At 38.7% G+C, this 503,102-nt stretch overlaps 7 protein-coding genes across 28 annotated transcripts; 4 read left to right on the forward strand and 3 right to left on the reverse strand.

The window, feature by feature from the left end:
• Nucleotides 1-50,031: 50,031 nt before the first annotated feature.
• On the reverse strand, nucleotides 50,032-97,293 carry SKIC3 (SKI3 subunit of superkiller complex). Of its 11 annotated transcripts, none has more exons than XM_059873887.1 (42): nucleotides 97,156-97,293; nucleotides 96,354-96,505; nucleotides 95,861-95,958; nucleotides 95,201-95,344; nucleotides 94,033-94,124; nucleotides 93,297-93,372; nucleotides 91,525-91,665; nucleotides 89,423-89,521; nucleotides 89,216-89,324; nucleotides 87,328-87,468; nucleotides 85,800-85,901; nucleotides 82,778-82,911; nucleotides 82,052-82,138; nucleotides 81,860-81,963; nucleotides 81,618-81,744; nucleotides 80,279-80,458; nucleotides 79,738-79,862; nucleotides 79,019-79,272; nucleotides 75,959-76,061; nucleotides 75,030-75,206; nucleotides 74,038-74,182; nucleotides 73,798-73,876; nucleotides 73,619-73,680; nucleotides 73,446-73,502; nucleotides 72,302-72,370; nucleotides 71,260-71,334; nucleotides 70,489-70,630; nucleotides 69,156-69,249; nucleotides 68,490-68,567; nucleotides 67,077-67,201; nucleotides 65,264-65,387; nucleotides 63,634-63,852; nucleotides 62,783-62,855; nucleotides 62,002-62,055; nucleotides 61,784-61,895; nucleotides 60,504-60,632; nucleotides 59,769-59,890; nucleotides 57,783-57,941; nucleotides 55,281-55,433; nucleotides 53,396-53,526; nucleotides 51,708-51,831; nucleotides 50,032-50,330 (listed from the first exon to the last, which is right to left on the reverse strand). In XM_059873887.1, exons 3-42 carry the CDS (start codon nucleotides 95,948-95,950, stop codon nucleotides 50,253-50,255), a joined length of 4,689 nt encoding a protein of 1,562 aa, XP_059729870.1. In that variant the 5' UTR covers nucleotides 95,951-95,958; nucleotides 96,354-96,505; nucleotides 97,156-97,293; the 3' UTR covers nucleotides 50,032-50,252. The 11 variants fall into 11 exon arrangements, with proteins under 11 accessions (XP_059729870.1, XP_059729869.1, XP_059729872.1 ...); XM_059873886.1 differs by having other exon boundaries at nucleotides 97,066-97,192; XM_059873889.1 differs by lacking the exon at nucleotides 97,156-97,293 and adding an exon at nucleotides 96,942-97,080.
• A 20-nt stretch (nucleotides 97,294-97,313) lies between these two features.
• Nucleotides 97,314-120,930, forward strand: ARSK (arylsulfatase family member K). 4 transcript variants are annotated; one of them, XM_059873900.1, is made up of 10 exons: nucleotides 97,314-97,598; nucleotides 101,504-101,633; nucleotides 104,216-104,375; nucleotides 106,902-107,184; nucleotides 110,655-110,826; nucleotides 112,682-112,906; nucleotides 115,787-115,903; nucleotides 116,094-116,354; nucleotides 119,507-119,557; nucleotides 120,797-120,930. In XM_059873900.1, the coding sequence occupies exons 1-9, from the start codon at nucleotides 97,461-97,463 to the stop codon at nucleotides 119,539-119,541; spliced, it is 1,521 nt and encodes a 506-aa protein (XP_059729883.1). In that variant the 5' UTR covers nucleotides 97,314-97,460; the 3' UTR covers nucleotides 119,542-119,557; nucleotides 120,797-120,930. The 4 variants fall into 4 exon arrangements, with proteins under 4 accessions (XP_059729883.1, XP_059729880.1, XP_059729882.1 ...); XM_059873897.1 differs by having other exon boundaries at nucleotides 97,318-97,598; nucleotides 115,787-116,011; XM_059873899.1 differs by lacking the exon at nucleotides 97,314-97,598 and adding an exon at nucleotides 97,912-98,050 and having other exon boundaries at nucleotides 115,787-116,011.
• On the reverse strand, nucleotides 119,617-342,822 carry PCSK5 (proprotein convertase subtilisin/kexin type 5). Of its 3 annotated transcripts, XM_059873882.1 has the most exons (38): nucleotides 342,102-342,822; nucleotides 318,347-318,451; nucleotides 299,812-299,925; nucleotides 278,180-278,323; nucleotides 275,870-275,946; nucleotides 257,156-257,244; nucleotides 251,466-251,638; nucleotides 236,138-236,350; nucleotides 226,682-226,782; nucleotides 219,379-219,482; nucleotides 203,630-203,747; nucleotides 202,441-202,629; nucleotides 193,102-193,238; nucleotides 188,034-188,177; nucleotides 186,163-186,265; nucleotides 185,418-185,611; nucleotides 183,840-183,924; nucleotides 181,747-181,844; nucleotides 181,226-181,355; nucleotides 180,044-180,159; nucleotides 165,290-165,392; nucleotides 157,871-158,007; nucleotides 155,792-155,989; nucleotides 155,408-155,476; nucleotides 146,533-146,575; nucleotides 145,575-145,717; nucleotides 144,254-144,454; nucleotides 135,239-135,298; nucleotides 133,821-133,904; nucleotides 133,143-133,338; nucleotides 130,658-130,875; nucleotides 128,728-128,964; nucleotides 128,029-128,259; nucleotides 126,266-126,443; nucleotides 125,097-125,314; nucleotides 123,007-123,122; nucleotides 121,495-121,681; nucleotides 119,617-120,934 (listed from the first exon to the last, which is right to left on the reverse strand). In XM_059873882.1, the coding sequence occupies exons 1-38, from the start codon at nucleotides 342,297-342,299 to the stop codon at nucleotides 120,531-120,533; spliced, it is 5,655 nt and encodes a 1,884-aa protein (XP_059729865.1). In that variant the 5' UTR covers nucleotides 342,300-342,822; the 3' UTR covers nucleotides 119,617-120,530. The 3 variants fall into 3 exon arrangements, with proteins under 3 accessions (XP_059729865.1, XP_059729866.1, XP_059729867.1); XM_059873883.1 differs by lacking the exon at nucleotides 135,239-135,298; XM_059873884.1 differs by lacking the exons at nucleotides 119,617-120,934; nucleotides 121,495-121,681; nucleotides 123,007-123,122; ... (13 more) ...; nucleotides 157,871-158,007; nucleotides 165,290-165,392 and adding an exon at nucleotides 176,164-178,304 and having other exon boundaries at nucleotides 342,102-342,817.
• An 86,651-nt stretch (nucleotides 342,823-429,473) lies between these two features.
• Nucleotides 429,474-454,437, reverse strand: OSTF1 (osteoclast stimulating factor 1). Of its 3 annotated transcripts, XR_009490286.1 has the most exons (11): nucleotides 454,268-454,437; nucleotides 438,092-438,138; nucleotides 437,413-437,463; nucleotides 437,266-437,329; nucleotides 436,003-436,056; nucleotides 435,390-435,497; nucleotides 434,882-434,931; nucleotides 434,688-434,766; nucleotides 434,123-434,221; nucleotides 430,765-431,920; nucleotides 429,474-429,924 (listed from the first exon to the last, which is right to left on the reverse strand). XR_009490286.1 is itself a non-coding variant. In XM_059873580.1 (10 exons), exons 1-10 carry the CDS (start codon nucleotides 454,299-454,301, stop codon nucleotides 429,848-429,850), a joined length of 663 nt encoding a protein of 220 aa, XP_059729563.1. In that variant the 5' UTR covers nucleotides 454,302-454,437; the 3' UTR covers nucleotides 429,474-429,847. The 3 variants fall into 3 exon arrangements, 2 of the variants coding, with proteins under 2 accessions (XP_059729563.1, XP_059729564.1); XM_059873580.1 differs by lacking the exon at nucleotides 430,765-431,920; XM_059873581.1 differs by having other exon boundaries at nucleotides 429,474-431,920.
• A 189-nt stretch (nucleotides 454,438-454,626) lies between these two features.
• NMRK1 (nicotinamide riboside kinase 1) lies at nucleotides 454,627-463,551 on the forward strand. The gene is made up of 9 exons (XM_059873582.1): nucleotides 454,627-454,963; nucleotides 456,871-456,930; nucleotides 457,354-457,444; nucleotides 458,053-458,101; nucleotides 459,508-459,670; nucleotides 459,746-459,817; nucleotides 460,788-460,897; nucleotides 461,830-461,919; nucleotides 462,276-463,551. The coding sequence occupies exons 2-9, from the start codon at nucleotides 456,902-456,904 to the stop codon at nucleotides 462,293-462,295; spliced, it is 624 nt and encodes a 207-aa protein (XP_059729565.1). The 5' UTR covers nucleotides 454,627-454,963; nucleotides 456,871-456,901; the 3' UTR covers nucleotides 462,296-463,551.
• Nucleotides 463,552-467,355: 3,804 nt separating this feature from the next.
• CARNMT1 (carnosine N-methyltransferase 1) lies at nucleotides 467,356-488,091 on the forward strand. Of its 3 annotated transcripts, none has more exons than XM_059873578.1 (8): nucleotides 467,356-467,732; nucleotides 470,240-470,435; nucleotides 471,386-471,549; nucleotides 478,703-478,843; nucleotides 482,728-482,906; nucleotides 483,909-484,018; nucleotides 484,889-485,020; nucleotides 485,279-488,091. In XM_059873578.1, the coding sequence occupies exons 1-8, from the start codon at nucleotides 467,401-467,403 to the stop codon at nucleotides 485,378-485,380; spliced, it is 1,356 nt and encodes a 451-aa protein (XP_059729561.1). In that variant the 5' UTR covers nucleotides 467,356-467,400; the 3' UTR covers nucleotides 485,381-488,091. The 3 variants fall into 3 exon arrangements, 2 of the variants coding, with proteins under 2 accessions (XP_059729561.1, XP_059729562.1); XR_009490285.1 differs by having other exon boundaries at nucleotides 467,357-467,732; nucleotides 484,917-485,020; XM_059873579.1 differs by having other exon boundaries at nucleotides 467,357-467,732; nucleotides 483,909-484,022; nucleotides 484,917-485,020.
• Nucleotides 488,092-488,264: 173 nt separating this feature from the next.
• Nucleotides 488,265-493,858, forward strand: CZH9orf40 (chromosome Z C9orf40 homolog). 3 transcript variants are annotated; one of them, XR_009490313.1, is made up of 4 exons: nucleotides 488,265-488,670; nucleotides 488,888-489,045; nucleotides 489,671-489,757; nucleotides 492,542-492,679. XR_009490313.1 is itself a non-coding variant. In XM_059873847.1 (3 exons), the coding sequence occupies exons 1-2, from the start codon at nucleotides 488,275-488,277 to the stop codon at nucleotides 489,041-489,043; spliced, it is 552 nt and encodes a 183-aa protein (XP_059729830.1). In that variant the 5' UTR covers nucleotides 488,265-488,274; the 3' UTR covers nucleotides 489,044-489,045; nucleotides 492,542-492,681. The 3 variants fall into 3 exon arrangements, 2 of the variants coding, with proteins under 2 accessions (XP_059729830.1, XP_059729829.1); XM_059873847.1 differs by lacking the exon at nucleotides 489,671-489,757 and having other exon boundaries at nucleotides 492,542-492,681; XM_059873846.1 differs by lacking the exons at nucleotides 488,888-489,045; nucleotides 489,671-489,757 and having other exon boundaries at nucleotides 492,542-493,858.
• The last annotated feature ends 9,244 nt before the right edge of the window (nucleotides 493,859-503,102 follow it).

Genomic DNA, 503,102 nt, shown 5'->3' on the forward strand with positions numbered 1-503,102 from the left:
GCTGCTGCGGTCTCCACGGGGCCGGGAAACACCCAGATCCTCGGGTGAAGGTGGGAATGTGAGGCGGCTCCCTGTGCAGCAGGCATAAGCCCGACTCGCAGTAACTTTGTGGAGGGAAGGTTCAGTGGGATTTCCTCATGCATGTACAGAAAGCGCTGCGGGAAATGCGGGCCTCGTCACTGGCTCTGTCCTTCGGCGGCGATGGATACTGAGTGCAGAGCCCGGCCCGGCAGGACCCGCCAGGCATGGGGGGAGCAAACCCGCAGATCGTCTGCCGTTCTTGTGTTTCCTAAATTAAAGGTTTTCTTACCATAGCATGCTGTACTAGTAGCCCCATCACTGCATTTTTGGATATTTCTTTTGTAATTAAAATCATACCAGCAGCGTGATTTCAGAACAAATCTTTGCGTACCATGAAACAAACAAGCAAAAGGAATCTTTTTGTGCAGAGTGAGCCGTAGCTTTGTGCAGTGTACTTTCGGCTTTCATTTAAAAAGACACTTCTCTCGATGGAGGATTTGGCCTCCTATATTTAACTTTCCTAATAAAGTTTGCAACCAGGCATTTAACAGTACAACTTTTGCTGAACAGAATATGAGGAAAATGAAGAATACTGAGATAAAGTGGGTGCTTCCAAATCATCAGGGCCTTGGGAATTCAATCTACAATATTTGAGAAAATAGCCAAACCACTGAACCACTAGCGGTTATTTCTGAGTAATCCTGCCAATTAAGTGACATTTTAGGATCAGAAAAAAGGAGGCAAAGATAGTAATAGAAAAAAGAATAAACCAAAAATTTTTAAGATAGAAAATTATAGTTAAGTAACTAACTTTAATGAATCCAAATAATCAGCTTCTAACTACCTGAAAGCAAAAGCATGAGGTAGCAAAGCTCAAATGGATCAAGGTCTGGAGGAAGCTTATGTGTCCAAATGTTTCAGCTGACATCTTTAAATCAGATAAGGAATTTGCTAAACTCTTCAAAATATTTGTTTCCTGTAAGTAATGAATTTTCTCAGGGAACAGGAATCAAAAGAATAAAAAAATCATTTTGTTCGCCAGCTACACTGGGGACAGTGAAAAAGGCTGAAATAGATTTCAATATATGTTTCTGCCTTGTGTTTGACTCTTTTTATTTCCACCTTATACTTAAAACATAAAATAAGCAGCTTTTCAGATAAGTTTTCTGTTAAAGTGACAATGTTTCACAAAACCAGCAGATAGAGGAAGACTACAAAAGTGTATTCAGAAGATCTTACTTTACTAAATATACTGAACTACTCTCACACATTTAAATGACAGTTATTTTAACCAGTGATCATATTTTTCTATTAAAAAGAAAAAAAAAAAAAGGACCAGAAATTTGTAGTTTATATAGACATACTCCCTTCAGCAACTAATCTTGGAAGTACATGGAAGCTTGTTGTCTGCGAGGGGTGTACGCAAGCCTCCATGTGGCTTGTGCTGTGTTTTTATGATCCGTGCATTGAGTGGTTTCAAGTATCATACTGACAGGCCTCCTGATTCTTTTTCCACAAAAGCCAGCATAAGCTTTCCTTACATTAAAATTGTATCATTACCAAATCTGTCTAACCTGCCTCCTTTTTATCCAACCAGCAAGCAGATTTGCTTACAAAGAAAAGGGTCAAAGTAGGGGACCTGTTTAGTTGCAGAAACACTAATTGTCCTTGGGGCAAAATCTGTCTGGGCTGGCAAGACAGTAAATGACTATGCTGAGGCAGAATGGGATTATTCTAAAATTAATTCAGATCAGGTCACCATAAGTAGTTTTACAACACTGTGAGTCATTCTGCACATTGAATTACTTGAGCTATATTCATTTGTTAAAGTTGAAACAGAATTTTTCAGAAATATCACAGCAAAACCTCAAGCTACGTTCAAACAGAAATCTCAACATGGATTTAACACCTGTACAGATGAGAACAATACTTATAAAGATATACATTTATTAGCCTTATAAACAAGGATATCTGAAAATATTTCTTTGTGCCATATTGCTTCAGTATTTTGAAAGCTAAAATAAAACTGGACAACAGTGACAACTAAAAGAATTATTTGGTATTTCAAATAGAAACCCCAGGAGATCAAGAATGTCTTCTTTTTTTCCAGCAAGGAGCAAGGCAATTATCAGTCTCCTTAGTCTCCTTATAACTATATTTCATATATGTATGTATGTATGTGTGTGTGTGTGTGTGTGTGTGATTACTCTAAGTAGTTTAAACTAATGAAACAAATGTGCCACTCAAAGCTTAGCACTGTGCATTTTTTTTAATAGTTTCTAATACTTTTGCAGCCTATGACCCAAAGCCCCAAATTTCTGAAGAGCTTTAGATCAAATAAAAGTTTTTGTTTTGGTTTTGCTTATTTCTTGAAAAATAAAGAAGTTACTTTGTTGCTTCTGATATTTAGGTCATTATATATACATATCTATATTTAGAAATATACTTCATTTTTTTAGTTAACTCCTCTGTTTGAAACACCCTTCCTTTTCCCATCATTCAGAATACATCAAAGATGGTAATATTTTGAAATACATACCAGACATTTATGGAGATGATATTTGTTTAAAGATGGCCTTAGGCTCAAAGACTGAGCATGATTATGATCTTCTCAGGCTGGAACCACATTTTTAACTCCGTTTGCACATTATTTTGCCTTGTTCTTTCTCAATGTTTCTTCAGCCTGAATCATTATGGATTTGTGTTTCCTTTTTTTCATCTGAGTTATGTTTCAGATCTATAACACAATTTTTAAGTATAGCCTCAAATGTTGTGTTTTGCTTTTTCTTCTTCACAATAACAATGGAACATTGGCATCCCACTAATGAAATTCAGGTCTTAGCATGATGAACAGTATCTCAGATGACTTCTCCCAACCTGTTGTAAGCGAGTTTCACATTATCAAGACAAACATATACTCTTTAAGTCTTCCTGTCAGGTTATTTTTACCTGAAATCTTCTAACTGAGTTTCAGCATGAGACAAGAAATACGTTAGAACATTGAAGCCAGAATAACTGAGAGCTTTGAAAATTTGAAAGTATTTAAACTGTGTCATATGACCTTCAGGCAAACTTAGCTATAAACAGTATTATAAATCCTATCTTCACCCACAAGTACACAGTGATGAGTACATTTCTTCTTGAATTTTATACAGAAAATTATGCTCCTGCCACATAGGGCTCATCTAATGTGATTAGACATAGCATCTCACAAAGCCAATTGCAGCTTAGCTCTGCAAAATTCTTCATTGCCTTAATGTAGTTTTGAGTATTTTTAACCAGCTATCAAATTTTTTGGGGTGTAACAATTGCAATATGGATTCAGCCATTAATCTAGGATAGTTCAGGCTTCAAAATGTTTTTGTGAAGCAGGAAGACCTTAATGGGAAAGTACCATGAAGATTGTAAGTTGCACTGTTACAAACAGTTGATTCAATTTCCTGGAGATTGATTTCCCTTCCTTTCGTGTGCATCTTTGTCTCAAATATTTTAGCCATATTGCTAGCTTTCTGCGCATGTTCTTTAGCTGTTTGTTTGACTGTTGTTTTTGATCCCTGACGCTGTTCTTCTAATGATATTTACAGGAAGGTCTAGTGCAGCTTCTGGGAATAAAGGAAAGAAAAAGCCAAGTCGCAGAGCTCAGCACTTGTCTGTATAAGCCATGTGCAGCACTTCAAATCATGTAATCAGCCCACATGCCAGTCTACCAAACAGTGGGAAATCCAGCAAGACATTCTCACAGCTGAGAAGAAGGAGGCTGCCCCTAAGCATCAAGATCTGGCACTACTTCTGGTGTTAGCAGATGTTTCACCTTCAGAAAGGGAAAGAACAGGAAGTAATGGCTTTAAACTGAAAGACAGTAAGTTTAGATTGGGTATTAGTAAGAAATTCTTCGCAGGAGCAGGCTACCCAGAGAAGCTATGGATTACCCAGCCCTGAAAACATTCAAGTCAGACTGGAAGAGGCTCTGAGTAAACTGGTCTAGTGGGAAGTATGTCTGCTCATAGCAGGGTGTTGGAACAAGATGATTCTTGAGGTCCTTTCCAGCCCAATCATTCTATGAATCTATGATTCAGATTGCACCACTGATCATACAGCTCTTTTTTTAAAAAATGAGTTCTGGCCCAGTTTTTCATCATCAATATTAGTACTAAATGCCAGTAATGTTTCATAATATTGATGATGAAAAACTGGGCCAGAACTCATTTTTTAAAATTATAATATTAATTTAAAAGTTTTCAGAGTGAATCTTTTTGGCAGTAGTCCCTGACAGCTTTCACATCTCTGTTGGAGCATCACCAATGGTGAACCTTTTTCCATTCCTGCTATTTCTTTCAAGTGTCTCCTGTGGAATCTGCAAAGATGTATGAGGAACTGAATATTTACACTAACTACTGCAATATCCAGAACATTTATTGATCTTTACGCTTACCCTATATTTATTTCCTATGTTTATGCTGAATGAATTTAGAGAGAATGGGGTTTTTTTCCTTTCATAAACTTTTACCTAATCACAGATTATCTCTGCTTAAAATCATTTCCCCTTCCAACAGCATTCTATGCTGTCAATATCCCAAGGAGATATAAGCATTATAGCATTTTTTCCCATTAATATTGCTGACATTTAAAATTGCCTCCTGATTCTACAAGTGGCACTACATTGCAATGAGCAATTTCAATTCCACTTGAAATGAAGGACTGTAGAAGACTCATGTGATCTCCCTCATTTCCTCCTCATCCCGGCACTGTCATAAGAAGGAGCAGGAAAGGAAAAGGTTGATTGGAGAATCATTTGGAGCTTGCATGTAAATATATATATATAATCTGAATCACACTGTCTTTTCTGTTCTTTCGTCACACTGTTGAGCTCCTTTGGTTATTTTCTATTCACGAATTAGTAATAAAGTAAAAATATAAAGCAAAAAATTCTTTATTAGTGTAAACAAAACCACCTATATAAACCTGCATTATGACTCTTTCTTGTTTTGAACATATTACATATATCTATGTATTAGACAGATTGTCTTTTCTTAAATAAATTCTTCTGTAGACCACAGTAATTTCAGTCACAGGATGTAAATATTTCATTTCTAAGTCTTTGGAGTTCATCACATGGTCTTATGTTACACATTATAGAAGACCAGTGAAATTTAGTGTATTGTAAGGAATAAGCAATATTTCTTGACTGCTAGATTTCTGGAGTCCTGGCTTGAGATACAATTGTGTCAATTCTAAGCTCAGTTATTTTAATGAGTTCAGTACTATGTTGGTTTTCCCCTGTTGTTTGACCTCAAGGTTCTCTCTTTACTGCATTTCAATCTGAACATTCCATAATCTGACATTATACTAGGCCTGGACCTGTCTTGTTTATGTACCCCTCTGCTCTGCATCTCCCAAAGAAGTTAATTGCTGCCTTTTTCCTTAAAAAACCCTTTACTGCTTCCTTATGGATACCCAGAATTTTTGAAGACAGCATTATTATTTTAAATACGTATTTTTCCTCTCCTTTGCAAAACTTCTGTTCTTGGAAAACCATTGTTTGCATTTCTACTGCTTACTGTTGGCATATATTGAGTTTCTTCAACCAGGAGTGAATTTAGCAGATACATGGCTTCTACAAACTATAAATCTAGTTGTATATAGCTGGCTGATTTTTTCCACTGAGTCATATTCTTTAAGCTGTTTTCCTGTCTGAGGACATTAAACGCTATCTGGTATGGAATTCAAAAATACCTTGGTTCTTAATTTTAACTGAAAGATTTAGTGCCTATTTTATTTCTGTCCTTTTTTTTTTTTTCTTTTTTTTTTCCAATTTGGGTGTTTCCATACTTATTCCTTTTTTTTTTTTTTTTTTTTTTCCCCAAATTTCTGGCAGGACTGAGAATCAGAAGAGGTTTCTGTGACTGTGTAACTGTGCTCTAATTGAATATCCTCTAATAAGGTTTTTGCTTTGATGTATCCATTCAACTGCAATCTTATTTGACTGCCACGTTTCAGGCTTTGAGAAGCTTTGTTTCAAGCCACAGTGGCCTCTTATTGGCGACTGAGGGAAACAGGCACAGGTGACTGGTGATCAGAATCCAAATTTTCTGTGGGCTACATATGCTTCTATACCATTCTAGGAAGGCTAGTAATTTTTTACTGCAATGATTGGGTTAATCATCACACAAACTAATTTATACATTTTTGCAACATCTCTTCTACTTGCAGAAATTGATTCAAGCTTCTTCCCAGTTGCCAGTCCGATCCGATCCTTGTGTAATCTTCAAAACTCTGCTTGTTCTTGCCAAGGCATTCTGATTATCAAATCTTTTATGCTAATCAGGTCCAAAGTACTCTCTCTCTTTGCAACAACAACAGCCCTTGTAGCAGTCCTAGAGTAACAAGATTTTAACCATAGCCCCAATATTCTGATATTTGACATGACAAAGCTACCATTATCTCTTTATCTGTCATCTCCAAAGTCTTCTTCAGTACTCGGACCCATCTTTGTAACTGTCATTATTAGTTTATTCACTGCTATGAGCTTCTCTTTTTTTTTTTTCTTTGCTTCTTCTTTAAAAATATTTCGGTATTTTATTTTATTTTACTTTACTTTTACTTTGTTCTGGCTCCTAGAACTATGACTAGCCCTTGGCAAAAGTTACTGATGCTGCTGTTGTATTGCCATTCACATAGCCACAGAGACTATGCTTGGGCAGTTTCCTGAGTTTACTTTGTTGCTTTTCTGTTCTCCCCATCCTTTACATCTTTCAGAGCTGCTGATCACCTGCATGCTGGATAAATGACAAGACCATCTGCTGCTCTTCTTTGGTCTGCATCCATTATCCATCTCCCTTGTGGCTGCATTAATCCAAATATAAAGCACATTTGGGAAGGGAGGAAGGAATAAAAGAACTGTTCCTACCAACTAAGTCCTTATGAGCACCACATCCAGTGATCCACTCTGACCACAATGGTCCCTGCTGCTATCACATAACCTGAGAATTGGGAATGATAAAAGGACAAATAGCTCTGAGCATATATTCTGCCCCCAGAGACCAGTGAAGTCAAATGATAACTTTATTCCTTTCCCTTAATGCTCAAACAGTAACAAGAATGCATGCTGTCTCCCTCTGCTAATACTGAGGTGGACGTGTCAGCAGTTACAGAAGGCCGGGCCCTTAGACATGAGACATGCCTCTGACTGCCCTCAGATAAGACAGTGTCCCTTATCAGTGGGAAGTGCTATGTGGTGCTGCTTCTGGTCCACAGGTTCCATGCCAGCAGGTGCCAGCAGTGCACACTGTGTAGTACAAACAGCACAGGTTCAAGGAGGCTTTCATCCAAAGGTGCTCCACCTTGCCCTCCTACCTGCTAATAAAAGTACAGAATGGCCCCCAGACTTCTTAGTCATGCTTTGCTCTGTGATCTGCTCAATGAGGAGACTGTCTTCCACAGCCACGTTATCTATCAGCTTGTTCTTCCCACACTGGTGAGGGGGAAGCCGTGGGAAAGGGGAGGCTCTCTCTTATCTTCCTGAGCTCTGGTAACTGAGGGAGTTCAGCCTCTCTCTCTGCTTCACAGTGAGCATGTATTGTAGGTTGAGGTGGAGATTTTCAGAGCAGGTCCACTCCCCACTCCTGCCATAATCCCTTATCCTTGGGTGTCCCATACCTAAACAGCTTCACTGGGAGTATGCTGAGACTACAACAGATTTAAAGATAACTAAACTGCTTCCTCAAAAAAACTACAGGACATTCACAGATGATGTAACCCCAGCACACATGATACTGGAGCAAGAACCACTTGTCAGCAGTTCAGGCAGCACCAAAAGTCAGATGAACAAACCTCCAGCAGCCTGTAGTGATAAGAAAAGACAGTGCTTCTCCTCCTATCTCGTCACAGAGAAGACAACTCCTCTCATGTTGTCTGCCCCTACTCCCACACATGGTTGCCTTCTGGAAATTCTGTAGTTATTCACAAAACTGTGAAGTCTTTCTTGCTCCTTGTGTTGTGGTTTAGAGCTGGAAAATTGGAAATACCAGTGTAAATTAATATCCCTAGGATGCCTGCTTTTATTTTAGTAATGGAACTTCAATTAAATATGAATACATGTTCCAGCGTAATCCCCAGAGAATGAAATACTTGGTTTAAGATCATAACTAGTAACTCTAAGAATTCTTTTTTTTTCTTCCCATGAGAAAGAATTGCTACACAACTGCTTTGTGATTTGAGTTGTTTTAAACTGTTTATGAAAGTGATTTTTTTAACCATTATTTTGCTATGGGCCTTGATTATCTTGTTAGTATTTTGGATATTTACTCTTTGCCTTCTGGCATTTGAGTCAGCTTTTTAATATTCTATAGTTTCACTATAATTTATGTCTCCTTTTAGATGGCATTTAATCTGAGAAAAGAAAACATTTACTGGCTCATTAAATGACTGAGGCTGGAAATTAAAAATATTTTCATCTTGTCTCCTTAATGTGTTTTTCTTTAAGCCACAACCATATTTTTTTGTAATACACTAGTAAAAAAAAGAGTCTTATTTACTTATCTAAAACACTGCAGCATTTTGCTGGTCTTAATAAAGTAGAAGAAAACAACTTTATTTTTACATAAGTTGACATGGAAGATGAACACAGATATTTTACTTATAAACTACTTCTCCATCTGGCTTCTTACAAAAATCTGATCTTGCCCAACATTCAGGGCAATATACACAGTCAACTCCAGGCCAATAATGTATGGTATTAGGTGGGTATTAGAGCTTTGTGAGGGAAAGAACATGATGTACTAAATTATTTGATAATTTTGTGTGTAATACAGAATTTCATGATTTTCAACATCTCAAAGTTAGCCAACACAAATTGATAATAAAAGAACCGTTATTATCTAAATGTTGTTTTACCACTAGTTCAAAAAAGGCTGGAGACAGCCTAGTCTTTATCACAAAAACAACCTATCAACCATTCCTGCGAAAGTGTCTTTGGATATTGTTCCATTGGGAGCATTTTATAGATTAAAGAAAAAGAAAAAGGCAAAATGTATTCTGCATTATTATGAGGTTGACAAATAATCATTTCAGGCAGCAATTTTGGGGTTTAGTTGAGTTTTTTGAGAGAAAGATCTCCAGAACAAGTCCTACAAGTTGCAGGCAAATTGAGCAAAGATATTTTGCCTAAAGTTGGTGTTCAGGCAGGTGGGATTCAAAAACCTCCGTTCCAAATGTCATTCATCTTCCATGATTCTGCATGCAGAAACTCAGTAGTAATTTGTTTTCCATGATTCCAAATGAAGACAAAATGAAACAAGGACTAGAAAATTCAGTGCTTATGAGGCAGAATCCAGTGAAAATGAAAGTGGAGAGCAGTAAGACTACAAAGCAACAGAAAGAATCTGTGGTATGTAAAAGATCTGGGAAAGAAGGGAGACAGTGGAATATTTGTGAGCTGAATTTCTAGGAAAGGTAATATAAAATTAAGATGTGTAGATATGTCTAAAACACTACAGCCTCTTTGGGAAGAATAACTTTAGTCACAGATCACTAATACTGGCATTGCTTTTATCTGTCGTGCCAGGATGTCTCTGGGAATAGCAGGGTACCTGAGGTGGATGGAGCAGCTTCCCACTGCTAACTCCCCCTTATGTGTGGGTGGAGAAAAGACAGGAGTATACTTTGTACACCAAGGCTGTGTTACACATTGGAAATATACACATTTCCAATGTGTTACACATTGGAAATATACATAGTTTGCATCCATAGCTGTGCAAACTAGACAGGTTGTTATTAACAGTAAAATGCAATGAGCATGCTTTAAGCTTCAGGTAATTTACCTTTAAGAAACTGTTGCTTGTTGCTGAGAAAAGGATACAAAAAACCTGATTTCTCTTACCTTTTTGAAAAATGTTTCCAATCTATTTAATGCCATGTTCCACAGACTTGTCCATTCCTGAGTAATAGATGCTTAATCTGATAAAATTACCTTGTTTTTTTGGACCAAGCCTATATTCCCAATATTCATTGTGGACATAAGACATAGAGCAGCAGTGAAAAGTAAAAGTGATCTAGATATAACATTGCAGTGGGCAGAGTCTTAAAAATACAATCCTAAATGCATCCTGATGGAATGCGGAAAACATATGGAAATAGACAATTAAATACATGACTACTAGTGCCCGCATCCATAGCCAATGTAAATTAGGCAATGTGAAATGTAGGTGCCTATTCTGATAAAGACAAATTGCAACAGATGACAAAAATGTGGAAATTGTTCTCAGTGGTTACCCAGACTCCTGGAGAGCAAAGACTTTGTGGTCTTGGTGGACCAATTTTATTTTCCAACTACATTGCTAGATTTTTCCCTCAGTGGTGTCTGTATTTCCTATCTCTTATTTATACCAAATACTTTAAAAATACTCATTATAGTTTCAGTATACTTTGAATGGCCAGAGACACTCACAAATAATAGGTAATTTTCTTGTACATAGTATTGTCTAATACAATTTTGTAATATTGTCTAACACAATTTTGTATTTCATATTTCTCATTAACAGCCTCAATAGGAAGCTCATAGCAAATATACATTTGCTTATACATCTGATTTGTTCAGTTGCTTTTACCATATATTTTCTGATGCCAAATTTTTCTAAGTCCATAAGCGCATTTATTAAATTGAATGACAGAGGAAACCTCTGATTATCAAAAAGGAGTAAAAAACATCAAAGGTAAGCTAGAATTTTAAATGATACTCATTTTACAGCATCGGTAAAATGCATATTAATTTGTGGCCAGCTACTTGAGAGCCAAGTTCAATAAAAAAAGCCATCTGGTGCACAAGATTCTGCACAAGCCCAAACAAAACTGATTTTTGAGGTCTTGCAAAGGCACCTACAGAGCAGAAGCCAGATTGCAGATTTAGTGTTCATCAACAGACAGATTTTCAGAGCTGTGAGTGCAAAGTCTTATTTTCTCTGTACTCTTTTGCATTTCATTATTAAATGACAGATACAAGCAGCAAGTTTGTTATGAAATTAACTGCATGCGCATGCAAACTTCAAAAGATATTTCATTAATTTATTTTCTATTTGATCATTAAAAGTGCCAGGCTGGTTGTTGATTAGCTCCTATTTGTGCACACTTTATTTGCATGTGAACTCTCAAAATGCCAGCCACATTGAGAGCTCAACACAAAAAAAAAAAAAAGTCTCAGAGATCTGAAAAATTAAGTCTCTGTTGAGCACCAGAATGCAAACTCATAATTTGAGTAAGACTTCTGATGAGAAATAGGAGAATTTGTAGCCCATTATGAATCCCATTAGCTGGATATTAGCTGGAGATTGATTATGCATAAAGTTCACCTAAAATAAGTTTTGTAAGTATTCCATATTTCCAAATGTTAAAATGGTTTTGTATTTAGTATCTACATTGTATACTTTGGAAAGTATGAGTGTCCTTATCAGAACAGGAATAATTTTTTTGAGCATCATGAAGCCAACACTAGTCCTTTAAATCTCATACGACAAACAAATTTATTTCCCCTGCTCATTTTGAGAAATACTGATCTGAATATCTGAATCTCTTATTACCCAGTTAGGCATGACTCCTGGTATTTTCCCACCAAACAAAAATATCAGTAAACTGATCAGTACTGTGGAAATGGCCTACAGGTGACTGAGATCACTTGTGAAATCTGTGTAATCCAAGGTGCAAAATGTGCGCTTCATTTTACATGTTGAGTGCTGGGTACGTGCGTTCTCCTGTGAGCTTCTTTCATAACTCCAATCTAAATACCTTCCAGCATGTTATCCTAGAACTTTGTTGAACACAATCAAGAAGAATAGGTACCTACTAATGTTCAGCATCTGTTTTCCTTGATGTGGAATTAGAACGGCAGCTTATCCTTCTTTGTACTCATTACTGATCTGAAACGACTTGTCAGGCAGAGCTAACTTCTTTTCTTATTCTAAAAGGCACCAATAAAAGACAAAACCAAAGCAATTGTGGTTAGACAACTGTTGTAGTTACCCTAGGTTTGTCTTATATAGAATTAACAGAGCAGAATTTTTAGATCTGTGAAGATATCTGAGACAAACTCTGAAAATGAAGCTGATAAAACATTTTAGCTTCTGGTCAAACAATTTTATGCACTAGGGAATGCTTTAAAGCCTCAAGAAGAAGCACTTGAGCATTGCTGAAAGTTTTTGGCCTGTTCACATCTGTTAAATTGTGAAGCATCATGGAGCTTGGTTGGCGCACTGTAGGTCAATCACTGGGGCATGTTGCAGTTGCAGTAACTCACAGTTACTTTGCAGAAGGTAATTTGATGCTTTTATAAGGTGATGGAATTGATAGATTTAGCTCTGTCTGACATTTTCGTGATTGATTTTAAGTATTTCAGCCCAACACACAAATATAAAATTATTTTCTACTTCAAAACTTCAGCATTTCAGAATTTCCGTTGTCCTTGGGAGCCAACATCATATCTCTGTCTATCTATTTATATCTCTGTATCTGCATAGCTGATGCATTGCAAACGAAAAACCACAATAAATCTGATTTTTCTCTTGTTCAGCTTGCAGGGGGGTGGAGCTTAGTGCCATGTGAGTGTGGCTAGGTTGCTATTCTATACCATTCTCATCATTAGTGGGGGAGTTGTCCCAGGGGAAGGAAAGTCAGCACCCCTCTCAGTGGGGAGAAGTGAGCTATTCTGTTCCACTCTCCTCTGTGGGAAGATTGTTGCAGATCCCCTCCTCTGGTGCTGCTGCCCATCCTCTGCCTGTCCCTTCAAGACACGGCTCTAAGATGCGCTGTTAAAAAGTGGCAATGCAGCTCCAAGATCTGCTGAAAATCAGCTCAGTGTGGGAAGCAACGCATGAGGCCAAGCAGTGGAGGCAACCCAAGCCCAGCTGAGCCTGACCAGAGCCAAAAGGAGTCAAGCTGAGCCGAGCTCAAGCTGCTGAGCCAAAGGGAGCTGTGCAGAGCCAGGCAGAGCAGCCAGAAGCAGCAGTGCCAGAAGCAACCACACGGGATGGTGCCCAGCGTCTGAAGCCATGGTGCCTCACAATGTGTGCTATCTAGCTCTCAGGGGCTTGTCCCGCCGCTCTTCCCATTCTCATGGGCACAACCAACTGCAGGAAGCAGCTGTCTTCTTGTCCTTATCCCATGGGTCATACATAGGCCGCGGCAGAGCCTCTGCCATCTTGTCTTTGTCCCATGGGTCATACGGACACAAGTCATGGTGGAGCCTCTGCCGTCTTGTTCTTATCCCATGGGTTTTACGGATACAAGCCACAGCGGAGCCTCTGCCATCCTGTCTTTGTCCCATGGGTCATATGGACACAAGCCACAGCGGAGCCTCTGCCATCCTGTCTTTATCCCACGCATCATACGGACACAGGCCATGGCGGAGCCTCTGCCATCTTGTCTTTGTCCCAGCAACCACACGAAACCAAGATGAGGCGGTGAACAACTTTCCTATATGTAAAACACCTTCCCTCTTTGTATTAAAATTAGTATTTTCAATGAATTTTGCTTGTGTTACTTGTTCCTTTTTGTATTGCATTTCAGTAAATTGTTAGCCTATTGTCTCTGCCAACAAGAGGACCTAATGTGGCAGCAGCCACATAATTCAATTCAGGTAAGCCAATTTTCTGCAGAACATAAAAATCATTTTACTTGCAAAGCTGTTAAAAGCAAATTTATCAGTTACACAGCAGCAGAGTAAGTACTACCAATCTCTCTCTGTTACTTTGTGGAGCAGCGTTCTTACTTTGATCAAATAATTTAAGAAGTTCCCTTTGTCAGGAAAGTTATGATCAGAGAACTTGAATTGGAAAAGCAGAAATTTTGAAAAAGTAGAGTAGCTGAAAAAAAAGTAGACTATATCAAACAAGGAGAAAAAGTCTGTGTAAGATGATTTACTTGGCGTGGTGGTCTTAATTGATGTAGTCTGTAATGGGAATATTCCCAAGTGAAAAAAAAGGTAATGTTTCATAATTTTGAAAAAATCACAATATCACAGAGTAATAAACATAATAAATAATGTTTATTTTGAAACAAAGACCTATAAAGACACTTTATTTTTCAGTAAGTGTGTCAAATTATATCATACATATATGTATATTTATGTATATAAAGATGAAACCTGTTTAAGAGGGTTCACTTTTGTTTCCCCACTTTGTACTGTGTTTTCTGCTGGACAAGAACTGGTTGTGTAGAAAACTGAAAAGCATAATGGTTGTCTGATAGTTGTGCTGAGAGTATAAGGTATCAGTCCCACACATTTACCTGCAAAGAGCCACCCTAATTGTCCCGATTCTTTATGGCAGGTGTTTGGAATTATATAAAAAGCCAAAGTATCTAGCACTGAGGAAACAAATGTGGATCTTCTATTCTAGGAGAAACCCAATTTGGTTGTGTGAAATGCAAGACGCTTCCTTAGCAGCTGCTCTTTTATGGAATTTTTAAGGAAACCAGAAATTACTGCTTTACTTGAAAGATTTTCCACACCTTATGGTTGCATAGGAAGGGTTTGGTCTTTCAAGATTAATAAACTGCTGCCCTTGCTGTTCTATGCATCTAGTAGCTGCAGGGTGATAAACTTCCCCAGTGAGATTTGTTCCTTCTCTGGAACACAAAGAACAGCATAGTGAATATTTGTTTTTCTTCTTTTGGGCCATTGTGTGCAGAATGTGTGATGTAGTAGGCATTCAAGTCTACATATTTGTGCTGAGTTATAGCTCTCTCCTAGAGCATGATAGGATCTTCCAACAGGATCCTAAAATAAGGAAGCTGGGCAAGCTGCTTTTATCCTCTGTATACCCAAGTTCTTCTCATGATACTGCCTAACCACATTGCAAATGCTCTCACTGCCCAAATGACCTTTCCATCATTTCACTTCCACTGATTCTTCCCAGCACTGGAATTATGCACTGCCTTTTCCTGTTTATTCTTATCTGTGTTATGTAATCTCATCCATTCTTCTTTTGACTAGTTTGCTTTTTCAGAGTTGTCTTTGCCTTTTCATTTCAAGTGAAATCAAGAAGTGAATTCAAGACTTTCTTTGAAAAACTGTTTCCTTTGTTTCTTACTTAGGACACATGTGCTTTTTCTCCTGGTGATATTTTCTCCATCCTTGAAAGTGTCCATGAGAAATACATTAATTAGCAGGAAGTTAGGAGCTAGGTTTAATGATTTTTCTTTCACAATGAGCTCTTTTTGTCTTTTTCTCAAAGAACCTGAGACAACAGCTGGTCAAAGAGTTAATTATGCATAGAAGAAAAACAATTTTGGTCTAATGAAATTTATGGGAAGATTTTCAAATACATCAAAAGGACTAATGAGTGATGTTGTTGAAAATCTTTTGATGTATTATGCATCCCAGAAATGGAGACTACAGTCCATGAAACAAATTAATTAAAAAGTATTCATTTGTACTTAAAAACACAAATAGCTACAAGTGAGGATCAGTGAAAACTATCTTAATGTCACGTTGACAGAGCTATGCCATGAATCCCCGATCATTTGATCTTCAGATATTCAACTGTACACTGGCACATACAGGAAACTCATGCAGGCAAAATTTAGAAAAACCTGAAAATTAATTAATGCCAGGGAAGCTAAGCTGCAAAGCTCTTTGACAAGCTGCAGGGTTTGTAAGCCCTTGCTTCTGCTGCCAGAATCTTGGAAGCCCTGCACACCTGTGGGGGTCCTGGTTCCAAGGCAGCAGTGCAGATAGTGCTGAGCTGGGCAGAGCTGGTGTCCCAAGGCCCCTGCTGAGGTCCTGTGGTAAGACAGGGTCACCTGCAGCACCAGGAGTGCCATCAAGGGAACCACAGAGGAATCTTACCTACATTTCTACGCATCTTTGCCAAACCAACATACTCCTGTTTGCAAAGGTCCTGTGCCGACTCACCTTAAATACCTTTCTGAGACACAGCTGTACAGCCCAGCTCCTGCGTCAACTTTTGTGGAAGAGCAGCTGCTTCTGAATTCAGTGTTTGTGAAGAAAACCTTGTACACATGGCAAAAAAGTATCTGTTGATCAGTCACATTGTCTTCAGTAGGACAAAAAATAACTACACGCAATAGGAGCAGTCCTTTTTTTGTTCCTTTTTTTCCTTGTGCTGCAGTATGGCTTGGATGTATTTATTCTTGAACACTGTACTTTTAAGAGGTTTAAGGATGTGGCATCTTTGATCTCTGATGTTTGGATTAGTGCTAATACTACATCAGGTGTAATACTAGTGATCCAGAACACCTCAGATGAAAGATGCTATGGACTAGTAGCATTCCTGTCTGAAAAAGTCCCCATGGCCTAAAAACTGTGCAGGAAAAAACACCATAGAAATAAATAATGTTCTTTATCACTGGTCATGAGGGCTGGGATGCTAAAGTACACCTAGTCTGTCATGACCCTCACCTGCTAGGCTTCAAATCCTGTTTCTGAGACAGTCATGTTTCTAAACACTAAAGAATATGTAATATTCATACTCCCTGGGATATGTATGATTTTTGTTCTGGATCAAGAATGACCCACCAATTAATTTACCAAAAAGAAGCCAACATGGATATAAAGTCCATAATCTTAACTTTTCATGTAAGGCATACAGTAGATCTTTCTAATTTGCTCTTTCTAGTGTTTTATTACTAGATTTCCAATGACAAATGATGGTGTGGAATAGAGTCCATAAAAAGCATTTCTCTGCCTTTAACTTTCAGTGCTGTAGTGATCTGGTGTACAGATCCATTTCTTATTTTGTTTCACACAGAAAGTTGGCCTGTATTTTGTTCACAAGTAGAAAGCAATGAGTAATGACAAAATACTGCCAGCAATTATTTTGTCCAAAATAAATGGCCATGCCTAATGGGAGGAGGGCAACACTTTATGAGAAATAGAAGGGTAGTGCCATGATACTGTATGAGGAGATTTTCTGTATACTAGTAAATTCACTTCTATGTAAGTAATTCTGCACCAGGACCCTAAATTCACATTTTTACCACCTGAAACAGCCCTGCGGCACTAGACTGAGACTAGCAATAAAATGTGTGGAAAGGGCTGCAGGTTTTGCTTATTTTTAATAAAAGCAGACTGTCACATGCTGAGAAAGCCTGCTGTCCACATCCATCATTACCACTGCTTTGTAGCTCATGTAATTAGAATTTACGGGGGATTATCGACTGTGCTGCTTCCTTGCAGAGACCTAAATAACCTGTCATCCACCAAGATCTCCAGACTGTGCACCTGCATGAATGTGGGCAGTGAGCAGGATAATCCCCTTTTGAACTAAGTGAAAATGACATTTCTCTTACCTGAATTCAGGCCAACATGCATTTTAGGGTTAAGCCAAGGCGAGGTACCATAAAGACAGTAATATTCTGAAGGAATCTGTAGTCAGGCTTTCCGCTCCTTCTCTCTTGTTGCAGTCAATGAAACCTTCTTGGACATCTTCAAGCAATCATCTGAATTAATAAACGATAAATGACATTTTAATTCAGGACACAGTCTCCTTAGTGAATATGCACAACAGTGCTCACTGTCTTGTTATGCATAGGAAGATAAAACCACCACCTGACATCAAGTGATTTGGGACAGCAAGAATACACCCTAGAAATGACATATCCAGTCCTTTACAAATTTCCTGTGTAGAATTTTAAAGATGTGCTAAAAAATTATAAAGATGTGCTAAAACAATAATGGAAGTTAATGAGTCATTTTCTGCCTGGAATACACAAATATTCTCCACCATCATAGCTTTAGGAATTCACTGTCGGGTAGGAAAAAATAACATGGCCCTCCCTGCTGTACTTTGCACCTGGAGTTAGTTACCCCAGATATCCTAGCACAGCTTGCATATGGGAATGGGAATATGTCACCTCTTCCTGAACAGCAGAGGAGGCTGTTCACTGCCTCTGGTTATGCCTTGTGTGATCTTCTGTGGGAACGACATGAAAGGGTCACCGTGTCAGCAGTCTGCACAAGCTTAGAGGAATCAACATCAACATATTTTGGAGTGATAGCTACAATGAAATGTTGCTTGACATGTACTAAGTAGAATAAATATCCTAGATTTTGGGGAAAAGTGTTGGTGAGATGCTCGTTTAGTAATTCATCTGCATTGACTACATGGTCTTTCTGATCTTCACAAACTGATGATCTGTCATTGACAGGGACTTAAGCATTCTATGTCATAGGAATGCCAGCTCCTTTGAGATAACATTATCTTCATTACACTGTGCATTTTATACATGTGTTCATTCCTTTTTTTTACAATAAAAGTATACATTTATATTTACACATTCCATCAGTTTAAACAAAAGTTAATTAAAAACACAGGAAGTTGTGAAACAGTATTTATGAGTACAATAAACTTTCTTATGATTTTCATAGGAGCTTTTTTTTCTGTAAATAAAATTGCATAATTCTTATTGGGCATCACAATGTTCAGCCAAAACTCTCAGAACTATAAATGGAAGAATGTTACAAAATCAGTATACTCAGAGTTGTTTCCTAAGAGACTCATTTTTGAGTCATGAGGAAGACTGATATTTTTGATAAATCTAACTCTGGTATTTTAGTATTCTGGAACAGGGATGGGATTTGAAAATCTTTTTGCTTCTATATTCATCCAGCATGAAGGCAATGGACAAATTCCCTTTTTCTTTGGCAACTTATTTTTCATAGGCAGAACTCCTAGATTCCCTTTTGATTATTTTTCTTTGTGCTTTTTTCCATCCTGGACACTGTGCCAGTTTCTATTTAATTTGTTTTGTTGTATTGGCAACAAAATATTCTATATTTTTTGATTGAAACATATTTGAATCAAATGTATTTAATTTCTACCAACAACTGCGAGCCAAATTTCTTCCTTCAATTACATCTCACAAAACATTTTTCTGAGTCAGCTTTTGCTTCTTCCACTAACAAAAATAAACTTGCTCATGTTGACTTTTTTTGTGTCTTAAGATATTTTTGAAGAACATTGACCACATCAGCTCTCTCTGTGGACATGACTACATGCATGTATTTCAGACTTTAACCTACATTACTTGTTCTTCTCCATGGCTACCAGGAGAGTAATTCTTCATGATTGAGAGAGTCTCAGAGTGACTCACTGGGTCTCTCAAAGACATTATACATGTCTCTTAAAGTCATAGTTTGAGTATCTTGCAAAGATGTGATGCAGGTAAAGTTTTGACCAACAGAGATCATGCTAAAACTGGCTCTGCCTCAACTGCTGCAAGTACTGCAATCTCTAAAATAGTTGTGATACAATTCTTGCAGGAAATAGGAGGAATGTAAGCAGTAAGCAACCTTGCAGCTGAACTGAACTATATAGACAGTGTCTCAATGAAGAGTTGTCCTCATGGAACACCAGGAAATCTTGAAGCCAGAGCCATTCATTTCCATGATGACCTGACTGTGTGATGCTGTTCACTCCCAAAGCTGTCTGCCATGAGGACTAGCAAGGGTTGGAAGGGCTAAATAAATTGGTGTTTTTGAAAAGTACTTCAACTCACTGCATTGAGCTTCATTATTTTAACTGTTTTCCACTCCTAAGCATTGACTGAAACAACAAATTATTTTGAACAAGACATGTTCTGCTCATCATTGAAAAATGTGATGACAATATGACAACTGAGATAACTGAGGCATTTCCTACTCATGTGGAGCTAATACCCTTCAGATAGGAAGCCATAAAGTCTAATTAATAACTATCTAGTCATTCAGCAAATAAAAACCCAGTAAAACAACATATCTCACTAGACCTACTAGTCTGATGTGTAGGAATAGCTATATTATCTTGCCATTTTTGTTTTCTGTATGTTTTACCAAAAAATATCCTGAGCTTGAAGCTCCAAAATGTTGTATTTTACACTGTTTGGCTGTATATGGCACATATATACAAACTACAGCACTAGCTGCACTGCTTCCCCTGACACCCACCCTCATCTTTTCTATTCTTGCTGCATACACCTTTTTATCTCAATGTATTCAATTATATAGTGATTCTTGCTAATAGAATCAAGAATTGCCAGATTTTGCACTGAAACACACACAGCAGTAATTTTAATTGCTGAGTATGACCAAAAATATCTCCAACCACCTCCAAGTCAGAGTTCATAGGGCAGGATTGCTCCCAACAGAAATTAATACACTGCCTTCCTCTGGAGCAGATAAAAGCATGGTGATATCCATCTGATCGAAAAGAGTTGAGAATGCTAATGAAAAAAAAAGAGAGAAAAATAGAAAAGTAAATGTCATATGAAAAGGGGAAGCTTCCTTGACCCTTGGTGTGGGAAGATTTACTGGACCCTTAGTGTTTGATTTGTCTGCCAGCATCCCAGGAAAGCCGAGACCCTTGTGCACTCTGCCAGTATCCCACTGGGGGACCTTCACTGAGCAGTCCTGCTGGGTGGGAGGCTGGTTCCACCAACTCACTCTGGGAAAGCAGCAGTGTAAGGGAGACCCCTCAGCAGATCTTCCTCTTTTGGAGTGTGTTACCCACTGCCAGTCACTGCTAGTGCCCGTGGAGGACACACACCGACAGTTTATGGAGTAACACTCTTTATCCATGTAAAATACTGACAGCTTAAGGTTCAAAGGCTGTCAGTGATAGTGCCTGACTGAAAAAAATGTATTCAAAGCAATTCACAGTCAAGCTCTAATCCCCAGTAAAATGTTCTGCCAGCAGAGAACATGATTCTTGCCCAACAGGCATCGCTGTGAGGGAGAAGACAGGTTAGCCCATTGGCTGATCCCAGCAGTTATGATGGACTCTTCCCTACCTTTTCCCCCATTCTCGACTTACTTTTGTACTATTTCTCTGTGCTAAGGTGCAGCTTGAGTGACTCTAGTCAGGCATACCTTTGTTACTGTTTGGTGTCAAGTTCTCCCACTTTGCTTTTAAAGATACAATCAAAAAGAATATGGAGCATGTGCCCAGTGAGGAGGGGTGGTTGCCCCTTGGAGGTGAGTAATTTTGGGACGTGCATTAAGATTATTTTTAGGCTTTAGTGAACCAAGTTCATCTGAGAAGATTGATTTAGCCATAGCTGTTGTCTCAGCAGCAGGACATGTTCCCCTCTCTCCTCTGTCTGACAGGTGCCATGCAGTTTATCAGCTGCAAAGTACCATCCAGTTCCCTTCCCTGCAAGGATTGCAGCAGACCCTGGCCACTTTAACTCCACACAGCTCGACCCTCCATTCCCTTCCCCTTAGTAAATGTGTGAATGGGGAATCACTGAAGGATAGGTTTCAAGTCATGCCAACTGCTTTCCATCCAGGGAGCAGCAACTGTGGTTTATCCTATAATTTCCATACTATTATAACCCCTGTTAAGATGCCAGTACAACTCCTCAGTTTCTTCTAATTGTATCCCTAGCTTCCTGTCCACAGGGTCCCCAGACATTTTCCCACAGTAAGTGTGTGTGAATTTTTAGATTCTGTGTGAGAGACTCTCTCTGGTGTTTCCTACTGAGGTTTTCTCCAGAATCTCTGTCCTGACCCCAGCGGTAGACTCCTGCTGACTTTGGGAATCTTGGGGATCAAATAACACAGGGGCCACACACAGGGGCCTTGCCATCATGCTGCCCCCGCCAGTGGCCGGTCCCCCTGCTTTTCAACAGCATCTCATCTGTCCCTGTGCTCCTCCCTCTGATTACCTCCTCCATGCCCAGCTGTATTAAAAAGTCATGAGATGATTTCATTATGTTTTCTTTACGTTTTGTGGGATTTTCCTTGCACAGTGTTTTCTGTCCCAGCTTGCACAAAAGTGGGGTCCACCTCTGAAAAAGCCATACTCTATTTATGTTTGTGCTTCTCTGAACTTTGTATTTCTTTTCCACAAATGGGTGGATTGCTTATTTTCCTTTTCAAATCTTCCCACTTTATAAGCTGTCTTAAAAAAACATTGGAATCATTTAGCTGACAATTTATATGGGTTACTACTGAAAACCATAGTAAAAATGTGTATTTTTATTTTAATTCTTACTGACTTCGTGGCTTATGGAAATATATCCAATCTGCATAGCTGAGCAAGAACTTCTTTACTGTGCTGTGTGGGTGACTGTGCAGTGGAAGAGATTGCCCAGTGTGGTTATGGAGTCTCCCTCACTGGAAACCATCTGCAATTCCATGCCTGCTTGAACAGGAAGGTAGGACCAGATGACCCACCCTTTTCTCTTTCAACTTTCCCCATTCTGTGATTCTGTTATAAAATTACTAAAGACTAAAATACCAAAGTAAGTCTGAATAACTAGAAGAAATTGAAACAAAGGTACAAGTACAGGATGCCACATGCCAGAGTAGACAGAGCTATCTATGCAGAACACAATGATATTGTTGAGAGAAGTTTCAGTAAATGGAAAGCTTCCAAGAAACTTCATTTTTGAGCAGCCTGCATTCCCCTTAGAAGTGCACCATCATGAAAACACAGCATGGGAAATTCAGGCATGTCTTCCCTGAGAATTGTGCCTGTCTCCATTTAATCCCTGTCTAGACAAGGCTTGCGTTATTTTCACATATGCCATGTAAGCAGCCCATCTGTTCCTCCCCACACCAAACGGTGTGCTGGATCCTGCCATGCAGGGATTTGTTTCAGAAACACGTGGTTATCCAACAGCTCTAACAGCTCCCCAGATAATTTTCCAAGGTACAAGATATGTAGGAGCCATTCTGTCTAAAAATACATCTTGCCACAGACACCATGAGCAGGATTCTTTGTCTGACTCATGGGGAAAATGGAGCAGGAGGGCTCGTTGGGCAGTGTTGGGTGCCAGAAGCCTATCACTTGTGCACTCACTGGGGCAACAGAAAACCCAAACGCACACACATCCTTAGAGGGCCTGGGACTTGCCCCCCCAGCCAGGAGCTTGAGTGCCACTCTGCCAGACAGATACCTAAAACCAAGCTGGTTTAGTCACTAATGTAAGAAGCCAGTTCCTCTACCCTATTGTCTTCTAAGCCTATCTGGTCTGGGATAGACTGTTCTGTCTCATTTCATTAATATTTACTCTAATATACAGATTGTAACAGATAACTACAACTTTTAATGTTTTCCTGTACAAATTAATTTAAAGCAAGTCCCTACTACTCATTCAGAGTACCTTCCTTCTCCTCTTAGGAGGGGATGTAAAAAAATTACCCCTTATCCTCTGTTGTACAAGAATGAATTTTACCTCATTTTTACAAGATGGTATATCAATAACGATGTATTTTAATAGGTAAGAAGAATGATAACCTTAAATTCTTACTACTTATTTCTACCATCTTACTATTATTTCTACTGCTCAGAAATAATTAAAAAGAGGTACACCTCTATATTGGAAAGTACAGAATTTTCTAATGCAACAAAAGGCTTTTCATTTTATTGTCTAAGTATGGTGAATTTTTTCTTAATTCTTCTGTTTGGGAAAAGAATTTCCACCTCTTGAGCACTTTCTGGCACGAAAGAAATATCAGCTGAGTAGATGAGATTATTATTATATTTACTTCAATTTTTCTTATTCTCAGAAGTTGAGATTTCCTGATCATCACTACTTTCTGCTTTTTTGTAAATGTTGTCCTGTTATAGATTGAAATTGAGATGATTGGCCCTTGCAATTAAGGGATGACTATTTTGTGAATATTAAGAAAAGCTTTAAGTGATGTCTAGTTATGTTGTAGTTCAGATGTCCTCTGTTCTCCCTATAGTTCCCTCTCCCCCCCGCTCTGTATTGTTGCCATCAGACAGCCAGGGTGGTCTAGGACAGGTAAAAAGAAGGTGTGCACGTGTCCCTTGCATGGGGCAGTGAGGAATGGAAAAGCTCAGGGGGTGCGGCATGGCAACACCTCCAATCCAGGTACAGGAAAACAGTCTCCACAGATAAATGGCAAAGAAGAGCTGACTGACAGACTTCGGGAGGGGCCAGAGCTGGCTGCTGCAACCCCCAGGTGTATAAAAGGCTGAACATCCATCTTGAAGATGAACTGGCCACGTGGTATCTGCAAGGGCAGTTCCCAGTGCTGCGAATTTTTCCTTATGTAGTCCTTCTGTTGTATTTTTGTCAAGGTTTAATAAACCTTTTTAAATTTTCAAAGTGAGCAGTTGTTTCTCACATATTCAAAACCACTGGGATCCATTAAGAGAGCAATAAGATGAGGACATATTCCAGAAGGGTCAAATGTATGTCTTTCTATAGTGATTCTTAAGTTCATTCCTGATATTCAGAGTGCAATATCTGTTGCTACATTTTAGAACAGTTTTCAGTTTCTGTTTTCTCTGTGGATTGTGCTGACAAAGGAAAATACAAGCTTTTGGCTAGATTTCATGTTCTTTGTTCCAGGTTTTTATCGGGTTCTGTTTGTCATCAAATACAGTTCTTTGGGGTTAGATTTACTCCAGGAACAACCAAAACCAAAAAAAAAAAAAACCACAAACAATTCAAGAGGCAAAGAAAGAAACCGCTTGTGACAGTCTGATTCCATGTGGAAACTTCTGGTCTTACTCTTCGTTTTTAAGCAGGATGCTCTGCCAGGAATGGGGTGAAAACTCGAACAATATCCTATTAGCAGAGCCATCAGTGCTGAATGAATAAAAGAGGAAGGGGATGTGTATGGCTTTTGGTGTTGAAGAATGCTGGGATCAACTCATCAGCCCCAAAGTTAAACATCCTGATAGTGAAATTAAGGTATGGCACAATTGAGAAAGTACTGACAAAGGAATAAAAAAGTTACACTATTGACAACTTGTCTGACGGAGTCAGCTGGGCCAGGGATGCATGACTGACTCTGAAACACCATGAATGCCCAGTGCCACCTTTTAATGGCAGGGTCTTCTAACATACTCCTCCTTGGAGTGTGTGGAGATTCCTCCCTTGAGAGGGGACCGCCAGGTTACCCTGAAGGTTACTCCTTGAGGCTGTGATGATATGGGTGGGAAACAGCAATCTCAATATAATTGATTTCATATAACAGCTTCTATATTGCTTCATAAATGTCACACTCTACTATCCTAGTAGTTGCAGCCACGTATTACATGTAGGAAATTGTTTTGATTAAGATATTTTTTGTCTAATCATTATAGTGAAAAAAAATTTCAGCGTACATCTGATTTATCATCCTTAATCCCGCAGGACAAAGTTGCATAAAGATTCACTTCTGTATATAATCCTTTAGATTATAAACTGTTGACAAAAACTGGGGCTAAGACTGTGACATCTCAAGAGTCAGAAATAGTTAACAGTTTGCCCAGAGAGTAACAAAGAGTGAGTAGGGCGTTTAGAAACAGGGTCTTGCTTTGTCAGTGAAACAGACCTTAAAGCTCCAAAGGAGGGACCATGAACAAAGGACCAGCTGAGCATTTATACCCTTCACACATATTCTGGGGTATTCCTATTTAGTTCACTCCTGCTGTGGCTCTTGTCACCTGGCTGGCACCACAGGTTCCTGTGCCCTTTGTAATGCAAGAAGTTGGCACCAGTTCACAGTGTATTGCTTCAGGCTCCTGCCACAGCGAGGGAGCTCAGCGTGGGGTGTGCACACCCGCCAGCTGGTTGGAAGGCAATTCTAGCAGATGAGACTGCAACCATCTACTCACAGACCACTAACTAAAACCCACCACTCCAAAAAATAAGAGGACAACTGAGCAGGAAGACTAATTAACATCAGAAGTGAGAGATTCATTCAACCAAAAGAACGTAGGATACTAATTAATAAGGAAACTAGGCAACTGGTAGCCAATGAATTATGATTTCTTTGTTTGCCAAAATAGATATGAAATATAAAATTTTGAGAAGTTTTGCAGTGCTAGCTTTGTGGATTTACCGTGTAGCACCCTCTTTGCAGAATTGTTCCATAAACAAATATGTCAGCTCTGTGTATAAGATTGGCTTACTGCATACTGGGTGATGAATATGGCTTTTAGGGACAACAGTGGGATCCAGCTACACCTAGACTCATCACTGAGAAGGAGTTTAGAAATCAAAGGTGTCCTTTCTGTCCCTCATAACTGAAAGGGAGGACTTCTTTAATAAACTTTGGCTGAAGCTCCTAGTCTGGCCCTGACAGATGATTGCCCTCAAGGTCTTCCCTATCTCACTTTTATCATCCCACTACTCTGCAGGGCTTTGTTACCATGAAAGATAAACATATGTAAGCAGCATAAAGGAATTTTTTTAATGTGTAAGAGTCATTTCACTCACAATTGCTCATGATGTGTGTGAAAAACGCCAATCACTTGCTTTAAATTTTTTTAAGTTTAATAGTAATAAAATGGTTATAAAAATAGTAATAAAAATTAGAGCAAAAAGACGTTGGACAATCAGAGTTGGGACAACAGAGGACAATAAAAAGCAAAGAAATACAGACATCTGGATGCTTTCCTTGGGCAATTAAGCTCAAAAGCACACCCACTAACAGAGGATTAACCCTTAAAAGAAATAGCCTGTTGCATATTCATATATCTCATACATGATGCATAAATTCTTTTCAAACAAAGGGTGTTCTCTGGTTATTGTCAATTTTTCCCCTTAAATCCTGTTGGCTCCTCACAGGCAGGAAGGAGGCAGTAAATCATCTCTTGGGGATTTAGGTGTCTTGTTACTGTTATCTCTGTGCGAAGAATTTCTTATTATCTCATCCCTTTCTAGAGCTAGTTAAAAAAAGTATCTTACATTGCATAGTTTCTTCCATTCATTTCATTCATTTTAACATTATGTTATAACATATAACTACTTAAAAAGATTAATACAGTATAACTTTCTAACATTACACATATAATATTCATTTTAATATCTGCGAAGAGCCAACCATGTAATAGGTACTTTTCACAATGTGGAACTTAGCAACCCCTTGAAAGGAATAAGAGACTTGTCTTTACAAACAAACTATGGGTCTGCTGTAAATAAAGTTAGATGCTGATAGATAAAAAAAAAAAAATAATGGGAAGGATTTCACTGATTGATAAATGGAATGAGAGATTTGTCTTTACAATCAAACTCTAGGTCTGCTGATGAATAAAATTTATACTGAGAGATGAAAGAAGCAATGGGAAGAACCACAAATTCCATAAGGAATTCCACTGAGTGGCACGAGGAAAAGGCAAAGTGGGGGGGATATACATTAGAAGGGGGTCTTGGGCATTTCGGGAAGTCTGTGCCTCTCAAGTACCTCAGCCAATGGGAAAAGAGAGAGGGACATGTGGCCAGGAAATTAGGATAAAAAGGAGGCTGCGTCCTCCAAAAATTGGAGAGACCCCCGGGGAAATCCCCCATGGCCTCCCCTTCATTCTAATAAAGTTACAGGACTCTGTCTCCTTTTTAAACATAAATGTCTGGTGTTTGTGGAATAATTTTCCTGACACCCTGACCACACACCCCAACAAAACTGGAAAAACAGTGCCCTACTCCATTCCCCCAGGACATGGTGTGAGGTGGTATCAAATAACCTCAGGGTCTGGGCTGTGCAAAAGTTAACCCTGTCCTGGATGGAACCAGGACACTATGCCTGGGCAAGGATTGGCTTCCTGTGCAGTTTATAGGGACATACAAAGCTCCTGGCTTCTCATCATGCCACTGAACCATCTCCTACCACTAGTCCAAACATATTTCATAGGCAGTCAATGAATATGAAGAGTTTTTGGAATTCTGATGTCCCAGACAGGTTTATAGTGATAGTGGAGCCCTGGAAAAAATGCTAAGATAAAACTCTGAAATGTTAAGCTTTGTGTTTTACCTGCGTAAGTGGTATAATTGCTAGATGTGATGATTGTTTAGTAATTAAAATAATTATTGTATAATCATAAGAAGAACAATGAGAAACCGTATGTTCCTAGTCTAGGTGGCCATGATTGGCTGAAATCTATGTATACTATAGAACAAGGTAAGTTTAATAATTAGCATGAAAGTTATATAACGATAGAATATAAAAACATGTTCATCCTGAACTTATGTTGGAGTCAGATTTCGGTTTGTACCCCTGACACCCAGAGCTCTTCAATAAAAGCACCTGCATATAATCATTTCTCGTGATTATATGTTCCTGAACGCTAACAGTATCTCTGCACACTCCTGTGCACAATCGTTTCAGATCTTCAGGAGCCCTCTTGCATGGCCACTGGTGCCTTTCCCTTCCCCCATCCTAAGGGTCACTTATGTCTCCCTTGACGTGCCTGCAGCCGAGATGCTGTACTTGCACTTCTGTTAGAAACATCACAATGACCAAGGGAGGTAAAGTCAGGGCACTCATTTCATGCTGGAGTTAACACAAAGATGAGTCTAACCCATGTCCTGCCTAGGTGCAGCAGGTTTCCTTGGTGGATGCTGCTGGAGCTCTTGCCCTGTGGTGATGCTGAGCCCTGTTTCTGACACATGGTCCCTTGTCTGCCTCTCATGTCATGCTTTGGTTGACATCATGTGGCTGCTGCTTGAGGAAAAATCTCAGTCACATATCTGAAATATCTGACCTGCTAATTTCACTAGCCAGAAGAGTAAGCTAACAAGAACCCCTTAAAGATGCTGGCACCTTAATTTATTTATTTTACTGGCCAAATTTTAAGCCATTAGTTTCAATGACTCTTCAAGGTCATCTCTCTCAAAGGAGTTGAGTCTCACAGCTAATTAGGCTCCCTCTCTGGATTTTGTCCAGAGCTTCTGCAAGCATGGAAGGTGCTGTAGATAATTTCTATGAGTAAGGAAAAACAGCTCAGGACCAACTTTTAGCTAATTTTTTGTACAGGCATTTTTTCCCCATGCTGAAGAATGGTAAATGTTTATAGTAACTGATCTAGGAGCTGAATGTCAGTCACTATAGTGCAACAGCAGCTGCACATAATTTATGCTGTTATGTAGTAAATTCCTGCAAGGTTTGGAAGGCTCTTCCAAGATCAGTGTTAAAACAGCTCCAGTGAAACCATTCTGTGGGGACAGATTTACTACGTGTTTCAGACAGTTCCTGAATACTAATCTTGGCGTCTTTTAACAGAGCTCTGCACAGCAGGTATGGCCCCTGGTTCTCAGAGAAGACAGGAAAAAATTGCAGCTGGGTTATAATGAGAAAGAAGAAGTGACTGAGACACTGCAGGAAGGTCACTGCGACCTACATCAACAGTGCAAACTGTTCTACTCCCTGCAGGCAAAAATTTCAGTATGCAAGTTACCGTGAACTGATCTTCATTGGCTATAAAAGTTCTTCCTTGGGTATGGATTTCCAAAAGCCGAACAAAAAGAAGTGATTTATGAAATATATTGATCAAGTCGGTCAACAACTAAACAACTCAGGTTGTACAGGAGCCATTCTTCAGTTCTGAAAAGCATACCTACTTTCTCAGTCCTGTCCTTTGATCAGTGAGCAGGACTCATTTTTGTAATTGACACCATGCAGGGATGGTGGAAGTGGCTGTTCAGGAAGGCACATTCTGTTGAGAAAGTCTCTGTGTCAGGAGTGACAACAGTGTCTTGGAACAATGTTTATGTCTTGGATATGTTTTCACCTATGCCTCTGTCGGCAGCTTGACCAGAAAAAAAGGTCCAGATTCTCCTTTAGGCATATCCCTGCCTGCCCTCTGCTGAATAAGCAGAGAAGTTTGTTGTGAGTTGAGGGCGCATGTTCATTTCTCACAGCCTTTTGGTGTCACCACAGTAGATTGCCTTTCCTGTCATAAAATGGAGGGAACAACTTCAAGTAAGGACAAATTGATCAGCTCCACTTGATGTCACATTTATAAATGTTTCTCCTCTGAATTTCATGCTGTCACTTTAATCCTGAGGGCTCCTGACTTAAACTTGGTTTCCCAAAGTTGGAAATTGTGTCAAAGTTGTGACACCAGAAAAGTCTGTTAGGAAATGTTTCCAAGTCGTTGGTTTTTTTTCCCCAAAACACTCAGAAGTAACAATAATAAAAAGATGCCAAATTTGGATTTGGATTTGGTTTTGGAGTTTTCCCCCTGTGGGAAAGAAGATACTTTCTTTGCGGGTATCCCTATATTGCTGTTAGTGTGCTCATCAAGGAAAGTCAGGACTAACTACCATCAGATCTGTTTAACATGCCCAAGAAATTAGAAAGTTGTTAAAAAGCTGTGAACAGCAGAGAAACTTCAAAGTCTTGAATTTTCTGCAAGTTCAGAGAGAATTATTAGTCATGCAGGACTGGAGAGATGTGTCACTACTGACCTTCAGCATGGAGGTAATTTATTTAGTTTTATATCATTTTGCCTAACTTTATTTGGTCTTCTGAGCAGATAGAAGTAGAAAAACAGCTTGAAGCTACCCCAGCTGTGCTGGAGAAGATTTGCAGACTATGTTACTGGGAGTGAAGGAGGGAAGAAAGAAAAGAGGAAGGGAAGCAGTGAGGGAAGTCCCTGGGCCACCATGGGAAAATGAGGGCATCCCAGCAGGAGGGATGGGAAGGGTCCTGGGAAATGGGGAAAAGAAAAGGGATGATTTTGGCGAGAGGCTGTAAAGCTGCAGATTTTGGGACTGGCGTTCTGTTCACCAAACAGTGTTTTGAGTGGGGTTCTGCTTGCTGTATGCATGGTGGATACCCCAGCAGCCTGTGGCAAACCCTGGTTTTCATTGTCCTGAAGAGACTTCCAAAAGAGGGATATGAATATGTCAGGCAGTTGCACTAGGACCTGTAGGTGCCTCTGTGTTTGTCCAGTGCCTCTTGCCAAGGGTAAGAGAGGTGCTGGGGATGCCCTAAAGAAGCACTTTCATGTTTATCCTACCAGAAAGCAGTAGGATAAACATATTTGAGCCCCTGGCTCAACAGTGGTTTTAGGCAGCAGATTCAGAGGAGGCAGTAGTTGTAAGAAAGCTTGTAGGATTTCAGACTTCTTTCCAGTGGGTAGCTGCATGTAATGCAAGACAAGCACAGGAGTTGCTGGTCTTGGCATGTGCTCCCCTTTTGCCCACTCTCAGTCAGGAACCTGGGGATGTTCTGTACAAACATCACCATCAGGGTGTTTTTGAACATGGTCACTGACCACGTAATTTTTGTCTTTATTTAAATTAACACAGGAAGAGCTTAAAATGAGAATTTCAATAATGGCATTACTGAAGTACCTCAAAACCTCTGCCTCTGAGCATTAGCCTAGATCCTGATGCTATCTGGGTTTTGCGTAATTGCTGCCAAAATATCATTTACATCTCCAAGGCCATTAAGGGGGCCAATGCCCAAATTAACCCTCTGTGCTGCTGTTTCTAGAGCTATTGCAGAGAGGCACAAGCAGTGTAGGGGAGGATCAAAGGCCCAGTACAACAGCCATCCTTGACAGCTGAGGTGAGACTAGCCTGCCTGGCCACTTACCACTGCGGACAGGAGACCGTGCTGACCACGTCTAGCATGACTCAGGGGTTCTTTGTTTTCATAGGATGCACCCTTCCCCTCCTCCTTGCCTTGGATACAGGGCTCGCCTAATGGAAGAACAATTATCCAGTCAGGAGAGGACCATGGTTTTCCACATCTCCTACCTCAAGGGAAACAAAGGTTCTCAGCACAAGGAGACTGATGCCCAGCTGCTGAGGAGCCACATCACAAGCATTGTCAGAAAGCTCAGCCAGGATATTTGCTAACACATAGCAAAGAGCATTTCCCTTCCTCTAGTAATGCAGCTCTACCCCATGGTCCCTCCAGCACTAAGATTGGCTTCAGTGGCAGCAAAGTTCTCACCATGGCCACCACATTGCAGTTAAATTCTGATTTTTTCCTTGGATAAGGGCACTTTCAGTTACTTATGAAAACAGAGGGGAGGGGACTAGGGAAAGTAAAGGGAAAAAAGTAATATGAAATAAAAAGCAGATTAAGGAGTCTTGGTGGTGTTTTATTTCAAAGGCTTAGATGCTATTTGCCTTGAGTATTATTGGAGTGTGGAGACTGAGCTCACGGGAAATACAGATAGAGTATTTTGTTCAAGGGAAATAAAGTGTGAGTGTATTTCTATCTAAAGTATAACAAGACTCAAGTTTTGGTTTACCTCTTACTTTTCCTTACTCAAACATTCTAATCTATACAAACTTCTTCATAATCAAAACTCTTCACAAAGTTCAGAACAGATGGCAATGAATGTTCAGGCTCACTTTCTGTTTACACTGATAGATGGTTTTGTACTGGAGATGCCTAATGTGTTTCCCTTCTTCTGCCTAATGACCTCTGATTATTTACCATTATTTGTCAAATTTATATGTGACATTTACCAACCCCTGTTTCAGGCAAAGATGTAAAATACAAAAATATTCAGAAATAGAATTTCAGACTTTTTGTTGTTGTTTTTGAAGCCTCAAAAGTCTTATAAATGCCGCTAAACTCAATTGGTTTTCTGTGTACTTCAATGAATAATTGATCTTCTATACACTTATCTCAAGAACTATGCAGTCATGGCTCATCTGAATTTGAGTTAAAATTAGAGTCTGTGCTAATTTCATACTGATTTTTTTTCCAAGACTTTGGTACTGTGGTAGTAAGCAATGCTGCAAAACCACTTCCTTATTTTAGCCTATCCAGTTCCTCTAACACCATCTGCAGATCAAGTATCTGTATCTGCAGTACAGCAACGAAAGTATCTGCAGCACAGCTTTGCTAGAAATATGCTCTAAGCATCTAAATATGCTCTAAGCATCCAAAGGTAATCTTTTGTTGTTGTCAATGACTCTCCTCTAGGTCCTAACCTCAGGTGCATGTTTGCTTAGTGTGTTATGGTTGTGAGGATTTGGTAAGGGTAGAGCACTGAGCACAGAGAACACTGAAGTGCAAACATGTCTCTAAAGAATTAGCAGAGATTTGGAGAATTGCTTTTGGCATGTAGCAAGTTAGAGTGGCTGATCCACGTTGATTTCTCAAGCATTAACATAAAAAAAAAAGTTTTTTTATGAGGAAATCTGATTCCCTCATACTCTAAATTTTCCCCAAAGCAGGAGGAATATCCTTCAAAAAAGCCTGTGTTGGAGAAAATGCTGGTTTGCTGTTCCCACTAAGAATAAGACTGAGCCTGACTAAAGACAGTCCTCTGACAAAGGCAGAGAAATGTCCCAGTTGATCAGGGACATGAAATGAACTGGTGCCAAGTGGGAAATCATGGAATGGTTGTTGATGGAAAGGGTATTAAAGATCAGACCTTTGATAAGACATCCTTCATCAGGCCAGGACAGGATTGCAAGCTCCAAGAGAAAAACATTTCTACTAAAAGTGTTGGGGTAGAGGAGAGATGTGCCTGTCATCAGTTCTGACAACACCCATAAAATAATCGTGTATCAGCTGAGAAACTGCACACAGACTCAGGGTGACCATCAGCCAGGAGCAGGATGGCTCCATTTTATCCAGGGATGGTGAGCTCCAAGACAGTAATGCTGGTAGGAGTCCAGGGAACAAGATGGAGAAGGAGACTTTTGATTTCCCTCAATAAACAAAAGGCAGCTGCTTTTCATCCTAAAGAATGGCTTTATCTCTTACTGCTTTGGCAGCAAGGGTTTGGTGGTCCCATTCTGTGTCTCTGTCTTCACGGACTTGTGGCACCAGGCTTTCATCAGTGTCAAATACACTGCCAAAAATACACTTGTGTTATGCAGTACATTCCACTCTTTGAGAACATTGCTTGCTGATGCAGAACAAAAAGGAGAATGCCCAGGATACTCGGTATTTTCGTTGTCCATACTCTGTGTGCAAGGGGGGGCAAGGAACAGGCGCATAAATGACAGATTTTAAATTATTTTTATTTCAGAGTTATTACATCTTTCTCCAGCACCTGTGCCCCAGTTTTGGTGGATGTTGAATTGTCTCTCCTTGCTGGAAAAGTGCGACTGGCACAACTATGACATAACCCAGCAGGACTGTCCCTGTGCCCTCACACAGCTCCAAGCCTGTGGGACCAACAAACCCATCAGCAACAATTCTTGAAAACTTAAGGCATTTACAATTGAAATTTTCCTCATATTTGTCCTTTTCTACATTATTAAAAAATGAAATCCACTCAGGGGGATTTCCAGTTTTTTTCAACTAAAAAGCCAATAAAAGAAACTGTATTTTACACAATAGGGTATTTATTTTTAAAGGGGTTAGAGCTGTGCTTTGACTAGATGAGTGTTGTGTAGTGCTGAATTACACTGAAATATCAGCCTCAGGCCTCTCTTTTCAGCATGACAAGTAAAATCAGATTTTAAAAACCATTCCCTCGCTCCTCTCTGTGTCTGTTAAAGGTCACAGAAACTGCACAAGGGTTTCCTTAAATTAATATTTGTGACCTATTCAGAAACCATCAGGATGAGTCACTTCAGAAGACCCTACTCCTTCCATCTTTAGATCAGACTTTTAAAACTGCAATGAATCACATTTCAGGACACCTACTGAGTTATAAGGGTAGGACAAGATGTTAAAGACCTACTTCTGCTGGCCTGTGTCCTCCTTCAGGGCTGGTGGAGTGTATCCATAAGGCACTTTGACAGCAGGTCCATGCTTTCACTGGGACCAAACCCCGCCCTGCACACAATAAGGACATCCCTTCATGCAAATGCCTTCTCCACTTGGCCATTGACCCCGCCTAGGAACTCGGTGTTCCCTGCTAAAAGGAAGCCAAAGTAGTGTGTTATTCTTTAAGGGCTGCACTGTACTGCAGGTGTTTGAGGGGGAGACTAAAATTTTTTTCCCAATTTTTGCATTTCCTAGTTTCTTCTACATTTTTCAACCTCAAGTGTGTTTCTAAAGGGAAGATGGATGTATTATTTGTGCAGATTTTTTGAGAAAAAATGTAGTTACTTTCCGCAAGAAAGAAAACAAGTTGAGGCACTGAAAAAGGTTGTCCACAGAAGTTGTAGATGCCCCATCTGTTCAAAGCCAGACTGGATGGCCTTTGAGCAGCCTGGTCTAATGGAATGTCTCCCAGGGAGGCTGGAATAAGACAACCTTTAGGGTCCTTTCCAACCCATTGTGTGATTCTGTGATTCTATGCCCTGCTCCCTGAAACAGTGCTTTGAGCTGTATTTTGAAATGCTCATTTTGAGATGCAAAAAAGAATATGGGATTTTGCCACTATAGAAACTAATTTGGCAGTTCAAAGTCTGACCATAAATACATCAGGTATTGGAGACCTCTGTGGAATAATGACAGTGTGTCATGATTTAAGACCGTTTAAAAGCTGGACATAAAAAAATAAACAAAGTGGAGAGAGCTTGCCTTCCCTCCTGGTGCTTTGACCTTCTAAAGGGACCATGGCAAACCTCCGAGTCTTGCAATTCCATTTCCAGGTGCACCCCTGGGCATTAAAGTAACAATATTTTGGCACAGATGATGGATATGGAATGTGACAGCATTTTGGGTTATCAAAGGAGACTCATTTTAATTTCTGCTAAACCATTGGTGCATATCCATTTTAGCACCAGATATGAGCTTTCACTCTGTCATGTTAGAAAAAAATTTCAAGCCAGGAAAAAAAAACTATTTTTTCCAGTCTTATTCTTCATCACACACTTAAAATTTTGGTGATTTTTTTTTCTTTTCTAGCTTGTCTGCATTTCATCTGAAGTGGTTATTTCTTCCTACTTATAAAAATCTCTAGTTTTTTCAGTAAAATCTGTATTTTTTCTTTTGGAAAGTAGGTCTTGTTGAGTAAACTTGAGTTATTCCTTTGGTGTGATTATAAATTTCCATTCATGGAAGTAATTGCATATATTTTACATGTGTGGACTTCCATGGGGCACTTTGTAACAAAAATGCTGTGATTCAAAAAAGAAAGAGTGGAACTGTGCTATGCAAGAGAGCACATAGATCAACAATTGTCTGAATGGATATATCAGAAAAAGGAATTATTAAGGAAGAAATCTTACTTTTTCTTTTTTTTTTTTAACTCCGGAGGCCACTTAAACACTTTTCATATAAAACTCTGCAGTTCGCATTTATGGATAACACAAAAATAGATCAAGCAAGAACGAGGCAATAATAAAGAATAACCAGAAATATTGTTTATATGGCCTGACTGAGAAATTCATAAAGAGATATTTCATGACTGAGTGTCCCCTGAAAAGTTTGGGGAATACAGTAGGTAAATAATTAAATAATTTCTAAAATGATGCAGCATCAGAAAAGCCAGGAGTATGGCCTTGGGCAAGAGAGGCACAGAGGAATAGGGAGCCAAAACCACTCTTCGTATGGCACAGAGATTCACACCAGAATAGAGTACCAAGCCCAGCATCCCCTTTCTGAAATTAAGAAAATTATATGGTGTAAAGAAGAGCCAGGATTGTGATGGTGGGATAAGGAAAAGGGTGAGTGTCTACGCACAATTTATAGAAAAGAAATGTACCCAAGGATGTCTTCCTTTCTGTGTACAATTACCAGAAGAGCAAGGGAAAAAATCATAGGGTACCAAAGGATTCCAGACTACTGGGGGGAGAGACAGGGACTCCAAGATGAGAAATTGATGCCAACACATCCAAAATTAGCAGAGAAAGATGTAGGTGCATTTTAACTCCGCAGTTGATTTACATTAGAACAAAGAAGGTGATCCTGCATGAGTCTCCTGATGTTTTTAAATTCAGGTTGACAGACTCCCTAGGCTTATGCTTTTAGGAGAGCCATGACCTCATTCTCCAGTGTTTTCCTAGGTGTGATGCTTCCCTTCATCATCTGCACTGGAGCTTGGTCCCATCTTCTGTGCAGGGATATCTGCCTGCAGCAGAGGAAAGAAAAGCAATTTGGGAAAGCAGGACAACAGGATCATTGTGGGAAAAAAGGCCAGTCCACTTCTACTTGCATGAAGAAGAAAAAAACCAACGCACACTCAGAAGAAACAAGAGGGGGAGCACTCATGAAACGCCACAACAAAGTTAGGAGGCCCCCTCTTCCTTCCTTGTCCATGTAGTAGGTGCACTGGTTAGTGTTTCCCACATCTGAAAAGGGGGATCTCAGAACAATACTGAAGAGAGAAAATGTACAATGAAGGCACCAAAGTAACCATCATGTGATGCTGGAAACAAAGTCCTTTTTTTTTAAAGTGAGAAAAAGGAAAATGACATTAAAAGCGACTGGAATTGCACTTCCAGGCCTGCCATTTCAATGGCATTTCAACAGCAATATTATAATACAGTTTTAAATGAATAATTGTCATAAAGCTAAGGCATAGTGTAGTTTGATGTGATTCAGGATTCATCAGCGTTTTCTTAGTTTTTTTGCTGCTGAATTTCCCCTTGGGAAATGCCAAGCTCTGACTGCATACCTGCCACACTCATTGAGATGCGAGCCAGAACTGACAGAGGACTGCCACTACATCATTAATTTTTCACATTTTCCTGTTCTCAAGTTTCAGGATTTGAAATTATTATGTACCTTCAGAACAGCACAGGGATAGGAGACAAATGCTCATGTTTATGTAATTTACACTTACTGAGTTAGATGAAACCTTCCAAATGCAAACTTGTGATGGCAGCTTTCCTCTTTATTTGTAGCCCAACCTTAATCCAATACCATCTGGGAATAAATAAACTTCAAAGGGAGTAACTGCTCTTTCTCACAGCAGATGATATATTTTCCTGTATTCTGTCATGTATAAAATATTAATGTGGATTGGTTCTTAATTCCAATTGTGTCTATTCTTTTGCTGTCTCTTCCTTTGAAAAATAGATGGATACTTGCTGACTGTGGTGCATTTTGCTAATGTTCGGACCTTCTGAGTACATTTCTACACTATGTAAATATTTATGTGTCGAGTAGAGGTGATCTCTTAGAAAACAGCCTTCAACACCTTAACTATACTGGCATTCCCATTGAATGAAATATGTATTTAATTTGCATTCTGCCTCTTAATAAGAATTTCTCTTGGCATGGGAATATGTGTTACAGTACAAGAATTAGGTAATAAAGTATAAAAAAAGCCGCTCTTCTGATAAATACAGATTCATTTTATTCAGTCACACTGAGAAAAGAATAAATGAATTTAAAAATGAATAAGCAATCCACAGATGGTTACAAGTGTATTACTTTATCTCATGGACATTTTTGTTGCTCAGGGAAAAGGTCCAACACAATACTATGCAAACAAAAGTTCTGGCATGCACCTGTGAGTTTGTTCAACTCCTCATAAAATGCAATACTTTGGGAAGTACATGAGCCCAATATACACTGTTCCTACCATGACTTTCAAAGATAAAGGTCCTCGAAATATATAGAGGATAACTATACTTTCATCTCTAATTAAATGCTTTGATATAACCATCAGCAGTTTTAATTTCCTTATAGTTTTTAATCTATATTCAAAACTCACACTTTCTGTACTATTCCCAGTCCATCTGCAGTGGTGCTGGCATGCTCCTCAGACTCTGTTTTCTGTAACTGGAAAATCATGATCTCACTGTAAGCTGTGGAATGTCTCCTCTGGGAAACAACAAATTAGAGTAACATTTATGCAAATCCCAAGCATCCCCATTCTCTTCCTGATTCAATCTGCCAAACAGCAATAATGCATTTAACCACTTGCACACAATAATGATGTTGTGTGAAGGGAAAATGAGATGTGAGAAGGCACAAAGGTGCATCAAGTCTTGAGGCACTTCGAAGACACTTGAGGGTCTTTGCAAATCTTTCCACATCTGTGGGTCTTCAGGCAGGGCTCTCAACCCTCCAGCTACACAGTAATGTGGATGTAGTTGCATTAATTCCATGTGAAAACCTTGTTCTCTCCTCTCTTCAAACCATCTATTTGTAAGTATTCCCTGTATAGAATAATCAGGATTCTTTCTCTTGTACCTGAATGTCTGCTCCATTAATCCTCTTCTCTCTCACCTTGTGTGCTGCTTGTGAAGTCTTGCAGCTCTTGCCTTGGGTTTCCTAGGGGAGGGGTGAGCCCTGGTCCTCTTGTTCTTCAAATTAATGGCTCCTTTTGATTGAAGTTCTGGCCTTTGCCGCTCTTCTCTGCAGTTAACTTGTATTTGTTTGATCTATGCACTCCAGAGGTGTACCTCAGTGTCCATGCATCACCAGGTGATGACAAAAAGCTGGGCTGTTTAGGCTGTCAGCAAAGTGATTGAGGGCTTTTCATTATGGTAATTCACTCTGGCTGCTTTAATGTGATGAGCAGGGTGCCATGAAGCAGCAGAACAAACCTGTTAATCAACACCCATCTGAAACCCTAAGAGAAAGTTAATGAAGATCTATGCCATAAAATAATGAAAACACAAAATGCGAGTGTGTTGTCCCACTAGCTAATTAACAAAGTGAGGAACTAAATGCCTCCTGTAAGGAAGGTATAGACCAATTAACTTTCCATACATTAAAGAAAGGTACAAAATACAAAGGTTCTATTTACCATTATAATTGTGGCTAATTTGTGACTTGCCTAATATACAAAAGAAAAAAATCTTTATGCATTTGCACATCCACCCACTTCTCAGACAGCTGCCTGGGACAGTGATGCTGTTGATGAAGAAATGTGGGCACAAATTAGAGTGGCTGCACAACCTCGTGAGCCCAAAGTTTTCTGATTTATTTGTTTATCATTTCCTTAGTGTATTTTTGTTATTGTAGATTCAGAAACACATTTGAGGTGAGAGGTTTTCTCTAAACCTCTTGTGAAGGTTTAGAGAAAAGGGAGCTCCAGGGAAGGATGTAATGAACAAAAGTATCTTGCATCCATACTCAGAACAATGATAAACAGCTAAGCACTGAATAGCAGACCTAGTGCAAAAAAATTTAAAACCTGATTATAACAATCCTTCACTAACAGTATTTCAAAGGCAAGAGTTCTACCCTTTAAAATTGTAAGTAATTGAATAGACACTTCTTTTAAGTAAGACTTAATCTGAGTTCTACTCAGCAGTAAAAATAGACTGGGACTTAAAAAGAAAAAATTCTCATCAAGAGAAAGGAAAATGAATACAGATGAATGAGGAAATAACAGGCTAAAGTGGTCAGCATATAAAAGTTGAGGAAAGAGAAGGAGAAACAGGGAGACAGAGAGCAGTAAATGACAGAGATCAAGATGATGTGAAAGGACCAAGAAATGTCACCAATCTAAGAGGGAAGAAAAACCAGAAAAATGTCAGAAAAGAAACTGGAAACTGAATAGAGGTAAAAGCTGAGCTTATCAAAAGCTGATGAGACCCTACTAAAGTTGTGATCAGAAATAAGAATCTTGAAGAGAGGAGGCTTTGTAGACACTAAGATGTGTTGGCATTGAATATTTAAAATAAAATAGAGAGTATTTATTTACTAAATATAGAGATATTTTCCCAGTTAATATAAAATTTAAATAAATTCAATATCCTTTAGGGAATATGTGTCTCCTTTCACACTTCTGCTTTAGAAGTTTACCAGATTTATGTGCTCTTTTTATAGAACTGAAATAAAATTTAACTTCTGGAACAGACTGGATCTTCTTCCTAAAACTTGTCAAATCAAAATTGGTTTTAAAGCCCTGTTACCTCTTCAATTAATGTGCAGCTGTCAGGGACCCAGTCATCTTTGACAGCAGTCTGCAGTTGTGCTGTAAATGTACAAACTGATATTTTTACTGAAATCCAGGTGAATTTTAAACATATTGCAGGATTTCATTGTGATTGAGCCTTGCTCAGAAATCTGACCCTTCACAGAAGAGTGGATGTTTATCTCTTCTTTCTCGGAGTCACTTAGGTTAGAATAGCTGCTTTCTACTGCCTAAAGTAATTTCAATAGAACAATTAGATAGACCTATTTTCACATATGAAAATTAACTGTAGTACTACTGGAGTATGCTCTTATTAAATATCCACGAGTATCTGTTTATTAATATTTCAAGTCTTTGCTGGGCTAAAGAGTGCAGTAAACTATCTGTATCTGTGGCCTTACTCCTGCTATATATTTCTTTTTGTAAACTCCATGGAAGACGGATACTAATAGGAGAAAATTTAAAAAATAATATAATTTCATTAATAATAATAATAATTTTGTCATTGTCAAGTGTGTCCCTCAAGACTGAGCCCAGCCACCTTCATACTCCTCAGCACCTTGGCTGAGGCTGGCAGGATCTGCCTCCCAAAGGGACCATTGTGCTCATTTGATCTGAACCACAGAGGCCATGTAACCCATGTAACTGCTAGTGTTGCTCATAACAGTAATTTTCAGTATTTGTAAAATAACTTTATAAAAAGTCAGTTATTTCTACAGTTCCCCCTTTCTCCTCAAGGCAGAGTTGGCCAAATCTTTCCTAAGTCACCTAAACACAGTCCCAAATTACTAATTTTTAGGTATAAATATCTTCTTTCTCCTTTTGCATTTGAGAAATTGATGTAGAATCAAATGCCAGCTTCCAGGGTTTGGTTTTGATCCTTTGAACAAAACTGACCATTGATTCTAGTTTATGCATAATTTATCCACCTTCTTTCAGTGTCCGGGCTCTGGCCAGGACAGGGTTAATTTTTGCAGGCACCGGGAGGGGCCGCACTGGAACGCAGAGGTTATTTGATACCACTCATGCCGCCAACAGCACCTGGAGACCTCTCCTTCCCCTGCTGAGGTTGGATCCTACTCTGCACCACAAACACATGATCGCAGCACGATTTTATTTTCTTTTGAACAAAGATTAGTGCTTCAGGAAACAAACTTGCTGACCACAGGTGCTTGGTTTAAACTAAAAATAAACCCAGTGCAAAAATCTTTTATTCTTGAAAAATTAAATCTTAGAACTACTTATATGACTAATAGTGATAATCTGACTTAACAACTGCTTCTGTAAGGGAACAGTTTGAATGTAAAAGAGAGGTTTAGATGATGTCTTAGGAATAAATTTTTTATTCTGTGGGTGGTGAAGTGCTAGCAGAGGTTGCTTAGAGAAGCTGTGGATAACACTTCACTGGAGCTGTTGGTTTGGCCGGGCTTGGAGCAAGCTGAACTAGGGGACGTGTCCCAGTACGCAGTGGAGGAGTTGGAACAGGATGATCTCAAAAGCCCCTTCCAACCCAAACCATTCCATGATTCTATGATTTTGAAAAGATACTGCCTATATCAAACTGAAATAACATATGAATTGGATAGATTTTGCTATTTTTAAGGTTTTTTTTCATTCTTACAGTTATTATCACTTCATTTGACTGATGCAGAGCTGTTATTACTCACTCTCTTGTATAAAACACTTCAGTTCAAACATCGTTTTGAAAAGTGGTATTAAATATTAGGACTGGAAGCAAGCAGGCTTTTCATCCTATCTGAGGCCCAAAAGAATGGCAAGTGATTATTGCTTGCTAGCAAGCATGTGTTTGAAATTAACACAATGACATAAACATTTTTGTGATACTTGCCTGTCTTTGGGTTCTGCCTGCTTTAAAGCCTTTGTGTGGGCTTTCACATGTCTGTCCAACTGCTGCCTTAAAGGCAACTCTGCATTCTCTTTTTGTTTTACTTCCAAGCATTTTTTATCCTTCCAGCCTAATTTTCAAACTGCATTCACTGATGCCCAGCAACACAGTCCATATTAAATGGGATGGTGTAGTTTCTTCAAACAGAGTTAATTCGAATGTGAAATTAATACTTTTCACCCCTCAGGTATTTTCCTAAAGTAGACACACTGCAGAAATCATATGTTGGCATGTAGGTACAAGCTTCAAGATAAGGACCAATGAAAAAATTAAATTTAGGAGTTGTTAGGAGCTATTGAGGACATTTGGTGTAATTAAAACAATTAAGTCAAGTGACTCAAGACTTCTCCATAGTCTGACAGAGACATAGTCATAATTTTAGGTTGACAAGTGTTCTAAATAACCTCAGGGATCAGCTACTCTTTCACCAGATGTGTACAGAAGTGCTGGTGACATGGTCTCAGGTAAATCTAGCCTAGCACAGGCATTGGCTTGGTAAAGGAGAGACTGGTAAGACTCTCCAGGATGACATCCCACTACACTGGGGTGACCTCCAGGCATGCCAGGAGCAGGAATGAGCAGCAACACTCCTTCACCCTGATCCCAGGAGGTACCAAATCATGCACAGAAAACCTGAGATCCAACACAAAAACAGGTGCCTTAGGACACAGCCAGCAAAATGGCTGTGAGTTATAATCAGAGTATACAGAGATTAATTTTGGAAGGGAAATCTGCAAGATAAGGTTCAAACCCTTTCTCAAGCAGGGCCAACAGCAAAGTCAGGGCCTGATCCTCATCCAAGGGGTTTTTGTCCCCCAAGACAGAGATTACACAGAGCGCTGGACATCCTGGGAAGGGACGTAATCCTGGATTATGGCACCACCTTACATCTGTATAACCCAAATGTACTCAGCCATGGTGTTTCCCTGTACCAAGGTGAGCATTGGTGCCATCACAGAGCACCATCCAGTATCATTCATTGACAAGGAATGCTGATCTCTTCTTCCTTAGAAAAGGAAGAGATTGTCTATTTCAGGTTTTAAATTTAAACAAACCCTCACCATCATGTGGTCAGTAATAATGTGGCATGTTTCTGTTCCACAGTAGCAGTTAGTCCTTGGCATAGAACCAAGCCTTTCAATTAATTCCTTCACAGCTTTTAAAGTTTCTCTTCCTTTGCTACGTGCAATTAATTCTACTTCAGAATTCAAAAGCAATTAGAACATGATCACAATATTTTAGCATCAGGGTGAAGGCTGCAGATCAAAATCAGATTTAGAAATTGCTTAGAACTATTACACTCCTGGACTTTAATCTCCATTTATTCTGCCTGATGACAATCTTTTGTACTCAAGGCAACCAACACTGAGTGCAGCCAGGAAGCCATATTAAAAATGTTTCTGACTTCTCAGTTGGTGTCTCAAAGTCATCATTTGAATTTCCTACCTCCACTAACAGAGTTTGTGATTATTTTGCAGAAAACACACCAAAAAATGTGGTTACCCTCCCCTAAGACAGACTGCTGTGACAAAAAAATACAGCATTACCAGGAGTTGAATCTTTCAAAGCCCCTCTCAAATAAGTTGAATAAGGAATGCATTATTGTGCGTACACATACACGTACACAGAGGCATGTATGGTGCTCCTTTGCATGTCAGTGGTAGTACAGCTCAGGCCCTGGGAGCTGAAGGAAACCTCAGCAGGGGTGCTTGAGAAATGCAGGTGCACCAGAAGGGCAGTTCTGCTCAGCAGATTCTGCTCCGGCAGCTGTCTTCAGCAATGCTCCTTTGCACATCAGTCTGAGAAGGAATGCCATCCTGAGGGATGATGGATCTGGCAGGCTGTGTGCGGGTGAGGGAGCCATCCTGGGAGCACAGGGCAGCAGCTCAGTTATTCACGGAAATGACTCATTCCATCAGCCACCTGTGCCCTGCAGCAGTGCTTGTAAACTCAGAGCCGCGTTCCAACACAACAGATCTGCCCGGTTTGCAAACACCTTCCTTGGGAGGCAGGGCCACAGGACTCCCTTGTGTTGCAAGGGCTAAAGAAGGTCAGAAGATTTTGACCATATTTACAAGACGTGGAGTTGACCAGAGGACGCAGTGCAACTTGAAGACCAAGGGATGGGCAACTGGGCAGCTCAGGTTTGAGCCATCAAAGGGAAATTGCCTCCAGGAGCTGTACTGGCTCAGAAGTGGGAGGGGACCGCTTGTCATCCCTCAGATAAACACCTCTTTCAGGGCTCAGCCTCATTATTCATGCCAGCAGCTGACTGAGCTGGGTTTACACCACTGCAATGCACTTCTTTGGTTGGAAAGCTTGGGCTGGAGAAAGCAACATGAAAAGGGTTATTTATATTCAGAGTCTCACACTGCACAGCATGAGATGAAATCACGAGATTTAAATGATTGAATAAAAATAAATAAATAAATAAATAAATAAATATTTAAAAACACATTTGTCCAGGCCCAGCAAGGAAAAGAAATTTCCTGGTTTTCTTGGTTCATTGTGGAAGAGACAATTGACATGATCTCTGGGGCACCAGGCCTCCTTGCAACTTATGGAGTGCTGTCCCCCATGGGATTAGAAAGCTAGACCAACTCAACATATGGGTAGCAGAAGACAGGTTAATGTGCGCATGAACCTGTATTATGTATTTAAAGGAAAGAGTAGAAAAAAGAGCAGAAGAAAAGCTGGTATTTCCATCACTAAAACCAGAAAAAATTGATAAACCACAGAAGTCTGAAAAGTAGTATCAGATGAAATATGATTTAAAAACCTGCATGCAAGAATTGCCAAATTTAAAAGACAGATCTGGAAAGAGCTTGAGGAAGTGCAGAATGAATAGAGATCATGTGAGAATGGGATTTCATTCAATTTATTTTAAAAAGATATTTTTACAGTAACCTGCTGCTGCAGAAACCACTTTCCAACAAAGACTAAAAGATATTAAAGTGCCTCTGTCACTCTCGAAAACCCCTCACACAGACGTCTCTCAGTTTAGCCCACCTGTCTTTGCAAACAGCCAGCATGACTTCTGCACAGGAGTTTCAAGGCAGTGGTCTTTCATTTAAAGGCAATGTCACAATCTGTTTTCCAGCTTTTTTTAGAGCACCCATTTCTTTTTAGGAAAATTCCTAATCTTCATATGGAGGCAGCAGTGATTCTCTCTTATAGATCCTGTTGCTCTGATCATATTTAATGGTTTTGTATTATTTCAATACTTTATTCCCTATTCTCCACCAACAGTAGCTGGAAAAAGAGGCAACTGGTTGAGTTGCAGCTACTCAACATAGAGCATGCATTGTGTAAATGAAGAGGGAAGCAGACAGATGGTATTGCTGGTACATGGCAGCTGCTTCTCATGGGGACAGTCACAGTGGTGTATCTCACAAAGCACAAGGTGCTTCACCAGACGATTCTGGCTGTTCACAGCAATTACAAAGACTTTCTCCTGAGTCACTGAGTACCTGGTCTGCACGAGGAAGACTTCACCCACTGTAATCTGTTCTGTGTGACTCAAATTTAATCCATTGTAATACCGTCACGTTTGCAGCTGATGGTGGAAACACAGTGGAGGTTATAAAAAAAAAAAAAAATCCCTCAGCCCTCTCTCCAAAGGAACAGAAGTCTGAAAATCACTGCATGAGTATTTCACATCTTACATGTTCTCAATTGAAACCTGAGCATCTGGTTTCTCATCTTTCAGGATGTCTGTGATCAAGTACTCCAGCTCTTTACTTCCCCTCCAATTCCTTCATCATCTGCAACACGCCCTGCCCCAGGGCTGTAGTAAATTAAGCTTTCTGTTATTTAAGGTCTTTGTGCAGCTTGACAGGACAAGGCTTAGCTGTCCGCAAGACCTCCTGAGTGAGCACAAGATAGCTCTCAAAGAAAGTCGTGGCTGAGAAATGTCAGAATAAAAGATCTTGGTGCCAAGAAAGTTCTTTACTTCAAGGAAGTTGAAAATAAAACCTGTGGAAAACAATGACAGAAGGGCTCTGTTTATACCAAACTTTGGCCATGCTTGAGTTCAAACTCGAGTCCAAGGACTGCTTCCCCTTGACAGTCCTCTGGCAGGGCTGACCCAGCAACAGGGGGAAAGGAGGCTGCTGAAGAGGTGCAGAGCAGCTTGAAGGGGACAGAGGCAGCCTCTTGACTGTCTCAGCAGCTGTTGGTGCTTCAGCACAGATTGGCATTCTGGAAATCAGAGATGTGTCTGGAATTTGTAAAATTTTAAGCACTATGAAGCAATTTGTTTTGACTGTAGCAGTGACAAAATGAATCCATATTAAAGAACTGTTCCAGAAAGAAAAACATGTAATTGGCAGCCACGTTACAATAAGCACTTCAAGAAAAAAATAGAAGGCTGCTCAGTTCTTAGTTCGTAAGAAGTTAACACCTATGTGAGATGCTGAACAAACACAAAGAGCTACTGCACTGTAACTTGAGAGTTATTGCAATCAGCGAGGTAACAGCAGCTTACAACTCTACAATTCTTCAGTCTTTATTGACAGTATTTGACTGTACAGTGGTGCAAAAAATGTGTATCAGGTGCTCTGTATCTCTGTTTTGGAAAAAACCAAGTCTGCACACTCCTATTTCTCCCTTTTAATACAATTATACATAGCACAAACAGCTGGGGAAGCTGAGCTCCCATTCTCCTAGAAGTGCACAACAGAACAGTGTCCATATCAGATGAGGAATAAGTCTATTTACAGTTCCTACAGCTTTGGGAAATCCACAGTACCAACTTTGCTATCTGGTAGGCAAAATTCAGAGTCACAGTATCAGCATCTGATGGAAAACCCAGAGCTTTTGATTATGGTCTTGAAAAAAACAAACCAACGAGAAACTCCCAATGCTAAATGAAAAAAATAGCGTTGAAAGCAAACAATTCCCCCTTTATAAAAGACAAGACAGTGTCTTTTTTCTGCCACATCACATGCCTGAGGTCAATCACAGCTGTAATTATGCCTGGTATTGTCCAATACCAGCTGTGGAAGACAGCTCCCAGTAACAAGGAGCTTGCAACTCAAGATGCTATTGTGTTTTTATACTATTCAATAAAATAATGGGATAGATTGGATTTAATGTCATTTGCCTTAAACATGGGTTAGAAATCTTTGCAGAGACAAAGAATCAACTTTTAATGTGTTGAAAACAACCACTATTTAATTAATTGTTCCTATTCTTTTACAGGACTTCAGTAAATGAAGTCCTGTTCATGAATCTCTGGAGCTGCTCAAACAAATACAGAACACAAAATGAAACTTAAAAAAAAAGAAAATTCAGAAAGACATGAAAAAACACTATCAAAGTGACTGCCCAGAAGAGTGACCACCAAGAGCAAGCCTCGTCAAGCCTTAGAAGTGCCTTCTCTAGTGAGAATGAGCATGGGATTAAAAAAATCAACCTCTAGTATTTGAAGCCATGAAAAGTTCTACCTTCAATTCATTAGATCTCACTCCATTCTGCTTTCAGCATAAACCAACATAGTTGGACAATGTTTATTTCGCCCCCCCCTCCCCCTCCACTTTAGAGCAAGAGCAGCTGAATAACACTGACTTCCCAGGCAGTGAAATCCATAAGCAATTCCCCAAATCAGAGATGCTTAAGTGTCTTTGTTTTTTGCTGAGCTCTGCTTTACATAAAATACATGGTTGCCTCAAGCTGCAGGAATTTACAAGCTTTGCCATTGTTACAGCAGACTTGCTACAATGTGCCAATTTTGTAGAGGCTATACATTGCTTAAAAATCAGGGGAGCAAGACTTTCACCTCATGTTGTTGAATTTTACAAAAGCTTAAATTTAAACTCATCTTCCCTGAGCACTTTTCAATGAGTACTTCACAACTCACAGAGATTTGTGGTTTTTTTCCTACAGTGTACATAATACAACTTCAGGCTGTATAATTATCTTATTCAAGGAGCTCATCACTGTTGCAGTAAAATCAATTTCATGGTCTTTTTAGCAGAAAAACCACTGTACTACTACATTTTTTCCTAATACAGAATGTTCACAGTTGATGGGTACTCAGCTGGCCACCTGTCGGCTCTCCTAGATGCTAGAAGGCTTTCAGGGCTTAGTACTAGCAAAGTCAAGGCTGATGCTCACACAGAAGGATTAAGAGGGGCAGGCAGTTGCTTACTGTGCTGCCAGGAGGCTGGTGATGACAGCTTTTTACCCACTAGAGTGGGTAGCATACATACCAAGACCATATGCCAAGGATACAAACCATAGACTGCAAGAATTTCTCCAGGTTTTTAATTAGCAGCAAGCTAAAAAAAGTTACAGCTACTCTTGAGAGTCATGTCTGGCTTTTGCAGCATTTCCATTTAAGATTTGCACTTACTGATAGTTCAAGGCTATCTGACAGCAGCTCTGTAAAGGAAAGTATAATCTATCTAAATTTAAAGAAAATAATTTTAAGGAAAGTAAGAGAATAAAGTGTGGAAGATAAAGAGAGATTCTTTTTATTTAGAGGTTTCATCTTACCTCCACAGACTAGAAGCCCCAGCCCACTGAGCTGAGCTTTCCTGTTAAAATGAGAGGGGTACACCCTCCAGAGATCAGCGTGTGTGACTTGCACTCCAACTCAGCATCCTGTTTCCTGTAAGCCCAGAACAACTGGTTCCAAAAACAAGTGCATGTTCAATGCTGTCCCATTGCACGCTTTTGAAGTGCTCTTTCCTGCCTATAACATGGGATTGTATAAACCATTGAAAGACTCTGCTGGACAGAAATTTTAGGATGATTTAAGCAATAAAATGGACTGCTATCATCCTGTTAACAGAGTGAACATGCTCATGGTAACTTTCCCAGGTCAGAGTCATTGCTTTATTTATTTTTTATTTTCATGCACATAAAAGTAAAATAACATCATATCTGAAGAATGGCTGTCATAATTCATCCAATTAAGCAATCAGCAGCTGAGTTACAAGAGATGACAGAAGTTGTCTGCTACCCAGCTTTTAAGATTCTGTGCCAAGAAAACCTGGCAGTGGAGTTAATAACTGTTCTTCTGTGTGCATCCAAATGATGCCTTAGGTTTTAGCTTTTATATTTTTCAGATTCTGTGCTGCTTTAGTGTGTAGTTCTGAGCTTCATATTAAGAGATGGTAAGCTCTCTTCACAGAGTAGGTAGACAAAACAATTCCTTTCCTAGCCTGGGACCAGGGACAACCACCCAAATCTCAGGCCCAAGAGCATAAACATGGACTAAAGAGAGAAAAACAAGAAGGATGGAACTTCATAATCTAAAGCTATAATTGGACAATTAACTCCAATATGCTAATGGACCAGAACTTAAAAAAGTGAGAGACCTTGTGACTGGTCATCCATTTTGTGACCATTTTGGGTTCATCTGGGGTGTAGCCCTGGGTGGGGTCTTGTACTGCCCAAGGGGAATCCACTGAGGCCTTCTAATAAATACAGACTTTACTCTTTAACTCCACCTAACCTCTGTTCTAGACCAGCCTTCACAAGGCATCGGTACCCGAGACCAGATGGGACACAAGGCATCTGGAAGACCCGTGGACTAAGGGAACACCCAGCTCCTGCCCTCCACTCCTGCCAGCATTCTCGGGAGGGGGCCCCAGCTGTGGTCCAGGAGGTATCAGAGCCCAAAGATGCATGAGTAGATAAAGGGGAATTCTGTTTGCTGCATAAGTTAGGGGGGAATACTCTACTGTGAATAGCAAAGAAGTTTAAGTGGGGGAGCAAATAAAAGCAAATTTCAGGTTTTTCTTTTCAAAATAAATGTGGTTTAATGTGTGCAACTCAACATGAAAATAACCTACTTTTGTTCAAGAAAAAGCAAAACTAAAGACATGGCTGCAGCTGATGAAATAGGAAAAATATATCAGACACAATAAACAAAACAGCCCAAACTCTATACGCTTCTGGAAGGTGAACTAATTCACTGGATGAACATAAGAGTACTTTGCTTGAGAAAGTCCATTCTAGGCACTTGATGACAATTTCTCATTTAGTTCCAGAGCTCTAACATCTCCATTAGCTTTGGCATTTGCTATAAGCACCTGCAGAGAAAAATAAAGAATGACCTGAGAATTTAAGATTTTTCTATTATTGTCTTAATGGCAATCTGAAATGTACTTTATTTCCTAGTAGAATAAAGTTTTCTATTTTCGTTAAAAGATCCTCTAACCCATAATCCCCAAATAGGAAATACTCAACATTACACATCAACTTCCTTAAAAGATCCAAACTCTGCACTATAGTGATGTAATCACTTCCAACGCTCGGTAAAAGCATCACTGATTACTGTGACAAGTAGTTACTGGCTGGCAATTAAACAAGCAGACCTATTTTCCTGCTGACACACACTTGTCCCCTGCTTTGTATAAATCTTACCTTTGTATTAATCTCCATTTGCCAAACTGAAGTGTTCTCTGCAGCTGGTTTAAAAAACCTGCCACATCATTTTCCCTCCCAAAATTAAATTCACACTTCCCTGATTTATTTTCCACACATCATATTTGGAGCTTTTCTGTCAGGGACCTTAAAAAAAGGTCCCACAGCAACCTAATGTTCATAAGCTTCTGGGACATCTCTCATAACCCAATGACATTATACATACTGAAAAGGAAAACCATAAAGCGGAACCAAGCAGATCTCCAGCCATTATTATCATACTCATCAGCAGTGACTATAAACACTTTGCAGAAGCAAGTGCAATGAGATCATACCAGGATCTTCTGAACTCATTAAATCTAGCTTTTTTTTATCTGTGTCTGCGCATGTCTGTGTATGGATTTTTGTCCACAGCTTTTTATATGTACCTCCAAATGTATTTTGTATTGGATTCAACATTTCACCAGGGAACAGCTGATAAAATGGGCAAAAGACCTCATCACCAGCGGCAGCATTGAGGATAGAAGATTGTATTCAGATTTTGAGGAGAAAAGTAGCTCTCATTACCAGCCAAAAAGAATGACATCCCACTTCTACATGAAAGAGCTGCATGGATTTGTGATTTTGATCATATACATTAGTGAAGTACTGTCAACAGAAACAAATGCAGCGTCTACTAAGTACTGAAAATAATGTAGCATTACACACAAGTCTTTTGGGCCAGGCACATTACATGTTCCAGCCAGTCTAGAAGGAATTAACATTATTATTGCTAAAATTTTAATTAAATGGTCCCCATGTCTACTAAAGAATCACCAGTAGAACTGTTCCAAGTTTGGACTGGAGACTTTACTGTTTATTTTTCCTTATTGCATGGAGGAATGGAAGACATTCAAACAAACTGGTGTTGATTTCAAAAACTGAACTACATTTGCACCTCAAGAGCAACACCTTCCCTAGCCTTCTTCTCGCCCACTTCCCAGGTGCAAGTATAATGTCAAACGTAAATAGACAGAAGTTCTGTATAAGGTGGACTGTCTTACATCTATTAATTCACAATCATCTTTGGCATGCAGATGTTGCAGGAGGTACCAGCGTGCCACTGACACTATGGTTTCTGGATTCGCTGGTTGGTACACGACTCTCTCCAACATTCGCCGAGTCTCCCTGGAAACATAATCAAAACATAATCCAAATCAACTTCAACTGAACAGGCCCCATGTAACATAAGAAAGACAGCAACAATGGCCAGAAGTAATATATGGGAAAGCCCTTATTGCAGTTCCTGCAAACAGAGACAAGATGTGAAAGTGCAAAAGAGAAGGTAATTGGAATAGAGTATTACACAAAATCAAAAATTCTGTTTGGCTGAATTTTCCAACAACCTACCTTCCAACAACAACAACACCACCACCTAACAAAGGGATTTTCAAATTGACAGTGCCATTAGAAATCTGGTAAAAACTGGCAACTACATGTAGGGATGTCATATTCATTCTCTGGTGCTCCATCAGCTTTGGCTCTTCTAAGAATTCTGTCCTTTATAGCCAATGTGATATTCCAGTACATTGCGATTTAACAGGCTGTTGAGAAGTTACAAGTTTTTGTTTATTTGTATTCAAGATTAATTTATTGTTTCAGGATTTTGAAACACCGAGGCAGATCAATTAGATCTTGTGATACACTGTTCATGTAAGTTAGTATCTGGAATTGTAGTAAGAATTATTTTAATTACATTTTTGTCTTAATTTTATTGTAAGTGACAACCATCACAATCACATTAGGCTGTCATCTGAACAGCCAACAAAAAACGTAAGCCATTTTCCTAGAATTATCTATAAAACAGATGAATTATTGAACAAAATGTGGATGCCATGGGACAGAGATAGAAATGGCAAGCGTTTCTCACAGTGACTTGTGAGAATTTTTAGGGAGTTATAAGAATGTGATGACTTGTTTAGTATAAACAATCTGCAGGTGGTGTTTTTCTACTTCTTTCTGTTCTTCTTAAGGACACCGTGAGAGGAAAATGTTTTTTGTTAATTAGCCAGTCAAACAGAATCTATCGTATCACTCTATAAAAAAACGTGTGGTTCTCTTGAATAACGCCTTCTTTGCTCTTTGCTACAATACTGCCTCTCACCTGTTCCTGTGTTATTCTTGGTGCAAGAGTGACACAAAACCACTCAAAACCCTCCAATTTTCCATAGCTTAAGCAAAAATACTATATAAGACAAAATGGACATAGCAATCAAATACATCACCCAGGAAGATTGCAAGAACCCCTTCCCTAAATCCTTCCTCAAAAAGCCACAATGTCCACCTGGCTGTTCAGGAATGGGCATGAACTTTCACTGTGAGCCAAATTTGAAATCAAAATTAATCCCAGCAGTAGTCAGGTCAGTGATATCTATTTCCACTGTGCTATTTTAGAAGATTTTTCAGAACATGTCATCTCCCTGATGAATTTATTTAGATAACATGCTTTTACAATAAAAGTTGTCTTACTGCTGTTTTTTTCTGGGTAGTTTGCTTTTCACAAATAAGGGAAGATTTGGCTGCTCCCCACATCACTAACCCTTTCTCCCCTCTCCCTTTTATTTACCACACTATTTAAAGAATTAATTTCCGCTTTCAAGTTTTTAAAATTCTTGAAGTTAGATCTGCAGATAATGATCACTTCTATTTTTAGACACTGTATTCCACTGACAACTTAAGAGACCATGCATACCTTGCTCCCATTTTGCGATTATACTGTAGCAGGGCTTGAAGCAGAGCCGCCAATGGGCAAGGAGAAAGTTTCAAAGCTTCAGTTGTTGCCTCCTGAACCAAGGATGGCCAGTGTTCATTTGAGACATTAGCCTATTATAAAAGTTAAGAATAAAAGAAAGAAAGAGAATAATAAAAAAATAGATTTTAAAAAATAAAGAGAAGAAAAAGCAAGAGGAAAATGCTTTATTGCAGTATATTTGCATATCTCTAGAAAGCAGGTTTAATTCAAGCTGATCTGAAAAGAATTTGCAGGTTAGAAAGACACTTATTTAAAAAAACCCCAGACTAACAGTGGTTAGAAGTGCCTAGAAAAGCCGTGTTAACTTATTTAGGATCAGCCTTGCCAGCATTCCCCCTTGCTAATTTATGCACATAGTCTTTTTGTTTTTTCATATAAATTTTAGCAGTGCTTCAGAAATCCCTGTACATTTTCATACCACATATAAAAATATCCAAGAATGCAAAAATTATCCCCAGAAGTGACGTAATTTTTTACCAAAAGTCAAAATCAACTCCTAGACTGCAATCACCTAACAGAGCAACTATTGAGCAAAGCCACATATCTTAATATAAGCAAAGCAAAGAAAGAAAAACCAGCTTTAGAAAAACCTTATTACCCCCACTGTGTCTGGTTAGCATTCAAATTAGTGTACTTGAAAGGGTGCCCAAATCTTGGATGATAATTGGGAGACAAGCAATTTTCAAATGCAGAGCTTCCTCGGTTTTGAGCAAGTTTTTCACCAGGCTTTTATACATTTCATTAAACCAGTGAGAAATGCCAAAAAAAAATCCACTTATCAGCTTCTCTGCTCACTTAAAAAGTTGAGATGAGATAATCAAATTCATACTAATCACATTTTTAAACAAAGTCTTGTTTATTCTTAGGAAATTCAGGCCAGCCTTTCAGGAAATAGTATTAATCAATTTAGATGGTATCTTGAGACCTCTGATAGCATTTAGGAGCAATAAGAAACAAAGCAGACCACTAAAAACTGACAGAATTACAGCAGGAAAAATACTGCCACTTGACAAATTCTGCCTTTGGAAGCAATGGGCTTGTGAAAAAAGCTGAGGACAACTCTCTTCTCCAAAAAGGAGAACAGTTTTGCAGCTTTATCCTCAGTAAATCCAACTGTCTTACACAAGATCTCAGGATGTATGGGGGTTGCATTGGCTGATTTTGATTACAGCTGGGTCATTCATTAATTTGTGAAAAAGCATTCACCAAGATCACAGCACTATCTACATTTTAATAGACTATAAATTCCGGTAGTGCACTTCAAGCTTCTAGAGTGACACTGCTTGAAGATAATAAACACTTGCCAAGATCCTGAGATATGTTCACCTTGCCCCCCAGTGCAAGGAATGGAGTACTGTTCTTTATTCCACAAGATACAATTCACTTAGGTTGTTCTTAGACTTCAGTGCAAGGCATCATATCTGGAAATGACCATACAGCATAAAAATACTTGAAATATGACTGACTGACTTCTCCAGGCACCAGTGAAGAAAAAACATTTGTTGAGGGAGTCGTCTGAACAAGACAGACATTTGAGGGGTATGCCAATTCGGATGATCAAACTAAAGCTGTTATAGACAAGCCTTACTGAGCAAGTGAGCCTCCTAGGCACAAAGTGGTTCTATGTGATTATTACATTGCAACCTGTCTTACATAGACATGTTCTAAGAATACTCCACCACCCCTGATGTCTCATTTTATTCTCTAGCTGTCATTCATAAAACGTAAAGTCATTTCAACAGGGGCAGCATTTAATGACTGCAGAGGCCTTCTATCCCCCCAACTTCTGTGAAATCATGCAGTAATGTTATTCTGGGTATCCTACCATGCAGATTTCCAGTGCGAGCATAGCTAGCCTGAGCAGACTGGATAACTTCCCGTTCCAGCTGCCCTGCTGTGATGCCAACTGCAGACTCTTTCTGTAACACATCTCTGCTCCAGTCATCATTCTCTGAGACTGATATATTTTCGCCAGCCACTGAAAATAAAGATCCAACAAATCAGTTATGGAGCCACCAAAACACACACCCATTAGGTAATACCATTTAGTCCAATTTATGAGAGTATCACAGCATAGTATTAGCTGACACCATGCACCCAGTCCTCATTCCAACAACACACTATTGCCCTGCAGAAAAATTAGTCTGCTGCAGAGCTGGCAGTACACCTCACTACAGTAAATTATTTTGAGAGCTCCCTAGCCCACTCATTGACTTTTTTTGATAGGTTGTCTCAGCTGCTGCCTGCTCTGCCAGCACAAGATGTCCTGGGTTTCCTCATGAAGAAAAGGAAAAGGATTCTAGCTTCTCTATCTTTAATTCTGTAGTCATCACACGTTTTTTGAAGCAGATGTAGCCATATTTGCAAATACTTGACATGTACAGGATATGCATGAAGATGTGCCAGCCATATTTAGAAATATTCTTTGCTGGATCACCAAATAAACAGAGTAATTCACTCGCTTTTGAGCAAAGGCCTCTGGACTTTTCCTAGTTAAAGACTGCAGGGTATTAGAAGAGGCAAAAATTATTAATGTTTTCTGGTGCATAGAAGTTACTCCCAATTACAAAGAGCAACACACTGGAAAGTACTAATTAGCACTAGTGAGACTGTGCATTCTTGACATCAAGCTGCAGATCTGCTTTTGAGAGTAAAACATTCATCCATGTGAAGGAAAAAAAGCTTCCCTCAGCCTCAGCTCTTTACAGCTGAAGATTTCTAGCACTCAAGAAGTAAAGAAGAGAACCCCCATGCAAAGGCACAAAGGCAGCTTTGCCAGATCTACTTTTCTCTATTTTCCTGACAAGTCACAGCACAAAAAGTAGAACAGCCATCAGAGCAGCAGTTCAGCAGCACCCTTAAATCTCACATAACAATTTAGACAAAAGCCAAAAACTTAATCAGAAAGAAAAGTTAATGGACCATCTAATGTAGTAAAACTGTAAGGCACCACAATGGATAAATCAAACTCACAGGAAGTCTAGAGACAGAAAACATAAAAACATACATTTATCCACTAGAAGCAAATGCAGCAGCCAAGTTTTTCAGAATGCTATCTAAGCCCTCAGAAATACTTCCTTTCATTGAAGACTAAAAAGATTTTCCTCACAGATATCTTATCTGTGGCCTGGATTAAGAAGACTAAAACAAATCATCCCCTCTCACTCCCCACATTATATGCACTCATTTCACTTATTTGCCCTGCTTGTAAGGAAGATGACTTGGCTATGCAAGGGATGCTTGAAGAATGTACACAAACCCTAATTTAATTTTAAAATGTTATTAAAAAAGAGGATACAATAATTTCTTGTGTGCTGCCTATTTTGCAAATTCAACCTGAACGAGTTCTATATGCAGAAAGATGCATAATCACAAATCACATAAAAATTCATCAAAAAAGCATTTTTCCCAGAAAGAATGCTCCTGGTGTTTCTGTAGAGAAGAGGATCTGCAGCCTTCTAAGAAGCAAGATCATGATCTGTAAAGCAGCCTTACAGTGATCTTCTAAGAGCAAAAACAACTTCACTGCATCTTACCACAAGCAGGGTTTTATTTTATCAAAACCCAGAGGAGCATCATAAATCCTTCAGCTACATAAAGGACTTTAAAAGTTCATGTAGTTTTTTTAAACAATGTGCTACTTACATTGGTAAAGACAGATAATAACTGTAAACTTAAAAGCAGCTGCTAGAAAAGGAACATATTTGGTGTTGCATCATGAAAAGGATCTCTTGGTATGTGTGAGACTTCTCAGATTGACTCACAGAAGCAGCATATGAAGTGAGATTTAGCACTTTTGTGTCAACTGAAAATGATTACTTATCATACCATGGAAGGGAATTAGTGAACAATATTACTGGGAGTGATTCTCTGCAGTCAACTTACTCAAAAGAACAGTGACACCTGAAGTCAGGACATTATGGAGAAAGAGACTTATTCAGGTTTTCAGACCCTTAAATAATAAATTCTGTATTACCACAACAGGAAACCCTTTACTTCCATTTATTCTTTTGAAGTTATTAAGTATTTAATTGGTTTCTGCTCACATGTCAAATCACAGATCCCTAAAGACAGGGACTCCAAACATTTATCTCAAGCTTTTCATTCTCCTGCCTCTATGTCTGCTTCGTCTTACTAGCAGTCCTTAATATTTCAACTTTCATAGAAGTTTACATGATGTTTCAACTTTGGAACAAATAGAATTTAAGCTTTTTTTTCTGTCACTGACTGTCAGCAGATAAATAAAATCAAGCAGTGAAACAAATGCTCACCCTTTTACAGGAGGTGTGAGAGTGACACAACACTTAGGGAAAAGATTCACACTTACTAGCCAGGCTGCAGCTGAGGATGAACTGGACATGACTGTTTTGCGAAGTTCCTCGAGGATGTTATCTGGAAGTTCTTTGTGAGACTGCAACAGCTGCTTACACTGAACTTGTCTCAAAAGCAAAAATAGAGCTGGGTGCTCAGGGCAGCTTTTTAAACCCTAAAACCAAAACAGTCAGAATTATCATTCTCCAATATGAAGGACACTTAGATTTTCCATTTTGTTCCTTACAGAAAGAAAACAACACTGAAAACCTCCTCAGGGTGCTTGAAACACAGTATTTTTCTCCTCCACTGCACAAAGGAATATTCCAGGACTGACCCATAAAAATAGGTAGTATTTTTTCTGTCCTCAAAATGCATTTGAAGTCTAAGCTCAGTTTTACATTTACATTTCACATTTCCTATTCTTATTGGTTTCTGAAAGACAGCTCTCACGTGGTTTGACAATTATTAAAAATTTTGGGCCTATTAATATAGGCAAAAACCTGTCTTGGGGCTAAAAGGGACCTTGATTATGCTTCAAGCAATTTCAATTCTCCCAGATAAGACACTTTATTTTCACTGGAACAGAAGCACTTTACTAAACATTTCTTATTCAGTAACAGCAGGTATCCAAAGAGTATTTCTTTGAACCAACGGAAAAAAGCAAAGACAGAAAACTAGCTATCTATTGCTTTACTCTGCTCAGGTGAAGCATGTGAAGTTTCTGCAAACCTCACTGCATGTTATTTTCTGTGCTGTAATCACAATACTTCCAAGAACTATAACTCAAACCAGATTTGTTTTAACAAACAATACTTGTATTTTTCACACATTTTTTAACAACGTATGTTGCCTGTGAATCCTTCACAACTGATTGACAGCAGTGTCTGACTCTCCACTCCCAGTTATACTGCTTTTTGAGGATTCTGGGTCCAAAACTAAGAGTTTGTGGTACTATGGAATGCTATCCTTTTTTCTACATTAATTGCAGACACTGACTGTCCTCTCCTCAGGCTATTTAATCAAACAAAAATCGACACCATAACAAGCAAAATCTACCATAACCTTCCCCCCTACCAAACTTGGGGAAGGACAGACCTTGTATGTCTCAAAATCTCTCATCATTGTTAATATAAGGCAGGTCGGTAGACAAGTAGGCCAGAAAAAGAAAAACACTTCACCAAGCAAACAAAGAAGTAAGAACGTACTTCCTCCTGAAAACCAGCATGTTTAATCAATCGGCTTGTGTGATTTAGGTTTTTTGCTGTTTGTTTTGGTTTTTTCTTTTAACTCTCATCCACTTTAATGAAATATACCAAAAATAAGGATCACATTTGCATGTGATAAGTAATTTTCCCTAATGAAAATCAGGGATGTGTGCTTTTTTGCTTGTCTTTTGCCAAGTCTTCTGCTTATGAACATCCTCCTGAATGCTGTTAATGGCCCAGCTCCCTTCCACAGCTGCGCTGCAGCAAGACCTCTCTTTTTAATGATTAAACTTGTAGCATCCACTTGGAGCTCTGAAACAAAGTACCAAAACAACACAGAAGAAATCGAAGTCCCATGTATGTCTCCTATCCTGACTTCATGTCCAGAACTTTGGTAATGTTTTGCTTAATTCTAGGCAGGAAGAACAGACTTCAACTTTATTGTGACACACACACTACTTGTTTCAACTATTAACATAGTTTTGGTGTTGCAAACAGTATACTGGGGAGAGGAGAATATGCCAACAATCAGATCGGTTGGCCAGAGCATGCTGCTAATACTGCCAGAGCTGAAGGTTTGATTCCCATAGAGGCCATTCACTTCAGAGCTGGACTTAATGATCTGATCTTTGTGGGTCCCTTTCAACTCAGAATACTCAGTGATTCTGTGAACTATTGTATTTTGTATCTCTGATGGAACAGACAGTTGCTAATTCAAACACTACCTTACTGTGTAACAAAAACAATGGCTTCTGTCAATTCTACCTCAATATGTCAGTGTAACACCATCATACCTTGTTACAAAGAGCTTCAGCTTCTGACAGTTTACCAGTCTCCCCTAGACTGGTAATAGCTTGACACAGACACCAATCTTCCAGAGTACGGACATAATTATGTGGAAGATTACTTTCTCCAGCTGTAAAGACAAACAACACACTTAAACAGATTAGTATTTATGCTGCAGTACAATACCATAGTCACAGGCTCTAGATCTGGTAAGGGAGAACTTTTACGACTTTTAATGTGACATGGCTCCCTTCATTAGCAGTTACATTGAAATATGTCAAAATCAAAAGCGTGAGGGGAAATAAGCATACACCATTTGAGTTAATGGTTTGAGATCAATCAAACATGAAATTTTAATTCCAGTTTTCAAAACACTATTGAGCAAGAATGAGCATCTATTGGAAGAGTTACAGAACTCAGAATTACTTTAGCTTTTTCCTATAAGCACTGCTGCTACAATGTAATACATCCACAACCTTCATGGGTGTAGGCATTAGAGTTCAGAAATACTATTTTAGAAAACCATTCGAAGCTTTGGAAGAGAAAGCAATCTGCCATTAAGCATCTAAACCTATCTGTATATTAGAATGTAACTTTTTAAAATGTAAAATACAATTACAGCTATTGAGTAATTACCACTACTGAGTAATCCTCAGCCTATTTGCAAGTTCAGAACAGTATTGCAAGCTTAGATAATTTAAATTTTATTTTGCTTTTTTAAATAGGAAACTCAAAGAGCTTACTTTTGGCTGAAACTGCAGACACAAGTGTCATCTCTAGACCTGTTCGTTTTGGTTCAGAGTTGTTTAGACAGACAACAGTGTTTTCAGCATGACAGGCTGCCATTAGCACTGCCCAAGCAACAGGATTATCTAGAAAAGAATGGTCAAAGGGAACTTATGCCCATTCTAAATATGCTGGTAGTTCACTTAGAATGGGATTTACCAGATAAAGCATAAAAGCATACCTATCAATGGAACCATACACTGCAAATAAGATACCAACAATAAGGGAAGTAATTGAGTTCAAACCAAGGAAGGTGATAATTACTTGCTTCCAAGATTCATCAGATTATAAAAGGAAGATGCTGTTCCTAAAGCCAGCTAATGTATTTTTCACAGACAGCTTCAGTGTGCTAACCTGAAGCTGCCAATTTATTTTTGACTACACAGATTAATCTTGGCTTTCACTGAATAGTTGTAACAAAACACAAAGTGGCAGACTCAGTCTGTTCTGCCCACCAGCATGAAAGCTAAACCAATAGGCACCTACTTCCACTGCCAGCTAATTCCTGTGTTAACTTTGCCTTTAAATAGCCCTGTGAAGAATACCTACTACTGTAAGAACAATCTCTGTCCTGAATTGGACAGAGTTCAGTTAAAGATTTTATTTATTTAAATTTTCATCCCTAAAATAATTAATTTTGCCGGCAAAATGAAACAAAGCTTGAAGATCTAATGAAGTAAAATGTTTAAGTATTTCACTATTATATATAAGTTAGCAATTGAAAACCCAACCAGACTTGCACATCATATGCTATAGGAAGAAGTCTATTTAGTAATACAACCACGGACTTCTCTATAGTTCATAATCCACACATTTTAACAGAACTTTTCTAATAAAAAATCTCAAGGGAGATGAATAATTCCCTTCTGTCTGGTGCTGCATACCGAGGGAACATATGTTTTCCAATTTTGTCTAGTATACTAAATAATACTTTTGTCTTTTTCTGTTGAAAGATTAAGAAATTGCTCATAGTTTAGAACAGGCCTTAAAACCCAGTGATATTTTTCTTACTGTCTGGCTTAATTCCCATTCCACTAAATTTGAAACAAAACTGACAATTTCCACTCCAAGTATTTTCCCCAAAAGATACATGGATAACCCTAAATCCCCAGAAGATACATGGATAAACCTAAACAAGTCAACACAACAAAAGCAGATTTTACTTTAAGCCAGTAATTTTTGCTTCAGATGGATAAAAAGACAAACAATCACTACTGTGTTTGAGAACAAGAGTAACCTGGACAGACGTGGATGGCCTTCTGAATATTTTTCAGAGGATTGTTTTTCTTATCTTCTAACATGTGACATCCTGCTACCAACTGATTAACTGCAATATTCAGCAGGACTTCCTATAAAACAGAACACAAGAGTTACTTAACAGCGTAAGTGATCAGACAGAATTAATTTTAGGACTGTTTATGGAATTACAAAATCTGCATTTTAAGAAAGGCAAACCTTTCCACAGTTTACATCAAGTGTATGTGCAACACTTCCTGCGACAGCTCCTCCCTGCAAGATTAAAAAACCAAACAATTAATTTAATTACACGGCAAATTAGTTTTATGCAAAATATAACACCAAAATATTTTAATCTTTCTTATTCACAAGTAAAAAATTTGCACAATGAGGCAATGTCCTTGCTTACGGCATGATCTTTTTAATAAAAATTAGCAAGAGACATTGTTGACTAGAGTTTATCCATATGATTAGTTTCTAATTTCAGCCCCATATTGAAAAGTGTTTCTTTTCAGGTGCAATTTCTCTTTATACAATTAATAAGCATAAATTAAGGCAAGGAGTATTTATTTGGAGGAAAGCTATTAATAAGCAGAAAAGTGGCAAGGAAGCACTGTCTAATGTGAAAAGTGACGATGACTACATTAACCAAATTAAATATAGGTAAATATTTATATTTACTTACATAAACCCATCTCTATAAAACCAAAAGAAATTATACAAAATTATACATAGTATAGCCTTTTATTGTTAGCATAATTCTAGCAGATCTTTCTTCAAAGTTTACTTCAAGAACCGTTATCTCATGGAAGATCCAAATAGTGGTATATAAATTCAGTATGTAGCTGTGCACTGCTTTGAATGTAGCCATACATTTTCATATTAACTGGGGAAAGTCCACACACTGAAGGGTGGGGTTTTTTTTTTCAGTTAAGAAACAACACAGACTACTTGGAATGTAAACAGCACATGTGTGTTACACTTTAGGCAATACACTTACTTTTGCCTTTTTTGATGCATACAGTGGAACTAGTCGACACAGAAGAGACCAAAGGGCAGGATTATTAGGGTAACTAGGGAAAGAAAAGGGTATTAGACTGTCTGGCTTAGATATGCATCTGTCTTCCAGGACTCAGTAGGCACTTGCTATAAATACCAAATAGAGCTTTTTCTATTAAGAATACAATGCAATGTATTAAAAGATAAATATGGGTAAAAACAAACAATACAACCTTGAAATGATACTGCTAGCTAAAGAAGTAAAATGTACAGCATGCATATCCGTATTCATGGGAAGAAAACAAACTTTAGGCCTACAGGTCTTGTCTTCATAGTATGAAGAAAAAGAAATTTTAGTTGTAGTTGGAAAAAGATAATTGCATGAAAATAGTTTCTGAAAACCCTTGGAGAGACTATGGAGATGTCTGCCTTCCTGAAAGGCTCAGAATGCTAAGGCTAATCAAATCAAATTTAAACACAGATACTTAGTAATGGAAGAAACAGCTTCAAAGGCTGCTAAATATTAAATAAAAACCCAAGGGACTTTTCTAGGCTGAAGGTTATACTACACAGGATGAAAAATGCTTTCACAGAAGAATAAACTAACCTACCTATCAAAAAAGCCCCCCAAACAAAATCAGAAAACACTGAATAAGCTCTGAAACTTCTGCTATTTGATTCCATAAATAAGAAAGCAAACTTGTCAGCTAAAGGTACAACCTTAGGTGAGGACTTCATCTTTGAAAATTAATTTTTTTAGAATAAGGATTCAAAGAAACAGGTTTGCTTAGTCTTCAATGTAATCAAAGCAATACATTTACAAGGCAATTTAAAGCAAGACAAACTATATACCTGTGTATTGCTTTGGAGACTTCCCTCTGGATAGCCGTATTTCTACCTTGTAATGCATAAACAGCAGATGCAATAAGACACCTCTCATAAATCCCATCATCCCCTTTTTCATGCTTCAGTAATTCTTTTAGGGCTGCTGTTGCAAGTGTTGCATCCTGCTTTACCAATCCCAGTGTGCACAAAGTCTTCAGACTTTCCGTACTAGGTTCCTTTAATGAGCTGTTGAATCAGAGAGAGGGAAAGAGTTAACTATTTTGGAGCACAAGCTAAGCTTACTAATAACATGACAGCTCATGTTACTTTTGAGTCCTCTTGCTCCTATGTATCATGAAAGGTATACAGAATTAACACTCTCTGTGGGATCTTGGATCAGGCTAGATCTATATCCTTGAAGACCAGGTGACTACAGGTACCTAATCAAGCTCTTAATGATTACTTTTGCCTTCAAAAAAAGACAATAATGTAAGCTTCTGATTCTATGTTTTGTTTTCCGTCCCTAGCAAGAAAAAAAAAAAAAAAAGCTGTTAATCGAACTTGAACAGCCAGCAAAAGGACCCTTTGACAAGCAGGAAATGGTATTCTATCATACTAGTTATCCAGACATACTCACTGTTAAAAATCTCTGTGCTAGGCTAGTAACGAGAAACGAAAAAAGGAGCTTCGTGTTCAAGGTCCTACTTGGGAACTTCAAGTCATCTAGCACAAATTCCAGTCAAGACAAACATCTATTGCATCAGAATGCATAATTTTTGTTCCTATTAATAAAATCCACCCAAATCTGTTTGTAGCACTGTTTCCAATTCAGGTCTAGACATTATCATTGTGATGTTTCTTTCCTAAGAAATTCACTATCTTTTTTTTTACACACAAACATATAATGTCATTAGAAACTCTCACTGTTCACGTTTATGACAAAAATAGAAGGCTGCAGTGATTTATAAGATGTAGGAAATACCAGTTTCCTAGCCAACTAACCATTAGTGTATTAAGAATGGACCTTTGCTGTCTTAGCAGACTTCAGGAGTCTGCTGGTAAGATGGGTGCTGCACTGCCATTACGAGAGCTCCCTACTGAAATAGAGTTGCCCCTGGGAGGTCAGATGGTAACTCTTAATTTCTAGCTACTAGGAGGCTAACAATGAAGCACAGGCTATTTAGCTTCCACAGATTTGAAAAATAACAGGCATTCACCACTTAATTGCACAACTAGTAGAGATCTGTTTCTTTGCATGGGAAAGCTACAGGATAGTCCTGGTCTATGTTGCTGGGAATACAATAACTTCTGAGATTTTTGACTACTTAAACTGAAATTATTTTCACTGGTCATTCAGAGTTCTAACAGCTAATGAGCAAAAACATTGTCTACTGCATATGACAACTACAAAGTAGTATTATCTTAAAAGATAAAGTTTTTAAAACTTCAAGGATATTGGACATCCAAACTGCTCAGCCCTTCCACTTAATACTGCTTTAAGTGAAAGAGACAGATCACAAAACAAAACCAGGCATATCACATGAATAAGTACATTGCATCCATTTCCACTTCTATGCTGCAATACACAAAGAAAATATGCACCTGAGTTCCCACAAAAACAATAAAATATCACATTCTGATTATTCCCTCCACTCACCATTTAAACAGCAGTGTCTTTGCAGCATCCACTTTGTTCAGTTTATATGCTATTATTGCCAAGGCAGTCAGAATATGTGCTTTATCTTTTTCAGACTCAGCAACAGACAAGGCTTTTTCATAGGCTGGTAAAAATTCAATTGAGGGAGAAGAAAAAACACAACCTTTGTACAGCCTTTAGAACAGCATGATATTACAACAGAGACACTTTAGTTTCAGGTTCACTGTATTTTCCCAACTCAAATAATCATAAGTAGAAGATAAAAATAAGTTGACTAAGACTTTGGAAGTAACTATGTTTGGAAACACCAGATTTACTGTTTAGAGCCTGGGAGTTATTTAACACATAGCAAGTGGAAACAGAAATGAAAAGCAGCATTGGGATATTCAGAAAGCGCCTGCAAGAAGATGGTAAAAATACTTCCCTGTGATAGTTCATTTATGAAACAGTAGTTCAGATGGGCACACTCATTCCAAACACAAAATAAAATTATTTAAAACATTGAGCTGACTGTTCCTTTGTGAGCACTTAACACTTCTACACTGATTGTTGCATATACCTTTTCATGAATTTGCACATCTCAGAAGCACATAACACGACAGTACAATTATATTTACCACTAAAGCTAAAGTTCTTTAAACACCACATTAATCTCCTATGAGAGAATCATAGAATAATTAGGGCTGGAAAGGACCTCTGGAGATCAACCCCTCCACCACAGTAAGGCCACCTACAGAAGGTGACACAGGACCTTTGCAGGTGGGTTTTGAATGTATCCAGAGGGGAGACTCCACAACCTAACTGTGTTGCCCTGTTCCAGAGCCATCCTCAGTGTAAAGAAGTTCTTCCTCATGTTGAGGTGGAACCTGTGTTTTAGATGATGTCCATTATGCCATGCCCTGTTGATGGGCACCCCTGCAAACTGGCTAGCACCACCCTCTGACACCTACTTTTGAGACATTTATATTGATGACATCACCTCTCAGTCTACTCTTCTCTAGACTACAACTGGTTCTTCCAGAAAAATAATTTGAGAACAAGGGAGGCTCAGAGAAAAACAGCTTAATGGACAAGAATCCCACATTTGAAGAAATTTACTTTTCCTTTCTACATTTGAGCGATACTAGGTTTCCAAAGGACCTAGGTTTCCAAAGAATTATAGGATAGGACCCTACCAATAGGTTTCCAAAGAATTATAGAATAGGCTGAGTTGGAAGGGACCCACCAACATCATGAAGTACAACTGTGCAGGACACTTGAAGAATCACACCATGTGCCTAGACCAAAAGCTTGATCTGAAGGCAACATTGGTGCTGTGATGACTTCCCTAGGGAGCCTGTTCCACTACTCAACCACTCTCTGGGTGAAAAATTTTCTCCTGATACTCAACCTAAACCTCCCCTGACTCAGCTTCAGGCCATTTCCCAGAGTCCTGTCAAGGGTCGTGAGAGTGAAGAGAACAGTACTTGCCCCTTCACTTCCTCATGAAGATGAAGACTATAATGAGGTCTCCTCTTCTCCAGGCCAAACAAATCAAGGGACTTCAGCTGCTCTTTGTAAGGCTTCTCCCACCAGACCCTTCACCATATTCATAGCCCTCTTCTGGATGCCCTGTAACAGCTTAATCTCTTTCTTTTATTGTGGTGCCCAAAACTGCACATGATACTCAAGGTTATAAAATAGTTGTGGCATTTATACTTACACAATAGGACCGAAAGAGCAAAATACTCCATATCAGCTAGGTTGGTTAGACAAAGCAAATTTTGTTAAGATTAACCTCAAAAGAAGTGTTCCATAATGCTCTGAATTTTACCTTTGATACTTTCTTCTAAGAGTCCTTTCTTGAAGTAAGCTAACGCTAGCCCCACAATGCCATCAAACTCTCTTAGGGGTATTGATGTGTAAACTTCAATGGCCTCATCACACCGCCCAAGAGCACTGTGAAAAAAAAAACCTAGTCACTGGTAGGAAGGGTGCAACAACAGCTCTTATATTTCAGACAAACTGTCCTTGAAGACCAGTGTCCTCTATTCCACAGCAGTTTTAAACAGACACCTAGAAAAGAGCAAATATTAGGACAGGAATGTGCAGTAATCCCCACCCTTTCCCTGGTACAGCAGTTACTCTCTCCAACTATCTGTTACATGAAGAACAACTGATAGGAAGAAGTCCTCCATACCTGCATGACAGCTGTGTATAAGGCAAATGACTTATGATCATCACAGTGCAGGAGGAGAAAACAGCAAAAGAGAAACATGCAAAAAGCAAATCAAGCATTTTTTTTGGAAAAAAGCAAACCATGCACATAGACAGGAAAATGCACACACAGAAAGATTACAGCAAGATTCTTGTTCTAAGACCATTATGGTAAGAATAATAGAGGATTGTGTTTATTAGAACTACCTATCAGTTACTAGAGACTTGATCTTGTATAAATTGCACACATGAAATAACACACATACAGCTTGGATGTGAGACTTCAGGAGTCTAAAGAGTTGCTTCTAAAACCTTCCCCGAAGTTAATGAATTATCACTTTGTCACAGGTTACAAGTTTCAGTGTCATGTACAAGTTTATATGAGGTTTCCCCAGAGAGCTATCTCAGATCAAAGAGGAGATTTCAAAGAGAAATTTGAAAGTCTACGTACTTAAGTCCTGCATTCCCTCAGAACCACAAGGCATCATGAAGGGAACTTAGAATTTTGAGTAGGACTACAGTATAGGGATTCATCAGCAGAAAGACCACACACAGGTACACAACACCCCAACCTTACATGCTTCAGGTTGTGAAAGTCAATATAAATTCAAAGGCTAGGTAGAAGGGCTTTTGAACAAACCTTGAAGCATCAATTTTATTCAGACTAAGCCTATTACACAGCTCAAGTATAAAAAAAAAAAAATTCAAATAACCCCCAAAACTCATTGTGGAGATAATATAACAGACTACACTAAGACACATTAGTACCAAGCAAAGGATAAGGGACTCACTGGTATGCTACAGTCTGTAAAGATATACAGCAATTCCTTACAATATTATTTTTTTTATTACACTATTTATTTCTGGACCAAATACAAAGTTCAGTCAAACCTGTCTCCAGTTAGGAAAAATGTTTACTAGATGATTTTTAGCAAGCATCTTTTACATTAAGCCTCACCATATTTTGTACTGCTGTATTCACTACGTCCAAAGCTGTAGTTAGGGGCTCAGAAAGTCAACAGACACTTACCATAGTGACCTGCCATAGTTCTGCATTGCTGTATGGTATTTCTCAGTATCCTCTGAGTTTTTCAACAGTGAAGCTGCCCTAAAATGAACCACAATGAATGTTACTTATCATCTGACTACAAAATGTGTATTTTGAGAACAATTTTCAGAGCAAAATGGACAACTGTTTTATGCAAAAGCTTTTCTACACTACTTAAACATAAACAGAGCCTATTTTATGTTTTAATGTATCAACAAACATGTTTACCAAATACTGTTTCATTTGCCACCTTGGCCTCTTTGAAAAGAAGAGAGAAGAAAAAAAAAAAAAACCAAACAAACCAAAACAAACTCAAAGGCCAAACACCTCTATTAATTAGAGTGGGATAGAGAATAAAGCTGAAACTAAACTTGCCTACTCCTTCAATTCCATTTAAATCCCACACAGTGAATTAGTTAATGTAATGGCAAGACATACAAGTCTTAGGACATCTTTGCTTTTCTGTGTTCTGCATTTCCAAATTTGGTATAGGAGCATCCACACACCCACCCCTACAATACACTTAGTTGAAATGTACTGTTGAACTGAGAAAGTAAAGTTTGTCTAAGGAAAAGAAGAATCCTTAGGTTTTCCAGCTGGTGCATGAAAAAGGAACTTCTCTAGGCTTTCCAAGGGTGTACAGTTTACCTCTCATAGGCATAGGCTGCCTGATGTTTTAGATGCAGATAGTCATTCAAAAACCCAAACATTGTGAAAGCAGAAGCATCATCTGGATTTCTTTCTAGAAAATCAGAATTGACAATGTAGGAAAACAAGATCAGTAAGCTGTGAAAAAGCCTTACAAAAACATCACTACACTGAAGCTACAGTACATGCACTGAGCACTTTGGCAAATGCTTCTGTCAGCTGCTCACGAGAGTAATTCTGACCAGCTTGCAAGCAAATACAGAAGAGACAGATGACCCAAAACATGACATCAGGTTGGCTCAAAAATGTTTAAAATATTATGAGGTAACATTAATGCATTATGCATTAAATATATTTTAAGTTTTTCAGCAGGCAGATTTTTCCTTTTTAAGGAAATTGGAAAGTATTCATCTTGCATTGACTCTAGTAAAATACCAGTATGATCTTTTACTCTTAATACATTCTGAAACAATTCTGTACAATGTGCTGTTGTACAGCTCCCCCCTGCTCAAGCAGGGAGGGAAGACCAGATGACCATTATAGTCCCTTCCAAGATTAGTCATTTTGTCATTTTTAATTAATTGCTAAAGGCACAAATTTGTCAGCTGTCAACTCATCTCAGACTAGTAAATTTTCTCCCCAGAATAGGAAGGAAGGCTCTCCAGAGTCCCCTTAAGAACAAGGCACAAAGAAATAACAGTCTCACATTCACATCTCATTTACTGTGAGAGATATTTTCTGGCTCTCAAAAGTCAGCAACAGATTACTTAAATGATTTCTTTACTGAAAGAAATACTTGCAGACTAATGAAAATCTGCATTTCCTCTATCTGCTTTCCAGGTTAGACATATCCAATGGGGAGGCTGCCTAGGAATCATGCACAAAACTGGAGTCCTTCACCTGCTGAAGGTTAACAAAAGCATATGCTTGAGAATATTGAGTTACACAGCACACAGGAACAATCCTCTGCCAAGCTTCACATCACAGAAGCAGAGGACCTGGCACTTATCTTCACCTGCACATACAGACACATGCAAAGGGAGTCTGAGAGCAAACACCCTATGAAAAGCATGACAAGGCTCTGGTCCCTATTTTCGTTGATCTTTGAAACAGCTAGAAAGAGTAAGCAGACAAAACCCACATCCATTTCATTGCTGCGTGATAATGAAAATTGGTCAGTGGTTTGCTTACCCTGTTTCAGTTAGTTTACAGCTTAAAAACCTCTCCCCACCTCAGCCAGACCTCTTTTGTCTAGAACTAGTATGGGTTTATCTCTTCATTCTGAATGCATCTGTTAGGCATGACAGGATAGAGAGGTATTTAAATTACCTACCTGTATATTTGCTTAAGACCACTTGGGCTGCTGGTATAGCATTCATTTGAACAATGTTGTACAGATACAGTTCAGTGTTTCTGTTGGCTTTATCCCGCAGTGTTGAACATACCCAGTGGGCATAGCCTTTTGCTCCCTCAGTCTCAAGAAACAAACAGACACCCCACAAAATAGAAATCATTAAACCTGCTCAAGATACAGCAAAATAATTGCAGATTATTATAATACTAATTCTTTGTTTTAGGGCAGAGTTTTGGCTAAAAATCTGCATCAGTGTTAAGCAGAAGAATATACCAAATTGAATTACTTCACACATACTTGCCATCTGAGCAAAGCAAATTCTTACATTTTCATATAATATGCTGCATCATTATACAGAAAATAGGCAAAAAAAAAAAAAAAGCTATGAAAGAGTAAGTCCTCCACTTTTTTAGAACACAGGGTCCTGGCAGTATCCTTGCTCGCTTCAGAAATATTTTACGCCTTTCATCTATGTCCAATTCTGTGGAACATGGAGAATGTTTATTCATGACTTAAAGAGCTGGTTTCTTGAACCTTTGGGACTAAAGAATTTTATAAAGTAACTGCCTGCTATACAATATCAGCATAAATCAGCATAAATCAGCAACAACATGGAAGCCAGACAATCTCATCTGAAACAAGACTGTAGCAGCTTCACTACTCAAGACATGCCTATTTAAAAAAAATTATCTCCTAAGTAGAGAGACTGGATATACAAAAACTTCAGAACAATACAACTGTTACACTTACATGCATACTGAGTTCAGTTGTGTGCCTGAAGAGATCCATGGTATCATAGCTGCCTACAGTCTCTGCAATAAGAGCCTAGAGAGAAACAAGAGCTGCTATGGTCATGTACTTTAAAAATTATGACATTGACAAAAACCTTAGCTTATATTATGTCAGGCATATCTTAAGCATTCAATATGAACACACTTTCCTCCCACAGCTTACAAGCAAGATTGGTTTTAAAAACAAAATGAATACAAGAGGAACACAAGCAGTAACGTATGTGTATGTAATGAATGTATCAGTAATTTATGTAATGTATGTAATGTATGTATCAGTAATGTATGTATCAGTAATTTAAACTCTTCACCTGTTACTCTACACTCTTCAGAACAAAGACTTGCATGTATTAGAACAATTTATAACAACATCTGACAAGAGCTGAATTTCAACATGTGATGGTGCTAGTTCTTTTCTAGAATCCAGTTTTCAATTAGATATCATTAGCAAGTGAGCAGCATGGCATTGTGAAATTCACCTATAATGATCATAAAAGTCACAAGTATCTCAGCTATTCCCAGATGGCCTAGATATCAGAAGGAACATATCAGCTCTCAGTGGCAGGTGAGGAAGGGACTTCCCAGAAAATGACAAGTGCTTTGTCCCAATTACATTAGAAGCTTACTTATTTAGACAGCAGCATTAGACAGGAGGACTGAGATGAGAGTTGGGTGGTGCCATATAGTGAACTAGTGGTACAGCTGATGCTGAAATAACTATCACCTTAAAAAGACAGTGCTTTGTTGTCTATAAAAAGCCTCAGAGCCTAGTGATTGTTCGCTTAATAATTTGTTAGAGAACTCACAATATCAGCCAGAAAAACATCATATGAGTGTGTCTGATGAACACAGTAGCTTCCATTGTATTACCACTATGGAAACAAAGGAAGTAGAAGCTCCTTTAAAACACAATTTTTAGGAGCATGAATAAGTGCCAGTTACTAGGCTGAAGTTTAAGTTCAACAACTGGTTTTTGTGTGCAGTTTCATGATTTTTCATCATACCTGTCCAATCCAACACAACAGGTAAGAAGGTTCCAGAGACTGGGCTATCTTGAAGGCTTCATGAGCTTGCTGTAGAACCAAAGATAACACTGCTGTTGAACTGCCTGGCATGGTAACAGAGCACTTCTGAGTACACACAGGTATTAACATGCAGTAGTATTAGAAGAGACTTAATGGACCGAATTAGGTCACTACTAAAAACATCTTCTGTACCACAGAGAAAAATGCTTTGCCCAGAGAAATAAACCAGTTTAGTCTTGAAGAAAACAGAAAAAAAATTAGAAAACATTAAAATATCAAAGTCTCCCTCCCTTCTAAATATGCTTCCTTCCCAGCTAGAGAATTCAGAAGCTAAATGAACCCTTGGAACAATTTAAAAATCTGGCTCTTGAAGGATCCAGTTTTGAAATTCACTTTTTTATAACACAAATGTATTTTCAAAAGGATAAAACTGATTATCACCCACAAGTCATCTCCCTATGGCCTACACATGCTTATGAGTTCCTCCCTCAATTTGGCACAAGGAAAACCAAGTCTTGGCATTAGCAGTCTTAGCAGTAAGCAGTCTGTACTCTCAAGTTATTTTTCTTAAAAATAATTCTGACCATCACATTTCCAATCAAACAAAATTTCCATAATTTCAACCAGCAAATAAGAAAGGATGTACTTTAACTGCATGAGAGCTCCAGACTTCACTTAATATGTACTCTATTTTTTTGCCAAAGAAACTGAAGATTAGAGTGTTACAGTAAATCATACATCTGCTGATGAGCAGAAAGTAGGTATCTATGGGAACTCAAACACTGGTAGTTCAGTCCATGACCTACAACTAGAAGTTCTTGGCAAAACCTAGCGTGCCCTGGTTTGACTAACTGCTTCTCTGTCCTTCCATTAAGTTTTCATTCCAGCTGTTGAAAAGCAACTTTGCCAATTCAGCAGAAGTTTGCAATTCACTTAACCATAGCCCCCCAGAACAAATTTTTAATTTATCTGCATTCCTCCATTGCCAATCTAATTTCTTTAGAAGGATGTATATTTTTTGAATTTGAAAGGGACATTTGAAACTGACACTTCCATCCCCATAAATACACCCTTAAAAAAAAACAGAAAGGAAAATTATACTTGAAGATAGGAAATAGATTACCTCAATGTTTCCAGTTGCCAGATACAAAACCCCCAAGTTGGTCCAGGCAACAACATTCTAAACAAACAAAGTTAAAACCAATATATTATTACACTCCTCAGAAATAGCAGTGCATCAGGGGAAATGTCTTGAATGCCCACTTGAAACAGATGGCAGCTGCCTACTGCACTTACAATTTGCTCAGCTTGAACAGATTTGATGAACGAATGTTGTGCAAGAGCATAATTCCCAATAGCTGGGGGGAGAAAAAAAAAAAAGGAGACCTAGATGTAACTGAATTTCAAAACCCCATTAGTCAAGCTTCCTTCTAATTTAGGATGTTAGAGATCTAGGGCTGTCATTGAAGACTTACCATTACAAGAAGCAACTACACCAAGTGCATTCCAATAAAGGTGATTTTTGCTGTCAAGTCTCACAGCTTTTTTGAGACACTGGAAGAAAATGAAATGTGGATAACAATGATTAGGAGAGCAAAAATTATGACTTTAGGCACTTACTTATTCAAACATGTAGGTTTTATTGTGTACAGAGAGAGTATGCAGAGAAGTATGAACAGCAGTTTAAAGAATGCACTAGGAAATACAGGCAATACCTGCAAAGATTTCTCTAACAGTTCACTGATCTCATTCATGTCAGTGCCCGCTGCTGTGAGGTGCTCTGCTTGGCGATAATAATTTATTCCAAGATCACACCATATGCTTGGCAAAGACATCAGTTTTAAAGCTCTGCCATAACACCTACAGAAACATGAATCACAGAATCATTATTCTGAGTCTCTACATGAAGAGCAGAAAGCTGAAAAAGCATTCAAAAGAGTGCTTAAAAACCTAAACGAAGTAAACATGCATAAAACCAAACATAACCAGAAAAGAACTGAAAGCAAAAAAACCAACTAAAACATTTTCATTCAGACACTTATTGTGTGTCTGAATCTGGTCTAAAGGCAATCTGTAGTGCTCACCACAAATGAAGCCACAGGTACAGTTATGCAGGTGTGCATTAAATCAAAGCTCTGTCAGCTACACTAATGCATGCTTTTACTTAAAACAAACACCAGTCATTTTTACAGTTCATCAGGCTTCCCCTAGGAAGTACTGGATTTTACAGATCATGGTCGAGATTCACCAAGCAGATGCATTTCCTGCCTTATAGATCCAGCTGAAAAAATTTTAGAGGGAGTCACAGAAAAGCAAATTTCTCACAAGAAATTTTTTACAAGAAAGAGGCACAGACAGAAAGCTGAAAGTATTATCTTGGACTTCCATTGTCCTGGGAGAATTAGTCAGCAAATACTGCAACCACTGCACTTAAACAGGTGTGATTTGTGGAACAGCAGGGAGAATGTAGTCATGCACCTGAAGACAAAGGAGAAGAGCAGGTGCTGACAGCACTGTGGCAACACAGGAAATATACCCTGAAATAAGTAGTGTAATCTGGAAGAAGCATGAGAATCCATTTACCCAATATACAGGTAACAACAGATTAGCATGTCTTTAATTTTCTACAAATTAAATAGTCTGGAATACTTGAGACTCTATGGAGTCTAAAACAGCAGAGAAGCTCTTAACAATAAAAGAATATTACCTTCCTCCCAGTATGAGAAGCTCATTTTTCATCAGCACCTGTTTGGTTGCATTTTTACTCAGAAGGGATCCTAGCACTTGAACATTCACTTTTGTTGGTGAAATAACATGTACACTAGTACAGGTATCTCCTAACAGTTTCCAGAGGCAAGATACATCAGGACGGTGCTTCACTGCCCTACAATTATAAAGAAAATGCATGTAACATCCACTCAGATACTTCAACATCCTTTTTTTGAAAAAAGTGCCACTTGGAAGAGTGGCACAACCTCAAACGCAATTAATTAGTGAGGTACTTGATTTAATCCAGTTTCTTCCTATTCAAGTGACAAGCTTAAAAGATCAAAATTTAAAAAGAAAGAACAATAAAAACCAACCGAACGAGAACACCCTAACATGTCAGCTGAATACATGCACTCTTGCATTTGTCATATTACAAGATATTACTCATTTGCAGAAACTTGATGGACTTTATCCTCTAACAGCAATTATTCCAAGGTTTGATTTAGCACATCTTGTATGAAATGCAAAACAAAAAGACTGAGAGAAGGAAGGAATTATTTTCCTCTTATCCATTATTTTTTGTAGGAATACACTCCTCCCAGATCCATATATCAGCAGGACTACACAAGAGAACTATGTGTCATTTCAAACTTTTTTTAGAATCAAATGACTCTCTATCTTTGAAAAGAAAAAACATAAAATTCTGTTATTGCCATTCATTTAAGCAGCCTATGTTTAGAATCTGTTACTCAAACCATTTTTAATAAATACATTCTTACTTCTAGAATAGAAGTTCAAGAAGTTTGATTCAGTCTAACTAAAAATTTTCAAATACTTATTTTAAAATAAATTTAAAAATTTAACTCTTATTTTTCTGCCTGTCAACCCACAATCCCAGCAGAAATTAAGTGAATATTTAGTACCAACCTTGTAAAATATGCAAGGGCCTGCTCTATGTAATCCACAGCCTTCCTATCCAAACAGTTATCAAGGGCTGATCTTGCCAGCATGAGATAACACTCACCAAGTCCTGAAAGTATAAGAAAATATTCTCTGTGAAAATAAATGCTTTTATGATATGCTTAAAAGTACAGCAGGGAAGAAGCCTGGAAGCCAGGTCAGCATTTCTGCCTTGTGCAAAAGTCTATACCCTGCATACACTGTAACAAAATCAAAACACCCACAATGCTCCCAACAGAGACTTTGCTTTTTATCTGTCTTGTTAAGTGTGAACTGTAGAATCATTTGGCTATTAAAATTAACCTAATTCATTATTAAAAAAACAGTATTAAAACTTAGGGTTTATCTTCAAATATTAAGAAAGTATTTCTCCCATCCTGAGAAATCTTTGACAAGTACACCAATTTGCAGTTTACATGTGTGAAAAATCAATCCTGAGAAACAAAAGGAATAAAGAATGTCAGGGTAAGCAAAAGGGAAAGTCTTCAGTGAAGAAAACCCATATCCTATTCATATAAGAATTTACTTCAAGGATTGAGTCTGGCTGAGATGGAGTTAACTTGCCCTGTAGTGCCCTCATAGTGCTGTGCTATGTATTGGTAGCTGGAAAGGTGCTGATAGACACCAGTGTTTTGGCTGCTGATGAACAGTGTTTGGAACAGCATCAAGGCAGTCTTTACAAAATTCCCTCCTTCAGCATTAGGCTGGGGGTAGTCAAAATCCTGAGAGGAGACACAGTCAGGACAGCTGACCTAAACTGACCAAAGGGATATTCCATACCACATCATATCTGTTCAGCCATAAAAGTTGAGATAAACGTGGAAGAGATTGCGAGGGGGGAGTGGGTGGGGGTGGGGCGCTTGTAATCACATTTATTTTCTGAAGCAATGACTAGGCAGACTGAAGTCCTACTTCATGAGAAGTAGCTGGACATCGCCTGTTCAGAGGAAGTAGAGAATAAATTTTGTTTTCATTTGCTTCTTCATGTGGCCTTTGCATTTGCTTTATTAAACCACATTTATCTTGACCCATGAGTTTCTTCAATCTTATTTTGTCTTCTGTTCACATCCTGCTGAGAAGGGAAGTGACGGAACAGCTTGGTGGGCAGCTGATGCCCAGACAAGGTCAATTCACCACAACTGGAAATAATTCCCACTATGAAAAAGGAACTGCATCATAGGCAAAAATTTCTAACATTTTGGAAATAGTACCTGCTTAGTTTACACATTTGCTAGCACTAGCAGTGATTCTGTCTGGCAGTAAGTCACTGGATATGAGTGTACTACTTATATTTCAGATTATTTTGACAGTTCTGAAGCTACCCTCATGCTATTGTAATCCTGCACCCATACCAAAATAGAGTTTTGCAAGAGTCTTTATCTTATCCCCCTCAGAAGTCCCAAGATCATGAGCTTATCAGATGTCAAGATACTCTACAATCAAAAAACAAAATTGATTTTATTCCCCAAAATTACATGAAAGATACGCTAGAACAGAGGCAGAATAACTGTTTAGTAGCACAAAATAAAAACACATTGCAAAGATGCAGTGAAGTAACATCAGTACAGTTATTCACTCAACTACCAGAGACCATGCTTCCAACAGCTCAATTCAGCAACGGTTCAAATGGATCAGAACAGTTGAAAATGAACGCTGATGGGACAGTCAAAGAACTTCAGAGAGTTTTAAGAAGGTCCACAAAATTTACAATATTGGACCAAACATCATAAGAAGTCTCTAAGAAAGGGAAGGCTGTTTGGAGACTTAAAATGATTTACAGCTAACAAACCAGAGATTACAATGTGTTATAAAAGAACACTCGGGAGATGTAAGAAACAGTAAGTATAAAGGCAACTATGGGGAGGAACCTTGATACTGTGTACTTAAGTACTCAAAGTGTTCTAATACTAGTAACACTGTCAACTGTTACCTACAGACACTGAAAAAACCATATGTATGTGCACAGGTCTGTACAGCACCTTTGCAAACTGCTGCTGCAGTCAGCTCTTCCCTTCTGGCCCAACTAGTAAAACTGCCTAAATACAATACGCTCCAACTTCATTATGGAGCTTTTGCCATGTCACTTTAGTCCTGTAAAACATTAGTGGAGTTATGCAGGAGGAGGTAGATAAATCAACCACACTGTAACTTTTTCAGATTAAAACACACTGTTGCAATAATAATGCAACATTTCTGAATTAACTCCTCCAAGAATCAGTTTAGATTCATCCAGAAACCAGAAGGCCTTACATACAATGAAAAAATAATTACAAATTCAAACTAGCATCAAGCAGCAAACAGCACCTGCTTCAGATCAGTATACAGGGTGAGAAGATTGAAGACTAAGTGGCAGGGACAACGCAAACAGAGCAATTATTCATTTTTTATCAAAATTTTACTCTCTCCCTGCATTATATAACTTCAGAATCACAGTTCCATTATGAAGAGGAAGTTCCAATTGCCCCACTTCTCTCTACTCCTACCTATATCCTGAAGGTCTCTACCCCCACCACCCATAACACTTGTGAGATCTCTTGGGATTCAGTGGTATTTCTGACTACTTGAAAAAGCTCAGAGGGGTCTGAATCACTAGACTTACACAAGAAGTGAGGAATGCATAGTCAGGAGCAGAAGAAAATCAGCACACCTATTTGAAATGGCTGTCTGATTTCATTGCCTGTTGAGCCAGTCTTTTACTGCTTAGGTAAAACTGCAGCACTGTTAGCTGGCTTCCTCTATGTATCTTCAATTCTCCTACTTCTTTGGCCTGGTAGCCATATAGGATTAAATACCTTTCATATTTACTTGAAAGAGAAATAATCACTCACATTCATCATGATTTAAGAGTTTTTCAGGTATTTGTAATACTACAAATTAACTTTCCTGTGAGGGACCTCGTGGCCCAAAATACAACTCTATCCTTCCATACAAGAAAGCTTCAACACACCAAAAATTCCTCCAAAAGACTGAAACACTACCGTGTGTAAAGGGAGGAAAAGCGAACACTTTCAAATTCAGACATATTACCTTTCAGTGCAGGCACATAGTTTTCTGTCTTCTTTAATATTTGTTGATAGGAAGTTATAGCATTTTCATATTTGCCTAGAATCTGCTCAAGTGCTGCAGCTCTGTAAACGCTGTACACGAGCCCTGGGTTTAGCTCACTTGCTTTCCTGAAGGATTTCAGAGCTGTTGAGTAGCTACCTCTGTTGAAATAAGCCTCCCCTAGAGACTCCCAGCAGTTGGAATCCTTTGGATCAGCCCTGAGAGCTGCCTGCAAACTGAAGATATCAAGACATACATTTATTTAAATGAAATATGATACAATTTAACATAAATAATTTCCTTTCATTGTACATGCTCAGGACACTAATTTTGCATTATATACTCTTCAGGACACAAATTCACAATTACATAGCACTTTTAAACAAAGCATAGTAGGTTGTTCATCTTCAGAGGGCATTACACAATTTTAGGAATTGTATCTCACCCTGGCTATTCAGTGCTGGAGCACCCTGTCTTTGCCTGTCACCAGGCTTGTTAGTACAAAACACCGCTATGTTAACATGACTACATTCGGCGGATTCTAGAACTGAAGAGAATTGAAGAGAGACTCGCTCAGACTCACTTCCCTTTGCTAAGTACAAGCTATAATCACCTAACTTATTTTGAAAACTTGCTATGAGCAGAGACTATTTTATTGGGATTTGTAGAAAAGGATTTAAACCAACCACCAGTTGTCTTACTCAGCCACTGCTTGTGACGGCTGACCAGTTCTCAAGTAGTAAAGTCCACGATGAAGCCAGGCCCATTTTGCTGTACCAGGTCTCGCTTTTTCAGTTACCTCATTCAGGATTGACAGAGCAGCGTCCTAATAAAGCAATAAATGCCAAGTTAGCAAACAAAAAACATTTTAAAATATTATAACTTTCTATGCTTTTCTCAAAGCAGCAAGGTGAAGGATGGAAAAAAGAAGTTACACAAGCTAAATAAAGAAAAACCCCAACTTTCTCCTTATGTCTCCTACTGAAAAAAAATCCTTCATCTATATCATATGTGATGACTCTAATGTAATGCTTGGTTCTCCCACCCTTCTCCCAAGATAACTTTAATTTGGAATGGAACATAAAATTGAAGCAAGCCCAACTATAAAAGCTGCTAAGCAATGACAGAACATTTTTTTTTCTAATCTTAAATACAGAGGAAACCTGAAGTGATTCCTCAAACAGTAGGATTAATAGAAGAACAACAAATCAGCAGTAATCTGACATTCTGAATGTACAATACCATGTCTCCAAGTTCCACACTTAAATTGACAGCTGCTGTTCCAGATTCTTCATCTGTCTCATCCAGTTCAAAAGCCTTTTTATAGCAACCACGAGCTCTACTTTTGTCTCCAGCAATGTCTCTGTAGTAGTTACCTAGATAAGAAAAGGCACTTCCCAAGTAGCTGTCCAATTTTGCAGCCTATAAGGAAATACCAACACACCATCAGACAGCATTCTAAAGGATTATACTCATAGACAGGTACAGTGATAACTACTTGTTCAGCCTCTGCTTATCATATTTTTAAGCCCCTTCTGTGATATATTTCAGCTGTCAAACTTAATTTTAAAATTGTACACATTACCTGAGCTTTATTAAATATCTGGAAAATCTGCTACAAATCTCATGACACAAAACATTTTGTACTCAAAGTACTAAAATAGTTGTGGTAGGAGAAAGTAAATCTTTATTTCATGTTCTACTCTGTTTCAATCATTACATTCATACTATTACCATTTAACACCAGAATTAACTCCAGCTATGTAAAGTTTCAGTTCCTTCTTAGATGCATTTGGCAGATTTGCTTATAGTAAAGAAACCGACAGCCTCCAAGCAGCAGGAAACAGCTTTGTCAATAATAATAAAAATGAAATAAAATGGTTTTGAACCAAAACAACTGTTCAACTAATTTGCCACTATACTCAGCTGTTATTAAAGTGGAAAAAGCAGGTAATGATTTGAGTTCTCGATACCCGTCATGAAGTTACATGATGAGTTTACAGTGCCAAGAGTTTTATTTTGTATACTTCCAAGTTACTAATACAGATGTAAAACTAAAGCTTTTGGATTCATGTTATGATCTGTGTTCAGAAAAAAAGCCACAATTACTAAAACCCCAAAGATCAGGAAAAGCATATAAATGATGGGGCTTTACCAACTTACATCCTTGGCAGACAATGAAAACCTAACACCATTCTCAACTTTTTTCCTTCATGTTTTTTCAATTTGAATTCTGCCCTCCCCCTTTCAAAAAGTCTTCAAAGACATATACTGCATATCTAGAGGCCTCCAACCCCCAAGGAGAGAAGGTAGAGGGAATCACCACTAAGTTTTGCCAATTCAAAGGCCAAAAGAATTAGTTGAAAAGAGGAAAACAAAAGCAGGGAGATTCAAGGTAAGTGCCCAGCTCCCTGCAATGCCTTTTTGCACAGCAAAACTAGGTAGTTTGCAGGCTCTGGAGGATCATACATTGTACAAAGAAGAATATTTAAATCTCTCATTCCAGTCAGTGTATTTTCCATATTTGGTTTCTGATGCAGGAAAACACTAATTCTACATCAACAGTTAAAGCAATCTTTACCTTCAAGAACTGAGTGAGTGCTTTTCCTTTGTCTTTTTTTGTTTCATCACACATGAACCAGTATGTGAGCCCCAGGTACTGATGATACTCTGCAGTTCCAGCCTTTCTTTCAATAGCATTTAGAAAACTAAAAAAAAAAATGAACACAGGTCAGACAAATTCCCAAAAGCTGCAAAACACTGTATTTTACTATTTTACTACAGTAACACTTCCCTGTTAGAGGAAAGAAAACAGAAGTCTACCTTTTTTCTGCCTGCTCATAGTTCTTTTGGGAATAATGGATGAAACCCTGTAGAGCATGGGCCTCAGCCAGTTCAGGGTGGGACAAGAGAAGCTCTTGTGAAACCTGCAAAAGGATGTAATTTTTCCCTAGTTACTTCCTCTATGAAACCAAGAATTGTACTTAGCTCAGAAGAATGACAAAAAGCACTAACCTTTGAAGCCTGATCCACTAAACCTTTGTTTAGATTAGCCTGACCCCTGAGAGCTGAAATCACTGGATCACTGCTTCCATCTACAATCTAGAACTCCAAGTAATAAACACAATTAATTTATTATCTCCCCACATTAAGAAGTCATAGTTGCCAAAAGCAAACAGACTGCATGAAGATAAAGACCAGAAAGCATTTAGAGGTTTTTGCTATTACCCCTGAGAAGATTTAGAAAAATTCTGAAGAAGAGCAAGTAGAAGATTGTAAGGACAAAGGTGCAGAAACATGAAGAACAACAAAGAATGAAACTGTGTGATAAAAACAAGGGGAAGCAACTTCTGCCAAAGCTTAACCATTCAGTCTTAAAGTAACATGTTTTTCTTCATGACTAATGACAAGTGAGTGATGGACATGGGAGATTATAACATGAATTCAAATTAAGATGGCTAATAGTATAGAACTAGCAGGAAACCAGCAACAGTGAGCAAGACCAGACAAAGTCAAAAGTGACAGCTTCCAAAATTAGAATTTTAAATGAAAAAGAGCTGCAGCAAAGCCTGAAAAAGCAGGGATGGAAGACATGTTTGAATTACACGACAGCTGGTAGGAACGGTCTAAACCACAAAGTTGAAAGGAGGCCAGGGTAGAAATACTTAGCTCAAGTACAGAAAGATAAGAGCACTTTTTAATATTAAAAAAACCCCAAAACATTTTAGTCAATAAAAATACCTGCTCAAGTGCTTTAATGGCTTCTTCTGCAGCATCAGCATCAGCTACTTTAATCAAAGTCTCTGCTTTCAACTGAAAGGTAAGGTTCTTCCACCGAAGATTAGGACCCTCAGGAGTTCCAAGAGCCTCAAGAGCTGTTGACAAGAACATTTAATCAAGTTAAATGAGAAAAGAAAAAGTGCACAGAGCAGCATTCTTCCAAATATTTTTAAAACCTTGTTAACTACATTTTTTCTGTCTTATAGAACACCATTCAGACTGCTCTCCCCCATAAATAAGAAATTGTCCCGTAAAATTTCTATTCATTCAAGTTTAACAATTAAGTCAATTCTAAGAGGTCATCTCAGATGCATGGATACTGATTGCTTTCTAGCTGCTGGCCTTAAAAATTAGGTGCTCTAATTTTTCTCATTAGAGTTCTAAAGAAAAAATGACCTTCAACAAACTAGTTGTTCTGCATTTCAGTGTTCAAATAAAAGAATACTACTGAAAACAGGGATTTACCTTGATGCCTGAAAAAGAATTACTTTGTACCCCTTAATGCAGTTCTGATTACTTTTTGAATACACAGTACCATGTCACCTCAGAGATGAAAGGCATCTCTGTTGAACATCACCATTCTCCAAAGGCAAGAACTTCCTGCACAACTCAATTAATTGTATTTATTTATTTTCATGTACGATGAGCTATTGTCTCATTTGATACAGCTACTAAGACAGGACAAGTAAAAACCAATGTTTCCCCAAAACTGTCTCCAACTTTCTACATGTTTTGGACTCAAGACATTTCTGCATCAACAGCATCTTTTAGCAAGGAAATTAACTTCTTGCATTGAAAAACAAAACTTGTTTTGTTTATTCTGAGCTTGATGTTTTAGTTGCATTTGGCGCTAGCCAGACCTTACATACGAGAACAGAACACTTAATTTTTATTTATATTCCACATCATTTGCATCTCCACAGAGTTCAATATTATCTCTTCTCCAGGCTGGAAAAGGACCTTGCAGGTTATTTACTTGTTCTCATATGCTGCGTTTTTTAATCCATGTGATCAACCTCAATCTTGTCTATTAACTTCTACTCTTATTTTCTTTTTGATATGGTTACCAAAACTACACACAAATTTTATTATGCTGCTGAAGTTATTAAACCCACTGTGTGTTGATGGCATGTTTCACTAACCATTCCCTTCTCTGAAATTGCTAATATTTGACTTGCCTGTAAAGCTTAGCAGGGGAAAGAAACAGTCCTATTTTGTCATACTAATGAGGACCTTCTGCACATTTCTTCAATGAGAGTGCAGGATAGCTTTGTGAGAACACTTCTTCCCACAACTCTATCATTCTGCATTTAAAATAATGAATAAAATTCTATAGTCTTAACTCAGTTATGCACTATGGTAATCACTTCAAAAATTTGCAGTCTACTTAGCATAGCAGCAAGCTACAACTCTATTACTCAGTATTCATAAACAGAACAGGTAAATGTCAGGGAAAATGTCAGGGACACCTCCTTCCAGCCTGGAAACAGACATAATTACTACATTGTGCCCTACCTTTTAACTTAAAAGAAACCACTCCCCCCCCCCCCCCCCCCCCCCCCTCCCGCCAAACCCCTGAACACTCAAAGTTACAACTTTACTTGTTAACCCAAGGCTACTCAGTTTCCTTAACAGTCACATAAAGGATCTTACGAATTTCCACCTGGAAACTTCCTTTATTTATGAGCTCATAAGCTCCTGGAAGGAGTTCTAAATTGCCAGCTTTAAAAAGCCATGCTGTCTACCCCAAAACATTTTTCTATATAAATTCTTTAACACTATTGTTTCAGTTTACACTATTTCAACCACTAAATATACCAGACCTGTCAGCGTTTTCCCTGAACTTTCCTTTTTAAAATTCAGAGCCATGCCACCTACTTCCAAGTATTTGGATGCCAAGACAGTTTCACCAAACAATTACGGAAACCCCTTAAAACTTCAGCATTTTCATCTCAGTCAACTCCTAAGCTGGTATCTCATAGTTCCTTAATGCCGTGTTTCCTTCTTGTTTTACACATGCTGCTATTAACACTGTAATCATAGACAAGTTGTTAAATCAATCTGGTGAAAAGAAGGGTCACAGTTCCCTGAGATCTTCCATGCTGAACACAGATGGGAAAAGAATTTCCTCATTTTCATTCTTTCTCCAATAAATTTCTTTTTTACCTATTTTGTTCAGTTTTCATTTTTCTTCCACCCAAGTTTATAGATCTTTTGAATTCACCTCACCAGCAAGTACTTTTGCTTGATTTCCCATGTTTGTTTGGCCAGCTCTGTTTGGCTACTTTTGCTTCTTCCAGTCTTTCTTTCACTGCATTTCTCCCTGCCACAAAAGAAGTCCACTTCAGCTGCCCCTTCACTTATAACCATCAGAGAGTGGCCCTGCTCAGTTGATATATGCATCACTAGACAGCAATAATTGCTCTCACTGCCAGCTAGCTCAAATGAAGTATTACACTCGGTTTCTTCAGATGCAGCTGTACTATGCATCCTTTCTGCATTTTATGTTAACTTGATTAAAAATTTGTTTTCCATGTTGAAACATGATTATCTAACATGCATCCTTTCTGCATTTTATCTTAACTTGATTAAAAATTTGTTTTCCATGTTGAAACATGATTATCTACCAGGCTAAATATTTGTGACACCTACCCTGTGGTTTCAGGCAATATGTCACTTGCCAACATTGTCAACCACCAGGCAGAAGCAGCACAGCAGAACACATTAACCTTCTAAATATTAACCATCAGATAGCTTTCTGGATCCACTTAGCCAAGTATGTTCTCTGTTCCTGAGACTAAGCACCATAAGGTCCTTTTCAGTTCTCATAAACAATAAAAGAGAGGCAGCACAAGCTTGAGACTGCAAAAAGCAAGGGACTGTGACTACTGCTAACTCAGACCCACCATACAAAGGTCACATTGGCTGGACTACGTAAAGCAGTGCAACACTGCAACTGCTCTTTAAACTAGCAAGCAGCTACCTTGATTACAGGACAGGACAGCGTTCCTGTGTTCATGGATTTTCATCTGGGCCTCTGCTAGATAATACCATGCTGCTGGACACTGGTTAGTCTTCTGCAAACCTAGTAAGAGTTTAAAAAACACACTTTAAAAAAATTGCTTAGAGTTGCAAATACACTGTAGCTAGTAGACACATTATTTCCATATCATGCCATAAAAAACATATTATCAGTTGGATAGTTAGACCTGCCATTATTTTTTCTGAGTCTTATTTTAGACTGTTTTGGACACAGAAGCCTCCATGCAACAAGGCAAAAACCAGAAAGCATGTAAGTTAGGCTTAATTTTGCATAACACATTACATATACTGAAACTTTCTGATGAATCTGCCTTAATTAAAGACTCACAAGAAACACTGAATTTCTGCCTTCTGATGTATAACTACTAAATAATGCTTGGAGGCCTCGATGCCTAAGATGCAAACACAAGGCTTGTTGGAAGAGATATTATTTTCAAACTCTCTACATTTACGCATTATACCAAGAGCCTTCTCTTTGGATTCTCTCTGATGTAAGCAAAGTCTATGTGTAAAAGTAAAAACAGAAAAACAATTTAATATTAATTAAAATAAAATACTATCTTTTGTCAAAACATACAATGGCCATTTTAGCTAGAATAATTTGTTTGCCAAGGAATATCATTTCCTCTTCATGCTCTCTTAGGCACATGAAATTTTTATTTCATATTTTAGGCAGGATGTTGTTTCGCTGTAGACTATTCCAAAATTCCATTTCAGAAACAATCTTATTCTAAATCGAGAAGAATGGATGCAGGATATCACAGCACAGTCTGACTGACTCATGAATGCTTACATCCCAATTATTTGGGATGTGGCAGTTAACAGTTTCCACTGCTAGCTGCCACAGCAGCAAAGTGAGGGTGGGCAGTCTCATTTTCCCACTAGTATACTTATGAGTATTTTGTAAAGAGCTTTTCCATTTCAATACAAGCCGAGTTAATTTACAGATGAGTAAGCCAAGTCTTCAGTGAAAATAGTTACTGTAGAACAACAACAAAAAAGAAAAAAGCTCTTACAATATTTCTCTCTAAATACTCAGTATGAATCTTTACCCACCCTAAAATGAAGTAACTTCAGAGAAAAGCCATCTTTGTTCTGGCAGAGAAATGCAGTGACTCTACTAGAGAGGCTGCATTACATTTTACTTCACAAATTTCACATTCCTCCATTTACTATTGCTCCACTTAGTGTTTCATATAGTTATTTCCCCAATAACAGCAGGATTAAAAATAGTTTACATTAAAACACTACAAAGCTTACTATAATACAAATGAAAGGCTTCAGAGATGTTATACTTAAAGGTATGTTTAAAACATTTCAACACAATCAGACAAAGCATTCAGCATTCTTTTAAAATCTAGCTGGTCTTAGAATTTGCCAACTACTATGCAAGTATAAGATTCCCAAAATTTTTAACATAAGCTGGTGTTCAAGTTACAGACTAATCACATTTCATATTACACATTTACCTTCAGTAAGACTCTTAACAGCCTCCTTGTATTTATTTTCTTTGAGGCATTTTATACCAAAACCAATGATGCCTGTACCACTGCTTGCATCCATCTCCAAAAGTCTAGAGAAACAGTGCAGGGCCTTTTCCGACAGCGTACCTGGTTTCAGAAAAAGACAAGCTTTGTAGGGTTTTAAATTAAAAAGTAACTGCAACAGCTTACCTTATCTATGTAAATGATCATTATCCTTTTGAGTTCAAAGTGATTTTCCAAAGGCTCTACAGACTTACCATCCTCTATCCCATAAAAAAACCAAGAAGTAATCTAAATACTCAAAATACAAAATAAACTGACAGTCTGAAACCTGAATAAACACTTTTCTAAATTACTCCAAGTATCCTTCCTTTATTAATAAATATTAATTAATATAATAATATTAAATATTGTTAAATAATAATAGGCTTTTCACATAAGTTCATCTGAAAGCCCACATGACAAAATCTGTCACAAATAAATCAAAATAATTTCCTTCTAGGAGAGATATTGTGTACCTACCAATTTGCTGTGATAAGCTTGTTGAAACTACCTTACTGTGAAACCATATAATTTAATGTTTTAGCTTAATTTTAAGTGATGCCACTAACTTTTGATGCTTGTGTTTAGCTGTGATTGTAGACTTGTCAATATTTACAGGAACTTGTGACTTGTTGCAACAACCTTCAAACGATTATTTTCCTTAAGAAATTATTGATTCGTGAGGCATAACAGTTGCTTTCATCTGCAATTGCTAAAGGTGACTTTACAATGCATCTAAATTAACAAGCCTATGAGAAGTTCAGGACATGAAGGATTAAACACATGACTCAGACTTAAACAGCCTTTCTAAAACATAAGCAGCATCCTTCCCCCTCCAAGAAATTTGTAGGAAGGTGAGATATTGCCAGAGTGTTAGTATACAGGAACAGTACTTTTCCTTTTAAAATTAGTTTCTGCCCATTTCTCCAAAATGCAAAGCATTTTAAAACATTTTACAAATTGAGAGTCTGGGCATCATTTGTCTTCATACTTCCAAAACACAGTGAAAATTTTTCAATTGCTGTATTTTGCTATCATATTCCATTTCTTCAAAACAGAAAAGTCCTTTTTCTACCTAAGTTCAAAGTTATTTCTAGAGGGTTTCTTTTTTCTGACTTGGTTTCCTTGCTTTAAAAAGAAACAAAATCAACTTCTGATGGCTTAAACAGCAAAATGAAAAGCTAAAAATCTAATAATTACCTTAAAAAATTATGAGAAAGTGTCCAACACTACTGCAATGTTGTTCAGTAAATGACTCAAAATATTAATGCACAGTTTCAGATCCCTGCACTTCTGAACACATCAGGTTTTGTCTTTTTCCCCTCAAAGAGTCTCCTTTTCTACTCAGACTACATATCTAAACAGATGTTATTCCCTATTCACAAGGCACACTTTCTAACAGAGTTTCATAAATGTTTATCTGTTGGGTTTTTTTTTTTGTGAGGGAAGAGAATCTGTGTCAAGAATAACCTCAGCGTAGTTCATCGTGAACCTCAGAGCACTGGTTAACACCCTTTCACTTTTTCTTAAAAGGTCAAGAAGCTAATCTACATTTATCCAGAGAGGCTGCATTCAAGTAAGGCATTTTTCTTTGAGACTTCAAAGAGTTGGACTTTTAGCAGGCTTTTGTCATTTACAGTCACTACTCAGTTACAGGGCAAGGAAATGACAAGTCATAGGACCAAACACTTTATTCCCAGAAACCTAACACAGAAGTAAAGAATGTACTTGCACACTCTTTGTGAAAGGTAAAAACTTGTAAACAGATAGTCACAAAATCAACTGTTTAAAAAATGTAAGCCCCAGAAATGCCTAAATCCATCCTACTCACCTGACTGAACAAAGTGCAAGCAAAGTACTTCCAAAGGGTAAGTCATAGTAGGGTACAAAGCCATCATATCATCACAGGCCTTTTCCAACCTAACAACTTCATGAGGAAACTTGATAGGAAAAAGAGTAAACAGTTATTTATGTGAGTTATAGATGTGAAATAATACATCTATTTTCTTACTAAAAAGATTCTTTAACATAACCTTACTTTTGACAAGCACTGTATGAAGTCTTTGTAAAGATTTTGGTGGTCTTCACCAGGAACAGTGTCAGCAGAGCGCAGGGCATGTTCAAATGCAGTCAAAAGCTGAAATAACAAAAAATCAGGAGTGGAAAAAAAATGACTCTAGGGAAATGTTCTCTTCATAGAACAGAATATTTCAGTTGGAAGGAACATACACCAATCATCTAGTCTACATGCCTCAGCACTTCAGATCTGACCAAAAGCTAAAACACGTTATTAAGGGCATTGACCAAATGCCTCTTGAATGCTGACAGGGACATCAACTGACTTTCTAGGAAGGCTGCTTCAATGTTTGACCACCCTTTTGGTAAAGAAATGATGCCACGTGTCAAGTGCTGTGAACCTATCCCAGACATTCCATCACTAGATGCCAGAAAGAATAGCTCAGCACCTCCCTCTCCACTTCCTCTGCTTAGGAAGCTGCAGACAGCAGAGGGTACCCCTCAGTCTCCTCCAAACGAGGAAAACCCAAAGTTATCTGCTCCTTAGAGGACATGCTTTCCAGCCCTTCCATATTAAAGTGGACGGTTCCACGTTGTTACCTAGATCCTACTTATAAAGTGCTATGAAGAGAGAAAGACATCAAGCAATTTTCTTATCATGAAGCAGCACCCAGCATCTAAATTGTCTAGTACAAGATGAAGCAATAATATGATGCCACAAAACATAAGGCGGTACAAAGAAGGTAAAATTTTTAAGAACACAGATTGTTCTTCAAACCTAATCCCAATTCAAAGAAGGAAATTAGGTTACTAACCTGTAAGGTTAGCTGTCAGCCTCTATCTCCACTCTGGTCTAGAAATCTAGAAGTCTAGTCTAGTCTTTTTTTCTTGACTCTTTGGGGAACACAGGCACCAGAGTTAAGGCTTACAAACAAGCATGTTAAACATAAAGTTGTACACAGCTTGTCACTAGGGAAATACTAAAGTGTGATGCCTTCAGGTCCACAGCCTTCCAGAATCAGGTGCTTTGCTCAAAACTGCAGTAAGCTGTAGATTTGCATGTGAAAACTATTCCTGAGATTTATGCTATTTTAAAAATATTTTGAAGTAATTTTGTCTTTCCAAAAAAGAAAGCAGTGCTGCCTGCAGCACTCCTCTTTTCTACACTAGCTTGAAGTCAAAGCCTTTTTGCCTTCTCAAAACAGAGATCCAGATTCAATTTTCTGCCATCTGAAATGACTTCAATTTGTATTTTCTCCTTTCTGAAACACCGCTATCAAGTGGACTGGAGATGATAAATTTCCACCTTTCATGTTGAAGGAGGTTCATCTTCCAAGAACAGATAAATCAGATAAAACAAAATTAACTTTGTCCACAGAGAACACAGGACGAGTATAACTCATGATCATTCTGTTTGGTTTCAACCAGCTTTGACACTTTCCTAAGAAGTTAAAGCTTAATATCTAGAGGAGAAAAGAAAATTTGAACCAAAACACTTCTATCTAGGAAAACGAATAGGTACAAAGAAATGGAAAAACCTCACAAATCCATCTCTTCCTACTTGGATGAAAGCAGGGGGAGGCTTGTTGTTTTGAAGAACATCTGTATTGGTTTTGTGTGGCAAAGCTTTGCTAGTGGGACGCTAAGCGGGGTTGGTTCTATGAGAAGCTGCTAGAAACCTTCCCATGCCCAACAGAGTTGATGCAGCCGGCTTCAAGACAGAGGTCAAGAGCATCAGCAATGCTGGGAGTGCTTCTGGGATAACAGATTCAAGAAGGGGACGAAACCAGTGCAACAGCAATTACAGGCAGAGAGAGGAGTGAGAATACGTGAGAGTAAGAAAAGGACCCGTGCTGGAGCAGTCTGCTAGTGAAGGACTACACCCTGTAGAACAAGCCATGCTAGAACAATTTGTGAAGAACTTAGGCAACTCATTACACCTAAGGCTCATCTCAGGCTGCTGCACAGTTGCTGTTTCTGTCAGGAGGTAAAACTGCCCAACTTTTCCTCAGAAGTTTAGTACCTCTGAACATTGAGACAGTCAACTCAGACAAACAGGCTGCAATTACTAGTTGTGCTGGACATATATATGTACCTAGCTGAACAAGGAGTGAGAAACATTACCAACTGCCCAGTCTTATTGTCCTGGTTCCTTGCACTGTCTTTCAGTAACTGGATCATCTTCTTCCAAAGCTGATGAAGCTCTGCCTTTTCTGCACCTTCCTCCTGTTTCATCCTTATTAGCTTCTGCCAAGTTTCAGCCACCTGTCAACAGGAACAAATGACCCATGCTGATTACTTTTAAAGAGCTGAAAGTCCGATATAAGTAGCAAATTTGTCACCAAAATTCACTGAAAACTGGGTAAATAACCTCTTGAATACCAATGTAGCTTTAAGAAATCGGCATTATTTAATTTACTGCGTAAGGGGTGCACGGGGGACTGCTCCATCTGGCGTGCATTCCGATCCTCTGCAAGTGTGTTGCTTATACACAGACACTACATACATATTATAATAGCTTATTACCATAAACCCCTCCCCTGGTTCAGTCTTTTGTTTAGGCATCGGCTGCATTCCTAAGCCAGATGACCTCCCGTTATCTTCCTTTTGTCCTTGCTCAGAAAGTAGATCCTGCACATCCTGTTTCTTTGCCAAAAGCGCACAGACACACCAGAACTCCTCATTCTTGGGTTACCCCTTTGGTATCAAACTCTATCACTCTAGGGTAGACAACACAGTAGCATTTACAGTAACCCAGATTTACCTGCTTTCTGATTAAATAAACAGCAAGTCCCAAAGCATTCTGTGGAACCTCTCTACCTTCCAAGGTCCAGTAGGTAAGCTAGAGATCATCAAGTATATATGAATTCTGACTCTGGCTCCTGGAGGAAACCAAGAGTAACAGTAGACCTAAATATCTAGGGCACTACAAACAGAAAGACAACAAAAGCAGCAGTCCACACTGCAATTATAGTATGGAAGAGTCAACAGAAATGGAAAGAAAAAATAGGACCCTGAAGGCTAACTTCAGGCTCTTGTTCCATATAGAGTAAGTACGCCTTCATATGCTAAACTACCAGCATTAAATAGAGTTTAAGAAGCTGGCATTACAATGAGGCTTTGGAGCTAATTGACAGCTTTCAGTCCCACACTCTGCTTTGTAAAATTTTTCATGTTCCATTGCCGGAGGAGAGATAGGAAGATGACATGGAATACAATCATGCACCACCACGTAAGAAAACAGTCTTTTCAAAGAGCAAAGTGAACAGCACACCTCCAAAATATACACTCTGTAACAGTATTATAGAGATTGCAGGAAACGTTACAACTGAACCATGCAAGCATTTAACAACTCCACCTTGTGGTACTGACTAGAGTGACAGTTTCTGCAAAGCTTGTGTTGCTCTGAAGAGGTTTTTCACGTCCTTATCATTGTGTTGGGAATGCAGTACAGAAGACATATACAATCAGTTTCAGGTTGTGTACATATCCCACCTTACCCTCCAGAATGAAGCATCAGTAAGAGCCTAGGAAGGGATCATCCCACCAGTGAAAGGCTCATCGGATACACAGAGCTGGCCAAGCCTGACAAAGGACACCTGACTCACACATACTGCAATTGATACCACTTTTGACTTCTAGAAATACAACAGAAGGATGATATTCTGCCCTTTCAGTCTCAATACTAATAGTCTTTGCCTGTTTTGCCAGTTTAATGGACATCTAAGTCTCACCTAGTAGAAAAGACAAAATACAGTTAAAATCAGTTCCTCCTGGTTGTGGTCCACAAGGAGATCTTAAGTGGTCTGTGGCCCATAAGAACGGGGATTGCTTGATGAAAAGTAGTTAGATCAAACGGAAAATAATTGTTAGAAGTAAGAAAATGCATGGCCTACCTCTAAATATTTCTTTTCTTGATGGTATAGTTCCACAAGCTTGTTACATACATCATACCATTTCTGCTTGTTACCACTAGAAAGGAAGAAAATCCCCCCGAAACAAGCTAAGTTTTTAATGTAACAGTGCAACGCTTTTCAAATTCTGACAAATAATTTTCAGTAAGTTCAGTTCTCAAACTAATATTTAGACTATATACTAAAAATTGCCCTGTAAGTTTTACTCATTGCTGCTCTGAGCAAAAAAAAAAAAAAAAAAAAAAAAAAAAAAAAAAAAAAATTTACTTTTAGGGACTTTTTGATCAGTTTTCAAAATAAGGGAACAACCAAACACTCCAGTCAGCTACAGTGACAGCTGAGCTAGATTTGTTTAGAACTGTGCCTCTACAAATTGCATGACACATATTCTGTGATCCTGAAGCGGTGAAAAATAAGCCTTCTTATTAATGCAGGCAATCACCTATCAGAGATAAATGCTTCAAGTTTAGACAGGAATAGGATAACAAGGAATTCCCTAAACTACTAGCCTCAAGTACAAGTAAGCTAAGAGAGTTTTTACTCTACCAAAAGGAAAAGGAAAAAGAAAAGTTACCTAAACAGAGAAAACCTTAGCCAAAGGGCTGAACTACTGATGTGAGAAGGCTTTAAAAACCCAAAGTCTATGCAGTATACCACCAACGGCATTCACTGAATTAGAGATCTTAAGACTGAACTTATGGCATTCAATATGCTTTACCTTTCATAAAGTTCCAAGAGTTTTTGGTAAACATCTGCTAAGTCTCCTCTGACATCTGTTTGGTTGGGTTTCTCATACAAATTTGCTAATCCCTTAAGGAAAAACAACCAAGAATAAAAAAGTAAAGGAAGCAAGATTTGACAACAATGCTTACGTTTTATGAGAATGCTACCTGTTCTGTATACAAAAAATATTCCATTGCCTTCAATGGGGTCAAGCGTTAAGGCAGTAATCACTGTGCAGAACTCTGCACAGCCCACTCAATCTACTTATATTAAGTGAAAAGCTTTCTTCACTTTCTTTACTAATACCAATTTTTTGAACTTGTATCTATTACTTGATCCAATCTGCACAAAAGACAATATAAAACTTCACTAGGCCTTATGCCCACATATATACGTATATGTAATATGCAAAATATATAATACTATATATATATACCCAAGTATTGTATCAAGAAAGCCAGAACCTAATTACAAAAGTGAGAAAACTTCAACATACACTGAATTCAGGCCCCAACACTTAAACTTTACAACAGTATTTAAACTGAAAATACTAAGAACCTTATTATCCTAGAAAAACATTGACTCTTGATATCAGCAACAGACTTAATATGAAACCTTATGTTTCAGACTTAATATGAAACCTTATGTTTCATGAATCAATACATAACAAAATTGTAGGTTGTAAATCTATACTGCAATAGGCTCTAATGCACACACCACACAGCTATTTTTAATGTCCACTATTGATTTCAAGTAACAGCAACATTCATTAACAAAACATTGATGTTGAAAGCTGGAAAAATACATTGCTAGATAAAACATTTTCTCTCTGTAAGAGAAGAACTGTCAGGTTCTTCTTGAGCTACAAGCACAGACATTTTTATGTGGACAAATTCACTGTATTTGTTTCAATTCATGTTCTCCCTTGCATGTCTCACAGCTGTGTAGTCGACACAAGAAATAGAAACTCAAATATACTGAAAATAAAGTCCACCATGATTTTACATTGGACACACAACTAATAGGAACCCCACCTACACCAAAGCTTCTGTGGAACTTAAGGGCCTCAAGAAAACAAGACACAAGTCTTAACTCTACTTTATTCCTATATTTAACTCCATAATGATACTTTTGAGGGAAACAAAAAGTGGATATTCACATACCTGCCATGCCAGTAACTGGTTTGGTTCAAGTTCAATAGCCTTCTTGTATGCTCCTTTGGCCTGATCAGGCTGCTCTAACTCAGCAGCTGCCAGGCCAATGAATACCCAAGCATTGTAGTTATTTTTTTCTTGCTTCAAGACTGCCTAAAAAGACACAATTTAAAGTAAAACTGATAAAGAAATGTAACTTACAGATCCATGTACTGACTTTTAACACTACAGTTTGGTGGATTATTTTATATGGCAACATTAGGAGTTAAGTAATTTTAAGGAAGATGCTGAGATTAGTAACTTCAGTTTTTTATCCCAGAGGATACTTCATACCTGAAGTGTTGAGCTAGTAATCTGTATCTGCAGCTCAGCAATTAAAGCACTCCTAGGAGGTTTGGATTGGAAATGTTTTTTTATCTCTTATCATTCTAGAGTTAATACTCTTATCAGCACATGTAAGCAAATTCAAAAGGAAAGGGAATAAAAGTTTACATGTGGGAAACTAACAAAAATAATCAATTAAGTTAAATCTGAAAATCCATCTCAACTATCACATCAATACAGTACTCTACACTCTGCACTATTAATTATACAGCTGTAGATGTATGGGAAAAAGAACAAAATGTGCAAAAAGCCCCAAACTTACCTTCCAAGTATAAAATTAATTACCTTGCAATGTTTTAAGGCCTCCTTGTACTGTTTATTTCTTATTGCATCTCTAGCACTCTTTAATGCTGCTTTCACCTCCTTATTTGACATTGCGGCTGCTAAATACAAAGGACGTATCATCAGTTCTTGTAAAAACAGATATTCTGACACATACAAAATGTTTATACCTTTATTGCACAGAGGTTATTTTAAACAAAGAAATAAGAAATATAGTGCAGTATGCCAAAATACATACAGCACCAGAAACTGATGAAAAAGATGGCATGTCTGAAACTACTCACATTTAGCTCCAATGCAGGATTCAGTCATTATTCCAAAGAGTAAAATGATACAAGGTAGCTATCCAAGAATGAAACTTTTTTTACAGGTTTAAGATAAATTTAAGGAGGAAGGGTTTTAAGAGCCTGTAGTTAGGCTTAGGAGAAAACACACTACACATAGCAGCTCCTCTTTAAAAAGAAACTAAGCAGTGAACTTCGCTTAAGAACCCTACCGCCCGAGAAATGTGTTCCAGTGGCGGCTAAGAATCAGGGTTTTTCTTGAGTGCTTTCTACAGCAGCACCATGGCTATCTGTCAGTCCCCGGTGCGGCACGCCGTGCTCCCCGCCCTTCATGCACGCTTACAGCAGATTCCGCTTCTGACTACTGCCATGAATCAAACAAGAAAAAGCATTTAAGAACACAGCAGAGAGGCATTCGCGCTTTTTAACACATTATTGCAACGTTCTGGTGTATGTTGTACACCAAGATGAACTTTAGAAACACCACAGTCAAAGCTGCAGAGATAGGATGAGACTGAGAAACAACACTGCTGCTGCCAGCACCCAAAAAGATGAAAAAAGCAGTCAGTTGAAGAACAAAAAAACTTTTTAGGAGCTGTAAAGCAAAAATAAAGGAATGGTTGGACATAGGATGAGATCGAATTTCAAAGATTCCCTCAGAACCTATAAAGAAACCTGTCGGATTTGCATTGCTCAGCAGCTCCTGGAGATAAATTAGCTTTCTACATGGGAACAGATGCTTCGGCCACCACAAACGCACCCCACCGCGAGCACTGTCCAGGAGCTGCACAGTCACCTACAGACAAAACACCACTTCGGCGCAAACATGGGCACCGTGGAGGCGGCCGGCCCCCAGAGCGAGGCGATCCAGCACGGCCTGCGAGTGCGGTCCGGGGCCGCGAACCGCCTGGAGGGGCAATCTACCTCCGCAGACCCGCCAGGGAAAGCCGCGGCGGACCGAGTCGGGCCACCAGGGCGCGCCGCCGCCGCCACCGCCACCCGCCGCTGCCGCACCTTCCGCCACCGCCGCGTCCGCCACCTCAGCCGCCACCTCAGCCGCATGCGCACTGCGACGCGGGCCAGTGACGCTCCGGGGCAGCCACCATTTTTTCTTGGGGCACCGTGGGAGATGTAGTTCCCGTTTCCCGAGGCACGCTGGGACTGGCAAGCCGCTGCCCTGAGCACCGTGGCAGTTGTAGGCCGCAGTGAAAGGGTAGCGCGCGGCGGGGTGAAATCGTACGCTGTGGCCAGAGTCCCGGAATCTGCTTTCGGAACTGCTGCTCCTCGGTTAGAGAGCTGGGGGCTACGGTGGCGGGGCGATGCGAGACGGCGGGCCGCTGGAGCTAGCCGGTCTGGCACTGCTCCTTATGGCCGCCGGGGCGGGAGCAAGGCCGTGGCCCGCCGCCGCCGGGGACCAGCCCCGATCTAACGTGGTGTTGGTGGTCTGCGACTCCTTGGTGAGTGATCGGGCCGTGGAAGGACACCACTACGGGGCGAGGGGTGGAATCCTCGGCGGTGGCCTGGATGGAAGTACGGAGCATGAGACACCGCGGCTGTACGGATGCATTACCTAGGCCAGAGGCACGGGCATGCGCAAGCGGGGATTTCCTGCTGCAGCGGCAGCAGCAGCGGCGGGTCCGCCGTGCGGCGAGACATCCGCACCCCGAGTGCTCACCCCAGTGTTCCGAACCAAATGCGGCCCGCTTCCCTGAACGTGCGCCTTGCTCGCATCAGAGGCTTCACAGCAGCCGAAAACCTCTGCGCAGGTGGCTCCCACGGTCTGGTGTGATACAGCTTGTCGCCCGGGAGGGGGGCGTGCCAGCAGGTCTCCGTGGCTGAGCAGCCGCCCCTGGAGCCGGGCTGGTATATACAGTGAATGGTTCGCTTGAAAAGCTGGATGGCAAGCAAGGTCACTAAACCCTATTACCCTTCCCATTGTAAATCCTGTCAGTGTTAAGTCTCCACATCAAACGGGATAGCGAATTTCTAGAATCACAGATGAAATTACTGACTTACTGAGCACCAAATACTGGTTTACTGAGGCTCTTATAAGGTATAACAACACTGTAAACTTGTCAGACATGTATCTATAGCAGTAGGCATTTAGTGGCTTCATTACAGTGATTTATAATATATTTGGGTTACCCTTCAGACACAGAAATTTTCTCACTCACTGATACTAATCCTTACATGTATCTTCGCAGTTTTCTCACTGTGCCCACCAGCACACTAGAAATGCTTTGATGTGTTTTACTCCGGGGAGCCTTGGTTTCTCTAACTCTCCGGAACACTCCTTGTTGTGGAATCAAACATAAGCTCCATGGTGTTAAGCTCCAGGTGCTTTCAGGTTTCATCACTTCTCTTTGACTGTTGAGGAAGTTCGATCGCTAGCCTTCTTGGGCTTCCCTCCTTGACTGCACACATAAAAGCAGTTGGCTTCTTGCCTGCTGCCTGTTTTTCTTGGGATGACTTTTTCCTAAATATTTGGCAAACATATATTATCTTTTTTTCAAACCCTATCTTTAAACACATTCATTGTAATTTCAAAGATAAAGAAATAGCTCCTTCTTTATTTATGTAATAGCTCTGTATTCACTTTCCTTCCTTTGACTCTATTGTCTGTTAATTTTATTTTCAGTAAATAGTCTCTCTTAATATTCCAAAATAATATGTGTTTTTTTCTCCAAATTTTCAGCTTTTACTAGAAGTCTATTTGCCAATAGTTAAAGTTACAGTATTTAAGATCCTGAGAGTTACTCAATGTCCATTTTATATCCAGATGCTAGAAGAGGCTGCAGACAAACCTTAGCTGAACTTTTATATGTCTCCTTTAAGCAGGAAGATTCTCATAAACTGTATTATGGTGATTAATGAGGGAACCCTTAAAAAAGAAAAATATAAAACCCGCTATTTTTGTGGAATTCTTATGGAAACAATTAAGGACAAGGTACTGTTTTTGAACAGTGTTATCTTTGCGTAGTGCATACAAAGAAGAGTATCGTAAAAGAAATGTGTAAGTTTTTTTCTGAGATGGATTTGAAGGTAGAAATATATGAACCATTTTGATTACATCACTAGTAGAGAATAGGAAGGATGGGGGTACTGTTGAAATGAATAGTTTTTCTGGACAAAAGCTTAAGTCCTGCAGGCTGTTAAAAGGTCTGGGCTTTTATTAGAAACTATGCCTGCCTTTGTTGTGGGTCACACTGCCTATGAAGGAATCACAGCTGTTTTGCCAAGTGGGACAAAAATTTTCTTCACAGTGATGCTGGATTGTGTTTGGCCTGCAGAACAGTGACCTCTTGCTTGAACAGCTAGCTTTCTGCTGCTGTGTCACATCAGGTATTGTGCTATTCCAAGGGTTTCCTGCTGAAATGTGCTAGTAGGCAATTAAGCTCCTGAATTGCTACTTGAAATTTACTGTGTGATGGATGACAGCCTTTACCTCCAATGCAGCTCAAGTTTCTGGATGAAAGGTGTTTGTTTGTGTTAAAGTAATTTTATTTCCTTAGGTACTTCAAAACCTAGAAATCCTACACAGTTATTAGGGGGTGGATTTCCTGAAATAGGTGTTGAGCTTCCACCTTCTCAGCCAATTCAAGATGCTTTCTATTTTACCCTGTCATCTGTAGAAACAATAGTCATGTCACAGTACCCCAAGTGTACTGTGACACCAAGAACATGAAGTTATTTTGCTGCTGTGTCATTGAATATGGTATCACAGTATCAATGTAAGGAGCTCTTGTCTCTAGCTGTTCAAACAAGACTTTGTTGGAGAAACTTGAGAGTGTGTTGTTGACAGGTCTGCACAGCATTGAGTACTTTTGTCATGGTTTAGGAATAGTATTCTCCAATTTAGTGTTCCCACTAAATCACTCCAAACCATGTGCCACTTGCTCACTTCTCTGTCCCCCTCCCATTCCTCCATGGCAGGCTGGAGCAGGGAATTGGAGACACAAAAGATAAAGGTCATGGACTGGGGTAAGAACGATTTATTAGAAACAGCAGAACTAGAACAATTTACTAGAACAGTAACAGCAATAATGTTAATAACAAAACTGTACAAGAGAGGTGAGCAATTCACCATACTCTGCTATGCAGAGCCCAACAGTATCTGTTGGCTGCCACACTACTCTGACCTGGAAGGGACCCCCCTGCCGTGTTCCTGGAAGCTGACATGAGATGTTACACAATAATCTCCATGTCTTAGCCTTGTCTCCTCCTGGCTACTGCAAAAATGAACCCTATCCTATCTGGAACCTGGTCAACTTTCTAAAGAGCACTTTCAGCCCAAAGTTTTGTTCAAGTTCTTATTGTATATTACAGCTTTATTTCCAGTTTGTCCTACCGAGTGCTTGTTCAAGATACCATTTGTAGTAGTATACAAGATTAGGTGATTGCTCATTTAACATGTTCTGATATGAGCTGAGTTCAGAGGCTGGGATGCTCTGGCAGTTATATCTACTGGTGCCAGATGAAATGACTCTCTACAGTGCTGGATTATCCAAGAATATTTCTGCTAGAAACCAAATGCTGGGAATTACATTTTCCTGCAGTTAAAACTGCAGATGCACTATAGCCTGTCTGTTCACTGAAGAGTCAGTCAGGCTGGGGCTGTGTTGGCACATCTAATTCAACCAAGGAAAGGAATAAAAGTGACAGATAAAGCACAATGACGTGAAATATGGCACTCTGCATGAAACCTGATTTCATGTGATTATAATCTTTTACTGTAAAATTACCTACTCAAAATGTTTAATCTTTTTTAAGTTACTGATTGAAAAATTTGTCTAAACAAATAGGTTATTAAAATATAAAAGCATCAAAACTAGCATTATGGAAGTATCAAAAGGGAACCATTGTGGGTGGAATTTCTGTGGGAGAATAGAAAAGGGATCTTTCTGATCCCTTTTCCAGTCCTTAGTTTCAAATAAGTTCACAGAGAAGTGGTACGGATAAACCTTTAGAAAGGGTGAGGAATCAATGATGGTTTCACAGAAATATGTGCTAGTGCACACATCTACATTGGGATTCAGCCTTACTCCTTTTTACCTTTCACTGTACCTATTCCCATTGAATATGTCATGATACGACCCCACCCCTGAAGAACTGGAGCTTGGAATATGTATAGTGATACGGGGGAATTAATTTTACTGTAAAGAAGCCCAGTTATCTTTTCCATTGCACTTTTTCAAAAGTGATCCATTTTTTATTCTGCTTAGAGCTTCTCAACACTGTTTTCCAAACCTGCGTAGAATTGGTAGCATTTGAGCAACTCCAGTCCATGGTAACAAATATATGAATTAATGCAGCTGATAATTTGCATTAATGCTGTTTATGTGTTGCTTTTGTCTCATTGCAGGATGGACGCTTGACATTTTTGCCAGGAAATCAGACTGTGGATTTACCTTCCATAAATTTTATGAAAAGACATGGCACTGTCTTTCTCAATGCCTATACCAATTCTCCAATTTGTTGTCCTTCCCGTGCAGGTAGAACCAAGCAAAACACCAGATAAATGCTTGCACATGTCAATTTAAATATATGGTAATGATGGGAAATTTGAAATGATTTAATGGGGAGGGAATTGTTTTGTTTTTCAAGAAGATCCTTTGTTTTTTAGTTCATGTTTGAATTCTTGTGGTATTCTTTTCTTGCATCTGTTTATCTCTTCTGTTTCTTATGTTTCCTCCTTTATTTTTTTGTTCCCCCTTTTTTCAGTTAAGTGTAAGCCTCCAAATCTTTTTACAAACTCCACTGAAGCTTCAGATTTTTAAAAAATCTTCAGGATTTATAGAGAAATCATCAATTTGTTCTGCTGCGGTGCTGAAACTACACTCAGAACTACTGTCTTTTCCCAATATAAAGTTAATAAATATCTTTCCTATATTCAGCAAAGAGTAATAAATAATAATAGCTGAATAAAGTGGTAGCAGTTGCCACTGTCTTCTAGACACATGATGCATCTTTCAGTAGCTTTAATTGAATACTTCCATGTTTTTCTTTACTTAATGCGATTCTTGTTCTGTGTTCAATTTCACACTTGCAGAATTTGCTAGGAAGATAAAAGGAAACTATATTCCTCAATCAAAGATTACATCTTAAAACATTTCTGCCTATTTCAGTTGTTGCAAAGATCCTCCTTAATCTGTATAACATCTAAATCCTCCTTAAACTAGCTATAAAAAGGTCCATCTTCCTCTCAAAACATACACTGAAAGAAGCAGCAGACAAAGGCAGTCATATATAGTGTTACATTTTTAATATTCTCTTTATTGATTACCTAGTCCCCATTCTTTTTTCTCATGGTCACATTTTAAGTGGGTGACGTTACATGAACTAGCAGGTGGGCTTCTGTCGGAACTCAAGACATTCCTTTGAGAGTCTGGAGTTTCCTGGGACCCTTGCCAGGGAGCTCAAAAACCCACGCTGGTGTTCTGGCACACAGCCCAGAACACCAGCGTGTTCGATTCAGACCACGGAACAACTTGTCACCTTTATAGAAAGAGATAAAAGCCACAATAGTGTAAATAGTGTAAGAATAAAATAATTACAGAGTCTAAATGTAGGTTTTAGGATTTTTGGTATAGGGGTTTCTGGTGACAAGATGGAGAGATTTAGGCGTGTCTAGCCTTTCTTCTTCTTCTCTATCTCCATCTTGTCTGGTGATGTCAACACTTTTAGATTGGTCTAAAGTAGAAACTCACTGTCTAATATAGATGATAGGTATTGGAAAATAACTGTAAATATTGTACACGTAGTTTGTAGTATATAAAGATAACACCGCCCTGGGGGTGGGGGAGTGCCTCTAGCTGTCCTGCCAAGCAGATCTCAGCTGGACAGGGAGAAAGAACTTTATAAATAAGATGCAATAAACAATCTTGAGACCGAAAAAATGAAGAGCCCTGACTTCTTCTTCAAGCACCGGGCTGGGAAAAGAAACTTTCGAACTTTTCTCGGGGTCACTCTCACCAGCTAGAAAGAGAGACCCTAGCAGGCTTCCTTTCCTTTTCTTGATGCTTGAGTCTTTCAGCCAATTTTTATTGCTAAGAACAGTACTTTATGTTATTTAATTTTAAGAAGTTTGTGAAAATGGCAGATTAGTACTCCTGTGGGAAAGAAAATGCATAATGAATTAAACAATTAATCAGTTGTGTATAGCGTTGTAGGTAGCTGTGACTACTGAGCTCATTATGTGGGGCTCTGAACCAGCAGGACATCTTTTGCTTAGCCAGGAGCTTAGGTACCTGCAAGGAACTGAGGGTACAGCCACTGTGGAGGTGTAAGGGGTGATACCAGAAGAGATAGTGGGAAAGAGGGCTTTGGGGTAGGGAAAGGACCAGCATTGCCATGTGGGATTGATGCTCTTTGCTTACAGCATATTTCTATTGCTTGTGAAATGACTTAGTTCTGTTTTGGGACTATCTTTAATTCTAAATTAGCACTGGAAAGAGCAAATGATTTCTTGATAAGCTGCAAAGAAATAGGAATTCACTTTAAAAAATCTTCCCTCATAGTTCCTTTGCAGATCTTGCCTTGATTTCCTTTCTTCTTGGTATCTTCTTTAATATTCTCACTTTGTTTCTGCAACTGGTAGTGAAGTAGATTACCCAAAAAGAATAAAATTGAGGGCATATTATATTTATGAGAATACTATATTGTAAATTCTCTCCACAAATATACTTAACTTTAAACTCACATTAAATCTAACTGTAATGAGGGTAACTAATATTCTGAAACACATGTAAATACAGGATTGTTTCATCAAGATCTGTACTACCATGCCATTTTCTTTCAGAAATCACGAAGAATATTTTCTGATCTAATTAGAACTTGATTTAATGATTGCATAGCACCTGGAAAGATAGGACCTTCTTCTGCTCTTATGGGGATTATTTGAGTAAATTTTGATACTTGTATTGATTATGAAATAAGATTTGGAAGATGAATACTTTGTATTCCTTGCTATATTGCATCACTTTTGGACTTTTTACCTCTGTAATAAAGAGAAGATTAATCCCTTCCCAGCCTTATGGGTGGGGAGTACTAATCACTCATCTTTTTTTTTTCCCAGCTATGTGGAGTGGTCTTTTCACTCATATAACAGAATCTTGGAATAACTTCAAAGGTCTAGATCCAGATTATGTAACATGGATGGATCTCATGGAGAAGCATGGCTACCATACGCAGAAGTTTGGGAAACTGGACTTTACTTCTGGACATCATTCAGTAAGGTAATCAGGTAGATTCTCCTGCCGTGAAATGGGCAGCAGCGAACAAATCATGTAGTGTGCTGTAGGATACTGTGGTTTCGGTCTCCGGTTGAAATGATAGTAGCTTTAACTTAAAAGAAATTGTGTTAGGTACTAGCAGAGATCTGTCCTGCAGCTTTATGGAGAAGGAAGCATATCTCTTGCAGCTGTACTTTGGCTTTTACCTGTAGTTGAAAGGTAATACAGAAACTGGTTTTGCCCAGTATGAATGGTTATTTTCTACCACTGGTATTATTGCTCCGTAAGTGAAATTCATAAACTGTTTTTGCCTTGCCTTAAGACTCCCTGACTTCCTGGTAATACTAACAATGTAGGAAGAACAGAACAAAACCCCATATCTATAATAATTAAATATTAAGCCTACTGTCACAAAATGTCAGAGGTTTTGAGGGTTTTTTTTGAAGGCCGTAATTGTTCAAAGACTTGTGCTGTTGTGGTGGGTTGACCCTGGATGGACACACCAGGGCCACCATGATAGAACAAACTGTTTTGTGACTCCACCTCTTCCAGTGGGCAAGAAGGAGAAAATGACTCAATGGTGAAGGTAAGGACTGAGAGAGATCACTCAGGTACCCAGCAAAACAGACTTAACTTAGGAAAATTAATTTTATTAGAAGCCAGAGTAAGGCAATGAGAAGTAAACCCAAATCTTAAAACTCTTTTCCACCACCCTTCTACCCAGGCTTAACTTCCAAATTCTCAACCCCATCTACTCACAGGGGTTTGGGAATGGGGACTGTGGTCAGTTCATCACACATTGTCTTTGCCACAGTTCTCCCTTCCTCATGAGGGAAGAACTCCTTACCTTCTTCTGTTTCAGTGTGGGGTCCCTCCCCCACTGATTTCTCCAAAGTTAGTCCTTCCCATGGGCTCAGTATGGGTTCCTTCCATAGGATGCACTCCTTCAGGAACAAACTGCTCCAGTGTGGGTCTCCCCAGAGGGTCACATGTCCTGCCAGTAAACCTGCTCCAGCATGGATTCTTTTCTCTGCAGGTCCGTAGGTCCTGCTGGAAGTCCAGTGCAGGCTTTCCACCGGATCACAGCCTTCTTTGGATATCCGTATGCTTTGGTGTGGGGTACTCCATAGGCTACAAGTGGGTATCTGTTCCATGGACTGCAGGGGCCAGCCTTCCTCACCATCTTCTCCATGGGCTGCTGGGGAATCTTCATTCTGTGTTGTTTTTCTGAACATGCTCTATCTCACTGATTAATAATGATGTCTGTTGTTGAAATAATAATGAGACGCTTTTTCTTTAATAATAAACAGGTTAGAGTTACTTAATGCCTCCTTTTTAGTGATGAGGGGATTTTGTTCTTTAAACTTGATCCTAATCTCAGTCTGACTGGATAATCAGACTGGCCTATGGCCTACATAGTATTTTTTGTCTGTATAAATCAGTATTATGACATTAGGTGCAATTAGACACACCCACACACTCCTTTATCATAATTTAATTTTAATGTTTATGAAACATGCTTTCTCTGTAAACCAGATACCTTAATTTGTTCTAAGTAATTTATTTAAGCCTGTTTAGGTTGAAAGTGTGAGCCTAAACAAGAAGTTAAAACAATTAAAAAATTGTTACAGATAGCCTTTCTGGAAGTTAAAGTGCACTGGTAAAATTCCTTCAGGGATAAAACTGGTTGGATGCTCTATAAACAATAATAATGTTGTTTTTTGATAAAAACATGTGATCAAACTTTGAGCAGTTTTATACTTTTCTGTGTAATTTGGTTGGTTGTATTAAAATTGCCATGAACAAGATGAAGATTAGTCAAGGTCTTAGATAGTCTGCCTCTTACCAATGTCCACCATCATTCACTCTAGCAAAGAAACAAGGACATTGGCAACTAAGATTTTTTTTTTAGTGTTTTAGAGAGACATTAGAAAATCTGTTCAAAAAATATTTTATCATTAAAATGTTGCTGGTTTTTCCTCCTCCTTGCTTTCATCGTACTCTTCTGTTACTTGTTTGATAGGATTTATACAAGAAAAGTAATCCTTACAGATTTTTGTCTAAAGTGTGTTTAATTGATAGTACAAGCCACATCCATAATGTTGTTTCTAAAGGCAGCCTCACCAGTAAAGTTATTTCCCATTAGACTCTTTCCCATAAAAATCTCAGGCCCTGTTTACAAATAAATAGTGTGCAAATATCTCCAAAACATGGAGGAGGGTCTACAAGATGGAGTGGTATATCTAAGTATTAATTTGTAGATGTGAGAAGAGCCGTTCTGACATAAATGGATAATAAATAAGAAAGAAGATTCAGAAGCAGACATAAGAAGGCTGAATGTCTGAATATAAAATAGATGCACAATCATTATTGCTGAATTGAATAATAATTCTCCTTTTTGCAGGAATTGGAAATAGATTGCAACTGAAAGTATAGGAGAAATTCTTCAGGAATTCATAATGTTTTTTTGCTTGGAGAAAAACTGAAAGCATTTTCTGTTGAGTATGTGACTTGTGTATGTATTTTCAGTAACCGTGTGGAAGCTTGGACTAGGGATGTTAACTTCCTGCTCCGACAAGAAGGAAGACCCATGGTGAAACTTACAGGCCACAGGAAGCAGTTTAGAGTAATGGAAACAGATTGGCAGAATACTGATAAAGCAGTAAATTGGATAAAGGAAGAAGCTGTTAACTTTACTCAACCATTTATTCTTTACTTGGGACTAAATTTACCACACCCGTATCCATCACCCTATGCGGGAGAAAATTTTGGATCCTCTACGTTTTTAACATCTCCCTATTGGCTTGAAAAGGTATGTGAATAAAAAATTTAAATATTAATTTATTAATAACTGTACTTATTACAAACAGTATTTTATCCCTGGCTTTTCAGGATAGACCCAGTTTTGATATTTCACTACACAGTAAGAAAGTACTTGAAGGAGATGTTAGATTTCTGATTAAAGGCTAAGAAAATAGAAGTGCCAAATTTGTCTCTGTTGTGAGAAAAGGTTTGTTAGCAGTAGTCATTGAATCAATAAGTAAGTATAGCGTTCAATGGCTAGAAACATATTAAGGAAAATGAAATTGTTGCTCTTCTTAGCTGTAAATTAATTTTGGTCTGAAGCTCATTGTTATGAACATTCTGTATTTTGCTTGTTAGAAATGATGCTATGTGTAATAATTTTGTTTGAGTTTGACAGTTGAGAGATTGTTTTTTTCTGTAGTATGGACCTAGAACATAAAGCAACAGAAGACACAACAGACGCCTTCCTTTTCTGTTAACTTTTTCTGTGCTACTGTAGGTTTTCAAGCACAAGAAAATGTCCTTTTGTCTGTATGTGTAAAACTAAGATTTAGAACTCCATTCCAAAGAAGAAATACTTTTTTTCAGTCTTGTATAGTTTCCCATTGCCATTAACTGCCATAAAATTAACTGCCATAAAATATAAATGTACTGCAATAGATTTAATTGCAGAAGGGCATTAATATTCTACGCAGCTGTAGAATTAGAATTAGGTTGATAAGACTTTATACTTCAAAAAACCCCTCCATATGCAATTTATGTAACTTGTGGCCTTTTCCACGACAGAACTGCTAAACCTCTTTATCTAGGTGTACCAAAAATACAAATACTTAGAAAAAAAGGATTTACAAATGAAGGTTGAGAGATGTGAATTTTTTTCATAATAGTGAGGGTTGTGTGTTCTTCTGGGAATGGTGAGAAGTTTGTGGGGAGAGGAAGAGCTTGGGGAAAAAACCCTTTCAATTACAAAAAGCAAGATCTAGCTTAGTTGTTAAGGAGAACTTGCTGGGTGCTGATTACTAGGTTAGAAGTATCTTGGGGAGCACAGGTACTTTTTTTGGAGTCACAGACGTTTTAACATCTTTGACAAATTTTTGTCATCTTTTATCCAGTCAGAGTACCTTAACTGCACAGTTTGCTGGGCTCCTTCCCACCACTGTGTGTACGTACTGCATTGTGTGGGCCACATGTTAGCATTTACTGACCATTGGCCAGTTCTTCTGCAGTGTAGCTCTTTTTTGGTCATGGAAGAAGCAGTCTTTTAAAATCACAGAGGTAGTCTCATTAAGAAGTTGTATCGCATAGATGAAGAACTGAATTAAATGTCCTGTTTATTTGGGCTGTAATACAGAACAGAGTATCAACACGGTATATTTGTGAAACTGTATTGTGAACCAGATGGTCCCCTGTATTTCACACAAGATGTCATTTTTTCAGGGCGTGTGGCTTCTTTCCTAGTTATGAATTGTGTGTCTTAGTTTGAGACTATTCAAAGAGGTAGATATTCTAAAATGAGTTCCTCCTCTTAGTTTCAACCTATCCCTTTCCAGCAATAAGGAACCGATATCAATAGATATAAGTGAAAAAATAAGTTTAATAACAAGTGAAACAGCAACATGCGAAAAATAGCGGTGAATAATCACTAGATACAAACTTGCTGAATCCCAGGAGCTCCAGAGGAACAAAGAGACCCCAAACTGGTGGAGTGCTGCCCCCTTCTAATCTGACAGCCTCCCACTGCTGACTGCCTGAAGGGGGCAAAGAGAAAGTGGTGTCAGGCTCTTTCCAAGGTGCCACCTGCCATGGATGACCATGCACTCCAAGAAACAAAGGGAATGGATGGCAGCAAACCCTCCTGGGAAAGTTGGAGCATATGAAAGTCTAGTGGCAGATGGGAAGTTCTGGCACATGTGGGGTCAGCACCACTGTTCACTGCTTCCTCTCGCACTGGCCGGATTCCACCAATGTTGGTGCTGGTGCCTTCTGATCTGCTGGTGTGCTGGACAAGGGAGCAGGGGAAACTGGTCTCTGGACACTGATGTGGGGTGGCCCAACCCCCTGATCAAGCTTAGCTGCCTATAGAGTTTGCAAAGAATACAGTTTGCTAAATGTAGTTTTTCCAAGTTGCTACAGGTGGAAGCCCAGAAATTCACCCATATCACTCCCCCCTCTGAAGCAGAGTTTCCTCCTTCAGCAGAAGAGGAAGTCAGCTTAAGTTTCTTGACCTTTTAAAGGGATTGGCATCTCCCAACTGCCTTGCAGTTCTGGTTCCAGCCATGCTTTGGGTCTTAAAGGCACAGTAACAATCTTATGGCACAGATGGATATGGACTACAGTAACATTTTGGGTTACCCAGGACATTATCATAGACAGACAAAGGGATTGTGGCTTTGTGAATACTTAAAACTAGGCTGAAGTCCTGTAGAAAAGAATCATGGATGGAGAGGGACACTTTTTTCTCTCTTGTATTAAGCAGCTAATAAATACCATTTGCAAAGTCCAAAATGTAACTCCAAAATGTAGCCAAGGACCTTGAGCAGTAAGAAAATGGCTAAAGCATTATTATTTTATCTTAATGATTTTTTTCTAGCAGTGTGTTTTCTATTGATCCTAAGGAAACTTACACTTTGTTCTGTCTATTTGACTGTTACAAAGCCAGGTTTTACTTCTGTGGGTGCTTGAACTCTTGCAGATTTCTCAATTTGTTTAGCTATCCAGCTTTTCCTCCAAGTAACAAGTGAAAGTACAAAAGGAAATTGCCTCAAATTCCCTTTTATTTAAGGGAATATTAACAAGTACGACAGCCAAGGCTAAATGTGTATGTCAAATTTCAAGACTCTAAAGCTAGTACTGAAGCAGACAATATCTGTGACTATGCATAGTTTGAATGTAAAATTAGATTGGCTTTTTGGTTTCATACTGATGTTATATTTTTTTGTAACTAAATGGATTGACATATTTAGAAACATGTAGAAAGTATTAGAAAATTGGATTAATGTAGTCAGTTCTTTTTATCAAGATGCCAAGACTTGTCGTCACTGTCCTGGAAGCTTTCCCAGACAACATGGTATTCCATGTTGGTCTCTAGTCCCGCATAACACCTTATCTTTTAGATCCATAGGTTTATAGTTATTCTACAGTTACAAAGACTCTATGCCAATATTCTGTTCCTACTCTAGAAGACTGTTCTGTGATATATCTCTTTAAAATATACAGCACTTGGTGAAGCACATGTTTGTGGCTCCTAGCCTTAGCTTCTAGTTGTATTTCACAGGTTTTTAAAAAACAATTTACCTGTGGAACTCTGGGGAAGTATGGAGGAGATACCTGTATGGTGTGACAAAAAAGCACTTAATGTTTCCTGGGCCACAAATTGAGAACTGTGAATTTATGCTATAATTTTTAAAATTAAATCTGTGTTAAAAAACTTGTTTAATTCAGTTGCTAAAGTAATGTTAATTTCCTCTTATTTTTTAGGTAAATTATGAAGCTATTAAAATACCCAAGTGGTCTTCTCTTTCAGAGATGCATCCAGTAGACTATTACTCGTCGTACACCAAGAATTGCACAGGAGAGTTTACAAAGGAAGAAGTGAGAAATATTAGAGCATTTTATTATGCTATGTGTGCAGAGACAGATGCCATGCTAGGTAGGTAATGTCTTATTACACAGTGGGTTTTCTAGTTCTGATTTTTTTAAGAAAATGCTGATAGGGCTAATTTTTGGATGAAAAAATAGAAAGCAAAACACCCTAATTTATATCTGGAAGTAAGTTGTGGAAGTTGCTTATTCAGTCTATATGACAAATGACAGGATAGCCTTTTAGGTGAGTTGAGAGCACTCTGAAAAGTAATCAAAGCCAGCAGTCAAAAGCTCTGTAGAAAACCAATGACTGCAGCAAAATATGGCATGACCCATTGCACTGGTTTAAAACTCTGTGGGAAAATTACCCCATGCAAGCTGCCCCTCCTCCCCCATCCCCTTTTGATAGCACAGGAAATACTAGGAGGGACCAGAAGTGGAAAAAACTTTGCCGAAAAACTTGCAATAAAGACAACAATATAGACAAAAGAGGACACAAAAGGAGAGTGCTCACCCAGAGGAAGGGTGTTCACCATCAAGAAAGCAAAAACACCCCCCAAAGAGAGTACCTAATGTGGTTTTCCCAGACAGGCAAGATGGCACCTGTCATCTTCATCCCCTCCACACTGGACCATACAGCTCAGAAAAACAAAAGCAATGAGGCAAAAAATTTTCTGCAATTTATTATTCTTCCTCCAGCCTGGAGGAAACAATGGAAAACAGGGACAAAACAAAGCCTGTAGAGCTAATTAATCCAAAACAAGGGTCCTGCTGCTGTAAGTGATGGCCCTGACAGTGCCAGCAGTGGCAGAAGCACTAGCAGCAGTGGTGGCAGCAGCATCTTGTCTCATCTTCCCGCTGCTCCAGGAATAGTTACAGCTTGTCAGGGTTTCAGAAACAGTTTCAGCCTCCCTGGATTTCAGCAGCAGTTCAGGGAACAGTTCACAAGACTAAATCAACTTCAACACACCTTAGAGTCTCCTGCTGAAAACCATGCCCCCTCCATGACATAGGTGGTGTGTTATTAAATAGTGCTGGAAACTCCACCCATCTTTTCCTCTGTACGCAGGACGCCCATGTACAAGAGGAACTAAATCTCTTTGATTAAGTGCTAACTGAAATAATGGAAACGTTTTTCTGAAGGGGACAGACCATAAAAGCTGAGCTGGAAGAAAAGATAAATTTTAGGGCTTAAGTCGTTTTCCTTAGAAGCTGATTTCAAATGTGTAGACTGGATAACAGCTGTTACACATCAACTGAAGAATAAAGTTACATTTGGAATGTTCCTTAGAAGCACATTATTGAAAGTTATGAAGAAATAATTAATTGTACATTCAGAGTTCTTCAGAGTTGGCAGGAAGATCTACAGATAAAAAATTTACAATGCAAGTTGGTCTTCATTTACAGCATTTTATTTTTTGATTTGAAAAGTGACCATGAATGAGCAAGAAGTTGTTTGCATACTAATATGAAATTCATGATCACATAAGCTAATATTTTAGGCCTATGACCAGGACAGCATATTAGATTGGTAATATTAATTCATTTTATGAATGAAACAATGGAAGCCTTACAGGTTTAAGAAATAAGGGATTGCAAAGTAACAGCACTGCAATTGTAATTTTATAACATATTTTAACTAGTATGTTTATACATGAATCATCCTAAAATTTTAATATTTAAAATGCCTTAGTGCTTAACTACCAACTTAATTCTTGGCCCTGTCTTTGTTGCACAAATGTACATACAAAAATAGAGGAGTATATGTTGTGTTTTCATTGCACAAATGTATGTGCAACTAAAGAGGAGTTTCCTCCACTGGACTAGGAGGGTCCCTTGAAATTTGCATGCTCCTTTGCAGGTACAGACCTTGGAAGAAATATTTTGAATGTATCCTTTTCAGTATCTTTTTGTTGTTGCAGGTGAGATTATTTCAGCTCTGCGAGATACTGGGCTTCTTGGGAAAACAATTGTTATATTCACTGCAGATCATGGAGAACTTGCTATGGAACACCGTCAGTTCTATAAGATGAGCATGTATGAGGGAAGTTCCCACGTTCCTCTTTTAGTTATGGGGCCAGGTTTAAGAGAACAACACCAAATACCAAATATAGTATCTCTTGTGGATATCTATCCTACTATGCTTGGTAAGTTAAGTAATTTCAGGTGACAATTTTTTTTCCCCTGTTACCATTACTATTCTGCATTTGTATTATAATAGTCAGAATGATGTCTCGACTTTGAGGCAATATAGTAACACAAGAGGAGATAAATTATCTGTGGACCATATATATATGGACTTAACAGAAAAAGTAAAAAATGGATGAAAGAAAAAGTAAAAAATGGATGAAAAAATAAAATAAAGAAGCTGATTGTCTTCCTTATTACTGTAACTGTCATCCACATAATTACACTGACTGATTATATATAGGATTATTTGTTAGTAAAAAAAGGGAATAAAACGCATTTCAGATATGGATAATCCTTGCTAGCCTTCACACCCCACAGTTTACTACAGAAATTACAGTGTAAGTGCATCCAGAGAAGAGATTAAACTTGAAAGGAGGAGGACTGGTTCATTAACTTAGCAAAGGAATGTCTTTTATGAAGAGTCATGTGGAAGAAGTGTGATGAAAGCTTTGTATACGAAAAGTAAAAATTATCTGAGCACACATAAAAAGATGTGATAATGAATATCCATTCTTACCTTATGAGATAGGAAAATACTCAGTATTGGACAGAGAATAAAATAAAAAGAAATAAATTTAAATTATTTAGATGGAAATCACTTTTAAGAGGGAATTTTTGAACAGCTATCTGTGATAAATCATGCAAGAGAGAATTCTAATTGGAATTAAACATCAGGTAAAGTTACCTTTTGAGGCTTTATCTATGACCTTTTAGGCTTCCAATCACAAGAAATGTTCTTTTCAAACCAGTCTGGAAGGCTTGCTCTCTAAGAGGTGTCACATGTAAACTGCAATTGCCTGGAGAACATGAGTGAATAAAACTGTACTTCTGGTAGTATATGTCACTTTGATATTGTTTTAAGTTGATTTTCTAAAAATTAAACAGGAGTTATTTATCTGTTTGTGTCTTCTCAAAACTTTTGAACCAGTTATCCAGGGAAAAATAGGATATCAAATCTGAGTGGCTTTCTCTTCCAAATTTTGACATCAAATTGTTACGTATATGTATCTGTACTACATATGGATCTTATACAAGTTATGGAAGCCTATGTAAAAAGTTAAAAATCTCGTATTTCTTTGTCTCTTTTTCCCAAGTGACATAATTGGTCAGATGGTTTAACATCCTTCTGTCTTTTCCTCCTGGGGTTTTTCATTTGGGCTTTTTTTCTCCAGAACTTTATGTGCATAATTCATTCCTTCTGTTCTGGCAGTTCCCCTTCTCTATACTCTGAATGACAAAAAGGCACGTATGACAAAAATGAGAACTTGAAGAGCCATCTCTATCATGTATTATGTCTACATGCTGCTGCTGACTAGTGAGGAAACAGATTTCAAGTCTATTTTTGTGACAAATTTATTTGCTTTGCTTTGTGTTGTCACAGGGAAATAATCTCTCTTTAAGATGCCATCCAAATGCTTTGGTCAAGAGTGCCTCCTGCATTGGCCTTGAGAATAAGTGTAAATGTTTTGATTCCAGCAGAATCTGAGTGATACGAATGTACAGTAGGAACTGCAACAGCTCTTGCCTTTTGTAACAGGATGTAGCATAATCTCCAGGCAGCACTATCTTTGTTGGTCTGTATGGAAATACCTTTGGCTCTCTATTGGAAATGCAGGAGCTGCTGAATGGCTGGAACATTCTTTGCACATAGAAAATCCAGTTATTGCAAGTAATAGCGTTACTGGTTTAGAATGACAGAAGTGCCCATATCCTTTTTTCATTTGTTGGAGTGTTGTGTGTATTTGTTCAAATTTTTTGGCCTATGCATGATCAGTGGCTGCTTGCTGGGTTTATATGTTATGGGTCTTCCTAGTACTTGTCAGATGCTGTCTAGGCAGAGGACAAAAAGGAAGATGTAAGATGTGTGCTGATGAAGGAAAGAGTCACCTATGAGCAATTTATATGCACAGAGTATCACCAGTCAACACAGAACAGATTAAATGCTACCATAGTGCTCTGTGAAATGGAAAGTTTTGAATTTTGAATTACTATAAACAATGTTGAGTGGGGTGATTAAAAACAACAGTACTGTCATACATAGTTTTTAGAACATGCTTGGGATTCTCAGCTATGTTTTTCAGAATGTTTCTGAAAAACCTTTGCAGTCTTTTAACCTGATCTTTGGGAGCTAGGGAAACTTGCGGTATAAGTTGATGCTGCAGAGCTTATGGATATTACAGCATCTGGATATTACCAGTGGCCGTCTGGTAGGCTATGGAGTCATCCAGTGTTTTCTGTACTTGCACCATGTTGATACCACCTCAAATATCATATCATATCATCTCTACCTCCAGTCCTGCCAGAGAAGCAAGTGGCCCTGCTCCTCAAGTGTCCCCACCAGTTATAGGTGATAATAATGGACAACTTTTACGAAGCATTTCATTATACACTAATGAGGAATGCTACAGATGAGCTTGGCACCTTTGTTGTTCAAAAAATAAATGGCTAAAACATGTTGGATAGGGAGCTTTTATGGTCCTTTCATGCTATGTTATTCTTTTTCTTCTGCCTGATATAGTCAGAGCAAAAGAGAAATGTTTGCAACTGTGATTAAAGAATAAAACGGTACCATCCATCAAAGGAGACTATTGTGATCCCTTTTCACAAACTTCTGTTAAAGGTTAAGTTATACATGGATGATATATTTGGTGATATATTTCAAGGTGCAGGGCAGCTTGCCTTGGGAAGTTTCTTAATGTATTTTTTATTGTGTGTTTTGTGATAATAATTAGGAGAGCACATTTTATTGTCAACATTCAGACATTGGTAGCATTGTGTTAGACTTTTTTAAAACTGAAAACTGCAGTAGCATTTTGGTTTTGTGTATCTTTCCTTAGATATAGCAAGAATTCCTGTCCCACAGAACCTCAGTGGATATTCTCTTATGCCACTGCTACGTGAAAAGGCTGAGAGCAAAGTGTCGCCCAGAGGACCTCGGCCCTCCTGGGTGCTAAGTGAGTTCCATGGATGCAATGTGAATTCCTCTGTGTATATGCTGAGAACTGGCAAGTGGAAATACATCACATATTCAGATGGCTCTTCAGTACTGCCCCAACTCTTTGGTATTCTGCTTTTATGTCTTGACTGACTCGTTAATTTACTTCAGTGTAAATTGAATCCTAACTGACTTTTTGTTTGTTACAGACCTTACTGCTGATCCAGAAGAGCTTACAAATCTTGCCATAAAATTCCCAGCAACTGTGCATTCTTTGGACAAAATACTTCGCTCTATAATAAACTATCCAAAGGTTTCTTCTTCTGTTCATGAGTATAACAAACAACAGTTTATCAGTTGGAAACAAAGTTTGGGTCAAAATTACTCAAGTGTTATTGCAAACCTTAGGTGGCATCAAGACTGGTTAAAGGACCAAAAAAAATATGAGAATGCAATTGACAAGTGGCTTGGTAAGTAGATACAGACAATCTGGATTTCATATGAATGAGGATGTAAAAACATTATACATTTGTAATATTATGCTGTATTTCAAATGGTACAATTATTTTCTTATATAACCTATTGAAAGTAAAGATAACTGAACTGTTACCGCTTTGTGTCAGAAAGCCAAGAGCATTTTATATAACTAGCCAGCACAACAAAACTAGAGTTTTAGATGTTATTATTCTGAAGGTAAGTGTATATAGAAAGGGTAGTGTGCAAGTACTAATTGTGTATGTGTAATATTTAGCTGATTGCAAAAGTACAGTGTTTTAAGCATTCAAACTCAATAGGAACTTCCATTTATAAGGAAAAGCAAGGATTATAAAACTTAGTGAAATAAAGTGCCAGTTATAGTGGAATTTCCTGTGTGTATTATAAATCTAGATTGAATAGACGTTCGTCAAAAAGTTGGTAACCAGTACAGGTCTAAGCATAGGTGTGGTTCATGCCAGTACTTAACTATATCAGCATTCCTATGTTACAAGTGATTTGACTCCCCATGTTTTCAAGGTCTGTATGTTAATCTCTTGCTCCTCTCTGCTCATCGTCATAAATGAAAAAGAAAAACCCTTCTTGCCAAACCTATGAGTAGAGCAGTTCTCTGAAAAATGATAGTGTGATTTGCATAACACAAAATAAACACTGCTTGAATGCAGTTAGATTAGGCTAGTAAATGCTTTAATGCACATCAGTGAGTGGAGAATTTTAACCCAAAATGTACACAGAAGAGACTCAATTGAAGCTTGCAGGAGGAGTTAACAGAAAAATACTGTTTCCCATTATTCCAGTGACCTGACAAAAAGAAAGTCGTTTTAGAAGAAGGTAAGACTTAGGTAACAACTCTTCCACTTATGGGAATGTGTAGTTACAGCAGTGCTGAGGTTTGCTAATTCTTGGTCACCATTGTTGCTGCTATAGTATCAGTTCAGAATGACATTATACTTCATACATAAAATGTTTTCTGGAATCTGTTATTAAGTGCTCAGTAGTAGCAGTAAGCCAGTAAAAATAAACATAAAAATGAGACATATTTTCTGATGTCTCCAAACTCATTTCATAAGCAAATTCCTACACAGAGTTAAAAAATCTTGAAACCTTGTAGCACATGCCATTATAATTCTTACCAAAATGAGTTCAGGTGTGGTTGAAATTACTTAAACAAAATAAATGGGCTGCATAATTAGAGGAATTATTTATATCCGTATGAAAATTTGTTCAAGAGAGAAAAGAATAAAGAAATTTTTTTCACTTTCTAGAGATCTGGACAGCATGCAGTACATTGTCCAAAATGGAGTAAAATAAAATTATGGTGAACTGGATGTGTTTTGTGTGTGTGCTTTTTAATGATTGAATGTTTAAGATGTAGGGAAAATTGTATTTTGTCAGTTCTGTGAACAGTGCTCTCCTTGAAGAGATGAGCTTTTAAGACTCACTGATATTAGGTTTACAAAAGTACCAGTTGTGACACTCTCTGAAATGGAGGAACAAATAGGGAAAAACCCTTGCATTGACATCTTGTGCTACAGACTGTCCAGAGAAGCTCAGTGCATGGGGACAGGCTTCTTGAAAATTCAGGAATCCCCAGGAATGGGCCAGCTCACAGAGCAGAGTTTGTTGTTGTTCAAAAACCAGGTAAAATCATTATTCTGCGGGGTCACATGTCTTGCAGTCTGATTGTAATATGGAATAGGTATCCTCCAAAAACACAAAGTAGAAAGATGAAAGAGAAATTATTGAAACAGAAGGCTGCACTTGCTAGGGTACTTTTAAAAAAGTTTTTGAATCTGTTAGTCTTGATGAATAATTAGAAAGATTTATGTTTTCCAGGAGACCAGAACTTTATAAATGTTTGTGACAATGGGAGTCAGAGCTGGGAAATGGTGATGATAGGTAAAAAGGACTAGACAATATTAAAAAAATAATTGGATGCCTTTATTTCAGGAAAAAGTGTAAGTAACTTAGATTAATAGAAGGGATAAAATAATTCAGAAAAACAGAATTTCCAGTGTTCTCTGTAATTTTTTTTTACTGCCTTCCTTGGTTCTTCCAGTTTTCCATGAAGTTTCTTTAGAACAAGACTAGAATTATTTCCTTGTGCTTTTATTTTCTTGGTCTTCTTTTAGACTCATAGTAGGGATTTCTAGTTGTAGAAAAGAAATACAGGTTCCTAAATTTGTGTCTCCTTGAGTACTATTTTCAAACTTAACACTTTGAAAGATATTGAATGTGATTTTCTTTTACAGATGTTGATGCTCTTCTGGGCATCCATTAAAGGTGTTAATATTTGACTGGCCTGATTGGGATGGGCAGACACCCTCCTCAACAAATCTAATTTAAAGCCCTCTTCAGGAGTCTGGCGAGTCTCTGACCAAAGATGCTTTTTCCCTGCCTTGTCAGATGGGCCCCATTGCCCCCAGGAAACCAGGGCATGGCAAAAGGACTGAGTAACCAAAGTCCTGACTATGGCACCATGGTTTCAATGATTTGTTGCCCCTCCAAGGTCATCTGGCCCTTTGATAATAATATAATTTCATAACCTATGAGCCCATAAAGAAAATGCATATTATCATTCTGGTTTCAGATTGCTCAGGCATAGCTAAGAATAAGCCTTTTAAATGTGAGGAAGTGTGTCAGAGCTCATCCTCACAGTTGTTATGAGCCACTAACAACAAGAATAAAGCATATTGTTAATTTAAACAAGTTTAGAAAACCAGGTTAGCAGTATCATCTTTCAAACTGATTTTTCACTCTTCTTTTCCTCTTCTGTTTTTTTAGATTTTAAAATGAAAGATAACTTGTCTTTCTGAAGTACCTTGCTGTCAAATGCTGTTTTATAGCTTTTCCTAAACATAGGTGCTTGTTTCAGCTTTTGTGAAGTCACATTACCTTTAATTTCTCTTTCTTACTGAAGGTGCAATGACTAGAAGGTTAAAATTAAAATTGGAAGCAATAAACCTCTCCATAAAACATTTTTAATCTTACAGATGTAACTATCCTGAGGTCTTTAGGCTTATATAATACTGAAAATTCCACTGAGTCATTGAGCCGTGAAAAGCTGGTATTTTTACACAATTCCTTGTAAACAGTAAATCTACATATACACCCTTATTGTTTTTAGGGCAGATCCTTACTGGAAGCCTAGAGAAACTCTGAGATTTAATGAGATGTGGTGAGTAACAGCAAATATAAGATGGCTAAAGAATTTATTCACAACAAATGGCCATACTTTTCTTCAGAATGATACATTTTTATTTCTGTAATAGTAATAAAAATTAACAGAAAAGTGCAAATATCCCCTTTGCCATTGTCTGAGCATCCTGAGCCATTTAAAATATAAACACCACCTGCTCATGGTGCAGAATTGGTGTGTGTGTGCCATGCTTATAGACAATATTGCCCTTTGTTGTAAACCAAGAAATTCATCTGTAAAATGTAAGATTTTTTGACAAACACTGCAGTAAAGATTAATCAGAGGGTGATATATAAAATATTTTTGTTCTATTTCATACAAACTGTGAATAAGATATAGTTATAAGAAGTAGTTAGAGTCCTAAGTCTTAAAATATCATGTCATAGATACATGAATTCACAGGAAAGTACACTGTAAATATTATGAAGTGGAACGTGTTTGCTTCAGGGAACACCAGGTAATTATGAAGAAAATCTAAGTAAATTCCTCCAAGTTGCCTCTTCTATTATGAATTGCTGTGTAACTAATCACAAATTAGTGAACTACTGGCATCCCCTCCCAGTGGCATTCATCAGGTAGATGCACCCATCTTGCTTATCACATTTGTAGTAGTGATTGGCATGGTTCTTCAAAATGTCTGAAGAAAAGTTTGTGTTAGTTACACAAATACATATTGAGAAAGGATTATTCTCCACACAAATGCATAGAAACTTGGTCTGTTAACCAGATTATATCCGGGGTGCTACTTAAAATCCTAGAAAAGATTTATTTAGAAAAAGTGAATTTCTAGAAATATTTCTAGAAATAATTCTTGTTTCACAATAATTAATAGCAAAAAAATTGGAGGTCAGGATGCTATCAAGTAACTAAACAAATATTAACTAAATACCTATAATTTCATAGGAAAAACAGTAAAGTAGGACTAATTTACTGTTAGTACACTAGTAAAAAGTTATCTAAATGAGTAACTCTCATCATCATATTCTAGCTCGTCTTCCTCATCATCCTCCAAGAGTCCATATCTAAATTTGTGATAAATTGTGCCATCCTTGCCCATGTATACAATGTCATCTTCGTCATCATCATCTTCATAATCTCTATCTCTGTATTCAATCACTTGATCCTCATGGTAACTGGGATTCTTGTGATAGTTGCTCACAGAGGAAGGAAAGGTTTTGGAGTGATTTGTCAGCTTCTCATATCGTCCTTTATTGACAGGCTGGGTTTTGGTTCGTGCCTTTCTCCAGATGAATACAATGGCCCCAGTTACAAACAGAAGCAAAATGCAAGTGATAACAAAGAAAATAGTTTTTCTTTTTTGCCCGGGGGGTAGAGTTGTCTGTAATACGCAGTCATCTACAACAGCAATTAAAAACAAAAGAACAAAAAAAAAAAAAAAAAAAAAAAGGTGAAATGAGCTTGCATTTGTGTGTGTGTTTTAAAAGTCTGGTACAGTGTGTCTGGTGCAGTAATAGCAGTCAACAAAACACCTAGCTTTTCTGGTATCACAATGACATTTTTGTTCTTATGCAGCAAGGATGTTCATAAGGGTGTTGGGATATCTGCTCTTCATTATTTGATTTGGAATAATGAGAAAGAAGCCGAAAAGCTAGCAGGCGCATGAATGCAATGAGATTAAGATGTCTGTTCATTGAAGTAAGCCAATTCATAAACCAGTCAGTTTATGAAATGCCAGGCCATTTAACATAATAGTTGAGAGTGTGAGAAGTTGCCATCTCCAGCATCAGACATACTGGTTGTTATTTGAGTAAAACCTTCCCTATTTTTGATGAAGCACTAGAAACACACTGTTTATCAATAGCACATTTTTGCTCTAATTGAGTTTTTAGGCAGCATGTCAGCATAATCAACCATAGGACACTTAGCACTGTTCCTGCTTTTCAGCATGGTCCTACCTTGTGTTTCACTGCAGTCACAGCACTCTGGGGTTTCTGCTGGGTCAGTGTTGCTGCAGCAGGGCAGGCAGCGGCTTTCCTCCAGGAAGAGCTGCATGCTGGCTGGACAGACTGTGCAGTTGAGAGGACCAGGTCCCTTGCACTCAACGCATGAGCTGTCACATCTCTCACACTTGGGTTTGTTCTCCTTCAAACATAGAACACAAGCAATGCACCTCTGATTTTGTGTGATTTGGACCTGACCTTGCAGTTCTGTCCTGTCATTGACCATCGTGGTTGTCATCTCTAGGCACCATGAGTGTCAATGTGAAGATACAATACAAATTCAAAATTTCCTATTTTCTGATTTCTCACTGATCTCCTTGTGGGATGTAAAGTGTTCTAAAAGCTTAGAGATCTCACCTAGCTAGGCAGGATGTTGAAATTTACTCATTCTTTTAAGCTTTTTGGGCTAGAAGAGTAACTGACATGGAAGAAGCAATATGAAATATTCTGGGGAAAAAGCTGAGAGTATGAATTTTCTCTCTACGCAGGGAAGAAGCAGAAGTAAGAAATAAAGGTGGTTGAAAATTTTTTAGCAAAACTGATTTCTCTTCAATTGTGTGGCTTATTTTTCTATGGAAACAGCTTAGATTCAAATAGTCTTCCTAAGTCCAGGCTTCTGGGAACCTCTGTTTACGGAGGCTACCAGAGGTCACTGTGATCACACCTGCCTTGCAGAATGCTCTGAAGTCAGTGGTTTCAGTATTTGCAATGCTCACAGTTTCTGGCCATGGTACCTGTTCACTGTGAACTTCTGGAAACTCCAATAAACTCTCACCAAACTTGCAGTTAGGATTGCAAGGCTGTTTATCCTGCATGGAAGAACCTGTGCAAGATTGCAGGATCATAGCTGTTCATAATTTCTTAGAGTCAAAACTCTTGCAAAGACCTGCACACCTGTGTGGTTCCCCAGCCTCAAATAAGGCTGTTTTCTCAGATTCAATGCTATGAAGTAGGACTGTCAATAAGATACTCCAGGACAGAGACTCCAGGGTTTGTAGCATCCCAGGCATGCCTTGCTGCTATATTCTTGAATAAATGTCTTTAGAAGACAATTGGTGTGGAAATCTGGATGGTGGGGTACCCAGGCTTATGGTGCAGACCCAAACCTAATCCTGTTCAATTAAAGATACAGCTGTGTTAATTTCAGCTTGTCCTTCTAATAGAGCTTTCTGCCAGAAAAGCTGTCAATCAAAAATGCAGAAGGATTTCTTACAGAAAAGGCATCAGAAATCCAAGAGGAAATCTCAGTTATATTGGAAGAAAAAAACACTGTATCATTAATAGAACTGATTTGTTCATGTAGTTTTGATATCTTTGTTGACTATAACGTAACCCCAGAAAAAGAAACAAGGCTTCCCCTGCCAAAAGAGGAAAAAAGTAAGCATACTTAAAGATAGGCACCATTAAAAACTCAGAGAAGAGCCATGAGTTGTTTGTACTGTGTAGAAGAATCCTTCAAGTAGGTACCTTTTGTCCTGGTGTCTCCTGGACTTTGTATTCACCTACTAAACAGTCTGAGCTGCACATTCCATTTAATAAACTGTAGCTCCATACACAAGACGTGCAACTGAATGCTCCCTTCCCTAGACAGGCAAACAAAACAATATTACAACAGGAAATGTCGGGTAACCTCCTTTAAAAATTATACTGACCCCTGCTATGAAGAATGTGGCAACAATCATTATTGAGGAGTTCCACATGGAGTGATTGGTATTAGAAAAAGCTTGTGCCTAGTCCTGGGGCTTTATGTGCAAACAAAATTTATTTCTTATGTGTTTTGATAGTCATGAAAAGATTATTTCAGAATCAGCTGTCCAGGAAACCTCTGACATATTCAGGAAGACAAATTAGATCAGAGCGCTGAAGTAAAATGTGGAGAACCTTCTCCAGATTCTGTCCTTCACAAAATCCATACTTATTTGCCCTGTTAACTATTTTCAAACAACTGTGAATTAAGCGATGTTTTATCTGAATAGAAAAATAACTAATTTAGTTGCATTAAAAAAAAAACCCATTATTCACTAGGCACAGCCAGAGGACCATATACTCCTTGTGTGTCAAAGACTTTTTAAAGACAGATGCTGCATGCAGAATTTCTGTGAAACGCTGAGGGGATGGATTTGTCTTAAGTGTCAAGATACACCCATCCATTTCCCTGTACCTAGACATTTTCTGCCATTGTCTGAAAAGAAGAAAATGAAAATGCAAGGAACTGGCATTAGCAGATGTTAAACTGCTGAAGTAAGTGACCTTCTATAACACAGAGAACTTCCTAAATTACTGTGCAATGCATGGTTTTCCTTACTGCTCTTGACAAAGAGACACCATGCTCTTTGCTGATATATCAGTAATGCAGGTGCATTTCAGACTGTCTTGCGTTTTATAATTCTGTCTTTGTAATGATGATAAAAATCCTGTCCTATAGTATTTAGACCAAATAATGTGAAAAACACAGGAGGTGGTATGTAAATTAAAATGCCTATCTTTTTTTGTTGCAAATCCAAACAAAAATATTTCTGCTACTTTTCATAATATTGTTATTCAATAATATGCACATTCTTGAATGTGTCTTCTTTCTAAGTATAGTTTCCACATATATCATTATGTTGCAGTTAGCTATCTGTACTGTCCATTATATCCACTATCCAAAACAATTTGTGTGTTACAATGCATGGTCTTCTAAGCTGCAGCATGGAACCCATTAGCTATAATCTTGTGTTGTTCAGGTAAAAAAGGACACCAAATGGGTCCAAGAAGATTAATGCTTTTTGTTTCAGAAGTGGTTTAATTAGGAAAATTGAGAAACCAAAAGCAGTGTCTCACAGACCAAAACTGTCAATCTCTGAAAGTTAACATTGTGAAATACATAATTATATTAAAAGCAACAAACATCATTGTGCTTTTGATTTCTGTTTTCCTTTCAACCTAGAGATGTGCCTTATGGGTCTTTAGTATTCCCATTGTAGGCTGTAAAGATGTGTAGTTGGAATTAAGTTCCTTGGCTTTCACAGAGTAGCAGACAGTAGGACAGCTCAAAGAGTGAGGTATTTTTCAGTCATTCTTAATATTCATGGGAAAAATGGGGTCCATCTCTGTAAGCCCATTTTTTTGTGATGAGCATTTTTGTGAGAGGCCTGGCTGATGGTAAATTCATTGCTGTTGTCCATTTTTTCCATTCACTGACTTGACAACATGTGACTTGGTCCTAGCCTTCCCTATTAAGTGGCTGGCTCTCTGTTTGTGCTCTCTGTTGGAAGCAGTTCTGGAGAAAGCTTGACAGGAATTCATATACTTGGTTTCACCTCAATTATCAACGCAGTAGAAATAAATCAATAGAACATGAGTGCAACAAGTCACCAAGAGCCAGAAAAAGCTCAGCAGCCCCTGGGAGAGGTCTACATCACCCACTGTGGGTGATGGACATCCAAAGTTGTGGACAGATTGGTAGCTCTGTGTGTGATTAGTATCTTTGTGAAGTGTTACTAGATCATGCAGCTGAGATTCCAGGTGTTTTGATGACCCCTTTTTTTTGCTCAAAGCAGAACAAATACTGTTACCTTCACAAGTTAAACAGGAAGAGTGGCATCTCTCACAGACATTGTTGTCCTTGTTTTCGTAGTAGTACTGAGGACAAGAGCTAACACATTCGTTCGTGGAGTGCAACAGGTAGAAATATGTATTACAGGAAAGACAGTCTGTGGCTCGAGGTCCCATACACTCCTTACAACTCTTGTGGCATCTCTCACATGATCCAGTGGAATTCTGTGCAAAATACCTGAGATAGATCAGATAGGCATAGCTTTGCATAAAGGCCAGCAGTGATAGGAAAACGAACATTTATTTAATCCTTAGCTTTTTATTGTGATTACATTCATTTATAAACATCATGCTTAAATAAACACAGGTATTTGTTATCTCAGTGGAAATAGAGTTAATTTCATTCCCTTTGGCCATTGGAATTCAGCTACAAAGCATGACTCTGTGTAGTTTTTACAGCAAAAATTTCTGAAATCTGAGTTGAATTGAGATATAAAGTATTGAAGTAGGGAAGGTTTGTGTGATTTTGCTGAGATATGGTCACTAAAGTTTTCTAGTTTAATGGGAGGGACAGCCAGTGTGATCCATTGAACTCTCGTTTTAATTTAAATGGACATGAAAGAGAAATCATAGGTTAACGTTCTAAATTTGAATTTCCCAAAATTGAATTTCCCAGAACACTGAATTCACATTTTGAACTCAAATGGATTAATTATAAAGCTTCTCTTTAGAATTATGAGTGCTCAGTTCCAATTTGTTTTAATGGTTGATTTTCTTATCACCCACTGTAAGCATTAACTCAACACAAAAAAAATATAACCTTATCCAAACTTCTTGTCCTTAAGTGGAGGCCACAGTGGTGCTTGGAGGCTCTTCCACCTGTGCTCAGGCTGACTGACCTATAACTTAGTATACTTGTTCTGGTTCACACTGTTCTGTATAGAAAGAGCCAGGATCATACTCTAATCATGTCCACACCACATCTAAGCAGTTCCCATCTGGACACAATTTTGGCGTTTTCTACAGGGAAGGGAGGTTTTCCACCATTAGAGTACTTTGATAATACAAGAAATTTTCTTCTGAAAACAAAACTCAGTTCTACTTCAGACTGATGTAGGATGCTGAAGTGATCTAATTTCTCAAAGCTCTCTCTGTGATGCGGCTCTTAGCAAAAGATCTTGGTCCTTACCCTGCTGGACACTGGGTTACACATCTTTTTCCTTGTCTGTACCAACCCATTATGCAGGAAAGGCACTGTGAGCTGTGTTTTCCAGTGCAAGTGTCACAGGTGCTGTGGCATGCAGAACATTGCCTCTCTGTGCTGTCAGCATAATATCCATCTGGGCATGTTTCAACACAGGTTCTGTCTGCAGAGACAACAATGCAAAGTAGCACATCATACTCAGTATTTGCTATAAAACATCTCATGCAGCTGTACTAGAGCAAACTCTCTATCAGCCCGAGCTGCTGATAGGTGATGTATCAGAACAAGAAAACCCAGAGTTGGGGTACAGTAATTACTTTTTGATTCTTGTAAATTCATTAATCCTCATTTCTGTATTTTATGCATATTAGCAAGCTCTTCAGGACAGGCAGGTTTTTATCTTTGTCAGAAATAAAGTAGCATAATAATGAACAGCAGATGTTATTTCCTTTGAATAATCAAAAGTAGTAAGGCAGGTTTTTATCTGCATTGCTTTTTTTCCCTAGATCTCACTCTAAGCATCAATCTAATTTCATTCTGTGTAGATGATGAATCTGATGGTAAATTTGAGGTTTAATGAAATTTGTTTACTGGTCTTTACCCTTGTCTGTGGCTTCTACATTATGTTATAGAATTAAATGTCTTTAATGCTGCAAAGCCAGATAAGTCCCACTTTTCTCAGTGAAATTTCAGTCATTGTAGTAGGAAGCCTGAATGAGAAGATAGTAGTGTTGTAATTAGCTGCAAGTGCATAAAGCTAATAAAGTAGTAGATTACAAGTTGCTTGTGCTTATTACATATTTGTCTTGATAATTTTGCTGCTTGGGTTGCAGTTGGGCAAAGGAAGATACTTTCAGGTTCAGGTTTTTTGGCATTTTTATCTCAGTGGCAATATGTTTATCTGCATTTGTCCATCAACTTTACCATTTGTAATGGTACAAAACAGCTCAGTGTGTTGATAAAAAAGGTAAATCCGATGCAAGGTCTCAGAAATATAGGAATGTAAAATCTGTGTTAGAATTAGACTCAAAAAGCTTTGGTTCATTTTTAATTTACACTGGTTTTTAGCTCTTTCCTGCACAAAGGATTATTTAATATTTTTTCTCCCAATGATTTTCTAAAATTTTTGTTTGCTTTTAGAAGAATATGTAGAGAAGAAATGTTTTATTGTGGGGATTTTATAATTTTTTTCCTGTTTGTTTCTGAGACTGTATAGTCTTAAACTTACTCTCTGCTCCAAAGTCAGGAAACTGATTTTGCACCATAGCCACCCATTAGACGCTGACTTAGTAATCCCTTTAACAGATGTTTAAGTATTCCTTTGCTCATCAGGTTGCTGCAGAGATTAAAGAAGCCAACATGGAAATGTGCACCTTTTATAGATACATTAACAGCAGCAAGAACAACAATAAACCTCGGGGTAGCATATTTTTAAAGTCCTTGTAGGAAACAATAGGAAGAGTGCATACCAAGTAAGTGAAACATACAAGTTTCATTCAGTCATGGTGTTTGTTGCTATTTAGAAATCTGGCATTAGTCCTGTGAGCCCCGGCAAGCCCTGACTCACAGAGTTTCCACATAGCCCTGCTGAAGAAATTATCTCTGCAAAATTTAATGACTTGTCATGTCCTCCTTGCAGTATTTGGATTGGTTGATGCAGCCCAAATGCTTTGCAAATATGACAAAAACTTGTCTATTCCATGCTTTCAGTGTAGAACTAAATTTAGAGGCAGGAGAAAGGCACTTACTGAGAAGATACCAGTTATTTACACAGCTAAGACAGTGGTGTTCAGTAGGTCCTGAGCAGTGGATGCATTTCTTGTGGCAAGATTTGCAGGTCTGACTTTCCTCAAGGTAGTACTCAGTGGGAGAGCAGTATCCAGATAACATACAGTGCCCATCATGGTTCAGTATCCATCCATTTCTGCAAGTTAGGCAGGCGGTGGAAGAAGAGCAAGTCTGGCATGTCCTGTTGCATGCTGAAAAAGACAAACAATAGGAATTTCACCTTTTCTGAATTTGTCTCAGAGTGTTAATACAGCTTTAATTTTTGAAGAAACAGCTGTAATCTCAGGATGAAAACCTGTGGGAAGTAATTTTCAATCTTATGCAAGGAGTTCCTTAGGTTTGCTTTTGCATCAACACTGCTTTTGCAACAGTGAATAGGATCTCCAGCAATTCTCAGCAATTCTGTAGCAAATGTCAGTATTTTACCACAGTGGTTGACTTGAATAATAAACATAAGTATCCTAGCTACCTCCGTCTCCGCTTTCTTCAATTTTTGCTGTTCTACAATGAGTCAGATTATTTTTCTGCCTTGGCTGTCCTCTTCAACTCCAAGACACTGGTAACAACATTAGCTGTCACACGCAGGCCCTCAGGGGGTGACACTTAAACAGACCCACTTGTAGCTCAGTACTTTTCTGGGGAAAACAGCAGTTGCCAACCTTGGCAGTCTTTGGTGGCTTCTTCATAGTAACTCCCCTCAGGGCATTCTTGAAAACACATGCCATTGTAGAGGAAAAACAAGCTGAAAGTGCATGCTGTGCAGTCATCAGAATCCGGCCCATTGCAGTCCTTGCAGTCAGCATGGCAGGGAAAGCAGTGCTTGTCTTCAGGGTAGAAGTGTGAAGGGCATTCCCGTACACACTTCCCGTCGTGCAGGAAAAACTCGTCCATACACTCTGAAGGGGACAGCAGAACATCTGTAAGCAAATGGGCAGCAAATTCCAACCCAAGTGCGAGAGAAGGTAAGTCCTAGGAAACATTACATTCTGGATTGTATGTCATCACAGAAGTCATCAGAACACCTTGAGAAGGTAGGACTTCCTTTTTCAAATCTTTGTCCTCCAGAAGACCTACACTGGCCAACCCTCAAATGATATCTTCTGTGTTACAGCAAGTAACTCTGAAAAAAAGTCACCTGCTCATCTTTGGTGATACTAACCAAACCATTTGACACTAATATATAGATGACCTTTTTCTGACATTTTTCTGCATGATGAACTTCCTGCAAAATCAGGAATGTATATATCTGAAGTTTTGTTTAGTTTATTATTGAAATATGAGTTTCCTCAAGTGTATTGACCTAAATGGTTGTCTTTGCCTAGAGCTGTGAATAAGTTGCTATTTTATTCTGAGTATTGGGTTTAATATGTTTGTTTATGGTTTGGTTTGTTGGTTGTTGGTTTTTCATTTCATCCATGTTTATGTTTCTAGAATGGCTTGCTCAATATTAACCAGCTTTAATATTTGGGTGGGGGGGGGGATTTTGGAGGGGGTGTGCATTTAGCCTCACCTGGGTACCAAAGACTTTCCTAATATCTTTTTTCACAGGGATTTCTTTCTCTAACAGACATGGTCATTGCAAAAATGGTAAAGAGATGTGAAGTTTAAGTAAGCTAGGAAAGAAACATTCTGTATTTCACATTGGTACACATATCCAAGTTTTTAAGGTTGGCTACACTAGATCAAAAATAAAATCAAACTAGCAGGAATCTCTGAGGAACCACAGGACCAGGCAAAGCAATGTGAAAGATTTACAAATCATTAATATGCATTTAGTTTCATCATAATCTATTTTAGATATTAACAATGATATGCACTTTTAAAAATTTTTTTTTCACTTTACTGAATTTGGATTTGGTTTTCTGCCAATCTCTCTTCAGACAGATCCAGGTGGATTTTATTCTACACAACTGTGCTAGGTTGACTATATGATGCTTTTATCCCCAATCGTCTCGTTCCGTTTATGCTGAATAGTAAGTTTTGCACCTTTAAGACTTGTTCCAAGGATTGAGGGGGGAGAGGAGGCGCGCAGTTTGTTTTCAGACACTGAACTCACTCCTACACATTCCTGATCCTGGACTGCGTTGTCTGTGGATGAACAGACAGCAGGACAGAGCTCTCTTTTTTTTTTTTTTTTTTGCTTTTTAGTTAGTTTAGCTAGCTGAGGCAAAGAAGTTCCCTGGACTGTGCTTTTTTTTCCCTTTTTCCCCTTTCTCTGGACCTGTTCACACCTGCTCTGGACTGAACAACCATAAGAGCACCAGCAGCTCTCATCGGTGGGCCGGGCCGGGCCTGGGCCACGGCATTTCCAGCGGCGGAGGGACTGATAAGGGACTGAGTGAGCTGAACTGGAATCTGGGGAGGGGACTTGCTGGGTTTGTCATCTCCTTTGGAGCAGCAAGGGGTTTTATTGTTTAATATTAAGTTTTCTTGTTTAATAAACAGTTTTTTTCCACTTTTCTCCAAGGAAGTATTTTCTCCTAGACTGGTTGGGGGAGGGGTAGAATCCGATTTCCTAGGGGGGCCCTTTGGGGGTTCTCTCCCAAATTTGCCCTGAACCAGGACAACAACAGATGTTCTTTGTAATACCTGTGCATATTTCATCATGAATACATTCCTGACACATTTCAGGGCAATGTTTGCAGATTCCTTCAGAGGCAAAATGCTTCTCTGAACAAGTAGATTTACATTCCCGGTGCTCCAGAAGCAAAGGACTTTTACAGGACAAGCATTGGGTGGCACTTCCCATGCATGTCTTACAGGATCCACTGCATTCCTTGCAAGTTTCAGAATCATTAAAATATCCCCTATGGAATGAAAAAACCACAAAGCAAACTGTTGGTCACTCCAGACTATGAGAATTACAACTCTAAATGAGACTCTCCCAGCATGTGCACTTCACTAGATCAAACATGTTTCTCACACAATTTTTTGCACATCTTCCACTTAACTTCCCCTGTGTCTCACAGCAGAAAATATACATGGTTAGTGCTATGTGAAGGCTTTCCTTTCTTCTTGTGTCTGCTGTCCAGGTTATGTTGAACTTTTATGTCTTTATTTCCCCCTTACATAAGATAGAAAGATATATATCATTTGGGAAAACATGCAATCTCTAGTCTTGTGCAGCTGATCCGCAATACTGATATCAAGGGAAGAAAGAGAAGGGTAACCTCAGTGGCTTTAGAGAGAAGAAAAAGAAGAGACAACTCTGGAAATGTGAAGGGTAGGAAGAATGAGGTCAGGGATTGAAAAAAAAAAAAAAAAAAAAAGCAGGATATTTACATAACACCTTGACTTAGTGACAGCAGGCTAGAGATGGCAAGGAGGGAGTACATTTTGCTGGTATCTGTGGTGTGAGAGCAAATGTGGGGAGCCACAGCTGGGAGTACTAGTCATAAATACAGAAAAAAATCTGCATCTCTGCTTCAGGTGAAGATGTATAACAGAAATGTTGAATTCAATTTCACTCAGAATCAAATTGTTGCAAGGTTAAAAGATGGATAAGTCAACATTTTGAGGTGATTGCTAATCCACAGAGCCATTGATGAAAGCTAAATAAGAAGTTGAGGCAGGAAGTATTCCCACAATATGTACTTTACAATAACAAATTTGTTACTCCTTATAGAAGGGTGCTGCTTCTTCTGTTCTTTGACATGATTTTTCCAAAGAAACTCCGGGGAGATGCATTAGAAGCAAGGTTAGAGAAAAGGAAGGAGGAGCTATGCCTGTGACCTATTATCTTTTCTTTTTTTCCTCTGACTTTTATCAAGGTCCTGCGACTACTTCTCACAGTCCTGTCATCTTTTCTTTCACCAATGTTGAGCACATGGTTAGCCCAGTTTTCAAAATTCCTCTGTCAGAAATAGTTTGTGCAATAAGCCAAACCTTTTGTTCACTTTTTTAACCCTTAAAAACATGTCCCCAAACCCAAGCCTACCCCCTTAATAAATAGTCTAATTTTTTGCTCCAGTGGAGACTAGTTTTGTCTCAAGAACTTTACCTCAGAGTCTGAAACTGGAGTCTAAACCCTGTGAATTTTGCTCAGTGATGGGAAGCTATTATTTACAGACTTGAATTAGAGAAAAAAAGGGGGATAATAACAGCTGAAATAACTAGTGGTATATAAAATTTTAAATTTTGTTATACTGACTCTGGGTGGGATAACTGGGAAACTAGTACTGACAAGAAACATATTAATGTCAAAACACAATTCATCGTTGTATGCCTCAGTTTCTAATATTAAAAATTGTTTCTGGACTAGAGTTGGCTTTATTGCAATTATCTTGCAATAAAGCCAACTCGCTGTGACATTTAATGAAGAAAACCTGTTCTACTGGCCCTCGCTGACTTATTCAACAAAATTACCAGGAAGGCAGTGGCAGAGAGATTGCAAGAAAAGCAGGAGCTTCACAATTTTCTGAAGAAAAAGGGTTAACCAAGCAAAGCTTTTTTTCTGCATATCATTGATTTTATGTATATATACATAAGATGAACGTTGATAAAAAAAACATAGAAAAGAGAGAACCTGATCTACTCATGTGCCTGATCTAATATCCATTGCAATCAAATGGGAATATTTTTAAATTCCACATATAAAAATATATAAAAATACATATGAGCCAAAGAGACAAACACACATAATTAAGCGCTGTATTTACATATCAATGCACTGTATTTACATATCAATGCACTGTATTTACATATCGGGACTCTAATATGTTCACTGTCTGAGTTTATATCTCTGCTCTGTACTACTTGGAGAAAGGAACAAACTGGAGGATGTCTAGAACCTGTATTATCATTTGCCATGAAGTACCATGTTCCTGTTAAAGGCATTGAGAGCTGTTCCATCTTTCATAGGATTTAATGTCTTTCCTTCACTTCTGATTTTTTTACTTTTTCTCTAACCAAAACAAATACTGTTTATTCAGGCAATCTGAAAACTACATTTACCCTAATTTCTGGTAGCATGTGTTACATGAACTTCTTCCTTTAAAGTTTAATAATGGATCTGAACTTTAAAGAGAAAGCACACAGAGAAAAAATCAGGGATGATATAAAAGGGGTTACTTACTCAGGGCACTCCTGTAAACATCTGCCTTTGTGCAGGAAGAGCAGCTGGTTCTCTTCAGCCTGACACTTCTGACAGTGCCACTGGTCAGAGCACACCTCACAGTCATGCCCACACTTCTCACACTTTCCACTGGCAACGTTGCCAAAATATTTTGGAGGGCACAGAGAAACACAGGTATCAGGGATAAGAAATTTTCCTGGCAGAAGAGCAACCCAGGGGGGTAAAGACATCAATTAGACATATATTTTAAAGATTTCTGCCTTGGATAGCTACAAAAAAAGCTTTCAACTTCTCAAAATTCAACTTTGGTTCTTAAAAGCATGAATAAAACATGCTTTCTTAAGACATTTCCCAAAATTTTTGCTCACACTTCACTGACATTGACAGTTAGAAGGAATCATCAGGATTATCTAGGATGTCTCACTGAAGAAATCCCTATTTAGTAATTCCTGCATGATATGTACAAATTTTAATTATAAGGAAAGCCATCAACAATATTTTGACCCATATTGCCAAGGGCATGCCTTGTTGCCTGAATTCAATTGTTCATTGTCTGATTGCCTCTTAAGCTGTTAAGGGACTTTGTAGTGACCACTGACAAAAACATTCCCTGGAAGCATGTAGGATATGAAATACTGTAGTCACTTGCAAACTTATCCAAGGAAGCTGAAGTGTTACCTTCTGGACATGAAGTACACACATCAGCAGATTTCTCACAGGTCATACATGAAGAGTCACAGGACAGCAGTTTTCTATTTCCATCTACAATGAAAGGGAAAAAAATTCCTTTTTTTACCATCTGGTTTTCTTAATTTCTCCTCCCTTTAGAAGGGACACTTTGTATGGCTTTTCCTAAAGTGTTTTTGAAAATGCACCTCTGCAAATTTTTGGAGTTCACAAAGTTGAAGAACTTAATAATTGTGCTTGAATCCTCTCTCCTAAATGATAAGTTACAGGTTGTATTAAAGGAAAATATGAATATTTTACTCATGTTCACTAAGGCATTGTTCTGGACTGCTCATCACAAATGAGAACAGTAATAATGTTGTTAATTTTATAATTATTCCAAAAATCTTAACTTCAATGTAGTGCTCCAACCCCAAATATGGATATGTTATACTAATAGGTTGCAAACAGAAAGATCTAGAAAGTATGTACATTTGGGGACTTTTTTTAATGGGGTACTTGGACATTTTGAACAAAATTGTTGTAGAACACCATTACCCTGTAATCTAAAAGTTCTGAGTCAGAAGGAGACAGAAATCATTTAATCATAGAATATGTTGCTTTGGAAGGGACTGTCAGTATCATCAATGTCCAACTCCTGGCCCTGTGTAGGACACCCCAGCAGCTGAGACCATTTCTTCAAATGTTTCTTGAACTTTGTCAGACTTGGTGCTGTGTCCATTTCCACAGAGAGCATGTTCCAGTACTCAATCACCCTCTGGGTGAAAAATATTTCCTGGTGTTCAGTGTAAACCTGCCCTTACCAAGCTTCATGCCTTTTTCTTGTGTCCTGTCACTGGTCACAAGACTGAAGAGATCCATACCTGCTGCTCCACTTCTCCTTGTGAGAATATGAAAACCACAATGAAGTCTCCTCTACTTTAAGCTGAGCAAACCCAGATGACCTCAGTCTCTCCCTGTAAAGCTTTCCTTCCAGACCCTTCACCATCCTCATGGCCCACCTTTGGATGTTCTCTAATAGCTTATTGTCTTTTTCATATTGTGGTACCCAAATCTGCACAAAGTCCTCAAACTGAGACTGCATCAGTGTGGAGAAGAGCAGGACAATCCCCTTTTTGACCAGTTGTCAGTGCTTTGCTAGAAGCACACAGTTGGCCTTCCTGGCTGCCAGGGCACACTGCTCACTCACACTGAACTTGCCATCAGGCAGAGCACCCAGGTCCCTTTCCCCAGCACTTCTCTTCTGCCTCTTGTTCTGAAGTCTGTATAAGAAACTAGGGTTGCATTTTCCCATGGTGCTGAATCCAGCACTTGCCCAAATTAAAATTCATACAGTTATTGATTGCCTATCTCTCTTACTTATCAAGGTTTGAGAATAATGCCTATTAAATAGTTCTCCCCAAACTTACTTCTGCCTGCTGTTTCCCTCCAAAAGGGGGCCCAATGAGTGTCAAGTGGAGTTCTTATGACTGTGGAAAAGCAAACTTTGATTACTCTTTGCAGAACCATCAGCTAAAAAATGACAAGGACATTGGAGCATCATAACAGAAAAAAAAAGTCTGCTGTGCAATGTGACCACATACCCAGCATGTAGCTCTGTATTTTGATACCAGCAAATTACAACAATGGCTAAATGTAGGTTTAATGAAAAAATTAATTATGGACAAACAGAAATCACACAGAAGTTTTTTGATTTTGCTGAAATTACAAAATAAAGACAAAACCAAAAGTTACTTGCAGATTGAGCTGTGCACCTCATTTAGCATACCCAGCTCATCCTGCCAGTTAAATTTGTATGATTTTTGTAGGTTGATTGATGACAGTAATGATTAGCCAAATGCAGCATATCACAAAATTCTTTTGTTCTTCCTGTTATGGTAAAATAGTTTAGAATACTGAAATTTTGAATGAAAACCATGGAAGCAAATGCTTCAAGTATAAAGACAAGGGAGGAGAGCAGGAAACTTATATAAAGACCTTTCCCATAAGAAGAAATTATGGGCGTTATACTAAGCAGATGAAAAGTGTGTATGTGTGTACCATACCACAGGGGAAGAAGAGAGAATAATAATAAAGATAAAATTGAGAGAAGTTAGGTCCACATTCAACGTGACTGGGCAGAGTCCATAACAGTATGAATATGACATACTGATATAACCACATACTAATAACCACATTTGACACTGCCATTAGCTGAGAAGCCTCAAAAACTCAGTAAGTAAAAAAAGTCTCAGTGTAATGATCACAGCAGATCACAACCTGGGTGTTTAACAGTAGCTCATTCAGCAAGGACATGGTTAGTCACTCTTTACTAGGACTACTTGTGAGTACTGCTTCTACAGGATAATGAAAGCCTGTTGTGCTGCTACTCTTTCTGGCAACTGGTGCGGCACAAAATTTCTCCAGATACAGTTGTATCTTTAAAAGCAAAGTGAGAGAACTTGACACCAATCAGTAACAAAGGTATGCCTGACTAGAGTCACTCAAGCTGCACCTTAACACAGAGAAATAGTACAAAAGTAAGTCGAGAATGGGGGAAAAGGTAGGGAAGAGTCCATCATAACTGCTGGGATCAGCCAATGGGCTGAATCTGTCCTCTCCCCCACAGCGATGCCTGTTGGGCAAGAATCATGTTCTCTGCTGGCAGAACATTTTGCCTGTGGGTTGCTTTGAATACATTTTTTTCAGTCAGGCACTATCACTGACAGCCTTTGAACCTTAAGCTGTCAGTATTTTACATGGATAAAGAGTGTTACTCCATAAACTGTCGGTGTGTGTCCTCCATGGGCACTAGCAGTGACTGGCAGTGGGTAACACACTCCAAAAGAGGAAGATCTGCTGAGGGGTCTCCCTTACACTGCTGCTTTCCCAGAGTGAGTTGGTGGAACCAGCCTCCCACCCAGCAGGACTGCTCAGTGAAGGTCCCCCAGTGGGACACTGGCAGAGTGCACAAGAGTCTCGGCTTTCCTGGGATGCTGGCAGACAAATCAAACACTAAGGATCCAGTAATCTTCCCACACTAACACTGACTCTAGCTGACTTAATTTCTACAGCTCTTTTTCCCCTGCAGAATACCTTTTTTTTAAGCATTTTGACTTCTCTTATGCAAATAATCCTCAAATAGATAATTGCTAACTTTTTTGAGATTTGCTGTCAAATAGTTTTTTGGAGACACTACAACTTAGCTTCATGTTTTTCATTACTCACCAGTATTTAACCAAATATTAAGAAGTGTCATTAATGCTGACTGTAAGAATGTAAGAAATACTCCAGAAAAGTTGGCTGTTATAAGTTTTTCTATTGTCCTAACTTTATTTTTGCAGAGCTTCTCTCTTTTGTTGTGTTTGAGTGAAGATCAGGTGAAGTTAAGCAGAGAAGTTAACTACTGATGAAGAATATTTAAAGGAGCTCATTCTTTCTAAATGTTTGAAGCCTTACAATGCAAAATAAAGATTTTTTTTTTTTTTTTGTGAACTAGTTTTATTTCTCTTTCCCTTTCGCAGTATGTCCTCTTTTTTTGTAATAGTTACTAGTTGCCAGCAGAGGGGAATGTACACAAGCAATTAGGCTTTTGTGGACAACAGAAACAACATTTAGCTTCCAGTCAAATATAAGAATTTGAATTTCCCAATTTAAATATTGACAGAAGAAATTTGTAACAATTTTTAAAAAAAATTCTAAAAATTAAAAAAAAATCTGGATAGGCAAAATGAGTCTTTCTTGTGACTGTGGCTTTCATTTACCAAAAAAACTGAAATAAAGCACATATTTAGAATAATATGAACTTTTTAAATGTAAATTTCCTTTACTTTAAATGTAAGATCCTTCCAAAGAATAGCCTCATACAGCTGAAGAAATGGTCATGGAACATGTACTTCCTCAGTTTTTGCTCTGATTGCAAATGGAAAGGTTGAAAACTACTGGGTTTAGGCTGTTGGGTTATATTTTCCTTTCTTTTAAAGGACCTGATTGTTCAACAAAATGAATGATCTTTGGAGACCTACTGAGGTTTTTTTATCCTTAAACTTATAGTATTTTTTTTAAAAAATTCAACATCCATTTTTTATTTTCAAAAGCAAAAGCCCTTTATTTAAACTTGGGTCAGAATCTGAGCCAAGACCATCTTTATTCTTGTGTCTTTGACAGAATGAGTAATATCTTTGGCCCAGCTAAGTCTCTCTTGTTCTTTTATAGAATCTGAAAAACTGAATCTCATTATTTCTTGAGCTAAATTTTACTGCAGCTTTGAAGCTGCCACAGTGCTCTTGTCCATTCAGTCTGTTCAAGGGATTATAAAACTTTTGCAGAAAGACTGCAAAACATTTTATATTTTTTCCTTATTCTCTTTTCTCATTTGGGGTTCTGCATCATGAGTGAGACAATGGTAGATTTTCTTGAAACATCACTGTAAAATGTTAACTGTGGCCCCAAAATTAATTAAGGAATAAAAGAGTGCAATTTTATTTACAATTAATACAATGTCCCCATATTCCCTTTTTTTTTTTTTTTTTCCTTCAGTCCTGTTCCTTTGAACTTCCAACATTTTTTCAATCTGCTTTTAGCAAAAAATTAAATGAGTCCTCAAAAATATTTAGGGTGAAAATCATGGGTTCATATGGAAACAAGCATGGTCCTCTTCACATGTTCACCCCTTGTTCTGGAAAATGTGAAGTTTATTAAAAAAAAAAAAAAGCTGAAACTCTCTACAAAACCCAAGGCATATGAGCAGAGATATGGCCATATATAAAGAAGAGTGCCTTGAAGTACAAAAGCATTTGAATAATCCCTCCCTAATTTCATTCAGAACCACAATGGTGTTACAAGAGCTCTTTCTAGTTTCTCATTTCCTTAGTGCTGTCCACCTTACTCTCTCTACCTGTTCTTTTGGAAAGCGGATCATCAGGCCAGGAAGCGCAATCAGGAAGTGTTCAAACTAGCAAAAGATGTTTTATTTCCTTCAATTTAAATCTCATGTATTCCTGCTTTTCAATGAGTAAAGAGGGGATTTAAAACCTTGTATTTTTAGTTATAATCAAAGTAGGTCTCTGCGTACATTTGTAGTATTCGTAACTCCTAGATACTGTTTTCTGAAAGGATTGTATATTTACAATGTATTTTGTTATTGGACAGTAGTGCAATTACTCTAGTAAGGAATGCAGAAGAGAATGAAGTACTGTTTCTTACTGGGATGGTATTCCTTTTACAAGGTACCTGCCTAGCTTTTATGGTGTGTAGTAATATGTGGTTTGAATGCAATCCAGTTGAAGTGTGGCTTAGTCTGTTAGATTTTATTCTGTGCATGGCACTGTTCTTGCAAATATAATCATGAATAAAAAACTCGAAACAGTTTACATGTCTCCATGAGGTGATAGCAATTTATAAATATAGTAAAATATATTGAAAATTATAAACATATGTAATAAAATGCTAGACTTTTCCCGTTGTGAAGACTTGTGTGAACTGTAAATTTAAAGAAATTATAGGAGTGCTGGGAAGTAAATGACATTCCCCAATAACCATTAGTTGTCAATTTAGTTATCTTATAACAGCTACATTATTTTACAAATAAATACCGGAATTTATTGGTATAAATAAACATACAAACAAGTAACCAGAATATGAAATTGTCATGCGTAAAAACATATTTGATAATGAATCATTTTTGCTTGCTTCTAGAAACCTGAAATTTCACATTTGGGTGGTGGTTAAAATGGCCTGCCACCTCTTCCCATGACCTTGTAATTCTGTACTATAAATGGCGAAACATTTTCATTCTTAAAAGACTGTGACCCTTCCCTCCTACTTCTGATTTCTCTCTTGTCTTCTGCATAGATCATTGCTTTTTTTTCTTCTTCCCATATTCTGAAACCTTTACATGTATATATGTAGAGCATTAAGGTCCTTTTACAGCTTTAATTATTGTTTTCTCACAACCAGTACATTTTTCCTGATTTTGTTTTGCTTTTTATTTAGGAAAATGAAAATGCAGTTGGTTAGTGGTGCTTGTGGGAGGTTGCACTTATTATTGGGGATGGTACATAACAGTAAACTGTTGCTATTAGTCTGTATGTAAAGAAACACACATTACATCATTAGAAATTGATCTCATTCCGTACCTATTTTTTCCCATTTTTAATTTTCATTACAATGTAGCATATTAAACCAAGGAGTGACTGTTTTTAAGGGCGCAGCCTTCTAGAGATATGGCAAAACAAAGACCTCATCATGATTTGCAAAATATCTAATCCAGTTAAAAAGGGCTATGTACTCACTTGGTAAATTAAGTTTATACTACTGTGTTTCCTGGCTTCCAAATTAATTATCTGGTACATGAGATAAAATACAGATATTTCAGGCTAGAAACCTAGAGTTCAATTGTTGGGTTTTTTACCTTTCTCCTTTTCTTTTCCTGTCCTTTTAAAAGCCTGAGTAACAGACATAATTATGTTGCATTATTTCTGTCCTGAATATGATCTTTTAGGGCTTCAGCAGAATATACCAGTTTGCTCAGCAGAATACACCAGCAAAGTAAATAGAAATTGAAATAGATTTTTTAATGGGTGTTTTGGATGCTGAAGTGCTTGCTCATAAAAATTTGTGGTATATATATATATATATATATATATATATATATATACATATATATACACACATATATACATATATATCCTGTAATTTATCCTTGCATAAAAAAATGGAAGTGAAATCTTGAACATGATAGAAAATAGAAGTGTATTCCACATTCACAGTGGTTTTAATTCTAAGCTAAATGGACTAGTCTCTCAACTTGCAAAGAAAGTCAGACCCTGAGTTGTTTTCTCCATGGAAGGTTCTGATGTACTGCCCTTTAAATTATTTTAGCCTTGTAACCAGCAAAACATTTCCCAAAAGTCACATTGTTCCCCACAGGATGTCAACATACTCACTACACCCGCAGAGGAACCCACTGAATTCATGCGGGTGGCAGGGCCAAAGAGAAATTGTTTCATTGTTTGTAATACAATTCAAGGTCTAATACCTCAACTCTGAATTAGTACATTTCTAAACAAAAAGAGTAAATGGAAGAGTAACATCATAAAAGCTGATGTAAACTATTAGATATGGAAATTTGTCTGTCTTCCTAGCTGAGTTGTCTTCCTGCAACAGTCTGGGACAGGCCATGTACTGAGGATGCATTTGGTGCTCTCCTACCTTCACTCCCATGGCAAGGACAAGGTTATTTATTTAATACTAAGCTCACCAGACCCAGCTCAATTCCTCAGAATGGTAGGACTAGAAATCATCTGGTCTATATGTTCAAATCAGATTCTTTACTTCAGCTCTATCATGGTGCGGCACTGAGGCTGAGGATATTGAGGACGCACTGTAAGAAGCTTATATTGAACAGCCAGAGAAGATGCAAGTCAAAACTCAAATCTCAGCCACAACCTTGCTCATGTAGGGCTGGTGAAAATCATGAAACTATTCTAATAACCCCTACAGCTTGGGCAAGCTACTTGAATCATGCCTGTCATGCTGCATGACAGGCTACCCTTAGAAAGTGAGTTTGGAAACAGATGAGGTGGAGGTCCTTGTATTTTGGTAAGAAAAAATAACCCTAGATAAAATCAAAGAGTACATAAAAAACCTAAAAAACCACCATAACAAAAAAAGGTAAAGTGGGATAAAAGATTCCCAGATACATTTGTTCAGAGTAGCTGGTGAAAGACTTGGAAAGATGCTTTGTTTTTGACCTCAAGTATGAAAGAAAAATTATTTTCTCCCTATATCTGTATATATTAGGTATAACTTTGAAATACACAATGGAAGAGTGGGAGGACCTACAGACGTGCTTAAAATGACCTGGAGAGGGACCATTTGTTCCTCACCCAGGGATGTTTTCTGTACAGGTATGAGAGCCAGAATACTCACTGATAGTAAATTTCAAGGAGCAGAGACAGGTTTTTATTTTATCCATTCTTGTACTAATCCTCCAGAATTGTGTAAGACAATGACAGTGACTGCATTCCCTAAATTTTATAGGCTTTCAGAAAGATTTAGATAATGAAGAAAAGAATTGTGACAGATTGTGAAACACAGAATGGTTTTGGTTGTTTGGTTTGCTTTCTTTTCTCTTTTTTAAAATGATCCATTTATATTAAAATGTTATCAGGGTGTGAAATGCACTGCAGTCTCTAACCAGGAACAACCTTAGCAGTGTGATGCACTGCTAGAGCTAAATGTGTTTTTGCCCTGCCTTCCTGGATTCTATGTTTTTTGTTAAGGACCTTTAGCATGCAACAAGAATTTCCAGTATAGACAGTATGGTTGGAAATCTGGACTCAACTGACATCTGCCCCTTGAATGAAATCATCAAAAGAAATGAGTGAGTGATATTCAAAACAAAAATCAGCAATTCAGGTTGTGTTGTTTTTAAACAATGACAATTATTTTTATGTGAACTGTGTGAAACTACAGTATCTGAATTGGAAACTTCAGAAAATGTCAATAAATGTAATTACTTAAGGATGTAATTTCAATTAACGCAGTGGCAACTTCATTACGTTTTGACTTGAAGATTACTTCTATGTGGAAGCCTGGGGGAAAAAGGCTCAGGACATCCCCAGCTTCGCATCACTTTCCCAGAAGTTACATGGTGCAGCAGCTGCCACACTGAAGGAATCACTGCAGGTCTGTCCAAGAGGAGCTGTGCAACCACCAGCCGCATTCCCTGGAGTCCCATCACCAGCTGCAGCAGGAATCCTGTGTCTTAGGAGCAGCCATTAATGTCCAAGCCAGTATAGCTCTGAGTGAGACATATCTTTCAGTTTGAAATGTCCCTACGACAGATGTATCTTTACTGCTGGAAGGAAAGACGAATAATATGCAAGACTGAGAGAAAGAAGTTTCACAGGACAGAAATGCTCATTTATGCAGAACTGCATCAGATGTCTGCTCAAAAGAAAAAAGTTGACAAGAAGTCACCATGTTCAACAGTGTGAGAAATAGATAATAGATAGACCAGACTACAGATGTGGTCTTTTCATGGTACCAATGTAGATGTAGTCTTCAGCTGAAAAAAATGCCAAACTTGCTTCTGTGGATTAAACACAAGGAAATGCAAGTAGGAGATCAACTTTTTATAAATATTCTTATTTTTTGTGTCTCTCTGATATGTTTTTGAAGTGAAGAAAGATTATTCCTATAATCTATAATGCATAATTTCTCCAACAGATAGGCAATTAATTGAAATGGTCAATATTTTTTCTGAAAGTATTAATTACTCTATTTTAGTTTGTAATACGAGATCAAATTGGTCTAAGGATTGTCATTCTTGGATGTGTTTGATTCAAATTAAAATATAGGACCCAGAAAAATATGTTTACTTGACTCAAAAATGCAGCTAGTAATCTGGTCTTTTGCTCCATTCAGCAAACATCCCTGTCAGATACATTCCATGTCTTCTTAAAGACTCTTAGTGTTGTAAATCCCTAAACTTTATAATAAATTCTTCTACTGTTCCATTATAAAATTTGAAATTCTCCTTTTTTCCAGCGGCACAGTTTTATTTTGTAACATAAACATTCAATTCTTCTTTATATATTGACATAATGGGAATGACAAATAATCTATATATGCCCTCTTCACTTAAGACTTTTTTAATAAGAAATTCGTGACACTACTCGGTTGCATTTGAAGATAGATAAGAAGAAAAATAATGTTTAAAATTATTAAAGTGGTTGTCTCAACACCTCTAAATAAAGGCATTTTAGTTCCAAATAGTTTTTGGGTTTTTGGGAGCTATTTTGTAATAGAGAATTGCTTCCCTCATGCTATGGATGAGACCACCAAGAAAAAAATAATTACTTTGTCAAGGTTGTGGAAATGGCCAGTGTAGGACCAGAATGTCAGAATGTAGCCCTACAGCCCATACTTGGTCTCTCAGAAAGCACTTCAGATCCATACAGAGAAAGAAAAGAAGAGAGAGGATAGGTTGTTTTCACATCATACACACAAATAGTTGCACACTATATTATTTTCTATTTCCTCCAACTTATATTGACTTCTCTGGAGGAAACAAATAGCCACAAAGCTGGCCTACAACCTAATCTACAAAGTACCTAGGAGTTTAGATAAAGAACTCCCAGTACCTTAATCTCTTACACATATTTAATATTTTAATTTTTTTTCCTCAATTATATTTTTAATCTTTATTCAGATAAAATAACAAAGAAACACTGGCATTACATATTGATATATTGACATAGTCTACTATTTGCAGGAAAATGAATTTCAGTTTGTGGAACCAATGGGTTTGGTCAGTATACTTTTAAAATGACAAAAGTGCAGTTTCAAGCAATCTGCAAGATCTTGCTGTACTCTTTCTAAATTTTGTAGTAGGCTGCAGAGGAACAGAGAAGATTACAAGACCTGTTTCAACTTACCCCTCCACAACTTCCCAGCTGGCAGAGAATTTCTTGGGTTCAGGCACTGCCCGTGAGACAGCTGGAAGCTGTTTTTGCAGCCAGTACAGTCCTGGTAACTGTACCCAACACAGGTTGCACAGCTCCTGTGGCAAGGCTCGCATTCTCTGGAGATGCCATCAGCAAAGAAGCCATCTCCACACTCACTCACACAGGTGCCATCTGCAACAGAAACAGAGCCTGGAGCTACAACGAGCCCTGTCCATCCCTCTGTCTCCAGCAGAAATGGTTTAAGAAAAAAACAGTATGTAAGAACATATGAAAAATGTTGCAGCTATAAAAGCTCTTTTTTTTTTTTTTTTACCATAAAATCTAAGTTTGGTTCAGTTGCATATGAGAAACTTCACAAACTTCAATCTGCATTTAAATTTACCTCTAACTTGGCTTTAATCAATATACTAAACATTAGTACATACAAATCTAATGGAAGTCCATGCCTGGGTAAAAGTTTTATGGATGGCTCACAACAATTACACTGTCTCAATAAAAACTTAAGGACAAGATGCCCCTAAGACTTTTAGATATATGCAAATTTTAGACATATGCAAATTTATAGGATTTTCAGTTTCTGCTGGATATGAAGTTAAGCTCAGGTTTAAAGCCGATTCAGATTAAGGTTTTGCACACCTCATCAAAACCTCTGGAAGTTGTAGCACTTAGGCTTTCTGAGTTTTGTCCAATTTCAATTTAAAAAATCATAGACCCACAGCTCACCCTGGTTTTGACCACAGAGTTTTCCATGGAGCAAGGTGCCACTACTGGGCACTTTCAACAGCCAGGGCAAGAAAATACTATAACGTCAGGAATTCCTGTGATTCATTTTTGGCACCATGTCTGAACCAGACCTGTCTGATTTATGGCTCCTTTAAAAAGCTAGGAGATTCCTACTCTTGTGTGAATCCAGTGTGGAATTTAGTGGTTTAAACTGAGCTTTTTTCAGAGTGTTTAAAGTCAAAATAAAACTGAGCTTGCAAATAGTAGGGAAATATTTAAATGTCTTTCTGTAGTTAAAAACCCCTCCTTTCACAAAGTCTAAATCAAATACAAATTTTTTTATGTGTCTGAAAGAGCTGAAATTTAAGTCTATAGACCCTTTGAACCAAATTACGCTACTGGGTAACACACCCACCTTACCTTAAGGCAAATGCCTGATTTCGCATAGAGCCTCCACTGTCTCCCATAGAACAGATTTATGTATTTGAGAGCTTGGACTGAGAGTATTTTTCTAAATAAATAGTCTAAATATTCTTGTGTATTATGCCATTTTTTGACCTTTTCTTACCTGAGAGATAGAAGCCTTCCTTGCAGGAGTCACACCCATCCTTGTCACAGCTATCACAGTTGCTAGGACAATCTCTACACTGCCAAGAACTTTCATCTCTGTAGGTATTTTCCGGACAGTATTTATAGCAATGTTGCTTATACCTGTAAGAAAAAGTTGAACATCATGAGAAAGTTTCTTTTGAAGGTCATTGAGTTTGTTTTCTGCGTGTTTCTAGGAATGATAAAGCATGATTAGCATAATGAAAAGAAATTATTCCTACAATGAGGATTTAAAGTGTAGTTGTGGCTATGTTGCTTATTCAGCTAGCAAAGTCATGTTTCCTAATCTCAGGAGTCTTAAGTATGATAATTTTATTTTATTTTTCAAAGGTAGGCTGAAACATGAAAACATGCTTCATTAAAAATTATTAAATTATAATTGTAAAGAGGTGATTGCTTGTAAAAACATATAATACAGTGCCTTTTTTATAGAGTGAACATAATCAATATTTTTTCTTTTGCAACTTTTCAGAGATCTATAAGTGCTGTCTTTGAAAAGCAGAAATGTTCTTTTCTCTCCATTTAAGTTTTAAATTAATTTTTTATTCATTTGCATAAACTCCATACATCTATAAATCTTATGAACTTCACATGCCAGAAACTAGACACAACATACTAAAAGAAAGTTTGTTCCAAGTCCATATGCACTGTTTAACTTTTTGACACTTTTTGTTCCGTATTCCTCTCTTCCAATATGCGAAGGTCCCACCAGTCCATATGGTTTAACAGGTCTCAGTACTGAATAACTAGCTAGTCTTCTGACATTTCCCAAGTCTTTTTCCCATTTACTGGTTCTCACACAAGCAATTTAGAGCGTGGGACAACATACACAGCACAGATCTATGTAGTAAAGTGCATATTTTTGCCTCAGAAAAATGTGTAATCATGAAGAACTATATATACACATCTATACTTACATGTAATAGTTTTGAATGCATGTTATACAGATTCTTGGATCATCTGAAATTAAAGATATAAAATTATGTGAATAATTTTCCGACAAACTATTTTTCATCAATTTTATGGTAATATTTCTTACACTAAAAGAATTACAGTCATAAAAAGAACATCATTGTCTCTGAATCTCTGTTCACATTTATTTTGAGATGGAATATTCCCCAGATCCTGGACTGTATTTTCATAGTAATCTGTGGCTTTTTAGACCTCAGCATAATCCAGGTACCAGGTACCTGGAAGGAGGTAAGTCCCTAGGAAGTGATGATCTGAAAACAGAACCTTCACAGGGGCTCAGGTTGGGTCAAACGAACTGTTAAAAAGGGACTGCAACTTACCTGAAACAGTAATTCCATCCTATTTCTTTATTTGTTGCAAAGGTAAGTTAAAAATTTTGATACCTCTAAAAACATATCATTCAGTTTAAATTTCAAAATCCTGAGCCAGACCATTTCTATATTTGGAGAGGGGGTAATGGTGGAAGAGTTGGTGGTAGTGCAAGCCTTTTGGGTAAACGTTCCCACCAGAAAACTAATTTTTGTGTTAAAAAATTTGTTGAATGAACAGGAAAGGGTTACACAACCTTAAAAACTCCTAAAATTATGGATTTGACTCCAAAAATGAAGAACATTTTTAATAAAATTTCTTCTCTTATCTTGTACTCACTATTTTTTTCACCTTTAACAAAATATCCCAGGAGCAGCAGAATGGAAGGAAATTGAGCAGCCTGGGTGAATGGATTCTGTATTATAAAGAGAATTACAGAATCACAAAATATTCTGAGTTGGAAGGGAGCCAGAATGATCATTGACTCCAACTGCTGGCCCTGCAAATCACCATCCCCAAGAGTCACATCATGTGCCCAGGAGTGTTGTGCAAGCACTTCCTGAACTCTCTCAGGCTTGGTGCTTTGATTTCTTCCCTGGGAAGCTTGTTCCAGTGTACAGCAACCTCCAAGAGAGGAACCTTTTCCTGATATCAAATCTTAATCTTCCCTGACACAATTTCAGCCCATTATCTTGGGCTGTCACTGGCTGCTGATTGCCACAGAGAAGAGGCCAATGTCTGACCACCTTCTTCTCCTCAAGAAGAAGCTGTAGAATGTAGCCAGGTCTCCCTTCTGTCTCCTCTTCTTTAGCCTGAATAAAACAAGTAGCTTCAGATGCTCCCCATAAAGCCTCCCCTCCAGAACCTTCATCATCCTTGTGGTCCTCCTTTAGATGTTCTGTAATAGCTGAATGTCTTTTTTATATCATGGTGCCCAAACTGCAGACAGTCCTTCAGAGGGGCTGCACCAGTGCAGAACTTTCCCTTGTTAAACTTCACATGGCTGGTCATTGCCCAGGCGTCTCATTTGTTGAGATCTCTCTGCAGGACCTCCCTTTGATGAATTCAACAGCACCTCCCAGTTTTGTGTCATCTGCAAACTTGCTTAGGATTGCTACTGGTCCTGCATCCAGGTCCTTTATGGCAATGTTGAAGAGCACAGGGTCAAGAACGGAGCCCTGTGGAGCCCCACTGGTGTCAGGTCACCTGTCTCACCCTTTGTGCCTGACCTATGAGCCATTTTCTCACCCACCCCATGATGTGTTTATCCAGCTGTGTGCTGGAAGTTTTGTCCAGAAGAATATTGTGAGAGACTATGCTCTTCATCCCTTGGATAACTGAAGAGAGCACCGCCTCCCCTCCTGAATCAAGGAATCATGGAATCAATTAGTTTGGAAAAGACCTCTGAGATCAGCAAGTCCAACTTTTGACCAAGCACCCTGTCAACCCTAGATGCCTTGTCCAGTCTTTCCACAAACACTTCTAGGCATAGCGACTCTACCACCTCCCTGGGCTGTCCATTAGGTGTAACCACAATTTCTGCCATGAAATCCTTCCTAATATCCAATTTAAACCTCCCCATGTGCAGACAAAAACTGCTTCTTCTCATCCTGTTGCTAGCTGTCTGAGAGATGAGGTTGACCTACACCAGGCTACAATCCCCTTTCATGCAGTTGTAGAGAGCTCAGAAGTTCCCCCCGAGTATCCTTTTCTGCAGGCTAAACAATTCCAGCTCTCTCAGCTGCAAGGGGTTGTTGTGGCCAAAGCATAGGATCTGGCACTTGATCTTTCCAGTGTCCTGAAATCTCTTTTCATTAACCTTGAGCTTCTTGTTGAAATGTCACTGGAGTCCCTGTGAAAGCAACAGTAAGCAGTAGTTCAAAGGCTCTATTAACTCCTTCATTTTTTTGGTGAGGTCCTTCATTTCGCCCCAAGGAGGCGGCAAACTCCTCTGAAAAGAAGATCTGGTCTGCAGATGGTTTAGATTATATTTGTTTTAATGTATATCTTCTTCAGTAATTCCAGCAGAAAGATTCAGCAGTTAACATTTCTTGACTGTTTTGATTCATGAATTAATTTGATTCTGAACTGCAAATTGTTGAAGGAGTAGAAATACATGTTTTGTTTGTAAATGTAATTTTAGAAGTATGTTTGGTCAGTAGCTTCTGAGCTGGGTGAATTTCTGGTCTGATCTGAGTAGTTTTCTCCCATGCTCTTATTTCTATGGAGAACTTTAAGCTAAAATCTGGAGTATTCTGTACTTGCAGAACTCAAGGCTTGGTCTTCTTTCTTGAGCTTTTCCAGTGATTTTCCCCAAGCCTGGATTTTACACAAGAAGTGGTTTTTTTCTTTCTCAGAAAAAGAAAAAAAATCAAAGAAAGAAAGTTCTTTCAATACATGCACCTTGTATCTTCAGTGTGGAGGGAAATTCTCTTTTACCTACACTCTAGGAAAGACAGCATGCTCCAGTGTAATGTTTTGCTTACACTGAAATGTCAGGACTGAAAATCACAGAACAGTTCCAAAACTTGCTGGGTGTATGTTTCTGCACAGATTGCATATTATCACCACAGAAACTTGTAGGAAAATGTCTTACTATCTGAAAATCTTAAACCCCTCTGCAAGGCTAAACTTTTGTGGATGATTTACTCTGAGATCCTTATGATAATTTTGTCTTGAAAGCCAAGGTCTATTCATCATCAGGAATGGATTGAAGAAATGAAGCTTTCCTTTCTCTTTCTTAGGTTGCTATGGGAACCAGAGCAGTTTTCTCTCTTTTATCAGGTAATGATAAATCTCTATCTGCAAGCCTGAGTCTGTGGACCGTGCTGCTCTTTCAGCTGCCTCACACTTCTTTAAATCTTCTCCAAATACTTTTCTTCTCACTCCTACAGCCTTATAAACTCTATGTTCCTCCATTCCACTGTGTATAATGGATCTGGTCGATCATTTGTGTATTATTTATTCCACTTTCAGCCTTTACAGCTTTATGTTTTTCACACAGATCTTGTAACCTCAACCAAGTTAAATAGTTAGGCTCTGGATGACCTTGCTAGATCAAAGAGGCTAAATGCCACACTTGTGCCTAAATGCCTCTTTGGCAGGTCTTTTTTCTCAGGGATGTGGCTCCTTGGGCTTTCTCATTAGTTTCTTTTGTAAGATATCTTTGAAAGGGAAAAGTGTTCTAACTTTGCTGAACATTTTTCACTCTGCACCCAGCTGAGGAGTACTTTACTCTCAGGCTTAGCCTTTGAAAACAGTCCTAGTGCAAAGACTGCAAAGCCATGTCATGCTGCTCACTGTAGCAATTTGGATGGGTCAAAAGTTGGTAAATATTGTCATTTGCTGTATGACGATGAACCCATAAGAACTATTCCTAACAAGACGTTTTGCTTCCACAGGTTGGGTGAGGTGAGTGGAAGAGCACCCAGAATTTATTAAGAACTGGCTCAGGAATGCGTGGCTCCTTGGGAGCATACTGTCAGCAGGATTGGCACTGCAAATTGAGAGGATGCCTGACTCACACATTCCCTTCTGAGAGGAAGACCTTCCTCCACAGATTCCTGTGAGCTGTCTGTGCGAGCTCCATGTGCTGCAAATATTTACCTCCTCAGCGAGCCAGGTGTGCCTATTTACTTGGCATTGTTAGTTACTGGTGTGACAACTTCTGCTTGTGAAATGCACGTATGCAGGCCAGTAGATAAGGCATATCAGAGAAGTCTGTCACTTATCACCTTCAAAGGTGATACCAAATTTGGTGTCTGTTCATTATGTAAGTGCAAAAGGGCATATGTAAATTGTATGATTAGAGAGAGAGCTGAAGTTATTTGAGAAAACACTTCAGTCCACATGTTGTATTTTAAACATAAGAAATAGGAGCCAAGATTTTTATGTTCTTGCATTTTATTGACTCTGAAATTCTCTTTGAATAATTATTATAAGTGGCTCAGAATCTACGGTTTCACCTTATTTTTTTCTCTTGTTCTGAGTGTTGGCTTATAGCCACAGGCTTTCTAAAAAGGAAAGTTTGGCTTTGAAGAAGGTGTCTGAAATTAATTATGGTTTTAAAAGTCTTGAGAAAATATGAATGCTATCCTGCAGTTATCTAGATATGCAAGTGAACTTACATAGAGAGGTGGAAGGTAAATGCTGCAATGGCATGGAGAAAATCTTCTTCCTTCATATTTTTTTTGCAGCAGAATTTTGTGTTTCAAAAACTGCTTTTGTTGAGGAAACTAGACTTAATTTTGTAGACTTCATGATGCTCACTGGCACCCACAGGAAAAAAGACACTAAAATTTAATCAAAACCTGATGGTCAACGGTAATGAAGAGCTGCAGTTCCCATCTTTTTGCATCAGAGGGAGCAATATCTCATTGCTGCTCTGAAAAGTAAACTCAGCATGTCCAAAATTGGGTTATAAGAGCTGAGGTACCAAAGGCATGAGGTATCACAAAGATAATCCTGGCTGTGTGGACTTGTGATGTATCAAGCACACTTTCTTAGACACTTTGTCTGTCCAATATTGTGCCTGTGTTTGCTTGCACCGAGATAGGGATATATTTGAAGTTTTTAAGAATTTAAACATTGGTGCTGAGGTACCTCAAGCCTTGGCTTGTGCCTGTGTGAGAGTCTGCCTTTCAGGTCTCCTGGGAAGTTGTGCCCAAGGATGACTATTGGGCTGCTGTGGCAGTGAGCAGAGCCAAGTGCACCCAGAGCGTGTGGGCTGGAAAAGAGAAGAGGTGAACCCTAATGTGCACAGCCATGGTCTGGACACTGTGTACACAAAGCCGTAGATTTTCTTGGGATTAGTACTGTCTAAGGCAAAGCTCCTATCAGCACATCCCAGGACTTGTCAGCGTCTGCAGGCAGAATGATACCTATAAGCATTAAAGATTCTTTTCGTCCTTAAAATATGAGTGGCCTCTGAATTGGTGAAGTGAAACAGAAAGATAATTAATTGAATTTAAAAGAAGGCATAATTTGTATTTTAACTACACAGACCTACCTGTCATTGATTAAGTCTCTCTCTCAGAGTTCCAATCTCTGCTCTTAGACTTTCAGCGTTGATACAGTGGAGATATATTGCCACACTGGTGCCTTTAAACAAAACCCACTCCAACTTGGAGGAAACCAAACAGATTTGACTACATTCCTTGAGGATTCCAGGAGGTCTTACAAACAAACACTATCTACTTTGGTATCCTCACACCTGGTGAAGAATAAACTGCAGTGTTACCTACTGTATGGGTTTTACTTTCTTCTCTGAAATGCCTGATATGGGATGCAAAGTATGAAACCACCCCAAAAGTATGAAACTTCTGTCTTAATCTGGCTGTTGTGTCACTGCTGATCAGGAAGAGAGACTGCCCATGCAGACTTGCTCTATTCTGCTGGCATGTGACATCATGCCAGAAGGAAGCAAATCTTGTTAATTTTCCTGTCTATGCAAAGCAGGACAACATTGCCAGAGACTGCAGGTGGTGGTTTGATCTATTATTTGTGCCTTGTGAAAATGATTTTTTGAGCAAAAACTCTTTCAAGCTAGTAGGAAAACAGGCAGTTCAGTTATCTTAATATGATCATTTTAGTCTGAAAACTAGACTTCTGCCCACAAGAAAAGAGAAAATTATAATAATCTTTGTAATTTGTAGACAGTAAGAGAATAATTTGCATTTTGCTGATCTAGAATGTTTAGAATTTGATTTGAATAAAACATCTGTAAATGAAATGCTCAGTATAAACTGAAGTGAATTATTTTTACTTCTTAGAGTTTATATTGAAGGATCTTAAAGCATTTAGAAGGAGCAGGTGCTGAATGATTTTCTATGAGATAATGGTCTTCAGTCTGCTGAGGACCCATAAATATGCACAAAATATATCTACAGTGGTGTATATGTACAACTACTTTTCAGTATGTGAATTATGTAAATTTTTATTCCAATTACTATGATTACTACATTTTTTTCCCCCACTGCAGTTTTATCTGAAATTTTCATAGCATGGAACTTTTCCCACACCTTCTCTACAGTTCCTAGAATAAATTATTCAATCATGTTAAAGGGAAGATAGGACAAAAAGACTGCAAGACCATCCAGCATCCACTTAATTTCAAAAGGGAGTCTGTAGAAAGACTATGAAGATGTGAAACTAAATGTAGCACATTCCTTATTTTCTCACCTTGAAATTTTAGTGTTTTAAGTTGTTTTTATGGCAGTGTAATTTCTCTAGAGCTTGCACAATAAACTTCTTGTAGGAGACAGGCATGAAAGTTTTTGCTTTTCAGGGTTTTTTATGAAAGTTTCTAAATACATCAGCATTCTGATTAGACATGAGAAAGCCATTACTGAACTTATCTATGAATGAAGTTGTTGATATGCCTGAAAACTCACTGAATGTTAAGAGTAAAAATACAATCAAATGTTTACCATACAATGTAGGTAGATATAGGTATCGACCATAGCTACCTGACCTAATTTTAAGTTGAAGCTTACAGGTTCTTATTTATTTCAAGAACACATTATAGTTTGGAAAATCTGCTTGGGACTGTGATTTTAGGCCACTACTGTTCTCCTTTTCCAAGCAGAACAGTAAACCAGTCTCTGACTCTCAGTAATATATGCGTCATGAGCACCAAAGACTTTCCTTAATAGAATGCCTGTAAATAAACTCTGGCGTCTTAATACTTCTGACTTTACACAGCACTGAAAATTAATTCAGTCTTTGTTTTACCTGCAGCCATTCTATTGATAATTGAAGCTCTTAAAAGCCCTCTTTTAATTCAGAACTTGGAGTGCAAGAAGTTGGAAGTATGTAATGAATGTTATGGATGATTAATATTTAGGAGATGAGTGATCCTCCCAGGAAAAAGGAAAGTGAGTACAGCCCCTTTTTCTTTATGCCAGCTGACCATGAACAGCCTTTCAGCCTCCTTGTGCACACCTATTAAGTTCATCACAAAGAAAATCTTCCTCTGAGTAACTTGAAATTATTATATTTTTTAAAAGCTGCTATTCATACATATTAAATATCTACCTAACTCAAAACACCAATTGCCACTACACAGCTTCAGAAGAAAAATAATTTGAAGTCACAATCACTGTAAAAATCATAGGAAATATTAGCATGGGGAAGTAACCTCTGATAGCACCAATAAAGATAGATATTGAAACATAAACTCTCCCTTGACTTCTCCTCCCTCTGCCAAGCAGGCAGCTGCCATGAGCCTGGATAACACACCATACAAAAGGAGAACACAGTGCAGTTGTATTTGTGTTAAAACCATCTCTCCATTTAACAATTTTGACAGGGGCAGTTGTAGTCGCAGAGAAAATCCTTAGGGTTGGCCAAATTCACATGGAATGGCTGGTCACCAGCATGACAGGAAGTGTTTTATGGTATCACATACTAGATCAGACAGCTGGCAGAAAGAAGGAATTATGTGATGAAAATCCTTACTCTTAAATTAAGTATGGCAGTTAGTGCAGCCAGAAAAAGAGCTGGACAGACAGACAGTTGTGGTTTGGAGTTTGTTACAGACAATGACATGCCAATACTGTGCTGTTCTAAGTTTTGCAGAACTGGTAACTCAAATTCAGAAAATGTCCCAGCCACGGATGGCAACTCTGAATGTGGGGGATACAGTTTTTATGGAAAGGGCATATTTTTGCATCCAAGGTTTTCACTTCTGGAACATGACAAAGCAGAATCTGTGCTTGCCTAGAGGAGAGTTCCACATCCTTTTAACAGACTCCCAGGGGACTCTAGGCCTTCACCCACGATTGCACCCACTGCACTTGCTGATTTCTTACGCACACTCTCACTTTCTCTGGATTTTTGGGTAGGAGGAGAAACCCCTGAAACTGCAGGGCAGCTGTCACAGCCACATGGCAAGCACTTTGTGATGTGGAAGCTGAGATTCCACCTGAATCCCAAACCCCTCTTTTTATTTAATGCTGCTGGTTGCACTTTCAACTCAGCATATTTCCGTTCTTTGCTGTTTCACAGGAATGCCAAATGAGCTGCACATGGATGAATTAGCCTGCGCCAACCTTGAAATGCATACAAGGAATTTTTTAGGGCAGCAGTATTGTTACTGCACTAAGTTGCTCTTGAATGAAATTTAAAAATTGTCTATATCCTTGAAGAAAAAGGAGAGGGTGGCAATCTGTTCTGAGGTGTAGAAAATTCTGGGTCTGATAATAGTTTCATAGCTTTAGAAAGTCAGTAGATCTTTCAGACTGAGTGTGGCATTTAAACAGGAAAAAGTAGAAGTTCTGCAAATTTTAATAGTAAATTATTAGAAAAATTATTCTTCTTTATGCTGAATATAAATTTTAGAAATTTATATCAAAAATAAATGTAGCATGGAATATAATTTTCTTGGTGAAAAACCACCTGCACCAAAGACCTGTTGCTCAGCAGCATGCACTTAAGCTAATGACAAGAGTGAGGGGAGCTAAATTTTCCCTACTTAAGAATAACAACAAGGTTGATTAAGGGATTATTTACCCTGTCTGCAGTTCTGGCATCCATCTAAACATGGTATGCAGTCTTCAGAGTCCGGATCTCCCACTTCACCTGTGTTGAGCAAATCACCAGTTTAACTCTAGATAACGCAACATTTGGAAGCGCTCAGCAAGCTTCCTGGAAATAAACTTGATTCCAATCAACAAAAGAGAAAGACTCATGGAAACTTGTTTTCTCACTAGTTTTTACGTAACTCACTCAATTTGAGGAAAACAATCTTACTTTACAATACTAGAAGAGGATCAGAGCTGGTACCTGAGCACCTCAGGGTCAGATGCATATTTCAAAACATTTTTAATATGCTTAAGCAGATTTCTGTAACAATTTCAGTAGAGTTTTTGTTATCTCCTACTGAGGGACACTTACCTTCTCTACAACTATGCTTCTGACACCCATTTTGAGCAAGGTAGTAGCCTCTGAAACATCTTTTGCAGTCGCTGGAGTTCAGACACACCTCACAGTTGCCAGGGCAAGGCACACAGGTATGCTTCAAGTGGTAGTGACCTGGAGGACAGCTGTCTCTGCACTCCCCATGATACAGGAAACGTTCCACTCCTCTTCTGTCTGTGTGGCAAACAAATGGGAGAAAGTTGTCAGCCATGGAGAGCATTTGGGGGTATAAGGAGGAGCTTTATGAAATTGTAGTGCTGCTGTAGAGACGCTGACTGCTAAATTTTACAGTTTTACACCAAATGAGATGTATAAAAATTTCAGGACCTCAAACTTTTTACATTCCTGGGGATTTATGGCATATAAAATGTCATGCTAGAGAGCAGTTACTCTTTACATCCATCAATCTAATAAAAAAAAAAATCAATATTTTTCCATCACTGAGTTCTCTTGCAGAGGACAAACAAGTATTTGCAATGCACTGTACATGCAAATGTACAATTATTATTTGTAAAGCAAAATGACCCACTTCACCTTTGGAAAGAGTCAGTCTGTGTCCCTAGAAGATTAAATTGTAGTCCTCAGTTAAGTGGAATAATCTAGATTTGAATTTAAATGGCAGAGGTGCAGCTGCTATCTATTGAAGTGCAGGCATTCTCTCGTGCATGGGAGCTGGGAGGGCCCCTGCTCCAAATCCTGCTGAGTCAGGCCTGAGAAAACAAGTATAACTTCATGTGCCATGTGCTGCAGCAATTCCAATTCCAATTCCAGTAGAAAGTACACATGGAACTGTGCTAAGCGTATTTCACTGTCTGAACTGCAGAGCAAGAATTTGCTTACCAGAGTTTATTTTTGAAAATGCAGAGAAAGCATCTAAACTAGGCAGTAATGCTTCACCATAGCACAAGTTGAATTTTATTTATTTCTCTTTTCATGCAAAAATCTTTAACTTTCCTGCCTCCTTAGGGTATGAGTCTCATCAGCATCTGTATTTATTGATTCACAGAAATACAGAAAAATATCTTGCTGTCTTCCATAAGGGAGAGACCTGCAGAACAATTATGCAAACTTGGTCTCACATTAGATCTGAAGTACCATTAGAAAACTTCATCTACTGAGTCACGTTTCCCAAAGTGAGAAACTCAGTCTCATCATCAGTACGACTAATTAATGCAGCCATACCAGTGTTTGCTTGTAGTTTAGACACTTATTACTAAAGAAAGTCCATGCCATTGTTGATTAGGATTGAAATGGAAGTAGCAGCTGAAATGAAAAAGCTGTGAATCCTTTGTGAACCCTCATAACACAGCTCATAAAAAATTATCCTCTATTATAAATTATATCTTAAATACTCATTTCCAAGGGCAGCTCAGACTACTTGCACATACTTGCAGGTAATGGCCTCAGGTTTTTGCTGATCAGATATTAGAGAGACAATAGGAAATAATTTTTAAAACAGAATTTCAAAAGGAGAATAGTGGCTATTTGGAATTTCCACAAAATTAGCTGTATTAGCCTTCCTCTCAATCTAAGATCTATAAAAGTGTGTGTTGGTGATAAGCTTCTCTTTGCAAACCCTGTTTGTTCAGCTCTAGGGACACAGGAACCTCCAGTGGAACCTACCACACTAATATTTTAGTCTTTCCCAGAGAGATGCTTAGGAAAGCAGCCTGACTCCCTGACTGCTTGAGCAAACTGGCTCCATTTCAGTGTAGCACATCCTGTGCAGTGGGTGGGGGAAGCATGTATGAAGCTCTTTTTTTTTTTTCTTTTTTCTTTTTCTTGTTTCAGTTTCTGTTAATACAGCTCCTATTGAAAAAACACCAAGGGAAATGCATTAAGTTGAAAGGACAATACAGAGTTGTGTTTTCTTGTACTTAAAAAAAAAATTGAGTTCCAATTCCCTTCAGAGCCACAAGGAGATTATGATACTGATTGGTAGTAAAAGCACTGCTCATTTTATTTGGTCTAACAACTGGCCCTTGAGAGCTGAGGGAAAAGGGAATTTGGAGGCCAAGGGAGGGGGAAGAGCTGGCAAAAGGAAATCTTACTTACCTGTTCCACAAGTGGTGCATTTGTTAGGTTCACTTCCACTGCAGTCCAGGCAGGTGTGATGGCACAAGTGACAGTTCTGCTTGAATTCAAACTTTCCTCTGGGGCATTGCATAACACAGCGGCCATCATTGAAGACTCTTTTAAAGAGGACAGAGGCATAATTACAAATTTAGCTACTGTTTGTTCTTTAAATCTAAAGGAAACTAAATAGAAACTCAATAAATTCTTCTCTCACTCTATTTACAAATCCTTGAACTTCAAGACTTTGTTTTCCTGATCTTCTTCCTAGTATTTACTATATGAAAAGTATTTTAAACATGAATCTTAGACTTTCTTGGTCCTTTACCTAGATGTCCTTATATCACAATCTCTGACAGTGGTCCCATGTGTATTCTAAAAGGAAAGCAATACTTGGTTTTTCCGAAGGAATAACCCATCTGTTTTACTTTTAAGACTTTTAAGCCCTTAAAAAGTACTATGGCCTCAGTAATATGACCTTGTACATGAAGTCAAATATCTATCTGAATATCGGCCTTCAGGAGCTGTGTTTTTAGACCTACATGTCGTTGTGACTTAGGAATGGTATTTAGTTTTCCCACTGAAACACTCCAAACAGTGCTCAGCTGCCTGTCCTCCCTCCCCCTCCTCTGCTGGGGTGGAGAGGAGAATTGGATGGACAAAAGGTAAAGATCGCCGGTTGAGATAAGAACAATTTACTGGAAACAGCAAAGAAAAGAGAAAATGAACAGTAACAGGAACAGTATCAATTGCAAAGTGCATAACAGCTGAGCAATTCTCGTGCCACTGCTCACAACCATACCTCAGGGACCCCCTGACAGTGTCTGACTGGCCATGCCATACCTGCAAAGGGACCCCTTCCCCCACCACTGGAACTAACAGTGCAGCAGTTTAGAAAAACTCTCAAGTCCTAGCTCTGCCTCCCCTGCTACTGCAGAAATTAACTCTGTCCTGGCTGGAACCAGGACATGATTCATCTCTGTATCACCTGTGTCTTGCCCATCTGACACCTTCCTGTTACACACACACACAGATATATATATATATATATATATATGCTTACACACATGAGCACCGGTATTATTTCCATAGTCAACAGCTGTCCCTCCAACATGTCTGTTCAATCCATCTCGTCCAAGACTGGGTTCTCCCCATCCTAGACCTTCCAGCCAATTATATTGTGGAACATCTTCAGCCTCTCACTTTCTCCTCCTCTTCATCCTCTGATGATGAAATTTTCACTTTTGTGCCAGTTCACGGTGGCTTCCAAGATCCCTGGGCAATTGTGGTTTCCTGTTTGAGATCTTGGTATGATTGGTGCAATCCACTTATTCCATGTAGCATGATGGATGAGGTGTGGAAGGGGCTTCCCTTTGAAATCCAGCCATTTGCTGACAGTCAGAGTGCTGAGGGGAGCTGTGCTTCTTCTAAAACAGCTCAAACCCCTCCATAAGCTGTCAGCATGTCCCATTCAGTTGGGGTGCAGCAGGCTTCAGATCTGCTGTGTCCCCAACTCCAGAACCCTGGTGATTGTCCTCTACTCTCCCCTGAAGCTGTTTGCCAGAGGCTCCAGGAAGGACCATTCTCCCTGGCTGCAGCATGGAGCACATTTTTTACAACTTGTCCTGTCCTGACTGGCCCAGGGTCTACTGCATAAACAATCTCCTGTTTAATTTGCTAAAAAGCTCGTAGCTGTTCAAGACCCCTCTAAAAATCATTCTTCTTTCCTGCCACATGATAGAGGGGATGTGCAATCTGACTGTAATCTGCATACTCCAAAACCCCACAGCACTTAGGGAAAGCTCATGGGGTTTTGTAGCTGTTTGGTGTGGACATAGCTGCTATTTTGTTGACTATATCCATTTTAAACTGACAATGTGCCCCTTGTCATTTTGCTCCTAAAAATTTATTTTCTTGGGACTTCCCTTTCCCTCAGTTTGTTTTATGATAAAACCTTTGGGATGATCTATCTTCTCTTGGTTCTCTGATTTTCTCTGCTGTGTTTCCCCAAACAATGATGTTATCAGTGTCTTGCAGGTGTTGTGGAGTCTATGCCTTTTCTAGTGCAGTTTGGGTCAGTCCATGGCAAATAGAGGGGCTATGTCTCCACCCTTGGGGTGAGCAGCTCCAGCAGTACCAAATGCCCCTCCGGCAAAGTGTGGTCTGCACTCTTCTGCTGAAGGAAAGCAGAAAAATACATTTGCAATGTCGGTGGTGGCACCACTTTGCTGCCTTGGACTCCAGCTCGTACTGAAGTTGCAGCACACCTGGCACAGCAGTGCTCAGTGGTGGTGTGACTTTTTTCAGGCCATGATAGTCCACTTGTCAGTCTCCACTGGATTTTACACACTAGTAGTCCCCATAGCCATATGGGACTACTAAAGGGTGAGTGAGTCTTGCTGGCCACTCCCTGGTCTCCAGAACCCATCTCATGGCTGAGGTTCAGAGAGTCCTGGTTGGTGTGGTGTTATCAATGGCGCACTGCTTTGGTAGTGAAGTTTTTATTCTACATTCAGCAGACTCACAGCAGAAGGGTCCTCTGAGAGACCAGGCAAAGTGTTAGGCTCTTTAATTTCCTCTGCCTCCACATCAGCTCTCCCAAAAGCCCAACAGTGAGTTATGGGTCCTTGAAATATCCTCTCTTGAGGCAGTCTCTGCTAAGGATTCATGGGACCTCTGGGCCAGTCACCCTGGGGTGTGTTTGCCATTCCTTCCCAGTCAGAGTCACTTCAGCTTCCAGTAGAGCCACGTGTTGGGATCCCCCTGTCACCCCAGAAACAGAAATGGATTCTGCCCCTCAATATCTTGATGGCATCAGGGTACACTGTGCTCTGGGGTCAACTAAAACCTTACAGTCCTGTGGGTCTCATATGCCAGTCCAATAGATCTGATTTTCCTTTTCCTTCCCCTGGCTGGAGGCAGAGCCCTCCAGGCCTGGTCATACTCATTGCTTGCTTCTTGTAAATACCAACAGGAGAACTTCAAGAGGATTGGAAGTAACATCAGCTCTCCTGTTCTTGTCTGAGTGCTTGTCCAGTGGAAACTGAAGCAGCAGTTATCCTTGAAGAATTTGCTGTGATGGTTGTTCTTCCTCTCAGCTCAGGTACCCATGTTGCCAGGGCAGAGGAGGGTTTTCCATCCCACTTCCTCATGTCTTCTCTGTAGTCACACAGGAAAAAACACAGGTTACCTCGTTGTGTGTGCTGTCTCTTCCACACAGTGAGGCATTTGCTCCTAGTAGCAGAGGCTCTGGTCTGTATTAGCAGAGCATGGGACTCTCTAGCTTTCTTGAGACTTTCAAATCTGTCCAAAGACTTGGACAATCTTTCCACAAGGTCCTGATTCCTCTTCATTCATCACAAAACAAACTGAACTGGTCTGGGATTTCTGCTTCTGTGTAGTATAGGGGCAGCTGCTCCCTGCATGTGTTGTTGCCCTGTTTCAGATGCAATTTGAGTGGCAGGGGTGCTGGTTGGTCTGATTTCCTCCTCCCTTCCCTGAGGGCACTGTCTAGTGTTGACCTGTGTACAGTAAAGAGTAGCCAGGGTTCAGCACACTGCACTAAGTTGCTTGTCTATGGAATTGCCCCTGCATTTTCCTTGCAAGTATTCTGTGAGCTTATCAGGGTCCTGTAGTTGTTCAAGGGTGAACTTCCAAACCATGGTGAAAGAGATTTTTCCTCCAAGCAGTGCATTTTCTCCCATATTCTATGCCACTCAAATCTGCCCACACTCAGGGCAAATCTTTGTGTGGGAGCTCAGCACATCACTCCTGATGTCCAGAGCTAACGAGAGAATCCTTGGGGGGCTCAGGAGTCTTGGAATGTTGCCAAAAGCACTTGGTGGCTTGATTTTGATCCATCTAGAGATGTGCATACATCTATGAGGAGATGGAACCTGTGAGAATCACTCGGGTTTGAATGGTGAAGGGAGGAATCAGGGTGTGCCACCAGGCTTTTCCTTCTTCTTCCTGTCTTCCATCTTCTGCAGTGGTGTTGGCACTTGTGGATTGGTCTGGGGTGAGGGTGTACTTGGTGACGAGGGTGATAGGTATTGGGGACAAAAGGTAAATATGATATACGTAGTTTTTGTTATAAAAGATGCGACCGCCTTGGGGGTGGGCAGAGTGCCTTTGGCTGCCGTGCTGGTCAGATCCTTCAGGCAGGGAAAGGACTTTGTAGATAAGGAACAATAAACAATTCTGAAGACTGAAAAAACCTAGCGTCCAGTCTCATCCTTTGAAGCCCAGCGTGCAAGAGCCATCCTGAGCATGTGTGGGAGCAGAGACAGACAGCCAAACCCCATATCTTTGAATGACCTTCCTAGAAATAGCTTTCTTGACCCTAAACATGGTGTAGACTACGCCAAGGAGACATACCAGACACAGCAATAAGAACATGCTTTCCTTAACATCCAAAGGAAATAAAAAATTCTCACAAGCTGTCTGAAGAAGAAAAGGGAGGTGAAAACACAGGGAAAATAATCCACTCCTGTTTTCCCACAGGCTGGGTGTGATTATTCATGTATTCCCAAAAGCAGACAAGGGTAGAAGATTCCCCAAGATAAGGGCAGAAGAGCAGCTTTGGACACACATCTCCGACAACCCTCACTTCCCTTATGTTTTTATGTCATAAGCTGCTATCACACAGTCCAGCAAGAGAGCAATCCTGATCTCCTCCCTGCCCTGAAACAGAACATTGTGAGGAGCACATGGAGCGTTCGTGGAGGCACACACAGGGTCAGGTACCACATCCACAAATTACACAAATGCTCAGGTCTGTTGTTATCTCAACCCTTCATGCCCCACCCTGGATGCCAAACAAGGCTGCTGTGCTTTAGCAATGAGATTTCCCAATGAGATTTCCCAATCAGATTCAATGCTCCCACCAAAACACTCCAGACCACATGGTTCTTGCTCACTCTCCCATCCCCAACCCCCGCGGCAGGATGGAGAGGAGAGTTGGAGGCATGAAAGGTAAAGGATGTGGGTAAGAAAAGGTAAAGAATATAAAGAATAAGAACAATTTACTGGAAACAGCAATGGAAAAGGAGAATGAAGAGCAGCAGCAAGCAGATCAACAGCGGGGTGCACTGCAGTAGAATGACTCACGTGCCAGCAATCGCCTCTGTGCCCTGGAACCCCAGACAGCACCTGACCGTGCCAGCTCCCTGACTGTAAAGGGACCCCTTCCCCCACCCCTGGAAGTAAGATCAGGTAGCACAGAATAACCTCCAGCCCTAGCCATGCCCTTCCTGTCTACTGCAAAAATTAACTCCATTCTGGCTGGAACCAGGATTTACGTCTATCTATAAGTACATAGGAGTCTGGCTGCTAAATGATTTCCTTTTGCTGGATAATTAAACCAAAAGAATCCTTTCATGTGATGAAAATGTATAGTCCATTTTTCACTGCTTCTTAATGTCTACTGTTTCAATCTGCTTGGGAGGAAAACAGAAATGCATCATTTCGTGCATCACTCATAGACTACAGAAAGAACATAAAAAAAGTCAGCTAGATTTTGACTGTGTTTTCCCTCCTAAGAAAATAAGAAAGGAAATGCTGTAATCCTCTATGCTTAACTGCTTTTACCACTTTGCTCTCTGAGGACTTGGGGTTCAGTTTCTAGAGAAGTTGAGGGCCATTAAAGCCATCAGTACAGACTTTGATTGCACATAGACAGCAAAAAGCTTTCCATTATATTAAGATAGGGCATGTTTTCTTGGAGTCAGTCAATGGCATTAGAGAACATCTGCAATATGTCTTCATAAATTTCATTTGCTATGATAATTTTCAGACTTATTCTGAAAGAAAAGGAGAAATGTGACGGAGGTACTGGAGGTAGCAGGACTATGGTTATGTGGCATGCAAATATTAGTTCCACTAATATTTGTGCTCGCTCTAATGATAGCCATCCTTACAAGCAGCAGCTCTCACAGTGGTAAAGTACATTTTCTTCCTCTTTGTTATGTTGCCCCTAATTGAAAACACCTGGACAGATCTTGTCACTAACCTGGCTCAAACTGTAAACAGATGGACAAGGAATTTTGTGATAATCAGTTTGAGTAAAAAAAGCTGCAGTTTCTTTTTTTTTTTCTTTTAGAAAAGCCAAAAATAACAAAACAAAACAAACCCAGGTAGCAGCATTTTCATTTATCAAACGATCTGCCTGAAATTTTATTATTTAAATAAATTGATATCTATCCTGAATCTTCATAAGGAGCTCTTGCCTCTGCAAAGTTTCTCTGTATTATTATTTCTTTTACCATAGACTGCTCCATTTCACATGACTTTTTCTAGCAGCTTTCACAATGAACAGAATGGTCTCAGAAAGCTTTTTGAAACCTTGGATGCCAAAATCCAGAATTTTTAGAGAATCTATCACGGTGGTTAGAGCAACATCCTCTCAAAAGATCTCTGAGACCTCATTACTGCAAGCCCCTTCGTGGTTCAGCATAATGGTGCTTGGTTCTTTCTTTGCTTTGTAAATATCTGCATGTGAGGCTCACAATATAGGTTGCAAGGAAGGAACAGGCAATCTAATTTAAATGCCATTGTAAATGGGAGAAATCCACTCCACAGTCCAAAATTCTGTCCACATTTTCTCTGGTCTCATTTCTGGTGTATTCATTTAATAATGCTTGCTCCTGGTATGTCTTTCATTGGCATAGTCACATAACAGATATTTTCAGGGCAAACTGAAGAATTGATGAGGAATTTTCTTTCCTTGCCTTAGATGATCTGATCCTGTTTTCACACCAGTGGAAAAGTCAGCTGGCTACAAAACAACCCTGTGCAACAGAACCAGAGCTATTTGTGTGAGAACACATCTATGGGTAGGACATGTATAAACCCAGTAGTCTTCTGGAATAATGTGACATGACCTAGACATAAACGTCTGATTTGCAAAGCCCTGTGGAAAAGCTTCTTTCTTGTTCTCTTCAATCCTCATGGCAGGTCAGAAGTATTGGCCTAACCCCTAACACCTCAGTTAGGGAATGATGTTTAGGTGCTATGAATGCCTCCCAGCACTAGCCTCAGCATCCCTGCTCCTGCCTCGAGCCAGTCCTCAGAGCTGTGTAGAGCTACAGATGCCCTAAGTTTTGTCATTAGAATTGCCAGCTGTGATTCCAGCAATTATGATTTAGAAAGGATGACGATGAAAGAAAGTCTATTTTACATAGAAAAAGGAATTTTTCTTTGTCTGTGGGAATCAGGCTGCTAAACATCAATTGTTTGTGTAGCCAGCTATTTTGTTAACATAAAAATTGTTTTCTCAAGTCCCGTGGATTTTTTTGCCCTAGACACTTCTTGCCTTCATTTTTTTTGCTAAGAAGAATACAGCCCCTTCTCCAAATGATGGTGTGAGATCTTCATGCTGCACTGGTGATGGGAGACAATTACCTTGTGAGTGGGCAGCCGAGGCAGTTGTCTGACTCAGGTCCAATGCATTTCTGACAGGATATGTCACACAACTGGCATTCTTGGAAATCATCAAGATATTCACCTGGTAGAAAAAAATGGTTTATTTCAGATCAACATTCTCACAATTTAAAAAAAAAAACCAAAAGAAAGAGAAAAAAGAACTGATCTTTCCAGACTGGAAAACATAGTTAGGAAGGGGAATTGGATCTATTTTTAGTTACTGAAACGAGCACATTTCCCTGTGGCATCAGGAAAACAAGTACTGGCTCCGTTGGGGAACCAGAATAATCACACCTGTTTGTTTGTTTGTTGGTTTGTTTGTTTGTTCTTTTCCACATGAATTTGACAAATAGTGATTTTGTTGCTTTAGTCAAGTTATTTTGTGTCAGTGGAAGTAATGAGACACTTCAAATTCACGAGTTACATCAAAATTAACTCTACTGAGGAGTTTTTATTATGTAATGTCTTTTGAGCTCACCTTCAAGCTGCAGGTTAAAGAGTTTTCTGTCATGGGTGTGGATATGTTACATGAGGAGATGGAATTCAGCAAGCTTCCATCAGCCAGAGGCCTGTTGGTGCTTCCCAAAACTCTAGCTATAGCAAATTTTGTCTCAGTCCTGGCCTGCTGATGGTAGATTCCTGACCTAAAGGACCTAGGCTTTAATTTTGGCTGGATTGAAACGTGGTGCAAAAATGCACAATTTGGACTTGTATAAAATAAAAAAAATTTATTTTATGTGGATTTCTACCTCAAAACTAAGATAAAGATAGAAACATTTCCAGATCATGAATACACTGTTACTACCATGCTGCTGAAGGGCAAAGTTTCCCTCTTTATTTACTGAATATTAATTAAAACTCTGGTACAAACTGGTATGCTGCATGCCTAATGAGAGTCTGCCTAGTGACTCTTAGGGCAGAGATTTGGTAAGTGGTATGAATGCTTTATCTCTGTGCAGCATCATGTGGGGACAGCAAATTAATTTATCATACAGTTTTATAAAGCTCAAGGTTGGGTCTTTTGTGTCCATTTGTTTTGGGGAAATTTATTATAACCAAGTCTATATATTTAAGGAATTGGCTGTTCCTTCATTCTTGAGTAATGGAAGAGGCTGGGCAAAAAGTCCTATATAATACATAAAACCTGCAGTTTCTATGGATACTTCAATATCAAACAACTCTTTCCACTTGCATCGCTGCTGGAAAATCCAGATCTGGCAAATATAGTGAGCTTTAGGAATCAAAACACAAATATGGAATGACTCGGGTTTGGCTCTCACTTGCAGTAAGTTCCTTACATTTGAAGAGCAAATGCACAGTACAAGCAAACACTTATACCAACTTACAACAATGTAGGGAGGAAAAATTTTCTAAAATACTGCAAATTATGTTCTCTGTCTGTTGTGTTTTTAACAGTTGTGTTTTTACATATTAAACAGCAATAAAAAATTTTATAATAGTTGAAATTTCTGGTATGAGATGTGAGGATAGTACTTACACACCTGAGGGGGTGGGAACAGTGTAGTTATAAAGGCAAACTGACTGGAACATCCAGCCAGCCCCGGTGAAACCTGGGGTACTCAAAATGTAGGCAGAGATGTAATTGTTTTGTAATGGTTTTTGTGTCTCTTCTAAAGAGAGGAAAAAAGTAAAAGACAAGCCAAAAACCAGTGATAGAACCACACAGACCAGGGAGACAATGCTCCCCAGAGGCTGGTCTGGGATCAGTGCTAGCTGGGAAGAAGTTCAGACTGGGAGAAAGTGAAGAGTCTCCTGATGAGATCAGGGAAACAAGAGTCTTTGAATGAGAACATGTTCAGACATTTTTATAGCTCTCCTCACCCAAAGAGCAATTTGTATACTTCTAAATCTGTATCTCTGTATATTTCCATGCATTTATGTAATGACTTGCATGCTCAAAAAGGCCAAAACTTGAATTGTGTAAACTGACTAGCTCCCGGAAGTGCTGCAGCATTTCTGAACTCAACACTGCATCTTTTATGAGTAATTACTTTATAGTGGACTAAAACTGAAAACATTAGAAAAGCTGCTAGACATATAATTCAGTAGGATTCTAAATTTTTCTAGATGTTGCCCAGATAATGTTGTATTAATGCATATCTATCACAATACCAAATCTTTATAATTCTCACCTTCTAGAAAAAAAATAATGTGGCCTTCAGGCCATTGACAGATTTGGTTAATGTAAGCCTCTTGAGCCTTTTTGACATGTAGCCAGAGGATGTGACATGGAATCCCACATTCTCAAATGTTTTATGAGATTTTGATATATAATTGTGTCATGGTCTAGGAATAGTACTCCCCAATTCTCTGACCTCACTGAGATTTACCTAAGCCAGATATCACTTGCTTGCTTTCCTTCTCCGACTCCTTCCCCTCCCCCTTTCCCCTCCAGGGATGCAGCTGAAAATTAGAGGCACAAAAATGTGAAAATCACAGGCTGAGATATGAAAAATTTACTGGAAACAGCAATGAAACAATAAAACAGTAACAGCTACGATGCTATTAACAAAAGGCTGAAATTATTTACATAAAATAAAACAATTATTTACATAAAATAAAACAATACTGGACTTTTTTTGCCCTCCACCCTTTCTCTCACCACTGGAAGGAGAGAGCAAGTCCCTTTGCTTGCCCCTCAAAAATGATGTGAGATGGTATGCAATAGCATAAGGGTCTGGACATGCCCCCTTCCAGATAGTATAGAAAATTAGCTTTGTCCTGCCTGAAACTAAGACAAATCTTATATATATGTATCTATAAGATAGATACATATATATAAGATTTGTCTTAGTTTGTGTCTATCTATATATAGACACACCCACACCCCTCCCTCCTGCCACAAATATATATATATATATATATATATATGTGTGTATATATATATATATATATTTGGACAATAATACAACCAAGGGAAAAAATGCAGTATCTGAAAAGATTTTCCATTGCAGGTCTGATGCTTGAGTTTTTTATTCTATTGGATTTACACCACTAGGAAATCTGTCAGCGTGGCTTTATTACATAATTGTTTCTCTGATTATGTTTTGTGATATGTATTATAAAACTTTTCTATTTCAACTTTATTTTCCCACACTACCTGTATGCTTATCCTGTGTGCTTATCCACTGGATCTAAGCTACTAATTCATACACCTCAGCTATGTATTCACAAAGAGCAGAAATGCTTTAGTTTTTAAGGGGTTTAGTTGTTTCTATGTTATGCCTTTCATTGGAAGTGGTGTAATTCATTTCAGCTGTGCTTGGAATAGTGCCAGGAGGACCAGTTCTGTGGCTCTGAACTGAAGCATTTTAATGAATACTATTACAAGAATGTGCACCAGAAAATACTTACATATTTGGGCATCTGAATTGCAAATCACATCTAGAACTGTAGATCTGACAGGCTAACAAAATAGGTTTTGGTGGATATTCAGAGTTAACACTAGAATTCAAAAAAGAAGACTTTAAAACTATTCCACAGGGCAGTTCAACCATCTGCCAGAATTCCTTGTGAGCAATTCACCTAGCTAAATACAGGCTGCCAAAGCCTCAATAATTTTCTTCTTTTCTGTATTAGAAATATGTTTCTAACATACTTTAACAGAGAAATGCTCTCAACAATATGTCTTCACATAGCTTTCAATCAGGCAATGATCATCAGTTACTTTGGATCATCTCATATTTATCATTCATTATTGTTTAATTCTGCTACCTTGTTACCATGTTTAAAAACACTTGTCACATTGTTCAGAAAAAAAAAAAAGGAATTGGAGATATTGTATGAATAATGATATGTTAACAGACTTGATTCCTCATAAGAAGAAGATTTTAATGTGTAATTTTTGTGTCCGTAGTTAGAAATGTTTATCTCTGTATTTGGGCTACATCAGGTTTTAGGTTGTGCCTTTAACTGCACACAAAATCCCTATACTTAATGCTCAGTTCTTATCACTTCATATGATGCATTTTTAAGTGAGGTAAGAACTATTCCACCCATTAAGGAGGTAGAAACCTGAGTTGCAATAATATAATCAAATTAGTTTGCAATAGCAAACTGGAACCTGTCTTTCCTGAGTCCCAGTCTGGAGCAAATGTCATAGCTGCCAAGTCATTCTATGTTTTTGCATAAGCAGCATCACCTTTTTCTTGTCACTATTTCTCTCTTGCTTTCCAAAACCCGTGCCATTCATTGACAGCACATGATATTTCAGGAGATCAATTAGATGAGGGTCCAGTCATGCATGGAGGTTTTATGGGCTGGCTGCCATAAACCCTTTTCTCCTGCAGTCCCTCCGTGAGACTTAGTCACTGCAAGTCATGTGTTATTTCTCCACTTTGTTTGATCAAAACATCGCTCTAGTTAATTTTAAAATGTTCTTTATTATCTATAACATTGCTGCAAGGGCTTTTCCTTAAAATCAATGGAAAACACGACCTTATTTCCTCCATTGTGCTTGTTTACTTTCATGAGAATCTGAATATGGATTTCATACTGGGGTTCTTTGTATACAATCTTATAAAGGTTATAAACGTTTGACAAAGCAGAGAAAATCTGCTCAGAATTGCTTTTCATCTATCAGCTGTGAGAACTGAAATAAGTTGGTCTTACAGAGCTTCTGCTTTTTCTCATGTTTGGCTGTGATACATTCTATTTTGTCTGGCTTGCCTCCTTGAATTTTTTGAAGAAACATTTATTCATAAAGCTTAAGTAGATAACTAAAACTAACTTGCATATAAAAATACATGTAAATTCACTCTGAAGAGTCTTTTTAAAGTTACTCCTTTGCTTAGCCCAAGATCTCAGTGTTTGAAAGATTACAGCTCCCAGAAAGAAATCCTGCCATAATGTCCATGATGTAACATTTTTAAAATGAAGACATTTCCTTTGCCCTCAGATTTGGCAGTTGTACAGAATTTGCATCTGGTTTCCAATTATTTGTCTAGCTTCAGTTTTCAATCTCCTGCTAATTACACAATGTCCAAATTTCTGTCTCTCTATTCAGACGTGCAGAAGGGACAGAACTTTTGGGTATTATGATTTGAGGTGATGAGAAGGATTCAGGATTGGAAGTCTTCTTTTCAGAAGTGCTCTAGGCAGTGACAAATGAGAAGGCTGAAAATAGGATATTGATTCCTAAGTCACTAAATCTCCCTCTTGTGCCAAGGGGCAAAGCAGAGCCTTGAAAAGGATTGAACATCCCTTCCCTGAATAGCTGTGTGCTGAGTGTGATATAGTGATTTTAGGATGAAAGGCCCCTTTGTTGCAGGATTAGGTGAGATCACACAGAGAGACTCAGGTTAGCTGTAATCATGACAGTCAGGAGTGAGGAAATTGCCTTTATCAGACTCTGCTGTCTTACACAGCTCTCTGTGCTTTTCCCTGCAGAATAAAAACATTCACATTAGCCAAAGCTGCCCTATTTATTTCAAACACAAAGGGATTTTCCCTTCCCTTTACAGTGTGTACTTCTCACCCCCATTTATATGTAGTATTAATACAATTGTTGTTAGAAACCCATTGAAGAGCCAGAGCCCTCAGCAGTGGGCATAAACAGACCCCAGAAAGACTTTTTTTTAAAAAAATCACCTTTAACCTTTAAATCTCCATTTCCACTAAATTTTTAGGTATTTTAAGAATTTGCTTGTACTAATTATGTGGATGCCTGGAAGCATAAGCTGGCTAGGTTCATGGTTTCTCCCCTTGCCTGTGTAAACACCTATGTCAGAGCCTGGCAAGGTGTACTGCTGCTCACCTATAGCCTGAAATTTGACAGTCCCAAAAGAAAGGGGGAAAGGAAATGAAACAATGTCTGTGGATCTATGTCAGTAAAGCTTTGGTTTGTACCCTTCTCACTTGTTGAAGGAGGGAGAAATGCTACTCTCAAAATTTTAGAAAAAATATGCTCAGCCTCTCCATTCCTTGAGCTTTCCAACTGGAAATTTTCCTGTTTTATGTTTTCAAGCTTCCCATTCTTCATAATAATCAGTAGCTGACAATCTTCTAAAGGGCAGGGGAACAGAAACACCTGAACCTGACTGAAAATTATTGCACAGTGATGATAGTACTGCTTTGGAAAGTTAGGAAGTTGCACGTGAAATACAAAGCCCAAATGTACTATGCTTTAAAGCTGACATTATTAGCACACAGAGTACAGAAAAGATAGAATCTTTCAGTGCTGGAGGAAAACACATATCAGAGGCAACCAAGGTAACAACAGCGTGTTTCTCTCCTCTGCTATAAAGCAAGGAGAATGTACTTTGTATGCACGGAGCCTTCCCTGACCACTGCAGGATTTCAGTAGTCTGATTTGAAAAGACACCAATGTTTTGGGGCAGTATTTCAGTGGTGTCATCCATCTTAAGCTAAGAAACTCCTGCACAAGCTGTTAATACTAGACATCTTCAACTTAATGAGGATATGAGCAGAGATCTGCGGATAATTGGGCAGATTTTCGCAGGACAACTATTGTCCCAAGATGTAACAACTAGTACAATAGATGATACTATTAATCAAATGCAATTTCTGTTTAATTTGCAGAGATGAAGACATATTATAGCCTGAAAGAAACCTTCCATAAAGATATGAGTAAGTCCTTGGAAGTAAGGAACAGATCAAATTAAATCTTTTAATTAGTGGTATAAAAGTCTAAATTTTATTCCCGTCTGTAACTGTTCAGCCTCCTCAGTACACTTAACACTGGTGATCCTCCCCTGCTTGAAATCTTCCCTGGTTCCTGGTCTCTGCAATAAGCACCTTGGGGTAATTTTTTTATGATTACAGATTCTCTTTAACAATCACATATTCCACGTTGATGACACAGCTCTTCTAATCCACCTGCAAAGAGGCCTTGTCACACTGTTCAGCAGTGGGAAATAATTTTGAATCCTCCTTTCAGCCTTGAAAGTGTTCAGAGAGGCTGTGCTAAAGGCAGACACAACAAGACCAACATTTACACAACTTCATTTTGGTATGGCCTTGCTCTTGTAGTACGAAAAGGGGCTACTTTACTTGGGAGTGAATATTAGAGTTATTTTTGTATTTTTATCCACTGGCACTGCACAGAATGGTCCATTAGCAAAGTCACGAGCGCAACAGCTGACAGCATCCTGATCCGTGGGGACTGGCAATCAGAAGCTAGATTTTCCTTCCAACTCACATCTCAGAGAATATCTGCAGGCATCAGAAGGAGGGCAGTGGGCAATTGTAAATGCCAAGGACAATTGTAAATGCCAAAGTTATGCGGTATTATCTGAATTATAATTAAATCACATTACTCATGCTCCGGTAAACACTCAGTGTTACTGTTGAATTTGCATGATAGAGCCAATAATTCTCCTTGGGTAAACAAGTACTGCTGCTCCTCAGTGTTCTGGCTTCTCACCGCCAGGCTGATTAGAAAAATGGGTACTTAATCACCTCACTGCTCTCTACTGTGTTTTCTGATGGCTGAGTGGTTTTTGCTTTGACAAGTTTTGCTAGTTTCCCAGAAGACCAACAAATCCACCCCCCAAACACTCAGAAAAAAAAATAGATGATTGTATGAGGGTCATTCTTCTAAGCTTCCCTGGGCATCTTTGGCAGCAAATATATGACCTGCTCATGTATTTGCGGCCAAAACCCAACAAAGACCAGCCTTTGGTGCAGCACAAAGAGTCTGCATTTGTTGCTTACTGCAATTATTTTTTAAAAATGCTCAGAGGTTCCTTCCCATAATGTTTTCCTTTGACTACAACTCCCATTCTCGAAGTGAAAATTGTCTCTGTTTTTATGCGCAAACACTGCTTATTAATCCAGAAAGGAAGATCTTCAGGATAATTTCAAGCATAGCTCAGATATTAAATATTAACTCTATGGTGTTATCTGGTACACTTGCACAGCATGTGAACATTACTGCAGCCTCTCTGGCTTTATGCTGATGACTTCAGAACAATTTTCCTAGTAAGACTTCATGCTACTGTGCTCTGAGAAATTACAGAATGTCCAGGCCTTTGATAGGTCCAAATCCTCTTTGCCCGTTGGTGTGAAGCAGTGATGGCAATGTGGGTGTTGGCTGCACTTCCATGTGTAGATGGTGTACTAAGGTTCAGAGCCTTAGTTTGTTCTTAAGGACACTACACTCACAACTCTTTAATTCTTGCTAATGGGGAGGATTTAAGCCCCAACATCATGATAGATAGTAGTAAATAATAGGATAATAATCTATTTCAATAAAAACCAGAAATCTCACAAATTAGTTTAAGTAAGATGTGTAATTAAGATTACATTAAACAGAAATGGGTTTTTTCCTAATAAAGAAAATGCTCATCAAAAATATATTTTCAACCTTTTTTTTCACTTATTAAATTCCCTATTCTGGAAAAGGTGATCCGAGTTGTTGTGCCTCAGTTTCCTTTTGATGAAAACTTGACTAGGGTTTTTATTGGTATGCCGGAAAACTTTTTTAATGCTTGCTTAAAATATCTTGCACAAACAACTAATGGCAAAACTTTTCTTGGTTCATTCTGTACCATTGACAGCACAATGGCATGTCTAATATAAATATAAGGCATGGTAATGAATCATAGACAAGTTATTGTTCAGCAAATTGCACTGCAAATTAAAAGCTTTGATTCATATAAGCAAGCTCTTACATGTCTTTACAGAAATCTTGAATTTATAATGGGCCTTCTTACAACCATTCAGTTCATTAAATATATGCATTAAAAAGTAACAGATGGCTATTAAGAGAATTAACTTGGTCATCAACAGTTGTAACTTGCATTTAGTGATGGGTGAAATTGCTGTAGATAGATTTAGTGCTTCTGCATACGGGTTTACTCATACCTCTGTCAAACCTCTTGTGATCGACACTGTGACACACGCAGCAGCCTGCTATTACACAACAGATTCAGCTGCAAGGAATTTGACACGACATTGGAAAGCTGCAATCACGGCAGAGATTGGGGTAGTCTGTAAGGTTTCACAGGGAAATCTTTACTAGGAAATAGTGTGCCTCACAGAGGGAAGTTTACAAAGCCTCCCTGGGAAGAGGCAGGGAGTGCCAATGGATACAGGTGTGTGTGGGCAGACGGGGGCAAGCCAAATGTCCCAGGAGCTGCTGGTCAGAAGCACAGGATTTCCACTGACCTCTTCTGGCATCAGATCCTACAGTACTGGTGTGTGGCTGAGGTGAAGAGCTGCAGCTAAAAAGGGACTAAGGCTGGAACTCCACTGCAGAAAAGGAAACGTAACATGACACTCCCACACAACAGGTTTCTGCAGGATGTTCTTCAGGTGTGGGGCGTGGTAAGATTTTTTTAGCATGTATGACTACTTTTTTTGTTGCTTTTTGACCATAGTTGTCTTTATTTAAAAACTTTGGGACTTTTAGTGAAGAAAAGGTCTAGAAGTGTGTCCAATTTGTATTTAAATCAAGGGTTCTCCTAGACTAGCACTTCCCTGAACTGGGAAACACCATGTTCTAACTATAGAACTTCAATTTGCATTGCTTTCTGACTTGTGGTATAAATAAAACGAAATTGATGAACAGATTTAAACTGATGCCATACACAGTCTTTCCTGACATAGGGACAATTATTATTTTGTTCATACTTAGTATCTTCTGATCTTTCTGATATGGTCTGTATCTTTTCTGTATGTCATCAATAGTGTCAAATACTGATCACATCAAACTACTCATCATTGAATCTGAGAAGAAGGAGCAAACATCTAAGAAAACTCTGCAGCTGGGAACAAACTAACTTCTTCCAATTGCAATCCTGTCACTGCAGTGATCCTCTAGTACAAGTACTAGCTATAGACTGCTCACAAATTTTGCATGTCTCTGACAACAGCCATTAAGGCCAAACAAACAAGGATGATCAAAGAGTCTGAGCTGACACTAGAAAATTCCAGTTTTCAGCCTAAAACACAGATTTATCCTTACTTGTCTGCTCATTTGGAAGATGAAGGCAAGGTGGGAGCTGAAACAAGCAATTCTTCATACAACACTGCAAGCAACCTTTTTTCCAAGTGTGGTCTCACCAAACTACTGCTAAGAATGTGCCATCTCACATATGCATGCTTCTGGGGACTGACAGGGAAACTAACTCCATTTGAAACCACGTCAAAATTGGTCAGTGACAACGAGATGTCTAAGGCCAAAAAGCGGCAGGGTTTTTTTCAGGAAATTCTTTACATGGCCTCAAATGTGCTTAAAATGCCATCTGAACATACCACCCCTTGGATAAATTGCTATTTTTCTCTCCACTCAGGCTGTGGGACTAAGTGGGAAATGAACACCAGCATCAGCTCAGGCCAGGAAAGGAGCTCACCCTGCAGGGGGGACAAAGGAGGCTGCATGGAGCCCTTGTGGTGTGGCAAGGACAGGACAGATGGGCACTGTTGAAGGGGCACTCTGTGGCTGTGACCTGAGCTGCACCGCAGGCAAGCATGAGAACAGACATTGACACCACACTGTGCAAGTGGCCACTCTGTATGACTGCAGAGAGGAGACCTTCCTTCTTAACTGCCTGAGCCAATAGGTAGTTACAAATTCTGGTTTTTAATGCCGGACACACAACAGATTAGACCCATCACAAACTCTTATAGATCAGAGGAAGTCAACATTGTTACCCACTAGGGTTCGGATATGGCTGTACTGTTACTACACAAAAGCGATCTCCACTTAAACCAGGTATTCCTGCAATCATAAATTCCATCACTTCAACTTAAAGAAGTCTGCAATAAATTAAACACCCAGGTATCTAAGTGCTCTATACCAGAGAGCTACCTACATCCTTCAACAAAGATGTTTAGCATATGGAGCAACATGTTTTTCCAGACCAAAAGAACAGGAATTTAGGTTAATTTAATAGAAAAAATAAAATATGGAATAACATTGATTTTGGCCAATATCAATTACAACAGAACTACCCTATTTTACAAATAACAACTGAACATTTTACACATGTACAGTATTTTTTCAGTAAAAATGGATTTTGTTATAACAATGTCAGTTTTTTTTAAAGAAAACAAAGTTATTAATTTCTTCTCTATAATAGTGTTAGAGACATTTGTAAGTATCCAAACAGATTCTTTACAATCCATTACATAATTAAATCTCAATAGTGAATATATATTTATATATAACATATATAATATTAACTTAAACTTTGAAAGCATTATGTTCTATTTAAACACGCTATAGTGAGAAATGAGGCAGTAACAGACTAGTAGTTAAACTAGCACAAATTCGAATGTTTATCAGGAAATTTGTAATGGGCACCAAAGGAGCTTGACTGCACTCTCTCATACTGAACTAGGCTGAAATAGTTTATCTGCTCTCTGCTAAGAGGACATTACCTCTAAAGGTTTGAATTAGTTTGTAAAGCATCCACAGTCATTTTTGATCCCCTTTATTTCCCAGGATTTACATGCTTAAACAGCTGAAATCCATTTTCTGTTTGTATGTCCTGGAAAGCTAATTGAGAAAGACACTTTGCATGTTTTTAGTATTATCCCCAGTAAACAGTATCTTTAAAGTTCAATTTGTTGTTTTCTGTGAAATGACTGTCTTTTGAACAGTATGCTAAGTGAAGCTGAAGAAGACAAATTAAACAGAAATTTGTACTGGCAGCCACATGCCTGGGTAGAAAAAGAGTGAGGCTGGGGCCACTTCTCTTATCCCTCAGGACTGTTTTACAGTGAGGTAACTCCATTGGCCTTAGCAGGACTATTCCTGCTGAATTTTCTACTGTGAGCAGTTAAAAGCAGATTCAGGCCCATCATGGCACCTAGAGAATCACTGATTTATTGCCCTATATGCAATTTTTCCTGGAGGTGTATTTGGCACAATTATAAATCCAGTCCTGTAAACACATCCTGTTGTATATAGTCACACTGGCATTTACATATGGGCACTATGAAACAGTTCCACGTATCTGTATGATAATATCCCCTTTTTAAATGAACATTACAAGACAACAATAATTTATGAATACCTCTTACATGTTAGCAATGTTTTCTGACTTCTGAGCATATACATTACTCTCACTTATGCAAATCAAGAGAAGTAGTATATTCTAAATTTGTCCACTACAGGAACAATGGGTTTCTTATGTTTATTTGAAATAGCTTTGACAATTTAAAAAAATAAAATAAAAATCCTAGCATATCTGTCAATAAGCCACCTGTCTAAAAACGAAATCTATATGACCAAAACCACATTTTGGGCAAACATATATACATATCGCATGTGATACAAAAAAAAGCATACAGTAGAGGAAGTAAGAAAGAAAGGTGTGCAGAAATGTTCACTTTCCATTCTTTAAAATAGTGTTAGAAAAGGGGCAGAACTTAGTCCTGCACTAATGATGTTTCTGATCCCCTCAGGAACTCAAGTTCCCCCTGTCAACACATACAGCACAAAAAAAGACTAATACAATTTGTTTTGTATTGTTTAGTTTTAATCCATGTAAACTTGTGTTGTATTCTTGAAACACTATTTAAACATCTTGAAGTGGAAAGAAGCAGGAAAGAAGGGAAGAAAAAGAACCTTCAAAAAATGGGAATAATCCTAAGGTTGACAGGAAATCAAATCAAGAGTTAAATGTTAATTTTGGCATCAAATGCTTTGGTCACACAATACTGACTCTGTGATCCTGGATGCTCAGCTCTAGACACCCAGTTATGAAAGGTAGGCGTGTTGTAGTTTATCCATTAAGTTCCAACAAACAGTTCACCATCTCCCCAGACAAAGAGGGGGGAGAGGGAGAAAGGTGGCTTGCTTTCTTTTTCTTTTTTTTTTTCCTTTTTCAGTAATATGAATTAATCTGTAAGTCAACAGGAGGAGGAGGATGCTGGGAGGTGTCAGTTCACCCCTTTTGTTTACATGTTCTGCAACACAATTGCTGAAGCACTTTCCTCTGGCAGAGATTGTTCTTTTTCACCAGCATACAGAATCCTCCCTCGGCCCAGGACTCTTCCGTGGCTTCCAGAGGGTAGCAGCAAGAGAAGGAGGGGAAGTTGAAGGTTTGGAGAGCACGGCGTGTACAATGGAGGAAGGTTTAATTGGTCAGACATGCAGATTTGGTTGAAGAGACCATTCAGGAGCAGGTAACAAGTAGGAAATTTGGTCCATCAAAAGGAATTTCAGTCAACAGCATTTTTTTTTTCAGGAAGAGATATTGTGTGGTCCAACAGGGAATGATTGGTATCCATTTATGAAAAGGAAAAAAAGATTAGAAAGAGAATAATTAGAATACAGTGATATTTACAGCAAAGGAATTTGCTCTCAATTTTTATGAATTAAAAGAATATAACAATCAAACTACAGAAAAAGAGTAAAACATTCTCAACAGAAATGCAAATCCGGTAGAGTGAGTTGATTGTGAGGCATTGAAACGAGACCCCCTCTGCTTTTGTAAATTAACAGAAAAAGAACCCCAAACCCTCCTGGACTTTGCTTGTTACCCTAGACTGCTGAGAGCACATGACATGTGGTGTGACCCAGCATGGCGCACTGCAAGTGCCTGAAGGCCTGCACATCCATGTGTAGCCCTTCCATGAGAGCTGCGTTTGGAAGAATGTGGTGAAACGGGGCGTCCTCACCCTCAGGAACTACAGGGTATGTGACTGAGGCTGCATGTGTACAAATGGAGACAGATTTATGCAGCTGTACAAAGACAAAACTGGTATCTCAAATGTTTGCATTTCAGAAATCAATTGCAATACCATATCAGCATTACATTTCTTAATTTGTGTATGTATATCTGTCCTATTCTGGACTTGCTTAAGACAATAACTCTTCCAATGTCCAGACATGAAAAGGGCTCATGACTAGTTTACCAATATCTGCAATGTAACTTTACAATGAACAGGATACTTTTCAAAGTTTGGAACCTTGTATTCTAACAGGAAGTGCAAAGGTCCACAGGAACAAGACTCACACCTGTGCTCTTTCTTTTTTCCTTTCAAAGTCTTCTTTAACTCTTAGTAAACCCAGTGGAAATAAGCCAAGAGTCACTGTTAGCTTTTATTATATCTGATGTCAGGTATCTTCCCAGACTTTGTTCTGATATAATTTTCCTGTTGGATTGCTCTTGTTAAGACTCTATTTATGAGTAATTCACAAGGTAACATGTTGAGGGAAGTACAATGTTATCTAAGTGTCTCTGTAATTGTGACATTTAAAAGGAATTATTATTAGTGAATAATTAAGATAATCACATGCAATTAGAAGGCTATCTTTGGTTGCCATAGAGAATTTGGAGGAAGTTCAAATCTCCACCCTAAATTGTATGTTCCTTATTTTGGAATCCTTTTTTTCTCACTACCCTTTCACACAAGTCAAGCAATCCTGTGGGTGCTTTAAATCGTTTTTACTTACCAGCATTTTCACAGTTTAAAGTGCCGAGATAGATAAATGTAATTCTATTAACAGTACTCTAGGGCCCTCATACAAAAATCTGTTGAAAGCAATGGCTTTTGAACAAATGATAAGGAAGGAAAAGTAGGTTGTTGGCAAGGGGAAAAAGTATTTTAGGAAAATTCAGGTAAAGTGGGTGTGACTAATCTTGCTAACACATGCAAATGTAAATTTCTCTTTTTCATACATCTGAAAATTTAAAAAGCCATACTTAAGAAGAGAAGCAGGCCAAACCAATCCGATACATGTAAAAGAAGAAGCTGGCAGTGATAAAACGGATCTTTTCAGAGACTTGCACTCACCATCCTTGCATACTGTTCCAATGACACAGACACCAGTGTCTAGGTTATAGCCACTTGGACAGCTTGTACAGTTTCTGTCTCCTTGGCCACTGCAATCCAAACAGCTGGAATCACATCTGAAAGACAATGGCAGGAGTTGGCCTTCTGGCCTCGCCAAATATAAGGCTTCCTGGGAGACCTCTTTTGTATTGCACAGGACTTATTTCTTCTTTCTAGAGGTACAACGTACTATAATATTACTGCTACTAATTTTGATAATAAGTGACTACCCCTGCAACTCAGTCCTGTTTCTATCCATCAACAAATTTCTATTCCAGAGTTTTTAGTACACAGCTGTCTTATTCTAGTGTGTTGCAACTATGCATAAATAATCAGCAAAAGTATCAAGCTGATGGTGCAAACGTGCATGTGAAAGGCATGAACTAAAGCCACAGGATAGAAATGACTGACATGATGCCCAGTTCCTTCATCACTCATCTTGCTCCACTGTCTTTTCATTACATATTGATTGTCTTTTTATGTAGAACACTCTGATACACATGGGGATTCCCTTCCTGCCCTGAACTTATATCTGAGTCGGCAATAAATGATTCCAAAGGGCAACAAAGGATATTTGTTTAACAAAGCATGGAATAAAAAAAAAAATCCTCCTTCCTTGCACAGCACAACTTTGCCCAAGATTTATCCAGCCATTTGTGCACCTGAGTCAGGTAAACTGCTCTGGACAGTAGTTTAGAATCTATCTGTGCTATGTTTGTGAATATGCAGCGGAAGAACTGAAATGGTCTTTATAAATAGTAACTAACTTGCAATGAAAAAACCTGTAGTTTGATTGTTTTTGTTTGCTATTAAGAAGTGCAGATCCTCTGTCCGATTTGTAAATTTTATACTTCTATGCAAATCTACTTACAGGCTTACTACAGGCTGTTTTAAAGGGAAGGTCACACACATATACCAGAAAAAATACATTTATAGGACCTGTATGAATATAAATCATATAATAATAATAATAATTATAACAATAACAACAAAAATAATATATTTTTCTTATTTACTTAGTATTAAGTATTTTTTTATGTTTTGATGTTAACAGTGTTTTATCTTCTAATAAGTATGATAATTTCTAACACAGTCATAGCTAACATACTGCCAAATATCAGCTATATCAGCCACTGATCATACCTTTTGCAGCTTTTGTATCCACTTTCAGTGGAGTGATCAAGGTAATAACCACTACTACAGGACAGCACACATCTTCCATCTTCCATAAAGTAACCCTGCGTGCAGTTTATACAGGCATCTACTCCAGCACCTTAGTCCGAAGAGAAATGTTTAGAAGGCAGGTACATTGTTAAAATAAACAATGACATCATTTTAGCATATCTTTTTCTGAAATAAATGGCTGCAGTTCTAAAACTCCCACAAAATCTACCAGTCACTATTCCATCCCTGGAAGAAAATGGAAGCCAATACTGGAAATCATAGTAAGTTCTACTAAAATTTAAAAGAGAATAAAAAAAAAGAAAAAAGGAAGGAATTTATGAACTCTTTCAATTAAAAATTTAGATTTCTATGCTAGTTGAAAGAAATTTGCCATATTGTAAACAATGATGCTATATTGTAACTGTGATATATAGTGGAATAAAATCAGAGGTAAAATCATAAAGGAATGAAAATTATGCAGACAAATGTCAGCAGGGTACCTGCACATGTAGCACAGGAACGGTGGCATGGTTCACATTCTCTGCCATTATGGTATTTTCCCTCTTCACAGCGGATAGCACATCTGGTGCCATGCAAACTATCATAAAAAGGATAAAAAGCACAGAGCAGATAATGGCAACAGAGGACAACAAGATGGTGTACAATCCAGCAATTCTCTTCTAATTGAAAAACAACGCATATATAATGATTCATCAGTTTCCTTCAATGGTCATATTTCATAAATTTAGAGACACCAATCACTTAAAGAGGGAATGCAAAGCAGTTTTGCCCATGGTGAAGTAACAAAGCTGTTTACAAACTCTTTGTAAATACTATGAAGCAAGAGGGGACAGAAAAAAAAATTAACTATGACAAACAGCATCAAAAATTTAGGCATGTAAAATGCAATTATCCCTGAGGAATTTGGCACAGGATCAGCATTAAAAAAAATGCTAAGGGACTTGTCAACTGAATGCCAGTTCTGTGTGGCTTGTGAGATTTGCTGAGATTACAGACGGAGGTATTCTGCCTCCAGGCACTTTTGAGAGAGCACAAAAATGTGAGTAACAAGTCATATTTTTATGTATTCCTTGAAGCAGCTGTTTATTGCTTTCATGTTATATGGTGCCTATAGCAGATTGCAGGGGTTTGGGGTTTTTTTTGTTTGTTTGAAATTAATTTTTTTAAACTAGGACCTCTCTGCCACATTTACCATTTCCTGCAGAATCTCAGGATTCATCCAATTTAACACTTTCTCTAAAAATGCTCATCAGCTCTGGGGTTTCCCACTCTCAGTACTAACCGTGTTTTTACAGACTGGATCCAGCAACAGCCAGGTAAGTTCAGCACCACTGACAATTTTCAAGATTGTATTCAGTCCTAGTTTACACAATAAACTAGGAATGCAACAAAACTTCACAAGCCCTGCTGTTCTCTTGTTTTTCCTCAGCAACATACCTCAAAGAGCTTTACAATGCACATAGCATTATCATGTTTTTACAGATGGGAAAATAATTTGCCCAAGTTTATTTAATGGGCCAGTAACGGAGCAGATCTGGAATTCAGGCCTCTCAAGACCCACTCAAGGAAGGCCCTGCTCATCGATACCTGTGCCAAGAAAATGCAGAAAGTATGGAACAACTATGGAATGTGAAATGCATGTCCTGAAAGGCTCCATTTATCTGATATAACCACACATTTTTAAAAAAATGTTACCAAAAATGACTCTCCATTTGCTAAAATTGCCCAAGAAAACATGAAGGTTAGGTTTTAAATTTTGTTTAGTAATTCAATTTCAATAAAGGAATTCCGCTATTGATCTTCTAGAAGCAAACATTCAGCTTTTATGAAAAGATGAAAACCACTTTAATGCAACAGGAAACCTCAGTGTTAAAACATTAACACAATACTTGCATTCAAAAGAATACCTACAGATACTGAATACTGACTTCATATTTTTGTGGCACTAAGCCAGCATACAGTCTGTCATGCATATTACATGATTTTTGCCCTTGGTTGCTACTTGGACCAAAAGGTCATTCATTATAAAGGAGCTTGAAATGTGTACTGCTGCTTTGTATGTTTATATATCATTTTAAAGAATAATTAAATTCCCCTCTGAAGGAAAAAATCTCACCTGCTGTTTAAAATATATGATCACTGTACTGTAATATAATTGGGCCTCAGGTACTTGAGGTAAGTGAATGGCTGGATACATGAAGAAATACAGTAAAGATAATAAAATAATTTCTAACTACCATATGAATGAATCAGAAAGATTAATACAATTCATTACCTCTACTTCTAAAACAATCCTTGACTGACATAATGTAGGTCAAGAATTGAAGAGGTCAGCTTTCCACAGGACTGTGACTCTTATGTTACCTGATATGAAAGGCCTTCTAAAAATCTGTTGTCAGTCAAACAGGCACACAGGATCACTATTACGGACTAAACAAGAGCAAACAGCATTGGAACAGATGAAATGAGGGCCATGCAAGGTTAAATAGCTATCTGATGTTCTTCATTGTGTATTTACAGCCTTGTCTACCTCTTCAGATACTATGTTTAGAGACATACATCATTTCCTTACCTTAGGCCATGTTTGCATTCTGTGCAGGTTTGAAATTCGACACAGGTCTTGCAGTTTTCACTACATTTACGACAAACAATTTTATCTACAAGAGGAAAAAAGAAAACAAACCAGAAAACCTTGGTCAGTTTTGTTTGATAAAATTGTATGAATATATTATTACATGACTTACTACTTTCTATTTTGACATCAACATCAAGCTAGACTAAACCAGCAAAATCGTGCCTATCATTAGCTTTTTCCATCAAATATAAAATGGTTTACAATATTTCCATACATTTGAAGTTATAGTTGCACCCTGAGAAAAAAATATGTTTTGAGGCCATTAAAAATTTTTCATAAACACTTAAAAGTTACATTCACTACTTATAATATGGACTTAAGTCACCTTCTCATATAGTAGTAATATGCACGAATAATTGCCATGTATTCTGGAGACTGTCCTACAATCTTACACCTTCCATGCTAGCAGTCTGTCCTGTCTTCCTGATTTGGTGCTAAAAGACACACCTGCATAAACAGATCTGATCTTCACAGAGTAAATTTATAAATTACTTAACAGCTGTTTTTTTATCTCTGGAGATCCCTTCTTTAAGAAATCCCTCTCTCTCTTCAGCCCTGTTGTCTTTTGACATGCAGTGAGTGACACACACCATTCTGAGAAGAAAAGCTTTATTTCTCCATTTAATCCTAAATTTTCATCTATCCATCTTAATTTGTATGGGAAAGAGTCCTCTTTGCTGCAGTTCTCACAGAGAAAATGCTGGATTTAAGGTAGGACCTGTTTTTACTGATTCTCAAAAACAAGCACACAGCTTCATGCTGGGGAAAGCAGAATGTTAGGTACCTAGATGAACAAAGCTCCTGAGAATGTATTTATCTTCTAAGGAGAGTCTAAAGATAACAAACAGTTTTAAGCCCACTTGAATATATGTCTAAGTATTTTTGTTAGCCAAAGCTGGAAATTAAAAACGGACAGTCTACTTGGCAATCACAGGAAGAAGCTCTCTTGCTTTTATGTCCCTACACATGCTATCTCACCAGCATATGTCTTGTCAGAAGCAGGTACCTGTCATGGCTGAGGATTACTGCTCTTGGGCAGTGACATCATTCTGGAGGTGCTTAGGTCTGTCAGAAACATTATGTGCAACCATGTTACATCTGAAGAGCCTGTTTGTGGTAGAGCTCTGGTTCAGGGGCCATGGCCAGTGTCTCAGCTCTCACTTCTGATGCCATATAATCTGGCTAAATGGGGAATCATGGTCAGAATGGGTGCTGTCTGTCCCTTTTCCAAGCAGTGATAACCTTTGCTGTCCTTCAGCTGACTTGCTCTTGAACTGCCCTGGTCCTGCTACTGTTACTCCCAGATAAGCCCAGCTGAAAAGACCTCCTGCAATAAGCATGGTTTTTAAAATAAAGGAAGATTATTCACGACGTTCTTGATCACGCTCGGCAACAATTCAACAAAAGCAATAGGGTAAGAGATCAACATACACTTTTCCTCCTCATAAGCATTCCAGAAACCTCCCCAGAAGAAATTCGGTAGCCCGCAATACAAAACCAACAAGAAATACTAACTCTTGTCCAGGTAAAACCCATCAGGGCAGTTGGTAATACAGCTATTGGTTACTTCATTCAGGTAGTAGCCAGATTTACAGGTCATGCACTGGTCATTATGGCCTCCAACACAGGTTTCACAATTGGGTGAGCATTTTTTACATCGTTTCTTGTCTGCATTGTAGTGACCAGGTGGGCAGGTCGAAACACAGATCCTGCAGACAGCAGGGAAGAGAAGGCAGAATTGTTAATGAAATAACCTGCCACCACATTCCTGGACCATGACTGCAAAGCAGAAGTATTTCTCAGCATTGTTGCTTTTCTAATGAGCATGTACTTACTAAGATGTAACTCTTCAAAGCACTGCATCAGGCTGACTCTCTTGCTTTTATGTCCCTACACATGCTATCTCACCAGCATATGTCTTGTCAGACAGTCTACAGTATAATTTTTGATCATCTACATTTCTTCCTATCTTGTTCACCTAATCACATCAGCTGTAGTAGCTATGAGAGTCTATGAATACATATATACACAGAGAAAGCTTCTTATGGAAAAAAAAAGAGGTGGGGACATAATCAGAGAAGGGTTTTCCACAGCTGTGTTTTAAATTCTCATTAGCTAGTATTTGGGGTTTTTTAACTCCAAAGAAAATTTTTCAAAATCAGGGGGAAATTAATTATCCATGACTGCAATGAAAGAGAAGAGGAAAGAAAGTTAAGATATATATACTAAGAAGTCCATGAAGTGAAGTTTTTTCTCTTACCTTGTGTTGTTTTTAGATTTGTAGTAATAGTGCAGACAGTCAGTACAATGATCTGGTCCTGGCCCATCACACCCTACTTTACTGCATTCTGCATTGCAGGGACCTGTAATAAAAACACAATACAGAGGGACAAAGGGATTAAAACTACTAATTTAAGGGAAATTTAACCTTAAAACACAGTATTTTATCACAGAACGCAATTACTCTGTTTCCCTCTGTTGAGGACTACACCTAGCACAGGTAGCTCGGTTTGCTACTTGCACTGTGAGCTCAGGATTGAGCTCTGGGTGGCAGAAGCTCCAAGCAGGAAGCTGTACAGAACCTTTGCATAAAAAATGACATGGGGACCTATGTCAACAGTCAGGTGACCAGACATGTAGAGACAGAGCAAGAACCAAAGACCCTGAGACTTCCATGTGCTAAAACTGTAAGGGTGAAAAAGCCCAAGGTTTCCCTTGTTCAGAGGCACTCAGCTCAAGCTGTTATTTTTTTATTTAGTTATTGCACCAAGATTAAGCTATTCTAAGGATTGGGAAGTCTGAGACTCTGCTATGGGAAAACTAGTGTTGAGCTAGTGAAGAAACCTGGCCTGATTATGTGAGTGTGGGGTGTATAGCTATGAAGGGGGCCTTGGTCCTAGCTCAGTTGTTGAGAGTATGACTTCCAGAGTGGCTCCTGGATTTTTGGACAAGGAGGTTTGCTGAATACCTGCATGATTTGACTTCAAAAATTCAGAAAAAAAGGCAAGCTTTTAAACAAGTATAACATCCTCATTTTATTTGGAAATGTGTAAAGACCTCTGTAATTCCCAATTAGCAATGATTAGCAAAATAACTTCTAAAAAGAAGGACAACATAAATATCATAATCAGTGGCTACTCTGGTTCCGAGTGAATATCAGCTGGTCCAAGTGACTACCATGACCCAGTGAACCAGACACCAGGGCCCTGATGCTCTGTGCTGCAGAAAAAGCCTCAGCTAGTACTTGCTGATTCCCAAGTCCTCTGTTTCACCTGCACTCATATTAGGCTTGATAATGCTTTGGATCTGCTCCAACTTAGTGTTTTCTATTATTTAGTTCTTACAGTTTTCAAATAGATCCTTCCTTCTATGGGAGGAGAGAATTATCAAGTCTTGCCTTTATGCAGATGAACAATGACTGTGGGTGAAGTTATAGCTTTCAGAATCATTGATCTCCCCTGAATTAAATGTGTTGACTTCGCTTCATATAAAAACTTAAGAAGTTTTAAGCTAGTGACCTTTACAGTAGAAATAGCAGTGTTTCATTGCAGTGTTTCATACCTACCAAAACAAGGAGATCCGCAGCTGTCCATCTAAAATAGACTGTGCGACTGACATGCTATGAAAGGAGAATGGAATAACAGAAAATACTAAACTCAACTTTCTCCTTTTTGCTGGCCAGAGATATACTTCAAATTCGTCACATGGTACTGCTAATGCTGGATTACATGTAAGAAACTGCCAACCTGACTTATTTTGCAATGCTAAAAATCTAACTCTACTAAAATCTAATGACAAGGTTGAAAAACTTCTATAAGGATCAGTGAGAAACAACACACATGTAGAAGATAATGTTCTTTTCATATATATATATATATGCATAAGTATATATATAGCTTTATATACTTATATGCAAAAGAGTGCATTCTTCATAGCATGTTAAGTGTAGCTTAAAAATATATAACTCTATGCAGGCAAACTCAAACATCCAACATTCAATTATGAAACAAGTACTTATCGTCGGTGAAGAATCCAATTCACTGAACGTTTTACATATGCAGATTCTCAGGTCATCCTTAAAGCCGTTAAGCATTCAGTAAAAGCACAAACAGAGAAAATGAATGTACACACCTGAATAATCATCTGTTGCATAATCTTCTGTAGGGTCTTCAACTGGACTGGAGCGCACTCTTTCCACTTTGGAAAAATCACTTCTTGGTAAGTAAGGCTGAATGGATGTTCCATACAGTACTAAGGACCACTCTTTCAATTTGCCTGGAAGTTAAGTATTATAAAACTGTTTTCAGAACTACTTCTCTTCTCTGTGTCTTATGAAAGTATGTAACTTTAAAGCATGTTATTATGAGAAGGTATGGAAGACATTGTTTTTCAAGTAAGTGCAATAGTTGTTTTAAAATAACCTGAGAAAGCATATTTCCTTCAATCAGATTTTTACACTGTATTTCCATTGCACTCCAATCTCTTGTAGATCTAGCAAAGGTTTGCACCATGGGCTGAACTCAATATAAACAATAAACAAAACATCTGGGCATACAGTTTTTGGAATATGTATATGGTACTGCATAAGGTGGTTTTGCTCTGGATTTCCCTTTCCCCTCAGAACACTATTAATTGTCCAGTAATTATTATTTGAGATCTCTTAGCTAAGTAGCTGTATTCAGAATTCTGACTTAGGAAAGGAACTACATAAAAGAACCTTTCATTGACTTTCACTGACTTGAACAAGAAACACCTTCTCTTAAAATCTCCATGGAAGAACATCACTGTCCCCCTCAAATCAGCATAATTTCTAATTTATTTCTGCCAATTATTTGGGAGATATATCACACCACTGTCTGCAATCATCACTGATATTTTATCCTCTTAATATGTGAGTGAAAACAGAAAAAAACATCTGGCCACGTTCTGACTTTCTGGTAAGTTTTCTTTGGGAAGAATAAAAAGATAAAGATGTATCAAGTCATCAGTTCATGCTATCAGAACATAAGGGGTGAACTTTCAGTCCCAACCTTTCTCTCTATACTACTAGGTGAAAAAATTTGCAGAAAGAGCAAAAACACTCAGGCCTGAAATAATGTCTGAAGAAAAGACTCATGAAAACCACATCCCTGCTTGAAAAGGTGCAATCAAAATTTGTATCAGCCCAACATCTTGGTTATGTTAAATTGTCCTGGAAGAGCTAGTTGCAAATGTCAAATTTTCATTAGAACAAAGAGAAATCAGAGAAGCAGGGAGAATTTGAATGATCCTGTTTTGGAGGCTGTTTTGTGGTTAAAACTCTTCACAAGGAGAACTTTTCATTTAATGAGAAATGTAATCCAATGTAATGGCACATCTCAAGGAAATAATGTAGTATTCTTCATGTAAAATTAAATTCAAGCAATCTTCCTCTTCTTTCATTTTAATGATATTCAGTAACTTGAAATATTAATCATTTGGACCTTTCAATCTGTACAATCAAATTAATTTGACTTTTACAAGTGATTTTCTGTATTTTTTCCCCATGTCATTTTGTAGCCTCCACTCACATGACAAAGACAAGTATCTCTCTGCTTGTACATGCATGCTTCTAGCAGTAAGCAACAATAACCAAATACACTACCTGACAGATCATAAGCAAATTCTTTTAAATGATTTATACTAGGGCTGAGGATGGAAACGTCTGTTATCTCTATGTCTCTTGCCAATCCAATTTTATCTTTTTGAGACAAAAATTTCTGCACTTCATATGAAACCTTCTCTGCTGTATACTCAGTTTTTGAGTAGAAACTGCAAACCAGAGACTATATCATGTGGCAGTTGTGTCACACAGTAGCTTTCAACTTTTCACATCTGAATTTTTATTTCTTTAAAGAGACATTTGATCTTGAGTAAAAAAATTAACCACTGATGAATCTACCATACCTGCTGCCAAACTACTGGCTAATTACCTTGGCTGTAAAATTGGATACACTTTGTTTTCAATTTTTTTTCCTACCTACAGACATGTAACTCCTAAAGACCCATTGGATTAAAAAGATCCAAATCATGCATTTTCTTCCTTTAAAGACATGTGGAAATCAAGTTACATCTCAATGTTCCTTAGACTGATCCAACTGTGTCCTTAATGGCACTTTTCTTTTTAAATGAAGTCACATGGGGAGATAATTTTCAACCAGCTGGAGTCATCTCTACAGCCCTTTCAAAGATACATCTTTTTCATGTCCAGTCCCTGCCTTTTTTTGTGTTTTAAACCACTTCCAAAGCATACAAATCATAATACATTGGATGCAATTTAAAAAAAATTGTGTGATTTGCTAAGTTATTAAGATATTTTTATTCCCATTTATTATGAGCCAAAACTCAGTCAAATAGAAAAATATATATTTTTTTATTTCTCCCAAAACACTGGTAAAACTATTTGCAAGAACCTACTACAAATAACCACAGGTAAAGATGCTCCTAAGGCATAGCCTATTGCGTTCAGATTTTACACATACAGAAGATCTTGTACTAACATAACTGCAGGAAGGATTATTACTCTGAATGCATATATAATGCAAAAGGGCAGCAAGGGGAATAATGTAGGGTTTCTCAGGAGATTAGTTACCTTTTAAGAATGGTTCAGTAAATAAGGAGGATAAAAATTCAGGTTTGCCAGCAAATAAATGAAGACTGCCTCAAGGTGGGTTTAATTGGTACAATGAAAATATTTCAATAACTAAGTATATATACATACACACACACTTTTATAATGAATAAACAAAGTATGCACATTTAAGCCAAAATCTTTCTTTCCCCATTTTTGGCTGATTCCATCATTTAATACAGCTGGAATAGTCCTTTCCCTGCTAGTATTTAGAATGTGCAACAAAGGTCCCATGTTGCATCTATAGAAGAAAGGGTATATTGCAATGTTTCAGAGCAAACATATATCTACCTCCATAAACTCTACAGAATTAAATGTAGAAATCACATGCATTACTTTTATGAACTGGACTCTTGATTTCTTTTCAGGTAATAGGTGTGGCATTACCTTGCCAATGCAGGGATATGACAACATGTTGGGTCTTTCTTTTTAATTTGATTACAGAAAAATGGCAACTCTTAATTATAAGACCTTTCAAGAGCTGAGTAAACACATGCACAGAACACAAACAATAAACAGGCATGATGATGATATCACTGTGATAAACTGCAGGCTATGGTGATAAACTGGAGAGGCACCATGAACTGGAGAGGCACCAGGCATAAATTATGTTTAAGCACCTTTTGTTTACTTCATGTTCTCTTCAGTGCAGAGACTAATCCCGATATGCCCAAACAGCTGAATTTATCCACCACTAATATATGGCAGGCACTTCCAAATCTTTTTGAACAGAAGAGTTACTGGACAGCTTTCATCAGAGGGCAACCACTGCTCTAGAAAGATGGGGGATACATTACTAGACAGTATACAATGAACCAGGATCCAAATTCACAACCACACTGCATCTTGTGAAAACCAAATGCACATAAAAACCAAACTAGTCTCATGCAGTGTTTTACATTGTGGTTAAAACAAAGTAGAGGATAAGCTCTCCAGCAGGATTTTTTCAGTAGAGCAGCTTCCTCCACACCCCTAGTTTTGCGGACCTACTTTGTCCCAGTCCCCTAGCCTTATTGTGCCTTTTCCAGACTTGTATCTTTAGGCCTTAGTTCTGACGGAGGAACTAAGGAAATCAGCTCCATTAGATTAGCTACTGTAGCACTGAGAGAGTATATATAATGCATTGAAATCCATAAACCTATACAACAATATCTGTAGCTGTAGTGTGTAGGAGTGCGCAGAAATGGGCCTTGAAGTGTAAAGCTGGAAACGTAGCAGGCCACTTTGAGATTGTCCTGGTGATGTAAAACGCCTGGACAATGTAGCTGGAGAATTGCCCAGATTAAAAGTTTGCAAAATGGCTCCATGCTACCTTTTTTTTAGTGCAAGGTGTGTGTCAGGGAAGAGGGAAATAGCTGAGATGTGTTGCTCTGTGGGTGTCCTTCATGCCTATTGGATGAACCAATGGGATCCAGTACGCGCAAAGGTGAAGAGCTACTCTAACTTGTCCTTCACACCAAAAATGTTCCTGGATGTGTCAGGAATGACAAGTGTAAAATGGAGTTGAAAATACTTGAATTTTGTCTCTTTTCAGTAATTTGATCAAAATTAAATTACTTATTTGCTGCTTAATATCTCCCCATCTATAAAATTCTAAAGCACGGAAAATTAAAAAAAACCCCAAACACAAAACCTCCTCCTGAATCTCTGACAAGATTTGCTTATACTCAGTGGCTGCTTTTCCAAACACATTTAGTGAGTACCCCCTTTTAGTGTACTGGAAACCTTGCTTTTCATTTAGTGGTGCATTTAACATCGTTTGATTAAGATCAAACCATAGCTGGAAAGCTATGGTGAGAAGCCATCAGTGGTGATAAAGCGAAATTTAAAACACTGGCAATGTTGGTGTTTTCTTTCAGAGCTCTAGGGGAAGATAATCACAAAATGCTGTGCTTAAAGTTAATCACATGACTATACAGCTAGAATTTATATAACACTGGCCATGGTGTAAAAAGTTACCAGAGTCTAGAAGATGTTTCCTGCTCAGAAACTTTGAAAATCATACTTTATCTTGGCTTTAATTAGAAGACCATGTCAACCACATATTGTGTAAAAGCTTTTCAAATTTTGGCTTCTGATTGCTGGTTTATGATCCTAAAACACTAAAATCATGTTATGTAGACTAGTGAGTCAGGCAACAAGACAATAGATTTGATGGCTGGACAAAGAACCTTTTTTTAAAAGTTGAGACTGGCTATTAGAACATGCCTCAGCTAAAGTAGAGTAGAAATAAAGAATCAAAATTCTCATTCAATTCTATCAACTGTGATTGAGTGAGACTGATCTGTATGTTAAATTTTTTTAAAACAGATCATCTAAAAAAGCCCCACAGAAATAAGTTCAGAATAAAAGTGAATCATGTTATCTTAAAAGGTAAGTAACAGCAATATAAAAAGGAAGAGTGCATTGATAACTTAAATTTAGAATAATGCTCTTTCCAGCTATGGCTTCACAGTAAAACCAGTGAGGTGTTTCAGCTGTAAATAAAAGGTGGAAAACAGCAAGCACTTTTCAGAATTCACCCAGCCCATATAAATGTTAGAGTCCTACCTGGAGTCTTGAAATTTCTCAGCTGAGATGGAGTGTCACAGATTTCCAAGATCCAATCACCTGCTGCTTTTTCACTCCAGCAGTGAGTAGTCATAAACTCCCAGTTTTTGAATCCTTCCATGGAATGATCAAATAGCCTAAAACAAATGATGACAGTATTTCAAGGCAAACATTTTTTTTCCTGGGGAGCTATGCCTCCAAGTGTGCAAACTCTTGAAAAATAACTCTTGAATAATCAGCCAGTTCATTCATCTCTACCTTCACATAACATTATTCATGACGGTTTTCTCACATGTGTTACAAGCACATTTAACAGTTCTTTGTTGTTTGATGGAAGAGAGTCTTTACATGCCATCATGTTTTTATAATGAAAAAGAGAATGGCAAGCAAATTCCTTGCAATAACACCATAACTGCTAATACTCTTTAATATGATTTGTGGCTCTTGGAAAAACTGCATATGATACAGAATTCCATTGCTTTAACAGCATGATGTAATTACAAATAATTTGTAAGCTGGAAAATCTCAGTAACATTTCTTTTTGGCTTTGGATTGGAATAGTTAAAAGGGGTTTATACCCAAAAAACCCAGTAAGTTTAAGACAATAGTGATTCAGTACATCACTTCTTGTGAAGAAGTAATATGCAACTGAGACATTAGCCTCAATCCTTGAACTACCAAGGCATCACCCTCTTCAAACACTTCACAGAATTCAGTTTGGGTAAAACTGAGAGACTAATGGCATCTGATGGCTAAATCAAACCAATATCATTACCATAATTTAATTACTTAGGTTGTGGGTGAAGACATTGTAACTTAGGCTTGGATTATGATAATTTCTAGTATAAGGAGATCAATTTCAGATACTGTAATATGACTGTGATCCCCTGTGAGACAGGGAAGGAGGACCCTTCCTGGCAGGAGATTAGACACAAGAGAATTTGCACTTTAATTTAGTGTTCACAGTGTGTTGCTTGGTACCCCAAAACTACTGGTGAGAAGAGCACTGTAAGAAGGACTGCAGCCTCCAATAAAATCCCATGGCTCAACTTAAAAAATACATATATAACTATACATTCACATGTATGTATTTTTATATATACTTTTTGTGTGTATACATAAATATTTGTGTTTATATTTTTATTTATATATATTTGTGTATATATACATACGAGATATGTATGCATGTCAATTTATATATGCATATATACACAAACATATGTGTGTAATATCTATCACTATTTAAATTTGATATCTTCGTGTGAAAGCTCCACTGGTAATAGCTGCGATTAAATATTTTTAGAAGATAAGAATCTCTACAGTGGAAAATCCAATGGATTGAAAATGCTTTTCCATAAAACAGAGAAAAGCCTAATATTAGACAACATAAATATTATATTTGAATTCATGTCAATCTGTTCTTTTCTAAGCTAATTTCAAGCTTTATTATCAAAACGTTGTGAAATTCAGCAAACAGGAAAACAGCATGCTTGTGTAGGTACATTACTGGTGAAAACTGCCACACTGGATAGGAATAAAATGCCATCATTCTTGCTGGAAGCTTTGGTCAGTCAGAGGCATGGGGTCAGGTACTGTGTGTCCAAGACTTGCAATAGAAACTGTTTGGACCTACAGGATTGGAGCACTTCATACGGCTCATCCAAAACCTGATTTTCATGGTCTCATTTTCAACATAAAATCACAGAATCATAGAGTACCCTGAGTTGGGAAGGATCATCAAAATCCAACTCCTGGCGCTACACAGGACAGCCCCAAGGATTACACCGTGTCTCTAAGAGCGTGCTCCAGAGCACAACCACCCCTGGATGAAGAACCTTTTGCTAATATACAGCCTAACTCCCCTGACACAACTTCAGGCCATTCCCTCAGATCCTGTCACTGGTCACCACAGAGGTGACTTGTGTCTGCCCCTTGGCTCCTCTCAGAAGGAAGATGCAGACTGTGATGAGGTCTCCCCTTAGTGTCCTCTAGGCTGAGCATGACAAGTGACCTCAGTTGCTCCATGTATGACTTTCCCTTCAGACCCTTCACCGTCTTTGCAGCCTCTTTTGGACACTAATAGCTTTATAACCTTCTTACATTCTGGTGCCCAAAACTGCCCCCAGAACCCGAGGTGAGGCTGCCCAGCGCAGAGCAGAGCAGGACAATTCCCCCCTTGCCCAGCTGGCAATGCTGGGCCTGATGCCCCGCCAGGACACTCTTGGTCCTCCTGGCTGCCAGGGCACTGCTGGCTCATGTTCAACTTGCTATTCAGTTTGGGCTACCTTTTCCCATTTTAAATGAATGCCTTTAACAGTAGTCTAATTTATTAGCACTTATAAAACTAAATTAAAATATACATCGGGATACATTTTCACTGATAACTGTGTGAGATTTTCTTCTGATACAGTTCTGTGCCTCTGTGTATGTGCCTGTAAGTGTATATGTAGACATATTTTGGCAGCAGAATGGGCCTGTTTCATGTCACTGTTAAATCAGTTGTGTGCAAATCTCACAAAGGTATGGCACACACCATTTACTAAAATGGTGGACATTATTACACAGTCATTATCCAGAATTTGCATGCAAATATGTTCAATTTAAGTCATGTAGGCAATTTCTAACTGTTATTCAAATTGCCATACTGTTGTTTTCTGATAGTTTATGTACTACTTTCTAAACACACTGTCAATGCAATGAGACACCAGTATTTCTCTTTGCCATTGTAGCAACTAAATTATATAATATTATGCAAATAATGTACAATTACAAATTTGTATTCATTGATAATGTATAGTCACTTGTTCATATACATTAGAAACATAAGTTTCTCTTAATTTTTACTGTAATTAGTCTGATATTTTCCATAGTACTTTTTGGATAACTAGGTGTGTCTTGTTTTGAAATTTTAAAGTGTTGTCGGATATCCATTTTAATAATTCTTTTAAGTAATTTTGGGTGGAAGAGACAAAAAGCCCACATGTCTTATTTTTAAAAACACTGTTACCTAAAATATGCTGTGACTGGAACTGTGAGCTTCCATCCATGGAAATGGGGAAAATTTGGTATGAGAAAATTGACTATTTTTTTAAAAGAATCCCTCCTTGAGAAAGATTTGAATTTTATAAAATAAGGTCTAAATTGGAATCTTTGAATGTATGAACTGTGTTTCCACAAAAGATTCTACAAATAAATCAAACTCTGAGTCTGAGTCTGTGTATGTATATTGGACATACAAAATTGTCCAAGTTCTTTTGCTTTGCTTTGTCTATGCACTAAACTCTCAAATCAAAGAACCTATGAGACAATACAGGGATTTCACTTTCAGTGGTGTTAAATAAATGAATGAAATGATCAAGTGTTCGGCTGTACATTCCTTACTCAGAAAGAAATTCATAGGCTCTTTTAAGGAGCATGCAGCCACTCCAGAATTAAGTTTTTGTAATTTGTCAAAATTTCTATCAAAAACACACTTATGACATAGATTATCTTGGATTAATAAAATTTAGTACATGGTCTGATGAACTGCTAATTGACTATCACAGATAATTATAGACTAAAATACTTAAACAAGATTACTAGAATAATCCAATGGTTTTTTATGACCATGATCATATACCTGTACTCGTGAATGTAACATGCTTTTAAAGACCAAAGTGATTAACAACATTTGAATTTTCAAAACTTACTTGCTAACATAAACACAACAGAATGCCAATTCTGTTACTCAGTTACTCAGGGGACCTTTCTTAGAAACAGAACACTCAGCATGGAGTGGAAGTGACTGCACGATTGACTATATAATTATAAGTTGCTGCCTACAATGAATAACAGCATTAAATTAAAAAAAAACCTTGCTCTTCTCTTTCTGAGGAGTTTTATGCCATACTCATCACATACCACATGTATGTTTAGATAAGAATATATGTTACACAGTGTAGAATAAAACAATTATTTTTGTTAAAACAAATTCAAGAGTCTTGATATCTTCCACTGCCGCCACTTCAGCCTAAAAATTGCATAACCTTTCTCTTTAAGAACATATTTAAGCAGAAATATTAAGCAGAAAAGTTTGATCTGTAATCAAACTTTAGATCCAGAGGAAGGCAATTAGCCACTTTCTAACAGCATTACAAAACCCAACAAACAAATGTCTCAGCTTTGCAGCAAAGAATATTTAAATTCCTAAATGCTTGGAAGAATTTGTTTCAATTTTTAATTTCATGTGAGAAAAGGCAGTGAAGGTAGCGGGTTTGTTTAGCAACACCAGCATCACCTCTCATGAACACTAAGAAGTAAACACATAAAAGGAGCTTTTTTTCAGTCATCAAGACTGTTTGTTTCAGCTGAGAAGGTGCAGCTGCACCTGACTGCAATGGTTGTATACTGAACTCAATGCATTAAGAGCCTGGAAGCCCTGCACTAGAGCTAGTGACTGTGGCTGCAGTGGAGTAGCTGGAAAGAGGTAAGAATTTTCTTCTCCTACAGCAGCTGTCTTTGTTATGATGTGCTCCAGCACACAAACTGGCAGTCTCATGGGCAAGTGGTCCTTGCACAGACACCTGCACAACCACAAGACTTCAAGTGCGCTTATAGTCTGAAGAGACTACACAGTGCCTTCCCAAGCTGCATACCTGAAAGTCTTTGGTCAACTATTCTCAAAGCAGCTCTTCTCCACAGGGTCAAATCATCAGCTCCCTGTGAGCTCCCTGAGAAACTGCAGACAGCTCAAGCTGACTTAAGCAAAGCTTCAACCAGACCCTACTGCCCATCTGCACTGAAGTATTCAAAAGAAAGAAATGGCCAGAGAGCACACTAGGCATTTCAGAAGCTTTCTTACTTACATGTGGGAGATCTCTTAAAATTTCTGGATGTGGAGCTAAAGAAAACATATTTAAAGTATTTTCACACACACTTTTTTTTTTTTCATTTCCATATTACATCTGGTTATCACACTTAGTTTTTTGAAACAATGGATACCTCTGAACTATCATGATGAAGTTGTTTGGAGTAACATGAACAATAGTGTACAATGCCTGCCAGCCTGAAATAGTGGCTAGTATGGCAATCACCATAGTGATTGCCATAAAAAAAAGTGTAGTGGGATATCTATTCATCAACCCAACAAAAACAAAAACCAACAAACAAAAAAAAGCTAACATGAAGGAAACAAAACATAGCAAGTTTGAGTTGGGAGAAATGGTTTTCCAAGAACTGTTTCACCCTGTAGACACAGTCCAAGCACAGGATTACTGTTAGCTCATTGCAGACTTACATTATTACCTCCTCAGAGACTGTTTCAGTGAAGGTTGGCCCTTATGTTTCATCATATTAGGATTAAAATGTAAGTTTTCTTTAATATAAGAATATAACATGTAAGCTGGGAAAAAGATGCACACCTATAAAGAAAGTTTTCCCCTACTTCAGATCACCAAGGCATTTTATGAAGCAAAAAATTGAGTAAGGTTAGATAACAATAACTTGGTTTTGGTCTAAGAGCTCTGCAGAGGAGGATATTATTAAAATTTACTGATTGCCTAAGGTTTCATGATAGGAAAAAGATGGTTATGAAGATACATTCTTTTGTTACTGAAGAGAAGTATTATTAATACCAAGGCCATATAAGCTTATGAAGCTAGTGGCCTGGAAAGTTGCCACCATGTGGCTGAAATATTTCAGTTACGCAGTTCAAATGGCAACAGCTGCTTTAAATTTAAAGGGCAAGAATTAAATAAGCCATGACTTCAGTGGGAGACAAATGAGCCCTAAGTTTGTTTCTCCTACTCCCTTTGTATCTAGCTTTTCCTCCATAGCCTGCCTGTAGTGAATGTTTGTTAGAACTGACCTTGGTATGTCTCAAAAAACACTTAGAAACCCACGCTGCCAAATCCACTGGCCAGTTGTTTTTGGAAAGGGGATACTGTTCCCCTTTGGACTTCACTCTAGCCTCATCCTCACACCAGCCAATACACATCCAGCCTGTATTTTCCTCTGTGCAGTGCATCCAATGTAATCATGTTTAGTACTTTCCAAACAACAAAGCAGATGTTCCCTGTAATGCAGATTTTGAACATAAGGCTTAAACCAGTGACAGTGTTATCCACCAAATGCTTGCAAAGGAATCCACATCATCTCAGACTAACAAGTTTTCTTACTGAAGTCATTTTAGGGGGTGCCAACATTAAGGATAAAATACGCAGAAAAAAGGCCAAATATTGCCTTGAGGGACCTACTTGTCAATGCACCAAAAATTACACACAATGACTTTTCTTCCAGAATTGGTGGAGAAGTGCACATGTAAAATATACCTTTTGCACTTAAAAACATTTTACCAAGCAAACTGTTTTAAATTAAACCCAGATGAGTAACTGTAAAGCAATGGGGTTTTCCCTGGTTTCAGTAAAAACAGCTGGTATTGCTGCTATTAATCCTGTACATGTACATTAAAAAGTCTTGTATATCTGAGAAAAACATCTCAGTCAGGTAGTAGCAATGTATAACAGCCTCTGGGGCCTTTGCCTATAGCAGAAAAACCAGACTACTTGCTGCCAATGTATCTCTGCATGCATACTTACAACTGAATCCATTTATTCATGATATTCATTATTATTGATGCTTTAAAAATCAAATGCCTCATAACTAATTTTTCATACTAGAAAATAACATCCTATTTCAAGTTTTATTTCATAACATGATGCTAAAACATATACATTGACAACACACAGCATAATCCTAATGTCAAGAAACTACTACCTCTAAGCTGTATGACTTACAGCGAGGTCGAATAAAGTAAGCCTTAAAACACCATTTCAGAAAGTATTGTGTTCATGTCCCTCACTTTGCCCTAAGAAAGGCCTCATGCAGGCTCTAGGCATTTCAGACCTAGAATTTGGAATATACATTTATCTCTAATATTAGTAGCCCAGAGTTGTTAAGTAACCCATCAGCCAATGTTATGGAAAGTCCATATATTTCTGAAGGTTCCATGGGAAGGGAATTTCTGGTGACACTCTACGAGCTCTGTCATCAATAATTTGTTTCCTGGGAAGTGACAAAACATGAAAAGGCCTTTTGTTTTCTATTTAGTTTTCTGATACTATAATATAAGAAAAAGCTGAACATCCTCTTGTTTTATTACATATATTTGCATTCTCTTTCTCTACTGCATGTACAGAAAAGAATTACTTTTAAGGTGCAGAGTATACAAAGATGCGGACTGAATTAATTTTGTACCTATTCCACACACCAATCATCACCAGAAGTGAACTGTGAATCCTGGAATGTATTTCCCACTTGCTGTGAGTCAGCTGCAGCACATGAAAGCCTAGTGCCAAAAGTTAGCTGTGTTAAGACCACTGGGTTTACACAAGATTGTTTTGTTTGGATACCTAGTTGGATGGCTTTCATGTCTTTTCATTTTGAACTGAGGAAGGACTACTGCATGAAAATGGAAGAGAAAACTTAAGAAGGATTTCTTCAAACACAAAAACAAAAGCCTGTTTCATAACTAATAAGAGAAACCTGTCTCACACTGGTTAGCAGAAGACAAATTCTTTGTTCAGTGCAATAGTGCAGCAGGAAGACACAGATATGTGTGCCTATGTGCTTTAACAGCAACCTACGACAGCACTCACAATGGAACACAGGAGATACTGCAGAGGACCCCAAACTTCCAGGACAACTTCCTCTCCATTTGGTGAATTAGTGTCTACAGCTTGAAGAATATTTTCACTTTACCTTTCCTTTTAATTTAACAAAATCTCTAATGAAAATGTATATTTACAGTTCAATCAGAACCAAGTCCATTTGACCTCCACCTGTCTCCAAAACAGGCTCTTTGTTTCAAGAGAAAATGTAAGTCCTTCTGTCATTGAGATACAGGAGGACATGCAAGTCTCCGGAGCTAGATAATCAGCATTTCTGACTGAGGAAGCATGGATGAAAAGCAGTCTGGAAAGCAGACCATTCTCTATAGATTAAAAGCCCTGAAGAGTAGGATTGGGGATATTAATTTTGTGAAGACTTGAGCATGATGGCAGAAGAGTTCTCACAACACAGGTTTGATAGATGGCATTTTTTGCAGTTTCTGATACATAACATCAGTAAACATAAACTTTTCTGTGAGAGCCATGCTCTATGTCTAGCGGAATGGCAGTCATCTACATCAAGTCATCAAGGAAAAAAATTATCTATCATACAAAAGAATTATCTATCATACAAAAGAATTATCTATCATAATATGATCCCATCAGGAAGAAGATTTCTAGCTAGTTGGAGAAGTATACAAGCATTTCTTACTGTAAATGTAACTTATTCGCATATTTGTAACTGGGGTAAAATTTGGAAAGTTTTCTGATGTTTCTTAATGCCTTAACCATGTCTGGTAGGAGGTGGTGTTTTTGACCATGGATTTAGTGAGATTTACATGGGAAAGACTGTCTTATTTGAAGAAAATTTCTGCTAGTAGATCAGAGAAATAGAATCATCACTGAGAAGTCTTTCAGTTTGCTAGTAATTTCCTCCACTCATTGTTTGTCCAATGATACAATGGACAAAGACATACTTGTCTGAGTTCAATAGGAAGAATAAAAAAGACAATTTGAAGCACTGTGACAGTTTCTCCAAAAACATAATATAGAGGCGACAGGATGAGAAAGAAGATTGATCTTTTTTAGTAGCTGTTGTAAAAATGGATGGATATTTGAAAGCAAGTATCCATCACTGAACTGATGTCTAACCTTCAAAAATTTTTGAAGGCAGTTGCTAACTTTTAAAAGCTTTAATCTGCAATTTACAAATGAACCTTTAAATTTCAAGTGCTAGTGCTACTTTTCAGCGTTTTCCTATGAGCCCTTCATGGATTGAGTATGTTTACTTTGACAAAAAGGATCTGGAAACAGGTAACATCAGGGGTTTAAAAAAATAGTAGTAAATATACACTATTCAATCTGATTTTCATTGCTATCAAAAAAAAAAAAAGGATAAGAGAAAAATGAAAAATTAGTGGCAATATGTAGAAACACTTTGATTCAGCTTCCTTATGAACACTGAATCTGTTTTCTTCACATTTTCTATCCATCTAATAAATGGTGAGCCATACAACTATTGAAATAGACTAATCTTTGTCTTAGAGTTCAGCAGTTTTAATACTACACTTCTACTGAGACTGTCATCTCTAAGTTCGTTTGTACTTCACTCTGCCCATCTCTCTAAGAAAAAGTAATTAGCCTGTGTCTTCTAGTATCTCTGCTGTACTGACTTGACTGTTTGTTGACACTGACATGTCTATGCAGGCTCTACATGCTGACTGTACTGTGAAATTGGGTTGTCATACTATACCTGTTGGCCAAGAGCTGTGACCTAGTTCCAGAAGGAGAGGTTAGGTAAATTGCCAAGTCTCCACGTCGAGGGTGAGTAATAGTGATACGTACAACAACATGCTCCAAGTAGATCACATGGTGGTTAGGATTATCCGAACAGCCAGTGGCTTTGTAAATTGAACGGACAATGCTGTCAGGTCGTATTGTTCTATAACAGAAGCACAGCAAACAACATCAGCAAACAAAAGCATTTCTTGCTTTTTGTGTAAAATACACAACCCCATCTTTTTTGCTTAGTAGAGAATGACAATGTTGGACAACTGAAAAATCAGTAGCCTATAATCACTAGTTTAGACATGTGCTTCCTAGCTGAAAATACCACTATAGGGTAATTATTTCACTGCAGATAATGGCTAATGGCAACTGCCTGGGTTTCTGTTAAGCACATACACAAGCTAAAATAGGAATAAGCCTTTGGGACAGAGCATTATTGTGGATTAGCGGCCAGCTGAGAAATGCTGAGACTGTCATGGAATCACAGCTGGTTGCTAAACCCCAGGAAATGCCTGGCATAGCTAATCCTAGCTTACGTAACAGCAAGTATTACATGTTAACTGTACCAAAAGGCATCTGACTCAGCTGGTTTAAATTGGCATGACATCCTTGCAGACTATACCAGTCACAGATCAAGCCTGTCAAATATAATTATCAAAAAATATTCTTAGTGCTTTGGAAGTGTGCTTCATGCTTGATGCTGTCTCTATACTCCATGGAGTACACATAACAGAATTTTGCTCTTAAGGCTGGTTTTACAGAGACCCTATCTCAGCAAGTGAAAAGCAGTTCAGTTTTGGCCTCCGAACTAGAGACCATTGGAGAGAGACAATATCATACTGTTTCAAAAGTATATTTGCTTTTTACATTCTGGATTGTTAAATCTGTCTCTTCTTGCAAAGGTGACTGAAATGCATTCAACCAAATATACTTCTTTGATGTATCATCTATACAAAAATCCATCATTACCCAGTGTGGACTGTTTTACACCTTCACCTTCTGCAATGTTCTCTAAACTAGGGCCTTTTCCCGTACACTACATCCTGGTATGGCTTTAAAAATGATACATTAGACACAACGCAAGGGAGGGGTAAATTATACCCAATTTCTTTCCATAAGTTTATGCCAGCAAGAGTTTTGGTAGCGGGTATTACTTGATTTGCCGATCTGTGTTCTCCACACACACATGCTGTGGAGGCACTGTTGTCCACTTTTCTGCTTCTGTCACCATTGCTTCAGCATCCATCAGTCCAAATCCATAAAGGTGGCTCACTGCAAAGTACAAACAGAGTGAATACAGTTATAGCATAAACCCTTCAGTTTCATCATAGACCAACTCCAGAGTGTCACATCCTAACAGGAGTTACTTCTTTTCTCTTCTTCCTTACTTTCACTCAAAGCTCCAAAATCTCATTACCAGGAACAATAACAACTATATCTAATATGTTCCACAAATCTGTTCACTGCTTTATTACAGAAGTGGCACAAGGCACTACCTACACAGCCTACCATGAGAACTACAGAATGCCTGTGACTAAAATTGTCTCTGCCCTTTGTCCATGTGCCTCAATTTAGCTTAGCCCTTTTGTATGACAAGGGGCTACATGAGCATAATGAATGAGAGGAAGGTTACTTCCATTACTCAAATGCCAAACACATGCATGTGTATTTAAGGAAGCTACTGAGACAAATTTGAGAATGAACAGACCACTTTGTAACTGTTGCATTCTTTGAACTTCCCTGAGTGTAAGCAGCCTGTGGATGCTCTTCTGTTCCTGTATACAGTATGTTTGCCATTGGCCAACCAACTAGGTAGATATACCATCTCTCTAAAGCTGTCTGCTTGATGAGAGTGAAAAGCACTTACTGAATCAGCTGTGTGTTTTTGATTACTGCTCCAATTGAAACAGAGACTTGCAAAAGGGTTTTAATGAATTGGAAGCCCTTCTAGCCATGATGTTCCATTGTGACAAATTGGTGCTCTTGATAAAATTCTGACAGAAGAAGGTGAAACAAAAAAGCTTCCACAGGAGGAGTTTAGATTGCAAATATTAGTAAATCAGTTTTTCTTGCTACCACAGAAACACACAGAAATTTCTAAGTGCAAGTTTGACCAGCGATGCAACAAAGCATGGTATAAGTCCTTCCAACTGCATCTTCTAGAGGGTTTGTGAAAGCAATCTCTATTCATTGCCAAACCAAAATTCAAACGATTCTTTCTAAAAAAACCCCAGCCTTCTCAAACAGATACAGTCCAAATCTTAAGGATCACATCTTTCAAATATCTAGTACTGTCCAAAACTGTCAGCTGAAAAGGATTCTTCAATGAAAAAAACAGTAAGGTGTAGTGACTGTGTAATAGACTGGTTTTCTTCCCATCTCCTTCCCCATGAGCCTCAAACAAACGTGCACATAGCATGGAAATCTTCCTTTGGAGACATCTACATGCAGCTCTTCTGCCATGTAAGGCAAGCACTGTGTCCAAAAATGAAAAACAACTAAAAGGTATTAAAATAAAAAAAAATTCAGCCTTCCTTCAACCTTCTGAATTCTCCTTTATGTATTCAAGAAACAAATGGACAGGGAAAGAGATGTCCTATTCATATATGTGGGTGGAGCAGACAAAAGAAGACAAGGAGAGCTTAGATGAACATTTTGCAGTGTGAAGAAGATTCCTGTGATGGAATTGTCCTTAGTCTTAGATGTCTATCTTGCAAACACTGCATCTAATAATGAGTGCATATTTATTTGTGAAGACATAAGTCTGTTCTTACAGTAAAATTTTAATTAATAGTTCTTCTGTCCGCTCGGAAGATAAGTGGGAGGAACAAGAGTCTTAACTCACATGGTGTGTAACTGCGCACAGTTACTCTGTATAGTACATTCAAAAAGCAAGGGATTAAATTTTCATGAATGGAAATTTTTTTCAGCTAACCCATGGAAAATGCATTTTTAATTCCTGATAGCGACTTATATTGAATCAGAGCTCAAGCGGTCCAGTTTTAAAATGCTATGTTCAATCCACTTCTGAGCTCAAAGAGCCAAAATTCTCCTCGCCTCACCTTTTCTTGACAATAAATAAGGGCAGAAAAGCATGTAACATTGCCACCACTAGTCAGTGACCTTCAGATGGAAACTTATGTGACTTTTAAGCTATTTACCCGTAGAATTTTTTTCCCTAGTATGCACATTAAAAATGCAAAAAAAAAAAAAAATCTATGGAGTGAACTTTCTGTCTTCTCACCCTAACAATTACGTGGAAGACAGAATTTAGGAGGAATTTTCATCCAGGAGAAAAAAATTACCATTCAAGGTTTTGTGGTTGTGGTATTTGTCCATGACTCAATGTTTAAAATCTCTTGCATGAGATCAGGAGTGTAGTAATAAGTTCTGCACCTGATGGGTTTTTTTCAGTTAAAAAAGAAATACTTTTTTCCTTGTAAGGCTTTCCCATTGAAATAAAAACTTCCTGAAAGACAGGGTTACTCTTAAATCCTCCCATGTAGACTGCCATTTGGCTGTCTAAAACATTTCCAATTGAAAGCCCTTGATCCAGTGGGTTGGTTAGCAGCTGAAGGTACCAGCAGACGCCCATAAATTTCAAACACCAAATTACAGCCAATTAGGAGAGAATCAGAGTTAAACAAAGTAGCTGTGTCTTAGAGAAGAAAACAGATTTTTCTCTCTACTACCTTCAAATTGTGCTTCTTCATCTGTGTACATCCTTGTATTCCCGTGAGCTATAGGTCAGGAAGCCTGTCCCAAAGGTTAACAATAACCTGGTGGTCTGCATAGAACTATAAATGTCTTCTGAGAAATGCCTAGAACTGCCTCTGATTTGTATGCAAAAGATACTGAGTTGACACTGCTAACCCACATTAATCAAAAGCACTATCTGAAAGATTATGATGACTGCAGAGTGCAAAGTGTAAAATGCCTCCAGACCTTGCACCTGCCTACTTATGTGCTCTGCATTATCACCGCTGTGAATCGCTACTGAGCTCAGCTGTTGCTAGGAATCATTACACACGTCAGAGAGGAAATTGGGCTGTTTTGTACAAAGGTTATTTGTCCTTCACAAACAAAATATGAATACGAGACTAATACAATGTAAGCTGGTGGCTGAGGAGTAGACTGTTGCTTTTATTAAGCTGAAGGGTTGAAAATGTGACCTCCTTTTGTGATCAAGGTGTCCATCAGTAAAGGTGTCTTGAATTCCCTCTCCAGTCAGGCAGCAGTACTAACTGATCATTTTTATTTCTGCAAAAATCACAGGCACACACAGAGCCTTACAGGTGCAGGGCCTGTTTCAGAGAAAAACTTGCCTCCCACAACAAGACTTACTTAAGTAAGTTTTAGCTGATCTCTTTAATCTTTCTTTAAGATGAAACAACATTTCTCATGGCTAAAGTCCGTTTATTTACCCCTGGTGCAATTCCTTCATTAGTACACCATAAAAACAAGGCCTTCTGAGCTGCTGGAGAGACTTCCCTGGCTTTTTCATAATCTCCTTGGTTTTGTCTGAAATTGCTGCTGAAAATTCAGTAACTTTCTCATTTACATACAAAGCTACCCTCAAAGCTAAAGTTAGGATGTATATCCCATTTGGCTTGACTATGAGAAATATGAATAGCTCGTGTTGATAAATCACAACAGAGAATCACACAGACTTCAGAAAAATTTGGCCCAGACACTAAAACCATATTTCCAGTGTAAATGGAATGTAAACTTGATTTGTTAGGCTGCAGTTTCATTGCCTGTCATCAAGATGTCTCATCAGTAACTTACACACTAAGCCTTCCTTGCTTGCTATTTTACTCGTGACAAAAGGCTTGCATAAAATTTTCTCTCTGCTATACTTTTGGCATTTTATATATCATATCCTATGCACTGTGAAAGCAGCATTTGAAATATAAACATTTTGTATATAGATATCGAATGCTAAAGCAGGAGAGAAATAGTAATAATTTCAGTGTAACAAATGAGGAATATGCACCTTAAAAAGCAGTTTAAGAAGTGGCAGCTACAAAGATGCACAATGAGAATCTGAAGGTCCTCTATATTATAGGATCATAGAAGCAAAGAATGATTTGGGTTGCAAGGGACATTTAAAGCTCATCTAGTCTGACCTCTCTGCTATGAGCAGGGACACCTTCCACTACACCAGGCTGCTGAAAGCCCTGTCCAATCTGGCCTTGAGGCACTCCCAGGGATAAGGCACCCTCAGTGTCTCTGGGCAACCTGTTCCAGTGCCTCACCATTCAAATCACAGAATCACAGAATCATGGAATATTAAGAGGTTGGAAAGGACCTTAAAGATCAACTAGTCCCAACACCCTCTTCTATGGGCAAGGACATTTATCCCTCAAGTTGGTCAAGGCCTTATCCAGCCTGGTTTTGAACACTGACAGGGTTGGGCATCCACAGCCTCCCTGGGCAAACTGTTCCAGTGTCTCACCACCCTCACAACAAAGACTTTTTTCCTAATCTCTAATCTAAATTTCCCCTCTTTCAATATGCTCCCATTATGCCTTGTCCTATCACGACAGATCCTGACGAAGAGTCCCTATCCAACTTCCCTGTAGGCCCCCTTCAGATGCTGCAAGGCTGCTATCAGGTTTCCACATAACCTTCCTTTCTCCAGGCTGAACAGCCTCAACTTTCTCAGCCTGTCTTAGCAGGGAAGATGCTCCAGTCCTTGTATCAACTTATCAGCCCTCCTCTGGACCTGCTCCAACAGTTCCATGTCCTTCTTATGTTGTGGACTGTATACAGCACTCCAGGCAGGATCTCACCAGAGCAGAGTAGTGGGCAGAATCACCTCCTTCAACCTGCTGGCCACACTCCTTTAAATGCAGCCAAGGATTGGATTGGTTTTCTAGCCTGCAAGTCCACACTGCTGGCCCATGTTGAGTTTTTCATCAACAGCTACTCTCAAATCCTCTCCACTGGGCTGCTCTCAATCACTTCTCTGCCCAGCCTGTAGGTGTGTCTTGGATTGCCACAATTCAGGTGTAAAAACCTTGCACTTTGCTTTGTTGAACTCCATGAGGTTCACACAAACCCACCTCTGAAACCCTTCAAGGTCCCTCTGGATGGCATTCCTTCTCTCCAGTGTGCTGACTGTACCACACTGCTTCATGCTGTCAGCAAATTTGATGAAGGTGAGCTTGATTGCACTGTCCATGTCACCAACAAAGATGCTGAACAGTATCTGCCACAGTGCTGACTGTGGAGGGACACCGCTTGTCACTGGTTTTCATGTGGACAATGGACACAACACTGTGTGTGTGGCCTTTTTTAGCTAGTTTTTCACCCAAGTGGCTGGGTGAAAAACTAGCTAAAAAAGGCCACACATATCCATCGAATCCAGGTCCCTTTAATTTGAAGATGAGGATGTTCAGTGGTATAATGTCAAACATCTTGCACAAGTCCAGGCAGATTATGTCAGTTGCTCTGCTCTGCCCCTATCCATCAGTCCTGTAGGCCTATCACAGAAGGTCAGGCATGCTTTCCCCCTTGTAAAGCCATGTTGACTGTTACCAAGCACCATGTATAAAAATGTCCTACATTATGTCCAGTCTAAATCTACCCTTGTTCAATTTAAAACTATTACCCCATGTCACAAAAGACCTCCATAAAAAATTTCTTTCTTTCCTTCTTCTAAGAACCTTTTATATATTGAAAGGCCACTCTAAGGTCTCACTCAAGGAGACCTTACAGTGGAGAAGAAGCCTTCTCTTCAGGTTGAACAACCCCAACCCTCCTTTCCTTTTGCATAGGAGAGGTGCTCCAGGTCTTTGAACATTTTCATAGTCAGAAAGGTGCTAACAGAATACTTCACAAATTGCTTTCATTGAGATTCTGGTTATGTCTGTGTCTGTTTCTGAGATTTTTGCATTAGTACATATAATTTCTCCAGTAATACACTAACCATGGCATTACCTGATAATAGATTTGACAAAAATAGAAGAGGCTTCTGGATTTTACATTTTTCTTTTCGCCAAAAAGCTCCTATTAATTGATAAAATAAAATACAGACAGCCCAGAAAAGCTAGCAGGATAGCAAGCAGAAACTAAACCTCCAGTAACCAATCTACCTTTTTGGGTAGCTTGTATGTAACTCTGACAGTGCTATGAGGCTTTGCAGTTATTAAAAAAATAGCCTTAGAACACACCATCTTAGAACACTGAGAAATTAAATCCAAGATTCTATTTTCCTTCACATCCTTACATATTTTATCTACTTCAGGAATTTAAAAGTCTAGTGGTTATTAAAGAGGCATTGGTTGACATAAGGCACTAGAAGCAAAGTACACTTTTGGGCTCCCAGAGTCAGGCTGTACTGGTAGTGACAGCACATGTCACCCAAATCGTTCCCACCTCTCCTGAGCATAAACAGCTTCCAGGCAGAGGGCCTTAGTCTTGGGATTCAGCTGGTCTGTGGTCAGCAGTGAGCATCCATGAGTACCAAGCACAGCCAGAACAATTTCTCCCATGGAAACGGTTCCTGATTTACTTCTCAGATTTGGTTTATGAATGAGTTAATCAAGTTAATGAAGTCTCCAGAACACATGATGTCTACACATAGACTGCGCCCTGCATGTGGGGATATCTTACCCAGAGTCAGAGAAAACACCAGTGAGCTTTGCTGAAAACCTTGGCAGATTGACCAGGAAGACTGGCTTATTTCTCTGCCTCTGAAGCAGCAGAGTTGAGATGGAAACAAAAAACCTGACTACTGCTGACTAGTGATTGCTATGAAAATTCTGCAGCAGGATTCTAAGACTTCTCTGCAGCAGCATTTGGCTGTAAATCATAAAGCCTTTACCGAAGACATTAATTCACTTGAAATAAGACAGCTTATGCGAATGGAATAAATCTGACGATTTTATGCGTTTAGAAGGGTGAAAAAAATGTTTACTGAAATAAAGTTGGCTAAGGAGCATCTACAGAAATAGAAGTTATATTTTTTAAACTAGTGGCTGTCTTTTTAAATGGAATTGATTTTTTTTTTCAATTTTTATTTTTAGCATGAGGATTTTTAGCACAGGAAAACATGGCGGTTTGAAAATTTTTTTAAAGAAAAAATGTATTTTGTGACTACATTGTGCAATGCCTTGCAAAAAAATGTATCCATCTCCACTATTAGGAGCAGATTCACCCTAGGAGATATATTTAGGATTCCTTGATATCTCAAAAGTGGACAAATACAATGTCATTCATCAAACAACAAAAACATCTTTTTATGAGATTGTCTGTGCTAGCCTTCATCTCAGAACAGATGTCGTAACAGGTGAGTCAAAAGCATTGTAACTGGAAATTCTGACAGATTGTTGGCAGGAGACACAAAGATAGCATTTCTCTCCTGTCAGATGTATCACATATGTATCACACAGCATCCCTCTTGTTCCATCCCATACTGAGGCTCTTTGTGTCCTGAACTATTGGAACTCCAGCAGGATATTTCCACTAATTCCTGACTGAGCATTCTGCTGCCTCAGACTTAATCAGAAAAAGGATCTACAAACATGCAGTAACTCACAGAAAAAGTATATTGCAAATTGTTTAATGATAATGATGCTGGATAGAGTAACTAGAGAAATTATTAATTAACTAAGCCAACTTCACAGTAACCCTTTGGAGCTATGTAGTAGATGCTGATCAGTAACCTGAAGCAAAAGGAAGTTAAACAGTAAGCCAAGTCTATAGAAATAACTGGCCAGTAATGTCAGAGTGGTGGGTGAGGTTCTTCATCCCCTGACTTAAAAGCAAATCCTCAAAAGCTGATTTTTCTGGAGGGAAAAAAGGAGACTGCTATAAATAACTTCAGGCATCTAACTGAGCTGAGTTGTCCTATGCAGATCCTTTTATTTCCCTATTATTACATGAAATTCTACATCCGGACAGGATACATTAAGTGCTTAAAATACTGCACTGTATATAGTGTGATCACTTTCCTAACTGGCCTGAATCCTAGTTTCATAAAAATGGACACACTCTGATAATAAAACTACTGCCAGTTTTGCAACTACTGAAAGGTATTATAGCAATGCAACAGCAGTGAAGAAGAGCTTTGGTGTTCATAAAGGCAAGTGCTTGTTGTTCTTTTAAAAAGACAGACCTACTCTTTCCAAAACTTGTTCACCATTGATGTATACAAGCATGACAGATATTTGCCTAGAACATTCTCACAAGTGTACTGCATTGAGAATTAGGACATAAAGAGGTCATGAAATGCATGCAACTTCCAAGGACTTCTGTTTTAAAAACCAGTGTTCAATGTCTGCAATTAAAACCTTTTGCTTTGGAGAATTGTATCAGTTTATCAGTAATTTTTAAAATTTATTGATCCTGGTTCTTCTTTGTTAATACTGCAAAATAGAAATTTGCATTTCACACTAAGTGGCACTCTTATGGTTATGACTCCACAGGGGAAGACTTTCAAACCTCCGCTTCCTCCCTCTGCCCCAGTTCTTTACAGGGTTTTCATAAATGTCTGAGTTGAGTTTGTTAAAAGGAAACAATGTCAAAGGTTATCACTCTCATGTGTGCATCCTGTTAGAGCTGTCAGTCCACTTGGCAATGTTTGGAATACTAGAGAGCTGCAGAGCTTAGCAATTTTGTATACTTTTATATAAGACAAACAGACGGGAAATTATCTCAGTTTTTGAGCTGAGGCGCTAATTTAAATTCTTTGTCTGCTATGCTGTTCATGGTTTGGTGACAATTCTGAATGCAATTATTGTAGAACATTAAAGCCTGATTTTGCCTTTTGTCTGCTATTACTCCTGCTTTAGAGCCATTTAATGTACATTTTAGAACATGTTTAAGTTTGACTTACAATATATGACCCCAGGAAAGTAATCAACTCTAAGACAAAATCATGATGGATGTCCATCCATTTTTCTTTATGTCACCCAACACAGGCTTGAAGCTTCCGCTTGAACTCTGTTTTTACATTTTTACAGCATCATTCCTTACTTTTCAGAAGGATCAGAAAACAGAGTGTTGCAGATCCAAAAAGTAAATGAAAAGCTTTGATAATGAAGAATTTGAGGCTGGGAAAAGTAATAACGCCTGCCTGGCTTCTCTGGAAGATTCCCTTTCCTACTTTGTACATCCTCATTTCTGGAACTATACTGACAAATTGTCTGTAACCTCAGTTTTTTCAGGAAGAAAAAAAAAAATTAATAAGTACAATCTAGGCTGGATAATTAAAGATATTTTCCAGCTCCCTTCCCCAAATCCCAAAGAGGCATTTCAGTTCTTACTCAAGGCTAGCAGAACTCAGTTACCAGGCAATTTGCTTGGGTTTAACATGCCAAGCACTGAAAAAATCCTAATGCAATTTTAATACTAAGTTAAAGAAAACTTTATTTATAGCTAGAAACTGAACTGCTATATGCAAGAAGCAAACAAGAGTCACATGGAAAGATAACAGAGACCATCCAGTGAAAAGACAATAATTTTAGACTTGCTGCTAAAACACGCATGTTTTTACTCCACCTTTCCTCAGCTATCTTAATTTTCAAATCCAACCACACATCTTTTATCTAACTGCAGCAAAGATTTCTGTACGAAGCACTTATAAAAGTTATGATGTTAACCATTGACTCATGTGGTATTTAAATGTGCATGAGATTCTTGAGGACACAGACCTTTCCAATCATGATAGATACATGTTGTGTCAGTGGTAGGGGGGACACAATTACTAGACAAGCTAGTTATTGTAGCTCATTTACATCTTTCCTGGTGCTAAACTAAATGCTGCCCTGACTTCAAACAACTTTCAGTCGGGAGCTATAATGCAAAAAGTTCAGATTAATCTAACTAGCTCAGCTAACAGAAGGCTAATACCTACCTATGTGAGGACAATATCTCTCTCAGACTTTACATCCATCAATCTGTTAAGGACAATCATGTATAGAGAGTTAGATTGCCTTTTCCAAGAATATGTTTGCTGTCAGCCTACTTAGAATCACAGAATAATTTGGACTGGAAAAAATCCTTATGATCAAGTCCAACCACTAACCTTACACTGCCAAGTCAACTTCTAAACCATGCCCCCAAATGCCAGAGCTATACATCTTTTAAACACTTCCTAGAATGGTGATTCCACCACTTGCCTGGGCTGTCTGTTCCAATACTTGACAACTTTTCCATAGAAGAAATTTTCCCTAATATCCAGCCTAAATCTCCCTGTCACAATTCTTCTTGTTCTTGGCTTGTTACATGTGAGAAGAGACAAAAGCTCCCTCAACAGCTCCTCATCAGACTCAATAGCTCTGTTGCCTTTTTCTGGACATGCTCCTACCCTCAATGTCTTGTTGTGAGGGCTCCAAAACTTAACACAGGACTTGACATGCAGCATCACCTCTGCCAGGTACAGGGGAATAGCGACTGCCCCGGTCCTGCTGGTCACACTTCCTGATCCAAACCAGGATGTCACTGGCCTTCCTGGCCACCTGGTCAACTCAAGCTCATGTTCCAACTCTGCTAATGTTGATCAGCACCCCAGGTTCTTTTATGCCAAGCAGCTTCCCAGCCACTGTTCTCCTGGCCAGAAGTGCTGCACAAGGTTGTTGTGACCCAAGTGCAGAACCCAGAATGCCACCTTGTTGCATTTCACACATTGGCCATTAATGCAGCCTGACCAGCTTTCTCTGCAGAGCCTTCCTTCCTCTCCAACTGATCGGAATTCCATCCAACTTGGTGCCATCTGCAAACTGAATGAGCGTGCACTTGATCCCCTCGTCCAGGTTATTGATAAAGATATTAAACAGAACTGGCCCCAGTACTCAGCCCTGGGGAAAGCCAGTAATTACAGCTGAATTTACCACTCTCTGGGCTTGGCCATCCAGTAATTTTTTCATCCAGTGAACTGTGTATCCATCTGAACCATGAGCAGCGAGTTTCTCCAGGAGAATACTGTGGGAAACAGTGGCAAAGGTTGCTCTGTACGTGTGACATGATGGCACTCAAGACCTGGTCCATGAACTTCCCTGGCACAGAGGTCAGACTGACGGGTCTGTAGACCCCAAATCCTTTTTCTAAACTCTTCAACTGGGACCTCTCTGGTTAACCAGGACTGCTGGTAAACGACGGAGAGTGGTGAGCTCTTGCACCAGCTCCCTCAGTACCTTTGTGTGGATCCCATACAGAACTGACCACATAAGGTTGTATGTATCTGAGCGGTGTGGCAGGTCACTGACCACTTCCCCTTGGATTATGGGGGTTTAACTCTTTTTCCCGTTCCCATCTTCCAGTTCAGGTACCTGAAGAACAATGGGTCTTATTATAGGAGAGGTATTAAAATGTAAAAAGGTATTAACTACCTCATCCATTTCCTCATCCTTTGTCTTTCCCCCTGCAACCAATAAAGGATAAAGGCTATCCTTAACCCTCCCTTTGTTTGTAGGAACAATGTATTTATACATTGTATTCAGAGAAATACAATGTATTTGTACAATACAATGTATTTTTAGAAACATTTTCTAACTGCCTTTTACTGCAGTAGCCAAATTGTGGTCTAGTTGGGCTTTGGCCCTTCCAGTTTTCTCACTGCATAAACTCATGACATCCTTGTACTTCTCTTGAGTATCCAGCCAGTAGTCTCCCTAAGACGATAAACTCCTTTTTTTTCTCCTGAGTTCCAGCCAAAGCTACCTGTTAAGCCAGGCTGGCCATCCTTGAATATTTCAAGCACAAAACCCCACTAGTCTAGCTTGCACAGGATATGGTGTTCCTCTCTCCTAGACAGACCAATGCAACTTCATGTGTCTGGTGTCTGATTGACAACTAAAGAAAGCTGGCATATTACAATAGCTAAACTCAAAGCTTTGGTTTCACTTGCTCCATCCACTGTGTGTATGAGCATTAGGGGTGGATAGGAGTTGATACTGGCTGCCGGTACCAAGTGAAAATACTAGGAAGTATCTGTAATAGTGGAAGGTCTTTTTATAGATGTTTTGATTGTTTGACATAATCATTTATGAGTTATGAGCTTGCTGTTTGTTTGACATAATCATTTATGAGTTAGGAGCTTGCTGTTTTCCAAAAGTCTTATTGCCAGTTTCTGACAATGTCTTAAAAATATAATTTAAAATTTATTTGCATTTTAAAGTTATTGAAAATATTCAGTACGGTATTTATGAATAGTTTATTTGTCTCCTCTGAAATGCACACATTGTAAAGATATTTTTGTTCATTTCTGAATTCCTGCCTGGCTACTGGCAGGAATTACCACAAGATAAATCTGTCCAGTCTAGGTCTCCAAAAGAGGAGCCTATATATACTCATCTCTTTCTCACTCCCAGACTAATGATTTGCTAATACTCTGCTCACAACTAATATAATCACCAGTTTTATTAAATATTAAGCAATTATATTAAAAGGCTCAAAAATATTAAGTGACTAATTATTTTCAGTGGTCACTCTTCAATGGAAACAGCAGATACCTTAGCTAACCTAAAGGGGTGTGACATAACTCTGTTTTAACTCCTTGGAAATCGAGGTAATTTGGTGTCTCTAGGAAAAATATCTCCTCTGGGCCTAGGAATGGACCGAAACTGAAAAAAAACTGTGTAGAATTCTGATTTAATTTTATCTTATCTTTCAGTAGCATTTTATTTCTGTGTACTGAAGTGTTATTGTCTGTGCTTTAGAGCCAGGAAGAGTGAAATATATTCTCTAAAAATTTCTCTGCAAATCAGTAGTACTCCCTATGAATGGTCTGTTTCTCCAGAGACAGAATTTCACAGTATGTGGAGCTTCACTTACAGACAAAGAACTGTTTATATGATTTGATCATTGTTCTCAAAACTGCAGTGTTTCATTCTCTATCTTTCAGCTCAGAGACAAGTCAGCATTAATGCAGTTTCCTTCTTATGAATGCACTTGCAGGCTCTGTTGTTGACTAAACAGCTGACAGAACAAGGATTTGCATCCAACCGGCCACAGCAGAAACAGATCAACAGTTTTGATATCTTCACAAAAACAGATGCTCTCAAGTATTTTTCCATAAAATCAGCTAAATAATTGCTTTAATTATTAAAAATCCCTTTACTGACAAATTATATGAACTGACTAAACAGAGAATAGCCCCAGTATTTGTCTTTTTTTTGGACTACAAAACAACAAGTTCCTGAGAAAAGATGCATGCTGTCTGACAAGAAAACAATAAAAAAACCCCTACAAAGTGAAAATTCTTGCTCATTCCTGAGTTAATTCTATTGATATGAATTTAATGAGTACTGTTTACTTGCCAGAAAATTACACAAATAACAAGCACTGCTTTAGCAAATCACTAGCTGTCTTGAGTGTTTTTCATGAATTAATCCTTCTTTGTATAAATGTAAGGAGTAAAAAAATGAGATCTTGAAACTAGTAATGACATCTGTGAGCTCTTTCTGTGTGTTCTGCAATGGCAAAACCCTGGCAGGGACTACGGCAAGGGAGAGGGTTGCCATGCAGACCAGCAAAACAGCCCTCTAAAATGGCATGCTGACCCACTTTCAACTACCAGCTCTGGCTGACCCTTTGTTGAGTGAAAAATTTTTTCAGGGTTTTGCTGGTTTTCACCCTTTCAGTTCTTATTTTTAAAGTGGCAGACAGGTTTTTCTCTTTAGTCTTGTTTTCCCCTTTCTCCACCAGTATGCACTGAAGAAAGGTAGATTTGTTTCTTGTGACTGTCTGCTATAGATAATGAAAAAAAATCTTCCACCTGCCGTGGAATAACCATGGATCTTGTTATCAACAAGATTATGATGCAATTCCTCAAGGAACTCAGTCTGATCAGAGTAGTTAATGCCTGAAAAACCATACTTTAATTGTTACTCTTGGCGATAGTGAAGGATAATAGTGTAATATTATACTAAATATTGCCACGTGCAATTAAAAAAACTCATTCAGTCTTGCCAGCAGTGGTGTGCAAATCCCCTTTTGAATTCAGGTTCGGATGTTGTGATTTAAACTAAATTTTTTGCTTCTCCTTCTTTCAAAACCAACAGGAGTTTAAACAGAGATGTATTTTTATTGGAACCATGTGCTCAGCCTAAGTTGCCAAAATAATTTAGCTAAAACTAATGCTTTTATTTGCACTAAGATCGATTCCTGAGTTGTGCAGAGGTCAAGCATTTAGCTCATCTTCCTCTTTTTCAATTTCACCATAGAGTCTAGAGAAAGAGCTCAGCAAGTTCAAGTTGTTTTTCCTGAATCCAAGTTACCAAGTTGAGCTTACCTATGTTTGTGACTTTCCATGAGTGGAGACAAAACCTTTTTTCATCCCTTTTCCTTACTATATATGTGCTACAATGCATAGAAAAATGGTTCCAAGGATTGAGAATAAGCAGTAGTTCAACAGTGATTCAACAGTGCAAGTCCTGCTGCCAATGCTGCTGCTGGTGTGACCTTAGTGTGTCCTATCTTTGATAATGAGTGACAGCTGCTGTGAGATGACTCACAGTGTGTTTGCCTCTCTTGGGCAACAAGTGGAAAAACACTAAATATATAGAATTTTGGAAGTAAGATATGAAAAAAATAGCTCTGCTTTATGTTACTTGAAAAGTGTTCTTTGACCCTCATATAGCTTCAATAAACTGATGATAGAGTCATCATCTCGTGATAAAACTTTTTAAATCCTGGGAGATGTTTTGCAATAACAAATACTGTAATGTTATTGCAATTAAGGAAGTATCTATTTATGTTTTTTGTGTGGCATACACTTGTAAATGGGATAAAACGAGGCCCTTGAACATCAGAACCTTCACATGATTAGGAGGTCCTGATCAAATATCTATGTCTAAACACATTTTCTGTAGTTAGAGACCGGTTTGTATCCAAAAATAAAAAGGGTTTTTTTTGGTTTGGTTTCTATGCCATTGCAACAAAAATGTCATAGGTCAGAATTATATATTAAAGATGCTCTACGGGAATAGTGCCTTGATCCAAAATAGATTAAATAAAAGCTTCAGTTTTAAAGTGAAACCAGGGCAAAGATTTGATAACTCTTGTATATTACATTTTTCTCGCAGGAGATCCTGGCACAAACAGATCAACTCTCATCTTATAAGATGTATGTCAGTTTTGGGTGGAATTCTTACGAAAAGAAAACCAGAAATAAGCCATTCCAGGGTTTCGTTTAGGATGCAATACAAAGTGAAATCGGAAAGAACGTAGTGAATGGGAATCAGAAGACAAACTGTGCTGAAATAAAATGTTCAGATTCAAGGTTCTGCTTTAATCCATCCTGAAAATATATATTCTATTTAATGGCACAAGTGTTTACCTCTGCTTGCATTATAAAAGTGAAAAAAATGCTTTTAGGATGTAGCTTTTGTCAAATTTTGAAGATGGTACAAAATTTTAGAAATCTACCCGATAGGTCACTGAAAAAATGATTACGTGTCTCAGGAATAGTCATGACAGCTCAAAATTCAATTTTATCCAAAATCTGACAAAATTCTCACATATAAATAATGTAGGATTCATCATATAAAAATGAAATTTGAAAATACTGTTTCACCATTTTAAATTGATTGAAACTGTCAATAATTCTGAGTGAGAACATGGCTGGAATCCAGAATTGCTGCATCTTCAACTCTACACTTCTTTATCAGAATACTAGATATAAAAAGAAAAATTAAACACTAATACTTTACTTAGTTTTCCGGCAGCAGTGTGTATGAGATGGAACTGAAAGAGACTAAGAAGATTGGGCCAATGCATTTTGTACCTGACAGTTTTGTACAATAGTCATTCTAAAAGGTTTCCCTTGTGTGAGAGAAGAGAGGCCCCTTCAGATCAAGGCTGAAAGGTCTCGAAACTATGCACAGCATAGTGTAGAACAAAATTATCAAACATTAGAGTGCTCATGATAGCAAAGAAGAAAGAAAGCTCTCACCCTTATAACCAGCTGCATTGGTTTTCCAGTCATTAGCATTCAGATGTCCTGCACGTGAAGTCCTGACAATGATGTGCTGTACATCTCTCCAGGTCAGAAACGGACTATGAAATAGGGAAAAAAACAAAGTCACACATCAAACATCCTACCAGGAGGCAGGGATACAAGGTCATGTAAGCTGAAAAGTATCTAAAGCAAAACAACTTTCATTTATCTTCTCCACTTTCCTTTGCTCCATTCAAAAAAAATGTTCCAATTTTACAGAAAAACTGTATGATATTATTTATACAACTGGGATGTTTGCCATAAGCAGACTGTAACAATATATGAAAATATTCTGCTATATGAAACTTAAGGCAAGGTGAATGAGTACATTTCATAGAGAGGCAATTTTTATGACCATCAACTACTGTATCCTAATGAGTGCAAAGGGGAAGAAATCAGACTTTTGGCTTGCTGAAAATCTTTACTAAATCTCACTAACTGCTAGCTTAAACTGGAAATTCCTCTAGAATTTCAGTTCCTATTGAAGCTATTCCAGGTGCCTCTGTTGTTATTAATTTGTCTACTACCCCAGTCTTGGAATTCACTTGAGTCTGTGAGTATTTTGCAAGAATTCCAAACAGCTGGATGGTTGGTGAGTTGCAAAGTAAGGGCCTGATTACACGGATAAGTATTCCTTTAAGGGATTCCTAATAACCTGGCCACCTGAAAGGTGAAAAAGATGCAATTTCTATCCTCACTGTGACATTAGTACACATTTATCTTCTAGGACTAGGGCAAATCTTCAGGGATTGCAGTTTTCCTGTTTCCTCTATATCTTCAACAGGGAGAATTTCTTTTCTTAGAACTAAAGTTTTGGCTATCTTTTCTTTCTCCTTCCAATTTTTCAGTTTTTATATTACCTGCAAGAAGATGAATAGTATTCTCTTTAAAAATGCAGTGTAGTAGAGGGAATGATAAACTGAGCCACTAGACAATGAAGAGGAAAAAAGTATTGTGGCACAGAACACCAGGCACTAAGTAGCATTCTCAGAGCATCATTATCTGTCCCTGTTGCACACGCTGCCATGATTCCCCTCAGCTGAAAATAGACCAGAATGAAATTTATAAGACCCAGAACTAGCTGCCTACACTGCCTGGGACTATGCAGTCATTGAAAACCAGGGAAACCTTGGTTCTTAAACCAGATTCTTAAGATACTTAAATATTCTGTTGTATTTAATGAGAGCAGATGCCTTCTCTCCCTGAGCATTTTTTAAAAAAAGTACTATGCCTATAGGTACCTTTTTTTCTTATGGTGCAGTTTCTCACCCTAGGCTGCTGGACTAGAATGACAGTAATTGTTTATCCAGTTGGGCTGCTAAAAGTTACTGAACTAAAGATTAAAAAGTCATGGCAAAAGTAAGGCACACTAAGGGTTTGTAAGATAGGATATCCTTCTACATGTCCTGTACAACATCATTTTAGTCAATTTCTAGCTCTACTTTACAACATTCAGTTTATATTCATGCCGCATCTCCACAGTTTCTGCAATGCATCCTGCTCTCCTCATGAGGCAGCATTGAAAGGCTTTGCCATAGAATCTACAGCCACAGAATCACACAACGGTTTGGGCTGGAAGGGACCTTTAAAGGTCATTCAGCCCAAGTACCCAGCAATCAGCAGGGACATGTTCAACTAGATCATGTTGCTCAGAACTGACTGAACTGACCTTGAATGTTTCCAGGCATGGGGCATCCATCACCTCTGTGGCAATGTGTTTCAATGTTTTACTACTCTTATTGTAAAGGGAAGAAAAAAAAAAATCCATTTTTTGCATTATCTTTATATTGGCTATTAGGATAAAATCCAGACAAGTTGTGATAGGGTATGATGTATTCCTTTAGATGAACAGTGGCAGTTATGTAAAGGCAGCTATACATCCACCAGCAACGGTGTTCTAATGTACCTGTGTCAAATCTGCAGTGCACATAGAGAAAAAAAATCCTAAGTGCCAAAAATCTAACAAACAATGGCCTGATATGCAGGCTGATAATGATGAAATTGGGAGGAGAAAACCCCTGAGAGAAAGGCATCTGAATTACGTATTTTATTATGTCATCTCCAAAGGCACAATAAAATGAGACTGTCCAAAAGACAGTCTCACCGTCTGATTAATAACAACATGGAAAGAACAGCAAAAAAACCTTAGGTTAATTGCCACTCTTAGAATCATCTTGACTGTGAAGATGGAGAAGGCTAGCATTGTCTTAGGTTAACAAGTTATTGCTAGCATTAGCTATGGTACAGAGGCTATTGACTTGACCTGTCTTTCACTTTCAAAAGACTGACTATAGGAACACTGCAATTCAGTCAAACTGCTCCTCTTCCACCTTCCTCCTTTTACTCCCACAAGGAACTGACAGGAAAAAGCAGCTGGGATCGCTGCTCTCAAGGTGAACAGTCAGAAGCGCCTCAAGCGTAGCTTCAGAGTCTAACCTCTAAAAGCTGATGCTGGAAAACACTTGGAGAGCCAAGAAACTACAGGGGATAGAGCTTAAAAGTGTCAACTGAGAAATGCCAACTGAGATTTCTGAAAAGCTTATACAAATTAAACGCATTGTCCTGGCACCAGAACAACAGCTATCCACTAGTTTTATTTCTAGCTGTTGCTCCAAAGCACAGACACAGAAAACTCAATGAACAAGTTAAAAATCATCACAATCAAACATTACTTGTTTTTAATCTTGTTTAAGAAATGTCTGAATGGAATTTTCTTAAAACCTTTAAAATGCAAGTTAAATGGAAAATTTCAGCCTGAATGGTTATTCTTTGGCAAATTTATATGTAACTGAACACAGAAACAGGAACTAAAGTACACCCAAATCAATGTCAATATAATAACTGAAATTCCATAAGTGGCATAGGTGATTAAACCTCAAGATCTAAAGTAAGCATTTGTTAATGGTTATGTTTTTCAAATACTTCAATATTAAGAGCAAACTACTCAAAAAATGACTTGACAGCACTTCCTCAATTTACCTCAGCTGTCTCATCACTTTTAACCTCTGACTATATTTATGACAAAGCCGTCATAACTTTGATAACACAGAAATATGTTCTCTGTATCCAAAGTTGTATCTTGCTAGACAGTGCACTGCTTTTCTCCTTTCTGTAAGAAAATCAATCTGAAGTATGCAAATATCTGCTCAGTTGCCAGAAATCCAAAGTATCTAGCTCTGACACTGTTGACCCCTTACAATGTGAACTCCATTTTCCTTTTTTCCTCAGTGATTGCACTTGGTGCTACTGTCTTCTACAGGAATATGGTACATTGTCACTTCTCTGTCACTAGTATCTGAATTCACTAAAATTCTTTAGTTCTTCCCAGCACTACTGTTTTCTAGCCCTGGTTCATGTAAAAAAAAGCGAATACAGGAATGACATTGACCTGTAAGAGCAAGTTCAGAGGAGGGCCGAGGAAATGACTGGAGCCATGAGGCACCTCTCCTTTGAGGAGAAGATACTTTCTTTCAGAGAGTGGGTTTAGATTACATCTTAGCTGGCAGGATGGTAAAGCACTGGCACAGGGTGCCTAGAGAAGTGGAGGGTGCCCTCCCCTTGGAATTGTTCCAAGGCCAGGCTGGATGGGGCTCTGAGCAACCGCATCTAGTGAAAAGAGTTCCTGCTTGATGGCAGGGGGTTGGAACAAGATGATCCTTAAGGTCCCTTCCAAATGAAGTAATTCTAAGATCCCATATCACTCTAGTGAAGAGAATCATGGAAGAAGACAGACTCTCTCCATGGCTATATTGCTGAGTATACCACAAAGTAGAAAGATAGCAGACTATCACTTCCATTTCAGTTGCTGCCTCTTACTAACAAAACTAGTTTATACACCACATGGTGGAAAATATGCACTGGCTTACAGACAGGAGCACACAGTTCAATTGGGGATGTATAATATATTCTTCTGTCAGCAACATAAGGGTTTTTATTTAAATTTGGCTCCTTCAAAGGAACATGGCACAATGGTCTCTGGAACAAATACAGGGCCATTGTCTCTCCTGACTCTGATTTCCCCAAATCCCAAATCCAACCTTTTTATCAATGAGAAAGTTATCTCTGCTACCAAAAACAGATGGTACTATGCAATCAAAATAGTTTATTTTTAGTAAGAAAATTGCTGTCTCTGTGCACTAAATCGATTATACTTATTTTCTCATTTAAAATTAGAAAAATTTTACATTATGTAATGACTAAGTGCAACACACAAGCAAGCATTTATTCATAGGATCTGATCAAGGAACTAGATATACTAGGAAACATCAACTGGATACAACTGAAAAGCAATTTACTCCCTAAATACCATAAGAAAACTGCAGAACACGAAAATTAAGAGATGTCTGTGTGATAGTTGTTATCTATTTACAATCATGCACTGCAACCTCAGGGATTCCAAACAAGCAGTAAGAAACTTAGTTACAATTCTTTGATTCCTGAGGAAAAACGTGCCACTTTGATACACAAATACTAGATAAAAATAATAAAAATGTGTTCACATTATGCATAACAACATCCTCAAACAATTTGCTATCCGGATTTCAGAAGCAGATCTCTGTTGGAAGAAATGGCTAAGTGGAGGGTTCAAGTCAGTAGGCAGGTAAGAGATGCTCCATCAGCTATTTGCCAATCCTACCATATGGGGCTTGTCAAAGAAAGAAAGTGTGAGCAAGACGTAAGTCTTGCTTTTTCTTTGTTTGGTTGAACGTACCTTTGTATGTGAGTTAAAGCAACCTCTTGGCCGTTCTAACTCACACCCAGGCCATATTAGTGCTCTCCTCAACTCATGATGTCTTCCAGGAATAGAATTTGCCTACTGGGCAAGACTGACTTTCATAGACTCAAAACCTTTCCATGGTATAAACTGCTGTGTTTTCCAGCACAAACTGCATTATTACAAAGTCCAGAAGTGTTCAGGACTAATTTTTAAGCAGCTTGCTGTACAAAGACTGTAGCTAACCTTACAAAACACTTTTCCAACCTGTCTTTTAAAAAAATTTTCACATACACAATGCCATTAGTAAAGGTACTAATAAGGAATCTAATGAAGAATTTACAAAAATGCAAACTCTGTTTGAAACAAGATAGTTACAGTAAGCAGCTAACTAAGACACAATATCATGTGTCCTTTATATCCCATTTTAAAAGTGTTGTAGAAAATACTTCAAAGGTTTCAAAACTTCCTAACATTTACTTAGGGTCATCTAAATTGAGAGGCATCACAGGTGAAAAATACAACCTGAATTTCAAATCACATGAATAAGAAATCCAGGAACTGTATTTCACAATCTATAATGTCACAAGACCAAAAATTTCTCCAAACTGGTGAAGAAAATCAGCATGGGAAGCAATAGCATGGGAACTAGTTTTGTCCCTAGTTTCTCTTTGCTTTTTAACTTCTTTATTTTTTCTGTTTTATTTACTGGCTGTGGTTAGCAGCAGTGGCAGATTTAAAGTACACATAAGAGAGAAAAGTTAGTGAATGAAATACAAATGAATAAAAACCCTATTTAAGGTATTATTAATATAATTCCTTTGGATCTACCCAAATACAAAGCCTAAGATCTAGAAGCAGAACCTTCCATTAACTGGAATGGAACAGAATCTAAAAGGAGGCAAAGTCAACACATTTTCACTCTGAAACCCTTTTTAGTACCATGGAATGGGGCACTACAAATAGAAAAGAGTTACTAGGATATTTAGTCACTGGCACATTTTATCTCCATCACCACATATAAAGCTTTACCACAGTCTTGTCTTTATCTCTATTACAGCTACTATTAGTTTTGAAAAAAAATGCTAGTCCATATGCACTAATAGGGATTTCCCACTGGTAGAGTCACCGAATGTCAGAGAGAAAAAAGGGTAAGCTTCTCAATGTGTTTTAAGATGTCACAACCTGCTTTGTTGCAGATCTTGTAAGATATAACTTTTCTGAAACTTTCAACTACAACAAAACAGAAATAATCAATTACCAATTTCAGTTCATTAAGTGAGAATAGTGAGAAAAACTGACAGCAAGTTGGAAAGTACATACAGAGTACGTGCAGAGTCTTATCTGCACTTGCAGATTGTTTGAAATGAACTTAAGGATTTTAAAACTGGGATTAAGAGGAGTTTTACAAATTAGAAACCTCCCACAATAACACTATATTAACTTCTCTAAATACCTTTGTCTCTGATAACTGTGTTAAGAAAACACATTTATAATGCCACACGCACTGCACTACTTAAGATTATGTCAGGACTTCAATTACAAATTCTTATGCTTATAACTCAATGGCAAAAAGTATTCTGTGCCAAATATTGGGTCAAGCTGTCTTCAAAGAAAGCAACATGAAAGATGGAAACATAATTCTAGTGTTACGAACTATGCGCAATTTGAATCTACTATTTTGTACAAATTTCTTACTTCCTTCAAAGAAAATGGCTGACCCCACAGGAAACTAGTTTCCTTCAGAATTCAACAGAATCAATCTCCTAGAACTTAAAAAGATTGAGCAGGATTTGGGGTAAAGCATTCCATCTTAGACCTGCAGGTATTATCCAACAAAGTAGTCCAAAAGGTTCTAAAATACAGATTTACCTGAAGGTCACCAACATTTCTGCTGCTCCATGAAGCACATTAGAGATACATATTAGGCATAAAGAACAAAATCATGCAATTGAGAAAATGCTTTTAAGACAGGAAATTTTTTTTGAGCTAAAGGTACAAGGACTATGGAGCTACACTATTAATGGTTTTTAGAGCTGACAAACTTGACCCATGTTAAAAAACAGACTTGTGTCAGCATGCAGAAATTGCGATTTTATTTTTCATACTACATTAATTTATGTTCAGGTTAACCTAACACCTCCCAAAACTTCTTTCAGTGTTCAAGAACAGACATTGCTAATAGGAGCCTGGTGAATGGAGGAGGTGATCTACAGTACCCTGCAGGGTAGAGCAGACCTAGGCAGCTCTCTGAGTGAACTGTAAGACGTTGAGAGGATGCATAATTTAATGAAAGCCAGACATGCTCAACATTGTTTCATCTTAGTTCAACACTGAGTACTCTGTCAGCATCTCCACAGTGACAGCTTTCCTTCATGTGAAGTAAGCATGGAGACCTTTCCTCCCCTTAGGAGGTTACTGTATATTGTGACAAGAAAGGTTCCAAAGCACTGTGTGAAGTCTGCATAAAGGTACTGGATGAACAATAAATATCTTCCCGTATGCTTAATTTTTATATTTTTCAGAATATATCTCAGATCTTACTTGGCTTCCAGCGCCAGGGCAATGATGCCTGCAGCCATAGGTGCAGAGGCAGAGGTTCCAGTATGGCTGTCTGTGCAACGCTGCCTCAGGTCTGTAGTAATCTGGAAGAAATTGAATGTGTGTAATTAGAACAGAACTTCAGAAATCAGAGCATGTTTCATTTACTTGAATGAGTCACATGTATGTGGAGGGTATTTTCTTTAACTTCAAGGAAAGGAAGATACATGACGTTAGATGTTCTGAACTTGAAGTCACTTGTGAATTTAGACAATATTCTCTGTACTGCTCATGGCATGATCAACAAAGACACTTTTAAACCAGAAAAACATGCAGAGGGGTTTGAAACTGCACAACTGCAATTCTGTCCTTCTGTTTGGATTTACAAAGGACTTTCCCTCCAAGAATCTCAAAGTGCTTTACAAAGAGGAAGGAACTAAATCTTATATACAGCCTGCTTATGCTCATTTTAGAGAGTATATAGAGGTATGGAGGGTTTGATTAGGTTGCCTGAAGTCACAGTGGAAGTATGTGACACATGAGAATACAGTTTTGCTCATGCTAAGTACCCTGTTTAATCTTTCATTTACTCCTTATGCAATAAATCACATGAAGTTAAGCAGTAATTCATTGGAAAATCCTCATGTGATCACAAATTTCGCCCAGCCATCACCAGCCAATTAGATGTTTTCAGTTTTAAATTGTTACATCTTATTTATAGATAATTACATGCTGCACATATGTAGTTTCTTATGTAATCCAAGTGGATGTACAAACTGTAATGTGCAATACCAACTAGGCATACAGCCTTCTACTTAGTGTTAGGATGCTTCTATCCAAAAATGCTTTTTGTAAGAATGTAAAACACGCACAAAAATGTGTTTATTCTAAATCTTGCTTCTTTCAAGGCAATGTCAATCTAAAATGATTCTGCTCTGTGCTTGTCTTCCTAAAGAAGTGGTTCTTTGCAGGAGCAATGCTGAAGAGGTAGGATGTCACTTCTACTTAGCAGAAGGTCTGGTAAAACCCATGCAGACTGGAGAACAGTTGTTTGAAGACAGCAGTCTACAGCAGGGAAACCTCCATGAAGGTGCATGACCTGTGATTTCAAAACTTATTCTGAGAATTTCAGTCACTGCAACATATAAAATATCTGCCTGAGGGGCAGAGAAATTGCTTACATAACATTTTATCTAAGAACATGGAATTATTGTGTTCTAATTCACAAGTATTGTACTTCATTTCCAACACAGATTTGCACAAAGATGGGAGAAGGAGAGGATCAGATGATCAAAAAATCACAAAAAAGCACAGGGCATGTAAAAATGCCTGTATAGCTCTGAAACCTCAAGATACATGAAATGTGATCTAAAAAACCAGCTGCATCTCATCTGGGCAGAACATAAGCAAATGTGTACAGGAAGGATAGGTTTCACACTTGATGTTAGCTATATTCAGTATATTACATGATGTGTATAAGGCTGATGAAAATTCTCAAAACATGTAAGCATATGCAAGTTAACACAGAAGATTTCTAACAGAAAAGGAGCTAACAGCAATAAGAAAATGTTGAAAACAAGTAAGGAGCAAGTGAAACAATATGGAAGCTTCTAAAAATTGAAAAAGACACGTGAAAGCATTTATAATGTTGGATCCTTAAATGAATAAAGGATCCAACATTATAAATGCTACCTTATAACATTATAATCCAACATTACCAGGGGCTGAGTTTCTTGATTAATGAAGTCTAAACAGAATTTTTTGCCCCCTATAATATTCTTCATTTGTGCACACCTTGTTAAATAATTTCTTTTATCTGTCATTGGCTAGAAGTTGAAACCCCATAACTAAAATATTAATGTAATTTCCTTCTCTCTTGCCTTCGTATCGACTGACTGTCTATTCATTTAGATGATGAAAATTACCAGCATTGGGAAAAGCATTAAGCACAGAAATTGTGTAAGTGCTGTGACAAAGAGATGAAACTGCAGCAGGAACAGCCCTAACACTGCATTGCCTATATGTGCAAATTCATTTTCCAGGTGGAATTAAGAAGTCTGAATACTGGATGATGACATGCACCCAGAGACATATAAGATGCAGGTATCCCATTTGGAAAATATTGGTTGGTGCTGTGGCAAGGACCAGAAGGAAGGCCAGGAAAAAGAGAGAGTGAAAAGGGATTAATACATGCTCATGCTTTTCATATCCTGGTACTTTATGCCCTGCATAAAAGTGGTGCAAAAAAGAGCACGAATGGCAACAAATCATCCATCAGCTCAGGCAGGAAAAAAAGTGCTGTCACAGCAGCTTTTCCCTACGGGACAGCCTCTGTCAATACAGTGAAACTCACACTGAATTGTGCTATCCTTTTTCTCATCCTCTGGAAGAGCGTCCTTTCAGACTGATTTTACTGTCCTGTTGCTACAGATATCAAGCACAACAAGCCCCGATGTCTCTTTAATGGGTAACACTGTTCCTCTTGTTCTAAGTGGATACTGAGGTAGCAATTCGAACCCTTGTCTTGCTTTTAGCAGATACTTCAGCCGGTTGAGAAAGCTTTGTACGTGTGACTGCCATTCGAGCTAATTCAAAGGAAAGTTACTGACAGGAGCTGAGATGTTTAGGTGTAGATTACCTCCAAGATCCAGGTGGATCCGAGGGATCATGATAAAAGAATGTGATGTTTGAGAGCACCATGAAGCTGCCATTAGTGTATATTAGCAATCATTCTGATTGTTAGGGTGGGGAGAAGGAGAAAATTTAAAATCTTTCATTGAGTATAACACAGCTGTTGATCTGTGAAAATGCTGATCCAACTTCCCAAGAAAAGTCCATGCAGTATTTCTAGGGCCAAGAGTTACCAACAACTTCTAAATAGGTTCATCCAAATAGGTTTAATTGAAGACAATGACAATGTTTTTGGTATTTGCCTAGTTTAATCAACATGAAATTAGCCATAGACACCCTGATGAAAGGTTATAAAAATCATTGCAATGCACTGTAATACCTCCCACAGGCAATTGTGCAGTTTTCAGAAAAACCAGGCATTTATTAAAGGAAAAAATCTAGACACGCTGTAACAGTTCCATAGAAGCAACTTGCTCTGAGCAACTTGCTCTCTGAAGGAGATGGCAATTTTGTACAGTTATTATTAAGGCTGAATCAGCAATCTTTCCATAGTTTTACCAACCGGGAAATTTATGAATAAAGTAAAAAATGGGATTTCTCTTCGCAGAGAACAAGCTCACATACCCGCTCTCAAGCCTTTGCATTTCTTTGTATTTCATATTTCATTACATGAGTTTTCTGAACTGATTGAATAATTTTTTACCTTCTGCTGCAGTTCTTCAAGACACATTGACTTCTGTGAATGTGTCCCAAGAAGAGAAAAGATTTTAACAAAAATCTATTCTACGTTCTACTTCTACGCAGCCTATGTATCTGTATGTACCCAGAAGAGAAGATGCCACATTGTGTCCTGTGATTATCTGGTGCATATCTTGATAAGCTGAGTGAGTTTCTGAAGGAGGCTTTCTTTCGTTGTTTCAGTTTTAAGTTCTGCTTAGAGTAGTTTATCAGCAAGAAGAGAAAGAAAATCAGCTGATGAATTGCTCTTTATAAGACAACAAAATGGGTGGAACAGGCAGTAGATACGTTATTTGCAGGAGGTAAGTAATTTAATAGGCTTATAAATCATATCTATGAGGAACTTTCTGATATCAAAATCTTAGTGTGTTACAAAATAATTTGAAAAACAAATTCAAAGGAAATGCATTTGTTCAATATGTTTGATAAGAACCATATAGATAACTGTACTATGTGGTGCTAAACCTGTCCTAGACACATGATCTGGCAGGGGGAAGCTATCTTTAAGAATTGTCCTATGACATGCAAAGTAGTAAAGAAGAGAATATTACAAAAAAATACCTTGACAACTGCATATTATTAGCCAATTCTTCTGTAATCACTGAGTATGAGAGGTAACATCTATAAAGAACTATAATTGTACAGTCTTTACCTACTATCCATTTGTCTCTGTCCCACAGTAAGAGTTTCTATGCCTGTAACTACGCCAGCACTTTGCAGCTGCACTTGAAAACACCTAAAAGTAATTCTAGTCCTTTTCCATGAGTCTATGTAAAAGGCATACATCTATCAGCATCTTTGGAACATTTGCATGCTTTGAGCATTTTAATATATGCAGAGGGTAGAAACTTGGTCCATAAGAGGCTAATTATCACTGCACTAAAACAGTACAGTAGAAAGTCAAGTGCACTTGGTGTACTTTCCTGAACAGCAAGGAACTCTTCCAAGAAGGTGTGTCTACCTGTAACTTTAGCTTAAAATATTTTAAGCTGTCATTGTATATGACAAGAAAACCCCTCCAGGACTAGAAAAACTTCTAAAATTATGTTACATCCTATATTTTTAACAAGCAATTATAAAAAGTGGGTAGTAATGAAAAAAGAAAAAAAAGTGCTTTGTGTAGTTATAAAAGTGTTTGTGATTCTATTACTCCATATTGAAATCAAATAATTTTTATCATAATTTTTGTCTACAAAGTGAGTTTCTAATACTTGGTTACTGTTTGTTCATTTACCTTATAATACATTCTACACTTACTGGACAGAAAAACAGAGAAGAAAAGAAAAAAGAAAGATATTCAACTAAAGAATTGCAAGGAAAACCAGGAAGGAATTGTGAAATGTGACATTATACAACTGTAGCCTATTCACTATTCCTAAGTCTTGGGTAGGTATTTCTGTACCACAGCATTGTAGAATCTCACATGATATTGAAATCTGTGCTGTGTTACATGAAAAAAAAAAGAAAAAAAGAAAAAAGAAAGAAAAAGAAAGAGGAAAAAAAAAGGAGAAGAAGTCAGTTCATTTGATGTTGGTTGTAAATCCTATGTCAGGTCACTTCTTCCTAGTTTACTGCTGTGGTATTTTGAATGTAGGAGTCTCACTCCAACAAAAAAAATCATCTTATGATCTGATCAAGCATGGTTACTCTTCAAATTTTGGCATAGAGTTGAACCCTGCATTGTTTGCCAACTGCATATAAATTTACATGCATAATAGAATTTTGATAATTTAAATTTAATAATAATCTTTCTATTCACCCTGTATTGTTATTTTTCCCTTTAAAATTAAAGCAAGCTCTCAGTGTCTTGTGAAAAGATATGAAGACAACTTCTGACTCAAAAGGAGCATCAGTCTAAACAAAAGTGTGAGATATGATGTAGTGAAAAGGATGCATGGTACAATACATGTAGTTTCTAGACTCTTCTAGCACTTAAAAGCAGTTTAAAAAGCTTAGTATTTGAAATATTCAGTTCTGTCTTGAGTTCACTTTTTGTTTCCAATAAGACTTCCTTTCAAGGTAAATGATACTTGATAAGATTTAAGGAGGACTGAATTTTGGACATGAGAATAGCATTATTTAATGCTCTTAAAACAGACTGTAAGCAAGAGATTACACAGGTAATAGCAATATTCCTGTCTCCATGTGAGGGTGTGTATGCTGAAAGGAGTTCTCAACAATCAGTTTGAAAAGCTGGTATCACAATTTCAAGGAATTTCTCACTGGATTGTAGCATAACAGAATCACATACTTATCCCTTATGTGGGCAGCTGGTTTACATACAACACAAACAGAAGCTATTTATCTCCACTATGCTGTATCACTTCATCATTGAAAGTACCTGGAGAGCAAACAGCCTTGCATGGCTTTAAATAGCAAGTACCAACAGTAAAACATGGAAGAGTTGTGTGTTTCAAAAGTCACTTGATAATAATGCAGGAAAAAATCTTGGTAGGAATTTTATAGGGTGATTGTCAAGCATTTGGGATCAGTGACTCTTGCAACTGCAACTGTAAGGTTGCTCTGCACAAGAGTAGTCAAGGATAAATTACATTCTGGTAAACAAACGGTCAATAGACTTGGGTTAATTCTTATGGCTACTCAGACTTTTGCCACTTACTGTGCAAAATGATGCACACCGTAGCACTAAAACTAAAACTGGCATATGGAACTGAATTGCTGATCTGAATAGTAAAACCAATTCATCTGACTAGTAAAAACAGTGCTGATAGAATTCATGGAATTAAATTAAAAATTATTTTTACTTATCTCAGACATTCAATGTGAGATATCTAAGGGAGACCCCACTTAAGAACATTTTTAGAGACATATTTTTAATTCTTTTCAATAATGTTTATGTGAATTATCTTCCTTAATTTTCTAATTATGGGATAATTTGTGTGCATTCTGTATATATAATTATCTCCTTTGTAAGGTATACTTTTAAAAAATCCTATAAGAGATTAACCTGCCTGTATTAGCACACTGTAAAGTTCCAGAAGTGGTGGGTACTATACTTCAGCAAACTAAAAAATTACATGTTTGTGTTTCATGAGAAATCTTTAACAACAAATGTGAGATCACCTCCAAGTGTTTTTGATCCTAGTGCAAGACATAAGGGAGTGAAATGTCAGAAATTAGCCATGTTCTCTTACTGAAATAGTAATTCTGTAAAACCAGAAAATGTGTGTTAAAAAGAATGGATGACAATCATCAAGAAAATTACATCTATTAAGAAATCAGAGGAATGAACAAAGCTCAAATTAGCAACGTAGGAAAGTACAAATAAGGACTGAGAAATACAGAGATATTTTACTCGATATTAAAAACATGAGCAAGGATATAAAGAAACAGAAATTAATTACTTTTGAGGATAAAAGATGCAGAGAGGCAATGAGGAAAGACAAGATTAAATGGTGAAACCTAAAAAATAATGGATGTTTTACTTTCAAATACATCAGCATCAAAATAATCCCCAAACCAATACTGTTTTAACTGTCCAGAGATAATAGTTTATAGTAAACAGTTATTTCATGGAATATTTATTTTTGGAAAAAAAAAGTCTAAATTAAATTTTAAGAGCATAGAAAGATGATAAATCATCTTCCTATTTATCTCTATTTTAAATAACAATATCAGAAAGATTAGAAGTGCCAGATACTCTTACAAGAGCTGGAAAGGGAACTACTGTGTTGTTTTTAGCAAATATCTGAACACTGCACAAATTTCAGAAGACTAACAGAAAACCTGCATAGTGTCATTATTTTTAAAAGAGTAAGCAGTATTGTCCTACTAATGTCATCTATTTGCCACCTTTTCATCTAGTGTAAAACAGTTGATACAGGATTTAAACTAATTACTAATAGATTAATTAGCTAGTAGTATACTCAATGGTGGATAACATAAGGTGTTGGAAAAGAAATTTGTCAAAGTACTGTGGTATTTTTTTCTGGCCATCACTTTGGTTGAAAGTAATATAATCAGGATTCGACAAGACACACCATGTAATACTGCACTTTTTTTTAAAAGTATTTAAATTTAAGAGATTTAAAATGTACATGATGCAAAATACATTGATTTAAACTGGGATAATTATATAGTCCAAAAAAAGAGAATGTATGAAAAATTAGAAGCAGAGAAATTATATATACCCTTATAGCACATAGAAGAAATGATTGCTGCTTATAATCAGGTCTTCTGCAATTTGGTTCTTGGCCATAGTATGACCTAAAGCTTTTACCAAAGACATGGAAGAAAACACCAGCACCTTCAGATGAGTATAGGAGAAATTTGGAAAATGACAAAGTGCTGATGAGGTCTGGTCTGAAGGTGAGTTAACGGTGGAATAAGGAGACCCTACCCTTACATATTTCCTTGAACCACCAACTTTGAAAAAGAGAAGCAGCAGCTCTGAAAGTGGGCTGGGCATCAAACAGTGATTGACATAACATTACATGATAGTGAAGCTAACAAGTCTCAGTCAGGATCAATATATAAATAGAAGAAAACTGACCCGGCACCCACAGACACCCATTTTCCTGAGCTTTTGTCACTGAATACTGCTACTACCTGACTGGTGTGTCTAGTTTGGATTCTAGAACCTTGTAACACGAAAAAGGGTTTATAAGAAAACATGACTTACACAGAATGATACAAGAAGCTTATCTTCTGTTATCAAAAGGGATTAACTGTCTGGGCTACACTGGCAGAGAGAATAAAGACAGCTGGAGTGGTCTTCATACTAGCAATAAAATCTGTGACACCAAATGCTTAGAAATCAAAGCTAAAGGGGCCCAGAGAGCAAACAAGAGGATTTTTTTAATGTCAATGAATAATTAAAAGCACTTATACTAAATTTCAGTGAATTTTTTGTCACAGAAAACTTTGAAAGCAATATTGATTGTACTTATAAAAATTGTTGTTGACTTGACAGCAACTGCTGGATTCAAAGGACTCAGGGAAGTCCTACAGACTTGGCTAAGTAAGAGGTCAGGCTGGAGGACCACAATCACATCTGCTCAGCTTATTAGTCTCACTTAAACATGAAGAAGTTAGTGAATATTTTTTAAAGGACAGTGAAGGGAATTTAACCACAGAAGTGAGGACTCCTAGTAGATACAGTAATTTTTAAATTTATTATTATTTATCAAGGATAACAAGAAACATGTCAGGAAGAGAGAGAGAAGACTTCAGTGAAGAGCAGCAAGTAAATAACAGAAAAATCATTGGAATGAAGAAAGATCTCAGAACAAGTTTAAAACAAAAATTAGACCATTTGAAAATAACAAAGAATCCAAGAAGGGATGGCCAGCACCCCAGAATCCTGAAAGACAAGGCAGCCAGTATTAAAAAAAACCATAGAGGCAAATATTTGTAACTCTTTATTGACACCAAGAGAAGAATCTGCTAAGGACCAGAAAGAAAGGTTAGATGAGTCCTTAAGACAGCATAAGGAAGAAAAAAAACCCCTCCAAATCCTCCAATTTTCTGATCCAGAAGTAATAAATTTATGTCAGCTAAACACTAGAATAAATAAGTAGGGGAGAGGACTATATTAGCAAACCTCATCAACCTGAGAACAAAGGTTTAAAAGGTTAAAAGGAGTAGAATGTTGAATACTGGAAAATATCCTGAATGCATTCATTTCGCAAAGACAGATAGGTTATACAAATGCTAATGATATCAACAGATTATCCAACAGAATTAAAACTATTTGTAATTTTCCAGCGAAGATGAGAACATTAGGGAAAATAAATGCTGGCTGCTTAAGGAATAAGAAGAGGAACAATACAAAAAAGATGGGCACTGAAGCGAATTTTCCTTACAATATATTTCCAGAATAGAAAGCAATACGAGTAATAAGTGACAGTCACTGAATGTAAAAGAGGAATGATGCTGTGTCAAAACAAATCTGAGAAAACAGGTATCTAGGTAAACTGCTAATATGTGTGCAAAATGTAAAAATTATTGAAAATCGACTTAAAACAGAGGGAAGATATTGGTGTAAATGATTTCCCTTTCTTTCCATCCTCAAAAGTCACTGTGCAAAATACAAAGACATACACATGAAAAAACAAATAAAACCCATACTATTTTCCTGTCATAGGATTCTCCACTGCTGTACGTTGTAGCTAGTGTGGATGCACATTCTTCCAGATACCACGGCTTTTTTCCACTTTCAGCTGTGCTGCTTATGGAGATAGTGTAGATGCTGTTGGTGTAGCCGTCACAGGAGCAGTGGTCTCGACTTCTTCCACCATTTCCAGATGCCCAGACAAAGACTGAACCTAAGCCTCTTCGTCCCTGTTTGGAAACAGTACAAAAGATTTTATTAATAATTCTTCTTTTATCCCTCAACTGCTTAATAGCCAGGTCTTTTTCCCCAAAAAGACATTTCATGAGAAGACGAAAATAAAAAAACTACTTGAGAAGAAAACTTGAAAAGAGAACAGGATTTAGCAGATTTCACAATCAGACATTAGAAAAATTGAGAAAATGAGTGGTATGAGCACAGAAACAACTTTTATACAGTGTTTGTTGGTCTGCATCTATATTATGCAGATGTACCAAGAAAGTCATGCTGAAAACTCAGATGAAGTAGTAAAATATCATACTGGATGAGCTTTCTGGGTTGCAAGCACTCATTGTTGGCTTATGTCAGCCTCTCATTCACCAGCACCCACAAGTCCTTCTTCAGTCCTTAGCACGACTGCTTTTGATCTGTTCATCCCACAGCTTGTATTGATACCGAGGGTTGCCCTGATGCAGATTCACCACCTTGTATTTGGTCCTATTAAATCTCATAAAACTTCCTGGACTGCTGTGCCAGGCACCATTGGCCTATATCTTGACCTTGTCCAGGTACCACTGGACAGCATTGCATCTTTCAAGAGTGTCAACTGCACCCCTCAGTTTGGTGTCATCTGCAAAGTTGTTGAGAATGCACTCAATTCCTTCATCCATGTCAATAATGAAGACAGTAAGTACCACTGGATAATAATACCAGTGTCCTTGGTGAGGTTGTGCTGGCTATCCCAAACCATGTCCCTGACCTCCATGTGCTTTAGCAGAGCTTCTAGGAGAATTTGTTTCATGATCTTCCCAGGTGAGACTGACCAGTTGGTGGTTGCCAGGGCTCTCCTTTTTTACTATTTTTCAGGATGGGTAAAATGTTTCCCTTTTTCCAGTCACTTGGGCCTTCACCAGACTGCCATAAGACTTCTCAATTATCATGGAGATAATTTTGAGTTTATTAAAAGAATACTACCTGGAAAGACTTTTCAGCAAAGAAAGTTAAATAGCAAATTCTTCTGACTAGTGTCTACATGAAGATATGTCTCTAAAATTCAAATTTTCATTTAGAAACATTTCAAGCAGAGAGAAAAATCCCTAGGTACCAAGTTTAATGTACTATGAAACCTACATTTGCCAGACACAATCTGTCTGAATATTACATTTTTTTCACTTCCTTTTAGTTAATCTTAGCTAATGCACCAACAAAACTATGCAAAATAGCAAAATTTTCAGTGTAATAGGGTTTTTGTTTGTTTGTTTGGGTGTTTGGGTTTTTGGGTTTGTTACATTTTTACTTTCTTCTTCCCACACAGGTCTTGAAAGCAGTACTATGGCTAAACCCCATGGGAATTTTGGTATAACCACCAATACAACCAAGAGGGAAGAAATGAGAATTCAGAGTAATCAAGCCATAGCTTCCACTTAAAAAATAAAGAAAAAAAATTGTAAAAGAACTTAAATTAATTTGTCAAGTAAATAAATTCTGATTTACCATTTGGTTTCTAAACACTCTGCTTTAATTCAGCAGTCCCAATCATGCTTAGGAAAATTCAAACTTGTTAGTAACTATGCCCACCAAGTAAGTAGGGCAAGAGTGTCAGCTGTTCTACTGTATGTGAATGTTATTCCCAGCTGGTATCATCTAAATAAACAACTCAATAATAGTTGGATTGTGTGATAAAATTAAGATAAACACACATGCAAGGCACTATGTAGCTTTTATTGTTTATCTAAATCTATCATTTGTCATCTGCCAGGTGCCCAAGGGTATTAGACAAAAAGTCAAGCCATGAGATGCCAAGAAGCCATGTGTCATTTATTAGCCAAAAGCAATGGTGCATGTACAAATCATACAGAGAGAACTTGAGCAAAACTAAGAGCTGGTAACTCTTCTAGAGAAGAGGCATAGACCAGTGTTGAATGGATGTCCAGCAAAGTATGCTCAATGTTTGTCTCATGATTTTAAAATTTCATTCCCTCCCCTCTAGGCACAAAGTTGTTTTTGCTCCTCCATTTGCAATGACAGCTAGGGATTGCCTTCTATAAACTCTGTATGGTGTCCATAATTCCACACTTATGCTTGTCAGTGCACCAAATCAGATCACTATGAAAGGTTCTCCTTTTTTCTAGTCTACTTTCTTAAATTGCATGAAATGTCCCATCATTTAAAAGAAAAAAATCACTGTCCCACTATGCAAAACAAAACTGTTTCACTGATGCCTGTGACTTGCTATTGACCCAGCCACAGTCCAATTTTCTAGTACATTTTCTAGACAAAGCCAGTGTGCTCAACCGACAGCTTAAATGAAATTGACTCAGGTCTTTTTCAAAGAGGCCCCAAGGCAGGAATAGCATTCTTAAAAGCACAAAAGAAGAATTTTAGGGCATTCTGTCTTTTTTTTTTTTTTTTTTCCCCCCGCTAATGCCTCCTTTTCCTTGGTCAGCAAATTGCAAGCAGGTAAATGATACAAAAGCCCCCTTTTTTTTTTTCCAGTTCACCAGCATGGACAGATTAAGTCTGCCAAGAATCAGAGCCAGTATGAACATGCTCATAATGACATCTGCAGAATTTCCTTATACTATTACAGAAAAATCCCCTTCTCCAAGTGTGTGTGTTTGTGTATGCACATCTTTATGAGTGAATGAACTAGCAGTACTGGCAGGGACCTTTTTAAAGTAGAGGTTTTCACACACTCACATAAAGACAACCAGCAGTCCCACACACTTTTAAGATGCTTACAGCACTCTTTAAAATAATAAAAACAGTTTCCATCTAGAAAATGTAGTAAGAACCAGTCGAGTAACTTTTAATCACACTATTTTATAAAATTTAGACTTTACATTCATTCACTACTTTACAAGTCAAGTTGCCTTAATCCAGTCTGTGAATCCTGATTATTTCCAGCACACAAATCAAGTGCCCCAATAACCCTCTCTGCCTGAGGAGTGAGTTACTGTCTTGATAGGTGTGATCAAATTTACAAAGGAACTAGAAAGAAAATGTGAAGGAGAAGGGAAAGCAGAGGACAGAACAGCTGAACTGGAGTAATTAAGAGCTACAGAGGTGGCAGACAGGGAGAGATAATTTGGCACCGATATGCTGGAAACTGCACACTGATGAGCAGAAAACAAACCATGAAAATATAAAATGGAGAGAGAAGGAGGGACACTCTATCCAGACCTAGAGCCTAAACATCTAATTTCCTCTATTCTCCCCGAATACTGTTCTAAAATTACTTCATGTTTCCAAGAACAAAAAACTACTGCCAGAAAGTGAAATTGATCCTGAAGTGGAATCTGGAAAAAGTAGCCCATGGTATGACCTCTTCCTTAAAAACTAATTCCTAAAGAGGAAATGTTCATAACTGAATGTGCAGAACAGAGGCCAGTATTCTGGAAACCTAAAAAACCTACTATGCAGGCATGGCTTTTAGCTGCAGCGCAGTGCAATCACTGTCATGCCAGGCACCAAGGATCACATTATCCTGAGAAATGCACCTGTGAGATACACCCCTTTCTTCCAGTTTCTGCACTCTCTAGGATCTGGACAGTACTGCCCTGTGCAGAGACACAGCACTGCCAAGCTGCTCACTGTCAGCATTTTGCTTTTGACCAGTAGCAGCCCCTAGCTCCTGCTGAGTTTCTACCAATCCATTTAACCTCTTATCTGGGAATGAAAAAGTCGGGCACAACATTCTTAAAAGAGTCTTTTGTAGACTGCACAGCACTGCATTTGAAAGTAGGCATCTCTCCAAAAACAGATAATGGTAAGCTGAGAGTCTAAGTCAGCAATTCTAAATTGCTACCAGAAGACAGACAAACAGATTTTTTTTTCTTTTAAATAGTCTTCTTAGATATGAAAGCAAAAAATTCTCAAACAAAAAGAAACATTTCCCAGGCCATTAATTCTTTTGAGGTATCCACACTTTCAGAAAAATAATGTTTGTGCCTCAATTTATTAAAAATGCACACCCACAGTATCTATGAGGAAATGAGTAATGAGCCAAACAGGTATGCATAAATAAAGATGCCTATGTGGGGGAATGAACAAAAATAGACACCTGTGTTTTTATATTAGAAGTTATGTTTTTGCTCTTAGTAGTAGTAAAGAAAATAAAATTTAGTAGTAGTAGTAGTAGAAAAAAAAAAAGAAAAGTAGTAGAAGTAAAGAAAATCTCTTCTGTTGCTGGAACACAGCAATATATATACACATGTGACATATATGCAATGCAAAAATATATCACTACCTACATAAACCATAATTACCTTATATTGTTGGAAAGGGAAGTGGTTGTTAAGAAAGGTTACTGGCTACTTCTGAACTAGCTCCTTAATTAAGAAAACAAAAGACAAAATAATTAACCATGCTAAAAAAAAGGAAAAAAACGTATTTTGTTTACTCTTAGGATATGATACCTTTGAAACACTGAAGCTATAAAGCATTCTAATGCGCATATAACAAAACCCTGTATTGAATAACCACAAGCAGGTATGTATTTACACACTAATTATCAGGATATATCAGTGGAACAATTCAATATGTAGGCTTCATATGGTGTATTTTTTACTTTACTTTCCACGAGAAAAGCAGTTTAAACAGCTCCAAGATATTCCCCACAGAGCTATAATTAGTGCCTGAAGTGCAACCAAAAGAACTGTTGGCTGAAACCTGAAATATGAACATGTGGAATATTGGAATGAATTTCTCATTTACCTAAACAGAACAGAGCCAGCTCAAGGACTGCAAGTTCTGGCTGAGGCTCTCTCTCTACAGTATTACTATTGTTACCAGGATAAAACAAGTTGTATACGGCAAACACAAGGTAATAACACAAGAGCTGGCTTTGTAAAAATTTGTTGTACGAACAGTCTCTAGTTAATTAGAGGTGAAATTGTCCCTGCATGCAAAGCCAAAATAAACAAGCAGTGCACAGGAAAGCTATCAGTGTGAGAAATGGCTATGCAACTGATGTTATACACAAACATCCATTACATGGGATGGGTTCAGGCATATCTGATTAATCACTCTAGAAAGGGAGCCCAGGGCACTAGATCCACACAGCTGTTTTTCACAACTTACATCAGACTCTTCCTTGTGGAAAACTTCAGGTTTAGAGATGTCTGTTGAACCCTGGGGTTTAACAAAAAGAGCCTCCTATTTTCTACAAATTTAGCTCTATTCAGTAAACAAGCATGAAAATATGGCTGCTTCAAGTCTACTTTTGCAGACTGAGGACTTAAGGAACAACTTTGTGCAGTTTGTCTCCCACAGCATTTTTTCAAAAAACAACGTACAGGCTGTGTGGAAAGTCATTGCCCTCAGTTTTTTGCCCTAAACTGTTAAATTCTCTGCATGGAAAACTTTTGACACCAAAATTCCAGTGATTTCCATTCTAGAAATTTCTTTTTTCCTACATGACACATAGATAAACATAGATACTACCGTTGTTCAAATATATGAGTGAAGCGCATATGTGATTTGTTCACACACAGAAACCAGATTCATGTTTCGAAAAGGCATACTCTGAAATCTATATACTTCAGTGTGTGGAAAGAGATTAATTTACCAAAGCTGCTTTTTAGTATGCTTTCTTCAAATTAAGATTTACTCCACAAAAAGAATTGAGTGGTTTTTGTTTTTGCTTGTTTTTTTTTTAATGTTCAATATATCACCTGTTTCAGAGTGGGCATCCAAATCCAGAGGCATTTTGGCAAGTCCAAAACCAGCAATGCTATTCTGGCTTGTTTCAACAGTTTCCATGCATGTGTGAGATGGGATGAGGTAACCAACAGTTTTCGTTTCCAGTACACTTTGTGAAATTGTAAGGAAAAAGGCCATTTTGGTTATATCTTCCTATAAATCTCATTACAAATTTTCCCATCTTTCAGGATTCTTTTATTTCAATGAATGCAATGTAAGAACATTTCTGATATATTAATTCTTTTTCTGCATTTTTTTTTGTACTACATGCTGATTATCTGTGAAAAAGCTCATTTTTTCACAGAAGGCAAAGGAGAGCAATTTTAAGGTTAGCTTTGTGTGGGGCAGAAACAGTTGAAAACCAGGAGATTCGTGAGGAGAGGATAAATTAAGTTCTTTTCAGAACTGTTTTTGCTCAGAGACCAACCTTACACCTGGGAGATGTTAGAAAATACTCAGTGTGAGAGAATTCATGCATTTGTGTTTGCTTTGGGTTGTTTTCTGTCTGCTGAAGAAGAAATTAAATTTTCTCAGAGGAGATAACAGAATGTTGTTAAAGACCTAAAAGCCTTATCCCTGTAGGCTAGGGGCCTCTTTGTAAGGGGGGAAGGGAGATAAGAAAATCTGAGATTGTAAAACACAGCCTGATGAAGACTTATGCATGCTCCAGGCTCTTTGATATGTAATGCAGGGGTCAGGCTCTGCTAAAATGAGCTTAGCAATGTATGTGTATCCCTTTGTTTCTTTGTAATCCTCCAGCCAGTGAGGTGATGGAACAAATCTATTCTCTGCATTTCAGATGTGGGTCGTGGTTGTCCTGGTATTAGCTGTATATATTTGACTCACACACTTTGTTCGCATATTTCCCAAACAAAATAAAGTTTACTGTATGAAAGTTCATCCAGGTATCACTGAGCCTAAATATTATTTAATTTACTGGAAGGCAATATTCCAAATTCTACTTGTTTGAATGCAAGAAGTTGATAACTGTGTGCAAACAGTAGAGCAAAAGATTACTACTCTTAGCTTAATAATGTGTTATCACCTAACCTCATTTTTGCTGGGCAACCCCCATCTGTAGAAAACTACATCATATTGAGTTTAAACCACATCTGCAAAGTTATAAAGGCATCTGAGAAACATCACCCAAATGCAAAGTAGTCAGACCTAGAAATTAGGCATATTGGTAAGAAATAAAGGAAGGTGAAAAAATTTTGCAAAGTGGTGGCTGAGGAAGTTTAGGGCTATGGAAGATAATCAACTGGGAATGAGCTACCCTAAAATAGTCTGTCCATTGGATTAGTAAGTAAGGTCTATACGAACCCATCCAGGGAATATGCAAGCAATACTACGCATGCATAGAAAATGCTTAAACTTGCATGCCCCATTCTGGTATCCACACTTAAATAATAATGCCAGAAAACAGAAAGAATGAAGTCTGATTTGGAAATTCTGACGAACAGAAAGAAATCCAATATACAAAACATTACTCTTAAGATTGCTGAACAAATTTTAAAGGTCAGTAAGTGGTGCTGGCATTACTGTACATAAGCTCAAAATGCAACAAACACTTCAGAATTTCAGATAAACCTGTGAAGTTTTTGTCTGGTAACTCATTTTATGCAGAGAAATGTATTAGAACCAGATTGTCAGGCTTCTCCAAAGATGTGATGAGCCCTGCAAGAAATCAGTAATGAAACAAAAGAAAATGAACGTTATTGTAACATCAAGGTGGGTGTGGAAATTATTGTACAGAAAATAATATAGGCTCTGCCTCTAACATAGAGGTCAAGGAAGTTATGAGTAGAGTATTTCAAGGATGAGGTCGGGAAACAAAGTTATTAGGTATTTTGACCTAAAAGAGAAAGAACATCTTAGTGAGCCTAGTAATCACCATCGCCTGCATTCAAGAAAAGAATTCAGGCTGGAAGATGTGGAGAAGCACTACCCAGTTGAGCAAGGAGATGGACAGACTAGTTTTTAAGTGATCAGTGAGTGTGGAATGTCTATCATATCTAAATGAAGTTTGAAAGGAGACCAATTGAAAAATGTATCAGAAACAAAAATGTAGGGAGGGAAGTTATTTAAGATGAGGCACAATTTATGTCCAGGAACAAATGGGCAGAAAACTGCACATAAGGAAACCATGTTGTAACTTAAAAGAAAATCTCTAACCAATAAATAATGTTGTGCATGAAATGTTTTCCCAACAGAATCAGAGGGGAAAAGAATCTGAATTGTTCTACAACATAAAATGCTCAATGTATTTAAAAGCCACAGTGCCTGTGGTGGTAGAAAGCTGTACTGAATGACCTACGCTGTCATTTCCTGTCTTATGTCCTATCATCCAATTCAATTTATCAAAGAAATCCCTTGCTCAAAATCTGTAACATCTTAGATATCGATTTTTCTAACACCATAAGATGCACCATAAATACAGCAAAAGATGCAGTTTACAGTGGAAATGAAAGTCAGAGACTTAGATGAGTAATAAGCTATATTATTTTCAATAGTGAAGATTGCTTCTGCCTTGCAAAGACATGGACATGAGATTTCAGTTAAGACTGACTCTTCTCTAAAGATTTACAGAAACCAGAAAATAACAGAAAGATCAGGAAAACAGGGATATAAATGAAGCAACAACTGGATGAAATTTTGCTGATTGGGCTTATGACAAAAGGCAGGTGCAGATGACAGATGTTAGAACTATGAATATCAAGCCAATGGTGCTATGTCTTGTGACATCAGTAGGAAGAAATACAATGATAAAAAATGGAAGGATTTTTCAAGTTCTATTATGTAATCAGCATCCACTTCTAGTACAGAGACAATCAAAGCTTAACTTAGTATGTTGAAGCATATGTAATTATCTATATCTATATCTCTATCTATATTATCTATGTTTAGATAAGATAGATATAGATATAGATATAGAAATATAGAAGCATAGACATATGCTTCATGTTCCTCATCACATGTTCATGTTAATTTTATATCACAGATGCAACCAGGATCTAGTATAGTATATATGCAAATTATGTAATAAATAAATGCCAAGACCTAACACTTGCAGCATACTGCAAGTTATGTCTTCTGAGACCATCCCCAAGAACAGCACTTGCTCCTCTGATTGATTTTCAACAAGTATTTTTTGCCAACTTACTGGAAATGTGCAGGAGGTCTCATGCATGCAAAACATATCCATATATGAATGCAGACATGCATAAACACCGTGTTATTTAGACTTAAACAAAAGCTGTACCAGGTGAAAAAACACAATACACAGTTTAAAAAATAATTTTAAAAATCTGCTGTGAATCACTTGAAATGTATTAAAAACCAGCCATTTTGACACGTTTGACTAGAGGTCTTCCTGCTGTAATTTCAGCCTGAGATTTCTGAAACGCAGTTCTCTGGCAAAGTAAAAGGGAATAATTCCTCTTGGTGTAGGCAACTCATCCTCCTCAGAATAATGCAGAGACATGATGACAGTATAAATAAATTTAATCGAAACATCTCTAGTAGAACACTGGGAGCAAACCTTTGCCTAGACACTTGTAAATGATGACCAATCTCTTCCATTTTTGGAGTAGAAACATACAGTAATGATGACTGATGATAATAATAACTGTTAAATCCTTCTTCTTGACTTCTCCTTTTCTTCCCTCTTCTCCCTCACTCTTGCATGTGGGTAGGATGCTTTCAGTGATTTTAAGTGCTTGCACCCAGCAAGCACTTGGAATATACACTCTGCAGCCAAAGCTGTTGAAGCAAGAGAGATGAGAAGGGGCAATGATGATGGGAGGGAAGGCATGAAGCTGAGTCTGCACAAGAGGTTCAGCCACACAGCATCTAATCATTAATGTGCATCAAATATTTTTGGCTTGAGTCCAGCTCACTAAACAGAGTGGTGTCACATCAATAAGATTAAGGTGTCTGTGCCCAAAATTTACATGCAGATTTCGCTTCCTCTCCACCCTCTCTAGGTTATATTAAGCATGACCTGACCTGCTGCTGATTTATATACACTTCCTTATGTGTACTACAGAAACAACATAAAACGCGCAATTGGTGAGACACGAGCGATTCCAGTTCTTTGGAATCCTTCAATGTAAAATATCTACAGTGGTGTCGTGGTTTGAGAGGAAATGGTTTTTTTGGGATGGTGTGGTCACGCCAATTGGTGTCCAGATTTTAATATTGGCACCTGGTTTGTCCACTGAGGGCATGGATACGCCTCTGAGAACACAGGGGGTTAAAAGCTGTGAACTCCCACTGGAAGTTCCTTTTGAGTTCCGGCCCTGGACCAAAGGAGACCGCTCCCCTGTCCAGCTCCGAGCTGGGCAGGGGGGAGGGGAGCCATGCGGCCGGAGGGAGGTAGGCCAGGCCTGGGCCGAAGGGTGGAGGAGCATTGCACTGCGAGGGCTTCGGGCAGCCATCCCCCATTCCCCCCCCCCGGAGGGAGAGAGAGAGCAGCCTGTGCTTGTGATAGCGCGGCTGGAGTGAAGGAGAAGGGGGGGTGCCCAGCAGGGCAGCCAGCCGTGGGAGTTCATGAACCAAACCGGCAGAGCCTGGGACTTTTAACCCTTCTTGGGACGATGGAAACCTTGCAAATGCTGATTCCTCCTGGAGTTGGTGAGATTGAGAGAAGTTGAGAAGAATTCTAGGTGGGAGGAGATGATGGAGTGGCTTTTGGCTGGACCTTTCTTGGATAGCTATGGACAGAACCCTAGAGTTCCTGTGACACAGCGACTGCATCCTAGGGGGAGGCAATGGCTCAGAGCCAGGAGAGTGCGGTGATGTGAAGGTGTGTGAACAGAGACGAAGGGTGGAGGGGGGTTGTGGTGGTGCCCTCCGTCTTCGATGAAGAAGAAGAGGAAGATGATCTCTGTTCAAGAGACCCCTCAGCCCCAGGGGGTGAAACATGGGGGGGACAGGTGTCCCAAAAGGAGAGGGACTGTGCTCTTTTTTGGAACTGGACAAAGCATCCTTAAAGGGAAAAACCCTAGAAGCAGCTCTGGTCCATGTGCAGTGGTGAGAGCACTGGACATGGAAGGAAGAAGTCATGATGGCAAAATGTTCTCCGGGCGGTGCCACACGTGACACAGAAACATGAGAAGTTTCAACTGTTTCCTGGGTGAAGTCTGTGGTGCAAGAGGGACTCCTCTCTTCTTAAAGAACTGAGAATTGATTATCCAAAGGGTGGCAACGGAATTAGGAAATTTGGTGGGGGGAGGAGGAGGAAATTTGGAAGGTTTTCATCCTGTGTTCTGTGTGTTTTTTCCCTGTAGTTTTATGTTAATAAAGTTTTTTTCCTTTCAATCATAAGTTAGAGCCTGCTCTTCTCTGTCTCTGATCACATCTCACAGCAGATACCAGGAAAAGAGGTTTTCTCATGGAAGCACTGGCATTTCGCCAGGCTCAGACCATGACAAGTGGTTACATATCTAGAAACTTGACTATTTGGTCTTTGCCAAACAGCAATGAGAGAACAAGTCTGAATACCTGAAATGTTTTCCTCTCCAAACGATGTTGACACCATCGCAGAATTTGTATGAATACAAACTAAAGAGCCTGAACGCTGCATGGCAGAGCCATGGATCAACAAACTCAACTCCAAGTGCTTATAGCATTGTGCTTATTGACTGTGAGACACCAACAGGCATCTTCAAAACTTACTTAGATTTCATATTTATGAATCAAGGAAGGCTTTTGTGTTCTCCATTTTGTCCCAGATTCAGCACAGTCTTATGACATGATTTGGCCACGATCACGTTATGCAATGCTAAGCCTGTTTGCTCCAAGCACAGGGTGAAATGAGACATTACATACCTAACCTTTCATTGAATTTGTTACTTTTTGATATACCATCATTTGTCTGGGGGTTTTTTCAGGCAAATTCTGCATGATTACAATGGATTTTTTCTTGACATTATTAGGTCTACAAGTTCTAATGCATTAGTATTTAAAACATAGACATCTAGAATTTTCCACACTTACAACTATGCTATTTCCAATAAAAGGATCTTCTCAACTGAGAGCATGATAGAAAGGGAGTTCTATATTTGCACAGAAATTGTTTGATAGCGAAGTGTCCAAGGCTTCTCTTTGAACTCAAGTATGTAAATTTAATAAAATTAGATTAAATACCCTTAAAGATGACATAAAATCATAGTACTTGTGACAGGTTTAAAAACTGGCTTCCTTTTTCATTACCTTGGTCCTGGGCAGAATTTTTAGGCATATTTAACTTACACATTCATTTCATGAATTCATTTGTCTCTCAGTAGCCTTCTTTAAACAGATTTGTCTGTTTCAATTCAAGGCACGTGCTGTCTCTCTGTAATTCTACAGAAAAACTATGTGGTCATCTTTATTATTTTCTGCAGGATATGGAAGGTGTAACCATATTAGTTCAGCAGATATATAAATAATAATAGTTGTGAAGCACACAGCACAAGCTGTTGATTGGAATAACATGTGCTTAAGATAAATCAGGTGCTTTTTTCATGGAACCAAGTCTCTCAGGAAACAACAACGGATGGCTCTTGCATCCATTTCATATTTACGCAATGATTATAATAAATTTTAAATAATAACTGCACTTGGTTATGCTCTAATCAAAGTTATTATTCAGTACTACCTTTGATTTTCCTCATAAAGCCAACCAGACATAATTTCCTTTTCACACGTTTTAAAAAATCTTGACATTTCCTTTTGCTGTTCCATTTTAAAATTCTAATATACAATTGTGTGGATATTGCATAATAATAAATTAAGAATATCAATCTTCAAACTTTGTGTAGGTCTGAAAGAAGGTATTGTCAAATTTTCCTGTACTGATGTGTCCTGGGTAATGCAAAATGTTATTGTATTCCGTATCTATCTGTGCCCAAAGTTACTGTCTCTTTGAAGACCCGGTGGCCAGAAAAGGAACAGGGAAGTCAGGCTGTGTGTTAGTCTTTTTTTAAGGTTGGGGGCATTCAGGAAAAAGTGCTCTTTCTCTTTTGTTCTTGATGGGTGAGCTGAGATAGCACAAGGCAGACAGCAGCCACACCACCAAGCCAAGAAAAATAGAATAGCCCTCACTCCACATGGTTGCCCCAGACTGCCAGCAGTGCCTGGTCAAAGCAAGAAGGCATGGAATCCAAGGTGTCCAAGCCCCCGCCGCTACTTTTGCTAAAGAGAAGGCCAAGTCCCTCCATGAGTTTCAGCTGTTGACCCAGTTCCAGCCTCCAGGGACTCTAGGTTTTCTTTCTGTTTTGTTCTTTTTCCCTGTTGGTTGATATCTGGGGGGAAGGGAGAGATTTTTACTTGCAGAGGTTTGATTGCTGTGCTGTTCTTTTCCTCTGTTCTCTCTCTCCACCCCAGGTCATCTGCAGACGGAATCGTCCTGGGGGTAACAATTGTCTGCCATTTTCCCTTTATCTCTCCACACACGGTCATCCATGGAGAGTGCCATCTTGGGGGAGGGTTTCTCTGCTGTTTTTGTTTTTTTTCTGGGGAGTCCATGAGGAATCCATGAAATTCAGCAACATTATAACTACTGATTATCACAGTTATTTTTTGCCTGTTCCTACTTAATTTTTAAATGTTTTTAACTATTATTATTTCACTGATATCTTCTTGCATTCATCTCTCCTTATTGGTGAATGGAGAGTGTCAAAACTAAAAGGGAAGGTAACTCATGCTGGAGTGCCTGCCCTCTTTAATTGTCTTAAACCAAGATACAATGTTACTTCAATTTACTCCACAGATGTGATCCTAGATGTTACTTATACGGTTGCTGTTTAGTTCAATATTTCTGGAATTGGAGAGTAAGGATCTGTATACATCATAATAAACATTTCTGTCTGTCTATTATTATTGCACAATTATTGTGACTCCTTAGGGAAATCTATGTTCGGCTAAGTTTGTAAACATGACCTTGAACAATCAGCCTACTTCTGGGATATTCTGTCAAAGAAAATTCATCTTTTCTTCTTCCATTTGCCTCATCTTTTAAAATGACTTCGCTTATGATAGTATAAGGAAATACAGAGAAAGTACCTTTATCTGAATACGGAAAGACTTTACTTATTAAAAAGAAAGAGAACAGTTCATCTTGAAGTAATTCTTGATCTGGAAACAGCCTAACAGGGAAGGTGGTAATTCCAACATGCATTTACAATCTTTCAGTCTGTATTATATTTTAAAAAATGAAAATTAGAGGTTAACTTTAAATGTTTTGTATTTCTTATCAGCACATTTTTATGTAAGTTTTTAAAAGCACTTCTATTTCATGAGTAGAAATGAAGCTTTCATAGTCAAAGACAGATAAAATATCCAAACATATGGAAATGTTTAAATCTATTCAAGACCTCATGGGCAGCTTCAGGCAGAACAGAGTTTGATAAAATGACATTAAAGCTAAATTGTAAAAAAGAATAATTTGACTTGCATCAAATATGACTTCTATTATTTCTCAAAAAAATTTACCAACCTTTTTCTGCATTGTTTTCAGAAAAAGCCTACCTCAGAAAATGAAATGCTATGTTTTCGCTATAGACTGGTGCTTATTCCACATACAAAACAATGAGCTGGTAAAATGAAATTTATCTGGGTTCTGTAGGGTATCTTCTCATATTACTGCTATAATAATAACAGTGGAACAATAATGTTTATAGGCAAGATCTACACTCTTGGCAAGTAATTCCACATATTTATCCTCAGTTTGAGAACTTGAGATTTCAATGAGGAAATGGTTGAGTCCTTCTGGTACAGAAATTCCAGCTGAACTTTTCACAGTTGTCTTCCCTACGTGAAATACAGCATTTAAACAAACACATATATATGCTTAAACAAAAAACTTTTTTGAGCAAGATCCCCTACATTCTTGCAGTTCCATTATTGTCCCCTTCATCACAGTATTGTAAATTCTCTGAGACCAGACATAAATGGTAAAAGAACCATGGGTACATACCTTTCTATACCCCCCAACTCCCTATTAAAATCATCAAAGTTACACTAAGAAATCATGTGAAACAAAGCAAAACAGAAATGAAGAAAGAGGGAAACACAGTCAAAGGTTTTGCTTTAAAATTTCTTTGCACCTCAGATTTGATGAGTTGGCACTGATGTGCAAAGTAGCATTTCTCAGTCAATTTATTTCTAATTACATCACTCCCTCAGAGCAGTTTTAAAAGACACTGAGGATTATGTATTCCAGAGGAGAATGAACAGAGCTGATACTTCAGATGAGAGTGATCATCAGGTCACTACAAAAGAAAAATACGTTTTCAGTTTTATGCAAAGGAAGTTTTCTTCTTTCCTTCCAAGTCCTTTGCCTTTCCCCATGCTGAGCACTTGCACACAGTGGGCACAGGTACCCTGACAGGTGCACATGAAAGGAGAGCCAGGCAATGCACTGTGATGCCAACCTACCATTCTGATGCCGTTCTCAAAGGCCTGACGTGCTAGAGAAGCAGGTCCATCCACTGTCTTACCGTCGTCATCAGGCCCCCAGCTGGCACTGTAGATGTGGATGTGCTGGGGATTAAGGCTTAGAGACTTTGCTTCTACCATATCTGTCACATCTCCATCCAGCATCCGTACACCTTCAGATTGAAAAATACAATGAACTGTACAGACAAATTCAAAATGTTTCTTTCTTTTTTTTCCCCCCCCAGAGAAAATTGTTGTGTATGACACTGAAGTGAATTCCTACTGTTATTAAAGAAAAAAACAACAACAACAAAATCTGTTTGGGTATCTATTTTCCCAATGTCTCTAGATGGAAAAAAATAAAAAGATCCAAATATTTTCATCCTTTTTCAAGTTTTAAAAATTACAAGTAATTTATCCACTATACAGACTTCAAACTTCAACAACAAAGTTTTACATTAAAGAAAATTTTAAAAAATACTTGAATTTTGAAATGTGTTTATGTCACTTAAAGATATACTTCAGTGAAACAGCATTACCTTCCTTGAGTCATTTACAGTTTCAATCATGTTAACAGATGTAATAAAAGGATCCCTACAGACAAGTAACCTTGGCATCATTCCTTCATTGTATGAGGCTGCAATGAAAAAACTGGAGAGAACTCTCTTGTGTACAGAGTAATTACCACACACTGTAGCATGGCAAGTACAAGAGGTTATGAACAAATCAAATACATAATGTTGTTCAACCTGAAATTACAATATGGTGAACATCCTTCTTTTCAAAAGAAGCTTTTGTGAGGTATAATCTGGAATTCTTACGTTAAAAGAATCCATTCATGTGGGTTTGGACAAGTCAATGTGCCAGCACTTCACAATATTTTAAGTTTACTAGACTGAATATAGCATGCTAAAATCTGAAAATTGAGAAAATACGGAAGTTGGGTTTTTTTCCTAATTGTAAGACTTTGTGGTTAATTCTGAGAAAACAACCAATGTCAGTTTTAACCTAAACAAGAAAAAAGACCTACACAGAGCTAGTGTGACATGTGATCGAAGGGACAGTAAATATCAAATAAAAATTTAATAAAATTTTATGATGGAGAGATGATCACTCTCAGAATTTACAACTTAGATGCTCTTTCTGCCTTAAAAGGCTACTTCTATTTATAAGCCAAATTTACATATTTTTAATTACAGACACACTGCATTTTGCTTATGAGCTCAGATTAAAAGAAATTTGTGTGTTTACTAAGACTTTAACTTCTAATTGGCAAGAGGCATAGGGACTGCTTTGTTGAAAAAACACTTTTTTTCCCCCTTACTCTATTTGACTTAAAAATGAAAAGTGATTGCATTTCTCAGTTCACACAAAAGTTGCCTATGTTTTGTGAGACAATAAACTTCTACAAACTGTGATCTCACTATGAACTTCTCTTTATAAAAAAGAGTCATTAAACAAACCCTGGGATTCTAGGATTTTATTTTCTTCTCATAATCACAGAAAATTAATGTTAAAGCTGTGCGCTCAATTCCTTTAAAGCATATTAAAGTATCTCTCTCTAGTGCTGAATAAAGACAATAAAGGTACACTGGTTTTGAAAGAAGGAAAATAAAGCCTTCCTTTATGACTTTGTAAGTCAGTTTAAATATTATATTCAACGAATAAATAATAACTAAAATCCTGCCACTGGCACCTAAAGTAAATCACATGATTTTTTAAAATTTTGTTTTGCAATGGTGAAGTGGTCTATTTTTAAAGCAACACCGCCAAGGTTGTGACTTAGGTGCTGTTCTCTCTAGCCAGCAATGGACAGACATGCTGCAAAGCTGTTGGCCAAGGCCAACTGTGAGGTTCAGCCGGCCAAGTCCTGCACTTTGGTTACAGCACCCCCATACACCACCACAGGCTGGGGACAGAGTGGCTGGAAAGTGGCCCAGGAAAGAGGACCTGGGGTGCTGGTTGACAGCCAGCTAAACATGAGCCAGAGTCTGGCCAGGTGGCCAGAAAGGCCAATGGCATCCTGGTCTGTGTCAGGAATAGTGGCCAGCAGGACCAGGGAAGTGATTGCCCCCCTGTATGAGGACCTGGTGAGGCTGCTTCTGAAGTTCTATTTCCAATCTGGGCCCTTCACTTGAAGAAAGACAATGAGGTGCTGTAATGTGGCCAGAAAAGGGTAACAGAGCTGAAGAAGGGTCTAGAGGGTAAGTCCCGTGAGGAGCTGCTGAGGGTGGGGGTATTTAGCCTGGAGAAAAGGAGGCTCCTGGGAGGCCTTACTGCTCTCCACTATTGCCTGAAAGGAGGTCATAGTAAGGTGGGGGTTGGCTTCTCCTCTGAGGCAACCAGCAGCAGGGTGAGAGGACATAGTCCCACACTGCACCAGGGGAGGTCCAGGGTGGACATCAAAAAGAATTTCTTCGCTGAAGGGGTTGTTTAAGCAGTGGAGCAGACTGCTCAGGGGAGTGGTGGAGTCACCATCCCTGGAAGTGTTCAAGAAACAACAGGACATGGAGCTTAATGCTGTGATCTAGTTTATAAGGTGGTGGTGGTCAGTCAAAGGCTGGACTTGATTACTGTGGTCTTATCTAACCAAAATGACTCTGTAATTCTCTGCAAGATGAGTCTGAACAACAGACATCTCACTGTATATTTGCAGTGAAAATATTGCTCCTTCCTTCCTCCCTGCCTTTCTATTCCCACCACCCCAATGTCTGCAGTGGTTAAGTCTGCTGATCACACATCCTCCAAAATAAATTTGGCATGTGGTGATAGCACAACAAAAGCTATCCAAAAGGCAATTAGAAGACTGTGTTTGCAGATTGTTCCAAGACTTCAGAGCCCTATAAACTTTTTCTAACATTTGCAGTAATTGCAAAATGTAAGTGGCTTTTTACTCAGAACAAATTTTCAATGAATCATAGGAAACATCCAAAACTGAGCCGAAACAAGTTTTCTTTTAAAATGCTTGTTTTTATTCAACATCTGACTTAAACGTAAAGAAACAGCTGAACTAATCTTCGTCAACTGAAGACAATATACATCTGTTGTGCCATAATTCAGTGTAACTGTTTTCCCATCAGGACTTGAGCTCAGCCAAGTAACTAAGAACCCAAATCCCCACAGATGTTTTACAACTTCCACAAACAATCGTTTGCAACAATAACAGCAAACTAACCAAGCCTGCATACAAAAGTCTCACAAGCTCCGTACATGATTTGTTTTGAGTCATTATTTCAGAGTTTAAATCTCAAAAAAAAAGACTCATCCCTTTGGTGCACTGGTTTGTCTTTTAGTGAGAAGGACCTGTAGCTTTGCTGCACAGAAACCTGGTTTTTATAATTTTTTATAAGAAACTTGTCATAACATGTAAAAAAACTAAAGACTCAGACTGCAATTTTACTAAAACTTTCTTTTCTACAAGTTACAGCTCCATTTATGCCATTTTAAAAGAAGGCTCAGACTTTCCTAGAAACTTGGTCAACAGAGGTTCTTAAATATTTGGAACCGAGACAAGGAATCCAAACACATTTAGAAGAAAATTAGCATTATTAATGGATATCTTGTTAACAACTTAGCATCAGAAACATCATTAACTGAATTTGTTCAACTGCCAGTATTTTATGGCATATTGATGGGACAGATTTTTTTTTTTCCCTTCTGCTTGATATATTAGTATCCCATATGTGTTCAGAAATGCTTTCTGGTTTGAAATAAAAGATACTTATCTTGGTGGAGCAAATCCAACACCATTGTCAGCAGGTGCTCCTCTATATAAGAATGTAATTGCTTTACCTCAACTCTAGCTTCTTCTCCAAGAATACCCCAGGAGGGCCTTTAAATCCCTGGGAAACAAGTGAGCTGACACAACCACAGCATATTCACATGAGTAGTTATGGCTGCCCTGAAGGAAAGGAACAAGGCATGCCAAATAGAGGTCAGCAGCAGCAAAGCTCTCAAACATATTCACCTAGAGGAAGAAGAAGCTTAACCAATCTTCCCTGGAACTTCCTCTTAAATCTGATTTTCTGCAGATTATTTGTTAAGCTTCCTGAAGTCATTTCCAAATGCTGATCCTTTTAAAAGGAGGCACCTCAGGAGAGGTTTTATACACTGTTACTAATTTCCAGCTTTCTTTTAGGAATAAATAACAAAAAGGCACATGCATCTAGACTTTACTATTACCTGTATACTGTGTCCGTCTGAATCAGTTTTTATACTATATTTAGAAAAGACTGTGAGTCAGCTAATATGCCTGGAGGATATTTATTATTATTGCACACTCCTAATGCTTAATAATTAATAAACTACGAAGAAGTCATTGTTACTTCTGGAGAGCTTTTCAAAGCCATGTCAAAGCTGTTGCAGGTTGTGTGACTATTCCATTCAAAAATGAAATTTCTCCGGAAGGCATCTCTTATTTCCATCAGTGCAGCAACTCTCTTCTGACTCTGGTCTGACAGCTCAACAGATCTGATATCATAACTGCTGGTTTACAGTTAAATGCCATGTTCACATGAGACCACCTGTTCATCTGTCACAAACTTCCTCACTTAAGCAGTTCTGGTTTTCTAAACCAATCTGACAGGGTAGTTTGGTGCAGGAAGGCTCTTCACCTCAAGGGAATTTTTTTTTCTGCATCACTGTAACCTTATCCTGGATCTGGGATTATCTACCCTAATTTTGTTTACCCAGCAGGAAAATGGCAAGCTGATGTGAGGATGATGTCATGTGCTTTGGGTAATTTGAAATGCATCTGTGCTCACATTAGATTTGGATCAAACTTGTTCTGATCCAGCAGAGAATAGATGCAGTATTTTTAATAATGGAAAGATGGTCTCAGTTCTGCCCGCTCATATATTTGAACTGTCCTCTGGTGTACAAAGAGGTAAACATGTTTCTGTTTTTACAGATGGGTTCTATTTTAGGCTCTATTTCGAAAGGCAACAATTAATGAGTTTGAGCTACAAGACTTTCAGCTGAAAGCCAATATACCAATCCCATGACTTCATAGAAAGTTCAGAATAAACTTCACTAGAAGTATTACAATCTGTCACAGGCAGGCTACATTGCAGGAGACATGCAGATGACATCTTGATAATCACTGTCATAAAACTATGCTAAAGACATTCATTCAACAGCCAATGACTAAGAATTCACAGAAAACACTTGAAACTTCTTGACTGAAGGAACAAAAATATGTGATCAAACATTGATTTTCAGGCAATAATCTTATCACCCACAGAGATCAAAAGAAAATTGTCACCAACCACAGAAAAAAATAAAATGCATTATGTTTTAAGAGTGCTTCATTTGGGATCAATATGCAAGGCTATATAATGGATGTGTACCTTTACTTATGGTTTGTCAAAGTTCATGGCTGAAATGCTCTGAATCTGCGAGAAAACCCGAGTGTCCTAATTCTGGGGTCATGTTTTCATCAAAAGTTTGACTTTCTATTTTTTGATGTGTACTGGGAGGCAGCGTTTCAGAGAGCACTGCAGAAGGGCTACCACAGACAAACTCCTTCAGTACTGATATTGAATGACCACTCTACAACTGAGCTTTACTAGCTAACACAGTGAGGCTTGTTCATACAAATCTCCTTCTCTTGTTGAGAAAGGTCTGAATGTACCATTTAGCACAAATGGCTCTGGTTACTTTTTTTTTCTGTGGGAGATTGTTTCACATACCTCCAATCTTGGCATTAAAGGCGATTCCTACTGTGCAGTGTGAGTTGTTTGCCGTGGCTGCCACTTCTCCAGCACAACGGGTTCCATGCCTGCAGTCAGACAAACATTTTTCCAAGTAAGCACAAACCATTGGGATTAAAGGCTTCGATTTTGCTTATCCTCAGGTGCTAAATGAGCAACTATCCATCATGTATCACACTATTTAACCCCTCACATTAATTTATACCCATGTTAAAATATTCCTCTGAACATGTTTTAGTATTTCCACCATCACTTTAAACTCTTCGTGCCTACTGGAAACACAATTTGTAATAAAGACTGATACAGCAATGATATGTAATTCACAGCAACAGAAAGGAATCTTAGATATTGATTCTCAATTTCGAACAAAATCTTACATTTAAACAAAATGTTTGTCCAGAATTCTCTAACAACCACTCCTATTGCTAGTATGTGTATATCCATCCAGCCTCCACCATGCACAATATGTCATGAGGAAGATGAGGTTGCACCAAAGCCCACACTGCTGTTCAGAGGTGAGGCTAAGACTGTATGCCAGGTATGCTCAAAGCTTAGGCACCTCTTGGGACTGCCTTGGGCTGACCCTGCAAGCCTGCTTGCCTTTCTGGGAGCAGTAAAAATGTCAGAAGCACCTGTCACATCAGAGGTATGTTCTGTGCCTGGAAGCAGGGCTAAGCTGCAAGTGTTCAATTTCAAGAAGCTACTGAAGGAAAACAAGAAATGTCCGGTGGCTGCTCACCCCTGTCCCTACCATGCAAAGCCACACTGGGACGCTTTGTCTAGCCCTGATCCATGCACTCTACAAGGTGATGGTGGCCATCCATATTGTCCCCACGGTAGGAAAGCTGCCCCGTGTTTTGCGGTTTTTGCCTTTAACATGGAATTCACAGGGTGTTTTCTACTAATAAGTCATGCCCTCTTCTTTGTGCAGTTAAGCAGCTCCACTGCAAAAATGCGACACAAGCAAGATGGAGGTGGCCGGGAACCTTAGAGAGGTGTTATGATGGTGAGATAGAGAGTTTCAGCCCACACAGCAAAAGAGATAAGAACTTGGTAAGATGTAAACAGAAAGATAATATAAGGCTTGAGTAGCCAAAAAGAAAGAAGTTTAAGTCAAAGGGAGAAATAGAAAACTACCTAGCAAGCACTTCAGAGGAGGCTGAGATCAGCTGGGTACACAGACACTCTTCTCCTGGTGGTGGTTAACAGACTTGCTTGCACACACATTTAAAGAACACAGGTGCTTTTTAAATAAAGTTGATGCTCATATTACAGACAAGAATCACTGCTGCTTTCCCTTGGTACAGCTTATTTGCGTAGAGTTATTCCTTATTTCATTATTAGAGTAATTTTTCCCCCTTACTCTTTTAAGACACTTAGACAAGAGACACTAAGATGACTGGTTTGGAACGGATTAATGTAAAACAAAAATAACAAATAGGACTAGGAAAAAAGAGACAAAATAAAAAAAATAAGTAATATAAATGATCAATGCTAAACTGCGAAAATGTCACAGACTATAATTCAGTTTATTTGACAAGTAAGATATACATAACCTATAAGAAAAGTGTAACCTTTATTCACAAAATCAAACTGACAAGGTGGAAACTGATTAATTCTAAAGGTGGCTCAAGATTTCACAATTATATTATCTCAACTAATTTCCTATTGATCTGTCACAATTCATTACTTGGTTGCCAAACTTAACCAGAGAATTTTTCAAGACTAAATCTGAACTTTATTTTTCATATGAGGACTAATTTTAAAGCTTAATTCTTCTTAATTTGAAAAAAGCCTGTTTACCTTAATCAACAAACAAATGTCTTAACCATTTATAGAATTATTTGAAAAGCCTGAAGTAAATAATTCAAAAATCACAGAAGAAAACAAGTTTTTAAAAGATCCCTATACTATTTCAAAGTATTTCCAGTCTTCTAGCTCTGTGTTTGAAGTAATGCCTTTTAAAAATGTCTTAATATTTAAATGAAAAGACCTGTCTTAAAAAGTTTTACAAGACATTCTATCCAAACATCCCTTCTTTTAATTATGTTTTTGTTAGGTGTACATGCAAGTTTTGAGGTGTTATCACTCAAACATCAAAACACATACAACTGTACTTCAGAAATGTAGAAATACCTGCAGACATCAGCTTAGTTCAAAGAATTCATTACTAAATCATCCCCTGCCTGGTAAAAGGCATGTAGCTAAACTGCAGCTTCCCAGACAGAGACTGCATTGCCAAGAAATCCCTCATAGGTACCAAGTTTGGGAAGACGTGATGGGAGGAAAGTGTGGAAGATGTGATGGGAGCAAGTGAATGGATAAAAGCCACACATGGAGAAGGGAGGCTGCCTGGAGAAGAATGGAACAAATAGCTTGAATTTCTCCTAGGCTCCAGATGGAATATAAGGATACCTGCTACTTAGGTAGCTACATCCAACAGGCCCTGTCAGAAAGATTACATTTCCACTGTATCATCAAACATGCTGGTTACCCCATGGCCAAGGAATGAGCGCAACACCAGTTCTGCTTACTCTCTCTACTCAAAAACCCTCCTCCCATCACATCTTCCCAAACTTGGTACCTATGAGAGATTTCTTGGCAATGCAGTCTCTGTCTGGGAAGCTGCAGTTTAGCCACACGCCTTTCACCAGGCATGGAATGATTTATTAATAAATTATATGCACCAAGCTGATGTCTGCAGGTATTTCTACATTTCTAGAGTGTAGTTGTATGTGCTTTGATGTGCCCTCCTGGGAATCCCTTTTTCTCAGAGAGGGAAACTTCCTACGCATAAAGACAATGCATTAGTACTAAGAAATAAAAATCCAACTTAGTCATTATTATAAATCAGAGCAGAATCCCAGGGATGTAACCTGTAACACGAACTAAACTATGTGGTTGGTGGAGATTGAAAATGATAGGAATAAAGGAATTTTAAATGTTATAACAATTTCAATCCTATGGAAAGAGTAAGAATGGAAATTTGGGTATCTATTGGTATTTCCTAGATTGGTAGGAAAATACCTGAGTTGGAATTTATTTTTTGCAAAATTCTTCTTTACTTAAACTTTCAAATGTTTTCAAAGTTGTCTCTTCAACTGCAATTTAATCCTCAAAAGGAAGTGTGGTATCTGAAGGGTTACAATGTAATAACAGTTGGAGAAAAAACATATTTTAACAGCAATCATTAGAAATGCATTTTATTGCATCCCAGACTAATATCTTACATAATGCTGAAAAAATATTATTTTAGAGCTGTTAATCTATAAATGTTCTCTAATAATCTGGATGGTGGAAAACACTTTCCAAATTGACACTAGGTTGAGATGACTTTTGAGGTACATCTGAATAAGGACATAAAAAGGAACTGTCACGCATTAAAAGCATAGGCAAGGAAAATATCAATTTTTTGCCTTTAAAACATAATCTGCTACAGTTGAAAAACAGTAATAATAAAGCTGTTTCCCAAAGGAGAGATATTTGGACATAACAGTGAGAAAGATGACAGAGTAAATACGAAAAACAAGTTACACAAATCTTCAATGTGAGATATCAAGAAAAATGCCAAAGACCTGGGTGTCATCACAGGCAGGATACTGTTTCTCAGCATCACGGTGTTGTAATGTGGTTACAGCACAGGACTGGAAGATCTCCAGTCAATGTCCCCAGGGCTAATGACTTTTTGCATGATTATGGAAAGTTGCTTTTAGAACAACTTGAAAATATCTCATCTATTTCTCACAAAATCAAAGATGACAGCATTAAAACAAACACATGGAACACTTCACACATCAGACACGCAAATTTTAAACTTAACAGCATGGGTAGCAGTAATGCTGACTTGCCACTCTCTAAGCATTTGTTAGCTATTAGCAGTTAATTTGTCACAAGTGTGAAGTTCTGATGCAAGCCTAGGAAAGGAATGTGCCTCTACAATTTCATTACCATTTTACAGTGTTGTTTTTGTGAGTGGGAAAATTAACTGAACATATAAAACAAATATGCCAATTTTCTTTATCTTCTAAACAAGCGATGAATAGATTGTCTGATGGAGCCAGTGAAATAAGATGTAGAATAAAAAATATAAAACAAAATCAATAAATAATATATTTAGCCAAGTGTATAGTCGAACATATTAAAAATTAAAAAAAATTACTGAAGCCTTACTGTGCTTTAATCCAAGGCAAAATTTTTATTCAGCCTCTTTTCAGGAAGGAAAAAAAAACTGGTGAGAAGAAATACAACAGTCCATTCACCAGGACAGCAAAACTTTCAGCTGAGCTTTTTTTCTCATACTGCATTTCATACTAACTGTACACCAACCTTCTCAAGGTGGGCAATCCAACTCTTGCTCTTAAGTCACTAAAGCAAATCGCAAGTAAAACTTGTACAGATCAGCTCCTGTGCTCTGGAATTAAACCTAAATTAAATCAAGGCTAGTATTGCCTTGGAAGAGTTTATAGCTACCTAGACATACCTAATGAAAAGCACTACTTTGTCTCCTTTAGAAACTGAAGCATATAGGGCTCTTTAGACTTCAAGACTCCCCTGCCACATAAGCAAAATGTTCTTTTTATAACCAAATGCCAGTTCTTTTTATAACCTCTCAACCAGGTTAGTCGAGAGGCTGTGGAAAGGGTGGAAAATCCTAGAACAAGGAGGTTACAAGCAATTCTGGCAGTCTCTTTTTGTACAGCTTAAAGAATACAGAAGAAAAGGAGACTCAAGGGAGACCTTATCACTCTCTGCAACTCCCTGAAAGGAGGATGTAGCAGATGGGGTTGGTTTCTTCTCCCAGGCAACAGCAAGATGACGCAGTCTTAAGGTTCAGCAGGAAGGGTTTAGACTGGACATTAGCAAGAATTTCTTCAGAGAAGGAGTGATGGGGCATTGGAATGAGCTGCCCAGGGAGGTGGTGGAGTCACTGTTCCTGGAGGTGTTTAAGAAAAGACCGGATGTGGCACTCAGTGCCACCATGACAAGTTGGTGATGGATCATAGGTTGTACTTGATGGTCTTTTAACCTAGTTAATCCTGTGATTCTGTAGCACAAAGACTTGGTAAGAACCGAATACCTGTCTACACTTTTCTCATTCTTCATCTCTGAGATTAGATAGCTTTATCACTTTGCTCATGACATACAGAAAAAAAGAAACAAAAGCCCAAGTTCAAATCTTGGCTAGCAAAATGGTAAGTGGAACAACTACGTTAAACATCTCAATGAGGGGAAAAGGACAAAATCAGGAATGTGTTTTTATACAAAAAAAAATGGAAATACTTTTTAAAAATAGATAATTTAGCTAATTCTTTACACTTGGGATTACTGGTTCAACACAAAATTTAAATTCTCTGTTCCTAATTCTCTGAGTCTACAAAAGTCTCACTGACTAGAACCCAGTCCTACAACTGAAGATTTTGCAGTATCCTAAAAATATTGCTTGTTTAACTTTGAATAACAGCAGAGTGACACTGTACTCTTGCCCAATAAAGGTATCCTTGAAACTTCCCAAGGCAACTGCTAAAAATAACAAACAGAATAAACCACTTTCCCAGTACATCTCCTCCTTCCTTGGGATACTGGCCCTCTCTCACATATTAATACTGCCAGAAGATGACAGCAGTAAAGTAACCTACATTGGGTCACTCAAGACTTCAGGTATCTCTGGCTAAAAAAAGACGTACCTTGCTTCTTTGGGGAGAAAGTATAAAGGTAGGCATATGGCTGCCCCTCTATAGTTTTCTTGAAAGACTTGACACAAACTCTCATGTAAGTAAAGAAAGACAGAAAATCAAGTATATTTAAATGAGCAAAAATTTTTGCAGACAGCTTCTTATACTATTTTAACAATATTTTATTTCACTTTAATTTACCCTTGTCCATCTCAAAAACAAAACATGAAAAATGAAAATGAAAAATTAATATACCTGACATAAGTATACTCAGGATGAGATTTGAAAAATTATGCCTCACAGTAATTCTTCATGTAAAAATATGGAAAATGAGCATAGTTTCAGGTTTTGCCTTTTGAGTCTAAAATTAATCCTAATTCGGGAACAAGGCCTCAGATTGCCAGCCAAGTTAGTGTCACTCCCAATGTTAATTTACACAAATCAGAAACTCTTGGTATGCTTTATGAATGGTTCCTATTAACTTAATCTTCTGGTTCATATAATCTTTCACTAATGAACTGTTATCAGTGTTTCTGAATATATGGCTATCCAAAGTCAATGATCTATACAATTTTCAATAGTCTTTGAAAGCTTTAGAGTAGGAACTGGAACACGACAGAATTATTATTTTGGCTACACAATGTATTTGCTATTCCAAGGAAAGTCCACCCATATTTACTCAAGATACCCTTAGAAAACAAAGTCTTGGACACAATGAATAAAGCATGTTAGAAAGTTGCTGCTAAAAATTCCAAAGGTACCACCTAGAGTGAACACTCTTATATATGGGAAAGGTTACTATATACTGGCTGCACTATGATTTCTGTGCAGTAAGAAAGCTTTGGTTGAGATGGATACAAGTGAAGCAGTTTGTCATCTGTTTTTGAAAACGTGATTAACTAGACCACACAAATTTGATTCTGCACTTGCAGGTATTTCATCACTTTTACTATAATATCTAAAGTATTAAAAAAGTAATACTTTTTGGATGTAAGAAGAGACTTCCATTCTCATTCTACTGAAGAGGTACCAAAAGCTTGATCTGTAAATCTGAGACTAAAGGAAACACCTCTACTAGAATAGCCACATCTTAATAAAAACTTTCAGGCCAAATATTTAGGTTCTACACATTTTTCTTTGTTCTGTAAGCAAATCACCATATAACTTCTGTTAACAAAGCCAGGAGTAAAACTTTGGACTGCAGCTTCTTAGCAACCTTGCTAACAAGCTAGCTAACTATATTTAAGCCGGTGAGAGGCAGAAATATTTCAATGAGAAGCAAGAATGTTTTCTTCCACATTACTGCTTGCTTATGGTAGTTGCTTGCTTTGTGAATTAAAAGACTTGATACCACAACCTAATTGTGCATGAAGAAACCAAGTAATGTAATTTATTTGGTTTAAGATTTTCATCTATTTGTTCTTATAGCTGCCAAGTTGATTTCTAAGGTTTCAGAGGTCCTTGACCTGCTTTGGAGATAGTTTCCTAGGTATTTGAAGTATCCTATAGATGTCTACATACCACAATTTCCTCTGACAAATGTATCTGCTGCTGTTACATGTAATACCTAAAATTATATGAGTTAAAGGAATCAAAGGAGTAAAGTTGGTTTTCTACTTCTCTTCTTTTTTTTTTTTTTTCCACCTCCATTGCCCTGCCAGTTATGTGACGCTTTACAAAGGCAAATGGACCAGCATGGCAACTGCGGGATCAGTAACTCTGCAACAGCTCCATGTTTGAATACTTCCCTGGACTGTAGGATCCTCATACCAGAATGTGTCTACTACAAATGCAAAATGCAGCTTATACTACCAAAGATCCCATGGTCGACCTAACGGTGAAACTAAGCTTGCAGGAATAATGCTTCAGATATCTGCTGCCATAAAGAAGCCTTCCAAAACTGTTAGTTACTGAACTCCTGAGAACTAGTACATTTTTAAAAGGCTGAGACATTGACCCTGGTAGACTGCTAGCTCCCACCCAATCACTTGTTCCCTCCTTCCCATTGGGATTGGTGGGAGAATTGAAAGAGCAGATGAGAGAAAAACTTATTATTTGAGATAAAAACAGTTCAATAAATAAAGAAAAAGAAAATATGTAAAACACAAACAAGTGAGCCATAGGCAATTACTCAGCATGTCCCACAAGCAGACTTACCGCCCAGACACACTGCAATCAACACTTACTTTGGCAATAACCCCCCCCAGCTTTAGTTCGGAGCACACTGTTAAATGTCATGGGTTAGCTCTGACCAGCTGGAATCTGTTGTCCCAGCTGTGCCACTTTTGAGCCTCTTGTCCCTGGTCAGCCTCCTTGAATGAGAGGGCAGTGTAAGTAGCTGAGAACGCCTTGGTGCTCTGCAAGTGCAGCCTAGCAGTAGATAAAATACGCATTATCAACACAAAACACAGAACCATGACTTAAACCAAAATCTATGTTCTTTCACAGAATCACAGAACAATTTAAGTTGGAAAAGACTTTCAGAACAAGTGAAGTAAACCTTTGACTGATCACTACCAGGTGAACTAGATCATGGCATTATGCGTCACATCCAGCTTTTTACTGAATGCCTCTGGGGAAACTGATGCCACCACCCCTCTAGGCAGACTGTTCCAATGTTTAACAACCCCTTCAGCGAAGAAATTCTTTTTGATGTCCACCCTGGACCTCCCCTGGTGCAGTGTGGGACTATGTCCTCTCACCCTGCTGCTGGTTGCCTCAGAGAAGAAGCCAACCCCCACCTTACTATGACCTCCTTTCAGGCAATAGTGGAGAGCAGTAAGGCCTCCCAGGAGCCTCCTTTTCTCCAGGCTAAATACCCCCACCCTCAGCAGCTCCTCACGGGACTTACCCTCTAGACCCTTCTTCAGCTCTGTTACCCTTTTCTGGCCACATTACAGCACCTCATTGTCTTTCTTCAAGTGAAGGGCCCAGATTGGAAATAGAACTTCAGAAGCAGCCTCACCAGGTCCTCATACAGGGGGGCAATCACTTCCCTGGTCCTGCTGGCCACTATTCCTGACACAGACCAGGATGCCATTGGCCTTTCTGGCCACCTGGCCAGACTCTGGCTCATGTTTAGCTGGCTGTCAACCAGCACCCCAGGTCCTCTTTCCTGGGCCACTTTCCAGCCACTCTGTCCCCAGCCTGTGGTGGTGCATGGGGGTGCTGTAGCCAAAGTGCAGGACTTGGCCGGCTGAACCTCACAGTTGGCCTCAGATTATCAATCCATCTTGTCCAGATTCCTGTGCAGAGCCTGCCTGCCCTTTAGCACATCAACATGCACCCAACCTGGCATCATCCACAAATATATCCACTTTACACTCAATTACACCACCCAAATAATCAATAAAGATATTGAACAGGACGGGGCCTAACTGAGACGTGGGAGCACCACTAGTGACTAGATGCCGAGCGGATGCAGTATTGTTCACCAGCGCATTCTGGGCCTGGACAGCCAGTCAGGCTTTCAACCCAGGGAAGAGTGCATCTGTCCAAGCTGTGAGCTGTCAGCTTTTACAGGAGAATAAGATGGGAGACAGTATTAAAGGCTTTGGTGCAGTCCAGGCAGACAAGATCCACAGCCTTTCCATCATCCCTTCGGCAGTTCAGTCGGTCATAAAAGGAGATCAGGTTAGTCAAGCAGGACTTACCTTTCCTAAATCCTGCTGCCTAGGCCTGATCCCTTGGTTGTGCTGTATGTGCTGTCTGATTACACTCAAGATGATCTGTCTACAACTGTGCTGGGCACCAAGGTCAGGCTGAAAGGTCCGTAGTTCCTTGGAACTTCCTTACAGCCCTTCTTGGGGATGGGTGTCACAGCGGCTAACTTCCATTCATCTGTGATTTTCTTGGTAAGCCAGGACTGATGACAAATAACGGAGAGTAGCTTAGCGAGCTCTTTCAACAGCTTCCTTAGTATGTTTGGGTGAATCCCACTCTGTCCCTTAGACTTGTGAGTTTTCAAGTGGCACAGCCAGTCTCTTAGGACTTTGTTCCAGATTGAAGTGGGTCTGCTTTTTGTCTCTGTCCACCAGTTTAGGGGGTTGGTTGTCTTTACTGCTAAAGATTGAGACAAAGAAAGCATTAAGTTATCTCAACCTCTTCCTCATTGTTGGTGATATTCCCCACCAGGTCCAATAACAAATGGAGATTTTTCTTGGCCTTCTTTCTGTTCTTAATGTATTTATAAAAGCATTTTCTATTATCTTTTACAGCAGCAGCAGCCAAATTGAGCTCTAGTTGAGATTTCATCTTTCTAATTTTCTTTCTTCATGACCTAACATCACTATATTCTTCATGAGTTGGCTGCACCTTCTTCCAAGGGCCATAAACCCACATTTTTTAATCTGAGTTCCTGCAAAAGTTCCCTGTAACAACAATTTTCTTCCCTGATGGCTCACCAAATAGGGTGGTCTGCTCCTCTGTCTTTAAGATTTCCATCTTAAAGTATGTCCAGTCTTTCTGGATCCCTTTATTATGAAGAACTGATCACCTTAAATTCATGGCCATGAGCCTGCTCTGTTACAGATACATTCTGTACTTAGATATCTTCCATTCTGTATTTCTGTTTCACAAGATTTGTATGATATGATATTATCAGTCATTGTATATTCTGACTCATGCTTTTCATCCACACTGACACCAATCTGTATAATCTGAAGATATCTCAGATGCTTCAGCAATCTCATTCTACTTAAAATCTCCACACTTCTGTGTAACAGAAGTCCCAATGACACAGAAGAGAATACTCCTCCAAAATATTTTGCATCAATTCTACTGAAATCAGACCTCAGAAGAAATGAAAATTATTTTATGAGTACAAGAATGCAAATCTGGAGTTTCATGCTTAGATGTCCTTGGCAGGAAAGGAAGTCCTGGAAGCCTCTGGAGACCCCAAGAACAGTTCAGGGGAACCCTCTTAGGGAAAATTTTCTTTCAGGCAAGAAAGATACTGACAGATGAAAGGACATTAAAGTCACAACACAAAAAGGAGGAGCAATACAGTGATGTGCACACAGGTCATGGATGGATCTTCATCTAGTGTGCATACTCCATTTTTCATAGTGGACAACTGCTGTGAAAACGTTTTAAAGAAATTAAGATTATGTAATTCTGGATCTGCAACATATTCCAGCTCAGAGACATATTTCCTACTCATCTTAAATTCTGAGTGCAATTTCAACTGCGCTGTGCAAGATATGTACTTTGCTTAATCCTAAATTACAATTGATGCTATTCTGCATTAAACAGACCTTCCATTTCTCCTTAAAGACACATTTCAAAAATGAATTAGGAAATTGTTGAAATAAATTCAAGTCCTACTTTTATCTTTGTTGATAATTGCTTTTTAATGAAACTTATATAATTGATTCAGCAGGAGCAAAGTTTCCTTTTACTTGGAAAAACAGTTTCAGCATTGGAAGTCTAATTCTCACACACTCACTTCAGTGCAGAACAAGTCATGGTGTCTTAGGAAGAGAAGTGCGGGGATATAAGTTTGGGCTGAAAGGAGAAGTAAAACATACCATCTCACTATACTGTTTTTGCCATTCCTTGACAAAACTAGCCAACAGCCTCACCATCAGACATTTTGCCTAAGTAAACAAGCCATAGTCTCCTCCTCAGTTTTCTAACACCAGATATTTGATGACTGCTTTGAGTCTGTATAGCAATACAAGTAATTTTTAAACCAGGTTATACTCATCAGTGCAATCTACATCTGTAATATCCATTCCTTTACTTCTATTTCTGAATTTCTCTACCTTGATTATTTTCCTTCAGGAAAAGGAAAAAACACAATTTGTCTTCAAGAGAGAAATCTGACTTTGACAAAATGTCTGAAGTAATAATCTGACCATATATTTAAGAAAAATTACAGAATCACAGAAATGTAAATCAAGGCTATAAAAACAAACCTGCCAGCAATAACCTTATAAATGCACACATTTTAATTTGCAAAAAAAGCAGCATCTGAAAATTTCTTATAAAACACCCCTAGTAATGCCATTAAGACATTATTTTCTATCATAACTTAGCAAAATTTAACCATTAACAGTATATTTATAAAAATGCTTCAATTTAAAAGCTTTTGACACTGGATTCACAATTGCTTTATCAAACCTATAAGGAGAGGTCAGCCTTGGTGCCACAAACATTAGAAGGGTAATCAATGCTATACTTGTGCCAGCTGAAAAATCAAAATACACCACATTTTGCACTACTTTTGACTGTGCTTACTATGAAATCATCTTGCAAAATCAATGACCATGGATCAACATGGATCCCCTCTTTAACTTTCTCCCATACCTATAATGTCTGAAGAATGGAAAACACAGAAAAAATGTATTTGTGCTTTCAAATTCTATTCAGCTATATATGTATACATGCATGCAACTGGAAACTGGTTTCTCATTTTACCACATCAAGACTAGCCTACTGTAGCTGCAAATTCTCCCCTGCTAAGTTCAAAACCTCAAAATACATACATATACTTAGAAAAAATAACTACTCTGGGAAAAAGAACATCTGAAAAAAACCTTTCACATCGAACTTTTGATAGAAAAGAATCCCGAAAAGTTTGTACCCCTGATATTGTTGACTTTGAATTGTAAGGGAATATCTGACTCATTGTGATCAGTAATTTACATAAAAGCACTACAAGCAGTTGCATAATGCTTCAGAACTTAATTTTATTTCTGAGCTCATTGTCTGGTACTTCGGTAATTAGAAACAGAAAGAAGGCTTTCCTTAAGTGTTGTGGTTAAATGTTCTTAGACCATGAGAGTCTTATACATCATAAAAAGGAAGAGCACTGTTCCTCAAATAGCAGTTAAGCAGTAAACCATACTGCTCAGTGACTGATACCAGGGTATAGATAAAAGACTATTTTTTTCATATTTCAATTGAAATTCTATCACAATTTGGGTTTTGTTTATTCCTCTGTTTCACTTCTCTCACTTTCAATGACTACTCAAAGAATTTCCTTTCCTATGGCTCTCAAAAATTATAAATTATACCGCTTATGGTTTTCAGACAGGACTCTGTAACACAGGGTGATAAGATAATGAGCAGATTAGAAGAGTTTAACAAAAAGACAATTTTTGGCAATCTGACAAAACCTTCATGATGAGATTTTCCACTATTGAAGCTGGAAGCTAGATCAAAACACTGCTTATCCAAGGCTTGTAGTCCAATGAATTTTTTAGTGTCTTGTGAATATGAAATGCTGTCATCAAGGACTGATCATAGACACCAGTGATGAGGGGTGCCTACCATGGGACTCAACAGAGACTGCCCCTCCTCTAGCCTGGCTAATTGTCCTCAGCTTCCAGTAAGTCTAAGATCCCACTTACTTTCAGAAAACTTCAAATGAACAAACATTTTCTTCTGAAACAGCAAAGCATGAGAACTTCAAAACATCATCTGTTAGTTTGTTTGTTCTGTTTTATTGCACACCTCATCTCATCCCATGCAAAACACCTGTTTTGCATTAAAAGAAAACATTATCAGATGCAATATATAGTAAGGATTTGTGCTCCATGTTTTTACAACAATTTCCTTTCAAGAAAAGAAAGTTTTCTTCTTAAAAATTCTACCTACATGTTTTCAGTTCTACCCTGAGAGAGAAGAAATGAAGCATGTATGATGATTGCCCCTGAGGTATAGCAATCTGAAGGATAAGCATGTTGTATAACAGCATCCAAATACTAAGCAACAGTAAAAACAGAAAGAAAAAATTGCTCCAAATGAACCTGTAAAATTATTATACTTCATCACAGTACAATTCTGCAAGCTGCATAGTTTATCTTCCTTATTTTTACAATTTTACCCTGGAACCTTTAACTACTGGCAAGCAAGATCTAGTATGTCATGCAGTAAGATACTCCCCATGCACCATATGTCCCATGGCCCTTGGTTGGGTCATGACTTGGTTCTGGCCAGGAGAGGGTTAATTTTTGCAGCAGCCTGGAGGGATGAGGCCATCTCGAGCTGTGAAGGGGAGAGGAGTGTTTTTCAGAGGGGTGTTGTTTTTGGGACTGCTGGTTTGTAGGACTGTGAGGTCTGGTGCTGGGTTCTGCGGTGACCAACCACATGTGGACTGCTCACCTATCTAGCACACTGTCTTACTGGCGTTCTAATTTCTTTGCTGTTCCCAGTAAACTGTTGTTATCTCAGCCAATGATCTTCACCTTCTGTGTCTCCAATTCTCCTCTCCAGCCCCACTGTAAGGGAGCAGGAAGAAGTTAAAGGAGTGACACAAGGTCTTTAGTATTTAATGGGAACAGTAAACTGCGGAATACCATTTCTAAACCATGACAGGTCACTAGATTGTAACTCGGAGATAAGCTGATAAATCACTAAGAATGTTCCTTGTAAAAAGTGGCATCTCAGTCTGTAAGCTGAAACAGACTAAATTTCACTACTAACATCTGCTAAAACCGCAGCACAGTAGGTTGTGGCCATAACATCAATGAGTTTAGAATCAGAATACAATCAAAACATAATAAATCAGGATTGCAGTCACTGACCGCAGCTTCTAGAACCAATGACCTCTGACTGCTTGTTTCAGATCCTGGTTTTCACAAATGAACATATCACCAGTTAGAGAAAACAATCCACAATCTGCAGTTTCCTAAGAATCCTAACTGAAATCCATGAAATTTGCAGTGACACTGAGACACACTAGACACCTAACATTTAGTCACTGGTACTTGGAATCAACAATACCACACTCATTGTAAGCATTTAATTCTGTTGATCTGAAACACATATACATATTAAGTGAATTCTCTATCCTAAATTACCTCCCTCTTAAGGAGTATTTCTGTGCTATCAGAGACGCTTTTCTGGCATTAAACAGACTGCACTCAGCCAGTTGACAATACCATTTCATGCTTTTGTTTTTTCAGCCTCCAGAGGCAGGAGAATGTCGTGTTGAAAAGTCAGGGTACAGAAGAATACCAAACACAATTGAGATTCCCTCAGAAAAAAATGCCTTTACCTAAGGCCTTTACCTTTCCAACTGAAAGCACAAGATGCAGCAGTGCTCTGTACAGTTTATCTTCCCTTCTGCTTTGTCTGGACCACAAAATACAGCAAATTTAAAATCAATACCAACAGGTGCATACCAGCACTCAAACTGCATAGAAAAATACTCCCAGTTGTCAGCAATCCTTTCTGTCACATTGCTGCTGTGGGAATCTTTTGAAATGATCTTTCAAGCCACCAGTGAGAGACTTGAGGCACTCTGTGTTTGCTGTGCTCAGTTCTTCAGGTATCTGCACAGAAGAGTGTCACAGCAGGCAATAATGCTTTTCAATTTTCTTCTATTGACTATCCAAGAAGAAACAGAAGCTGATCTGCCTGTCAAGTATCTTGTATCCTATATGATTAAATGACTCTGGATGTACTACAGGCCTTCACCATAAGCAAAGAGTATAAACTACCAGTTTGTCGCTCTTTGAAGAAAATTAAGACTTTGGCATTTTATTGGGCATCTATATTAATGTGATCGGCAAATGGAAGTAATAATGAATCATAATGGATGTCATGGCAAAACAATGCCAATATGTTGGACCAAACAGGACTGAAACTCACGAACTCACTAATTTTTTGTTTGTGAGAAATACTGTGAAGTTCTCCCCATATTGCAAAGTTTAGACATAAGAGATTCTGTTTCCAATAACTTTTGAATGACAAGAATTGCTGTCTCTCAAAAATCTTACACTCATTAAAAAGCAATTTAGGAGGTTATTGAAATAAATTATTTATGTAGTGGGATGCATCATTGAAAAATGTTGAAGAGGCATCCAAAGAGTGACTCAATATCTCCAAAACAGAAATAACAGCTCACTTTTACTTTTTCTTATGTAAGTTTAATAAGAAGTGCATTAAAGTCAACTTATTATTTAAAGGATTTTTTTTAAAGTCCCTCTGTTTTATAAAAGTACCCATCACCACAATAAAACCTAACCTTTGAAATATGATCCCTAAGAAATTTCTTATGAAACAGAAAAAGTAAATTTTGTTTGGTCAAATAAAAAAATATTATGAACATTTCTGTTTTATTCCTGAGGCTGTACAATAAGAACAGTACCATTTCAGTGATCCCATTTGCATTCTGTTATGGACCTGAACTGATAATGCCTAGTTTTATAAACACAGATGCTAACAAATAGCAGTGGAATAACAGAAAAAAGAATAAAGCAGTAAACCAAAACAAGATGCCTTGCATAGCACAAATTACTTCATCCACAGCTGACTGCCTCTGAGCAAAAGGAAACTCTAGTGTAAGTCTGTACCATTTAGAAGCTTTGTAATTTGCTGGCAATTTGTAGAAACCAAAGGAAACTTTTGGCAGTATGCCTACATACCATAGTAGTTAAAGAAACTATCATCCCATCCATTTTGACTACAAGCCTTAAAAGACTAGTCTAATGTTTCTTTCTATCCTCCTGTTCTCCTTAGTTAATAGAAGATTTAATATAGAACTTCCAAAATGTAATTTTGGAAAGTGCCACTCTGGTGCTCACACTAAAGTAATCTACACTTAGCTTTTTTTTGCCTCTTAATTTTTGACCAATAAGTCTCAGCAACAGAAAGTCTTCACTCTAATTAAAAGTGAAAAGATAGCACACAGATCCAATACTCTGATATTTCACAGCTGCATGCAGAGCTGCCCAGACACCTGTTTATTTTTATAGCAATTCTTTTTGCTCTTTATCATTCCATCCCTTAAAAGCTGGATTATAAAATGAGGCAGAATAAACTAGATCATCATGAAAACGACAGTGCATTTGTACATCCCACCTTCACTGAAAACCACAAATTAGTATAAAGCAATTTTGTCTGTCCAGCTGCTACCGCAGGAAGCAGGAATCAACCAAACTGATCTACACATTATTAAGTCTCTGTAATGCATGGCTTTCAGAATGCTCCCTGCCTGTGTTTAGCTTGACTTCTGACACAACTTGAGTATCTAGTGCCAAATGGTCATGTATGCTGGGCAATCTGAACTCCTGCCCCAATTTCTGAAGGCATTTTAGATACAAAAAATATAGACAGGCTATTAGTAATGCCTTTCAGCACCTGTGCAGTGGTTTAACTCTTTGTTTAGTCTAGAGGCAACTAGGAAAAAAGGGCAAGAGCTGCAAAAACTGGAGGTGGTTAGCTGCTGATTATCACGCTTCGTGTGTCTGCTAATTAGAAACATTGAGCCTTTAAGTCCTTAGCAGAGGTTAGGCTGCCAAGTAATCTTACACTGAAAACATGCTTCATGTATCCTTGGCGTGGAAAAGCTGACACTACACTGACACTGTACCTCCTGATAACACTGCCAAAGCTCAGTACAGCACAGCTTCTGCCCTCCTATCGCCACATTTCACTGCAGAAACTTGGAAACTGGGCAGTGAAAGTACTTAATGGGGAGGCAGGGTATGAAAACTAAAATCCCCTAGGCTCTAGGACATAAAAGAAGCAGTCCAAATTTATATTCTGTATAAAACTTTAACTACTAATAAAAAAGAAAGCAGACTCCCTTTTCCGGACATGCTTCGTAAGAAAGTAACTTCAGTACTCAGCCAAAAAAAAGATTTACTTCACAGGTAAAGGTATGTGGCTTCTTGCTGCACCCAGAAGTCCTTAAAAGTGCACTGAAATTTCAAAGTCTCCAAGTGTACCCTTGTTATCTGCCAAGTCCAAGAAGAGGAACATCTTCTCACAGATGGGCCAGGATGTACCCCTGAAGTGCGTTTAGGGATAGATGTGTGCTGGACAGCAGAAGAGAGGGATGTGCTGTGATTCAAACACAGCAGCTCAGCTAAAGAGTATTTGCAAAAGGCAAGTAAAAAGGCCCTGTTCTTCAGCCTGTCCTATTATGATGTAACAGCCTTTCCTGCCTTTATGAAGAAAGTTTTGACCAGGAGAGGATTCTCCTAGCTAAGTGTGATCCAAGGTTGCTCCAGCTTGTTTCTGCAGTTAAATCAATGTTAAGTTTTGCAGCTGACTCCCAGCTACTGCATTCTTCTGGACAAAATTTGTTTGTAGGAAAAAAACAACACAACCCCCAAAGCATTTTAGTTGTGTAAAGGACAAGGTTTCAACCTTTGTAGTTTCTTTTCTGTGGGCAGAAAGTATTAAATTCTTTTCACAATTAAAAAAAACCCCAAGAACCCAAATCTCAAGAAAACAAAATGTATAGTTAACATATTGACAACAAGAGGATCCTCCTTCCTTCAAAAGATGCAATTCCACAGAAAGGTGTTTCTTTCTGCCAAGTACCTAGCTAAGAAGGTGTTACCAACAATTAACTGCCCTTAAATATCCAGTGAGCTGAAAGGTGGCCCACCTCCTGAGGTGAAGCGTCCTCCCTGATTTTCTCCAAGCCTTAAATAGAGCATGTCCAAAGAGCAAGCTGGAATGAGAAATATCAGAAAGCAGAACTCTGAAGGGGAAATGTGTCATTCATTGAGATATCTCCAACTAGTCATCTGACACAGATTTAACCTGCCAGAATTCCCACTTCTGCATTTTTATCTAACTCCAAACGAAAAATCTCCATCACTTTTATCTCCAGCACATAGTTGCAAGGGAAAAAAAGCAACAACCTCTACTAATTTGCTGACTTCAATAAAAAAGTTCTAAAAAGTTCAAGAGACTCAGAAACTAGGACGGTTGTAACACAGTTGTAACACATAATAACACCCTAAAAATTCAATGAAATTATATTTAAGAAAAGCAAGCCATCCCATACATTCTGCTCTCCAAAGGGATAGAAAATTGTTCATTTCACATGCCCAGATCTCTCAGAATGATTTTTATGTGTTTTCAGACAGTTGCAAAAGATTTCGAAGAGTCATATGTGTGCACGGAAAAGACAAAAAACATGTATTTCATAAAGATTTTAATGCAGATCATTCTGTTTTATGAGGAATAAAGTTTTGTAGAGTTTCATAGACTAACTGGTACTTTCTATCTAATGGCTCAGATTGGAAATGTGAAGAGTGTCATAGTGCCTTACTTGTTCTCGTTGCTGGCATCATATCGAGGCATAGGGTCAAAATCATTTCCATTTACATCAAAACTGGCTTGCGAATCCTGTATCCAACAGAAGAAAGAAAACCAGTTGCTAATTAATTCGCCATCTACTCCATGGACCTATACATTCATTCTCAGGTTCCTACAGAAGAGTAAATAAGCTAACTTAATATTCCTGTGGTTTTATGGTGACTGCCTTCTAGGAAAGCATTATATACAGGAATTATATATTTTAATTTTGGAAAACACAGAAGAATAAAAAATGCTTTGAAAAAGTATAGGTCCAGTACAGGAAGGAAATAGAAAATGGTGTTTTCATTTAATCAGAAGACTACTTCTCTTCTAAGAACCTTTAAGAAGTTAAGAGAGTTCATTCTCAAAACTGAGACTTTGCTGAATGTTTTAAGATTCAAAAACTTATCTTCATGACTGTAACTGAAATTTCAGACACTGTTTCAAGAAATAACAATAATATAATTTTCTTAAGAATATTGTTATAAAATTACATCTTGGAAAGCAACACAAACTGCTTCCCCATTTCCTTGGGAGTATAACTGTTTCAAATATCTGCAAGATGTCTGTCTTTTTGCTCCATAATTATCATGGTTCTTACAGCTGAAAAGAGCTCCTAGAGTGAACAGCTGCTGGTTTGTACGGCTCTCATTAATTGATGCAGTGACATGTGGTGTGTTGACATGGCAAGCAGCAATTGTTAAACTCTTGTTTGTTCAAAACCAGTTACACATCCACCTCAAATATTCCTATCTGCAGCCCCATCACCTATAATCTGAGATATAGAATGCATTTGTGATCAAACAAGCAATGTGTATTGCTTGTGAATTTGGGGAATTCCTTGCTGGCATCAGGAAAGGAAGAGAAGAGCGGTAAAGATATAAATAGTTGCTTTCAATTCAGTAATAGGGCAGTACTGGAATGAAGGGACATGATACAATCTGGGTCATTCACAGAGGAGGTAAAACTTTATCTGCTTTATTTAAATAATTTAAGATATTAAAATGAGAGATGTGTCACGTGATAAGATCAAGCATACACTGACAAATTGGGCAATTGCATCCCACTTGTTTTCACATCCTCCAAGCTGACTCCCACATATACCATAGGGAGGGATACATATGTAAATACGGCTAATTTAAAATAAGTGGCTTTAAACTGTGGACACCACTGTAGTTTTTAATGGGTCATTACAGATGTCTTTGTCACAATCTTAATGCTCTATCAAGAAGCAAGCTTGCTGGCAAGAAACCTGTGTTTAGAACTCTTTAATAAGATCTACATTTGTGATGGGAATGAAGATATGTGCATGCCTTGCACTGATCATCTTCACCAGTCCAGCTCCATCCAAATGTATTTGCTTCTTTTATTGCTCTGTGTAGAAGTACAACTTGCATACTTTATTTCAGACAAATCATAAGGTCCTCACAGTTACATGCCTTCAACTAACGCCTACTTCCAAAAGATAGGACAAACCACTCCAACAAATGTGGACCTGATGCTCTGAACACCTTCAAACTCCGACACCAACACAGGAAGTAACCCACTAGAGAAGAAGATTCTCCTTATGTTATCAGCTTCCAAGACAGATTAAATCAGTCATCTATATATGGTGAACCACAAGCAAACAGAAACCTCCTTAGGCAAAGTGAGGCACAGAACATAGAAAACAATGGATGCAGCTCTACCACAAATTGTGAGGGGACTCAGTAGAGTTTTATTCTACAACACAATACTCTATACCTGTTCTTAACTGAGTGAACATGAAAGGTCATATACTTTTCCTTTCATATTGTTTCTAGCACTATGATGAACAGCTTTAAAAATTAATGCATGGAAGGATTACTGTAAAATTATTGTCTTTGAGAAAAGCTTCTGTCTCACTGACTAAAAGTATTGGCCAAATATGGAATTCAGCTGCATGTGTTAACTGAAAAGCAGTGTATTCCATTTCTAAGTTCTGAGAATGTGAAGATATTAAGTAAAAAAAATTGCAGAAGAGACAAAAAATATCCAGTAACTGGTTCCAGTTCTTCAGACATTCAGGACTCAGCTACAAGAGGCGTCCAGATATTAAATACGTTCAGATGAAACACAGTCTTAACTAAAACAATACATATTATCAAAACCTGCTTTCCTTCCTCCCACTGGTGTTAACTTTCGAGGAAACACTTGTATGATTCTTCCCCCTTCCCTCCTCTGTTTCTCCATCTTTCTGGAAGCAGCAAATTATTTTTGAGTAATAACAAAGCAGGAAATCTGGGCTCCTGTGGACACTCACATAATTCTGCATCAAGTCTGGGTGGTTTCTTTCAATGCCGTCATCCAGGATGGTGACCACAACATTCTTTCCAGTGTATCCTCTCTTCCAAGCACCTACTATATTCATATCTGATTGGCAATGGTGGGTGTTGTCACTGCAGTGCTGGGGAAAGAAGAGGAGATAAAGATGTTGTATATTGGAGATTACTATCCTACTTACATTAACATTACTATTTAAAATCACACATGAACATATTGAGTTGAATAGGAACAATACAACATCAACACCTTAATTTAGACAGAAAGCAATTTTAAAAATGCAAAGTGTATAAAAACTGCTAGTTCCGCTTACTTCTCTTTCTGATTACTCTTCTTCATGCTAAGCAATACAAAAGGAACCATTCAGCTGTACTGAATTTGAAATATCTGATTTTTTTTCAAAAAACCAAACCATATGTGGATAAAAGTAGACAAATGCCTGTACTGAAATGCTAATGGAAAAAAAAAAACACCTTGCTTTTTACAGCATATATGCTCTGTACAATTTCTTGACAGAATGTTTGGAAACCAATCAAGATTCATTTTGATCTACAAAAGAAGGCTTTTGGCAGGTTTTATGCAGTATCAGCAGGAGATGAGCCGCAGTTAAGAACCTGTAATGAAAACACCACTCTGAAAAACTTGCATCTTAGGGGGTTGGATGAATTGTAGATAGTGCTGATTGACAGCAGCCTGGGGTACAGCTTTCAGAGCAACCAAAGCCAGTATCATGGAGGAAGAAAGTTCAGTGTACATTAAAGCTGAAAGCCTCTTCCTAGACACAAATGAACCCAGTTCATGTGAAGAAATCTGGCTCGCCATGGCAATGAGACAAGACCCTCAGGTATTTGCAATGCCCCATTAGCCACTCTCTAATCCACACGCAGAGCCCTCCCCTGTGAAATTAGTTCAATGAGCCTCTCTCATGAGCACTGCTTTCCTGCAGCTCTTCCAGGCTCAGACAGAGCAACAGGCAAAAACAGAAAAAAGAGAGGGTACAGGGAAGAATAAAAGCAAAGAGTGGGAGGAAGAAAAAAGAAATTAAAGAAGACATTTGTATCATAACAACTGTGGCTGTAGAGCATGCTCCGTCTTAATCCCTGTCCCTCCACCTCATGTCCCCACTTCAGCCTCATGTCTTGTCACCCTACTACTTCTAAGGAGTAAATAGATTTGGAGGGGTATACTCCACCTTGACTTAATCTTCTTCAGTCAGCAAACTTTCTCAGTCTCCATTAACAACCCTATGGGCAAACTGATTCCTATTAAATAATATTTTTCCTCCTCCTCCTTTTCTTCCACTTTACCACCCAAATCAGAGGATTTAAGAGTAGTCATTTGTCATTACTAGAGCAAGGTTATATTACTATACATAATATAAAGTCTCTTTCAGGGCTTTTCCATTGTGCCCACAAATATCTGTCTCTCTCTGCCTATCCATCCCCACACAAAGGACTCCAGGGACCAGTTCCAAGGAATGTGTAGCTTTTGTTCTCTGTATTGCTTGGAAATGCTCATGCTGCTGGCTTTATGAAATTAATTACAGTGTAAACTTGCTGTCTGAATGTAATAGTTGTACACATGAGGATTTCTAATGTACAAACAAGATGGTTAAACAAATTTAATGTTTTCAGATACATTTGTCTTTTTCAAAATGTTACTAAATTAAGTATCAGAAAACACGTGCAAAAGTTTTTAATATCATCTCCCACATTTTCTGATGTGAAGACAAAGAGACAGCAAGTTGGAACCACTAGCCTTTAGCCACAGGGTGAGCTACAACAGCCAATCAGGATTCCTGGCTCTGGCCTCCAGTCAAATTTACTGGACCATTACACTGCCTTTATCACCATTTCTGGAATGCCAAATGACCCTCAGCTGCTTTGCTTAATGTCTTGTCCTCTCTTTTAAGTGATGAGCTTGTTATTTTGCTTTCATGCCAGCCAAACCACACAGGCTGAGCAAGCATATGGGTATTTTAATCTCCATTCCTTTGCAAGCTCTTTGGATCTCTGCCAGAAGGTCACCAGTACTTCCCTTAATGAGTCCATTGCCCTCACTTGTCTTACTTGAGTATTTTCTTTTGTGGCAGTGACTGAAGGGGCCTTTGCTAGGGTTCTTGTGCATGGAGACAACCATGAAAGACATCTCTTGCCCTACTGTGTGCTCTGATGATTCTCTCAAGAGACACATGAGGTCAAATTGAGTAAGGAAGGGTAAAGCAATTGTAATTGTGAGCCCACTTCTAACTTTAGTATACAGCGTATGTTAACATAGGATACAACATGTAAAGGCAACAAAGAAGTATCCAAATGGGAGTAGTTCAAAGCAGATGAAGAGTTCAGTTATTATCATTACAATAAAAAGCAGCTTCTCACGTCCTATTTAGAAGAGCATCTGGGTTTTTCTACCTCTACTCCCTGCTGTTTTTTCTTCTACTCAATTATTTATTTATGCATTTTTTAATCTCTGGCCTCTTTCTAGCCTTATTTTTCTCTTCCAATACCGTCTTCTACTACTGAAACACTAGTTTTGTTTAATTCAACATCTGATCCAAGATTTCTGTATTTTAATCACAAATTAGACTTTTCCCCATATTTGTGTCTGTATTTCTCCAGATAAATCAGAATGGGCATTTTCCTCTAGAAGCAGTCTGATTTGTCTTTAATCAAGAACACTTTTAATCTTAGAGTGGAATTACTCCTCAAGTAATCTTTTATGGTATATGGTATAGATACGCCACTCCACATCCAACAGCATCCAATATGCCAGCTATTACTTGGCTTCACTTGCACTCTTTTCTGTCCCCTTGGACTGGTTTTGGCTGAGATAGAGGTTATTCTCTTCACAGTGGCTAGTATGGGGCTGTTTAGGATTTGTGATGAACAGAGTTTGGATAAAACAGGAATGTTTTTGTTATTGCTAAGAAGTGGTTACCAGAGCCAAAGCCTTTTTCATCTTCACATCACTTGCTCAGTGAGGAGGCTGGTGGTGGACAAGAAGTTGGGAGGGTAAACAGTGGGGACACAGGTGACCTCAACTGAGATGTCATGCTCACTACTTACAGCTGGGGAGGCGGAGAAGGAAGGGGAAAATGTCCTAAGTGATGGCATTTGCCTTCCCAAGTTATTTTCACACAATGGAGCCCTGCTTCCTGGAGATGGTTGAAAACCTAAGAAATGGTGAACGAATTCCCTGTTTTGTTTTGCTAGCGTGTGCAGCTTTAGCATTCCCTATTAAGCTCTTTTTATCTCAATGCATAGGTTTTCTTGCTTTTACCCTTATGATTCTCTCCCTGATCCCACTGCTGGGGGAGTGAGTAAGCAGTTGTGTGGTGCTTAGCTGCAGCATTGGGTTAAAATTCCTCTTTCCTTCAAATAACACTTCCTGCAAGGAAATTTCCTGGGTTCTATTCTACAATTTTTCTTTAAGCACCTGCTGCTTCTCCACCACCAATCCAAATTACATTGTCAGGTTGTTGGCAGAGGGCTGGTTTTAATTTATTTGGAAGCACTTTTTTAATTTACAGTGTTACCCAGATAAAGAACTATTAAACATGTGTCATGATAATAAATGTTATATGATCCAGAATGACTGAATTTTGTATCAATGAGCAAATACTGAATTTTATGGTTTATTTTCAATCAATTTTCCATATTCTTTCTTGTTAGAAATTTTACTTGAATTAGGGTTTTATTTGTTAGAACAAAAACAACTTCTGCCATGATCATGCACAAATACAGTGGCTGGAAGCTTTTATTAGATCTGTCAATCTTTGAATGGTTGTTTTCTGAATTTTAAAGGGACCAGTATAAAATAGACTATTCTACTGTATTTTCTGTCTCTTGAAACAATCAAGGTAATTCAGAAATGTCCTGCATTCGTACTATGACTAGACAATTGCACTAAATCAGCACTACTTCAACAGCATTGCTTTCATCCATAGCCTGGAGAATACCACCAAAAAGAATAAACAAACTCTTGCCCAGTTAGAGTAATTTAACTAAGATTTTAAAGATTTGACTAAGATTTTAAAAGGGCATACAAAGAATGATGTTTTTCTTTGGAATGTTTAATTTGAAAATGTTAATGACAAGCAATGGTATATTATAAAAACCATGTACAAGATGGAAAATCCTCTGAAGTACACATAGAAGAAGGAGGAATATTGTATGAAAAAATTTCAAATATTGAACTTTTCCCATAATGGAAATTCAACACTTATGAGCATAAAAAGACAAAATATCCTGTTATAGATTGTCATGGTTTGAGCCTGGCGCAATGCCAGTGCCCCCATGAGAGTACCTCTTCCCTGGTATCTACTGTGAGATGTGATCAGAGACAGAGCAGAGCAGGCTCCGACTTAAGAATGAAATAAAAAAAAAAACTTTATTAACCTAAAACTACAAGAGAAACACACAGAACGCAGGATGAAAAACCTTCCAAATTTCCTCCTCCTCCCCCCACCAAATTCTAATTCAGTTACCACCCCTCAGATCACCCACTCTCAGTCCATCACCACCCTTCAGATAATCAATTCTCAATTCCTCGAGAAGAGAGGAGTCCCTTTTGCACTACAGACTTCCCCAGGAAACAGTCGAAAATTCTTGTGTCTCCGTGTCACATGTGGCACCACCCAAAGAACATTTTGCCATCGTGGCCTCTTCCTTCCATGTCCAGTGCTCTCACCACTGCACATGGACCAGAGCTGCTCCTAGGGTTTTTCCCTTTAAGGATGCTTTGTCCAGTTCCAAAAAAAGAGCACAGTCCCTCTCCTTTTGGGACACCTGTCCCCCCCATGTTTCAACCCCCAGGGCTGAGGGGTCTCTTGAACAGAGATCATCTTCCTCTTCTTCTTCTCTGAAGACGGAGGGCACCACCACCACCCTCCTCACCCATCGTCTCTGTTCACACACCTTCACATCACCGCACTCTCCTGGCTCTGAGCCATTGCCTCCCCCTAGAATGCAGTCTCTGTGTCACAGGAACTCTAGGGTTCTGTCCATAGCTATCCAAGAAAAGTCCAGCCAAAAGCCACTCCATCATCTCCTCCCACCTAGGATTCTTCTTTGCCTCTCTCAACGCCTTTCACTAACTCTAGGAAGATCAGCATTTGTCAGGTTTCCATCATCCACAAGAAGGGTTAATAGTCCCAGGCTCTGCCTGTCCAGAACTCCCACAGCTGGCTGCCCTGCCGGCCCCCCGCCCCTTCTCCTTCACGCCAGCCGCGCTATCACAGGCACAGGTTCTCTCCCTCTCTCTCTCTCTGGGGGGGGAATGGTGGGGGATGGGGGATGGCTGTCCGAAGCTTCGCAGTGCTCCTCCACCCTTCGAATCTCGCTTCTTTCCCAGGCCTGGCTTACTTCCGGCCACATGGCCTCCCCTGCCCCTGCCCAGCTTGGAGCTGGGCAGGGGGGTGGTTTGTTCTCTTCCAAGACCGGAACCCAAAGAGAATTTCCCCCGTGTTCTCAGAGGCGTATACATGCCCTCAGCGGACAAACCAGGTGCCAATATTAAAATCTGAACACCCATTGGTCTGATCACACCATCCAAAAAAACTCATTTCCTCTCAAACCACGACATAGATATATCTTTGATACCTTTGGACAGACATTTTGGAAGCCTGACTTTTCACAATTAACAAACAGACATAACTTAAGAAGGATTTTCTAAAGTTTGCATGTTGCAGTCAGTATCAGACATGGCCATGAATTCTCACGCTTTGTCTTAGGTTGGAAATGGGGGGGTGTATTCTATTCCTATCTGATGGGGCAGTTATCTTCTGTTAACTGGGCAGTTTTCTTTTTCTCTTATACAAGCCATCCTCCCTCCAGGGAGATATCTTTTGTTAATGGGCTACTGAGTCTTACTCCATGACTGATAAAACTACATAATCCCACTGGGAGATGCTCTGCCCAGGGGGGGAGCCAAGCATATCTACCCGGATATAATCTGAGATTTGGAACACCACAGGCAGCTTTTTCCCACTGGATTCCCAGAGGAGCAGCTGTCTTCTCCACTAGATCTTAAGAGGAAGACTATACCTTTCTACAGGCTTACTGCTTCCACAGAACCACATCTGTCACTCCAGGAGGACTACAGCCACCATTTCAGTTGGACTGCTACCAACACCGTGACCCTCAGGGTGTCAGGTTGTATTCTGACTCTGTCAGTGTTGTTTTGCATACATTGTTTATTTTATTTTTATTTTCTTCCCTAATAAATAACTGTTATTCCTGCTCCCATACCTTTGCCTGAGAGCCCCCTTAATTTCAAAATTATAACAATTTGGAGGGAGTGGGTTTACATTTTCTGTTTCAGGGGAGGGTCCTGCCTTCCTCAGCAGACACCTGTCTTTTCAAACCAAGACACACTTATTTTGTGAAATGTCTGTAAAAAAATACCTTATGGTCATTATCTTAATGCTTCTGCTGCACTAATTTTTATAGTTGGAGTCTTGGTATATCCAGTTAGGGATCAGGAACAAAACTGAACAGTTAAACAAGAATCAAGAACATATCAATTATTAAAATATTTTGGAATTAGAGACATTAAAATCAAATTACAAGAATAATAACTGTAAAATTCTGTTCTGTCTAGCTTAGCAATACCTATTAGTCTACAAAACCAGAGTAGAAACAGAAGTTTCTACTTCTGTGACATGCAGTTTCTAAGAAATGGCATACTGTGCCCTCTGTAAGTCTTCATGACTTCACTGCACTGGTTTCTTGCAGTTTTTGAGTTACAAGGAATTCTTTGGCAAGATCCAGTCCTTATCTATGGGGATATAAAGAAACACAACATGATAATCAGAAAGACCAGTTGTGAGTTTGACAAGTCCTGGATCTCATTTAGTGTTAGAGTACCTATACTTCTGATCATGGGAAAGCTCTGAAATACTAGATCCCAGTTAGGGATTAGAAAAGATAGATTGTGGGTATTGAGAAGAACAACAGCAGCAACAACGAAGTCTGGTTTCCTTAGAGTCATAGAGAAATGGTCTTTGACACAGACAGAAACAAAAATACTACAGTCATGTTCTCTGCATCAGAGGGTTTGTCAGCTACTATAACCTGCAAGCATGGAGAAGACAGAAGCTGCACAAGATCGCTCATAGAGGAAGGACAGTCAAGGACCTATGGCTTGACCTTGAGCAACACAAGCAGAGAGAAAGGGGGCACACAGGGCTGGTTCTGACATTCTGTGCAGTTAAAGAAATTACTATCTCCCTCTTCTGTGAAGGGAATGTAATGCACAGCATTTGGCACTCCTAGCTTGGTCTAGGCAAATGCACAGGCAGCAAAGGTCACATGTTTTTTAATAGAGGGGACATCCTAATACTACATTCAGCTTTCTGAGGTACGGGTTTGTGCAGTGTTTTAAGTTAAAACTTGCCAATTATTCTCTCTTTTCCTGCAAAAAAAAGAAATAATGTATTTTTTATTATGCTTTTTGGGTGATCCAATTTTAAAGAGGAATGAAAGAAGCAAGCACGATAGTAATCAAGACAGTTGGAAAGCTAGGGTCCTTATTAAAATGGGCATAAGATAATGTGATCTACTGAAAGGACATTTTGGCTTCTCCAAAAAGCCAAGAGTAGGCACTTGAAAGCTACATTTTCTAAAAAGACTATAAAAATAATGTTTCCTTTTAAAAGTATTTCTCGCTTTTAAAAGTTATTTTATCACAAAAATAAAGATGCTCAATGAAGAAATTTTAGAAGGAGGAATACTTGCAGATCTTTTTCATTTTTCTCAGGCATAATCTGATACTTAGTGCATGACAAACAGCACTCGATAACTGTATACAAAAGTATTTCCTTCTAAGTTACATCTTTAAATAATTTCTGATTGTTGCTGCACACTATATGTTTTAAGATCTATCAGGAGCAAGCAGATAACACAGAGCCTGACTAATCTCAAATACAAGATTCTTTTGCATGAGGTATCATCCAACTTCTGGAGTCATACTTTGCTGAATTGCTACTTTTTTTTTAATCTGTACCTGTATCACAAGAAATATTTCAAGACCGCATGATATTAAATATTTAATTCCAATTTATTGCTTATGTAGCTTCAGAGGGTTTAGTTAATTTACTTTAGAGATGAATTTGGTTATTAAGCTTCACTGATTCATTAACAAAGATACACTTAGAGGCCAATAAAACAATCACAGACATGCATTATTTTTTGCCTCTTTCAGCAATGAAGAAGAACAGATAGCCATACAAAAGGGCTTCTTACTTCATAAGAATATCTGATGAGTATAGAGAGAAAAGAGTAACTTTCAAACCTACATATACGGGTTTTCACAGTGAAAAATATATGTTTAAATGTGAGGGTTTTTTAGCGCTGATCAAACTGCTATTACTAACAAAAACAGAATAATTCATAACACGTTAAATTTGTGTTCAAGACAAGTCCATCACTTTTTCATCATTGGCGCTTTTTAAAATCAATATTCATGTTTTTTTCTGTAAACTGTATGCTGGCTTAAAGAGCAAGTAATTAAGGGAAGCCCTTTATATCCATTTCACACAGGCTAATGACAGTGCACTCTAAAAAGAGTTCCCCTGCTTTTAGGACTTAGACAGCAAAGCTTTTCTCCCAGCTGCAACTGCCTCTAACATCACCTCCTCCAACATGAGCCATAACCTGTGTCTCCAATGGGACATCTGTCTCTAGTCCTGTTTCTTTCCCATGTGGTGGCAACAGGAGATTACCTCAAGGCTGAGAAAGAAAAGCAGCTAAAAATGCCTTATGGTTATTGTGCATGTACTGCCACCTCCACTAAGAGGCAAATATGAAAAGTTTCATTTAAAAACTTTTTAAAACCATGTGAAAGGTTCACTACAATATATAATGACAACAACAACAACAACAATAGTGATGATAATAAAGGGCATATTGGACTGGTGCACCTTGTATGTCATTGCATCACTGCTCATGTGTCAAAGGTCATATGTTGAAAGGTATGTGTCAGTGTATGGACTCACTCTGAGAAGCACTGGGAGAAATCTAAGAACAGCATGCAGAACATTTTGGGCAGAGAGAGAGAAAAAATAAACAATTTCCTGTGGTTACTGCCAAAAAATGCCAGAAGGAAAGAAGCATGCATTGAAAGGTATGTATGTGACTATATTCTCTCAAGATTACTGTTCAATGACTTACTGCTACTGCTGCTGCTACTATTGATGCCATCAATACCATATAAATAGCCTACTTAGCAAGAAAATGCAATTTTCCTTGTCCAAAGTCCTGTGTACAAAAAAAAGTATGGAACTTCTTTTACTAATTAAGAGAGAGTATTTGGGAAGAACCGCCTCAGCAGTGCACCACTAAGCCTGGGGATTCAGTATTCACGAAGGACAAATGACTCCTCAGAGGGACAATTCTTTTCATTTTACCATTTTACATGGCCTTTGACTCATTTTTTATTTGACCCCTTCTAAATCACAGAAAAGAAAGAAAATATGGCCGTTTTACAGGAAGTCCAAAGATGCTTTTTTATTTATGCATCAGTTCATGGAGTTGCAGTTCTCTAGTAAGAACAAATTTCTCCCTCTCTCTCAAGCTAGACTGGATATTTTCATTATTTCTAAGAACACAATTAAAGACAGACATGGCAAACATTGCTTTAAAATAGCAATGTTTAAAATGTTTTTAAAGATTCTTACCACACTACTAAAGAAAGACTCTTCACAATTAACATTTTAAAGATGTTTTCAAGTAAAAGACCAATAGGTCTACATTCATTTGTTAAGGAGCAAGAAAAAGGTGGTTTTATTTAGACATTGAGTAAACATATATTAAAGAATTGAAATAACAGCATGAAAAGAAGGTCCTGAGCAGATGGCTTCAATTAAGCATTAACCTTCCAAGAGACTGATTGATGAGTGGGAGGAGCCTGGGACTTACACAGATCCACTTCCTTCTCTTTCCACTCTTTTTTTATTCTACAGTGAAAAAGGAAGAGTGGTGCTTAAGAAGAAAATACTGTTTTGGGATGCTGGGGGTGGGCAGGGAACTGATTTGGGATGGACCAGGAAACTTTTTTTTTAAGAATGTTACAAACTTGTAGGAATAAGAGGACTTGCAAGGAAAAAATATGAAGACGTTGACTCTGAATGCTTGTATGCAACTTTTAAGGACTCTTGCAATGCTGCAGCCCTTTTTTCTCTATTTTATGTTGCAGTCTGGTCCCTCTGATCCATGAGGCAATAGCCTACTGACATCTGGTTTCAAAGGCTGGATGTCCTAGGGGGAGGAGAAGGAGGAACTGAGGGACAATGAGAGGGACAGATGTGAGACAGGACACTTTCAGGAGGCTGAAGGAAAGATTCATGTCCTATTCTTTCTCAAGGAACAAAAGCAGGTAAGGAATACAGGGCACTTTTAGGTCAGAATATGAAGAGAACCCCATATTCCACTACCAGAAATGGAGAAGGCATGTGGTGTTTCTCAGGCTGATACTGTTTCACAGTGCATTCAGTACAGGAATAAACATCTATGCTACTTGATACCTAGCAAACTTTTCCCTAAGAACCACAGCCGTCAGGTTATTGTAGCCTTGGTCCATTCTATGTTCAGGTTTATCAGAGATTATAACTTGCCAGAGGACAAACTTTAGGATCATGAAAACATTCTCTTGAGACACAAGTGCAGACATCACTTCATGCCTTAGACAGCCTTATAAAAGGCTTCATCACTTAGACAGCCTTATAAAAGTGTTTCATCTAACACTGGAAATGCATGCTGTGAAAATTCATTAATAGTAGAGATGAAGACTAAGATGAATGGCTGCTATTTTAGCTTGCCTAGAGGGAAGTAAGTGCTGTAGGCATCAATATGCTTTTCACCATTTGAGTGTGCTAGGGTTGATGAATGCAAGGCCCACTGTGTAGTTTAAGTGAACCCTGGGAAGATAAGGCTTAACCATTAGGGAGGGTGAATAGTTATAATTTGCAGTTGAGATCATCAGGTCTAAATAAGAGAACTAGCCCAGAGAAGCTAGGGAGGCCTGAGAAGGAAAAGGAAAGATTACTCAAGAACATCAACAAAAACGCAACGAAGAAACACCAAAAAGTTTTGCATAAGATAAAGAAGTATCACACAATTATTCTTGTTATTGTCTCGGGAAATTTGACTCAGATGATGAAATTTTGCAATGTTGAGCAAGGTTAGTCCAGAGATTTATGACACGGCTGTGCAAGAAAGACTGTGCAAAATAGACAATGAATGTAAAAATGTTGTCAAAATTGCAAAGGATCTTACTGAAATCTCAGCACAGTGTCAGGATTCTAGTAATCTCAGAAAAATAGATATTGGGAAAGATTCTAGAGAAGTCCAGTGCATATAAAAACACTGTTTTTATGGAGAACTGGACACAGACTGATGTCTATTGAGCTTTAAGGGTCTTGGGGAGCTGCTGCTAATCTAAATCCTGACTTTAGCATTAAAGATACATAGATTCCATTGATCTCAGCAGTGCTATAAAGGAACTTCTCCCAGCTGCAAATAAAGTAACTGAATATATGGAACTAATCTGAGAACACAGTTTTGAACTAATATTATAGGAATGTATTCCTTTAGACAGAGAAAATATACAACCTCAGCATATGCACCTTTTATGCATATCAAATGTAATTTGTCTAACAATAAACTGAAGAAAATCACATTCATGACTATTGGCCTATACTGTGCATAATGCAGTCTTTGCACTGAAATGATATCCATTCATGACAACTTTCAGAATTTGCAGGTATCTTTGCAAATCCAGGAAGACTGCAGAGAAAACACTCTAAGAAAGAACTAAAGAAAGCTATGATTAGAGCATCATCAGAAGGAAAAAATATATACAATCATAAGTAAACTAAAGACACTTTTAGCCACTTTGACCTTTCATCCTTTGACTTATGGATGCCAGGATTTAACATGGATACAGTATTCTAAGTGAGAACTTTTCAATACATAATAAGTTCTTTTCTTCTTGTCTCTCTCAACATAACACATGAATCAAATGAACAAGTGCATGCAGCGTGATTAGAATCTCCTTGCCACCAAAAGGACAAATGGGGAAAATCTGCCTCATACTGTCACTGCATGAATTCCTCCTAATTGAATTTTCCTGTATGAATCCATTTCCTAGTAGTATCCATACAGACAAATGCCTACAAGAAAAATAACTCAGAATAACTGATAAGTTAGAACTTTTTAATTATTATTATTTTTTAAATCTAAATGCATATGCTGACATGTACATTGTCCCTGTCCTCTCCCATAGAACGTGACTGCATCAGGAGACCTCTGCTGCTTGGTGCCTGCCTGGAAGTAACATGGGTCATAACCTCCGTCCCCCTCATGCTCACACTTGTATACAGAACTTCTGCATGCCAGGAGATTAGAAGAAATGCATGACTCAGTCATTGTCTGATTTTTCCTATTAGACTATGGAACAAATTGTTGTGTTAAGTTGCCCCCCCTCAGTTGTAAGTTGGACTGTTCTGTTTTCCCCCTGTATCTGTTATGGTTCAGCCTTGGCTCACTCCACCCTCCTCACTGCCCATCATCACCGTTCCTCCCATCCCTCAAAGTATCTTTCCCGGACTCCTCCCTGTTCTAGCTGGGGTGTTGGGTGATTGGCTCAGGGGCCAGGGTTCCACCCCCCATGTTCCCTTATTGGTTGTTCCTCATTGTCACTCCCTCAGATGCCAAACCCCTCTCCACTTCCTATTGGTTCAAGGACTGTCTCCACCCTTGTTTCTGGTGCCCCTTATAAGTTGGTGTAAGCCGCGTTTTGTCTTGTTTTCAGCTCTGGGTTCGTCCCCTGCACTGGGACTTCCCCAGTATTAAAGATTGCTTCAACCCTCAGCTGGAGTCCCTCTCTTTCCTGGCTGGATTGCTGCCGCGAGTCTCCTGTCCTACACAGGGAGCTGTCTCCACCACAGAGTGGAGCCGCCATCCCTAGGCACTCTCTGGGATACCCAAGCCTAAAGGAGTGCCCCTTACTGCAAGCAAGCGTGCTGTGTGCTTGCTGGGCGGCTGAGAGGGTCAAGCCCTCTTCTGACCACTCGCTGCTTTAACAAATCTTCTCTGTGAATCATTCAAATATTGAAACCACTGAAGATATTTTCTAGGCCTTAGTATAGTAACAAACCAAGCTTTAAAAGTGCATTTGGCCACCCATGTAGATTAATTCAGAAGAATAAATGCTGAATTAGACTCAGAATGTGTCTGTGGTTATAGTTTACATAATGCACAATGTGGTCTTCGGGTATCACTGTGTTTGAAATCCCAAACAAGATCAAAGCTGCTTCACACAGTGAGGTCAATACTTGAAATTTTTGAATACTGGTGGAGCAGCAGCAGCCAGACAGTGAAAGCCGACCGCATCTCATGCCCAGTGTGAGCGGCTTCAAAAGGCAGGAACCTTTCAGAACTTAGTTTTCTCTCACTGGTCAGTATCAATGACAATGGATCAACGTTATGGTGTGTTTGGGCAAATATTTTCAAAGGACAGGTGCAAAGTAGAATAATGCTTTCAATTTCAGAATACTTTTATCCTCTTATATAGTATGTCATCACCAGTCTGGAGTTGGGAGCAGATGGAAATTGCAGGAGGAAATGTTTTAAAAAGGACAACCACATAAGAGCAGCACATAGATCTAATAATTAAATCAAAACTAATAAGATAGCTACGATAAACTGAGGGTCAAGATCCTCAAGAAAGCTGGGCCAATCCAACTCCTGAGTGTTAGTGAAAATTTTGATCTATCCTCATTTAGTTTCTTTTGAGATTTTTGTTGGCATTTTTTCTTTAGTTGGTTGGGGGTTTTTCGTTTGCTTGTTTGCTATTATTTTTTTCTCTGTCATTCATAAGAGAGGATGCAAAGGATGGGGACAGTATTGAGGAGCAAGGGGCAAAGATACTGTAGGTAGTAGGATGTGAACACAGAGCCTCAAGTTTGTGTGCTGTCTTGGGAAATTTCATCATCAGAAAAGAGTCTGATTCTTCAACACTAATTCAGTGGTCTACAAGAATTGGGACTTTTTTTTCAGAATAATGTTTTCTGTAAGCAGACTGACTCCTTACCAAGATGTAAGGGCTGTAACAGTTTCTAAGTAGGCTATATTAATTTCTTAATCTGCATTTCAATTAATGTGTAGATGAGGTCCTAATTAATAAAGGGTGTATGGAATTTAGCGCTTCAGCAGCTAGTATCATATAAAGCTCATCCAAACATGGCATGTGAAAGTTTGCATTTAACAAAATTTCCTCAACAGCTTATTTTCAGCCAGACCAGGAGATTTATAATGAGAAAAAGTGATTCAAACTTCAACCAGGCTATGGAAGAGTTTTTTGTAAGAGTTTTTTCTAACTTTAGAAATGCTTTTTCTTTGCTTAACTTCTCTTATTTTTTTCCAAATGGGATTTCTGGCTCCAAATACAATTGTATGACTAGGACCTGGTATTCATAAAACCCAAACCAGGAGTTTTTTACTCCCAAACAGTAGTTTATTGTTTATTAATAAACTGTCTTGTCCAAAAGACACAGGAGAGGGAAAACCTTGCTATACACTTCATATTTAGTCTATCATATATTTGTCACTCATTAAGCCACTGTGCTTATACCACATGGCTTTAATATTGTTTCAAACTGTTCTGAAACCTGAAAATAGCTTACTTTTTTCTGTTAGAAATTAAAATAAAAATCAATGAAGACAGGAAAAATGCTTAGATGGCACACTACTCATGATTTAGTGAACTCTTATCACTGTAGAAAGGGTAAGACCAAAATAGTTTAATACCTTAAACGATTCTCACTTTAATCTCTTGGGGATATCTGAGGCTCTTCATTCCTGCACATTCCCTCTCCCTGACCACATTCTTTTCTGCTGTTAACTGAAATTAGTTCATTTTAAAACAGCCAGTTCTGCAGAATTTATGATCTCAGCAGAAGAGCAAACACATATACTGCTTATATTGCTCTACACACTAGAATTGGAGTATTTTTCAAAGAGCTCTACCTGCCTCTCCTTGAGGAGACTTGAGGTCTTGCCCTGTCAGAGTGTCCTGTTCAAAATGCTCACATAATTTATTCAGGGTAATTTCATCAAAACCTATTAGAAGTCATGCAGATGTGCAAACAGCTGCTGGACTTCTTTCCAAAATGGTGCTAATAGAATTTGCTGTACTGGTAGTCTCCCCTGCTATCTGCTCCTTGTTGGTTGGGAAGAAAATCCTATCCACAGGGCTTGAGTAGCAGATGTAATACACAGCATAGATTTCACTACATCAGAATTGTCTAAAAGTAATGCCAAGGGTGACCTACATCTCATGAAGTAGAGCAGAATGCACTTTATTGAAGTGCTTGTCCTCAGTGCATTTGTTTCCTCTGGTTGTTATGGGGAGGGAGAGCTGTGTGCATCTGCTTTGTGGGTTTTTTTAAAACATGGACAAAAATGGATCATGAATTAATGTTGAAAAAGGCTCAGCAAGAACTAAGGTGCTCTGCAAACTGGTAATTTTAGTCACAACATTTGCTCACGTGATATACAGGAAGACACAATTGGACATAGACGCTGGAATCTGGAAAGCTGGAGTTTTGATAACCTCATTCCATGGGGTCTATAGGGAATCTGTCTTAGTTAAAATGGGCATACTGATTTTTAACAACTAGTACAAGACGTAACACCCTAGAGCCAAATACTGCTCTCCAGTTTCTTTGACGCAGATCAAGCTCTCCTCAAAGAATCATGGAATATCTCAGGTTGGAAGGAACCCACAAGGATTATTAAATTCAATTTCCTGCCCCTCACGATAGTACCTAAATCACTGGACTAAAAACATTATCCAGACTTTCCTTGATCCTACGTACTGAAGGGTTAGGAAATTGCCTTACACTCGCATAATACTTAATTTTTGGCTCCTGACTGGGAAGTAATATAGTAAGTGTTTGCATCAGAAACTCCGAGAAGTCTCATAGGTTTATGAGTATGCTTCTGATAAGAGCAAAATTACCATGTCACACTATTTAATTTCTTATCAATCAGACCACAAGACAGGCAAGCCTCAAAATTAATTCTGCACTGTGGTTATGTACTTCTGGTAATTTTGACATTCCTGATGCTTGTTCTTTAGGTGAAATAATATATAAAATATTAGTTAAGTAGATACACCTTTCCAGAAGTATCTGAAATTTTAGAATGCAAGCAACAGCAAAACAAGTTATAAAGTTTGAAACATATCAGTATTTTTTCTAATAATTAAATTACCTCTCATTTTTTTTTCAGTAAATTAATAGAGTATTCAGTACTGTGTGGCTTAAGAAATTGTTTTGCTATTTGGCATTAATTGATTTTGATTTTTAAAAATCTGAAAAGTGGACAGTTAACTAAGCAGCTCCTCCTGAAAACTGCTCTTAGAAAGCAATGATTCCTTCTCCTTTGTAAAGAGGAAAAATGTACTTCCAGGTAATTGAGTATCTTTTTTTATATCAGGGGTTTTCCTGCTGAAGTGCAATGTAAGATAAAAACTGAAATATAGCAGAATGTGCCCCAGTATGACACACAAAAACTAAAATCAGATATTTATCAAGCATCATTAGAAATACAGCAAAGATTTTGAGGCATTATCATTTATTTACTAACTGCAAAAACTACTCAGAAAAAGACAGTGCAGGAAAACACAGTTTTATACACAAGTGATATTTCACAAAGAACATTATACAAACAAGTGCCTACAGTTTCTTAATGTAACTCAGTTGCTGCCCATAAAAAATAATCATGTTAAATAAATTCTGTAACGATAAGACTGGATGCTCTGCCTCTGAAGATACAATCACAGTAGTAAGTAGGCAGAAGAGCGTGTGTTTTTGCTATGTGATTTATTACCAAATCTTTGACACACAGGAAAAGCAAGCATGGCAATAGTTTTGGTATTGCTTCTTCTTGCTTCAGTGAAAATTCTATCACAACCGCCAAATGGTGCTGGCTTCCATTTTGTGTTTTCTGACACTTCTAAGTGCGCTTATCTAGGAGAACTGAATATCCTAAAGAATATCCCGAAGAACAGGCCAAGAAGCCTATCTAGTCTGTTCTGCCTTCAAACCATTTGCTAATCTTGCTAAACTATCTGCATTATTAATCTCTTTTCAGCAGGTATGGATAAATCCCCTTCTACGGGCTTTTTGATTACCTAAAGTGTGCTGTTATCTTCCAAAAGGAAATTAATTTAGGCCCAATTGTGTATTACTTGACCTCATGTTATTGTTCTGCCTTGTCCACACACAACAACAAAATATGTGTTTCCACAGGCAGATTTGAAAGGTAATGTGTGGCAGGCAGAGTGGTTCTTTTTAGCAGCACTTCTGCTGAAGTTAAGTCACAGATCATCTTCTTAACTTTACAGAACACCAAAAGCTTGATCTTCTCATGCAAAAAACCTCAAAACTATGAAAGTGCATTCAACAACCAAACCAAGTTACAAAATACGGAAAACACTTTCTAGCATGCCATGCCGCTTCAGAAAGAACAACTATTTGGCTTCCACTGCACAGATGAAAGGAGAAAACAGTTCTTGGTAGGGCAATAAAAAGAGTGAGGTTTTTCCTTAGCTCTCAAACAAACTTTTCAGAGGTCATAAAGGAGAGTGACACATATTCATTTGCTGTGGTGTTAGCACATGGCAGGTAAAATTCAAGGAAAACTCAAGGAAATTCTTCCTCGTGTTCTGCCTCCCTGTACCTGGGCCAACACTCAGATCCACTTTGGCCTCTCCTTCTCCCTTCTCCTCTTTCCAGCCCATCTTGTCAGGCTTCTGTCACTCCTTCCTTTGTTCCTCTGTCTCCTTTCACAGTCCCATCCACCATAGCTGCACTCATTATTGGCAAGGCCAAGGAAGTAAAATCTTTTTCTCTGCTCTGCCACTTGCTTGAGTTGGGAGGAGAGGCACAAGGTAAGCCAGTTCCCTACAGATCTCATGAGTGGCATAAGGGAGGCAACTCACCTGTCTTAACTCTTTACCTCCACCTTATTTCATGGCTTTGGAAACTCACATTACTCACTGCTGATAAAGGCTTATTAGTCCCATTCTGGCTGTTATCCAGAGTCAACTATACTGTGTCAGAGCAGAAGGGTCTGTCCCTCCCTGTGAATGAACAGCTCACCTGGGAACTCAACTGTAACTGGAGAGCACTATGTAGCATACTGGAGGAATTTTCTGAAGAAATGAGGTAACTGGCTTCACCAGACACTTCACTGAAGCACAAAGCAATGCATGCTTCACAGTCCTCACTGGAAGTGAAAAGTAAGCAAGTCTCCCTAGGCTTTGGTTTCAGCATCAGAGCTCAAGGCAGCAAGCCCTACATGCAAGTAATTCAGTACACAAAAGCTTGTGTGGTTTGCTCTCAATAGCAGCATAAATTACATTTCACCTGTTTACATCAGAAATCTTGCAGTGCAGATATGCCAATAAATGTGATGATTGATGACCAATAAATACTGACTGATGAGGCTTCTCAGCAAATCTTTTACCTTCAACAGCTTTCTAAGAATCCCAGTATATGATTCTACATCTATAACTGTGCAACAATAGCTGTTTGGTTCAAGAAATTACTTCATTATTATTCACCAAGTAACTGGTAAATGTTCATTTCTACTGTGGCTCAGTTACATGGTTTTACCGTGCCTTGCTGCTATAATCCTGTTCCACCCTGAATGCCCTAAAACACCCTGCATTTGTTGATCTGCCTCTCCTTTCACTCCAGTTCTGTGAAAACCCCACAGAACTAGGTCTCAAAACCTGTTGGAGAAACAGCACAGCCAGGCACTGTATGTTTTCTTAGGTTTACCAACTTCAATTCAAGTATGTTTTCAGAAGTTTTGAAAAAAAAATAGTGTTTTCATTATGGTTATCCAAAATGTTTTACTTATTTTTAAAAAATGTAAAAAACCCATCCAGTGGAGCCCATCATCACAGCAGAGATAAATTACAACTGCAGAAATCTCTGCCTCTATGCCTGAGTGATTCCAGTTTCAGCCTACCACTATGAAGCTCTTCTTGAAGTAGGGAACAAAAGGAAATGGTCAATAACAACAGTACTCTGACTGAAGTCTACCAAAGTTAGTTATATTAACCACAACTTTGCATGTATTTCTACTTTTTTAATATATTTACTTCCTCTTTTTTAATATATATTAATATATTTACTTTCTATAGTTTCCTACGCAGATAAGATAAAGAAATTAATTTAAACAACTGGCAGGTACAGTGAAATTGAATAGGCACAAAGTCACCTCAGTCATTCTGAAGATGCTGTTTATTGTTAGCTCCAAATTAAAAAAAATACAGAACAGCCAACTTCAACCTCTTTCAGCCAAAATCACCAAACTGACCGTACACAGTTCATCCGGTTATTGGCTAACAGGTTATTTTGTCAACACCAGCGGAAGAAAAGGAATTTATTAGATTTAACATGATGGTACAAAGGTAGCTGAGCTCTGGGAATGGAAAAAATTTTGAAGAGAATGTTAACTAGGAATTTTTTTTTCCTTTGATATCAGTTTGTTCTGAGCAAACTGGACTTGATTCTGTAGGGCACTTCTGAGTAGCAGCTGGATTGGTAAAGTTTCATATGCTAATTAGTCTATAAAAATATTCTATTTTACTCTTAAGCACAGACGCCTCAAGATTCAGAAGATATGCTAAAGAAGTTGGGTTTTGGTCAACTTTCCTTGCTTTAAGGGAGGGAAGTCAGAACAAAATAACCTTTTCTTTCTTTTAGGTGTTGTGATGGCTCAAAAGAGAAAGAATGCCCGATTCTCTCTTGTAACTTCTTGCCACGGATATCACACAAAAATAAATGTATTATTTCTAGCTGAGAAAACTAAAATTACAAGAAGTGATACTTGTGAAGAAAAACCTTGGAGAGGAAAAACATTAATCAGATATGGCTTGACAAAGTCTTTGAATAACAGGACTTCTGTCAACAAATCTGAACTGCACTTATGGCCTTGTTAGAAATTGTGCCAGTTCAATGGGCAAAGGTATCAATCTTAGCCCACAACAAAGTTACTTATTAATCAAACTGCAAACCTCTATATGATAGTTTACTTATTACTTTCTCAAGAAATTACTCAGAAATTACTCAAGAGTAATTTCTTGTTACTCTTACTACTTTTTCAACATGTCTGCAGCCAGTAACCTAAAAACCTCTTCCAGCATAGCAAAGACAGAAACCACTAACCAACCTTGAACTCATTTTTTCCCCTTCATCTTATAAAGCTAAGAAAGATTAGCAAAAGCAGCTATGGTAACAATCATAAACACAGTTATATGAGGATATCTTTTATGTCTCAAGTCAGTTCTGAAGTCAATCCACTCACATATTTTTAGCTATTCTCCCTGATGAGATAGCATGGTCACAAATACTTTACTGATCTCTTTCAACAAAATGTCATCAAACCACTGTCACTAATGATGTTGCAAATACACGGAGTTAATCAGTGGATGCAAATGCAATCAGTCAGGAATGGTCCCTTCCCCAAGGGTTTGAAAATGAGGATTTTTTTCCACTGTGAGGTAGTGTGGCTAGACAACAAACTGTTTTTTAAATAGGGACTGCTATCTTCCTGATAAAATTAGAGGCAACTGCTGTAACTATTTATTATCAGAGCACTTGTCCTATGAAGAAAGACTGAGAGAACTGAGATTGTTTATCCTGGAGAAGGCTCCAGGGAGACCTTACTGCAGCCTTTCAATATTTGTAGGGGGATCATTAAGAAAAATGAGGCAAAATTTTTTAGCAGCACCTGTTGCTATAGGACAAGGGGCAACAGCTTTAAACCAAAAGAGGGTGGATTCAGGTTAGATATAAGGAAGAAACTGTTTACAAGAAGAATTGTAAAATGCTGGACTGGGTTACTCAGAGATGCAGTAGATGCCCTATCCCCAGAAGCAGTCAAGATCAGGTCAAATGTGTCTCTGAGCAACCTGATCTAGTTTAAGATGCTCCTGCTCATTGAAAGGTGGGTTGGACTAGAAGGCCTTTAAAGGTCTCTTTTCATCCCAAACCATTCTGTAATCCTAAGATTTTCACGTGGCAAAAATTAAGATATTTTTTAAAACATCCTAAGTGCAAAGTTCCTCTCCAGGCTTTAACTGTGATTATTAGGACAAAAAAAATTAATTTTTTTTTTAAAAAACAACTTCTGTCAGACAGGAAATGAATGGTCAGCGCTGGTGGCTTTCTTCTTCTGTTTCAGGACAAAACACATTTATGTTGGGGACAGTGAATTAGGTATTAAATACAAGTGGGTTCTCACATGTTGTGGCTAAGTTCCTTACATTCTCATTGCTTATTTATCCTCAAGTAAGTAAGATATCTTGCAAAAGGAATAATTCATTAATAAATGCATCAGTAAATGCTTCCGACTGCATGGCTCACCACAAATTCTTTGTAATACTTTTAAGGAGTTACCAGACTGTTATTAGCTACATAATAATCCCCAAATCTGTTTTTTCTGAACATACTCTTCCTCCCCTTTTCCTAACATCGAATGAGACAACTAAAAATTAGCATGAAATGGAGTCAATGACCCTACATGTACTTACCATGTACCACATGCTTGGCCACTTGGGATCATTGAAATAAGTGGATTGGGTACCACCAGGTTTATAATCCCTTTTTATCCTTCTTTTAACCACCTGCTGTTGTATCCACTCCACCTGTTAACCAGGAAAACATAAGGAGAATGTTACGGTTCTGTGGAGATTATCAAGAAATGTGTGAAAACTTGGGATTGTTCTCATTACCACACTCCAAAGCATATTTAGTATTAAAGAGTTAATTTTGGCAGTAGAAATTGTGCAGATCATCTGGACATACTGTTCACTAAGGAATACATTCAATTTAGCTAGCGTTACAAATCTACCCGAACAATTGCTTAAATACCCTGCTAGAGGGACTTCATGGGGTTTTATCTTTTAAATACTATTACTTTTCTGATTTTTCTTTACGAGATTCACTCTTCTCCTGAATTTATAAAAACTCCATTTCTGTATGAAAGGAGCTCATTTGTATAAAAATTATATTTCTGGAGTAATTAATTATACAGATTCTCATTTCTTGCCAAAAGGCAAGTCTATGCAAACAATGAAGTTCATTTTAACATTTCCATAAAGTCACACTTACTGAGAGGTAACAAAATACATTTTCCCATTGACCTCAGCCTCAAAAGCTCCATTTCCTAAGTGTCTAGAAATCAAAGCCAAGCCAGACTAGGGATCAAACTATTTTTTAAAATCACCCTTTTCAATCTCCTCAGTTCAGGACTCACAGCATTTTTTTGTGCATGATCCAGCTCTTCTTCAAAGACCTGCATGGAATACTGCTCTGGCAATCAAACTGAGCTAATTCAAGCACTCTTTTCCTCTTTAAGTGACAAAATTTGAAATTAAATATTATCTCTTGATTAATGAATCAAAACTACTTTCTACCATTTTTAGCCTCACTGATTCAGTAGAATTCTTGGGGAAAAAAAACCCATGTAGGTATGCTACAGTAGGACCTCCCTCACACAGAGTTATAAACTGTGAAAATAAAATTTGATAAATGAAAAAAAACTTACATGCATGGGGGAAAAAACACCAATTTATCAAAGCAGCATGATTTTGTTGTGAAAGATAATTTTTTCAAATATACCATTACAGGGTCTGCTTGAATAAACATTTCAAAATTTTTAAAAATGTGTCAACTCCAATATGTGAAAATGCCATTACTATACAGCAGAAGTTACGGACAAGCTGAAGGTGTAATCCTTTCCTTTTTGGGGAAAAACATGCTTGGGGTGAAAAAATTTTCTAATTCTGAAGTAAATTACAAATTTTATACCAGAATCTGTGACTTCTATGAAAAAATTCAATGTGAAGGTGTGGATGTGGATTCGGTGAAAAAGAGATGCTTCAAGTGCCACTCCTAATTGAAACTGTAACTGTAACCCTTGTACTGACTCCTTCACCTCCATCTGTCCTACACCTGTAAGAAGAAACTGTAAATTCCTCCTTGGATAACAAGGGAGGAGGTGCCACAGGAACACTACATATTAAAGAGAAAAAGAGAAAACCCACACAGAGCACATGGAAGCATGGAAGGTAATGCTCAGTAAACAGATCAGCAAGAGGGGCTGCCTCATCCCATGAAAAACAGGCACTGAATAGCAGTGCAGTACTGTTACTCAGAATTTGTCTGCAGACTGATTGCTCTGGGCAAGCACCCTCCCTCCCAGTTAGAAGGTCTCATGCTGCATCTGCTACACTTCATTCTTTACTTCCTTGAAGATCCTCAACACTCGAATACGAGTTCTGAAAGACCCTGCTACAAAAGGACAGAAGTGAGGATAGCACACTCTGAGACAAAATATGAGACTATGCTCTTCTGTCCCAGAACAGGCCATAGGAAAAAGAATTGTTCCAACAGTTCCTCTCTTAGCAGGATGACATCCAGAGGGACATTGACAGACCTGTGAGGTGAGCAAGACCAAGTGTGAGGTCCTGTACCTCGGTCAGGGTAATCCTAAACCTCAATACAGGTTTAATGAGTGGTTTGAGAGCAGCTTTGCATATGGGTGGAAGAAAAACTGGAGATGACCCAGCAACTCACATTCACATCCCAAAAAGCCAGCTGTATGCTGGGCTATGTCAAAAGGCACTTCACACTTCTCCTCCATTTACCCTCTGGAGTGCTGCATCCATCTCTGGGGTGCCCAGCATAAGACAGGCAAAGGAAGCCACAAAGATGGTCAGATGGCTGTAGAACCTCAGCCATGAGGAAGACTTGAGACAGCTGGGATTGCTTAGTCTAGAAAAGGCGTTTGGGGAGATCTTACGGCAACCTTCCTGTTCCTGAGGGGCACCTATGGAAAGGATGGGGAAGGTCTCATAATCAGGGAGTCAGTCTAGTGGTAGGACGTGGGGTAATGGTTTAAACAGAAAGAGAGTAGGTTTAGATGGGATATTAGGTAAGGTCAGTGTTCTTTACTCTCAGGGTGGTGAGGCACTGAACAGGTTGCCCAGAGAAGCTGTGGATGCCCCCATGCATAGAAGTGTTCAAGACCATGTTGGATTGGACTCTGAGCAGCCTGGTCAAGGGGAAATGTTTCTGCCTATGGCAGGAGAGTTGGAACGAGATGATCTTTAATGTCCTTTCCAACTCAAATGATTCTATGATTCTATGTTTCTAACAAAACAAGTAAGCATCTTAGTTCTCCCGTCATTAAGTTTTCTGTGCTACCAGCTCTACTTAAGTGCATAATTTTTTTGCGTTTCACCTTGTAATGAAACCAAAAGGTCAATAATTTAGGGTAAAGTGAGGAGGACATACTAATATCCAAGGGCCACACCTAGGTTAGTGAACAAGAGACCCAAGCCATTACTCAGGAGTGCAGGAGAGATGATGAAGACTATTGACACACCTCTTGCTAACTATGTGCAGTCACAAAAGTGAGACGCCCAAAAATTTGACTTCCCATCTTAAGAATTTTCTGTCATTTTTTTGATCATAATTAAAACCCCAGCTATTTTCTTAACCTATTATTCTTTGACTCACAATAGCAGTCGACTCTTTTCACCATAAAAAGAGATGAAGGTAATTGGTAAAGCAGACGTTGACATACATCAAGACCATGGAAAATAACTGCAGATGCCATTTCACAGATATAGGGGTCTAAAGTTAGATAAAAAGTTATTTACTCCAGCAGTGCTATATGACGCATTCTTGCTTGCTGCGGTGTGATTTCAGGGTTTACCTCAGAACCTCAGGTCCCTCCCCCAATAATTCTCTCCCAGGTGTGTCAGTCACCTCTCCTTTGGAATTCCAGATGGGCGTCGAGTGATTGGCAGATTCAAAGGATGCCCTCTACCCCTAGGGGGTCATTGGGCCATACAAGTGTCCTTTGTCCTTTAAGACCTCCATCTGTGTAGCTGGTTGATGGCTTCCTACCCTTTCCCTCCCCCTCTCCCCAGGATTGAAAGGAACAGCAACCACGCGGTTCGGAGAGTTCTGTTGGAGCTGTTGCTGGACTCAGAGGCCTGTGGGCCAGAATAAAGCTCTGGATCAAAACCCTCCATCAGAACTGACTCCTTTTCTTCACCACCACCTTAAAGCTTCTCCACCAGAGGTAAACCCGAAGAGCAGACCCAGTTACGGGGGAAAGCTCCATTCCACAGCCACCAGAGCTCCTGCATGCCTGCACTTGCCTCCAAGCACCCAGCTGCAGCATCCAGCTAGCCAAAACTGTCTCTGGGGTGAAAACACCACAGTGGCTGCTATTTGGTTCAGCACCAAGGGCCAGACAAGCTCAGGCACGTCCCATCCAGCTATATTAGTTTTATTCCAATACTGCTGATAAAGAAAGTGTTTCTTCAGCAAGGGTCAATGACAATCCACAATCAAAGCAGTTGTCAAAATTATGTTACAGATTCTGAAAAAAAACCAAGATAAAACAAGAAACAGATGTTAATACAGGCTGAGCAGAAACCAAAAGAGCAGAGAAGAAAAGACAGCAGATGATCCTTCAAAGTACCACTCAACTCCAAAGAAACACATCTTGCACAACAGCAGGCCAAGCTACTGCAGTGTCTCCCATGGACCAAAGCTGAAATTCAATGCACATTTTTCCACCTCATAGCCACAGAAAGGGCCAGTCAGTCCTGGTATGAATTAAGTGGTTTTTATCTGGTTTGCTATGTATTTGTGATCAATTGTAGCCACATCCATGAGGTGGCTATAGTCCCACATCCATGATGTACAAGAATCCACAGCTATGGATTTTAAGGGGACTGAAGTGTCCTTAAATCCATACATATCAGCCTAAAACTATGTGGAAAAAATTCTTCCTTTATGAACAAGACTGTAGAGGAATAAATTGTGAAGAGAAAAGGGAACAACCTAGCTAGTGATGAAGGAAGACAGGCTCTGTACTGAGGTAGCTTAATAGAAACCAGAGCTGCTGGGAAAGACAAAAGCATCACACTGAAATTCTGGAGAAGCTCAGCATATCTGTCACTGGCCAGGATCTCTGTACGACTAGAAAACTGGGGAACACTCCAAGGCAAAAGGACTCACATTTTCTCTCCTTGGGGAAGTCCTGACAGCTTTTCTACTTGCAGACACAGTTGTGGTAACTGAGGATGAACATGGCTACAATCACTGCCCAACCTCCACCCTTCTAGTGTATTGACCATAAAGCAGTTCAAAATTACAGGACTGAAATCACACAGCAGCCTTGTGGGAGAGCTGAGAACAAATTTCAGGGAGCTTGGGCTCCTGGACAGTGGCTTCCAGCAGCACCACCCCCAGATGTCATAAGGAAAGAACAAGCATCTAAAGCAGTTGGAAATTTTTCCCTTCCTCAGATCTGAAGTGGCCTAACAAGCTTGGATGCTCTGATTCTGTTTCTATAATAACTCAGCCTTGGAATACTGAGGAAAAGTCTCTAGAGCATGAGCTTAAAAGCAACTTCTATGTTTATACAAGGTAGTTTGTATTTTTTAGCCACAGGTCATACACCTCACCTTGGAACAACTCAAGACCTACATGCTCACGATTTTGAGCACAATTTTAAGAGACCTCTAATTGATAGGTCTTGCTTGGTACAGTACCTAAAGCTTTGCTTACATCATTGAATACAATGTTAGTATCAAGTAGAAATACCTAGTCTTGGGACAACGTAATCATCTTTTCATCATTTCAATACAGTGGGAGGATTAGTATTAGTATCACTCTGAAAGTAAACTTTCATGTCACAACTCCCTAAAACTTCATATTCTTGATAAACCAGAAGGCTGATCCAGTGCCCAATCGAGGATAAAACTGTGAACTCTCTAAACTTCATCAGCTTTGGAATCTAACATCTGGCCTCCTAGACAGCTGAACTATCTTGGATTTCATGTCTTGTATTATTGTATCAATTATTCTATATATTTAAAAAACCTGTTGAAATTTCTGATGGGATATTTTTCTTTTCTTAGGTTAGTCCTTCAACTCATGTCATAAATCATTTAAGTGCTTCACACATCTGCATGTGCTACTTTAAGGTAGCCTTAACTCATTTTGTGACATCTTAGGAAGACAAATCTCTACCACAGGGTTAAATTCAAATGTCCAAAATACCAGTGAAATTCCAAAAGTGTTGCTTCAGTCAAGAGTTTCCCATGGTTTCAACTGTCATTTAGAAAATCCACTGAGAATCAGCAAGACAGTAAAAGTATTCCATGATTAAGTGATATGTAATATCCATCAGTGGTATACTGGACTTACCAAAATAAATACATCTTTTGAGTAGAGTGTTCACTGACCAAAACCCCCTTAATAGAATGTAAGGAAGTATCACAAATAACTCAGCCTATTTCCAGCACTTTCGCTTAATGTTGTTTTGTCACATAAGTCTGACATTGAAAAATTCAGTCACAGAACATATATTAAATATCAAATTAAGCAGTTTTCTGATCAGAGTACTTTAAACCACAGAAAAATTTTATCCCATTTGGGTTTATTTGATTGTGCCTGTCTTGCTATTTTCTATTCTTAATCATAGGAAAAGGATAAAGTATTTTCTTCCAAGCTGACCCTGTTTATAGCATATACTTAGAATTAGTATTTAAAATTCAGAGTTGAGCCAAAGTGCTTATCCTAAGCTTCGGTTTTAGAGTTTTGTCGAGTTTTACACTTAATGGAAGTATCAGTGGCATATTTTACAGCACCTCATTTCCCTAGCTTCTTAGCTTCAGATCTCTTTGCATCAGCTTGATTATTGCTCTTATTTAGAATCATAGAATCATAATGTTGGAAGAGATTCTTGAAATAATCAAGTCAAATATCAACCCAGAACTACCACTGTGTTCAACATTAAATTATGTCCTTCAGTGTCATATCTAGAGGGGTTATGACTCTGGGATATGGTGTACTCAGGGATGGTGACTCCACTTCCCTGGGCCGTCTGCTCCAATGCTTTACAAATCTTTCCATATTTTCTTTTTTTTAAATAGGTAATCTAAGCCTCCCTTGGCACAACTTGAGACCATTTCCTCTCATCCTGTTATTTGCTACCTGGGAGAAAAGCCCAACCCTCAGTTTCCTACAGCCTCCATTCGTGTAGTTATACAGAGCAGTAAGATCTTTAGTCTGCTTTTCTGCCAGCTAAAAAACCCTAGCTCCCTCAGCTGCTCCTCATACAACCTCCCCTCTAGAGCCTTCACCCGCTCCACTGCCCATCTTGGGACTTGCTCCAGCACCTCAGTGTCTCTACAAAAGTGAAGGACCCAGAACTGAACTCAAGATTTGGGTATGGCCTCACCCAGTTACTTCCTTGGTCTTGCTGGCCACACTGTTCTGTGTAAACCAAGGATGCCACTGGCCTTCTTGGCCACCAAAGGCACACTGCTGACAACTGTTCAGCCACTGTCAGAGAGCAACCCCAGATCCCTTCCCACCAGGCAGCTTTCCAACCACTCTTCCCGCAGCCTGTAGTGCTGCATTGGGTTATTGAATCTCAAACAGTTGGCATCAACCTATTGATTGATTCAGCTGACCAGATGCCTCTGCAGAACTCTCCTACCCTCCCAGCAGATCAACACTTCTACCGAACTTGGTGTCATCTGTGAACTTGCTGAGGGTGTACTTGAACCCTTCACTCAGTCTGTCGACGAACATACTAAATAGGGCTGATCCCAACACTGAGCGTTGGGGAACACCACTGTTCCATGGCCACTGTGTTTGTCTCTGATCTACCAGTTCAGGTCAATGGAGGATGGATGACAATTGTTAGCAGTTACCTTTGGAACAAGCTGCCTTTTTCTGACCTGAAACTCAGTCTTACAGTTGTCAGTGAACTTCACTGATATTAAAAGGTTGATCACTACCCCTCTTAAACATCATTATCAAAATGACTACCACCTTTCAAAATTAACTGCCAAAAGCTACCTGTGAGAGACACATGCAGCCAGCCTCCACTGGGGCCGTATCTCTCAATTTCTGTATATCAGATAACATAAAGGCTGGAGTAATGCATGATGAACAAACGGGCTGATTACTTTCATTTATTTTAAAGCCTCAGATGAACCAAGGGCAACATCACTGTTTTGCAGCTTTAGAACAGTCCCTGTGCACATTCTGGCAATTGAAGTTTGTCCACAACAGTCACTCTGTTATGGATTCCTAATTTACAACACTTGTCATATTATAAACTGAGAAAAAGATGGCTATGATTTATGGGATAAACTGCATATACTAGAGCTTTTTGGTCTCCAGTCACATGACTTACAGGGTTGCAATGTGGTGTCTACAGTCTTCACAAAATTTCGTTCACCTATGTTTATTTCATTTGATAGCAATCTCTATGACTATTTCTACACTGTCTTTCATTAGGAGAAAAGGATAAATGGTCTAACATAAATGTGATTTTTTTCATATGATTACAGTATAGGAATACCCTCTGTACTAATAAAACAATTTTTTTCTAACCAAGACATGTGCAACTAGGTATATTCTGAAATACACAAACTTAAGTTTTGTTTGATAGAATCTCAGATGTGCTGCAGAAGATGTCTGCTCTCATAAGGGAAGACATTTCAGAAGCTTCAAAAACTGCAATGGTTTTCATATATCTTCCTATTACTATTATTATTTTATTTCTGATCATTCATTTGGTTCCTCTACCTGCTGTCAGAAAGGGCTGAAATGCAAAACTGGACTTTAGTTCATAAATAAACATATATTAGCATCAGACAACAGCTTAAAAATCACCTGACTACCTTTCCATATTTGCCAGAATGGTGTGCAAGTTGAAAGAGATGATATCTCAGTCTTCCACAATGGCAACTATTACCAAAACACCTTCTTCACAGTACCTCTTCAAAGTGTAATTGGGCTCATAAAATGACAAGTTTACCAAACATCTGCACTGAGCAGGGCTGCTAGTTTCCTTGATGCAAGGCAAGGGAAGTGTGTTAGTATAGCAAGGACCCAGGAAAGAAGGCCAAATATGATGAAGAGAAACACAGATCCACAAGGAAGTGGTATCCAGGTGTCTTCTTAGCTGAGGAGAGGGAAGTTTTTGAGGCCACAGGGTCCAAACACATATGCAGGTCACCAAACTGCTGTACAATATTATTCTTCAAACTCACAAATAGTTACAGGAATGTGAACTGTCTGAAAGTTGGAGTTAAATAACTGGCCATAAAGCAAATAGAAATTAATTCTGATGCCATATGACATCTAATAAAAGAGGTTTGACTGGATGATCAAAATATTTCCTTTTGATCTCATAGACTACGAGTCCATTGGCATTTGTATTCTTGAGAACTAGATTTTTAGGAACAGCCTGGAAGTCAAAAAAACCTTGGAATCCAGAAATTCTGGTTTCATTATACAAAGTTGTTATAACACAAAGTTGTTACATATAAAACACAAAGTATATATATAAATACAAAGTGAGTGTGTGTGTGTTTGTGTGTGCGCATGTGTGTGCATATATGTATATATAAACACAAAGTTGTTATAACAGCAACAGATGAAACAGTGAATTGAGTATCAATTTAGTAAAGCTACTTAAAAAGAAATTTTTAATCTGCATCATTTACAAAAGTAAAGTTAAACCACTATTCTGGCCTTTTCAGATATTTATATTCAACTTCAGCACTAATGAGAGTCCCAGCATTTACTCTCTCTCTAAATAAATAAATTTTTTTAAAGGAAAAAAATGTCAAATAATAATAATGTAGGTTAAACACAGGTTATGTAAGTGATAGTCAACACACCAATGGATACGACTGCTTTAAGTGGATTACGTGGATTTGGAATTGCTTGGATTCATACAATGTGCTGTGTGACACCAAGAGAAATAAAATTCCACTGAATAAAATACCTAGCACTTGGTGTGCATTTGCCACTTGCAGAAATTTTTATTCAACTTTCAGCCTTGTCTGTGTTTTGAGTCAGAAGCAGGAAGGAGCAAAGCTGTCTGATGAAGGCTGCACACATTCAAGCAGCACAGCTGTGAAATGCACACAGCTGCCTGGCACCTCCTCTGAACCATTAAAACTGGTGAGGATCTGCTAAGAGTAAAGCAGATCAGCCAAGGATGATAAGTGGCTTTTCAGTGACATTGGCTTTTCAAAATAATCCTAAAAGAAAGAATTACAAAAAATTCGGTAGTGGGGAGAGTCTTTTGCTTTGCTTTGGGGAGGATGTTTCTCCAGCTCCCTTTTCCTGCCTTCAATAATCTGTCAATAACCTGTAAATAATCCCAGATATGACAATTTTTTTATGCGTCTCATGATGATTTCTTGCTGTCCACCATTTAGAATAGCTGGGTGAGATACCAACCACTGGAATTAAACATGATGGTCTGGCCTGTCAGAAGCAGGAAGACAGATGCATAAAAATCTTGATCCATTATGTCAGGAGTACACATTGCTGCCAGAATGTTTTCGAAGTGCAAGAGAAAGAGAAAAAAACCCTTTAATTCATCTTTTTATGGATTTCCTGCAATACAGCCTGTATCATCAACATCAGAGAAAGCTGGATCTCCTCAGGAAATGGTGTATAGAAGCTGTTCCGTTACATTTCTATACAGTCAGTTCTGAGATGTGACTTTCCAAAACTTGTTTTCTTTCAATTTCTCCCTCTCTCCCTGCTGATATTTTGGCATTTGGCCTTGCAGGATCAGCTGCTTCCAGAATGCTACATCTTTTTACACTTCACAACTAGGACCTCTTCAGTTCCTCCTCTTCTGACACCTTCTGACACCCATCAATTTTACAGCCCAGTAGCCAAATCACCAATTTGCTGTCTTCACTATCAAGCTCTTAGAATACAGATTAAAAATTAGAGGACTAACTCCCCTTGGTTTTTTAAAAAACATTTAGTTGTCCTATCATTTTTCACCTATAAATGCACTTTGCTGCTAAAAAACATAGGAGCAAGTACTGCTTTACTGGAACTGTAAAGAAACTCAAATATTAGCACCTACTAGCATCTAAGGACTAAGGATTGCAGTTATCTTTTCTTTACAACCCTCTGCTCTTACATGTTTATAACTGCTATGATGAAGTTGTCTTCTTAAAGCTTTAAATTTCCCACACATATATTTACCTAAAGTGCTTTTGCCATCATTAAGGCGTGAGCAAAATCCTTTAATGCTTCCTGAATTGTGTGAGGAATGTAACACCCTTTTCCTTTTTAGGTTCCAAATGGATTTTCCTTGTGTTTCTTGTTCATGAGTTTGTCTTCAAATTGCATTTGCAGTTATAAAATAACACTGCCCAAGTCTGTGATCTGCCTTCACACACATTGTAGGTCCCTCCATTAGTGGTCTCACTTTGAGTGAGGGTGAGTGTTCCCAGCTTGCACAGGAGAACAAACCAGTCAGATATGTCATTAAGCAAGAAAGCATTCTGACAGAGTTGTGCAGAGAAAATCTTATCCCAGAATGGAGAGACTTTAGAAAGCAGCTAAACTGGAGCTGGAACGAGGTGACTTTTAAGGTCCCTTCCAACCAAATCGTCAACAACTCAAAGATGTCCAATTAAGATAGCTATTTGGCATGCTGCATATACCTTTCACACTCTCAGCAAAAGCAGCTGCAACCTCTACTAGTCCCTGTTCAAATCAGCTGCTAGCTGAAGAATCTCACAGTGTGCTGCAACATACTGGAGTGCATGCTGCTCAAATAAATTCTCCAAACTTTAACGCCTTGATCATGATGCTAACATGTCCTCTGATGAAGCAACAGATAGACATAGCTTTTTTCCTCCTTGTTTTTGCTATTTCATTGATGTACAGTCAACTGTGCACTTATGATACCCTGGACTGCTTTAACACTTATAAAATATAAGGATGGAAGGAACCAGAAGAAGTACTGATAACTAATCATCTGTATCTTAAGTACTTTTATTTTGTAAAATAAGATATGAAATGCTAAATGCAGTTAGGTCTGGCAAGATGTTTTTCTGAACTTATCCATTGCCAGGATTAGCACTGCAGCTCCAGCAGTCTGCACAAGCAAATTGTAACTATTATCACGTATGAACCCTAAGATTTAGTTCCTAAGGTACATAAGTATGTTTTTGTTGAGGTTCCTTTAGTGACAGTGAAGGGAAACATAGTGACAGTGAAGGGATAAGTACAAGACTTTTTTCCCCACTTTATCCCCAAACCCCAGAATTTCAAGAGGTATGTTACATTTACAATCTTTATCTTACTATGTGAACATAGCATTGCATAACATCAACTTTCAGAAATATTTGTTCCCTACACAGGAAAAGCATCCCCTGAAGGGAGTTTTCCCCCCAGATATTCCTAAAGAATATTTCTATATATTTTTAAGGTTCCTAAACAAGTTTCTGTAACAAGATGTAGGCTATAGTTGGAAATACCGTCACTGATCCTAACCTCTGCTCAACATATTTGTTGGAAATAATTTTAAAAGCAGAACACACTCTACAAAACAAAAGCCAAGGAGCCCCAAATTCACCAAGTGCAGAGAGGTCAAAGAACATGATTTCTCAAATGAAAAATCCCCCATGGTTTGAACAATTCTAAGCTAAAATTCAGCTACAATTCAGCCAATGTTTTTAAATCTTTGAGACTTACCATGCTCAAGACATATGTTGGTCTGCAAAATTCAGAATAGACTATTTATATATTTATATCTTCTCTTAATAGCATGAATCCCTTGCAAAGGCCCAGGTCATTGCATATATGTGGGGACTTTTGCTTTTGCCTCTCTAAAACCAGAAGGCTCCAAATACATCAAAGTCAGAGACAAATGAAATCTGCATCATTTCTACTCTTCCTGGTCCAGAAAGTTTTAGCTACTTCTGTGAGAGATTGCTGAGTCCTTGCCTGCCACTTTAGAGTCAGCCAACATCTTTCTCATGGACCATGAAGGCTAGAGACCTTAATAGCAGCCCTACCCCAATCCTTAAAGACTGCTGAGCAGTGGAATGGGATTTCTGACAGCTGGTCCAACACTTCTTTAGGAAGAAGAGTAACCTAAAATTTGGTGTTCATTTTCTGCACAGGGAACAGTGTTCTGTCTGTGGAGGATATAAAACCAGGGTAAGGATGAACCTTGGGTGACTGTAATTTAAAAATGAAAAGCCCATATCACAATAATATATAGCCCTTCCCTTTTTACTCTACTGGCCAAATCCACTGCTTCTTCTGTAAGAGGAAGTATCTGTTCTTCAGTCGACAAATTTTGTCACGTTTCTGTGATGTTGCAAAAACTTGATAAAGAATGGGGTACTGGACATATTGGGTTGCTGCAGAACCCACCTAGAGTGTTGCGTTCAGAACTAGGGTCCTCAGTAGAGGAAGACTTGCTGGGAGTGAGTCCGGAGAAGGGCCGTAAAATGGTTGATGAGCTGAGGTACCTCTTTCATTTGGAAATGCTCAGAGAGGTGAGGTTGTTTATCCTCAGGAAAAGGCTCCAAGGAGACCTTATTGAGGCTTTTCAGTATGAGCAGGGTACAAATAAGATGGGGACAAACTTTTTAGGAGGTCTTGTTGCTACAGGACAAGAAAAAATGGTTTTGAACAGAAAGAGGGTTGATTCAGATTGGATATAAGGAAGAAATTGTTTACAAGGAGAGTGGTGAAACCCTGGACCAAGTTGTCCAGAGAGGATAAGTAGATGCCCCATCCCTTGAAATATTCAAGGTCAGGTCATTAAACAGAGCTCTGAGCAACCTGATCTAGTTGAAGATGTCCCTGCTCGTTGCAGGCAGGTTGGATTAGATAACTTCCAAAAAGTTTCTTCCAACTCTAACCATTTTAGAATTCTGTGACAAGGGAAAAACCTGCTACAAATTGCAGCTACTTTACTGCTATAGTCACCAGGTTTTATCTCCATCTTTATTCTAAGTCTGGGTGCATTCTGAACTGCTGAACAGTCATTTCTGAGTGATGAATGAAAGTAAGTGTGATGCATCCTCATCATGCAAAACATATTCTTGATTCCTGCTGAAGCAATATCTATTTCCCAGGGATTTTTGCTGCTGATGAATATAGTTTAAACTAAAACTAACATGACATTCACCCCTATAAGTACAGGTTTCAGTTACCATAAAGAAAACAAACAACCAACCAACTCATACAAAATTTACAGTACAATGAACAGTTAGAATAACTAGCAGAATCTACTAGAATTATTATCAGTGAACAGCAACTTCATATTTCAAAAAGCCCTGAAAAATAAAAAAACAAGTCACAGGACTATTTGCTCATGTTTACGTGAAACTAATTAACACTCCAGAAGCAGGTGACATAGAGAGATATTTGCTATTCCCTCTCATTCATTGTGATTCAGTTCATGCTTTAACTCACCCAGTAATAGGCTCCTTGAAAACAGCAAAACCTATTCTTGATTTTTACTAAGTTAGAGATGTAAGGATTGCTCATGTAAAAGCTTGTTCAGGTAATTAATTACAGGGACCACAGTGGTAAATATTGGTTAAAAAAAGTTGAAATTATTTAAGAATAACTTCAACTTCCAGTCAAACTCTGAACATGAAGAGAGCATGACAGCTCCTATTATTTTGGAGCCAAGTATCATCTTACTGATTCTTGGTTCCTGTATGCTTGTACATTTTATGGCTAACCATGCAAACATCAGTAACTTACCTGGTCCCACTGTTTAACTGTTTCGTTATCCTGTATGTCTAACAAAATCTTTTTGTTCACAAAGGTTTAACAGCTAAATACCACCTTACCCATAATAACACTCTCATCTAACTTCTCTAAGCTTCAAGTCCATGCTGATGGCTTTAAAAGCCCCAGGCTACTCACGGCTACTACAGTTCTGCTCCCCTTTGTGCTCTCATGAACACAAATGTTCTACCAGTAATAAGGATAGGCTTCTGGCATTACTTTCCTATCCTCTGAAAACAGCCCATATCATTTGTTGTCAGCAAAGAAATGCTTGCCAGCATTTTACATGCTGATAGCATGAGTTTTGTTTATCTTGATACAGCAAAGATAAGACTTTCTCCTCCGTCATATTGCTACACTCCCTGTGTGGTTAGATCAGGCTGAGTAAAATATAAGTGTCTGGGAGAATGGTTTTCCCAGGTATTCTGATCCTGGAGTAGAGTGACAAAAGCATGACACTACTGCAAAATTGTGCTCAAGCAGAGTATCTTCCTTAAAGTAAAGGTAGTCTTAATTCTTATTTCAATAAGACTGTAACTCTTTCTGTTTCTATCGTATGTAGTCTTTATGTTTTTATGACTCATCAAACAGGATTCAAACGCCAAATAAACCTACCCAAAATTCATTAAAATTAAAAAAATATGTGATGCCATCTTAGTAGAGATTGATAAAGATCCACTATGCTCCAAAGTTGGCTGATGTCACACTTTACAGGAATACAAATTATTAATTCCATGGTTTTTAGCATCACTGTGGGCCAGATGTCTTTTTCAGATCTCTGTTGTGATGAGAGACTCTGGGGACTTCATGAGAAAAACAGAACAAACTTTAGTACATCTATTCGAGTATATTATCAATCTTTTATCTGCCCTCTATTAGCTTAAGAACAGTTATCTTCTAGGATTATCCATGCTATCTATTCTGTGGGATATTTTTTACCATATGAATCACAAATTTGATTATCACAGCTCTTGACTAAAAACTCTTCATTTTAAGTAACAGTTCGGAATAAAAAGATAAATCAAATAAAAATTCCAGCTGTGCTGTCCATTTAATTTGCATGTACTATTGTCATGCATAGCCACTTCAACTCTCACATGTCATTGGAATTGCAATCTCTTTACTAATAGAAAAGCTCCACCTGGTTTTCCTTATCATTTTTATTGATGAAAAGTCTGGCCTTCATACTGCAGTTTCAATCTTTGCTTGCAATTTTTCCCACTTTGTGACTCTTAATTTCACTACTGCAGCAAACCCAGAGGCATGCCTCAGCTCTTCTCAGCCCTGGAAATGCTGTAATACTCTGGTTTCAGCAGATTGTCTACCATCAATACACTCAACTGTTTAGTAGATTATTTTGAGCTTCATGATACCTTTGAACTATGGACTCATTCAGTATATCTTCCCACTTATTTTTTGCTCCTACTCCCACTGTTTCTTGCATTGTGGTATCACCAAAATAACTTTGCAGAGCAAATTCTGAAGCTAAAAAAAGCTCTTGATTCGTGGTGTGGTGCTCTCACTGACCCCTGCCAAAGGCCAACCACAAACAGCACATCAGCTGGGGAGACCAGAAACCTCTGTTAACAGATTTCATTCAGTTGGCTTTGATCTCTCCTTTAAATCCACAGACTTCTTCCACTTCTGTGTTTTCCCATTAGGACAGGCAAAACACCTTATAACTATTCACTGGCTGAGAAAGATGATGCAAATAAAGCTATGTTTCAAATTTTCTCCATTACAATCTATGTTAAGGAAATTACAGCCTTTCTCATGCATCTTTTCCTGAAACTGTTTAATCTTTTTCGTCACTAAATGACAGCACGTAGCATTGCTAGGTAAGGATGTGGATGACAATTGACAAAACTGCGTTATACTGCATATCCTTTACCTTTTCATCTAAATACTGATGATATGTGGTTAAAACAGGCTAACGCTGGGGCAAGTATCAAAATGTGCAATCCACATGTCTTCAGTTTATCACAGAATCACAAAAGGCTGACAAACACCTCAAGATCATAAAGTCCAACCTTTGATCAACCTTCATCTTGTCAACTAGACCACAGCACTAAGCACCACACCCAGTTATTATGTTCCCTGTTGCATCTATTCATATTGTTTGTAACAGTATCAAGAGGCTTTTCCAGAAGAAGAAAAGCAAACAAAAGATTTTCAACACAATTCATTAATTTAAATCCACAAGAACAAGATTTTCTATTAGTTCTACATCTTTCATTATGCACTCACACAATGAAATCAAACACTATCCATGAAAATAATTCAGAAATACCAAATTTCATCATTTCTTCCATTATATGCAGGCTATTTACATAACAAATTGCCACTCAATCTGAATTCCATCCTTAAAAATTTTGTAAAGGAGCAAATTAGTGATCCATGTTTGAAGCAACACAGAACAGGCTAATTCCATGTACATGTAACAAGGAGAGCTTTTTCAGCATTAAGTAAATTACCATCAAATTATTTGGAAAGTAAACAAACCTCAGTGTTTCTTTGTTCCCAAATACCCCTGCTGACTAATCTGCAGCAAATATTGGCATTAGATACCATTCCACTCACAAATACAGTAGTGTGCAGTACTTTAAAATTCTCACAGCAGTGCAATGTGCCTTATATAATATTAAGCCTTTTGTTTTAAAAGAACTAGCTTACACAGAATAATTAAATCGCCAGTCTGCTTTAATAATCAGTAAATGTTATACACACTGAGGACAAAGTTGTATTTATGCTACAAATACATGTCCTATTGACATGTCTGCAGCCACATAAGAGCTCCAAACCCAGGTTCAGTGAAGCAGTCACAATGTGAATCATACAAACACTTCTTGCCAGATCTAGGTATTAGAACAGCAGCTTCTCTTTGGGTAGAGAATCATAAACAGGGTTGGGTACCTTGTACAAGAACTTCTCAATACTGAAGTGATATGTAACAGTTCCGAAATTTAGAAAGTCTATATCAAAAGCAGCACAGACTGGAGACAAGACCTAAATGGCATAATAAATAAATAAATGATAATTTTAATTTTCTGCTGTGTTCTGCCTTAGAGACTCTCACTATTCTAGCCAAAGTAGTCTGGACTGCCTGCACGAGGTGCACATGGCGTATCTGGAAGCTGGGTGCAACACCACAGTTTACAGTGGTAGCTGCACAAAAACTACTGCATTGGTGTGTTAATTGCTCCACCTCTGTGCATATGGAAAGAGCATGGACTGATGCAGATATTAACACTTACCCTTCCTTTTGCATTTTCACCTGTTCTACATGCTTGCTGTTTGAGTGGTGGGTCTCAGTACTCTCTGGGAACAGAGATTTGGGCCCTGACCACTTTTATACTAACCCCCATTATACACTGCTCAGCAGAGCTGCTGGTGGTTTCAAAGGGTTAAGCAGTTCAGGCTTATCAACATAGGACTGAGCACAGGTTTTTGTGTACATTCCTAGTCTTGTCCCATCCTCAAGAGGAACTTCAGACCAAAACAGTTTTCCAGATGGCAGAAGTATTCCTATTTGATGCTCAATTTGTACAGTGTTCAAACTCTTTCTCCAGTAAGTTTTACTTCTCCTAAATGATTTGTTAAGTAAAACCTGACAAACCCTTCACAGAGAACATTCATCATCCAATAATTTTAAAAAGCTTGACTCTGTTATTACCACACCAGGGGCCTGGAGGTTTGTTGGCAAGACTTCATTGCATGAACAGCATAAAAAAGCTAATGGGATCCTCACCAAAATTTTTTCTAAAAGAAAACCAGAGGCAATCCAATTCTGCAGTCAGTGAATAAGCTGCTAATCACTGAAATTAAAGTATTCAAACGAAAGTGTGTTGTGGGTAGGATACATGAAGATATTATACTTAACTATAAACCACTAATTAAATTGTGTTGACAATTACCTATTATAGTGTATGCTACAAAGAAAAGGGCACCATTTTTCATGCAGATCTTAAAATTATGATCACTTAAACTACTAAAAGGACCACAGAAAAGAGTATTCTTTTTAATCCCTTGTAGATCAAGTCCAGAAGAAGACAAGGAAAAAAGAAAGAGAAACTTTCCTCTGAACAGTGTATCATTCCACATTGCCCACTTTTATTTTTAAAGCTGGTTGCTTCACAGAAGGAATCTGCAGACATAAATCTTACGTGCGTGGTTTTGCAGAGAAGCACAGTAATTAGTGCATTTTCAAAATTCAAGCAGTCATCTAGGAATAACTGTGCACCTTATGTTCCAAGAATAGCATATACTCAATAGCATGGTATCTTCTTCACTTTGTTTTAATGAGAAGTAGAACCTTAGAAAACAGATAGGGTAATTCTTGTAATGCTATATGCCATTCAGGTGAATGTCCTCTGGTATAGTATTTCATATAAAAAATGCAAAGGCTTTTTCCTCAGTCACATGCATGGATTTTCTTACCTTTGGTTCCATTGAAATGAAGCTGTGGGTACCTCTACTTGAGAGAACTGACCTTTTAATTGTTTTACTATGGTAGAAGTGGTAGTAGTCCTTCAATGTTCCAATCTGTAAGAGCAGAAAAGAAAAAAAAGGAGTGGAAGACTTAATTTCATGAAACTGGTTTCCTGTTTTTCATTTTGGAAAGTCTATAAATTATGCAATTTCCTCTGTGCTGAAATGTTACTTGAACCCACTGATCATCTTTCAAAAGAAGGACATATGATATGAAGTAGATGAAGTATCCTTGAGGCAGTAACTGCATAACCAAAGATTATAACTGAGCTGCTTAGTCTGGCTACATCTACTTTTTTAATGTTTAATTTATATGCAATACTTCAGGTAATTCTATATCAATCTATATCCAAACTTGTCCTCAAACAGCAAGTATAAAAATCATTAAATGGCATTCCATTTAGTTTGCTTAAGGAAATGTACTGTAAAACAAACGAGACTTGGTTACTTATATAATCAAATTTGAAAAAGAACATTCACAGCACTGGACTATACAACAGGAATAGTTTTCCTGTTCTGTCAAATGAGAGCAAAAAGTATAAGAAAGAAAGATGAAAATGGTAATTTCATAGGATAGTTTGCAAATTTCATATATTAATAATGCAGATTTCACACGCAATAAAAATACTTCTTACTCATCCCTTCAGTACACAATAGAAATATAAATATCAAAGTGACATGGCCTTCACAATCTGAAAAATAAATCTTCCTTTCCAGAGTCATCAATATGCTTTCATTTTTAATTTTTAACTTGAAACTTCAGTTTCACTCACCTACAAACTAACATTCAGTCTCCTTGTCTTTGGGAGAATGCCCCCTCAGCTCATTTGGAATTTTACCTACTAGTGCACTGCAAATCTTGTAACATACTTCATAATTTAGTTTCAAGTTCCTCAATGATGAGCAAACAGGGACAATTGAGATAATTTCAAGTTAAAACTCAAAGCGACCTCATGAAACAGGCTTGGCTTTCCAAATAGAGCTAAATGATATCAGCAAAGAGGATGGAGCAACACTTGAAAACTTTCACCTTAAAAAACCTTCAGATTTTGTAATTTGCATCTATAAAAATACACATGCAGGAAAACTTGAGAGCTCTGCAGTAAAGACTTGAAGAGAACCGGAAGTAAGTCACTCACAAATTCCAAGAATACTTAGAATATTAGAAAACAAAAGTCTTGAGAAAATTTGAAAGTAGACTACAAAGAAAATACTGATATTGATAGAAAACAGCAACAATTTAAATTAATTCACCTAACAGGAAAACTGGATCTAGGATATTAACACCAGTCGGTGTGGGTGGTCCATCAGTATCTTTATTTTGGGAAGAGTAACTTATGTCTAGCGTAACAAAAATACCAAAACATTCAGTTAAATCAATTTGGTTTATCATAAGTTAAGTAGGAATTGGTTTGTCTAAGACATTTAATGAGTATATCAGTAGTAATTTTCATGCTGCTTTCTTTCTGAAAGGCAATTCCAGCTGAAGTGGCACACCTCCACAGCACAGGTGAGCTCAGCTGTAGTGAACTGGGTTACATCTCGCTGGTGGCCAGTCAACAGTCCTGCTCCTCTGGGCTCAGTCGTAGGACCAGCTCTGTTCAATATATTAAACAACAATTTAGGTATAGGATTTAAATGCTCCATTAGCACATTTGCTGATGATACCAAACTGGGAGCTGCTGTTGATCCTCTTGAGAGACCAAAGGCCTTGCAAATGCATCTGGATAGATCAGAGCTGTGATTAAAGGGATGAAATTTAAAGTTTAAATGCTGGATTCTGCACTGGGGATTAAGTAACACCAGGCACAAGAGTAAAATGGGAGTGAAGTGGCTGGAGCACAGCCCTGCAGACAGCAGCGTGCTGGCTGACACTAAGCTAAGTGTGAGTCAGGCAACCTCTGGGCAACCATGAGGCCAAACTGCGTCCTGGAGTACCTCAAATATCTCACCATACTCAGCTTTGGTAAGCCTCAGCTAGAGTACTCTCTGCAGGTCTGGGCCCCACATTTTAAGAAAGATGTAAAGGTCCTTGAATGCATCCAGAGGAGGCCAACAAAGCTGGGGGATAGCCTGGAAGGCATGGCTTGTGAAGTGGGGTTGAGCACTTTGTCTTGGAGAATAGTAGGCTGAGGTGTAACTTCATTGCTCTCTACAGCTTCCTGAGGAGGGGACAAGGAGATGAAGGTGCTGATCTCTTCCCGCTAGGATTCAGGGATGTGTCAGAAGGGTTCAGAATGGCATCAAAGGAGGTTCACACTGAACTTTCTTTACCAAGAGGATAGTCAAACAGGCATTCTGGGGAGGCTGTGAATGTCCCAAGCCTCACAGTATTTATCAGGCATTTGGACAATGCCCTTAATAATGTGCTGGAACTGTTGGTCAGCCCTGAATTTGTCAACTAGATTACCACTGTGAATCCCTTCCAATTCTATTCTATTCTCTTCTACTCTATTCTACTCCATTACTTTTGAGTACAGCAACTAAAGTTTATTCTGATTTTAAGAGCCTGTAGCACAGTCCAGTAGCATCAGGTACTGCTGCACTCTTTCGACATTACTATTATTTATAACAATCACTGAAATTTGGTGCCAAGCTTAGTGCAAGTGCAAGTGATGGCATGCTTCCCTGAGACAAAGGGATGTACATCAGTTACTTTCTGGATGTCTCTTGGACTTACAATCAGTCTCAAATAAGATTGAAGTGCTAGTGCTAGCTAAAACTGAAGTGATGTTAGTCTTGCTTCGTAAGTCTTCAGAGACCCATAAAGTGCATACTCACCCCACCAGTAACCTATAAATCTAACTGAACTTTTATAGACCTTGTTGCCTTCAGAGTGCTTTAGAAATCCCTACTTTGTCTGTGTGTCTACAAGGCCCACACGTTACTGAAAAGACTCAGCTCTGACAGACAACTGGATTTTACAACCTCAAAAAACTGTTTAAATAGAAAGGCCATATTACAACAAAAATAAGCATCCATCCTGTTTTGTGCTACAAAGGTCTCAATATCACCCAGTCCTCAGTGTTTTGTCTTGCACTAGTTTAAGGTGTTTATTTATTTAGTTATTTACAAAAGATTAACTCTAGCTGACCACTCTGAGGGCATCCAAACCAGCAAATTTAGGAGATTACCTAGCTGCAGTCCTGGAGGTTCTACAGTTTAGCAGAATTAGCCATCCATGGAACATACTGGAGGCATCTGCATGCTTCCATCCTTAGGGGGACAGCATGAGGCTTTGTAATCCTTGTTCAGATCTACTCCCTCTGAGAACTTGGGCTGAGGAGACAGAATTAAGCCCTTGGAATTATGTATGGTAATTGCAATGCAATGTCTTCCAAACACCATTAGTTTTCTGATAATAATAGTGATCATTTAGAATTGTGAGATCTACAGCTTTAGTTCATAATTGACAAGGAATTAAAACAAACCCAAATCTTTTAAGTGTAATTAAATTCATATTCACTAAATGCCAGTGCCTTTCACAGCAAAGTAACACCAGAATTACTAAAAGCTTTTTTGCCTTCTCTTATCTTAAAGGGAATTTACTTAGACCTTCCAGTTCCTTGGACCACTAGGAAGAAGAATTAAACCACATAACTGTAGCACAATAAAACTTCTCATTGTGTACGTTCTTGTTAAATTGTATTTAATACTTCTAACTCCCAGGTCCTAGAGGCAGTCTCAGAGAAAAGCAATGTGAAGACAGAAACACCAGAGCTAACTGCTACTGCTACAGACTGCTGGCAGTTTCACTCATATATCCTTGGAAATCCTTGTAATCTCTTTTTTTTTTTTACACAGAGGGCATGATTTCTTTAAAAAAGAAATAGGGAAATATTGCCTAGCCAAAGGAAAAAGAATGGACAGTGTGTGTAGAAGTCTTAAACTTTTTAGAAGTAATGTTTGTAGATAAACATTTTCAACAGATCTATACATACATTTTAGTTGTACTGTACTATGTTTATTCAAGGACGAAATAATTCACTGGAATTATTTCAGTTTCCAGGAACTAACAATCCTAAATATCACTGTGATATTTATTCCTGAAAACCAAAGCATCCACATATTTACATTAAATTTATATTTATCAGGTCTTATTTTCAATTTAAAGTTGAGAAAATGTGTTAATTATAAAGATAACATGAAACAAGAACAAAACTTTCTAAGCTTGCTCTTGAAAAATATTTCTTCCATATGCTTTTTTATAGTCCAGTGCAATAGTAAAATAATTTAGAACATCATTTGCTGAATGAATTAATCTACATGTGCATTGTGTCCCCACAAACTCTGTAAGGAAATACAAATGCCAAAGATGACTGTTAAACATACTTTAAATATATTTATATGGTCACCAAACTGATCTATCTGACTAAGCTCTGAAACTAAACTGACTGAAACTTCTATGTACCTGAACAAGATAGGGAAGTCATTCCAGCTACAGGGCAAAAACCTAAGAGATGCTTCTTAGCTGGTAAACAATTTTTTTTAAAGAGGCAAATCTTCTCAACAACTAGGTGCCAAGTGCTTTTCTCCCAGAGGGCTGAATAGTAAACAATATTTGGTTGAATTTTTACTGATTTGGTGAATTGGAGGACATATTGTAAGATTCCCTCTTACATATTGTAAGATTCTCCCAGGCTTTAATGAATTTGCTTCTAAATGGATTTGGAAAGGAAGACAGATCAGGTACAGATATGATTCTGAACTCAGTAAAATACAAAAAGAGCCAAAGAAGCACAAATCAGTTACCCCTGTGCAGAGCTGGAATATAAATCATTATAAATAGGCACAGGATCATATTTCACGTGGTGATGAAGGTATGACACTTCCCATTTTTTAGAATTGCAAAAAATTTCCAAAGTTTTAAAGTCCTTGGCAGAAGAAAATATCAAAAAGAGAGGGATGAAGAAAGTTTCTGAAGTTTACTCATTTTAACAATTTCATTTCAACTTTATTTCAAACTATTATATTTTTTTCGAATTGAAGCATTTTCATTTGTCTCTGAAATATATTTTCTGGTGTACTCTGTATAATGTGACAACATTTAAAACATTTTCCTGGAGTCACAGTTAAAGAGAAAAGGGGGTGAAGTTTTTAACATTGTTTATTTGACACCACCCACATCATGCCTGCGGGGCATAGCTTTGCCAGGAAAAAGCCGAGGCCAGAAACTGGGAATTCACTACTCTTGCCTCGGTCACAAAAGCAGAGTGGACTGTGCCCTTAAACCATGGTGGACTTGGTCTCTTCTGCTGCCCACCTGTTTTCTTCCCTCCTCCCATTTTTCCTCTGCAGCTCTACTATGGGAATTGTGGTGTTGAAGTGGACAGCTCCAGGCAGCAGAGAGTTGGAGGTGGCAGGTCAAGCAAGCGCAGAGGACTGAGCTTAGCCAGCAGCTGCACAATTCCTTTTTCCAGATGAACTAGCTTCCAGGTTTTGTTTTGTCCCTGCTTTAAACTCTTTTTGGGCTAGGTGATAGGGTGGGAGAGAACACTATGCTGTGGAAGCTCTCCTCACCATATTGCCTTTGTTTGGAGACCACACTGGTATCTTTGAGAAGTGTTTTTCTTTGTTCCTGGTGGTGAATGTTCTTTTGTGGGTAGCCACCTTCTTTTTGTATACTTTTTACTATTGATACTGCTGTGGTTATTGTGATTTTAGTAAACTGTTATTTTCATCACATAAGCTCTCCTCCATTATCAGAAGGGGTGGGTGCAAGTGGCATATTTGGAGTTTAGCTCCCTGTTGGTTGTTAAAACCAGCACACACAGAATGGAATAGCCAGGAAGACACCAAGCTGAGTGGTGCAGCTGACAGAGCAGACAAATGGGATACCATTAAGAGGGACTAAGACAAGCTTGAAAAGTGAGCCCGTAGGGATCTTATGAGGTCTAACAAGACCAGGTACAAAATGCACTTCAAATGTAAATCTGAAATCTCACAAGGCAAGCTCATAGCCCTTAATTTTGATCCCTGTTGGCTCGTCATCGTTATCCGTAAGTGTAAACAGGTTCAATGATACTGCAGAAAACTGCCACTCCCTTTCCTTCTTCAATCACTCCAGACAAGCAAGTCTTAAGCCTCTTAAAACCAGTGTTCCGGTTCAGCATTTAGTAGCAATAAAGCTCTGCAGAAGCTGTTAGCTGTTCACTGATCCATCCAAATTAAAGCACCCATACCCGGTAAAGTCATGTTCATTCCAGACCTGGAACCTAAACTCAACTTATATTGCAAGAAACTTGAATTGTAGTGGAGTTTTTAGGGGGACTAGGATGGGTTTTTTTCACTGTAAGATACTACAGCAGTGACCACACTTTCTCAGTCTCCAGCTGTTTTCTCCAAAACCCCACTGTTGGGTCAGCCCTGACAGATCTCCAGCACACTGAGGCTGGAGGACCAATCACCATAAGGTCAGCTGCAGAGCTGCTCAGACATCTGAGCTGCAGACTGAGATGAAGGCTCTGTCTCTCCCAAACATAATATGAAATTGAAAGGTTTTTTTATTGGTTAACTAACAGAAATTCGACTGCCCATATAGTGGAGATATCTCTGCATGACAGAGGCAGGAAACTTGTTCTCAAGGTTCATATCTGCTTCTCCCATATTACCCTTTCTTCACGTTTGTTTTAAATGGACATGATGTCTGCAAAGTGTTGTTGCTCCTGAATAGTGAAACTCTGAACAAGTTGGGCTTAGTCTTACATACACCCCTTCTTCCTGAAGAATTTTTGAGTCTCTTAGATGGAAAAAAGGCTATACTGTAAGCAGGAGTTCTAGCCCAGTTTACTGAATCTTCAGTCTGGAGAACAGGATAGTTCAAATTGAGAAAAATTAAGATTCCCTTCTGAACCACCTGCATATGAAAAATAAAGAAAACTGCGTAAGAGTGAAGTTAAAAAAAACACATGGCTATTACAGCTGAAACATCACAATTCCACAGAAGTAAATCACACTGCATCTCTTCAACATGGTGGGAACACAACACTTTAACATTTAACTACTGATATTTCTTTTAGTTCAGTTTAAATAGAGAGGAAAGCATATCACCTTACTGAATTAAAATACACCATTTTAGTCTTTTGTATTTTTCACCGATGTTTCAGTTATTTGAATGGAGAAATTTAGTCTGGGCACTTGCCTGGAGCAAGTTTGGCTTTTTAAATAGCTAATGCCAAAAATTAGTAACAGCCATTAAAATAAAGTAGCTTGGCCTTACGTTCTTCAAGATATTGTCACTGCTGTTGCTTATATGCTGCTGTATTTTGTTTTAAGAATAAAGTAACTCATTAATTCTTTCAGTCGAAAAATAAACTCCAGCCTTTTAATTTTCATATGCCTTTGTTAGTAGGATTAAAGCACATCCATATTCTGAGGTCGGTTGTAATTTTTGATATCATTCTAATTCAGTATCAAAGTTAAGATTTTTTACAGTTATGTTATTGTATTCCATATCTATCTATGTCCAAAAATTGTAACTGTAAGACCCCACAAGGCAGGTACAGTGTGTGTGTACATGGAAATGCTGCCATGGGCATTTTTAAAATCCTCTCTCATGGGCAGCTTCTGGTTCTTTGCCACGTGATATATACTTCATGGGCTGTTTGGTCTTTGCTCAGGCAAAGGTTTTGTCTTTCCTTTTTGGATTCTCTTTAAATTTGGGGGGGTTTTGCGCATCGTGGAGAGGCTGCATTTGGTGGTTTTGAGGTGCCTTTGCTCAAGTTCCACAGGTGCCTGCTGGTCAAGCCAGCTCAAGTCCGCTGGCTTCCAACTCCAGAGGGAAAGGCTCAGCTGTGTAGAGGGTGCCACCTTGGAAGAGAAGGTGTGACATCATCTTCCCTCTTGTCCTCCAGCCATGTGGCCGCCTCCAGCTGGACACGTCATGTGAAAGGGCATTTCCAGCACTGCAGCCTCTCTTTGTTCCCCGGGGGTTGCGAGATATAGCAGTTTGCTGTCAAAAAGTTACTTTTTTTTTCCCTTGCCTGTTGGCATTCTATTACTAAACAGGTTTGGGATTTTTTTTTCCACTTATATCGACTCATATCTTGTTCCTTACTGATGGAAAGTGATTGGTTGGAATCAAGGGGGATATTACTCATTTCAGACTGCCCATTGTCTCAAACCAAGACAGTTGGTATATTTGATTTGGGATTACCTCTATAAAAACAGTTTTTCTCATAATTTTACTTTTCCAGGCTTTCTACTGCATTACAGAATATAACCTAAGCACATTTATAGTGTCAATTCTAAAACATAATTTAATTAAAACTAAAAGCTACATTTAAATGTGGAGTTCTAAATTCCTAGTTAGATTTATTCTAAACTAATTTTAAAAATCAAAGTTCTACTTTTCTATAAAGAGAAATGCTGTACTGAAAATATATTATAAAATAGATTTAGCAACATAAACCGAATTATGTTTCCTCTGAGACTCCTAACTGATCCATAACTTTTAAAAGCTGAGGTGAATTGGAAAAAGCTTCCTACATCACACTTTCTGCATAAAGGTTACTTTGTACAGTTGTATTTTAAAACAAATATTGTCAAATGAAACTCTGCTTTTTGAAATTATAGTACTTAAGTGCTCTCTTGGTAACCTTATTTAGCACATGGAATTACTTTGAAAAATAAAGAGAAAAAAGCCTAACAACGAAATAGCAATATAAAGTGTTTTATAGCATTAAAAAAACCCCAGAAAGTTTCTAACACAAACAAGTTTTAGTACAAATCAGCAGGTAAGATTAATTTAAGTATTAGTAAGAATAAATTCAAACTATATCATAGCCTTAATTCTAATACATTCTAGATCACACTAAGATTTATTAATTGAATCTACAGTACTATATAGGAGGAACAATCCTTCCAAACAGGACTGTGGCATCTTTTTTTTAGATTATATGTTTGTGTAAATCCTGTTGTTATTGAGACTATGAACTCTCTGTATTACTGAGTTCTGAAAAGTGGGAGAGGTAAACTGATTTTTTTTAAATAAAAATATGCTTTGATCACATTTAATTAAAAATGGTGCCACTTCTAAAAGTGCAGGTAAAAAAGCAATACTGAAGCCAAATCATAAAAAGAGAAATCCCAAAGACACCCATCAGGTAAATAAAGCCGAGGAAAAGCTGCCTGAATAAAGATCCTGTGAAAAAGATGCTTGAGTCCTATGTGGATGAGCAGCAAAACCTTACATGCCGCAGGTAGCAGGAGCCCCCAGTAAATACATATTCTTTGCAACAGTTATGACACAAGTAGAGCTTGAGCTTGACCCCTACCCTTCTCTGTTGCAGGTGCAGCTCTGAGAAGAACATGCCTCAGTGTTTATGGGAGGACAACATCTGAGCTGAGCTGTGTAATAGCACCCCTTGAACACTTCCCTATAGATGAGGGCATACAAATATGCCCTCAGTGATGTTAAGAATGAATAAAAAGAGAGAAGCTGAAGATACATTGGACACTGCGTTGAGTGTTCAAGCATTAAATTGAAAAAAAATGTCACTATGGTACTTGAAAAATTTCTTTGATGGTCAGTAAGGCTTACACCCACCTCTTCTCTAGGACCGATAAACAGGTTGTGACTATTAGAATGATGTTCAAAAAATAGCTGAAAATTAATGAACACATGCCCTTTTTTATTGTACAGACAGTGGTAGAGGGGGTTTTATGAAGTATAGACTCCAACAGATAAGTCAGCCTAAAACATTTGGGGACAAATAGTGAAGAAAGCCATTTCCACATTTGTCATGTGAAATGTTAACATTCAAGTATAGTAATTACAGGCATTAATAACTGCAAATGTGAGCTTTGCCTTGTGAGTACTGCAGCAACTGGGAAGCTCACATCCCTGTCAAATAAAGTAATGCAATGTTACACAGAAAACTTGTGACCATGGGCTTGCAGTACCAGGCAACATTACATTTTTCATTAAAATGCTCAAAAGGAAATAAATTACTTCCTTCATTCTCATTCATCCTTTCTATAATCTCTTTTCAATACAAAAACCAACATAACATAAACTGGTAGTTTATGCCCCTTTTGGTGAACCCCAGTGAGTCACCACCTGGTTTCTGCAAAAAAAAAATGAGTGTAACACAGCATATTTTTATTATGCTGAACAAACAGAAGTAACCTCTGCAGTATTTAAAATTACTTCAATGCAGTCATCATGCATTTGAAAGTTCAAGCCATAACAAACATATTTTTTATCTGCAAAGAAGCCAATAGGCAATATGGTCACGTTTGTTTCAGTACCACAGTCAATTTTGATGAAGCCATCAAAAAGACAACAAGTACCTTTAATGTTTAATTCTGAGGAGTCATCTAAACTGCCACTGTTTTCTGAAATCTTTTTTTCCCTTTCCTAACTCAATAATCTGTAATTTAAAATGTCTAAATTATATACTGCATTAACTGAAGTGAACTTTGCCTCTATTTTATTGACTTCCAATCCTATTTTATCTTGCATCACAAAAAAAAAATGTAAAATGAGGATGCATACCATGCAGTGTCATTAATGTTTGTTGAAGTAACAAATAGAACTGCCATACCATACATTACTAGCTACTCCAGGCTCTAAAGACTATGGTTCCTTTGTAATGTTTCTTCACCTGCGCTGTCATACATGTAATTATAATAAAGCATAAGAACAAGGCTTGACAAAGTTCTGACCAGGCTACTTCATTCATGCAAACAGCATAAAGGTTAGTTAACAGGTTTTATTTTTTTAACAAACTACTGCAAGAAAAGTGTCACAACAAACAATGTGCATATTCATTTCCTTTTAAATCTTGAGTCTGAAACATTTCATAGGCATCATCCCTGTCCTGAAACTTGTAAACATCTACCCAGCCCCATGGGATCAAGTACCTTCTCACTTACAAAACTGCAAGTCAGATATAACTGTTGAAACTAATGAATTTCAGAGGTATAAATCAAGCAGAGCAGTGTAACCTAATGGGGTTACTTGCATGAGCAAAAGATTTAAGAACCGGGCAGTTCTTCTACAACAGTAGAAATACTGTTATATCTGCATCCAGTTATTTAAACATCAATATAAAACTCCTAAGCACATTAATAGCAAGGGAATTTATACCGTTCAAAATGACTAATGTGGTGACTTACACTAGTCATACTGTTTACAGCGAACATTTATATTGCCAGCAATAAACCTTTTCATGCTGTACTTTGTCTTACAAATCTGAATTCAGCTCTTACTGGTCATAGGAAGTACAATGTTTTCATTGAACGAACTTTCTCATGAGACTTGATTTAAGCAATTTCCTCTTCTATTACCGATATAATTTACCAAAGAGTTATAAAGAAGTAACTCATGAGAATATCTAGGACTGAGTTAAGTTCATCTACGTGCAGTGTGTAGGCAGTAAATCCAACCCTCTTATACAGTTAACTTCGATCACACTTCCTCAGCCTTGTACTTGAGCAAAATCTGGTATCTTCCACTCTGTACAACATGTTTAAGCAAATACAGAGAAGCATGCAACTGGTCCAGAACCCCAGGTTACTGACATATTCATCTAGTTTACTTGGTTATTTCTAGAGCTGTACAAAAGTTTATACCTTTTTTATGTAAAAGTAAGGTTTGTCATTATTTTTATTTATGTCTCCACATGTAAGCCCATTGACTTTGATAAGACAACTGGAGCAACACCTGTTCATGTAACAGGTTTAATAGTAAGAAAACAAAAAATTCTCTTTGACAGCACCTAAAGATACACCAAAACAAAAAGCAACTAAGTGAGTAAATGAGACCAAAAAAATATTTGCATCATGTAGTATCCAAACATAGTAAGAAATAAAACAGCTACATAATCATAAGTAACATTTAGTAAGGATTTGAGAAGTAACAGCAAACCAAGGGACTCCATTCTAGCAGAACATATGTCTAGCACAGTCTTGCAATATTCCATGTAAAGTTGCTATTTGCAATCACAACAATAATAAAATAAACAGACAAAAAAAGTGACACAAAAAAATTATATTAATTCAGATATACACGTCTCTCCTGCTGTACCATTTTTCAAAATGCTAGAAGATTCAATTAAGCTTTCACTGGATTCATTGGAATCTTTTATTGTACTTAATGGTAACTACACTTAATCCTTTTTTAACCTAGACTCCAGCAAGGCCTATATTTCAATTAAGAGTAGTTAAGCTCCTTAAGCTAAGAACTAACCTAAGCTTCCAAATTTCTTCACACTACAGAGATAAGCCAAAGAGATCTGATACTCAATTCATTAGAAAACATCTAAATTTACTAAAACTAATGATAAACAAGTTACAGACCCTATCTATTTCATACATATAAAGAGCATTCCCTGGTGATCTTCTCATTTGGAGAGCTGAATCTTGTAGTTGAGAGAATGCCTGAAAGTATTTTTTCTTGAAGAAAGGATAAAAGTTTCAAGTGTACATTTGTTTAATACATTGATATTGATATCAAAATACGGAAATAAGGAAAAAGACAGTCAATTAAAATGACAGCACTACATTGGATAAAACCATGTATTTTTCTTTATAAGTGGATTTTCATTTCTATTTTGAAACCTTGTGTCAGAGTCCTACAAGATAACAAACATCAGAATAACTATACAAATTTCAACTACCACTACAACTGCTCACTGTGCAGTTATGTTTGTCAGATTAATATTTCTATTTGCCAGGTAAGAAATGGAAATTGCTCAAATTTCACACAATTGAAATAGCATTTATATACAAGAAAGCTTCCAAAAGAGCAGTCTGTTGCGATGGTAGAACCATTTATTGATGCCAACACAGTCCAGGGCCCTTTTGGGTCACAGAATTGTTAACTCGTATAGAAAACAAAGCTCAGCAACTCTGTTAAGTACAGTTAGCAGTTTTACCAGATGATGGTTTTGTGATCTGTCAGTTGGCCACCCTCATCATGCACTGACCTAAAACTGTTCACTGACAAAGGAAATTTAAACTACTCCAAGGTGAAGCAAACATTCAGCCTGATCAGACAGGCAGAAAGGAGTAACAACAGGATGTGGGGATGGGCATATGTCAGAAGGGCCAAAGCAATTCCAGATATTGTCATACATATATCCTCAGGGAGTTAAGTTTTATTTCAATCAGGTATTAATAAAATCCTATCAACATTGTGCTTTCAATTCATGGAAAGCAAATTATTTTGTTTACAAAGGAGCGAGGAAGAAAACTGTACAGAATATCACAATTAATACTGCCACACTAGCTAGGGCTGGAGCTCATGTTGTGTGGTGGTGACAGGATACATCTAGTCTGTCAGTCTTACTGATATAACTTGGGTACATGCAAAAACATTTTCAGTGTCCTTACTAAGAGACTACTGAGACTTTATTAAATTGCTACTGAATACTTCATTGAGTAAAATACTTTAAAAACAAAACATACATCTACTCTGTATGTATCTGCATTAGTTTACACCCCATTAGTAAAACTGCCAGTTGTGCAAGATGGGGCTTAGTTGCTCATGAGAAAACAGCTTATGCTGCAGCCCAATCCTGCAGGGAAGGGGTCTACTAATTTCGAAGAGGGGTAGGGACACTCCCCCAGCTAAAAGCTGCTCATTTATGCTTGGCTCATTGCAGTGCAGCATACCCAAAAAAGCATCTGATTTTTTTCAAAGTTTAGTGTTTGACTGATTTGTTTGCCTCAGTTCAGCTCAAGATACAATAGCTGACATTCTGCAGTTCACAATGTTGAAGGAATATGGGTGAAATAATCGAATAAAAATACTCAATAAATTAAAGTAATTGAAAACCTCATTTTAAAAACAGTTTTCATTTTTCAGAACAGCTGTGTAACAAATGTGATGTCAACTTTTAAGAGGAGATGTAAGATGAGGCTACAAGTCACTACTAGAAAAATTAAGAGAAACTAAGAAATAAGATAATTAAGGGACACTTGGGTAGAAAGTCACTGCTTTGGAAATAGTTAAACAGAAGAAAATTCTGCCTTACAAATTTATTGTTGTTCTTCAAAGAGGCCAAGCACATAGAGATGGGTAAATAGATGCACTCCAGTTGAACTTCCAAAAGGCTTTTGACAATGTCTTTCACCCACACGTTTTAAGAATTTAAGAATCCATTGCAAAAGGTCTTCGCAGAAGAAGAAGTAAGCAATCAAAACAAAAAAAACCTGAAAGCAAAGCTTAGAAGAAATTAGTCACTTTTTTATTAAATAGCAATTTGCTTCTTGCAATGAGCAGAGGTTCCAGATGGAGTTCTGTTGTGTTCCACTGCAGAATCTCTTCTGGAAGCTACCCTATTTCATTACAAAAAATATGCATGGGAAAAAGAGTGAGCAATGAGGTGTAGAAATCAGCCATGACAGATATAAAAACCGCAACAGCTGACTGTGCATGAACTGCAGAAGGACCCTGCAAAACTGAGTGAGCAACAATATCAAATTAAATCCAATACAGACAAAAGTAGATTAACTTGTGTACAAACCGAATGTCACACTAAAACGAACTGTTCAGGGCTGCCCAGTACCACCATTAAAGAGTGACAATCTCAAGCTTATGGCAGACTAATCCACGGGAACTCAGCTCACCAGAAGTCCCCACAGTAAATCAGATACTAGACATCAGTTATAATATGAAGGATAAAGCAGAGTACCTGGCATTATGAGAATAATGCAAGGTTTTCTCACACTAAATACTGTGTAGCTCTACTTCTCTCTATTCAAAGAGGGAGACCTGAAAAAGTTTCCAAGTAGGAAAAGAAGAAAGGACAAAGATATGGTGCAACAGAAGTTGTATGAGAAATAGCAAAGTAAACTAAGACCCTTCAGTCTGGATACAATAGGGAATAATTTAGGGGAAAATATCCAAAGTCTAAAAATTCAAGTATGCTGTAAGAGTGGACAAAAATAATCTTTCACCACCTCTTTCAGCAGCCATCTAACAAAGCTAGTAAGTAACAAGCAAAAGAGAGGCGTCTTCACACTGCGTAGTTGCAAACTTTGAAAATCCTTGCCAGAATATTGTGGATGCTAAAAGTCTTGTTTTATTTCAAAGACTGAACAAGAATCTGGACAAAGCAAACATTGCAAATTTCTAAGCATGCAGAAACAATACCCAGTTCAGGCAGACTCCTTAGCGGAAAACAGCTGAAGGGACTATTAGGGAGAAGCACTGGACGCTTGTTCTGTTGTTCCTCGCACAGGACATTAATTTAAAACCACTGCCCGTGTCTATGGTAGTGGCATCTAGACAGATCTTCTATCGGCCTTCCATCCACCCCTTTGGGCCTATTTCAATAAGGCTGCTCAGGCGAACAAAAATGTTATAGGTACTTCTCTATGCCCTAGATGTCATACTACTGGCTTTAAAGGTGCAACGCAGCATGTATTTTCTTTCCTCTCTGTTTTTAAGACATCAGGTTGCTGTGTAAATATGTTCCACAAAGAAAGGCTCCATGAAAGAAAAGGGAATATTCTCTAGGTTTATCCAGAGGGGAAACTACTGACAGACAACACAGAGAATGGAAATTTTCAGTTCCCTTGAAATTGCAAACTACAGCTTAAAGACTAACTAGCAAATTAGATAAAAGAATGTAAAAGCAGGCATACAGGATGCTAAACACAGCTTGAACAAATGGATAAAAAGATAATAAGGAACTTACTAGGTTTTGTGGCAAAGTTACAAGAAACAACTGCACATGCCCTCAGAGAAGTTCCAGGCAAGGTTTACAATATTGGGGGCACTCAGTGAATACAACCACTAGAGACCCCTTTATTTAACTCGAGGACGGTCAAACGACTTCTAGTAAGGGGTGAAGGCCCGTAAATTGGTTCTAGGAGAAGTGAAGCTTATGTATTAGCTAGGAAGTACATTCTAATGAATATGTATGATCATGATGGAATAAAGACCTTGTTGTCAAGTTTCACAACACACATTGAATTGGAGGAAAAAATCCTCTGAAGGTGTCCAGCACTGTAATAAAGAATGTCTGCATTCTAACACTTAAAATTGTGTTAGAAAGTTTACTTTCAAGCTTATTTCAGTATCAGTTAATGCTACCACTGATTAAACTATATATTTCTAAAAGGACAACATTATCTAATTCTAGGCTTGACTTTCAGACACACAGCACTATTCTGTAACACTTCACTGCCTTCTAAGCACTCTTACACAAAACCCATTGGTTTTGGTCTAGTTTGAATAAAATACATAGCACACGTTTTAACCATGACTTGCAGCATCTCTTAACTCCAATCTGACCCCAGAACACAAACCTAAATGATGCCTGTCCCCTGCTGGCACAGAAACATCCTAAAAAAAAAAGACAAAAAGGGAAAAAAAACTGTAACTTGAGCAAAGATGGGCCTGATGGCTATCCCTTATTAAAGAGTATGCCAATCACGTTTCTTCTCTTTGGAAGAGTCTGTGCACACAATTTTTTCTTTCTTTATTTGTTTAGAACTGTATATTCCCTCTTGCCTGATTAACATGCTTTTTACAATCTCACCTCCATTGTGCAACATCTTGTAATCCACGGGAATGTCCACAACAAGCTTTTCTGGCAGAATTTCATTCTGTAGTTCTCATACTCTGCTGGACTTGCCAATGTTACATTCCAACAGTTTTTCATTCTGCAAATATCAATCAAATTGGGCCCAGTATGTTGCCAAATAAACACTTACTCTCTTAAGGTATGTATCTTTGGCAAGCAGGATTCTGTTTGATCATATCTTTTCCTGTGTTTGGCAGGTGGCAAAGACTACCACATGGTATGGTTGACACGTATTTCCCCACTTGCTGATTTTGCAGTTGATTGTTTGGAGGAGAAGAGAAAGGTACACTGGTCAATCACAGACCACAGAACATAGCTGCAAAGCAAGAAAATTAGATACTGGAAATATCTTGCTTGACAACAAGCATTATTTATGGCAGCAGAGTACAAATGAGAGGGGAGGTACAATACAAGCAAGAAGTAATTTCTGATCAAGGCAAACAGATGTCAATCAAAACACAGCAACTATGATGACTGTAGGAGTGGGAAGTCTATCTTCTATCTCCTAATAGGAAACCAGAAGCTACAGAGGCAAAATAAAGGCTGGCCCTGAAAATGTCACAGCGAGACAGATGAACCATTTAAGCACAAGAGCAGATATATAACACTGGCCATGACTAAATTTAGTCCATAAGTTGGAAAAAAAAAAAAAATCACTTTTAGAACTGGGGTCAAAAATCCACTTATGGACCTTGAGGTACATATCACTCATGATTCTGTCCAATCCAATATTCTTCAGATTTTTATATTTATTAAATTGTGTTTATTTTGAGTAGATACTTTGTAAAATAAAAACTTTTTCTATCTTCAAGTACTACTTGAGTAATACTACCAAATTCCTGAAGCAGGGTACAGAATTGAACTATGGAACAGCAGGTCAAACTTCATATGCAAGAGTGATTTATCTATTTATTACAGCAGGGCAGCAAACAATTACCTGCCACAGTTCCTCTTGAAATTGTTTTGGTCAATATTTCAACTAGTGACCTGAATATTGGCACAGAAAAGACACCTACTAAGATACATAAAGACTCAGAGATTATATGCTAGTATATTGAGGGGCAGAACAGAATTCAAAACAAACTGGTGCCATAACACATGGTCTGGACATGCAGAACAACAGTCAGCAAAGGCATAAGCAAAGTACTACACCTAATAAATAGCAACCTACTGAATAAATTCAGACTGGAGAACAATGGGCTAGGAATTTGGCAGAATCAATCTGTGAACCATAGCAGGTCACAGGCTGAACTCTGTCAAAAATGTCATGTGGCTACAGGATAGACAAATGCCATAATGAGTTACATAAATAGTAGTGCTTTCCTGAGAACAGCTGAAGGAATCCTTATGCTGTACTCAGCTGTAATGCTCTGGCAGCTCCTCGCTCAATATGAGGATCATCTTAGAAAGACTAGAGTCAAACAGCAAGACTGCTCAGTGAAAGCCTCACTTACAGAAAACAAAGGAAACGACTGAACTTGGATCGAAAACATAAGAGTTTGGAAGAGGGAAATGCTACAACTTTTCTGATGTTGCTACTCTTCACCTTCACAGAGAAACAAGAAACATGAGATCTGAGCTGCAGAAAGACTAATACAGTTTTGACTTCACCAGGGCAAAGAGTATAAGATACCACTAAAACCACTAGCTCCATTGACACTGCGCAACTTCCTTACTGAAGACCTTCAACAACTGGTTATATATCTGCCAAGAAACACGTGGGCATAGCTGGTTTTCCTTAAAGCCACTGCAGTGGACAAACCGACCTCCAGTGATTTCCCTCTCGCCCTCCACTTCTACAACTTTAGCCATTGTCAGTCAGGGGTTGTCATACCAGACATGACTGCTGTCATACCAGAGGTATCATGCACCATGGATTTACATCAATATGTTTTATAGATTTCTTCCAATTCTTCCATTTAACCCAGTCTGGTCCACTTCTGCACTTTGATTGAGGGAAGCAGTTTGCACAAACATTGCCATCTGTAAATTAGGCTTCCAACTACTTGTAATTTTTAAAAACATAATTCAGTTAGTTCTTGCCTAAGGGCTTTAAATAAAAAAAATCATCACACAATTTGTAGTTTGACACTGTACTGTTACACAAGATTATCATCTTCCTTCATTTTATAACAACATACAAATGCTACTAGACTGCCTGTATGACCAGAAGCCATTCCTTTTCTTCATCCAATTCCTAATGAAAAGCTCACATTTACTAGAACTACAATCTGCTCTCTCCCTCCTCCCTCCCATTTTTAACTGCAGAGATTAGAAAACTACCACTAAATATGAAGAAATAGCCATGGTAGACTCCAATATGTTCAGGTGTACCAGTTCTATGGCATTATGAGCAGTTGCAAAAATTTTTTTTAGAACTTGTATTTGCCAAATATTTGTCTACCAGTCATTATTCCCTACCACCCCTTAATGCACTTTTTTCCTCCTATATGTAAGAGAAAATTGTTTTCCTTGATGTATCTGTGTAAGCCCACTTTACATACCTGCATATACATACAACTTAGAGAACACATAACTTTAATTCTTTCAATACCATTGTCCTGATACTTGTATCCTTAGTACTCAGGACTTCGTTAAACTTATTACAGGTAATAAATGTTAGTAAGGCATACTCTGTTGTAATACTGTGATTACACAGGCTCTTAAGAGGTATGATTCTTCTATTATCCATCTATATTATGGGGTACTTGAACTTTACACAAGAGCCTATCATCTTGCTTTTTTGAGATGTTCTTGTAAAGTGGGGGAGGCTTTTGGCAGCAAACTCCTTCCTTTGCTGAAGACAACCACCTTAGTTTAGACTTTTTATCTCAAATTAAGTTCCTTTTTTCCTTAACTACTTCCTTGTCTTGCAATTTGAACTACTTAGTTTGCAGAATTTACTTCTGCCTTCCATCAGGAATAGGTTTGGAAAATGAAAAACAGCCATTCCTCCCATTCTTTCTATCAATTGACCTTGTTACAACATCTTCACTGTGACATCAAAGGAATGTCAGGTTTGAAATGAATTGTTGAAATGAACAGGTTTGAATTATTATTTACTAAACTTTTGTGTGATCTGCTGGCTTCAAACCAACACTCCCAATTAAAACAAACAAACAAACCCACCACAAAACACTTACTGGCAAGTAATATCAGCATTTGCATCATTTAGAGAGACAAATCTGTTTATCTTACTGTAATTCCTGAGCTCAAGCTTAGCAGACTTAAGTGCCTTTTGGCTAATAGTGTCTATTCGTTGCACGAAGAAAATTGTAGGGATTGGGCGGACAGTCACTTGCAAAGGGCAGGGAATAGGCTACTCAATTCTGGAAGAGATCAGAAAGGTAGAATTCCTGGAAGAATACTATCAGGCAAAGAAAGATGTGATGTGGGGAAGTGCTCAACCACCCTCAGCTCTTGCCTAGAATTAAGAAAGAAGAAAGGAACAACAGGATCTAAAGTTTACTATTGCAGCATTTCTCTCCCTTGTTGCAACCACAGATATCTTTATCTCTTCCATTCTTCCATCACCTTTGAGGTACCAACTGCTCCTCAACCTTAAAGGAAAATCCACTGCCTGAACAAGAAACTCCTGGCACCTGACGACAGCAAACAGTCACAATATTTAAACCAACTGTACAAAATGCTACACAGACTACATGCTTAACCCTTGACAGCTGCCAACAGTTAAAGAAATGTTCCTGAATGTCAGTGACAGATACTTTGCCCTAAGGTAAGGTATGCTTTGTGTAGCCACTGTGAAATAGCAAACAAGCCAGCAAAGAGGTGCTCGGGGATGCACTATAGCCCAAATTGCTCCATCCAGCATGGAACTTAGAACAGCTCCCTGGCTGCTTTATGTTATGCTATTTTATCACAGTCCCAGAGGGCTTGCAAGTCCAGACCACTGTCTTAGAAGACCAGTGCAAGAAGAACAATTCAACACTTTTCCAGGCTAGAGAAACTACTAATTGCACTTCAAGGGTAAGTCAGAAAAACCTACATTGGAAAAGGGGGAAAGAAGTCAACCCCATGCATTTAAGTCCCGATATTACAGGTTTGCATAATTTTAAAGTTCAGTGAAACACAGAAGACATATCTCTCATTGGTAATACTGGAAATACAAGATAAACTAGAAGTATGTCAGAGCAAATTGTAGGAAACAGGAAACAGAACACGTAGCCTGGGAAAACATTGAGTTAAAGAGGATTCTTTCTCTGTTGTGCTGTGTTCTCTAAAAATTAATAGAAAATTCCTCTATTTAATGAACAGAGAAGCTAAAGCTTTGAGTTTTCACAATAAGACATGAAGACCACAGAAGACTGAGTAAACAAAAGTTTACCAGAAGCTGTGAGAGAAAGAGTTCTCAATAGCTCACCAGTAGGTCATCTCAAGGCCTCCTTTAACAGCCCCTTCTGCCATCTATTTCTGATTGACTTGTCCAGTCATTTAGCAAGCCTCTGCAGGTTTGCCATGGCAATGAAAATTACTGAAGAGGTATTTCAAGACTCAACTGGATATTCTCCAAATCACACAAGCATCAAAAACCAGTAAGTTAAATTCCTCCTGTCACCAGGAATGCACTAAATAACAAAAACTGGGAGAAGGGATGTTAGCCAGTATTTACAATTCAGAGCCTTCCTGGGTCTAACAACTTGTCTCCACTGATCAACTTTATATGCACCTTTCAATGCCATTTTTCCACAAACACAAAATTAACAAAGTGGTCAGTGGAAACAAGCCTTTCAGAACTCTTCTTTCCCACCGTTTCCTGCAGCTCTAATCATGCAATTTACTGTTGTCAGAATGCTCCTGGTTTGCAACTTTCATTTTTATACAGTTTCACTACTTCTTATATTGAATATTTTAAATGGGTTACTTTTCTGGGTAATTTGTAAGCTGGTCCTTTGGACCAGCCGCAGTGGAATTTCGATTTAGCTTTTTGCACTTTCCTTTTAAAGATGAGCTCATAAATTTATTGTAACCAAAACATTATGCCTATTGTGTAACTCTATGAGAAAATTCTGCTTACTGATGTCTCTTGTTTTCAGAGCATATTCAGCTAAGAAAATATCTTTCTTTCAACATCTCACGCAAAATAATTTTTTTAATTGCTTGCAATTGTCACTCAGTAATAACCAGCAGATTATGCCCTATTCTTATCTTCTTTTTGCACTTCCTGTTCTGTGTCAAATGTTTTCCCGCTTTTCAGATCTATGAAAAAAGTTCACTACAGGCAAGTCCACCTCATCTGTCCAAAGTGTTCCTGATTCCTATTCTCCAAAAGTTAATACTTTACTCCATTTACCCATCTTAACCTAGACACACAAAAGTCTACTCTTTTTTCATCCATATACCTAATAAAGTATTTTCCAGTTTTCAATTACTTAAAGTCTCTATTTTCTCTCATTCTCATCTGTATACCTAATCTGTATTATCCATAGTTGTGTATTTCATAGCTGTACATAGACACTTTCACTGACACCTAAGAAACAACAGAGGCTTACTACATTCTTTTCTTAATTCAAGATGTGGCTTACATATGCAAAGCACAAAAAGGCAGGCTCTGAGCTGACCAGCCAGCCTGACAAAAGAAAAAACAGGGAAAGGCGCATCCTGCAACTGACAGTTGCTATTTTCGAAACTATAAGGGCCCAGATAGGAATACAAACATCTTGAGTAAAAAACGTGTAAGACTAAAAAGAAAGCTGATGCAAAAAATTTTGATTCCCAAACTGTAGCTCCAAAGTAGTACTTTAATTTTGACATGCCATCGTCCTCCCAAATTTTAGTGCCTCCAGCTGGAAGTAGTACTGCCTGCCTAAGTGCTCCACGAGAGAAGTTGATACTCAGTTTTCCTAAGCAACTGCATCCTTACACATCATGTTTTGTGCTACTCCAGTGACATTTTCCAGCTTTTCTCATGTAAATTATTTATCTTAATTGACCACACAGCTGTCTTATTCAGGCTTGCAATGAGTGGGAACATTGAGATGTACTTTAAACTTTTGATTCAATGATGTAGTAAGTGGGAACCCGTTTTAAAACACAATAATAATCAGGTCTTACTTTGATTTGGTTGATATGAAACGCCTGGAGTGTAAACACAGCTACGTTTTTGTAAATCTCATGTACAAAAGGAAGCCTTCTATACCTGTAAATGTTCATTTCTAGCCTTTCAATTAATGTAGTATAAACTACTGTCTACAAAGAATGTACTTGGATGTTTGCACCCCAGCATGCAACAGGACTGTTTCTTTTTTAGGCATTTGTAAACCAGACATATGCAACTTGGATTTTGAGAACTGAGAGGAAAGCCTAAAACACTGAGTATAAATTCCTTGAGAAGCAGTGATGTTAGGACATTTCAAAGATAACTGTGCCTAACGGTGGAAGAGGAGCATTTTTCAGTGTGATGGGATCCAGTGAGAACCAGGTGTTTGCTAACTTGAAGTTTCTGAACCTGACTGTATCCAAGAAGTTTCTGACATGGTGATGTCTGGATCTAGCCAAGTCCAGGTGCGGCCCCGGCCCCACCAGCGCGCTCTCTTTCCCCACGAAACGCCGCAGGCAGCCGCACGCCTGGCAGCCGCTCCGGGACACCCTGCCACCTCCTCCTTCCGCACGCCCCGCCAGCGCGGGGGTCGGGACGCCCTCCGCGGCGAGCCGGCGGCCGCGGCTGCCACGTCCTGGCTGCCGGCGAGACCGGCGCTCGCAGCGGGACGAGTTCGTCTTGTACGAGCGCTTTTCAACTCGGAAAGGGGACACAGGAGGCTGTCCGCCGCGGAGCGCAAAGTTCAGCCGCAGCGAGGCGGCGCGCACAGCCGCGGCGGGACGCCCCCCGGCGATGCCCTCCCCCTCCCGTCCCGCGGGCGGCTCCTTGGCCCGCGCCCCGTTTCACACCTGGCTTCGAGGAGGAAGGCCACGACCCCCAGCTCTCCGGCATACCTGTCCCCTCGCATCACCTCCCGGGGCCCGCGGCGGGAAGCCGGGGCGGCTCCGCTGACCGCTCCGCGGCGGCGGCGGGGCCTGCGGCGGGGCCGTGCTCGGGCAGCGGCCGCGGGGCCGCCCGTCCCTTGCCCTCGTCGTTGTCCCTGCCCCGGCGGCGCAGGGCGGCCGCAGCGCGGTGCCCGCTAGGAAGTAGTTGTGACTAGCGTTACCTGTCCTATATTGACGTATCCGTATTTGCTCGCTATCCTGTTGGCCTCCGGGAGCCCCCCGGTTATCCTCACAGCCCAGTGGTTGGTGTAGAGGCGCGTCCTGCAGGCGGGCAGCAGGAACCCCAGCACCAGGGTGAGCCGGCAGAGAAGGTCCCCGCCGCCTCCGCCTCCCCAGCAACAGCGGCGCTTCCAGCCCATCTTCTCCTCTGCACGCAGCCCCCACAAAACTTCTCCTTCCTTCTTCCGAGGCCCTTGTCCTCCCCTCTGGGCCGCTCCGGCGGTACGTCCTCCGAAGTTAGCCCGAGGAAGAAACTAGGAAGAGCTTGGAGTAGTGCATTGAACCACCCGGGGGTTAAATGATGAGGGGCTGGGAACAGTGGTTCTGATCAGGGATTGCTGCTGTGCCCTCTTCCCGCCGCTCTCCCGGGATTAAGTAACTTGCTTGTGAGAGCTTCTCTCACTGTTCCTGAGCGCCAGCTTCTCCCTCTATCCCTAGCTACATGGGAAGTCGTCTCTCCGCGGGGAGGAGGGGTCCTTATCCCTCTCTCTACGTTTCCCTCCCCTCTGACTTCCTTCCCCCTGCCAGCGGTCTTCTGCCTCCTCTCCCGCGTCTGGCTTTTCTTCGCCTCTACTCGCTCCCTCTCTCCGGAATCCGGGAGCAGCGCGGCTGCGGCGGCAGGCGATGTGTGAGTGTTGGCAGCTCAGAGCCTCAGTGCGCTCCGACTCGGCCACCTCCCTCTCCCCTCCCTCCTCCTTCTCCTCCGCCTCCTCTCCCCGCCCTCGCTCCCGCAGCGCCGAAGGCCAGGGGAAATGGCAGCCGAGTTGGCGCCGGGTTGCCTCGCTCTCCGCGCTCCTGGCCCTCGGGCTACTGCTGGTCTCGTCAGCCGCCGCCCCCGAGCGCTGTCTCTGCCCCCCTGTCGGGCCGGGAGGCCGCCGCCCCGCCGGCGGGGCCGCAGCAGATGCGGCGAGGTGCGAGGCCTGCGGCAAGGCCTCGTGTTCGGCACCAGCGGCGGCCTCCCGGCCCTGCGCTCGCGGGGCGCCCCGGGCGAGGAGGGGCCGTGCGGGAGCCCCAGCTGCTCCGGTAGGCCGGGTCTGCCCTGTCCTGCCGTCCCCAGGAGAAACTGCTCGACTACCAGGCAGGACAGGAACAGCCCCGCAGCTGCCTCTCTGGCAGCCACCGTTCGCTGCTTGCACTGTACATACATCGTCGTTTAATGCATCCCGTTTGTCCGTGGTCACCACCTTCAAAAAGATAAGTGGGTGGCTGCCGTTTTGACAGAGGATTGGTGATCCAGACCCAGACAGAGAAGACAGAGCTCCCACTGCTCCCTCATCCAAGTCCCTGTGCAGCGTTGCCACAGATCTGCAACCTGCTTCCGTTTCCAGAGCACCTCCTGGCCTAGAGAAGATGCTGCTGGTCATCAGCAGCTGTCTCAGGCTGGTGCCTTGCTGGTGTGGGAGAAAACTCATATCCCCTCCCGCCCAAGCCTTTTGTTTAATGGTCTAAGCATTTGAGGCACCATAATACTTGGGACTACCTGTAGATCTGCTTCATTTTGCTTGAAAGTTAAAATAATTGGTCCAGTGGACGTGCTGTTAGGATCTGTTGGAAGTATTGAAGGAATTTGGACATGAGAAGTACCATTGCAATGCACTAATGTAAATTCGTGACATTTTTTCTCAGAGAAAAAGGTGTCAGCGAAGGTGACTGACTTTGTCAGTCAGGCTGCTGTCGCTCTCTTTTTCGCTGAAGTATGAGAAATTGCATACTTTACAGAAGGTCATAGAATAACATGGAGGTCCATTTTTCCTCTACCAAAATGTGGAGGAAACATCTCGACTGTAAAGCAGCTGTTTCCCTTGAAAAGTAGAAATAGTAAAACACAGAAAGCTATGTTTTCCAAGTTAGGTGATTCTCTACTTTAGGTTCACTAATTTTTCTCTTAAACATGGGTATTATACTGGTGATTAACATCTTCCCACATCTTTTGATAGTTTTTAAAGAGTAGAAAGGGGGGAAATGCGTTCTTTGCTTCCCTGTTTGTTTGATGTCTCTAAGAACTTACTTGCCAGAGATTGCTTCTTCTCTGTTACTTTGGTGGGGTTTTTTTTTTTGTAGTTTGTGATCATTTTCTCAGTATACTCCAATGTACTGTTAAGTTCTCTTTGTACATTTAAGACCTCATGGCTTGCCTTTCCTTGGATTTCACAGATGGTGGCTTACTGTGGAGTAAATTGTTCTTCTGTTGAAACTGCAGTTCAGCACTGTCATTGGATTCAGCAGCATTGGCCCTTGTATTAGTTGTAGCTGTTAGGACCAGGCACTTACACCTTGTTGCTAGTATTCATAAATACACATTCCTTGAATATGACATTAAATATCCTGCAGCAATTAGGCCTCCTTATTCATTAGTTCAATGATAATTACACAAGTCAGCTCTTATCCTACATCTGGAGGGCTTAAATTATGCTTAATCATGAATATCCACCCTATAGAAGTAAATGGCAATCAATGGGTCACAAAACCTGAACCTTATGCAACCCAGTTTGTTTTTCTGAAGATGGTAAATTGAAATTTTATTTTCTGGTCTTTTCTCAGATCATTTTACCATTGTTTTGACTGCCATATTTTTTGCTATAGATGATGGACAAAAGGTGCACACTACAAAGAAAAAGGCCATACTGTCATGCACTTTCAATTTGTCTCACTTGATGGTGTTTTATACACAGGCAGCAAAGCCACTAGGAATCAGTTGATTTGATAAATGCATTGTTGTCCCCAAGTATCTTTTCATAAAGCTGCGTCATATTGCACAGCATAATAAAAATTTTGTGAAAATTGTACTTTACATAAAAATAGACTCTAGAAGATTAGGGTTGTAGTCCCCAGAGGCATTTTTTTCTGTGATTAGAGGCCACTTTGCTGAGGCCACTGTGTTAGATGGCAATTATAGCTGGTGTGAGAACATTTGGACATTGGTTGTGTTGTGAAACATTTGAATATGCTTCAATATGAACTCCAGACTGCAAAGTTTTGCTGAATTCTAATTATAGCAAAATCCCTAGGGGCTTCACTCCTTACACCCCCTTAAAAAAAAAAAAAAAAAAAAAAAGTCAGAACTCCTGCCATGCCATATTCTGTTCCTTTCTGACAGAGCCAGGCAGTAAGTATAGCAGGGGAGTGGAGAGACTGAGGGGACTGGCAGCAGTGTGGGAGTTTTATTCAGTGTACCTGCTGGATATGGACTGTATGTAGCTGGTAGCTGTGCTTGCTTTTGAACTCTGTGGGAGACCTGATAACTTGTCTGTCTGTACACCACAGGAAAAGTTTTTATCTCCCCTTGGCAAGGACATTAATTTGCTCCATTTCATCACTATTGTCACACTGGTGCCTCTTGTTAACAGACACACACACCCCTCCACCCCCTTCTTGCCTCTCTTCTATGACAAAAGTCATTATCTGTCTGACTGCTCAAAATGCAAATTTCCACAGGTCTCTCTCTTGTCCTTTACTTAATAATAATAATCCACAAGCCCCTCCTCAAACAATAGTGATCCAGAATCTGACCTCAATGGCTGTTCTCACTTCTCTCCTATGTGCCTCTTGTTTTGCTGCTTTGAAATTATTCTTTCCTTTCTAGTTCTTTCTCAGCCTGAAAACCCCTCTGGCTCACCAGCTCTGGCAGCCTTTTTACTGTGCTGTGCTTCATGTCAGCTTTCTAGCAGTCCTGTATATTTCACAGATCGGTGCTCCAGAGATGTGTTAGGCACCCCATAGTCATAATTAAGGACGAAACCACATAGAATATATAAATTTAAGGAAAGTGGGGGCTCAGTGTCTTCCAGGAAGAAGTCCTGCAAGCAGATGTGCTGGCCCCCGAAAACATTCCAGAACACAGACTATTTTAAGAATAAACTGGGAATATATGTTCATCAGCCTTTGAGAGGAAGAGTCTGGACCATAGTAGATGAAAGAAAGAAAACTTCCAAAGAGTGGAGGTTGTATCAAGGAGATGTTTAGAGGTTGCCTTGGAAAGATGGACAGTGTTGGAATCTAAAGGAGAATTTAGATTTCCTTAGTTTCAAGCATAACTGTTTTTACTGGTTTTTATAAACAGTACAGCTAGGTCACTTGACACCAGCCACCATACAATCCAATTTGCTGGTACGCAGTTCTTTGATTTCCAGTTTTCCATGCTTCAGGCTTGCCTCTGATTTTATGTATTAACATCAAATGCTTTTGAATAGAACTAAGTTTTGGGGTTTTTTATTTGGTTTTTACTAAAACACTGGTTTTACATATAATCAAGTATATTAACAGTCTTTTTCCTCACAAATACCTGTCTCTTTATCCTTTGAAGCAGGGTATGTATTTTGAGTACTTCTCTAGTCTCATGAAAAAACACCTTTTTTAGGTCCAAATTTTGAGTGAGTTTTCACCTGTAGATTAGACACTTGTTTTACATTCAGCAGCCAGTTAGTTGAGATTGCTCACCCCTCTCACTGGGATACCTCTTACTGTTCCAAGTGTGCAGACTATAGGGTCTGTATACCTAACCCTGTGTGCAGTCCACAGCAAAGCATGACCTCAAATTTCTCTTCCCGCTTGTTAGTCACTATGGGAGTGAACATGATAATTGACAGCAGACTTTAATGAGATTTCTGGGAATTCCAAGGAGGAAAGCCTTTTGTCCTGAATGTAGAGGAGATAAGAGACAGGACAAGTAAAAGTACTCAACTAGGGTAAAGAAGCTGGGGCAGCACAAAGCAATGAACAAAAGGAAATTGGGATGGGTATTTGGCCTCTGTCAGGGTGTGCTCCCGGCCAAGCCTCAATTTTTCCCTGAGCTCAGTGTCAGAAGCTCTGTGATTCATGTAAGGAATCAAAGGGAATGATCCTTTATTTCTTGTCTGTTGGTAGTAAAGCAGTAGCATTTATCTCTGGGTCTAGGAATAGGAGTGTGTCTGGGCTTTTCCTGGTCACTGATAATTGGACAGATACTGCCTTATTCAGGTATTATGTGGATTTCCTTTTAGTTTTATGAATAAGGTTGCACTGTCTGTTTTTCACCCTGTGAACAGAATGTCACTCTTACCTTTACATCTTTGTGTTTGTTGTAATTTTTTGAAAGAATGTGCCTCTCCTCATTATAGTTATGGCCATACTAGCAGGCATAATTTGAATGATGCTAGTGTTAGTTACACCATCTGAAGAGACTTCTTGTACTGATGCCTGTGCCAGCATACTTATTTGCCATCTTCCTATTTGTGCAAATGCATCTCTTTGGGCTTTAATCTAAACTATCATTATTATTTTTCCTGTCTATTTCATTTTATTTTCTCTTTTTGTTTTATTTTTTATTTTTTTTATTTCAGAGATCTAGTTGACAGTGCCAATAGCCATACTAACTTTACCAGTAACACACAGTGCACAGCTAGAATGAATGGCTAAGGCATGGAGAGAAAAGAAGGAGGGTGGAAGCAGGAATCTCTTTCAGCTGTCTTCAGTGCCTGACACAGCATCCTGTAACAGTGAACCCTGAGGTCTTTTCAGGAGAACTGCATTTTCCCCCTCCAGCTTCTGATTGGCTTGTAAAGTTTCAATCATAGAACCTCAAATACTGTGGAAAAATTAAGTATAAAAATGACATTTCCAGTGTTTAGCTATATTAGCTATGGAAAATACCACAGGCCCCTTTGATATGATGGTGGAAAGTTTTGGGGTTTTTTGGGTTTTTTTTCTGAAATTACTTACCTGAATGAATTGATTCATGTGAGAGATGAGGCATTTTTTCTCCCAAGTTCACTGGAGTTAACATTCCAACAAACTTGTTCCTAAACTGTCCCCTTAGTAGAATTATTGTAGCTACCCTATTCTGTAAAATTGACTCAGCTGTACTGTAAGTATCTGTAGGATTTTCCTTTCCTGTCACAGTATCATAGAAGCCATCAAATACTGCTGTTCTTTTCTTTTACCAGTATGTTGTTGGTAGCATATGGCTGAGCATTCTTGCTAAAAAGAGTGACCAGTGGCAAGTGAGAATCTAACCCAGTTTCAAAACCATAAAGAATAGTAACTAAATATCCTTACCTGAAGGGAAAAAATTAATCTCACATGTTCTGTCATGGCCTGCTTTCAATTCATGAGTTCTGGTTGTACAGGTTCCAATTGTGCCCCAACCCTTCTCAGAGACTACTGTAGACCCTTCACTAGTATAGCTAGTATTCTGCTTCTTTAGACATGCAATTATCTTCTGAGTCCTTGTTCCTTTATGTTTGTTCAGGTGCTCCATGAAGCTCCTATTGTCATGGTATGTTCATGAAGTAAGTAACTTCATGATGATAGTGGCATTATATTTAGTCTTCTTTATCCTCTACTTTTCTGTGAGAGGAAGCAGAGGTCATGTCTTTAATCTGTAAGAAAACCTGAGGACCTTTTCCACAAAAAAATGTGTAGAAATAATAGTCCCTTTTAACTTGGGACTCTTCAGTCCACCCAGTATAACGCCTTTGCATTATAAGTCTTCCTGCATATAATCTGCATTTCTTTGCATGAAACTTGCTCAGTGTAATTGGTTGATCCTTGAATTGAAAAAGAGCTTGTTTACTACAGCCAGTGTCTAACAGAAGATGTGACCTGGAAGTGGTGAGTTTGTTGATGGGAAAGGAGGCTGGAAGAACATCAGCCTATCATTTAGGAAGTTTGGCAGGTTTTTATAATGTGTCCCAGGCAAGGAACAAGTTGGGAAAGAGTACATTAGGACATACAGCCTCTGTTTCTAGGTGATTGAATAATAATTAATTCTGTTATAATTCAGTCCTAATTCTCTCTTCTGGGAGGTCAAGAGAAGACCTGTGACATAGCCTTTTCTCATAAGATACCATTCACCAATTTACTTGCTCCTGGATAGTGAAGAATTTAAAGCGTTTACCAATCAGAAGAGTAGGGAAACCTCTGTGTGCTCTACACTGTTGTGGTAGTAATTAAACAAATGCCGAGACTGCAAAAATGGAAGTTCTCATTCATTTTTATTAGTTTTAAACAAAAATGGGAAAATATTTAGTTATGTTTCATACATCCTGTCTGATTTTAAGTCTGAGTGGAAATGGAGGGCAGAAACATAGACACCAAAAAGAATGGCCCAGCTACAAAGACCGATATTGTGAGTGGCAGGTGTTCATTTCCAAGGGGATGATGCTGATTGCATACCTCAGAATCTCATTTTACTGTGTCAATTTACTAAGGAATTTACGATTCTGGTGCTTTTGTTAAAATTAATGGAGGAAATGCACATCTCTGCAGATGCCTCTGCTCTGCCTGCTAAAGAGCAGAGGTGTACTGACAGTTTCTGTCAAGGCCTCTCTGTGTTCTTTGACTTAATGCAAAGGACAGAGTAATCTATTGATGAGAACGCTTTCCTTTTCCAAATTTTCTTCTTCATGTACCAATACCCTTTTCTTCAATTTTCTTTTTTCCCCCCACATAACTGCAATCAATCTCTGCTTGTCTTTCTGCTGTTGGGAAGATTTTTCTCTTCTCTTTTTGTCCAGATCATCATTTTTCCCCTTCATTGTCCCCCAAGACTTCTATTCTGTAGATACTACTCAAGGGACATTATTCTCCGTGCTTACCTCTGTTTACTGTGAAAAACAAGAGCCATTATGGCTGAAAGTGTTCATGGATAGTATTGACCATGATGGCGTATAATATAACATTGCTGAGAAATGCTTACTAAGGTATCATATCTACCTGATAGGGAATGACCTAGTGCTCCATAACTGGTAGTCCATGTTCAAAGTTCAGAGTCCAACCATAATGGTTAATGGTAACTCTGGATCAGAAGTTGCAACACTGGTGAGTCCTCAGTGCAGTGATTTGTCTGTGTAAACCAGCACTGGAGGAAGTAACTGGCAAGGGAGAAGAAGGATCTGGATGTGTTTTGCTGCTCATTAATTCAAACAACTCGTTTCTCCCAAAAAGTTCTGGTAATGTTATATTGTACATAAACCTCCTGTGTGTCCAGTTCTGCTCACATGTGCATTCATTGTGTGAAATGTAGTGGCTGGAGAGAATGATGGTAACTAGCAAGTGAAATCTATAGCCACAAAGCATCATCTTAGTTTTAGGTAAATTCTTAATTTCTTATCTAAAGATAATTTTTACATGATCTTTTGATTCTGTTATATTGTGTTCTATTGCAAGAGTAAGAAAGAAGGGCACAGAGAGAAAAGGTGAGGAATTTTAAAAAAGTAATAATAATAAAAAAAAGCTAGAAAAGTTTAGCCTCTGGTCAAACTTGAGACTGAAATGGATATTTTTTTAATAACTGATAAGAATACTGTGCAGCTTTACTATGAGGCTAATATATTATTTACAATCTCTTTGTGTATTAATTTTCTTGCTGTTAAATGCTCACACATTTAACATCACAAATGATGTGATATTCACAATAAATTACATTTTCTACCTAAGTGGTTTTTTTTTTAAATAAAGTCTTCTTGGTTTGGATTTTATTGTGAGTGATGGAAAAGACAGTTTTTGCTGTCTTTCTCTGCTCTTAGGGAAAGAAACTGGCACAATTCATGAGGAGATTAGATTTCTCCCAGAAAATTTTCACACATTCTGGAAGAAATAAAAAACACTGGTTCTAAATTACATCAAGTTCTTCTGCACACATAAACACTTCACTCTTTCTTCCCTTCTTTATTAGCCTTAGTTCTTTTTTGTCTCTTCTGTGTTGATTCCTCAGTTGGATAATTCAGAGCCACATATTTATATTTTTAAATTTTGATTCAGCAACTGAGCAACTCAAAAGCAAACAGTTCAAATGAGAACATTTGCCAATATACTTGTTAAAAGTCTGATGCTTCTTTGACCCTTTGCATTTACATTGTTTTTCTTCATGCTGCAAAATGCAGATTATTATTCTGTTTGGCGTAGTACAGAATACATAGTTTTGATCAGTAGCAGTTCCAAAAGACACTGCAAAAATCTTCATTCAAAGGAAAGAACATCTGTGGGGAGCCACCCTGAATGTGATGTTTGCCTGTTGGAAAGTGAATGGATTTTTGTCTGTTCTGCAGTCACAGCTCTCAGCTTCAATATTCACTATTTAAAGATGTGTAGCATATAGCTCATCACCACTGCCAATATTCCAGTTCATTAAGTTCCCTTAGCCTTTCATGAGTGTTTCCTGTATTCAACCAAGTCTTGCTCACAGATACACACGCTATGAAAGTGACATTTAAAAGCTAATCTTGAAGCTATACCTAGGAAATGAGCTCTTTAATCATCAATTTGTTTTCTAGGTATGTGCCTTGCACACGGTCTGTGTCACCCTGAGAGACAGCACCTTAAAATCTATGCTAGCTCTCCCTGAGAGATAAAGACTGAGCCTTCTAACCAGAAGGGTTGTGTTTGTACCATCAGAGGGAGAAGCAATACCCTCTGATGTATAGGAACAGTTAGAACTTACCAGCACAAATAGGTTTTGTTATACCCTGTGCTGCTTAGATTTTTATACTCTGTTCCACTTTCTACTTTATCTATCTGTTCATCCATCTATGAAGTAAACCAAACCAAAAAAGTATATAATCACTCCTAGCACTAAAATAATGCATAAGAAATTACAATTTCTGGTAGACATTTAGTAAAAAGTAGAAGAAACTCAGTCTTGTTACTTGCAGTGTGGCAGAGGAATACAGCAACAGCCAATGGACTGTGTCATGTGCTCACTTAGACAATTTTATGATCTGAGTTGCTTGGTCAACTCCAGTTCTGGACAGTTTCCTGATCAACTCCACAGCTGTATATCACTCTCGGTTGTCATAAGAAAAAAATAATCCACCTTTCCATGAATACAATAGTGAGGAGTATCTGGGTCACTGAATCAGGATGATGTGTTCCCAGCACACCTGCGGGAGGTCACTTTTTCAGGTCACATAACTACAATGCTAGCTGTCTCTGGAGAAGGTCCAAATGTATTCATTCCTGATTCAGAGTCTTTAGATTCGCGAACATATTTTGTTAACACTGCTGCAAGATGGTGTCAAGATGACAAAGGTGGTGCAAGCATTTCTAAATAATATTTTTACTGTTGCCTCTAGTACAGGAAGTGATGCTTGAATACTGCTGTTAGCATTAGGAAAACAATAATTCCTTCTGCAACAGAACATACTTTGTTCAGCATCAGGAATACCACAGGTGAGGACATAACAGAAAACATAAACAGAGGAAACAATATAACAGAACCGGCAAGCTTTTCATCTCTTAATGTCATATGGAGATGCTGTGGGGATGAGAAGTTAACACATGGATGCCAGCTGTAGGAACTAAATGTCTCAAGGAAACTTGTTCTTAGTTAATGAAATCCATTCACGAGTGACCTAATAAAACTCAGAAGAGATTACCAGATTTATTCTTGGAAAGGAAAGAAAGTGAAACTCAGAGGCCAACAGACTCTAAACATGATGAAAATGTGACTGTTAATTCAGATTTTAATCTCCAGATGTTCAAATAAGTTTTTTGCTTTTTGGGTTTTTTTGAGATAACAAATTGCATAATATGTTGGAAAATGACCTGTAAAAGTACAAAAAACAAACTCAGACAAAATCAGAAAACAGTTATATTCAGAAACAGGACTGGATGTTCTATGAAAAGCTGCTGACATTATCTGAGAAGAATTCTGGCTTTACCCTGAACTCATTTTTAGGAAAGCTAGACTGCTATGCTGCCCCTGGAGCAACCAGGAAATGGTGACTTACAGAAAAAGATTACTATACTGGGTCTAAACTAACTGCAGCATCTAGTACCTCAATGCAACAGTGCAGCTAAATCGAAGACATATTTGATGTGTGCTATTGCATTTCTCCTTGTCCTTTTCCTCCTGTGTGCATTAGGAGACCATGGAAATGACAAGGGGAGACTTGAGGTTATCTTGTAACCTGTGAGCCACCTCTCATGCCCATCATACTTGCTTATGTGAAACTCTGTATTGCAAACAACTAAAATTTTCCTTATGCTGCAGACCTTCTTATATGTTGTAACACTGGAAGCTCCATGTAACTATTTTGTTTGCCTAAATTAACAGAAGGTACAAATAGATGAAGAGCATCTTGTGCTTTAGACATGACCCTGCCCTTTTAAAATGTTTGTGGTAAAGTGATGTCCTTCATTGGCTGTCAAAGTAGCAAAAATGCATAAATTATTTGAAGCCTAACTAGAGGCAGTATCATTATTCTATGTATTTTACATGGGATTTCGCTATTGATCATTTGATCAATTAAAAAAAAAACATAAAAAACCCTCAAGATTTTAACTCAAACTTTTATGAAGCCCTTAATGTAATGAGTCTCATTAGTGTCACACTGTTTGGTCAGGGATCTGACTAAAAGCCATTTGACATTAGTGAGAGTCATTATATTAAAGGCCATTAAAATCAGTACCATATACAAATGTAGGCCAAGTTAAGAAAGCCTGTGTGTGTGTGTGTGTGTCTGTGTCTGTGTCTGTGTGTGTGTAATGTATTTGTCAGTAAAGTCAGTCCTATTTATGCAGTTGTTTTGCATAGCTTACAAAATAGGAAGATATGGAGACATACAGAAGATAGTTTACTGCTTACCTTTAAACCCCATTGATTTTACTGAAAACCTCCTTAATTTTTTCCCCTGCATTATCTTATAATAGTTCCAAATTCTCTCAGAAGACAGATGCAGGTTTTCAAGTTGTTAAGATGTAAAACTGTCAATATTATGTATTTCTTACTACATTCTCAGCAGGAGATTGAGCGGTGAAATTTGAACCTTCTTGAATCTGTTTCTTCCAGCAAGACAATACAAAAGGGCTGACTGTGCTAGAAGTTCTGAGAATGTGAGTGCAGCAGCTCTCACATTCTCAGAGCCATTGTTAGAACTTCATATTTATAATATTCATTTCACATTGGATGTGGTTGTATCCCCTGTGTGTGAGCTATTCTGGCAGCAGGACAGAGGAGATAAAAGGCTGCATAACATACACACACATTAGATGTATTTTTGCACCTCAAGAACTAACAAATAATAAAACCAATCCTGTTTAATCTATAAATACCTTCACCTGATGTCTACAGACAAAATAACACAAATGTAAAGGCAAATTTTTTGAAGTTCTGTTCTTCTGATATGGAATTGTTGTCTAAAATGTTTTGCAACTGATGTATAATGTTCGTTGCTAATTGAGCTCTGACATGCAGCCAAGTGGTTCAAATGGATTATAAAATATATGTGCCATTGGATTTATGTTTGGGTGTATTTAAAAGTTTGGATGCAATTATAAAATGCAATTAATATGCCAACAATTATTTGTCATTTTACACCATGATCTTTTTAGGCGTGGTCAGTTTTTTACTCCATTTTTTAGTGTGGTTACAAAATGTGTCTGAGTTACTTATTTCTTTTTAAAGTTATCTGTGTAATTTTGAAGCCTGGACATGATGCTAGTACTTGCTTCACAGACAGCATGAGATCTTTTCTTAAAGCAATTCTGAAAAAAACTGGAAATAAGTAATGTTACAGTCTCTTAATTTTCTTCTTAGTTTAATATTTGAGGGCAACACCCAGGCTTGTAAGGTTTTTTTATGGTTTCATTTGGTTGGGTTATTTGGTTTTTGAGGTTTCTGGAGATAAAGGAACAGAATTATACTTGTGACTTTGCCATGCAGGATTGCAGGTTTTTAAAATTTGTTTACACTCTTCTTTGAAGATCAGGATCTCACATGCATTGAGGTATCTAGTGTGCCTGTGGATACATTTTTGACAGGTGCTCTGTAAGCTTATATTGTGCTGCATGGCTTAATTAGTGATCTGGGTTTTTTCTTTGTGAGACAGGGCCTAGATAAACAGGTACCTGAGATTAAGATCTTTTCCTTCTACAGCTTTTACAATGCAGGCTCTTTATATTTGCTTTTTTTTGTGTGTTTTTTTTTTTGTTTTTTCCCATCTGGTTCATGGTTTGGTTTAGTTACCCACTGTAAGTCTCTTCGGAGAGAGCAGACATTTATCAGTGTTTGCAGAGTGTGCCATCCCCTTCCTGCCTGGGAAGCAGAAAGAGAGCATGGGGTGATGTTGTGATGATGACCTTTGGCAAGCTGAGATGCAAAGCACCCCGTAGGAATTTCCTCCAGCACAAAGGTATTTAACAAATTATCCAGTTCCATGGTGGGACCTAGTCAGTAGGTGGTCCACTTCAGTGTCTGTCTTTCCTTATCCTCCTCTTAGGTTTACAGAAGCTGCAGTAAGAGGAGGGAAAAAAAAAAAAAAAAAAAAAAAGAGAGAGAAAAGGAAGCAAAACAAAAGCCAGCTATTAAACTGGAAAGACATGTGATCTGCATAATTGCTCTAATTGCAGCTAGTTCTGCAATGAATAGTCCTGATGTCAAATTCAACAACGACTTAGGAGAAAAAATATCTCTGAGTCCTTTACTATAACATGAAAGACATAAAGAAACTCTTACGATCATTACCATTCGGTTTAAAGTGCCACTGACTAATTAAGAGGGAGGGTAAACAGTCTCATTGTTTAATTATTGAAGAAAGGGTTAAATTGGCAGGAATAAATAAACAGAATTAAACTATGCATCTCTCTGTTCTTTCTGAGTTAGACAAATTGGTATACAGTCATGCAAGAGAGAGGTAGTGGTCAGAAGGGATTTTTAATTGTAGAAAATATTGTAGATAGAAAACATCTATCAAACAGACTACTCCAAAAATTCTGCTATCTCAGGATTCCCAAAGTAACAAGAATTAAACCTATTTTGGCTATTGTCAGAAGCGAGATTGTCATCCACAGACCCGAAGACAGGGTTTAGGAAAGGAAAGCTAACCAGCCTTGACGCTGGTGTTTACTATGGCCTTGCACGGAAAACTCCATGTTTTTTTCCTGATTTCTTTAAATTGGGGTAATAAAACACAATTACCTGTCTAATTTTGTGTTACAAAACTTAGTGTCTGGAGAATGCATTTGGTGTAGAGAAGCAAAAGATTTATAAGCCTCTTTCAAAATCTGTTCTTGAAACATAAGCAGTGATAAAACTTCTGTTCATATTTAGAAAGCCCGTTTTTACAGAGAGAAAACCTAAGAACTTTATCCAAATATAGTGTCTAGTAATAAAGAAAAGGCACTTGAGGGAAATGTTTGTCACCTATGCGGCCATGGAGTATGGTCTCTGAAGATACTCTAGTTTGAAAAATGAGTAATGTTTTTTATCTTTCATTTCTACTTCTGTGTGGTAGATATAGCACAGAAATAATTCCATTTTCCTTTCTTCTCTTTGAAAAATTAGATGCTTTAATCTTTGTGGTTGGTTGACCCTGATCAGCAATTAAGCACCCACCAGCTGCTCATTCACTCCCCCTTCATCAGAATGGGGGAGTGGATTGGAAAAGCAAATGTGAGAAAAACCTCATAGGTCAACATAAAGACAGTTTAATAAATGAAGGGGTGGGGGAGAGGGGGGGAAGAAGGGACAAAAAAAAGGAAAACCCATATGATTAAAAGGCTGTGGCTCACCACATCCCAAAAACAGGCTGATGCCCAGCCAATCAATCTCTGAGTAATGAGTACTTAGGAAAGACTCATCCCCAAGTCTTTATTGCTAACTATGATGTTAGATGGCACAGATATCCCTTTGGTCTGTTTGGGTCAGCTGTCCCAACTGTGTCCCCTCACAGCCTCTTGCCAATCCCTGGCCCCTGCCCGTAGCAGGCAGAGTGAGAAATGGAGAAAACCTTGACACTGTGGAAGTACTGCTCTGTAGTAGCTAAATTATGGGTGAGTAGACAGCATTGTTTTGGTCACAAAAATCATGCTGACTGCTGTGAAGAAATTTAACTCCATCCCAGCCAGACCCAGTACACTGTTGCATTATTCAAAGGGGTTTTTTAATGGTATTTGGGTTCCTTCTAAAATTCTAGAGTCTTCTTCTCATTCTGTATGTGTACATTGGACTGAGATTAGTTCCAGACACTTCATACTCCAACATAAAAGATTCATACCAGAGGATATTCATACCCAGTTTAAATCAAATCCTTAGATTCAGACACCCCAAAAATTTAGGAAATTTAAGATTTACGTTTGAGATTAGTGTTTTAGGACCATGTCTTATATTGAAGATGGGTGAAATAAAAGGCACGCTAAAATAAAGTAATACCCAAGATGCAGTGGGTGCCACTCTCTTTAAAAGATTGAAAACTTTTCATCTCTTTATTTTTGTGCATTTTTGTACTTCCTTGGGCTTTCTATAACAGAAATCTAAAGAGACTGCTGTGGTGGAATATCTGGACTGTCAGGAGATGGGAATTAGTGTGGATGGCATAAGAAAGCCTATACTAATGGCATTTCCCGTTCAGTCTTCCTGACTATACATTAAAATGCAATCATGTTCAAAATGTTAACTGAATTTGCCTTGTTCCATGCCTGTCATCACATTCCTTTTAACATCCTTTAGCCCCTGCTCCCTATTAGCCTATAGGGTACATACTGGTGCCTGTGTAGTCCCTTTTCACAGATACAGTGTACTTTGAAAAGGATATATTTTTTTTCATGGTCAAGTGTTCACGGATATCAGAGTTATGGAAGAGGGTGGCCTTTGGTAGTGAATACTGATGTAGAGTCATGTTACTATCAGACTGAATGTAGATATGCTAGCTCTTAAAAGGTATTGCTTCCTTCAGTTGATATTTTATCGTGTGTGATATTAACCTTCCTTCCCCACTCTTGTACTAACATGTACCCTTATGGTAGCCTGACCTGAGAAGCTGAAAGCTTTATACTGGTGTTTGCTTTACTTATGACATCCTTCCTCAGTTCTCCTGGATAAATGAGTGGTTCTGCAAGACAGACAGAGAGACCAGCTTCAGGAACGAGGTTGCAGTTGTTTCGTGCCCTTGCAGCCTGTGGGAGCTCAGCACATCACTCCTGATGTCCAGAGCTACCGAGAGAACCCTTGGGGGGCTCGGGAGTCCTGGAATGTTGCCAAAAGCACTTGGTGGCTTGATTTTGATCCATCTAGAGATGTGCCACCGATGTATGAGGAAATGGAACCTGTGAGAATCACTCAGGTGTAAATGGTGAAGGGAAGATATTATTATAGGGTGAATCACAAATTTTGGGGTTTCGGTACAGGGGGGTGGTAGAGACAAGATGGAGGAATCAGGGTGTGCCACCAGGCTTTTCCTTCTTCTTCCTGTCTTCCATCTTCTGCAGTGGTGTTGGCATTTGTGGATTGGTCTAGGGTGAGGGTGTACTTGGTGACAAGGGTGATAGGTATTGGGGACAAAAAGTAAATATGATATACGTAGTTTTTGTTATAAAAGATGCGGCCGCCTTGGGAGTGGGCAGAGTGCCTTTGGCTGCCGTGCTGGTCAGATCCTTCAGGCAGGGAAAAGGACTTTTTAGATAAGAGATAATAAACAAACTGAAGACCGAAAAAACCTAGCGTCCAGTCTCATCCTTTGAAGCCCAGCGTGCAAGAACCATCCTGAGCGTGTCTGGGGGCAGAGACAGACAGCCGACCCCAGAGCAGCCTCCATAAATTGCAGGCCTGAGAGGCTGAGTCATAATAAAGCTTGATTCTGTTTTACCTTTTTCTTTCTGCTGATGACATTTACCATCCTTTGTTTTGCTCAGTGGGGCTGCTTGTCTGGCCCCTTCTGATGGAGTGTTCCTTCATCTTCAGTTGGAACTTTAAGTTGAATCTGAGTACCGAGTAAAACAGATGTTATGCAAAAACTGCTGCCTCTGGGGAAAACTGAGACCTGGATGTGCCACAAAGAAAACAAATCTGGGAAAACAGCTGAGTGGAAGGAACAAACTTTAGAAAGTGTTTGCACCTTAACTATTCTGTGAGCAAAGGGGATAATCAAAGATATAATTTTCTTTAGATTGAAAATAAAGGAAGCAGCAAAGAAGGCAAAAGTTCCCATTATCTTCAGGAATGGATGAGTGTAATAATTCTGAAATAGAATTAGGGCAGAATAGAATATTGAGAATATTAATGGATGGTGTAGAGCATTCAGAAAGGAAGTAAAAAACCAGGAAATTTCACAATTTCTTCTTGTGAGGCAGACTCGAATTGATTTAGAAATTTTAGATTCTGAGTCCCCTGAAGAGGACAAATTTCAAACATTCCAGAATACTGGGTACTCCAGAGAAGACAGAGGAAATACCTGTAAATTGCTAAAGATATTTCCCCATACCCTAGTGAAAATTTGTGGTTGGTAGTCAGTATCCCAGTAAAGTGGAGAAAATTAAAACTGTTACACAAAAAAAAAAAGTAAAGAAACACACTGGATTGCGTGTAGTCCAGATTTAGAGCCCAATAGAGCACCATGGGCTGTGTGAGCTGGGACTTAGCAACCATTTGCTTTAGTGCTTAAGTGTATGCAGATGGAGCATACTAGACACTGAGAATAACAACAGCACCATTAATTTAGGGCATTTTCTCTGGGACTGCTAAGCAATATGGTAAATTATTGGACTATTAATTTGACAGTGATTAGAATATTTATTAAATTACTTAGGACATTGTTTCTGGCAACAAATGACATAAAAAGTGTTTTGTTTACACTGAAGAGAAGCCAAACCTCTGAAAGCAAACGATTAAACTGTAGGTTTCCACTACTAAACTTCTTCTCACTGCAGGCACAGGGAAATAAAATGTTTGGATAGGCAGGAATTTGCTGTAGTACTCTATGCTGAACTCTGGAGCTTGTCAGTAGAAGACCCCAGAAAAACTGAAGACAGATTTGAGGACCTTATACAAAACACTCTCAGAAAAAAGACAAAACAAGCCATGTTGTGTGATTCGTACTCCTAGAAATCCGCTGCAGCTTTAGGTGGAGGATTAAAAGAGGATTTAGTTAGTTTTATTTGCTCTGGTTCAGGAATACCAGAGCTGTACACAAGCAGATCACCTCCTAGTACAGATTTGGACTGGCTCAGGCCTGAGTGTATGACTGCATTTCTGTCAAATCAGCTAGAATACACAGTACAGTATTTATTCTGGCTTCATGGTCACTTCAGGAGGACAGGTGATATGTGATCTGCCAGAAAATCTGCCAGGACAATGTTATCCTTTAAATACTTTTGTTTTGAACAAATTTGGATCCACAGAGTGAGTCTGAACAAGCCAAACCATTTTTTCTTATGAATTCACAGTATTTTGGATCCAGCATGTGTGCCCTAATCCATCCATTTTCATGGAAGCATGGCTGAGGAATCAGAAGGCTAAGAGGACATATGGGGGAAAAAAGTGGTTGTCCTTTGCTTGTGTATAGATTTCATTTACCAAGAAATAAATATGTAGGAAATAGAATGTAATACATTACCACTAGGAAGGTGGGGCCCTCTTTCTTCCCTTTTGGAAGAGGAGACACACCATATTTGAGAGTTTGCCCAGACAGGCAATATATTTCACATGCTAAGAACCCCATTGCTTTGCTCAGCCACATACATGCTCTCAGAAGTATTGCTAGCATTCTATGGAAACTCGAAGGTTTGGAAATATATTTCAGGAAGCTGAAGTCAATGTAAAGGTAGGTTTTAAGTTCAGTTGATAAAGTGAATAAATGCACATGCTTTCAGCATGTTATACTGCTAATTATGCTCCAGAAAACAAAAAAAAGCTCACCAGAACTGTAATTGCGCATTTGTTTTTTAGTGATTTAACCAGAAGTGGACCTTTCCTGGTGAAGTAGGGCATGATGGGAGTCCTAAAGCTGACAGCCAGTGTACTCGTGGCAAAAGTTTTCTTTGAAGCTTGTCAGACAAATCATGGTGTCACAAAATTGTTAGGGTTGAAAGTGGGCTATAGGAGATCACCTAGTCCAGCTCTGCTGCCAAGGCAGGGTCATCTAAAGCACACAGAAATGTGTCTATGTGGGATGGACACATGTCCAGGGAAGGAGACTCCACAACCTCCCTGGGCAGTCTGCTCTGGTGCTCTGCCACCTTCAATGTAAAAAAGTTCTTCCTCATACTGAGGTGGACCTTCTTTTATTTTAGTTTGTGGATGTTGCTCCTTGTCCTGTCACTGGGCACCACTGAAAAGAGTCTGGCACCATCCTTTTGGCACCAGCCTATGATATACTCGTATCTGTTTATGAGATTCCCCTGTTAGTCCTCCCGAGACTAAGGACGGCCAGCTCCCACAGTCTCTCCTAAGAGAGATACTTCAGACCCCTCATTATCTTTGTGGCCTCCATTAGCTCCTTTTCTTTCTTGTTCTGAGAGCCCAGAGCTGGACACAATATTCCTCACCTGGAGCCAAGTAGAGGGGGAAAATCACCTCACTTTACCTGCTGGTCACATTCTTCTTGATGCACCCCAAGATAAGGTTTGCTCTCCTGGCCATAAGGGCACTCTACTGGCTTATATGAACTTGTTGTCCACAAAAGCTCCCTGGTCCTTCTAGTAAATAAGACCTGCAATGGTACTTGGGGTTCTTCCTCCCCAGGTGTAGGATCCTGCATGTACATGAACCTCATTAGGTTTGTTGAACCTCATCAGGTTTCTCTCTGCCCATTCCTCCAGCCTGTCAAAGTCATGCTGGATGTCAGCACAGCCTTCAAGTGTATCAGCCACTTCCCCCCAGTTTTGTACCATCAGCAAACTTGCTGATGGTATATTTGATCCTTTCATCCAGGAAAACAAGACGAGCAAAACTGGACCTGGTATTGATCCCTGAGGAGCATCACTGACTACAGGCCTCACACTGGATTCCACTTTGCTGGTCATGATCCTCTGAGCTCTGCCATTCAGGCAGCTCTTGATCCACCTCACTGTCCATTCATCCAGCCCACAATTCCTAAACTTATCTACAAGAATGGGATTCAGTGCCAAAAGCCTTGCTGAAGTCAAGGTAACATCCACTGCTCTCCCCTTGTCAACACATCCTGCCATGCTATCATAGAAGACTATCAGATTTGTCAAGCATGATTTCTCCTCTTTGACCCTCTTTTCTTTTGTATGTATCTTGATGACTTCCAGTATTCCCTTTGCCATCACCAGAGATGGAGGTGAAGTTGACTGGCCAGTAGTTTCCCAGGTCCTCCTTATTGCCTTTTTTGAAGACAGGGGTAACCTTGTCCTTCCTACAATTGTCAGGCACCTCTCCCATTCTTTTTCAAAGATGATGGAGAGTGGCAGACCAACATCATCTTCCAGCTCCCTCAGTACCCATGGGTGCATCCCAACAGGGCCTGTGGATTTACTGTGTTTAATCTGTCTAGCCAGTCTCTAAGCTGACCTCTATGACCAAGGGGAAGTCTTCCTTTCTACACCCTTCTTCTCTTACGTCCAAAGTCTAGGACTCTTGGGAGCTATCCTCCGCAGTAAAGACTGGTGCAAAGGAAACCCCTCATAATTTTGTTTTCTCTGTGTTTTCTGTTACCAGGATATCCATCTGATTTATCAGTGGCCCTGCATTTTGCTGCTGATACACTTCTAGAAGCCCTTCTTGTTTTCCTTTGCCAGACTCAATTCCAGGTAGGCTTTGGCCTTCCTAAAGATGCTGTATGTTATAGCGGCACATCAGCAAGATCCAGCAAAAGAAAAGGAAGACATGTAAGTGACAGTAAGGAAGACAGTATAGTGCTGCCCTGCTTGGGGGCATCCCACAGTTAAAGTGGATTTAATATGACATGAAATGTGTCATATTTCATATCTTAATTCCAAGATAACACAAATAGAGTAAGCCAACCTGGACTGGCACTCTCACAAGAACACCGCAAACCAGCCTGTGCTTTCTTCCTTGGTTTTTCTCTTGCACCTCCTAAAGGTGTTAAAATTATACTTTCTTTTTCTCTTTCTCTCTTTTACTTTGCTGAGTTAATTTAATCTTGGATTGGTTTCCCAATCCATTTCACTGCTGGGCCACACAAGAACTTGTGTTGTCAGGACCCATTTTTAGGGCATTACGATTGACTTATTCTGAATAAACTGTATAACTTAGCTGTGTAGTTTAACTAGTTAAAGCACCTATTTTATCTAGATACAGAGACAAAGGCATTCTGGTTCAGTAGTCAGAGGAGGAGCATTGCTGAGGGATGTGGCTAGGACATGGAGGTTATTCTGTATTACCTCACAGCACTGTGAGGGGCAGAGGGAAAGGGACTCTCACTTCTGAGAGAAGGGTGTTCTGTCCCCTCTAGAAAACAGAGTGGCAAGGCAGGAGGGAGAACTGTTGGGCATTGTTTGTTGTTGCGGGCTCAGTGGTGAGTATTTTTTTTGCATGTGAATCAAAAATCACATCTCTCTTTTGTACACTTTCTTTATTAGTATTGTTGCTGTTACTGTTTGTTTTGTTGTCTCATTAGCGTTTCCAGTAAATAGTGCCTATCTCAACACATGATCTCTAACTGTTGTGTGTCCAATTCTTCTCTCTAGCCACCCGCAGTGAGGAGGGGGAAAAGAGAGAGGGGAGTGAGCAGCAGGATGGTTTTATTTGGAGTACTAAATTGGGTGTACCGTTCCTAAACCATGACAAGGGGAAAATAAACTCTGACTTGGTTGACGCTTTTCAGTCACCAGTAATTAACATGCTCATCTTAAAATGGTCTTGGTTTGTCACAGATATGTTGTTCTCAGATAATCTGGTTCACAGATGGTGCTAAGTAAGTGTGTACCGTACTGTAAACATGACTGACCAGAACATGCAACTGTTACAGAGAGAAGAGTTTCTCTGCTAATGAGGTTGATGTAAGTCTGTTTTTATATTGTGTATATTTTAAAATGTTTCTTTCTTAGCTTCCAGAGAATGCTGTGGCAGTGTGGACTGTACCATTAAAGGCTGAAGTTGCCAGACAGAGGTTGTGGACTGGGGGCTGAAAACCTCCCTCTGTTGCTGCGCACAGCTAATTAAAACCAAATAGAAATAAAACCAGATCTTTTGCAAGAACCTTGAATGATTGCTACAAATGTCACCCACATTTTTTTAAAGTCCTTGTAGTCGTAAGAGAAGGCAGGAAGCACTGGATGGGGACAAAGAGTAAGCAGGGTATTTTATCTAAATAAGACCAAGCTATGATACAATACACTATAGAAAACTCAGGAACGTTTTCTAAACTGCCTGAGCTCTAATCTTTACTATGTAGGCTGAATTTTCTGCAAGAACTTCTGTTTTTTCAGCATGCTCTTCTTGTCTGGAGCTGGCTTTGTAGTGATGACAGTGATAAGCAGCTGTGGTGATACAGATCACGCATACCTACTTGGTCCATGGCTTTGCTTGGCGGGCCACTTCTATTTTCTGTTTCCTTTTGTTTGAAAAGAACGATGCTGCATGTGTGCAATCTTGCTGATTTCTCCACAGATTTTTCAGTGGTCCTGAATATCTGTGTGTGTCCTCCTGTAGTGGTTACAGGAAAAAGGGTGCCATATGGGTGTAACGAGACTGTGTATTCTACTCCACTCTACATAATTTCCGATGAACTGTTAATGATGGGTCGTTCACAGCAGCTGCCCGGTGCACAGCCGATCCCTCAGGCTACAAGCTGGATGTTAGATGGGAAGAGGCAAACCCTGCGAGGAGGAACAGTCTTCGCTGGGGCTCCTCCCATGATAACTCCCGCGGGGGAAGCAGAAGCAGCAGCAGCCATCCTGAGGGGGTCACCTCTGCTAATGGGCCATAATGAACGGGATAGACACCAGCAGAACAGGCCACTAAAACGACCATCAGGCACTCCAAAAAGACCCCATAAGTCATGGGACCGCATCATTCCATTGTGAACTCCCCCATCCTGGGGGAGGTACCCCCTGAGCTCTATTGCATATACTCTTGAGGTTTGGGGGTTTGGGACACCACCACTGCTCAGTGGACCCAAAGGAGGACCCAAACTTGCACAGGAGGACCAGACTTTCCACAGAACCACCTCTTTCAACGAGCCTGCAACCTTCACTTCAGCAACACTGGAACCACTGCTTAAGCGGGTGGTTGACTGCTAAAAGGGTGCCAGGGTGTACTCTGACTTGTTGGGTTCGAGCCAGTTTTTCTGTATTGTTGCATTTATTGTAACGTTTCTATTAAATTGTAACTCCAACCTGGAATCTCTCTCAGGGTCTTAGTGTGGGATTTATTTCTCCTGCTGGTTTACTTTTGAACTGTCACGCTTAAAAGTAGTATAATATTGGGAGATTTTTCTCATTTTGTGTAATAGGAAAGTTTATTTTTGCGGGGAGGAGAAATGGGAGAATTAAAAGCAAATCCATTAGCTTAGCTGGAATAATGGAGGTTAAATGATGTCTCCTTTCTTAAAATAAATCAGTGGACTGAATGCCACTCTTAATCTGAATTTCAGGTATTTTCTCCCTAGGCACTCTTGTATGACCATCTGTGAAGACAGAATGGATATGCTGGAAAAACCTTTTGTCCAATTTGATGTGGCAGATCTTTTGTTCTCTTGTGCCTGGGAATTGTGAGATTTTTAGAGAACGAATAACTGAGCTGTGGCTTGGTGAGCTAATGTATCTCCTAGAGGGTCAGAAATGTGGCAGAGTTGCTGCTAGTGCACCAGCTGTACACAACTGGAAGACAGAAGAGGGCTATGTGACACCAACCTTTTCCCACCAGCATGCTTACAGGTTTCATTGTCTCTTAGGGCTGCTGCTGTTTGTACTGCACCTATGCTGTCCTCTGGATGCTCCTACTTCTTGGGGTTTTATTGGGGCACTGATTACTGATACATTTGGTCATCTAAAATACCTGCCCTCAATCTTGTAAGAGAAACAGCAGATCAGTGGTGTCTTTAGTAAGATTTTTTGACTGGCCCCACTCTCTCTATTCCTAAATCATGTTTTGTTAAATATTGAGTGTTTAAGAGGTAGGGTAAGTTCTTTGGTTTCATTCTTTCTCTAATTCTCTAGAAACCCTGTATAAGTCTCAAGATTGTCAAATGGATTTAATTTTTCATCATTCGTTTTTCGTTTAAAAAAATGAGAGACTAGCCGAGTTTGGTATTTTTTGATGACTTCAGATGAGATACTTCCCCTCATCTTCTGTGGATCCAAGGGGTCTCTGGATCTTCATGCTGGCACCAGGAGAACAACCTGCAATTGGTCTGGAACATGGGTAAAATCTCATTCAATAATAAGGCATTCTTTTGGGAATCCTGCCCATATAAGATGTGTCAATCTTCCAGCACAGTGTGGGGGTTATTTGGTATTCTGAAATTTGGTATCTGACTTGTTTTTTTTCAACTGATAATTGTTTTGTATTTGTATTTGTATCTGTACTGTAACAGTTTGGGTCTACTATTCGAAAATGGGTAGTGGACAATCTAAAGGGGGCATTCTGACACATTTGGTTGCATTTTTGACATTGGAGAAATGTCAGTCCCTTGGGGAAACATCTACCAGGGAGAATTCAGTTTAGTATTATAATCAATGGTGGCCATTGTACAAACTACACTCTGGGAAAAAAGGGGCCACAAAATGGAACCTTGAGCATTGTTACAGTTAATATTGTTTTTAAGATGGGAACAGAAGTGGGATGAGGTTATGTATGCTGATATATTCTTCACTTTGTGGAATCAGATGGAATGGTAGAAAAATTGTGGCTTGACTCCAACTCCCTCAGACTCTTTTGTGCTGGGACTTGAAAAGGAGAATCAAGGAAAATGGTCAAAATGTTGTTCTATGTGCAGCAAATCACAAATTTGTTCTAAACATCTCCCCAGTAAGGAGGATGATTTAGATCTTATGGTCAGTCCTAATCACAGCTGAGAGGGGAAAACAGATAATCAGGCTGCCAAGACTGATACCACAAGGGAGCTGATGCACAAAGAGGCAGATTTGGCACATATAGATGAGAAGACAGAGGAGATAGGGAAGATGTATCCAAGAGCAGAGATTTTTAGTCTTGTTGCAGGGGGAACTAGAGCTAAACACAGAGATATGACAGTAGCTGCCTCCCTTGGATGGTAGATGCCAATGGTCCAGTCACAGTAAAAGTGTCATTTTCAATAACAGACTTTCATGACTGGAAGTCAGTGGCTGGCATCTACCTTCTAATACTCAAAAAACCTCCAAAAAACCCCAGAAGGCTGCAACTATGGAAGAGTTTCCAAAGGAATGGTGCCCCTGGAGGAAGGAAGGCGGCGCCTTGGGAGACTAGGTATTGATCAAATGTGCATACTGTAATAAAGATGGGCATTGGAAAAAGGATTGTCCACAGCTGGAACATAAAAGCCCCCCTCTTGTGGCCATCACCCATGATGGCTGTGGGAGACCAGAGGATTCTTCCCTAGCAGAACCTCTGCAGGTAAGTTGGGAAACAAGGAAGTAATTGAGGAGGTAGAATTTTTAGTGCATACAGGAGCTAGTTACTCTGTGCTAAATACAATAAAAGGGAAACTTGAATAATGATTCTATAACAATCATTGGTGTAACAGGAAATTGAAAATCTCAACTGGTTTTCAAACTCATTGATTTTGAATTAGGAAAACAAACTCACCCTTTTAGTATCTACTCAATTCACCAAAGCATCTCCTTGGGAAAGATTTATTGGAAAAACTAAATGCTGAAATCAAATTTTGAAATGGCAAAATATGGGTTATTGTTTCTCAACCTCATTATGTAGAAGCCTCTATTTTTGTGCTAGTCTCCGAAATTGGATGTGATCTGTCTGCCAGTATCACTTGAGGATGCAGTGATCGCCATAGTCTGGGCTGGAGTGGTGACTGGGCAATCCAGAAGAGCAGAGCCTGGAAGAATGAAGTTGAAACCTGGAGTGGGACTGGTAAGGCAAAAGCAATCTCCTTTGAAAATAGAAAGTCATAAGGGGTTATTTTCCCTTGTGGAAAAATTTATAAAATATGGCCTATTGAAGAACTGTGAATCCAAAATTAATACCCCTATTTTCCAGTTAAGAAGGCAAATAGAGAGGATTACCAGCTGGTACAGGATGCTAGGGCTGTAAATCAGATAGTAGAAGATATACACCTGGAAGTAGCTAGTCCTTATACCTTGTTAACAAGGTTGAGTGGAAAATAAAAATAGTTTACTGCATTAGATTTGAAATAAGCCTTTCTTTGTGTCCCTCTGAATACTGAAAGTCAAGGGCTTTTTGCTTTTGAATGGGAAAATTCAAGCACGGGGAGAAGAATCCAAGTTGGACAGTACTACCACAGGAGTGGTATTTAAAAATAGCCCCACTATGTTCGGAAATCAATTAGCAAAAGAACTGGAGGAATGGAAAAATCAGAACCCTCCTGGAGTTTTGTCACAGTATGTAGATGACATTCTGATAGCTACTGAAACTAAACAGCAGAGTTGGGATCAGAGTGTGGCATTGCTGAATTTTCTGTGACTAAGTGGATCCAGAGTATTCAAAGACAAAGCACAAATAGTCCAGACCACATTAACCTACTTGGGATTCAAAATCCTCCAAGGACGAAGGAGCTGGGACAGGAACAAAAGAAGCAATTGGCCAACTTCCATGGCCACAAATGGTAAGAGTTATGTGCATTTCTTGGGATGGTCTGATGGTGTCACCTGTGGATCAGCAGTTATGGAGTGCAAGTAAAGCCACTGTGTGAGCTCTTGAGGACAGCTCAGGAGGACCAAACTTACTTCATGGTTACCCAGCTGGACTTGGTTAAAACATTTGTTTATAATAATCTCCATTAGTAATTGCTTATGTTTTATCTTGCATCATGATTCAGTGCTAGAGCTGTTGTAGTCCCTTATGCTTAAAAATGAAATACAGATATTAATAGTTCCCATAAGGAACTTGGTCTCAAGAGAAGTGGAGACTTGATAAGAACAGTGGAACAGAACAGCATTTTACTCTCATAAGGACAGTCAAACAGAACGGCACAACATTGGAGGAGCAGATAAAGGATGTAACTTAGGCAAACAGGAGTTGTGCAAATTCATGCAAACACAAGCAGGATGCCAGCTCAGCTCTGCAAAGCTGACAAAGCAGAAGTTATGCAAAACAATAGGGTTTTTTAAGTTGTTGAGGAACAACCACCTAAAAAGGACACTGGATGTTAAAGATGGATGCCAGAGAACCCCATAAGGACTTCCAGTATGTACAACTATGTAAAAAACAGCAATACATGTAGATCAGGTAATCAGGGATAGCTGATGAGTATATAATCACTGTTTCTGATAAAAGACCTGCTTACCTGATGCTTAGGACACTTGACTAGAGGAAGGATCCTCTTGGTGACCAGTATGTTGCAATAAAGTATGCTTTCTTTCTAATACTCAGAAATATTAGAAGCTTTCTGTCTGGCCAATTTTGGTATCATTTCAAAAGCGTCTCAGAAACTGAGTTTGTGTTTCTCTTTAATAGCTGTTTTTTATAAATTAACACCAAAAAGAGTGGGCTATTTGATGTTCATGCCCAACCACTAATTAGTCAGCAGTCTTTTGTGGAATGACGATTGAGGTCAGTAGTGGGGAGTAAGCCTCCTTCGTGGGCTGCAGTGCCTCCCTGGAGTTTGCAAGCTAATTTGCAGCATCAAGCAGAAGTAGAGTGAGTCAAGATTATGTCAGAGCCTTCCACTGATTTTACTAGTTTCTTACAGAAGGGGACTGTCCAGCAAAACCATGCTACAGTTACAAAGCAAAATGGTTGCCCAGAGGAAAAAAAATGCAAAATACTTACTGTGTTGATAAACACTGAAAACCAGCAATGTTCAAGAACCAGGCAGTTCTCCTTCTCATTTTCTTTCAGGGATTTTGAAAGGAATAAGCAGCTAATGGTTAGTAAATGCAGACCCTTCATGCAGGAATAACCATGTCTTTGGATGTATCTCCAAAGATGGAAGTGCAGATGGAAGACATGTGGTACTGGAGTTGTGCTACAAAAAGGCTTACCACAGGCTGCTTGTGACAGAGCATCAGATTGCTTCTTGTGTCCTTTATTTCTGCCACAGAATAAAAGGGAAAAGAAACAGTGCCTTTCACAGAACACTTACTATATCACTTTATGCAGATCATGTGACAAGCCACAGCTGAATTCCTAAAACACCCCAAGAATTCTCTGCTTAATGAAAAGGTTGTGTACTGATTGTATGCTGGTTCCTTTCTGAGCCACAAAAAGAATGAGATTTAATGCATCTGTGATAACTTATTGTTTAGTCTTATAAAGCTTAAGAGTTGCTTTCAATTATCTGTCATTAAAATGAACATTCGTAATTTCTTCTGCGCTAAGATGTGGTGTGTAGTGTCAAATCTCTTGCACTTTTAGTTGCCATGCAATTCCCTTTTAAGATATGCATGAGAACCCTACAGGGGTTTCATCAGATGTTTTCACATCATCTGTGTGGCAGTATCTCAAAGAGATCACATTATCCTTACAATGTCTATAGGTGTGTGCACTATTTTTTAGAAAGCTTGTTCATTTAATCCATAAGTATTTTAGACCACCAACAAAAACTTATTTCAGATAACTTTGGGTTTTCACTCAAAGCCTGAAATGTGAACTTAGTTTGTAGTCAAGATAGACTTTGATTATCAGAAGATTTTTTAAATGTTTTTGGAATTTTTTATCTTCCTTTTTTCAAATATTTCACAGTATTACTGCAAGTTGCTCAAGCAGTAATATGATATATCAATGCAGACAGGATCTGTCATACCTAATTCTTTGTTCCTCTGCGCTTATCTGCCTCTGTTGCACTCATCTGCCCTTCTTTTGATTCTCCTTCCTATTCCTTCTGTAATCCTGGCTGTCCCTCTCTCCTCAGTTCTCTAGTCATGCTGAGGGAATGGTGGCTTCCACAGAGAAGGTCCTTGTTACTCCAGAGTAACCCACCTACCCTCCCTTGCAGTCTCTTGGTCTCATTGCCTGGAGAGATCCATGCTCTAAGCCAGCCATTTGGATTTCTTCTTACTGCAGTTTTTCATGGAATTACTTGCTTCTGACGCTCTTATCTATTCTTCATCTATTTTGTTAGCACTCCTGCCTGACCTTCTCTCCTTCATTGTTCCTCTTGCCTTTTGCTTCCTTGGGGTTCTTTTAAAAGGCACCATTCTTTGGGTAATTTTAGCATTCCTTTTTTCTTTGATTTCAACCTACTTTAATGTCACTATGCCTTGCTGAAGAAAGTAATGTAAACATCATGCAGTTTCCAATTCCACAAGAAAGTTTTCAGGTTTTTAAATCCATTTCTCTGTCCCTTGACCAATATCTTTATTTTACATCAAGTTCATGTGTTCAATTCCCATATGGGTCGTTCACTTAGGAATTGGACCAAATGATCCTTGTGGATCCCTTCCAACTCAGAACATTCTGAGACTTTTCTTTTTTCTTAAACTAGCATGACCTTTGTCCCTTCAATTCTTTGCTATTTCTGAATTTCCTCTAAAACATCCTGCTCTATTCCTATCTCCTCTGCCAAGCATTTTCTGCCAAAGAAATTGTCAGGCTTTTTAAAGGATGGAAAAAAAGTCATTGCTTTCACTCAAGAACCTATCCCTTTGCTCGACCTGGCAGTCTCCTTTCTTTTTCTTATTTTGCCTTTGTCCTTCCTCTCACCTTAAAGCATTCCTTCTAAGTTCGTTCTTTTACATGTATTCCTCCTTGTTCTCTGGATTTCATTTTTGATAGAAATTTCTTCATCCTGAAAAGAACCTCACTTTTATTTCCCCTTCTTTGGATTCTCTAACTTCCACTGCTTATAGAGCTCTCATTATCATGCCTTTATTTTATTTTAGTTAACAGTTATCTTACAGCTGATAGTGTCAATTGATAATCAGTATTTTTCCCTTGAGTCTACTAGATTGCATTGCATATGTATAATGTCCTTCTGATGTAAACACAAAATTCTGCCACTATTTCAAAATACACATACTGTCTTTGCACTTGTAGATGTTTGAAAAGAATACATTTACCCATTTTCTGTGGAAATGAGCATTTAAATTCCGCTTGTTATTTAGGTGGATAACACTGATTCAAACTTTCTCCCATAGTAGCTGCAGAAAGAAAATATAATGTAAGACTGATACCCTGGTAGGATCATTGGAGTTATGCCCTGGATTCATGCAAATAAAAATATTAATGACATTGCAACCCAGGGAAGTCAGAATACATATGTGTCTAACACTGACACATATGATAACTTTTCATTGTGAAAAAAAACAACCTATTTTGATAAATCTATCTTTTGCATACAAGGAAATGGAATTGGAAATGTCAGTGAAGCAAAGCCAGGATAGAAAGGGAAATCCAAGTGCTTCCAATGGAAAAGCATTACATATAAACTGGAATCCTGATTGTGTAAACCTTACGTTTAAGAGAGACCTGTGAATGACTATGCATGTGAAGGGTTTGCAGGATTCAGTCCTGTGATTTGAACTTAATGTGAACAAGCTTTGCTCAGGCAGTGGAATTTGTATAGTGAGAAAGGAATGCAGGTTTCTGGCACAAGAAAACATTCACTGAGGTGGTAAAGGTCACAGTGCGAATCATCCTAAGAATTTTAATGGATATTATAGCGAGAGATAGATTTTTTTGAAAAAAAGGCTACACAGAAATAGAGATATATAAATAATGGAAAATTAGAAGAAATACGTGTACTAAGTGTTGAACATAAATGAATCAACAGTAAGTGAACCTAGCAGCTCATTTTTGAAAGTGAGAATGTGAATCCTCCTGAAAAGAATTTGTGAGTTCTAGTGTGGCTGTATCAAGGCCAGAGCATAAGTGACTATGCCATTTCTCTTTTCCTCTTCTTGCAGTTGTTAACTGCTTGCTGTTTTCTTCTGTAGTAAGCTTCTACTTCTGTGCCTCTTTGGAATTCCTCTAGAAACATTGCATACACAGATCGTTAGCAGTGTATCCTGGCTTTTTCACTTATATCAAAGAATAAATGCAAATACTATTGAGAAGGATCTGATTCTTGAGATTTACAACGGTGAACCTCAATTTGCTCTTTTGCTTTTGATGTGGTAACACATTTTATCCAAATGCAGGAATACAAGCATTTTGAGTGTTGTGTGCAAATACATGCACATGCTTTCTAAGATATGTCTTTAATTCCATTATTTCCAAGTTTATGAGCAGAAATAGATCTGAAAATATTTATAAACTACCATCTGAGATTTTTTGTTTTTAAATTTCAAATTGCATTTTTTAGAAGAAATAATTGTGCCAAAGTTGTGAAGTGGTTGTTGCTATTTGTCTGTTTGAAAGTAAGTTTGACAGAGAGCTGGTTTGTCTATAGATCTTGTCAGGTTGTTTAATGGTAACCAGGAGGGTTAGTAGCCACAAAACATCTCCTGTGGTTTGTGTGGAGAAACAACACCTCACAAGCCCCTGGGGAGCTGTAAAGCCCAGGCAGGTGCCTGTGCAGGGCCTTGGGAGAAAGAGCAGACAAAAAGCAGTGGCAGAGGTGTGACACTGATGTGCCACACTGCCTTGGATTTACAGGCAGCTGAGACTACGCTGGATCTAAAGTGATGGCTATACATATATCATTATCTCTTCTTTCTCTTTCTTCCTCTAACTTCCACTTCTCAAAATGTGGATAACTTAAAGTTGCATGGATTAATGTTCATGAAGTCACTGCTTTGTTAAGTGCCTTACTTTGTTGTTTTAAATTTGCCAAGTATTATTTTCCACCTTAATGTTCTAAAGTTTGCAAGTAAAAATTTCTTATTCAACCTCCTGCAAATTTTGCGTTTCCCCTGTGCATCACTGAAGTAAATCTAAATCTAAATTCCTCTTTAAAAAGTCACTGAGCAGGCTTGGATCTCAACAGATAGTTACATTCTTTACCTTTCAAAGAGTTTAAAATCCACCTGCAGCTGTTCCACACCCACTTCTTTATCAAGCTTCACTCTTCCAAGAATGGCATTTTATCTTGGTAGCAATTGAAAGGGATGCCAAGAGGGATCATGAGAATCTTCTAAATACTAATTTGCAGTATTCATATGATACAATCTGTCTGCTCATTGCTACGTTCTTACTTCATCTGAGTTTGTATCTCCTGGGGTAAGAGAAGCCATTTTTGTTGCAATGTTCTTGTTTTAAAAATGGGGGGAATTCCTAACTATTTTTTTCTGTTTACAAATCAGTTGTACACAGGATCCCTAACAGAGCCTTGCTATATTTGTGGTTTGTATGGGCAAGTCAAGTATCTGGTTTTCCTGAAGAATCAGTGGGTCAGATTCTTTGTAAGTACAATCCAGGAATTGTGGACACTCCTCAGGCATTAGAACTGAACTGAACATATTAAAAATCTGAGTAAAGGAAAACATTAAATCCCAGTGCCAAAAGCCAGAGAAGATCTCCTTTTGTACCTCTAGAAGCAGCAGTATTTCTTTGGTTTTTAAATTATTCTAGTTGCTAAACATTTCTACCTCCATTTCCCTCTTTGAAAAGTACCTTTTAAACTTGGAAAAGTGGGACTTATCTATCCTTTACTCTCTGTTGCTTGGGTAATGTAGATTTGAGGACAAATTTTAATAATTTCTAAGACAGATTGGAGATTTTTTGATGAAGAGAAAAGGCTCATTTCCTCTTGAAGAACCTCTCTCAGTTCTGGTCTGTGGATTTTACTAAACTGCCCTGGTGATGCAGTGAACTCCTGAACAAGTATCTGACCCAGAAAAGCAGCATGGATTGCAACTTGCTTTGATTTTCTGAAACGTTATGTCATCATGAATTATGGGGCTTGGCTTCCTAACATCTGCAAAGCACTTGAAGACTACCAGATGGAAGGATAATAAAAATACTTTGCATTTATATTGTTCTGTGTTAAAACTGTAGTTGGAACACATTCCTAATGGTGTTGATTAATATAACAATATAAACTCACTTCAGTGTTAACTCACAACCATAATGTCTCTGGTGAAGTTATAGTGGAATGGCTGCTTCCCTGATGAAAGTGTTGGCAAAATCCTCACATTCTCTCTTTTTTATCTAATCTGGTTTGAACAGCCTTTGAATGGAGTGTACAATAGGAAGAGGTTATTTTGCCCTGTTTATTCCACAAAGATATTTAATGTGGCAGCCTAGTTATGAAACAGAAGGCAAGACGCAGTTCCATCTTCCTGTTTGACTTTTGTGTCCCAATTTATTGTTCTAACGTACAACTCTGTCCATATCTTGCTTTTCTCTTCTGCTTGTAGCAATAAATGCTGTGAGCTGTAATCATTTGCATCTAAAACAAAACTTACCAATCACAGGAAAATGCCATTTTTTAACTGAAAGAAAAAGTATGTATGTGATATGGCACTGGTTTTGCAGTATTTTGTATCAGTCCATTATCTTGTTTCATGCATTCAGCAATACTGTTACAGTCAGGGGAAGCAACTTAATAAGAATTTTTAATGTGATTCTCTAAAAAAATAATACTTGTGCTATGGTGTGCATTCCCTGGAAAGAAAATTCATTCATTGGCCAGTGCTCATCAAAGACAGTGGTGCTACTGAATGTTTCAAGGGAATTGGTAACTTTAAGAAGGACAGAGATTCAAATTAATATCCTTAAGCAGTCAGTATGTTCATAATATTTTAGCTGTTCCTGGTCTGTCTTCTGCCCAATAGCTGTTTAGAGGACACAAGGAACAGTGGATTGATAGAGGGTAGGAATTACCCAAATTACCTCTATAGCCCAATATAAGAACTGAAAGTGAATTTATATTTAAAGTTAGTTCTTGGTGGCTAGAAAGGCTCCTTAGAACAGAGGCTTCGCAGTGTTAAAGGAATAAAGGAGGTATTCAACAGGCCATCAAAGGATACACCTTGGGCAGTACAAGAGCCTGGCTGTGGCTCCACCCAAGATGGACAATGAGTCACAAGTTTTCACACTTTTTGAGTTTTGGTGCACTTCCATATTGGGGTTAATTGTCCGATTACAGCTTCAGGTTATGAAGTCCCATCCTCCCAGTCTGCTCTCCTCAGTTCACTGTTGTTTACACCTTTTGGGCCTGAAGCTGCAATGGTGTCCTTGGTTCTCAGGCTGGAAAAAGATTGTTTTGTCTAACTAAACTGTGAGGAGAACCTGCTAACATTCTATATGAAGTTCAGAGTTAGATACTAATGCAGGACAGAATCTAGATAGTATGAAAGCTAAAACTTAGGGCATCATCCTCAATGAAAAGAGTGGATGAGGCAGTTTGATCCAGCAAAAGTAGCAGCATGAACGTGGTGCCATTCTACACTACTTCAGCACAGATAATAGCACTTTGATGCAGAGCTAAACTGTAGTTATAAACTACACAAACTGCATGCAGAAAATCAAAGAAAAGAACAATTTGTATCCACTTAGATGGCTCATAACCTAAATTCGGGACATGTTTTCTAGATTATACAGAAATAGAGAATCTGTAAGAGCCCACTGCCGGCTGGAACATGAGATGGGACATAGACAGTTCCCCTTGGCTCAGAGGGCAAGAGAGAAGGTGAGCATGCAGGACCACCTCAAGCTAAGCTTTTGGGAGGTTGAAGGGGATGCTGATGCCATCAGGCAGCAGTTTTGGTTAGTCATGTACACTTTTTCTTTTATGTTTGCTGCATCCTACACATTTCTTTCAGACTTTCACTGTTTTTCACAAACTCTCGATTTTCAATTCCTCAGATTTCTCTATGTCCTTTGATTTTTCCTGGTTCTTCTCTTCTGTCGCTCCTTTTCTTCTCCTGTCCTCCCTTTTTCTTTGTTTGTAGCTCCTTTTAATGCAATCCACAATTATTTTGTTCTATGCTGCTTTCATCTGTAAAAATTATATCAAACAAGATACAAACTGGTAATTCTGACTGAGCTCTTAACTAAGCTGTCCAGGCTACCACACAGTATAGTTTTCCTCATACATTGCTTTTGAGTGCTGCCTAGGCCATGAGCTGCAGCAGTACCTTTTGCCTTAGATTTTCTGTCATGCTTTCTAGAAAACACCATGCTTCTGGAAAAAAAAAAAAAAAACCCAAAGAAATTGACATTTACTTCCATTCCACTTTAAAGACCCACAGGGATTGTGTGATTTTCCAGTGGTTCTTGCTTTCTCATATAGGAAGAATGTTTATTCACAGAAGGAGCAGCTAGCAAAAAAAGCAGAAACAGGCAAGGTAGGAAGCACCTGCTTATCCATTCATTACTCAATTAATCCATGTCTATGAATCATTCTTTAAGCACAGGTCAGAATGAACCAGCTGCATCTGGCTACTTGTAGCTTTCCCAGCAAAGCAAAGCAAAGCATGCCTTTTATTCTAGGAATTATTTTTAACTTCTTCTGTTGCTCCTTGTATTTTGTTCCCCAGTGTATTTCTGTAGAAGGAAAAAAGATACTTTTTTCTTAACACTGAAACTGGGTTTTATAGACAGACCATTTATGTTTTTAACATGCATACCCATTTATGAAGTGGTTCTATCCATTTTATGTGTTTTTATCCTATCCAGAATGTCCCAGCAGCTTATTTCTTGTTTGATTTTGTGGTTTTTTACCACCCCCTTTTCAGAGCTGAAAAACTCATTTATTCCAAGTGATAACCATTTTTTGTTAAAATTTGTTTCATTGAAACTAGTATGGAGCCATGTCATTTCAAGCAGATTTTATATAGTTACCAAGGTAGTTGGACTTAAGCACTTACTTGAAAGAAAAGGAAGAGTCAAAGACCTCTGGGCTGTGGCATATTTTCCAATATCTCTGCATCTATTTAAACCGAGATTGGGTTCAGTCTTTGAGTTTCACCTGTCTCCACCCATTTTGCAGTTATGTACCCACATCTCATATCAGCATTTTTTGGTGAAATTCTCCTCAGCTTTTTATTCGCTGTTCCAGTTGTAAGTTTTATAATGAAGAGGTGTTCTGCAGCATTTGTAAATCAACTTGTGGAACCAGACAAGTGCCAGTGAAGCACAGCAAGGCATAGGCAATAGTGCAGAAGAAAGAAATTACAAGAAACAGTTCAGTGAGTTAAGGATTCTTGTGTAACTTCTAGTCTCTTCAACAATATGCTTCTTCAGCCTCTATCACAATAAGGCTGGGATCTGTAACTGTGGGGATTGTGAATGACACTGATTTTATTTGAGAAATCAGCTCATTCAGGTGCATCTGCACACTCATGACAGTCTGTGCCATGTAAGCTGCAGAAGGCAGCTGTACTAGCGAATGCTGATCCATAAGCTCAGAGAAACAGTTTGTCACTGGTTAAACAAACTACTCACATGTTCCACCTTACCACTTGTACACTTTATTTCATAGCTCTGCATTCTTGAGGAGCAGATCTGTGTCTCACCTAGGTCCTCCTCTGGTTCTCCTGGGTTTATCTTCAGAGGACTCCTCTGAAGTATTGCAGAATTCCTTCTACTTACTGAGGTGGAGAGACAACAAGCACCTCTCTCTGCACATACTGAATTCCTCTGTATTAGTCATTGTGGGGGGATGTATTGGTCCTGCATCTGTTTGAAGGAAAAGCAAGTCTCTGTCACTTACCCAAGTGTAAAGTTCTCAACAGTCAAGACAAAAAAGACAGCTTTTCAAAGCAGGTGGTCTGAACTTGAAGCAAAAGACATAAGATACCTCCTAATCAAGCCCTTGATACTGTGGTGCCATACCAAGGACACATTTAGTTCCATGTATGCAGTTGCTTGCCAACTCATCCCCTGCCACGGAAGTGAAGGCATAAGCCTACACATGTAACTGGGACATACACTGGGACATACTCAGTTAGACTGGGACATACACATGTTATGTCCCAGTCTAACTGAGAAGGCAAGCAAAATGCAAAGCAGTTTCAGACAGTAATTCCAAGTTCCCAAATGCCTTGCAAGGGTCTTTTCAGAGGTATTTATTGTACCTTTTGTGTTAGAGTCAAATAATGTAAATTCCTGGGATAACAGTAATGGTTTCTTCTCTAACTGGTTTAACAAGTGTGTGATTATAACAGAGAAGCTGATAGTGATCCCTAAAACATCCTCTGACAAAAGACCCCTGGGACTTTTTTGAAGTTATGTTGATTCCACTGTTTATAGCCGGTGTTTGAAAGGTGAGAAGCATCCTAAGGGTGAAGAATTGTGGGGTTTTTCTCTTATGGGATCCAGTTTGAGAACAACTTGAGAACTCAGCCACTGGGGTGACATTTATGTGATATTAGCATATTATTTTATTGAAGAGACTACAGTGAACTGCAAGGGTTACATTACTGTTGTCTCGTCCAGTACAGAAGAAGAAACTGAATTCCTAACTTTTTATCTTCCACAAATCTTTACTTGGCTGCTGTGCAGTGTCCCAGCAGGAGAGGCCTTGCTGCTGAGACTGCAAGTGAGATGCATGCACTGGGGACCTCTTCATATCCTGTGTCCAAAGCTAAATGAAGCTTACATTTTACATAAATTCTTAAAGTCTGCCCCTCTACATCACTGGGCTACAAATCCTCTCCCATGCTAGGGATTTCCTTTAACCTTTGGCATGAACTAGGGATATAACAGAAAGCTAATAAGATGCAATAAATTACTGTGAGTACTTTGTGGGCATTATGTGCAGCTTATGAAATTTTGCTGTTTGGGCATTTTGTATATATTTTACCTTAGTGTTACAACAACTGAAATCAACTGTAAAGGTGGTAATGGTCAGGAAATGGGATTTCCTTCTCGCTCCACATCAGCTGAATGTATGGTTATTCCATTTTAAAGAAAGGTTCAAAGTTAATTGGGCTCCTTAACTTCTCCAAAGGAGGTATGGGGCTATTAAAAGGGAATAAAGGGTCCTGATAAGCTGCCTCAGAGAAAAAGGAAATGCAATCAGTATTAGCCTCAACAATAAGATTTGGCTTTTGAAATTTGATGATGTATGCATATTTATTAAGCTCCAGTTAAGAAATAAAAGGACAGACTGTATTTAGAAAGGAAAGAAAAACTAGGTGAGAGATGAAACCAAAGATGTCTTCATAAGCCAAACATGGCCATGATTATGTCAATCAGTCATTATCACAGTCCTCAGGCCTCATAATCTGGTACACCTGAGGCACAGGTTGGCTGGCCTCCAGGGTACAAATTTTGCTGAGAAATCTCAGAAAAGATCCATGCCTCATATACTATTCGTCCCAGACTGAGCTCCTAGGAGTGCTTACATGACACAAAACAGAAGGAATTGAAGCTCTAAGAGACACAGGCTGACAAATGTACTGTGGTCGGGAGTGTTTCCCAAATCCAGAGTTTCAGTGTATTTGTAATCATCCTAAATTATAATCCTCCTGTGTATAATATTTCAGATGTCAAGATTTTTCAGTGAGTCTGCAGAAGCTTGCACTTCTGCAAACTTCTGAAGTTTGTGGGCAGCAAAATTATGTGTGCAAGTTTCTTGGCAGCAAAAATAGTTTGATCTCACCTAAATGGTTTTTAAATGAAGAAGAACAAAGTCTATCAAAGTAGTTAGACATCTAAATCCCTTTCCTGTCAATGAAAACTTGGCACCTGGACTAGATTGGACCAGCAGAAGTCTTGTGAATTTCTCCTCCACGAATTACAAAAGTACTTTAAGAAAATATTGTTTGGAAAGAGCAATGTAAATTATACTCACTATCTAAAAGATTTTGTATGTGTAATTTGATGACTATTTGAGATTATGCAAAACTCATTTGTGTTGAAGATGCACCTGAATACAAAGAAAACAAATTTATATTGGAGTTCAGCTAAGGAAAACTAACTTTCATGTCTGAAACACATTTTAGCTACAATATTAAGCCTTTTTTAAAATCCCAAAATGATAAGTTATGGGAATAAGGAATAAAAAAGAGTTGTTTCTAGATTTCTTTGTAAGCCTTACAAAACATACAGTTGAGCAAGGATCTGTAACTCAGGGACTAGATAAGTGGACTCAACATCTGTATAACTGAGTTTACAGCTTGGAGGCTGTACATCAGACAGAATAACAGGCATAAGTTACACTGTGCGTTCACTGAGACTGGTGAGAGGAAGAACTGGGGCTTCTCCTTTCCCCTGCGGCCTACTCAGTTCTGGAACTAGGATCTGGTTTAAATACTGCCTCCCTCTAGCGTTCATTTGTAGTTAAACTTGTAAAGTACACGGCTGAAAGATTATTTCTCTTCCTTCCTTTTTTTTTTTTTTTTTTTTTTTTTTTTTTTTTTTTTTTTGCCCCTGGCAATACATGAATACATAAGGTTATTCCTCTAAGAGATCCATGACTCTTCTTGTCTCTGTTAGAAACTGCCCACTCCAAACCTTCACTCATACATTTGACTATTGTAATGCAGCTTAAGGAGTTAGAGCACTGAGACAGCTGAACTGAGCTACTGTGATGCAAAAGGTATCAATTGCTGAGGATGTTTGTTTCTTCTTCTGTAATGTGGTTTTTAATGGGAACATGAATTTTCCTGGAAAATGTACTTGCACTGGAGTGAAAGTCATTTTAGAAACTAGTTTTAGATCATCACTCTGTGGCCATGGTAAATTGCAATTTTGTTCAATAATGACAGATTGAGGAAATTATTTAAGTTATTTGAGGGTTTGGGGATCACAGAAAACAGTTGTGTGGCTCACCTTGTCTGTCTTCCTTTCTTACATATCCCCTTAATGCCAGAGGTTTCAAAGGTGTTATCAGTAGTTATGTGAATGCCTAAAGATTAAATTCTTAGTATTTTCTGAAGTCACAGGTAAAAGATATCTGAGGTTGATTACCCAGTAAGATTCTAGAATTTTGTTGTTCTGTGATACATGGATTCTTTTAACACCTTTTAAATGTTTCATTTCTTGGGGTTGTGGGGGTTTTGACACGAAGTTTTGGGAAGAAATAAAATTCCCACCTATTCACTGATGACACCCAGTTGCTGAAAGTGGAAAGATGTATTTGCAGCATTGTTTGCGGTGTGACTTGTGGCACCTTTGTAAGACAGGGTATAAACTGCGAGAGTCAACAGAGTAACATCAATATCTGTGAGGAAAAAGGCAGGAAGTGATGGGAGGGAGTGAATTTTAAAAGTCATGATAAGTTTATGTCTTTGTGAGAACATGATATGTAGTGTTTCTCAGCAAGAAACTATCTCTTCTATCGGAACTGTTGGCCAGCTCTAATTTTTACCTGTTTGTCTGCATAGGTTCTCCACTTAGAGTGGATGTTCAGTGAGGCCTGGAAGTGCCAGCTGCAGAAGAGATCTACTCCTTAAGTGTTGGTTTGATAGAGTAACTAATGTTTCAGTTAGGGACTCCCTTTCTGATGAAAGGAAATTCTCTCATTGCACAAGGCTGTTGCAGCGCTGTTTGGCTGGGCGCGGGCAGGTGCCGTGGGGCTTCTGGGGTTTTCTTGTGAGTCTTGAGGCTGCTTTGAACTGTTTTGTTTTGTAACGCAATTCAGGTAGTCTGGTTTTATGCTGGTAGCTTTCAGGTGTCTTGATTAGAAAAATAGGGGTGATATTTGATCAACAAGCATCCACATAGGCAAAGCAGATGTCTCAGTAAGGGTTGTGTCTTGTCCATTTAACACATAGGCAGACAAAAGTTCCACAGGGTGAATGAGCTTGGGGTGAGCTTCTCTGTATTCACCTCAAAACCTATTTTGATAGTTTCAAACTCCTTCAAATGATTTTTGAAGGTGTGAGTACTTAAAAAACAACTAAACCCAAACAAAACAACAAATACACATGTGGAAGATCAGAGATGCTGCTCAAAGCCAATACAAGTCCAAGAAATTCACCTTCATTCCAGAAGAAAATGGATGGGTTCTTCGGGAGGCAGATCTGGAGGGTCTTGCAGGAAGGGCAATTCACTTCAGATCTGTACCCAGAACTGGAAATGAGAGGCTAACAGAATAACCAGGGGTAAATTACATTGATGCTGTCTTTTACTCTGCTTATTGCTGCTGTAAGAGACAAGGCATCCAACCTGGGCGATGCTGGGATTTTTTAATAATAGTGAGCTGCTATTGCATTTTAATAAGCTTCACCACCCAGTTAGGATCAGCCTTGTCAAGCCATATAAATTATTTGACTAGAACAGGAAAAGGAACAAGGGAATCGTGATTCCTGTAATTTTGAATGCCACTGATGGTGAAACTGGTTATAAAACCTGAAGTCCAGAAAGCAGTGTGCACTATGGTTGTAAAAATCCATGCTAACCTGACAGTATTTTACAACCTGTGCTGGATTTTCTGGTTTGGGTTGTTTAGTTGGGGTTTTATCGGTTGGTTTATTTTTGTTTGGTTGGTTGTTTGGGTCTTTTTGTTGTTGTTGTTTTTGTGGGGTTTTGGTTTTATTTGGTTGGGGGGTATTCTGGTTTTGTTTGTTTGTTTGTTTGTTTTGTTTCTGTCCAATCTGTTTATCAATGCTTTTAAACAGAAGAAATTGGTAATGGAAGCTCTGATCTCTCTCCCTCACAACACATTTTCTTGTGACATTTTTGTGTGTATGAAAGACCTTTTACTTTATAGAACTAGTTTCTGCAAAGTATTGAAGTATGATAGCTTTTTCCTGAAGGATGAGACTATTTCTCTCCCTGCATGCTCAGTGTGTCATTCTTGAGCTTGGGGGCCGTAGCAAATGTAAGGCCAGTACTGAATTTTTAGGAACTTCTGCGTTGGATTTTCTGTGTGGTGCACTTTGTATTCTTTATGTAATACAAGTTGAGACTAGACAGGATAACTGCTTTTGACATGGAAGTTAATTTGCTTCAGGCCTTGCTCTGAGCAGTCTTTATATGAGGACTTTTTTCAAGGCATGGGGCATCATGATCAACACATAATGTCTAATCACAGACTTAGTTAACATCTTGGAATTTCAAGACCAGTTTATAATCATTTGCACCATCAAAAACCGTTTTCTTTGTTTTCTTTCACGTACTTTTGAAGGCATTTTTGCTTTTTCTCTCATGAAATTTAAATGTCGTTCACATTTATTGTCTTCTCTACATGGCTCTAGTGTTTGATGACTAAAACTGTAGAAAATACTAAATGAAAATAAAAGAGCTATGTCTTGTGAGAAATATGTGGGCTATGTCTTGTGGTTTACTTTCTGGTGTGCTAGTGAAGATTGCAGATACAAAATTTAAGGAATACTGTGGGGTTTATCTATCTATGTATCTGCCTACCTATCCATCTCCTTTTGGCTAGCAGAATTTCAGTTCAGGTGAAACTAGAAGAGTTCTGGGTTTCTCATTAGGAATATTTTCCTGGTTTATATTTTTCCTGATGCCATGCCCAGTAGACAAATGGAGATCCATTGTATGAAATGTTTCCTGACAGGAAGTTTTTGTCACAGGAAGCTCCTCATAGTGCAAGGAGCAGGGTCAGAAGGCGGAGATCGTGTCACTGCTAGTGGTGAGGCTCCAGGGGAAACACGGTTTCTCTGTATTACACTGGTGCTATCAAAAAGAAAATCTGGACACTTCATTCTAAAGATGCTTAAGATTTGATCAGGAGATAAAGGCAAAAGAAGTATAGGGACACAAAAGAATGTACCAAACACACCTTCCACATCAGAAATGGATACTTAGCTTTTATTGCAGTAGATTAAGTACTTCCGAAAAAGTAAACCAGTTAGCCTGAAGTGCAGCCACTTGTAAAGCACACAGTTGCTTGTCTCAAACACTGTCAAGGCCCCAGTAGGAACTTGCTGTAAAATAAGCTACCACAGTGGGAAATTGAGATAAACACACAAGGGAAAAATTTGTTTCAGGATGGCACTAATTCCAGACCTGGCGGAGAGGAGATCTGGTTCCCACATCCTGGTTAGCGCATCCAGACAAAAATTCCCACCGTGGCAAACTGTGTGAAAGGAAGCAACTGCACATATGCCTGTCTCCAGCCAAACAGATGTTACCCCAAGTTATGCGGCAGATGGCACCTGTGACCCCCAGTGACATCGGAGCACCTCCCCTCTGCCACGTGTGGAGTTTTGTCTGGGCAGGGCCAGCTCAGCTGGCAAACCTCAGGTGTTAACTAACAGAGGGCCTCTGCCTGATGTGTGAAGGTCTCACCAACCACTGCTTTCAAAAAAATGGTGTGAAGCCTCTGAGGATATGCCTGACAAGTGTCTTTTTAGGAAATAATCTCTCCCCTCCTAGTAATATTAATAATCTTAGAAAAGAGCCTGACGCTGCTTCCTTTTCCCCCAATTGGACAAGATAAACTCTACTATGACTTTTTCTATCCATTAAAATGTTCTGTGTTTTGTTAGAGTGATTAGGAGTGCGTTATTTGTTACAACTGGGTGATCACATCTATAATCAACTGAAAGTATATAGATAACACCTAAAAGGAAAAAGTTCTTTTGTGCATGTGATGTCTGCTACTGCTTGGGCAAAATTCTGGGGTGGGGAGGTGGGTCTTTATTAGTAATTTTCCCCCCTTTGCTATTTTTATGCACAGGTTTGATCATAAGCTATAAAACAAGACCTCTCTGACTCTAGAGACAATCCTGCTTCATCCATGTCTTGTTTTATGATATCTCTTTGGGGAAAAGAAAAGGCATTGAGAAAGTTTGCAGGGCGAGGATGTTGTCAAGTGTTTGAAAAGAACCTGATATGATTCTTCTTTCTTTCTTTTTTCTTTCATATTTATGAATTATTTTGAGACTGAAGTTCCTGGGAACAATATGTAAAGCAAATTTGCATGAATCTTTGAAAGGATTAAAATATCAATAATGGCTATCCTGTAGAAACAAACTTACTTTTGTTAGTGAAAGGCAGTGGGTATTAACTCAAAACAGATATTTCACCTTTCTCACCTTGACCAGCTGTCCTTCAACACCATGGACGTATTTGCAGAAAACAAAGTGCTCACCATCAAGCAGCAATGATGGAACCTTTGTTTTTGCAAGGGGTCAGGCTATAATAAATATTATTTCATTTTAATGTGCCTAATCTGTATACTTCTGACAAGAAATATGCTTCTTTACTTTACACTGTCTTCTCTTCCTTTGAGGTGTTTGCTTTGGCTTTCTAGAGAGTACAAACATGCAGATGTACACAAACACATGCACACATATGCAGGAAACCAAATAATGCCATGCTGTTTCCTGAAGAAATTTAATTGGATTATTTTCAAGTCTTACACCAGAAGCTAAGAACAACATAGATACAAGCAATTCAAATTCTTGGCCATCTCCAAAGATTATTGCCTCTCTCAGCTGCATTCAAAGAGATTGATTTGAGAGGTAAACTCAAGAACGCTTTTCTGTATAAGGTGATTTCCAAACACAATTAACTTGCAAATCACTCCTGAATGCTAATGAAATACAGGAGTTGGGTAGATGGCACCAGAGAATTTGATTTTGCTGGTGTGGATCAGGTTTTGTCCCGCTTGGTTGTCAAAGATGCAGTTACAATCAGTGTATACAAAGAAGGACATGCTTTGCAGTAGATGTGTGGATAGGTTTTCCTCGGATTCATTGTTCCTACTGTGCTTTTGAGAGCTTAGATTTATCTTAGATCATGGCCTAGATTTTAAATGTGAAGCAAAACAGATTTCTAAATGTAATGAAGATTCAACCTTTTCGCTGTGTTAAGACATTCACTAATTATATTTCTCTCTAACAACTTTTTCAACACTGAAATAAGCTTACCCTTCATGGATACTGAAATTTCTTTAACCTTGGGGCAAAACATTCTTTTTCTACCTCCCCACAATACAATCAACTATTTTAGTTTTTATTATTAGGCAAACCCTGATATTTGGCATAGCTCCCTAATAGCTGCTGCAGTGATTTTAGGGAATGTGGAATGATATTCCAGCATGAGGGATCCGTTTCTTCCTCACAGTTGTATGCACACCTATGCACCACACACATTAACACAAACATAGCACCAGGCTTTCCAAGCCACCTACACAAACCATTAGGAAATTAATTGTATGGACCAGGAAGCACAGCTGCCTTCCCTGCACTAAAACACGGGCTCTACACTTTCTGTTAGAGGGGAAGGGCTGGGGTCCACGAAGCTGCCTAACGCACAGCTCTTACTCAACTTTCAATTTTGGATGGATAGCCTTTGGAAAATGCTTCTTCCTAGGGCAAGTGAGAAGAGATAAAAGATTTTCTTTTATTCAGGGAGAGAAAAAAAATAAAAAAGGCAGTGTGGAACAGATGCAAGGAACACCAGATAGAGAGAGCTCAATTGTAAGGCTTGGGGGACAAGTTTTTGCTAACTTTATAGCTAGCAAAAATAGTACCTGTTTCCTTTATGCACTGCAGGGTGTGTAGGAGGAGTTTCTTTATCTCAATCTCATTTTAGAAAACCAAAGATTGTAAAGGATCTAGTCAGAATGGAGGCAGATGCATTGACTTGCAGGCTTGCAGGGGATGAATTTATTTACTAGGATGACTCACATAAATTACCTAAAAAGAAGGAATTATTACATGGATATTCTGTAAGCGTAATTCATTATTTATATTCAGAGTGAATCTCACTGTTTTGAGCAAGCTTAACTAAGGAAGCTGTACAAAATGGTCAGAAAATCATCAGAAAAAGAAGTAAATACTTCAGGTGAGAAAACTGCAAACTAAAAATTTTTATTATTAACAAGACTATAAAGTCAATAGAATGCTACCAAAATCCATGGGATTTTCTCAGAGAGCCTGAGAGCAGACTTGGGCCCTCAGTGTCACGGCAAAAAGCTGAACATGTAATAGCTGTATTAATTAATTATTTTACTCCTGCTATTCAGTTGCCAACAATTATATTAATGAGGATCCTACTGAACTATGAAGAGTAAAACAATGTATTTAAATAAAAGAAGAAACTTTTGTTGGCTTTTATAGCAGTAACTTTCCCAGAGGTTTTTAGCTTACCTGACTGGCTTCAAAGTGATGGAACATGACCCCAACATTTTGAATTGCAGGCCAACATATTTGCTGTATTTGTTGTCTAACACAATTCTAATGCACAATGCAGTGCCATAAGAGATAAACAAAAGAAAAATGCAAAGTATTTGTTCATAACAAATGTTTCTGGAACCTTTTGTTTCTCTGAATTGTGTCATGTGTCTTTTAAGCAAAGGACAGGGGAGCTGGCTGTAGCTATGGAGACAGGAATTATTTGGAAGTCAGTGTAATTTTTATTCTCTATTCTAGTCCCACAGTTTCCAGTGAAGAATTCAGCAGGGTACCTTTTTGTCATTGTCACCTTTGAGCATGTACTCAGTCTTAATTTTTTTGGCTGTGATAGTGTCCAGGGTTTTAGGTTGTTATTATCATAAAGGCAGTAACCTTAGACATCTAATCCATTTTGTGTCATGTAATATCTAAGGAAAACCTCTCCTGTACAGACTGAAACAACATCACTTTTTCATTGATCAACAAAGTTTATTTCTTTATTTGTGCATAGGTGATCTTATATTCAATGGTTTGCCCTCCTTGTTTGCAAAGACTGAGTGTTGAATGTACTAAAAAAAAGTTCTGCCCCTTCTCTTGAGGGAGTTTATCCCAAGCCTTAAGAAATAAAGAAAAACTTTTAGCAAGTTGTGTGGCTTTTGGAAATACTCTAATACACAACAGTTGAACAAATTTCCTTCGCTACAGGTTTTCAGAGACCAAAACAGTTCTGCCTCAAACATTGATAAAAGGTTTTGCTCATTTTAACAAAAACTGTATAAAGAAACTACGACCAAACCCACCTCCCTGAAGATATCTGGCTGGGACTTTGGACTGAAAGTCAAAGTGCTGAGATGAGATAAGGGGAAAACCCAGTCTTCAATCACCTGAAACAAACAAGTAAACAAGGAAAAGAATGTGAGCCAAACCCAGCAGCCCTGCTCAGAATCATCTCTGGCTTGCTTTGGGGTGGGGGAGGCTGTAGCCCCCAGACCCATTTGCTGGGAGCAGGTTTCCACAGATTTCCCCCCCAAGAGAGGTGTGGGGAGGAAGTTTGGGTGTGTTGTAACCTCTGCTCAGGGGCAGTGAACCCATCCTCCCTTACACAAACTGGTTATGGAACTCCCAACCCTGGGAATGCCCCATCCACGGGACACTCATGAGGGACAGCTGAGGGGATGCCTTAATCTATCAAAGGTCCCCCGAAGAGCCCCCCAGAGTCATTCCTGGGGCCTTGCACCTTTTGCACGAGATGCAACAAATGTGGAGTCTGTTGTAAGAGACAATGACAAGCCAACCCTGCCCAGGGAGGTGCCTGGATTTTCCTGCCTGGCCTGAGTGTACATTAACCCATCTGATCCTGTGCTTTCCAGGGGTACCTTCACCACCAAGGACAGGATCAATGGAACACTGCTGGCATACACAGAGTGGTGATATTTTCCTTATTCTGTCTTTGACATTTCCTTTTCATCTCCCACCTATTTCTATTTCTTTTTTCTTTCTCTGTCTCTTTCCCCCCCATATTTACTATCAAATAAAGCCCATACTATTGTTACTGGCATGTAGGTGCATTTGCACCTTAATTTGGGCAGGGGCATTTCTAAGAACTTCAGTAACCAGATCAGGTTGCAGGTGTGTATGGGTCATGAGGCACCTCAAGAGGACGCGTCAACAATTGCATCCTCTGTTTACTGATGAGGTGTTGAGAAAATAGATTTATTTATGTGATTGTAAGGAGGAGGACATTGTTCTGCTAAGATGAAAGCCTCCAAGGACCTGGTTTCTTTTCTGTGCTTAAAACACCTCTTACACAGTAAAACCAATAGCAATTAACTGTTATAAACCCCTCCCTTCAATTAGCAGGATCCTTAATTTCTGCAGAGAAAAGAAACTTGTCACATACTCTGACTTTGCATGTCAGCAGTGTCAATCTCTGATGTACTCTTGCTGTCCTTGCTATCCCAGAACAGCAGCTGATATTTGAAGGTTAAGCAGTTTGGGGAAGGGCCAGCAAAAGGTTGTCATCCTCTGGCCAGCTGAAGCCAGCAGAGCTACATGGGAGCTATTAGATTGCCTTTGCCAGACTGGCTGTGGGAAATAACAAATATTGAATAGTGAATATCTTTGTTGGAAGCAGGCCACAAAGAAAAAAGTTAAATTCACTGGACAGCTTTTTTTTGTGAATAACTTCCTGGGTCCCGGTAATGCCTAGTGATGAGGGTTTGAAAAAACCCTTGTTACTGAAAGATAGTGCTCTATCTTTTTGCTGCAATAGCTGACTCTAAAAATGATGTATATTGATTCAATGCTTTTCATTGCCACATTATGTCAGGATAAGATAGCAGAATTTTTGGCTATCCTACTTTGAGTCCACCATACTCATTCTTTCTGCTTCAAAATCTGGGTATAAATCTTATCCAATCAAAATATTTCACTAACCCAACTTCTAGCTAAACCAGCCTAGCCTTTACCAGCTGATGATGATTGTTTACATTACCTTTGACTATCTTACAATTGGGGAAAAGAAGAATGCAGAAGAAACCTGACTGAGATGAAAGCAGTTTGTTTGCATTGCTAGGAGAAAACTAAAATTGCGTTTGGATTACTTCTGGTGGGTCAGAGGTGTTTTTGTAGGTTTTGTCACAGTGAAAACTGGCAGGTATTTCTGAGTCTGACACTCAAGGTGGCAAGCTGAGGGCTGTTATCATGAGAGGAAGATATGACAAAACTTCTTCATAAACTGAATCATCGGAAACTTGTGATGTGCATCTCTATGCATAATAATGAAGGTGTTAACAATTTTAATTTGATACTCTCAGTTGTGAGACATATACAGCTCTTATGAATGTGCTCTGTACAAGTGGGAGTTTATCACTCTACCTTTGCCTGACCCCTGTGCCCAGGAAGATAATGGAACAGATCCCCTTGAGGGCAATCACACTGCACATACAGGGCAATCAGAGGACCAGACCCAGCCAGCAGGGCTTTGGGAAAGGCAGCCTGACCTGCCTGACCAGCCTGACCTCCTCTTGTGCCAAGGTGACCTGCCTGGTGGATGGGGGGAACTTGGGGATGGCTTCAGCAGAGCCTTTGGCACTGTCTCCCACAGCATTCTCTTGGAGAAGCCGGCATCCTGTTTCTTGGGCAGGTGCTCTCTTCTGGGGGCTAAAAACCGTCTGGGTGGCTGGACCCAGAGCATGGTGGTGAACAGTGCCATATCCAGCTGGCAGCCAGACACTAGCTCTGAGGGCTGTGTCTTTAGCAGGACAGATCTGACCAGTTCCAGATAAGCTTTAGTTTTTGCATAGTTTGAAAAGTAAAGTAATCTCTGTTTCTCCAGTTGCTCTCATAAAGCACTAACAGTTGATGTAGAGATTGATTAATGTAGAATCATGCAATGGTCTGGGTTGGAAGGGACATGAAAGTTCAGCTAGTTCCATTGTTTGCCATTTCTTTTGACTGTACATCTCTCCACCCTACAAAGACTGTCTGCACACAGGTATCTTGAAATACAGGGCTCAACTCCATGTCTGTCTTTTGGCTGGACATCCAACTTCCTTCACAGGAGGAAAAAACTACTAAAAAGCAAATGTGAAATCACATACATCCAGCATTCGTTTGGAGGTGACCCTTTTGCTTAAGTATTTGAAAAAAATGTCCCAGAATTTAAAGATAGCCAGGAATAAGTCCTCCTGCTCACTTATGAACTGTGCTTAATAGACTTCTCATAGTGGTGACTCAGTGCCACATCTCTCACTATTGACCTTTAATGCAGCTCCTTGGTGCGCAGACACCAAAGGGTCTCTTGAGAAGGCCAAATAGAAGGCTACTGCTGCATGTGGGCATCTTCCCCTTATCTCCTCTGTCCATTCATGAAGAATCACCACAGGGATAAGGAATCAGCTTCCTGATTGCTGTTCTTCCCTTATCTGTAAATGGGGTGAATTAACAGATGGGATGAGCTTCCCAAAATTACCACACATAGTTTTCCAAAACTGCCACACATATAGTTGTTTATTTGTGAATCTCTATGGTCACAACAGTATTATGGTTTCTCCTACAGAATGATAAAAAATACTACTTTATTCCAGGTGGGGATGTCACTGAAATCCTCCATAATCATCAGGATAAATAAGACTCTCCAGCACTGCTCTGTTAGTGTTAGGGGGTAAGGCATTACTTTATTCTTGGCATAGAGTTCTGGCCTCTACACAGATGCCAATACAAAACTTCTTCATTTACTAATGCATTTTTAGCAAACAAAGAAATTTATGCTTAATGGTTCTAATTTGCATAATTCTTTTCATTAATTAGTATTCTATCCTCTATTTGTTGTTGGTTTCTCACTCTTCATGCGAATTTGGTCCACACTCTTTCGTCTTTTTATCATCTTTTTGTCAGATAGGTAGTCTCCAGCTTTACAGGCCTTAATCTCCTTTGTGACTTCTGGTTACTGCAACATCCTTGAAGGGCCATAAATTCTAAGTCCCAGATATTCAATCTTCAACTCCCTTTGACTCTGTTTATTGAAGATTGCCAGGGTCAGTTTTAGCAAACTTACAGTTTTGGTGATTTTATATCTTAAGTGACGATAAGAGCCTCTGAAAAAACTAGTACTGGTTAAAAGTGGGCACTGCTTACAATTAATTTAAGCAACTAATTACAAATTATTTAGAAAAATTACATCATTACCAACTGAGGGAAATAGGTCAGTTAGATAGGTCGATCAATTTTTTTTTTCTTTGGAGATATAATTTTGCTGTTAACATTATTTAGTTTAAGAATTATACTTCCATTATATGTAAATGGAAGAATTTGCTCAGTCATCTGAACTCCTGGGGGGGTCTAGGGAAAGAGCAATTCTTCACAGGATTGCAGGCTGAGTCAGCATGGGAGGGTGTTGTCCCGCTGGTTTGTGTCCTCTTTTAAAGGCTTCATTTAGTGGACCTTGTTCCACTCATGTTAAACCATGCTCTGAACAGCTCTGTGCTGGGGCTGCCATCAGCTTTCCCTTGCCTGGCTGAGTCTCCTCATCAGACCCAGTGCAGTAGCTATAATCTCATTCTTCCATGAATTTGGGAAGGCAAGGAGTCTCATTGCAGTGTGAATTCACCTCGTCACGTGAACACGTTCTCGGCAACCAGTTTAAAAAACAAAAACTCAAGGGATTTTTTTCTGTCTTTAAGAGTATATAGGATACAACCTCAAATAAAAATAGTTTTCTGCAGATTCCCAGGCAATTAATTTCTTAGTAGCCAAAGAGCTCTTGGAAAAACTGCAAATCCAAAGAATTGATCATTTGGTTGCTAGTCTGTCAATGATAATAAATATGATTTTGGCTCAGATCCCCTCCCTGAGATGAGCTCAGTTGGTTAGAGCATGGTGTTAATAAAATCAGGGTACTGAGATCAATCCCTGTATGGGCTGTTCACTTAAGAGTTGGATTCAATGATCCTTGTGGGTCCCTTCCCACTCAAAATACTCCTTAAATTTGTGAAAGTATAGTTATCATCTGGATAAGGTCTGCTCATCCAGTTGAATGAGAACTATAAATGATGATTTATATGAAAAACTGGAGAATTTTTTAATCCCAAATGAACATTTTATAATCAATTATTTGACATTCATGTCAGAATGCACTTATTTCAAACCTTGAAAAAGATATTTTTGTGAAGCCAAGTGTAGACATGTGAAAAGCATTTATTTTGCAATAAACCTTGAAATTTGCCTTAGTGTATCGATTTTATTTGTAGGCTATAGGCATTGAATGCCACTTACAGTGGACCCTAAAAAGAGATCACAAATCTCTAGAAGTGGAGATAATATTGCAATGGGAAAGGTAGTGGGAAAAATTCTGTTTGCAATATGCCCCACAGTTTCATAATGATTTTTCAAAGCTCAGGCAATTTCTGTAGCCACAATGCTTTCATGCATTTACATTTTTGCAGCAGAAAAACATCTCACAATCTTCCAGGCTTTAATAAATCAAATCTTTCCTTTCTGTCTCTGATTGTACTTGCAAACAGCAGTACAGCTGTTTATCAACTTAAACCAGAGCTTGAGACCCATGTGTGTAAATTTTTTTTTCTGTTAATATATGTGCGTTGCTGTCTCATCTTTCCACTGTGAATGTTGTGAAAGGGGTAAATCTGAGCCTTTATTCAGATTGGCATTGTCCAAGTCCCCTGGGCAGCCAGCGTGATGGAGCCTGGAAGACCGAGCTCCACAAGTGGCCGTGGCACAGAGGGGTCCCTGCCTTCAGTCCTGCAGCTGGGAGGGCAGATATCAGCACCTGCAGGCTCACTGTCTCCTCATATCAGTCTCTACAACACCACATGCTATCCAGAAGAATTGCTGGGATAAGACCTTGGTCCGTTTAAACAGAGACCTGGGACTGACTCCTCGTCTTTTTCAAATTAGTCAATAGTTTTCAGTTAAGGCAGTCAAAGTGTTTTACTAGATCTTAAATTTTGTTTTCTGTATCTCAGGTAAGAAAAAACCTGAAGCTATTTTATAGAATCAAGCCTTTGTTCCTTGCTGATAAGGAGTAAGGCCTTTCACTGGGCTTTTTTTAGTTTGCTTTTTCTTTACACTGAATTTGAACAAAGTGGTTTTGTTACCCTGACTTGCTGGGGGAGGAAGAGAAAATTGGAGTATCCAGTACTGTGTGTCTGATATTGATGGAGGTACTGTGTTAGTACACTTGGAGGTAATGAAATGGATAAATGTATTAAATTAAATGGATAAATGTATTAGTTGTTCAAACAGCTGTAACTTTCTTTTTAGTATGTTTCTGATCCATGTCTATTACAATTCTCTAATTTTGAGAATTCAATTTAACAGCAAAATGAAAAAAATCCCAAAAAAAGGAGGAGGCCTTGTTAAGAACCTTATCAAGTTGGAAAACTCCTGTCATGTCTGTAGGAAGCAAAGCTGTGCCAAGCAGAGGCAAACAAGCAGGAGCCCCCAGGTCAAGGCAGGACTTTTACACTATAGCAAAGCCAGCTGAAACTGGGCACTGGTGATTTCTGGGGAAATGCGAGGTGCATCTGCTCTGAATGGTAGCCTGGCTGAGGGAGTGGCTGCTGTGCATGTGTAGCTTGCTAACCAGCCAGGAGCTGCTGTGCTGGTAATTTGTTACATGCACTGCTCTTAGGGCATGGAAGCTATTTTCCTGGAAACACTGATTTCTTTAGTGCTGGGTCAGATTAGGAGGGCTAGCCTGTGGATATGCACTACCTTCGCTCTCTTGGGCCTCTCCAGAAAACCAGAAGGATTCTCTGTGATAGTCTTTAACAAGGTTGAATTATCTTCTTTCTCTTCCTTTCAAAACACTTAATTTTTTTATACAATATTTAATATATAATTATTTCCAGTGGAGAAAATGTAAAGTGTGCTCTAAAAAAAAGATAACACATAGCTTCTCCCCAAGTCAGTGCTGCCAGCTTCAAAAATGAATTACTCTGTTATCGTCAGATACCAGATATTTTTCATTTGTTTGCAGAAGAATGGAAATTATATTTTTGATAAAGCTCTTGTGATGAATAAGTGGCTCAAAAATAGCAAACTAAGGCTGCTTCTCTGCTGTCAAAGAAGTTTGTCAAGTAATTTGCCTGTATAAACTATGCAAAAGCAAAAGTCCTTTTGTAAAGCTGATGCTATTTTTAGAGGTAGATTTTATTATTGACCCTCACATCCTTTCCCACCAAGGGATTTCTTTCTCTTCCAAACAAGACCATGGTGGCTAATGCATGCGATCTGATTAGTAAGAGCTCCAGGCAAGATATCCTGCAATTCTGAATTCTGATTCTCCAGAGCATGTGTGGGTTTTTTGCTGAAACTTGATCTGCAAAGTCTTCAGCACTGACCTTCTCCTGCAGTTCCCCAGTACAGTCGCTCTTCCTTCTCTGGGAAGATCACTAGTTTACTGGCAATAATGTGGCCTCATTCAACACTGAGAAATGGGAGTTGTCCTTACTGAAAGAAGTCATGATATTGAAACATGAAGTATTAGCTCTTGCTTTGTCTGCTTTTCTTGCACTAGCAGGGGAATGGCTATTTTCAGGATTTTCATCCACTTCCAGTATCTTCTCCTGAGTGTTATTACAATGTTTCTCATTCATAATTTTACATATATGTCCCTAAGCAATACACTTCTGCTTTCAGAAGACATCAGACAGTCATCTTTTGGCTAGTATGGGAAGAAGCAATTCAAATAAATTCACCGGGTCCAATTCAAAAAGAAGACAAAAACTGCCTAAATCTTGTTAAACATGATAGAGCGCAAAACTTTTGATGTCTCTTTGTTCAGAAAAATTCATCATTGTTCCAGCATAAATATGTCCATTGCATGCAAAAATTTAAAAAATTAAGAAAAATTTTCTAGTTCTGTGGACAGCATTATTTTACTAGGTTCTCATGAATATTTTTTTATCTGCAACCACTCTTCCCATACAGTGGATTTCTTGTTATGCATACTTAGTTCATTCCTGAATAAAAAAAAAAAAAAAAAAAAAAAAAAAAAAAAAAAAAAAAAAAAAAAATCTAAATAAACAGTAAAGTGGTTTAATCTGCACATACCATATGTGCAACTTCCATCACATGTAATTGCTGGATTTGATACCACACAGACTCTAAGTGAACAAGGTCAATTCACTTTGTAAGGCTTTCTGGAAAAATCTTATGCTGTTATTCCATTTACATCAGCAGATTCAAATAAATTTAAAACTAAAATAATGACGCAAAAACATGAACAACCAAACCAAACTAAACCCTGACAGCTCCTTTCAGAAAAAAAAGTCTGGCTGCTCTTTAACTAGCAATTTTGCTCCATGGTATTTTCAATGTGTCCTTCTTACTTACTTTACTTAAAGTAAGTCTTTCCCCTGGCTTTTATCAAGTATCAACCACTTCAAATGCAATCTTTCTGAACAGTATGTAGAAACATTTTCTTACCATTCAGTAGCTTTTGGGGCAGACCTCCATGGAAGGAAAAACTCAGAGATCTCCCAGGTGGTATTGGAGGGACCTGTTTCCACTCACGTAGAAAAATTAGTTGATATACAAACTCAAAGGTTTAAAAGGGCAAAACCAAAAAGAAAGCCAAAGGCTGACTTCATTAGACATGTCCCTCAGCAGGACTGCTGCCTTTGTTCCTGTACGCACGACACAGGAGAGAACAACACACTGAATTTACTGTGTCTTTCAATTGTTTCTCTTCTAAAAAAGTATCTATACGTTGAACTAACAAGTGTCTTTTGGAAGCTCTATTCTACTGTGCCTTCTAAATTAAAACTTGTTCTCAGTAATACTAAGATATTTTTGAGAAATTTTGGAAAATCACTAATACCGTTAGAAGCAATAAAATTTTATTGTGAAAGTATTTCAGTCTTCTGTTATTATTGTGAATGATGACTTCTTGCACATCCACTAATTGAATTATAGTTTATCTTCCATGTTAAATATATTGGTTAATTCTATGTGGGGGAGGGAAATTTCTCCACATGACAGGGAATTGTGCCATAAAGTTATGCTATTCCTGGATCATTGCTGTCCCTCACCTGCAAAATCAGCCCTGCCATGAGTTGATTTTACTCGGGAACACCCAGAGGGAGTAAAACCCCCTGTTCTGTGGTTAGAATTATACTGGGAAAAACCAATTTATTTTACAAACTTGAGCAGTGGAAGTGTTGACGACCTGAAATAAAGCTATGTGATGAAACAGCAGAGATGCTGCAGGCCTGTGAAATAGCTGTGATTGTTCAAAGAGGAACATACACAGAGTCTGGCTGTCTGGAACATACTGCAAGTCCCAGCTGCTGGCCACTCCAATGGTTCAGAGACTGAGGCTGGATTAATGTCCTGCATTTATATGGACACACAGCTATACTCCCTGGTCTTCAGCTCGCTAGAACCAGTACTTCTGTTCTGAAACTTCTACCTCTTTTCTTGGTAAAGATCTTGATAGGGTTTCCAAAGTCTAATATCAACAGGTTTGTCTTGCTAATGCGTGAAAACTGTAATAAACAAAACTTTTCTGCCATTTACATACCAAACATGAGTGCTCATGGGGTTTTTTGATTTCTTTTAAAGTCAAACATTTGGAAAAGATTTTGTGATAGGTTAGTTTTCTGTAAAGTTGATGATAAGGCAATGATCAATGAGCTCTTGTGGGTTCATGGACATGAAAATCCCACCTGTGGGTCTTCATAGGAAAGAGCAGGTGCTTGCATAGGAATCTGAAAGTGCTTAACAAGGGGTCTATTTGGTCTGGAGTGAGCACCTGCAGTGAGGAATAAATAGTGTTGCAGGAAACAGGATTTGACCTGGGACTAGATGATTTAGTACCTAGGGTGGCTGTTATGACAAAAAGCTGTTAATAAGTGAAGCTGTTTATATTCCTGACCAAGACAACATCCATGACTTGCAGTTCTGAGTTCATTCTAAATCAAAGAAAATTACTTTATGAAAAGGCAGTGGACTGTGGGCATTTTTAATAGGATTCTAGAAGCTAATTTGAATGCCTACATATATTCATTCTAAAAACGAAAAACATCTACTAGGCCATTTACAATGGCCATTATAGCCTCAGCATTGAGCCCTGCCGTGAGGATTGTGTGCCTGGCACCAGCAACGAGCAGAGAAAGGGAGGACAGCACTAGTCTACCTCTCCTTTAGAAGTGTTGGGTCCTGGGGGAAAATCCAGACAACACTGACTCAGCGTGAGCCTCTGCCAAAAATGGGAACTTCCCCTGTGCTTGTTAACAGAACCAACATAACTTTATGTGATTTCCTATATCTGACCAATGCAAGAAAACCAAGTGACACTCAGTTGTTTTTGGAATAGCAAGTTTAAGTATCTGATGTTACCTCTGGATCATTTGCAGGTCTAGAACATGAAATATGTAGTTGAGGTGGAAAAGCCATAACTTTTAAATGCCTGGTTATGACCTCTTAAAGTTATTATGGACTAAATAATTTCTCTGTGCACTGAACCTGTCTGTAATAATCAAGATTGGCCGTGAATTATGATTGTGTTTGGCAACAATCACCATTTCCCCCTGTAGTGTGGAATTAATACCACACAATTTAGCTATGGCATTTATTGAACACAAGAGAACTGATTATTCTCCATAAACTTGAAGAAAATCTCTTCTATTACCTAATTAGCATCAGTACTGTTCAGTATAAGTTAGAACCACATTTGCAATCCCTTCACCAGTTAAAGACTGAACAGTCTTTACTATACCACCTGTAATTTAAGTCATCACCTCGGACTGGGAGACGTGTGCCAGTGAAATCAGGTTTGACTTGCAACATGGCAGACTGCATTTCAGATTTTTCTTTCTGTGACCGCTATTTGCTTAGTATACATTGAGACTATCCTAAAACAAGTTTTTATACAACATTAATCTACACAGAATTCTGAATTCCGTTTTACTGATTTCTCTCTTTTATTCCTTCCCCTCACCCCCACTTCCCAAAGTGGGCCTTTTCTTGGCTGCAGTGTAGTAGTTCCTGTGTTCAAACACAAAATCACCTAACACGTTCAGAAGGGAGTCTCTTCTTTGTTTATTTTGAGAAAGCTTTTCACAAAGCCCCTGATTTCACATTGTGAGCTCGGGAGCAGCCTTGCAGACATGACCCTCATTGTACAGATGGTTGTCTGTTTGCAGTAGGAGCTTCAGTGGCAAACAAAGGCAGGACAAAATGGCTTAGCTGAGCTTTGCCCAGGAATGGCTTTGTTCAGGATCTACTGGGCATGGACTGGTGGCTCTCCAGTTTTAAACAGAGCAAGAACATCCTATGGGTTGAACCAGAGGCAAAAGAAATGGCCTGGGAGTGAAAAAGTAAATGGAAATGTTTCCATGGTGTTTGCTATACATTCCTTCTTGATTCTCCTAATCTAAGGATTTATTTCAATTTTTTTCCCCTACTGGAACTGGAAGACCTTTCATTCCCTTTTGGTTATATTTTTAGACACCAAAGGAGGCACCATCTTCTGCAAATATAAGGCCTGTGGTAAACATGTCCGTATTATACACATGCTATGTTTTCTATTGCTTTGGTCTGTATCACTTATGAAACTTTAATTTTTCTTCTATTTTCAATGAAAAATAGAGAAACACTATATTGGTGAGTTTAGAGATCATCCCTGTGTAAAGCAAATTTTCCTGGCTCTACAGATGTTCAGAATTTCTCTTGCATCACCAAAGCAGAAGTTTGTGAATGAAAGATCCTATTTTTAATCCCTTTGACAATAGTTGAAAGTATTTTTGGAACATATTTTCCGGAAGGCTTTTTTTTTGACTGGTAAAAACTTCATACTCCTCAGTCTGCTCCTTAGGGGACAGTTTTTCTTAAACAAAAGGAAAAGATTAATTTTATTATCATGACAAAACTTTTATTGAAAAATATACTGGAAGTGCTGGGAATGAAACACCAGGAAGCAGTGAGAAAATAATTGGCTAAATGTAGCTCTGAAGAGCCAGTTAGCCAAATAACATACAGGTGATAATATACAGGAAAGCAGTATGTGTAATAAAATACAAGATTGCCTTATTTCCAGGATTTTATACACTGTATAATATACAGAAAAAATGTCTCTATATCTTCTGCATGTAGTTTTCCTTTAAAGCTATGCTTCTTCAAATGTGTTTTCCTTGAAAGTTTTATGGTTTGCAGTGAGAGAACAAAATACTATTGCTTTTTTTTACTCTTTGCATCTTACCAGTGTCTCATGAGATTTTTGGCTCCAGTTTCTGATTCCTTGCCTGTGCCTGGCAGTCAGTAATTCATACTAATACATTAGGTCAACCTAAGATCACGTGTGCTCCCTAAGAATATTGGGCAGTCACTTTGCTCTCCTCCCAAAGCCTCAGAAATCAGACCTGTCCTTCTCATGAGACACGAGTTGTCCCCTGTCTCCCAAGGGATGGATCTAGCAGGACTCATTTGGTGACTTTTTTTCTATGAAAACATGGAAGCAATGTGATCTTGAGAATTATGTGGCCTTCTAAATGTGTCTGCAGGGAAGATTTTTTCCAAAAGAAATAACCAAGCAAGAAAAGGCAGAAAACCCAGAAAACCTCTGCCCAAACTCTGTATCTGTTAAACACTGAACAAGTGTGAGGCCTTCATAATATAACTTGGAAAAATGCACATTTGGACTGCTACGTTGTCTCACTACACCTTGGGGCTCGTTTTCATCTTAATCCAATACTAATGGTGACTCTGCACTCCTAAGAGTGGCTGTAATTTCACACTCCTGAGTCTGGGAAACGTCACTGAATTTGGCTTGTATCTGTGCAGTGTTTCTCTCCAATTTTAAACTAAGGGTTTAAAGGGTTGGGCTTATTCATTTAGCCTCTCATGATTCTATTAATATCAGATAACTTCTATTTTAAAACATGCTTGGATAGTTATAACTGAACTCCAGATAATTCTTTTCAAAATAAACAAAGGACCAGTAATGTAATCTTCCTTACTGAGAAAATGAAATATCCCATTGAGTTCTTTCTTACTTCAATTAATTTCCATTTTTCTGGTTGATCAATGATACTGTGAGAAATTTAATATAGCGGAGTCTTTTATCCTTGCCTAGGTCAAGAAAACATACCAAACTGAGTCATAATAATTGGGTGCTTCAGCTTTTGAGAAAATGACTGACGGCAGGGCAGGATTTTTCTATCAGCTTAAATTAAGATGAATTGGGCTAAACATTATCTCAGGTGGTTAGCTTTCTAAAAGTCATCTGTGCAATAAACCCTGCAGCACCTCAGCAGCTGACAAAGGGAAAAGTGGATTATATAAGTTAGAGAAAAGGTATCCAGGAACAAGAGCACCACACAACACAGTAATGATAGCAGTGTGTAGTACTGCGTATGCAGCACCTACCTTTCAGGAAAAAGGTGGCTTTGGAAACCCTGTTCCATATATTCCTCCAGTTCTGGAAGTAAAATGTCAGGTACTTGAAGACTGACAGGGAAGAAGTAGTCTGGGAGGGCACAGGCATTTCCCCTCTGTTACAGACCAGGAGTGGATCTTGCACAAGATTATTTTTCTCACTTGGGTGTGCATGGTGATCTCTGGTCTGGACTCTGAGAAGACTCTGAGAAGTATAATCCCATTCATTGTCAGGGCTCCCACTGCTAAAATTGTGCCCTAATAATTATTTTGGGAGGACCCAAATTTCAAATGTTTTGTGCCTAAATGTAAAAGTCTAATATTTTAAAATAAATGGCAGATTTATTAAACTATTGGTTGTACCTTTTTTCGTCCTTTGTTCTCCTCTGATTTTCTAACCAGATGTTATTGCTACTAATTCTTCACAATCCCTCTGATTTTTGTGAGGGGAAAAAATATCCCTTTTTTATCAGACTGACAGAAGGAAGAGTGTTGTCTCTCCTCCTGCTCTTCATTATTATATTTTGTGACCTCCTTTTTCGTCCTTTTTTTTTTTTTTCCTCCTTTTTCCTTCCTTTCATTTTGCAGTTACAGGAAATAATTCCATTCCACATACCCAAGGGGGAGATTGAGGATGGATATAGTAAATTATAAACTGCTAAATAAATCAGGTTCAATATGTCTTTTGCATTAATCTGCCATGTTTCATTCTGTCCATGTTTTTTGTATTCAAAAAACTGATGATGAAAAATCCCACTGGTGCAATGCGAGATGTCCACAGGTATTATGAATATCCCTTCATAGATTTCCACTGAGGCGCACAATATGCGGTCAGCTCAAAGTCAGTCCTGATTTACTGATGCAAACAAACACATTTGCACAGAAAATAACACTCTGTCCCTCAGTTAAAGAAAGATATAGATTTTAATACCAGAAATTATATTTAAAACAAAGCAGTAATTTTCTTTTGCAGGGAGAGCTGTTTGCCACATTCAAGAAATATGTCCTATTTCAGTGAATTTTCAAGGGAACATGGGGACAAGGAGGTGCACAGAAAGTGCACTTAAAATTTCTTACATTAAATGTTTCGTAGTAGTGAAACCTGTGGGTGTGCCACACCAGATTGTGGAGAAAATAAACAAGGAGGAGTAAGTTTAAGCTGAATAATGTGTTCATTAAAGAGGAAAGGAAAACAATTAATTTCTAATTATCTGTATGTATATTAGTGCAGTTCTGTCTTTTGCTCTAATTAAAAGCATCTTATCTGTAAATGAGATCTCTAAGAGAGAAAACATACTAATTTTTCTCATCTACCAGTAAGGGGAAAATATTCAATCCTGTTGGGGAGATGCAGCCTGGAAAACCCTGACTTCGCAGGAAGAAACAGCTTCTTCAAAATGCAGTTATGAAAACCGATGTCTTGGATAAACTGAGATGAAGTGCTTGCCTGAAGGTTAAATTAGAATCAAAGTTCATGGACAGCAACAAAAAACACTGAAGTCTGAGGAAAGAAGAAGTTATCAGCTTGGAATAATGTCTGTCTTTATGCGCAAACTGATAAGTACTTTCATCAATCTAAAATGCCTGCAATTATGTATTCATGCATTGTGTGGTCTGTCGTTTTGAGGGTCTTGATCCTCTTCTCATCTGCATCAGATCCTTGTGGATGTAACCCCACTGTTAAAAGAAAAAGTGGAGTTGGGCTCTGGAGTAAACCTGCTTTGGTTTACTCTGCTGGAAGTGTGGAATTGAATATTGACTTCTACGGGTTTATTCTGTGTTTCCCTAAAAACCTACTCTATATCAGTGTTGCTTACACTGCTAAGTATGCTTTAGGTCCTCGGGTTAGCACTGGTGGGAAAACCCCCTCACAACACAGATTTAGCATGAGGTAGTCATGAAAGAATAAATGTTTGCATGTAAGCACTATGGACATCATGTCCAGATCTTCATGTGATATAATTGAAGAAAATGGCCTGTCAGGTAAAAATGTTCTGATGGCAAATGCAGATAAATGTAGCTACTCATCTTTTACTTAAATCTGTCTTTGAAATTTAATAAGTACCTTAATGACAAAGCTTGCATAATAGTTTTTTTCCATCTACAATCATGGGAACATGACGTGAAAAATTTAGATTTTTGAGATTTTTTGAGTTTTGAGTGCTCCAAGATGTCTTGGTCTTTCTGTTCCAAATATTCCTTTTTTCCCCAGTCATTTGGTAATTAATTCATACAACAACAACAACAATTTTCAAAGTAGAGATGAAAACTAAAGTCCCATCAGTTAAAGAGAAAAGAAGCTTACATTGCTGTAGAACCATGAAAATGTCTCCTTTGCTGTGACAGAGTGTTTAAATGTTTCCTGTCTTGCTCATGGTGATCATGTTGAAAATGAGCTTATAACAGTCCTATTAGCTGTCTTCAGGTATGTTTCTACATGTTAGAAAAATCTGTTACCTAGCCTGGCTCCTTGCTTCATACAGCAGTATTCTAAAACATAATTTTCTCTTCACCTCCAGCATTGAGGAAACATGCTCTATTTTTGAACTTTGGTGCATGCTGAATTTTAATAAAAATAAAAATACTTTTCCTTTCCCTTCTACAGTAAAGAAATTATTAATGGGTAATTATTATTTTTTTTCTCTCTTCATACTGTTCATCTGTAAATACATATATAGTCCACAATTCAAGACCACAATTACCCAGATTGTAACTTTTTTTTTTTTTTCCAGCGCTTAGGGAGGCTTTTGTTGCGGAGCAGAGGAGAAGCTAGAGATGGAAAGAATGTATCAAGGAACAGAGGGTTTTAGTCTAGGACTGGACTGGGAGAACTGGGACCGAACACAGAGGTGTGGCAGTACCTGCCTTCATCAGGCAGTGGGTACAGACAGTTCAATCACAATAAAAGTGACATTTGCAATAACAGACCTCAGTAATTGGGAGGCAATGGCTGGCACCTACTGTGCTGACCCAGACAAAATGGCAAAAGCTTTTGAAGTTATGATTAAAACTCAGGATCCTGACTGGAAGGATTTAGGATTGTTAGAAATGTTGTTTGTTGGTACAGAGAGAGAGATGGTTGTTAGAACCTGTTGGAGGTTTGTGGAAGAGCAAATTATATCAGGTGACTTGCTGGGTACAATGGACATTAATTTTTGCACTGCGGATCCCAAGTGGGACCCTAATGTGCCCATGTTTAGACAGATGAAATAGATATCAACAATGGATATCATATGGAATGAGACATGCCATGCTCTCTATATGTTATCAATATGCCTAAATAATTTGCCAATAAATTTGATATGCCATGCTATCACTATGTCTAAAAAATTTGAAATTTAGCAGGATTGCAAGGAATCAACTACCAAATTTTTCAAGTCATCTGAAAGGAATGGCTTAAAAATGTATTAACATGAATCCTGAAGAAGAGGAGGGAAAAACTCAATTAGCCACCACATATGTAAGGCAATCCTCAGATGATCCTGGAAGGAAACTGCAGAAGGCTTGGGGAACAAAAGAGGTGTGATTTAGGGGAGCTGTTAGATGTTGCTTGCAGAGTTTATCAGAATAGAGAAAAATAGTGAGGAATAACGAAACAAAAAGTAGTTGTAGTTATGGAAGGAATTTTGGAAGGAATGATGCCCCTGGGGAAAGGAAGGGATGAGGGCATTGGCAACCTCGTCCTCAAATTTCCTCAGGAGACCTGGTATAAATCAAATGTGCATGCTGTAATAAAGACGGGCATTGGAAAAAGGATTGTCCACAGCTGACACATAAAAGCCCTCCTCTTGTAACCATCACCAGTGATGACAGTGGGAGACCAGAGGATTCTTCCCTGGAAGAACCTCTGATTACAGCTGAGTGGGGAAATGAGGAAAAAAAAGAAAATTTCTCAAACCTGTGGTAAAGGAACACCCATCTAAAAAATTTGGGACACTGGACGTAGGAGACCCCTGAAGAAGACACCAAAAGACCAGATGAGGAGTCCTGACAAGGGGTGTGACCATGTAAATTCAAGTAATACATATAATATACTTAAGTGGGGATAACTAATGAATAGCTAATGGATATGTAATCAGTGTGTAAGGTAAAACTGTTTACCTGACGCTCAGCACATTTGATGAGAGGAGGGATCCTCCAAATGAATAGTGTGCAGCAACAAAGAATGCCTGCTTTCTAATACTCAGAACTATGTTAGAAACTTTCTGTCCTACAGATTTTGGTATCAGAGGTTCCATGGTTCTGTGCCAGTCTTGCAAATGAGCTTTGGTTCCTGGCTCTTTTAGGTGGTTGTGTTTCCTGCACCTTTTGTGTCATTCTGTTGACTTCTCAACAGTGCATTGGATTTTGTGAGCATGGCATGTAACTCTCCCTGAACAGATTTATTTTCGAGGCAGCACATCCAAAGTCCTAGGTACTCTAATTTTCATGGTGCTTTGCTCTTCAATTGTATTATATCTTGCAAAGGAGAAATTCTGAGCTGTGCCCTCTGGGGGACTGGGTGAGAAGACAGTTGTTGCTATTGCTGTTTAACCTAGATTTGCAGTGCATTTCTGGGTCACAACAGTAGATGTATTTTTGGGGTTTTCTTTATGTTGGATGGCAATTCCAACTTAAGTTGGAAATAACTTGGAAAGTGCTTTTACAAGTATTCCTAGGAATGATTTGGGCTGCAGCACTTTCTCCATTGTTGTGCTTAAGAAATGGTTCTCCCCAGCTTAGTGCCTTCCCCCACTGAGTCTCCAAAACTGCCTTTCCCTTCCACTCCACGGCAGATTGGAGAGGAGACTTGGAGGCACAAAAGGCAAAGATCGTGGGCTGAGATGAGAACAATTTACTGGAAACAGCAATGAGACAGGAAAATGAAGAGTGGCAGCAACAATATTGATAACAAAAGTGTACAAAAGAGGGAGTGCAGAGATTGCCTGCTGATAGTGACAGCAGCCACATCTCCCAGATGGCTCCCTCCAGCAGGGGACAAGCTCCCTCACTGCTCCCTCTGCCTCACTTGCTCCAACAGAAAGAATGCCCTTCTCCTTGAAAGGGAGAGAGAAAACTCATTCCCTGCACCCCTTGCAATGACTTGAGGTAGTTTTGAAAACGGGCTGAAACTAGAGCATTCATTTTGGATGCTTTGCCAATAGCAGAGTTGCCATACATGGGCTACTGACACTGTATTTACAACTAATATTATTTTTTCAGTGATATGATAACCCATCCAAAATGACAATTGACCTTTTCTTGGTCTGTAAATTGTTCTTTAGTGACTTCTATTTTCATATGGATTTTTAGCAAGATTGATGATTCTAAGTTAATTTTTCCAGTACTAGCTTTACGAGCATAAGTTGAAATATAAATGTACATGATAAACCTCACATTAATTTTTAATAAAGTTCTCCACAGGACATGTACCCTTCCTAAACTTTTAGTTGCAATATAATATTGGGTCCTAAGGCAGGATTTGTCTTTTGATGCACGTTACACCTTTCTTCTCTTTTTTCCTTGTGTTTAAAATCCTTTCTGGACCCACTAGAGAAACAGTTTTTCATTGTTTTACACTTTTTTTCTATGAACAAAAATTGTGTCAGTATTGTATTTGCAGGGAATGCTCCAACGAAGGCTGGGATGATGAATCTGACTCCATGTTCTCAGAAGGCTAATTTATTACTTTATAATACTATATTATATTAAAGAATACTGTACTATACTAAAGAATACAGAAAGGATACTTACTGAATGCTAAAAAGATAATAATGAAAACTTGTGACTGTTTTCAGAGTCCTGACACAGCTTGGCCCCAGTTGGCCAAAGAGTCAAAACAACTCACAGCAAAATCCAATGAAACAGTCACCTGTGGGTAGACCATCTCCAAACACATTCCACACATGAGTACAACACAGGAGAAGCAAATGAGATAAGAATTGTTTTTCTTTTCTCTGAGGCTTCTCAGCTTCCCAGGAGAAAAATCCTGGGTGAAGGATTTTTTTCAGAGAATGTGAATGCCACATGTCAGGTCATCTCCACTAAATTTTCATCTTATCACAGATTACAGGTCCCTTTTTCTTTCCTGTGTCAGCAGAAGAGAGATATGAGACTTCTATCTAATGACTGTCTTTCCTTGGAGGAAATAAGTTTTCCTGGGTGTTTTGTTTGTTTGTTTGTTTAGGGTTTGGGGGGCAGGGTTGGTCTTTTGGGAGTGTTTGTTGGTTTTTGTTTTTTTTTTTTTTTTTCTTTTTGCAAGGAAGACTGAGACAGAAGAAATAGCTAAGTAATTTAAGTTTATGGGTTCTCTTCAGAAAAGAGGGAGACCAAGTTTTTCCTCAGTAATTGTTCTGCTAATTTCCTGGTCATGTAGGAAACTGTGTTTGTTGAGGCAAAGTGTTTTGCATGTACAGTATAGACCATAACCACTTTTCTCCTCTTGTGGGCATGAAGTGTGAGAGCTTCTCCATTTGTCTTAAGAAAACCCTGCACGTGCTTCCTTTGGGAGCTCAAACTCCAGATTAAACAGCATCTTTCAAATCACCTCTTAGAGCAGCTCCTCAGATGAAACACCAAGAGCTTCTGTCACAGGCTTGCAATTCAAGCCCTGACCCTGGTATGCTGAGAGAACTTGTTGCTTGTGTAAGCAGAACTGCTCTGGAGTTTGTGGGCTGCCCCTCCCACAGCTGAGGCTGAATGGCAGCTCATGGGGGTCCAGCAAGAACAGTGACAGACGGGTAAAATGATGCTGGTCTCAGAAGTCAAATGCCAGGTTTCAAGTTCAAGTGGCTTGTCAATCTTTCAGACTTAGCCATACTCAACTCATTGGCAGAGTGGAAATAAAACATTACATCAAAACACAGCATTTTTGCTTCTTGACAAAGATATCAATGTAGGACACTGAGGCAGGGAGAAAGGAAGGAAACATAACCTACCTTTTGGCAATCATCACAGGACCTCTAACAAAAGACTACAGGGCAGTGCAGTGTGTCTTGTAGGGTTTCCTCTACTGCTGTAGCTCCTCTGTGGGTTATAATTGCATGAAGCAGCCCATGCTCAGTCAGGAACCAGTGGGATGGGGTGATAAAGGCCTTGGTGTTGCTGCCTAAACAACAGAAATTTTTACTGGTGACTCCTGTCACCAGTAATAGATGTGACATTTCCCACAGAAAAATAACATGAGGAGACTTTAAAGGGGTAGAGCAAATATCATTTTGCCTCACATCCTGTAAGTAATCAACCTCCCATGCAAATTTAACAGGCAGGAACTTAGTTTATGACCATAGTGAATCCAAAGAGGACCAATAGCTTGCAGGATTTTTTCTCTGAAAAAATGGTGGTAGCACACTGGGAATGGATCTCTCTATCTCCTTCTTGTAAGTGACGGGATGCTATGCGGACAAAAGTGGCTGTAAAAAGGATAAATGAGGGGCTTGGATTTCTACAAAATTATGTTTTATAAAAAGCTGGGATTCCTTCAGGGCAGGGCATCCCACTTTTGCTCAACATTGGAAGCAGCTCATGTACAGGGCTTTGTGTGACTCATTTGACTTTGTGCTAATACCTGCTTCAATGGGATCTTGTCAGTCACAAATGTTAAGATTTGTCTGTAAGGGATCTTTGCATGTATCACGCTATCTTGTATTCAATGAAATTTGGACTGGCACTTCCCCCTGCTCCCCCTCTCCCCCCCATCCCCATCCCCCGCCTACAAAGAAACTTTGAGGTCATTTCCAGCAAATACTGTAAGGGGTGAAATAGTCAGCACAAAATGGGGTCTCTGCTTGGGTGGAGTTCCTTAAAACCTACAGGGAAAGAAGGGAGCTGTCACAGCTGAGTGGAAAATAGGGTTCATTTGCCAAAGAGATCTGTAAATAGAAGTTACATCTGTTAGTGTCTATTTGTAGTAATTCAGCAAATCTTAGAAAAATCTACTGAGGGAGTTATCTCCTTGTTGTTTAAGCTGAACTGGCAGCTGAGCACCATGCAGCCACTCATTCAGTCCTTCCTCTTACACTCCCAACTTCAGTGAGTGGGGAGGAGACCCAAAAGTAAAAATTTGTAGGTTGACATAAGAACAGTTTAATGTTTGAAAACAAAGTAAAACATTACACTAAGAGAAAATAACAATGATAATTAAAAGGCAAAGAAATAAACAATCAAGTGAAACACAATACAGCTGCACATAACTCCCCGATTGATGCCAGACCCTGTTCACAAACCCAGATCAGCCCCATTTCCAAGTAAATCCCCCAATTTATATACTGGGCATGGCACTCTATGGTGTAGCATATCTCTTTGGTCAGATCAATCACCTGTCCCACCTACACAGCTTTACAGTTTTATTTTTGTGTACCTCCTCACTGGCAGAGCATGAGACATAAAATAACCCCTGTAAAAAAAAAAAAAAAAACCCTATCCTATATGGATAAACACATCTTAGCAACCCCCAAAACATCACTGTGGCATCAATATTGTTCCCATTCTGAACCCAAAACACAGCGCTGTACTAGCTACTGAGACAAAATTAACTCTGGCTGAAACCAGGATGCTCCTTTGTTTGTTTTTCTGTGTTCTTAAAAAACAACTTTTGTGAGTGTTCAGCTGTGGCCACTTGGCAGCTGGAAGCCCAGGCATGTTAACATGAAGGCAGACCCATGTGCAAGGATGTGGTTTCCACACATTCTGAAGATGCCAGCCCTAAACCAAAGCGTGCGGTGCACCCTGGCTTGTGCAGTTTGCATGGCTCCTTTGAAGGCAGAGGGAAGAATCACCTCAGGGTATTTGGTATCGATACAAGCTGGGGGATGGAAATATTGGGAGCAGCCATGCCAAGGAGGATTGGCGCTGCTGGTGGATGGGAGGCTGGACAAAAGCTGGCTGTTCTTCCAGCCCAGAAATACAATTGTGTCTTGGGCTGCATCAAGAGCTCTGTGGCCAGCAGGTCGAGGGAGGAGATTCTGCCCCTCTGCTCTGCTGTGGTGAACCCCCACCTGGGGAGCTGCATCCAGCTCTGGGGTCCCCAGCACAGCAAGAACATGGAGCTGTTGGAGCAATGGAGAATCACAGAATCAATTAAGTTGGAAAAGACCTCTGAGAACATGAAGTTTAGCCTATGACCTAACACCTCCATGAAAACTACACCATGGCACTAAGTGTGGCATTCAATCTTTCCTTCTTTTAGAGAAACTAAACTCTTAACATGTTTCTCTGCTTACTGTAGGGTCACGTGTTTTTCTTGTAGAAAAAGTACATAATGTTATGTTGTAGTTAGATAACATTATTCTAAATTGAAACCTAATTGCTGTTATCTAGAAATATGCATTCTTGTATGCAATTTGGGATGCTTACCTATTATGAAGAAGTGGTGATGGGAAGTAAGTGTAGAAATAACTGTGGAGGCTCAGGCATAAGCATGTTTTGTCTCAAAGATTCTGACTGTTACAACAGGAAAGATGTGATTTGAGGTGCTGAGAGGCCACAGTCCTGCAGAGGTGGGGCAGCACTTGTTCTGAGCCAAATTCCTGCTCCACTTGTGCTTAAAATCCTCTTTCTTAACTCACTCCCTGAGGGAGGGCTGAAGGGGCTGGAATGAACAAAACAGCAGAAAAAGTCTAGTTTGCATAAGGGGCATGCACCAGGTCAGATATAAAATGAAGTGGATTAGGACCCCTTGCTCTCTTTTTCCTCTCTTTCACACTCAAGTTCACCCCAGCTCTGGTCCACCCATATGGCAGGACCAATGTGGTAGCTGTGAACTCATTCTTTGTTTTTCTTTCTCACCTTTATTCCTCTCCTTCCTTGCTTTGTCTGGGAAAAGCATGGCTGTAATATTTTTCCCCATCCTTGGTACCAAAATTTGCTGTGAGAGTGGGAGCTCGTGGAAGTGTATTGTGACTTGTTAACCAGCACCTTTAAGAAGAGCTGTGTTGTGGCTTGTGAGCCAACACCTTTGGTTGCAAGATGTGGCTTGGTAGCCAGCACCTTTGAGAAGTTTGCTGTGGGAGCTGAGAACTGATTGAAGCATACTGTAGGAAACTAAGGGCTCGCTAGCCATTTCTTCTGAGAAAATGCATTCTGAGAATTTCAGGGCTTGTTAGCCAAAACCTTTTGATCTAAGGAGCAAGCTGGCTGCCAGAGTTACAGCAACAATACAATAAAAGCACAAGAGTTCTCTGACACGTGTCTGGTGTTTTTGTTCAGCCTGACAAGAATTTACAGCGAACATCCCAGCACGTACCAACGGGTCGTGACACCAAGCAGGAACTTTTAACAAAATATTTTTGTAAGAAAGTAAATTTATCCAGATATGTTAATTAAAAGGATTTTGAGATTTGCTGTTGTCCTAAGGAGGTTTTCTGGACCTGGGTTAAAAACTGTTGTCAGCAGGAACCAAAGGCCTCAGATCAGAGCTCTCTCTCTTGTGGCTGACTTGCATTACCAACCAGATGTTTTAGTTGTCTGAGGAACAGCTTTCTGTCTTTTTGCCAGCACAATTCAGAGCAAAATAAATGCTAAAGACAATTGTTTTTTCTTTGTTTTTAGATGTATTTCTAATAAACCTCAAGAATCTGAAAGTAGCTAGCGGTCCTCTTGTACTAATGCCTGACCATTATTTTTTTAATGAATATTTAGCTACAACCTTATCCTTAAGAAATGTTACAGATTCATATTTAACATTTGTTGAATGCACACAGAAAAACTTAACCTGACTAATCTTTAAAAGAAGGAAGGCCTCGTGATAGAAAGACTATGATTAGTGGGTTAGTCCTTCCACTTTTAGTTTAAGGATCATACCATCCCTTGGTTTAGACTTCAGACAGCATGATAATCTTAACTAAATGAAAGTGTATGTAATTACCTGAAGTTGGAGAAGGAGGAACTGTTTTGTAGGGAGAGTTTTTAAACTTGTCTTGATATGAAGCACATCGGCAAGAGCTTTGGAAATCTCCTTTTTTTGTGTGCTCCCTGCAGAGTTCGAACTCCGTTACCGCTTAAAGTTTTTAGCCTAAAGAGATCACATTGGGCCAGCTATAATGTTTTGTCTTTTTAGCATTTAATCTAAAGAACCAGAATGGAGTATTAGCTGTAAAACGACATGGCCATCTACTGATAGAAAACTGTATAGCTTCTCGAAGGCAGGCAAATGTAAGAAAGGGAGCTCAGATTTCAGTACTTAGTTAATAGAAGTTCTCCGGAGATTCTGTCATCCACAGGGTGTAATTACATGAAAAGCCAACAGCTTTTAATGAAGACTTGGTGAAATAATGGATTATTGCATTACTAGAGTTTGTCAACCTCGGAAAAAAAGAATTCCTGTAATTCAACCTAGGTAGAATTAGAGCAGCATAAACCGAAACTGCAGGAATAAAAGAAACACTCCAACAACATCTTATAAGTTTTAGACAATCAGGAATTACTTTATTCTGGCCTGGATGTTATTCTGGCCAGGATATGCAATAGAAATCATTCCATCACACGTGGTTAGTTACCAGAATTTTAACATCTTTAGATACAAAAACCCCAAAGAAATTCTTGTTTATTGATTCTACATTACACAGTTCTTAGCATTCAACCTCCTGTTGTTTTTTGGTCCCTCCACTCTCGAAGCTAATTTGGTTCTCATTCTTTGGTTCTCTTATCAATCTTTTCCCAGACCAGGTTTCTCCAACTGCAGGGCAGGGGAGGGGATGGAGGGTGGAATGTTTGTTAGGGTCCCTTTATCTCCTCTGTGTCTTCTGGTTAGTCTCAACCTACACACGTTAAACTCTTAGAGTCTAGGAATCTTCTTTTTGTTCATTGAAGACCATCAGGCCTCAGCCAGCAAACATCAAACTCTCAGTGGACAGATTCTTTTGAAGGAAAACTTCAATTCCCCTCCCCCTGGGCAAAGGCGAGCAAACCCATGACTAAAGTTACTTAAAAAAATTTTAGAAGTTGTATTGTTTTGAGCAGATCCTCCTTGAGATAATGCCTCACTGGTAAATGTGTGTACGTGTGTGTGTGTGTGTGTGTGTGTGTGTGAGTGTGTGTGTGTGTGTGCACAGATTTTGTTGCTCTGATTTTGTGCAGGTAGTTGAACTTTCAAGTCCACAGTTGGAAAATGTCCCAAGAGATAAGCAGGTGATTGCAGAAGCTCATATGCTTAAGGAACTTGAAGGTCTTTCATTCCCTTTTCCTAGTTGTACATGATGGGCAGAGAACAAAGATTGCGAAAAAACCTCCTGAATATGAAGGTGGTTACATAACACAAGGTTAAGAAAATTAATCCACAAGGACCAGAGGTTTATGTCCAAAGAGGAGACAAAGGAGTCCTTTCTGGCTTTGTTTGAATAAAGGGAGAGGCCATGGGGCATTCCACTGGCATCTCTCAAGTTTTTGGAGGATGAAGCCTCCTTTTTATCCTAATTTCCTGTCTGCTTTTCCCTTCTCTCTTTCCCCATTGGCTGAGGTACTGGAGAGGTACCGACTCCCTGACACACCTGATACTGAAGATTTCCCTCAAATGTATAACCCTCCCTTTTACTTTTTAATTCTTACGGAGTTTAGGGGTTTTTCTTTCCCATTGTTTCTTTCATCTCTCATTGTCTAAATTCGTTTATCAGCAAACCTACAGTTTGTTTGTAAAAGCAAATATTTTTTTCCATTCATCAATCAGTGGAATCCTCCCCATTGTTTATTTTATCTTCTAGAGCTAATTTTATCTACCAGCAGATCCACAGCTTGTTTGTAAAGACAAATCTGCTATTCTTCTCACCTCCAATCAGCTTTTTAAGTGGTGTCCCACAGATATTCAGCAAGAGATACAAGTTTCTATCCAAATCTAGAGCATGGTCAGTTTGCATTTTGGTAAAAAACAGCTGAGAAAGATGTGTGATATTTAGAAACTGCTTTGGTAAAGGCAGCATCAGAAACATGAAGGATATAGTGAGAAATAAAGCCATGCTGGTATTTAAAGTGTTACCCATGAGATTTGTTTTTTGTCTCATTCTTTCTGACCCTTCTGAGCCCCTCCAGCACTGCTGTGACACAAATGTCAGCAAAGTAGTTATCCTGGGGACTTCCAGGCCCACTCACCTCAGACAGCTCTGTGAATACTCTGCAAGGACACCTAGAGAGCTGCTCTGCAAACTGAATCTTGCTCAAAAGGATCAAGTTTGATACTGACTGCAGCCTTTCCAGATGTGGTGAAGTGCCATCCTAGGCAGGTTGTACCAGTTAGGCCTGGGGTTTAGAAATCAGCATCCTCTGCCACTAAGGAGGCCTTTCAGAAAGAAATCATCTCTCTGCTCCATATTCTGCAAGAATATCAAAATTATTTGAAAAGAAGGTGAGATCACAGAAGTAGGCAGATTTTAAATGCTGAGTGTTATAAATAACAAATACAGTTATTGGCTTTTGCATTTAGGTATTAACTTTAGTTTTACAAGTTATTATTGATCACACAAATTGTAATATAGTATAATTTGTAATTACTGCTTTTGATATAGTATAATCTGTCAGAATATGCATACACCATATAGCTTTTATATATAAAAGTGTCATATACACTATATTAGACCATAGCATAATAGACACTGTGAAATGTTGAAATGCTTTTTCATGTAACTAACTCGGAAAATGGTGTAAAATATTCAGGTGATTTCCCACGTTGGGGGGCTATCTTATCTGAAAGACAAGATAAAGGAAACGGAAACCAGAGCACTGAAGAAAAGAGGAATTTATTGACCCTCGTTATCAGGGAGTGAAAATACAAGAGGATGGAACCACGAGAAGAAATAAAATATATGGGTTTAATCTCCAAGCTGGTGTGAAAGCAAGTCAAAGGTTAAACCTAAGCAAAAGAAGATCTAAATTCAAAGGAATGTTTGAATATGTATAAACTCTTATGAATATGCATGTACCCATGTAATGTAACAGTATATAGAGAACAAGGTTTAAGGTAACAGTGTGCTTTGGGCAAATACCCAAGCACCCCAGCACTGGATTTTATCCTTTTTATCCCTTAATAAGCTTTTACAAAAATTTTAAATAGTGAGCCATATTTCTCAAAGCAAAATGTAAAAACAGCAACATTTAACAGAGGTGAGATTAGTTGCTGCAGACTGAGACAGATATGCAGAGTCTTTCCATAAACATTAACAAGACTAGGAACAGAAAGTTTAACTTTCTTATCATGGAGATCATCAACAATCTGGATTTGGTCTTGTGTGTGAACTTGCACCAACAGGTGAGAGCTTATGTGCATACATGTACATGCTCCTTCTGAAAACAGTGATGCAGATTCCTTCTGATGTGCTAGTAAATAGCAAGAATCAGTTTCCCTGCCACATCTACTACTGCTAGGTGCAGTCAAATTCCCTTAAAATACTGTTAATTCAGAGACATAACTCATTTTGGAAGGACAATGATGTGAACAGCATAAGCACATATAAGAACGTAGAAAACATTCTGTCAGAGAACTCACCTCTGTGCTTAGATGGACATGGGGTGGGCCACTGGCAAAGGTCACAGCCCGACAGCTTCTTGGAGTCTGATTTACTGTGAGCCCACGTCAGGCTGCACTCATCCTGAACACCTGAGAGGAAGGTAAGGTTAGTCCTTTCCTGTCCTACATATGCTGTCTTGAGTTATTTCATCCTCAATATGTCTTCTCCACAGGCAGAAATACACACTGATGTATGTTGTGTCACTGTGGCTATGAGACAGGTGGAAGTTGCAATTCACACACCAAAATATGATAAAAGCATCTGGTACCTGGATCTGAGTTGCCAGTGAAACAACTGCAAGATTCTAATCCAAAACATTGGCATGGGAGTCTGTATATCCAGGGCAAAAGTATGTGAGGCTTTATAAATATGAAAATACAGCCTTTAAAAGTGCTTTGTTTGTGTAGAACCCAGGGCTCATGCTCAGGTCAGACTTGTGTTTCCGTGACAGATAAATACCAACACCATTCTGTGAATCAGGGCAGGAGCCTGAGCTCTGAGATTTGCCTGTGGGAGCTAGGGCATCAAGTGAAAACCAAAGGCCTCAGCCTGGATAGTACATTTTGCCACAGGCAATAGGAATTTCTCTGTGCAAGCCTTGAAGTTATACAGCTAGGAAGCATGTCTTAATTTTTATCTTAATGTGTGCACTGGGCTTAGTCATAATTTTTCATCATCATTGCTTAGAAAACAGAAAATATTTCAAACAATGTATACTTCTATTCAGTGGCAATATGAGGATAACAGCAGTTGTTTTTTCTTGTTTCTTTTTTTTTTCTTTGTCAATATTTTGTGAATTATATAAATGCTTTGAAGTTCTCCTGTTTAAAAAAAAAGGTTTGGCAGGGAAATAGTATTGTTTTTTTTAATTTCTTTTTGGCCTTTAATACTTTTTTATGTTCTTTTGAGGTTTGTGGGGTTTTTTTGTTATTGTTGGGTTTTGTTTGCTTGTTTCTTTGTGTTTATTTTGCTTTGTTTTGCTTTTTGTTTTGTTTTGTTTTTAGTTATAAAGGCTAGAAATGTCTGCACTTATAATAAAAAGTGCCCTGAAGTTCTTATAAACGATTTTGACATCCATCAGCCTAGGCTTGAAAGGAAGAATGGCAAATATCACAGAACTTGCATTAAAATACAGATAGCTGGCAATGTAATAAAGTTTTCTATGCTTTTAGCAACAATTCTTCATTGACCACTATCTCCCATCTGTGAACTTCACTCTTGCAAGGAAGTGTGCTGTAAGATGAAAGAAATAAAGAGAGCTAGGAAGAAAAAAACAAAAAGGAAAAAATACAAGGTATGGCATAAGGATTTAACAAAGAATTAAACACAAAGAAACACATGTCCTGAAAACTGTAGAGCACAACAAGCCAGGATATACCTTGAAATCCAGTCCTTGGGGTTTTTTGTTGCTTTGGTTTGGTTTTGGGGGGAAATAAGTTCCACTGTAGCCTTTAAACTGCTGACCTCTTATCTTTTCAGTTAAGAACCTTATCAGTTACCATAAATAACAGCTGGTTTAATATTATGCAGAAAATCATGTATGTGCTTCTTATTAGCTTTTATAAATGTGTTGTGCTGAAAGCAGATTCTTTTCCCTTTTCTTTTTTATCTGTAAAGATGAAGATTGCCAAAAGGATTTTTTAGGAAGGATTTAAGGATAGTCAGTGTTTCTCCTGATAAAAAACTTTTATTCCGCTTTCCCATTTTTTTCCATAAGAAACCACTGTTGATTCCTTTCTTTGAAGATTATTGTTTTAATAATCTTAAATGAATATTTTCCTAGAAATAGAAATTTTTATAATGATACAATTCACAAGATCAAGCCCTGCTGGTGTCATCACGTGCTGTAATGCAAGAAGATTACATTTGGGTCCCTGATGTGTGATGAGAACAGAATTAAAACAATTTATCAGATAATACTTCTTAATTTTTTAGAGATTTCTCCTTTCAGTTCCTCTTGGTTCCCTTGTTACATTCAGACACTGCCTTCAACCTAAGCAGCTTTTCTCTTATCTTGAGGTTTATTTAGGTTTTTGACCCAGGGTATGCTTTTGTGTTGTATTGAGAGCAATCATGTAACCAGACTCAAGAATGAGAGCTGTCCTTTGTAAGAGAAGTTGGCTAAATCACAGAATGAACCAGGTTGGAAACAATCTTTTGAGATCATCTAGTCCCACCCATGACCTAACACCTCCTCATCAACTAGACCAAGGCACTGAGTGCCACATCCAGTCTGTGAACACGTCCAGGGATGGTGACTCCACCACCTCCCGTGGCAGATGATTCCAGTGTGCAATCACTCTTTCAGTGAAGAACTTTTTTCTTACATCCAACCTAAACTTCCCTTGGCACAACTCAAGACTGTGTCCCCTCATTCTGTCAGTTGTTTCCTGGGAGAAGAGACAGACCCCCACCTGACTACAGCCACCTTTCAGGGAGTTGTAGAGAGTGATAAGGTCACCTCGGAGTCTCCTTTTCTCCAGGCTAAACACCCCCAGCTCCCAGAGTTGTTCCTCACAGGGTTTGTGTTCCCAGCCCCTCACCAGCCTCGTTGCCCTCCTCTGGACTCGCTTGAGCATCTCAGCATCCTTCCCAAACTGAGGGCCCAGAACTGGACACAGCACTCAAGGTGTGACCTCACCAGTGCTGAGTACAGGGGAAGGATGATCTCCCTGCTCCTGCTGGCTGCACTGTTCCTGACATTCCAAGGATGCCCTTGGCCGCCTTGGGCATCAAGGCACACTGCTGGCTCCTGTTCAGCCGGCTGTTGACCAGTACCCCCAGGTCCTTTTCCACCTGGGCTCTATCCAGCCACACCGTCCCCAGCCTGTAGCATTGCAGGGGGTTGTTGTGGTAAATAAATCTGCTTAATATAAAGTCCTCTCATTGAGGACATATCAGATATTAAACTGATAAGAATTTCAATTATCTACAGCTTTTATAATAATTTCAAAGCCTGGTTCTTCTGCTTTGAAGAAACACTTAGAATGGTGTCAGTGGAATTATGTGAAAAAGGGGCTGATGCAGCAGCAAAAGAGAACCAGGCAGAGTTCAATGCATTCAAACATATCTACAGATAAATGGAGACGTGCTTCAGATGCTGCATAACAATACAACAATTTATAATTTACTGAGTTCATCTCACAGTTCACAATTGCTTTTTTAGATTTTGCCAGACTTATTTGGAAAGAAAAGTTAAAAATATGCTAAGGATTACACAGTCAAGTCCTAACCAAGTACAGGTGACAAACAGCACCTACACCTTTGCATTGTGGAAGGTATTTGTTCTAATGGATTCCTTAAAGATTACTTGGTGCTTTTAAGTAGGGGGATTTCCTTCTGGCTTTTACAATGAAAAAATCAGGTAGCTGGGAAATCTCTCTGCTGCTTCCTTTTTCCAGTCTTTGAACAGAGATAACAGTACATACCTGAAACTCTTCCCTAACAACAAATTTCTGATAACTGGTGGGCAGGAGCATCAGAAAGAGGGAGGACTAAAAATTAGTTAGTATAAAATGTCAAATATTCAAACAGTGCATTTTTAAATTTAAAAACTGGTGTGATGAGATTGTTGTAGGACAAGGAGGGAAGGAGAGGACAGCGCACAACTAATGACCATAAAGATCAGCTTGTGGTTAAATATAATCAGATAAAGCTCCTCTAAAAAATCAGACAATCTCAGGCACATGAAGGAAGAAAAGACAGTTTAAGGGAGCCTTCCAGGGTGCTTCTATTCCATTCAGCACATACTCTGTTTTTCCTTCTAAGCCTGAATTTCTACTGCCCCCCCTCCCCATGAAATATGTTACTGTCTTTTCTTTTGATTATTATCTTCTACACTGACTGATGAGACCACAAAAGCTATTTGCAGTGTTTAAATCTCTCCTTGCTTTCTTCAGATTCCATATGTGAGACCATGTGTGACAGAGACTGACTTGTGTTTTGAAGCTCAGCCTCAGCACAATCAGTATGTGCAGGTCTCCATACTCTGTTCATGTCTCATTTACAGAAGGGAAATGTGATTTCCTCTTCTGCAGTGACATAAGAATGATATAATAGTTTCCACATGCTTTATCTTTAAATTGTGGGTTTTTTTCAGTTTTTTAAAACACTGAACAGTCTTCTATCATAAGGCTTGTGAAGCATTTGCACACTTCAGCAAATTTTCCATACCCTGTCTGCTATCAACTTTCAGGCTTCTAGAAGATTCAGTGGTACTCTGCTGTATCTGTTCAAAGCATCCACCTTGTGCTTTCCTGTGCTTTTCCTTTCAAATCTCTTTACAAAGCAGTTTCAGGAAATATGATCTAAAGGATCACAATAGACCTGTGTCTCTTTGGCAAACCATTCCTGACAAGTTCCCAAAGAATCTCTTCAAGGAATATACAACAAACTCAGTAACAACTGTTGCCATGATTTCTTGCTTAAATAAAACAATAACTTCCAGACTGTGTTTTCTCCTGGGATGGCAACTTATCTCTACAATCAAAGTCATAATATCATTTCACATGTGGGCTTGGGGGAAAAGAGAGTAGACAGTGAAGTTCACAGAGCCCTATTCTTTCTGCATTGCTGTTGGCCAGACTTGAGCTCATCTAGACTGGAAACATACTTAGCCAGACTGGATTTTTAACTTTTTTTTAGTTTCTCCTTTGTAAATCTAAATGCTGATAGAACCTTTTGGAGGTAGAGGAACAGTGTGATACAGGAAAACAGAAGTATGTTAAGGCAAGAGAGTGTCCCAAATCAGAGAATAAACAGCTTCCCCATGGATCAGTATTTGCTTTCCAGGGGTTGGAGCAGATGTAGGAGGGAGAACTAGGAAGAAGGAAGAACTGTGAGCCAGGAGTGTGAAAGGACTTTCAATTGTCCTGGCCAAATTTTGAAATTAAACAATTTTGTTTTCCAAGGTCTTCATGTCACTCTTTCATACACCAGTCACCTTAGAATAGGAAAGTCACCTGGTGGCCAAAGGTCTCCTAGCAGCAAGGGTGAAAACTCCCTTGGGAATTTTAACCCCAGATTTCAAATCACAGGAACACAGCACAGTTTGGTTAGGAAGGGACCTTAATGATAATGTGGTTCCAACCTCTCTGCCATGGTTCCAGCCTCCCTGCCTTCCACCAGATTGCTGAGAAAACCCAAGAGCACCAAACTTCAGATTCTTCCAATATCATGGATTAAGAGGACAGGAAAGTGTGCAGATATTTCCTACCTCACCTCACTACAGACAATCTAGATATGAGGTAAACTAGGTGATTCACAGGACAAATGAGCCTAGCAACACAGTGGGTGAATTCATGTGGTTTCTGTCATCTTCTGCAAAACGGTAAATTACATTTATATTGGCAGGCAAGTCTGATCAGTGAGCTGATGACATTGACCTCTCAGACAAAGGGAAAAAGATTTTTCTCAAATTTGTTAGAAGTTCGGTTAAAGGAAAAGACTGGAAGCTAAGTCAGGAAGGACTGGTGTCACCCATTGGGTTACTGATGATGCTTAGCAGAACAGTTGAACCCAAAGTAGAGCAGCAGATAAAAACAAGGTTGATACTGGAAGACATAGATCCATATAATATCCTTTAGTGTTCTGTGTGGCAGCCATAGGTGTCTCCCCAAAATGGAACAGGGAGATTTGGTCCAGGATTCTAGAAAAATTAGGTGATTTCAGAGTATGCTGTCTAAAGGCCCAAGGATGTGCGTTGCAAACGTATTAAATGGTACAAAATAACACTTTGTATTGCTGGGTTTCACAAAAGAGGTGTTGGAGGCACTTGCTCTCAAATCCATTGGTTTCAGTGATCAGCTGCTCACATAAAAACAGGCAGCAAGCTTGCATGGAGGTATTTCTCTAGAAGTTTACAGGAAGTTTATTGAGTCATTTAGAAACTTCTATATGGTGAGACATAAAAAACAATCCCAACTATTAACTTCCAGGTGGGAACTAGCTGGCTTAAGGATAGTGACCCAGGGATATCGATAGAGGGAATGGAAGCTGATCTGAATTTTTTTGTGACTGTAGACGCTTTCAATCTTTTACAGGGAAAATATGTGATCAAAAAAAAAAAAAAAAAAAAGAGAATTCTACAGCTTAAATGGACTTTTATTTATTAAAGAAGATTCTTAGCTTGGAACTGGCTTCAGCTTAAAAAAATTGTTGCAGTGAAAATATGCATCAGAGTGGGTAGGAGGGCAAAACCACGCCCAGTTAAAAATTAGCAGAAAAATTGACCTGCAAGAGCAGTTATACACAATCATAGAAAAATGCAACCCCACTGTAAAATTACCTTAGAAACAGCAGTTTTGACCTTTACAATTTATTTTTATATTAGTATGAAAAGTTTTTATTGAACTGGTAAAATACGCTCACATGTAAAAAGGTAATTTATAAAATGTGACTATGGCCATGTATGAAGTATGGCAGTCTTGGAGACTTAAATACCAGTAAAAGGGAATCAGAAAGTTTTGGGGTATTTTTGTCTTTTTTTTTTAATCAGAACCTTTTCTCATTTCACTTCTGAATTCTTTTGCAGCAGATCAGCCAAATGCTGTCACAAAAACTGATTGCTTGGATTGCAGCAAGGTCTCTAGCATTTGTGGAGAAAGACTAAAAAGTGAGCTCATAGTGCTGTCTTTGCAGTGATATTACATACTCATATTTTTATCTGCTACAAATCAATAATTTAGTGAAAACAGAATAATATCTCATCTTCACTCGCACATAACTCTTCCCTAAACCAAAAAACCAGAAAATCCCCAAATCCACAACAAATTTATCACCCTCAGTTGCTGTGTGCTGAAAGACACAGGATCACTGACTTATCCTTCAAACACAACAAGGACTGGGAAGAACTGGAAAAAGAACAGAGGATGAAATTGATGTAAGGGAGACTGAGCAAAATCACCATTCGCCCTTCTCTTGTGGTGTTCTCTTTGCTCCTCCTCCCTGGGTCCTTAACTTTGAACTCTGCTTTACTAAAATACATTTCATTTCCTAAAATACACTTCATAATCTTTATTAATAGGAAATGGTATCATCATTTACTATTTCCCAAGTTTGCTATTACAGACACTGCTCTGGTCAACAGCAATTGTAAATTCCAATAAAGCTATTTTTATGCAGTTATTAGGATTTAAAAGATTTGCCAAAACAGACCTTTCTCTGAGAAGCAAGATATATACCTTACACTGTGATTATTTTTGAATATAATTATTTGAATGCTATTTGAATATCATTCAACATTAAGTTGTATATAGTATGAAAATAGATATGCTGGTTCTGAAAATGGGTCCCCTTCACAAACAGCACCATCGATTTAATGAGTCATCCAGGCTCTTACTGGAAAATTCCATTGTATCAAATTTCTGCAGTCCTACTGCAGCTGAGCTGCTTTCACTTCCTATGTATTGACACACTAGTTTACTTCTATCTCCCTGGAATTTTCTAGTGGTCAGGGTTATGTTCAAGCTTTAAATACTCATCATTAAGAATGTTTATAGTCTTTCACATTAAGAAATTGGAAAATACTTCAACATGGTTTCTAAAATAAATGAATTATAATATTCATATTACAATTTTTCCTTGAGTGGGTGTCTTGGTTCTCCAGCACCTTGAGCTGTGCTTACTCTAACACCTTGACACAAATCCTTAGGTGACACCATTCATATTGGCCATGGTCTACTGTGTCTTTCTCAAAAGGCCTCTGGATGAGAACACGAATATTAACACGTACTTTAAAAAAGTGCAGCAGGAAATAATGTTTTCTAGACATGTGGTGAAGCTGTGCACATTACATCATGAGAAGGGGATGTGTGTGCTCATGTTCCTGATGGTGGGTGAGCAGAAGATCATGTCAAACCTTATCAGGTATTTCATACTTGACCAAAACCAGCCAAACCCTCCTTCTCACTTAGTCCCATTAGAATCACCCACACTAGTGCAAAAGTCAATGCAGTAAAGTGTTTGCTGCATTAGGACTGTGTCAAATGGTTGCATATGTCAATATTACTATAATATCAATTAATATTAAGATTGAAAATGCAGTGATTTGTCTTGCCTATAAATTATGTCTGTTTCTGCCTTTAAAGTTGAGAACCAAGTAATCTTCTTAAGTAATTGGTAAACAGCTTGGAGCATTGGGGAGCAGGAAATTGATTAACCACAAACCTAAGCAAGGCATGGCTCTTACCTCTCTTTTCTATTTCCTTCTTCATTCCCTAGGCTAAACAAAAAGGTATTTACATATAGCATTATATACTTTTCGTGAAAAAAGTTGTTTTGTAAGAGTAGTAGAAACAATATGATTGACTTCAGGTCACATCTGGACTTCTGCTCTAAGTCTGGAAATGTTGTTATTGGTGACACTTAGTTACACATCCTGCTCTGCATTCACTGCAAGTTTAGATCATAAGAATATCAGTCAAGCAGGCAAAGACATATTTATCTAGAGAAATCAAAGCAAACTACTGAATGATTGTTTAACAGATTTTTGGAAAGTGCCTGGATCTTTTTTTCAATCAAAATTAACAAGTTCCACTGCAATCACAGGGTAAACATTCAGGTAGATTTAGGTGTTTATATTTATTAAAACTGCTCAATACGGGAAAATTATACACATATTTTTTATTAGGAAAACCAATTGCTCTACAAATCAGGCTTTGCAGTCTAGTATGTAATTGTTTTTACATTATGTCACCCCTAACCAGAAACTGAGAGACTGGGCACAGTTCTTTAGCTTCAGCGTCCTTGGCTGCAGCTGCCCTTTGCAAAGCCTCTCTGTAGACACCATGCACAGACAGTGAGTTTTTTTGTACAGCACAGTGATCCGGGGCTGGTCAACACAGAAAACAGAATTGCATAGAGAATGTAATGAGATCTGCGGACTTGATATGGAAAGCTAAAGAATCAGCTTTGCTCTTTAAACCCAAATAGGAAACCACTTAGCTCATTAGCAAAGTCCACTTCCAAAGGTAATGGAAGTGATGGACTTGGATAGATCAAGTCAGGTGTGTGACCAATTTTCAGAGCACAGCATGCAAGAAATAATTAGCTTACATAACTTTACTTAAAATAAAATAAAAATGATTGATTAAATAATGAAGCTCAGACATTTAGGAACAAAAATCAGTAATATGTTATCATACAAGAGTTTGGATCAACCTGTCTTCTCACACAGGGAAGTGGGAAGTATTTCTTTAGCAATGCTCAACAGCTCTTAGTAAGAAGCAGAATTTTTGGGTGTCTTAATGCATGAAGTAAAAAGCAGGTTTTTTTCAACTCATGTCTCCAAGCATTAAATTAAAGGTATGTATAAACACCAGATATATGAAAAAATATTTATTTTTTACTTTTCTCATATGAGACTGAAATTCTTTCTTTTAACTTAAGGCCAAAACAAATGCATCCTGGAAATCATAAAGTAACTTCAGACAAACAGTAATTTAAGAAACAAAATTAGACTAAATTTAAGAAAGCCAAAATAGATTTGTGCATACTTTAATTACAAAATCAGGTAAGAAAAATTTCAGGCTGTCTGTATGGAATTACACAAAACTAATGCTGTTATATTTGTGTGTAGGTACTTAAATTGTGGGCCTTTATATTGCATTTCCGGAGAGATTCCATATTGCACTCTCACCTTTTTGCATCTGACACAAGTTTCTATGCTCTAGGCTTAAGATTTTATTTTTAAAAACTTTTTTATCTTTTTCCTTTTTTAAAAAAATTCAAGATACCTCCAGTAAGGATACGGCTGCAGTGCACTTCAGACAGCCAACCAGTTTGAATAAATTGAACAAATGGAAAGCTATGCCTAGCACAAGAACATTAAATTAATTTAAGCTTTCTGAGTACTTGACTGAAATGGAAAGAGTAATAGCTTGTAGTCTGCAACAACTGGTGTAAGTAGGAAAAGTGCAAAGCCAGAGCTCAGCTAATTTGCAGCTAACAGCCCATAAAATGGAAACATACAACTAAACTGGAGTTTCCCTAAAACTACATTAATAAACCCAGAATCTTTAAGTGGTTAGAAAACTGCTGAAGCTGTGTCTGGTGTAGGCTGGCTTCAGTAAAAAATGAATGGAAATTACTCCTAATTAAATATGATCACCACCAGATCCTTTCAACCTATTTTCTCCTCTGTAATAATGGTTTTTATTTAAAAATCATTTAGTTTGAATGATCTTGTCACACCTACTGGAAGTAATTCAAACACTTTCAGCACTAGTTAAAAGAAGCCTATGAAAACTCTTCTTCTGACATTGTCCAACAGATGAGAAAATATTTGCTGTGGTTAAGCCTCTGAAGTGATTTGAACTTTTGAATTCTTCTTGTCTGACTAGAGAGCATTCTATTATCTTTTAGCAGAACAAAATTTGGTTGAAATTGTATTATACAACTCTAAACTGTTGAAACTCCATGTGGAAACTAACTTTTAGAAAAGTACTCACAGAATTGTAACTGAAATCACATTCTCTGATTAGATGGGAGTTGTTAAAGCTAGCTCAGGCTCTAATCAATCTAAGTTCCTCTTAATTACATTGCCCACCTCTCAAACTGTCTCTAACACAATGATCAACAAAAGGTTTATTGCTCTTGCTTTCGTTGTAAGTACATGTAGGCCAGACATAATTTTTATTTCTTCATTCTTCTTCCATTTCTAACTCATAGCTATGTAGCTGGAATTTTCTAGCAAAATTAAAGAGAAATCTTCAGGAAAAGCATAAAAGAGAAGTGAAAAATTGATAGATTGAGAAGAACATAAACTAGTTTTTAATTAAATTCAGATTATATGAAATATACCCTCTCTTACCAGAAAAGGGAAATTATATGAAAAGATGAAATTGGAGCTCTCAGTTATGGAAGTCTGAGTAATTTACTAACACTATGAAACTACTTGTGCTGTACATGTCTGCTGAACAGGAAGGACACATTAAATGGAACACGAATTGTGAACATTTGATTCTAATTTTATGTTGAGCATGTCTGAAGATGGTCAAGGCATACTGAAGATGGTCATTAATTTCACTATGTCTCTGTAGACATAAAGTTAATTGGTGGTGTGACTGCAGTAAAGCTGTGAGCAAAAATATCCTCTATTAAACAACGTAAATCAAGAAAACTAATACAGGTATGTGCTGAGCTTAACAGCAGAGCTCCTCCATTGCCCATGTAGCTTCATTGGATTCTTGAGACTTGCTTGAGATTTCAAATCAGAAATATGAACATATCAAAATTCCAAATGTCCTATTTTCTTGCGGCACTTCATACCTGTCTTCATACCTGTTTTATATTAAATCTCAATAAATTTCCTTATAGTTAGAAGTCCATCTCTGAATAAAGAGGAAGAAAGAATAAAACAGACATTTAGTCTAATGTGTGCTTCAGAATTTCAGGGAAAGGAGCAACTCACTAGGGAACAGTGCACCTTACAGACTCTTTCCTGGCTGCATAAATTTGACACATGTAACAGCTGAGTGCTGGCACTCTGCCAAGTTCTTTTCTGCTGCACATTTACTTTAAAAATCCCACCTGAATTACCATTATCTCTGCAAGAGATTCCTTCAGCCTCTGATTTCAGGATTTGCTCACAACCATTTTTGTTACTGTGAGGGTGAACATTAGCTGTACTACACTACTTTTTCCAGTGGCATTGCTCACAAGTTTGCAATGTCACAATGTCACAGAGGAATGTCTTCCAGAAGAAGGGTGTTCTATGGACTGCTCTACAGAGCTCAGAGGACCACTAACCTTGGCAGGAGGATTAAATAATGATATGTCTTTCTAGAAAAGGCTGCAGGTGGGACACATCATCTTCAGCATCAACTTTCAGCAGGGAAACAACAGGCATCAGGTAAATGGGCACTTGGTAGTTTTTTTCTGCCACAGGCAGACGCTACCACCAGCCCACATTCTGTTCCAGAACTAGTAATGTAAAATCACTTTTTTCTGAATTGCTTTTGTAGTATTGTCTTATTTTTAGTTTCTCTTGCTTTAACGTATAGCTTCAAAAACAGCCCAATCAACCAAAACCAACCCAGCTCTTACCTTTTCATTTATTTAGCAAATTAGGACATCAATTTTGTATCAAATTGATTTCGTATGAAGATTTCTGTTCCAAGTTCTTCAAAACCATTTCTGCTTGTTCTGTCTCAGGCAAATTACATTTCAAGTGATGGGATGTGTAAGAGTGGAATCCAGTAAGATGGGCTTTGTCTTAGAAAAACAGTATACTAATTTGAAAATGTATCAAGAATCCAATAACTATACCAAAGACAATGCAAGAAATGTCCCATTTTTTCCTTCTATGAAACAGGGACCAAGCATGTGATTCCTCTGATTAAGCCAACAGAAAATCTAATAATTTTGTTTCAAAGAGCCTCAAATCAATCCAAACAATTTCTATTCCCTAACAGCACAAAATTGCTGACAGGAACACAGCTGATTTTCAATAGAAAGGCACACACGACATAAATTCAACCGGAATTATGAAAGACAGAATAATCCTTCAATGTTCACTTCTAAGATACCATGAGCTTGAAAACTCATTTCGCAGTTCCTAAATCCCCTCTTTTTCTTATTGTTACACATCTGAATGTACCTGCCTTTGGAAAAATTCTTTAAGTAAGTGTGGTGGTACAACCATTGAAGAAAAGTAGGGAGAGCAAGCAGGTTTGCATAACTAGTAAGATGCTGTATCAGCTTACTCCGGCTGTAATTTCATCCAGCTGTAAGACATTTGTTTTGGGTTTTTTTGATTTTTTTTTTAAATTTCTGCTTGTTTTTGTCTCCTGACAAAATCAAAGTTCAGGTGACTAATATTGTTCTGAAACACTTCTAGTAACTTCAGCTTTTATCTGTCTCATGAAGCAGATGGCTGATGGCCCGTTATTTGTTACTCTGTTCCATGGTGTTCAATAGTTTCCTTAGAAGGTGGCAATGGCTGCAATGAAATTTTTAATTTTCACGTGTGCTGCATGCTCATACATCTGACTTTGTAGCATGTAAATAAAATGACCACAAGGTCAGGCTAACTTACTTTCAGCAATCTTTGGTCCTTGATACAATACTCAAACACAAGAAACACATTAGTGTCTTCAAAAAAAGAAGTTAGTGTTCAAAGCTGGAGACTTTGTTAGAAAATGGGCCACTCAGTTTAAACATTTAATGTGACATTTGTTTGGGGTTTTTTTATTTTTTAAAAATTATTTTTGTGTTTGTTTTGTTGGGTTTTTTTTTTTTAAATCAAAACTTTACTCCTGGAGCTAGACAAAAAAGTAATTTATTGCCTGAAAGCTTTCACAGTGATTTGTAATTCACAAGATGAACAGACAGTTTCATAAAGAAAAACAAAGTTGTGGGAAAAAACAAAAAGCAGTAATTTTTGTCCTGGAAACAAATGACAGCACTCCCTAGGTGCCTGTGATGTAAATGTGCTTCCTTCAGGACACGCTGGCAAGACTCTGGAAGCAATCCTTGCGCTGAACTTGTGCTTCTGTCACAATTCCTATGCAGCACTTGGATCTGTCTGCAGAAGAACACATGGTCTTCTGGCAGCTGTTTTGCACAGACATGAACATAACCTCTTCCTTGTAGGCTGCTGAATCCGTGGCAGCAGAAGACATTACATTAGGAGTTATTTATGAATACAAACTCTGCCTCCAAAGCTCCACACAAAAAACAACGACTTGAGCCGTTCCCTCCATGTCCTGTGACACTGAAAAATTTTAAGTTTGTGAGCTTTGTTTTAGCAGGAAAAAGACTCATGTAACAGATACATGAACCTTCTTGCCTCTCATTACAGGACTTTAAAGCTTGCACTTTGAAATTGCAAAATTTTAATCAACAGTATGCAGCATAACATGTGGCTTAACTATGATAAAAGGCTGAGCTAATAAAAGAGCTGGCTGATTAAATGTGAAGCAGAACAGTCTTAAATATAATGAGTTCCATTCAATAACTGTTCTAATGAAAGCTAGAGAGAAAAAGCTGGTGGCTTTGGTTTTTATTTCTTTCCCTCTAGGATCTTCAAGTCCACACAAAATAATACATCACTGTTCATTTAACCATAGTATTGCATAGGGCTAAAACATTTGTGCTATGGTTTTAACATTTAAACAGTCTAGAATTACACCTGCAAATGACTGCTTGTGCAATGTCCCCATCTTAAACAGTTCTGGTCAATCAAACACCGCCCTCTTTGATAAGAGCTTAACAAGCTTTACTGGCATCTAGTTCTTTGCAGGATGATAAAAATAAAAATCTGGCTCAATGTATTTTTAAAAACGGGAAATTAGGAGTGCTTTTTAAAATCTCTTAACTACTTAGTGTGATTTTCATATATCCCCAGACTTCCACAAGAGCTTTTCATTTATCCCCAGTCTTTCACAAGAGCTTTTTTTTTTTTTTTGTCCCTAATTTTCTCTATTTTTTGGTTTTGTTTTAGTATCACAGACTGCTGTGTTAGAATGAATTTTTCAGAAGTCTCTATTAGAGAAGTTAGCAACAAAAATTTGAAAATGAGATTGTATCTCAAATACTTGTAACATTTACTTACCATCACAATAAGAAAGTATCTCTCAGTAACGTGCAATACTCGGCTACAGCTACTTGAGTAATCTGAAGTAAGTTATTTTTTAACTCTGCAGAGAAGCTTGAAAGTAGCTGAATTTATTTTCCATTTTCCTTTGATTCACAGGAAGCAGCAATACATTTTAAAAATGTTTATTCAGCTTCAGGTGTCTCTTCTAAAGATCCCTGCAGTATATCTGATGCACATCTTCCCTCATTACTTCAAACACACTTAAACTTTGAGGTAATTTAGGACAAGACATAAGAGCACTTGCAAAAAATAAAAGCAAAGATCAGTATTAAAAAATTTTAGGCAGGATAAATAGAAAAATATTCTGTCTTCCTTTCACTACAAATAGTTTCAGCATAATACAGTTCAAAAAGCAAAATAACCAAGCCACAAAGTCCAAGTGAATTTCTAAAGCAAACCTGACTTAAGAAAGCCTTTCACCTGTGTTACATTTCAGGGACTGGGCCCACAGCAACAGAGAAGACAAAGCATTCCTGAGGCAGATTGTCTCAGGTCATTTTGCACCTCACTTAAGAGGGATGGAGGAAGGAAGGGAAAAAATTTTACCAAAATTAAAAATCAAACCTTGCAATGCTGTCTCTCATGAGAACAAACAATTGCCCCTCTCTATGGTAGCATCTCCATTTATGCCTGCCAGCCAGTACTGACTGTCAGTATTAGCTGCATGAAGGAACATATACCCAGGGGCACTTGGGGAAATGCTAGCAGCGGTGTCCTGCTGTCCTACATGGACCTCTCAGTACGCAAGAGACAAGGCACTTGCTGGGAAGGCCTGAGATGAAACCAGTGAGTTTAGAAGATGGTCCTCTGCCATATTCAGTGATAAAGGTGTGCCACACTTCCTCTGTGATAATTCCAAAAAGGAACTCCAACTTAAAATGTGACATCTTCTGGCTACATGAAGATTACTCCTTTGCAAAGCATGATTTCACCCTCTCATTAATATGCTATATTGTGATACTCTAAGTGAGATATTTTTACAGTTGTGAAGATATGTTTTGAAAATGACATAGACAACGCAAGTTATAGTTTTCCATACAGGATTAAAAAAGCTAATCAGAGTCTTCATCATCAAGGTATTCCTCTGCATTACTCAATGTTCGGACTGTACCTGGAAAGAAACAAGATTTTAAAAGAATACTGAAAATACCAGACAGAGATAACAAGACTGACATCATTCACAGAAGTGATAACCATGTTATCCTACATTTGTGGAACAAGAAAAATGAGTAAGTTTAAAATGAACTTGCTCAACCATTTTGGGGAAAGAAATTTAAGTGAAAAAAATGCTTCTCATTTTTAGGAGGAGAAGCAGCAAAGGGAGAACAGGAAGAAATTGCAGAGCCCTGTGCTCAAGGGGTCATATTTTAAGAAAATACAAATTACATTTCTTCTGCTCCCCTGTTTAGCAGCACAATTAACAGCACCTTTTTATATTTCTAGGACATATTTTAATAATTTCAATTTTTTAGAATGTACTTCAGCAACTGACATTTGAATATCCATCTGTGTATGTAAAACATAAATCTGAACATTGAAGTGGAGACAAAGGAAGCTTCCTCCACTAAAACAGTTTTAGAGATGGACTATGATAGAAGCCATATGAAAACAGGAACAAGGGAGAAATGACTGCTGATATAGAACTGAATCTCTGAAAAAGAACAATGTTTCACATCCAGACATTGGAAATACTTAAATGTGGACATGAGAGACAGAAAAATTAAATTAGTGAAAATAACCAAGAAAGTACAAAATGTGAGAAAAGTATACAGATCAGTGGTGTCAGAGGTATTATAAAAGGCCAAGTTAAGACCGAAAAATGAACAAGGAGGCTAATACTGAAACTGCAGTTAGACTGAGAATATCAGCTGTTATATCAAGGCAAGCAAAAAAAGACAAGGAGTGATATTACCAGAGACTGGTGACAGACGAGGTGACTAAGGACAAAAAATCAGTCAATCATTGAAAAAAAATTAATTTAAAGGGAGTGAAGAAGTAGATTAGTTATGTAGATTAGTTACTTAGCATCAAGAAGTAAAACATTAGTATAATTATTGGGACATCAGAAGAGAGAAAACACCTGTGCCAGTTGCCTACAATCAACATGCAAAGATGAACGAAGTGTTCCTAATAGGGATTAAGTAACTTGAGGAAAATATTATATATCATATATACATATTTAAAGCATGTATGAATGAATGTATGTATATGTGTATATATAAATATATTTTTATAAATATAAATACATGTGTATACATATATATGTACATACACACACACACAAAGAAGGATGTCTGCCCTTTTTTAAAACTGCTTTCTTAAGATCCAAGATTGGGAGAAATAATTTGCCAGGTCTCTGGGAAATCCTGATTTTACCTCTACCAAAGAGCAGAACAGTATTTTTGCCGCAATTGCTCTTCCTGGCCTTCTCAAGTTGCAGTCAGCTATTCCTTCCTTTAATTACCATAACCTCTAGGTTCCTGCAGGTTAGCATTCCCTCTGTTCTCACTGTGAGTGAGAGTCCTGTGAGTCCTGTGAGGATGGAACTGCTGCACTGCATATCACACCAAACCCGACTGTAATCCTGCCTGTGTTTTCAAGTAATTTCTTGTTCCACTTAGAGTTTCCACCCTTACTTCAGCCTCCGGAAAGCTACTTACAATAGTTCTTACACAATACTGAACAATTCAGTCTTTAGCTTTTTAAAACAGCCTCTTTAACTTTTTTGGACATAGACACTATGCTATTAGGAGAGATGAAGACAGTGGGAGGCAGCGAGACTATTTTAATTAACACCTGAAAGCAGTCTTTATTTCTCTTTTAGACAGTAACTCAGAGACACATAGAAATAAGAAAGTGAAAAAAAAATAGCAGTAAGAAAAGGAGGATCATATGTTAGTGCTTATTTGGCTTAAGTTTGGAGGAAGAGAAAAGCATATGGAGAAAGACAGGACATTGTTTTATTCTTGTATACTCTCTGTTTTGGTATGCTACTTTTAAAATAGTTTCAATCCTTGCTTTCATTTTGTCTGAAGGGCCTGTCTTCTATTTTCACCTCTTCCCTTAGTTTTTTCACACCTTCTGAACTCTTATGCCTCTGCTGATACAAGGTGTCATTTTGTGTGGAGTCAACAGCATGGCATATGATAAACCACCTTCTTACCATAGCTCTAAACTAAAGCAAGCCCTTCCAAACACAATTCTTAGCCCATGTACCTCCCAAATGGTTTTTATGGCTATCAATATATTGTTATTTGGCTAAAGTATTAATTCTCCAAAAGTAAAATGATCAGAAAAACAAAATCAGAAATACCTGCACTCTGCTTCTTCTTAAGCAAGGAAGCACAAGCTGCGTTCGTTGCCATATCTAAAGCCAGTTTCTTCTCATTGTTTTTCAGATCTGTTCTTGCCCCTTCATGAAGAAAAGTTCCATCATGAATCACAATACCAGTTATTTCTCAACCAATGCCATTGTGATATGACTTTCACTAATGTGGGTAGAACAGTAATAGACAAGGGAATCTGAGCTACTGGCTGCTCTGAAGCAGATCAAAAGCTATGGATGCTCTTGCATAAGCTACAATTGTTTAGGAAACTTGCTGGCTGCTCTTCCTTTTTAAGAAGCAGACGTCATTGCTGTTCTGGGGTTTAAGTGCCTAATTTTGTCTGTAAAGCAGGATGAAATTATCTTGAGGTGAGATGTCTACCCTCCAAACAGCTGCCAGAATTTTCTGCAAGATTTTTCCTGCAAGTCAGACAGGTGAGCTGGCTAAAGACTGTATGTGAGTTATACAGAAACACTTAAGAAATACAATTTAAACAACATTCAGGAATCTACTCTGTACACAGATTGTCGAAACCTTGGTAAAGATCTTTACCCTTTTCCAGCAGCATCTCTACAATATCTGCATAACCTTTCCATGCAGCAGCATGCAAAGCTGTGTCTCCCAATTTGTTCTGTGGAGTTAGAGGGAAAAGCAACAGGATTAAAATGCAGCAAAAAACCTTTCAGCTTCTACCAAGGGTGAGTAACATCACACCTCTACTCTAAGGGTCTATGGGTTCAACTTACCTGTTGGTTTAACTCTAGGTTTGCCTGGGTAAGAAGGACATCTACAACATCTGCAAAAAACAGGGAGAGACGGTAAGAGAAGAATTTAGTGGAAAGGAATTATGCTATTTTTGCATTCATTGTAGTTAAGATTAGATGAAAGACCAATCAAATCAGCTAATAAAAATCTGTAAATCAGACTGCATTGGGCAAACAACAATTAGTCACAAAGAAATGGTTCTGCATGAAATACCCCAAATAATACTGCACTCCTTTTTGATCTGTCCTTCTTCCATTCTGCCTCTAAGTTACACTAATAAGCATGCCTGCTTCAACAGCAACAACAAAACACACATCACTTGAGGGAGCTGAACCTACCTCCTAGACTGATTTTTATTAAAGTAATAAAAAATAGAATTACATTGAAAAAGCCCTGGCTTTATTATTTAGCACTGAAATTTTATTAATCAGCCTAACAAGCATAACAAGAAAACCAGACAACAATAATTTCAAATTAATGCTCTGATACCTTTATGGCCTCCATGGCATGCCCAATACAGAGCAGTGTTTCCAGCTTTGTCTAACCCATTTACACCAACTCGATTATCCAAACACTCTCTCAACCAGCTCAGGTTGCCTGAAAGACAAAATCAGTTTTGATTATAGTTTTTTCTTTGGAAAGTTAAAAGAACCATTTCAGGTAAACAGTACTTTCTAAATGGTGTTAGTCCTCCCATGAACTTGTGAAGAGAGGAAGCGATTAGCAGCAATATTCTTAATTCACTGAACAACCACTCATACCTAGTCATAACAAACCATGACAAAGTCATACTAACCCATACCAAATAACTTTTCTTCCATTCCCAGAAGACCTTTATATCCCTATGTAGTTCAAGGGATGGTACCACTATTCCTCTGTGAATAAACAGAGCAGCAGTTTCACCAGGCAGTATCTCACCTTTTCAAAGCCGGTAAACTTACCAGATAGCTGTTAAGTTTTTTGGTGCTCAATAAACAAGACAACCAAACAGGAAGAACATCTTAATTCTAAATATTTATTTATTTATTTATTATTACTACTACTACAATAGAAAACAAGCAAATCATCCTTCGGCATCACACAACTGAAACACCAAACATACCTCGTTTAGCAGCTTCATGCAGTGGATTATCAATAGACTCTGCTTGCTCTGCCACTGAAACAAAAGAGTAAATTCTAACTACTTCTGAAACATATACTTGAAACCTGTGCAGAAACAAAACATATTTGATTCTAAAATGAAAAGAGATTTCTGAGTGACAGACTAGTGAGATGCACTTTAATTTCCAGTGTATGGGAAAGTAATTCAGAGAAAACCTTGTGAAAACTTCAAAGAGCATCACATTGCACAACTGGTCTAAATCAGAAGACGCGGTCCTAGTACTCTTTGTTCTTAAGGTCTGCAAAAACTTCTGTTCTGCTTATACATGGAATTTTTACAAATGTGCAGACAGAGACACCACCCCAATCCTGGTCTAAAATCGAAGCTTTACAAATAATCTCAGTGGGAACATGAATTAATCGATTGTTGGGTTTGAATGTAGATATGCGTCATCAATAAATTAGTTTTCTTGAATATTAACAGTGCATGACCTCTGATCTCTGGCAGACAGCAAGAAGAGAGTCAGTTTAGAAGTCACAAAATAAAGTGAAATTTCATGTAGGCTCAGTGACTACTCCACAGATTTCTATTAATATATTTCTACTAACTACAGGGCAGGGAAACAGAGCATTGCTACCATAATGTCTCCTACTGAAGAAGGGATAACATGAATCAACCTAAGTCATATTGGCAACTGTGATGCAATCTGTCATGAGACATTGCTACTCTGTCTACAATTCCTGGCAGGACTTGGAGGAATTGTGTTGTGTTGTCTGTACTCATGGCTTTTAAAAGTGATTTTCGTTGAATCTGAAAAAGCAGTTTCTATTCAGTCCAAACACATATGGGATATTTAACATGGTGCAAACCCCAAGAAACCAATGTTTTCTGTGGCGGAATACAGTCACTAAAAAAAAACCAAAAGGCAAGCAAAACTCCATCCTTTAGATCCAAGTGTTCTTCCCCTCAAAACTTAAAGTATCTCAGTATCTCTTAAGAGCATAACCAGAAACATGAACACTCAGCAAACTCAAGCTGTCCCTAGGTTATAAAAACACAAGACAGTTTGTCCACTGCTAATGTAGTGGTACCTACAGTGGAAACCATTGGTAACTGGTACTGCAGATGGATGTATTCTGACATACATGGTGAAGTGCGGTTAAGTACCAATACTGTGGTCTATTTTTGAGATTATGTCTTTTTATTTAGTGATTTCCCTTAATTGTGAATGATCTTACCAAAAAAAAATATTCTAGACTTTACCATAGTTGCTTGGAATTAGTCCAGTTCTCCCTTTGCAAGTTCCTTTCCACCAGTTTGTATCACTCTGCAGAGAAAAGGGAAAATATTTTAGATGGGATATATTGCATCTCAGAAATATTCAGTCTTTGTGGAATGTCTTAGACTCACCATGTCTGAGATGTAAATGATATCTCCTTCTTCAAAGTACAGTTCATCTGGCTTAAAAAAAAAAAAAAAAAAAAGAAGTAAACAAATATATCTTAATGTGTGTATGTAGGAAAAACAAATGCCTGGCTAAGTCAGAATACATTCACCTCTTTATTCAAAAGAATGATAACTCAAATTCTCTATCACCAAGACAACATCCTGACAGTCCATAGTTTGACTTGCTTACAGCTAACTTTCTGGATCAGTAACTTTCCTAACAGCACAGGAAGACTGTGGCCTTTCCAACTGTGCAAAGGACTGTGCAAAGGAAGCAGTGAAATATCTCTTAGGTTTGTCAACTTCATTTGGGAACTCTTTGGTTGGTGCCAGTTCTCCAGACCTCTTACGTCTCAAGTATCATTGCTGTCTTTGGAAGAAAAAACTAATTATTCAAGATTTCTGATCTTTGATTGTAGGTAACTGATACTACAGAAGAAAGCATGCTGCTTTTAAACAGAGCTGTTCTTAAAAGAGACTTATGATTCACAGTTTTATTCACATTAAGAATGACTATCCATCAACAGTTTATTAAAAATTCAGTACAGAAAGTCTAATATGCCAATAATAGCAGAATTGAAGAAATATTATGGACAAGATTAAAAGCAAGATTCTCAAACAGCTGAAGTAAAGATGTACTTACCGTTCGGGGCTCAAATGTATACAGGGCCCTGAATACTTTAACCTGCCCTAAAAAACCAAAACAACAACAAAAAAAACCCAATTAAAAAGTAAGTACCAGTACCATGCCTTTAAATGCAGCCCTTAAATCCAAAGACATTCCTTTAAGCTTAACACCAGTTGCTGTATGAATTTGTGCTATCAAAGAAAATCATGATGAAAAGACTCAGCAACCTGAGTTAAAAAACCCAGCAACATGGGTTATGAAGGAAACTGGCCACTTGATCAGTTACATCTAAGTAGCCTCTTTTGCCCACTTAACGCGGTCCTTATGGCTCACCGGGCAACAGAAGTGCTGTCATTGATTTCTGAGGAAAAGAGTAATTTCACTCCTGTATACCCTCACACACTCATACATGCTGTATGTACTTTTATTACTAACATCAAATCTGTCAAATGGCAAAGAATTAAGGAAAGAAGAAAGAAACAAACCAATGACCAATTGTTCTGGATTGCAAGGCAGGATGTATTCTATTACCATCTGTATGGCAGTTGTCTAGGTGTTAAGTGGGCAATTTCCCCTTATCTCTCTCCCTGCGAGATCACAATCACTCCTCCCTCAGCAGGGGGCATCCCGTGATAAGAGGCTATTGAATGTCACTGCATGGCTGATAAGAACTGTAACATCCCATTGTGAGATGCTCCGCCCAGAGGGAGGAGCCGAGCATTGCTATCCAGATATAATCAGGAGATTCTGACACACCAGCACAGCTTCTCCACTGGATTCACCAGAGGAACAGCAGCTGCTTCTTCTTCCACGGATCTGCGGAGGAAGAATCACCCTTTTTTCTACAGGACCCCCTGCTCCAACAGAACCACACCTGACACCTCAGGAGGACTGCAGCCACTTTTCCAACTGGACTGCTGCCAGCACCCTGACCAACAGGGTGTCAGGTTGAGTTCTGACTCTGTCATTTTAGTGTACTGCATTGTTTTTATTTTATCATTTTATGGTTTTTCCCCCTTCCCTATTAAAGAACTGTTATTTCCTGCTCCCGTATTTTTTTTTGCCTGAGAGCCCCTTAATTTAAAATTCATAGCAATTTGGAGGGGTGGGGAGGGTTTGCATTCTCCATTTCAGGGGAAGCTCCTGCCTTCTTTAGCAGGCACCTGTCTTATCCAAACCAAGACAGATTTTTGGCGCCCAACGTGGGGCTCGAGGGCAAATAAACAAAAAGGGAATAACAGTTCTTGAGTAATCTAATTTTTGTGTGGCTATACAAACCTCATCAAGTGACACCATGTGGTCCAGTTTACCCTGGTTTGGGTGGCACGTGATCATGGCTGTATTTCTCCCATTTGTAGGCCCTTATCTTAACATGGGTCCTATAACCAAGGCTACTGTGGCTATTATCCGGTTTGTTTTATGGGTGAATAAGGTGAGGAATTCATGGATTTTTAACTTCCTCTGGAAGGCAGGCACATGGATTCACAGCTATCACACCTTAACTATGTGTTTTTGGGGTTACTTTAATAATGGCACCTGCTGTAAGGAAATTACACCAGGGGAAATTTTCTCCCAACCCTTTAATCACCTCTTTGGGTCCACCCCACCAGTTTTTGAAGGGTTCAGATCCAATCTAAACATTAATGATATCATACAGTGGCTGGTGTTGCTGATAGGCCTGTTCTATTTAGCATTTAGAGAGAGAGAGAGACTAACCTGGATAACTACCCTGACACCTGCATCAGAACCTAACACGCCACCAGAGTCCAGGGATGCTGTTGCCCCAGAGCCTACTCCTACCCCACAGCCCGTGCCAGATGTGAACTACCCAGATTGGGTGGGGGGTCTGGTGAAGGAGATGCGTGAGATAGGCCAGATCCTGAAGGAGTACACTTCCCCAGCTGGTGCAGAGCCCTCCCCCTGCTTTGAAGAGAGAGAATCTAATAGTGCAGCAGCAGAACCCACAGATGTTACAACTGTCCAGGTTCCAGCTGAACTGCAGAGGCAGTCACAGCCAGCAGCAGTTGCCCCTGTAGAAACAAGGAGATCTAAAACAAAAGCAGAGCACCCAGATAGGGGAGGGCCCTCACAACCCACAGGGGAGCCAGAGGTTGCAATCATCACCGAGTCCCTGACTTACGAAAGTCTCCGTAATCTACACAAAGACATTGTACGACGGGGACGTGAGGCTTATACAACCTGGCTACTTCGGGTCTGGGACCTTATGGGTACAGGTGTGCAACTGGATGGTGGTGAGGCAAGGAATCTGGGACCCTTAACTCAGGACTCCGGTATCAATCAGATTTTTGTAAGGGAGCCAGGGTCCCTTTCCCTCTGGGAGCGGCTTTTAACAAGTGTCAGAGAGAGATTTGTCCACAGGGAAAGAATGCAGGAGCAGCACCACAGAATGCGCTGGAAGACTCTTGAGGAAGGGATCCAACAGCTGAGGGAAGTGGCAGTATTGGAGGTACTCTTTGGGAGAGATGGACAGCATGATAATGACCCCGACCAGGTCAGGTGCACAGGGCAGATGCTGTGGAGTCTGGCAAATCTGGGGCCATCTCAATACACCACTTTCATTGCAACGATCAATGCTGATACCAACCGAGAGACAGTGGGTTCTGTGGCAAACAAACTTAGAAATTATGAAAGTATGATCAATGGCCCCATGCAAGCTCATGTCTCTGCCGTGGTCCAAGAACTCAGAGAGGAGATGAGGGAGATGAGGGAGGCGGTGAGAAGGAACAATTCCCATATTGCACCAGTGCGAGTCACAGGCCCCAGAGTTAGAGCCCAACATTTCCCACCTAGAGAGAGAGGGTACACCCCACGGGCTGACTTGTGGTTCTTTCTGAGGGACCATGGGGAAGACATGGGAAAGTGGGATGGAAAACCCACTTCAGTCCTGGCAGCAAGGGTGCGTCAACTCAAGGAGGGAAACACTAACCGAGAGAACTCCAGTAAAGTGAAGGTAGCCTCAACCTCCCATGACCGAGCTGCTGAGTATGATCCGTCAGATCCCCTTGAGGGTACCTCTACCATGTATGCCCAGGGAAGAAATAATAACCAGGGTTAGGGGGGCCCTGCCTCTAGCCAGGGAGAGGCACGGGAAAATCGGATTTTCTGGACGGTGTGGATCCGATGGCCTGGCACATCAGAACCACAAAGGTACGATGCTTTAGTGGATACTGGTGCACAGTGTACCCTGATACCATCGGGACATGTGGGGGCCGAACCTGTTTCCATTGCCGGGGTGACGGGGGGATCACAGCAATTGACCCTTTTGGAAGCTGAGATGAGCCTGACTGGGAAAGACTGGAAGAAACATCCTATTGTGACTGGCCCAGAGGCCCCATGTATTCTAGGCATAGACTTCCTCCGGAATGGCTATTACAAAGACCCAAAAGGACTCAGATGGGCTTTTGGCATAGCTGCTGTAGAGGCAGAGAACATTAAGCAGTTGAACACCTTGCCTGGACTGTCAGAAAACCCATCCGCAGTAGGACTCTTGAATGTGGAAGAGCAACGAGTGCCAATCGCCACCTCGACGGTGCACCGCCGGCAGTATCGGACGAATCGAGACGCCGTGATCCCCATCCACAAAATGATCCGTGAGCTGGAGAGCCAAGGGGTGGTCAGCAAGACTCACTCACCCTTTAACAGTCCCATCTGGCCTGTGCGCAAGTCTGACAAAGAATGGAGATTGACTGTGGACTATCGTGGCTTGAATGAAGTGACTCCACCACTGAGCGCTGCTGTGCCAGACATGCTGGAACTCCAGTACGAGCTGGAGTCCAAGGCAGCAAAGTGGTATGCCACCATTGACATTGCTAACGCGTTTTTCTCCATTCCTCTGGCAGCAGAGTGCAGGCCTCAGTTTGCTTTCACCTGGAGGGGCGTGCAGTACACCTGGAACCGACTGCCCCAGGGGTGGAAGCACAGCCCCACCATCTGCCATGGACTGATCCAGACTGCACTGGAAAAGGGTGAGGCCCCAGAACATCTGCAATACATCGATGACATCATTGTGTGGGGGAACACGGCAGTGGAAGTATTTGAGAAAGGAAAGAAAATCATCCAGATTCTGCTAGAAGCCGGTTGCGCCATCAAGAAGAACAAAGTCAAGGGACCTGCTCGAGAGATCCAGTTCCTGGGAGTAAAGTGGCAAGATGGACGGCGTCAGATTCCCATTGAGGTCATCAACAAGATCACCGCGATGTCTCCACCAACTAGCAAGAAGGAAACACAAGCTTTCCTGGGTGCCATAGGCTTTTGGAGGATGCACATTCCCGAGTACAGTCAGATCGTGAGCCCTCTTTACCTGGTCACCCGCAAGAAGAACGAGTTCCACTGGGGCCCTGAGCAGCAACAAGCTTTTGCCCAGATTAAGCAAGAAATTGCTCATGCTGTTGCCCTTGGCCCAGTCAGGATGGGACCAGAGGTAAAGAACGTACTCTACTCTGCAGCCGGGAACCATGGTTTGTCCTGGAGCCTTTGGCAGAAGGTGCCTGGGGAGACTCGAGGCCGACCACTGGGATTCTGGAGTCGAAGCTTCAGAGGGTCCGAAGCCAATTACACTCCCACAGAAAAGGAAATCTTGGCTGCCTACGAAGGAGTTCAAGCTGCCTCAGAGGTGATTGGCACGGAAGCACAACTCCTCCTGGCACCCCGACTACCGGTGCTGGGGTGGATGTTCAAAGGAAAGGCTCCCACCACCCACCATGCCACTGATGCTACATGGAGTAAATGGATTGCCCTCATCACACAGCGCACCCGTATTGGAAACCTGAATCGCCCTGGGATTTTAGAGATAATTACAAACTGGCCGGAAGGTGAAGATTTTGGTCTTTCTGATGAAGAGGAACAAGAGCAAGTAACACGTGCCGAAGAAGCTCCACCATACAACCAACTCCCAGCAGAGGAAACACGCTACGCTCTTTTCACTGACGGTTCCTGTCGCATCGTAGGGTTGAACCGGAAGTGGAAAGCAGCCGTATGGAGTCCCACACGACAGGTTGCTCAGGCTATCGAAGGAGAAGGTGGATCAAGTCAACTTGCTGAACTCAAAGCTGTTCAGCTAGCCCTGGACATTGCTGAGAGAGAGAAATGGCCAAGGCTCTATCTTTATACTGATTCGTGGATGGTAGCCAATGCTCTGTGGGGCTGGCTGGAAAGGTGGAAAAAGGCCAACTGGCAGCGTAAGGGAAAACCAATCTGGGCTGCTGAGGAATGGAAAGAAATTGCCGCTCGGTTGGAGAACCTACCTGTGAAAGTCCGCCACGTAGATGCCCACATCCCCAAGAGCCGGGCTAATGAGGAACATCGAAACAACGAACAGGTAGATCAGGCAGCAAAAATAGAGGTGTCGAAGATAGACTTAGATTGGCAACATAAGGGGGAGTTGTTCCTAGCTCGATGGGCCCACGATGCCTCAGGTCATCAAGGTAGAGATGCCACCTATAGGTGGGCACGAGACCGAGGAGTAGATTTAACCAAAGACAGTATTTCTCAGGTTATCCATGACTGTGAAACGTGTGCTGCCATCAAGCACGCCAAGAGAGTGAAGCCCCTGTGGTATGGTGGGCGGTGGTCCAAGTACAAGTATGGGGAGGCCTGGCAGGTCGACTACATCACACTGCCCCAGACACGCCAAGGCAAGCGCTACGTGCTGACCATGGTGGAAGCCACCACGGGATGGTTGGAGACCCACCCTGTGCCTCACGCCACTGCCCGGAACACCATCCTGGGCCTGGAAAAGCAAGTGCTGTGGAGACATGGAACCCCTGAGAGAATTGAGTCGGACAATGGGACCCATTTCAAGAACGGCCTTATCAACACCTGGGCCAGGGAACATGGTATTGAATGGATATACCATATCCCCTACCATGCACCAGCTGCCGGGAAAGTTGAACGGTGCAATGGACTACTCAAGACTACCCTGAAGGCACTTGGTGGGGGGACTTTTAGAAATTGGGAGATGAACTTAGCAAAGGCCACCTGGATGGTCAACACCAGAGGGTCTATCAATCGAGCTGGTCCTGCCCAGTCTGAACCCCTGCACACTGTAGATGGAGATAAAGTCCCTGTTGTACACATGAAAGGTATTTTAGGAAAGACTGTTTGGATTACTCCCACCTCAGGCAGAGACAAACCCATCCGTGGAATTGTTTTTGCTCAAGGACCTGGTTACACTTGGTGGGTAATGCAGAAAGATGGAGAAAGCCGTTGTGTACCACAGGGAAACCTAGTCTTAAGTGAGAACTGTGTGTAAGGATTCATTGTGATGCAGATGGAAATAGAATAAGGGGTGGATTATGTTCTGGATTGCAAGGCAGGATGTATTCTATTACCATCTGTATGGCAGTTGTCTAGGTGTTAAGTGGGCAATTTCCCCTTATCTCTCTCCCTGCGAGATCACAATCACTCCTCCCTCAGCAGGGGGCATCCCGTGATAAGAGGCTATTGAATGTCACTGCATGGCTGATAAGAACTGTAACATCCCATTGTGAGATGCTCCGCCCAGAGGGAGGAGCCGAGCATTGCTATCCAGATATAATCAGGAGATTCTGACACACCAGCACAGCTTCTCCACTGGATTCACCAGAGGAACAGCAGCTGCTTCTTCTTCCACGGATCTGCGGAGGAAGAATCACCCTTTTTTCTACAGGACCCCCTGCTCCAACAGAACCACACCTGACACCTCAGGAGGACTGCAGCCACTTTTCCAACTGGACTGCTGCCAGCACCCTGACCAACAGGGTGTCAGGTTGAGTTCTGACTCTGTCATTTTAGTGTACTGCATTGTTTTTATTTTATCATTTTATGGTTTTTCCCCCTTCCCTATTAAAGAACTGTTATTTCCTGCTCCCGTATTTTTTTTTGCCTGAGAGCCCCTTAATTTAAAATTCATAGCAATTTGGAGGGGTGGGGAGGGTTTGCATTCTCCATTTCAGGGGAAGCTCCTGCCTTCTTTAGCAGGCACCTGTCTTATCCAAACCAAGACACCAATGTCACCAACATGTTCTTACACTTACTTGCAGTCATTATTAGGAAAATAATGCAGTAACACAGAACTCATAAAGAAAAATGACAAATGGTCACAAAGTCCTATTTAATGTACAACTAATGTCCTGTTCTATTCAGATACTTAAAATAAGACATAGGGTTTGCAATTCCAGTAAGTGGCTAACAGATGTTTTAACAGGGCACTTTGGAAGGGACTGACAGCAGCATTTAAGCCAAGAAAAAAAAAAAAATCCTTAATGCAGAGAGGTTCAAAATAAATTGCATAAACTGCAAAAGAAAGTTCTCTACAAGCTTTTTTTAAAAATTCAAAAGGTACACTTCAAGAGCACAAAACAGAAAGTACAAATATAGAAGAAATATGTATGTTACATAATTTAATTAGTCGAACTACTGGAGTCCATTTGACTTACTAGAGGAATATATTAGGCAGACTGTTCTGTATTGTTTACTTTTAGGTATCTGAAGTCTTAAGTATGTAGGTTTATTTACTTTTAAATGCTCTAAGCTTGCAAGTGTAGGTTACACACAGGTTCTTACACTGTATGTGTTTATACAGATTAACTTGTATAAAATTGAAGAGTTTGATCCATCAGGAGAATGTGTTACTTAGGTCACATCAGGTCCAGGCTATTTTGTGTACTCAGAGAAACTGATGAACTTACTACCAAAGGCCATCCTGTAAAATAAAGTGTACACATGCAATGTTTCCTATTGTTTATTAAATGGAGAGAAGCAAGTAAAGATAGAGTAGGTCTCAAGAATAAGCCTTTACATTTCTAATTAAGAACCATCATCTCTACAATCTTGTCCTTTTTTTTTTTACTAGATATAATCTTTATTATCCCAGTATCTAAAATCCTTCCCACTAAAGTGATCATTTTAGAATGTTAACTTAAGGGCTTTAGAAACGAGATTCTGGAGGTGAATATGCTGACCACCTTAAGAAAGGAGGATGGTACCCAACTGCAATTTTGCAGCATCCCTTGGAATGGCTCTTAAACTATATTTTCAAATGCCTCTGGATATTCCCTAGCAACAGTAATGCCAAGGTACACTTGCCAAGGCATAACAACTAAGCTAGACATTTCTGTAGTTCTCTATTCTCAGGCTTTTTTGTAACTAAGTGTATGTAAAACTAAAAAATAAGATGAATATGTGTAAACACTTTGTCAAGTGCATGTAGATACTGTATATATTTTTTTTTCCTAATATGTAATTGCTCCTCCCAATTCCTAATTTTTAATAACAGGAATTCAGTTTGGCTTTGCTGGTTGATTCTCTCTTTCACACAGCAGCCATTTCCTAGACATAAAAGGTCAACACTTCTCAAACCTTTGTCCCAGAAACAAAATACTTCCAACTGTGGCAACTGCTAAAAAGAATGAAACCTGAGTGATGTTTGCTACCTATACAAGGATGATGAACAAAGACAGCACACAGTAATGCATCCTGGACCAAAGAGCTTTAGCATCAAAGGTGAACTGCAGCTGTGGAGGAGCTAAGCAACAATGACAAAAAAAAAAAAAAAAAAACCAAGAAGGAAAAAAAAGAAAAGAACAAAGAACAAGAGATGACACAACAGGATGGAAGATAGGAGTACTGACCCTGCTCCTTGGCTTTCTCACACAGAAGACACAAAAACAGAACTGCACACTAACAACTACGGAGACTGCAACCATCATGGTCCGATCTTCAGTGTTTAATGTAAGTAAGAGGAGGAAATGGACAACAAAAGGGAAGAGTAAGAAATATTAAAAGGGGAAATGAGAAGATGGCAGAAGACAAGGAAAAGGAGAAACGTGCATTTGTGTGTTTCATGTGTCCTTCATACTAACGTACTGCACATGTGCCAACACATTTTCTAAAGCTATCACATCTGCGGAATACCTGGAAGCACAGGGCAGCGATACGTCCCACAACAAATCTTTTTCTAAGCACAGGGACAGATTCAAAGGGGTCTTCTTTTCAGTCCTGTTATGCCCTGGTCAGCTTGGTGGGTTTAGGGGAAGGTTGTTTGAGTCATTTAGAGCGGTGTACAGGAGAAACAACAAAAATCTTCAATAACAAACCTTTACACGCATATTTTCAGAACATTAACATAGAATTAGGTACTTGGCAAAATTTAAAGCAAAATCCAGACAAACTAAGGCACTTCAGAAACTTTAACTTAGCCAGATTTAACTTAACCAGATACAGGGCATTTACTAAGGCCTTGACTGGAATATTTTCATCTGGTTTACAATATATTTCCAGAAGAAGTTAGGAGAAGAAATACAGAAAGAAAGGATAAGAATAGAAAGATATCACCACCCATGGACCCAGTGACAAGACTAGCAATTTTGATGTCCACATCAAAGTGACAGCCACAACCTTGATCCATAGGGAAAATTCCATGTAGCATGAAGTTAAATGTATTATCATATGCTCAGATTCAGGTGGGAATGTCCAGATATCTCCAAGGGGGGAGCAGAAATTAACACTCTCTGATATAACACTGTGGATCATCTGCAGTTCTCTCTGATGGAAGGCCTCAGAAATTGGTCTGGGGCCTAGATGGTTTATGGCACTTTCTAAGATATGACATCTGCCTTTCAAGTCAGCCTAGTTGAGCTAGTTATACCCCACCAGCAGGGATGAATACCTTCAGGCTTAGCGTGAATGTCTGACACCTTCCCCATAGAAGGGAGTTTTCACACCTGGGCTAGCTGAATAAGGGAAGACATGAGATAACACTTATAGGCCTCCTCCCTTATCTGGCTCAAACCTCAGTTTCTTCATAAACACAGGTTGATTTGTTGTGGCCACCCTGGGGAGCTCATGTTCTCTTCACCTGATCTTCCACACCATCAACAAAGCACACCCTGCTTTTGCAAATTTGAGACATTCACCAGTAATATTTTAATCTCACTAACCACAAACTTTAGTCATAAAACTGTCTTCTCCCTCCTTATGGAATTTGCATTAGACATCTGCAAAACAACTACTTGACAAGCAAAACAAGTAACTTATTATACATGCTAAATAGATACAAATACTCTTAGCATACAAACCTCCACTCTCTGTAGCTAGCGACATAAAACTAATGTCAGGTTGGGCCAACCCCACACCATTTATTTTTAATAACTTACCTATAAACTTCTCAAGCTTTTCTGAGGAAGAGAAACATGCAACTCATAATTCTAAGAGGATCTTTTCCCTGCTAAGTGCATAAAAGCAATGAAACAGAGAAACTAAACAGTAATGACAGCTCAAAAATGCAGCTTCTGATAGGTACTGAAGAGAGATACCAGCACTGCTTCATAATGCTAAGTAATAAAAAGACCTCACAAAACCAAATCACCATTTTCTAAAAAGACTCAAAGATTTTTGTTTTCTTCTTACAACTTTGAGGCCTATTTTTAATCAAGCACAGTATCATTAACAGAGGAATGCTTCCAAAGAAGGGCTAAGTAAGGAGCACAGCAACAAAGAGTTACTGTTTCTCTCACAGTGACTTTTTTTCCCCACTTCCTTTCTGTTCTTTTACTCTAGCTTCTCTAAACCGCCACACACATTAGCATTAAAATCCCCTCTACCACCAAACATTCTCCACTGTCTTATTTGCTTTCAACGCACCTAATGAAAAGCTAAAAAAGAAAAAAACCAAAAAACCAACCTATACCTGCATGGCATTACTTACTTAGGTATTTGTGTTAGGCAGAAATTTCAGCACCAAAGGGGAGATAATGAAATTTCATTAGCTGTCAATTAATATCATGTCCTCAAACATAAAACCACCCCAACACAGTCCTTGGTTCAAAACATGCATATTTTAAACAAAGAAATGATGGTGGTAGGTCAGTGTTCATAGGAGCTACCAAGGCTTGGCCCCACTGGACTGATATGAGTCTTTTGTTAGCATCTGGTATAGAGAGCCATAATCAAATCTCACTGACTCGAATAAGGCACTACTAACCAGATATTAATCCTGATGCATCTTTTCATTAGCTATATAAAGACTGAGTAACTCAAGACTACCATAAAAATCAAAGTAACTAACTCAAGATGAGCTGACTGTGTGTCACAAAGCATTCTCAGTGCCTACAGTATACAGAGGGATAATCTCTGTGCTGTAGAAAATCAGAATTGACTGTGGTTATCTACAGTTAGTTAAAAAACCACAAGTCTGTCAACCTCTTAAATGGTTCCAGCTAATCCTGGGATCTCATCGGCCACCTTTCTCCTTGCTGCCATAATGCTAGACAGAAACAGTTCAAAATCAGTTACTCAAGCACCAACTTGATTGAAAACAACTAACTTGAACTCCTACCTGTAGCAAATGGCCCAAAAGGTGAAAATACGCAAAGCCCGTTCCAATACCTGACAAACACTGTTGAAATTTTCCTTAATATCAAACCTAAACTTCCACGGCACAACTTGAGGCCATTTTCTCTCATCCTGTCACTTGGGACAAGAGAAAAGCACACACCTTTGTACAACCTCTCTTCAGACAGACATAGAAAGCAACAAGGGCCCCCCAGACTCCTTTCCTCCAGGATAAAAACCCCAAGCTCCCTCAGCTGGTACCACCTACTCTCCAGACCCTTCACCAGCTCTGCTGTCCTTCTCTGGACTCCCTCGAGCACCTCAATGTCTTTTTTGTAGTGGGGGCCCAGAGATGGACACAAGACTTCAGGTGCAGCCTCGCCACCCAATACAGGGGGACAGGTACTGTCTGCTGCCCACACTACATTTCATGCAGGCCAGGATGATAATAGCTGTCCTGGCCACCTGGGATGGCTCATACTCAGCCAGCTGCTGGCCAACACCCTCAGGTCCTTTTCCTCTGGGAAGCTTTCTAGCCTATCTGCCCCAAGCCTGTAGCATTTGGAATTGGAAAACAAGATGCTTTGCACACAGGTCTCCCAAAGAGGTACAGAAGTATTGGAAATACTTTTTACAGGAGTGCTGTTTGTACTATGGCATTTTGCTCACCGACACAGCAGAGTTCAACATATCATTTAAGGATTGCCACAATGGAGACAGAAAAAGGTGGAGTCCCCAGTGTTTAGAGAACCATCTTAAACTTCTAAGGAACGCTTACCAGAAAGGGGAAGTGAACACAGAGAATACATGTTGGGGGAGGGGGGAAGGGCATACTAAAAAATGCGAAGGATAGACTGGTAACAGCCTAGATGACAAACTGAGGTATCCAGGAACAATCATGGACTGCACTAATCAGTATCTGGAATCGAAGGAACAAATATTATTTTGTTAGAGAAAATCAGAAGTAAAAATATTCTCACAGAAAATATAAGAGAACACATTGTCACTGTCATAGCCTGATGCTGAAATCCTCTATTTTTATCAATTTTATTTTTATGAATACCAGCATGCCTTCACTTGCAGGAAGCTTGCTGGAGGTCCCAGCAACTTGCAGTAACAAGAGGGTTTGAAGTCTGAAATGAAAGTTTATAATTCATATTGAAAGCAGACTGGGAACTGTTTAATTGTTTCTATGACGTTTTTCTCCCCTCAGACCTGATGAATGCAGTATAACTCCCCACATCCACACGCTCACATCTTCCTAACTCAGAGAAACCTTTCTTTGAGTACAGAAGAAACCCAAACCACCATCACTTATGTCAAATTTAAGCCGACTACCAAGGTCTTAGGCATGTGACTCAATACGAGTGTTCTGCTCCTGTGTATGTTGTTACAGCTCCTGCTTCATCTTAGAATTGAGGTGAACTTGCTTATGACTCAAATTAAGTATTTATGTCAAGAATCCTACTTTTAACTCTGACGGCTACAAGTGGGAGAAAATTCAACAAAACTACATTAAGGTAGCAACCCTTTATGCTAAATCCTTATGTTTCCTCCTGCCTCCCTCTCCACTGGAGTAATTTATACTCTAATTTCCTTGGTACAAAGGCTGGTCTTTCTCCATAGAATATAAATGTTGTCTCAACTCTAGGCCAGGATCAACAAACCTTACCGTGAACATGAAAGTAAGATTTTTTTAAAAATATCAGTACACCCCTTTCATCTCCCCAAAAGCTTTTGCTGCACACTATATAAGGCTCTAATCAAAAAGACATCACCAGACAGTTAGCACTCTTCAAGAAAACGCTGCTTAAGTAACAGACAACTAAGCAGAAGCCATTAAAGCTCATCAAATCCAAAGGATTTAACAATCCTGTTTGTAAACAGGATTAACATCCAACATGATATGGACTCTGCAAAGAAAAATGTAGTTTGAGAATCAACAAATTTCTTAAAAGATGGAGGGGAAACCCTACTCTTGCATAATGCTGACAGAAAAAAAGTATGTTTCTGCTATTTTCAACATCCACTCCATTCCATTTTATTTTTGATAGTGAGTCTAAACAAAAACTACAGCTAGAAAACACTAACAATACAGAGTTACACAAGAAAAGCAAAGCACTTAAAAAAGAAAGCCTCAAAACACTTTAAACTAAAAGACATTTAGAGTCTCTATAAACAATCTTGTCCCCTTACCCAAGGGCTGACTACAGACCCAAAAGACTAGCTCAAGTGTTCACAAATAAAATTGTCTAACATATGTTGATGTCAAAACCATCTCTCTGTCACTGAAATCCTTATGTGCTGTGCACATAGGAGGATTTACAGAAAAGCAATCTGTCAGAAAAAATGCTCTCATGTACTGAAGAAAATGACAGTGTCACAGCTAGTTGGTTTTCCCCTTCATATCACCTATTTTCCCACGTTTTTAGAGCACCAAACTCAGGTCCAAAATCCTTGAGCTGAGCAGCGAAGACTCAGTGTTTTAAAAAGGAACTTTATTTCACTATACATTTTCACTTCCCCACCACTGAAATATTTCCCTCCATCTCTGTCTAATCTGCACCTCTTATTTCCCAGACACAGAGGAATGGATGACAGCAACCAATGTCTGGTCTTCTCTCCTGTCTGTCCTGAACTGTAGCAATTCATAAGCAATGCAAGCAGGCTTGCTATTTCCTGGCAGAGTTTATAGATTTGATACCTAATAACCACTGAAGAAAAATCAACGCAGCCTGGCCAAAGGCACCAAGACATTCTAGCAAATGCTGTCAAAATGCCACCGAAAGAGACAGCCCTCCACTGCTGTAGAAACTATGTCACGACATGGAGTTCCTACATTTTTGTTTTCAAATAACATCTATCTATAACCCTAAGAAATTCAATTACAGTATCAAATGTGTATTATCTGTATTCTGTATTAACATACAGAAGTCAGACATGCAACTACAGAGATATTTTGAAGTACAATAGAAGGCAATCCCTTTCAGAAAAATTACTTTGGAAAAAATCTGACACAAGAGATGCCACAAAATTTTCTCTCTCAAAAGTCAGGAATTTGGAAAAATTAATCTTATTACCCTCAATCAGCTCTGAAAATCACTAGCAAGACAATCTTACTTTCTTTGTCTTCCTTCTCCTGCAAATTTCCTTTTGCTGTGTCAAGGACTCATGCTGATAAACCAGCTCAGCAAGTTCATCAGACATAAAAATAACCTTACACAGACATAGAAATAACTGTACATAAAAAAGTTGAGAGCACCATCAGCTTGTCACGTAACTAAATGGAACAGAAAGGGATAGTGGGGGTAGGGAATCTGTCCTTTTGATGATAGTTCACATTTTATCAGATCAAGCACACCACAAACTGCACCCGACCAAACTAGGGAGAGACATCTAATATTAGACAGAACACGTCTGAGTCAGTCTGAGAGCTCCTCTAAGTTAGGCAGGCTACAGCCTCTAACTCCTTAAGAATCTTATGTTAAATTTGACTCATCTTCTTGAAAAACAGAAAACTGAGTTATCAACTTCATCGGAAAATCCCATTTTTCATACATATTCAGCTGTGAAACACCACATCCTTTCAGAAGCCTGCAGATTTCCTCAGTACTGATTGGTTTTGGTAAGAGTCCACAACAGCAATGCTTTTATTACTGTCTTTTTAATTTGAAGTAAGCTGTTTTCAAAGAAGCTTTAAACTACAGGGCAGAGGAAATTCTTCTGAGGATGACATTACAGCCAGAGAGCTTCAGCAGATTTTGCTTCTGCAGGCAGGATGAGACTGATGGTTTAAATGGTCTAAACTTGTTTCATTTATGTGACTTCAAATTAAAAATCTGTTTTATAAGCTATCTAGTTAAAATACTCAATTAGGCTAAGCGTTATTTTTTTTTTTTCTTACATCGGCATTTCAAACAGTATTCCAAGTGCAAAAAAGCCCTAAAGCTTGGATGTAGCTAGAGATCAGATAATCCTGGTGTGGGAGACATCACTGTGGATTTTTAATTTCTAAGTAAGAATTTAAGCTTTTACAGTGACAGATGATACAAAAACATGATAAAAAGTGATTAAATTTTCCAGATCAATTCCTTACTTAGAAAAACCTCAAACCCTAAAGCTAAAGGTTAAATTTGTGACAAAGAATGTCTATTTACCTGAAAAATGCCATTTCTATTCTAAGATTTAATTGGCTGTTAGGAGTCCTACAAGGGAAAACAGTGGATTCCATCTCCAAAGATGAAGAACGTTGCATGCGACTATACTATAAAACCGATTTTATGCGTTAATATATTGCCAATCCGTGCAATCACGAGACAAATCTCAGAGCACTTCACCGCTGTTTCTTAAAAGGCTAAAAGGCTTCCTGCGCATTTCAGGCTACGCAAGCAGCCCCCGGACGGCCACGGCCGGCCGGGCACGCCACGACGCCAAGTGCCATCGCCGGCCACCGCGGCTCCGTGCTGCAGACGAGCGAGGCAGGGGCAAGAGGGCTCTGCCAAGCCCGTGACACGGAGAGCCTGCCCCTGGGCGATGGCTCCGACTTGGGGGCACTCCCCAGGCTTCTCCCGAGCTAGAGCGGGCACGGGGTCCGGCCCAGGCACGGTGCCGAGGGCAGCCCCCGCTGCTTTCCAGCCACGGGAGGGGCAGCCCTCCCCGCCGACAGCAGGGCGGCGGTGCCGGGGCTCATGGCGGCAGGGTGCGGTCCGGAGCGGAAGGACGGCCGTGCCCGCTCCCACCCTCGCCCGGGCTGTTTGAGAGCGCAGACCCGAAACCCAAGCCATTCACGCGTTAGCAGCAGCGAGCTGCGTTGCGCCCCGCACGGCAAGGACAGGCCAGGCCGCCCTGTCCTTCCCTCACCTGGCTTGGCCGGTTTAGGTGGCGGCTTGGACATGGCTGACCTAAGCACGGACGGGGGAGCGGCGCGACGGCGATCGGCTGCACGGGCGCGGGCCCGCGGTGAGAGGCGGCGGTGCGAAGCCCGGCAGTCCCCGGGGACAGCACGGCAGCGGCGGCAAGAGCCGGGACGAAGGGCGGGTCCCGGCCGGTCCCTCCCGCCCCCGCCCGGCCGCGGGAGCTGCCCCGGCCCCGGGCGGCACGCGGCCAATCAGCGCGCGCCGCGGGACCAGGCCTCGCCGCTTCCCTCTCCGAGCCCTGCCCAGGCCGCAGGAGCTGCCCAGGCGGCGCGGCCGGGGCCGGGCGGTCCTGGAGGCTGCGAGGGGGCTGCTCCCGGCAAGGCGGTGCTGGCGTCGTGCGCGCGGGACCGCCCCGGCTCGGAGGCGGGCGCGCCGCGCTCAGCTCCGTGACAGGACCCGGAGGCGGGCGCTCCGGTTGCGCGGAGCCTTGCTGGCGGAATGATGTGCTCCTAGCACCCTCGCGGCGTGGCTGAAGTAAAGTGCGAACTCCGGAGGCGCTGAAGTGTTGGAACTGCAACTGGTGGAGGCGCGGCCGAGAACCTCCGCCAGCCCCGCTGTGTGGGCCCGTAGCTGTGAGAGACGCTCCCGGTCCGGGTCCGGTGCGCCTGGGGGTGGCCCCGTGCGTGGGAGCGTTGCCGCGGTATGCCCTTAAAAATGGGGTGACTGCAGTGATGTGCTAGCGCTGCCACGGGGTTTGTGCTCTATTTAAAGAGACAAATTTACCCAAGCTAGAGTAGTGTAGGATTTCTGTGTTGCAACATTTGTGACAAATTTGCTTTTGAAATTTGTTTTATACATCACTCAGGGCGGCAGAAGAATTCGTGTGGTTTTTTATGATGGTATTTTTTGCCGCAGACTGGGATTAATTTGCATGTAGACAATGACATAAATTAAAAGTCCAAAGGTGGACGTGTTTGTGCGGCTTGTTGCGTAACACCCTTTGTGGGACAAAGGGTAATCCTCTGCAACACAAACCTTACTGATGACTTTTAGAAATTAGCTTTTTAATCTTATTTTTAAAGTAGCCTGAGTATCATCAGTTCTTAAGAAAAAATTATCTGTCTTCCCTCTTTGAATTGATAGCCAGTACTATGAGCATTCAATGCATCACTGAATTTGAAAATTTTAATATTCCTAGAAAACCAATGTGTACTCACAAATGCCAACTACTGTAGATAAGCAGCACCATTGCAAAGCAATGGCTGTCATACGAGTGATGGCTTGGACTAGTCGATATGTCTTTTGTTGGTTTTTTTTTGTTTTTTTTTTTTTACATAACCATTCATTAAAAAGCATGCGAAGATCATATCATAGACATGTGAAACAGTGGAACTTCCAGTCATTGCACCAAATGCAGAGGATTATATTATTTCAGGCTCCACATGTGTCTAAAACCTACTTCCACAGTAACAATGTGGTTTTGTTTCATACTGATGCCCTGTAACAGTCTTTTTCCTAGTACAGTACAGATACTTGTTGGGGGCAGGGAGAGTTTTACCTGCTCAGTTCTTTCATAGGTCTTACCTTCCTAAGCATGACCCAGGAGGATAGAGCAGGTGAAAAAAGGGGTGTTTGCATGTGGGTAAATTCTTATAAAATGATGTGTGAAACTGAAAACAAAACATTTTTTCCCCTGTCTTTTGCAGAACTGAGCTGCAGTATTTTTCCAGGATAGTACTATGTACTCTGCAAACACCCCTTCCAGAAGAAAGTTCAGGGGAAAGAGCTGGGGCAAGGCAGTAATTGTGTCTCCTGGCAGCTCAGACTATACTGAAGGTGTTAAGGCAGTCAGAGCCTCAGAGTTGGTGGGATATGGTGGAAGCAGCAAGGATATGATGGACAAATTAACCTTTAGAGTTTACTCTTCTCTTTTCCAGAGAAAATCCAGTGCTACCCAGTCCTTCTCAATGCTAAATCAGCTAGGATGGTTAAACTGCCCTTGCAGTAGTTTTAATGCTTCCAGATTAATCTGTGGTGGGGCAGAGGAGGAGGATTTGTGTGGTTTGTGCTGTTAATACCCTCAGAACGGGAGTGGTGAATAACACAGTGAATATTACATTGCTGAAACCAGGTTCATAAAAGAGTTTCTGAACATACTCTTTGTTACAAGTCTTCATGAAATTTTAAAACGTCTTTTCTCCTCAGCATGCCACTTGTTTCTTTCTTAATGATTTTGTTTGTTTTGCCACCACAGCTTCTGTTTACTAGTCTTTTTTATATTGTTAATGCCTGAGCTAGTGATCATGCTTTTCTTTAGGAACTTGTAAGATATTAACATTGTTAGAATCGAGTCTCCCACAGTTCCTTTCAAATTATTAAAATAGTGTCAAAAATAAAGTGCATTGGAATTTAAGAAGGGGCATATATACTGCAGGTTTTTTGTTAGCATTAGAACAAGCAGCTGAGATTCTGACTGTACCTTTGCAAAAAGAAAAATGATGGACAACAGAGAGAAGATAAATTAACTGCATAATTGGTGTTTCTTAATACCATAGTTGCCTTCTTGTTCCTGAATTAAGATTTTTCACTGGCTGTTGTTTTTGGCAGTAAAAAGGAAGAACTGAGGAGAAAACAAGCTATGAAAGTATTGGTTATTGGCCTTGGGGGGTAAGTTATACAGAATTAAATTTCCTCTACAGCTTAAGGCTAGTCTTCTTCTCAGAATGATATGATGTAACTTCTATTTCTGAATACATTTTTTTTAAACTGGATTACAAATGCAACATATAATTGTATAGTTTTATAGTTTTGTAACTCTTAATAAATTGTTCTGTGTCAGTTGGAGACCTCAGGTGCAGGTGTCTGTAGCATCTTTCTTGGCACTGCTTGATTTACTGTACTGATTATTGAAAACTGATGGAACATGCCAGAAAATTTCTAGAGGTAGAGAGTATTTAATGTGACTAAAATTTGGGGGAAGTTGTATTGTTTATTTGCATATAACTATACAGAAATGTATGTGTGAGCTTGTACATATGTTTAAAAGATTAGTTTTTGCCTTGGTGAACTTTTTGCGATGTTTTTTAACAGCGTAACAAATGGAGGGAAAACAACACTAGCAGAAAAACTTAAGGATATGCTCCCCAACTGTGATATAATCTCTCAAGATGACTTCTTTAAGGTATCAATTTTAATGGAAAAACCTGATACATAAAAGTAGGCTTGAGTAGATTTCAATTTTTTTTCAGTTCTCCTATTGGTGAACTTTTAAAATTGGTGCTGCTTAAAGTAATGTTAATTTCATAAGAATCGTAATATGAGCACTGGGGTAACTAAAATTTAAGTGGCCAAACTACTGAATATACTCAGCCAAAAGAAATTTCCTGTCTTTTTTGCCATTCTTTTAAAATAAGGCATGAGTGTATGATGGATGAATTTTTCAAGATCCTTTTTGCTAATGAGTTTAATCATACTGGCTTAGGCCTACACCCATACAACAAGTAGTTCTTTGTCTCCCAGATCAAAACAGAAAAACAGCTAGTGTTTTGGCACACTTTTCTCAAGTAAAGCTCTAATGAATTTAAGTAATATGATTTGGAGTGTTTGTTGTTCTAGATTAAATAAATTTTTTGTAGTGTATTTTAACAGTTGTTTACATCAGTTTAATGTTGAAGATAAATTTAATTGGATACAAAAGTGTATAACCGTTATGTTTATAAACAGAGTATGTATCTCTAAGCATGGTCATAAAAGCAACCTTGAAAAAATGAATTTTTTTTCCCCCTTCAGCCAGAGTCTGAAGTAGAAACAGATGAACGTGGATTTAAGCTGTATGATGGTCAGTAACTCTGATGCACTGCTTTTGAACATTGTACTGAAATCATTGTAGTGAGCTTCAACACTTCTTCCACTCCATCCCCTCGATTGCCCGCTTCTTCTTCAAGCAAGGCAGTAAACAAGTGGTTGCTTCAGAGCAATCCCTCTCTTAATTTCCTTCAGCTCACTGAGATACTTAAGCAAATTTGCTTAACAAGTAAACAGCTCAAGCTAGGGCTTCGTCTTTCCTCTTCTCTTTTGAATCTTTTCCTCTGTTTCTTCACTTGTGTCTTGTTTAGTAGCAAATGGTACTGTTTGATTAGAAGTCTTGGCTTGCAGTACTGTCATGAGCTTAATCTCGTCACTTGGTAATGGCCCTTTTTTTCTGCTTTTGCTGGTGAGCTCATGGGATATCATACTGGTTTTCCAAGTCAGTCAAAACTTGGGTTTATCCTGACACCTTTATTTGATGTCAGATCTCACATAAAAAACATATATTTTTAAATTAATGATTAATGCTGGCTCAATTTATTCTTAGAGATGTCTAGATCCAAATCCACTTTAGGGCAGTGTTTTGTGTCAGGTCATATCTACTTGTAAACAATTGCTTGGTTAATAGCTAATCTCTGTTGATACTTTGTGATCACAAAATGTATTGCTGAGAATATTGGTCAGACACTTCAATTGTACCTGAAGACTGGTCATTACCAGCTATGCAATCTTTGTCTCAACTTCTAGACTTAATGTAAATGGAGTATGAAACTACAGGAATAAAACAGACATTCTTATTCAAATATCCAGGTTTAATGCTGCTCTTAAAAGCTCTTTAAAAATGTGTTTGCTGTTATGGTATCCAAAAGCTACCTTATTTCTATGGTTCAATACTTCCTCAATATATTCTTGTGTGTCTACAGACAAAAACAGGTGTTACATTGTGCTGTTTTGCTTTGTACACCATGGTCCTTTAACTCTCTCTCTGCGTACCTGATGAACCTTGTAAAACATCAAAGCAAAAAATGCTGAGCATCTACTCCCCCTTCTGACAATTGACAAAATGGTGGAGGTCTCAGGATTAGTCAATTTTTACAAGTTTTGTGAAAGCGGAGAGCAGCCCCTGAAGTTTCTGTCATGAAGTGAAAAGCTGTGAATTCCGTTCAGACAATACTAGATGCTGTAAAGTTCAGAGAGACTACACCCAATAGAAATATCCCAATCCTGGTACAAGCTTTGGTTTTGGGAAATCATCAATAGCAAACGCAGAACTGCGGATATAATCCGTAGTAATCCTGCGGTAATCCTGTTCCCCTTTGTTTAAATTTGTATGTAGATTATTTGATTCTTACTGATTAATGTAGGGATACTTCAGGGTTCTTTTTTTCTTTTTTTATTCTTTGTTTTTAAGGGATGTTTAACTTTGTTTTCATCTAGTACTTGATGCCCTCTATATGGATGAAATGGTGACAAGTATTCACAATTGGATGAAAAGCCCAGCAAGCTCAGGTGTTGTGACAGAAGAGCCAGAGAATACATGTGACAATCTGAAAAATGTGTATATTTTGATTGTGGAAGGCTTCCTCCTGTACAATTATGAGTAAGCAGTAATATGTAACTTAAATAAAAAGCTACCCTCAAATGGAAGAGGGAACTAAATATGTTATTATCTTAGGCCACTTAATGAACTATGGAATCGAAGATATTTTTTGACCCTTCCTTATGAAGAGTGCAAAAGGAGAAGGAGGTAAGGTTATTGACTTCTTGTTTAAAAAGAGTCGCTGCACCCCCTGAACTGAAGTGCTCCTTTTATACTCGCTTTTCTTCAGTGCTTGCAAAATGTAAGCTATTAAGATCATCTGTCCTCTCTTTGTTAGTTTGAGGTTTGTTTCGTTTGCTTTTCATTTTACAGCACATGGTTATTACAGTATTAAGTGCTTTGCAAACACTGAAAAGAGAATTTGTTGTCATGAAAATGATTTAATTCCTGATTGCATAGTTGAGTAAAACTATGTTCAAAATGAGAAATGGTTGAAAAAAATACTAAGCATTCTTATTCTTGGTTAAATACAGGTAATTGATTATTATTCTTAGAGTAACAATGTTCACATATGGGTTAAGTGTATGGGTTTTTTTTATACTATCCAATAATTTTACTGTGGATCTAAACTAGATTATTGAGCCAGTGTCTGACTTGCCTCTAAATTTGGAGCAATACTGTGTGCTTGGAATAATATATGTGCACAAAGTCAGAATCTGCTGTCTGAGTGAAGAAATCTTCTATTCAACTGGCTGTGGGTGATACCTCTTTCTTGATTTCTCACTAGATTCACCTAAGACTTCAGTGTCCAGAATGGAAGAGTTTAGACTAAACAACTAGTCATTTAAAGCTTGAGACACCTATATACCTAGTAAATAGACAAAAAGTAGCTTATTTTGGTAGTAGTGTCAATATAGTTTAATTTACCTGCAGTACCTTTTACAAAATTAAAACCACCAAACTTGTATTAAATGTGGTTTGATTGGCAGAAATAAGTAAGATAGCAAAAGACAGCAGAAGTTCATGTCACAGATTGAATTAAAACAAAGGAGCTTTCTTGGCTCCAACAAAAATACAGCCAATATTTTTTTATTTTGGATGAAAGCTGTTATTTAACCAGTTGATGCTAGGGAAAAATTTAAAACTTATGTGGGAATGCATATGTATTTTTGTGTAGCACCAGAGTCTATCAGCCAGCAGATACACCAGGGTACTTCGATGGACATGTGTGGCCTATGTATTTGAAATATAAAAATGAATTGGAAGAGAATGCAAGTATGCAAGTTGGTATGGTATCCTTAATTTTTAACTTAAAAAATGCTTAAGTGTGGCGCTTGTGCAGTTTTTGTTTAATTGTGGGATTAAAAAAAAAATATTTTCTGTAGATATTTTTGTGGCACTTACTAGGTTTTGATGTTTCTGTTAGTTTATATCTCAAGCCTATAGGGATTTTGATTTTGTTACTTAATAATGAAAATTAGGAAGTTGAACAATGGAAATGTTCTGATTACTAATTAAGTCAAATTAACTTGTTAAGATAACACACTTCTGTCTAACTAGGAAGTTTCTGAGATGATAGCTGATGCACTGGCAGAGTTCTTCAGAACAAAACTGAAATCCTGGTGAAGACACTTTCTAGGTGCTGACTGTCCACACTACAGTCACCAGTTTTGCATGGGAAGTGTCAAAGCTGGGCCAGCTGTTGGGGCAGTGCCACAAATTTGTGTGATGTTCACACTTACACAGCTCTTGGACTAGCTGCTTCTGGAGCGGGGCCAGGGGGAAGGGGAGGGAAGTTGGGTGGCCTCTTCATCATCAGCACACTGCATCTTGCTGTACAGGAAGAATAAGAACTGCAGTGCTCTTCTGGAGCTTGCTCAAAGGCTGAAACTGAGGAACTTGAAATTACCTACTGCAGAGAGACCTTTTTGTCAAATTATTCCATTGCTCCACCGCCCTCACATAATTACCATTACACTTATGGAGACTTCTGTACCACAAAAAACTATAAATGAATTATTAACTAGAATTATTTTACATTATGTTGGGTTTTTTTACCTGTAAAACAAGTTTGGGGGAGAGGAAAATGGGAGGTACTGTTCTTGTTTTTTTTTTTTTCTTCTCTTCTGATGGCATCTATAGGAATACTAAAGACTTTGCCAATTGCCATTACAGATAGCTGGCACAGAACTCATGAACACTTCTTTTTTCTTCCTCAGATTATTTGGATGGAACAAAATCCCAAGAGGAGCTTTTATCCTATCTGTATAGTGATATAATACAGGAATTAAACAAGCTGAGGGAAGAAAGTAAGTAATGTTACTGGAAATTGAATCTATGTATTCTATTCCATGTTAACAAAAAGCTAATACTTTTGTTTGAAAGTACTACAAGAATTATAGAGATCTATATTTGTTTATATGCTACAATACCATGTTTGCTCATTACTCTGAGCCAATTTCAGTTAAAACTGTGAGTCCCTTGAAATGGGATGTTCTAAGATAGTTGAATTACTTAATGATAAAATAATAATAAAAAACATGGAAGAGAAGGAATATGGGGTAAAATATGAATGAAAACAAATGTGTTAGTGGAATTAGATTATCACTAATGTACAGTGATGTTGCTTGCAAACACTGGAGATTAGATACATACTTTATTTTAGATCAGCAGGTCACATCATGACATTGTAGAAAGCCTGGGTTCCATTTGATATGACATTTGATATGAGTTGAAAACACCAAGACTGTCATACGTGGCAAGCCAACCAACTGAGCAAATGCTGTGTGTATGACCATAATGCTACTTCATATAATACAAGAGATTTTGTAAGTAATTGTTAACTCTCTCTCGGGTATGGAGACACAGACTCCATTTAGGAGTATGAAGTGTGTTCTTGAAATTTCCTTTAATTGATCCTGCTTTGGCTGAGCTTTAAATCTGGTTGAACATGTACATTTTAAAGAACATGAAGATTTTGTGCATGAAACTAAACCATAAAGATGCACTTCTGTTGGATTAATAAGTATATCTGAACATGGATGATTGCAATTTGAAATGATCATTTAGGAATGACAATGATTGCCTCTAATATTCTTAGGAGCTTATTATCACTGATAAACATGCTCAGAGAAACTAGCTGTGTAAGGTATGTAAGTTTATGTAAGTTGTTATGCTGCTTATTCAGTAACTGAATACATCACAGCTAAGCTTATTTAGACTTGCTAAATACCTCTCTGATGTTTGCACTGTAATTTTTGTGTTGTGTATTCTTTAGAGAAGTTGGGAATAGATGTTAAGAAAATGAAAACAAACCTGAAGAGGACTCAGATTGTTGGAAAAAGGTGGGGAAATAAGATGTAGAGAATGGAGATGCATCATTAACAAGATATAGTACATATATGTGCAGCGATTGACTAGGATGGCACAGACAACTAGATAATAAATCCATGCGTCAGGGAGAAAGAAGGAAGAAATAATTGTTATTAATATTTATAATTCACATTGAAAGTGAAATGAAACTGAAATGTTGTGAATGGAATGTTCAGAAAGCAGGAATGCCAGACAAATGTGAAAGCTTTGATATAGAATTTGTATATATATATTTACGCAAACTAGGAAATTGCATCATATTTTGTTGCTGAATAAGTAATGTCTTAACTCTTACATTTTCTAGACAATAGGTTACATTTTTATGAGCCAGAATAAAAATAAAACCACAGACATGGTAAAAGGATGGATTTTATTGCTTGATATGTGACAGCTGAACTGGTCAGTGATTGAAATGTAGTACTTGATAGTAAAAGTCCTAAATCTATGTATAAGAAAAAGATGTTATCAGATTACAGCTGTGTTTAGCTGTGTCTAAAACAAAGTGCTTCCAAATATAATTTTGTATTATTATTTTGCACTAAAAATTCTTCATCTTGCATTTGCTCATATGCTGTGATTGGACTGTCTGACTTTGAACTGTATTTTTGTTTTTATTTCCCTATGGAAAGGATACAATTGCAAGAGGTTAGCCAATGCATGGAGTGGTTGTGGTGGGCTGACCTTGGCTATCCACCAAAACTGTTCTATTATTTGCCCCTCCTCAACAGGAGAGAGGGAAAAATGCAGTGGATTTGGATCTTGACTCCTGTATCAAGATAAGGACAGGAAGATCACTCAGCAGTTACTCACATGCAGTAAAAACAGATGTGGTTTTGGGAAATTATTTGAATTTACTGCCAATAAAATCGAAATAATGAGAATTAAGAACATCATAAAACACCTTCCCCCCACCCCTGCCTTCTTGTCCTGGTTTAGGGCTAATTTGGGAGAGAATCCCCAAAAAGGGCTTCTCCAGAAAACAAACCCACACGGCCCCTCCCCCCAACCGGTTCGGGAAGAATTCCTCGGAGAGAAGTGGAAAGAACCTGTTTATTTGACAAGCACAGCACCCCCCAGCACACACAATGAACAATACTGGATGACACCACTCTTTCATCGCTCTGAAAAAAGATGACAAATTCAGAAAAGTCTCTCCTGGGGGTGGTCGCTGTTATCAGTCCCTCCGGCGCTGGGGCAGCTGCTGCAGTCACAAGGTGTAAACTCTCTCTCCGTGTTCCAAATCCCAGTCCGGAGCAGTCAGCAGGTCCAACAGGGTGGGGGGAACAGTCCAGAAAGGAATTTGGACTGTTTAGCTAAATTAACTAATGAGAAGAGGAAGAAAAGCAAGAGCAAGCAAAAGCAAAGCAGAAGCAAGAGCAAAAGCAAAAAGCAGGGCAAAAAGCAGCACTATGTACTGTGCTATCTGTATGTCCCGCCAAGTGGCTGATAAGAGGCCCAAAACAAAACCTTCACTCTGCCAGTCTTAAAGGCACAGAACGTAATATCCAGCATAAATTACACACACACAAATGGTGATAACAGCATCCTAACGTCACCCTAGGACACTTCTTCCTGAGCTTGACTTCTTGGACAAATTTTCTACCTCCTGTCTCCCAGCAACACGGCTGGATGGGGATTGTGTTGCTCCTTCCTCTTCACAGACTTCTGCTGCTTGAGAGTGGGGTCCCTCCCACAGGGACAGTCTTCCACTTCCAGCTGCTCTGAGTGGTGATTCAGGAAAGGGAATGGAATGAACAATGGTATCACCTGACTTTATTCTCAAATAGCCCAACATTGGTGCTGAGGCAAGAAGCTGTTTTGTCAGATCCTCCTGTATGGAAAAATGATAGATGAGCTCCAATACAGATCTATGCATTTGTAGTGTAAATCATTATTGGAATATACCTGTTACTGAACTTGTGCTTCAGCAACTTGTAATAAGAGCTCAGGGCATAGATCTTTCACAGTTCTTCTATAATCATGCCACAGTTTGGAGCTGTATCAAATTGGGGTTTTAAATTTTTTTTTTAATTTATTTTTGCAAACAAAACAGGTGGTCTTACTTGACTCCTGTGTAAGACCAGTAGGCCCATGTTTTCAGAGCTGGGCGGTTTTGGTTTCTACATTTGGAGGGAGTCCATAGTGGACTTAAAAGAAGGGCAACTAAATTTCAAGGGAATGGAGAAGCTGCTTTGCGAGGAGAGACTGAAAATGGTGGGACCACTTGCTGTGGAGAAGACCAAGGGGAAAATGGACCATGGTTTACAACATCTTGAAAGCTGTGAGTCAAGTGGATGCAGAACTAGTATTCACCAAATTTTGCAAATACTAGTCTGGAGGGCACTTCCTCATTTGAAATAGACTGACCAATTTATATTATGGTAATGTTTCACACAGGTAGAGATGATACTTTATGCTGCAGACACTGACCTTCTGAGATGTAATGCCAAAGGTGGTAGACAGTACCAGCAAGTTCAAAAGAGATCCAGAAAATTCATTGACATTTCACCCATAAGAAGTAGTAAAAGAAGTAAGCAGTGCTATAGCATGGATGTAGAAACTGACCAGGCTCACCTGGTGCGCCTAAATTGTGCGCTCTTGCCAGTTGATGCAGCAACTCAGTCACAAAAGATAATAAACTATTCTGAGTCTGTTTGGTAGATAAAGTATTTCAGGTGCTATTATAAAAGCTTACAGAACTGGCCTGTTACTTAGCATGTTGGCAGAATGTTTTGGTTTGAAGGTGGTACAGACCTTGACAGAAAAAAAAAAAAAAAAAATTCTAGTTTGCTCCTGGTGAATGCCTTTGCATTGCCAGGGCTGTGGTAAGTATGAAATGGTTGGGGAGAGCTGCCTGACAGAAGCCTGTGGTCCTTTACTGAAGAACAGATAACTTTCTGGAAGTGATAAAATCTGCTGGCAGCAATTTCAGGCTGTCACAAATGAGAGAAAGCTTTGCTAAGTATCTGGCGTGTATTCAGAAATGCGGAGTGATAGAGGTGGTGGTGTTCAATAAAAGGCTAATGGATTTTATATAAGGACAGTATATATAAGTATAGTTTTAGTTTGATATTTAGAAGGTGATTTTCTGATGTTAAAGTAACAGAAAATGACGAGTCATAAACACTGATGTAGGAACAAACTTGTTATCTTTCAGAGCTTATGATTCCTACTCTAACCTTCAAAGTCTGAAAGTTGAATTTCTGTTTTGGACTATGTATCATTGATTCAGATGTTGGTTTTGTCACACACAAGGTGTTTCCTAATTTTCATACCCACTTGGGAACAATGACTCTTTTGTCCATCGAACTGGGTATGTCTTTGGTTTCTCTCTGGCATTGCCACTGAACACAGTGTCCAGTGTCCATCCACTGCCTGGTCAGTTACTGTAGTTACAAGAGAGCAGGAGCAGTGTGAGAGTTAAGTGAAAGTGTTTATTTTAGGAAAATGATGCTCCTGCTTCCACAGAGAGGAAGTTAGTGTGCCAAAACCTTTCCTATTCCTGCTGCTTTGCTTGGATTATTAAATGACTGCCTCATCTTTAGACATAAGGTATGATAGTGCTCTTTAGGTTTTAAGACTGAGGGGATGGGCCCTTACAAATGAGGCAGTCTTCTATCAGCCAGCTCTTCTTAAAGCACGGTGCAAATGCCTGTGGTGTGACTTGCTGTATGACATCGTGTCTGCACCTGGTCAAACAAGTTTTGTCAGGTGGAGGAGGATGTGCCCACCGTCCAGGCCAAAGTCTGTTGTTGTGTGGGGAAATCTAGTATTTAGTGACTCACGTATGGTTAGACACTTTGCCTTTCCCTCCCCACAGTGAGTCCTTGCCCATCCTCCCAGGAAACACCATCCGTCTTCAGCCCGGTGCAGAGTGGGAAGTAGTGCCTCTTGTCAGCGGAGTGGCCCGCTGCCCCGGCCTGCCAGCGGGGCCGGATGTATGCTGACCCCAGCCTGGAGCGGCAGCCGGGCAGAGAGGCGGCGTTTAAGTGCTGAGCCGGTTTTTCTGTGCTCGGGTAGCGCCGAGGAGCCCGAGGCACAGCGGCAACTGTGCATTCTCCCCGGTACGTCCGAGGTGCGTCAGCGCTATTGTGCCATCGCCCGACCGCGCCTTGCCGCTTCACACAGCGGGGCCGGGACCACGCCACAGACAGTGTCCCCTGTGATGCCAACCGGCTCGGGAGCGCGCAGCGCTCTGCCAGGGAGTGGCTCCTGATTCTCGTGACGCTGCCGCGGGAGCGGCTCCCGGTCTCGGGGATGCCGGACCGGGAGCGCCGGCCCCCGCTTGCTGGATGCGCATGCGCATGCCGCGCCCGCCTCTCGCGATACCCTCCTGCGCGGGGCCGACGGCGCGCGCCGGAAAGGCGGCAGTGCGCGTGCGCGCCGGCCGTGCCCGCGGGCGCTGGAGGGCGCGGGGGATGTCGGCCACGTGCGCCGTGTCCCGGAAAGCGCCGCTGCCGAGGCCGCGTCCCCAGAGCGAGAGGGAGCCGCCCGCCAAGGTGATGCGCAGGGGGCTGCGGCGAGGCCGCGAGGAGGAGCGGGAGCAGTTGCCGTGGCCGGGAGAGAGCGCGAGTGGCATGGGCGCGGAGGCCGAGGCGGAGCGGGCGGCATCGCTGAGCGACGAACGGCGGAGGCGGCCGCCTCTGGAGCCGAGGGCGCCGACGACGGCATCGGCCAGGGCAATGGAGGAGGAGGAACGTCTGGAGCGGGAACACTTTCGGAGGATCATCAACGCTTTCCGATATTACGGGTAATTGAGGCCTGCCCTCTGGGCGTGGGGCCCGGCGGGGGTCCCTCCGCTCGCGGAACGGCCGCCGCAGGGTTCGCAGCTGCCCCGCGGCCCCCGGAGCGGGGCGCTCTTGGTGCGCCTTGTGCGGCCGCCTCCCGGTCTGCGCTTCGAGCGCAGCGCTCTGCCGGCGGCGCGGGGCGGGGCTCGAGTCGGCAAAGGGCTTCTGCGCCGCTTCCTTTCGAGATACGCGCGGAGTCGCCTTGATATCTGTCAGTTAGAAAGCACAAAAGAAAGCATCAAACCTGCAAAGAGTGTCTTGAGGCCTCTTAGGAGTTAAAATGCTCTGAGACGCTGTACAGCCTACAAAACAATAGTATCTTGTGCTGGCAAAGAAATGCAGAATGATGTTTCGATTATGGGTTGGAATTCTTGAAAGATATTTTACTTTGCAGAAGAGATAAGACCTATTGTTAGGGATTATGGATGCCGTTTTTAATAACATCTGTTGAGTCAGAATTTGCTGACTCCATAGAAATGAGCCAGCCGTACGTAGTAGGGCCACCTGGTTTTAGGACTGAATCCGTTTTAGTGGACGATTACTTGCATTGCAAGGTATGGAGCCTGGCTGGAAAAGTGTTTTGGTAAACCGTTTCCTGTTTCTAGGTTTGGGAAGCAGGTTTGTACTTCAGCTGAGGAAGCTCCATCATGCGGCTCATTACTGTGTGCTGGACCCTCTTTTGTCAATGTATTACAGGCATAATATGTACACAGTACTGAGGTTCTTGTTAGGAGTGGGTGATACTTGGATAATTTCTTCTCTTTGAGATTTGTCCATGTAAGTTTCATTTGTCTTCCAGGACAAGTGTTTGAGCAGGAGGTGAATCTGAATGACGCTTTGATGTCTCTTCCAAAGTAAATTCTTTAATTCAGTTTGGACATATTAAAGACCTATTTTGTTAAAAGTATCTAATACCGATTGCTACTAAGGCAATTCCGACCTGTAATTTATTTATAGTAGTGGTATAGTTGCACCCTAAGACCTTAGAAGCTGGGAATATCTTTCTCAGCCTTCTGCTGAACTGTGGCTTTGGTTTGCTTTTGAATGCTTCTTTCAGTAAAAACATAAGAAAAGGATGTGGTTCAGATTTCTAGTATAGAAATTCAATGAAATTACCTCTGTAATTTGATAATCAAATAAATAATCAATAATCAAATAATTCTAAATTTAGGTGAAATTACATGTCTTGGTACTTTATGGATGAAATTTTTGTTTTCTCATACAGGTATTTCCAGGTAACTTGGAAACATCTGTTTGAATTAGATAGTAACACTTTCAGATGAGTCCAGATCTTGTTCTTGTCTTCCAGACATAAAATAACTTCATTATTTGTAGTTTTTCTTATTTCAGTTACTTGTTCTGCTAGATGGTCATAATTTAGCATAAAAGGGGAGAATAAGGTTCAAAAGTTTTTTGCTGATAAAATTTCAGGAAGATGTTTTTCAGCTGATGTGCTTTATGTAGAGCATCAGTTTATTTTTTTCTCTTGGTTTTTTTTTTTTGTTTTATTTTTTGTTTTTTTGTTTCTTGTCCTTGGCTGTAATTTTAAAGCAGTGTAGCTATTGCAGTGAACAAGCCCTTCTCAGTAACACGTGAATGAGATATTACCTGGTCAAATTTCCAGAATAAGGTTGTAACTAAAACACCAGCAATTGCAGCTATCTCTCATGGCTAGTTTTTTCAGTTTTGTGCTGCTGTATGCTGACATAAGATTTCGGAAACTTCAGTATAACTTGACCACCTAAAATCACTTGGTGGTCAGAAGGGTCAGTATCTCTTCCTAATGAATTATCTCTCTAGAGTCATCATGACTGTGCTTTGCTCCTATACTTCTGTCAGTTTAGACAGAAATCAAATCTAGCAAAGTCTCAGAAGAGTAACCATTTTTATCAAACTTTTGTCCTGAGGAAGTGGAAAATTATTTTTAGCTTGCATCAGTAACATGATCATGTTCACAGTACTTATGAGGAATATGCTGTTAAAAGTGGATAGCCTAGTATCTTAGTGTGGCTGCCAGAACTCTGATATGGTCCAGCTGAGGCTTTTACAGTTCTCCTGAAAGCAATGATTTTGAGGATCCCAGTTCCCACTCCACATCTTGTTATTTCTGTAACCAAAGCTTACTACTGCATTCAAATTAATTCAGTTTAAATTGTATTTGTGAAACAAACTTGGAAGATGGTTGGTTGTTAAATTTTATAGATCCATGTGTTAAGGTGGTGATCACCTGCTCTGGAAATGGGTGGCTGAGGATGAAAGAGTAAGGTGGAAAGGATAGTCCTCTGAAACTGGAATATGTTAAATAGAGTGGTATGGTAGAACTAGAGCTTAAAAGACTGAAAAACTTCTAGAAAACTTTCACTTTCTGTGCATAAAAAAAGTATGAATAATTGTAATTGGAGTAGCTTAGAGTGACCCTCTTTACATGTATGTATATTGCTTCTAAATATCTAAAACTTTTGCTTTTTAGAACGAATATGCATGAACGAGTGAACAGAACAGAGAGGCAGTTTAAGTCTCTCCCAGCTAACCAACAGAGTCTTCTTCCTCAATTTCTCCCTCACCTTGACAAGATTCGGAAGTGCATTGATCATAATCAAGAAATACTACAAACCATTGTGAATGACTGTGTTCATATGTTTGAAAATAAGGAATATGGAGAAGATGTATGTTAAAATGGACTTTTTTCTTGCTCCAAAATTAATTGCTTTGGGATTGCTTATATGCTTTGGGATTTTCTACATTTGTTATTAATACCTCAAACCTCCAACTTTCTTTTCTTTTGCCTTCCTTGTTTTATTGTTTCTTGTTTGCTCACATTTTCTCATCTTTGTCTTTCACATTTTGCAGAGCTGATGCTTAATGAAGCTGTTTGTTGTTAGTTCTGTTAGTTACACTTATGACAACTAACTGTGAATCTGGCAAATCATTGTTTTTACTCCAGAATTCTAGCTTTACCCTGGTTATATTTTAAAGTTATTTTTTTTCTGTTAACTGTATAGAATATAAGTGATATTGTCTGTCTTCATATAGGTTCTTATATGTTACATCATTATAAATTGGTTGCAATTCTAGATTGTAAGTATTTTTAATGTTGCTATTTGTAAACACTTTTTTACTACTTGACTTGACCTACTTTCTATCAAAAAAAAATTACACCAAGACTTAAAGGCCTGACAGAGATTGAAACTGAAGTCCTCCTTTGATAAAGGCAAGATAGAGTAATGGGCAGCCCTAACGTAAGCTTCTCAGTTTTCCCTTACCAGTATCTAAAGGGATCCTTTTTTCAGGGTAAGCAGTACAGCCTCTGCACTGGCTAAGCCCTGATTCTTTCCTGAATAGGGACTACCAATTGTGCTTTGCTCTGTATTGTTTGTTTGATATGGAAACTGGACTTTTGAGTGCCAAAGAGACGCCAGCAAGCTCAGTTTGTTTAGGATATTAAGGTGGATTTAAGCCCAGGTCCCAGCAGTGACAGGGCAGTGCTTTGTCAGCTGATACAGCAGTTCTTGCAGCATGGCCTTCTTTCTCTTCATAATTTGCTTTCCCCCCTGCAGGACTCAAGATACTTGGTATATTTTCCACTAACTTTTTTTCTTCTCTCCACTTTATTCAGGGAAGTGGGAAGATTACACCAGCTTCAACATTTGACATGGATAAATTAAAGTCCACATTGAAGCAATTTGTGAGAGACTGGAGTGAAGAGGGAAAGTCGGAGAGGGATTCTTGCTACCAGCCAATTATTAGTGAAATTATAAAGAACTTTCCAAAAGAAAGATGGTAATAGTGTCTTAAAGCTTATATTTATGTGGACTTACACTGTTGCACAAATCTAAAACAGAATTTATGGAGTAATGAAAAGCTTTGTTTCAAAAGTAGAGAATTTTTTATGATCTCAGTGGAATTTATTTTTCAATCAAGACAGTTTTTATTTCTAATACAAGGTGTTGGAAAAGAGTATAAGCTTCACAAAATAATACCAGGTAAACTAGTAATAATTTTTTATTGTTGTTCTACAGCTGGGTGTAAAAATATATGGAAATCTTTCAAGTAAGAGACTTCAGAAAAGTTAACTCAGTTGTGCTTAGTGAGGGAATGTTTGCAGGTTAGCAGATTCTCTAAGTGTGTCTGCTGCAAATGGAAGGAAGGACTCTGACAGCAGGAAGTAAGGCTTTTGCTCTTCATTATGGAAAGGAGTAGGAACACTTAAACTCTAGTGCAGGTGCACTTAAATGCAAGAATTTACTCAGAAAATAGTAAATTCTAACCTTAGTTTCAGATAGCTGTTCTAAGACAATTCTCAAAGCTTAGTTGCACATGTGAGAGTCATTTTGTAAATATTGGCTTGTTAACAGTGCCAAAATAGTCATTGATGCAGAAGTTTTAGGTCATTTAGGTAGAAGCATATTAGTAAAGCCTCAAAAGGTTATAGTGCTGTAAGAATTCCTTGTTTATTGGTTCTGTCCATTTATCAACCCAGTCATCTTAAAGTGCATTTTAGTTTAAACTTAGTAGTCTTTTACAGTGGGAAAATTTGAGAATTTTTATTCATAAGTGTAACAGGCCGCTATATAAGTTTGATATAACAGGTTATTATTGTGGTGTGTTTTCTCTCTCAGTAATAATTAATAGTGCTCTTGTGTGAATTTGAAAAGTCACTTCCACTAGCCATTGTTTAGTTTGATTAGTAAAGATGGTTTGTGGTGGGAGGACATGGAGCATAGATGGTTTCTATTTTGCCTTGAACTGACTTGCCTAAAGATACCTACACCTTTTAAAATGTTTATCTGCAAGTGAACTTTCTGCAATTTTCAAGTGCTAATAGTGCCCTTCATAAGATAAAAAAATGAATTAAATACTGCAGGTGTACTTCTGATGTGTAGATATATAGGAAAACTAATGGTTAGTTTGCAAGAGGTCATTCAAATCTCCAAGGTAGCAATTCAGCTTTTTCTCTTGTCTGCTACCTGTTAATGGATTTTGTTTGTGGCAGAGGTAGCTTATGTCAAATCTTAAGAGATTGATGACTGAGCCTGGAAAATCTTGACTTTTAAATTTGTCATCAATGAACTCTATTTCAAAACCTTTAGTTGGTATTAGGAAGCAACATTGGTAACACATGGGGTGAATCTGAAGTTGACAGCTTAGTGCTTCTTTACACGGAATTCTCGTGGTTGTTGCACAAAACTAAAGTGGCAGAGCATGGCTCCCTATTGTGGTAGCTCTGAAGCACCATTTGAGTTTTGTCTCTGCTGAAATCTCAATACATCACTGTATGGATCAAACATCTCTACTGCAAGTTTGAGTTCATCAAAGAGCATTTTTTTAATTTCTAAAATGTGTAATTCTTAAGTTATCATTGTGGAGCTGTTGTAACACTTTGGTAAAACCCTTTCTCTGTTCACATATTGTTAGCTACTGTGTCAGCTCACTTATTTTTCCTGGTGACAGAAGGCTCTCCTGGTTAGGTGTATTTTCCTTTTTGAGGTTAGAAGCAGAGTCATGTACTATGAAGCTTAACTGGCAGTCCCATTTCACCCTTTTACAAGAAATAAGTTCCCTGGCAGGGTTTGCTAGCTGGTAAGTCCGGGTTTTTTATACAAATTTTATACAAACTCTTCACTCTCCAGTGACAGCACCTGAGGAAATGGCATGAAGCTGAGTCAGGGGAGGTTTAGGTTAGATATCAGGAAAAAATTCTTTATCCAGAGGGTGCTTGAGCACTGGAACAGGGTCTTCAGGGAGGTGGTCACAGCACCAAGCTTATCTGAATTCTGGAAGAGTTTGGACAACATTTTTAGGCACATGGTGTGACATTTGGAGTATCCTGCATAGGGCCAGGAGCTGGACTCTCTTACCCTGACAGATCTGTTCTAGCTTGGCATATTCTATGATTCAGTGATCTTGGAGTGGACAAGTTTTTTCAGTTTAAAAGGGATTGACGAGGCCTGAACTGAACACTGTGAGTTGTTCTGTCTGCTGTTTATAGTGGGAGAGGACTGACCACGGATTCTAATGTATGAAAGAAAGCAGCCTGTAAATGAACCTCAGAATGCAGCTTTGTATTGCTTTAGAGTTTCCTGTTGTAGCATAGAGCACTAAAGTCTCCTGAAGGAATGAAAGTGCAAGAGAAACACTGCACTGGGTGAAAAAAAATACTTTTTTCTAAATGTATTTTTTGTTGAAAATGATAAATAATTTTAAACTATAAGTGCCGGTCACCTTTTACTTTGTAAAAGGAATTGCAGTACTCATCAAATTTGTAATACTTAATGGAATGGTACATTCAGTTTCTAGTTAACATAATTTGTTGATGTTATTAATTCCATGCATTGGAATCATGTGAAAATGGAGTTTAAATTTTTGAAACTACTTAGGTATGTTTCACTCTGTGCTTGCACACCTTATGGCATTGTAGTTTGCAAAATTGACACATATGGATTCAGTTGGTGTGTAAATAGCCGGAAAAGCAGTGAAGTGTTGTATATGCTTGCTCTTTGGGAGGTAGAAGTAGTGCAAGCAATGGTTGAAAGCAGCTGTAAATCATAATAGTTATTTAGTAGGTGCTACTTATCATGTGTTTAAGTCTAGTCTTCTGATTAGGCTGTCATCTAAAGGTAAATTAAATGGCAAAAGCTGTTCCTGCCTCTTTCTGCTTAGCGCCTTAACACAGAATCTGTTAGCAGAGTCAACAAAGTAGTTTTAAGTAAATCCCATGAGATCAGGTCTTCCTGAACAACTGATAGATTTCTTGCATTCTTCATGTTGGAATTTGTGTTTCAGGTTGCAGGAGCTCTGTACTATCTAAGTTTCTTGGATTAGAATGAACATACTTGCTGTAGTAGAAAATAGTAAAACATAGATACATTTTTATTTCTTTATCTGTGTATTTTTTGCAGCATTTTTATAGGGAAGTATTAAATTGAAAATCTAAATAAGCATACTCATAAAGTTTTTTTTTGCTTCCCCTTTTTTTCTATCATCTTGGTTTCCTTTCACTTCTGGTTGCTCTTCCTGCTTAGGTGAAACAATGTAAAGATCATCAGCTTCTTGTCCAAAATAAATCTATGAAATAATTAATTTTTGGTAATTTTTGTTCCATGGCCAAAACCAATATACTTAGATATTTTTTCCAGTTTTCTCATAAACTAGGCCTCTGGAATGAACTGTAGCTTGAAATTCATCTGTATCATGCTGTCCAGCTACCAAAGTATTTTCCAAGATGCTGATAGAGCAGCTGAAAAGAAATGGTCAGAACTTAGTTTCCTTTTACTATGAAAAACAGCTTATTAGTCCTGAGCCTGAGCTTTGACTATACTTCTTGAGTGTGCTCAGTCACATTTATAATGGAGTTGAAATTTCTGCTTTATTTGAATTTTATTTGACTTTATATTAAATACAGTTGTCCTTGCAGGTCTTTGTACTTAGCCTAAACTTTGCTTTACACATTGGATTTAAGAGCAAATAGATTGTCAGTGTTACTTCATCACTCAGTGCTTTGCAGGTCTTTAAATGAAAGTATATAAAACTCAGCTGCTAAGTTCAGAGAATTGCTCTTCAAATGATTGTGCTGTTTAGCATTGGTCTTTAAAGAAAAAATCACCAACAATATGGTTGAAGTAAAATAACAAAATATGGAATACTGCGAATTGGATCTGTTTATTATCTAAATTTACAGAACACGTAAACACTAGGAAAGGTGTCCCACTGAATGTTCCTATGCTGGTATTTCTGCTGATAAGAATCCCATCTCAGCGTGAGATGCATATTTATTACCTCATTTTATAAACTGAACTGCTCTTTTTAGTTTATGAAAATGAGGATTGTGTTTGATCAGACACTCTTATTTTTATTTTGCTGAACATATTTACCCCTTCAGCAGCATTACTTTTTTTTACAACACAATAGACATGAAATAGGCCTCCATTTTTATGTTTAATTTTCCCCTTTTAAAAAGTAAAATCTTCATAAATATCAATAGTCTTCTAAGAGCTAAAATGTGTCACACTAAAACTTGCAGTGTGAAAAGGGCCTGAAAAATTTGTTTCTGATATTTCTCTGTTGTTTTTTTAAAGAGGCTTCTGCAGTTTCAGTAGTTGAGCTAAACAGTACTGTGCAGCCCTCTTTGCTGCTTGGCCAGCACCTTTTCCCCACACCTGTCAGAGTAATAGGCTGATGCTGCTTCTCTCTTGGCCCACAGGTATTCAGTGGGTACTTGTTGGACACTCATTTATGTTGCTAACCACTGCTAGATGTGTGTCATAGAAATCCTGTCCATGCTGGCTGGTTGGAGGGTAGTTTTCCTTCTGGATCACTTTGGGTTATGATGTTAACACAGTTGGTTTTTTGTTTGTTTGTTTGGTTTGGTTTTGGTTTTTTTTTTTGTTAACTTTGTAACTGCTGTAATTGCAAAACGACCAGAGAATAGCCTCTTCTAGCCTTTTAAAAGGACTATAGCCATTAAAAAACCACTTTCTGTGCAATTAAAGTTTTTTATCTATTATAAGGATTCAGAATTCAGCATAATTCATTAACAGTTTGTCACAAACAGTTCAAGTCTTGAAAAAAGTGTTAGACAGTTTTTTTCTAATTAAGGGGACACTGTCAGCAGTAAGTTTGCCACATACATAATTTCTCAGTCTATAAATTAAAAAATATGCTCTTGGAAAGTTAGTTTCAATGTTAGTGGACTGAGATTTGATTATATTGTGTTTTATTAGTTGTGCTTTGTTGCTGTAATGAAGTTGGTGGCCAGGAGTATTCTCCAGCAACTGATATGAAGAGTCGTGATAGAAGTTAAATTGCTAACAAATTTCAGGACTTTAATCCCTTAATAAAGGTGCAAATGAAAGCGCAGTTAAGTCTGCACTAGAAAAAGATATCAGAAAACTATTTTCTAAGAGAGAATTGGGAAAATTTGTTTCAAAGTACAAAAACTTAATATTGTGAATGAAAAGATAAAGACAAGTACAGGCAATTTAAAATCAACTCACTTGACTGATTAAGATTTTTTTCTTGTTTCAGGATGCATAAAAGTGCAGATATTTAAAATGTGAATATATCTGCATATCAATTAGCTACCAGGTTGCTTTAAGAAAAGACTTGTAATCAATGTGTTGAAATCTTGAAAGTGGTTTATGGCTTATCATCCCATTTATCACAGAAGTGTGATATTACATGGGGGTGCTAAAATCTGTGTGGAGCTAGTCATAAGTGTTTCATAAATAAAGTGAAATTGTAAGGAAATGGAGAAATAGATTAGGTTAGAAAATCCATTTGAAATAATGGTGTACTATTATGAATAAGAAAAGCTGTAAGATAGAAGCTTTTCTGGCTCCTACCAGAAAGCACATTTTTTTATTCCTTCTCATTGTTCCCTATTTTCAAAAATTTCATATTGAGCATGTAGTTTTCTCCTGAAGTATTTTTTTTTCAGTAGGACTTTGTGCTAGCTTCTGGTTTCCCCTGTAGAAGAGGGGTAATGAGGACCCTTGCTTCACAGGAGTGCTCTTAAGTAATAACAAAGTCTTGATTTCCAGCTTCTTGGTAAGTCAGAAAAAGAGCCTGGATGTATAATGGAATGGAAATGAATGGGATGATTTCCCATTTCACTAAGAGACTTCACTAACTAGGTGATGAAATCAAAACTCAGAAGGCACTGTTAAAACTGCTTTTGTTAGATGGTGTGGCCTTTAGAAAAGAATAATACTTTTGGTTTTGGGTAATAGCGTTCAGAAATATACAACTTCTAGGATTTATGTAACTCCTTTAATCATCTTCATGCTTGTGCAGCATCCTTACTCTTTTGAACCCTTTTTGGCATTCTGAATTTTTAAGTAGTCAAAGGCTTTGTGTTTTGGTGCCTTTTATCCTTTGGAACTGCTGGTTCCGGCCTCCCTCATGTAATTGCATATACATTGGGGGATGTATTTTTTTGTCTCTGAAGGTGGCATGCAAAACAGTGTTGGGAGGTGTATGAATATTCATACCTCGGTGTATGAAATTGTGAACTCTTGATGTCATGTTTTTGATTGGAAACTGAAAAACTATTTCCTTTTAGATTAGGTATCTTCAGTTTTGCATGCAAGTTGTTTCTGTTTTATGACTGAAGGTTTGATTGCATTGTGGTGGAAGTGTGACAGTTAAAATATGTGTGTATTTCCTTCTCTGCCTCAAAGAGGAGCGATTCTCCTTTTTGAGATTCTTAGTTCTGTTTGTTAGTTGCTGCGCTTGGGAGAGATTTTAAGTATTTCAGTGAACACACTGCTGAATGTTTTCTGTTTGTCTTCAAATTGATGCCTAGTTATGGGTGAATGGTTAGAGAGCTGCAATGTACTTTGATTTAGGAAATATGTCACTTAGAGTATTCTTAGAGTATTTGGGGTAACCAATGAGCAGCATATGAAGAACCCACCATATCTGGAACAGTCACTACTTTACGGTTTTTACATTCTGAATTGTTCATCAGATTATGGAGATTTTATGTTTTCATTTCTTATGTCAAAATACTTGGGATTTTGGAATTTTTTTTTCTTGCAAGGTTACAAAAATTATGTCTAGAATGCTTCCTGATTATCAGTGGGGCTTAGACAAAAATATATTGTGCTATATGATAATATTCTTCAATTCACTTGAGAAATTTTTGGCTAGGTAACTGTATAACTTTTAAGGAAAACAAATTATGTATAGCATTTATGCTCTGTATTCTGATTTAGGGTTGTATATGTTCTTTTGAGTAATTTGTGTGAATTATTTTGACTGTACAATTAACCAGTCTGATCAGAGCAGGCTCAGTTTCATTTAAAAGTGAAGTCATACAGGAAGCATAATACAGTATCTAAGTATATGGTGGGAAAAATGTTTGGCTGGACCTCTTAAGTTGTGTTAAAGGGTATCAGACAAAGACTTAACTAATATTTTTGTTCTGTTGCAGGGATTTCTCCAAAGTTAATATCCTGGTACCTGGTGCTGGGCTAGGTAGATTGGCGTGGGAAATAGCTATGCTCGGTTATGCTTGCCAAGGAAATGAATGGAGCCTCTTTATGCTCTTTTCTTCTAACTTTGTACTCAACAGGTATATAGCTTATGTTTTACTTGCTGAATAAAACCTAGAGAGGCAAAATTATAAATGAGAGAAATCTGAATATATATGTCTCAAAAGAATAGATCTTTAAGTTGTACTACAAGGCACACATACTCAATTTTTAGAATGCTTGAAAGAAAAAAAGTCTTAGGGATAAATGGGGAAGGAAGTATTGTATCTAAATTGTTAAAATTACAGGAAGCATAGCTTTGTGAGATTTAAAATCTAAATTATACAACAGATTTTCTGCAAAATTCTGATTAGGTTTTATGATTTATTTCACATCTGTTTCTGTAAAATGGACACCTGTCTTACTATTACTGAATATGGGCTAGTAAATACATGCATGTTATTTAGTGGTGGTGATTATTAACAGAGGATAGCTGTTTAAAAAAATATCACCTTCCATACTAAAGTTTTAGGCACTGTTTTGACAAGAAAAACAATAATTGAAGCATGCTGAGCAAGAGGCTAGGAGTTAATAGTTCCACAATTATGCTCAGATAATAAATTTAAATGTAGTAAATTTCATGTTACAGGTTTTACTTAAAATGACATTTCTGTATTTGGTATTCTGCCACTTGGATTGGAATTACTGTTTTCTAAATGACTTAGGGAAGAAAAAAGGCAGCACATGCAACTGTTCTCTTAACAACCAGAGTGGGAAAGCTACAGGTGGGCAAGTATTGAAAGAGGTCTGGAGGGTGTTTTGAGGGGGGGAGGGGGCAGTTAATCCAAGTTCACAACGACAGACAGAATTTGATAGTTCATCCATCATATTATACACCTTTGCTGAAAATACTTAAATTATTGGCTTTTTTTCTGTATTATCATATCGTTTTGGAGGCTGTTTTGTAGACTGATTATCCATGGTGCACTGTGATGCTCTCGCATCTCACAGTTTACTGTTCAAAAACCAGGGGAGAACACTGCATGGTGCCTGCTGAGTATCTGCGTATAGCAGTAGTGCTCTGTGTGATGATAAGAGATGTTTTCTGGAGGTTCATTTGTTCTTTTTTTCTTGCATTATTCTCAAGTGACTTATTTGGTGGTGAAATTGTATATTACAATTGGTCTGACTGATGCCTTTTAGCTACTAAAAGAAAACCATATTCCTCTCATGCTTTGGAATTTCAAAGCAGCATAAAAGCATAAATTTCCCATCTTTTGGAGCACTGGTCAGCTGAGGTTAGTTAACTTCATCCCTACCTCTGATGACATGCTTCCTTGCATAAGCAGTCTTTGCTTATATGTGAAACTATCCGTGCTTCACTAACAGTTGTAATTTTAGCATCTAATGCTCATGTAGTGTTTCCGATGTAGGAATGTAGTGTTCATGTAGGATATTTAGCAACGAGGTGTATATGCATTACACTTGCTAACAGTATGAGATTTGGACAGGAAAATTGAGTGTTGTGCAACTGCTGTAGTCTTTATCTTTGCTGACAAATTATCAGTTATATTATTAGCATGGAAGAGAATGCTGCTAGCATGACTGAGTAGCAGTCAATTTAGTTGAAGTCCAAGCATCACTTTCTGCCAGATGTAACTGTGGGCTTGATGTAACCTTCTGTTATAAAGGTTTTAGGGACTTGAAGATTCTTTCAATTTAGTCTGAAGCAGCTGTTCACGGTTAGCCTTCTGAAATGCACATTTGCTTTTCTGAAACTGGAAGAAGCGGCAGTGATCCATGTAAGCTGAAGATAATACCTAAAGAAGAGTGGTCAGAAAAAAAGAATTTGCCAGTGAAGTTTTTAACTGTAGTCTTGATTTAATTTATACTTATTTTTAGTTGATAAAAGCATGATTTGCTCATCTGTGCTTACAGTTTTACAGCTTTACCTTCATTCTCTGACAGTGGTTTATATTTAGGAAGACAGAGTACTGTTTTGAATGTCAAGCATTACTACAGTAGGCTCCTAGATGTGGTACACTGGCTTAATGTTTCTATGTGCAAAGTGATATTTGCTGATTTTCACACATTTTAGAAAAACCTTTCATATCTCTGAAATCGTGAACTTTTTTTACAGTAGATAAAGCTGCATGGTTAGGTATGTAGAGTGTGTGTCACGGTGTAACAGTGGTCACTGTAAATATCTGAAATTATTTGGAGTATGTTACTCTGTTGAGGAAACTCTAATTTGAGAATAAAATGACTCTAGACTAGTTAACCTGCAGTGGCTCCAAGGCTGCTTCAGTCGTTGTATGGGACATTTTGCTTTTCCTTGTGTACCTAATGTTCTTACATGGTGTGTTTTTCTTCTTTACTTTTTGGAAAGAATATAATTTTAGATAAATCTTGACACTTGGAAGAGACTATTAGTTGTGTTTGTAATGCCTTAGGATGAAAACAGTTAAGTTACATTTTTATGTGTATACCAGTTGTGAGTAGTGAGATTTGACCTACCCATTTTTTCAAAAACAGTCTTTTAAGCTGAATGTTGAACAGTGAACACCCCACCCCTATGGAAAATAATGAAGTGTGTCACACTTAAATATGTTCGATGTTTATAAAAGAATGTGTATTACACACCTTTTGTAAGAATGGAATTGCCAAGGACTGGAGTACTTGGTTTTGAAGTAAAAATTGTTGAAACTGGAAATGGAAGTTTTCAAGCTTGTATATGAAAGAGGTTGCTATTTTCTATTAAATTGGAAATGTTTCAAAGTCTATGTGAACAATGAACTCCTTTCTAATATTTTCTTTTAATTGCTGTTGTAGTGGTTGGGGGCTTTTTTGTTTTGTTTTGGATTTGCTTTTTTTAACCAACTGCATATGTCTGGTATTTATTTATACATTAAGAAAGTCATTGAACACTGTATACTGCTACTCAGGTTTTAGTTTTTTAATGATAAAATTAAATAGGGATATGATATGGAGAAGGTAAAAAAAATATTTCCAACACTTTATCACAAATGTATTCTAATCACCAGCCAGAAAGAGTGCACTTTCTATAGCCCAGTAGATTGCTTGCAGTTTATGAAATGCTTGATAATACGTATTTTGTGGGACGGATATGTCCTCTGTTGTCCTTGAAAGAAAATGTTTTTTCATTTTTTAGTTACAAACTAAGTTTACAGGATGGTGGGAAAAGCTTCTTCTTATACTTAAATGCTGTGTTTTATAACTTTTTAAATTATGAGTTGATTCAGTTAGTCATGTCAATGCAGAAACTCTGTTTTAAAGAGACATCTTTACTTAGCATGATTGCAAAGATCCAGGTGTCACAAACTTAAAACGACAACAAACTTAAAGTGGCCATTATTATGCTAATGCAAAATGGTACTTATTTATATTTTTAATTCTTAAAGCATCTTTTCAGTTAGCATCTGAAAAATGCTTTTGTTTAGCTGTGCTTCAGAATTTCCTATGATTATGGTTCAAAAAAGTCTAGAATGATAACAAACATTTCCAAAAAAAATCATGGAACTATTGTTACTTTTTGTTTGTTTGTTGGTTGGTTGGTTTTGGTTTTTTGGTTTTGGTTTTTTGTTTTTTTGTTTTTTTTTAATAGGAAGAGAGATGATCCAGCAAGTGTCAGCTTTATGGAATATAGCAAATTGCAAACTTCATTAATCTTACAAAATAAGCACATGTGTTTTCTTCTCGGCAGAGAAATAAGTTGGAGAAAATTACAAGAAGTCATAAAAGAAAATTCTAAAACTGGAAAAGGCAATTACTTTCTAGTAGTGATTTTGTCAGATTAAAATTAGTTTTTTGATCACTTCGTTATCATGGGCAGTCCAAAGTGTTGTGAACTAGATTAAATTTTCTGGCAAATATGGAGCTGTTAAAAGAACTTTGACTCTTATATTTCTAGATTCTAGATAAGCAATTAGTTGAAACAAATTTTGCTGGTTTTCATATTTTGCAGATGCTCTCAAATTAATTCATGTAAGCTTTATCCCTGGATTCATCAGTTTAGCAATAACAGAAGATCTGCTGATCAGATACGACCAATTTATTTCCCAGATGTTGATCCTCACAGTCTTCCTTCTGGTTCAAACTTCTCTATGACAGCAGGGGATTTTCAGGAAATTTATTCTGAGTGCAGTGAGTAAATGAAAACTTCTAGGCTATCCATGTAACTTTACAGACTTCCAAAGTATTTGGGACAGATTATAAAGAGAATGGAAGTGTATGTACCAGTATTGAGTGTAAAGAACTAGCTGTAGCAAAATTCTCATTCTCAGAATATTTCTCCAGCTGTATCAATAGGTCTATTTCTTACTTCAAAAGAGCTTTTCTTCCTAGTTATAGCAAATGTGGACACCTCCTCTAACAGATCTTGCAGGAACCTTCCCCACAGCTGCTTAATTTTCTGAAGATTCTATCTTTAACAGTTGAACATCCAAGACTGGCATAAATTAAGACTTCTAATATTTTTTATTTACAGAACTTAAAACTTTTGCTATTTCAAGAATACCTGTTTAGAGAAAAACAGGGAGACTCATGCTTTAAAAGGTAGACTTCAAAAATTCCTGCTTGTTGAATTGACTAGTTAAAAACAGCTGGGGAGATATTAAAATACTGAGTGAAGTGTTTTAAAGCTAAATGACTACTGAAAGTACACTTTAGTGTGCAGACTTGTATTGTTCTAAATACTAACTAGGGAGGGCTAAAATGATTGGGGATTTTTGCAGTTGTTTTTTAACAGTTGTCATAATGAAATTTATAGGACAGGTGAGTAATAGCACACTTGGGGCTTCATTTGTATATAATGTATTACAAAATTTACATTTTGCAGAATATGATATATATAATTTTATATAATGTATAAACAGTTTTGTTAAGTAAACAAGTAGTAAGTATATGTAATATTGTAATGTGTGTATATGTACATATACACACATGAATACCATCTAAATGAACCCAAAGTTAACAGTTTTTAATGTAAACCAAAATATTTACTTGCAAACAAAATGAAGAGCCTTCAGCTGCTGTTAGTTGAAGGTGATTCTGAGGGTATCAACAAATACCAGGGTTAAATGACAAATTTGTACAGGATTAAAAGCATTGAAACTAATCTCTCTATACTTTGCTCTTTTCATGCAGATACGTGGGACTGCGTGGCAACTTGCTTTTTCATAGACACAGCACATAATGTTATTGATTATATTGATACTATATGGAAAATACTAAAGCCTGGAGGAATATGGATAAATGTAGGCAAGTGTGACCAGCTGCTCTTTTTGGCTTACTTTTGATTGTAAACTTGAAAAGTGCTTGCAAATAATTGTGTCTATGCAGCAAACTGTACAGCTAGAAAAATACAGGGTTTGGAAATTATCTCAGAAGTTATTAAAATATGTTCAGATGTTTGCTAGTTACTGTCAAGTCAGCACTGTGATTTTTAAATATGCCAGTGGCAGGTTTTGCATTTGTGCATCAAACATTTGTTTTTTGACAAATGTCGTATTCTGTGGTTATCTTTGCTATTTTTCTAAGAAAGAGCAACTTTAAAATACATCCTTGCTTTTTGGGTTTTTTTTTTTTTCCAATGTAATTGGTACTCTGCCTTGAAGCAGAAGTTTTGGGAATGCGATTTGATTGGAGTCTTCCATGGTGAAAGAATGTTAGACAAGACACAGGCATTAAACATTATGCATTGTAAAAACTGGTCAGTCACTGGTCAATTGGTCGCTCTCTCAGTCCCAGCCAGTCAGTGCTAGCAGAGCTCCTAGGCAGACTTAAATATTTTGAGCTATAGAGACAGCAGTGATGCTTCCTTTAAGATACAGAAAACAAAATATGGTAGGAAATGTTGCAAATTGTTGAATAAGAGCTAAAGTAATTAGTATTCATTGATATTCATTATAAGAATGATATTCAAGAACACCAATATGTTATTTTATCAGTATTTATCGAATCATAGAATGGTTTGGCTTGGTAGGGATCTTAAATATGATTGAGTTCCAACCCTCCCTGGGCAGGGAACCTTCCATATTTTTGAGTATGTGAATCTGGATGTAAGTGTTTGTTGCACTATCAGTGTGTACTTTTGACTTTTAACACATATTTTGTCTTTTTGGTAGCCATTTCTGTTGTATCTTTGTACTTCAGGTCCTCTCCTTTACCATTTTGAAAACTTGGGAAATGAACTTTCCATAGAATTAAGCTATGAGGATATAAAAAATGTTATCCTGCAATATGGATTCCATATAGAGGTAAGAAGATAGTGTAGTTTGCAATAAGCAGTATTGTTATGAATTAGACAAACTGCTTTGATTAAACCACCGTGAATTTCATTCAGTATAATGGCATGTATTAATGACTTGTAGGAGTATTATGTATCTTACGAATTATCTGCTTTTCTCATTTTTTAAGAAGTGCATAGATGAACCTCATAATCAAATAACAATATAGCATTTTCTTGTATAGTTCCTGTGCAGAAGCTGTCTTAAAAACTGCTGCTTTGTTTTCAGGTGGAGAAAGAATCTGTACTGTCAACTTACACTGTGAATGAACTCTCCATGATGAAATACTACTATGAATGTGTGTTGTTTGTGGTGAGAAAACCAGAGTAGTAGTGATTTGAATAGGTTAATGAGAAAATAATGTTAGCTTGAAAGCTAGAAATGGGAATAAAATCATCTGGTGATGTATGGACACAACCTCAAATCAGTGGTGCCTTCTTGTTCCTAAGAGGATATAGATAGTGTCTATTTTCTTAATATCTCTGTTGCTATTCAGACATGTACTATGCCATGGATATTCATAATACACTTGTGAAAGCTTAAATGTTCACATGCACTGTCTTTGTGCTTTGGAATGCATTAAATATAAAAGCAGAAGTGTTTTCTTGAGAACAAAATTTAATGTTTGCCATAACTAGGCTAATTCTCTGCTGATGTTGCCTCATTTTTCATAGATTTATAGTGCTTTTTTTTCCTACTTGATGATATTAGGAATGCATGGAGGTGCTTACTGTACTAGCTGTATCACTTTTAGAGAAGTATTTGTAAATGTATACTTAAATTATGAAGTCTGAAATGTTTGGGAAGTGGTAAAATTATTATTGAACAGATAAAGTAGTCAACAGAACTGTTAGAGCATTTCCTGTGCAACTGAAGTAGGATATTATACAAATTCTGATCTTTGGCTGTACCACTGTTAAGGGTTTAATCAAAACCCAGAACCGATAGGAAATTAGAAATGCTATGTGAAAGCAGAATGCTGAGTGAAGAAAAAGCAGACTATCACAGAGAAGCAGTATGTTAACCTCAGTTCAGGAAAACACTGGTCTTGGTTGATCTTAATGTTGGAACTGAAATGTGTTAGATGCTTTGCCTTCTTGAAATAACACTGATTTTGAGTCATCTTCTACTGTTTAAGCCAGAACTTCTAAAGTTGATAAACATAGCTGAGTTATCCATGCCACATGTAGGTAGTACAACATAGAAATACCTGTCAGAGCAGTGAAGTGCTGTAACTTTCCAGTGAAGTTACAGCACATGGAAATATGTGCTGTAACCTAATAACTTCCACCTGAGCCAGGGTATGCAGGCCAAATGGTAGACAATTTCCTTGTAACTTCACTTTACCCTTGTGACGTCTTGGTTTCTCCTACTAATATGTTTTTTTTCCCCTGACAGATGTGGCTTAGGAGAATATTTAATCTACAAGTCATGATACTATACAAAAGGCTGTCATGTCACATACAATCTCATGTCACTTTGAAGTTACTTAAGAAATGAGAAAAACTTAATTAACAGTCTGAGATGAGGTGTCATGTTAGTCATTCTGTTTGGATAATATATTGATTACCTTAAGTGCCATTTGGATGCATGTTCAAAAATATGTTTAAAATATTAAACCATTATGGTGAGGGCTGAATTTTTGTTTTCTTCTTTGGCTAAAAGGACACTGGTCAGTATGTTGTTTGTTTCTGATTATTTTTTGTCCTGTCTTTCATGGTGATGTCCTAATCACATCTCTTTAATAGATCGGTTACTGGCTTTTTAATTTCTCTAATCAAGGCCAGAAATTTGTGCCTTTATTCCTAAACTGAAAATCTGCAAGGAGGGAAAACAAACTTTTAAAAAAATATTTTCAACACTGCATAAGAGAGTGCATGCTCCTATATGTTTCAGTATTATGTTCCTTTCTGCTCAGAATCCTGATTGAGAACAGAGCCTTCTGCTCTACAGAAGCTTTTAATTTTGGCTTAAACTACTATTCTTTAAACTCTGTTATTTCTAAAAGTGCATGAACTCAAAGGTTTTCTCTGTTCCAAGGGAGATGTGTTTAAAGATTAAACACTGCTATTCAACAAATAATTTGAAAATAAAAGTCCTTGTGTGGCTAAAAGTAAAAAACCACATGCTTTAATTTCCACATCGTACCATTTAATTTTTGAGATAATTTGTAGTTCTTTGCTTACATTACACTTTTCTTCTCTTAGGTAGAATATGTTTAGTAATGTACTTGATTTTCTAGCTTCTTGAAATAAGCCAGAGGTTAGCTGAATGTCAATTATGCTGAGTAGCATATCTATTTGTAATACTACCCATTTATTGCCCCATATACTCTGTAACTTGAAATGTGCTGTTCTGTTTTTCAAAAAAAAAAAAGCAGTGGAACTCTTTATGGTTAAATGTCAATATCCTGTGTTCTGGTGGTTTTTTTCTGTACCACTCCATGTTGTCACAGGTGCCATTTTTGTATGTTCTCTGAAAATATTTTTACATATGGTATAATACAGTGATATGCTTTTATTTCTGATCTAGAAAATGCTGGAGATTTTTACAGAGCATTCGGCTTTTAAATTGCAACAGTCACATTAAGAGTTTGAAGCAAAATAATCTTGTGAATGAGCTGTTAGTAGTGTTTTCTCTTCAGTCCCATTTATGAGTTCTTAGAATTTGCCACTTGTACTGTAATGCACAGGGATAATTGTCTATTATAGAATGTGATCATTGTTTTCTTTAGTTTTATATGCAGGGGGAAATGCTCAAGGTGTTTGTCAGCTAAGACTGTTTATTTTAGGTCACTATTAAACTATAAATGGTAACAAGTGTAAAATAAAATGCTGCATAATCTTCTGTGTAAAACTTCTTTATATGGAATTTCATAAATGTAAAACGGCCTGTATTTTTTTTTAATGTGTTATATTCTAAAATTCGTTGCAAAGATGGTAAGAATGGGAAGTTTCATGTCTCAGTGTGCAGTTCTCATAGTTTTAAGTGTGTGTAAAGAACTGGGTTTTTTGGATATTAAAGCTTGCTGTAAGGCTTGATGTCTCGCTTGTTTGGTTCCATCCTTCACGGCGGGGTGAGGGGCTGGCCGGGAGGGCGCTCCCCGCTCCTCCCTTCGCGGCCGGGTGAGGGGCCGGCCGGGAGGGCTCTTCCCGCCCGTTCCTCCCGTCAGGCAGTGCGGCGGGCAGCCCCGCCCTTCGGCTGCGGCGCCGAGCGTGGTGCTCATGCGCGCTGCAGCGCGCGCCCGCCGCGCATGCGCTGGTGGGGCACACGAGCTCCGCGGAGCCGCCGGCGCGCGGCCCCTCATGGCCAAGCGGCGCGCGGAGCCGCTGATGTGCCACGTGCCCGTGAAGCGGCTGCTGCGCGAGCCGGCGCTGCCCCGCGCGGGCGAGCGGCGGCCCCGGGCAGAGCTGGGCTCCACGGGCCCGGCTGCGCTCAAGCGCCCGCTAGAGGAGGCGGAGGCGCCGCCGGGAAAGCGACTCGGGCCCGGCGCCCCCCGTGCCCAGCCGGGGGACGCGAGCGGTGGGCGGCGCGGCGGGACTGTGGCGCCCCAGGACGCGCCAGCGGTGGAGGGACGCGCGGGCGGCCGGGGCAAAGAGCAACCTGCTGCCGCCGCCGAGGTAGCTGTGCGGGACGGGCCCGCGTCGCTTGTCCGCGGGGAGGGAAGTGAGGGGCCATGCCGGTGGCGGCCGATGCGTGTCTGCCGCAGGCGGGTGTCCGCCGGGAGTGCTGGCGGGCTTTGGCCGCGCGCGGCGCAGCGCTCAGCGCCACCCAGGCTCATCTGCGCCTCCTGCCCACGGGCACCTTAAAGCTCCTTTTACTTTTGTCTTCCTCGAGGCAAGAGAAGTATCATCCAGCATTACCGGTTCCTTCCCTGCTCCGTGCTATGGAACTGCCTGTCCACCTTACCTGAGGTTATGCTCAGCTTCATCGCCGTCCAGCAGTGCGGTGGAAGCTTGCAGAATTTATTCTGGTGTCGCCTCTGTTGTGTGAGGGTGAGGGTTAGATTCACTACAGCGTCAGTTTCCTTAACTTCTTGTTTTGATGTTTAATAGCAATGCCAGAGCTGTCTTTTAACCAAAACATTTAGTGGAGATGGTGGTCTGAGGAAGGGCGTCAGTGTCGTAATGGTTAGAGTATACTGAAACGACTTTTCTGGTTAACTTTGATCAATGTATGTTTTTCTTCCTAACCTTGACTGCATTTTGCACAATAGTTCAGAATACAAAATTTGGTACCTATGAAGAAAATTGTAATTAAAAAAAGAAACCCAAGAACCCCACACAACCAAAGCAGATTGTGATCGGATTTCACACATTTCAAACATAGAAGTTTGGTACATATTAACCTAACTTTTTCTCCTTGATCTTGAAATAGCAAACTATTAGACTCAGTGATACAGAAGTGGCAGAATGTCTGATCAGGTTAGATGGGCTTTGGCAGTTGTAGACTAACTTCGATAATTTGAGGCTGTCATAATATAACACCTACTTGGTTGATAGATTTGTTAGTGGGTTTTATTGATGATGGATGGTAAAATTAAGGCAGGAAGAAATTCAGAAAAAATTCAGTGTCATATGAATATTATACAGCCATTTTAAACAGAAGCATTTCTTTTAGTTTTGAAGACGGAACACAAATATTCATGAGTGTAGTAATTAAACAAGTTGAACAAACCTCTACAGAACAGTCTGACTCCTCTCACAGGTATACTTGCTCTTGGTGTTACTTGGCATAATTTTGTAAGCTTTAGCAGTGATTAGAAGGTCACAAGCCCCCTGAATTTCCACATAGTAAAGATTAGTTCTCTATATAAAATATTTTTCTAGGTGTATATTTTTAACAGGTTGTTTCTCTTCAGCACAGTATTGTATAAAAAATGTTTTAGTTTTAAAATAAAGCTTGATTGACACTTCAGGCTAGAGATATTTCTTCTGGTTTTTATATGTCCTACCTGCATATTTTAAATACTTTATAATGATAATTCTGATAATGATTTTCACACCTTTCTGAAAATACAGTTTTTAGGTTGGTATTATTCTTTGGTGTTTATGGCTTGTGTATTTCATTACATTAATAAGTTTGATAAGGATACTGTTAATTTCACAGTGTTTTTATGAAAGTTTAAAGCCTCATATTGCAGTTGGCCTGAGAAGAAAGATTATTTTAATTCAGAGTACACTTTTGCAACTAGAATTTGAAAACTAACTCCTTATATATTATGCAACTTAGTCTATAGAAACAGCTCTTGTATCTCTGAGCTTGCCTACCTTGTTGCCTACCTTGATAAAATTTCTACTCAAAACCTATGTGGAAACTTAGTTAGTTGAAGGTGAATATTTGGTATTTTATTTTTCCTTCTGCGTACAAATCTTTAGTGATTGTGCCTGTCTTTTGTACTTCTTCTTTTCATTTTCACACTGCAATATTGCTGATCTGTAAACCTGAAAGCTTTTGTGAGTAATTATTATATAGTCGTAGTCCAAAACTGAGTATGTGTTTATGAGCTCTTAGACTTTAATAAGTTTGAAACGAGGGTGCTGTCATTCACTTTATGCATACAAAGCATCAGGGTTCTGATTTGAAGTACTTAGCTCTCACTTTTTTAAAAAAAACTTACTAAAATGTCAGGGGAATTCAAATAATGCAGGGGAGAATCTGTAAAAGTAGTTGACAGTTTCTGAAACTGCACTGCCTGAGATTTTTAAAAAGAATTTGTTAGCCACATGTCCCGCACAGTTCTGTACAAGTGATGCTGTATATGTTGCAATACAGACTGGAAAGTCATCCTTTCCACACTTGTCAATTGTTGTTAATGCTGTGCAGTACAAAACTTCCAGTTTACAAGAATGGGCAACTACTCTTAGTGTGGCTTTCTTCCAGTTTCAGTATAATCAATCCTTTTGTTCCTGTGTCACAGTGTAATTTAATTGGTTTTGGTCTCAAGTAATGGGCATTTTTGTTCTTTAATATTTTCTGAAGACAGACTTTCCCAATGAGGAAATTCTCGTTTGAAGTATTCTACAGGCAAGGAGCCATCTTACTGCTATGAAATGTCTACACCTTTCGTCCTCTCCCAATTATTATAGGTTTTAAATAATGCAGGGGTTTTGTAGCAGGAAGATGTTGCTTGGTACAACAGATTGTAGTTCAGGAGAGGTCTGTGTGGTAACAAATAGAAAAATGTACTCTTTAAATGCGAAGTATGGTGATTTTATATAGTTCTCTATTTTGGGAAGAGTGGGGAAAGCATAATTTTTCAGTATTTAAAAAGGTGTAGGGATGATACTCACTACTGGTTTTCTTTATTCTGTTGCAAATCCAACAGACAAGTAATTAATATTTTCAAGAGTCACACTGTAGAGGCCCATTGAAGTTGACTTAGTCACAGTGTGGATTGCAGTGGTGCTTTGACCCCCCCACAGGCTGCACTTTGGTATCTTAGGAACACCAAAAGAATTACTTCAATTTATTTGTTAAAAATACTTCTGTTCAGTTTCTATTACAGCTGAGACGGTGAAGTAAAATATTTAAAAATTCTAATTGTATGTTAGGAAAAATGCAAACCCAGTATAATATAGAGATGCATTATTTTGTATTTGTGTCAGCATACACTGTTTTTATATACCAGAAGAAAATACATGCTCATGACCTAAGGAATGACTTAGACTTCCTCTTCCTAGATGTATCATGTCCGTAGAAACATGTACAGCTTGGCCATTTTTGATAACTGTGACATGTTTATAAACAGGCAGTGCACTTTCTCATAGACATTTAAAAAACAATTAAAATTGTGATGCCATATTAAATTAGTAGATGAGGATGTGTTTGTTTCTCCAAGGTTTTTTGAGATACTATCTAGGTAGATAGGTTGGAGCATTGTGCTCATAATGCCAAGGTTGTGGGTTTGCTCCCCATATGAGCCATTCATTTAAGAGCTGCACTTACTGATCCTTGAGGGTCTCTTCCAGCTCAGAATAGTGTGTGATTCTTAAGATTTCCTCTCTTGAATACAAAATTTGGATACAGAAAAGAAAAAATAGAATGTTGTTTAAATACTATAAAATGCTTTCTTTATCCTCTGTGTATCATCCCTCTGAGTTGCTGCTAAGTAGCTAAATACATTCTTTTGAATACCAGTTTCTAAACATCCATGATAATTGTATACTATTACAAGAAGAAAAAGCAGTGAGCCATTTTTGTATGCAAAGTCTAGTAATTGTGCAAGTTTTACACCTTTTTTTCTGTGCAAAAGTCGTAAGCTGAAGAAATGTGTGGAATTATGGAAGCTGTTACATAATTCTTTGCAAGAATATTAAAAAAGGGAGAAGTAAATCAGGATATAGTTAGGAATCATAAAGTTAATATATAATAGCTGAGTAACTTCCTAGTTTCAGTTTCTCATATAAAAAGTTTCTTTTTATTATTTTCTGCTGCTGGTATACACATTAATGTTTTGTTAACTTTTTGTTTACTTACCTCTTTTCAAAGCAAGAAGAATTCTGTCAGTATAACTCATTCCTGTACTGGAGAGCACCACTGCCTGCTGTTGATTTGTCTGATATTCAGAACCTAGATGAAGAGACTCCATCGGGTGCTAAAACTGCTACAAGGACTGATACCGCAGAGACTGAAATGGAAACCTGATCAGTTGTTTCCTAGCTGTGCATGTGTTCCCTGGAAGCTTGTTTCCACTGAGAAACAAGGCGTTGTTCCTTGGGTGAATAATAAGCATGCTTATGCGGTCTTGGAGAAACTGTTGTGGCAGTCTTTAAAAGCAAATCGGAGTTGCCTTAGTGGATGGGATAAACGGTATTGGCTACTTAACAGGAAGATGTCTGAAGGTGTGCAGTAAGAAGGAGCCAACAGTGTCTAACAAGAATAGTTGAAGACATGGAGGCGGACTAAAAGAAGAATATAGAAAATTAGAACTTTAGGATGCAATTTAAAGAAATGGGGATATGTTACATGTCAAAAGGAAATGCAAAATTATTTTGTCTGTCCTGAACAAAAAATGTGTGGTACCTGAAAGTGAAGTATTTAACATGTGAATTTATCATAAAGCACACAAACTAGTGATTTCTATTGTGTTGTTTTTTTTTTTCCTGTATAATAGCTAAACCAAAAAGTAAGAGTCCTTCAAAATTGGACAAAACATTCCCTTTTCTATGCAAACCAAAAACCAAGTGTGGCAGAGAAGGGGAAGGAAAAGGCGCTACTTTCTGCTGGAAACTGTTGCTGATCTGAAAGGTTTTACATTCTCATTGTGAAAAGGTTTTTTCTCCTTTTTGCATTATGGACAGGAGTGGGCACCCATTTTTTATGGTTTTGGTTCATTCTAAAGTTACTGCTATTCTTAGTCTTTGTGATGTTGCTCTGAACAAGTTGATAGCATCTGAATGACAGGTTTGGGCAGATGTGTCAAGAAAAGCTAGTGCAATATAAAATGACCACACACACTCTTTCAAACTATATTGAAGGAGGTGTGGTTTTTGCAGAGACTGTGAATCTTGCAGAAAGTTGTTGGAGAATTTCATTCAAATAGTGGTTTTTTGCTGTGAAATATAAACTTAATGTTTGTGATTTGCAATTTATTTACAAACTGAAGTACAATTAGAAAGGTGTTTTTAATAATAGACTGAAGTGGTATAGGAAGACTTAGATTTTGGAATATGATTTGTCTTTAAGGATAGAAAACATTGTATTTTTTCTGTAATCACTGTGGAAAAAGGCAACTTTTGAATTTTATTTTTTTTAATGATGTGTTTGTTAAAGGACAATAAAGTTTTGCCTGTGTGTATATGAAAACTTTGGCACTATTACTGTGTGAAGTTCTTGACTTTATTTCATAAGATTGCTGCTTCTGTATCTTTGTTGTTTTACTAGGTCTTTTTGCTTAAAATAGTGAGCTTGTCAGCTTCCTTGGTAAACACTTGGAAACTTTTTCTGGAATTTGTGCTGCGTAGGTATCTGTATTTGTTGCTTATTCATTTAGCTTGTTAAGATCTCTGAATACCTTCTGAAGAAAGGAGGTGGCTTAGGGATTTAAGCAGTTAATGGTGCCTCTTTGGATATGCTGCCTTCTGTCAGATTAGCTGGATACATATTTGGACAATATGTATTTCTCTCAGACAGTTTTTAACATTTTGTTTAAGTCCAAATACACCAATTTGTCTTAGGAGGTACTTTAAAATTTTTTTAGAAAACAAACTTCTTTTCTGACAAGAAGGCTATAAAACTGCTATTTCATGTTTACTATAACCAAAATAAATTAGTGAAAAAAATAGATCTATTAATTTGTTGAGGTGTTTGAATTGGTTGTATGATCAGGGGTTTTTGACCCTATATAATACATGCGTTCCTGTATTTGTGAGTTTTATAATATTTCAGATTATCCAGTGTTCTCAGGATCCGGTATTTTGCATTATTAGCTAGTATCTTTGCAACATACTGCTCATTTTAAATCTGCTTAGTGCTTCACTCATGGTAGGTACATCGTAGCAATAGCCTGCATTTTATTATTAAAATCTGTCATTCCACTCCTTTCGTGGAACAGAAGATGTTTTATTATGGTCTTTCAAATACATGTTTGATCTATCCCATAATCAGATAAATAAATCCTTTACAACAAATTAAGCTTGCAGTGTGCTGTAAGCCATATGTTTACTTCATTTGCAATTGTGCTGTAGGCAAACACTTTCCTCATAGCTTTTTCCAGTTGTGAACTCTGTTACAGGCTGGAATGTTATGGTTACTTTTAGAGTGTGTCCTGAGCTGATTCATTTTTTCCATTCATCTCTTTGCAAATAGAGGTAAATTTAAAAGCCTTGGAAAACTATTTGAAATTACGCTTGAGAGTCTGGGTTATACAAAAGGCTGGAGCAGTAATGGGGAGTTGTGACAGATTACATAAATTTTGCACTAAAGCTGACAAAAGGCATGATAAGAAATTTGATTTATCAGAGTCTGGTGTCTCCACATGCCATGTGACACTGTACTACCAAATTTACTTCTGACACCATTTTTCTAGAGACCTTTCATTCAAAAGCTGCATATAAACTATATGTAAGCTTAAGTTTTAATGTGCATATACATTAACATCCAGTGAAAAGAAAATGTTCTTTTAAGATAAAGAAATGCTATCACACCTTGAGACAATTCAGTAGCTGCATACTGACTGACAGTTTTAATTTGATATGGTTTTAAATTTCAGAATAAAAAAAAAATTATATTTTCTATAGTTAACTGGGAGTTTGTATTCTCTAAAATATTTATCTTTAGAAGGAAAGACCAGTATCACAAGCTTAAGAACTTGTAAGGGGTAGCAACATCTAGATGCCACCTGGGCTGATCAGGTGCTGTATCAGCAAGTTGCACAGTAAGGGTACAGGAATAATAGTAAGTCAGATGTGGGAGTTAAATATGTTTCAAAGCAGATTTAAACAGCAAAGTAACATGACCAACATTTAATAAATCTGCATTATTCTAAACTAAAGGCCTGTTTTACATTGTCTGATTTGTGTTTATTGAAGGACTGCATTATGTTTATGGTTCCTAAGATAGATAAGCCTCTGGGAGGAGATTAAAGCTCAGTCCAGATCAGGAAAGTGAAGAACTACTGTGAAAAACAGGCTACATAAGTGAACGTGTGTTGGGTAAGTAGGCTGTGGTAGAAAGAAAGGGAAAAAAAGTGGGGGATGGAAGGTGGGTGATCAGGAAGTAACTCAGCCTGTGAATGCAGGTATAGTTGGCCAGCAGATCAATGACAAGAATATTTTCAACATTAGCTCCATCTTCAGCACAGCAACATTACAGTAATTTGAATATGGTATCAACTAAGTGTAATAGGTTTCTCACTGTTTTGACAGCTGCTGGTTGATTTTTTTCCTGATGGCCAGGACTTTAGTTCATATTAAAAAAGCATGCTTGTATATAGGAACTTGGAAAATATATGGGATCCTTCATAATGAAGATAAAACTGTGCAAATGTGTATGTTTCCAGGTGAAACTAAAGATAATTAGTATCCAGCATCTGCCAGCATGTTCTAACCAGAACAGTAGATTCATTTGGGGAAATGAATGTATTCATTTGTGAAAGCCTCTGACCCTGACTGTGGGAAGAGGAGTTAGACTGCACAGACTCACTGTTTTCTGCAGCAAAACTTCTCCTCAAAGGAGCATTTCATAACAGCTAATATTCCTGGGCTGGCTTAATTGCTTCCATGCCTTCACTTATAACTTTGACACTCTAGGTGGCAATACACATTCACAGCAAGTTACCATGAACCTGGAAAATGTTTTGGACATGCTTTTATTCCAGACTGCTACTGAAAATTCAAGCAGTGACATCATGAATGCTAATCATTTCCTTACTTGATACATAAATAAGGGCAGATCAACTCACAAGTCCATGATCATAAAGTGACACAAGGTTTTTGGCATAACTAGAGTAAAAATATTGTGTCAAGGACTTTTGATTCATCTCTTAATTCTCTCCAAATCTCCTCATCCCCCAAAAAACCAAAAAGCAGCCAACCAAGCCCATTTATACATTTAATACATGGGATTTTGTTGTCACTGCTTTGTATCACTGTTTCCTTTAGTTAGAGCTGGGGAACAAGCTTTATCAGATTGTGTGTTGGATGAAAACCTCAGCTGGTATTTGAAGGCTACTTGAAGTGTCCAATATGAGGAAGAGAAAGGTAAGTGCTAATTCAAAACTAAATCACAAAGTATTTAAATGTTTGTATATAGGTAATTATTTGTGGGGTATGAAGAAAATTAAGAGAAGGGAGATACTTATTTTCCTATTTCCTGATTAAAATTCCTGCTTCATGCTTTTTGTATTAGAGAATTTGATGGTGATGTAAAGTATATTTTAACAGTATATTTTATTTACAGTTGCATTTGAAAGTAATAGTTGTAGTCAGTAGTAGTTTATGTTTTTAATGTTCTTGGTGAAGTATTCTTGTATTCATGTATTCATGACTTCTTAGTCAGTTTTAAGGACTTAAAAAAATACTGTTCCTTCTTCTCTTAAAGCCATAGAAATAATAACTTTTTCCCCTGCTGAAGTAAGAAGTAGTTTTTTTATTAATGATATGTTACCATTCCCAAAGGAAAAAATGTGAAAGCAGGATGGAGGAAAACTAAATTTTTATTTCTATGTTTACTTTATTTTTAAAAATATTATGGTGGATGATTGTTTTCCTGCTTTTGTTTTGTCTTATTTTACAATAAAGAACTTTTGAAAGAAGGGATATGTACTAGCTAAGCATTACATTTTTTTTTCACTTTGTTGATGTGAATGCTTGCAGTTCATATTTGGATTGGAATATGATTAGTTAAATGATTTACCAAGTATGAGATTGAGAAAATGAAACAAAAATAGCATTGTGCTATCTGCAGTGAAGTTTAAGCTAGAGAAAAGGCTTTCATGCAGAGCTATGAATGGAAATGAGCTATTCATTGTTCTCTTGCACAGGTGAATTTTCTAACATCCTTCATTTGAGTAGTACATAGATGCACTTCTACCTAAATTGAAACACAATAATAAATTTTATTGAATCTACTCAAAGTGTCAAATATCTCTCTCTGAAGCCTGATGCTACATGCTGGATATTTTCTTTTGATGCTTCTACTTGTAGAGTATGGAAATTGCTTTCAGTTTCTTTTAATTCCTGTAATTTAAAAAAAAAAAACAACCAAACAAAAACTACCACCTTATTTTTTTTCTGATTACATAATTTTTATGTAGGAACTGCTTTGGCATAAAGTAAGCTACCAAAATCCTTTGGTTTCATGATCATCAGTTGGAAACCACAATTTTTAAAAAAATCAAATAATCACAAAAGATTGCATCTGTGTATGCTATAATAGTTTTTCTTCTTTTACCTTTATGAAATTGGAGAAACCTGTGATTGAAAATCTACTTCAAACAAACCTCTGTATTTGTAAATGTGTAATGTACAAATGCAGAGACACCAAAGACAGCTTTTCATTGTAGAAATTTAACTCATAAAAATAATTCTGAAGAATGATTGTGAAATACAGTATGAAAATAAAAATCAGTCACACTAATTTGATGTGATTTTCACAAGGATGGAACTAAACTCATTTTGTCTCCTAGGCTTGTCAGTTTTTCCACAGAAAAGAAAAATACTTAAGATGTTTTCATATGAGGAAGGAATTTAGGAGAATGCAACTTAAAATATCACCTATGCTGATTCCTATGATAATAAAAACTACAATTTAAAAAGACACTATAGGGATTAGCAAACAGATTGGTATAAAAATTATGTAAGGACTAAGACACTGGGTTATAAGAGAAGAATTTGTTTTAGAAATGGGTGATTACTGCAAGGAAAGAATAAACTTGATTTCTTGAATAGAAGTAAATTTAAATTTACTTTGCTTTCCTTTTAGAAATCTGGGTACCAAAAGGTGAAATTAGAGCAGCAGCAACAAACACCCAAGTTAAAGAGTTTGACTGTTCATATTATGGTATATTTCTATTATTTACTGTGGGATAGCTACTCAAACTATTTAAAAAACAGTTGTCATAACAGTGCTCTGCTTAGCTGATGCCAGCATCTGCTGATAACTGCCTGCTGCTTTCAACACGGGTTACTCAGAGCCATGCCCTGCAGGCCAGGTACAGGAGAATCCAAATGGTTGCCAGCCTTTTCTGCCATGGTTTGGCCATCAGGCAGTGCGTGATGGGAACCCTTGCCCAGACACCACAATTGCTAAGGGAGCCTGTGAAAGCCAACAGTCAAGTGTTTGTTCCTTGCCTGCAGAGCAGCCAGCAGTTATTAAACGCACATGTCACATGAACATGGATGTGTCTTCGGCCTTTGGAAGGCTGGCACAGACAATAGACAGTATTATTCACCATGAAACTGCCCATCTTCTTGCACTGTATAATCTGGTATTGCTTTAAGTCTTGTGTTCCACTCTGAGAATGGGTGTGCTCAGTGTACTTCACAGACACCCTAGTAAATTCAGGTTTTCCTCTTGCCTCCAGCAATAGGTCACTAAAGGACAGACTTCCTTCTTCCTTAGTGAAGTGTGCTGCCCCATGTACATTCATCACTGTTTAACCCTTGATTTTCAGGTATTCAATTTTTAGGTAATTGTTTTTTTGTTTTGTTTTTTTTTTTTTTTTGTGAATAGTTGATTTTTAGGTAAATAATTTTCAGTTGGTTCAAATTAAAGAGATCAGTCATGTGGATAAGGCTCTTTTTTCAGTCTTAAGCACAAAGATTTTTTGTCTCCTCTAATACTCAAAGCATTTGCATTGGTACGTCTGTGAATATGCATCCTAACACAAACTTCCATCTTCCCAATTCTAATTTCTTTATAGTAGAAAGAAATGGGAAAGATACCATAAAAATATAGAATGTTAAGGGTTTGGAAGGACCTTAAAATAATTTTGAAGGGATTTAAAATCTAGTTCCAATCTCTGCTGCCATGGAAAGGGACACCTCCCACTAGACCAGGTAGCTCAAGGCCTTATCCACCCTAGCCTAGAACACTGCCAGGCTTGGGATATCTCCAGTTTCCCTGCAGGTCCCTTTCAGATACTGGAAGGTTGCTATGGGGTCTCCTCTCCAGGCTATACAGTCCCAACTTTCTCAGCCTGTCTTTGTACTGGACATGTGCCAGTTCTCTTACCAACCTCATGGCCCTGCTCTGGACTTACTCCAATAGTTCCATGCCCTTCTTATGTTGGGGGCACCAGAACTGTGCACAGGGTCGGTGACTCCAGGTGGGTCACTCAAGAGCAGAGCAGAAGGGCAGAATCACCTCCTTTAATCTGCTGGCCACACTCCTTTGGATGTAGTCTGGAATGCATATGGCTTTCTGGGCTGCACTGATGGCCCATGTTGAGTTTTTCATCAACTATCAACCCCCAAATCTTTGTCCACAGGGCTGCTCTCAATTATGTCCCTGCCCAACCTGTGGGTGTGTCTGGGATTGCCTTGAGCCAGGTGTAGGACCTTGCACTTAGGTTTGTTGAACTTTATGAGGTTAGCATTGGCTCGCCTCTCAAGCCTGTCAAGGTCCCTCTGGATGGCATCCCTTCCCTCCAGCGTGTTTGACTGCACGACTCATCTTGGTGTCATTGGCAAACATGCTGAGGTGCTCTTGCTCCCAGTGTCCGTGTCACCAATAAGATGTTGAAGAGATCAGCGCACTACCAACCCCAGCTTGTGCCTAGTATGAAAAAACTGGTGGGAAAGGAAAATACAGATTTTGAAAATTGTTTTAAAATGAGGATTTGAGAGCTCTGGGGTAATGTCTGGAGGAAATGCCATTGAAGAATCCATATGCCTGTCATTTGACACAGTCCAGGAAGCTAAGCAGAAATCTTACCTTCTAAGAGTACTCTTAAAAGGTGATACTTTTGAAAAATCTGTTGACCACTCTGAGAGATACAAGGAATGAGAGAGCTAACAGAATAGAGGCAATACTCCCTGAGGACTATTCTACAAAACCTTCAAGACTGCTTATTCTTAGAAGTAGGAATTGTGTTATTGGTCAATAAAGGTTCCCCAGAAACTTGGAAAATTTTAAAGGTGATACTGTTTAGTTACCCATACCATATGAGGAGTCATTGAATGTTGAGGTAAAGACCATAACGTTATCCTTTTATCCTGGATCTTCCTTGTGTTTGTCTTCACTACCTGAAAGGAGGTTGTAGTGAGGCAGATGTTGGGGTTCTGTCCCAAGTAACAAGAGAAGACAAGAGGAAGTAGCCTCAAGTTGTGCCTGGGATGCTTAGATTGCATATTAGGGTAACTTCCTTGGAAGGGCTGCAAAGCATTAGGGCTGCTCAGAGAAGTGATAAGAGTCACTGTCCCTGGAGGTTTTTAAAAGATGTGTAAATGTGGCACTTAATGGTATTGTTTAGTGGTGGACTTTGCAGTGCTAGGTTAATGGTTGGTTTATCTTAGAGGTCTTTTCTAATCTAAATGATTCTATGGATCTATAATAGTTGTCCTGTGAAAGTACATTGTGCTTCTCTATAACTGTAAAGCATTATCCACATGAGGTGGAGGTTACTACACCTTAAAGCTGCCAAACACACTTCTACACCAATACTCTTAGAATGCCTCCACTAATTTTCCTACTTCTTTTTTGTTAAGAAAATTTAGTAACAGAGGCTAGAGACACCATGTGAAATACTGTTTCTCCATTCTGGACTGTGATGTCCTGATGTGGGAAGCAGTATACTGGTATCCATGGGACCACCACTGCAAGCACAGAAACTGTTTGTGATTGTAACAGGATTAATACATTTTATCACATTTTCTTCTTTGGGTCTATACCAAACGTATTTCAGAATGCATTCCAGGAGAATTATGATTTTTTTTTGTGACCATGATGTTGACAAAACTTACCCCACTACATTCCTGGCAACTAGAAATTCTAAAGTTATAAAGACAATTTTTCTCACAGAATAAGTTCTGCAGACTGTCCAATTGACTTCAAATAATTCTTCATTAATATGATGTCAGAACTATGTTTTTGAGCCATCCTCAGATATATTTGTGGCACGGGTGACATGCCTAAAAAAAGAAAACATCCTACCTGTGTGTAATTCAATATTCAAAATTCTCTTCCTTCTTGTCTCCTGTTGAAGCATATTTATCATGTGAACAAGTAAATGACATTTATATGCCTGTCTGGGTTCTATCATCTTTTAGTAATAAAAAAAATTCTATTCCTGGTGAGGGAAGTAATGTTCTCCTTTGTTGGCAGATCACTTTCTAATATCAGTGTGCATTGGGCAGCAGGAGGGAAGATTTACTATAATCAGACTTGGAACAATCATTATATATATACATACTGTGAAATAGGCAATAAAGCATGACTTATGCTCACTCCCAGGAGGTTGCCTTCACGCACTGTATGTTGAAGGCAAAGACCAAAGCAGAAAATTCTTTTCTGTTGTAGTTCAGAATCTGCATGGGAAAAAAATCATATTTTGTGCTATAAAACATTCTGCCACAATGCCTTTCCACAGCATGCTAAAGCAGAGGCTGAAAGAGTCATCATCTGATGAGTGTGTTCAATCTATCTGCTGCCAGCCTTTAGTCTTGGATTGATTTACACTACTTCTTTAGTTTTGTTAGATAAAGATAAGCCTGAAGGCAGGCTGATTTGTTGATGATGATATGAATGGGGAGAAATCTAGAAGCAGTCTACCACTTTTATTCCTTGCTCCTCTCTTTGCTGCATCATCGGTTCTTGAAGGTCTTCTAGGGCACTAAGGCAAAGGTAAAGGTGTGTATATTGTCTTATGAAACTTGGTATCTTCAGTGTGCTTGGACACAATGAAACAATGAAACTGGGAGTTCCCTCTAAAACAGATTAGTGCATGAGATATAAATTAGTTTGGGCTTTTTCATTCTGAGCTCTGTATGAGCATCTAGTAGATTCTGCCTGATTAAACATGATGGATGGAAAAAACAGCAAAAACATTTCAGTGTACTTTGCTGGATATGAGGTATGATATAAGAGATCTTAGAGAACAGAGTGGGTATCTGGATGTTTATGCCTTTGCAGGCCATCCATGGAAACAACAGAAACAAACCCATTCCTCTTTGCTAAGTGTTTGTATTAAGCATATTATTCTCCTTTGAGATTGCTTTTTGGTACATTTGGACTTTGTAAACTATGCAAGGTGATTAATTGATTAATGCAGTCATACTTTGACAAGTATACATTTAACTTACTTAGGACATGAAATGCAAGAGATGTGATGTACTGTTCCTAATGATCGTCCGAGAACTGACCTGTCTGCACTGCTGTTGAGGTGACAGTCAGACACTGGAAATAAAGGACTAACGAAAAAGAAGCTTAAAAGATGGACAAGCAAGATAGCACTGGTCTTAAGGTAAGTCTGTAGAAATAAGATTGATAAGTAGGAAACATCTCAGCAGTTCTGGTTTCTAGAGAAAACAGGAGAGTACATGAGAGTGATGTGGACTTTGAACTACTAAAGTGGCTGTTATAAACACATGTGTTTTCATATCAGTGAACT

Source organism: Haemorhous mexicanus, chromosome Z, assembly GCF_027477595.1.
Source record: "Haemorhous mexicanus isolate bHaeMex1 chromosome Z, bHaeMex1.pri, whole genome shotgun sequence".
Lineage (NCBI taxonomy): Eukaryota > Metazoa > Chordata > Aves > Passeriformes > Fringillidae > Haemorhous > Haemorhous mexicanus.

Bases quoted from the DNA above. Each gene is read 5' to 3' on its own strand.
- PCSK5 (XM_059873882.1), bottom strand. From the start codon at position 342,299: ATGGGCTGGAAGCGCCGCTGTTGCTGGGGAGGCGGAGGCGGCGGGGAC. The intron at 226,783-236,137 runs GTATGGGTTTTA...AATTTCTTCCAG, and splicing joins AATCCTATGACAGGAAAATA to ATTACTACAGACCTGAGGCA. The intron at 185,612-186,162 runs GTAAGAGAAAAA...TGCTGTCTGCAG, and splicing joins AAATCTAAAAACAACACAAG to GATCTGTGTTTCGACCTGCC.
- CARNMT1 (XM_059873578.1), top strand. From the start codon at position 467,401: ATGTCGGCCACGTGCGCCGTGTCCCGGAAAGCGCCGCTGCCGAGGCCG. The intron at 471,550-478,702 runs GTAATAGTGTCT...GTTCTGTTGCAG, and splicing joins AACTTTCCAAAAGAAAGATG to GGATTTCTCCAAAGTTAATA. The intron at 482,907-483,908 runs GTGAGTAAATGA...CTTTTCATGCAG, and splicing joins GGAAATTTATTCTGAGTGCA to ATACGTGGGACTGCGTGGCA.
- ARSK (XM_059873897.1), top strand. From the start codon at position 97,461: ATGCGAGACGGCGGGCCGCTGGAGCTAGCCGGTCTGGCACTGCTCCTT. The intron at 101,634-104,215 runs GTAGAACCAAGC...TTTTTTTCCCAG, and splicing joins TTGTTGTCCTTCCCGTGCAG to CTATGTGGAGTGGTCTTTTC. The intron at 107,185-110,654 runs GTATGTGAATAA...CTTATTTTTTAG, and splicing joins CTCCCTATTGGCTTGAAAAG to GTAAATTATGAAGCTATTAA.
- SKIC3 (XM_059873885.1), bottom strand. From the start codon at position 96,169: ATGACTGAATCCTGCATTGGAGCTAAAT. The intron at 62,056-62,782 runs GTAAGTGTATTG...TTAATCTTGCAG, and splicing joins ATGCATCAAAAAAGGCAAAA to GGAGGAGCTGTCGCAGGAAG. The intron at 53,527-55,280 runs GTAGGATACCCA...CTTTTATAATAG, and splicing joins TCGCACTGGAAATCTGCATG to GCTAATGTCTCAAATGAACA.
- OSTF1 (XM_059873580.1), bottom strand. From the start codon at position 454,301: ATGTCCAAGCCGCCACCTAAACCGGCCAAGCCAG. The intron at 437,330-437,412 runs GTGAGTCTAAGA...TTTTCTCTGCAG, and splicing joins TCATTTACATCTCAGACATG to AGTGATACAAACTGGTGGAA. The intron at 434,932-435,389 runs GTATCAGAGCAT...TGTTTTTTGCAG, and splicing joins ATGCCATGGAGGCCATAAAG to ATGTTGTAGATGTCCTTCTT.
- CZH9orf40 (XM_059873846.1), top strand. From the start codon at position 488,275: ATGCGCGCTGCAGCGCGCGCCCGCCGCGCATGCGCTGGTGGGGCACAC. The intron at 488,671-492,541 runs GTAGCTGTGCGG...CTCTTTTCAAAG, and splicing joins AACCTGCTGCCGCCGCCGAG to CAAGAAGAATTCTGTCAGTA.
- NMRK1 (XM_059873582.1), top strand. From the start codon at position 456,902: ATGAAAGTATTGGTTATTGGCCTTGGGGG. The intron at 459,671-459,745 runs GTAAGCAGTAAT...TTATTATCTTAG, and splicing joins TTCCTCCTGTACAATTATGA to GCCACTTAATGAACTATGGA. The intron at 461,920-462,275 runs GTAAGTAATGTT...ACTTTATTTTAG, and splicing joins AAACAAGCTGAGGGAAGAAA to ATCAGCAGGTCACATCATGA.